Source organism: Trichogramma pretiosum, unplaced genomic scaffold (genome assembly GCF_000599845.2).
Source record: "Trichogramma pretiosum strain Unisexual culture from Peru unplaced genomic scaffold, Tpre_2.0 scaffold5, whole genome shotgun sequence".
NCBI classification, from domain to species: domain Eukaryota; kingdom Metazoa; phylum Arthropoda; class Insecta; order Hymenoptera; family Trichogrammatidae; genus Trichogramma; species Trichogramma pretiosum.
The window spans coordinates 1,344,401-1,921,116 of NW_019641672.1; the positions used below are offsets into that span (position 1 = coordinate 1,344,401).

General features: G+C 38.7%; 33 protein-coding genes, 2 non-coding genes and 1 pseudogene across 54 annotated transcripts in view; 13 read left to right on the forward strand and 23 right to left on the reverse strand.

The window, feature by feature from the left end:
• Positions 1-14,978: 14,978 nt before the first annotated feature.
• LOC106650258 (protein eva-1 homolog C) lies at positions 14,979-136,994 on the forward strand. 2 transcript variants are annotated; one of them, XM_023460507.1, is made up of 8 exons: positions 14,979-15,589; positions 95,270-95,484; positions 98,928-99,060; positions 103,000-103,149; positions 104,775-104,918; positions 122,637-122,891; positions 133,672-133,903; positions 134,333-136,994. In XM_023460507.1, the coding sequence occupies exons 1-8, from the start codon at positions 15,523-15,525 to the stop codon at positions 134,652-134,654; spliced, it is 1,518 nt and encodes a 505-aa protein (XP_023316275.1). In that variant the 5' UTR covers positions 14,979-15,522; the 3' UTR covers positions 134,655-136,994. The 2 variants fall into 2 exon arrangements, with proteins under 2 accessions (XP_023316275.1, XP_014223670.1); XM_014368184.2 differs by having other exon boundaries at positions 134,354-136,994.
• A 3,299-nt stretch (positions 136,995-140,293) lies between these two features.
• Positions 140,294-156,386, reverse strand: LOC111694008 (protein tipE). Of its 2 annotated transcripts, XR_002763547.1 has the most exons (3): positions 155,572-156,386; positions 141,679-142,267; positions 140,294-141,602 (listed from the first exon to the last, which is right to left on the reverse strand). XR_002763547.1 is itself a non-coding variant. In XM_023460480.1 (2 exons), exons 1-2 carry the CDS (start codon positions 156,384-156,386, stop codon positions 142,177-142,179), a joined length of 906 nt encoding a protein of 301 aa, XP_023316248.1. In that variant the 3' UTR covers positions 140,294-142,176. The 2 variants fall into 2 exon arrangements, 1 of the variants encoding a protein (XP_023316248.1); XM_023460480.1 differs by having other exon boundaries at positions 140,294-142,267.
• Positions 156,387-161,973: 5,587 nt separating this feature from the next.
• Positions 161,974-171,577, forward strand: LOC106650582 (hrp65 protein-like). 2 transcript variants are annotated; one of them, XR_001339334.2, is made up of 9 exons: positions 161,975-162,499; positions 162,998-163,411; positions 163,597-163,898; positions 164,164-164,650; positions 164,736-164,823; positions 164,912-164,928; positions 170,808-170,857; positions 171,100-171,187; positions 171,501-171,577. XR_001339334.2 is itself a non-coding variant. In XM_014368688.2 (7 exons), exons 1-7 carry the CDS (start codon positions 162,146-162,148, stop codon positions 167,619-167,621), a joined length of 1,908 nt encoding a protein of 635 aa, XP_014224174.1. In that variant the 5' UTR covers positions 161,974-162,145; the 3' UTR covers positions 167,622-168,412. The 2 variants fall into 2 exon arrangements, 1 of the variants encoding a protein (XP_014224174.1); XM_014368688.2 differs by lacking the exons at positions 170,808-170,857; positions 171,100-171,187; positions 171,501-171,577 and adding an exon at positions 167,376-168,412 and having other exon boundaries at positions 161,974-162,499.
• An 8,108-nt stretch (positions 171,578-179,685) lies between these two features.
• Positions 179,686-199,301, reverse strand: LOC106650496 (protein tipE). 2 transcript variants are annotated; one of them, XM_014368525.2, is made up of 6 exons: positions 198,543-199,301; positions 194,451-194,971; positions 188,822-189,124; positions 188,249-188,442; positions 187,659-188,038; positions 179,686-180,812 (listed from the first exon to the last, which is right to left on the reverse strand). In XM_014368525.2, the coding sequence occupies exons 2-6, from the start codon at positions 194,665-194,667 to the stop codon at positions 180,749-180,751; spliced, it is 1,158 nt and encodes a 385-aa protein (XP_014224011.1). In that variant the 5' UTR covers positions 194,668-194,971; positions 198,543-199,301; the 3' UTR covers positions 179,686-180,748. The 2 variants fall into 2 exon arrangements, with proteins under 2 accessions (XP_014224011.1, XP_023316226.1); XM_023460458.1 differs by lacking the exon at positions 198,543-199,301 and having other exon boundaries at positions 194,451-195,750.
• Positions 199,302-203,676: 4,375 nt separating this feature from the next.
• LOC106650256 (nucleoside diphosphate kinase 7) lies at positions 203,677-204,340 on the reverse strand. Its single transcript, XM_014368181.1, has 4 exons — positions 204,146-204,340; positions 203,959-204,072; positions 203,780-203,887; positions 203,677-203,709 (listed from the first exon to the last, which is right to left on the reverse strand). Exons 1-4 carry the CDS (start codon positions 204,338-204,340, stop codon positions 203,677-203,679), a joined length of 450 nt encoding a protein of 149 aa, XP_014223667.1.
• A 3,001-nt stretch (positions 204,341-207,341) lies between these two features.
• Positions 207,342-220,266, forward strand: LOC106650497. Of its 2 annotated transcripts, XM_023460459.1 has the most exons (5): positions 207,342-207,600; positions 215,487-216,244; positions 216,316-216,577; positions 216,636-216,800; positions 217,769-220,266. In XM_023460459.1, the coding sequence occupies exons 2-5, from the start codon at positions 215,800-215,802 to the stop codon at positions 217,812-217,814; spliced, it is 918 nt and encodes a 305-aa protein (XP_023316227.1). In that variant the 5' UTR covers positions 207,342-207,600; positions 215,487-215,799; the 3' UTR covers positions 217,815-220,266. The 2 variants fall into 2 exon arrangements, with proteins under 2 accessions (XP_023316227.1, XP_014224012.1); XM_014368526.2 differs by lacking the exon at positions 207,342-207,600 and having other exon boundaries at positions 215,011-216,244.
• Positions 209,699-214,950, forward strand: LOC106650495. Its single transcript, XM_014368524.2, has 2 exons — positions 209,699-212,626; positions 214,832-214,950. The coding sequence occupies exon 1, from the start codon at positions 211,258-211,260 to the stop codon at positions 212,614-212,616; it is 1,359 nt and encodes a 452-aa protein (XP_014224010.1). The 5' UTR covers positions 209,699-211,257; the 3' UTR covers positions 212,617-212,626; positions 214,832-214,950.
• Positions 220,267-222,397: 2,131 nt separating the features above from the next.
• LOC106650494 lies at positions 222,398-228,390 on the forward strand. Its single transcript, XM_014368523.2, has 6 exons — positions 222,398-222,911; positions 223,960-224,546; positions 225,014-225,224; positions 225,289-225,743; positions 225,814-226,111; positions 227,091-228,390. Exons 2-6 carry the CDS (start codon positions 224,404-224,406, stop codon positions 227,397-227,399), a joined length of 1,416 nt encoding a protein of 471 aa, XP_014224009.1. The 5' UTR covers positions 222,398-222,911; positions 223,960-224,403; the 3' UTR covers positions 227,400-228,390.
• Positions 228,391-228,890: 500 nt separating this feature from the next.
• LOC106650255 (UPF0769 protein C21orf59 homolog) lies at positions 228,891-229,520 on the reverse strand. The gene is made up of 4 exons (XM_023460517.1): positions 229,467-229,520; positions 229,237-229,407; positions 228,966-229,181; positions 228,891-228,911 (listed from the first exon to the last, which is right to left on the reverse strand). The coding sequence occupies exons 1-4, from the start codon at positions 229,518-229,520 to the stop codon at positions 228,891-228,893; spliced, it is 462 nt and encodes a 153-aa protein (XP_023316285.1).
• A 13-nt stretch (positions 229,521-229,533) lies between these two features.
• Positions 229,534-230,023, reverse strand: LOC111694004 (UPF0769 protein C21orf59 homolog A-like). The gene is made up of 2 exons (XM_023460460.1): positions 229,831-230,023; positions 229,534-229,762 (listed from the first exon to the last, which is right to left on the reverse strand). Exons 1-2 carry the CDS (start codon positions 229,967-229,969, stop codon positions 229,575-229,577), a joined length of 327 nt encoding a protein of 108 aa, XP_023316228.1. The 5' UTR covers positions 229,970-230,023; the 3' UTR covers positions 229,534-229,574.
• A 558-nt stretch (positions 230,024-230,581) lies between these two features.
• LOC106650550 (stAR-related lipid transfer protein 13) lies at positions 230,582-422,321 on the reverse strand. 4 transcript variants are annotated; one of them, XM_014368622.2, is made up of 18 exons: positions 421,157-422,321; positions 399,007-399,254; positions 359,725-361,098; positions 359,464-359,641; positions 359,160-359,384; positions 358,785-359,063; positions 358,484-358,707; positions 354,319-354,361; positions 280,957-281,028; positions 254,833-255,017; positions 236,105-236,498; positions 235,605-236,041; positions 234,325-235,279; positions 233,777-234,120; positions 233,484-233,683; positions 233,089-233,370; positions 232,624-232,803; positions 230,582-232,380 (listed from the first exon to the last, which is right to left on the reverse strand). In XM_014368622.2, exons 2-18 carry the CDS (start codon positions 399,205-399,207, stop codon positions 232,266-232,268), a joined length of 5,688 nt encoding a protein of 1,895 aa, XP_014224108.1. In that variant the 5' UTR covers positions 399,208-399,254; positions 421,157-422,321; the 3' UTR covers positions 230,582-232,265. The 4 variants fall into 4 exon arrangements, with proteins under 4 accessions (XP_014224108.1, XP_014224107.1, XP_014224105.1 ...); XM_014368621.2 differs by having other exon boundaries at positions 233,532-233,683; positions 235,605-236,498; XM_014368619.2 differs by having other exon boundaries at positions 235,605-236,498.
• On the reverse strand, positions 242,208-242,279 carry Trnam-cau. Its single transcript has one exon. It is a non-coding gene; the product is annotated as a tRNA-Met (tRNA).
• Trnam-cau lies at positions 242,504-242,575 on the reverse strand. Its single transcript has one exon. It is a non-coding gene; the product is annotated as a tRNA-Met (tRNA).
• A 28,697-nt stretch (positions 422,322-451,018) lies between the features above and the next one.
• Positions 451,019-454,981, forward strand: LOC106650330 (integral membrane protein GPR155). 2 transcript variants are annotated; one of them, XM_014368260.2, is made up of 11 exons: positions 451,019-451,237; positions 451,364-451,444; positions 451,525-451,635; positions 451,718-452,007; positions 452,078-452,901; positions 452,973-453,187; positions 453,262-453,404; positions 453,489-453,657; positions 453,728-453,893; positions 453,962-454,148; positions 454,371-454,981. In XM_014368260.2, the coding sequence occupies exons 3-11, from the start codon at positions 451,550-451,552 to the stop codon at positions 454,682-454,684; spliced, it is 2,394 nt and encodes a 797-aa protein (XP_014223746.1). In that variant the 5' UTR covers positions 451,019-451,237; positions 451,364-451,444; positions 451,525-451,549; the 3' UTR covers positions 454,685-454,981. The 2 variants fall into 2 exon arrangements, with proteins under 2 accessions (XP_014223746.1, XP_014223745.1); XM_014368259.2 differs by having other exon boundaries at positions 451,364-451,635.
• A 594-nt stretch (positions 454,982-455,575) lies between these two features.
• On the reverse strand, positions 455,576-456,693 carry LOC106650623 (elongator complex protein 5). The gene is made up of 2 exons (XM_014368760.2): positions 456,539-456,693; positions 455,576-456,429 (listed from the first exon to the last, which is right to left on the reverse strand). The coding sequence occupies exons 1-2, from the start codon at positions 456,603-456,605 to the stop codon at positions 455,651-455,653; spliced, it is 846 nt and encodes a 281-aa protein (XP_014224246.1). The 5' UTR covers positions 456,606-456,693; the 3' UTR covers positions 455,576-455,650.
• A 957-nt stretch (positions 456,694-457,650) lies between these two features.
• On the reverse strand, positions 457,651-459,107 carry LOC106650434. 2 transcript variants are annotated; one of them, XM_014368421.1, is made up of 2 exons: positions 458,417-459,107; positions 457,651-458,341 (listed from the first exon to the last, which is right to left on the reverse strand). In XM_014368421.1, exons 1-2 carry the CDS (start codon positions 459,006-459,008, stop codon positions 457,737-457,739), a joined length of 1,197 nt encoding a protein of 398 aa, XP_014223907.1. In that variant the 5' UTR covers positions 459,009-459,107; the 3' UTR covers positions 457,651-457,736. The 2 variants fall into 2 exon arrangements, with proteins under 2 accessions (XP_014223907.1, XP_014223908.1); XM_014368422.1 differs by having other exon boundaries at positions 458,259-458,346.
• Positions 459,108-459,584: 477 nt separating this feature from the next.
• On the reverse strand, positions 459,585-462,359 carry LOC106650390 (cactin). The gene is given in 6 exon segments (XM_014368362.2): positions 459,585-459,818; positions 459,820-459,933; positions 460,011-460,464; positions 460,555-460,729; positions 460,805-461,814; positions 462,029-462,359. Coding segments are annotated over 6 exon segments (2,025 nt in total). The 5' UTR covers positions 462,214-462,359; the 3' UTR covers positions 459,585-459,731.
• A 785-nt stretch (positions 462,360-463,144) lies between these two features.
• LOC111694017 (ankyrin-2-like) lies at positions 463,145-464,653 on the reverse strand. Its single transcript, XM_023460529.1, has 2 exons — positions 464,580-464,653; positions 463,145-464,238 (listed from the first exon to the last, which is right to left on the reverse strand). The coding sequence occupies exons 1-2, from the start codon at positions 464,594-464,596 to the stop codon at positions 463,167-463,169; spliced, it is 1,089 nt and encodes a 362-aa protein (XP_023316297.1). The 5' UTR covers positions 464,597-464,653; the 3' UTR covers positions 463,145-463,166.
• On the forward strand, positions 463,625-473,957 carry LOC106650551 (serine/threonine-protein kinase mTOR). 3 transcript variants are annotated; one of them, XM_023460528.1, is made up of 15 exons: positions 463,625-463,709; positions 465,157-466,726; positions 466,806-467,265; positions 467,344-467,786; positions 467,861-468,259; positions 468,347-468,601; positions 468,656-470,278; positions 470,364-470,648; positions 470,729-472,049; positions 472,131-472,273; positions 472,377-472,517; positions 472,597-472,875; positions 472,945-473,290; positions 473,369-473,549; positions 473,628-473,957. In XM_023460528.1, exons 1-15 carry the CDS (start codon positions 463,705-463,707, stop codon positions 473,641-473,643), a joined length of 7,467 nt encoding a protein of 2,488 aa, XP_023316296.1. In that variant the 5' UTR covers positions 463,625-463,704; the 3' UTR covers positions 473,644-473,957. The 3 variants fall into 3 exon arrangements, with proteins under 3 accessions (XP_023316296.1, XP_014224110.1, XP_014224109.1); XM_014368624.2 differs by lacking the exon at positions 463,625-463,709 and adding an exon at positions 464,238-464,461; XM_014368623.2 differs by lacking the exon at positions 463,625-463,709 and adding an exon at positions 464,781-464,934.
• Positions 473,958-473,964: 7 nt separating this feature from the next.
• On the reverse strand, positions 473,965-478,400 carry LOC106650552 (uncharacterized protein C05D11.1-like). The gene is made up of 14 exons (XM_014368625.2): positions 478,021-478,400; positions 477,666-477,907; positions 477,417-477,585; positions 477,174-477,337; positions 476,576-477,094; positions 476,252-476,506; positions 476,008-476,178; positions 475,694-475,930; positions 475,418-475,598; positions 475,094-475,343; positions 474,842-475,028; positions 474,619-474,762; positions 474,200-474,519; positions 473,965-474,120 (listed from the first exon to the last, which is right to left on the reverse strand). The coding sequence occupies exons 1-14, from the start codon at positions 478,193-478,195 to the stop codon at positions 474,060-474,062; spliced, it is 3,075 nt and encodes a 1,024-aa protein (XP_014224111.1). The 5' UTR covers positions 478,196-478,400; the 3' UTR covers positions 473,965-474,059.
• Positions 478,401-478,718: 318 nt separating this feature from the next.
• On the reverse strand, positions 478,719-480,944 carry LOC106650418 (cytidine deaminase-like). The gene is made up of 2 exons (XM_014368400.2): positions 480,541-480,944; positions 478,719-479,349 (listed from the first exon to the last, which is right to left on the reverse strand). The coding sequence occupies exons 1-2, from the start codon at positions 480,575-480,577 to the stop codon at positions 478,895-478,897; spliced, it is 492 nt and encodes a 163-aa protein (XP_014223886.1). The 5' UTR covers positions 480,578-480,944; the 3' UTR covers positions 478,719-478,894.
• An 820-nt stretch (positions 480,945-481,764) lies between these two features.
• On the reverse strand, positions 481,765-488,490 carry LOC106650254 (myosin-9-like). Its single transcript, XM_023460477.1, has 11 exons — positions 488,405-488,490; positions 486,487-486,698; positions 486,053-486,397; positions 485,637-486,002; positions 485,145-485,570; positions 484,877-485,059; positions 483,891-484,793; positions 483,605-483,826; positions 483,358-483,533; positions 483,092-483,266; positions 481,765-482,575 (listed from the first exon to the last, which is right to left on the reverse strand). The coding sequence occupies exons 1-11, from the start codon at positions 488,451-488,453 to the stop codon at positions 482,327-482,329; spliced, it is 3,306 nt and encodes a 1,101-aa protein (XP_023316245.1). The 5' UTR covers positions 488,454-488,490; the 3' UTR covers positions 481,765-482,326.
• Positions 488,491-491,471: 2,981 nt separating this feature from the next.
• On the forward strand, positions 491,472-493,404 carry LOC106650372 (tumor suppressor candidate 3). Its single transcript, XM_014368330.2, has 7 exons — positions 491,472-491,659; positions 491,919-492,097; positions 492,171-492,288; positions 492,356-492,637; positions 492,707-492,857; positions 492,942-493,107; positions 493,185-493,404. Exons 1-7 carry the CDS (start codon positions 491,564-491,566, stop codon positions 493,198-493,200), a joined length of 1,008 nt encoding a protein of 335 aa, XP_014223816.1. The 5' UTR covers positions 491,472-491,563; the 3' UTR covers positions 493,201-493,404.
• An 89-nt stretch (positions 493,405-493,493) lies between these two features.
• On the reverse strand, positions 493,494-495,035 carry LOC106650373 (polyprenol reductase). The gene is made up of 5 exons (XM_014368331.2): positions 494,602-495,035; positions 494,369-494,517; positions 494,108-494,296; positions 493,738-494,033; positions 493,494-493,669 (listed from the first exon to the last, which is right to left on the reverse strand). Exons 1-5 carry the CDS (start codon positions 494,781-494,783, stop codon positions 493,577-493,579), a joined length of 909 nt encoding a protein of 302 aa, XP_014223817.1. The 5' UTR covers positions 494,784-495,035; the 3' UTR covers positions 493,494-493,576.
• A 4,987-nt stretch (positions 495,036-500,022) lies between these two features.
• Positions 500,023-509,734, reverse strand: LOC106650517 (breast carcinoma-amplified sequence 3 homolog). Its single transcript, XM_014368557.2, has 8 exons — positions 509,464-509,734; positions 507,520-507,745; positions 506,845-507,443; positions 506,362-506,760; positions 505,365-506,285; positions 505,159-505,298; positions 504,900-505,082; positions 500,023-503,404 (listed from the first exon to the last, which is right to left on the reverse strand). Exons 2-8 carry the CDS (start codon positions 507,667-507,669, stop codon positions 501,405-501,407), a joined length of 4,392 nt encoding a protein of 1,463 aa, XP_014224043.1. The 5' UTR covers positions 507,670-507,745; positions 509,464-509,734; the 3' UTR covers positions 500,023-501,404.
• Positions 509,733-513,763, forward strand: LOC106650519 (iduronate 2-sulfatase). Its single transcript, XM_014368559.2, has 7 exons — positions 509,733-511,647; positions 511,713-512,036; positions 512,280-512,448; positions 512,531-512,680; positions 512,750-512,887; positions 512,991-513,307; positions 513,411-513,763. Exons 1-7 carry the CDS (start codon positions 511,255-511,257, stop codon positions 513,729-513,731), a joined length of 1,812 nt encoding a protein of 603 aa, XP_014224045.1. The 5' UTR covers positions 509,733-511,254; the 3' UTR covers positions 513,732-513,763.
• Positions 513,764-513,815: 52 nt separating this feature from the next.
• On the reverse strand, positions 513,816-519,668 carry LOC106650518 (transcriptional regulator ATRX-like). The gene is made up of 14 exons (XM_014368558.2): positions 519,378-519,668; positions 518,198-519,236; positions 517,878-518,131; positions 517,558-517,807; positions 517,093-517,428; positions 516,849-517,020; positions 516,356-516,771; positions 516,013-516,284; positions 515,644-515,941; positions 515,406-515,566; positions 515,209-515,323; positions 514,802-515,140; positions 514,437-514,737; positions 513,816-514,371 (listed from the first exon to the last, which is right to left on the reverse strand). The coding sequence occupies exons 2-14, from the start codon at positions 519,208-519,210 to the stop codon at positions 514,195-514,197; spliced, it is 4,104 nt and encodes a 1,367-aa protein (XP_014224044.1). The 5' UTR covers positions 519,211-519,236; positions 519,378-519,668; the 3' UTR covers positions 513,816-514,194.
• Positions 519,669-520,991: 1,323 nt separating this feature from the next.
• LOC106650393 (glycerol-3-phosphate phosphatase-like) lies at positions 520,992-523,493 on the reverse strand. The gene is made up of 5 exons (XM_014368365.2): positions 523,305-523,493; positions 522,548-522,658; positions 522,219-522,467; positions 521,877-522,128; positions 520,992-521,803 (listed from the first exon to the last, which is right to left on the reverse strand). The coding sequence occupies exons 1-5, from the start codon at positions 523,360-523,362 to the stop codon at positions 521,478-521,480; spliced, it is 996 nt and encodes a 331-aa protein (XP_014223851.1). The 5' UTR covers positions 523,363-523,493; the 3' UTR covers positions 520,992-521,477.
• Positions 523,494-523,639: 146 nt separating this feature from the next.
• LOC106650604 (thioredoxin-like protein 4A) lies at positions 523,640-525,113 on the forward strand. Its single transcript, XM_014368726.2, has 2 exons — positions 523,640-524,052; positions 524,374-525,113. Exons 1-2 carry the CDS (start codon positions 523,838-523,840, stop codon positions 524,585-524,587), a joined length of 429 nt encoding a protein of 142 aa, XP_014224212.1. The 5' UTR covers positions 523,640-523,837; the 3' UTR covers positions 524,588-525,113.
• On the reverse strand, positions 524,576-533,561 carry LOC106650602 (receptor-type tyrosine-protein phosphatase H-like). 8 transcript variants are annotated; one of them, XM_014368725.2, is made up of 21 exons: positions 533,261-533,561; positions 532,774-532,899; positions 531,979-532,337; positions 531,649-531,903; positions 531,276-531,569; positions 530,550-531,203; positions 530,128-530,475; positions 529,752-530,039; positions 529,454-529,660; positions 529,183-529,288; positions 527,314-527,537; positions 527,159-527,235; positions 526,937-527,071; positions 526,745-526,867; positions 526,516-526,664; positions 526,300-526,435; positions 526,159-526,225; positions 525,964-526,053; positions 525,775-525,834; positions 525,612-525,704; positions 524,576-525,451 (listed from the first exon to the last, which is right to left on the reverse strand). In XM_014368725.2, exons 3-21 carry the CDS (start codon positions 532,262-532,264, stop codon positions 525,423-525,425), a joined length of 3,621 nt encoding a protein of 1,206 aa, XP_014224211.1. In that variant the 5' UTR covers positions 532,265-532,337; positions 532,774-532,899; positions 533,261-533,561; the 3' UTR covers positions 524,576-525,422. The 8 variants fall into 8 exon arrangements, 7 of the variants coding, with proteins under 7 accessions (XP_014224211.1, XP_014224210.1, XP_023316235.1 ...); XM_014368724.2 differs by having other exon boundaries at positions 525,522-525,704; XM_023460467.1 differs by having other exon boundaries at positions 524,576-525,704; positions 531,649-531,897.
• Positions 533,562-535,411: 1,850 nt separating this feature from the next.
• Positions 535,412-537,592, reverse strand: LOC106650320 (60S ribosomal protein L10a). Its single transcript, XM_014368248.2, has 5 exons — positions 537,487-537,592; positions 536,918-537,073; positions 536,310-536,458; positions 535,899-536,071; positions 535,412-535,637 (listed from the first exon to the last, which is right to left on the reverse strand). Exons 1-5 carry the CDS (start codon positions 537,489-537,491, stop codon positions 535,467-535,469), a joined length of 654 nt encoding a protein of 217 aa, XP_014223734.1. The 5' UTR covers positions 537,492-537,592; the 3' UTR covers positions 535,412-535,466.
• Positions 537,593-538,600: 1,008 nt separating this feature from the next.
• On the forward strand, positions 538,601-539,535 carry LOC106650322 (small nuclear ribonucleoprotein Sm D3). Its single transcript, XM_014368249.2, has 2 exons — positions 538,601-539,124; positions 539,247-539,535. The coding sequence occupies exons 1-2, from the start codon at positions 538,809-538,811 to the stop codon at positions 539,360-539,362; spliced, it is 432 nt and encodes a 143-aa protein (XP_014223735.1). The 5' UTR covers positions 538,601-538,808; the 3' UTR covers positions 539,363-539,535.
• A 2,989-nt stretch (positions 539,536-542,524) lies between these two features.
• LOC106650578 (transcriptional regulator ATRX-like) lies at positions 542,525-555,008 on the forward strand. The gene is made up of 18 exons (XM_014368679.2): positions 542,525-542,915; positions 543,818-543,879; positions 543,960-544,029; positions 544,106-544,142; positions 544,791-548,624; positions 549,445-549,818; positions 550,127-550,640; positions 550,710-550,899; positions 550,992-551,407; positions 551,496-551,794; positions 551,871-552,165; positions 552,240-552,541; positions 552,613-552,775; positions 552,851-553,198; positions 553,279-553,765; positions 553,836-553,994; positions 554,068-554,358; positions 554,439-555,008. The coding sequence occupies exons 4-18, from the start codon at positions 544,126-544,128 to the stop codon at positions 554,505-554,507; spliced, it is 7,758 nt and encodes a 2,585-aa protein (XP_014224165.1). The 5' UTR covers positions 542,525-542,915; positions 543,818-543,879; positions 543,960-544,029; positions 544,106-544,125; the 3' UTR covers positions 554,508-555,008.
• Positions 555,009-556,583: 1,575 nt separating this feature from the next.
• Positions 556,584-561,045, reverse strand: LOC106650253. The gene is made up of 7 exons (XM_014368178.2): positions 560,877-561,045; positions 559,647-560,219; positions 559,394-559,560; positions 559,123-559,324; positions 557,747-559,071; positions 557,365-557,597; positions 556,584-557,265 (listed from the first exon to the last, which is right to left on the reverse strand). Exons 1-7 carry the CDS (start codon positions 561,043-561,045, stop codon positions 556,584-556,586), a joined length of 3,351 nt encoding a protein of 1,116 aa, XP_014223664.2.
• Positions 561,046-567,585: 6,540 nt separating this feature from the next.
• On the reverse strand, positions 567,586-567,712 carry LOC111694018 (annotated as a pseudogene).
• Positions 567,713-571,391: 3,679 nt separating this feature from the next.
• The window catches only part of LOC106650252, a 5,407-nt gene continuing 82 nt past the window's right edge, over positions 571,392-576,716 (forward strand). The window contains exons 1-4 of the mRNA XM_023460518.1: positions 571,392-571,409; positions 574,886-574,988; positions 575,350-575,558; positions 576,073-576,716. The exon at positions 576,073-576,716 is cut by the window's right edge and continues 82 nt beyond it. Of these exons, the coding sequence (XP_023316286.1) occupies positions 571,392-571,409; positions 574,886-574,988; positions 575,350-575,558; positions 576,073-576,716 (974 nt within the window). The remainder of the gene's footprint in view (positions 571,410-574,885; positions 574,989-575,349; positions 575,559-576,072) is intronic.

Below are 576,716 nucleotides of genomic sequence, written 5' to 3' on the forward strand. Positions count from 1 at the left end.
GTATATAGAAATATCATTAAATATATCCTACGATAATTATATACGAAAGCCTAAATGTATCCCATCACAAAACTTCCTATATGAGGGAGCAAAAGGAAGAAAACGACAATTTCCCGCAAAAAAAATTTTTCCCGTAAAAAAAAATTTTTAAAAATCGAAAAAAAAATTTTTTTTCTTCGTTTATCGCTAAATACAATTTTCTGGCTTCATCCTTACATCATAACGAACAAAAAAAGCCCTCCCCCGTCACGATACGTGCTACCGTTATCGAGGAATCACTCTACACAGACATAAAAAAATTTCCAAAAATTTTTAAAAATCGAAAAAAAATTTTTTTTTCTTCCTTTATCGCTAAATACAATTTTCTGGCTTCATCCTTACATAATAACGAACAAAATAAGCCAAACCCCGTCACGATACGTGCTACCGTTATCGAGGAATCACTCTACACAGACATACAGCCGCACACACACACACACACACACACACACACACACACACACACACATACATACATACCAACATGTGTCAGAAATTCGATCTAGTTTATAGAAATATCATTAAATATACCCTACGATTACTCTATAAAAAAGCCGAAATGGAGCCCATCACAAAGCTTCCTCTATGAGGAAGCAAAATAATTTAGAAATGAGTTGCATTTTTTCACAGCATTACCCTCAAACAAGGTGATTTCTACAAAATAAAACTTAACGATGAAGGACTATAGCTTGAAATTGTTACTACGTCAAAAATAACGTCAGACGCTCATTTCATGCTCAAAATCACGACTTCCTCGATTAAATCAGTGACACGTCAGATAGGCACGATACGCACTACCAACGGCAGCAGCAGCAGTAATCATTCAATTTTCATTTGGAAAAAGGCCGCGCTGCACCTAAGAGACAAAGCGAAAATTATGCTCTCGCGCTTAACTCTCAACTCCGTGAACTCGTGTGTGTATGCGCTTGTACGTGTGCTCCCAATTTGTATTTCTATGAATAACAGTGCCGGCGCATAAGCAGACAATCCGATTACAGCTTGAGCTTCGACGATCGAGTGTTTACGTGCTGTGCAAATACAAACTGAGCGCAAGATGCAGCCAAAGTCAATGTTGTAATTTTGCACCGTTATAATTCCCGCTTCCGTAAACAACTGATTTTGCAACATTAAATTCATCCAATATAGATATCTCTGCTTATATATGTTGTATTTAATCGAAGAAAACGCGGCTTTGAATGGCGCAAAAATCAGCGGCAAGAAAGGTTGACAATTCAAATGCACTTTGCACCCGTCTATCTAAGCACAGAAGTGGTAAAAAGTGTCGAGCAGGCGGAAGAGGGAGAAAGAAGAAAAAAAATTTAGACATTACCGAATGCATATCCAAGGAGCTTTTTGCTCCGAAACACGCGCAGATACACACGCACGCGCGCGCGCACACACACACAAAAGTGCACAAATCAAGTTCTGACGGGCGCGCGCGCGAAAACACGCTGTTTATTCGAATTTGATTCTTCTCGAGCTTTTATGTGTACAAAAAATGCTTGAGAAGTAAAGGCGGGCGTGACCCGGCTTTCGCCGCCTCTGTAGCTGCAATGCAGCCGTATGCCTCTATTTCTACGAATTGTATGGCACTGTGTGCGCGTGTGTGTGAGTGCGGCACCGTGAGGCAGGTGCGAGAAACTCTCAGATGACTCGCGCCCACGCGCGTAATGTTTATGCGCGAAAATGGGGAAATATTTTCAAGCGACAAAGCGCCGGCAATTCTCTCGCGGCAATCTCAAGGATATGGTACGTATGTATAGGGGCGCGCCTAGCAGTGCAACGTTTGATTGAAGCAGACATTCACTCGACTAAATATTTCTAGAGAAAAGCAACACTTGTTAAGAGACGTGGATTATGGAAAGTTTACTGTACGAAATTGCATAATGCGAGTCAAGACGCGCAGCAGAAAATGTTTGAAATCCTATTGATTTTTGAGCTCCAATTAGAAACGAATTAATTTATATCGCTGTTCGATCAATCCTGTCTGCAGACATTTTCCTTTGTTAACTTGAATGCGTAATGAGGTTTTCCGCGTAGAGCAGGAAAATTGATTGTTGAAGTATTAATTCCTGATTTGTACGAAAATGTGGATGCTTTGCATTGAAATTAGAATTTAGAATACAAAAGCTTCGTACCTCTGTATGATCCTCATCGAATAAATTTAATTTTCAGAGTATTTAAAATTCGAACAAATAAATTTAGAATTTACTTTACGTTTGCACGTTTAAATACATCGGTATATAGCGAGCGATAACTGCGAAACATTAAGCTTCTATCCCGTACTTTTCGACTTTACCATACATGCAGTCAGCGGTGGTTTATGGAGTACGCCATGGCATGGGCGGCAAATTTTTGAATGAACATTAAATTTTTTTATTATATATGTGCGGAATTATTACTAGACGTTTTTTGTGTGGGCTCGATTTTGTCTGTCGAGAGTTTATTTAGAAGTATTTACTTTTAGACGCCCAAAATTCCTCAAAGAAATTGTTGCCAAGTTAGAATTTTGAATTGTCCAAACGTTGTAAGAACAATGTATAAACAGATAAATCGATAACCTAATTGTAAATAATACAATTATATACGACTTTGACATCGTACTTCGAACACTGATCATGTTTATAGGGAAAAACGAAATTAGTTTGAATGTTGTCGTTCCCGATGTAACAAGCCGTAATATCCAAACATAAATTCTACTCATTAATTTTCCGCTACACTAAATTGAAGGATCCATCGTTTATTATAGGCACTAAAATGGATAAAAGTAAAAAGAAATCCGAAGATTTTGTTTTGGAAAATAATAATAAACCCGACATTGATGTTTTAGACAATAAAAAATACGTTTGTGATACTTGTCAGGGGGCATTTACACTAGAATCAGACATAAAAATGCACCGAGACACAGTTCACAATGAACAAAAAGATTACGCATGTGACAAGTGCGAAAAGAAATTTGAGTTTCGAAGTCATTTGAGTAGACACCAAATATCAGAACACAAAAGCCGCAAAGATTCTGCATGCGACCAGTGCGAGAAGAAATTTGTGACAAAATCTAGTTTGATCACGCACCAAAAATTAGTCCACAAAGATCGAAAAGATTTCTCATGCAACAAGTGCGAGAGGAAATTTGAAAATAAATCCACTTTACTCAAGCACAAAAAAATATTCCATGAAGTATTTAAAAATTACTTATGCGAAATATGCGCTAAGAGATTTGACAGTAAAAATAGTTTACTCGTGCACCTAAAAACAGTACACAATGGTAAGAAAAATTTCGCCTTCAAAGTCTTTAAAGATTATTTATGTGATAATTGCGAGAAGAAATTTGAATACAAACATACTTTGCTTTTGCATCATAAGACAGTCCATAAGAGTCGCAAAAATTTCCCATGTGACAAATGTGAGAGGAAATTTGTAAGTAAAAGAAATTTGTTGAGGCACCAAAAGACAGTCCATGAAGGTCGCAAAGATTACCCATGTGATAAGTGCGAAAAGAAATTTTCACATAAAGCGAGTTTGCTCTTCCACCAAAAAACAATCCACGAAAGACGCAAAGATTACCCGTGCGACAAGTGTGAAAAGAAATTTGGACTTAAACAACATTGGCTCCTTCACCAAACAACAGTACACGACGGTCGTAAAGATTACACATGTGACAAGTGCGAGAAAAAATTCGGATACAAACACACTTTGCTTTTACACCAAAAAACAGTACATGAAGGTCGGAAAGATTTTGCATGTGACAAATGCGAAAAGAAATTTGGTCAAAAAGCTCATTGGATCAGGCACAAAAATGTAGTTCACGATGGTCGCAAAGATTATGCGTGCGATAGGTGCGAGCAGAAATTTGGACAAAAATGGATTATGATTCGGCACCAAAAGACAGTCCATAATATGCATGCCACAATTTAGAAAAGAAATGATGATTGACAATTGTTAATATGTTTAGATACATATTTTTCTACAATTTTAATAAAATTTGTGCTTAAATAATTCCGTCTTTGCTGAATCTCGGGCTTTTAACTATTTCTACCTCTTCTTTCACTGTGCTAGTGGTATTTCATTTTTGAACCAGATTTTGCGTATCACTAATATTACTAATCTATGTTCATTTTTTGACTCCTTAATGTTTAGTTCTTCATTCAACTGTCAGCCCTGATGGTTCACTGGATTTTTTATAAACCTTTTGACAAGCCGCGCTAAGAGAGACGTGATCGATAATAACAATAAGTTATTACTGAAAAAGCCTAAGTGAATGAGTTTAGTAAAAGCCCACATAATTTTTTTTCCTTTTTTTCGTGTTTTTATCAACCCAAAATCTTACATTAAAGCTTTTCAAATTGCTTGAGCGCCAAATGAAAGTATGCATATGAGCGGCCCTTTTTTTAAGACGCCACTGCGTGCAGTACAATGTGCAGGACATTTTTTCTTCCTGCTATAGCATATAAATATATAGCTATAGCATATTAATATAAATATATTAACGCAGCTAATATCATATCAATTCGTTATTCACACGAGTTTCAATGCATACTTTAAATCTCAAAGAAAAAAAAGAAGGTCACGGATTGGTGGAAGTTGTTTAAAGTTTAATGAAATATTGTCATATATAATAATTCACGCACTGATTCAACATTATGAAACTTGATTGCGGTGCGGTAGGTATATCGAATTATTCCCAAGTTTCCTTCTCTGGTTATTAAGCGCAAACTGTAATATCCAATGCAATACATCGTTACTAACTAATCGAAAGCGTGTCGAGCGCCCGAGACGTCTTAGTCTTCTCGTAGATCAGCAGCGCCGCACGCACGCGCACACACACACACACACACACATACATACATAGTCACAAGTGTGTATACGATGAATAGATGCCTTTATCGCAGTATTCGCGCGCGGCACTAGTTGAACTTTAGTTTACTACGAGTCTGCCAAATTTGATGCATCTGCGGCTGTACGCATGTACACGAACGTGTGTGTGCGTGTGTGTACTTACTTTTACTCGGCAAGTGTGTAAGACATCGAATCGTATGCATTCGGAAGTAACTCGTACGCGTAGACTCGAAGCGATTCGAGGCGCAAATGCTTATAACGCTGATAATCTTTCGAGTAAATTATATCTGCGCGGGTGAGCAAAAAAAAAGATGCGCCACAATTTAGTGGCGATTTTGCTATTCAGCTCAGACGCGCGACGAGGATGAAAAGAGAGCACCTACATACATCCCACCTACGAGCATACAAGCGCATTACTCGGTCTCGTGTATTTACATTAAGAGTCTTATATATGAAAGCAGAAATAGTCTTGCGGTGCGAGTATACGTCGAGCGGGTGCCTGGGCTGCTGCTCGCGCACTACGTGCGAGAGGCATCGGTCGCACTGAATCATCGGCGAAATTTGACGGCTACAGCTCGTACACGTTATCTCGTTGCGCCAAGATTGCCAAGAGGTAGCAGCAGCGAGGAGCCTCGAGCTCGGGGGCAAAAATGAATGCAGCTATTATCGAAGAGGATCGTGTGCAATTATGATGTATAGGCGCACGTATAATCAGTCGATGTAATAACACTCGAGGATTTATTGCCGTATTTCGCTCGTGAGGGAGGGAAAAAAATGAAATAAGCACGGTCGCGACGACGAGATAGGCGACGCTGATTCGATGTAGCTCGCGTACGCCACGATAAATGCTATAAGTGACATTTAAATCTCGTATCTCATGTATCAAGAAAAGCATGGAAACCAACGGAATGTAAAGAAAGTACACCTTGGATTTACTTTTCTGCTTTGGGACGAGTTCAATATCGTTTTTGTCCGGGTTAAATTATTTTGAATTAATAATCATAATACAGAGATATTTTTACTTTTTTGTACCTATAAACGACAATTATGAATATAAAGCACAAAGATGTTGCTTGACTAATCCAAGCTTGTATTTCATCTCTATGAAGAGTCAAGGCTCTCGAATGTAATTTTCCGACATAATACCACGTAAGATGTAATCATTCATCAATTTCTCGACTTGATCGAACATCAATTTTCGAACGATACATAGACGGTAGCAACTAGAAGGAAGTTTCGGGACTCTCCGCGATATATTACATGCACGAAACACCGTATTCCAAGTCCTTATATTCAGTGCGCGAGCCGCAAAAGTTTCTTGTCACGTGTCTACCGTGTATGCGTAATATATTCGCGGAGTAATACGCATGTGGAGCTAGCGAGGATCGATTATTCAAAGCTAACTCAACGGCAAAACAGCCGAGCAGTCGGTTCGGTTAAAATTGAAAATCTCAATGCGCTGATATTTGGCGATACGAGGGAAGAGTCGAAAAATTTCTCCTATGTCGGCGGAAACGATTATTCACTCGGCCTCGTGCAAGAAAAAAGGAAAAGAGAGAAAGAAAACCGAAGTTGTAAGTAAACGCCTGTATCGCGTAAAATACTAAGGCACGAAGGCGTCAAAAAAGTCGAACTGTACTCGCTCGAGCCATCGAACTCGTGTGTAGCCGCGGAAGATAGGGCAATAAGGTTTGCGAGAGAAAGAGAGAGAGACAGAGAGAGCGAGAAAAATATTTTGCGAAAAAAAATTTCGAGCGTGCCAAATAAAGATTTACGATGGGCCGAGGCTCGCACACGAGAGCCTCGAGCTTGCAGCAAGCTCCACGGCTGCAGTGGGTTTAGCTCGTGCGCGCTGGAAATGAAGACTCGCGCTTGACTTGAGTGGAATTCTAGATATTCGCACATTGCGCAAGACAGACGCAACATATTACGCAGCGAGCTTTTAACGCTGCGGGCGACGCTGTACGTGCTTCAATCATTTTCATCCGCGGCTTATATACATCGAATATACACTCGTTATTGCAAGATTTAAAAGAAAATTTACCATCCCAATTTGTCAGCGAAGCTCTCAACTGCTAAATTCGACGAGGGGCGCGCATTGTTTTCGGGGGCGCAAACCGTAAAGGAGACAAATGTCGTTCGGGCGCAATCATGTTACGGCCGTAATAAAATGCAAATAAAATTCTATGCTAATGGGCAATACGAACGTACAAGTGGGGGGAGGTCATAATTTTCCGCCGTTTAGAGAAGTATATCAACGTCCCTGTGCGCAGGAACGAGAATACAAGCGCGCGCGGCAATCCGCAGGCTCTGTTAGACGGTAATTCTGCAAAGATTATACGGGGGCCCAGCGAGAACGCGCGCACAGTGCATGACATTCGTAGCGAAAATTAATTCGAAATGCGGCTTTATCGAAACATAACTCGCTAATTTATACGAGGAGAAATAAAAGGGTGAAGGTATACAGAAAAGTGGCCCGTCGTAAAGGCAGCTCTTCGAGTTTAATAACGGAGCTAGAGAGCGCAGCTTGCAGCCCCCGAAATGCGCCTCGAGACAATCCAATAATAACAGCTATCCTGATTCTATTTGGACACTCGGTCAATAAATAGTTATCCCAAGAGCCGGAGCAAAATTTTTCCATCAAAAGTTTGCCAGACAAGTTCGTTAGCAATTCCTACACGCGATTCCACGTACGCGCGTACATACAGCACCAGGCAGATTCGCTTTCGCGCAATGGATAGCTTAAAATTTTATTAAACTATTAGATTTGCCGTCATCAATTGGCTCGAGAGAGAAAGAACCGAACGCTGTAAAACAAATACTAGCTGAAGGGAGAGAGAGAGATTGTAAGTTGCTAAACAAAGCTCTCAGGGAAAATCGAGAATTTCGCAAAATTTTCCTGCAGAGAATGAGTTTCTCCACTCTTATTATTATTATCATATATAGTATGTACAGCCGCGACCCAGCTAATATGTAGGTCACGTTTATAGTATTTCGGAGCTTCGGACGGGTTTTCGGGCGCGAAATTATAACATTCGTTCATTGTAATTATTAGTTAGCCGGTGGATAAAAGTGCAGTTTATCGTAGTCGTACTATTCTCTCGGTTCATCTTCATTTGCAAGATTAAAATGCAATGTACAGTGTACCGGCGGCTGATGTATAGAGCTAATCAAGTACAAGTGCGCTAGCTCTCGCGCGCTGCCGGCAAGAAAATTATTATGTACCGATAGCCAATTTTTGCGCACGAAATTCCGTTATTTATATCGTTAAATGTGAAATAAAAAGCGTAAAATCCGATCGCTCTAATACTCTGGCGCGTATTCTCTCTTGCTGTACCTATATACTCTCCGCAGTTTTGGCCGGGTGCACCACTCTCTTTTATGAAGTTCGCGTATGTAGAGCTGCTTTACTTTGTTTCGAAATTTTTTGTGCCGAGAATAAACAGGCCCATACATGTATATTATGCGCCTTTGTGACGCTCCGTATTATACGCATGAAGGGATAATGCGACGACGATTTCGTTTTATTCAGCTAACTTATGCAGGAACGCCGCTGATGCAGTAGAAAAAGATATGGCTCGCTTTGCATGTTTAAGCTCGGAAAAAAATCTATCTTGTTATTCAAATTTTCGGGGAAAAAATGAAGAATTATTTTTAATTGGGTACAATAATTCGATGAAAAAAATGCGCGAGAATACACGCAACTATTAATCATCAACTCACACAGGGTTTTAACTGTAACCATTAATGTTACAAAGAAGTGTAGATAATCTCTACAAAATTTTTAATGCATCAAACGAAAGGTAATGACTCTAAGTAGCCATATGTTTTTGTAACCATCGCGGTAAAAAATACGAACAAAGTTTAGAAATTGTTGCATAATTAGTAAACCTGACACTAAATTAGGAAAAAACAATAACAATCCCATTAGTTGGAATTTCCACATTAATCTGAAAATGATTAAATAAAAAAAGCAACACATTGAAAAAGGAATTTAAATTAAAAAAATTTAATTATAAAAAAGCGTGGGCTGTGATTTTCATTAAAACGTTATATGCAAATATCACTTTTGATATTTAGCAATTAATTATTCTCATCATTTTCGCGTGCTATTTTGTGGATTTCCGGGTGGCTCGCAGGTTCACCAATCGACCGATAGTAGCGCAACATGATTAATCCTCAAAGGTTCGCTAAATCCTTCGAAATTCTTCTCATACAACGAAAAATCGTTGAAATGTTCCTTTTGAATTATTTAAAACTCATAAAATTGAATTAAAAATGTTAGTTTAATTAGCTATGGCAGTTATGACCTATTATCACCTATACACAAGCACAATCGTTGAGTTTAAAAGTCAAAACGTCCGCTCATGTAGCAGAAACTTATGGCGAGTATAAGCATCGAGTGAAAGAGTATCGTGCATATCAGCGCACGTACTAAAAATTTGTTGGAGTAAGCGTTCCTTAAATATGTGTACATAGACGTCTTTATAAAATCTGACTACATTATGAACTTGTCAAAATAACAGACACTGTGCGAGAAAGCTCGCATTATACGAGTTTCCTCGACGTAGTTGCGAATGGTGAATTCCTCTTCTCTTTTGGTGCTTTGAACAAAGAACAAAGCTCAGAGGATTCCAAAAAAACTCGAAACCAAACGGCTCATTCGATAAAGTCGACAGATATAGATCTGGAACCGACGATGCATTGTACAGAGAGAAACAATCGCCGAAAACTGAAAAGTTGCATCCTCGCGCGCTCTTTGAATGTCTAAATACGTCGCCGCGTTCGTTTGTTCGGAGCCGCGTTTGCGCGTCAGATACGCGAGTTCCTCCATGCTCTCGAGTACGGAATGCTCAGCACTCGCAGGCAGGCAGACAGTCGAGCAGGCGGGCCAGGTTTTCATATATAATAACAAATACAATTAAATTCCGCGACACTTGTTGTATTTGATTTCTGCGTTGCACTCGCGAGCGTGTTTTCTTGATTGTATTCTTCGCACTCGACGTTGACGACGGCGGCACACCCTTGTACGACTAGCGGCATCTGATATTCATTGCTATGCCGCTCGAAAACGCGAGAGAGCCGAGAAAGAGAGAGAGAGAAAGAGAGCGCGAAGAAACAATTTTAAAATTAGTCACTTGTCGTGATAATAAAGTCGAAGCCGAGCAACGTCTTTACAGTGCGAGTTCATTTTTAACCCAAGAGAGGAAAAAAAAGACGCGCTGCGGTATATATAAAGTAGACTTGCGGTGAATAAAAACAGTGTCGCGAGACACGAATTTCGTGGGTATAATGCGTCTCCCGAACGAGACACCGAGAGCTTATTACGATATATTATTTGCGGAGTCTCGAGCAGCGTGCTGCATGCAACTTTGTATGGCTATATATCGTAATGCTTTGGATTTAAAAGAGCGCAAAATACGTCAGGATCGTCGCGAAGTGCCCCTCCTTTTTTACTCTCTCGCTCTCTCGGCCACAGGCAGTAGCAGCTCCGTAGAGCACGTGGAAAAGTGAAAAATTACGCGTACGAGACGTATACAGCGATGCTTGTAAAGGCTGCGAGCACGCGACAGATATATATTTTATTCCAAGTGTCGTCGTCTGGGTCTTAAATTTAGCCTCGGCTCGTCATCGTCGCCGCTCTCGTCGTTTACATCGTTTTTTCTCTCTCTCTCTCTTTCTTTCCCTCCTTCTCTCATTCTCGCTCTGCGCTTATTTATACACATAAGCACGTGGCGTTGTCGTCTTTTTTCTTCATCCGAACGCGGTGCATTGTAAGTCATGGTGCTCCTACAGCGCGCCACGCGTTTGAAATATTTTGCAGGGAAGGGATATCGAGCTTGGCAGTTATTATTGCAGAGACAAGCGCGAGAAATCTGGCTGCGAACGTGTGCCCGTGCTATACGGGGTCGGTTAACGAAGAGACGGCCGACTGCATACGTGTAGCCGAGTCGCGACGCTGATTGTCACATGTGTGCCCTGCAGGCCGCTTCGTTTTTTTTCACGATACGACGTACGCACACAATTCATTTATGGTCGCGCGCTGCAGACGGCGAGTAACGCGTCGCTCTTTCGAATGCCATGGATTCTTCGCATTCGTACGTTGTCTTTGCAATTTTCGAATAGTAGACCGATACTCGAACGAATCCACGCTCGACTCGGGACGAAGAAATACCGATCAAAAAATTAAGCAATACAAGTACACGTCGAAGCGTCAGAATAAATTTTTTAAATCTTATTAAAAGTCCACGGTCGATATGTGGCGCTTAATAGAGCCGGAAATGTTTTTGAAATATCAAACGATATTCTTGAAAATCGTCCCATTTCTTTGGAGCAAAAAGTCCTAAAAAACTCGGCTCGCGCAATTAATAAATCAAAACAAGTCGAGTCACGCCGCGAAGACAGTTAATTGTTGGAGGGAGCACCACACGCAGAGCCCATGCCTCAAGACTTTACCGTTGATCGTTATGGCATCGACACGTGTTGCTCGCTTACAATTACACATCGACTGGTGTAGTGTAGCAGCAGTGCGACTTCCTGCTTGCATGCGTATCGTAGCTGGTGTGTCGGGCGCCTTTTGCTCCATTCGATCGAATTTGCTGGGCGCAAGCGACGATTATCACGATTGCGGTCCCGCATATACGCTTATGTAATACGACGAACTTTGCAGTTAGCGGTATGGCGAATCTTGGTCCAAGTGCATGACGCGTCAAAAAAAAGAGCGGGTCGAAAATCGCTAAATAGAGAGAGAGAGAGAGAGAGAGAGGGAGGTAACCGCTATAGTTGTACTCTCACTTTTTCGAATGGCGACGCGATACAAATGACTCGCGCATTCGTAAAGTACAATGCTCCGATCTGCGAATCTCGATAGCAAGAGGCGTGTAGCGCGCACTCGAGTTCAATTGAAACTCAAACAAATACGTAACGCGCGTCACGAAGTATATCGCGACGAATCCAAGAGGTCGCGCGAGCAAAAACGACTCACGATCTTCGACGAGTCGAATTAAATACCGTATACATCATATACTTGTAAGTACGCGCGACATGCACAAACGATTCTTATCGATGGGGCCCACATATAGCCGTTACAATAGCGAGCTCGTGTACATGCACACGTGCCGAATGCAGCAGCAGCAGCAGTTTAGTTCTCGCGCTGTCGTATACGTTGCAGTACTGGGCCGCGCGCGAAAATAAGGACAAAGCAACGGGTCCCTCTCTTCCTCCTATATATGCGCTCCTCGTCATCCGGTTTTATATAAGTTTACGCGTGTGTAGAGATGTTGTCGTTATCTATATATATGAGCGACGAGGTGCAGCTCCAGCGACAGACGCGCCGACAGCTATTATATGGACCTTAAAGTTCTGCCTTCTCATGCCTTCTTATATATATGACTGTACGAGATGAGCACGCGTCGTTCCTCTCTCTCTCTCTTTTCCTTTTTTCCTTTCTTACGGTATATCTCTCTGTGTATAGTGCAACGCGCGAACGAGTATAACGCGCGGCTTATGTGCAGTCGCAAATTTAGGGCGTGGATGTGCCAGAGATGTTTAGGATCCGCAAAAGAGCGACACTAACGAGCTTGTGTGCGCGATCCTCTTCTATACGTACGTATACGTGTGCAGAGGTCGCGGCTGTATAATATTTTTTGCCATTCTTTTCTCGCGCCTGTGCCCGATGATTATACGAGAAAAAAAGAAGAAGAGAGAGACACGTCGTTGAAAGAAATGAACGGTGCATCGAGAGATGTGCAACTCGATACAGTGTGTAATGAATTACTCGCAAAAAACTGACTTGTGCGTATAGCGTTCGACTCATTTCGTAAATTCGTATACGTGCTCGATCATACACACTTGATAAATGTTTTCGACGAATTTTTCAGTGAGCACAATAGCTCAATTATACCGCGAGGAAGGAAAACAACGTTAGGACGATGTTTCCGGTGTGTTTACAATACAACTCTTTACGGACGACGACACGACGATTAAAGAATAATGACTCATTTTTTGGCAGGTATCGTTACGCGGTGAAAGAAAAAACACCTATGTACAATCGTCGCGGCTCGTGTTCAATTGTTTGTCCGAGCAACAAAAGTCGCGGCCCTTCCGCGAAATGACTCGTAAGTCGTTGCTCACGTCGCGTTCATTTGGGTGGCCCATACAGCAAAGGATATTCGTAAGCAATTGGCATTGACATAAAGTTAAATATTTTGTGTTCGAGAAATTTTCAAGAATGAAAAATTGTTTAAAAACAATTACCTCGATCGGCAAAAAATTCTCGAGGGTGAACAGCAAGAAGCAGCAATTTCCGGCTTTTCCCGCCAAAACGTCGCTCCATCCAACTTTGCAACCGAAAACGGCACTCCTCTCCCTGTAACAGTGCTTCGGAGAATAAAAAACTCACCATCGAAGCACAGATACGATTCGAACACACACTTTCTATCTAATACAACATTCGAACGTCGAATCGTAGATTCGCAACCGTCGAGGAGTAGCAGCAGCACGAGTACAATGCAGTGCAGAAGGAGCAAGGGCAGTAGTGCGCCTTGCTATCGGTGGGCGCGTGACGTCACGTTTCGAATCCGCTGCTACTGCCTATGCCTGCGACTCTGCTCTACTCCTCTTTTGCCCATATACCCACTATCCGCAGCAGCAGCAGCGGCAGCGGCGGCGCGTATGGCTCCGCGCGCAGCCACAGCGTTGAACAGTCAGTCAGTCGCGCGTCGACCTCCGTCGCTTGCGTCCCGCTCGTGCCGTGTATTTTTCTCCCCTCGTGTCTTTCGCAGCCGCGTGTGTTGTGGTTGTAGTTGTTGTTGTTGTTGTTGTTGTTGTTTTATCGTATGCTCGTCGCACGTGTGATATGCAAAGTAAACTGTGTTTCGATGTCCTCGCGCGCGACCCTATGTGTGTGTGCTGGTGATGATCAACGCCGCTTTTTGTTGTTCGCTCAAAATTGCCCCGTACTCGAGTGTTTAATAAAAACGCATGCGAAATGATAACGACGGCGTGTGCGATTTAACGTCGTTTCTGTAGAACGAGGAAAAAAGCGCCGCTTGTCCAGTGTGCTTTATCGTGGAACAAAAAAGGAGTAAAAAATATCATCCCCGAGGCTACGGAAATTCAAATTTGCGGGAAATCGATTTAGTGAGCCGAGCGCGCAGGGGTTATACAGGAGAGATCTATCTCTACCGCAACACCGAGATCGCTTATTCTCGCCCCATATATTCTTCGAAATCAGTATCAACAAAAGCGACTCAAAGTGCAGTGAATGTTGAATCGAACGACCACGACGATTCATTTGAATAATCGATTGCCGCTCCAGCGTTGTATACATCTTCGCGAGCGGTTCTGTGTGTGTGTGTGAGTGTGTGTAAGCCGAGTGTACGAGTGTCATACGAGTGTTTGTGGCAACTTTTCGCGGCTCTCGGAGTATCCTGCATCCGCAAATCCAATACACACACTTGCAGGCGGCGGTGCGCATTTGCCGAATCGTCGCTCCAGCAGCAGCAGCTCCGCGTGCCGTTGCACCATTAACGATGTATCACGAGACTCCGATGACAAACAGTCGCATACACGGCATTGCCTGGATTTAGCCTGTGATGCTCTAATTTCTCAATAAAAGACATCTCTTAAGTCTCAAAGCTGATTGCTCCGAACTCAAACGCTTATAGCAGCCACTCCCCAAGTGCACAGCCACAGCAGCAAAACAGCAACATCCTCGTGTTCGTTAGAAAAATACTGCATCATCGGTAGTGTTTTGTTTTTCTTCCAGTTGTTGTCACTGTGTGTTTTGATTTTGGTAGATCCGCAAGCCGACATACGAGAAAGAGATGACGTTCTCGACCCGGTCAATGGATTAATGAAAAAAACATATCGCAGCCATATAACACGCATATTTTGGAGATCGATATCGACGCTCGCGACAGCAACACACCGCTCGGAAACAAGTCCGGTTTTTGTTTTTCGTGGTGTGCGCCTTCCAATGCAGATTCCCGCGCGACAGCGAATTATACACCACCACCAGCACTACTACTACTACCACTACATTGCTACGGCCACCAGTACCGCTACGCCAGTAGCGCTGACGAGCGAAAAATCTCCGGGATTCCGCCGACGACTGCGGGACTGATTTACTCTCCACGGGGACGAAACTTTAACCGGCTCACCGCCGACGTTGCCGACGCTGTTCCGTATAGAAAAAGAAGAGATATAGAGAGAGCGAGAGAGCAAGAAAAAAAGGATCGACCAAGCTCTCGGGTTACACCGACTAGCTCTGTGCATTGAGAAAAAAGAAAAATAGAGCGAGAGAGAGAACAGCTCCTACTCGCTACGTAGTGCGGAAATTGAATCGTATACTTATACTACCCCCCAGTGCAGTGTGCAGTTGATTCTCAAATATATGATTTATCTACATTCACGCTCGCGGCGATAACGCTGTAAAAATCACGTGGTGTTCGCGGTCGACTAAACGCGTTCCGTGTGCAGCTCCTGTGCGCGATCCTATATACGCGTCTTCGTTGTGTGACGAGCCTCGCATAATCCGGCCGATGATTTTCAGTGTCCACGAGTGAGTGTGAAATAGAAAAGAAACAAAAGAAGCAAATTTCCGCCGAAATCCGACCAAGAAGTTGGCCCTCGCGCCTGGAAAATATGGCTTCTCTGGCGGCAATTACCCTGCTTCTGTGCCTCGTAACCGCAGCTCTGGCAGACAATTTAGGTAATGTATCACGATTTTTTTTCCTTTCTCTTCCCACACACGTCCTGCATCCCTTATACTCTCACTCACTCTCTCTCTTTCTCTTATTATACCAGTGCATATATACATAGCATGATTTAAAATGTATGGTGCAGCAGCGGTGAATTTCTGCGTCTCACTCGTGAGCTAGCTGCAGCAGCTCTCGTGCAGCGCCGCCGCGCAAGGATATCGTCGTCGTCGTCGTCCAGCGTGCACGCGAAAAGTTCATGACGCCGCGAATTGTGAAGTAATATAATTCGCCGGTGCTGTTGCACTTGCCACATGCATCTCCGGGCGTCTGTTAACGTAGCTGCTGCTGCTGCTGCACTGCTACCCCTTCATATTATATGTGCGACGAGAGCGAAATTTTTTACTAAGAGACGGGATAAAACGGGATAGTAGTAGGGCGGCCGAGCGCTGCTGCTCCAGCACTATGTATGTGCACTGCTGCGTTAGGAATTTATCGGGCTAATGTTGAGCCACCACGTACATATTATACATGTATATACAGCTATTCGTATTATTTTTGGTTAACTCGTTGAATTAGCTTCTTTAAAGCAACGGCTTGCATGTATGTGCACTTTGCTCCTAAAAAGTAAGGCAAAAAGAGCAACCAAGAACAAGAGACGGAGGTGGATATAAATCGCAGATTATATCGAGTTAAATGCCAAAGCTCTGTATATAAGGCTAAAATAATAATTAAAGCGTAAATAGTGTATGCGCGCAAGCTGAAACTCTCGTTTGAGCGTGTTCCTCTTCATATTTGCCTGTTTTTTTTTTCTTCTCTTACTCGTTCGTCCGCATTAATAACGCCTTTTACTTCCGAAGGTCTCTCTCGCTTTTCTTTTTTCACGATGCACATGATTAATCAAAGATATATGTGCTCGCGCACAGGGCTTATAAATGTGCAAGTCTCGACTAATGGCTATAACACACACATATGTTTTAAAGGCAAAAAAATCATAACGACGCCTTTGAAAGATAAAGTCTCTCGAGAGTCTTTGGAGAGCAGCTCTATACGTGCACGAGTGCAAGCGCGCCGCGCGCCTGCCGAGCTTCAAACATTTTTACAAAAAATATATATACACGCGCATCGATGCAATCACCGTTATACGCATCTCATTCACCTGCGCATCGCATACGTGATTGCTCATTAATCAGAAATTGTAACCTGGCGCGCATGCAAACGGCTGCAGCAGTATAGCCGCGCGATTTTTTTCGCAAAAATCCGTGAAATTTCTCACGAATCGATTATCGTTGCGCGGGAGCATCTTGCCATCTCGCGCGAAGCTAATTAATCTGCATAATATAATCATTACGGCCAATTTTATCTGCGAGAAAAAGAGTTGGGATCCGAATGCCCGCCGCCAATATACTTCTCGGTCAAGAGCTGTGGCCACAAGGCGATATTATGGGCTGGGGCTAAGCCAGCGACCGAGGATTATTTGCTCGCTGAGAGGTGATATTAAACAGAGTGAGAGAGATGGACCATCGAATGGCTTTAGTTACTCGGTCTGTATATAGATATATGACAATATACAGCTGAGAACAAACGCAGTAACAGAGAGAGAGAGAGAGAGAGAGTGAGGAAGAAGACCAGAGACATACCCTATTGCTTGGCAGCTCATCATTTGTTATCTTAAGCTCTTACGGCTAGATCATCGAGCAAAAGAGATGTGAAGTCGTGTAAGTGTACATCATAAGGTAGCCTAAGAACTGATGTAACGCACCCCATTATAGGGAGTTACTCATCTTAGGAATCGCGTCTTCGCTACTTCGACTCTCGAGTGTGCTCCGCTTTGAATATTAACTATAGCTGCGAGCGAGCGACTTTGATTCCTTGGTATTTGTGCCACAAACGCGTGGGTAAATTGACACCGACATACTTGTGCAGCAACAAAACTGCTAACAGTTGTAAACTTTTTACCCTGAATCGGTGACGAATACGCTCAAGTTTTCGAAACCCGCATCGAAAGAACGCAAGCACGCGAATTTATTTCGATTCATTATATATGCAAAAAAGAGAGCGCATAGCGAGCTTGGACGCAAATTTGAGCGAGAAAACGGGGCCGATAATTCGGTTCAGCAGCGAGCGAAATCACGTGTAGCGCGTTTATCGCTTATTATAAAAGTGCCTATAATTAGCCACCGAGTCTTTATCGGGTGTGTATCTCTTTTATGCGAGCGCGCCGGAGGGGAAAACGAGATCTCTCCCCCTCTCGCGCGTATACGCCGATGCGAGTGCTGCTGGACGCCTACATGAACAGCAGCAGCAGCAGAGTACGGTATTATATATGCTTCGTCGATGCACCTGACACGCCATTTGAATAATGCATGATGATCAATACTTTTCTTTCTTTTTAAAATTATTATCCAGTTTAAAAATTTACAAATGCCAGTGTGTGTGTGTGCGCAGTTTCGTTTTTACATCGCGCGGGCTTGCGCGCTGCATATTATATGTGTGTGCGCAAGTGCGCGATGGCTCAATAAAACATTTTATAAACACGCAAATGCATTTGGAGAAATATTAAATGAAAAATTGCACTAGGATAATTTTTCACTTGCACACGGATCGTACAATACGACGCGTGCAACACGATATGTATCATAACTTGGTAATTCGAGTATGCTTTTATCGTTAATTAACAATTTTTTTTTATTCCCCCGAGCCATCGGGTCGCGCGCGAACGTGCCATATTTATATTTGAAAATGTCATCAAGTTTAAAAGAAAAAAAAAGCATAAATAAAACAACGGCAACAACAGCGTAAACGTACTTGACGCATCGAGGCTCTGGTTACCCAATCATCGGCTCATATAGTGATGGAAAAAAGGCCGCCGCCACGTTGTGCGAAGAGTATATTTCGGTTTCGAAGATATCCTAAAGATTCGTTTATAAACGAGGGAAGCAGGAAACAGCTCCAACAACACTATAGCATCAGCAGTGGAAGCAGTAACAGTAGCAGCCTCTAAGTACTGCGTAGCTATTTTCGTATCGGTTGAGCCATTACAGCATCCCGAGCGCGTCTTTCACACTTGCGGGCTCGTGTGCTGCACGTATACGCGTACACACACTTAAGACACGAGCAGAAGCTGGTCGCGGTGAAACGGACGTATATAGCACTCGCGTGTACGGCGTGAATGCGGTTGAACTTTAATCCTACGACAAGCCGACGCAAGACATGCCATGCATCATAACGATCTCTCTCTCTCCTCCTCTCTTGGTCTTGCGCACTAGACATAAGCTACTTAAGTGGTTAGAGGCGTATATGTGTGTGCAGTACAGGCACACAAGGATACAGCAAGGAGGTGTGATATATAATAAATCCATCCGCATCTTCCTATACACATGTACGTTATATGCGTACGCGTATCGCATCGCCTGTCGATAAATCATGCGTTCGGACGTGCGGCTGCCGCCGAGGCAAAAAGTCGCACCGCGCGCGCCTCTGTGTACATATCCTTTGACGCGCTCGCCGATAGCGCCGTAGCTATCGCAAAGAAACAAATCTCTGTATGCACAAAGTGATGCAGGTGCAGCGCGCCTCACACACGCCCCTGGATCGCTGGCAGTAAACAAGCACACACACGTACACACGGCGAACATATAGCTACGTGATAAAAGAGAAAAAAATTGAATGCTCGCGTGTAAACTAGGCCGATTTGTTTCTCACTTCGACCCCGCACGTACCTATCGTTCGCGAGAGAAATAGAGAGAGAGAGAGAGAGAGAAAGAAAGGCGAAATGGGCAAAGAGTCATTGCTGCAGCCGCCAAAGCAAGTATAGCGTGACGATAATATGCGCGCGACGCGCTTGTGCGGAGCCAACCTTCTGTTGGGCCGCGGGATTACGTTGCCAAGAAAGATTTATGACTTTAAAATGCAACTACTACTACTGCTACTACTCCTACTAGCATGATATCGCTGCCGGTGAGCGCGTCCTTTAAATACAGTCACCAAGTGGAATTTACAGTTTTCTATACGCGGCAATTGAGATAATGTAATTTCAAGCCAAACAATTTGTCCAAAGATTACCGTGGCGAAACCGCAGCCGGTATACGCGGAGAAAATTAATTCCAATGTCGATTGAAAATGAGAGAAAATAAAAATGTATATCGACAAATAAATTGAAAATAATAAGTAATTGCTAGCGGGAAGATTGTTTATCGCGCGAGCGCAGCTGCGCAACCGCATTCCGGGGCCCGAGAGTATAATCAAGCCTGCGTGTGCGCCGTGCGCGAGTATAACGAAACAGCAGCGTAATGCGAAAAACACCTTCCGAGATTCCTCGCGCACACGATACGATATCTCGCGCGCGAGGCGCGGAAATAACAAGACCTGCTTAGGCAGCAAACAATCGAAGATGTTCCGCGCGCGCTCGAGGGGGTATTACTTATATCAAGCGCAAAACTCGGTGCAGCGAGCGTCGTCTCCGAATCTCGAGCGAGAAAAGAAAAAGAGGCCGCCTCGTAAATTCATATTATAATTGGCGTGAGACCTTGTCTCATTTTTCTTTCGCGAGCGAGCGTCGTCGTCGTCGTCGTAGTAACACTTTTTTAAAAGTTCCCCAATCGAACCCGTAAATCTGAAGAAGCGCGGCGCGCGGCAAACTAGTACATAGGCGTGTGTTATATAAGGAATAAAGTCAGTTTGTCGAATTACGCGCGGGGAGCAAAGTTCCTTATTCCGTGATTTTTAGAAAATTCCATTTCACGTTGGCAGCTGCAAGAGAGAGAAAGAGAGGAGGGGAGGGCGAATGAATTGTAGGGATCGACAAGAACCGAGCGAGCTTTTCCGCGAGTTTGACCTGACCCATTGCGGAGCGAACCAAGGACAATTGTTTCCTCGTGGGCTCAAGAGTTATAAGGTTATTGCGATAATCTTGCGACTTGCTTCTTCTTCTTTTACTTTCCTTGATTTCAACCCAAAGTCTATTCATTACTTATAGAAAAGGAATGAGTATGTAATCTACAATCCGACGACGTTGTGATATTTATGCTCGTTAGTTCTCCAAAGTAGTTTTTCGAATATAAAATCGTTCTTGGCCTTTTTTACGCATTTCTATTATACAGCAACGTCGTTCGGGCGGCGCAGCAGTGGCGCGCGCCCGAGCGGCTGGTTCGATTTACGCGTTCGGAACTCGTGCGCGGGCGGGCGGACAAAAAGTCGTATAGTAAAATTTGATAACCATCGTGTTTTTTTCCAGCGCACGCAGGGACGATTTTTATCTACTCGCTGGCTATGTGTGTTCTGTGTGTCTGGGTGTTTGCGCGCGCGCGTGTGTGTGTGCTAGGGTACGGGTCACTGGTGCATGACCACCATCGCAAAATAGTTATTTTGAACGGGGACCGGGCGTGCAAAAAAAAAGAGCAAAACGAGAGAGAAAGAGAAACTGCTGTAGCATAGCCGCTTCAACTGTTGGAGCGCAGGCTACGGTGCGACGTATGCGAAGGTGTATTATTCGAGCGGCCTTTAACATTTTGTTGCATACGCGCTACTACTTTTATTACACATTTGCCTGTAATGTTATTCTTTATTGAATTGATTCTACGGATTGCTTACGGCCGGAGACATTCTTTTACCGCTGCACCCGGCTAAGGTAATAACTATTATCGATATTGCTCTAATAATAGGAATCTAGAATACATGAGGGATTGTATTAAATATTTCCGCGCTACGGGTACAGATAACTCGATTGAATTTTTCTGCATAATTTACGTTTTAGAATTGACCTGTAGGCGAAACACTGTTTTCGAAAGAAAAAAGTTACGAAGTTAAGCTTCGTTTAGACAACTTCCGGGCCTTTAACTAGACGAACGCATAAACGATGCGCATATCTTGGATCTGCTCGTGAGTATAGCCACACACTTGCTCGGGGTTGTACCTATATTACATACAAGCGTAATTTGCCTGCAAAGGCGATTCATGTAGAGTTTCTCGACTGCTACCTAACCATCTACATTCATGCACACATATAGCCTCTGCTGAGCAGCAGCAGCGGCAGCGAAAGGAGTAGTTTTCGAGTGGAAGAGACGAGCCAAACTTTCTAAGAGTAAACAATACATTGCATGCATAATTGAGTCTTCGTTCTAGCACGCTAATAGTCAGGAAATTTGATGTCAATTATTGTTAGGTGAACAAGGGATGTGGTTCATTGAACGAATCGAAAAGGCCCGAATGAATATCGAAAATTTATTGTCACAACTTCTTGTAATGCTGTTTTTGTTCTGTCATCTCCAAGCTACTCACCCCTTTCCTACAATTCATTTCTTTTATATTTTATTTATAAAATTCCTGGCTAAGTTGATATTTTTCAATTGTCAGCGCCATTCAATCATTTGAAAGGCTTGGATTATATCTGGGCGAAACAAATGAAAAGTTTGTCTCAATGTTGTAAAATGCATACCTTTATACAAGAAATGTAATTGCGTTGACAACTTCATTTCACCCATCACGAATATAACGAGATATATCGAATTTCACTCAGATGAGGCTGGTACGTTAATATCGCATATTTTAAAACAAATTAAAGCGCGAAATTTATTCAAGCGAATAATAATGTCATGGAGTAAAATTTTCCGAGGGAATAGGAACATTTAATGGATAATTGAAACGTCCAGAAGATTTCAACTGTGCAATCTTGATATAAAATATCACATCGCAGTCGCGGATGGCGAAAGAAAGTGAAACTTTGGCGAGAATATGGGGAATGAATGTCAAAAAGTTTGCGGAACGTTTTGTCGCGCGTGTGCTCTCTTACCCCCAGCACGACGACGAGATTTAATACACTTGATGGGTGCACGAGAGAATTCCACTTTAATGACACGATAGCAGTTAACCGGGCATCTTTTTGTATGCTCCGAAATATTACATTCGTCAAGTTCAAAAGAGAGAAAAAAAGTAAATTTTATTGTAGGTATGGTTTTATTGAAAAATTTGTATGAAGTAAAAAAGAAACAAATGCCTATGAAGTGAAGAAAATGATCAAGATGACCGAAAAAAATTATTTAGAAACAAGTTTAGCAGTGAGTAGGGCACTAGAGTTGTAAAACTTTTTTTCGACATACGTGAGTTTACAGGGAGGGAGGCAAGCACGAGAGAAAGATCGACGTTAGAAACGAGAGATTTTACATTATGCATGCGCAGCGGTAATCGTTACGAAAAGTTTTTCTCTCTGGTTTTCGGTCGTAGAAAACTTGCCGCGGCATAAAATATATTCATGTTTCGACGTGAAATGTATAAAGGGCTTGCTCAAAAAATCAGTAATGAGAAATTAGTGGTAGAAAAATTGATTCACATAACTGTGGAAATTTCACTGAACCGAATCGCGTGTATATGGCGAGTTCTCGTTTTGCACTCAGTATTGGGATCTTTAAGGACGCACTGAGAAAAAAAATTCATTGATTCAATGAAAATTTAATTGAATACAATCTATGAAATAATGTCATTGAAATGCTGAATTTTTATTTCATCCAACAAAATATTTAATTGTTTTTACCAACGTTTCATGAAATTTTCGTTAAACAATTGCATACTTTGTTGGATGAAATAAAAATTCATTATTTCAATGAAATTATTTCATAGATTGTATTTAATTAAATTTTCATCACAGCGTGCGGGAAGTACGTAATTCCCGAGCAGTACTGTAATAACGATACTTCTCGAAATTACATACTTCCCGCAACTCGTGATAAAAAATAGTATACGTCACTCGTGCGCGTGGTGATTCTCGCCCTCGTCTCATTGTCACCCTCGCTGCGCTCGGGCGTCAAACTGAGACTCGTACGAGAATCACCCTTTTTGCGCACGAGTGACGTAATGTACTATTTCATTGAATCGATGAATTTTTTTTCTCAGTGCGTTCAAGTTCGAAATTATTATTCATAACATGCAATTTCTAGTTTTGAGCAGGCTTTTTCGAACAATGTAACATTGCAATAAAAGTCATACGAAACGATTCGTAATGAATTTATATTAATTGTAAAAAAAATCAAGGGTCTTGAATTTCGAGAAAAGTGATATTGAAAATCACACAATACCGCAAAGTATCGTCTCTTTATCCAAATACCGTAGGTTCTTTTTCATTTTCCCGGAAGGAATTGAAGGTATAAGCAGTGCGTGCTCTTTTATCACTCATCTTTATTAATAATTAATCCCAACCCGCACTGTGAAACAGTACAGAACTTGAAAATCCTGGATTGTGCTCTCATTCTTAGTTGTAACAAATATGTTCGGTATGTCTTTGAGCACCGTTGAGATTGAAGTGGCAGTCAAAGGTTTTATGTGGAGATTCGCAAAAGTGCGACAAAAGCGTTCATCTAACACGAATTACTAATTATATTAAAAATCTCTCTTTCTATTTTAACGTTAATTTGATTCATCGAAAGTAATATGGCGCTATTTTAAATAAATGAATACATTTTTACGTAATCGAGGTTCATATTCTAAGTGCGGAAGCTCCTTAAAAAAATTTGTAGTCTTCAAAGGGCCCCTTCCGTGTCGTTTTGCACGACCAACCTTCGATTAACTCTAAAATGTTCATCAACTCGATGTAAAAGTAAATCGTTCGATCTTATTTCTCGCAAAATGAGTTATTGAATGAAGTATACTGCGAGCATTTAATTTATTTTTGAATTCCGATACTTGAAAACAATCGATGCAATCGGAGTAGCCACGTGCTATCACCACTGCCGCTACACCCTTTCAATCATCGCTATTGACTATACATTTGCCGCTCTACGCTTGATTGCGAGCATTTGATTCGATTAATACAATCAATTCGACTGCAACCCAGGTAACGTCAATATACTCGACGAAGTATAACTTTAATCTGCATTTTACGAACACCTACTGATCGGAAGTGTGAAGCATCAGTCGATCTCTGTATCGCGAGCTCTCTGTAACTAAAGGGTCACGCGATCCGCGCGTGTAATGACAGCCGCCAGGCGACGATATTATATTGACATAATTGGTACGGAATTACAGGTTCTTCTCCAGTACGGTTGATCGGTCCTATCTTTGTTCCAGTGCAACCAAATTAATAATCGACTGAAACACGAGTGTCAAGAAAAGCAAAAGCCGGATGTCATTCACTGGATGAATTACGTTATCATCCAATATCATCTTTTTGTTAACAGCTAATAATGCTAAAAGCAAACAATACGCGCGGTTTCACCGAAATAATTGTGCGATAATTCGCTTTTATTGTCTGTAACGGACAGTTTTTGGTGCAACGCACTCGTGTCGTTTTGCATCATATCTACCAAAATGCATATTATACATGTGTAAGAATAAAAGTGTCATCGTTTTATTGGGCGGGCGCGCGATGCAGCGAGATACATTTATGCATACAGACTCGCGCTCACGTGTTACGATATATACATAGATGAACTTGTTAAGCGAAGCGATCCTGATGTAAACGATATGCGCAACTGCTGCTACTGCCGCTGCTGCTACTGCTGCTGTTGCTCCTGTGCGCGCTCATTTGGATCGAATCCAGCATTCGGAGATGGGAATTGATTTTCCAAATAAAATAAACGCGACGCGAGACTAGATGCTATATTACACGCGTCACATATAAATTTGTTCGCTGCCGTACTACACGGCTTCGAGTGGCGTATAGCATCCTGGCGTACGAATTTCGATTTACACTTTTTAATTGCTAACGAGAGAGGGAGAAAGACTCGACGCTGTCATTGTCACGAGAGATTTTTTTTAACGTATACACGCGTGCACTTGATGATAACGTCACCGAGTGCGACGCGATATTGGCTGGGAGCGTTTTTGTTGCAGTTTATTTTGTGAAAATTTCACCGACGGATCAAGGGTAGAGCACCGGTTATTATCAGCATTTTGAGTAGTCGTGTGTATTTTTTTTCTTTTTTAAAGCTCGCTGTTTACGCTCGGCGCAAAATAAACGAACGATAAATACAAAACAATGAGACGAGGTAATTGCGATGTATTATTTAAAATAACCTCATTTTATTACACTGGTTCAATGGTTTTTAAAAATTTGCTCCATCGTTATTTATATTTTTTACCTGCCGAGAGCGAACGTTTACAAGTAGAGGATTGAATCGGTTTTATGCTCGCTTGAAAAAGTATTCTCGTTAGAAAATTGAAGTCGAGTGAAAAAGTTTTTTATGCTTAAAAAACAGAGAGATTTGAGCAATAGTATCTTTCCCGAGTGATGTTATGAAAAAACTTTTAGTACTGATAATAAGTTGTATTCGTCTAATAAGCTTGTTAAATTCTTTGACCGTACGGGCGCGTAGTTAGAATCTGTTTTAGTTTTCTTGAGTACTCAGTTATTGTTATGTAAAGAAAATATGGGAAAAGCCTCTTTTTTTATCAACTTTTAAGCTTGGACGAATTGTGCTTTTACAGTCTGGCTCAAGTACTTTGAAAAGGCATACTAAAAACATTGTTTAAAAGTAATCTTAAATGCAATCTATACAATGAGGTGCGATGCACAAGTAATCACACCGAGCACTGATAAATATATCTATGAAGGGGGGTATAGCGCATCCGAATCCTGTAATTTTCGGAGTTTACGCGTTTGGAGTTCCGCAGCAAGCGCACGTTTTTGCACCTACGTGTGTATGTGTTTGTGTGCGCGTATGTGGGTGCCTTACAGGCTCGATATCTATGCTCGAGCTTCACTCGAGAGAGAGAGAGAGAGAGAGAGAGAGAGAGAGAGAGAGAGAGAGAGCCGCACGAAAAAACGAGAGATGCCCGCAGTAGCGGCTGACTACTACTTGCTCCTGCCGTTGCTGCGCTGGGAGTGAGATCCTGTAGGGTGCATAAATCACAAAAGTTTACAGCGTGTCGCCGGAAAAATACATTTTCTCAGAGACGCTTGACTGCACTCATACACGTGCACGCATATACTTCCCTCTCGCCAGGCAGATACAAGCCAAGCAGCTTCTACTTTATATCAGCCGAACCTACATGCGAATCAACTTATGCGCAATTATAAAAGCATACGTATCTCTGTGTTACCATTATCAATATAATCTAGATAAATAATGCAAGTTTGCGTTACCGAAATCTTCAGATGTGCTAGAAAATATCTTTGGTAAAGTAAAGTTTGTGCTGCATCAAAATGATATAAATAGGCTCATGTGGACAATATGATTAGTACAAATCTATTTTATTTATTATTTTACAATGTTCTTTAAAAAATATTCAAGTGCTGCATTGAAAATTTTTTATAATACGTGAAAAAAGTTAAGGCATTAATGTTTGCGAATGGAAGTGAAAATATGTCTTTCTTTGCTTATATCCATGCAAAGACGATGTGCGTAGCAAGTGTGACAAAAGTATTTCCAAGTTTTTAGAGTTTACAACGGTACCAAAATCCTAAAATTTCTTGCTGGACAAAATTTTTACAGTTTTTATTCGACTATAAAATATTACTACTACTACTACCATGAAAATTTTTTTTACTTTCACATTTTTATAAACTTATGAAAGTATTAGAATTTCTGGAATCGAATGAAAATGATTTTCTTTCACTGACTAAAGAAAAAAAGGCACGAATAGGCTATGCATGCATAGCTATGTCGCTTGATGATCAATAATTTTATCCTGTAACTTCTCCGAACTGGATTGCAAGTTTCTTTTCAGGGTTTTAGAATTTTGCATATTCGATTGCAAAAAATGTCAAAGTATGCATAAAGTCCTGGAGCTCTGCATAATTTTCTCATAACTTTTGATTGTTACAGTAATTAAGGGCATTTCCGTTTACTATATATTGAGACTAATTTATTGTTAAAGTTTTATTTTGAGCTTGACTATTTGTATTGTCCCAGATAAAAGTATGCAAGTCTAAATTTAATATCGATCTTTCACCCGTGGTTAATCTATTGATAAGCAAAAATATTTCATGATAACCATTGGCCTTTTAAACAAGTTGTTAAAAAATTAAAATAGAAATATTCATCAATTTTTTACATTATGAAGTAGGAATCCTTTTGTGGTTTAACTGTGATTGTTTCTGTCTTTACCAAGCTAGATTTTTGATTTACCGATGAAAGGGACTTTCAAATCGGTTCAAAAGTTTTTGTTAAACATAAACATTAAGTACTGGATGCGGTAAACTCTAATCTTTTAAAGCGGTTTCAATAACTACTATTTCTAGTTGTCGATTTTTAATAAAATGACTTTACAAAATAATATTATGAAATTGATCATACGAAAAAAAACGATATTGAAATTAAATACCATTTCAGTAGAGATTTTTTATTTTGAATTGATCATATTATACATTTTTTCAGACCCGAAAACAGTTAGCCTTACCTTCTCTGTTAACCCACAAAAATGTAAACATGAAGGAGGGAAAAAGATTTTGAAAATAAATTGGATCAAAAGCTTAGTTGAAAAAAGAAGCTGCTAGGGTACAGAAGAGTTTACTTCTTTTTTTCTGTGTACGTTACAAATTTTTCAACTTTGCTAGTTTATTGCAATTGCAAAAATCAGTTGTTTGCATAGAATTCGGCTAACTCTGTTGAGAAATGAAGAGTTGCTACTTTAAGAACGTAAAACAAAGAAAAAAGAATTAACTAGAAGAGACCAAGCCAATTGTCTTTTGGTAATTATTTCCGCTGCATCTCTTTCCCCGGTCAGTGACGTTGGCGCGCTTAGCCTTCATTATTTTTTTTATTGTCTCGGAAATCAGTTGTGGAATTGCTTCGAGTTTTTAAAAAGCATTATAAAACTTGTTTCTTTTTATCAGTATTTTAAATATCGTTTATAATTATAATACTTAATCAAGTTTAACTTGAAAATAAATTGCAAACGATGGAGATTGTCAATATTTATTGAAATTTCCAAGAAAAAGATCTTGTATGATTTTGTCGATAATGAAAAGTACCAAAGCAACGAAAAGTTTGACATGGAAATGAGACTGAATGCGCATCAATTCGCATATACTTAGACTGGAATGCGTATAGATAGGGTTGAAGGGAACTCGTAGAAACGTTGACTCAGCAACAGCAGCAGGAGCATCGCTAGTCTTCGCGGCTCGAGTCTGGCTGAACATTTCCGCGAATTCTGCCGATGCTGTCCCAACATCCTGACTTACTATATCGTTCGACATGAAATCCTTCGAGTGCTATACCTCGTGCGACTCAATGTGTTACAAGGGGGTTAAGTTTAATTCACCTTTGAACCAAAGAGGAGCGAGGAAGAGAGAAGGGGGAAGAGGCGAGAGGCTAGCAGATGGGAAATCTGTCGAAATAATTTATGAGAAGGTAGATTTGAATTTGGGAACTTATCCAAAAGGAACAAGATGATCCAGTGAAGCTTTAAATTTTCCGCTTTAAAGCGTAGGCCTTCTGACAAAGAGATAGATAACCATATTATATTTTAGAGTTATATTGAAAAATTTGGCCAATTGTTATAACTTTGCGATCGTTAAAAATTTTCGATACCATAATCACTCTTCAAAGGATAGTTATTATGAGTTATTACGTCGTTTCATTTTTAGGTGCTCCTTGTGCACATTCGATTTTCCGCATTCATAGGCCCAGGTGAGCCACACCTAAATCGAAGAAACAAAACGTTTTCCTTTCTAGATTGATATTCAACTTGAATTTCCTTTTTTACTTCGATCGGTTTACACTGTCTGATTCCAATTCTCTGGTACTCAGTCCACTGAGTTAGATATAGCGCATGGCAGCAGCCGGGGAATTCCTCTAAGAAAAACAGAAAGAGAGAGAGAAAGAGAAAGATAGCCGTGGTAGTAGTATAAGCTTGTGTTGTATCTTTTCTTCTTTTTCGACTTTACGTTTTCTTCTCGGGGCCAAAAGCCTTTACTCTCGTTCTTTTTCTCACTCTTTCCCTCTCTTTCTCTCTTTCTTGAACTATTCCGACCGAAGACATGGAAAGCTTGTTTGTAGTCCTGTAGTTTTAAGTATGTTTCCGCATGACTGCTTCTCCAATCGTAGCGTTTTTTTCTGCTCAAGACAGCGTGTAATTGCAGATGGATTATCGTCTGCCAGTAAATAGATATGCAGTTGTGAAACCCATATATATTATATATGATATATTACGCTATATACCTGTTATAATTATTTCGTAATTTAAGCTATGCAGTCAAAAGTTAATGTACCCATATGTAACATTCGTAATCAAAATAGTTAATTTCAGTCTATTGCGCGCGCCACAGACTCACTAAAAGCTCATTAGTCCTTCCCTTTCAAGCACAAACATTTCTTTGGGCAAATAATTCATCTCGAACCTTCCATGTCAATTTTTTAAACAGCTTTTTGGATGGATGAAAGCCATGTATAATATGTATATTGCGTTAATCTTTTAACGGAAAAATTATATTAAAGCATTCCTAAGACCGCTCGTAAATGCTCGAATCCGTGCTCTACGGTAGGTACTCCAACTTCCCTTCTCTCTCACTTGTCATTCATTCGCAATCAAGTCTTTACTAAGGGAGACATCGCCTGGATCATCGCTCTAATTGCCATTTCAAATCGAGTAAAGCAGCAAGTGAGACAGTACGTGGGAGTGTATATGTTATTGTACCCATAAATAAGGTTAAATCCATTTGGATATGCAACATTACTCCATTCATTCCCTCAGTCGAGAGTCATGACGATTGAAGAGTGTCACCCAGTAGGAATTGCTTTGGACGCATTCCAAGAACGTAATCTGTAAATAATTACTTCTCTTGGTATTGCGCAAGAATGCACAGTATTTGATATTGCGCTAGAGCACGTTTATCGTAATAACTCTTTATTTCTCTGCATAAGAGCAAAAATAATTCAAGCTGTACAAAATATTTCTCTTATTCTATAAATCGGTCCAGAAGCCATCTAAATTGGTACCAGTATTGGTGTACAATGATCCTTGCTTTTGACTCTTAGTGTTTTGAAAGAAGATAGACGTGGACGAACAACGGATTTTATTGTTCGTAGGCTGTGTGGGAGATTTTGATTACGATGGACCTTGCGGGCTTTTTCAATTATTCTCCACACACATGCATCAATGTACGCTTTGCATAGCGTACGGTCCCGTAATTGAATTTCGGATTGGATGCGTGCTACGCCTGGACAGATGAACAAACACTCGCGATGATGAATTTTTCATTTTCATTTGACTTTTCGGAATTTATCGTAAGAAGTATGGAGTGAAAAAACGAGAGAAATACAAACTCTTAGTAAAAGAAGACGAATACTGGAATATTAAATACCGCGCAACATAACATTATTATTTTCATATCGAGTTACTTCCTCGAGCGTGGAGAAGTGTTATTCTTTGAAATTTGCATCGGCATAAACTTATTCCCTTTTAAGATAAAGTCGCAATAGAGGGGGATGATCATTAATATCAGTGAATGTCAGCGGTGGGTAATCCCTGGGTCTATATGTAGCTTAACTGGATTACTATCCGAAGATTATCATAAAAAACGACTCACAGATTTAGGCGATTGTCTATAAACTTTAACTTGATGAAGCAAAGATGCGAGCTATTATTCATCATTAGCGGGTTTCGCATAGTTTTCTAACCTGAAAATAACACGAGTCTTTGATTACTTTTCTTTAAATAGCTGGCAACATCTCCAACGAGATGATTGAACGGCATCGATGCCAGAATTACGTTATAAAAGGTCCAAGAAAAAATCATTTACGTATAGATATTTATGACGCAGACGAGTTCACCTTTTTATCTCATTTTTCCCCCCCTGATTCGTTGATATTTCGAGGGAAATTCAAGAGTACCGAACTCGGTAAATTGCGTTGAACTGTGCAAGAGTTTTGCTCTGCATTATGTGTGCGGTGTTTTATGCAACTTTATAAAGTTTTTTTTCGTCCGAATCAGCGCTGTAGCTGCATCTGAAATTGGTATAAGAAAGGAGAAAGATCGAGACAGTGGAATAAAAAGCATATAGCTCAGTTCGAATGTAGTATAACATTTCTGCATACAGTGGAATCGATATTGAATTATTTCAATCAATGCGATATCTTTAAGTATTTTTCTTGAAATAATCGAGGCCGCGCCAAGTTGTTACCCGAGCGAGAACTATTGTGTATACCGCAATGCGAATCACGAAATCTTTCCCTCGCCCCCCTCAGTATCGAATCTAATGCCGTAGTTCCTCGACAGAAATCTTGGCGCTCGCGAACTACTCGTCGACAACATGTCGCCTCTACGGTGCTAGTTTTGCCACCGGTGAGATATCTCCCTCTATCCCTATATACGTATACATCTAGGTGTGTTTCAACCCCGTATATATACATAACTCGCATTTCTATCCTCGCTTCGACGACCGAACAACTGATCGCTGCGAGGCAAACGCTCCTGCTGCTGCTGCCGCTGCTGCTGTTGTGCTGTGCAATAGCGAAGAAAGAGATGCGGTGTTGTACCTTGATACTTAGGTAGCTTGTATATATAGTATAGAGTTCCCGCACGGGAGTATTTCTTCATCGTTTGGAATACGACAACCGATAGCTCTTGCGAAGATGAAACTGTTGAGAGTGAAGCTCTTAGTCGAATTTACCTTGATCGCATAGCGATTTGGGATTATTTATTTTTTCTTATATTACTTCTTCAATGAATTGTAAGTTTTTATTTGATATTAAACACGATTATTTTGAATATTCTCAATGGATTCTTATTGACATTTTAATGCTTACACAGTTTGCGAGATAATACGGATGTATCGCCTGAAAATCATTTTCTGTAATTGAGTAGAACATGTGTCAAGATGTTTTCGATAGAAACTAACTCAAGCCATCAACAAGATCGAGAAATCTATACGTAAAGTTTCAGAGCAATAGACAACTTTTTAAATTTTTTACAGTTTTTATGCTTATTTGAAATTATGAAGATATTTATTAACTTTGAGAACTACCTGAATGATTAAAATTTATTTAAATGAATTTCAGTGATTCAATTAATTTAAATGAATTACATAAATCCAAATCATATGTTGTGTATAATGTTGTATATAGATGTCGGGGGGTATATTCTTTATAATTAATAAAATTATTTAATAATTATGCATTAAGAAATTTAAATTATATTCTAACAGAAGTATTTTATTTTTTATGTTTCAGGTAAGAAAATTTATCAGCGTAATTTTTGCTTCCGTACAAAATAAATGTTGGCTTCGTACGTACTTCAAATATTTTACTGTAGGTATGTTGGATATAACGACCGAATAATATAAAATCTTCAAAGTTTTATAAATGTTGCTTTTGTTTTTTTTTTTTTTTCGAAAAAAATGAGCCTAACCAATTGAAAATATTGTCGGAAAGCTAATATTATAGGTCCTCTCTGCATCAGAGTAGAATATGACAATTTTATTTGAACATCTGAAGAGGTATGAAAGTCGGCTAGCTTACCTCAGAGATTGCTCCTATATAATTTCCAATGGCATATTTTATCGGTCATATATTCATGTGAAACAAGCCATGCTTTGGCAAAATTTCACGAGAGTCGTATTTTTATTTATTCACGCGTCTTCATCGTATACTCCGTTTTAGCCGTTCGCGTGGCGTTAGGAGCGTTTCTTCAAATAAAATATTAATACATTCCGCACAATGTTTGCGAAAATCTCTAAAAAGTAAAGTAGCTTGAGCACGAGCGCGTTGCGAATGACAAACAGCGAGAGGGGTGCTCTCTCTCTCTCTCTCTCTCTCTCGCATTAAAGCCGTACGGCAGCTTAGATTCGCCGAGGGAAAACCTTAAAACATCGGGGACGGGCAGCAGTAGCACGCTGCAGTAAGCTAAGACAGAAATTTCCAAAAAAGAAAGAAAAACGAAAGAGGGTGTGATATAAGATGCAGGCAAAAAGCAAAGAGCAGGCGTTCGAAACAAAAAGTACTAGTAGTAGAAGCAAAGGGAAGAAGAGGGTTGTGGGTGGGATTTGATAGTAGCGCATAGAGGATTTATATATGAAAGAAAGAGAGAGAGAGAAAGAGTGTGTGCAAGGCCGTAAAAGCTCGGGCGCGGACCAAAGAGTCCATGATTAACGCAGACGGATGCACAGCTATTTCTCACGTCTGCGTAAAGTGCTAGTAGCCTCGTAGAGCAGCAGCAGCAGCCGAGCAAGTTTCTTTTTCTATAGTGCTGTGTTACTGCGTGGGTCTGCTTGTGCGCGCGCGCGCTTATACTGCCTCGCGTGCTCGCGTTGGGTCATTCCTCAAAACTTTAAACTTCTCGTCCTCCTATATATTATTACGTACACGCTGAGAGCCATACAGCAGCAGCATTATCCCGAGGGTGGCAAAATATGGCCGAGAGAGAGAGAGAGAGAGAGAGAGAGAGAGACAACCTCCTATTATATAGCCACATGGCTTCCAAACGTTAAAGCAGCCGAGAGAAAAGTGACATTGTCCTGAAAGGCCCGGCGAAATGAGCGAGTCTTGCGTGTGTATATGCGGCAAACGCGACTCGAGAGCTTCGTTCGAAAAACTCGCGTTTCGACACGGATCGTGTTGTGCTTTTAGTAGTAAGAAAAACACTTGCAACGCCTAGAAGAGCGCGCCTGAAACTACAAGAAGTAGCTTTTGTGCGTCGATGGCAACGTGAATGGCCTAGAGATTAAATTTCATAGCGAGCGATCAGTTTTTCGAGACTTTGTATCTCGTCGTTTCATCGTCATGCAGAATCCATGTACACAAAAGGAGGCAATCGTGTGAAGAGGGCAAATAACGCCGTGCTAATAATGTATTCTAATAAGGCAGCTTATATACATACATGACAAGCTCGAAATTACGTTCCTGCTCACGATGACTTCATTATGTGTTACGTGTATGTGTGTACGAGTATATAGTACGTCTATGCACACACACACACACACACCGACACATACGCGCGTAGTATAGAGGAACGTATCAAAGGTGACGGGCACACGCTCGCGCACGTGTCTCTCAACTTGGCCTTTCTCCTGACTTTTAATTTAATTTACCCAAGTGACAAGTACGATGTATACGTATAGATACATCGAGAGGGGGGCTGACTGCATGCACGCGTGCCTGAATATAGGAGAACAACTGATTACTTATGTTATAACGCGCTTCGCTTCCCTACCTTCTATATGTGTATCATATACATATAGGAACATACGCTTTACGTAGCACATATACTGCTGCGCTTGCGTGCGATAATACATTATGAATATTATACATACTTGCGCATCCGTAGCGCGAGCCACGAGGAAAATTCTGTTAAGCACGAGGAGCAGAGAGAGAGAGGGAGAAAGAAGAGTCGCGTCTCTTTTGTTTTTCCTTTTTCATCCCCTACTGCACTTGCTTTCCGAGTGCGCCCGTGTATGTGTGTGTATTTGTTGTCTACGGGCTAAGTACTAAGTAGCACATTGCAGCGCAGCGAGGCTTGTTACAGTCTGCGAGTCAAGAAGTATGATGCATGTCTCGCTCGCGAGCGCGCGTGCAGGGCGCCCCCGCCTATACAACAGCAGCAACGTATACACGCGTCTTGTGTATGCACACACTTTGACGGAAGAAACTTTGAGAGTTTTAAGAATGAACAAAGTGGCTTAGTGGAATAGGCGTACACTGCATATACATACTCGCGTGCGTGGAGAGTTATGCACTTCTTATAAGTTACGTATAGTTTTTTTTTTCCTTTTTTTTTGCGTACAAAGCATGTATAGGTATACAAGGATCGTTCAGACGCGAGTCAGGCCGTTTCTTGATTCATCTGTTGTGCGCAGATATACATCGAGGGTTTACAATTTTTTTTTCTTCTCTTTATGTATGTGCGGTAATGAGTGGAACCATATGCAAGGCGGAAACGTATGCGCGCGCGCACTTATGTTTCGATGGCACTTTTTTGAAATGTCATTCGCGCCTGGCCTGCGCGGATATTTTTATTATTTTAATCGCTCCGACTCGTGCCTCGTTCGAATTACATTATAGGCGCTTATTATGTCTCGTACATGAATTATTCATACACAAGGGCAAATATTGATACAGGCGCTCGGCAATTTGGCATACAATATGTCAAATATAATATGAATATAAGTATTCGTCCCCGGAGGACCGTCTTGACGTTCGTAACGAGGAACGATGAAAGGCCAATTGTATCCACAAATCCAGTCGCAGCTGACTCGCAGGAAATCTGGACTTTATCAAAAATAAAAAATAAAATTTCATATTCCGTCCGAGTAACACCCTCCGCGCGTTGTGTCGTTGCATATGTATGCGACCGTATCTGACTCAGCATGGTAGCAGCAGCAGCAGCGCCACGCGCGACACTTATTGTCGCTGTCGCGTTTACTGATGTACTGCACATGTGTCAGCTATACGTTTTGCTGCGAGTCGTGCGCAGTGCGCGTTTACACCACGCACACATATGCGAGGAATAGACAAGGTGTACAGTTCGTACGCACTAATGTAGCGTCTATTCCGGCGCTTACTCACCTTTTATATTTATATATACACTCCCGAGACACTCCACTGCTGCTGCCACTGTTCTCGACGTTCTGATGTGATGTACGCGCCGGCGCCAACTCCAACTCGTACAAAAATATTTTTCTTATATCTTCGCGACTATATTTTTTCAATTTTTCTACATTTCAAAATTGTCAATTATTTTTGACTCTAAAAAACACGACACAAAATTTTATTATTTAGAAAATTAGAACACTTTCATTTAAAAATAAATGAACTTCGCGTATCTTTATCACCGAACTGGTATGTTTAATTATCTAAAATTGTCGTTCTCGCCAATTGTTTAATAGATTTTCCGTGAGTTAAATCTAATTAGGTTGAAGTACATTACTTCGATCACTTTGAAAACCAGCTGGAAAATGAGTCTCTGTACATCAGGATGTGCCTTTCTCTTCTCATTTGAACAATTAATTATGAATTCCATCGGAGTGTGTCCATGTCGTGGTAATCGAACGATAAATTCGATTGAAAAAAAATTACGTGACAATATACTCGCGTCGAATATGAGGGACTCAACAGTTTGAGCAAAACAATCGTTGCACGAAAATAAATAATAAAATAAAAGAAGCGAGGAAAAAAAATTGATCCAACACGCAGGACGGATGGAAAGAAAGAAAGATTGAAAGTATAATTGATAACGAACGTGATGAAAGTACGATGAATATAAGGGTGAAAAATTTGCTGTGAATACCGTGCGCTTTTGGCTTTTCACGCAAGGCAAAAGGAGCGGAAAAAAGTGTGATTGAAAGAATGGAAAATTGGAGAATAGATAAAAATGGAAAAAGATCAATTTTTCTTCCTTAAGCATCGAGATACAGGCAGACGTCTCGTGCTAAATTTAATCGATATCAAGTGTACCGGCTGAAAAATTTCGTAAGTTATATCATTACACACGTCGAATTGAAAAAATTTCCAATCGCGGTAGTAAATTATCATCGATCCTCGATCGTTAAAAAACGGCGAATTAAAAAGCCATCTAGCCATTAGCATTCAGGGCACAGCGCGCGTGCCTCTCTTTCTCTCGCTTAATTCAAAAATTCTGCAGCGCAAGCTGCTGCCGCGAAACAATACGCCACGAAGTTGAAAAAAAAGAAAAGGAAAAAAAGAGAAAAGGAGAAGCGAATAAGCCATTCAAAGGCGCTGCGCAGTACATCAAGAAAGGTGAAAAAAGTCTATTTCAGTGGAATCGAACCACCTTATAGTTGGTTAGCAGCTCGTGATGGTCATTATTTATAGCGTAGAGGTATTGCTCGGTACATACGAATGAGCTATAGGAGCTCGGGCGCAATCAAACTCCTCTCTAAAAACTTGCCCTTGCTACATACGGGCTGAAAGCGAGACCGAGCGAGAACGAGTGAGCGAGCGCGCGAGAAATAGAGAGAGAGAAGAGATAAAGCAAAACTTGAATCAGACCTGCGAGCAGAATTAAAAACTCCCTAGCGCCATGCCACTGTGAAACTCTTATTCGGCGCTGGGATTGCTCGACTTATACACTTATACACTCGTATATATTTTATTTTGTTGTTGCTTGACCACTATCTTGGGCGCCCAACTTCCGTTTAGCTATATAGCTTGATTCTCGCCTGCTATACCGCCACAGCTGCAGCTGTTGCCTTTATATACTTATATGTATGACTCCTATATAGCTTCGTATACTGTTTCGGACTCGTAAGACGTTTGTATTTATGTTAGCGGGCGAGGCGCGCGTATAGGGCCTAAGTTTTGCAGCTATGAAAATATTTATCATACAGACTTCGCCTCTATACACGACTTGGACTCTGTAAGGCCTTCACTTCAGCCTTATGGATGCTAATTATATTTGCTCTATGCGATCTCAAGTTCGCTCTGCAAATAAATCGTAATTCTCGATTTCATATACATAATCTATTAGCTTCAAATTAAACATAACTTTGCCAGGCAAAATAGTAATTTTTTATGCAAGCTTTCCGAATGAGGTTTCCATTGAAAAGGTGAATTGCAGGGAAATATAGTTGTTAGTTTTGGGAGCTCGCTTTATCGGGCGAGCTCAGCTCGTCAATTAATTTGCTCGCGCTCGTCTATCTGTAACCTCGATTGTTAATTATTTATAATTACTGCTTCCGCACCAGCGAAGTCCAAAAGAGAAGTATAGTGTACCGGTCGATAGAGAGAGACAATATTTTACGAGCGAGGATGATTTGAGTGTTCATTAGCTGCGAGCCGTTTTGGCTCGTATACAGAATCGAAGCTCTGATTGACCATTCGTTGCGCGAATCGAAGCAAGCGAGCACCGCTCCTATACATTTTATATGTACTTTAGAAAGATTTTACCGTATTGCTCTGTCTAGTGTTAAGCGCTACTTAATCAAGCTTCCTCATCCACTTATCTTTCTCGCCTCTGCGATCCTTCATTTCTCCGGGCAAAGTTATAGCTCGCAGTTATATAGCTGGAGTAATTTTTCTGCCGCTCGTTTTTTATTTCCTTTAATTTACTGCTGACGATGTGTTTACGTATGAATGTAAACTGCGTATATTTTGCGAACGATAGATATACCAACGATTAAGAGATGTTTTTTATTTTTAGTCGGTATGTACGTGGCACACATGACGCTACTATTATGGTTAATTTACCCTATCCCATTATGAGAGTTTAATTCGCGCTGCGTAGTATACACATTTATGAATCCGAAAACCACAATTACCGAAGCAAAAAGTTTCGACTAATGGGATAAATTGACAAATTGATAGCGTAACGAAAAATGATGAGAATGTTTGAACATACACTTATAGTCGCTCGCTTCTCATTCCCCCCTCTCTCTCCCTGTTTCCCGGATATCGCGAAGAGTGTTAGATTATAAAAGACACCAGACACCCATACCGAATAAACATGTCCGTGATATTTTCTTGAGGTTTTATTATAGATCACTCTCTTTGATTTTTTGGATCATTTTACCATGTCAATGTGACGGATTACTTTTGATATCAAAGACCACAGCTTATATGCAATATGGAAGAGTACATCGATGAAAAGAAATTGTCCGTGTCTCTCGCGCATTCAAAGCAAAAGACATCGGACTGCAAGCGGATAAAAGTTCAATGTCTGACCCGATGTAAAAGTGTTTGAAAGCGAAAAAAATATACTTTCCTACACACCCCTGCGCGCGCATCCATTATTGATGGAAACTTCTTACTTGATTAAATTCTCTTAAGAAATTCATTCAATCTTTTCACCTCTAAAATCGGTCAAACGAGTATTCCTATTCGGAGTTAATTAAACTGTTGATTTTAATTCTTAACTCAGCTATCAAATAGCGTTTTTACAATTTATAAATATATTTTCCATTTCTGCTATGTATTGGTATGAATAGAAATTTTTTTTACGAAATATGTCTTCAATGAAAAATTTTAAATTGAAACTGGTTCGGACGCTCGTTAAATCAGCATGTCCACGCAGCAGTAGCATGTCTGCATTTACAGGCATGTAAATATTCATACCACGTAGTTATTTTATTATTTCGAGTTATTGCATAGGCTGTCAAGCATCTTCGCAACATGTATTTATCCATTTTTTTAACTCCTTCATAATCGCATTGTTTTTTAATGCCAGTTGCAATCGATTTCTTGATAGATACTCGGGTTGTCCATTCTTTATGCGCAGTTGAAAAATTTTAAATTAATCGTAATACATCATTTATCACTCAGAATATGAACCTGCACCGCGAGAAGCTTTTCTGCCTTTAACAAATCAGTAAGGTTTATTTTTTACAAAAAAAAAGGGGAGAAGAAGGAAGTATCAACTTAAACGTGTTTTATACATAACAAATTCCTCTTATGCCAAAGGTGGGTTTTTAAAGAATAAACAAGCGAAAAAGCTTTCAAACTACGTCAACATGGTTTTTAGATCTCTTTGGAAAATCTAGTCTTATTTGCCTCGAGGATTAAAGCGAGAGAAGTGAACATTTGCGATATGAATAATAACACTCATCAAGACCCGGAGCGCATCAAGCTATGAAGAAGATACCGTGGAAGCTTTTAACATTTTTGATACTCGCTGTTTTCGTGCAACTTTTTGTCAAAAAATCAATTCCCGAGTACTCTAAAAAAATTAAGTTTAAATGAAGTCTCAAATTTAATCGAGATTTTTTTAACAATAATTGTCTCTGCTACAATGATGAATTATTTATTATATGCGCTTTTTTATTATTTAATATCGATTCGCTATCTAATTTTTTTAGTGCTTTTTAATCATTATTTTCTTATTAAAATATGACGCTATGCAGTGCAATAATAATTACAATAAATTAAAATATATACTCTCGATGCTATGAGCAATAAACCGTGAAAGTCTTTGAAAAAAGGAAAAAAATGGTTCGATAGAGGCTAGCTAGTTTAAGAGTCGAGCTTTAACCTGGCCGTGCCCGAGTCGCTCCCAAGACTAGCGCCAGGAGGGATATCCACTTTAGTTTCCCCTCATTGTGGAGCTTGGAAAACCATAAACGGAAATGATTCCTTGGCTTGAGCTTCCGGAGGTGTCGGAACTTGCTGTCAGCGCGTGGAGGCGAGCAAAAGGAAAGACGTGTCGTCGTCGTTGCGCGCTCGGGCTTGAACCAATTTAATCTCGATTTAGCCTACAGCGCAGGAACGGCTGTGCTCCTCTCTCGAACCTTGGCAGCTTTCATAAACGTATGAGTTTTTTTCTCTCTCCGCCCCACTCTTCCCAAATGCGCTCTCATACATACATTATATAGCTGTATATATGGATAACATTATAGTACCTACACGGTATAAGTTTTCTTTCTCGCGAATTCATATACACGCGCAGGCGTGCGAGCAACATTATGATAAAAGAGCTTGTTTCATTTTGTGCAAGCACACAAACGAGCTTTTGCGTTCTGTTAATTTGAAAAGGCAGCAGCGGCAACGGTAGCTGGGTTTTTCTTTAAGGTTGAAACTATTCTCTCTCTCTCTCTCTCTCTCTCTCTCTCTCTCTCTCTCTCTCCCTCTCTCTCTCTCTGTCCCTGTCTCGCGCACTACACTTTGTGGGTGCGCAGGACTCGCTCGTTTCCTCTTTTCCCATTTGCTTTTTTTTTATTTGGCTTTGTTTTTCTTTTTATTCAACTAGCTTCCTTTCTTGCCTCTCAGACGTACACACGGACAGTGCTTTATACGCGCCTGAGCCAACAAATAAAAATGCTTAGAAACCTCTCCTGGCCTCTAATAAGTAATGAATTATTTATTACGAATCGCGCTATATTATTCCAACAGTATTTATGTGCGCGCGACTCTTGCGTACACATGTGCTTGAGCGCACGGAGGTGGGTGTGCAAAGTTCTGAAAATTCCAAATGTAAATTTATGACGTATGGTGCGTGAGAGAGAGAGAGTGCACACTCGCACGGAAAACTATTAATGATACCGATGCATACATATATAATACACGCGAAACGTATGTGAGATTACTACACATTTTCATCATGCATATTAATGAAAAGCTTGTAAATTGATGATAATAATTTAGCTTACTCTCAGAGCTCGTATATGTCATCAGTCGTAACTGTAAATCAGAAATTATTTCCCTTATAATATTTAACTGCGTGTAATTTTGCGTAAACAAGTACACCCTATCGCACGGAGATATTTATTCTTGGGGCGAATGTGCGCTTATTTGCACTTGAAGATAAATACAGCTGCTTGATAATAATGACCGAACAGCCAGCTTGATTTCTTGAAAAGTATACAGAAGCGGACTTTGATCAATCGTAATTCGCAATCAGGTGCGACACGAAAAATCACCAGGGGGACAAGTGTTTCAAAATGTAATTACAAAAAAGTACATCTAAGTATAACAATTCAAAAGAATCGTTGTGCTCAAAGACGCAATAAAAGATAAAAAGAAAAACAATGAGAGGCATATACACATTCGCTCACACATATCACATCATAAATCAACGCTACTGCTGCATTCCCAGAAATCACAGAGCATATGAATTGAAGAAAAGGAAATGCCGCCGGCAAAAACCGACTCGTATATGACGAGCTAGAGAGAGAGAGAGAGAGAGAGAAAAATAGAGGAAAAAAGAGTATATTCTCTCGCTCAAACACGTGTGCGGCCCGCTGGCATGAGTCTAGAGGCTGTGTGTCTGCGCGCCTGTCTGTATGTGAGTGTAGTGTGTACTGTACTGCATGGCCTGCATGCGACGTGCATTTAAAACCCGTTGCGCATCTCGCGCGCGAACGAGTTTACCGATATCCATCGATACGCGCGAGCGCGACAAAAAAAGCCTGCGAATAAGAGCAAGAGGATGCGTTGATTGCTTCTACGAAGGAAATGATTGACCTGCTGTCTCTGCTGCGCTTCTCTTGTTCTTCTTTTTTTTCCCCCTACCTCCCTTACCCTCGTGCTCTCGATCCGTAGGGTCGTTAAGGAGATTTTAGAACACGAGTTTTTGCCACGTAATTCGTTCCCTAAGATTAGAATTTGATTGTATATCGGATGGCAGTTGCTTGAAAAAAAGTAATCGCTGCCAAGCGCGCCGAGAACGAAGAGGCTAAAAAACAACGTTCATGGAGGCAAAAATTCTTTCAGCCCAAGAATGGAGTCTCCGATGTCCCGCTGGACCGCTTCGTGTATACAGATATATAACCCGGCACATATAAGCTTATACTCGTGGAGCAAGTGTCGCTGCAGAGCAAAACTCGTACCAGCGCGCTACTCGACTCGAAACTTTTTCCCGCTTGGCTAATATCATCGTAACTCCGAGAGCTGCGACTGCACCGGGCCACGTACGCCGCGTGCAGCGACTAAGCATAATTGAATTGTCATTATTGCGCGGCGATGAAAAAAAACTATTCATTTTTCTCGAGTTAGTTTCAATGTTTATGTACATGAATCGAGAATAAGAGCTTTGGAAGATTTGCCGATAAGCGAATGAAATTTTTCTCCAAAGTTTCTAACGGAAACGCGCGCCGCCGCTTAATGGCTTCGAAAAAAAGTGCCCGCACAAAGCGAGTCAGAAATTGAAACTTCAGAAAGAGCTGCGTATATAGTGAAATTCGCATGAATTCGGATACCCACGTCTCCGGTGTCAGCTCGACCCGATTCAAAGAAAAATCAAATTAATACGTTTACGCGGCTCGCGCGCGAACTCGTAAAAATCACTTCAAGCCTATCATCGTCACGGCTCTTTGATTGAGCAAATCCTTTCCGTTTGTTATTAACCGCCACCGCCCCGCGCGCACACAAAGATGTCGTGCATCGGTTTCGCGTGGGAAAAAGAATAGCAGCCAGCGCGCGACATAAAACTCGATCCGCTCGTAAAACGCCATAAAAGGGAGAGCGCATCGTACACGTGGACACGGCAGTAGCAGTGGTAGCAGCAGCAGCAGCGCGACTTAGACTATACAACTCGAGTACTCGTTTCTCTTGTCCAGGCGATGCACATGCTTCAAGAGCTTTCGAAGCATCGCGAAAAAAAAAATAAAAGAAAAAGACTTTTATAATCTTTGCCGTGGTGCTGATCCAAGACATTTTTTTTCTCGGTGATTCATTTAACGACGTTAAATATCCCGCACTGATTAATTTAATGTTTTAATTCGGTTAAAATTCCGCCGTACATATACCGAAGAGTCAAGAGTCAAAAGTTCGAAAAGTGAAATGCCGGGCCCTGTGGGTGACGCGCGCGTGATGTATTTTGCTCCGAGGCTTTTGTTTCCGCTACGTGCCATGCATGCGCGCACCGAATCTTCCACTTTTGTGCATAAACTAATGGAGATTGAATTCCGCTTGTACAGCGCGGAAAAAGTTGCAAATTCTTCCTGCTCTTGGTTGCATTTCGTCAGTGGATTCGAGGCCATATTTCATTGAGGTTTTCATCAAGTTTTTCAAAAGAAAATACAAACCCTTTATTGTTCAACGTAATTCAAATTATAAAATGTTTACTTCAATAAAAATCAACATCAGCTGGCTATTTAAAATTAGCACAAGGAATTGGTTAATAACTAATTCGTGGAATCACGTAGCCAGTTGCGCGCACAGAGGCGCAAGCACTTTCGGCGTGATTTAGCCACGCAAATACATGTGTTATCGGGCTTGTTATAACTTGCGGCGCTCTCTGCGTGCGAGCTTATAAGGCTCCAGCAGCTGCAACAGCCGCTGCCACCGCCGCCACCGCCTCGTATCGACACTGAATCATGCAATTGCGTGTGTGAGTTCGCGCATACACTATCGTGGCCGCAAAGCATACGCACATTGCGTGGAGCGCGCGAAGCGATAGCAGAAATGTCAAGCCTCTATGCATGTGTATGGTATATGTATAGTAGCTTCTATATGCATAGGCTATAGCGGCAGTTGTATATGTGTTTTCGCGAGATACGGAATCAGCACGGCTTTTAACTTGCGCATCGCGCCCGCCTCGACTTGAAATTATTTATTCGCGCGGATTTTCGTATTCACGCGAGCCCGGTAGTAGTATACGAGTATACTCATCACACGTGCTTGGAATGCGCATCGAGAAAGAAAAAGATGGGTACTGTCGAAAAGTTCTGCATTTATAGAAACTCTGTGTATAGGCTATATGCACGGCCTGAATAATTGGCCCCCACTGCATTCGTGCTATACAGCAGCAGCCTCGCCTCGAAACTTGCGCGCGAATGTACACGCGAACGCTGGCTTGATCTGCCACGTTGGGATTTTCAATGCATTTTTTTCGGACCCTTTACCGCTAACTTATCCTCGCTTAACCTGCGTCGCAGTTCAAACTAGTTTCCCGATGTGAAAGCTAAACAGAGTTACGAACGAATCGTATTTATATTTTCCCTGTTTTGCCTATATGATAATTCTACCATTTCTTCACCTAAAGAATTTTTTTTCCAAAAAGAAAGAATAACTTTTTCTTTTCTTCGTTAAATTATTTTCAACATATTTTCTTCTCTTTTACGACCTGATATTATTATTTATATAATATGAATACTTTACGATATTACTTTACTTTTCTTGTTACAATCTTCAAGGGTTCATAATTTCTCAAAAAAAACATGTTTCACCCTGCTCCGCCAGGCGTATATTTTTCCTTTTAAAAATGACGTGAGTAAAAACACTTGATTCGTGCTTTGGTTGATTGTTTGGCACAGAAGTGTGTTGTGCTCAAACGAAATTAATCATAGATGATATAGTCAACTAACTTATGATATTTTCCAAATCAACATAAGCAGTATTTAAGAGAAAATATATTTTGAAAATGGTCATTTTTTGAAGTACATGATCGAGTACAACACAGAAAACAACATCCTCCTGAATATTTTTATCATTTTGACCATGATACATAATAAATGGATCTGAAGAATTTATTCATTTTGAAAATTGTGCCGATTAAGCTGCTTTCATTTTATTGTATGGAAATGCAGATAAATCCTTTTGATTACATTTATACTTGTATAATTATAAAAAGGTGTTCTTTATTTTAAAAATGATGAACATTAACATAATTAAGTTCATAAGTGACTGATCGATTTTTGCATCATTTTTATCGTATCTCGTCTAGCTCTTGACACGAATATGCTTTTTAATTCGTTTTCCTTACAGGAGCTCGACGTGTGCACTGTGACTAACGAGATGCGCTGGGTCCCATCAACATACTCTTACCGTCGTCAGCTTGTTTCTTTTTTTTTCCCTTCTTTTTCTGGAAATATTTTCGCTTCGTACATGCAAGCGCGTATCATCGATGGCTCAAAAGAAAAGACGAGACGAAAAATAAAAATACACAGTGGGAGCATCGAAACTCATTAGCGCTGCTCTGAAATACGCCGCATACCCGTTTTCGTGAGATGAAGCGCCGAGGCGACTACGTGCAGCCTCAATGACGACGACGATGACGATGGAAACGAAGCGCGTTGCATTTGCCAAGCTTTATCAGGTTGAACTCGGCCGGATTTTTGAACTTTTATGTAAGGCCACGTGCATATTTGTGCTTTATGTTTTACCTTAGCTATGTTTACGCGCGAGCGCAAAAGTTTACTTGCGCAGCGCTGCCGAGAGTGCCGAGGTTACATAGTTTTGTCTAATTAATTACGTCAGTCATCGTCAAAATAAAACGCTCTTTCTCTGCGAGCTCGAGCTGTTCTGTTTTATATTGCTTTTACATTTTCGTAGAGCTGCCAGCACAACTCGAGCGTCTGCTTTGCGCTTGAATAATGCATAATTAAATATTACACGGCAAGATGCTCTGCGAAAGCACACACATATTATGGTTGAAAAGCGCATCGAGTCGAGTGACAAGTTTCGAGGAGTTCCAATATGACAATACTTTCCTTTCCTCTGTATATCTCGCTAACTTTGTGTTGAGTTACCATCGAGAAGCAGGGTTCAAGCCTAATCAGCTTAATCTCTGAGATATTGCCTCAAAAGCACAGAAGTTACTGCACACACACACAGATTCTCATCGAAGCAATTTAATCGAACTTGGCGCGCCTGCGCAAAGGCAGCCTCGCTGACTGATAATTATGTTTGAAAATCGAAACTGTCGCACGTTCAAGATTTGCGCAACAATAAAGGGCTATCGAGATCGCAATTAATTCGAGCTCTCATGCTGTTTCAAGGAATTCAATTTTCCTCGATATTTCAGTCTGCGCGCGTCTTTGCACTCGTGTGTGCGTGGCTGCATGTGCAGTGCTGCAGTGTGTACACGATTCGAGCTACAAATTTTACGACACTTTGACGCACATTTGATGATGCAAATTCGCATATACATGAGGTGGAAGCACTTCTAGCGCGCGCGCGCGCCAAGGCTCATATATTATACGTTGGAATATCTAAAGGACATGTCTGACGAGGTAGACATCTCTAGAGCACACCTGTATACCCACACGCACGTATCTATTCGTAAACACTGAGAGCAGTAGCAGTGGCAACGATAATATCACGCATACACACACATAGGCGCGCACTGGATGCTAAAGCTCGAACGTGCAGCGAATCGATATCTACGTATATATAGCTCTCACGCTCTCGTGTGTTTGTGCATGTGCCAAAGCAACTGCTGCTGCAGCTCCAGTACCAGGCTGATCGTAATATCGAGAGTAGAAGCAGCAGCGTAACACGTCCCCCGTATACTCGTGTGCTCCCTTTTGTAAATAGCCTTGAGGTATACGTAGCGGAGCGGCGACACCTTTCGACGAGGTCAGCACTAGCTATATACTCGGCACTGCAACGGGGATATATCTCGCGCGCAGCTTGCGACGTCCCGCGCCTCCGTGCGCCCGGGCTTATCTCAATGGCGCGGCGCGTCGTGCACCCACCAGAGTGATGCGCGCGTTTCGAGCACTGTACGATATCAATACGTTGCCGCGCTAGTTGGGCTGATTAACGAGCGATCAGCGACGTATACTCGCTATTGACCGAGAGAGATCGTACACGCTGCTGGAGCTTGCGAGCTCATTGTCGACTCGGCAAATAATCGAGCGATGGACGTCGTGTACCGAGAGGAGAAAGCTGCTTGGAATCGAGCGTACGACCGAAAAGATGTCGATCGCAAAGTGCAGACGCATTTGCACATACCTATGATAACGCGCCGCTATGGACAACGCGTGCGCAAGTATCGTTTCGATAATTGTCTTTGCCAATGTGCCTGGCCGCACCGTTTCCTGCATACGTGACCGCATAATCGAATGTTATGAGGCGCGCGGCAAAACGCGCGTGACCGAAGGCACACCGGCAAATACCTAAATATGTTCCTTCATATACGTTTATGGCATGTCGAGCTCGATTTTTCTCTTATACTGACCGCACACTTATCGATTTCGCATTTTCGAGTCTATACTCGCTAGGAAATTCATCTTGCGAATTCGGGGGGCAAGCTTCGCTGAACCAAACACCGACTTCCGATGCTCTCTCTTTATTTTCGAGCCCGCGCGGCTCCAATGGACGATGAAAGTAAAATAATAGAAGGCGCGTTAGCGCATACTTTGCTTATACTTTCCCTTTGATTATCGAACTATGCCGATCAGAACGCGAGCCTCGCGCACAGAGCCTCGAGACTTTGAGTGCGCGCAACCCCGAGCGTCCGAGCATTCTATAACCGATTCGCGTGCGCTTTAAGGCTCGCCTAGAGCAGCAGCGCGCTCAACTTTGTTTACGCAAATATTTGTTCGATCGAATTTTCATTGCTGCTTCGTGGCCTGCTGTACTTGTTATATTATTTTCTCGGTCTTGGACGCTTGTGCGAGCGCCAGCATATCCGACTGACACGGCCCTATAGCCGAAAGAGAATCAAACGCGCAAAAGTCGAGGATTCCGGGGCTACTTACTCTCTGTCGTCGTGCGTAATTTACTTTTCCTCTTGCTCTCGCTCAAGAATCTCGACGAATTGTGTATACGAGACCACGGTTATAGAGAGCGACGTAAACACGAGCCTCCGACGCCGCCGCCGTATCGTGTACGTCCGATATCGCTTAAAACGAATGCGGATCGCGAAATGAAAACTTCCCACGTGCTGCACCTATAGATATATATTTACGATGCCTGAAATTTATCACACTGAGCCCCCGTTCGACATTGACAAAGCTCAAAGCTGTCTCGAAGCGAGCGCTCGAGACGCATTATTCTTACTTCTTGCCTATTCCCCTTTGCCGTGCCAGTGCGCTCTTACGTGGACGAGACCTGCTTTTTTGCATTCGTATTGATACACTTACACGGCCGCGTGTATACCTATACAATGCAGCGCAAGAGGATTAAAAGGAGCTTTTGGGAGTGAACCTGAAAAAAAGCCCGGCTAATAGGTCGCGCTGCTATTCAGTGAAATTCACTCTATTCGAGTCACGGTCAATTCAAGCGTGAGTGCCTAAAGTATTGCCCAGATTTATCTAAAAACAAGTAATTGGACGCTCAAAGTATTCATTGTTCATAATGCGCTTTTAGAGAAACTATTTATACAAATCTCTCCGAAATATAAATGTACGAACGAACACGTCGATACAAGACATTGGGTAAATATAAACATATAAGCGCCACAGTGCGGATATAAAGTTGCATTAATTAAACGTTAAAAGGTCTTAATTTAGCACTTTTGGTCCGTGGCATAGTCGCGTTAAAAGCAACACAGAATCGCACAAACGAATATGAATTTTAATTTAGCAACCACTTGGAAATGCGATTGCATCGCCCCTCTATTTCTATCTGTATTATGCTCGTATACAAACTGTATACGCACAGAGAGCTCAGAGAGAGAGAGAGGCTAATTATAAATAAATGTGTACGAGATTTTCAACCAACAACGTGACTTATGCTATATAAAGTATGTGCGGTTATATAAAGGCCCATTCTAAATTATTTACCGAGCTTTTCTGTATTATTTAATTTGCTCTTCGTATTAACAGCGTGCAAATACAGATTAACGCAATTTTTTCCATTTCTCCGTTTGTTTACTTGGTTCTGAATGTAAAGCACGCCTCGCGACATCATGAATTAACAGGGACTTTTCATGCCCGTCAACGCTCAAATGAACTCTTTAGCGCAACGGTATAGTTCGATGAATACCTACATGCCGTGCCGTGTACATAACGCACATTGTATACACACTCGCTCATATGTTATAAAGCACGCGTATACCGCCGCGATGGTCTTGCACTAGCTGCACGCACGGCACAGCACAGCTCGCAGCTCTCGACAATGCATGTCTATAAGGCTGAAGAGTTCGAGTATTGCATGGAGATGTATATACGCGTTCATTTAACGCGAGCCAACATGAAAATGCAATCGACGCTTCTTCGATTTTCAATGCAAGACGAGCTGCCTTTTTCAAATGGAATTCTTTTACGTCAGCATCAGGCGGTAACTGCACCGGGGGTAATAATTTTCCGACGCACTGCCTACGCGAGTGTGAATGTGTGCGAAGAATCTAAAAAGCATCCTGACAGATATCATAAGGCTGAAAAAACCAGAGTCTCTGCGCTTTTTCCATTCCACCTAGCGGTAGTGTTACTTTGACTATTTTTCTAACTCTTCCTTACTTTGCGACTCAACCGCCCATGAAGCAGTTTTCTGAGTGCATCAAATATAGTGATCGATAAGTTCTTGAAAAAAAAAAGGAAAAAAAAACAATGCGCTACACTTATTTACGTAAAGACATTTTTACTCTCTGAACGAAATACAATAAAACTTTGATACTCGGCACTTGAATATGAGATAAGCAACTTTTTTCTCCTATATTTTAATCTTCTGTGGTTACAAGCTGAAATCAAAAAAAAATTCAGGTGCTTAGAAAAATGCCAGCGAAACGCTACATTTTAATATATAAAATTATCGAAATTAACTCTGTAATTTTTTTCTTCCGGCTATAGACGCTTATAATTACTGCCTCTAGAGCGAAAGCTATACGTACGTAGCGTCGAGCAAACTTCAAATCCCAAATAATGAGACAAGCCGAACGCGTTTAAAAATCCTCCAAAGTAACTTTTATCAACATGGATGCAAAAACAATCCAAGTAATCGAAGGGAATGATTATTATACTTTTACTTCATGAAGACTATTTTTCATTCGTCAAGCCTCATCCTAGGTAACTTTTTATCAAGACCTTTTTTCGAAAAACGGCTCCGTGAAGCTCTCCATATTTTCTCTGTGAATAACTGTGCCAAATTTCATCCTATTCCATTTAATAGTTTTTCCGAAAAACAGGATTAAAATTTTTAATCCCAAAAACGAAAATTGTTTTGGAGATTTTTCTATTACAATCATCATGTTATAAATAATAAATGCCATTTAAGTAACCCGATAATATCTTGAATATTCTTTCATAAAATTTAGACTAATTTTCCCTCTTTAAGGGGACCGACCTGTGTTAAAAGCTTAAATTCAGCTTCAGCTGAAAATAGCTATATGAATCGAAATAGTGGAAATTTTTCTTTTGTGATAGTAAAATATGTTCATTCTACACCAGATTGACCAAAAACAACTTCTACCCAAGCTCTGAAATACCAATTACATCACTTTTTTCATAAGACGAAATATTGTGTTATAAATCACTTGCCGCACGATCTTGAAAAGAGTTTTTCATCAATATTGATCTATGGGGTCTCAAAATCTTCAGAAAAGTACTCACGTCCACCTAAGCGGAGCAGAATTTTGAAAAATTGCGTACAACTTTATATACACGTCAAAATGTGCCAATTTTTGAGAAAATTAGTATTATATCAACACTAGAAGCCATATTAAAGCTCTTGGAAGAAAAACAAACTTTTTATTTCAAATTCTGCTCCGCTTAAGTGGATGAGGGTACTTTTCTGAAGATTTTGAGACCCCATAGATCAATATTGATGAAAAGCTCACGTCAGAATCGCGTGGCAAGTGAATCCTATTATAATATTTTAGTATTATGAAAAAATAAGCGTAATTGGCATTTCAGAGCTTGGATAGAATTTTTTTTGGTCAATCAGGTGTCTAATAAACATATTTTACGATTACAAAAAAAAAATTTCCACTATTTCGATTTATATAGCTATTTTTTGAATCTAAGCTTTTAACACAGGTCGGTCCCCTTAAATACAATAATATCACTTTCAGCCTCTACCACTAGATGGCGAGTACCATTATCTTTGAATCTGCAAGTGGCAAAGCCAAAATACTTTTATAAATTCAAGCAGTTCAATTTCAAAAATGAGGATCAATTAATCCTTTGATTAATTGGCTCGTAACAATAAAATTAATCTTGAATAAAAAAATAACAAGAGTAAATAAAACGTGTAAATTAAACAATTTTTATATCAGCTAAAAAAGAATTTTCAAAAATGATGAAAAATCAGTGTAGATGAAAATTGTATGCGACCCTCGTTAGTTATTGTTTCTCCGTTGTGTCGACAAACTGAAATTCTTGAAAAAAGTCGTCTAATTAAATACTTTTTTACCTGGAAGTTCTTGACGTATAAACGACAATTACATGGACACGTAGAGTAAGGGAGCGACGTGGCTGCTTTTCCGATAGGAGAGGCACACATACATGTACGATATATACACACGTAGAGAAAGAGAGAGAGCGATTGAGAGGGTGGTGGTGATCGACCTAGATCGAAACGCGTTTCGAGAGTCTTCAATATAATTGCGCCTGGCGTCTGTTTATGTATTGTTCCGATTTCTCTCTCGCACGCCCTGCAGCATTCGCGCCACGACGAGTAATGTTCAGCCGAGCGTCGGTAATATTTTAGATAAATTATCCGCTTCATTAGATATGCTAATTAACGTCGATTTTTGTGAAACGATCTCATCTCACCGGATTGTACCGTGCCCCCGCGAGTATGCGCTTATGCGGCTTACCCATGATGCGTATCTGAAAAGACCACAGGTTATCACTAGTAGATAGTACCCTCTTGAAAGGAGCACAATAGATCAGCTCGTAGCTCTCGGTCTTGCTGTAGAGTTAAAGAGCTTATACGCAAGCTCATCATGCACTTCAGTAATACACACGAGCTTATGAAATTGAATCTAACCAGTATTGTATGCTTTTCTGTTGCAGGTAAAATACAAATTTTTTTAATGCCGTTCGCTGTTGAGGTAAACTTTTCTTAAATATTTTATTTTTTGCTCCATTCGACTATTTTGTTGGCTTCGATACATTTACCGAGAGAAGTGGTAAAGGGACTAACTTACTGCAAAGTGAATAATATATAAATATATATTGCCTCTGGCTTATAAACCGATTTAGTTCTCTGCCTCTCTCTTTCGCAAGTTCGTACTGGAGAGCAACTGTCAAACTTCCTTTTTTTCAGCTATTCTTTGCATGTACTTTCTTATGCACATCATAATATTCAATGAAAAAATCAGAGAGGAAAGACGACGATTTACGCGAGAAAAAGAGAACGATCAAATTCAGTTTATATTGAGAAAAGCTCGCGTTCGTCACTGACACCAAAGAGGAGCGAGAGGACTCTTGGATCATTCCAGTGAAACACCATAGGTCTATAAGACCGACTTTTCCCATCATTTTTTTTCTCCTCTTTTTTTCATTTCTTTATCCTCTCAACGAGAAGGACGGCGAATGCGGTGCTCTTGGGGGAGCTCTAGAATCGAAATTGAAATACTCGCCTAGCTCCGGGCTATATTATATATTCTACCTATATTTCTTTGTAAATCATGACTTGATCGCATTTCTATGATTTTTTTTTCGATTTTCACTGTTCGGCGACTCGTCCGCCAAAAATATACATTTATCATGCTTTTAATAAAAAAGTCCATCTTTGTTTCGGATGTGCAAAGTCTTTCTAACTTTGAATTCCAGCGATTCTCCGCTCTTATATTATGTGCTAGCAAATCAAGCCTAATAAAATCTAGCAGGTGAGTTTATATATATGGATATTTGTCGTCTTGCATTTGTCTTGGGCATAATCCAAAAGTTGGATAAGTTGATTAAACAATTACCGAAGACCAAACTATTGGCTTGCTCGCTCATATTACCCATGCAGGTTGCATATTGCTATTTTGCCAGTCACTTTTGGCCGCTACGGCTAAAGTAGGTTACGCAAAAAAGTTTCCTCAATTCGATAATGAACTACACTCTACGAATATATACAGTATATATGTATTACAGCTTCAAGCTACATTTGAATTGTCCTTTATTTGCTTAAGCTTTTCTACTCTGACTGGCTGACGAGAGAAAAGAATGAAAAAATAGTCGAAAATTCTTACACAGTGAAGAATGATATTGCGTTGTAAATTTTAAACGATTCTAATTATAAAAAGAAATCATTTACAGCTTTTCTGTACATAAAATAATACTGCAAATGAATCAGGTGTTAATAATTGAATGAGTCATTGACCAATAAGTTATTAGCTATTAATCGCAGTTACCATAACGTAACTATTCGACCCAATGAACGTCAATTTTTTTTTCAATATTCATCCGAGCAGAGATGGTCGATAAGCGTATGCGCAGCGACACACAGCCACAGAGATGCATGCACAGGATTCAAGTTGTCGCACATAAATCGCCACATATTGTTTGCTCGCTCGTACAACAAACGTACGTGACGACTTTCGTACGTGGCTGTTATATAGACTGTAGCAGACTATAGGGTAGTTTGCGAGCGGGTGTGTTTGTACGTGTGTAGGGGTGTGCTGCATAGCCAAATGTATGCATTGCTATCTCACGACGAAAAGAACACGTGCACAGTATGCACTGGCCCGCCGCCTGTTCGTCGCATATATTTTCTACTGATATTTCGACATTTCCCGTCGATGCCTCTTGTTTACGACGCTAAATCAATCACTGCTTTGTAAATAATTTTTATTTTCTTATGCAATCGACTTTTATCTCTGCCATTCAACGGAGGATTATTCAAGTTATATTCCTACTATTGGATAAATACACCACACCCAAAAAGGATCCGAGTGAAAAGAAAGAAGAAGGAGAGTCGGCATAACGTCTAAAGGATGCTAAATCAACTCTCATCGGGCGCTTGCACCGGTGGCAAGGCTCATTTGGCGATGCGCGCATACAGCTAACCCTAAGAGCGCATACATAATGCCACACCCTAGTGGCCATCAGTTAATTAAGCTTCGAGAGGGAGAGCATCGATTTGCTTCGTATTACGCGATGGGCAAACCACGCGTTCAAAATGAGAGAGACAGACAGAGGCAATTTTTCGTCCAAAGCCACGAGTCCATTTACTACGTGCCATCGGTCACGCGATTCACCGCGCACTACTCGCATTAATCGAGCTTTTTTCGCGCAAGCTCGCTGTATGTGTCATATGCACACATACGCAACATAATAAAAAGCCGTATCACCCCGCCATTTAGTTGATGCCAGGTGTATTTTCGGATTTTTCTCGTCCGTATAATTCTATAACTCTCGAGGGTATTTTTGATAATTTAATCTTCGTTGATTTTCTGCAATGAATAATTGCCGTTTTTTTCTCCCGAAGATTAGCATCTAGTCGAAGGGTTTCAATTTCAGATCCCCAGAATAACTTCGCGAAGATATAATCGATCCAATTCAAATGAAGTCGGTGAATTATTTACGCGTTGCAGGAACTGCGGTTTCACTTTTGGTTTTCTCTATCCGAATGCCAAACAGGTTACTTTTTGCACTCATCGACTTGGAAGCTCCGAGTAACTCTCGCCGTGGGAGCTCGTGTTGCGTTATTCTTATTTATTATTATTTTTTTTTTTCAAGTATTTCTGTATTATGAATTTCATTTAAAAAGAGAAACGAAAAATTTAAAAGGAAAATAAAAATTTTCCCGTTGCTTCCATAAAAAAGAAGAACTTAGAGGAAATTCAATTGAAGCGAGCTTAATTTAATCAATGAAGTTTCTGTAAATTAAAACTTCCCTCTCGTCTTTGTGCGCGTACTGCTGCTACTCGTTCTCCCTCCCAATTAATTCGTTGAAACCAACGTTTAAAAAGGAAAAAAAAATGATGATTCATGAAACGCAATTATATCAGTTAATGCTTAAAACCACTGCAGCTACACAAGCAATTGGAAATATATGTATGTACAGGCAAAAGTTTTCTTTTCCGGGTACACGCGATCGACAAATGAGCGACCATACTCATTTCCCCAGTCCTACTTTTCGTCGTTTGATGATTCACATATAAACTGACACACATTGGCAAGTGCAGTGGCAGCGTAGCTCGAAAATCATCGTCGTCATTTTGTATTGGTAGCGCGCACAGCTCGTCGAGGCTTTAGCCAAGCCGACTGCATTATTATAGCGTGTATATAGTCGAGTAATCACTGTCGAAACGGGACAACAACGGCTGCATTGCCATGTACTCGGGCCGCTTGCATGTATGCATGCGCATGTGTGTATTCTTGTGCGTGTGTTGTGTGGATATATATGTGGACTACTTTACGAGCCACTCGAGACCCTCAGAGATGGCCGATTCAGGCGCTCTTGGATAATGCAGATGGTTTTAGACGATCTATTGGACGTATCGTCAAGTACTAGGCGCACGTGTAATACTTCATTAAAGCTCGCCTGTAAATTTTCCTTTCTCGAACCGTGACGACGGATTTGGGAAACCCTCGCAGAGAAGCGATGCGGCTACGATGTTTGTTATCGTTGTCGTTTTATCAAAAAATTTATTCTCCTTCAATTTAAATGAATTTTGAGTAAGCTTCAGTTTTCATTTAAATCTGCGAGTCGTTGCCATTCATGTGCGTGCGCACGAATTTTCAATGCTTACGTTGATTAAAAGAACGCACAGCAGCCCCCTGGAATAAACGATAAATTCCCGAGGGCCAATCAGCGGAGTCAATATAACGAGTGCGTGTACTAAAAAGAACCCAACTTGCGGCACACGAGCGCTGCCGATGAGAAATTATAATGACAATACGATGATTTTAACGTTAATGAAAACGACTGCGCAGATTTTACGATTGACGTTGCGCGTACGGTTTTAGCGGTGTGACACGCGCGCGCGCACCTGCATCGATACCGCAACTCGTTGTTTCTCTTTCGTTCGTTAACCTTACAGTGTATGCGTGTGTGTATTGTACGTGTTTTGCAGTCGTTGTTGTTGTTGTTGTTATTGTACAGCAACGGAAGTCACGTAAAAACAATGGCTACCTATAACTTTTGCCCGATATATACATACATAGAGGCGCATCGGCTGAGCCGTAAATTCTCGAGAGCTACACACGCGTATAGTGCTGGGTTTTTTCGACGATGTTACCTCTCTATACTGTACGTACAGCCGTAGCGTGTGCGTATAATGCTCCAACGAAGATCGGAAGCGTTAATCGGAACGCATCGAGTGTGTTGCCACCGAGAGTGCGAGAGAGAGAGAGAGAAAGCGATTTATTTCGCGGCTTTTCTCTATTGTCAAAATTCGTCCTGTACGGTGTTGTGAGCTTTAATTGGCTCTGGACCAGTTTGAGCCGTCATTGAGTGGATGCCTTTTTTATTTTGCATGGCCAACTCAAAATTAGATGTGATACGTTAATGTACTCACGAGTATTTTAAAGCTGAATTGTGAATTTTCAATCGTTGTTTATTTACTGATCATCAATTTTATTTGCTGCATCCAACAATATTCAAAAATTGACGTTTACGTAGTTCATGAAGATGTATTTATAAGCAATGGTATTCAGAAAAAATTGTTGAGTCTACTACCAATCGACTATCTGATAAATTGAATAGAATGCCTGTTCAAAAGTTCAAGTTTCAAAGCTTATTTAAAGTAATATCAAATTTTGTGCATAGGAAATTTCCCTCAGGTTTGATTCATATTTATTTTTCTCTCGCCGCAATCTTATTCAGATATCCCATTACATTGGTATGTGTGTGTATATTAAATTTTATCTCTCATCCATTATGTCATTCCTCGACGATATCTAATTTCGCAATTTCGACCACGACGATTCTGGTCGGTTTCATCAAGCACGAATACCACGAGTCGAAAGATGATAACGCGATATATTAACGTATCGGGATGAGAGAATGCGCCGGCTGTCCTGCTGCAGATACGCCCCTCGCCGTGCTATTTCGAGATTTCGCGCGCGCGCGAATGATAGCGCTCTGTGGTGAGCAGGTTCATCTCCTCGACCCCTTGTCGCAGTGCTTCAAGCTTGATTATTAATCAAAGTATGTGTATATACGGTGCGCGCTCAGCGGCGAGTATGTGCTTTAAGACGCGCCTGCACGAGCCCCAAATATCTACACGCTTGATGATAATTTCATCCACACGTGATGGTGAGTGGCTTAGTGCATGCTATGCTCGAATCGCATGAGCCACATTATATCAACGTATATGTATACATTGGCAGGTAGACTTGCAAGTTTTGTTCTGCAAGCACCCATACATGCGTATGTACAAGGTCAGCTTCTTCATTGGAATGCGTTCGGTATGTACATGCGTGCAAACTCGTGCAACTTAAATAACGCCCAGCTTCTAATTGGACTTTGCATTCGTCCATCTTCGAAAGTTATTCGCCTCTCTATGCAGAATGGATTTTAATGTTTATATACCTCGAGTCTTGGTTCGTCGTTCGAATCTTGAGTGGGTTTCTACTTATATATTTACGCTTGCTCTTGGTAGTTTTCTGGTTGTATAAAACACGCTGAAAGTGACACGTGCAGCGAATGTCGAATGCAAGCGATGCGTCCTCCCACTTTTTTTATTTATTTATTTATTTTTTCACTCCAAAATACTCGCGAGCGAGCCGTGAGCTCTCGGGGGGTAAGTTTCTTTATGTAAATGACGGTATCCGAGAATAAGACGCTTGTATATACTCAGTTCGCAAAAGTATGAGCTGCAAAAATGTCTAGTCTCTCTCTCGCTCTCCTTCTCTGTTTCTCTCTCTCTTTGTAACGCTCGCATTTTTCCTTCTTGCTTTTTATCTCGAAGATTCTGAATTTTCCTTTTCCACTTTTACCTGCTTTGTAAAATATTTATATTACGAAGTAACGCAATGCTCGAGTTGTACATGCATTTGCGAAATAATGCCGAGCTGCTGAAGGTTTTTACGGATAATTTCTCGCGTTACATCGTTTTCTCTGAGCCACCGCCAGCACGTCGGTCAGAAATGTTGAAGCCGCGGCGGTGCTCGTTCATTCGCTCGCTCGCACGATGCGCTCTGGATATATACGTCACGAAAAAACGAGTTCGCGCGACAGCTGTACGTATTCGGCGCTCCTCCATAATCCACGCGCGAGAAATAAAAAAGCATTTGAAAATTGTCATCGATGCTAATGTCGAGCGAGCTTGAGCCGCCCGTGACACGAAATATGTATATAGGCGCGCGCGCGCGTGTACATGACGAAGCGTAGCGCAGAGCTTACACGCTTGTAAGCGAGCAAGAATCGAGCGAGCCAATTGTACGCAGCCGACCGACGATATGACTCTTTTGGCGCACGAGGCCAGTAGTGCTTGCTGGCAAAGTTTTTAACTGCTGGTCGCGGCGCGTGGCGGCGGCGGCGACCCACCGGCAGCGTTACTACTACTGGCAGCACACGCAGTATATACAGCAGCATCCCTCGTTATGTACCGGTGTCGTAACCCACTTTACACCAAAGTTATCATTTCCCGTGCACCTGCCTATATAGCCCATTGCCCTCCCCGTTGCTCACCTCCTTTCATTCTCTTGGCGCTCCCAGCTAGAGCTGGTTTGTTTTACAAAGTTATCAACTTTTAAAGTACCCGCCCTGCCAGACTTGCTCTTATTTCCTTTCACGATTTTACTTCTCTCCATCCCTCGCCCCGTTTTTCCCTCTCTTTGCTTACTCTTACTCATTTAATCCATGCCCTCTCTCTCTCTCTCTTTCTCTCTCTCCCTTTCCATGCTCGTTTACCATCCTTCCTTTTCCTGCTCGCTTCTTTTCGCTTCTTCTTCTCCTCTTTTCTTTTTGCTATCTAATGCCGACTGCTGCTGTTGCTATTACTCGACTGCAGATCTGAACCTCTTCCATTTTTATCCGCTACATAGGCGCCGCGCTTGGCGCGCTGCATGCAAAAGTTTGGTCCGCTTACTCTTCTTTTTATGCCCCTCTCTCTCTTTTTTTGCACTGCGCGCTTTCTGACCGGTAGAGTTCATTTGATCTGCGGATGCAGTCAGAGATAGATGCCACTTTGGAGTTACTCGCTTTTTCTCTCCCTTTTTTTCTTTTTTGTTCAACCCTCAGCGATTTTCCACTTCTCTTTCTCTTTCTCTATTATATAGCCCCGACCAGGGATGATCAATCGTTGTGCAGCTTTTTTAAAATTGCTCCCATTCATTTTGCGCGTAAAATGGCATATATAGGCAAAGTTAGCCTGCGGAGTACCTCCTGACGCTCTCTCTTCGCAATGTATAACGAGCTTGTGAATATGGAAGAGATCGCAGCGTTCCGATGCTCGTATCTATCCTATATTCTATACGCGGCTGTAAGCGCCAAATAGAAATTGGTATTATAGTATCGAAGTAAATCGAACGATAATTTCCGGATTTCGCGTCGATGCTAATGCTGCCACGCACGAGTGCAGCGCAAAATCGGCTCGGTGGCTAGCTTTAATGTTTCGGAATGGCTGTTCGTATGCCCGAGAGCTACTTTTCGGCTGTATATTTTATAGCATAGGATTTTCTTCTACGCACGGAATCGTATACATTTTACGTATCTAACCAACAAAACAGCTCGGATAATGATCGTTATGTATTTCTTGTTAACCATGAAAATTTTTCCTTCCCCTTCTTTTTTCGTGAAAGAAAATCCAGTTATATAATATGCACTGTGTGCGTTACGACGATCCGTATCAGTAAAAGAAAAGCCTGGAAAATGCATACATTTTTACGCAACATTTTAGTTGCAGCAACATTGATATTGTGTGAAGGAAAAAAAAAAATTGATGGGTGCAGTAGATATACGCAAGGGCTTTTCGCGTCTCTTTCTATCTGAGCGCGTTTTTTCCCCTTTCTATTCGCGAGCACGCGACTTTTTCCTCATTGTTTCTGACGGAAGTGGCGGAAGTCAGCGAAAACGCTGGAGAATTTCCTTTGATGAAGGCGAGCGCGCGTACGTTTTTTTCTTTTTTTTTTTTTACTTTATCTCTGAGACTTTTCGCAGCAATTCAACGAAAGCTTGACTCGCATTCGTGCGTATAGTCATATATACGTATGTGTACGTTACGCGCCCGCCACCCCGCCAATTTCTTTTAGCGTCGTCCGGGCGAAAGAACGAATTTCCTGATTGGCTCAAGCGCTCCCGTAACTTGGCCGGCATTTCTTCTTACTCTCTTTCTGTAGCCATCCCTCCGTTTGTGTGTTCATCCCTGCGCTTACCGTAAAAGAAGGATATATACTTTTCTCTTTGGAACGTCGAGTCTTCTCTGGTTACAAACCCGTCTATATAGTCACACAAGCACACGAAAATATATTCACGCTCGTATAGCCCTAATTGTTGGCGCGCAGCTCCTCGTAAATTTGTCTCAATTTTTAAGCTAAACCGAAGACTGTATTCGTGGAAAATTTACATATACATAGTCGTCGTTGTCGTCGCGTGCAGTGGTAACAACAATTGCTACACACACACACACACACACACTCACAATCTCGCATGCACAGAGAGATCCTTACAAGCTCGGGCCGTTTCCCAAGCCGTTAATATAATAAATTGTCCTATTCGTCAAGGCAAAGAGGGTCCGCCGCGCGGGCTGCGAGCGAGAGAATCGCACCTAATGACCCGGCGCGGGCGCGCGCAACGGCGTTGTTTCACAACTTTAATTAGGATACCCTTGGCCAGGCGCTGCTGGCAATATTTCCTCGTATTGTCGTCGCGATCGGGTTCTGCTATCGCTGCTGCAGCACCTAGATGTGTATTATACCTATACACCACCACTACGTTGTCATCGTTATTCCACATAAACACACGGCTATGCTCGTGCACACCCTCGAACACACACACACACACACATACTACAGCTCCTTCGATTGGATTTGCTCCGCGCGACTAAAATGGATTGCTGCGGATCGTTACGGGCGTCGGGATAACCTTTTTTTCCTTTTCATTATTCCGGGAGAAGTTCAAAGAGTTGACGGATACTAGTTATCGCCTTGTCTTATAACGTTTTTTTTTGTTTTTTTTTTTTGCACCGCACTTCAAGCTCACGATTTATCCCATTATTCGAATGTCTATTTTGTCGGCCAAGTGCTTTGTTAACGTTAACGACGCGCGCGCCTGAGATATTTTAACGAGCGATGAAAGAAACTCCGCGTGCAAAATGATTTCCAGCCGGATTGTCTAAGTACATCTGGAGGCTCGCGTATAAATCCTCATTTCTATGATCATTGTCTCTCTCTCTCTCTCTCTCACGGGCTATATCTCTGACAAAACTCGATATCGCTCGCACGGAAGTAGGTGCGAGAGGAAATTATACTTTCTCATTCATCGTGGCACGGCTTTTTATACTAATTTTTATTTTCTCATATAATAACTTGCTAAAGTCATTTTTTCACTTTGCTGTAATGAATTTCATTTGCATCTCTTGCAATTGCAGCTGTACTTGAACTACATTTTCCGTCTGCATCAACTCGGCAAATGTATCAATTATCGCGCGCCGAGCTCGTAAAAATTGCTGTGGATCAAAACGTTCGATCGAAGCGCGTAATCCAGACGCGAAAGATTTTCTATAGCTGCTGAGAGAAATCTTAACGAACTGGCTGGAGCTTTAACGAGCGCATGCAGCATCGAATTAACACTGGTCGAGCAGCGATTCACTCTGAATGCTAAATCGCTCGGATTTATATACAGCTGTATAGCGTCTGAGAGATGCAAACGGTCAAGACGGAAGAAAGGGAGAGAGAGAGAGAGTCGGTACAAGCCATGCATAATAAACTCGACATTGCACTTGGCGATTAGTCTAAATTGCTACCGCTTCTGCGCGAACGTGTAGTTTCTCGTTTTTTGTCCTATCCCTCGGAGCAGCAGCAGCAGCTCGCTGCATCCTCCCTCTCGCCGCGCCCGTTTGTGTAATTCCCCGACGTTACTGTTAACTCAACAACGGGCGCGTGCTACGTCAGCAATAACATTCTCGAGAATCCTTGTTAGCTGCTCTCTCTCTCGTCTCTCTCACCCTCACTCGAAGGAGAGCTACTTGCGCGCGAGCGAGCACTTGCATCCTTCCCCCTTCCCCCTCCGCTCTGAAGCCGGTGCAGGCCTTAGTGTCTCAGGAACATCAGCAGCAATATTCTCAAAGGATGAACGCGCGATGCGAGCAAGAGAGAGAGAGAGAATAGGGCATCCTACAGGGTATAGAGAGGAGGCCGCCGCTGCCGCGTCATCTCGCGTTAGTGGTTCAATGGTCTGTTGGCGGTGGCGTAATTACCGCCAGCTAGAGCGCGCGCAAGAGCTCGTGTCGTTAAAGCTCTGTTCAGACTGCAGCGCTGCGGCATGGCACAGGAGCAGCAGCAGCAGTATAGCACCCCAGCTTCGGCACTGTCTCTAATACAAAGCCTCAAATTCGCCTGTTCTAATTCTGCAGAGCCATCGTCGTATCATCGATCCGCAAACGTGTGCTGCTGCTCGCTCCCTCGTCCTCCTCTTCCTCCTTCTCTCTGCCGGCTCTATAACCGACTCTGCTGGATGATTAAACTTACCTCGATGCTACCGATGTCTGCGCCTTATATCCGGATAATTTCCACGACATTACTGCTTATATGTTGATACAAAAATATGGTCTTTTTTACTGGATTGGCTTGGTTTATTTGTACACACGACATTTCATCTCGTTCCTCGCTTCGTATTACGGCGTAAAACTGATGAAGAAGTAGCAGCTCTCTCGATTCGCGGCGAATGTTTGCGCCTCGATTTTTATGGCAATACTTTGAGAAATGCGCCGCGCGCGTCTCGCTCTCTGCTTTATCGCCAGCGAGAACTAAAGATATAAGCGTCACAGTTTGTACGTACACTGCCTTTGCTAAAGCTGATTGAAGAGCTTCGGAAAAAGACCGTGTGACTCGTGTTTATATGCTCGATGCTCGTGTATGTGTGTACGACGCATGAGTATCTCTTCGAATCCGTGGAGCTTTTTCTCTATCCATTCTCTGCGTTCATATATTATTCATTCAATTTTATCATGTCCTACCTTCATACACGCAGCATCTCGTGGTTATTTGTGCTTGCCAATTCCAGCCAAAGAGATTTATTTGTTTTGTTGCCGATGAATAAATAATATCGAGCAAAAATACTCGTGTACACGCGTCCACAAATTTCACGAGGTACAAATAGAAACTGACAATCGTTCGTATTTGAGGACCGGATAAATAATAAATATTTTCTTTGTGCACACTGATCAGCGAGTTGAGGGTAAATTCAAAGCCCGCGATTCGAATGTTGCACAATCGTTGACATTTCGTCTCGAATAATAAAAGCCACGATGTAGCAAATCGTTACACAATACGCTACAATATAAATTTCTATACATTGCAAGTATTGATCATTGAATTACGCATCGATTCATCTCCACGTGCGTATATAACTATTACGGCATATGGAGCACGTTTCTCGAGATGAAAAAAAAATGAAAAAAAAAAAGATCACCACATCGTTACGAGCATTATACTGAATGATTTGCGCTCACAATATCCATCACGTATAAACCAAGCTTATGTATATAATGTACGTAACGTAACTGCACACAATATAATCGCATAGATTTATCATTCTACGGTCGCGTTCAAAATTTCAATAAACCACACGATTATAGATAAACCGCGCCGCGTGCTCGACCGTTCATCAACCCGAGCATTCGTGATGAGATCGGCAGTGGTTTATATCGCATATGGGCGGGGGAGGGTGTACACTTTAAAGGGTCTTTTAGTGAGCTATAAGGAAATGACATATTGCCGCGGTACATTACGTGCATCGCGGAAAAAAAGCTTGCGGCGACTGAAATTTTAAATGTCATTATTTTCATCGATGTACTGTACGTTATAAACTTCAATTTGCCAACTCGAGATAAAGTGTAATGTGGCCAGTACTAATTGAAGTTTTCAAAAGCGCATTGTATTTCCCTTCGCGAGAGCTTTATTAATTTATCAACCAACATATACGACGACGGCGTTGTTCAGTTTCGAAGCAATTGATGAAATCTAATAAAAATACAGAGCGTAGCCTGCAAAATGCGCGGATCAACTTTCAATTTGATGAAATTTTCTCATCGGCATCCTTTCTATACTCTAACACTATTGATTATTCTTTCACGTATTGTTCGTTCAAACGAGGTACATAAATTAATTTAATAACGAGTTTTTTTCCAGCGTAAGCATTGTTTGTTGAACTCGGTGCCGATGAAACTTCAACAGCTCTCCTACGTGCCACGTATATGGCCGCGCATTGCCTCGCGATGTTCCTTGAGGTGCTCGTAAAAATGCAAACGCAGCTTCAATATTATTTTCCAATCGAATCTGACTCTCTTGTGTGCATGACGGCTTGCCGAGAGTCTAGTGAGCCATAATTTTCCCGCTTCTTTGCTTTTCGATACAACTTTGAAGTATCGCAGTTATTTTATTGACGCATTTGAAGCATTTTTTAATTTTCTGAATTCTCTCAACCACCGCAAATATTTACCCGTGTTTTCTGTGTACCAAACGAGCAAAAAGATAGATACTTTAATCTGCGCGTCCACGGTGTACAAAGCAATAAAGGAATTATATAGATCCATTCATAAAAAGCAAATCAACAATAGAAACAAGAGAGAAACAATCATAACTCCGTGTTTCGGGGGGGTTTTTTTTTGAAAATTCACCTGCTGCTTCTTGTGCGCGCACGGATCATCATCAACGGGATCGGAGCTTTGTGTTTATAATAGCGTAGCCAGTGCACTGCTGCAGTATTTGAAATCTCCCTTGTTGATGTTGCTGCCGCTGCTGTTGCCACCACGTGTATGTACGTGTACACGTGTGTGTGTATATGAGTGGAGCACCTACGGCCCTGTGACTCGCTGCACCGCTAACAAACAAACATTGTAAAGGCCATTATTTTCCAGTGTAGCCCTACGCAGCCCCGATATAAACGGAAGCGTTGGTATATGTGCGCCAGCTATGTGTGTGTGCGCGCGCGCTGTATGTAGAATATGCGTCGATAATCGTTATAGTGGGTGCGCGCAGGCTCCAACACGATGGGCTTTTGTAATTGTCGGCACGCGCGAACGCATACACCGGCGCGCTATATCTTATACACGGCTAGGGTAGCGAAACTCCATTTTGCGCCGCTATCGGCCAAGCGCGAGATGAACGCAAAGTTTACATCGCATACATTACACATTGCTGAACTCGCCCTCGGCCATCGATGGCTTTTATATATCTTAGCCGCAGCCGCACTGTTTATTTTAACTGATTTTGCGAGTTTTAATAGACCTGTCGTTATATGCTGCATTGGTGCGCGACGCGTTTGGTTGATCGTTTGCTTGCTCTCTGTAGCTGCCAACGCGCGCCATTGTGGTGACGAAAGCCCCGACCCTTGCATTTAATAAGTTTAACAAGTCTACAATTGCCCATAACGCGGCTAGACCAGTTATTCAGAGTCAAACGAACCGATACCGTCGTTCATGCGCGCGTATATCGATCAGTCGAAATTTACACGGGCATTTATTTTCAGCGCAAATGGTGTATGCGAATGAAAAGTGTGAGCGCGAGCGAGCGAGGGCTCCGATACAGAAATACACCTTCCGCTGCGCCACTGCTATACAGTGAGCCTTATATTTTGACTCGTTCATGCGCCTACATAGACACAAGCGAGAGAGTAAAAAAAAATCAGTACTTACGGCACTTGTACGCAGTAACCTTCGGGGAGCGCAGGGATTAAGTCGAGTGCAACTAATCTTTCTCTTTCGTTTTCTGTACGTATGCACTGGTCCGTCTATGCGCCAGGCGAACGCGCGTAAGCCTTCCGTGCACCCTCTTTCGTATGGGCAAGTCGAGCGCGCAGAATGAGCGACATAGCTAGCCCCCCTCATCTCTGCATGTCCGACTTGAAAATCCTTTGATGACCCTTTAACGCCTTCCCACCCGTGTTCTTCTCTCGCTCTCTCTCACTTTCGACGTATATAATACGGACAACTCGCTCCGTTGTAAACGCAACGGCTTTGCTTGTACCTCCCTCGTTAACTCGCCCTTCTATATATGTTTTGTAATACTTGAAGAAGAGACTCTATGTACGCATACTGACTGCAAATCTTATTCTTTTTATTCTTTTTTTTTTTTTTTTTGACTTTATCGGCTGAGCCTCTCTTTTTCTTCTAACGTTCAGACGGTAGTTGAACTTCGTCCAAGGGGGATGAAAGGTTTTATCATTGCTCGTGTGCATCAAATTTTCCGGAATAAAATCAAAAGAATTATAACATGAGGACTATTGTAAAAAAACTTTGTACTTTGCAACGGGGCATGAAAAACTAAAAGTACGATAATACTGTTGCTGTAGCTTCGCTCGAAACGTGGACAGTTATTTCGAAATCTTTTTCAACTACCCGGTCGTATTATAACTGCACGAATGTGAAAAGTTTAAAAAACATTAGAACACGTACGTATAGCCTTAAGCTTGTGAAGTTTGAATTGGACAAATCTAGAATATTGCCTTTTTTATTGTGTCTCTATTTCTAAGACATTTTTTATGTTATTAAATTATTGAAAATTCTTTTTTTCCTCTTTCTGGCGATGCAGCTGCTCTTAGCATCTCTCTTCCTCCTAATAAAATTAGATATTTTCCGATACAAATTCAAGCACAATAATGAAATTCCATTTTAGTTCATATTTCCAAATCTCCTTGAGAAAAATTGCTTCTTCAAGTTATTAAGAAAGTATGCATTTTTATGATGGCAAAATAGTCTCCAGAGGGAGTGGAGGAAAGCCACCATATGTATATATGCGGCAACTTTATCGATGCGTAGACTGTACCACAGCTGAAAACGACGTGATACGTCTCAAATGGAAAATATTTGCGACTTCATTTGTCAAGTTTCTTCTTCTTTTTTTGTCGAAACGCGTCGCGAAACCATCAGTTACGCCGCGCATATACGTACGATTCGTCGCTTCAATCCGTCGGCGTCCGACGTTAACCTCGCGGGAGAAAAAGAGGAGCTCATACGTATTCATTCGGGAAGTTTTACTTCCTTTTCATCGCTTTTGACTCGTGGCGAACGATTTGTCGTGCTCTATTATTGTCACCCTCGACTTATACGTTCATACAGTGCACTTGCGCGCTCGCACACACACACACACACACACACACATAGACTCTCACGAAGAGCACTGTGCAGCGCAACAGGAGGACTGTACGTCCAAGTTCATATTCGAGAAGGAGTTAAAAATTCTATTTGAATTTTTTGCCTCCGGTAGCGCCAGCGAATATATTTGGATGGGGAATTGCATTTTTGCGTTAAAATCGACGCTTCTAATAAAAGCAATTCGTATCAGTAGATGACGCAAAAACTTTTCTTATTTATTTTTATATTTTTTTGCTCGTACGCGCGTACCAGGCTGAATAAATTTTGCCGGACGTTCAAGTTAAAGAACGAAGCCCGAGTCGCAGGGAGGAAAAAAGCTTCGTGCAGCCATAAAATCGGATCAATTTTGCTAGATATCGAGAGGGTAGATTTTTTGCGTGTATACTCACGTGAAACAGTCTCTTATTACGAACGAAAGGGCCGAGAGGCTTTTGTACCAAGAGAGGCAATCTTGATACTGAAGAGGCGCGCGAGCCTCGTATACTTTCAGTCTGATTTGAAGCATTGTTTGACACTGCAAAAAGGGGGAGAACGCGTGGACACACAAAGCCACACTAATCCATTCGAGTGTAATTCGACTATCGAAAGATTAAGCGTTATCAATCCAAAGTCTACAGCTCCGTCTCTCAAGGTATATAGCGCGCGAGAGTCTGATCGATGTGTACTCACAAAGTCTGCCGCTGCTGCTGGTGCACTGCAGTATCAATATACCCAAGATGTAAATCCCACCCGAGGAGTACTACTGCTGGAGTATAACTCAGTGAACAAGAGAGAGAAAGAGAGAGAGGGAGAGGCGGCAGAAGCACTTGAGATCATTCATATTTAATGCTCTCGACTCGCTTTCCTTCTTCGGCAAAATAGGGAGAAAGAGCTTTTTTGTGTGTGTATCTGGCTGTATACGGTATCTGTGCTAGCTACGATATCTACCTAGTCAGAATAAAGACGATTTGTAGTCAAACCTCAATATTCGACTTGGCGTATTCAAAGAGCCACTCGCGCTCTCTCTCCCCTTTTACGTGCATGTTATATCCTCCTCGAAATCGCATGTATCGTTTTGCATACATATTTCTGGATTCTTTGCGGACGCGAGCAGATTGTTAGCTCGTTTTTGAAAATGACGGATCGAAAAAAAGGAGATGGAGATAATTTTAAGACTCGCGTATTTGTCCACCAGGCACATGCCTTTGCATTCATTTACAGTTGGTGTACTATGACAGGCAATTCCCACGCCTTGATATACTAGATTTATATTGATTTCTTAGTCGACTTTACGTACTTACGAATCTGCGTATTTGGCTATCTAGTCTTGAAGCCGATTATAAAATAAAATGCGGCCATAACAATAACATGTAGTTTATACTTGAAAAATGTTTATCTAACTTTCTTACCATTTTGGCCGGTCAATATTCTACCATTGTTGTGAATTCGTTACTTTAATCATTTATTTTTTAATTGGCTTAAGCTTAATTAAAAATACTCAACTACTATTTCGAACAATGGATATAATATTCCACTTTCGAAGGCTCGTTAGATTGTAAATATACAAATATAAAAAGCCTCACGAATTCGCGCTTCATTCGCGCGTTTTATTTGCGCGTCAATATATTACCACGCATACATGTGCAACTGCGACCGCATGTTCTCTGCAAATCGAGCCCGCACACATCAGCCGCAATTCATTGCGTACACATGCGCACACGCGCTCTTCGTTCACAAAATTAAAATCGATTTTTCCGCGTAACAGAGGCAGAAAGAGAAAGAAAGCCATGCGTCGCGTCAATCAGCGATATGAGCATTTTTGGAAGTTTTTTTTGTGCCTGTCTTTCAACGACAGCACGCACACGTGCAGATCGCGCGACACCAAGACCCGTTCTATGTAAATATGATTCGCCCAAATTCGCAAAATGCAAGGATCAAATTAAATTTGAAAATCCTTAATGCATCACGAGATAAAGGCAATTGCTCTGGGTACAAGCGCGATTCATAAACTCTTGGCTCGGCGGGATATACGTATCATACATGCAGCATATATCACCGTGTGTGCAGCGCGGCGAGAGTAGCTGGTGTGAATAGCGCACGTCTCTTCTCTCGCTATTTACATGCGAATCGTATTCGCGCGCATTTACTTTCTTCCATTTTTGTCCCTTGGTGTTTATTCTCTCCCCAGTGATGCTAGTCCTATACTCGCACACACGTACATGCACTTGTACGTACGGTCCGCGTACGCGTAGATAAATATTTATGCACTCGTCGTCGTAGACTTTCCGAGTCAGAGAGAGTCTCCTCCATTATTTTTAGAGCTTGCTGCAGTGCAGATTTTACCCGTGCACCCACCCACCCACACACGCGCATATATCTCAAACTCTTACATGCAATTCTCACGCGTACAGACACCAAAAATATATAGATTTTTGCCATTGGCACTTGTAAGCCCGATAAGGATTCGTTTTACAATGCTATGTATGAGTACATTTACATCTCTAAAGTCGATGCATTGCCGGGAAAAAGTATTTCCCCCGCGTTAACAGCCCTTCCTCACTCGGAGTTTTTGAAAAAAATTTCTCCTTTTACCTATATATCCGTAGAAATCATTGCTTGACTCTTTTTTTGCAGATTGCGAGCGTCCAAGTATTTGAGAGCTTTTTTTATTCCCAGAACTGTAAGCTGTAGGCAGTGGTACTTTGTCACGCCGCGCCAGAAGTATTTTTTGCGAAAAAGTAAAAAAATAATATTATGGAGAAAAAGTACGTTCGTTCGAAGGTGGCGTATGCAAAAAAATAAGCTTATGTTTGCAATTAGACCCAAGTCAAACAATATTTCTGCGTTACTTACTAATACTATTAATAAAAAAATAATTGAATTATAAAGAGCATGCGAGAAAGCACATCGAACTTCATAGGTATTTTGAAAAGTTTTTCACGGCAATCGTCGATTGTCTTCAGTAAATTCAGCGCAATTAAAACAACGCAGTTGAAACTTAGTTTTTCTATAACTCGATTCGGTTCCATTCGCGGGTACACATACACAAATGTAAACAAAAGTCTATCCGGAGAAATGTGCAGTATGCCGTGCGAAATAAAAAATCGAACAACTAAGGTCGTAAAAATGTTACTCGGATGCGTAACGTACGTGTACTTTACAACGACGCGCGGTGGCGGTAAGTTGCGTAAATATCGAGGCGAGAAAAATTCACGACGTCGCAGGCAAGTGTACTTAACATTATTATCCGCGTTTGCGGGTGCGCGCTGTGCATGTATATAAATACGCGTGCGAAGTCGCGCTTGCGGTTTTTATCCTCGGTAACTCCGAAAGTTGTTTGTTGCTTCTTCTTCCGACTTTTTTTTTCGTGCGCGCAAGAGAGATAGACGGAGGGGAGAGCTAGTTTGTCGTTTTCGCCGCAGAGCTACTGCCGCGCTCGTTCGCTCGCTCGCTTCGCCGTGAAACGGTACTTTTTACTCCTATTATGTATAATGAAAAGTTAACGTGCGGTACACGGCGGCTCTTACTCTCCTCCGCGCGCCTCGTGAATTAAACCGCGAAAAACAACAAGTGCGCTTGTATACGTATACGCACGAACATGGGAATCGAGCTGTTGCGGATCGATCGATCGCTGCTCTTGCGGTAAACTTTCGGAATATAATAAAAATCAACCCAACTGATCATTATTTTGCAGGAAAAAATCGTGACGCCGAGCGACTCTATGCACCTATATGCAGCGAGTTATAACGAGTCGTAAGCGCAGAATGAAGCCGTCACGGGGTTTCCTCCGTCGGCTCTAGTGAATCGTGACGTGTGGTTGAACAAATAAAACGTCTGCGTATAAATGGATGGCATATATATAGAGGCTAAATCCAGCAAACCCAGGCGCGTGCTTTTACTTGGTGGATCGAGCTTTGCTCAAGAACAATATACATGTCTCTTTGGTGCGACGTAAGTTACGATAATGCAACGATGATAAAGAAATTCATACGCGCGCACAGCATTGGGATCAATCGCGATCGCATTTCTGCGCTGTTTAGCCGACAGAATTTACTCGTGACACATACGCGATGTATATAAACTCGTCGTTCGATTTACGCTCATTGTACGGGAAAATTAGCATTGGTCGGTGCCCGAGTGCTATTGGCATGCGCCTCTTGCTCTCGTGGATAACTACGTATGCATTCTTCGTACAGCGAGCATGAACTCGCACAGCTACACATTTATATCGCGCGTGTATTATAAAACTCGTACGAAGCGGCGCGCGGGGTGATTGGATTTTTATGATAGATAGTTCAACGTGGAAATATACGTGCGGGGCATTGCACTGCTGCATGACGATGTTTTCCGCACGACTGCTCGGCCATTCGATCGTAATATTTATGTTGATATTGCGCACTAGTAAATACTGCACGCGTTTATTTACCTTATGTACTTTTTTTTCTTTATGTACACTTTTGCGTGCCGCGTCCGAGAGAGCTGTTATTTAACGACTCGTTTAGTCTGTACGCAGATTAATGCAGCTTCGCGGGCTCGTAGCTATTGCTCTCTCCCTCTCTTCCTCTCGCTTTCCTTGGAGATAATTTTTAATTGAGAGAATTAGAAAATTAATGATCAAAAAGCTCTCGTTAGAAAGAATCGAGCCGCACGTTGCGCATTGTTTGCGCATCGAAAACGACTTTTTAAAGCTGCTCTTTTGCCTGATTGCGACCTGTATGTATACTCTCTTAGCTTCTGGCTTTTTTACTTGCGCTTGCCTCTTTTCGGAAATTGTATCAGAGTAAAAAAGGCAAGAAAGCTTCATTGTTGTTCTATTATCCTCTCGCGCGCACTTTTTCACTCGCTTTTAACCTCTTTTCAACGCAATTCTCACACTTGAAACACAATAAAAATTAACCCAGAGCACGAAAGAGAGAATGAGTGATAGAAAGAGAGAAAGATTCGCAAGTCAAAAAAAGCTTGCCGCGTTCGCCTGGGATATTTCGTTTTTTGTTTCCTTTTTTTTTAATCGCTAACTCCAGGGTATAGTACGCGCTCGCATATCGAAAAACAAACGTGTAAAATATTTTGTAGAAAACGTGTAAAATAGTTCTGTGTACAGTTTCAATGCGTGCGAGCGATCCTTCAAAATGACATCTCGACGTTTGCATCGCGCTCGCGTGTTCGAGTGTTCGAGTGCGAGCAGCGTGAAAAATAAACAACGAAGAGGGAGAGAGAGAGAGAGAGCACATTCCAACGAGCACACATGTGCAGCATCTATATAGCCGCTGCGTTGCAGTAGTCTTTGACGTTTGACGCGGTTGGGCTCTCAAAAAATGAATTTTTTTTTCTTCCTCGAAAACTCTTTCCAACTATTGCGAGCATGCGAATTAGATCTCGAGAGTTCGGTGCACGAGTAACTGTTTGAAAATTAGCTGTCGAGTGACGAGTACGAAAAAAACGTATAAATAGAGAGAGGCACCTGCGATGCTCTGCGGCATGTTTGCCCAATTTGCGCAAAACGAAATACGGCTTCGGGCAGGACGATCAATTTCGGTTTACACGAAATTCCTCGTCAAACGCAGCCTCGATTTCCGAGCATTAATAACAATGATATCTATTCGAGTGACTTGTGATACGAGAGCTTCCGTGCGGAATATTTTATAAGAAGTTGAGTAATTCATTGACCCCTCCTTAATGAAATTAACTCGTCGCTGATTTACTGCTTCCTGCGTGCCTTTTTAGAGTACCCGGCCAACTATCGATAATCTAAGTTCTGAAAAATTAGACAAATTGAATCGAATCGATTAGAAATAGTATTATTCGAGAAGGCATCGTCTCGAAAAACAAGTGTTTTATGGTAAATGTGAGAAAGTGCTTATCCTCTGTCTTCCATCAATTTTTAATCATTTTGATAGATTTTCCGTCTGATACAGCGCGCAAGTTCTCAATTTTCTCGGGGAAATCTATATATACAGACAGAAGAAAGCCAAGAAAGAGAGAGAGAGAATCTTCATTGACTTCGACAATAGTGATGAAAAGTCAGCGAAGGAAGGAAACGAGAAAGAGCTCGAATCCATCGAAATTGAGCGAGAAACGCGCCAGCATAAACCTCTCACCCTCCCCCCTCTTTATCTTCCTCTTCTTCTTCGTCTTTCTCTCTCTCGCATTCAAGAGAGTGCATAGAAAAGTAGAGAAGAATTTTTCCAAAGAACTTATATAAGTATACGCGAGCTTCGAAGGCCAAAAAGTTGTTTCAGAGCAACTTTTCACCCCGAGTCATAAGCGTAAACAAATGCGTCGCTCGTTGACAGTGTCACGTGTAGTGCGCAGTGGCGCCGAATATGCGCACGTTTCCATGTACATACATACACGCACACTCATAGAGAAAACTTTTCACGCCTTCGCTGCGAGTCTGCCTGGCCGAGATTTTCTGTTTATCGTTGCGATATTTCATCCTCTCGCGTGTACGCTCTGTTTTTTATTATTGCAATGCTTGCATATATTCCACAATATGCACTGCACTCGACGAAGCGGCGATGATTTTTTTTTTTGGATGTTATTCTGCTTCGAGTCGAGTCGGTATAGTGATTATAGCTAGATCAGCTGGCTACGATCGATCAAAAAAATTAAGCTAGCCAAAATGAACAATCTTCACTAGCTTTCGATCTTTTCAATTATTCACGTACAGCTATATACTTACTGAGATAGCTACTGTTATATATATGTGCGAGCAAGACCTCTACTTTAACTTCCCCTTTCTGGTCTCGTATGCGGACTTATTTTTGGCGGCGAGATCTTCTCTCTCTTTCTCTCTTACTGTTTTTTTTCTCTCTTGCTCTCTTCGCTCGTACATTTATTTTGGCTCCGGCTATGCTCAAGGAATAAAGTCTCTCCTATACTCTTTACTGTCTGCTTGCGGTGCGGCTACACGACGACGATGGCAGTGCTATATATACTGCACTGCACTGCTGCGCTTATCGTGAGATCGCCGCGTGCGAGCTTTCTATCTTATACGACTGCCGCACGCTTATACAGCTTTATGCCGCACATATATAGAGATGTGGAGCCAAAAAGTCGACGCTCAGGTATGATACCTCTATGCGTGTAAGCTCCGAGCCTTTCTTAACAAAAAAGGCTTTGTACTTTTGATGAGCTCGCGCAGGCGCGCACTCGAGCTTTGCCACAATTTCCCCGGTCTCGATGACTTATTTCATTTTACAGCGCTTTCGTACTTATGAATAATGGTACATGCAGCTTTCGACGATGAAGTTTTATTTACTTTATGCCGAGAGAGCGGGGAATTTTTTTTGCTCAAGAATTAATAGATATAAGGACAGTGTGATTGTAAATTTAAACATTGTGTAAATTCTTTCGACTCGAGTGCACGAGGGAAAAATTTCGAAACTTTTTCACGACCCCTTTTATTCAATTAAGACGTTAAAATAGCCAGATTTGCAAATTAGCGTTCTTCCTGTGCGGTGTTCGCTAGATTGAATTTTCCAAAAGAGCTAATTGTATTTTTCACCTTTTGACGCGCGAAAGCGAGCTACAAAAGTAATTAGAAAACGAAAGGTTTGACTGCTCGATTGTATAAGAAAATAATTGTGCACGCGCCAGCTGTTACAAAAATTGTTATCATTGTATTTTTTTTCTTTATTCTCACATGGACGAGATCGCACCTCGCTGTAATTTGCACAATCTTGCTTTTTTCTCAAACTGTATGTAAACAAAATTAAAGCAAGCGCCCGCTCAAGCGTACGGTTTTTATGAAGAATCTCTGGGGTAATTATGAAAATGTTCTTGGAAAAAGTTTATTCCTGTAAAAAAATCCTAAACGAACGAATGAACGGACGCGACGAATGAGAGAAGAAGAAGAAGAAAAAAAAAGAAGTCCAGCAGAGAGCCAAGGATGCTATCTTATATAGTCCGAAAGCGATAGTAACGACGTCGGCAACGTCGGCGGCAGGCATTACAGTTCGCGTAAGTAGCTTCTGTTCGCTGCAGCATGCTGGGGGGATATTATCAATGACCCTCTGGAGCAGTGCACTGAACGGGAGTCTATTCTTGTTCAACGATCCGCCGCCGCTCTCGAGCAGCTACACGGCGCGTATATACTGTGTATGAAAGGAAACAAAAATATAAGAAGATAAAAAAAAGGAAGAAATCAAAGAGAGTTCATCGGTGGCGACGACGACGACGAAGACGACGGAGACGCCGCCGTTGCACAGCCAATGGGATGGGCTATACGTGGAGTGCATTGGCGCATGATGACCTGCTCAGCCTTGTGCTATGGCTACTATGCGCGCCGGGCCTAGAGCAATAGACTTTTATGTTGTTATGATGCTTATTTTCTTTCTCGTGCCGCTTGTCTCCTTCGTTTCTTAAAGAGACTCGATTATTGGATCACTTGATACACATATACAGCGTATACAGAGCTTCGCGATCGCTCTGTACTATAAACTTACAATATCCAACGTGACTCATCAAAATCGAGGCTTTGATTTACAGTCCGGGGGCTTTCACGCGCTTCAAGATCGCGTTTCTATGAGCAGACCCTGATGAGATAACGAAGCTTTAATGAAACTCGTATCTCACGCCTGGCTATTAAACAGACTCTGATGAGCTTCGATATTTTTCAATCTTGATTATGCTGCTCTTAAAAATTTTCATCCATAATTATCCCTTTAACGTCCTTATTGCCACGTGTCACTCCGATAGCGAATACCGCCTCGCATTATACCGTCGACGAATAAATCAAATGGTTCTAAATTACGCGTAACAATCGATTTAGCGATACTGTCTCGAGAAAATAGCGAAGCAGCTTGAATTTGTGGGCGTCTGTGCCTTTATAACAGATAGCTCAATGTGTTTTCCTCCTGTTTCGCGATCTTATATGCATACACGTAAACGGAATCGCGAATTATACAATAGACTCTGGAGATAGGGTTAAATCTTGTACACGCAGAGGGAAAAATGGTGACACAACGTCTACGTGTGTGCGTGCCTGTGTGTTTAAGTACGTGCAAGCGCACACATATAGCGCCTCGGCACCGAATCACGTCTCCATGAATCAGAACGAAACGCCCGTGTAGATACGTTGCCGAGGATCGAAGAAGCTCGAGCCAAAAAGTGCATTTTTTTCACGAGCTCGCGCGCGCAATGCAGCTATTCTCCCTACGGACAAAAAAAAGAGAAGAGGAAAAAGAGTAAGGGAGAAAAGAAAATGTCTTAGATATACGAGGTCGGTGCGCGCGCGAGCGAGCGAACGATCCGATTATACGCCCACGCGCGCTCGCACATACAGCCGCGACGAAGAAAATGCATCTAGAGATTCCATATGATAAACATGCATGTTTATGGATCCGAGAATCCATTTAAGATTGAAGTGCCTAACTGTGTCGCCGATGCGCTCGCCGGCGTGTATATGTACGCACGCATACACATCCAGCCGACAAGAGCTCTGAATCGATTACTCCCGGTGTATAAATAGGCAAGCAAACATTAGTAATGTATACGCATTCGTTTACGAATAGTGGTTATATATAATCAAAATAAACCCTTTGATATACTACTCGCTTGTCGCAGGCTGACTCGTTCTAGGCGGGCAATTCGCGTATATACATTCCACATACATAGATGCATACACGCACACAGACAGACAGACAGAAATAAGTGTGTACATACGTTGCACACTCGTCTACACACGGATAGCGTGTTTTCAGTAGTTGGTAATGAATTTAGTTTATGATGTGCTGTAACTCAATTAATACCTCGAACTTCTGCCTCAGCCTTAGCCCTTCCTCCTTGGTAGTAATTACGAGAGTCGAGTCGTGAAATAAAGTTATAGAAGTTCCAGTCGTTGAATTGCACAATGTGGCCGTGAGGCAGTGTGTGTTTGTCTCCGCTTGTGTATGTGTGGCAAGCTCGGAGGGTTGCGAAAAGGCAAGAAATCGAAGGAAGCTGTTTCTGCGCTGCAGCTTCGGTGCTCGGCATACATAAATGAAAAGAGAGAGAGAGGGAATACTCTTAAGCATGCAATTCTGCAAGCTAACCCTGCAGACAAGGAAGTGAGGAAGAACGACGACAAAATGTACGATTTTATGTATTTGTGTGTGTGTATGTGTATGTGTGCGCAAGAGCGCTAGGACTTAAAAAGTACGTGTGCGAGGAAGTAGACTGCGAAAAATGGGACGCGATGCGAGAGAAGAGGAAACGCGCGAATCTAGGCAAAGGCAGAGAGCTGCAATGCCGAAAAGTGAACGACTACGCGCGAAAGAAAGAGAGATAAAGAGAAAGAGAAAGAAAGAGAGAAAGAGAGAGAGCCAGGTGCCGATGGCACGAAACCAACTTCGAGTCGAATTACATTTTTTTCCTTCAAACTCCCAGATGTACTTTTTTGCCCGTACAAGACTTTGAGCTGTTAACGATAGAATTGATAGTCGAACTTTTCCGCAGTGCGATGCATTATGAAATTCGTATTGTTTGTCGTGCAAGGAATCTAAAAAGACGATCGAACACACTCAGCACCCCGAAGCATTCGAATTATATACACTATACTGTATCATAATGAGGGATCAATCTACGAAGCAGCAGCAAACGCAGTAGCCACTGCTAGGCTATGTTTACGTTCATCACCTCGTAAGAGCAATGTCATAATTAATCTAGTCGTGGAGGGCAGGTTGAACGCGTTCCAAAGCGCACGGCACACTTATCCCCTTTGCTGTTCTCCTCTGTATATACATATACGAAGGTGTACACGTTGTGGGTGGCAGCGCTCATAGACACACGTGCAAATCTCTTCCTAGCCGTGTGTGTGTGTGTGTGTCTCTCGTACTGCCATATACTCGTTGAAATTACATCGGCTGCATTCCGTCTATATATAACGAACGAACCGGTAGAGTGCGAGCGCGACGGTGTGGCACTCATACACGCGCACGGCATATGTATACATATACACACGAGGTACAGCTCTCATGTCAGTTTTGAAATGCGCTCTGTCGCTCGCGCGCGTTCCGTCTCGAAATTGGATTCGAATAGCCGCAGTCGCTCTCCTCTCTGCTTGCAGCACATATACTACAAACACACGTGTGTGCATGTAGGATATGTATGTATGAAAATCTTGACTCGTTAAACTCTGTCTCTCTCTCTCTCACTCACACACTCTCTCTCTCTCTCTCTCCTCTCCCTCGCGCAGTCTGCACATAGGCACGCGCAAGCAAGCAAGCACAGACTGAGGGAATTAAGCCCCGGCACGTCGCGTTACTGCTGCTGCATAATTGATGGGACATTCTTCATCCCCCGCAGCACAGCAACGCTGCACACTGCGCGTTACTCTGTTGCGCGCAGCACCCACCCGTTCCACTTTTGTGCGCGCGCGCGCGCGCGATCGCAGCCGATGGATGTTATTTCACCCAACAGATGTTAGAACACGATAGACAATTCCTGCAAGTTTCGGTCTATGCCTTTCTTTCTCTCTGTCTCTCTCTCTCTCTTTTTGTCTCTAGGCTGCAGACCGGCGCAAGTATATTTTACCTTATTTTCTCGGCATTCGCGCATAAATTCCTCGATATAATTCAAATCGCTAAGAAAAATTTGATGAAAAAATTACCAATTAATTCCTCCAGTTGAAGATTTTCCAATAAAATCTGTACAGAATTTTTGAAACTTCAAATTTTATACAAATTTTTTCTTACGATAATAAAAAGCTGCTTGTAATAAAGCTTAACCAGAAAACTACTTCACCCCGTGGCTACTTTTTAATAATAAAGTTATAAATTATTAAAAAGGATTTAATAAAATATTAAATGAATTCTCTTGCTTGTTTCAGGTAAGCACCGAGACAAAGAGTGAAACAAAAGTATGGCTCTCATCGTGAGTAAAGTGGACAAAATATCTTCATTTCATCTTTAGTACTAAGACATTTTTTTACAAATGATCAAGCTTAATAATACGCAGCGCAAAGTTAATATTAAAAACCGTTTATCAACGCGGCAGAAATGAAAAATGCAAGATATTTTCACGGAAGAGAAAATTTAATTCAAATTAAAAGTGTGAGGCTAGCTTTGCTCTTGAATCATTAATAAGCTTACAGTTTTGAGGCAGAAATTCTTATTACGCCCAACGAATACGAATTTTATTTTATATTTAGCCATTAAGTCTCCGATTCGTGTGTGGCGAATTATCATTTCCATTTCATCGCGGCCACGATGTATTTATGCGAAGAACAAAACTTTACGAGCATCCATAAATTCAGAGAGAAAAAAAATGTCTGATCCACTCGACACAACGAACCATGACGCGTATATTGATAATATGTATAATAAATTCAATCGGCCGATATTTCGGTCATATACCACTTTCCGGATAACTTTCCACAGCTCTCGTTCTCGTTCTCTCCATATTTCTATCTATTTATCTTCCTTTGCCTATGCTTGACATTTTTTTTCTCTTACTCCGTTCTTTTCTCTCTCGGCACTTTGCCTCCATATTAAGGCACATTGCGACGGCAAGAGTATTCGCATGTACAGTAGCAGCAGCAGCAGCGTGGGGAGGAAGATAAGAGAAAGGGAAAAATTCTTTTTTGCGCTGCGGCAATTCGATGCGCACTGCGCGGCTGCAGCGCGGCACATATCGACCAATTGCATCCAATACGTTAGAATGTTCTTCCCGCGCGTTTATTTACACCTCGTCACACACTCCAGCATGCCTCTCTCTTTTTCCATCCCCTTTTCAAGCCCGCTTTCCTTATGAGCATTGCTCCTTCTTACTTTTCTCTGTACGTAAGTATGCATGTACTCGTCGAACTTATTAGTAAATGTAACCTACCTCCCGAGTGCAAGAAAAAAAAGACTTAAGCTGAGACCAGATGATTCTGAAGTTTTTTCTCCGCCTTTTTCATTCGCATAATACGCTTCTACACACCAATGCTGTGCTCTTGCAGCGAACCAAAACTGAAAGTCTTTTGTACCGAGGATATTTAGACAAAGAGACGAAAAAACTTGTTCGTATATTAGAAGCATAAAAATTATCCTCATTTAGCGCGAAAAAAACTTGCACTATTAATAAGTACGCACATATTTCAAATTTTAATCACATATCTTCTATGAGAAGTTAATCGACTTTTTTTAGAAAAATGCGAACCTTCACTCTCGAGGATTTTAGTCGCTCACATTTAATTAAACTTTCTTCCTTTCGCACTTAATGAGCTTGTCGTTATTACTTAGCAATCAAAACGTTTAATTTTCCTTCAAAATTACGTCTCTTGCAGGGCTCGTGCGCGCGCACGCAAAGCGAGTGCTGAACCCGGCAAATTTTCCACGTCATAATTTGAAATTATATGATGTATATATATATGAGCAGTTTTTTCATATATGTACAACTTTTGTGCGGGGGGTTCTCGGATCTGCCCCAAAATTTAGTATGTTATTTGGGTATGTGAAAATAGCCTTCAGGTAAATTTTTAGCCCTCTAGGGGCCTTAGGGCCCAAATTTGGGCCCCTCGAAGGTCCAAAAATAGCCGTTTTTACCTATTTTTGCGTATTATTCAAATATTTGTAACTCGGGCACCGGTGCATATTTTTTAACTCTGAGGGTCGCATTTTTTAGGTCAAGACATGTACTTTTCGTAAAAAAATTATGTAGAGCTCGATAGACCAACCCCCGGTTATGGGGGGGCAATGAAGGGGGATGAAAAATCGCAAAATTGACGTTTTTTAGCTTTTTTTGAATTGATGCAGAAGGCGACTGGATTGACGTATTTACTTTTGCAACGTCTCATTTTAAAGGTATTTTTATTACCTTTAAATTGCCGTGCGCAGAATTAAGATTGGTTCAAAAACGACGGAGATAGAGCTGTTTAAAGGTGTCAACATTATGAAAAAAGGCGTTTTTTCGAGATTTCGATAAGCTGTAACTTTTTTCTAGTAACATGAATCTCTTTGAAATTTTATGTGAAAGTAGTTGATTACATGTAGTTTGAAGCCATGTAGGTAAGGATCTTGGTATTTGCCTCTATAACCGAAAACGAGGCCCCCGAAATCCGGCACTTTAGCCCTTATATAGGCAAAATACATGTTAAATTGGGCGGCAAAACTATTTGGTAACTCCTGAAATTATCGCAAAATAAACATAAAAAAAAAATCAAAAACCCCATATTAAACGTATTTTTCGACGAGGAATCCAATGGTAACCTCGAATTTGACCTTGAACATAACCTCTAAACTATAGCGAACCAAAATTGATTTTTCGCACGGTGACCCCCTTTTTTTATTTCAGATTTGAAAAGAGCGGAAAATTTCACGTTCAAATACATATTTCGTTTTTTTTTTCAAGGTAATTTTAAGGGCCCCACAGATCAAGAATAAACTCTTTGGCTGAGTTTAATATTAGTTTTAATGGAGCCTTCATTTTCAAACTGTGGGGCCCTTAAAATTACCTTGAAAAAAAAAACGAAATATGTATTTGAACGTGAAATTTTCCGCTCTTTTCAAATCTGAAATAAAAAAAGGGGGTCACCGTGCGAAAAATCAATTTTGGTTCGCTATAGTTTAGAGGTTATGTTCAAGGTCAAATTCGAGGTTACCATTGGATTCCTCGTCGAAAAATACGTTTAATATGGGGTTTTTGATTTTTTTTTTATGTTTATTTTGCGATAATTTCAGGAGTTACCAAATAGTTTTGCCGCCCAATTTAACATGTATTTTGCCTATATAAGGGCTAAAGTGCCGGATTTCGGGGGCCTCGTTTTCGGTTATAGAGGCAAATACCAAGATCCTTACCTACATGGCTTCAAACTACATGTAATCAACTACTTTCACATAAAATTTCAAAGAGATTCATGTTACTAGAAAAAAGTTACAGCTTATCGAAATCTCGAAAAAACGCCTTTTTTCATAATGTTGACACCTTTAAACAGCTCTATCTCCGTCGTTTTTGAACCAATCTTAATTCTGCGCACGGCAATTTAAAGGTAATAAAAATACCTTTAAAATGAGACGTTGCAAAAGTAAATACGTCAATCCAGTCGCCTTCTGCATCAATTCAAAAAAAGCTAAAAAACGTCAATTTTGCGATTTTTCATCCCCCTTCATTGCCCCCCCATAACCGGGGGTTGGTCTATCGAGCTCTACATAATTTTTTTACGAAAAGTACATGTCTTGACCTAAAAAATGCGACCCTCAGAGTTAAAAAATATGCACCGGTGCCCGAGTTACAAATATTTGAATAATACGCAAAAATAGGTAAAAACGGCTATTTTTGGACCTTCGAGGGGCCCAAATTTGGGCCCTAAGGCCCCTAGAGGGCTAAAAATTTACCTGAAGGCTATTTTCACATACCCAAATAACATACTAAATTTTGGGGCAGATCCGAGAACCCCCCGCACAAAAGTTGTACATATATGAAAAAACTGCTCATATATATCCCCAGTCAAAGTTGCAAAAGCGAATTCTGCTATGATTCGTCAGTCTTGTTTTCTTGATCAACAACGCAACAGCAGCCGCAACTTGTATAGCGGCCCGAGCAGCTATCTCGAAATTAACCCCATTATCTGCCGCTCAGATGCCGCTCCCCAGGAGGGAAAGTAAACACACACATAAATACCGACGTCCCTTGCAACGAACGAAGAACAATTTGCAAATGGTAAATTTCAGTCGGTTATACCGACTGAAAGTGGGGGGTTTCGGGAAAATTCTTGCCACGTATCGGGTGCGATCTCCAGCTCTGCACTTTACACTCGTCGGGAACAATAGCCTCCTGGAGCTAAGAGACGAATGAGTATACATCTGCGGAAGTCACATCGCGTCCAAGAGCACTGTTGTCCTTTCCTCGAAGCGCCCCCTTACTCCCTCTCACTCTCTCTATCTCTCTCCGACTGGAAATGTTCCCACGCGAACTATTACCTTGAATAGTTTCTCGGCAGCTCCTTAGAATCTTGAGCCGCAGTGTTAGCGCGCGCGCGCGCGTGTGCGAGGCGTCCTTAGCAGTAGATCTGTCAAATGCAGTTGCCGAGCGTCTAAGCGCGGAATGATGTACATGTGTGTGTGTGTGTGTGTGTGTGTGTGTGTGTGTGGCGCGCAGTGTATGCCGCCCCTGGTGGTTTTCTCTCATCAGCCCGGCTAATTCATATGCAACAGACTCTTGGTTTACGCGCGATATGTGTATGTACCGAGCGTACGTATACGCGTGCTCACGCACGAATACGCAGAAGGTTTAATTTTAATTAAGCCGATCCATATGCGTTTTACCAACGCGCGCAAATCTTTTCTCGCATTCTCCCCCTCCTCTCTCTAATTATATGCGAACGTTACTCTAGTTCTTATACTAGCAGTATACATACCAAGTTTTCTTACGATATATATTTTAACCTTAATGACATCACCTCATAAATCCCATTTAAGTGTGCTACAGAGTCTGCTATTAGCACTGCTGAATTACACATACAGATACCGACGGCGTAACTTTCGTTATCAATTAAATATTAATCAAACGTTATACCAACACATTTGCCAAACGGGCCCCCCGTTAGTGAGGCGGAAAATTAAAGGGTAATGTTGCATCAAAGTATGATCTCTCTCGATACCATTCCACGCGCACACGTCGGGTATATATACGTATCTGCGCGTGTTTAGTGCACCGACAGAGTTTTCAGATAATGCCTCGCTCTAGCTATACCTGTGAAATAATAATCACGGTGATAATAATTTAATAGCTATATAATTGGCTTTTGCCTGCTTCAAACCCGCTCAAAGCCGCAAAATCTTCTCCCTTGAATTTAGAAATGCCACAGGATTCCTGAGTGCGCATTGGATTTTGGAACGAATGTACTTTAGTGCTCGCTAAAAAAAAGGCATAATGCAGCTGTTAAATAAATTTCTATGCGCAAATTCATAACTCCCAAGGCTGTTAAGCGATCAAAGATCCAGGAAAAAATTTCATCTAAATGCAGCTTGCGCGGCCGTCTTGGTATTATTCTTCTTTCGGAAAACGTGAACTATTTCGTATTATTTCTTTTTTTTTTAACTTTATCAATTCATCTATTGATAAAAAAAGCCGGCTCGCGAGAGAAATTGAGAGAAAGAGAGAGGGAAGAGAGAATGAGGAAAGTGAAAAAGAAAGAGAAAGAAAGAACTCTTATTTGTAAGTATGAGAAATGAACGCGTTGGCGAAAACTCGGCAAACATCCAAGTTATCAGTTTTATATACTCACTGTGAAGCACAAATTTAGGAAACTTAACGGATTCGTCTTTTCTTTTCTAGCTACGCGAACTATTAAAAACGATATTTTTCACTTTTATTGTAAAATAAGACTAAAGTTTTTACATTTTGTTATTGTCAAGAATGATCGGAATTAGAAGCAATTAAGCAGTCATCTCGAAATTGTTTCGAAAACAAGCGGAAATTGATACACAGCTACGCGCGATCATTATTTATCCAGCCATTTGCTTGAGTCGAGTCAACTCGCGAAACCGCAAGTAGTTTCGTTTGCTCTCGAAACGTCACGCACTCTCTCTCCCTCTTGTAAATGTTTCTCTCCGAGCTTTGCCCATCTCTTGGTTTCGCTATCTTACGTTTGCACACTGTTTCCTACTCTGCGCTGTTTATTTTCTTTATGCACTCGTGTATACTTGCCAGAAATAGCATTTTTTCGATTCGCCTCTTTTTTTAATTTCGCACGTCGACTCGCTGACTGCGCAGCCTGCCACATGCTACGTGAAATTATAAACAATTCAAGAGCTGTTAAAGTATTGTTTACCCGTAACACGCCTTGCATGACAAACTTGCATTTTTACACACTTTAATAGCTCCTCCAGATGTGTTTACACGATGAAATAACCATCGCCAATGTTCATCGTTTGCAGATGTTTTTAGACATGTGCCATCGGCCATAAGCTTTTTCTTCCGCGTCTAACGTATGCGAAGCAAACAAATTTTCCAGAAAATTATGTCGGCAGGTCAGAAGGTATACGTGTCAAGAGCCACTGGAACTAACGAAAAGACCTGGGCATTTAGCGTTTGACCTTAAGACTGTGCTTTAAGCCTTTATTAGTGCAAGAAGATTCTCAACGGTTGGCTTTGTTCCACGCCGACGAAACAGTCTTTTAATCACTTTTTTAAATTATTTAGAAATCCAGAAACAATTGAAACATTTCTAGATTTTGATAGCTTTTCATTAAATGTAATTTATAATTCAGATCTAGGAACGTATACATCTATTTCATTCGAATCTAAGAAACAAGCGCATACGAAGGACATTGTGGGATCGATGCAAATCGTTTGTACCCGCAAGTATTTAAGATTCCATTGGGTAATTGAATTCCTCCTGTCAATTCTCCTTGCTCAAATTAAATTGTTTCGACGTTTGACAAGTTCATATTATAATTTAGTAATTCATTTAAATTATTATTCTGTTTGATGAATAAAATTTAACTAAATTAATTACTGAATATCGAAAATGTTTGAGCGGAAATAAAATCATCGAGTGTTTCGAGGTACATTTTTCATGACGATACATGTCCTGATATGCTGTAGTAATAATCAAATTACAATCCAATTTTGATTTTCAAAAATTTATTTTATATCGGAGCTGTTTCCGATCAATTTTTCAGGCGAACCTCGTACAAAGCGCATTTACAGAATCCAGTGAAAATACCGCGTCAATACCTTCATCAATTTTTTTTCGCTCACGCGTATGATTGGTAGTGCAGCCATGCGTAAATGCAGTACGTGCCGTATCCAAATAACTAATATTCAATTTCTCCAGCAAAGACATTTAAATTGTTTGCCGTCCTCGGCTCGACGCTGTCCGATCTCACTTTTTAATGTACATGCGTATAGCGACACATTTGCACTCGCGCGACAGAGAAGCGTTAAACAAACACCATTTTCCATCTCATATGTTTATACAACAAAGCAGTGACATTAAAATTTCTCTGTGGACAAAGCTTAGAGAGAGCGAGGGATAGAGAAAAAACGCGCACCACTGGGTGGCGGCACGAGTTAAGTTTATGGACTCTGGTCCGAATAAGCGCCCGGCAAATTGCTTCGCAAAGTCCAAAAAGTATGCGCAGCCGCGCGCAAGCTCGACCCTTTTAAAAGGCTTTTTGCGTAATGAAGAGACGCTCAGTCGTCGCCAGCGTCGTTGTGTAGAGCGACGAAATAAGCGCCCACCGAGAATTGCTGCAGCTGCAGCTATTGCTACTTGCTGCAGTAGTACCGAGGCTCACTCGAGAAAGAGTGAGAGAGAGAGAGAGAGAGAGAGTCAGGAAGCAGGTCCGCCCAGCCACGAAACGAGGACAAAGCTTGTCTTCCTCCGCACTCGCTCGCAAGCTCTTACCTATCTGTATGTTATGTATACCTATACATCCAATGCAAAGCGAAATGATGGATCGTGTGCTGTTGGCAAAATTGACTTCTCTTTCCTTCTTGAGAGAGGGTACTCGAGGGATATGGAGGTTTTTTTTATTTTCTGGCCCCCTTCAGCTCGCGCTGGATTTGAGTTGGGCTTTCGAAAGATTTAGCAAAGGTATCCTTGATGGAATAATAAAACGAGATATGATATAATCATTGAATAACATTGATTCTTCTTTCTGCCTCGCTTGTTGAAATATATAACCACTCGACTAATGTCGTGAAAAATTTAAATATTTACATTAACTGGATTACGGCTTTGCGAACGTCATAATATTTAAAGTAGCTCGTTAAGGTGGTAAAAACGTCCTCCTTTTTTTCCTCTCTCTCTCTCTCTCTCTCTCTCTCTCTTCAACGTTAAATATTCCCACAGTTGACGCTGCAATAATAGAAGCTTATAAACGCGTATAAGCCTTATCAGAGGGCCACCATCGAATTCATTCGGTATTACGTGGATGATAATAAAAGAATTGAAAAAAAGAAATGGCAAAAACATATATACTACAACATACAGAGACACATGTACGACTGTGTCGTAATCTCAACTCTCGCACTATGCACGGGGCTTGGGGTGGCGCATATTTTCCGGAACGCGTAAAACCAAGTGCTGCAGCGGCGGCAGCAGCCCAGCTAAAATGAAAAGAGAGTCTCTCTCGCCTCGAGAGAGATAAAAGCTGCCGGAGAATTGGCGCTCGACATGTCTCTCTCTCTCTCTCTCTCTCTCTCTCTCTCTCTTTTGCATATTACGCGTGTAGCGCTCGTGTGGCACATGGCTAGGCGTGTACAGCCCCAGGACATCCGGGATGGTCCTCTTCCCGAGTTCAAGTTGTCGAAGCCGCTTGCCAAGTTTCGCCGATTTCGTAAAGTTAAGTATCTATTACTCTTTATACTACACGGGGATAAGTACCATTGACCTTTTCCTCCATTATATACACTGCAACGACAGCAACGACGACGACGACGACGATGGCAAGAGTTGGTGCGCCGCGACGGTCCCTGAATCGATAAATGAGCAGTATACGCCAGACTGGAGCAGAGGATTTATCGAGCGCGACTGGACAAACACGTAGCATTTAATTGTTCGAAACTTGGAGTAATGAATAGGCCAGCGATGCACCAGCGAAAAAAAAGACATTTCTATGTAAAATTTCGTTGGGCCGATAATTGGTTTTTCTCCCTCAAAGTAAAGCCATAACGCGAACGATAGATCGGTGCGTATACGGAATTAAACAGTGATATTCCTTCGGAATTGGGAAAAGAGAAAAATATTCCAATACATCGTAGAGAAACGGAAAAGTTTTCGTTCAAAGCGAGGAAATGCGGCATAAAAAGTAATAGAGTAGCATAGGTAGTCGTAAAGGTAAAATGTTCTTTTGCCTTTCTGAGTGCATGTGTGCCTGATATATAGATACAACAAGAGCATAAACCGATTGTCTGACTCTTTTGCTCTCTTTGGGGCGCTCCAGGCGTGAAAATAGTTGAGTTTATTGAGTGCGGTTAATCTAGAAAAACGTCGACAACTGCGATTAGGGTTATTTGTTCAGACTTTAATCCTGTGTACACGATACAGCTCGTAATGGCCAGGCCGGATAAATGTTTTGCGCCGCTCGCTTGTAGCGGCTATTTTTTTATTTCTCTAAATTTCAAACTTCGCCCTCGTTTTGTAATGCACTTCGGTATGCGTGTATCTATTTCATCGAAAAATACACATGCAAGAAAAAGCGAGAGAGAGAGAGAGAGAGAGAGAGAGAGAGAGAGAGAGAGAGAGAGAGAAAACTTCGAATACACGAGCGCGTGTAAAAACTTTTCAGAAATTCGTCGAAGCGAGAAACCCTGAACTGGAATATCCTTTACGTTTCACTGATTTTTGATCGAAAGCATCCCAATGCGTGGGCAGACATACTTATACGCCCGCATGTACACGCATCAGTCTGTCCATATGAATATATATTTTATCAAAGTTTTTTTGTACAAGGCAATCCCTGTCTTGGCTTGTAGCGGGATGCCTTTGACTCGATAGATAGAGAAAAAATACGTACACTCACGTAACATGGCCAGGATAGGGTACAACATCGCTCGTCTTTTCAGACACGTGAATCGCTGCCAACTTTTCGTCCATGTCAGAGTATACGCTCTGGCTCTCGAGCTTTATACTACCACGGGACATGTAGCCAGGGAAAGTTTGGTCGCGTCGTACACTTACGCCCGGCTATACGAGCTGTTAGTCATTCACTGCCAGATCTTCGCGTGAAGCATGTATAGGAGAGTAGAACGTCCTTTTCGATAGCAAACTAGCGCGAAAAATGATCATTTTTCATCTCTTTTTTTCTAATCGAAACTACTTGAGGAATAGAGGAGAGAATCGATTTTGAAATTAAAAGTTTCACTCGAAAAAAATTTTTTTTTCTCGCAGTTGCACCTTTTCTCATTTTACCGTCACTCGAGTCATATTGCTTTGTCGTCATCATTTTGGTCTGTGTAAATTAAAAAATTTAGCTTCAGCACTGCTCGTACATCAAGTTTAGAGTACGCGCGCACATCGAATTATACAAGCAGCGCTTATCCTCTCGAAAGCTTAGCATATTAAAAAAGCTCAGGTACCGTGAAATGAATAAAAACTCTCATGTTCACAAGAAAATATTTTTAAAAAAAGTGTACCTATCACCAGCGCTATATACGCCTTCATTCTAACAATTACGTCAATGAGACGTAAAAAGGGCTTGATCGGCTCTGATAATCGCGAATATACACTCGATTGCTCCTATATACGCGCAAACATACGTGCACACACACCCACACAGAGTGAGTCGATGTAAATCAGAGTTAATCGCACCCGTAGGAGAAGATAAAGATGCCCCTACCCTGTTCTGGGCTCGTGTATTCTTGAATCTGCTGCTGCTGTCGGTGAACTGCTACTCGCCCTTTTCTGCACAGCTGCTATATATACGATAGACGTTGCAGAATGCAGCATAAAGTAGCGTTGAGCCGAAGCAGCAAACACGTTTCGGTCGAAAGAGAATTATCGATACCTACACCTCTTTTCTGCCCTATATGCTGCTCCGCCGATGCTCGGCTCCAGCGAATGTAACGCCCTCGTGTTTTCTTTTGTTTTGCCCTCCTGGAGCCGTTTTAGTAGCCTATTACTTTTCGGCTTTCTCCTTCAACTTTTGGCGCGCGAGGTACTTTATCTTGAAAAATTGTGATTAGTTACGCAAAGCGCCAACTTCAGTTTATCTTTGCTGCCGCGCGTTTTTCCGTAATTTACCCCCTTTTTTTCGGCGAGGATAAAACAATTCGTGTTCGCGTGTGCGTGAGGGCGTCATAAAATTCCGGGGGTAGCTTTCGCCGTCTGGCCATCGCGGCCGCAATCGCGAAACAAAAACTTCATCTGAGAGAGAGAAGCTGAACCGGGCGTGAGAGTAGGAGAATACAAAAAAAAGTGAACGAGAGAGAAGCTGCAACAAGGCATATAATAATACCTGCACGCTACAGCTTAAACTTTCATCAATCTTCTCGCTAAAGAGAAAACGTTGTTTTCCCTCCGCACGACTTGATTTCTTACTTGAAGTGCGCCGAGTAATTTATTTGCACACGGGCGCGCAGCACCTTTTCGCTCGCTTCCAGTAGTTCGAGCTCGTAGCTGTAGCACAATACACCGCGCGCTCCAAGATTCCAAGAGCGTATAAATATTAGCATTGCTTATAGCGACGACTGCTGAATATACTCGCGCTCGATGCACACGTTCATACACTACGTACGCACTTTCGTATATATATATTCATAAAGCCCGAGCCGTTACATTTATACGATACGCATGTCTCTCTCTCTCTCTCTTTCTATGTACTCGAGTGTTGTGTATGTGTGTGGCAGTCGTCTAAGCACGTTTTACGAGACATAAACGCAACGTGCGTATAGACACTTGCCGTTTTGATGCAGATTTGCGCTCGTGAACTAAAAGAGGCCAAGATATACCCCCCTCGCGCATATACATAGACTTTTCGAAGTCACGCGATGCACCCCGCGCGCTCGCGTCCGTGTATACGAGCTGCGAAGTCTGAAGTTTCCGCGCGTAAACTTTATTCCTCGCGCTCGCGCACACGAGAGAGAAGGAGAGAGAAGGAGAGAGAATAATACCAAGTCAAATTTTAACACCCCTAGCGGCATCGTAAGTTTTACAGAAGGATGAAAACAGATAAAGACTGCGCGAGCTCGTGCGCGCGCGCGCGGTCACAATAGCCGGAGATTTTTCCTCGATCTGAGTGTGCGATTTTTTTTTATGCACTAGCTTTTTGCCTCATACATATTCCAAGTAGCTCTGGTGGTGGTATTGTAAGGCAAAATTGATGCGTCGATGATTAGGGGATTTTTCGACCCGCTTCGCGTACTATACTGCGCGCAGAGAGTGCGAATCGAAAAAGTTACGTAATAAAAACGACGCAGAGCGCGGCGCGTGCAGCGCGCGAGCTTTGAATACAATAACTGCGATACGTGATATAATTCCGCAGGCGGAGACGACATGCGTGTTTGGCACGTCGCGAGCTATAACTCGCCAATAAAATCGTCTCGCGTAAAAAAAAACTCGAACAGTTCTTTTGTCGTCTATACTCGATGAATACGTGTGCTCGTGCGACGAGAGTGTGTATATTCTCAACGTCTCGCGTAATCATCATTACGAACGGAGCAGCAGCAGCAGCAGCATCGATCTATAGTCTTTCATAAATTGCATACCATATATATACCGAGTTCTATGCCAGAGATGACTCTCGTCTATCCCTATTCCTTGCTTTCTACGCTTGATATTTCTCAAATGATTGCCATTAACCTCGATTCCCTCTGGAGCTCTCTTTTTTCATAAATAATACGACGCGTCGTATTATCGCAAAGGCAAAAAAGGACGTATAAGAGATGTGTGGTCCTTTACGTCATGTGCGCGCCTGTGTGCGTGCTTGTGTGTACGATATAACCATAAGGTCTATCCAACAAGTCTGACCCCGCACTGCCGTTACTACTGACGCTCTAAAAAGACCTTTGAGACACACATCTAACTGATGTATAACTGCCGAGCGCGTATATAAACTTACCGATTGAACGAAAAGAAAAACGAGCTGCTTCTCGTCTCTGGATATGTGTACGTATATATCTGTATGTGTGTATGTGTTCGTGAAAAAGAGTAAAGTCGTCGCAGTAGTAGCCGGAAGGAGTCTTGAGGAAAAGAAGTAAGATGTCGTCGTCGTTCTCGATGTCCCGTAACTTTTCCACAACGTCGCTCTCGATCTTCGTGCACATACACACACACACACACACACACACACACACACACTAACACACACACTCGTACTATATGTAGCCACTGCTACACTGCTCCGGGTGTAACGAGCGTGAATAGAAAGAGAAAGAAAAAAAGTCCGAGAAAGAGAGGAACGGGGAAATAATCGTCTCTACCCCCGACCAACTATAGGTATACCAGCTGAATGTCAATTTTTAACGGGCGTACAGGGCGTGTCGCCATGTGATAGCGCAGCTCTCTATATCGGCGTGCACACACACACACATACATGGACGAGGAGCGCGCGTTAGACCTCCGACACACAGATGCACCAAGCTCGAGTTATGTATAGGTATAGCCATAGCCAGGCTGCAGCCAGAGAGCTTGCTTGCAGCCGGGGGTTTTGCCAGTGGTAAAGAAGATTTCGACTGCAATTGAATTTCGTTTCTTTTTCTTCCCTCTCTCTCGCTCTTTTTTTCTTTATCTTGTCTTGAAAATACAAGAAAACTTGAGGGAGGGCTTGTATATATACGTGGATATATGGGATCATGGCACACGTGGCTAAAATGTTTGTTGCTATCTTGAGTTTCTCATATTGCCAGTGCAAGCGAGTTCGATGTTGTTCTACTTTGGATGATACTGCCGCGTTGCCGATACTTTTTTGCAAGCGACAGGGCTCTAACCGACTTGGATCAAGTAATTTCGTTCGATGATCTTTTTTAGCTACGAGTTCATATAGCTGCATTTTTTGGGATGATATTTGATCCCTCGTCTCGATCGATTTCACTCCCCTTCTATCAAGGTTGACACACCGTGGCAACAAATATACATTTGTGAATAGCCGATTGTTAATTTTAAAAAGAGTTTTTTCTTTCAACTTTCACAGCAATCACTATAAGAGTAGAAGTAGTAGTATAGTAGTAAGAAACAATCTCTGTAGAATCTTAAAACTCTCTTTTACATTGAATGAGATAAATAAACGTAATAACCGAGTCATCATGACGATCAGTAGCAGCAACACAGCAGCAACAACAGCAGTAGCGCAATTTGTTGTCGTTTTTTTTCTGTGAAACGCTGCTCCATTGTATTTCATCGCTATACACAAGTTTCTTTATTCGCCGATCTAATCGACGCTTGCGCTCCAGCGAGTCTTGGACGTTCGTTAAACAGTCTCTTGGAATGTTTTCCGTTTTATTCTCTCTCCTTCCCTCCTCTCTCTCTCTCTCACTCTTGGGTGAGCTTTTATCCTCTACTGCGGTTCAAGAGCTTTTGTAAGACTCCTTAATCGCGTTCCAAGTTGTTTTGTTACTTTACTACGGTAACCTTCTTTATTTTTCTCGACACTGTTTGCCTGTATACATATCTCCCGAAGAGAAGCTCCGAGTGTTATTTTTTTCTTCCTTTTTTTTGTATACTCGTTATTGTAAAACTCGTAAGTATTTTACACTAGGATGAGTTAACGTTCGTTTACAAACGAGCTTATGTACCTCGGAAATTTTGTATTACGTTTTATTTTAATGATCGAATTAAGAAAATTATTCCTTTCTGAATAATATTCCTCTTTGTTAGAGTCATCAAAATAATCAATGCAACTTTATTAATGAATTATTTTAATATTCATGAGGATTTACCAATCATAATGTTATTTATATGACATACGAGTAAATTAGTTTTTATTGACGATGAAACGGAATACACAACTAAATTCGTGCATTTTCTCGTGTGGAATTCGGGCAAACTTTGATAAAAGTTTGTTCGGTGTACACACGCACACACATGCATCTAAAGCCATTAGTTTCTCTCCGATCTTTCAGACCTTTTTTATTCATTTGCATTGCGGTTTATCGTAAATAACGCGTACACGCTCCTGTGCCAGGAGAGCGACCAGCCACGTGTGCTGTACGACGCTTATTTTTGTGTATATATGTGTGTATGCACATGTATATACGATTAAAAATTACCATACCAACATCGTAAATTATGAACTCAACATTAGTTTGTTGCGGAGGTCTTGTGTACGTATCTGAAAAGTTTCGGAGGAGAGGAAATCCCTTGATGTGTGATTTTTCAAAAACAAGGATGGAAGCCAGAGATGTGAACATTTTACTGAATAAATAACGCAGGGCACTGTGGCGCACGAGTGCGTTATCGCAATTGTTATTAATTTTTCGTGTTCGTGGGCCCTTCGCGATCATTTTTCTTTTTTTTGACAAGTTGTATCCGATTGTTTATGTATCAACCGCTTGAAACAATTAATTTACAATACAAATATCTTTTTTGATTTTTTTGTGTTTATTTTAAGAAAAACTCTATGTTTTAGTTTGTTTTATTCACAGAAAAAAGTACCGTTAAAATAAAAGTATTAAAAATATGAACTTACGTTTAATTTATATGTTAAAAAAATATATACTAATGAATTCATATTTTTCTGTTTCATGATATGCTTGCTGACAATTGCAACGACTGGTGAACGGATGTGTTGAACAATTTTTGATCTGACCACAATAAATTTCACTGGAACTTTTCGATGGCATCGATAAACTCTTCAATCAAAAACAAACTTCGATCTCTTTTCATGATTTTTTTCGTCTCATTATTTCGTATTTCAATATTATTTAAAATATCCGCAACAATGGCTTACATTTACGACATATTTTTCACAATCAATCCGTTGGATTTTTAAATAATTTTCAATCCGTGCAACGTATCCAACGCAACGCTTGTATTGTAATTGGCGTTGTATTTTTTCCTATACTTCATCCTCTTGCTACGCGTCAAATCAATACATTTTCTACGCTCGACATTCACGTTGCTCTCTGGAAAAAATAAAAATTAAAACTTGACCATTCGTTATAAACTGACTTTTCTGCATTATCCTTGATTCATTCGTGACTATTGTCGCTTGTTGGATTGAAAAAAATAAACTCACTCACGTACGCAGCTCTGCTATCGGGTACGTTAAAGACGTTTCAGCGCGCCTCGTGTAACGAGGAATTGATGACGCTCAAGTGCCCAATCGGTACGGCCATACTGGTGACGGTGGCTCGTTACGGTCGAGCGAGCCTCGACAGCGGAACTGGCAAGTGCAGCACCACCGACCCCATGATCAGCGATAATCTACTAAACACGACTTGTCTTTGGCCAGCTGGATTACAGGTAAGCTTGTCTTTTCACACTAAAATTTCCTCTAGTTGTATCATATCGGTGAGAATATGAGCATTGACGGGATGCCTTTATTTACGAATAAAAATACTCAAACAGGGTCCAAATATACTTACTGAAAGATTGTTTTAGAAAATAACAATGTCAGAGGCTAAAAGCTTAAAGGACTGATGAATTTTGAGGGCAAGCAGCTTCTTAGCTTAGCTATTTATTTAGCTATTTAGCTTAGCAGCAAAATAGATCGATTTTTTCTTTATTCTTCTTTAATAATATACGTTTAAAATCCAATTGCTTTTCTTTCTCTAACCGATCGCATTTGTATTCAGCTTGCAAATTCCTCAAATGACATTACGTCGCATCGCATCATGAGGCACAAAAGGGCTATAATCTAAAAATTGTCCGTTAATTTCACGGATCGATAGCATGCGGCATTTTGTAAGAAATAATAAAATAAGAAAAAGGAAAGGGAGTTGGAATAGTTCTTCTTTCTGCGACGACTAAAGCATTTTTGAACTTTTTATCAAAGAAATCTCATATAGGTAGCAGGTAGCGAGCAAAGCACCCGCAGTTTCTGGTAATGTGGTTTCGCATTCCGCCAGTTGATGCTATCGTTTTTCGACGGTCCGGTTCACCCTTTTCTTCCTGCTAGTTCTCTTAAAATGTAGTCTTTTATGTTTGATCATTGCTGTTTCTGTAATTCAAAGGCTGTATGTATAAGAATGCAATCATTTTAGATGGTTGAAACTTTTTCGGCATTTTTAACAATTGAAAAATCAATCGGGTTTGAACGAGTAATATTTATGCAAAATCGTATTGAGAATATAATAGTTTTCTAATGTTACTTGCTACTATACTACTTGAATATTACTTGCTTCAATATTAGAAATTACTATTACCTTGCTTTGTTAAACTCTATACTCTGCATTCTATTTTATAATTGTGGTATGTATTAATTGCCTGTACCCTTATTAGTACCCAATACACATTAATATACATGATTTTGATAAGTCAACTCATACATCAACAAATATATGACAAGAAATCGATATTCGTTTTGGTGCTATTGATTGATGTAATAAATTAATATACCGCACATTGCGTTTATTAAAAATTAATAGGAAAATCATGCATTTATTTAAAATCGAATTAATAGGAAAAAAGATTTTGGTTACAACCAAAAGTATTACGCTAATATCGTAAAATTATTTTCAAAATGTGGCGCTATATATTCAAGCAAACGGTAGAACAGAAATCGTTGAAAAGCAATGTATTCAATACTCATACCTGTCCACGGCTTGCTTGTTATTACTTTGTTATCAAAAGACTAAATCCAATAGGTTCGAGTTCCTTTTGCTTACTTTTCGCCTTTCTTTCATAATCTTCAACTAATCTTCGCGTAATACCCACCTGCACGCGTCGACTTGAAAGGTGCCTTTTGCTCGATTCATTCTGAACCCAAATGAAACTGTAAGATTAACGCTTCGTGATATGGCTGCCGAACACGCGCTGCATAATCTTCTTCGCGAATACGTAGGCCTATTACCAGCTGCTATATTGCGCATTCAACAGTCGCGTGGATATTATCAGAGTTTAATTAATTCGCGAATAATAATTCTACGGCAATATCGCCATATGTTTAGAGCTTATACACAGTTTATTACGAACTTTGCTTCATATCGGGGGATAATCCGATGAGGCATATATCAATAGTGCCGCGCTATTACGCTTGGATGTTTGGCTCTGGGCAACGGAAAGGGCGCGTGGAATGCGTTTCAACGATTAAAACTACGGAGGAAACAGCGCGTTCTGTATGTATGCGCACGGCGCACTGACCAATGGCAATAATTGCGATGATTGTTGGCGCGAAAGAAATTTCGCTCGCGTTCCTTTGCTCTCGGCGTTCCTTGGATACGAGAAGGGGGCTCTATATGCTGCGAGGACAAACGAGGCCATAATTCGAATTTAGTGCGCTGCTTTTGCTGCTCCTGTGCCATGCGTCATCGTGAATAAAAGAACAGGGATAGTTGGCACTTCATCCGTAAACGCCGTATAGCTTGTGCACAACGTCGTTCATGGATATGGGCTTTAACCGCGTAACGGCCCAGCAATGCCTGTGCTGCGCAGACTCTTCTAAGGCTGGTGCGCGCCCTGTGCAGCAGCAGCAGCTGCAGCATCCACCCCAGTTCCGAGCTTAATTTTTTCGCCCAAAGAGTTCGGAGCTTGCTTACAAGGACTATACGTGGCGCCGTAATTTTCGATTTAGGATGTTGGCCACGTTTCATTATCTCGGCGTCGTAAGTTTTTCCGGGCTGCGACGCAGATACAATCGAACCCGGCGCACGGTCAAATTATAAATCAGAGTCATACACACACTTATGAGGTCGAAGGAAAAGTAGTCAGCGATGGCAATCTCTCGACTTCAATGGGAGGGTAGGAGTTCGGAGAGGAAGAGAGAGAGACACACACGGAGAAAAAAGGGAAAAAGGAAAGAAGCGAGCAACCACACCGAATCTCATCCGATCTCTCGACAAGTTGAGCGTGGGGGCGAGTATATACGAGAAGAATTGAAATTAATTCGAAGATATCACTGCAGGAAAGAACTCTCATTCAGCTGCGCGAACTGAAGCCGGTATAGATGAGGAGCCGCGATTACGTTTTCTCTCTTTTTCTTGACTCGCAGAGCGAGCCTTACGTCGCTGCGCACGTGACCTTTTTTACGAGCCAAAAGGGCGGAAAGAAGAAGAAGGCTTTAGCGCACTTCACATCACACATAATATTAGGGACCTGAGCTCTCTCTCTCTCTTTCTCCTCTTTTACTGTCCTAAAAATAAGAAATATCCTATTACGTGTCTACGCGTTCCACTTCTCCGACGAGTTTTATATACACAGTTCAACGCGAGTAGCAGTACGCATACCTTTATATATTTATACGTGACTAGCAGGCGCTGCTATTACTGATGCTATTTCCGCGTGTTGCAATCTTACTGCGAGCACTCAAACAAAGGCTGGCTGCGGATTATGCTTTTCGCGCGAAGAGAAGTCGAGTTTTCCGTGCAAAAATGAACTTGTTACACGTGCCTTCGTCATTAGCATGAAAAATTAAGAGACCCGTTTTTTTATCAATTGCAGTCAGTATTGAACAAGCCAAACATTTTTCGCTATTGATTGGATTCGTCAATGCCGTAAAATGACCAGCTATGGTATTCAATGTGCCATATTTAGTTTTCAACTGGCAGTCCGAATTTGCGAAACTATGAGTAATTTGCTAAAGTGACTTTTATTGCGTTATAATGACTGCCTTATTTTCGTCATTTTCAGTCAAATCATTTAATTGGGCGCCTTAGGTGTAACACACTCCAACTGATTATAATGTATAACTTTTATAGAAAATTGTTCAATCAATTGATATCATAAAACTAATAGCATGAATTGCGCAGCATTCTCTGTTACAGACGGTCGTCGAAGTGTGTCAAAAAAAGCGGCAGTGCACATTTAATACGAATCAAAAGGTTGGAGATCCGTGTCCAGAAATGCCCAAATACGTAGAAGTTCTTTACAAGTGTCGTCCATGTAAGTATACAAACCTTTTTACTTCCAGTGTTGTTTTATAAAATCGAACGTTGCGATCGCGTCGATTCATTCGTAGGTTTTACTACTTAAAATTAAAACTGAAACAAGCGGCTGAAGCTGATATGCAAAGCCCATTTGGAAAATCCAACTTTCCCATTAGCAACTTGTTCGATAAGCCTTACAAGCTGATAAAAGTACGTAACAATTGTTATTGGAACCTTGATTTATGTGGATGTACGCAAAATAAAACTTCATGAATTGTAAAAATTGAATTTTTCTCTCTTAATTTAAATGAAAATGAGGTATACATTCGCTAGAGTGCGTCACGTTTTTGAACTAGTTTTTACGCAATGCATTGTTATCAGAGTGGTTACATATACCTTAAGATTTTTCTTTCCGTTCGAGTCGAGAATTTTTATGACACCTACAATAAGGATCTATTCTCATTACTGATGCCGAACTGCATGCAAAAGCGCGCATACCATGACGCTATTTCGCATAAAAGAACTTCAGCATGTAGACTTGCAAATTGACAAATTTACCTAAAATTATGATGTATGAGTATGTTGGTTAAAACTTTTTTTTGCTACAGCACTATTCATACAATATATTTTTATGTATTTAAAAAATAAGTTTGGGAATAATTATTAAAATTTTCATAAGTAGTTTTGATCCATTATATATCTGAAATAAAATGTAGAATAATTCAGATTAAAATTAGAACCTGTTAAGTCAAGTTTGATATTAAAAATAATAGTTAACTTTAAATTTGACAACGAAAAGTGAAAGGTTCGTTTTTTTTGTTTTCTATTAATTTTCTGTTCATAGAGATATCAAAGTCAGGCTAAAAATGAAAATTTAAAAAGTATCTTCTGAAATAACAGATATTATTTATTGCCCTTAAATATTACTTAATTCAATAGTTAATTGATTTAAATTCAATTTATTCTTATACTTGATTTCAAATTATTAAATTGAAATTAACTTATTCGAATATCAATGTATTTTTTTTATTTAGTCTCTCTTAAATATTTTTCAGTTAATTGTACGTTTTTGTTATATAGATTCTGAATAAACAATAGCCTTCTTAACGACTGCGTGTAAAAAAAAAAACATGCAGTTCACAATGTGTCTGTTTGGTCTTACGTGTGCAAAGTTGTGAACAACTTTTTCACCATTTCGATCAAACGCAAACGTCCGAATTATACAAGTTGCCCGAGTACACTCAATAGCACAATAACTTTATTAATTGAAATGTCATATTCCTCTGTTTCTCTCTTTTTCTGTCTCTGCGATAGACTTGCACGAGCTAGGTTGCAAGTGGGGTAAAAAAAAAAAAATTGTGACACGCGGCGCATTTTTCTATATGTCATTTTGTGCGCGCAAAGTAATTGCCGAATAGTAAAAAAGTTGAACTTTCAATTCCCTGCCGTGCGATAAACGTGCCATGTACCGGCCGCGCCGATCGTATCGACAATTCATGATGAAGCGACGACGCTCGACGCGCAATCAACAATCGCGAAAAACTCGACGCCGTATTGAATATAAAAATGTGCGTCTCACGTGGCAAAAATCATTATTCAACGTTTCTCGATCTGCCACGCGAATGCGCGCGTACAGATGTGTATATGTCCGTTGTTATACACGCGCGAAAGCTCGACAATTGACGCGTCAGTATGAATCATTACTCTTTTAATTAAGTTCCGATGTGTCGTACAAATTTCAGCGCACTAACACGCGCATAAAATCCATACGTATTATAAAGATGCATCGACGTAATTCGGCTCGACGCGCAATCTCTTATACGTATACGCTCGTCTATCCGTGGGCCGCAGCTCTGTGTGTGTGTGTGCGTGTGAGTGTGCATAAGCAGTTGAGTAATGAGACAGCTTGCGACACTAATTACGCTAGCGATAGATCATATAATGTACATGTTAGATGCTCATCGTTTGTGCTGGCGCAAACTCTCGCTCAACTCGAGGAGGTTATATATTACATGTACACACTGCGCACTAACACACAGACGCAGACACAGGCGTATGCACAAACACGGAGCAAAGCAGTACAGCTCGAGCTGGCACGGTAAGTGCGAGCAAGAGGAGGGAGAGAGAAATCCTTATCATACGCTCAACTTGCATCAAACATTCATTTATATGTGCGTATAAACTTTCTTAACAAGCCCTACACAGATAGGTAGTGGAGGCAGGCCTTGACAATTAATACACACAACTCGACGGGCGTATTTCGGTCGGATGCATGTGTGTGTGTGTGTGTATGCTAAGTAGCAATAAGTAACACGTGTTGTGTGTCGGCAAATGAATTTTCCGAGTCGTTCGGCTGCGCTGTGTTATACTACTCGGGCTGCGCACAGCTACACCGATCTGTATGCTTGCCAGCTGGACTGCTGCTATGCACGGCCATGCACACACACACACACAGACACAGACATGGAACGAGGCCGCACGTGTAATCGTTCGGACCGACCATTACACCTGGGAATATAATCGCGAATGTCTATACGCGCGCGCTACGCTATACCAGCAGCCGCCCTCCCCCGCGCTCGTTCGTTCGCTCGCGCGCTTAATACGATTAATTCATGGCTTTAAAGCCCGAAGAGTATCTCGTAGCGCTCTCGAGTATAACTGGTCTCTTCTGTTGCTCTTCCCAACAGCAGCAGCGGCGGCAGCAGCGCCGGCTACCCCGTGGCTACGTCTTTATGCAACGAGCCAAACCGAGCGCTTAATTATGCAGATTATCTGATGAGATCCAGCGGCATCAGGCTCGAGATTATTCAACAAGCGTACGCGTGTAAAACTTCACTCGCCGGCTTTCATTTTCTTCACTGTTTACGTTCGCATATTTGTCCATGTTCCGCGAATTTTATTGCTCTACACCTGAAGCTTTTGAGGGTGTAAATCAATATAAAAGCCACCGATGAATAAATCCTAACAAAGTTTCCCAGCCCGTCGATGAATTCGTGAATCGATGCGTTTTATCGTTAAAAATAAAATTAAAAATAACATTGTTTAATCCTCGTGCATACCTGATTGGTGGTTTGATTCCTACCCAATCTGTGAAGCTTATTAAAACTTTTTTTCATAATCAAGGTGATAATTAGTGACGCTCGCACTAAGATCGGAGTAAATTGTTACTGCTCTTAGGGCCTCGATACGATTTACGCAGAACCAAGCGAATCGACGATTGCTTCGCCTCAAGCTGTTCTTCCCACGCTGCCTATGATGTACGCGCCCGATGAAAAGTTCCAAGTCATTAATAATCTCGAGTTAGTTCGCTCTCTCACCCTACTTGATATGCCGCAAGCACGAGCTAGCTAGCTAGCTACCTACCTGCAGCTATACGGTGAATTATTCCTCGTAGTTTCCGTAATGTTAAGCTTCTTCATATTCTTGCGGCCCCCGAGAGTGTATACGCGGGCGGCTACAAGCGCAGGTATATAATATAGATACGCGCGCAAGCTGATTTACTCGAAAAAGTTAAACCACTGAATCGACACGGTCTTAGCTTCAGCGGGGCTGCTTTGCATTTTTCCTTCGCTCCAAAAAGAGATGTAAAGGGCTTTTTTTACAAACGCGCGGCGAGATGTACGCATACATAACTTTTCGAAATCGTCGTGCCGATTTTTTTGCCTTTTTTGTATTATGTGCAGTGTGCATCGCGCGGCATATGCTTGACCCCATCCTATCTTTTCGAGAGATTCGCAAATTTATTCCGAGTAGGAGCGAGAGGAGGAAAAAAAGCGACGACGCTTCAAGTGTTGAATTCACGAAGCGTATACATCTGCGTTAGCGCTTAAAAGTTTTTCAACTATAAAGTCAAATGTTTCTCTTTGTATGTGTGTGTGTGTGTGTGTGAGAGTGAGTGTGAGTTTATACGTGTGCATGTAGCAGCCTGTATACAAACATTTAAATTTGCTTTCAGACGAATTTCGCAGCAAAGTGGCATGCGAAAATGAGGCCATCAATCTGTCCTGCTACCCAAACTACCGGGTGGCAATCTACAGTGCCTCGTTCGGAAGAACGGAATACGAGTCTCTACAGTGTCCGCAGCCAAACGGAGTCAAGGACGAAAGTAAGTGTACACACACACACGTAATATAAGCACCACCAGTATACGAACAGCCTGTGGCGCGGCCAAAGCGGCCCCTATTAGTTAGCCGCCCTCCATCGTGCAGTTCGCCATCTACTTTTCGTATTTCACCAGGCTACAGATGTCTGCTCGTGACCGGGAGGCAAACAAGCCCGTCGCACCGTAATATATAGGTATCGGGCAATTTGACTCGATGAATTTTTATTCGACTCTCGCTTGATTTAAAAGCTTAATATTTTTATCAAGTCTGTCGCGCTGCATAAAGTATAAATAACGCAAGCGCAAGAGCTCGCCACTCAAATCTAATTAACTCGAGGTGGTGAAAAGTGATTCGCTCAAGTGAGAGCGGGAGATGAGAGAAAAAGGGGGATGGGAGCGATGAAAAGTTAGCCGGAAATATTAGACGAACTGCTCTTTCCCTCTCTCTCTCTTTTCTTTTTTTCTCTCTTTCTTACTCTTGAGTTTTTAATAAAACAACCTCATTTATCTTGCTACTTGTTTTGCTTGCCGGCAAGAGGTCAAAGGAAGCGGAGCGCGCGCCGATTTATAACTTCTCGCCGCTCGCGCGCACGCGCGCGCGCATGATGAATATTAGAAAAAATAACACTTGAACGTGCGCGAAGAATACGCGGATTATCTATAACGAGACTGACGTTGGCCAAGGCTAACCTTACGTAACAGATGTTATGGAGATTAAAGGGAATTTTTCATTAAAAAGTTTGAACCTTTTGAGCGAGTGGTGAGCTCGTATGCTCTCGTGCTCGTGCTATACGCGTACAGGCCTTTGGTCTTTTTCTGCGGACAGCGTTGACTTTTCCTTACCGCTCCAGTAACTTTTATTCGTTCGCCGCGTCATCTTGACTGGATCGCGCGAGCTCGAGGATTTTAAACCTCTTATACGTTTCACCGTCTTCAAAACTTAAGCTTGACACAACTTGTGTGTGTATTGCTCTGTAGTCCGTCTCCCTTTTTACGCGTATAATTTTCCAAGTGTTTTTACGACTCTTGCGCGCTTTTCGTATATACAATAACCACGCGAGCGCGTGCACATTAATTTTTTTTTGTCATTAAATTGAAACACGCTGGAGCAGCTTCGGAATCGTCGACGTATAGCGTGGAAAGTAATTACCTTTTTTCGCCCTGCCGCTCGGTCCGCGTTGGACTCGGGATGCGATGTACGGGGAAAAAAACATGTCTTCAGCGATTACTTAGATGACGTTTCGCAATGACCCAAGCTTTTTTTTTCAAGTTCGACCTCGATTGCTAGCGATATACCCCTGGGTTGGTCCTTCATTTTAGTGCTACAAGCAGTCCCGTGTTTTTTTCCGATCGATCTTTTCATTTTCATTCGTTCGTGTGACTGACGCGCCATCGAGAGACCACTCGCTTTATTTTGGACCACTTAAAAATAATAATCGGTTAGTTATATCGGAAATTGGTGAAATATTCTAATCCGTCAAAGCTAGTCGATAAAAAGATCGATTCGAATGTCGCGAATTTCGTTCTCTTTCGACGATTAATCAAATTATAGAGTCAGCTCGCGAGACCATAAAATTCAACGCAACAAACGAGCGAGCGCGTATATGATTGAATTGTGCTATTTTCAGCCTGCATGGCGAACCACGCAACGGAAAAGGTGATCGACCTGTGCCATGGAAGGAGGCATTGCTCGATAGCCGCCAACAGCTCGACTTTCGGCGATCCCTGCCGACCGGAAAGTCGCACCTATCTCAAAGTCGTGTACACTTGTGGTGAGTACATTTTTGATATTTACTTTAATTATAACGTCAATCGATACATCGTTTTATGCGTTTTTTCCGTACTAAAAACTATAAAGCTTAATTTTGGTTAGTTTAACAGCAGTATTAAATAATTTATTGACGTAAACAAGCAAAAAACTAGAATAATATTAAAACGTATGTGAATGTGAACTTCTCTATACATAATCCACGACGAAGAGTATGAGCTTGTTGATTCTCCTATCGTGAAGTTGAAGTAGCTTTGAAAAATGTCTTACAAAAGGTCGAGCAGAGTTTCAAGCAATAAAAAATGACTTCTCTCAATAACATTCTTTGAAGCAGAGATGCTGGAAATATATGAAGTGAAATAGAAAAGTCAATCACTTTGTCATAAAAGGATCAGCTTAGATATTGAAATTTAATTTTACCTACATTCACACTCGATATAATTAATGAAACAAAAAAAAAGAATGTAAATTAATCGAGCTCGAATAATCTTCTCTTTATTTCGATGTACGAATCGAATTCACAGTAGCTTATACGAAAAGATCCGTTGGCCAGCTCTCTTTGTGGCTGCAGAGGCTTCACTGCTAATGACCAGCATTTATGCACACGTGCTGGCTAGATAGCAAATGAATAATTATACTTGAAAGCTTCGTTTTCCCTCCCTCTCTCCCTCTCTCTATCGCTGGGAGCTTATCCGTGAGAGCTTGTGCGCGGCGGTTTGTACTCTTATATATATCACACAAACGTGGCCGGGGCAGGGAGCAATTGAAAATTTCGCTGTTATTCGTTCGAGAGCCAAGAATGCCGTACGGGTCGGCGCGGGGGGATGGGTAAAAGTATTTTCTCCTTTTCAGTTTACTGCCTCTGCGCAGTGTCCACTTGCTGGGCGCGCGCGCACGCCTCGTATAATATACCGCTCTCTTTTGTTTGCTCGCTATGAAAAGCCACGATTTATTATGATTGAAGTATCGGCCTGACGCGATTATAACTGCTGTTATAATGCATGCCTCTTGCTGTCTCGACGAGACAAAGCTCAGATTTCGCTCCTTTTAATTGCCCCTCCCGATTTTATTACAATCGCGTTGAATATCGAATGATTAAAAGAAAAAGGAGGGGAGACAAAATTACTTTCGATACAATAATGAATTATATAGGAGAAAAAATGGAATGTAAAATATCGAGCGAGCGTACATAGAAATCGAGCTAAGTACAAACTGCAAGCGCGCGCGCGAGGCTAGAGAATATTGGCTTTTGCCTGGGTGCGAATGAAATATTGAAAATATTAAAATTTTCCCACAGAAAAAGTCGAGAGAGAGAGAGAGAGAGAGAGGATGAGTACAAAAAAACAGGAGAAAGAAAGAGAGGAAATTTTATGAAAGGATCTTGGCTGCAAAGAAAATATGATATTGAAAGCTCGATCGCTCATCTCCATACATAGGTAGGGCCGATGCCTATATACAGATATGTAGATGCGCGCCCGCGTATATCGATATAACTGCACTAGCGCGCAAATATACGGCCGGCCTTTTTTCATAACAAAAAATGCTAATTTACTTTATGATCCCTTCGATATTCACGCGGTTGCGCGCGGCTCGCGCACCCCCTCGGCGTATTAATTCCGCGCGTTGAATTTCGCTGCGGCGTACAATACGGCCGACCCCCCCGGGAGAGAGAGAAAGAGAGTGCGAGGGAGAATCCGCGAATTACACTTGCAAAGTAAATGCACGAGGCAAGGCGAAGTACCGACTGGCCTATATACGACCACTACGTAGGAGCCATCAGCGACGACGACGACCCGACGAGCGGTAAAATTTTTCATGGCCAACGCGTTTGTCTTCCAAGGAGGATAAGAGCGACAGAAGAGGTGGAAACGTCATAAGCTCGGAGTTTCTCGCTCGCTCTCATCCCCTCCAAGATATAGATATCAAGTGGGTTAAGTGCCCTAGCGAGTTACAGACCAATAATTTCTCTCTCACTCTCTCTCTCTCTCTCTCTTCCTTGCTCTCATTCAGGCCAAAGCTTTGGCTGAATTGAAGCTTCAGAGAGGAAATTCCAGCCGACGCTGCACGAGAGAGCTTCGTGCAGCCCTATACTTTTATGCCTTGTAAAGCCTCGTTGCCTCTCGGAACCTCGGCGATATTACTGCTCGTGGGTGGGATTTGCTCTCGCGAAACATTTAACAAGTTATATGTTTAGAAAGGTTATTTTTCCATTGATCTCCCGGGCGTCTTCTGATTCTTATTTGTTTTACCGGCTGTCCAAGTTATTGGTATATAAACCACGTCGGAGATCAGCGCGCCTAATGACTTATACTTTTGGCCAAAGCCACTTGAGAACTTTGACGCTCACCACCACCGGTCGGGGCCATTTCCTGTTCTGGACGCTTTGCGGGCTCGCGCAGCTCTTTTGATCTTTCCGTAACGCGCGGCGCAACAACCACTGACCTGGAACAAGCGTATATACCGACTGTTATACATTCGCTGGCAAAATGTGCGCATAAAGCAGAATAAGACTAATTGATTTATTTGTCGGTGCAGGGGGGGGGGGGGGGGGGGGGNGGGAGGGGAAATCGATCGCTCAACGAAGCGCACGCGCACGAGGAAATCGTTAGGCAGCTCTCTGCCGACGAGATACCCGATCAGCTCTCGAGTCATATTTGCCCGTTTCGTACATAATAGCACACATTGCACTTGGAAATCAACGAACGAGAATACTGTCAAAAGTTTTGCAAGATGCCTCGGCTTAATTCATTGTATTAAGAACGTGCTTTTGCGTGGAGCTCTACAAATTTCTCCGCTCTCCGAATCTCAATTAAGCTCCACCTCACGGAATGAGTTAAATACTTCCTTCTCTTTCTGACTCAGGCTCTGTTCCTTAAATTCAATATATGTATATAGGCGAGAAATTAGTCCTAATTATCTCAAAATGGAGAGGAAGTCTTGTTTCGTATCCTCGAATCTTGGCATCTTTCGTTTTGCTTGTTGGGCACTAGCGCCAAAAAAGCCATTCAAACGTAGAGCCACGAGTGGAAAATCATTGAATTTCATTTCGTATATAACTCGGGAACCGTCGCAACATTATTACCCGGCAATGTTCGCGTGTAAACGTTATTTCCTTTATGCGCTTAGCTGAATGTATGCACCGTCTAGATTATCGTCATTCACTTCGAGGGTCTATTGTACAATGTTGTATTGGTTGGCGCAGAAAATTTGAAAAAATTCAAATTGACACACTTGCATTCGAGTTATTCTTGTCGGATGTAACCTCTACATCCAAGTAACGGTTAAGCTTTTGCTTTTTTATACAGCCTCACTTTTTTATATAACATCTTCACACGGAACGGGCGTAAATGGAAAAATAGAAAATCGACTGCACGGCCGAGTCTCAACTATACTCCATCGTATAAAATAGTTCATACATTCAGATTGATTGATGTTTTTCTACATGCATGTCCAAAGAAGAATTCGGAGTACAGCAATCGCTTTGCGATTCGTATAAAAAGTTGTCTGTGTGCGTGTGTGTGATATAAAGTAAAACATTCGTACGTATGTGTGTATACGTGTCTCATTTTGTCCAAGGCTTCGTCGTCGTGCAGAAAGAAAGCCAAACAAGCGAATATAACGCAATCTTCTCTTTGTTCGAGGCTATACCGAAAGCTGCCCTTTCCGTAACCCGTAACGAGACAGTTGACCTATTCTCTCTCTCTTCCACGGTCAAACCCCCTGCTGGATCAGCGTGTGTGTATATGTGTGCATGTAATACGGGTTTTGTGTGTTTGACATACTCGTTGTAAAAATACCAACGTTTCGCACACTCTGTGGTTGGCAAAGAGAATTTTTTTTATTTCCTCCTGGGTTACATTCATCCGTTTTTGTCGTGCAGTTTCGACTCCTTCTGTGTACTTAGCACATCATCCACATCTCTACTACTTGTGTCAATCTGATCAATAACATGTTCTAGTAAATGTTTCTCATTTACACATCATTTTCATGATATGATTTCTCGATCTTAGTATTTGCTCGACTCGGAGCTTATCTAATCCGCTTGGTTAGCTTGTATTCTCTTCTGTACATACATCAGCCAGACCACGAGTGTATAGGTTTCGATTGTGCGATACGCGTCTATATTCAGCGAGTTGAGCGCGTAACGTCGAGTGTGCAGAAAGAGGGAGAGAGAGAGAGAACGAGAGAGGGATACATAGTAGATACAGCTGTACCGCGACGCACGCACAGGCGCAAACGTATGCACATGAAACGAAGAGAATTTCCTATTCCGTCAGTCAGTGAGTACGATGCACTCATTCCTGCGTTATACGCGTCGAGGTGTGATTTGAGATTGCTTGTCAATCCGTTGGTATTATATAGGGCGCAGTCGTCGTCGTTGTGTGTTACGAAACGACTGTATTGAAAATATTCAGAACCAGACAGAAGGAAAAAAAAATGTTTATGCTGCGCTAGGATGTGCGGAGATGCACTGCACACACTGCATACTTTTACCATATAAAAATACATTTCGCTCGAGTTATAGATGTGCGTATTATATGCATGCCGCGCGTGCTTGACGATGCGCATCTTTTATACGACTGATAAATCATCCATTATCGGTTCGGATTGTTAGGCGTGTGCGTATGAACCGATTCGAGTCACATATAGTCTTTTAATTTGATTCTTCAAACTTGAGTAATTTAGAGTAATGCGTAATTTTCATCATTTGTCGGTGTCGGGGAGAATGAGAACCCATCCTCGATCGTACTCATTGTTTTTAGAAAGCATCAAAGCGTGTCTCTTATTTTTTTTTTTTCCCCTAATACAAGTAACGGGCTTTTATGGTGGTTGTATTGAAAGCTCCTCGATATACTCATTAAGCCGAGTTGAGCGTTACGGAAAGAGCTCTACAATACTAAAGCATTTAAATGCGACTCTCTACGTATAGAATACGTGTAATTTCGAGAATGTATACATAGACACGCGTGCATGCATTGGAAACTGGCCTGGCGCGGCTCTTTAATTAAATCCTGTCAACAGCAACAAATCCCAGCAGCATATAAGCGTTTGACGAGACGCGCATACGTATAAACACACAAATACTAGCACACGCGTACAAACGACGAGGCAGTCAACATAAATATGCCAAGTCCTCTTGGCCGGCAACTCCACGCTCACCTGCATAGACTCGCGCGTGAATATAAAAGACCATAATGCCACCTGACCGAGCAGTCTAGCTTTGTATACAGGTATATATAGTATACAGAGCGACAGGTAGCTATGACGGACTATTCATTAATCCTCATTACGAGCCAGTTGACTTTGCAGCGCTACGAAAACAAAGTTTGAAGCTCCTCTTTCGCGTCATATTCGCTTACTTTCGGCATGCGGGTGTTATATGTACACAAGCGTATGAAACGGCAGAAGCCTATGCACGGGACACACGTGCTAATCAGATATACGCGCGAGCCATGTTAAATGAGTTGGCTATAATGTCATTAGCTCTCGAGCTGACAGTGCTCGCTCGAGAACATTACGTTATGTAGACGCGCGGGTATACCTATGCGACACGTGCGTACGCAAACACACGTAAAGAGAGACACGGCATTTCCCATCATCAACAAGTGGTCGGCGTCTTGATAGGTGTGTGTGACGCTCTGCTCTTATTTAGTCTTTTTTTTTTTATTGTCGAGCACGCAACACATGCGGCATGAGCTATACCAAAGTTTCGATGGGTTCGAAATATTTACCTTTGAATTAACGCGAGACGAGTGGCTTGGCAGGGCACACGATTGAATATTATACCTATACGCGTACTCTTTCCATCTCATTACTCGAAAAGCTCGGCAAAGATATAGTGGGTATGTATGCGGTATGACATCCGAGGCGTGTACAATTTGCAGATTATTTTTCTCTCAATAAATAGACGAACGAAGCCTTTTTATAGGTCGAGAGAACGAGACAAGTTTCAATACGATATAAAGCCATACGTGTGACGCAAAAAGTGAATGAGGTAGCAGCAACGGGGCAAAATAAGGAGGGGAAGAGAGAAAAAAAAAGAAACGGGACGAATTTGCACTCGGTATACTCACGAAAGCGAGACGTACCCTCCTTTCTCTCTCTCTTTCTCTCTTGACTGAGAAAAGACTCGGTAGCTGGAAAGTTAAAAAAGACATACAGTCACAAGCGTGGAGTATATGTATGTATGTGCGCGCTCTATAAGAATGCGCGCGCTAGCGCAAAACTACTCGACGAAATGGAGCAGTAGAAAACGGTCGAAGTCCCCCCTTTATTCTCCGACGTTCTTTTCGCACATGTACGTATACACATGCACACACACGTACGTACTCGCACCAGTCGAAGCATGTGCAAATCTTCTGCACTTTCGCCCCCCTTGATATTTATATACCTATAGCTGCGTACATGCATCTCTCACATGGGCAAGTATTCTCTCTCCCTTTTTCCATCTCATTCTTTCTCTTGTTCGGCCATTTCCTCGCTTGGCGTACATTCAGGCGCTGCAGAGAGCTGTTACATTGCGCCTCTTTTTTCGATCTTCTCTCCAAGAATTTCATTCAGCTGTATGCGCGAGGGATAGAAAATAGAGAAGAGATAGGAGGATGCGTGAGGGCCGCCGCTGCCTGATGGTATGTCTATAGTCCTTCCCTCCTTGTACATAGACCACACGCGAGTATACATATATACCTGGCCGATTCTCTGTGAAATCGAATGGCCAAAAAATTTTTTTTTCTGCAAATATGAAAAACTTGTTGTATTTGATGTCAGAAATGTCCCCAAATTTTATTAGAATTTTTGGGGCCTTCTATGACACTTTTTCAGGGGCCCGAAGTTGGCCATTTTAGGGTTTTTTTGAAATTCATGAAAAATCACAAATATTAAAATAATTCCTGGATTAAAGTAGAATGATTCAAAAGTAAAAGTGCCCAGCAACTTTTTTGTTGGAAATTGTCCAAATTTTCAGAAAAAAAATATGCCAAAGTGATTGGAACAATCTAGGTAAATCTAAAGCAAAAAAACTGCAAAAAAAACATAAAACAAGAAATCTACTCGAGTTCGAACCGGACTTTCATTTCCTAAACTATGTAAAAAGCTTCCCAAAGATGTCAACTAATGCCTGATAAAGTTTTGTAATGGGCCTCAAAGTTTAACTCAATGTAGACAACAATGTGTGGTGAAAAACGTGCAAAAAAGGTCAAAAATGGGCCTAAAATGCCTAAAATCACCAAAAACAGCCATTTTCAGTCCTTTTTTGCACGTTTTTCGCCACACATTGTTGTCTACATTGAGTTAAACTTTAAGGCCCATTACAAAACTTTATCAGGCATTAGTTGACATCTTTGGGAAGCTTTTTACATAGTTTAGGAAATGAAAGTCCGGTTCGAACTCGAGTAGATTTCTTGTTTTATGTTTTTTTTGCAGTTTTTTTGCTTTAGATTTACCTAGATTGTTCCAATCACTTTGGCATATTTTTTTTCTGAAAATTTGGACAATTTCCAACAAAAAAGTTGCTGGGCACTTTTACTTTTGAATCATTCTACTTTAATCCAGGAATTATTTTAATATTTGTGATTTTTCATGAATTTCAAAAAAACCCTAAAATGGCCAACTTCGGGCCCCTGAAAAAGTGTCATAGAAGGCCCCAAAAATTCTAATAAAATTTGGGGACATTTCTGACATCAAATACAACAAGTTTTTCATATTTGCAGAAAAAAAAATTTTTTGGCCATTCGATTTCACAGAGAATCGGCCACCTATATGTTATATGCCAGCGTAAGCGTGTATTATATTGAAAGCTTCTAGACGATTCGTTCATTTTATCCCGTGTGCGGGTTATATATGTGCTGCATGTATGTGTGTGTGCGCGCGCCGAAGAAAGCTCCGGCTACAATGATATCAAGAAGAAGAGGGAAGAAAAAGGATTTTTACTCGGATGACGAATCGATTGCTCGCACGAGCGTACTCGAAAGAAAATATATAAGAGCGTTATATAAATCCAACGATCTGCATGCAACTAGATATACATACACAAGCAATACAATAAACGAGCAAAATACGTACCATCATGTGTGTTTTCGGCGCATGAAGCTAAAAAACAAGTAAGTGGGAGAGAGAGAGATTATTTCGGAAAAGTCATCTGGCCAGGTCGAGAAATTATATATTCAAAATTATACGCGCAGAGTGAGTGAACTAGTCACTACCGCTGCTCACTGCAAGCATACACCTATACCGAAGTGAAGAAAATAAGCGGAATTAATATGCATATACGCACACGCACACGTGAACGCATATACACAGAGTTGAGCACACATGTGTACATGTGCGGACAAACGGACTCGAGGGAATGCGGAATATGTATACGTGCTAGGCGGGGGTGCACAAACTGTGTTCTTTCTCTCTCTCTCTCTCTCTCTCTCTCTCTCGGACAAACTGATTGCGAGGGAGGAAATAACCTTATCTACTCTGTGCCGACAAACTACGTACACACACGTATCATTTCATCGCTAACTAAATGTGTGTGTATGTGAGTGTGAGCACGTGGAAAAGTTTCTTTCCAACAATGACAAATACTCCTGTGTATGTATGTATGGGAATGAAAGCCTTTGTGTAATGATAAAAGTAATACGTTGCTCGTATGTACTGCGAGTATCAAAATATAATAATTATGTACTCGAGCGAGAGGTCAAAATTGTTAGACGAAGTGTTTTTTCGACTCGTAACCGGTTGATCGATACATTGTGTGTAAAGTACCAATGGTTGTATACGCGATAAATTCGACTCGAAATAAATAACGATTCGTGCGTATTGAATTATGAACTTTGTATATCAGTATATATTTATTTCTGAATTATTAATGGTCGTGACAAATATAAAGATAATTTGAAACTTCTGTTCGTTCTTTACAACCCCGTATTTTTTTACAACGCCAATGAAATAATATTTACTGTTGCATGAAAAATTCAATCTCGATACGCGTCCGATACAGGTCTACGTAGCGATATACGTATATATTTTGACTCCATCGAGGCTCACTGCCCCAGCAGCCTTGTCTTCTCTCAAAAAGCACGAAGCTGCATTATAGCGCATAAAACAGTAGTAGAGATACGCTTCGGTCAGACCTGAGTGTGCGGTCTGTAACCACGGGAACGTTGATTATTATCGGCAAAGATCGTTCGACTGAACCGACTACGCGGCACTAGCAGCTATTGTTCGACTTTCAAAGAGACACTGTATGCACAGTTACGCGTGCATGTGTGTGCGTGTATGTGTCTGTGTGGCTGATGGCTCGTGTGTGCAGCGTCGAGAGGATTTTCTGTCCTATACATCTATCAACGCGCTATACTGCCCATGGCACACGCAGGCGCAAATCCGACGTGCCGAGATAAAATGAACAAAAAATGATACTTTATTTTTACTAGAAAATTTATGCATGATATGTGTTCTATTAGTTTTGGCTTCTGTTTTTTTTTAAATTTTAATTCCCGTGGTTGTAAGAATCTCGTGTATTGTTAATGTTAGGTTGTTAATGTGACTCTTATCTATTTTTAAAATATTTTGTAACGCATTAGATTTTGGTCACCAAGTATCGATAGAATCTGATCTCTATTCATCGTCAATATCGCTCCTGACTGTCTCTTGGCTCGTATGTATAGAGCAAGTTTTTGCAATGAAGAGCTGTGCATAGCTGGTCCCTCGCTCCCATGTATATACCTCGTCGACGAACTATGCCCGAACTTTTGCCTGCAAATAGATTCAATAAACAAGAGCGTATAACGGACGGAACGGCAATAAGAATCGAGCGGGCGTTCGGCCGCATATCGGTCGTTTATCTCCGCAGTTTCTCTCTGCCTTCTATGGACTTTCATACACACGCACGTGTCGCGATTTTACACTTGCTACATATACAGTGCGCCGCACGCTACGAGCAAATTGAATTGCGACACGGGTCGAACTCCGAAACGCGTTAATGAACTCGCCTTTCGCACGAGCCAGACACAGTACGTCTCTCATACGGACTCACTGGTCTTATCGTGAATACGACTGCTTGTCGACGCTTTGAGTTTACGCAGTTTAAATTTCATGAATATCTTAATAGGCCATCTGCTCATTGTACTGGGTTACATTACTCTTTACACTCGAGAGTATGTTTGTCCGGTGTAAATCTAAAATATAATTTTGTTCATTTACGTTGAACTTGAAAAGATTAAAAAGTGATTTATTGATAAACTCAATTTTCATCTGATCTAGTAACAGCTGCAAGCGCAAAGCTTGTCTCTAAGGCCGTATACACGTAAGCTCCATCTCAAATGAAATTACATGCACTGGCCAAATGGAAATTTAGCTTAATATTGGGTCTATATTCGATCGATCAAAACGAGATATCACGTTTAATTCGTTAATTTGAGACGATTCGCACATCAAATATTATAAATGCGGGATTATTCTGTTTGTACATTTAAGTGGCGCAAAGAAAACCCCTCGCAGGCTATATGTAGAAACGTGCGTGCGCGAGCAAACCACTTCGCGCTCGTGTGTACGCGCTGTGTTATGCGTATGCATGTGTACCTACGGCAGAGCCAGAGTCAACACAAGCCGCAAACGCCGCTATACTTTGCCGTTTACATTTTCGGCCGCTGCCCTTTATGCACCACCCACTGCTTATACGAGGCAATTATTAAACCTCTGATAAGTTTTGACGGCAGCTCACGTGACCTCGATGCCGGATGCATATTCAAAGTTTACAGTATACTTGACCAGGCGAAGCAACAACGTGTAGACCGAATAAATACAAAGATTGTCTTTATGAGGCTGCGTGCTTCTGCTTTTGATCGAAAAAGTTTCAGATTTGAAAATATCAGGGAAGTTTGGTCTCGTTTTTCGAACTTTGAGAGTGTTTATTATTTGTTTGAAAATATTTTTTCAACATTTTTTTTGGGCTATGTGGATTGGTAGATCTATAACATTAATCTGCTTCCATATTTTCAACATCTTTGATTCAAGTTATAAGAATATAAGATATAAAAATCTACTTGGATTCTCAAATTTTTCAAAGCATGTCGAATTAATTTGACTTTAGATTGGTAATCTGTTAACCCTTGTTTTTGCTTTCGATGCTTTGAATGCGGTAACGAATTTCTCCAACTGCCTTTGGCTCTTGCACGAAACGCAGTCGAAATCATACCGAATGATTGCTGCGAGATCGGCTCAATACCAACATAGGCGTTTACATGTACAGAGAGTAGGTTAGTGGCACCTTCAGCTTGGTCAACAAATTGCTTTCGATCAATCAAACGAAGTGCAGGAGCACCCAGCTAAGCTCTAATTGTGCGGTTATCCATCTCGCTTCCGCTAAACACCCAGTTTATATGCGTGCGCTTGCGCGTATGTGCTCGTACAAACACTCACACGGACGTACGAGTAATGCACTTAACTTGTTACTTTTAAATGCAATCACACCTCGTATTTTTTCTCTCTCTCTCTATTTTAACTGTCGTGCCGCGCGAGCTCGTATGCGTGCGCTTATACAGATTAAAGATCCGAGCGAAAACAAGAAGAGCAAAAGCTCGCTCTTTATTGCCAACTTTGTGCTTGTATCTTACTTTTCTCTTACTCGAGACTTGAGGGAACAATTATATGGCTGTTGCGTCACGGTGTTTATATCCAAGTTTGATAAAGCACGGCAAAACCAAGCTAATATTTCATCAGACCGAGATTTGCTCGCTCGTCTCCTTTGCTCCTGCTTCAACCACGTTTTATTAAGCTCGTACATCTTTCAATTCGATAATGTTTTCTCCATGAGTAAGAGCGCCGACTATATATTATTTATCTTTCTTAAGAGTACATTTACCGAGGTATGATCATATTTTTATTAAAAGACGTACTTTTGACGATCGTCGTACTCGCAATTCGACATATTGTACGGCTAGGATTAATATTTTGATTAATTAATAATTTCAAACAAGTTCCTGTGTCAGAAATAATGAAGAATGTCGGTAATCTATCAAACGAGCAACTTTTGATCTCTTCAAAATAGCTATTTTTCTCGCTAATAGCTTATACGTGAAACATCACTTATTCAATGCAATTAAAAGTCAATATGTGCGCATAGGTGCAGGTACAGAAGCAAGGTCAAAGAACTCCCTGGCGAATAAACACACACACATGCACACACATGCACACATGCTCACATGCATATCGTTCGGGAGGTAAGAGCGTGGCTTTGGGCTTATAGTAATATCATATCCCCTAGTGCTTATTACATAAAGGTATATATATAGTCTCGCAGGAGTGCTGGGCGCGCTCTCGTTTAATTGAATATGGCGTCGCTTGCGATCGACACTGATTATCCCCGTGTGCTGTGTTTCACTGCCTCGTGACTTTCTCCTCCGGCTCTTCTTGCTTGCTCCCCCTGATGCTGCTGCCGCTGCACCCGTGCATACAGCGCAGTAGCATAGCCTCTGGCAAGTGTGCAAGTACCAAAACTCTTGGCAAAGCATATGATAGCGTGTTACAGCCCTGTGTACATGCCTATACGTGTATTTGCGCGCGCGCACACGTACACACATATAGACACGCGTAGCTGAGCTCGGCGTGCAGATCAGCCGAGCATCGCTGCTGCGCTCCTGCTAACAACTCGCGGGACTTGCTGAACTTAGCTTTGCGTGAAATTTACCTATTATAAACCTGTAACGTACCGCGTGTATCAGTTTCTCCGTGATTATTACGACTCGACTTTACGTGAGAGCACCGAGCATAGTTGGATTATTAGCGCGAACCGATATACTCGCTCCAGCCAAATAAACTCCATCGAGTTATCATATAAGCAATTGACTTTTGCGCAGCTAGCCGAGCACATTATTGTATCTGCTGCAGCACGCGTATAACATATATAGATGTGCACACATATACGCCACTTGATCGCGAGCTGGCGGTCAACAATGAAAGGCTAATTGTATTTGTAAAACAGGCCACGCGTACGCGTTTATACGTAATATATAAATGACATACACAACATGGATTCAATATGGACCTGGAACAAGTGTATGCAGTACTAATTTAATGACACGCCATTACGTAGACGCTATATGTAATAATCGCGATCGAGCCACAATCCAAATTCGTCATCGAGAATTTCACCCACGAGCTTGGGTTACTTTTTCACGCACTCACACGACACACAATAGATGCTATCATTGAGTTTTTCATCGCCGATACGGTTTACAAGCTCGACGAGTAAATTATCCTCTATTTGTGCATTATACGTATAGGTGTTACGAAAATACATAGAACGAAGAGAAGCTCGTTAAAAGTGTTTGAAAGCGGCAGCGACTGCAGCGTGACTAAGTGGCTGTGTGTGTGTCGGTGTATCGGTGTGTATGCCATCGACGAGAGAGAGAGAGAACGGCGGCAGTAATCGAGCTCAGCCACGTTCGCGCGCCGCGTACAAGCTCATCATGAACGGGCCGATGTAAACTACACGCTCGCCTGCATAATTATGCGCTATTCTCCTCGTTTATACATTATATATAGTGAGCGCGGCTATCCATCGCTCTTCGCGTGCACGCGATAATAATTGGAGTTTGGACAAGCCCGTGAGCGCCTCTCTCTCTCGCTATATATCGCATATATATATTACGTGCATGTACCCTATATCCTATAGTGTGCCGACACATATTCGCCCATGTGTCGCGCTCAAATCAGCTCCCCGCATCTCGCCTCATCCCCCCGACTTGACAATACAGACATCAAGGCTCTCTCTGCCGCCTCGCTTCTCGGCAAATCTTGTTTATTTGCCAAACAGCCTGCCTAGAGTAACGTGTATACTCTGAATTAACTTCCTATCCTACTACGCTTCTATGGCGATTCGACAATTTAATCGTCTCCAGCCTATCCCAGCATTTATCTTAATTTAAAATTTTTCCCCAGTTCTTACCTTGGAATTAGTTACGTATGCAACAAATGCATAAATAAAACAAACAATTAATTATGAATAATATTCATTGATATATTTTGTCCACTGGAACACAAAACGGTCAACTCGCGTACAAAGACATTAAGGTTATTGTGGATAGACGTTCCGTTCCACATTTACAACTTTTCTATGATAATTTACAATGCTTTGAACAAGTAAAAATTAAAATCGAAGATTACAAAAAATCAGCTCGTCACGCGTACGCATTTTGAATAACATATCAAAACTGCCACTGGTATATTTACTACAGTGCTGCAGCACCAGAGATACTGATCTGTGGAGCAGTACAGAAACTGCTTCCCAACCAGAAACTTTTCCTCTACCTCTTTCTCTTTCTTTCTGCCCATTGATCTCGTTAAATTTCTGGCGTCGTTCATCTTTCTAGATGCATATCTATATACGTATAGGTACCGCATAATAGTCCCACGGAGCAATAAAACTCGTCCTGAAAAATATCCTTCCATCCACGAGGTACTTTAAATGAGATTTTTTCTCCATCTTTCTCTCTTTTCTATTCTATTGCGTCATTTTCGTAAGAAATCATTACTTTAGCGTACATTACGCATCGGTTAACACCCATTTTGGTCTTGGTGTAGCTTATAGCTTTTAACGCACGAGCAAAAAGAAATCTCAAAGTAAAATTTTTGCTGCTTTTATAATTTAATATTCTGTTACTACTTTCATCGAAAATATTTTTGTACGGTATTGCCGCGTGTACCATTATGAGCAGGCCATTTTATACCTGTGCGCTTGTGCGTGTACCATTTATCGCTTAGTGCGTTTAATCTACGTTTTGGTTATAACAAACTACTAACACAACTTACGGGCTATGGCGCTTGCCCCACACGATCGCATCGTTAATTACGTATTCGCGCGCTGAGGTACACCCTTATACATACTAACACACATACAAGCAGAAAGAGAGTAACGATTTGGGCATTATAAATATTAATACTGTACTCTCTTTTGCGTCGTTCCAGCTCATTTCGGGCCATCGCAGCTATTTAATAGATGCCTCGTGTATTTTACGCTCTGTAATTTTATTAATTAGCATATTGTGCATTTTCAATTTCTGATCGGATGAGCTTTTACCCGCACTGCGATTTAATTACTTGACCTTTCCGCACATTGTATATTTTTGTATTGCACGATATTTACGAATTGTTAAAGCAGATAATCGCGCATATTGTGTAAAAATTACTCCATTACTTCGTATCAATTTCGATCGAGCAGCAAAAATAAATAGCTGCAATAATCTTGCGCGCATCAATCTATTTTGATCTACGCTCTGTTAAAGCCCATTATAATACCATGAAAATTTTCAGTTTAAGAAACAAACACGCACGCTATTTTGTCGATGACGCGTCAGCACTGCATTTGTAACCACCACATCTACCAATACTTCCGTGCATTTTTTCCTCAAAAATTATCCATAAACATAATGGATTAATATATTATATATAAGTTTACGATCATCAGTCATTGTGGTTTATTATAGTCTTGTAAGCTCTTTGCACTGCCGAGCTAGGGTTTGCCAGGCTGTCTAATTACCAGAAGCTTGGAAAATATTAATGGATTTTAAAATTAGCTTTGTGTACCTATTTCCTATATAAATTTATCGATTTTTCGTTTGCTCAAAATATATGTGGCTGTTAAAAATAAACTTGATTGATTTTGTTAATTATGAACAAGGAGCCGCCCCAAAAACGATTGGAAAGCATAAGTTTGATTGATTTTTCTCCTAGAACGCATATTCCAAACTTTTTAATGCTAATGATCTTTAATAACTTTTAAAAGCTCAACAGTTCGATTTGATTAAGTTTTATGAAATAATGATTCGAATTGAATTTTTCAACTTGCTTGAGTAATCATCTCGGGACGCTTTCATACGTTTTATAATTTCGGAGCGCGCCAAGTTCGTGTAAATACGCATTCCTCAATTATTCAGGGCAAAAAAAGTATTTGCATAACAATAAGGAAAAAATGAAATAACAAATCGAATAATTTTTTATATTGCGCGTATCTGCTAGCGCATGTACATACGCAGGAGCTTTGCAAGCGCGCACATAACGGGACATTGTAGTTTTATTAAATGAATTTATGTGCCCGAATCGATTTTATATAAATGGCTATCGACCCCTCGATGAATTTTCGATTAAACTCATCGTGCATGTAGCTGGCGCACATACGCCCGTTCGTTGCTACGCCACGAGAAATGTTTTTCGTTGCACAAAAAGGAATGAGAATTTCATACCATGAACGCACTTTTTTTCTGTTGTATCGATTTTATCTCTACTCGAGCGTGGGCGTTGGGTTGGGTTAACTTTTTTTCTGCTTCTGCTTTCTATACTTAGTTGCGAGCTAGCGAGGCTAACGGCTGTTATTTTTCATAACGCGAATAAATTTTATTGAGGACTATGCACTTTCGATGCATATCATTTCAAGCAAGCTTGGATATATTTTTTTGACAGAAGTTTCAGTAATTCCAAATTTACTTTAATTATTGGCCCGCTCAATTTCAATCAAAACTGTTAGCAATTATTGTCCATCTGTTAGCACAAGAATGTCTCCACTGATGATTTCTGAATTTTGGCTCGCTTTCTACATTGGTTGCAATTCTCCAATGAAACTTTCGCCACTTCAATGAAGACCATTGAATTAAAATCCTTTTTTATAATTGCATTATTGATTTTTGAATTTTTCTGATTATTTTAAATCCATCCGTTTCAGGTTAAAAATTATCGTCGATCTATTAGTGCAGACCTGAGCTTCCCAAAATTTCACTGTAAATAAAAGGCCTCTCGCTCGGGTTACAACATTTACCGGTGTTATGGTAACTAGCGCATAACCGGACTTGGCTTTGGGACATTTCATCTCAATTCTCCCGATAGTTTAGTACTACGTTCAAGAGTTATGGTCAATTATGTATTAGTTATCGAGAGCTCGTGCAGAATCGCAAATTTACGATCGCTCGAGATTACTCTTGGCTTTATTAGCTCTACCTCTCTCTCTCTCTCGTCCTAGCTTGGCTGTTGTACTTTCTATAGTGTGCTTAGGCCTCTGTGTGCCTCTCTTTCTCTCTCCCTCTCATTTTAGCCGGATAAATTTTATCCTTTTGTAAATTATACTTTAATATTTCTTGTATACGTATTCCCTTGTTTCACATCGCTAACGACTAATCGCTGGCTTTTCGTTTAACCACTCATTGTTTTATAGCAATCATATCCACCTTATGGTATCACATTTTTTCTGCTTGCAATTCCCAAGAAAAAAATTGATTTCTGTATTTACTTTTTATTTTAGATAAAAGTAATACTTGCAAGACTTATAAAATTTACAATCGGCATTCGATAGTAGCTAGCTACACTTAAGCGTAATAAATATTATATCGCATGGCAAAATTTCCCACGCAGTCAGCAGAATTTTTTATCACTACTCGATGGCATCCGCATTTTTCCGCAAGTTTTGTGTCGTGGGACAAAAAAATAGTTCTTTTTATTGTAGAATAAGTTCGATTTTGCGGTTACATTTCAATGTTGTTTTTAGTTGATAATATTTAAACGGTTTAGGTATATGTGCCCTGTTTGTGAGGTATAAAAATCCATACGACTGTAGGGTTTACAGACACGATGTCTTTAAATTACCGTTACTGTAAGGGAATATCTTATCATGATATTTCTCTCAATGTTCTAATCTGCTTTTATCTCAATGAACCGTCAAATTGATCTTTATCTTTTATTTGTGTTATAGTGTATCGGTCGGTCCTCCGAGAGCAGTACGAGCGGGGAGTTACGGAGCCCGACGAAACTAATCCGGGCTTGGATTCAGACGAAGGCTTCGACCGTGCAGATTTCAAGGTGGAATTCAGTCCAAGTCCAAATCTCGAGAGTCCGCAGTTTCAACCTCGGGACAATATTAACGGCTCCACCTCGTCGCGTTCCGGTGGCGTCAAGTCGCCCGCTTCCGAGACATCTTCACCGCCACGTGCCAGGATCAACGGCGATGGTAAGTTATATCATTCTCAATTCGTGTTTACTGGATTTCTATTTGTGTATTTATCTACTAGTTCAATGACGTGATTTATATGTTGGGTGAATATTTTTTTTTATGAATCATCAACATTTTTTACGCATGTATTTTTACTTCGAATGACGTGTAGAAATTAATTTTCTTATCACAAAAATTTATAGATATCATGATGTATTGTATTAAATATTTCTTGTGAAAATAATATAAAATAACGCAGATAAGTTTTGGTAATAAATTAATCGATAAACCGCATGAAATGCACAAATATATTATACAGTATTTGACCGCATGCATGATCAATTAATAACATAATTTGGTTTAAAGTTTGCATGTGAACATAGATTATTTTAGTTTTTGCTAAATGACAATAAAATAAACTCCACAAGACACTGGTAAAGACAATTTTAGCCTTGGACTTTTAGTGGGACTAAATTGATTATTAATACAGGTTTATGGAATGAGGCAAATTTGAGCAAAGCTCTCTACGACTTAATAAACTATTTTCAGTTTTCTCCGCAAATAAAAATTCTAGATTGTATTAATCTTAATAATTGTCAGTTCTGTAACAACTGTTAAAAAATTTAGCTAAAAGAAATATTACTGGCAAGGGACGATGAACAATAGATGGATAAGAATACGAATGCAACAATGTTCGTGAAAAAAAATTTGCTTACAAAAAACCTGCATTACGTGAACAAAGAAATCATAAAAGCATCTCTGAATGAAATCGTTATGGTACATGGTTTAGCCCTTGAGCGTTGCCTCTGCGATACAACGAGTATATGAATGCGTGCATGTGTACATGTAATAAGCTATGCTTCCCTCGGTGCATCAGTTTTCCGTTTGATGCACATATATGAAAACACGTTTTATACCGAGGCTCACGGAGGAAAGAGCGAGAAAGTCTTTGATGCCGTAATTGCTATATCGATGAAACTTATATATACTGCAAGCTCAAGTGTAAACACATAATAGAGCTTTTACGCGAAAAAAGGGGAGCGCGCTCAAGCTCGCAGTATCAGATAAAGTCATCGTTTATCGGAGAAAGAGAGGGGCAAAATACAAACGAGCAAGGATGAAGGCCTTTGCAGTATGTGTGTGTAGTACAGGGATGAAGCGTGAAAAAAGCTCAAGTTGCTGCAGTGCTTTTTTCCTCGACGCAAGCGTGTGTACTTTGACCTCTGTGAAAGTTTGAAAGCTTCGGGTCAACGTCAAATGCTATGCCAGGAGAATATATTTTCTATGCACGCGCGAGCTTTGGTGAAAATGACGCGCCGAGGGATGGGGATACTCAAGAGCGACAGAAAGCCGCTGGAGTTGAATTAGGGAGTAAAAAAAGCGTAGCCCGAGTAGCGGTTTCATTTGTAAAAGCATTTGTGAATTTTTTTTCGTAAGAATCGTGAATATTTTTACGAAAAAGAAATTATAAAAAGTTTCGAAAAGTGTCAGTAGAATCGTCTGATTTTTTCATTGCGATAAAAAGTACGGCTCAAAATTACGCTATATATTTACGGGAAAATAATAAATTCTGCACATTAAAGGTAGCTCTTGTACGTAGGTAATTTACAGAATAAAAGATATAGGAGTTAAGCGGTTTGTTACGTGTAAATAGCTAATTGCTTTTTGAACGAGCCAAGGTATAACCGCGCACGAGCTCGCCTTCATATGTATATATGTACTATGTACAGTGTACATAAACAGTGGCAAAGCGAGAAGGCCGTTGACTTTGGAAGTCGTTGTCCTTGTCGCGTATTAGCTTATCTTGACTTTCGAGTTATTTTATCCTTTGCCCCTTTTAACTTATAACGTTGTGATCTCGCCATATACATTAAGTAGTGTACTCCTTATCGAAATTCAAATTAAAAATCATGCATCAACGCAATATAAACGCAAAGCGACAACGGAATAGGAAGGGTTGGAAAAGAAATACAAGTTCCACCGCGAAGGAGCGAGAGAAAGAATTTTAATACGTCATCGCAATTAAACCGTAGAGTCTCATGAATAAACTACTTAGGTTAATTGCAGTTGTATAATTGTAACCCGGTGAAGTAATATGCACACATTTTGTCTGCTTAAGTACTCACATATTATAATATGCAATATTTTATCATTTTTTTCATTTATGCGTAAGCTTGACGACTTAATAACCAGACAAAAATTATGTACTTTTCAAATAATAAAAAAAGTAATTTATTACTTCTGTAACTCGGGCAATTTTAGAAAAACAAATATCTTTTATATGAAAAATTTGAGGTCATGGAATGGCATGCCAAAAAATTTTTTCTTTCCTTCAGGCCTGTAATTCGATACTTTGACCCGTAAATTGATAGATTGAGGAAACTCGATACCGTTTATAATAATATCGTGGCTATATCAAATATATTTACGGAAAAAAGCAAGATGAGTAGCTATAAAAGAGATTGTCCAATTCACCATGTTGGGCGAGCGTAATACTGCTTTCGTTTAAATCGAATGTATTTAAATGCAATTTTGTGCTATTGTTCTTTGAATTTGTTCCGATTAAGATTCCGATGAAGCAAGCCAGATTAGCATTGTTTTTCTCTGGAAAAAAAGAAAAAACTTTTCACTTGATAAAAGAAAATCAATTTTGTGTTTTACAAATTTGCTTTGCTTAAAAAACAGAACAAGAGAAAGGCCATAAAAGAAAAAAAACGGTACAAATCGAAAAGCAACTTTTATAAATCTCATTAACGTTCTGGTCTTGAATCTCCTTAGTCCTTTTTTTTTTTTTTTTTTAATTCAAGAATATAATCAGCGAGAGGGTAAATGCAAATATTATCCAAGGATTTGACGCAAAATTCGTCTTCATTTAGCGAAGGTTAATTTTGTTCTTTGCCGGATTATCTTGTTCTTTTCTACTGTCTTGGCTCTTCTTTCTAAGAAATGAAAACCTCTCAAAAAGTACAATGCGCATACGTATGAATGTATGCGTGTGTAGGGTTAAGCATAGTAGAAGCGAGGATGTAGCAATTGTAGTGACCTGTATTCTCCACACCTCAAGACAAAATTAGAATCAAATTAGAAACAGGAGATTATGCAAGTATGAAAATTTAATTAAAGAAACTTATGAATCGAGAATTTTGTTATTCTCACATTTTCACGGTTTCAACTTTTCGAGACAGGGTTTTTTATATTCACTAAATTATTGATTTTGCAAGCTCAAGTTAAACAATTTAATTGAATAAATGTACATAAATGAACTTGCGTCGTTGCCGACTCTTCATTCATTCGACGTGCTGGAAGGAGAAAAATCCCTTCTGTCTGAGGCGGGGGTGGAGGATTTACCAGAAGAGATTAAAACTCAAGAAAAGAAGAGACTGCTTTCACTAGAGTGAAAAAGAGAGAGAGAGAGAGAGAGATTATGTACTGTTTATATGTATACATGTGCGTAGTCGCTTCAATCCGCAAGAAGGGCCCCGCCACACCGTTGTTTATGTTTACATGCGCATACGTAATGCTCACTCCCTCTCTGACTTACTTTCTCCGTCTTCATGCATATATACGTTCACGCGCTTGTCGTAAATAAACAGACAGCGCAGTATATGTGTATTAACATGATGTTGCTTTCGCGTACACGCGCGCGCGCGTGTGTGTGTGTGTGTACGTGCGCGAACGCGAGGGGTTTAACTTTGAGTTTTGTTAAAAAGCGGAGAAAGGAACTTTTCTTAGTTAACTTTAACCTTCTCTGTGTATAGTGCTAGCCTAGCTAGCTTGTGGGCTAAGCTTCCTTTTAATTATTGCAGCTTTTTTTTATCGACTTTAAGAACTAAAAGGCTGCATACATTTTTTTGCGCGCCTTTATTTCGCCTTGTATCGCTTCCGCCTTGAGCGTATAGAATATTGATTTCACGTACATTAACTCGTGGAAAAAATTACTCTTTTTCACAAAAATTCGAGTGTATACGCTTTATAAACTTGGCTATAATCATGTGATCGAGAAAGAGAGAGAGAGAGAGAGAAGCGACAAAAAAGGCACCCTAACTGGCCACGATCGCTTACGTACGAAAGCATTAGCCAAAGGAAGAAAAGCCAAAGTTTCGAAAACTGCCGTTGCGTGAGCGTAGTCATCTAATTGGAAAGCCGTAGAGTCATTGTCCGGAGGGGTTCTTGGCTTTTTCTCGCCTAAAGCTCCAAGAGACAACGTTGTTCTCGCGCGATTTTACGGATCAGCGGCTCTTTCGGTGGGGGCGGAGCCATAGCGCGGCAGCGGCGGTGGAAGCAAGCCCCGAACGACGCTCCTGGCACACGATGAACTTCCCGAACATCGGGAGCGAGAGAAAAGTCCACTGACTCGCGGGCAAAGTGAGCTGAATTTTCGTTAAATCGAGACGATAGAGACGGAGAGAGAAGAGGAAGACGACGAGTCTTGCGCTCGTTTTCAAGAAGTAACACGGTGGGCGTAAAGTGAGAGAAAATTCACGCGAGCACACAGCGACATATCCGAGAACTATTTGAGAATCGATTGTAAGCGCTCCATTCAGAGAGAATTAACTTATCGACCAAAACATCTTAATTGTCTGTAAAGTTTGGTTACATATTAACGCTCGCATTACGTGTGTGAGTGTGGCCGCAAAGAAAAGAGCTGCACTCGCGCCGATGTATAAGATCGATATACGAAGTAACTTGGCTTCGCGTTCTTCACAATGAATCTTTAAAAAGTTACCTCGATGATACTTATTTCATCGTGAGAGTCAAACTCCGAAAATGGCTACTTTAAAATATTACACAGCTCTTGTTCAAAAGTACTTTGGGAGCCCGCGCATACAGTAGCCGAGCTTCGCGCTTTTTGGATTTTAACTTCGGTTGTTTCCCCAAAAATTATTTTTTCAAAGTTCGAGCCTTATCGTAATGGAACATCGGTCGGCCCGAGCGAAGTTCTGTACAAATTTGTATATCTGAATACATTATGTACTTCATCCTCTCTTGCGCGCATTCGGCCCAGTTGCACGCGTGTTTTTCCCAAAAAACATCCTCTCGGTCGAGGTCGCTCTTTCTCCCTGTATTTCTGATTTTACTCTTTATCTTGCTTGCATTTATCTTTTCCGCGATTCTACCGTGAATAATTTAATGTATAAATACATTTGATATATAATGCAAAAGTTGAAAGCGAGATTAAAGCGAGGCATTTTGCTGATTTTATCAGTATATCTTCTCTCCATTGATCGCGAAAATCGCATTGATATGCTGTATAACATTTCAGTTAATGTCTTGTATGTTTTACTCTTTCTACGGCGCTCGTGCAGCTCTAATTACACGAATAAACATGGAAAAATCGATGCCCAACGTCGAGTCCACGCATTAAGCTCCAACGGATAATCAGTGCTTCAGCGCCGTTCCACGTATATAAAAAAAAAAAAAAAAAAGAAACAGAATGATGAAGTAAATCGCGTATAGGGGGTATATTTCGTGCGTTTTTATTACTTATTTGCGGATGTGAAATTTTCGTTCTCATTTTCTCTATTTACGGTAGCTGGCTCGCAATGAAAATCGAAAAGCAATGCGGCGTATAGTTCATTATTCACGCATGGCGGGAGCAGCAGCTCGGCAGCACAGCCATAAGGGCTGCAGCGAGCTTCTGCGATCCTTTTGATCTGTTCGTCGTACATAATAGCAATTCTAGAGTTAATAAGTTTTGAAAAAAACCTTTGGAAGCTCGCGCGCGAGTTGGCTTGTTTTTGACGGTACAGCACGCAAACGTGGATTTGAGTCTGTGTACGTTTGAGATGTGTGCGTTGGTATATAAATGCCTTTTCGGACACAGGACACACGTGGGTAGACTCGCTCGTTCGAGAGAAAGTTCAGTGGTTTGCTTAGAGGCTTGCATATACGAGAGCTCGAACTGCTTGCCTCTCTAGTTTGTAATTGCTTGGGTTACCGTGAATTAGCTGATAGAAGCTGCAGCAACCCCCGTTGTACGTATACACGTGCATGTATGTATGCCGTACCAGCCACGCGTGCAGCGCATTTACAACGAGCGCAGCGGCTGCAGTCTTGGGTTTCGTTTTAACGTGTTTGTATATTTGTTGCCGTTGTTATTGTCGCTATCCAGGAGAGAGCCGATGCGAAGCTTAAATATCAAGCTCGCTCGGCTTGTATATATGCAACGCGAGGCTTTGGCCGATACTCTGTTATATAAAGTTTCAGTCGTCTACGAAAAAGGACGGGAGGACAAAAAAAATGCGCTTATACGTACACGAGCAACAATGTTGTGTATTGTGTAAAACTGCGGATCGTGATACACAAGCCTGTTGGCTTCGGCGCACGAATGCCGTATATAGTATACACGTACACACGCTGCAGATACGCGATAAAGGCCTTTGCCTTATACGCGTTATACATACACATGCCGCGCGCGCGCGCGGATAAAATGTCGCGCAGCGAACTACGCGACATGATGAATAGACGCACGCCAACTATTTGTACAGCTTAATTATATATATACTTCCTTTAACTTCGGCAACGTTGTTTATAGTCGCGCATACATAATTGAATTCGGCAAACTTAGCTCTTACTCGCTCAAAACGAATCACTGAAATAGTTAAGATCGCTGAGCCGATTTCGCCCTAGTGTGTATACGCAACGATATTGTATTTCTATCGATCAAGGCTATATACGTTTCAATAAGAGCGAGAGCCGAGCCACAGCGGCGGCGCTCGTTCGTATGAGTGGCGAAATTCATTGCGCAATTACGAGTACGCCTGGGCAGAAAATTCATCCCGACGCAAAAAAAGCGGCTGTATTTATACACGCTCTACTATTGGCCGAAATTCGGCCTAAATCGCTTCTCTCTCTCTACAGCCCCCTCAACGACTATAGTCATAAACTCGCGCGCGAGCGTGTAAGTCGAAAATGAGGGCTCGATTCACAAAATGTGGTAATGAACGAGATGCCGATATGGGCGCCGCTTTTAATTAAAGCCTCCTTTCGGCGCGCGCGTATTTCTGAATTATTTCGCCCCGGATATATACGTATATGGTCTATAGGATCGCGCCCGCCTATGCTGAAATATATACGTATATAGAACATGCATGTTGATTGCTTATTCGTTCGAGGAAAATCTCGTCGACTTTTTTCGCACGATCGAACGATATCTTCTAGGCCATCTGGCTCTTATGACTGCTTATGTGCTCCTATAGCAAACGAGGTGCGAACGTTTTGCCTATAGAAAATTAAAGTAATTTTTTCAAATTTATTAATCAGAAAATTTCCCATTCTGTATAGTAAATGGAATTGACCAGAGGAAAAATGAATCCATCGAGAATGGGCAACGAATTATCGGATAAGATTTGAAAAATATGAAAATTTCATTGAATAGACAAGTGTTTTTCATCAAGTCAGTAAATAAAAGACAAGAGTATTCAAGTCCGCGAAACTGCACTTATTGGGCTCTCTTCTTATATGCACATAAAAACTATCAAACACCGCATTGGATCTTGAGCTTCGCCGAGTCTTTTTCGCGCGAAAGTTTCCTGCGTGTGCGCGCGCTCTTTTATACGTTACAGCTGCTATCCTAGGAAAACGAAAAGCTCAGCGCGAAAAAAGTCGAGCGCTCACGGCGAGTGAACGACGACGTCGTGTCCTGCGCCATCCGCGCGCTGCGTCTGTGCCAATTTGCATTTAGATTAGCACTCCTACAGGAGCAAAAAAAGGATGGGATACAGTTTACATAGTAAAATTTTTACCCTCCGAAAAGTGTGAATAACCTGTTGTGGTATTCGCTCTGAAACTTCTCTTTGCGGCCTTATACACACGCGTAACTCACATTTTTAGAATACTTACTGTGAGCTCGTGACTCTGCGCTGTTTGAATAATTTTTTTTTTTCAACTTTTTGTGCGTGCTTTCGGGATGGGGACGGCCAAAAATTTTATTGGTGCCAAAATCGCCGATAGACGTGTACGATTACATCATACTCAAAAAGGAAAGCAAATATTCGCTTTTAGCGCGACGGTTGTTTATTTTAAATCTATATAAAATAATTTCTTTTTCCTTGGCGAATACATTAAAAAATTTATTCCAGCAGTGTATAACCAGGTTATATGAATATACTTTTACTTTTATTTGCCCTGAACTTTACGTCAGTTTTTATTGGTTTTAAGCATCATAAATATACGTGTGCGTCGAAATTTAATGACACCGTTGTAATTAAACGCTAATGCCTTCATTGTGATAGAAAAAGCGTTGCCATCGAAAAACTGCGTGCTAAAAATTACAGTAAGCGAAAGAAAAGCATTTAAAATTATTCAATGTCTGTACTCGATCTTTTATTCTTTTTTAATCATCCCATTCTACCTTATTTCTCGTTTTCATCCGGGGTCTATGTGTGATTTTACATTTGCCCATACGTACGCACGTGTGTAAAATCTTTTGGTATTCCGATCACGTTCGTTATTCTTTCATTTACGCTGCGCGCGCGGGAAAGAGAGCATACAGCGAGCAGCACTCCGACACTGTTTGTCACGTAGTCGAATTCAGCAATATCTCGGAGTTGAAAAAAGAATTAAAAAAAAAAAAAAAAAACGAGTCTCGAGCTAGCTTTAATTAAGCTTTTGGATCATTATCTCACTCGCAGTATGCCGAGTTTCTTCAGCAAGTCTAGATTTCGATTTTCGAGCGCATCGCTTTTTTTCTATCGAGAATATGGTTCTGAGATATATTTTTTTTCGATACAACCTGATTTTAAAAAGTAATATTTGGTGTTACAATATTATTGAAAGGTTTCATGTTATTCCATCAAAGCTTAGTAGGTAAATAGAGGAAGAGATGCATGTACGTGCCGGGAGCAATGATAAATGTATTAAGTGGAAAAACATCGGTAACATCAATTTCATTGCATTCTCGCGAATGCATTTCAAATGCAGATGGTACACATTGAAGCAATTCTGCGATATTCAATGAAATAATAACTTATTTTTACAATTTGTAAATACATTAATTTAATTAAATATACATTTCTAACGGCGACATAGGTGTATAATAATTTCATGCATATAATGGGATAGAGCTCTTTTGTACATATATAATAAATTCACAAATGTTGCTTGCGAGGAAGAGAGCCAAAAGGTCTGCCACGTATAATCCTTTTTCTTTTAATTCTTTTCGTATGGGTATCTTGTTTCTCTTAAGATTCTTGTCTATTTACTTCGTTCACGATATTCCTGGATTGACTTTGATCTAGAGCTTATAAAAATTATCATAAAATATTTTTGTAATCAGGAAAACCTAACACTGGAGACTCGACTTATACTTTCACATTTAATTTGGAACGTGTAAATTTTTATTTTCTACCCTAAGCAATTTATTCGACTTACTAAACTCAACAATATGACGTAAAATTTAATTCAAATAATTATGTTTGTTGGAAATTCTAAAAGAAAGTGTCAATAAAAATACGATTTTTGCCTTTTTCATATCTTGAGAAATCTCCGCCAATGAGTCGTAAAATTAATTTCAAACAGACTACAAAACTAGCTTTAGAGAGAAAAATTGACGCATTCAACTGTCATTTGCAAAACTTATTGGCCTTACAAAAAACACATTGCAAAGTTTTATTTCAAAAAATTCTTCATGCCAGTAAATGAAAACTTTAAAATCGAAGTCCATCCAAACGCGCGCAAGTCCTGTAATGAAAGAAAGAGAAAAAAAATGAAGGAAACGACAAAGTCTTATGCTGATGTATAATACCCAACTCCAATTTAGCGGGTGGTAAGCGCCTGCAGCAGAACTACCCCAGTGCAGTGGTCGGTAAGGGAGAACGAACCTGGAAAAAACTGCAGCAGCGTCACGGGCACTTACCTACTGTCATCAAGGATTGCCCGACGCTCGGTAATAGTCAATCCCGAGCTGGTTCGACACTCTCACTCGGCAACTTTTTCCTCAACGAGTGGATCGCTGCTTTTAACTTTCTCGCACGTAAGTAAAGCGAGGATGTATCAATGGGGGGGTTAACCGCTCACTTGCCGACCATCAGTTAAAAGTCGGTATTGATTCACATAAAATTTAACGATTATTGTGTAAAAATTTATATGAGTTATTGAGAGAACTACTACGGATATAAGTATAAAGATTAATTTATTATTATATAATATTTATTAAAAACAAAAAAAAACTTCAATCATTATGGCACGTTATTCACTGAAGTTATTTTAGGATGATTGGCTGATCGCAACGTTTAGTAATATTGTCTGTTAAACCGACGAACACCCAAACAATATCTTGACCGCAATTAAATATTTTCTTAAATAATATTTTTTTTGTCGTTAAATATACAATTTGAAAAAGCTTAGCCTTTGAAAAGACTGTTTTACAAATACAAGTTCCTACTACCTTCGTCTAATAAGAATTGCCGTTCTGCCAAATCTTATACAATACAAACCTTCAATTTTAGGCACAGGGCAATATACACATCAGAAAATTAGCTTGCATTAGGAGTTTCTCAAATCGAATTATGTCAAGGTTAATGTCACATTTGTATGCGAAAAAAAACCTCGAAAGATTTTGATGAATGCCGTGATAAGGTATCATTACGCCTGCTCCGATGCAATGAAGATATGACATTATACGAATTTGCTTGCGCAGCTTATTAAATTTTTTTACAGACTAGATTATTGCATGCACTATTTTTTTTAGTAGCTTTATTGAATTTGATAAATGCTTCAATGTTTCAAAACATTATTTTTATAATTTGGACAAAGATGTAATGTAAATTTCATGTACAATTCATTTTTTTTCCAACAGAGAATCAAGAAAAGTTTTACTTGTACGTGATAGTTTCGGTGACGGCCGGAGTATTAATATTGCTGAGTCTGGTGATAGGTCGACTCTTATTTAGTCGACATCGGGCAAAGCGAGATGCCAAGTTTCACGCCAACAACGAGACCTTACCCAACGGCTTCACCGACGACATCTCCGAAATCGATGCCGACATCGATTTAACGACTCCCGTACCGGTGCCAATGCAGGACACTAGGTGAGTACTCTTTCTCTTTCTAATATTCTCCTTCCTTTTTTCATTCTCCGATACAACATTTTGAAAGTTGTATCTTAGTTAGAAATTAATGGCGTATGAAAACTTTGTAATTTATTATCAAGCTCACAACGAAACAAAAATCAATAGCGAAAAAAAGTCTAGCCATTAGTCACACGCAACCACTGATTGGTTTGCTGAGATTAATAACAGAGGCGATGAAAAAAGTCACATGGTTTGTCGACTTTTTCCTACACAGACTTGATGGATTACGCGTTTGAAAAAAAATTTCGTAGCGCGAACTTTATTATAGACTAGAAGTACCGTTCACGTGACCATGTCGGCGCAGTCTGCACTTTAATTATCCATAATGTTTTTTCTTTTATTTTCTCAAATGTGTTACACGTCATTCAATCTTGTCGAATTTAACAGGTTCGATACTGTTCTGCCTAGGTTGCCGGAGACTCAATTGGCCGAGCGGCTCCACGCCGAGCGCTTCTACGGCGGCGACACAACGAGATTACCCCTGTCGTCGGCCAGCTCGATGCACTCGGGCCACAGCACGATACTGTCGAGTAGTCTGCTGCAGCATCATCATCTGCCGCCGATCAACGCGACGACCACACCCGCCGGCATGAGGGTCGATCTCGGCAATCACATGGTTGGCACGGACAATCTCCACACGATCCTGAGGACCGACGCCGGCCGAAGCGGCCTCGGTGCTGGCCCCAAAACCAGCTATTACTACGGCTGACAAGAGGACGGGGGAGCCGGATTCCCTACGCGTGAACTTGTCCGCCCCCCCTCGTCGTCCGCTACGAGTCAAACGCATCTCAGTCCTGTGGCAGAGGTCAGCGCTCGAAAGTATTGCTTTTGAGCTCTCGTTGTGCGTTAAAATATATTTTTTGGACTGCCGAATTCTGATGTTTGTCTCCTTGTAAATAATTACTGTGAAAAGTGGGTAAGATTAGGTGATAAAATGGGCAAGAGTAAGGCGTTGAAAACTTTTGTTCATTCTATCTATTAATTTGGAACGAACAAATAAGCCATAAAAGAGAATTATTCATGAGATTGATAATAGCCAAACATCTGTGGAATGAGATTATGCGAAAAGTTCTCAAAAAAGATTTTCGTACAATCTTAAAGAAATTAATTGAATATGACATGCTGAAATTATTCCTGTGTCTCGAATTCTTGTATAATATAAGTGTACATTAAACTTGTAAATAAGAATAGAATAATATTTCTTTTTATGAATGGAAAATACTTTTGAGTAAGAATACAATAATTTTTTCTATTGTTAATGAAATTTAAAGATATACAAATGAATAGATATAAAGAACTACATAAATTTTCTTCGATTTTTAAGATTTGATCTTGTAAATAAAGTGTATTATTGTAAAATTTATGTCCAATGAAAAAATTCGCTTTACATGTTACAGCCATTTTTGATAGTAATACGCGATTGAGAAACTAAATGACAAGTGGCTGTGAAATCAAAGCGATGGATTTAACATGCGATGCGTGATTGAAAAATTGAAATAATTACGAAAAAAATTGAACTTTAAATTTAAAAAAATCTATGTTCAAAAGAAGTTTATTTGAAAAAAACTTTTTCCTCAACATAAATAAATCCTCAACATATTTCGACAATAAAAAAAAGAAAAATGACAAATCAGGGGTTTTATCGTCAATCGTATCGTAAAAAATTCAAATCTTGATTTTAATTTTAAAAAAATAACTAAAACGAAAAAAAACATGATAAATTAAAGCGTTATCAATCCTTGAATCGCTGAACTTATATACTACAGGTACTTATATCGATGAAAAAAGCGCGTACCAAAGATGAACTACTTTTATCATTGATTCTTATGATAATGCTTTTATTCTTGTTGATAAATTTTAAGTCGAGTGCCTGACATTTCGAAGTCGTTTGGTATACCAAGTGCACGTTAAAATTTATTTGTAAGTTATATCGTATATAAAACCAGTTAAAGGTAAAAAATATTCTACAAAAAAATGTACTTCATCAATAAACATTATTGTCAAATTTAGGTGCAAAAATCTTGTTGAGTCATTGTAACAAAAAAATTAATAGTCTCTAAATAGACAAGAGTTGACAAAAGTATTTTAATCTAGAATTGTTTGGATGGTTATCAAAAAGGTGTATATCTACATGGTCTATGATGTAAAATAATTCAAGTGATTTAACGTTCAAAGAGACAAGTTATTGATTGTTGATCATCTTCTAAACGATACGTGCACCTCTTATACCCGATCTTCGTTTTCGTAAACAATGTATAATCTTTTCATACGAAAAGTAACTCAGAAATAATGACGTGTCACGTGACAAAAAAATAAGAGATTAAAGTGTCAATAGATTTCCATAAAATATAAGAATTGTAAATATTTATTGTATAAAAAAATCTCTATTAAATAATGAACTTAAACTCACATAGCGAGATTCCAAGAGATTTTTCTTGAATGTATAGAGAATAATTGTTGAAGGGTGCAATATTTTAACTTTCGATGATTTGAAGTAAAGCAAAGTTTGAATCGCATGTGTTTATGGTGATAGCGATAATCACAAACTAAGTATATTCATTTTAATGAAAACGCGTAATTTAAGTGGAATAATTTGCTATTATAGAATTGTAATGAGTTACTGTGAAAATTATGTATTTATTACTTGAACGTCAAACGTCTCGAGAAATTTAGAATTGCTTGCATGCCCTATGCACGTCGGTTAGCCACAAGAAACGTACGAGACTCTAGAGAAATGCATTCAATTAATCACGTACACTATTGTATGATTTTGTCTCTGAAGACACTTGAATGAGCCGCACAGCGTCACAACGTTGTTAATTACGCTTCCATTGGTAATCATAGGGCAGTTGATTCGACACAAGAGTTTGGTGACTCAGGAGACGTGACGAGGACTGTAGGGGAAATTTCTTAACTTGCGTATCCTTGGATATATCAGTAATACGGATCTTATCGATTTGCATTAAATTGTGTTGTACTACAAGGTGCGAAACGTACACTGTTACAAGCGGAAGAAAATTGTATAATGTAAACTGTTTTGATGGATGAATAAAAATTTTTTTATAATAACTTATTTCCTTTATTTAAACCTTGTATTTTAAAAATTGTAGCATCATAGAGTAACTATCTCGCAAAAAAGTGAATCTCTATTTATCGTTTCTGATTGACTTCTCATAAAGTTGGCACCGTGAACATCTCTTATTGCCGTTTCCTGCTTCACATACATTCAGACGTATATCCGGTTGCAAACAACTTTGTCGTCAAGTCATAATACATGGCCCAGCCTTGGCTCTATGGAACTCAACAAGAGAAGCTATTTTACCCCTATAAGCTCCATTATACATATATATAAAACACTGCAAGAGCTGCTGGTGTGATTCTCGTCACGTTAAAACATGCAGCGGCGGTAGTAGTTTGCCCTCAGGCTGCTATATATAATACCCAACTCGTGGCATCTCATTTATCGTTTCGAGAAAACTTTGTAACTTAGCCTAGCCGTTGTAAAATCTATACGTGAACGCATGTATACGTATTGTGTTGAAATTCAGAACAGCTCATGGGTGATCAATAGAAAAGAAGACAGAGAAAAAAGGAGTGCATAATGTTGTGCGTACAAAGAATAAGAGTAATAAACAGCAAAGGAGTACTTTGGCTCCGTAAGCTTTTATGTAACATTTTGGCGGACGTGCCACACATTTCACGCATCGGATATTTGACACTTGAAAAGAGCCGAACGACCGACTGTTATTCAGTTCATTCAATGAGTGATATTCAAGTCTATCGCTAAACCTCGGAGATGACCCTTTTTGAATGATTAAAATTTTCAACTTTCTTTTTACAATTTTTATAAAAAATGGTTCGCGTTTGATTATTCGGTGATACGATGCATGTATCAAATTCATAATAAAGTAATCGATATTTTATCCACTGAAGCGGGTATATTGCGAGTTCTATAATCCTCGAGATCGTTTCAGCAACAGCGGCAGGAGTCAGGAGACTGTAAAAAGGCACGATAAAAAGCTGTATTAATGGCTAATACAGCAAAGCAGTAAAGCAGTTGTAAGCACTGCGTAGAGCTGAATCACAGGGGGCCACGCGTTGTTTGTATTTCTTCGCTCAAACATACAACGCGAGCATAAAATAACTTCCGATCGCGAGCTTTTATAAAACGGCGCGCGCGTGTGGTGACAGTCGGTTGTAAAAAAATTGTTCTCGCGGCCCAGCTCTGTCGGTCGCGATCACGCTCGTTCCGGTGCAATGAAGTGTCGACCGGCTTCGCAAAGCTTGCGACAGGGAGGGGAAAAAAGACGGGAAAACTATGGATCGTAGCGGCGCGCGAGCTGCGGTGCTAACAGTGCTGCTGCTGCTGTTGCTGCTACTGCTGGTCAGTCGGTGAGCGCGTACGTATATGGAAATCGGATTGCTACCCGTTGGGGAACGCGCTATACACACGTACTCGAGCGTCAACCTTTGAACGAGTGACCTGCTTCGAAAATTATATTCATTGCTCGTATAAGCATATATAGCCCCTTCGCTCTTTCTCTCTCCTGCCATAGTGTATATACCCACTTGCTGAGCTGCCACTACTACCACTGTGCTCTTACTTCCAAGTCCTTTTTTTCTTCTTCACATATATGTATATGCCGAGCTTCCGTTCCACCTTTCCTCTCCTAATGCGCCCCAGGATCAATCGGATCCTTTTTTTTCTTTTTCCCCGACACGCGTACTGAATTTTTTGCCAGGTCATTTTTTATAAATATAATCTCGTCGTTTTCAGCCTAGGCACTCGACGAATCGCGCAGACGAGCTCAATTTTTCAGCAATAAAAGTATCATTATGTAAGCACGCAAATTTAAATAGACAGAGCGCACCAATAGTGTTATATGTATGCCGAGCTAATTATAAATGATGCGTCTGCGATAATCCCCATAACCGGAGAACAATCGAATCGCGTCGATAATAGCACGACGACACACATCGATAATGCAAAGAAAAAAAAATGAGATTCGAAAAGTTGCGCATAAAGTACTAAGCACCATGGCAGAGCTTGAGTACTTGAGAATTCAGGGAAGAAAAAATTTCCTCGTTACATCAAAATTCGACAGCAAGCGGCAAACTGGAACGGAGTCCGCGAGGAAAAGAAAGTGGATGGGTATATAAAAAAAAAGTTACAGCTCGCACACTCTCGTCGCTATATATGATAGGTTTGTGAGCTTTAAACAAACCCAATAGCGAGTTGTTCAAAGCTCGCACACTCCTGGATACAAAGCATTGATTAGCATTTAGATGAGAAAATTTCTGGGGGAACTATACGCGGCACACGAGCACCAAGGGGGTTTACACACTCACTTACATATATATATGATGTGTGTGCTTACGTGTACGTGTGTGAGTGCAGTGTGTGTCGCTTTCGACAACCACAAATCCGCGTATATTATACCGGTGCCAATGACGAGCGATTACGCGAGCCAATTTATTATATACTTTTACATCTACGTTCCGCGTCGTCGGTATTCGTTTTATGAATTACATTATGGTTCTGCCAAGATTTTCTTTTTTTTTTTATGAATTACTTACCACTACACGGCAGATAAGTTACGTTAATGACGGGAGACACTGTCGCAAAGACCATTCACTTTTCATCGCTGCATCAAGGGTAGTATAGAGGTATATGCCGACATTCATGCAAAAATTTTAGCTTGCCAAGTCGACAGATTACAAAAGAAACAAACAGTTTTCTGGTCCTACAACGTTGTCGAGCTTTGTATAAGCAACTTTTTTTTTGTTCCTCATAGATAACACGCTAAGCAAGTAGTCAGAAAAAAACTTGTGTCACTCGTGTACACATTAAACTTGAACCCCACTCACGATGGTTACCTTTATTTTTTTTCTTCATTCATTGATCTTACAATTTTGAAACATGCATCTTTGGCATAAAGGGAAAGGAAAAAGGAAACGAATAAGGTCAAAGTCAACAGGCGCGCGCGCGCTCAAACATTATTAATGTGCTAAAATTTTATTAAACTCATCCAGCCGTATTTTTATCATCACGCGACTTCACCTCGTAAAGTTTGCTTATTATCTCTCTCATAGGCGTATGCTTACAGTAAATGGGTAAATTACGAGCGCACACACGCGTGAACAGGGGATTTTTTTAAAACTCAACTTGGATTAAGTTACAAGATTAACAAACAAGTGATTAAAGACATTTGACATCACGCTGATTGGTCCTCGACGCAGAAAATAGATTGGATTTTTTGTCTTGAAGCTTTACAAACTTTTTACTCAATAATTATTTGGTGGTACAACAGTTACTGCATATTTTCAATCAAACCATACATTGAGGTATCGGGTATGTATTAATATATATTTATTAAAAATAATTAAGCTACATTCGTTAGTTTTCGAATTGGGTATAAGCATGGCAGTGCTGACATAATTTTTCGAAACTACGAATTTGTATTTACAATTGTTACTTGATTATTATAGCTATCACGATTATTGCTTTTTAAAATTGGTATCAAATTGAAAGATGGCGACAATTTCTGATATAAGTGGTATCATTCGTATTTGTTGTTTATATTAAAAATGTTATACAATTTTAGTCGAGGCTATAAAATTCATTTAGTAAGTGTATTCATATTTTGATATGTTTCAAAATTAATCATAAGCTTTTAATGGAAATAGGAAAAAAAACATAATTCAAGAGATTATTTTATCATTCGATGAGGAAAAATTGAAATCGAGGAAGCTAATTACAATCACAGCCTATTTCTTATTCTATTGTTACGAGAACTAGGAGTTCCATCACATATTTTTAGTTTTTAATAATTTATAATAACTTCGAGTCGTACTCTGAATTCATCTTCAAAATTCCCGTAAAATATTACTACATAAGTTTCTTTTTCATTTGTAGGCCATTAAATAATATCATGAATACATGCATTCAGGTTTTAACTCAATTGATTTTTCTATAAAAACTTAGTTGCTCACGCGAAAATCGATGAAAATAGCTGTATATTATATACGAGTGCCCTCCGCACAAAGCATGATTGTACTTAAAATCTATTCCCTATGTAAAAATATATATTTTTTGTTTTATTTTCCTCAAAGCAATACACACTAATTAGTCCATTGGGCGATAAGACGTCACGATTCCAGCTCTGTGACGACATGCTTTTTCCTCGATGTCGTTTGCTCGACGAGTCCTCGTGCAGTTTCTGTCCATGGCATGGATACTGACTTGTGCCGTGTTCAATAAGCGGAAAACGAGTCGAAGAGCAAGTGCTGCAGATCAGTGGACGACTCAAGTAGATCGGGCCAATTAAAGTAGCCTCAGCTGTTATCGATGTCTCTAAGTGCAGAGAAGGGACACAGGAGTGCGCCGTGGAGCTATTGCTTTCCGAAGAAGAGGATAAAGAAAAATCTATAGATTTGTATGAAATAAAAAAATAAGCTAGAAACTAGACAAGATCATAAGGCCAATTACGTGCTCTCATTTAAAAACATTATAATTACATGCTCCGTTCGGATATTTTCCTCCTGCGTTGAAAGTTTTTACAACAGTTCCATTCGGGTTTGGCTTTGTAAATTTTAAAAAGAGCTTTAACCGCACGTCCACTATTACGGTGACAATTATATTCTCATAGACAAGTAGCTATACCATAATTTGGTCAGACAGTCGTTTTAATGATTTGTATGAAAAAACTTTCGGTAGTAAAAACTCTAATTACCCGTTTAAAACGTTAGCTTCTCAGAAATTGTTACAAAATCTCCAGTATATATAAAGAAAGTGCTTGTCTAAAAGGCGCCAGCTATAAGGTATTGCATAATGAAAAGAAAGGTTTTAAATTGCTACTTAATAAACGCAAACAAAAGCTTGTGCGCTTTCCTTTTACTCCTCGTAAATAGGAAGCTTTTTTTCACTCAAGAATGAAAAGATATGCTCATCCAAGAGTCAAAAATACATCTCAGCTTACAAGTAATAAAACAGCTATTAGCGAGAGGGGCGCAAAAGCACGAAAGGTCGTGTTAAAGTTCGCCGCTGGACCATTGTTCCTCGTGCCGTTTGTACAACAATGCCAGAGAAGACGCAGAGCTTGAAAAATAAAATAAAAATATGTACAAAATGCAAAAGTTATAGAATGGGAGAGAAAGAAAGAGAAAGAGAAAGACAGGGAGACGGCTCAAGAGGTAGTCGACAATATCGTCTCGGCCGTCTCGTCGCGTCGTCATAAGGGCCTGTGGTAAACGACCTCACCGCACTCGAAGTGCGTAAGTCGGCGGCTTCGTCGCTCGACTCGCGTACTGATCGAGTGCACACTGTAACACACAGAAACAGAGACTTATGGGTCACATTGTATAAAATCGTGAAATAAAACCAAATAAATATAGAAATGCATTTCATTTTTCTATTCTTTTTTTTTGCGAGTATAAAAGCTGCTGCGTTTGGCTCTCTACGGTACCCCGAGGCTATATATTCCGCAACTTGTGGGGTCAATTACCCAAGTATTAATTTCTACTGTGTATATGCAAGTGACTTACCTTGATCGCTACGGCCGAAAAGTTTTCGATTTACATCTCCGGTTTTCGTGAGAGGCTTACTTTTCTAATATTCCGGTGAAATTTAGAAGGGATACCTGAGAGTTTTCCTAGACAAATAATGAATGATTGCTCGCACGAGTAAATATTGTATTAGCGCCTATAGGTTCAGATTTAGAGCTCATGTTCGCTACGTATAAATGCGAGCTCTTATGAATGATGAAGACCAGTTGTTACGATGAAGAGAACATAATTTGAACAGACTTCACTTTTATACCCACTTGATTAACTTATTTATATGGTGCAATTATATATAGCTTGGCTATGTATACATGAGAAAAAGAGAGAGATAGGGGGAAATACAGGAGAAATAGTGAATATCTAAATTCAAACCATTGTTCGATTTGAAAAAAATTACTATAACAATATATTCCCTAGCAGTGTAGGTAAAAAAAAAGAGAGAACGTATCTCGCTACATGGTGGAAAAAAATCAATCGTCTGACTATAATCGGACCCGATCTACTCGCTGTTGCCGATATGCGAGGCGCAGCAAGTAGTAACGGTGCAGTGCCGTATGCGCGTCAAACTTTTGTAAAAAAAACTTTATCTCACCTAGTTAAGTTAGGATGTATTCATACTGCCATTAACTGCATGTTTTCTTATTCAGCATGAACTACGATAAACTAGTCGTTGTCGACGAGCAAGTATGCTTTATTTTGTTCTATAATCGCATGTTGAACACGGCTTTACGTACAATGCTCGTGTTTAACAAATAAAAAACACTGAGTTCGTTAATTTTTACAATTTCTATTATTTTATTACGACCAGTGAATTGCTTGCAACGATCCATACTTATTAAAACTCGATGATTCAATTATCGTCTTTACTTTTTTCGATAGAGATGGTAACTTTACTGTAACGGGGTAATAAAATCGGATGAGTATTTTTTATATATTTTTTTACTAGGGATCGAGTGAGAAGTTAACACACTGGCAGCATCGCCAAGAAGACTTTTAATTAAATTTTATCCGTTACTCGGATATTATATATATGTGAAAAAGAAATGGGGCAATGTAGCTGTAGCAAACTCGGGCACCCTTTTTTCACATATATTTACTAATATCCCTTCGCATTGAAATGAGTTCATCCCAAGGAAAGTTATAAAAAAAAAAAGGATAATTTTCCGAACAGCTATAACCAGGCGTGCAACTGTAATCGCCCGTGGCCACATGGCCCCGATGAAGCATACATCGCACGGAGCCACACAGAAGAGGCTCTTTTCAGCGAGAGAATAAGGACAGAATTCATATTTTAACCCAAATGCGGAGAAAGAGAAAAAGTCGATCGCCAACAGTAGCAGCCCAGGGAGTGATTCTGTTCGCGCACATAACACAAAGGGATCATGAGTCTATTGTCGCTGCTGCTGCTGCGCGTCCGAAACGAAAAGAAACCTTTTTTCGTGTATGAAACTCGTACAACATACATACAAAAGCGTACGTGTGTGGGTGTGTGTCGGCTGAAAAATCGCTGCTGTACACAGAAAAATATACAGAAAGAGAGAGAGAGAGAGAGAGAGAGAGAAAAATATATATAAGGGTCAGGATGATCGAGCGCGCGCGCGGCTAAAAAAGCCAAGTAAGGCTCTGCGCGCAGAAATCTGGAGCGACGCGACGTGCATATCACGGCCGTTTCATCGCGATAAAGCGCGTATACATTAGATGCACGTGTGTGCGAGAATAGGTGTGTTATATACAGGAGACGTGTGTATATGTATACGTGTTGCGCATGACGTTGTGCATATGCCAGTCGCTGCACTCGCGCAGCTCAAGTAAATTGCACATAGGCGTGTATGAATTAGGTAAGAGCAGTGAGAAAATTAAAGATCGGCACGATGGCTACGGCTTGCGCCGCATCAGTACGACGTGTTATTTTCGCCTTCCTCGCGGAGACGCCCAATTTCTCGGCAAGCGACTGCAGTCGTCGTCGCGATTCGAATGGTAAGCAGCGCGCGCGCGCGGCTCGTGTTTGTGCCAAGCGTTTAATCCTATCACGACGACTGTGTTCGCTTATGGAGCATTTTTTGGAGCTACAGCAGTATATCTCAATGAAAAGGCCAAAGTGAATGCGTAATTAGGTATATATGCAAAGTGTCGCCTCGGACTGCTTGATTTCGTTCTTAATACGTATAGAGAAAAAAAAGCTCGTAATTAAAAAACGACTCTGTAGAAATTTGCATAGCTTCATTTGACAGGACTTGACCCTGACGTAATAACAAGAAAGTCGCCGAGCGACTTGTATAAATATATACAGCACATACATCACGCGATCGTCAAATCTTGCCTAGACACGCACGAGCTGGCCGAGTATTGTAAGCATTAGTTTTGACAAGCGCAAAGGCCACCACGATTACGTGTCATTTTTAATTCCATGCAAATAAGTCTCTCTCTCTCTCTCTCTCTCTCGGTGCACGGCGTATTAAAACGACTTGTAGCGCATTATAAAAGCGCCACGCGTATCCGAAGCTCTCCACTCTCGATCGGATAATCGCTCGATGCTCGGGGACTGCGAGGCGACGAAACGCTTGTTTTACACCTTGAGCAGTTTGTATATGCACACGGGTTGCGGCTGTATGTATTATATAAAGCCGTTGCGTAAAGTTTCGCTCGACAGACACAAAAGATGAAAATCTTTTGTCGAGTTGGCGCGAGGCTGCAATTCCAGCGAAATATCAAAAACGTGACTTATCAATGCTTCGGTGTCCAGGCCCTAGGCGACGACGACAACGTCGACGACAATGACAAAAAAGTGCAACGATTGTATTGCAAAATGTTGTGCGAGCCTCTGAAATTGTCCCCAACAGATGTTTCGCCGAGCTATAGAGCAGGACGAGCAGTACAATATAAACCCATTGGACGTACTTCGCCGTGACTTAGAATGGATGACAAAATATGATTGTACCTAAGTCAACACTTTTTTACAACATTCCTATATCTTTTATGTTGGTAAAATTTCATAAAATGAATGTTGAGGGCTCTAATGTCTGTTGTGACTGTTTCTATTCGCGCTTGGTTCATTTTCAACTAGCACTTCTATAGTCAACTTAAAAACTCCATGATCTTTTTTGTATTTTATTCCAACAATCCATCTCATAAGCGATACTTTGCTAATGAGTGTGCTGGTCCGCTTTGATAAATCACAAAAATATGACTTGCCACAGACTGCACAGTGACTTATGGATTGAATTTATTTAACTGAGTATGTCGATATCTAGAGGCAATCCATCATTCTACGAAAGTACCAAAGATCCGAGTTATGTTACGAAGAAATTCCAAATGGGTTCTTTAATTCAATTATCAATGAATTAGCATAATATATATGTTTCATTTAATGGATCTGCATTACATCGATATAATGGAGGATAATTATCTGAAATTATATCGAATGGGAAATCCCAGAGAAAAAAATTCAACTTAGGACAATGGTATAAGTCAAAAATAGATGATCATAATAATTATATGAGATTTGAGGTCACTATGCCAGACGTTTCGAGCTAAATTCACAAGACATACGAAATGACCATGAAATCGATCCTCAATGCTTTTACCAATAACAGCTGTTTTCCTGCATTCTCATTCGATAAAAGATTCGTCTTTCCGAATAGTTTTAGTAGCTAATTTTTAGAACAGGTCGATCGACTCCAAGTGCAAAAGGAAGTTTGCGCTACTGAACTAGAATCAGGCTCGAGGGTGCATACGTACGTACACAGTCACAGGGACTGGGGAGCTCGCGCAAGCTTATTTAGTGACGAGTCAGCTCATTAGCTAGAAACAACAGTGAGGTCAGATTCTTGGTTTCGCGCGCGCGCTTGCCCTTAGTAAGAGAGTAGGGGGAAGAAAAAAATAATCGAATTCTCGCGCCCCCGCGGGGCACGTAGCGCGCGCTCGTCGTGTTAGCTTTTTAATTTTTTACTTCTATTCTTTTGTTCTTCTCTCTTTGAGGGAATTTCAGGCGGATACCTTCCGAGGCTCTAAACGTCCAACTTTCAACAAGTTGATTTCGGGGAAAAGTAAAGAATTGGCGCGTATAAATCGTCCCACTAGAACAAACAAGTCAAAAATCACGCGGCCGTACAGATGAAAAGTTAACTTGGCACAGAGAGAGAGAGAAAGAGAAGCAGCCGCGAAGCTGTTATCACGACAGCCATTTTTCCGAAACTTGTTTCGCTACACGCGCGCAACTGCCGAGGCAGGCTTTAAACAACAATACGAATTCCTATAAAACTTGTGCTCTGCCATTGCGAACTATACACGCGATACTTTGAGAATATATCATTTCTATACGCTGCCGACCCGCGTAAACAGATATGCATTTGTACGCATAGCGCGCGCGACCAACCGAGAGAGGGGAAAAAAATCCGATATCACGCGGCGTCGTTTTCGATTAACGAACGGCGTCAGTAGCGCTACTACATATTTTTTGTAATAAGTTTTCTCGTCAGGAATAATAGTCAGCTTTATATACAGAATCGTACCTCAGCCTTCAGATTAAGATTTTAAGTTAATAAATCTCAAGGCATGTGCTAGCGCAAGTCCAGATAGAAAGAGAGGCTTAGCTAATTTCCGAGAGTTAGCTTTAATGAAGTTAAACTTGCTTTAGCGATACTTTGAAAAGATTTTTTCCTTTTTTTTCGTGGCTCGGCAATTATCGTCGAATGAAAAACTAACTATGCCTCGCATTTTCTACGCTACTCAAATACAATGGCGAATATTTGAAATTTTCAGGTGATAAAAAAGGAAGTATGCACGATGCAGTATAAGGAAAAATTTTGAACGAAAGCGCGAAAAAAAATAATTATGTTTTCACTTTTCTGGACGCTGTAATATAAGAGAGAGACAGAGAGAGCGTAACGTGCAACGCCCGGCCGTATATTTATGCGCGTATATCCGTTCGCAGAAACTTCATCTTACAACTCGCGCGTACGCTACTATATGGACGCTAATAACGCGAAGCGCAAACTTTTCCTGAAATAAGGTATAATGCCGTCTATTAGACGCCGTTTGCTTTAAATATATAAAACAGATGTCCAGCAACACTGAAAAATGTTATCCAGCTCCAAAAAGTTTTCTCTTTCTCTCGCTTCAACAATGTACAGCATTGAGATTAATTACACTTCAAAAGCAATAATATCATAAATTGACCGCAAAACTCTGCGGGCATGCTTGGACCGACGCATCGGTTTCAATTTGAATTTAATGCAGAAAATTTGTACATCGATATGGTAATTGATTTAAAAGGAAATTTTATCAGTCGAGAAAACAAGCGAACGAGTCCTTTGGCTGGCTTGTTTTTCAGTTCCAGGCAAAAAGTTGGCCTTAGTGTTATCTAGTCGGCATAGGCCATCTGGCACAAGTCGGGCTTCTTAACAAAATTGCACTACTACGTAAGCTATATGGAGGGGTATATGCGCGCAATATATACATACGGATGCAGAGAGCGGGAGAAAGAGAAAGAAGTAAATAGAAAGAAAACGTACGATTCTTCATGTCATCTTCGTTGCGAAAAGCTTCGTAGAGACGAGAAGAATTATATATATGGACTAAACTACATCAACTGTGATAACCCAATCGAAGCATGAATGTATTTTTAAAAGGTACATTGAAAAATTATAATTTTCAAAATTGTATGTTCATCTATTCATCATGGTTCTACAAAGGCTCAGAGTTTTCAGCTCACTTCCTTAATCTTATAATATAGTTAAATGAAATAACTATTGAAAATTGGAAAAGCAAGTGAAATTCAGCAATGTGAGAGAAAAGCTATAATTTTTATCCTTAGCATGCTACCAAAATGTCTCTCTGTCAGTCAATTATTAACACATTTATTGAAAATTCGTGTATTGGTTTTTTAAAGAACCTTTTACAACAATAGGCCATTCGAAAAATTAATATAAGTTTATTTTAGGACATTTTTTCATTTTTAAGTATTCTTGGGTTGTGAATATAATTTATGACCGCGAATTTAAATTCTACATAAAATTTTACATAAACAGTCATAATTTAAATATTTTATTACAGTTTCATAGAAAATGAAAGTTCAATATTGAACTTGTATAGAGCCATGTGGAATGCCGGCCTAGAGAGCTTAAATTTTGGATTTTCTTATTTGTCGCTGTACTCTTTCATAGCATGTCCGTATAGTTTCAATTCCATTATTTGGTTTATCACAGTAGACGTGGTTCAACCCATATATGTACGTTGCACCGTGAGAGTAAGCGAAGAAATTTAATTTGACTTTGGTCTTTTCTCGCACTCTTTCTCTCTTCTTTTACTTTGAATCCTTTTTTGACTTCAGCGACAGAAAAGTACACCAACTTTTGTTTTTTTTTCATCCAATAATCAATTATAGCTTTTTTATAAATAAAAGTTAAATTAAATTTGAAGCTTCTACTTGCGCATTAGCGCGAACACGCTCTTCATAAGTCAAGTCTACTCGTAAAAAAATGACAGTGTGCAATTCAAATAATTTTCCATGGCTTAGTTGGGTATACGCGCAGCGTTAATTTCGTACGCACTCGAAAACGCGCATGGGGCCGAGTACATGTACGTAGAGAAAAAAAGGACGAGAAATGTAAAATTCTTTATAGCGCAAACATAAAGAACATTCGCTAACCCAACATGGGGGGGGGCGAGTAAAAAAAGAAATCCCCGACACTGATGAATAAATCCTGCATAACTTGTTTAGTGCGCCGTAACGTACGCATACTACACACACGTGTTCACCCTTACACACACGCGCGCGAAATGTAGGTAATGCCGCGCGTACGGTATTTACTGCAGCGTATCTGCGAAATTGCGCGCGCTCAGCTTAGCTGAAGGAAAATTGTAGTAGCCGCGTATACGCGGCCCGAGTTAATGCATATAAGCGTCCATAAAACGCTGGAATGAGAGACTCGAGCTTAGAAGCCGCGCTTTGTTAATGTAGGACAAATATTTTTAATTACATTGTCTATTTGGCACAGGCGGGACGTTTTTACAAGCGATGCTCAGCTCGTCAGACGGGCTTCGGAGGGACGGAGAGACGAATAAATCGAATCCAAGTGCATAATCATAAAAGCTTGCGCAATATCGTTAAGGAAGAAACAGGCTTATAGATACTTGGTCTTCATCCAGACCAGAAGTCTTTGACTCGAACAGTTCGATACACGATTCGATATAAATTTGTCGGTATAAAAATTCGTCAGGCATCGCAAATGCGCAGCTCGCGTTCGTAGTGCACGGATAGGTATATAAGCGCGCCTATACACACAGAGATATGAAATTGCATCTGTCGGTGGTGGTGGTGCGCGCTTGCTTCTGTGCGCTCGGCAGCAGCAGCAACGTCGGCCTCGCTGCAAGCTCGCACATACATAGCTCGCACACATAAGCGACACACAGAGTCGTGTGTATACTCACGTAATATAACTAAAACGTAGTGCGTGCCGGATATCTTATCTCGGACGTGTCAGCAGTCGGGCTGCACACTAGACTGTGCGCACTGTTATATGTCGGCTGACTCTCGTCGTCGTCGTCATCGTATATATACAAGCGCATACACAGCTCGCAGAGAGTACGAGCAATAAACGAAAAGGGGGTCGTACTATACCATGGGAGAGGGGATGCTCTGTGTGTAACTATAGTGTGGTGAGTACCCAAGTCACAGGATACATTGCTGAAGAGTTTAGTGTGTGTGTGTGTGTGTGTGTGTGTGTGTGTGTGTGTGTGTATGTCAGTGAGCGAGAGAGAAAGAGAGTGAGAGAGAGTCGAAGGGAAAAGAGAGACGGTCGATCGGCGCAATTAAGAGCCCCTTTGACGCCGCTCTATAGCCTGGCCGCACCGCAGCACCGGTCGATCGGTATGTGTGCGCTCGGCGCGCGCGAGGACTTTTTAGGTCATTCGGACGACGACGCCGTTGCCGCCGTTGCCGCCGCCGCCACACGTCGCAGCACCGCACGCTCGCAAAGCTATGCTCGTCGTCGTCGTCGTCCCATCCTCTAGCTCCGCGACGTATATCTATGTTTAGCCGAGACAAAGACTATTACTCGTAACGTACATATAGCTGGCCGTTGGCTCGTTTCGCGCGCGCGCGCCCAGTAGAGCTTCGTGTGCGGTCTCTAATGAGCCGCGCGATGGCCGATCGTATGCGGCCTATAGCCACCTTTTTTTTCCAACCCATACATGCTTCGTTTCTACCCATATGAATTATATTCCGGAATGGTCCTGTTGGCCTGCGAACGAAAACACATTAATTATGCAGCGGCACTCGGACGTGCAAGCGCTCACTAGAGCTCGTAATGAATTTTCGTCGGGCAGTGACAAATTATTATCCGATCGCGACGAAGCGCCATAAGGCATCGAAATTTTTGTAGACCGTCTCGTAACGACGAACCCTGTTACGACACAGTTTGATTTTCACGAAAATCACATAATAATTATGCTCCAAGTGGAACGCAGCCGATTATTTCAGCGAAACTTTGCACTTCATTAATTATGTATACATTACCTATTAGGCTCGCGCACAAGTATTACATTCAGTTGCAAAAAGGGCAAACAGATTCAAGTATGCCTTCGTCTTATTTCATGATATTTCTTATATCGCAAACTCTTTCTCTGTATAACTTTCCTTATACGCAACCGCGACTGACATTTAGACAATACCCGGCGTATACAGCAGCAGCAGCAGCAGCAGCACGAGAGCAAAGAAAGAAACAACTCGGTGCTGCGGGGAAAAAACGAGAGCGGAGTCAAACGCAACAAGCATTATGCCACTTTGCCGCCGACGCGTTGCAAATCTCGAAAAATTCTCGCCAACCTATAGAGCTCTGGCTTTATATACACGCGCGCTGCCGCAGCTATCGCCCGCTCCCACTGAAGTCTACGTAAATACTGCAAGTTTTCTTTACGGCTCTTGGCTTGCATAGCGAAACAATGGCTATAATGTATGTATGTATCGCGTACAATAAAAACGTTTTATTTCGCGGCACTTGCTCTTTTTTAATATTTGATCGAAGCGCTTGCGAAAAAAAAGAAGTATGACGACTATAAAGACTACGCAGCTCGTGGCCTGTATACACGCAACATAGAGCGAGCCGCTGTGCAAGCGTGAACCTATATTTATAAGTAACGCAGACAATTATAACGCGGATTTTCTCGACGTGTTTTCTTTTTTTTCCCTCCTTCTTCTTCTTCTTCTTTCCAGACCGCGAGATACATATTATTAATGGACTCTTGGCCTCGTGCAAGTGATCCACGACAGATGCGGTTGGGCTTTCGTGACTTGCTCGAATAATGAAATGCAAAGTATCGTGCTTCATCGATAAAAAAATTGTGTTCGCGGTCGGTGGAGCAGACGAAAAATCGATCCTTCGAAGCGTTCTCCAACATTTTTCATCCTCGCTATTGCTCGCGCTTTGCACTCCGGAATTAAAAGTATACGCTCGTCCGCATTTCGGCGCACAGAGCTTAAACGGCGCACGCCCGTGTAAATTAATATTCAACATTTTCCTCTCTTTCTCTCTTCCCTGGCTAACTTTTAATACTTCCCAGTCGCGTAACTTCTTTCGTTATTTCTTTCCTTTCGCAAAATTGGATTTACGAGTGAAGAAAAAAAAGGAGAGGAAAATCTCGCTTCGATCCATTCCCGTAAAACTATTACCGCACGCGCGTACATGTGCCCTGTTACACCACTATGAGAAACATCAACTACGTAAACTTCCCTCTCTCTCTCTCCATCCCATTCTCTGGCTGATTAACGATTTTTGAGCGCTTCGATAAAATCATTCGAAAATACTATCGCGCGAGAATCGGAAACTCTCTCTTCCTTCTTCCTTTTTTTTCTCCCTCGTTTTTCCTCTTTGGTATCCTTGAGCGTGTGCGCGCGCGAGCTTCGAGAGAAAAAAAAGTTACGGAAGGCTATGAAGTTTATCGCGAGCGAGCGCTGCGTCCCACGAGATTAGATAACGCCCTGATGCACCTCCCGCACCAGCATGGCGCGTGCATTCGGCCGTTTCTTATAAACGTGTATCTCTCTCCATGCATACGGAGTAAGACGAAATTCAAACCAGGGGACAATAAAAATCTTGTTACTCGCGATTATTGTATAGTCGCATTGATGGAGTGTATAACATCGAAAAACATATTTTATTTTTTTTCATTTATATAAGAATAAATCGGGAGGGCAAAAGTCGATAACGGAAGGAAAAAGCAATTCTTGAGTTTACAAAATATATCCTGCGCGCGAGCGCTCGGGTCTCTCTCTCTCTCTCTCTCTCTCTCTGCTTTTTTCCTTTTCGATTATTCTGCTCTTGACAAGCTGAAAATGTCATGCGCTATTTGTTTTTCTTTTATTTTTCTCCGTCCTGTTTCTCTCTTTCTTTCTCTCAGTTCTGAACTTTGAATCCTGCGATTCGATAGATTCGCATGCACATGAGCTGATCGAGCGCTCGGGGTATTTCACGTTACTAAAAGGACAATCAGAATTGAAAAATCAAGATATAAGGAGCATTCTTTACCTGTTTGCACACATACAAATTGTATCTGTTTCTGTCTTTCCTTTGCAATGTGTAACCAATACCAATTACCTAATGTAGATTATTCGGTACTACATTAACTGTATAAACTGGCAAAACAGACGCGAACTCGCCGATGTATATTATGGAAATGATATACACGTGTACAACTGCACACATGTATCCGTTGTATAGCACGACTGTGGTTTGAAAAAGTTTATAGTCATGCGAAGCTGTTAAAATCGATGTCGCTCTCGTGCGAGTGTTCCGTATGTGTTGGTGTGTGGGTACAAAAGCGAGTCTGTATAAGCGAAGCAACGCTTTTAATAATATATGTACAATTTTGCATCGATAATTCAAATGCGTATCAATGGAGTATCAAGTCGTTTGCCAAGTTTTATAATTAACAATGAACCGAGTTACGTAACTTCGCATAGACTATATGATCAGATATGTGTCGATATGTTAAATGCAGCTGTATCAATTATATTAATGAACAACGCAACTGACATTTTTTTCTCAATAAATTTATGTATTCATTTTTGCATCAAGCTTGAAAATTACAAAAAAAAATCTCACTGAAAGGCAGTAAGCGATCTTATACAAATGATTGATTTCTATTAAGTAAAATGCCATGAGTTGAACGTATACCATTATAAATAGTTCATTCAAGCCGGGTGAACTATATATGCGTGACATAAAAAAGTAGCAATTAATAATACTTTACACTTTTCATTAATGCAAAAATAATATGTATCCGAAAACTGTCACATCCACATATTTTAAATATGCACTTATGAATCTCTCGGCAGAACTTTTCACACTTTGGTAAGAAGTCGAAAATTTTCAGCATTGAACAATTTTGTTTCACGTATTAAGTATAGGAACATATCGTATTGGTCTCAACGGTGCCCTCGCTCTTCCATACAGTCGATTAATTGTCCTCATAGGATAATAAAATTGAAAAAACTTATGCTTAATATATTTTTGTACTGTACCTGTTATTCCTGGTGCAATTCACTGATTTTTTTTTGTTTATTTTGCAATAAGCACAAACATTGCATTCATTTCGTTGAAATCAACTATCTTACATGAGTATTATAATTTATTTTTTCGATAAATTTATATACATTATGTTCTGAACTACAGATGCATGAAATTTTCGTGTGTTTGTGGTATAAAATTCTGTGTCAAATGTGATGTTTGATGCAAATAATTCAATCGCTTAATTTATTTTTAGTGCATCATCTAGTATCTAGTCTACTTGTAACGATCTGTTTTGTGAAATTTATAGATTTCGTGTGAACTATACAGTTGTCATCGATATTGTACATCGAATCACATCATACGTACTATTATTCTAATTTTTCTAGCAAGCTCATAATTTCTTTTGCTACTTACTAAACTAATGAATCGTGACTATTTTATTGCATCATTCTTGCAAACGAAAGTACATTTTAAAAAAGCGTCGAATTTAACGTACATCAGTGTAAAAAATGACGACTTTTCTAAAGTTTCTTCAGTTTTTCAAATTGAAATTTAAGTTCATGCGCTTTACATAATCATTGTAATTGTTTAAATGTAAGTATATAATTGTCTATTTCATCATTCGCACTGCAAACACACAATTTTGAATAATTCTTTTGGATGCAGTGAAAAAAATATTACTTATCATTCACTACAATTCTTCAAATTACCGCGGGGTCAAGCTGCACCGAGAAAAAATATTGGTTGATTCAACTAATGTCTAAGCAGAATTACTAATTACGAATAAAAGTGATAATCAATTCCTTTAATAATTGATGATCTCTCGGTAAATTTTGTTTCGGGCTAGCACGAGTCCTACATTAGTTCATTTGAAAATTATCATCACGTGGTCATGCAAATTGTTTGTTCATAAAAGTGGTCAAACAAAGTCATTAGTGCCAATTTAAATTCTAAATATTACTCGCCCACAGTGGAATTTGAAGAAAAATGTCAATGAGATTAATCGACCACGATGTAGGTAAATCCTTACCGCAAATTTTCGTAGCTCAAACGAATTTTTTTCTCGGTGCATACATAATATAATGATGAATGAAAGCGGTAAAAGTAGCGCATACTCATGACGGTTTACCAGGCACGCGGAAAAAATCACCGATCAACAAATACTTTTAATTATTGCTTTGACGCATCGGACGAAAAATATTTGAAGGGAACAATTTGCTTTTGGACAGCATATTGCGTATATTTGAACATTCTCGGAATAAGCTCGTTTATGAATGGACTCTATAGGTATAGGCGTGTGATTTTCCAAGTGCCTCGTCAGCGCGTCAGGCCCCCGATAAAATGATGCCTGGCACAATTTACAATATGAGAATAATTATAGATGATAATAATGCAAGTTGAATCGGTGATGATGCTTTTGTTTGCTAAGGTATGTATAATATCTACACGCAAAAGTTAACGCGAGTCAAGTGTCTCTATCAGGAATCGGAGCCAACGATGCGAAAGCCACCCTGGTATATACACTTGCAAAGGTGAAAGCAAAGCCACCAGTACCTAAGGTCGTCGGGCCTCGAGGCCTGCTGCTGATGCGGTTGCTGCTGGCCGGAGGACGCCACCCTCCTGTTGTTGCGATACCTCCTCGAGGGCGGCGGCTGGCAGCTGCAGTCGCAGTGCATGACGCAGAGCAGGGCCGTGGTGGCGAGGGTCGTGACGAGCGGCAGCGCGAAGTAGTGCAGTATGACGTCGACCTCGGCCTGCCGATCGTACTCGGCCATGACGACGCTGCCGTTGACCCGGCTGTAGTAGCAGGGGAACTGCGAGCCCTCCTGGCCCATGAGGCGCGTGAAGTTGTCGCAGTCGACGGCCGGCGGGTAGCCGCAGCCCTTGATGTTGACCAGCAGCACGCCGTCCACGGGGTCGGGCTCGCCCTCGGCGCTGTCCTCGCTGTAGTTCGACCAGGGCGTGTACGACACGTAGATGTGGGTGCAGCGGTAGTACTCGCTGGTGCAGCCCTCGCGGCACGACGACCACGTGCAGTTGAACAGGCCCCAGAGCTCGTCGCGCCTCGTCGTCGTGCACAGGACCGGCTCGGGGAAGAAGTCCGCGCTCAGCGTGCTGATGGCCGGGTCCACGTAGAGCGGCACCAGGAACAGCAGGGCGCAGCCGCCCGAGATCGCGGCCAGGGCCAGGCTCGAGGTCGCGTAGAAGACGAGCCGCTGCTTGCACGTGCGCCTCGGCTTGAGCTTCTTGCGCTGGGCGGCCTCGGCGCTGATGCGACTCAGCTCGAGGAACTTGAGCCGGCGCTCCTCCTGCTCGGCGAGCAGCTGGCGCACCTTGGCGTCGAGCAGCAGCTCCGAGCTGGCGCGCATCGTGCCCCGGCTCGACGGCGCCACCTTCGAGCTGTTGGCTCGGCTCTCGCGCGGGAACGTCGTCGAGGCCTTGAGCTCGAGCGGCTTCAACTCGAGCGGGGCTTCCTTGGTCGGTTGGTGCCGATGCCTGCGACAAGTCGGCGCCTCGGCTTGATGCTCGTGATGGAGCTCCCGACGCCGCTGGTAGTAGTACAGATGGTGATGGTGCTGATGATGGTGCGACGACGATTTGTGGCTCGTGCCGGCCTGCGCTTGCTCCGAGGGGTCCGCCACGGCTGCCGCTGCTGCTGCTGCTGCTGCTACTTGGCCGAGTTAGGATCAGGAGCAGAGCTCGCGATGCTTCGTCGTCGACGGGACGTCAACGGCAGCAACGCCACGATGATGTCGCGACGACTTGGAAGTCGACGGTTGCTGCTGCTGCTGCTGTCTGCTCTTCATCTCGTAGCTACTCTTGCTGTGCACCAAAGCATACTCCTCCTCCATCGCTGGCTGTGATCTCGTCCGCAAGTTCAATTTTCCGCAACGATTTGCTCGATCCGATTGCGTCAATGTCTCGGCGAGTGTTTCATCAATAGAGCTTGTCGCAGCAGCTCTGTCTCTTCTCTCTTGGTCTGATCTGGAGGCTTTTTTAATATCGCCGCGCACGTCTTGCTTCTATGATGGACTAGCTGGGAGGCGGCCACGCGACGACACACAGGCTAGCCTCGCTGTGCTTTATTTTCAATCGCGGCGTTGACTTTGATCAATCGGTTCGGCATTCGATTACTCGCTGCTGCTGCGTTACACGACGCTATGCGGCAAGCATACGTATATGCTTCGAGCAGCTTGCGGACGGCATCAATCTTCCATCCGTTTTCGAGTCCAAACGATTACTATCGTTTTGGCATCATCGATTTTTGAACCTTGAAAATCGGCAGCTAGCCTACGACGACTCTGCTCGAGCCAAGTTTCTTGCAAAAATTCGCGAGTCGGCGATAAATCTTCATTCGGCGTGTGTGCTGCGCGCGTGTCTCTTTCTCTCTATAATCCAGGCGCTGATTGGCCCCTCCCCGCGGAGCTTCGTGACGCGAAGGTCTCGGCAATTTTCGCTCGAAATTGAGCCCCTCAGACTGCCGTACACCGTGTAAATACAAATCGCACAAGTTTGCAGGTTGCTTTGCAGGCGGCACACGCGCGCCTAGTACACTGGCGAGCTGCTCGGCAACTCTCTCAAACGATATATGATCGATATCGGAAATGCACCAACTTAGCACTCGGCATTACACACCTGTGTGTGTGTGTGAGTGTATGTGTGTGTGTGTGTGTGTGTGTACGTACAAGCTCCGTAAGGCAGAGTATATTTGGAGAAAGCACGCAGCCGCTTTCTTGGAGGCGCGTCGAAAGCTCCCCGGGGCACACAACACACATGGACGCACGATCACTCACTTAGAGGCGCTTTTTCTCGCGAGCAAAACACACACGACTCCGTACACCAGTATATGTAAACGCTTACGAGCGTATACGAGGGAAACTTTGCAACAATAACGATCAGCGAGCGATTTGCATTGCGATACGCTGGAAACCGATTGCGCCGCGATCAACGCCTCTTCGCAAGCCGAGCCTCGTAGCGCATTATACGGCCTGTCTGGATGCATACATGCATATTGCATACGTAACATAAATGATCCGTAAAACTTTCCGATATTACGCTCTACTTTGGGCCTGTGTGCTATATTCTTTGCCACTGCTGCTGCTGCTTTGTATCTTGCCGAATTTTCGATGCTTCGTTACATTGCCTTGGAAATTTATCCAAGCCTGTTCGATGAAAACGAGCTCTCGTCGTTTGCAAAATTACAACGATTTTTTTATACAACTCGATGAAATTTCGAGAGCAGCGAAGATACTCTATATCCGCGAGTCACAGCGAGCAATGATCGGACGATATTCACGAATACATCCGCGAGCTGGGCTCACAAGAGACACACAGGAACACACGTATACGCGTGCTTTTATATATATACTATAGATATATATATAGCCGGGACTCTGGTTCGCGCTGCACGCGGTCTCGAGCGCGACTGACGGCTGCCGTCGAGTTTTACTCTCGCTCGTCTTGGCGCGACGGCTCTATATCATACCTGGTATAGCATTGCCCACCGATGGCTCTGTACACTGGGCGGGGTTCGAGGCGCGCAAGCTCGTGCGGCTCGCGAGCCGCCAGCAGCTGGCGATTCCGTACCTTCTCCTCTTCTTCCTCTGCTTTTTTTTCTGTCACCCCTCTGGTCCGGCTCCCTCTTGAAGTTTTTTTCTTTTTCTTTTTTGATTCTCATTTTGCTAACGCTGCTACTGCTGCTCGAGACCCTTGCGTCCAACGTCACGCTTGATTTCACGAATCAACGTTGTGACGCGTTCTCTGCTTCATCTTCGAGTAGAAAGCGTTCTTTTTTATTTTCTGTAATACAACATAGATATTAACGGATAATTTACGATTTTCCATCGATGTAACTTTATTATAACGATCAGAGCCTATACATTATAATTCATATTTAGAAAGACTTACATTCGAAGTTCAAGATTGAAATGTTCAAACGATTGATGTAATTACATAATGCACGAGTTCACAAAGATAATTGAGAATAATTTAGCATGGATTTTCCACAAGAATTTAAAGGCTAATTGGTAACTTAAATGAATCTGTCGTTAAGAATTCATTTCGAAATAATCATTTTTATAATAAATGACACAGTTTAAGTAAATATTTAAATTTGAATGAAGCATTCGCTCTAATCACAAGGACAGAAAAAGGTAACGACACTTTTTAGTCCATCGTATTGTTAAAGACAAAATAAAACAAAAATTAAGAAAAATGCGTAATTTTTACTATTTAATTTTAAGCCTATTTACGAATCTATCGTGTGAATAATTTTTCCAATATCAGTTATAATTTTTTCCAACTTTGATTGTCGATCAAAAAAAAATAAAGATTTGTGCATCAATGAGAATACCACATGAGATTTGGAATCCGGATTTTCTAAAAAAAATCACCAATATTTTTTCTTTTAATCCAATGAGTGGTGTTTTGGGACTATTGTAACAATGACTTTTTTTATTAAAAAATCGTTATTATTATTCATTTTGAAAAGGAACAGCTAGACAGTTTTTTTCTATAAAAATTTTGGAAATATTTATGATTATTTTTAAACTAATTTTAGGGCTTATTGGTTGCGTACATTTTTCTTTCAGAGTCGTTCTCTTCAAGATACAAGAAAATTAAGATAACTCTTTCGTCTGATTAAAGGAAAATAATTTTTATGTGTTTTAAGAATCGAAAATTCATAACATATGAAAAAAATCTATTAATTCTTTAATACTAATGAATCAACAAGTAAAAATTTACAGCCAAAGGTTTGTAATTTTGGCTGAAATAAGGAATTTACGGCTAATTTGTTGTTCATAAAAAGCGTATCATTTCCTCACCACCTTGCGGTAGATACATTGGCGCGCTTTTTTTTAAGTGGTGTCCCCAATAGGCCTAGTCCACTTTCAAATGAATGGGTTTATCAAGTGTAGTCAATTTTATTGGTATGTTTGTGGGTAGAGATTTTATTCAACATTTTAACTCAAAATTCACAACGTTGAGTAAAAGTGACTTAGTATGCTTGTAATGTGTGTTGATGTGTTTATGAAAATGTTGACGTGTGATGATTAATTTACAGTAGATAAATGGGTGTGTAAAAAATTAATCCATTCGCGTTTGTATCAAAAAGTTGAGTGCAAGACACTGCTTGGTCTGCATAAAAAACGTTGAAAATCCATTGAACCATTCAAGGAAGATTGATGCGATGTTTCAGTAGCGTTGAGTCCAGAAAACCCTTTCGATTCCGAGCAATTTCGTAAGCAAATTTCATGTCCTTACCTTTTTTTGCTCTCATTCGTCGAAAGTACTTCATACTTGTGAAAACTACGATAACTGCTACAATCGATGCTAGCGAATGTATTTTTTTCTCTTATATTTGATAATAATCAATGTCTAAATCGTACCATTTATATTTTGGCACATGCTATGTTTTACTTTATCAATAAACCCTAACTTTTTCGAACTTTTCGTATACAAGCTTTTATATTTAGTAAGTTTCAATTGTCTTACAATTTAAATGAAATAAAATAATAATAATAACCAAGATTACTCACAGTGAATAACCACCTAATCCTGGAAGATGTACCCGGAGCCATTTTTGCGGCCACTGCACGCGCTGTGCTGCCTGCACACCCACGAGAGGGCCTGTGTATCATAACATCTCGGACACTCGCCTTTTATAGAAAATTTATCTAAGCAAATCCCTACCTTCTTTCTTATATTTATTGCTCGTCACGGTTAAAAATTATTGTCTCCGTGAACAGTTTCGACCTCTCACTTTGGTCTCTCAATTATGGTTCCAATCTCTACAGAATAATAAAAATCTATTTCTCTTTATATTGACTTGAACATAATTATAATATGGCATAAGAATATTCTGGATTTTATAATCTTCATTTTATTTTTTAATCACAACCGATTGTTTGGGTTTAAATTTCAAATTAATCCGATTTTTTTTGCTCTATAAAATAGTTATGAAATTTAGCGTCGCTCTTTTCTACACGGAATAGACAAAACAATCGAAGACGCACATCTTTAATTTGCGTTCGCAATGCCATTTGCGATGAAAAAGTTTCACTTTCACCTAAAGTGCACATTTTCAATAATCCGGCTGTCGTTAATTTACCTTAATACCAAAATCATAATAGTCGTTCGAATTATGATTCCGTAGAGATAACAGTATTCGGCGAAAAGAGGCGAGAAACGACAATTATTTATACTTCATAAAGCAGCGCTTTCACTTTTTACGACCTTCTCCATTACGACAATGCAGTACTAACATAATATCCGCTCGTATTTGCCGCTGCGCTCGAGGCGACGTTAGCATACGGCGGCCACGTGACGGCTGACCGTAGCCTAACTTATATTATTTCATTTCTTGACTTTCAATTTTAATAATTCTGATTCTGATGATAGGAAATTTACTAAATGGATAAAGGAAAATTTTTAAAATTTCTTTTTTACACCTACGATAGAGAAAATTCTACATCTTCATTTAAACTCAACTAGGACATAATAAATACCAAAAATAAAAATTGATTAATTCAATTTTAAATCATTTTTATTTGCGATTGACGAATCTTTTTAATTTTTATACACATTCAATTTATTATTTTTTTTTTCAAATTACAACGGGTTTAATTTTATTGTGACTTATGAACTTTTCAGCTCAACAGTAAAATAAATGCAATAAAAATACTCTTTCTCTTTCTCTCTGGGTGACGAGCAAAGAATAAAACTTGTTGAATATCAATAAAATTGAGTAAAAATTAAACTTGACAAAAAATCAAGTTAAAAACTTGTTTGTGGAAGATTAATAAAAAACAATCGATTCATTTTCGGAATTGCATGTGTAAGCGTGGCGAGCGCCACAGCTGGCCACGTCAAGTATACCGACTGAGGCGCTTCGCTGCATATATATAGCGACTAAAGCGACGCCGTAACTGGCACGATCCTGTACTGCGCAGAAGACCGAAGAAAGTACTGCGTGATACGTGTGCGTCGTGATTCGCGTCTACGTAGCCAAGCCGTTTCATCTCATTCTCTCTTTGCTCGACCTTCTCAGTTGACGCACCGCTCGAGTTTTGGTGCTGCTGCCGCTCTATCGCCTACCCGAAGGCAATTCACGACGCTCGTTCGTCAGATGCCACGCATCCAGCAATTCCAGAACATCGATCGACAAAAATCATCCGGCAACACGATGGGCGAGGAACAGCTCAAGTCCGAGGGCCAGAACAATCAGTCCGAGATTAAAAACGAAAACTCCTCGGGTGGCCAGCAGCAAGGTAATCAGGGCAATAATTCTGGCGGAGGGCAAAACCGCGGAGGCGGCGGAGGCAGAGGTGGCCGCGCCGGTGGTCGTGGCGATAGAAAGTCCGGTGGCAATAGGTTCTCTGGAGGTCACGGTGGCAATCGCGGAGGTCCCGGAGGCAACCAAGGCGGCAATCGTGGCAATACCAGCGGCTCCGGAGGAAACATGAACATGAACGACGTTCAGGTACTGATAAAACTCATTTTCCTTGTAACTTTCTTCGTTCACGTGTTTCTCAAAATTGATTGGCAAAAAGACGCTTTTTCAAATCGTCATCTACGTAGCCAATTCAGCTTTTTTTCGATGGGTTCAAGTTCGATGTTTTTGATTATCATACGCTAATTTGAGATGGCAAACTGTAAAAGGTATCATAGATGCTCACTCGCAGTGCGCATAATGGCTGCCGCGTGTTCTTCTTTTTAGCTTCCATCAGGAGTTGCTACAATTCAATATGGCGGCCTTAACATTGGTTTCCGGTTTTCATATACAGTAGCTGAGTTTGATTCACTACATTTATAATCCGGGTTTTAAAATTAAATTTTAATTCAAAGTTCAAACTTATGCTGTAGTTTTTTGAATTTTTATTGTGGATTTTTTATAATTTTGAATCTAGACTTTAATCTGTAAACCTATTTATCAAAAATATTTTCAGTCTTTTAACAATTTATTTACTATCTTTTTTAGATAAAAATGAGCGAGTCAATGATTGAAGGAATGCTTGATGAGAGTATGTTAAACCAGAGCATGAACCAAAGAGGAGGTGGTGGAAGTGCTGGTGGAATGAATCAGAGAGGTGGTGCTAGACCAGGAGGACGCGGTGCTGCAGGTCGGGGTGGCCCCGGTGGACATGATAGAGGTATGCCAAGTAGATCTCAAGATGATAGAATCATGGAACGCATCATGTCTATCAGTGGACCTACTCATGATTTGCCACCGCAAGATATAGAAGAGAAAAAATTCAACAGCAGAAGTCGATTGTATGTTGGAAATTTAACCAACGATATCACAGAGGATGAACTACATCAAATGTTTGCTCCTTATGGTGAAACTACTGAATTGTTTTTGAACAAGGAGAAGAATTTTGCTTTTTTGAAAGTGGTAAGTTGATGATTAATAATGAATTTATTATTTAAGTAAAAAAAGTACAAAATGATTAAAAAAATTACCGTTTGAAAGAAATGATAATACCCCATGGCTGCTTTTTGCAAATGATTATGCCTATCAACTCTAAAGAATAACTCTTTATTTTTTTCAAACTATTTATTCTATTTTTGTTATTTCAGGATTTTCATGCTAATGCTGAAAAAGCCAAACGGGAATTGGATGGTAGTGTTCGTAAAGGTAGAGTACTTAAAGTACGATTCGCACCAAATTCTTCTGTTATTAAAGTAAAGAATCTCACTCCTTGGGTATCAAATGAACTTCTTGCTCATGCATTTGGTGTATTTGGAGACATTGAACGCGCTATTGTAATTGTTGATGAGAGAGGAAAATCTACTGGTGAAGGAATCGTTGAATTTTCTAGAAAACCAAGTGCTCAGGCAGCTCTGCGAAAGTGCAGTGAAAGATGTTTCTTTTTGACTGCGTAAGTAGAATTATTTACAATAATTTTTTTTTTGCTATTCCGTACCGTTATATTATTGAAAGGAGTATGAATCACCATCACCATGCATAGTAGATTCTATTTTATCTACAAGTGTGAAAACAAAATCAATTTTTATAATAGAATACCAATTTAATTCATTACACTGGGAAATTTTCAGTAGTTTGGCTTTTTCATGTGCTAAAAGATAAAAATGATAATCTCCATAAACTCAATCATCAATTAAAATTTTGTTTTTTTATTTTAGGTCACTAAGACCAGTTGTCTGTGAACCATTTGAACAGAATGATGATATTGATGGATATCCTGACAAGAACTTGCCCAAAAAGCATACTGATTTTTACAAAGCCCGCGAACAAGGTCCACGATTTGCTTCCATAGGTAGCTTTGAGCATGAGTATGGTACAAGGTGGAAGCAGTTACATGAATTATACAAACAAAAAGAAGATGCCCTGAAACGTGAAATGATGATGGAAGAAGAAAAATTAGAAGCTCAAATGGAATTTGCTCGAAACGAACATGAGACTGAAATCCTTAGAGAACAATTGCGTGTACGCGAAGCCGATCGTGAAAGGAAGAAGAGAGAATGGGAAATGAAAGAAAGACAAGCAGAAGAACAAAGGACGCGCGAGGAAGAACTCAGAAGAAGGCAGCAAGAAGAAATGGCCGTGCGAATTAGACGTCAAGAAGAAGAGCTTCATAGGAGACAACAGGAAAATAATCTTTTCATGCAGGTTCGTTATTTTTGAAATATTGTAATATAATTGATGATTGATGATTGAATTTGGAATTACTTTATTTTTATTTTTTATTCACTAGGAACAAGCTATGCGTGGCGGAGTTCCTGGACCAAATAAAAATTTCGATAACATGCCACCAGAACGTGATGGATATCCTCCAGTAGATGGTTAGTTCAACATCATATGAAATTGAATATTCAAATTTATTACTTAGTACAACGTTCTAAACTATTTTTTTTTCTTTTTTTTTCACAGGAAACAACATGCCAGTGGTAATGTACCCATTTTAATTATTCTCCTTTCATATTCTTAAACTTTTCAATCATTATTTTATTTTTTATTTTTATGTGATTTACTCAAAAATCGCTTAATCTCTTGACAGATTCGTATATTTTTATCTAGTACCAATAACCATCTCTAATTGAAATATTATTAAATGGTACCAGAAAAATCACATAACCCACAACCAATGACATGCAGAATTCTAATATTCACTTGCACATTGGTTCAATGTTCTTTGAAACATTAGATTTTTCATTAAAAATAACTGATTTCTATTAATTGCTCAAACTTTTAAGTGATTATGAATCACAATTTTCTTATCATGGAGGTATTACAAAACACTTAGGGAATTATAAGCTTAGAATTTTTATTCTATCAAAAAAAAATTGTTTTTTTGATCTACGGAGAGTGAGTGTCCGTTATGCGGACCGTCTATGGGAACTGAGTGTCCACTATACACTGATTATGTAGTACCTTACTTATGCTATAAGTTGAACCTGCATCTATCAGCTGAATTCTTATTCTCATTAGTGAAAAAATTAGGTAGGTCATAACATATCTTACGTATTAAGAGTAATTTTAAATTATTCTTACGAAATTACGTAAATTCATTATTCTTGAACTAACTTTATTATAAAAATTTCTCTACACGCGCCAAAAATTTTATACACATCTTCATTTTCTGTGTTTTGTTGATATCTCCATGTTTTTCAACTGAAAATTCTGCATTGTCAGTCATGAATTGATATCTTATAAACCGACTATATCACGTTATTATGGAACCAGTGAATAACTAGTTATGGTAAATTACGTTGCTAGATTTATGATTTCCTATTGATACTAATTGATATATTTAGATTTTTAAAATAGTTCAAACATGGTTCCATGATATTCAGACAGACCAAGAAATGTTTAATCCAACTATTTCATAAATAAAAATTCTATAGTATAGGCGACATTATAAGTGTAAAATAGTACATTTTGCACCAAGGGAGTAAAAATTGGGAACTCTTAAATTTCAAAATTACCAACTGAGGCAAATCTGCGACTTGCTTTTTTCACTAAGAAAGTACAAATACAGTTTTTTGTACATCCCCCAACCTAAAGCTTTATTATGATTGCGCTCGGCGGGAGCAAAGTGTTACTTTAACTCGGATTGGCTCGAAAAATTTATCATGCGAATATTTTGTGTCTGTAACGCAATTAAGTTAAGGAAGCTTAATGAATGGTTACTATGATGGTACAATTGCAATAGTGCAAGTCTATAGATACCTGGCTTTGAAATTATATTTTCGTACTTGTGCTGATTGCGCGTGACACATTGATTTATTTTATTGTTTATTTAACAGATGACAGTTGAATAAAACTATTATCTATGCTCATAAAACAAATACAGAGTTGAATTAAGTTGGAGAAATCTGAACTGATGTTTTATAAGCTTTGAGATCTTGATCACATCTCATTGCATTTATAAATATTTGTTTAGACTTTCATACAACAACGAAATGTCTCTGAATTCTTGTATTTTTTATTTTTTTTTATAATAATAACTATTTTCTAAGTTATTATTTTAAGATACAAATGAAGAATTTCGATGAAAGATTTTAATCATCATGTTCTTCAAACTCGAAATTGCGATTTTTTTCGAGAAAACTTGAGTTGCATGAAACGTGTTTTTATCTCATCCCAAAGATGCGAATTCACGCGTTCAAAAAAATTTTAGCTAATGTGTGAGGTAGGAACTGGATGATACCTACTTATTGTATAAACAATACCAATAGGAAATTGTTGCTCTATGATGCAATTGCTACGACCCGTGAATTTTAAACTGCATATTTAATTAGGCATTATCTTGGTCTGATCTAAGTATTGAGAAAGAATATTACGAATCTTTAATAAGACTGTTCAATCATTTAAAAAATATATCGCTCAGTCTGCATAGGGATTAGCAAGATGCTAATGTTTACTGCGAAAACATCTGGTGATACTTTCACAATTTGTCTCTCAGCTTAATTTTCTAATTCCAACTTACAATTACTCGATTTAAATGTGATTCAAGTATAACTAGTTTAACCCACAATTTTATTCAAAATTTTATTCGATAGACAAATATAAGAATTTTCAATAATTCTCTTGCTAGTCCCTTACAGCAATAAATAATACATTTATTTCAACCTTTTAATCAACTACTGGTTCGTTGATGAAAAACAAGTTTCTAACTATGTGTTTTCCCCTTTTTTTCTTTTTTTCTATGTGATTTGACGAAAATTGACGATCTGCATATGCTGCTGTTGAACCATGGATGGTCTCCTTTTCTCTATGAAAATTGTTCATCAAACAAATCAATATTTTATCATTTAAATTATGCGCTTAAATGATCATTGGATCAATTAATCATCGATATTGAATTATTGTTTTAAAAACTGCCATTATGCAGGATTCGAAAGCATTTATGGATCAATATAATAATATGGATCACGGTAACCGTGGTTTCGATGACCGCGGTCAGATCATGGATTTAATGGATATGAGAGTTGATATGGGTAACATGGGATATATGGGCAACATGGGCAATATGGGAAACATGGGAAATATGGGCAACAATCGTGGTGGCGGCCGCTGGCAAGGCGGTAATGACCATCCACGCCCTGACGATTTTCCCAATAAAAGGAGGAGATATTAATTTTAATATCTATAAGATACAACTTTTTCACGATATCTGATCGTGTAATCAAGTTTTTCATTCGTTTGCAACTCATCGTCATTATTCATCATCTTAAAAACGACACATGAATGTATATTTTTATCGCTAATAATTTGTATTATCATCTTAAATCTTAAGTAAATAATGTTAGGTACTTTCAATTGATGTCTTCTAATGTGTTAAAGAGATTTAATTAGTTTATTTATCAGTGATTTCAAAATTATTTGCTTCATATGAAACAAGATATTTTTACATATCTATATTACTAGATATAATTTAACTTTTAAGTCAACTATAATTTAACCATCCAAGCGCTTAGGTTCTAACTCAGTCTATTTTAGACTTCCAATTTCAAAAAATTTTCTCTTTCACTTAACCACCTATAGATTTTAGAATAATTTAATTTAATCGTGACCAATCATATGATTAATTGAAACATAATGAGACCAATCGAAGCGATTGACTTCCCAAATTTTCGAAGACCACGCTAGTTCTATACATTCTCTTGTGAATATAACAAAAAATAATTTAAGGAAAAGTTAACTGAATTATTACTATAACGCTTGGATAAAAAGTGAATATGTCTATGCAATCTGATTAAAATTGAATTAAAACTAGTACTCTTGATATACTAAGAGTAAGCAGTAAAAATATTTGCCCGTACTTGTGAATTTACAAAGGTAGTTTGATAACTTGACAATTGTGGCAAATTGAAAAATCATTAATTTATAAATAAGGTAATATTATCTGAAATAAATTCTTTTCCGACAGAAAATTTATATTTCGAGTTTATTTAATGACTCCTATTGCTTATTGAATTATAGACAATACTTAAATTACTATAAATCGAGTCTTACTATTATGAAATCGAGTTGCTTCATCTGAAGTAAAAAATGTCAAGCCTTGTACATTTTGATCTTTCTAACGAATATTATTTTCAGCTACGTTTGAAATTAAACCCAATTTTAAAAGGTCTTTCAATTGAATTATGAACTACTATAAAATGGATTAAAAGTTAATCAACTCAAAAAGTATTAATTTAAAGATACTGTATTTCTATTTTGTTTTAAAGTTAAAACCCAATTGTTGATTTTAACTAACTTATCAAAAAAGTAATACTTAAAATTGATTTTCAGTTTTTAGCAGATACTATAGTTTTACTTATGTCTTGATACAATTTTAAATTTTTTCCTTGTTTGTTATTCAATTTTATGAAAATCGCGCACAAATGCAATTTATGTTTAATAGAGTAAGGTTTTAATTTTGATTTTTTATCAAATTGAATTATTTGGAAAGTAACTTTAAATAAGTTACTAGTAAAAACAAGTATCTGATAAATGATTGAAAATCGTGTGCCCTGATGCACTAGCTCATGATTGTAAAGATTGAATAAATTGAGTTTGAAGAAGGAACAGCCTTAACAAGAAAATCTTATTTCTTGAATCTACCTTGCTTCGAGGTGAGTAGAACAATGTGACAATTTTAAAATATTGTTTCAGCCTGTTTCAATTTGGTAGGGTGATCAATTGATCAGAAAATTTCGAAAATACTCTTACAAGTTTTTTATTCAACACTCTATGCAGTGCAAATTGTTCGACAACCACGCTAAACTAAGAGTGCGTGTAATTATAACAATGTCGTGAAAGCTGGAGTTCTAAAAACGAATCCATTGATTTTTTTACTTCATCTGCGATGCTGCTCAGACAAATTTTATCGTATCCCAAAGTCAGTCAATCTTAGAAGTACAATGATTACGGACTGACTTGGAATTCCTATTATAGTCTGAGCTGCAAAATTTTATCTCTGGAACTTGATGGTGATATAAATTGACGCTTTATAGTTCCTATACAGTTGAAAATAAAAATAGACTTGGAGGATTTTCTTTAAAAATGAAGTATATAATGCAATAATTCATTTCTCAAAAATATAAATTATAAAAAACTTCATCAAATTCATATCAATTTCAATTATTTTTTTCATTCAAATGATTATCATTGGCTCTGGGCTAACTCCAAATTGTTTTTATTAAAGTATATAATACCATTAATTAGTTGATACTAAAAATCTACATATTTAGCTCTCATTTTTTAAGATTTCAGATTCATTCAATAGAATATTTGACTCGAATCATTGAGTTTAAACAAAATTGCTGTGATGTTTTCTGCTTCCGTATGAATCTACGTACCACTAGGAATACAGTTCTTGAGTTTGTAATGTGCTGATTTTAATAACTATTTGGTTCTATAAATGGATATAGAACCTTAATTAGGCAGCTCCGTTTTATCAGAAAACAACCGATATTTCCAGAAGCGGTTGAAAGGTTGCTCTTGAAAATGCTCTTGAAAAACCCATAGTTTATAAAATCTACTCTAAAAAATAATTCAATATTTTGCTTACGAAAAATTTCCCTTCAACGCCAAGAGCTTCACTAACAACCGAATAAACAATATTAAGAAAATGAGAATGTATTTCTCGCAAGCTCTCTAATTTGTGAAGAGTATATTTATTTTCAAGACTGCTTTACAGAATCATATTAAAATAGATGACAATGAATTTTTATCTCTACAAAAAAGTCTAGCATTGTGTGACAGGTATTTTAAATTATTCTTCTTGAAATGCGTTTTTACTCATATATAGTGTGCATCATCAAATTGAATGATTGTTATAGGCTTTCCGAATATCTTGTAGAAAATGTTTTTTTTATTCTATTAATATCGAATACCTACTATTTGATTATTTTCCCCATATTATAATCGTTATAATCTGTTCTATACAAGCAATAAAAATCTATTAATTCTGCCAATGATGGTCACATGAGAAATGAATATGCATTAATTTATCACTTAAAAATATTACAATCTTATTGACAGAAATATTCTGCTGTGATTATTGCATAGGACATTGGGAATTTACTTCGTTTTTCATACTATCAGTGAATTGGGAATCATGGAAATCGAATTATTAAAATATCGTGGTTATGCGTAGTTTTTAGCTATAAACGATGCTAATAATTTTTTACTGTTCATCAAGAAGTACTTGTCATGAAATTTTCAAATTAGTGGTTTAATCAAACCACATTCGCTCTAAAATAAAAAAACCGTGTTGATCATTAAGACCAATTACAATTTAATATGGATTACAATAATTTTTTTCTTACTTTTGCAGATTCGAGTTTACAATAATATGTATTGAAGGTACTCATGGCAAAAATTATGGTAAGTTTCCACTTGAAATTGATTCAATTTTCGTAGCATAAAACGACTTCTTAATTATTATTATTATAATATCTCTTTATATGATTTATTTTACGAAAATCTCGAGATGATTAAAATAATTACCGTTTGATTAAAATGATAATAATTTTTGGCTGTAATTTTTAATGATCAAGTACTAATATAATTTTTCTTTATTGAAAATAATTGTAAAATTCATCATTTAATTATCAATTTTTTTTCAGAAATGAACAAAATGCAGTTTAGCTGCAAAATGCCAAATGAAAATGAACGTAACTTCTCTTAAAAGCTGACTGGTCATACTTGATTTAGGTAAGTTATTATAATTCATTTGATAAGTAAGTCATTTTAGACTGTGCGGAATATGCAAAAATTTTTAACATCATTGAGCATTAAGTACCGTGAAAGAATTACTTTTTTTCCTTAATAATTGGCAAATGATGTAAGCTCTTCAAAAAAAAAAAAAAAAAAAATTGAAAATAATTAAAATGATTATAAAAATTACCGTTTGATTATAATGATAATAATCTTTGGCTGTATTATTTTATGATTCAGTTTTCAAAAAAATTAGCAATTAGATCTTATGAAATTTGTTTATTAAATGTTTGTTTGTTTTTTCTTACAGTAGGACAGTCGGACCTGAAACACCAAAAAAATGAAGTCAATTCATGATTCCTACCTAGTGCAAATAATTTCATTCTTGAAAAAAAATACAAATAAGGCTAAACCAACCACTATGTAAGTAAAATATTCTGATAAATAGACCGAATGATTCCCATCGCCACGCTTGTTTGATTTAATCTTAATCTACAAGTGCCAAAATGTATAATTAATTGGGATATATTAAATAAAGCCAAGCTAGGAAGCATGGATGAGTTTATACTCTTACCGTGTGCCGAAAGTAACTGGCACAATTACAACATTACAAAACAATATTTCTCAAATGAAGCTTTTATTTTGTAACACACTAATTTATTTTTCTTTTTTCGTAGGTTCAATTTACATCTTCATTTCGAGGTGTATCTTTCATTCATTTATCCAAGAATACCCTAAAAATGAAAAATTAATTGTCTCCAAACTGAAGTGTAAATGGTAAGTTTAAATTATAATTCATTGCATGTAAAAACTGTTCGCAGTATCAAATATTTATCGAAACTATTCCCATCGCCACGCTTGTTTGATTTAATCTTAATCTACAAGTGCCAAAATGTATAATTAATTGGGATATATTAAATAAAGCCAAGCTAGGAAGCATGGATGAGTTTATACTCTTACCGTGTGCCGAAAGTAACTGGCACAATTACAACATTACAAAACAATATTTCTCAAATGAAGCTTTTATTTTGTAACATACTAATTTGTTTTTCTTTTTTCGTAGGTTCAATTTTCATCTTCATTTCCAGGTGTATCTTTCAATCATTTATACAAGACTACCCTAAAAATGAAAAATTAATTGCCTTCAAACTGAAGGGTAAATGGTGAGTTTGAATTATAATTTGCTGTATGTAAAAATTATATGCACTATAAAAATGTATCAAAATTGTTCCCATCGCCACGCTTGTTTGATTTAATCTTAATCTACAAGTGCCAAAATTTATAATAACTTGGGATATATTAAAAAAAGCCAAGCTAGGAAGCATGGATGAGTTTATACTCTTACCGTGTGCCGAAAGTAACTGGCACAATTACAACATTACAAAACAATATTTCTCAAATGAAGCTTTTATTTTGTAACATACTAATTTGTTTTTCATTTTCCGTAGGTTCAATTTGTATTTTGATTTCGAGATGTATCTTTCAATCATTTATCCAAGACTACCCTAAAAATGAAACATTAATTGCCTTCAAACTGAAGTGTAAATGGTGAGTTTAAATTATAATTTGCTGTATGTAAAAATTATATGCACTATAAAAAATGTGTCAAAATTGTTCCCATCGCCACGCTTGTTTGATTTAATCTTAATCTACAAGTGCCATAATTTACAATTACTTGGGATATATTGAATAAAGCCAAGCTAGGAAGCATGGATGAGTTTAATACTCTTACCGTGTGCCGAAAGTAACTGGCACAATTAAAACCTTATAAAATAATCTTTATCACATGAAAATTTTTTATTGTAACATCAATATTTATATTTGATTTTCATTTTCAGTAGACCGAACTTGCATCTACATTTCGAATGTGTATCTTTCACTCATATGACCAAAGTTATCTTGAGAATCAAAAATAACCTGCCTTCAAACTGGATTTCTACATGGTAAGTTTGAATTATAATTCATTTCATGTAAAAACTGTTCGCAGTATCAAATATTTATCGAAACTATTCCCATCGCCACGCTTGTTTGATTTAATCTTAATCTACAAGTGCCAAAATTTATAATTACTTGGGATATATTAAATAAAGCCAAGCTAGGAAGCATGGATGAGTTTAATACTCTTACCGTGTGCCGAAAGTAACTGGCACAAGCATAAAATTTAAAGTAAAAACATTCCAAATAACATAAAATTTGTTTGTTATAGGTTTTTACTTCTGGGTGCTTTTTTGATCTGGGTGATATATTTAAGGTAATTAATATATTGTTCATTATACGATATTTTTTCAATTTCTAAATTTTTACTTTTATGATGTACCAAACAGACTAGAGTTTCTGAATAAGTTTGAAGAAATTTTTTTTGGCTGAGACTTAATTTACATTAATATTATTTATATTCGATTTTTTCATGAAATTCATGCAATTAAATTTATTGCAGGTATAGAGTATGATTTTTACGTTCTACATACGGCCTTTAACAGCTGACTTAATGAAGGTAACTATAATTTTTAACTGTGTATTTGAAAAGATATCATAGTCGGACTATAAATATGAAATTTCACAAACGTTTACTTAAATTTTCGTCGAACATTTTTTAAACCCTACTTAGATATGTTAACGTAGTTGACTTTCAGACATCTACCTAGCAAGTTTTAAAACTTTTTTTATAAATTTTGTAAAATCTATTTTATCACATGATGTACCAAACAGACTAGAGTTTCTGACTTTAATTGAAGACATTTTTTTTGGCTGATTGTTTTATCTAATAAATTATTTTTATCCTACAACTTTGTTCAAAAAATTAATTCGCATAATTTGATTTTAGATATACAAATCCTGACTTTCTACATTTTATTTGCGGACTTCAACTACTGGATTGATAATGGTAAGATTTACATTAAATATTCATTTTTCTAATTTGTACTGAATTATGCATGTAATAAGTTTGACGTGATGTACCAAACAGACTAGAGTTTCTGAATCTACTTGAAGATAATTTTTTTGGCTGATATATTTCTTATACATATATGAATTCATTATTTCGTCAATTTTACTTGGCAATTAATAGCATTTATTTATTATTTTAGTTTTCTCTGTATGCTGTTTTAAAAGAGTGAACTCCGTCAAGTCAATAATACAGGTAATCTTTGAAACATGTTATTTTTCTTCGAATCTTCTTTATTAAATCTTTTAAATTATTCAAATGATGTTCCTTACAGACTAGAGTTTCTGAATTTTTTTGGAGATAATTTTTTGTACTGAAATTGATTGAAATATTGAAATTGAACTCATAAAATGTAAGGTTGAATATTAAAAAGCTTCTTTTTTTCTTTACAGAGTACAGCTCTACCAAGTGATAAAAATTCGATTCTTTGAAATTACTCGGGTGTAGTAAAGCTCAAATTGTAAGTATCTCATTATTTTCGTTCAGAATATATATCAGTTAGCATGATTAATCGATGATAAACGTTTGAATTTAGTGTTTATTTAACGAATATGATGATATTATTTTTAACCATCTTTCGGGGCTGAAAGTATTGATGCCAAAATTTATCTGAAGCTTCTTATTTATAATGTCATTTTAGTAACCTGTAATAAAATATAATGACCGTATTTGATAATGATTTTTATCGTTACAGCTATTCATTTATTGGAAATATGCAGGAATCGACTATGGAAATTGAAGGTCTAATGGTAAATACATTTATTTTTTAATCAATTAGTTGAAAAAATTTTGGAAAATTATATCCAGTATTCTATGATATGATGATATTATTTTTAACCATCTTTCGGGGCTGAAAGTATTGATGCCAAAATTTATCTGAAGCAAATTCATAATATTGTATTATTTCTTCAGCCTTCAATCATCAATACTTCATGAATAATTTCTATTGTTTCAGATATCAATAATAAACCAAATTAAAGGAGGAACCAGAAAGCTTTACTTCGTTTAATTGTTACAGAGGTAAATATAATTTCTAACTTTTTTAATAGAATTTTTTCGATTAATTTAACTCTTTATATAACGAATATGATGATATTTTCTGTTAACCATCTTTCGGGGCTGAAAGTATTGATGCCAAACTTAATCTGAAAAATTGGATTTACATATCTTATTTGTAATTTTTTATGCTGAATTTTCATGAAACATTATTGTAATTCCAGTTCCATCATGCCATCACGGGAGAACGCTGGATGAACAATTCATTAAGGTAATTTGAATAATTAAATTAATAAAAATAGTATTTAAAAACTTGAATTGTATGAACATTCCTTCAAATGATGAATCATTGGCTAGAGTCCTGAATTTCGAGATGACAAGCTATTCGTTCAAATTCTGAAAAACAAACTATTAATAAATTAATATTCTGCAGTTTTAAAACATATAATAATGAAACGATTTTTTTTGTTCTAGGTAAGCTTTTTTCATTTCTATGGGTATGGAAGAATTTCAAATTTAATGCTTGTATCTATTATTATAATTATGATTGATTTTTAAATAAAGTATATCTTAACCAAAATATTGTTTTTTTATTTCAAACATACCAAGGGTTTTAATAAATGAATGAAAAATCACACATAAGCTTTAATAGCATTTTATTATTTTATCGCAAGTAAAGCCATTTTTACACATTCACGCGAAGTCCTTTCTTGGTTCATAGATGCGTTGAAGATTCATATGGATTGAATGTACATGAATATAAACTTTACGATGACATATGAATTATTTACGTGTTGAAGTGGGTACAAAAATTGCATCACAATGCCTTTCACGATATTTCTCTAATGTAAGTATAATACAATCTTCATAAAGTATAATAATAATAATGTCACTGGTAAATTTATTCTTATTTGTTTGCATGACAAAAGTACTGTAATGTTATTAAAAAAACAATACACATTTTAAGTTCGTTCCTTTTTTTAAAATAACCACTGCGTTAAAAGAATACCAAAAATGAAAATTTGGAGTAACTGCACTTGAAAAACTTTTTTTTTCAGTAAGTCAGTTGAATAATTATAGGAGGCTGGGTGTGATTAAAGTTTCCATGTGAGACACTAAATATATCAAAGCATATAAGATTTGATTAATAATTATTATACTTGGCTAAGTATAATAATGTTTAATTTTTTTCATATTTTTTTGCACCTAGTAAGCTTTATGCATACTTGAATATTTTTAAAAAATTTACGTGACTTCGCAAAATCGTACAATATTCAAATTTCTCGCGATGTTTTTTTCTTAGTACTTCCCGAAATAGTTTGTGGCGATGCGTGCTTTACTGTAGTAAAACATTCCATTATAATTTCCTTAATTTTCTTACTTATTTTCCATTACCTTTTTTGTAACTTTTTTATTATTGTAGATCACAGACAACTTGTTCTTAAGTCATAAAAACAATTATCTTTTCTCGATACATCATCAATAATATATCCTTTGAGAAGCGTGTGTGAAGTAGAAATTATTTCTTTTAATTCATTATCATATACTGGATGTACGTCGGACGTTTTTTCAGTAAATAAAGGACTTCGATCTTGGCAAGTTGGCAAGCTAGCATAGACGTTCGTAAATGTAATTATCGTGTACATAATTCATTAGTCAAAAATATTTCAGTTTTATATTTTTGTTTTTCCATTTTATCGAGTGTGAGCGCGCACGAAAAATAAAAGTCCTTGGACGGCGAAAGTTATACGGAAAAAGTCAAATTCATGTATATCAGTTGGCTCGATTTATAAAGGAATAATATCATTTCAGTACTCGAGATGATTAAAATTTTAGCAAAAACTTCTTAAAAATATCTCTCAAAGTTTGTTTTATTCATGTATGTTTTTTTATGTAGGTAGAGCTCAAAGAATAATTCTCGGCAGAATTTGATCTTTCATTAGTGAATAAAATATTAAATTTCAATAAGCGTATGCATAATATTGTGCACCAGTTTTAATTTTAAAAATTTGCGTTGACGACCGACGACAAGCCATTACAGAAAGAAACCATCCAAATTATAAAATTTTCAATTCATCGCTTTGTGTATGTTTCATTGAAATGTCCATCTTCTTTGTGTTTTCTTTCACTCATTATCTCTGTTGTTATGGTTATAATATTATTTCTTTACATAGAAAGGCTATTTATAAACCAAAAACATTTTTAAACGATGTTAAACATAAATTCGAATGGTTAGTGGCTCGTTTGTTTTTATAAAATTTATTAAGACTTCGAACAATTAGTACTTTTCTATTCATTTAAAATTTTTTAGTTTGTTGCTCTAAAATATGACAATTACCCTACTAATTTCTACGTTATATTTAGAGTTAATAATTGAGTAAAAATCTAGCATACCAGATTATACACTGCAAGCTCGTGCCTTGTATAATCGTTTTAAATGCGCTTTTATAGAATTTGAATTGATTTAATTCCATCATCCTTGCAAACGTGTTTGTATAATCTATAATAATTTTTGCTTTCGAAGTAATTTATTTATCATCGGAATGAAAAATCCGAATGGAATTCACAAAATCGATTGATACACTCGTGCGTTGTTACTGGCTCGCCAAGCAGCCAGTCCTGTACATCTATTGACTCAGCAGTGCCTTGTAAAAGCCAACAACTCGATCTTTTTGCTCGACCGTAGAGGCATTCGGTATAGGTAATGTATTACTATATCCATCATCTGCTTGCATGCAAATTGTGATTTTATTTTCTGTATACTTTATAATTCACGAAGTGTAGGTGGAATATACTAATGAGCTGCTTTTTATTCTGCCTACAACATTCATAATACCCTATAATTTTTTTAGTTTATTTCTCGACGTGTTTTTGTACGCGTTTTAAATGATTTTTTTTTTAATCTACACGTGAAAATTCGAGCATACATTGTGTTACATAATATATCATGGAAAAAAGAAATGTGGTTGCAGTTAAAGAAGATATTTGTCTAGTTGTTATCACATTATTACTTCATAAAAAAATATGCGAAAACTACCAGGATGTACCCTCTACGATGCGAATCATATACCGTGTGAGCTATTTGTGTTACAATTCTAATGTGCGCACACTTGTCAAATGAGGTAATTTTCTGCTTTTTATCGCTTCAAAGTATGTAGATCGTAAAATATCTAATGTAATTTTCGAACATGTTTTTCATTTGCTCAAATTTTCGAGAGAAAGAAAATTAATTACAATCATGAAAATCTCACGTTGTTTGCTATATTGAGTATAAAAATATCATGGTAGAGCATATGCATTTATATTTAAGTATAATTATGTTATAGTAATTCAATCTATTTTGCACATATTTTATTATTTAAATGATGTTTTTTTTTTCATCTGCTCTAGTTCACAATTTAGGATACACTTGTGGATTTTTTTAATTTTGCACACAATACGGTTACTTTGGATGAGTAATTCATTTATACTGTTATGATTATTCGAGAAGTCATTATTTTCAGCGAAGCGAATACAAAGTTTGATGTTCAATTTACAATAAAACGTGCCGCTTTGGATTTTCGTTCCGGAGTTGTGTGTGTAAAGGGATGCATACTTCTTCGAACACATTGGTTAGTCTTCCGTGTGTGATAACTTTTTCTTTTTTTTTAAACAATATTGTTTCACATAGCCAAAAATGATCGAAAGACAGCGCACAGTCACTCGTCGCAGAGGGAAAAAATTATCAAAGTATTTTACAATAAAAAAGTCAGTTATCTCATGAGTCGTATATGCAACATTATAAGAAGTCATTTTTAGAAAAAACGTCGCCAAAAAACATTCATTGCACCGCCTCACCTTCTTAAGTTTGACTCAACATTCAATAGTAAAAATTTGACATAAAAATGCAGAAAAAGCCTCAGTTTGGACGATTGTAAGCAATACTTTTTGTTTGGGTAAAATTTCTCAACAATAACGCCATGTTATAATTTACTTTTCTCCGTTTTATTTACACGCAACAATCGAGTAACACCGTCTTGTCATCTGCACTTGAATAAATTTTAATAAAACGTATAACATATAATATATAATATGGTATAATATCATACACCTGGCAATAATGAAAATGGCAGTTACCTTTAGAATGCTCAACATGCATATACACATCATATATCATAATCATATATATAATATATTATTATCTTTGGTTGAAATGTCATATACAACTCATGTTGTCGTAATAGAGCTTAAGATTTTAATTTTTATATGTATATATTTACATACGTGGCATTTATTGCTTCCGAAAAAATATATGTCATATATTGTGATTTGTTATTTGTATTGTATTTTTATTCATATTTATAAAATGTTCAGTGAACGATGAACTTATGAACATGATTTTTTTTTCTTTCTTTGCTTGCCTTCAAATCCAATCCATAATATATCTATACATCATGAGAGAAAAAAACGGAATATCGAGTGGCATGTATACAATTCTTTTCCATTACCGAACTGACCGAATTAAAAGAGTCTTCCCTTTAACGATTGCTTTCGACATATTTTTCCCCTTCCTTTCTTATATTTACAATTTCAAACGTATATTACGTACACGTGCGTGCTCAAATGCATGTACATTAATGGAATGATGATAGCATGAATTGAGAGCGATGGCAATTATTGCATGCATCCGCTCTCAAACTTTGTGATAACAGGTAACTCCGCGCAATTTTGTGATCGACTTATTTTCTATTTTTTATAATTATCAATAACAGCAGAGAGCTTTTTTGCTCGATCCCTGTAGGCTTGCATGTGTCGAGTCAGATAAAACTGTGCGAACAAACGAACCAAAAAAATTTGTATTTTTCTTTTTTTTTTATCGACCTATACTACTGAAACGATGTACGTAGTTCAACCATGAATATTTTTTTATTTATCTCTAAATTACGAGTGCACATTATGAAGATTTAAACACTTTTACGTGCACACAGCCTAAAACTTCTGAATTTTGATGTAACTGATGAAACTGAATGTAACTGAAAACAATTATTTTGTGCTACGTATAAAAATTAATGTAAGCGATTCGATTCTTTTCAAAATGATTTTCCAATTGACTCTGCTCAATATAAGAATTATACCCCATAAAAGCCTATTTAAATACAATCATTTTTGTCGGTATCTTACATCGATTAATCGCGTTTGGTTTTCATTCAGCTAAAAACTAGTATTTGCCAGTTGAGTCGTTGTTATTATTGTTGTTTGATCAGCTCGACAATACAACACAATTTCACGCATACAATTATTATTCACACTCTCTTAAACACCCACAAAAAATGTCTCTGCCGCTTTATTACCTTTCTTTTTCATCGAAGTAGTGAAAAAATATTTCGTTGCAGCAGCGGTATTATAATGCGAGTATAGCAGTAGCAGCAGCGCGCGTACAGGCGTTTTTTTTTATTTTATTATTTATTATTATTATTTCTTTTGTTTAATGAAAATTACGTGTATTATATTAAGGCGTAGATGGAAGCTGCTAAAACTGCTGTTCATTGTTGGTTGTCCGTCGAATTTACAGCCCAAGTTCAGGCGTCCGGATTAACGGGGCCTGTACGAAATGTCCTTCAAGCCCTGATAGCTGCGCTTTAGACTGTTGCCGTCGGCCCAGGTGGCGTTGAGATACTCGTCGTCATCGTTTTGCTCAAGTTTCTGCAAATTCCAAAAAGAGAAAACGGTTAATTCTGCGAAGAGTATAAAAGACAAAAAAGTATGATATTAGCTTGTTTGCTCGACACACATAAAAACACTTTGAACTTATATAAGTGTCACAATCGATTTTTCAAAGCTGCAGAGCTCGGGGCTTAAAATCGGAGCACGAGACTATCATCGCGAGTCGGCTAGCGGGAAAATTAAAGTTGCATTATGTGCATTCAATAATGCAGTCAAATGGAAAAAAAGAACATTTATACATATGGATTAAAAAATGTAGGAGATTAATTCGCGAATGTGTCACAATTATACTTTATGTAGCGGAGTTTCATCATAATCTCACTCGATCCGTCAGTATAGTACTCGGAAAAATTAAATTTTTTGCCCCTTCCTTTGGCCGCCCATATTTATAAAGAGAGAGAAAAATGCACGAGTTAAGTAAGAATGCAAGGATTATGTGTATACACGTTATGTATACGTGCATAGAGAGAATTGCGTTTCTCACGCAACTTGGGCTCGATGGAAGGCCGAGATATAGGCTACTTCAATGCGCTTAGAGCTTTTTCTGCCTTCGAGATTTTATCATTACGTATAGGTACTGTGAAAGCTTGATGCTCTTATACGTTATTGTTAGTCATTCGCTGCGCGCCCGTTTTCTGTTTTACTTAACATTTTTTTGCCGAGTACACGAAGCAACTCTCGCGTGTATACGCGATCAAAAATTATATATAATACTGATGTTCTGCCGATCAAAGTATACGTACGAAAGACATTAATCAAGATGAAAAATTGTTCAAACAGGAGGAGGGGGATATCGCTTGAAAATAACGAGAAGCCATCGAGTGCTTGAAGTCGACCGTCAGTTTGCTAGCTGCATCAATTTATAAGGAGCCGCCGCCGCCGCCGCCGCCGCCACCTTGGCTCGCGCGCGATACTCGGCTTATCGGGCCGGGCGATGAAAAACAGCAGTGCACACCGCAGTGCTGTAACTGTATACTTGCGGCTAAGTTCCAACCCCGACGCGATATTGACTTACGCCGCCGAGTCGCCCGAACCACCGCATCGAAGGCTTACACCCTGTAATAAACTGGTCGGCATTAATTTTACGACTGTTTATTAGCCGGCCGACGTTGCAGCCTCCGAGCTACAAGATTGATTCGTCGCATTACGAATACACAATCATACATAGCCGCATCGATGATTCTGCGCGATTCTTTTATAAATTGAATTTTATATCGTGGCGCGAGTGCAAAAGTCTTGTGAACAATGCAACTCGGATAGAGAAACAAATGCATATAGAATGAGCGCAGGGGTGCAAATGCGCGCGTGTCCGAGGCTCTCCGTGTACGAGGGCAGAGTAGCGAACGTGGCTAGCTTTACGATTCAGGCGCTCGGGCCCACGGGGAGTTGCGAATCGATGTTTTTTTTCTCTCTTTTCTCTCTTGTTTTTTTGCTCTCGCATTTGACGCGAGGGAAACTTGCTCGAGCCTTTCACTCTGATTAATGATAAATTTTCTATTCGTTCGAATATGCTTTTTTTTCCTTCAGCTTGTGTGGGAATATTTTGAACAAAAACAATGACGAACCGATACCGACGAAATCGAAAAAAGCGTAGCGAGCGATACAAATCAATCGGTTTGTTGAAAAAAAAAAAAAAATACGACGGGTAATTTTTACAAATGGAGAACTGGAATCGTCCGTGTGTACAAAAACACGAATGGAGAAATGCTAATGGGAAAAACGTGAATTATTGAGCAGCGGAGAGTATACGTGGTTGCTTCGAGTCCTCGTTGACTCATTCATTCTCAATAAGCGGCCTGTAATGTGAGGCCTTTTTTGCGCGCGAGTATAAAAAAAAGCGGTTATTTAAATATATGTGCCAGCGCGTGTCCTATATACGCGCCGTGTCTATTCTGCTTTGATTATGCATGCTCGTCGCAAGGAAAGAGCTCGACAAAATTATACGTCCGTCGTAAAATGTAATGAGAAACCGAGCATCTTTACGTGCCAATGCACAAGTTGTCGACGGAAAAACTTGATACAGGAAAAAATTAACTCTTTCACGGATGGGGCAATAGCTCAGCCAACGAATAGCATTGTCATCGTTCCAACAAAAATTATGAAAAGTAGGCAGAATATACGGGCGTAAAGTCGTAAATGTATGCAAAACCCAATATAGCCTTAGCTAGAAATCAATGGGCTGCAAATTCTCGGTAAATAATCACGGCATGGCAAACTCATCCCACTTGCTTTACTTTCTCTCTTGTGCTCATTGTCGAATTGTACAAGTGCATCGTGCGTGCGTGTGTCTATACGCTTAACGAGGGTGGCTTTATTAAATTTTCAAATAACTAGAACAGTAACCAACGATGACTCTATATCTTATATGAGTAAATCTTATGAAATTTTAATATTTACCATTAAAAAAAAAAATTTTTTTTTTTTAAAGCACACTCGTGAAATTTTTTTGGGGACTTACAAGTGATTCAGAAACCTGAAAAAAATAGTGCCCATAAAATTTGGGTGAGGGCCTTCGAAGATTTAAAAAAGTACATGTTAAAGCTGAAGCTGATGAGCCATATTTTATACCATATTGATGGACAATATTTGCTCCTAAATTTGGTTAAAATTTTAATTTTTTGATATTTAAAAAGAAACACATAGCGTTATCTTTTCCAAAATGTCGAAAGCTAAAATGGGCAATATAGATTGCGCCATTTTAAGTAAAACTGTTGATGTGCATCGCAAAATTCGATTAAAATGCACTCAAAATCAACAATGGGCGCGGGCAAAACCCATGTTTATATCGTATATAACTTTTTTACAAAGCACGCACATCAAAAATAGACATACCACTCGATTATGCAACTCAAAAACTACTTTTCCCCGTGATTTCGTGATGATTCATGGTGGGGCCAATTGGGATATTGGGATTTTGTAGAAAAATCATTGAAAAACTAAAAGTCGAGTTGAATTTTTCTCAAGAGTGTAGAAGGCGACGCACACCAGTCAGTGACATTTTTTTCGAAAGTTTACTTTCTGAGGATTGTTTGGTGATGGTTTGGATAAAAAAGCCCGATGGGCCTATCGGGAATCAGAATTTGAAAATTAAAAATAGGATGCGTTGCATTTCAAAACGCATAAAAAACGCTATAAATTGCATTTTTTTATGAATTCAAGTTTGGACCCCACTGGAAGTTGTTCTCTAGAAAAGAAAAAGTTGAAAACTTAACGTTAACAATGCGAGGAAAGGTATATTTTAGGTTTACACAAAAATATTGAGATTTACTCATATGTATTTTCGAATTCTTATTCTATGCTCTCAATTCAAGGTCTGTGTCGCTCTTGGAAGATGAGCGAAACAAGTATTTTATTCAAATTTTGTATTAATTCTAATAATTTAGACTAAGAAAATCTTTTCGTGTCGAGTTTCAATGTGGAAGGGATCGTACCGACAATCGTAATGCAGTTATAGATCAACGTCCCCATTTATCACAACCGACCATGTTATTTTGCTCGCATGCCCGAATAGCAGTCAATAAAATATTCGAGCTTGAGTCTGGTCAAGTCGATTGGGAATCGTTTTTTTTATTTTTGTGAAAGACAAAAAAAATTTTTTATAAAATCGTAATTAGTACGATTTACATCAAAAGTGATACTATAATTTTATTTTATTCGCTTCAAAGCTTAATACAGCATAGATACGTGTAGGCATCCCATTACAAACCTAAATTAAGAAGAATATTTCAAAGAAATGGATCACATGCGTGAACTTTTGAGTCTTCGCGATTTTAGTTGCGCAAATGTATGCATGATACAGTCGATGAAAGGTATCTTCATGCTTTGTTTCGTATAATGGAACTCGCATGCCCGAACTTACTGATCATGTTACGAATTTTGTAGTAAATTACTAGTTGGTTTCAGGTGGGATTTACCGGCAGATCGAATAGATTTTTTTTTCAAATTTCAATATTTTTCAGTAAATCCTGTCAATATTTCGATTTTTTAGAAAAATTCATTCTTATTAATTAAAGCTTATGTTAAGATGAATTGTAAAGTCATTGTATTGCATCAATTTCATGAAAATGAAAAATCAGGAAGTCTAACGTTTTTTAAAATTCTGTCGATTACGTGGTCGATGGTCTCGAGTGTACTTAAAGAAATTGACAGTTTTTAATAATCTCTTTTTCCTCTTTGTTTTATTCTCAGATTTTACTTTGCAAATTTATTTTTTCAAACAGTATATTCATTCTTACTTGCACAAAGTACAACCAATTTTTTATCGCCAGTATATCATTTCGTCTTACAAGATAATAGAAAAAAGAATTGGGCTTACAAATCAAAAAAATAACGTACTCGCAAGAAACAATTGTTTCAATTATTGCCCTACTTGACAACTTCGGAAAATAGTTTTTCAAACCAAAAAAGTAAGTAGTTGTCTTCAGATAGTATCTTGTCTAAAAATAGCTCGCATCGACATTTTCTTATAAACACCAAGTGGCAGAGTCGGACCATGACCCTTTTTACTCGCTGCATAATTGATATTTATATATAGTATACGCACGGACGAGTTGAGCAGATAATAAACTCGTGTGCACTGGTAAAAGGACAGTAATATGCGTGCTACGAAGCTAGTATTCCATTATTGACGGACTCGAGACCATACTGTCCGGTATACTTATATATTTAAACTCAATTTTTTCACAAGTAATTCAGAACGCAGAGGTTTGAGCAAATCCAGGCTGAAGTTAATACTTCAGCTCTTTGCTTGTCAAGCAGCTGCGCAAGATTTTTTTCTTACCTCGCTAAGGTTTTTTTTATCCATATAATTCATCCAATTTTCCAATGAAAGATAGAAAACATCCTCGAGTCGAGAGGGATATAAATAATACAGTAATGGTAGCAGTAAAAGCTCGACGAGGTCTATAAAATCGATGATGAGACAGTTATACGCGAGGAAAATCAAAAACGTATAGAATAAATGAAAGATGTACATAGTCGTGCAGTATCAATAAAAGCTCGATTAGTAATTTTGTTAATCGCGTTGAAATGCGCAAATAATGTTAACTGCTGAACGCACTAGTAGTACCCCTATAGGAATACCAGGACATCCCCTTAAAAACTACCCCTAATTGGGGGTAGCAACCCCCTAATTTGTTTATAGTTATTACACAGCTCTAATTTGTTCCCCGAGGTTTGTTTATAACAATACCCCTGAGGAGATGTTTGTAAGCAAGTATAATTAATTGTTGATGACAAATCCCTATAGGGTTGATGATCCTCATGATGAATGTTGATAATAATTTGTGGTTAATTGTTCACAATGTTCATAACAAATTGTTTATAATTTGTTCGAGTCAATACATGCCGGTGTTCCTCGAGTGGATGCGCGTCGCCGATACGAATTGACTCGGGGAGTGGGGAGCGTCTCGACTTGACTCGAGAAGTGGTACCAACACGCATTGACTCGAGGAAAGCGACGCCGACAGGCATTGACTTGAGGGTAGAAAAAATAATAACCAATGTGTTATAAACAAATTTCTCATAAACAATTAACCACAAATGATCATAAACATTTATCATCAGAGTTGATCATTGACCTCTAGGGAAAAACTTATAATCAATTTTTTATAAACAATTAACTATAATTATTTATAAACATCCACTAGTGGTGCTGTTATAAACAACCCTTAGAGGTTAAAAATTATAAACAAAATAGGGGGTTGCTACTCCTAATTACAGATGGTTTTCAGGGAATGTCCCGGTATCCTTATGGGTACACTACTTGCATTCGTTGTCTGTAAACACGAGGCTATGTACCAAAAATATACGCTCAATATGTGTATGCATGAACAAGCCTCGAAGTCTGCTGCAACTACGTACATTTGATATTTCTCCGTGTAAATTGTAAGTAGGTACAAGAGTGAGAGAATGCAAAGTCTACGAACCCGCCTGTGGCAATACTTCACTAGGTATGTAATGTCGTGGAAAGCACGAGTGCAAAAAGTATGCTCGGTTATTTGGGTGTAATGTTTATCCTTTATCTCTCTCCGATTTGGTCGGAAAAGTAACTCTGCATACTAAAAGCTCGAGGATCTGTTTTTTCATGCTCGATGCGATCGCACATTGTTTTCGCGAAATTACGTCGATTTACGACCCGAAAGAAAAATACGATTTAATAAATTCTCATTGGGACACGCTAATAAGTCATCGAACCGTCGACAGGCTTGTGGAAAAAAAAACTAGATTTACAAAGAGGGTATATAGTGTCTATTGTCTATATTGCATTACGAGGAAAGCCAAATGACAATAACAACTTGAAACTCTAGTCTTTCTCTCTCTCTCTTCTCTCTTTTCCGTCTTTTAGTATTACACGTCTGACTTTGTATGGCTTTCGTCGTTGCGGTCATACAATGTATACGCGTGATTTTAAGCTCGACTGACTACACTTTTCAAGCTTAACCATTGTGATAAGACGTGGGGGAAAAGAAAAACCAACATAAGAAAGAGAGAGAGAGAAAAAAAATAAAGTTGATTTCGCTGTTTTGTAAACGCAGTTTTATTCTCTCGCAATGTGTACATAAGGGCCACGAGCATTAAGTTATCTCATTTCGCGTTGACTTTTATGCGCGAGTCGTTGAAGTGCATCTGGATTTATTGCAACAGTTAATATACGTGTCTTAAAAATTGGAGAGAAAAAATGTTTTCGCAGAGTCATATTTATCCGTTCGTATGGATGCTGCACTCTTTTTCTCTTGCCAGCAAAGCAGTTAAATCATGCCAATGCACATGCAGATACATACACACGCGTAAATAAGTTTGTTTTTCTTTGCAATTGTGGCTTACCCTTGCACCGAATAACAATCGGGTATACCATCGAGGCTCTCTCTGCTGTTGTCGTCGACCATGGCGACCTTGAGCTCGTGACCGAAGCTGGCCAGGGCGTCGCTGCAGCTCGTGGGCGTCATGGCGCCTTCCGCAACGTCCTCGTCCTCGTCCGAGCAGCCGCCCACCGGCGGCACTGGCGTCGCCCCGTCGTCGCCGACGATCTTCTCGCCATCGGGGCCGAGTCCTCCCTCCTCGGCGGCGGTGGCCGCTTCGGCGGCCTTGGCTAGCGCCGCCTCGTCCTCATTGTAGATTTTGAAGTAGGCGATCGTCAAGTAGATCACCGCGATTATGAAAGACGGTATGGGAATGGCCATTGCGTAAACCAGGTTCATGTAAACCTGATTATCGTCATCATCGACGCGCCCAACAGATAGACGAAATCATTTTTTCATTAAACTTTCGATTTTCTTGCCAATTTCGTTCTTTGTTTTTGTATTTGGAGCGCGGGGGCAACATTGAATTTTCATGCTCGTTAAATTGCTCTCGAAGAAATTGGTACAAGGAGGCAAGCAAAAAGTTTCGAAAGACTTGTAATAATAGACACAGACCTGCCACATGTCGAGGTCACTGATGACTATTCCTGGATCAACTTTCGAATAGTAGCAGCTAAAGTTCTGCCCGATGTTGGCGTATTGCCTGACGAATATCGTGCAGTTAAGCATCGGTGGATAGCCGCAGCCCTTAACGTTCGGAAACAGCTTCGCTCCCATAAAGTACCACTCCGAGTCGTTTCCCATGAGACCTTGGTGGATCGGCAAAATTTTCAAACTTTTCAGTTGACATTTTTCTTTTCATATAAGAGCTCGCGCACACCCCTCCCCCCGCGTTCGGGGTGCTTTTCGTGCCCGTTTTAAAAAGCGCAGAGAGCGCACCGCTTCTTATAAATTTATTCAGAATTTTATTCCTCCAAATGGAGAATTTCAATTAAAATATTCAATTTTTAATGCCAGCTGCGCCCTTACCGCAAACTGCACCATTTCGAGCAAATTTTTCTTTCGATTTTGACCATCGATCATCTCTCCAAAGTACCCAGACGCGCTCGCGAGTGAAAAATAGTTTTGTCAACTTTTCCATCGGGCATCGAAATCGTGCGGTTTTTATACTGTCTGTGAATGAAGTACCTGTCGGAAAGGACCTCGTGGGAGCTTTCGGATCGGTGATCTCCTCTTCCTCGTAGTCCTCGTGCTCGTCGTCCTCGTACTCCTCGACGTAATCGTAATCGTGCAACGATCGCTTGCCGACTTTACTTTTACCAACGGCCTCGTCCTTCCCGACACCTCCGAGCACCTGTGCCTCGCCGTCGTCTTCCAGCTGCTCCGCCGTCAAGTTGACGGGCAGCTTGTAATTCACGCGTATTTGCGTGCACTCGAACAACTCCTTGGTGCAACCTTCCCTACACGATGTCCAGGAGCAGTTGCTCGTACCTAGTTTCCATACACACATACGCAGATCCACGGTCAAAAAATTTTGTTCTCCTACGCTCTCGACATCTCTCTTTCGCGCTTATAAGCAGTCTTATAAACGCAAAAGAGCCGTGTGTGCAACCATTTAGAAAGTATAGACGATCGTGACGAGAAGAAGCGTACACGTGTACGATACTATATGCAGACACAGAAAAAGAGGAAAAGAGAAAGAATAAAGGGTCGTTGTGCAGAGAAAGAGTAGATTTTTCGGAAACAGCGACTGAGACTCGAGAGAGTTATACCAAGGATCTACGACGCAGGCAAAATGAGAGAGAAAAGCCTAGATATGATTTTGTCAAAAAAGCTGGAGAGGTACAAAATAGCGGCCCTTTGTAGAAAACATCGCACTCGTATAAGCCTCGCGAATACACACGTGTAACATATATATACGAAGTTGGCCACGTAGGACAAAGTCTCTATTTCAATTGCAACTCGAGTGTTGGAGTTTTTTCTTTTTTTTTTCGTTCAACGGTTGCGTTGTCGTCACCTACCTTGACAACTTTGTTCGCGTCTGTCTCTAGGCGCGTGTCGGACCGCTGTGCAATATATGTTTGTGAGCGTACAATTTTTTACGTTGCTATAATTACGTAACATCTCGTTATTTTATATATATTTTTTATAAAATAAAACAATTGAGAGATACGAGAAAAATGATTCCAATTGGCTTGATTTGACATCAGCAGCTCCACGTATATCGACGTTTCGTTCGAAGCTATTTTCAATGGCTCGACTGCTGCTAACGATAAAGGCCAGCTCGTCGCTCGTCATATAAGTACGATGTAATATTTCGCGCCACGATTCTCCGCGCGGCTAACGAACTTCCTTGCACGTATAAGCGTTAAGCTCTCGAGATACGCGCGTATAAGGGCGCACTTTTGGCCTCGCCAGCCGTTATACCGCTCCTGCTGGACTGTATCGGAGTCGTTATACTTCGCTTCGTAACCGTCCTTAAATCATTTTAATAATGTCGACTCGTCTCTCTGTTGCTGGTGCGCAAACGCGTGCATAGCGGCTCGCTCGCTATAATAGTCTCGGGCACGCGGCTCCCCCCATAGCGCCGAGACAGGGCCGAGATTCTCGTACCTCTCGTATAAATTGTTTTTTACGCTTAAATTGCCGAGACAATCTAGCGCGGAGTATAACTTTGTCTTTTTCCTTTCTTTCTCGTTTTTTGTTGCTTTCATTGTCGTTCCGTACGTATACTTTATTTGACGCGACTATAGCGAGACCCAATTAAGGCTATATTCGCGAGAAAAAAGTCGGATTTGCATAATAACATGTTTAGTAATAAACGCGCTCGCTAACTGGAGTATAACAACTTTGCGTGCAAGCCCCATTCCTATTCAAGTGCGTATGTTAGCCCCCTCCTTTTTAGCGCCACAATTTGGATCGATATATGTAATATGAGAAGAGAGAAAGAAACGGAACACTTGGCTATAAGTATCGGTAGTAATTGAACCATTTGGCAATGTACTCCCGAGTTTATCTGTGATTATTGCCGCGCTTTGTCCACGCGCTACGTATATAATACAAATTACTTTCGAATAGCTATTTGCATGTCGTGCTTTTGAGCCCGCCTCGCTTTCTCTCTCTCTCTACACTTCTACTGGAGGACCTCCTTTCCGCGATGCCTTTGTTGAAAGATCGTTACATTCGTTTTATCGAACCCGGCCCGTTCTATTTATTTTCGTACGTCAAACAATCATTTCTCGCTTTTGACATTTCCCAGCGCGAGTTTCTATATATACTTTGTTAAAGCGAAGCGGCGCTTCTTTTTTTTATACGCGCACGAGCGCGAAGTTTGTTGATTCCAGCAAACAAAAAAAAAGAAACTATCAGCGTTCGTACTCCGTGGCCGACTCGGGGCATTCGGAAGTTGGAAAAGTAATTTGTAACTTTAATCAAAAAACTAAATCAAGACAATTATCGATGAAAAAAGGCCTGCGACTCGCCGATTCGATTACCATATTTAATGTTAAACCACGAAATAAAAACCTTTCACTCGCGACGATCAACGATACGAGGCGATCGGTGGCCAGAAGCGCTCAAATTCAACCACTCTTTGGAGAAAAAATAAAGCTCTCTAACTGCGAAGCGCTTGCCAAAAGATATACACTTTGGCTCGCTATTCGACGACGTGTACGTGTACGTGTACATGCACGAAAAGCCGCAAGTATATGAGCGCGTCCAGCATAAGTCGGCCACCCCGCGCGATTACGGCATTTTTGGCCGAAAGTGTCGTATGTTTAGCTCGCTCGGAAACGTTTACCAAGGGTCAGAAAAAAAATCCAAACCCATGGATCGATAGATTTTTTCCTCCTCTTTCTAGTGGTGTAACTCAAAAAATTCTTAAAAATTGATTTTGAGGTTAAAACTCGACTTGAATGTTTAAGTCGATTTATCCAAAAAATGTATCCTCCGACTTCAAAATAAACTGCACCAATCGAAAGAGGAGGCAAAAATCTATCGAAAACGATGTTTTCCAGGATGGAGAAATGATAAGAACTATTAAAGATATCGAGATGAATAGCGCGGGACGGCGCGCGCGGACCTGTTTTTCGTGCGCCAGCGGCGGCACACACGCGGCGCCGTGTCTTTGTCTTTTCGACTCCCTCGTAATCGCTTAAAAAAGGCTGGAAAAATAATTTAAACACGTAAATCGATAGATTTTTTTCTCCTCTTTCTGATGGTGTTATTGAAAAAATTCCCAAAAATTTTTTTCATAGTCAAAACTTGACTTGAATTTTTAAGTCAATATTTCTTCTAGTATTTCAATTTTGACCTCAAAATTAACATTACCAATCGAAAGAAGAGGAAAAAATCTATCGATTTACGTGTTTAAATTATTTTTTCAGCATTTTTTTAGCGAGTCGAAAAGATATAGGCAGGAAAAGAGGTCCGCGCGTGCCGTCCCGCGCTATTCATCTCGATATCTTTAATAGTTCTTATCATTTCTCCATCCTAGAAAACATGGTTTTCGATAGATTTTTGCCTCCTCTTTCGATTGGTACAACTTAAATTGAAATCGGAGGATACATTTTTTGGGAAAATGGACTTAAACATTCAAGTCGAGTTTTAACCTCAAAATCAATTTTTAAGAATTTTTCGAGTTACACCACTAGAAAGAGGAGGAAAAAATCTATCGATCCATGGGTTTGGATTTTTTTTCTGACCCTTGGTAAACGTTTCCGAGCGAGCTAAACATACGACACTTTCGGCCAAAAATGCCGTAATCGCGCGGGGTGGCCGACTTATGCTGGACGCGCTCATATACGAGTCTCGCGCGCGCATCGGTGATTCTTTGCACTGGAATAAACGCGACTTGGAAGTACGCTCCTTGGCCAATTTTCACGCTCAAGTTCTTGATTTGACCGAAATTTTTTCAGTTTATTAAAAATCCTTAATGCGGCGATCAAACACGTGCCTCGCAAGACGTTGAACGGTGTACCTTTTTTCACACGATTGAATCTTCGATTCTTAAAACTATATTGCACGCAGTGGACAAATACTGCCAATACAGCAAGCATATAGCATAACAGGTATATCGTATAGTATGCGTGTGCGTAGAAGATTAACGTAAATGGAGTTGTTAATAGATTAGAGGTGGATCAAATTTCAATTTAAGGAAAATGTCGATGAAAGTTTTGCCAGGTCAAATATTTCCGAATTATTTGGTAATATACAATGAAAAAATTTGATTAAAATCATGGAGAATCAAATTAATAAAAAAGACTACACAGATTTTCTATTTGACAAATAAATGCGAACAATAATCATTTTTGCTTGAACAACAACAACAACAACAACAACAACAAAATCTATTCAAGTCTCAGTATAAATTCCAAGTGTGGAAAAGTAGGCAAACGCAGCAACATTACATAAAAGATGTTGGCTGGAGACAAAACGCTCGGAGATCTTTTTAAGCAGGCAATATGGCAGCTATTGAAGCTGCGGGCTTTGGAGCCAAAAACGTACAGCAGCCTCTACAAAGCATTATACGTATCCACCGGGCTCGATTTATTTTATTGATGTTCTCCTTTAGTGTCGTTATAATGTCGAATATCCTTCCATCCGTTTACTCGAATTTATGCAATTTGATAGCGCATCGTTAAACCATTACTTTTTATATTCGACGTGCACAATGAAATTTGATTTTTTTTCTCCTTCCGCGTTAATTATCAACGAAATTGCACGATTTATCAGTAACGGACGTCGGAAAAAAATCATCGATAGCACGATAAAAAATTAATGTACACTGCAACTCGATATTTATTCGTCAGAAATTGAAACAAAAATTACGGCTTTTGATTTTACTCGGTGTCGAGCAGGGCGCCGCGTGCAGCAAATGCGAATCGCGCGTGCAACTGCTAAAGCCTAATCTACGAAGATTGCGCATAATGATTTGTTAATATCGTACACGACGCTGCATTAACCGTATTAAACAAAGTGTTTCCAATGTCTTTGACTAGTACTGAATCAATGCTCGTGCGATAGGAATTTACTCGAGTCTGACAATAATTACCCTCTGGATGATTAAACCTGTGATAATTCGATTTTGCGGCGAGTTTGGTGCGAAAATGCGAAAATGCGGCGACTTTATGTGCTCGCACGATCGATAATGGAGTTACATCGTACCGTACGCGTGGTTTGACATCATATATTATATATGTTACTGCACTACATGTGACGAAACTCGAACTGGTTCGTTCGACCGTCTGCCTGATTCAGGTATATGGAATACGTCGGACGCCGTATACATAATACGCCGAAGAGCGCGTGGATAAGTAGAGAATAACAGGATAGAGTCAGACGTGTGCGGTGTACTTTAACCGTGGCGTTGAGAGACTTGAAATTTCGTATAGATGTGAGAAAGTTTCGGTGCGATACAAATAAAATAAAAAGCGGCACAGAGAGAAGAACACGTAGAAAATAGAGAAAAAGTAGTACACATTGATCGGTAGATATGTAGAACAATGCCGACAGAAAAAATCCACTCGATCGTATAGCTTGCAAATAGCATTTCCTATTCCGTTAGTTATTCTCGGATGCGGATACAGAGTGGATTTTCAATGTCATTCGTTGCACTGTAGCAAAAATATACATACATACATACATTTTCTAAAGAGAGAATATAGAATTGTATCGAGTTCGATGAAAGAAGTCAAGAGAAAGTATACACAAGAGCTTCGATATAACAATAAGAACAAAAACATCAACAACAACAATAACAGCAACGTAGAGAGGAATAAAGTTAGAGTGGCGGTGGAATAAAACGAATCATCGTCACCTCTCCTGGACTCGACATCGATGGTGACGCACAAGGCGGGCCTCGTGTCGAAGTCCATGAATATCGTCGTGAAGGCCGGATCAATGACGAACGGCACCAGGAAGAGAAAGGCAAAGAGGCTGAAGGTGCCGAGGAGGATGAAGAACGCGGTCGTGTAGAAGAGCAATTTCTGCAGGAAGGTCTGCTTGTCGATTGGTATCGGTAGCTCCGCCTCCATTGATGTCCGGGGCCTTTAATCGTCGAGCCGGCCTCTGGCGTCCTCCTCCGTCTTCTTCTCGAGACAATCGTCGACGACGTCCAGCGTCTTCTTCCTCGTCGTCCGCTGCTTGCTGCGTACGGCCGGCTATCTGCGCACATGGCCGCTCATGGCCCGCTAATCGCCGACCGCGCGCAATTTTTGATCACGGTAGCACTTCGATTCTTCCTTCCAGATGAAGGGCTCTCTCTCTCTCTCTTTCTCTCGTAGCTGCTCGTCGAGTCGCTGGCTGAGCCTCCCTCCTCCTCGCCTCTAGGTGTGCCTCCTGTTTAGTAGCAAGCATACTACGTGACTTATCCGCTCACCGTCGATTCGCATTGTATTCCTGCAAAAACTCCTCCGACCGTGTTCGTCCGTATCGAGAGCCTCTTGTCCCTCCTCCGAACGCGAACCGTTCATTTTTTTCCAAAAACGTGATTTTTAATCGCGTAACTCCGCGAGCATCGTTATACGGATGAAATATGAACAGAAATCGATATGGGCGATGAAAAATAGACTCTCGAGCACAAAGAACGGTTTTGTATATTATATAGCGCGTCGGAAATCAGTCTCGCGATAACTCGGTCATCGTGCTGCCAGTCGCGCACTATATAGCACCGTTTCTACCGCTGCTGCTGCTGCTGCTGCTACTCGCAGTCTGTGCACAGTCCATAGAACATATCGATTTTGCTATTTCTTTTAATCTACGAGAGAAATTGAAAAGATATCGCTTCTTCGTGCTCGTGTACCCCCGTGTACTCTACTATACAGAAGCGGAGAGCTCGAAACAAAGCTCGCTAGCGTACGGAATTTCTCTCGATTTGGGCGCACTTTCGAGTGACTTCATTTATTTGCAGCGCTGTTTTAAAAGCTCGACTCCGTCGCAAGCGCGCGCACGCACGCAATATAATATTCGAACGAGCACGAGCTCCAACCAGTATATACTTCCATATTTTCAGCAGCGATTTATCCGACAATCAATACCGCGTGCGAGTCTCGATATAATTTTTTTACGCTTTCGTTTTGACCTTTTTTTTCAGCGTACTTGCCGCAATCACGCGGAGCTCGAATCGAGTCACGGCTAAATGCCGAGCCGCTACTCGCACGTACACGTTTTCCTCGTCAATATCGCGACAATTAACCCCAAAGCATCTTTCTATAGTATACGCGCGGCTGAGTTTAGGTATGTACATCTGTTTTGTGTCATCGTCCGCAGTCTATAGTTTCGAGCGCGCACGAGACCTCGAGTTTGTAGGTCGAGGTTGCAACTATAATATATTCCCATCCTCCGCCGCCTTCTTCGCCAGTTCGCATAATTCTACAACTAACGTTGCCCCCGAATCTAACATAATAAAACCTCGTATGCGTAAACCCTACTCGTACATTCGAGCTTTCGTATACGGGTACTCGTGCGTCGAGTAATTTGCTTGGATTGGTGCTGCCCCCGCGTCCCCGAAGTGCGTGTAAAGCGACGATCGTTAGTAATTGCGTGACGCTCGCTGCCCAACGAAAAATCAGAAAAATTCGTTCAGAGATTTTTTTTCTTTCTCGACGGTTTCAACTTCCAGTGTCGTTTCCGCTACTGTGTATTGCTCTACTTAAGTTGTCTTTTTTTTTTGGTCGTTGTCGTCGCCGTTGCGCTTCGTACGTCGAATAATAAGAGGGAGAATAGTTAACGCTGATACGCGATTTGTGCGCTTATGTGTGTGTGTGTGTATAAAATGCACATCAGGATACACGATAGACCGACTTCGGTGGCGCATGCGAAATGAAAAAAAGGAATATCATACAGAATGAGCTTTTTATTTATTCAGCGCGTCTGCCTGAATTATACACGCTTTGACTTTATCGAGTCTTTCCGTCCTGCCCCCTTTCTCTCTCTCTCTCTCTCGTTCTTGCCTACGAGTACGTCTTTTTTAAACCGAATTTGTCACCGAGCATTTCTTTTGATTACATTGAACTGAACTTCATTAAAATGGACTTTTTAAAACGACGTCAGCCCCGGTGACACGACGGAAAAAATCTCCACTGAACAAACTAAAATATTTTTATTACTGCGTAGAAAAATTTATAGATTGAAAACTATCGTCAATTCGCAATATAAACTTTGATAATTTAAAATACTTGATAAAAGCTAGTACAGCTGAATAAACGGTTACGAATGACGGAAACATGAAATATTTGCGAATGCAGGCTCGATGGACAAATTGTATTTTTACAGTTGTGGTCACAACGCAGCATCAGTTCTTTTTCGACGCACGCGAATAAATTTTACGGTAGTCGTTTTCCGTTTCGTTACGAAAGAAAAAGAGACAGTGAGAGCTGATGTTTACCCGAACAAAAAGTAAAAAGAAAAACCTATTGCTGATGAAAAATAGCGAGCGTCCAAGCATTCACCTGTAAAATATATTTTTCCATTACGTCGAGTAAATTGACCGAAGCCTTTGACCGCACGCATCGGTGGCTTAATATTATAGCGCGACTTTATTTTGAGTCACGTGCTCCGGGTAAATTTGTCGATCGATACTTGCTAGCTCGAAGATCCTCGAGATATTTGGCCGATTACCCGACCCCACCCTCTCGCGGGGCTACTAATATGCATGCAAGTCGTGTGAGAATTCCTTTCCTTAAAAATTGTCCGAAAAATTTTTACAATCAATTCCGTGGATTTCTCAATGTGCCAAATGTGTCAGTCATATGATATATATCTAGTTTCGACTCAATCGGGCTTTCCTAAATATCTCGAATTCCCAGCTGTACGCTTATAACGCACTGTGCAACTTTTCATCGCAATCTATTTGCGTTTGAACTAGTTGGAAAGTTACGATTAAATCGCGATTTGAATTATGCAGATTCATTTTTTGGGACAACTCTTAGAACTCGCTTGCTCACTTGTTTGCGCACAAATCGTATACGTTCAGCGCGTTTTTATACCCCTCGATGTGAATTTTTTCTCAATAATTTTATCGTACGTTTTCGACGCGTTATCGTGAAATAACAATAACAAGCCTAGATCCAATATTGCTGCACGAATATTTCAAATTTCCGAATATTTCACGCAAAGCAACTCGAGCACGAGGATCATTTTCATGATTCTAGCCATTTTTTCTAATTTTCTTAGCCCTGTGCTCTATTCGCGAGTGTACTTGAATAATTCATGCGAAAAGTTACGTACGTATGGAGAATCAATTTTACGGTCTGCAACTTTTATGCAAGCCTCGGTCAGTTTGAAAAATATAAAATTTTTATCGAGCCCACGTACATACATGAGATACGCGTTCGATGGAGAACGATTTACGTAATGGAGGGGGGCGCTTGTCATTAGAAAAAGATTAGACGCGGAGGCAGTCGTAAGCCTTCCTGTCTTCGTCGTCGTCGCGAAGGAAAACGCGCAACGTTTTACACGTATCTCCCGCGGAACACGTGTAATTTTCGCTCAAGTCTAGCGCGCTCTGATAATTGCAAGAAACGTTGGCTCCGCGTCGCTCACCGTGACTTTTAACTAAATATATCGTCGTCGAGCTGGGCGAATTACACGTTCCGAGATAGAGTCTGGAAAATCGCGATGGGCTGTTTACTCAGAGGATCGTTTCACGCGCGTGTATTAACGACTATAATCGTTCGACTGGCGCACACGGGTTCGGAGCTGTCAGAGGCCGTGTTACACAGACGCTTCAATTGAATTAGACGTCGTCGTAGGATCGTTAGCACCCCCGTTTTACGCACGCTGCCGCCTCTCAACGCAGCTCTCCCTCGAGCTCTCTATCTCTCTCGATACGAACACAAAACGGAGCAGAGGAGTCGATGCAGGGCACGATATTTCATTTGTTTATTCATGATGGTGATTTGTCGCTAACCCCCTACGAGGCAGTCAAGGCGCAGCAACTCTTCTTGGTCTTGGACTTGGTCGTCGTCGTCGTCGTCGTCGTCGTGGGCCCCTCGTTGGCGCAGCAGCGACAGCACCAGCTCATGATGGTCGTTCTGCTGTGCTAGACCAGGGTAGTAGCAGTCGCGTCGTCGACGACTCGAAGGAAGAGGAGGTCACTCGGTCAGTAGCAGCAGCAGCATCGGCGCTCGCAACGGTAGTAAAGCACCACCAACTGCACATATACACGAGAGAGCAGCAGCAGCAGCACACAGAGGCGCAGACACTGGCAGCACAGCAGCAACACCAACACAGCGCAGCGCAGCGCGCCTTACTCACTCGATACTCGACGCGGATTTACACACTCGCGCGCGCGTCTGGGATAGAAAGGATAAAAACGCAGCACTCGCGGGCACTCGCGGTGGGGTCGTCGAAAAAGGCAAAAACTATATAAAATAAAACAAACGCAAGCACACGCACTGGTGAGAAACGAGGCGCAGGCAGAGCGCGGGGGTGTCTCTGTTTCTTTCTCTTGCACTCTCTACTCGACACGGGGGCTCTCTCTCTCTCTCTCTCTCTCTCTCTCTCTTTCTCTCTCTGTATATATACCGTATATACGTGTAATAAACGAGCGAGGCGCGCGCGCGCCTTCAGAGGCGTCGATCGCGAACGGGCCGCATGGCTACGCGATGCTACTACACTGCACACCCTGCTAGCAGCGAGCAGAAGAGAGAGCGTCGGCGGCTGCAGCTGTGTGCTATAGGAGGAGGCAGGCAGGCAGGCGGCCAGCCAGCCAGACCAGAGCTCTGCTTTGGCGCACGCGTGCTCGCTTGGAAAAGCGCACCGAGCGAAAGACAGAGACGGAACTTTTTAGTGCTTGCAGCTGCTGCACCGACATCTCCTATATACACTACGCAGTCGTATACACACGTTCTCTGTGTGTGTGTGTGTGTGTGTGTGTGTGTGTGTGTGTGTGTATGTGCGCTAGTCAACTTCGCCGCCACCGCCGTCGCCGTCCTTCTCCAGCGCAGTGCCGCTGCTGCTGCTGCTGCATTTCTTCAAGGCGAGTTATGGACGAGCTTATTCGTGCACGTATACGACGGGGCTGCACTTGGTGTACGTTTCTGCACCCACACACGTATCCAACATGCAGCCAGCGTGTCTGGATAATGTTGAATGTGGCGCCACGATGCGGGCGGTCGCTGCAGATGCATGTCTCTATGTGCATGTGTATATAAGCTCGGCGATACAACCCACCAACACCATCCTCTGCGCGAGCGACGACGACTACCCCCCTGCGACACGAGCAAAGAAAAAAGCCCATCATTATGTTGCCATGCACTGCCAGCAATTACACGACTTTCTTTTCATATTCTTCTTTTGCCCTTCTTTCCTTTTTTTTCCTCGTCTTTTTTTTCTGTCTTCGCTCGTGGCTGACCGAATTACTGATTTACTACTTACCTGGACAAAATTGACACGCTTACGCTGCCAATCTCGGTAGATATTTTTCTCTGCAACGCGCGAAACTCCCGAGTGGATTAGACTTTAAATGCTGCATGCATTCTCGAGTAATAACGTTAAAGATTCGAGAAATTATGACCAAAATCAATCGCATTTAACGCCGCAGTGGTTTCAAAATAATGCATTTTTCACGAGCGGTCAAACTGCAGATCTGAATATATCATCGTTTCTATCGGCTAGAAAGTAATTAAGCCCTGAAACATATTCCGCTGATTCCGTAGTCACATATCATCGGAATGGTCCCCGATGTTCAAAACACATTATGTAAGCCTTTTATACGTATTGCCGAGGGAAAATTTAAATTATTGAATAGGAATGAATTGGACTGGAATGATTGCGGTTTCAGCGGAGGAAGACTGACTCGTGACATCGAATATCTATTTCTCTTGTCATAAAAATAAGCGTAAAAAGAAATGTAAAAAGGTAAGAACAATCTTTTTTTTCTTTTTTTTTCAGTAAATTTTTCAAAGGGATGATGAATAGGCATTTGCCGGACCTTTTTCCATTTCGGAAAGTTAATTTTTTTTCTTTAACTGAAAATTCGTACAAAAGTTGTTGCGAGCGTAATAGCGTTGGTTTTTTTACCTTACACTCTCCTTCATCGCGCGCAAACAAGCCGAGAGAATGTGAGTGCGTTTAAAGCGAAAATCAAAAAGATAAAAACCAGCGAGCTCTGTGTATAGGAAGCTTTTCTGAAAGAGCTCGAGGGCGCGACGAGCTGATGCCAGAGTTTCAATGGAGCTCTGTTTTTAACTCGTATTTTGTATGCAACGCGCGAGTTTATTATAGAGAAAGAGAAAGAAAGAAACCTCCTTGGAGCTCGATCTGCAACGCATTGAAATAATTGTAAGCGCAAATTTTTCTTTTTCTTCGCCCCAGACATGCTGTTATATGTGTAGCGTTTATTAAGTTACGCTTTATGTACGTATGGATTATCGTTGAAAAAGCTGACAACGATTCGAAGCAAACATTTTCTTTAAAAAAATCATCAAGTTTTTTTTCACTATTTCTGGTTAATAAAAAAAGTAATTTTAAAAAATGATATTCGAGTCATCTTTTATTCCAGCTTCTCTCGGTCGTCAATCAGCACAGTACTAAGCACAATGACCTTTCAATCTCTCGAGATATTGCATTATTAGGGCGTGCGCCTATATATGTATACGTACCACGGGAGATGTCAAAAAGCAACAGGTAAAATCAATGATATGTACATTATATCTTTGGCTTTAATATAACTGCTTTCGAAATGTCTGCCGGGAGGAAAATCGTCGGAGCGAACGCACTTTTCGCTCTCCCCTCTTGTTTTCACGTATGTACATGTACATACGAATTTTGCTGCGAACCCGTGTTAAATGGTAATCGTTGGAATACTGGACCATTGCTCGAGCATGACTGGTTTAATTACGAGGTGTGATGTCGTTAGGGGCCAAAGATTGATCGTGTAAGTTACCCGATAAACAGTTGGAGCTAGGAAAATATTTCCCCCGGTCTTTGTTGAACTTTTGACGTATAGCGCGTACGAAAAGTTAATTAAAATTTTTGAGATTTCGTAGTGTAATATATTTATAAATCGAGATCTGCAATTCAAATAATCAGACCTTAAATCCCATTTTACTCGAAAAAGTGAGTTACAACTTCTTGTTACATTAGTTTCGATTTTATGAGGGTCATTTTCACCCGACCAAGGCGAGATGGAATTACGAAAAGTTCTAAACTTCAATTATGCTTAAAATCGCGTAATACGTACAGTAATTGAAAAACAAAATTTAACCTTTGAACGCGCTCTTACGAAATAAAGTTTATTTAGTCAAGGTAAAATTCTCATTAACTCTCTTATCCTACAGGGATGGAACAAATGAAAAGTCGAAATTCAAACGGCCAAGACACAAGCCGACCAAGTGCGCTTATTAAAAAATGTTCTCTCTTCTCATCTTCGAAAACATCTTAATAGTTAAGTACTTGAAGTCGGGAAGCCACGAGTTGCTCGACGATGCCTATAAATATCGCCCGCACATATTGCTCGAGAGAAGGAGAGAATAAAGTTGCGACGCTGCACGCTTGGAAAGAGCTCTCTTTTTCGTTCAGATTTTGATCTCCCTCGAGGTGTTTTCCACTATATAAGTAAGCCTTGGAAAGAGAACGAGTGGGGGAGGAGAAAAGCAGCTAATACAAAAAAAAAGGGCCAAGTGGCCGATCGCACGACAAATCCAGCAGCAAGCGGCTTTTGGCCGATGTCGATAATGAAGGCTTTCGAGGTTTTGATGCGGTTAAGTGCGGCCTTTTGTACCGTGTACTTGTTTTACGGGTATTTGTATACGCTACGTAGGCATACACGTGTGTGTATGTGTGTGTTTGTTCGTAGTGAAAGAGGTATTCTCATGAATATATGTATGTATAGCGTCTTGAGAAAGTCAAGTCAATTCGTGTCTCGAGGGCTTGCCCCCCACATGTACACGAGGGTCGCAGCGCAGTTTTGCGGGGCAAGAGAGGCCGATTGTTGTTGGTCTACATATATAATATATTATATATGTGCACTTGAAGCTTACTGCACATCAGCGCTGTACCACAACTTGTCGAGAGGCTATTATACGCGTTACGAAATTACCGACACGGTCTTTTGTTTCTCACTTCACTCAACTTATTATATTTTTAACAATGCGATACTATGATATTGTACTCTGTACTCATAACGAGCGAGTAGTCAAAAATGTCGAATTTCGTTTGTGCGCAATGTGCCTCCAAGGGTTAATTAGGCATTAACGTGATAACCTTAATGATAACCTTTCATTGTGAAAATAGTATGTTCACATCTCTATCCCTTTCTCTCTCGTCTACTCTGTTTTGTACAAACTCAAAGCTCATAATAGAGAAAGAGAAAAGGAGATCGACTTTTGAATAGAGTATGTAGCCTTAGGCAAAAATACTCAAGTACGAGTGGTGTTTGAAAAATATATCTTCCGCTTTTGTGTTATCACCGCGCTGTTACCTTCTTTGTGGCGTGAATATTGCTTATCACTCGAGCAGCTTAGATTATTAAATTTTTTTATCGCCAAAAATTTGAGATTTCAGTAATCCATTATAAATCAAATAAGTATGCTATTTGGAAATTAAAATGCAGAATGCAGATAATTTTGAAACTCAAGTTTGGAGTAAATTTCAAGCTTAACAAACATGTATTATACTTCAGTTCATAAAAAACCAACTTTCTACATCTATAGCCTAGGTAAAAATTTTACTCGCTCCATGCAACGTTGAAATTATCCTTGGTGCATTGGATAAAATACCTTATTTTATAAGAAGAAAAAAAATGAAGTTGAGAGAAGGAAACTTTGTTGATTCTTACCAAATATATTAAATGACCATCTCGGTCTAGTTTTCAAGATAAGAAGGGTTGGAAATATTATATCTTGGTGCGAGCCTCTTCCAATAATGAATTATTTCTCGATCGAAGTGAAAACACTTTCAGTATATGTACTACTTTCTCTTCGATCGGATTGGTTAGGATTTAATAGGATGTTTGTAAAAATTGTTTACACGAGTATCAATTTTGAATTTTTTTATTCATAAAACGAATTCGGACATCGTAGATTATTCCAATTAGTCGATTACGCCAACAAGATTTTGAATAAATATTCAACCTAAAAAAAATAAGATTTATATTCTATCTTAAATTGACTTGAAAAAGTGTATAACTAAACACGCCCTCACTTCTAATACACTTTCTTCGTGAAGATCAGAACAATGAACCGCATTTTGAATTTTAGTTAATCCATACTTTGCTCGAAGTGAATTCGGACGTATCTCTTTTGCCAATTCCTGAATCACAAAACGAATTGATTGAGACTTTACAGAATAGCAATTGATCACGATAAAAAATAGCAATTTACCGAATCCATTGGACCGCAGAGTTTTCTGAATTCACTTACGACATCTACTTTTGGGTCGTTGTGCGTTATTTCAAGACCTACGCATGTTCCCGAATTCAATTCCCCCACCATCTCCTAGAAAAAAAGGAGAAAAAATTCACCATCGCCACATGAGCGCGTTACTCCTGAATAATTTCTTTTCGCTTACTTCGTAAAACGGCACGACGCCTTTATAAATGTCGTAAAATTCTTGACAATTTACTTTGCTAATGTTAAAAGGGACCATTTTTTTTATGTTAAAGTTTTCTCTCTGAATATCGTAGACGATTTTCTCGGTTAAATCTGCACGAACTGCATGTGGTTTTATGATACAGCACGTACTGCTGCCTCGTGAAATATTCATTTTGCTATCATTCTCGGAAAAGAAAGAACACAATTCCTAAAAAATTAATAATTAATCTGGATGAATTAGGAAAATTTCATTTTGGAGGGTGCAGCATTAATTTTTGATTCGAATTTTACGTCTAGGAAGAGTATATAATAGATATGCAAAGTTAGAAATGAATGAAATGAAATTTCACAATTAGATTTTGAGAGTCTTTAAGAAGGTACGGTAAAAAGACGATCTTTATTGCAACAATAGTTTTGCGAATTTGTTCAATTTTCCAAACGAGAAAATAATGTTAAAAAAACGTGACGAGTCAAGTGAACCTATAAAAAGCTGTTAATTTTCATCGCAACTACTATGCCATCTCTCTCTATATTTCTCAACGTTTTCATACGCAAAAGTTGCCTTGTTCATGCAGGCGGAAGCTCGCCGAGCTATTCTCTCTGCTTGGCAGATGTATACGTTTTTCACCCACATAGATGCGAGGAAGAGTACGCGCGAAAGAGAGAAAGAGCTGGCCGTTAAATGAGACAGCTCGGCTCACTTCGGGGGCTGTACAACGGGAACGAGCCGATTGCGCATTATGAATCGGGCACAATAAACTCCAACTCACGGCTGGACTGGCGCGCGCTCGCCTATAACTACGCGAGTTATATTGTGCTAAAAACGAGTCGATATAATGTCGAGTTCGAATGTGCACGGCCTATAATACACACACAGTCGAGAGAGGCACACGCGGACGTGCAAAAGTTTCCAACTTATCATCCTCCTCGTGGACGCCTCGTCGCTTTTCAAGCGGCTTCTGCGCGACGTTGACGACGACTACGAGCAGCAACACACAATATTATCGAGATCGAGCACTACAAACGAAGTGTAAGACTTTGTCCCTTTCTCTCTCTCTCTCTCTCTCGAGCCTATTTGCGAGATATCTTTATGCGCGTAAGGACTTATTCCGGAAGCGGAGTTTCGTGTATTGGCTCGAGGCCAGCACAACAGACGAGTGGCAGCAGCGGCGGCAGCAGTGGTGCAGTCGAAAACTGCGTGAAATGTGGGCCAACGTGGAGAGAAAGAGAGAGAGAGAAAGAGAGAGAGCGCAACGATTGCCGATATCCGAGGGCCTCGGTGCAGACTCTAATTGTTGGCGCCGCGTCCAATGAGCCTCGTCCGTGTGTTTATGCTGCTTCCATTCAATTGGCATACACAATGTAGATGTAGGCGAACGATTTGCAAGTGTGCACGCTGATTTTCGACTCTTATTATGTGCCGTGTGTGTACGATTGCTAGCTTATTAGGCACCGGCGATTTTCGAGCTTCTTTGGGCTTTCCAAAATGTTACCCTTTATTATTTTTGCACTTGTTATATAGCTTAGTTAAGAATTTCAAGAGCTCATCTTGGGAATTTCATTTTCTATATTATAAATGTAAAATATTATTTATACCATGAGCTCCATTTCGACGTGTATATTCACAGTATCGGAGCGATTATACACATCGAGGAATTTCGATCAAGTATTTCAAGGATGTATTATATCGCATCAAGGAAAGCGTCGATATAGGGTATCTAATGCTCTTGAAAAACCGGGGACAAAACTCGTTCAAAGCGACTAGCTGTTTTTTCTATTGCTCCCATGTATGTAATTCGATATATATTAAGTTACGTGTCGATACGTACATATAAGAATATATGCTCCCCAGCCGACGCGTACACGAATGCCTCGCATAACTCGAAGATCATAGCTATTGACTGCGCGAATCGAACTATTAAAACGCGCATCGGAGATAATCGATATCCATGATGCGCGGCCAATGACTCGCCTTGATTCCATTATCATATACGTGCAGTATATCGATTCGTTTTTTGGATTGCGACTTTTCATAATCCGACGTTCGAATAAGGATAACGCAGGCGTTTTTTACTCGCCCAAATGGATGTTGATTAAAAGATCTTATCCGAAGCGAAGTGATGAAAAGCACGAGAATAATGTGTATATAACGCAGCGCAAAAAAGAGTAAATCGTTTCGCTGGAAAACAATATAACAACGCTGAAAAAGTTTTGTGCGCAAAAAGAAGAAGACGGAGAAAAAGGAAAGCTCGTAACGCATTAGTCCGAGATCGAATTTTCCGAGAGTATTTTTGCTGAAAAATGCTGTTTCATCGGCGAGGAAACGAGCGACTGCTGCGGACAGGGCCAGGCGATCTATCGCGAATAAAATAAATACGACGAAAGTTTACTGATTTTCCGAATACGTCATTCAGTCGTACGGAAAAAAGAAATAAGGATGTGCTCTCTCTTTGTCTATACATGCACTGTGCCGAGGCAGAGTTGAGTACAGCTTGGCACAAGTGGTAAACAGGAACCAGTGGCACTTGGAGAAATCCGATTTTTCTTTTCTATTCGAACGTGTGTGTGTGTATATATACTCGTAGCATCTAAAGTTTCTTTGTGATGATGTTTCTGTCTTTTCTTTTTTCTATTACTCTATACTCTATATATAATGCTTCGAGTTGCATACGTAAGATCCATAGATAACTAAAGTTTCACAGTCTAATGTGACTCCTGGAGTACTTTCGGTTGGGAACATGAAAATAAACGAACATCGAGGCAAAATTGATAATCGACTCGGTTAGAAAATAAAAAATTATGTATTAAACCACCAAGCATTAAAGTTTAAACGAGACACCGTCGATCGTTGTGTCCCACAAATAGTACTCATTGTAACGTCGTATATACGATCGTGCAAGCTCGCAAGCTCTATAACGCGTGCATATAGATATTTGCACACACGGCGCGCGCGCGATATATCTATGTATAGAAGTAGACACGGATCCCTAACTACCCAGAAAGTTTCGGTCGTTGGGACGCGCGGCTCTATACAGTTATATATTATTATTGATTCAGCAGCTAACCCACCGCGGCAGTCTCGAGGTGGAGCTAGTCTCGACTCTGCTGCTGCTGCTGCTACGGCTCGACGCTGTAGTATCACGCTGCCGCCCCAAAAGGAGAAACGACTCATGCGCGCCGCAGTGCCGAGCTTCCGCTGCAGCTTGTAGCAGCAGCAGCAGCAGCAGCAGCAGCAGCAGCAACGTAGAGCAACAACGTGCGAGAAAGACCCTATTCTCTCTTTCTCTTTCTCTATCTCGATCTATCTCCGTCCTCGATTTTTAACCCCCCTTGCACTACGAGTGTGCTGTGCTACGTAAAGTGTACAAGTGCGACTTTTGCCATTGCTGCGGCTGCTGTTTCCTCGCCGAATTTTGAAATCCAAAGATCCAGGTGAGTTTGTTTATATCGTACTCGCGACGACGATAAAAAATAGTTCGACGCGTGATTGGCGAGCGCGCCGAATTCCGTCACATATTGCACGAGGTTATTGGATGTCACACCGTCGCAGGCAGAACCGTAGAGAATACAGTTGCACTTCTCTCTAGGCTACTATTTACGTATCGCACTCTCTTTTATGCTTGGAATAACTGTTTTGTTTACATCATTTCCTACGTGGCTCTTAGCCTTCGTACTTTATGTCTACGGTCATATTTTACGATACCATTTGTTTGTCATGTACGTTCATCTTCTCAAGTTTAATGGAATTTCTACGTAAAGCCTTTAAAAGTGATAAAAAGCAACCAAGGTAAAAATGTCAAATTCTAAACTCTTTATTTACAAACGAATCATAAACCGTGAAAAAGAGTAATTTACAATAACAAATCTATAAATACTTTTTACTCTATTTTTATTCGTTGACCAGAATAAAAAAACTGCAATGCGCAGCAATCGAACAAATAGCACACTTTTTCTACTAATAACTGTGTACACTCACATAGACACATACACACTCACATCATGAAATTTACAGTGTCATTAATTTAGCATCTCTCCGAGTTTCGATTTTCAACGGCACATTGTGAACGGCACTCTGGAGAATACAATGTGGCTTGTTATGATTGTTTAATGACTTAAAAATGAAGTCACGAAGATGAAACTCATAGCGTAATTTGTGACTATAAATCGAGGAAAAAGTTGATTGAGTAAAAATTTTACACGTTCATGCGCAGTATTGCTTTTTTTCTAAATACTTAAAAAAATGCAGAATCGTAAGCCTCCAGCCGGTCGTCAGTTTTCGCGCGCGATTCGTGCTCACATTACCGTCTGTAAGACGATTAATGGATTTGGATCGAAAATGTCATCGCACTAAAAGGTCAGGTATATAAATGCAGTAGCTTTGCACACACTAGCGCAAAGTATGTTTACTAGCTTTGTTAGATAGCTATTGTATGTCGTGCATCGATACTATTTAGACATTTTCTTGAATGCCTCGATGAGACGATAAGGGATTATTTTCGCGATGGCTCTTATCGAGAGAACATCGATGTAAACAGTGATTTACATAGGTGGACTAGTTGAACGTGTTCCAAAATTAAGTCGAAAGAGCATTTGCTATTCAGGACGAGAGAGGATAAAACTTTGGACCGATTTTGCAGTCGGATGCAAAGTAAAACGCGACTGAAAGTCACCTTGGAATATAGACTGACGCACGAAACGATAATGTTGGGGAAAAAAGTGAGATCGTTACTCTCAATAATGCATCCGGCCGGTTGGAAAAACGAATACGTTCAGCTTCGATTTTTTTTGATAAAATTGCATTGAAAAGTTCATTACATCATGACATACAACAGTGAATGGAATTGTTTTATTTACATTGAATGAATACACAGTATGCAAAGTTTAAATTGATTTTCACAATTGATATTGATTCAAATCTAAATGAAAATCGAATTTACATTCTAAACTACAATCGTTGACATTTTGCGGAAGTGTTTTAAATAAATTTAAAGTTAAATAAACCCTTACGATATATGTTTTTGTGATTTTATTTATCAAGATATGTATGATACAAGACAGCTGTTCCTAAAATTTACAGCGGTAATGCTATAAATTTTAACATCTTGTTTCGCGTAACTTTGATGAGTTATCGTAAAAAAGTTGTATTTTAAGTTTACGACATAATGGTATTCATGCAGTGTTCGCCTTTTTTTTATAAAATAAATAATAACCATGATATCGTAACTTATCGGAAAAAATTTGCATTAGAATCGTCCAATCGATGAAATGAAATTTCAAATGATTCATATTAAATTCTCATTGTATGAATATAAAACTAATTCGAAATTTCGACGAAGAAATATTATCCACCCCTTGAATTTTATTAAGGGTATTTTATTTAATCTATTTAATGACAATTGTTGATAATTTTTTTCAATTCGTTGTAATTATCAAGCTGAAAAAGAATCGCATTGAAAAATTATAAGTAGTTATGATCGCCATTAGTCAGACGTAAAGCTGTTTAGATATTATAAGTAAAGCTGTTTAACAATGTCGAGTACATTATTATTAAAAACTAAATCTATCTATAACCATGATATGAGTTTCTCGTTGAATTTTGATCAAATGGACAATCAGATGATGCGATATAAAATGTTGGACATATAACGGGTCTTGAAGATTTCTCTCGAACATAAATAGTTATTGGCATTCGATTGAACTCTCTAACAGGGTCGAAAATCCAATATTATATATGTTGATGCTCCAACTTAGTGGGTCGATACCCTTTTCGTATGTGCTTTTTTTCGTTCGCTACGTGTATTTTTATGTCTTTCCCCCTTTTAACATGTATTAAGCGTTGCAGCGATTTATTGAATTTCACTCGATGTATACATCCGACTCTTCCCTCGCAACTTTATAATCATCTTTAGCTGCAAGCGAGTAACTTTTACATAATAAATGATTATCGATACGCTTCGTTCAGGTCGATTGTAAGCATGCAATTGTTAGTCATTCGAACTGCAGAGCAAAACTGCGACTACTGGTCCTGTGTCGAGGTGCTGATTTAATGGTTTTGGCCTTTAAAGACCTTGTTTATCCGCTAGCCTAGTGTAATTATACGAAGCGATAACGTGCCACATAATTATTGCGGGGGTGTATTTTCAGTAAACCTTTTTGCGACCTCAGCGTAGCTTGATATTCAAATTTGCTCGCGATTTAGGCTTGCCGCGATCGCTCACGGGATAATCTCGGTGAATTTACCACGATTAATTTGCTTATGTACAGGGAATATTCGTATTTGACAAAGCATTGACTACGTGTATACGCGGCAAGCCCGGAAGTATTAGAATCCGCTGTAGAACGAGGAGGTCGCGTACACGCTTTCGGGTGCAAAAAAATATGCGAATTTCCTATATACAAACGTTGGAACGGGAGATCGAGGGGTGGGGCAGTAGTAGCAGCGGCAACAGCGGCGGCGGCGGCAGCTCTTTCACCCAGTTTCATTTGACCCGATACGCGAACAGGCGAACGCTAAATTGCCTCGCACTATATACATACACATATAGGGTAGAGGCAGCACTGGCTCTATTTCCACGCGCTCGGCGTTGGCGCGAGTGCAGCAGTGCATGTACACCAGAAGCAGCAGCAGCAAGAGAGGGAAAGAGAGAGGCGCTGCTCCTCATTCGTACGACTCTTACGTCACTGCGGTATAATCCGAAGCGCAGGCGCGTAGAAAGCTCCGCTGCTACCACTGCTGCTCGTACTTGCAAAATCGATGGGGGGCTTGCGCGCACTCTGACTCTCTTTCTCTCTCTCTCCCTCGCGTGGGCTGCTTCCATCGTCGTCGTCGTCCCTCGAACGCGGATTGCGCGCGCCCCGAGAGTTTGGTCGGCCCGCAGTGTAGCCCTGCTTCCCGGACGAGGCCCCCGCGCGCAGTCCGACCTCGTTGACGGCCAAAGACGTAGCCGCCGCCGCCACCGACAAAACGTGCGCGTCGATTCAACACACACACACGACAAGGATCATGTGTAGCAGTCCGAAGAGCCTCTAGTCTACTTGGGTAGAGTTGGCTGCTGCTCCGCGCCGCGCGAGTGACGCGAAAGCGACAAGATGGGCAAACCAGTGCCGGTGGAGGACCTGGTGATACCGCCGCAGGACGGCCGCATCTGCGGCACCATCTGCCTGTGCCAGATGACGGCGGTGCTGTCCTCGGTCGCCCTGGTCTATCTCACGGTGGCGGTCTACATGCCGAGCACGCGGGCCTTCCAGTCGGGCATAAGCGAGGTGCCGGCCATGTGCACGACCATCCGGGCGACCAACGCCGACAACTGCGACTGGGGCAGCTGCGGCGAGTGGTGCCTGTCCAAGACTTCGGGGCCCTGCGTGCAGATACACGTGAATCTGCGCCACAACGGCTCGTCCATTCTGCTGGCCAACTGCACCAACACGACCAACAAGACGTGCTACGGCATCGACCAGGAGAACGCCAAGAAGTCCAAGTGCATCGCGGACGAGTGTCGCAATCTGACGGGCACGTTCAACTGCACCATGGGCACCTGCATCAACATAACGGACGCGTTCGAGTGCGCGTTCCACGACACCGATCCGCCCCTCAAGTGCTCGGGCCGTCGCGGCAAGATAACCTGCATCGAGATCGACGGCTTGTTCAATTGTAATCGGGGCACCTGCGAGAAGATCAGGCCGCCCTACAACTGCGACCGGCGCTGCGTCGACATACCCACTCGCAACAAGAACGTCATACTGCTGAGCGGCGACAAAGTGTACTTGTCCTCGTGCGAGAAGGCCCTCGACATGGAGAGCGAGAAGGAGATCTGGAACGAGAAGCGGGGCGACGTCATGATGGCCTCCTGCTACGGCATCTACAACACGAGTCTCGGCGTCGAGGCGGTCGACTGCATCAACGGCTCGGTCCTCGAGAAGGACATGCTCACGGACTTGACCAACTTCACGTATCTGTCCTACCTGAACCTGTACGCGACCAAGCCGCTCGACGACACGCGCAAGTTCATACCGCCCGAGATGGACCTGATCATCGCCAACGAGAGCCGACTGCTGATCAATCTCGAGGGCTGCGTCAACACCCTGCGCGACGAGTGCAAGTTCTTCCTGCAGGAGTACGGCAAGGACGGCTCGGATCACAACGCGCGGGCCCGTTTTCCCTGCTACTACGCCGACGGCAAGACGAGCATCGTCGTGTCGCGCTTCGACCTCGAGTCCACCTACAAGGAGTTCCTCGTCGCGTTCATCATGCCGAGCGTGCTGTTCGTCGTCAGCTGTCTCACGCTCATACTGTGCCAGCGCACCGTCGTGGTGGGCGACGACGCCAAGATGCGCTTCAAGGGCACCCCCGGCGCCGCCCTGACCCAGTTGGCCCTCGAGAAGAGCGCCTCGGGCAATCTCGTCGACGCCGGAGGCGGGGCCGCCTCCGACTCCGTCATGGCTCTCTGAGATCCGTCACGTAAGGACCCCTCCCCATCTATACAAAAAACAAACGATCAACCAATTTCCCCGCGCTTCGTTCGCTCGCTCGCTCGAAACTTTATCTCTCTTTGTATCCCGATCTCGCCGTATATTATACACTTCTCTTTTCCTCCAACTTGACGTAACTTAACGTAATGGTAACGTAATTCGTACGGTAAAACTTCATACTTATATGTAACGGAAGATCCACCCTTGACTATTAATACGCACATGAGAAACTATCAAATGATTCCATTAGCCATCGATCTTTCTTATTTACCAAATATAATGAAATTTTACAAATCGAGTTGCTACTGCTACTGCAGAGTTAGAGACCAAAAGTGCGAACAAAAATCGTGTTTTTAGAGCGCGTGAGTGTGTTACATGTGTATGTGTGTTTGTTTTACTTTTGATCGTCTATTATATTATTACTATCATACGTACGTCCTATTTAATACTGTATATAGTTCTCATTAATATTGTAAATAGGCATGAAAATGTTCGCTTGTTACTATGGACGTTCTTTTCTTTTTGTACTGATAGCCAGTATTCTATTGTAGACATTTAGTATGTTACTTAAAATTAACACAGAAAAATTTTATGAGTAGAGACATCAAAAGTAGAAGCGATCGAAATGTTTCATCGGATCGAGCAATTCAAGAGTTGAAACGATCTAGGGCCCAAATTGATAAAATGTGATATTTATAATAATACACACAAAAGTGCACTGCCCTCGATTTTTTCGTTAAACTTGAAAATGGAACGCATGAAAAAGTCCATCTTGATAATTCTCATACGATATTTTCATAACTCTAGTCCGAACGAATTAGTCGATGCTCGTGGTGCATATTATACAAAATAACATAATACGAAAACTCACACTGGAAACCATGTTGAGTTGGCAGAGCTCAATCTCGGGTTATACGAGCTCGATTCGATGTGTAGCTCTGCCAACGCAATTTTTTGAGTTGATACAGCTCAATTCATATTTTTCAATGTCAACAAACGTGAACTGAGCCACGTCACGTCAATATCACGCGTTTGTAAGTGAACATAACCAGAATGTTCATTAAAATGAACATAGCAACATCTGACAGTTCAACGATCAGCAACGATATAACATTTAGTTGTGAGGACTGTATTTTTGGGCTCATACAGCTCAATACAATTAGCTAAATTTGGTTGAGCTGCTGTTCATCAAGAGGGTTTCCAGTGCAGAACGACAGCACACAAGCACACAGACAAACACTCACGTTCACTCTGATAAGATGGTATAAAGTAGATTATACATAACAAGACAGAATGTATCAATAATGTCAGATTAAAATAAGCCCATCACATGCCTTAACACCCTAATAATGTAGAGGCGCTAACGCACACAGTTCAAAATTTCAACTATTCTAGGGTTTCTATATGCCATAAGCGGATTATACGCCAAAGCGTTGAGGCATATTATACTTATAAAATTTGCAATTATTTGTCTTTACGAAAATGATCATCGACATTTCTATAACAATATTAAGCTAGCCTATAGAGACAGATTTGGCAACTCGTTCCAGTCAGATTTTAAAAGAACGCAAGTAATGTAATGTCAAATAAATGATTTTTTACGCAAATTGTAGTTTCACTTTATTTTCCATTCTCTTATAGTAGATGATCTTTCCACTTCACTATCATGTTATTTTTGATTTACAAAAAAAGTCTGCGACCGATCGTGCTTAAATAACTAACATGTAGTGCCTTGTTGAATATTAAAGAATTATAATAATAATAATAAAATTTTGTGGCACAGATTACATGCAGAACCGAATCGATCGAACTAAAACTCGCAGTCGCTTGCACATTGAAATGATGAATTATTTTGCTAAACGATGATTTTTTAAAAAACATACAAGTGCATGGGTTTGGCAACATAATATCGAGAGCAATATATTATCGCCTGTTTATTAAGGTATCGCGTTTCAGAGCGAGACTCGCTTTCTTTCGAAATGTAATCCAGTTATAATAAGTTCTACGAGCGCATGATAATAGATTGTGGCAAAAAAATTACAAACAACCAGATCGATCTCGCTCGAAACACGTGACTTGATTTGTAAATTGCTCTATAACATTCAAAACAGTGAATCGTATAATTATCCAAAAGCAATTAAATGTGAATTCCTAACATGTTTATATATTGCAATTGTTCTATTTAATTTCGCAGGCATTCCCCTCCTGGAAGAGAGCCCGGCTCGACAGTCGATATTCTCTCTGCGCGGGCACTACTGAGGAAGTGTTGGAAAAGTTGGGGGGTGGGGGGGAACGCGTGGTTCTTGTTCTTCTTATCTCAATGAGCACATCGAACGAATTATTATCGTATACTAGAGCGAGAAGCAAAAAGAAATAATCAAGCCAAATCAGTCACACGAGGCCCTACTGCTTTGAGCTATACAAAAGATGCAATTAAGTAAACGGCAAGGCAAGGCTAAGCGCATCGACAATTTACTTTAATATTTACTTTAATATACATACACACGGTTAGAATGTATTATTATATAACTATCTACGCAAGGATTGCCGCTTTGGCAGCTACGAGGAATCAATTGCGAATCAAATAATATTTCGTGTTGTTTCACTGCCTCAGCACAATTTCGTATTTGCATCGCGTGTTCAATGCATAAACATATACGTATATTTATCGGCAAGGCATTCACACTTTGACACTATCGCATTCCAGCTTGATCATTATAAACATTCCATGTTTTTCGAGCTTGACCGACAAAATTTCCATAATTTGAACTGTATTAGTCACTGAATAGAATCGTACGAAAGTTGGAAGTACAATGTACACTAACTCACACACATATATGCGCTTTTAGAAAGTCCACAAGAAGATAATAGATAAGAAGCAGAAAACGCGAAATACCAACCTCCGCCGAGATAAAAGACAAAAAAAAATTAACGACAGATGATTAATTCGTGACGAAGGAGCCGGGACAAGTAGCGCCTTAAACTGACAACTTCGAGGTCGAAGATAAAAAAAACGCGTCCAGGTTAAGCAAAGAGCGAATCTCTTAAACCGGAACCATAGGGGGCTCTATACGAGGCAGGCCGGTGTCCTCGGCTAAGAGGCGCTTCTATCAGGCCTTGCGCGCCGGTGCCTCGGTCGACTCGGACGATTCCACCGTCGTTATGGGCGCGGCCGACGAGGACGAGGAAGAGCGACGCTCGAGCCAGCTGCGAGTCGATCCCAGCTACGCTCAGAGGAAGTACAGCTACGACAGCAATCCGAGAAAGTCCATCAGCATCTACGATGGCAGCCAGAGAAAGTCGAGCATGGCGGCCCTCAGCGAGGCCGACACCACGCTGGCCGACGGCGAGGAAAAGATCGGCGGTATTCTACCGGCCGAGGAGGTGGTCTCGTTCATGGAAAAAGCCAAATTCTACACGTCCTTGTGTCTTGGATCGACGTCCATACTGGCGGTTTTTGCCTTCCTCTTTGCCATTCCGTTTGTCGTTGAACCGGCGATATCGACGATTCTGGCCGATTTTTCGTCTCGACCCGTTGCCTGCGCAACGACCAGTCACGTTCTCGCCGAGGGCTTGAAAAACTGTTCATGGGCCAGTTGCAGAGAAGGTGGGGTAAAGATTGATTATAAACCGATGCCGAATCCAGACGCCTCATGCATAATTTGCAATCATTTTCAGGCTGCACAGCCGCCGTGACGAGCTGCCATCAGATACGGGTAAACTACACAAAATTGTCTTACGACGAGTTCACGGCCTCGCCTACGGGCAGCGTCAACTGGGACATGATCGACACGAAATTTTTCGTAAACGCAGAAGGTTGTGGTTACCCGGACACCGGAGTGATCTGCGCCGAATTCGCCAAGAAGTACGGAAACACCAGCCGCGGCAATGTCTTTCCTTGCTACTACAGCCGAACCTACCCGGAAACTGTCATAGCCAAGTGAGTCATCTAATTTATTTTCAAATTAAACTGTAACTTATGTAACGATCCTCCACAGATACTCGTGGGATGACAACCTCCGCAACTTAATTCTGGCCTTGACCATTCCAGTGTTACTATTTATCCTACCCCTGGTGGTACTGTGCTACTGGTACTGTCCTCCGGTGAGAAAATCATGCGGTTCCAATCGAAGTCTTATCGATAAATTCGAGAGGAAGGAAGAGTAAGTAACGTGTAACGAAAGAAAAAAAATACGCAGTGCCTTGATCGGCTATAGATAAGACTTAATTTACGTTAAATATTTGATTTCGCGAGCACTGTTATGAGTAGGAAATACGAATGAATGTTCCTATATGACGACACTAATTATATATAAAAACGCGATTTTTCATCTCGATTGTACAATATTTGTGAGCTTTGTTTTTTGATTTTTAATATATTTTTCGTACCAACGATGTGTTCCTTGAGCAAAAAAAGCATTATCTTATATTCATTAAGAACGAGAACTTTCAATCGAGATCCCTGGTAGATTCAATTTAGTCCAATTGTAAAAAGGGGTAGTAATATTTTTTGTATTCATTACTGCTTCGTTTCATATATGAATTTTGAATAAAAGTTTTCTAACAAAATTTATGGGTTTTTAATTATTACGAACCATTAAAAATTCAAACCAATCACAGATTATACTTATGATTTATTACTATTCGACGATTTGAAAATAACATTGATGGAAAATCACAATTTACTATGCGTGAAATTACTTTTCATTATAAGTTTCGATTGAGTTACGATGTATTTGTCTTTTATTTGATTTTATAGTGTGAAAATTCAAATGTGAAATAAGAGTAGTCTTTTATTATAAAATGCCTCTACTAATAATTGATTTATCGAAAAATGCACACTGTAACATAAAATAGTAAATATTATAATACAACGAGATAAAAGTGAGCATGAGCATGAGTAATCATTATTTTGTAAATATATTTACTTTACTTAAGGTAGATTTGAGTCATGTAAGTTGGCATTTTTTATTTATCTTCTGTACTCATAGGTTGTATATAATTAATTCAAAAGTAACATTACACAATAAATTATAGTGGCTTTTTATATTAAATAACGGATGTAAATCAACTAGCAAGAAGAGTTAATATTTTGTCAAAGTTTCACAGTAACCTGCTTGACTTTTTCTAGCATTCTGGGAGAAGAGGATTATGAAGAGGACGAAGAGGAATACTGACTGTTGCCTCGGGCTCACCCCAATGGACGGGAGTGACGCCAGTCGGATACTTACTGCTAATTTGTCTCGTTACACCAGTAAGAAAAACATTGAAAAAATTTCTTTTTACAACAACGAATACCAATTTGCGTTTGGTAGCAATAATTTTTATACCTCAATTATTGTCGTTAAATACGTACATGCTTCAAAAATAGAAGATAGAAATATCGATTTGACTAACATTTTTTTGAATATCATTGCAACATCATTATCTTCATAATAACAAAATAGTTTTACTCGAAAAGAATTTTGAGTATAGTAAAAATCGAATAATTATACATAAATTGTTGAACAACTTATTTTTTTACTTCCGAATTTATAGTAAGTCATCTATTTATTTAATTTTTGATAAATTGAGATAGTCATCAATTTTTTGTTAAATAAGTGAACTGCATTAAAAACAGTTGAATAGATATTATTTCCAAAACACTATCTTACCGAATAATACCTAAGGTATGTTTATCGAAAGTATTATCTAACTCTGTCCACTTGTCTACTACGATCAATGCTTAGTCTTCGTACGACTTAATTATCTACCCATTAAATCAGGGAATACCTTCTGAAAATTACACGATGAAAAATATTTGTCTTATCTAAAAATTGATAAAAAAGTTTAAATAAAAATGCTTTTAGTCGCAAATTGTTATACATAATATAAAATTGAATAATTTTAAGATTTTGACAACGTGAAATATCAATTCACATAAAATATGAAAAATATACAATAAGTTAATAACTAGGCTTAATGTGGCCGATTGAACAATATCATCGACAATTTCATAATGCTTTGTTACAAAAATGCATTACTGATATAAATCCAAACTCTATATAATAATGCATTTTATAATCAATATAATGAAACATAAAATAATATAAACTACGGTATTTACTATATAATTACCGAGTGAAGACTTTTACAATGGTGCAAGAATTTTCATTGATTATATAAAAAGAACATTATATACAATGTAACAATACGATGGTTAAGAACTCTACTTAAGTATTCGAATAATTTTTCATTTTCATTCTTTCCTATTACGTCCATTTGTCACTAATAATATTGAAAAATAATAACAATGCGCGATTTGATACATGTAAAAAAAGATTAACATTTATATATTAATATATATTATATGAATTATTAAAATGTATGAAAAAGAATATTATGATATATATAGTTCATAAGTTTGCCTGAGAACATTATCGATATTATATTATGGTTAGAGTATATATGAAGTTGTTAATTGTAAATTTTGTATAAGGCCGCCGCGCGGGCGCCGTGGTTATATAAATTAACAATGTTATTGACGAATTTGTGATCAAACTAGTTGAAAATTTCGATTCATCAGCATGTGTGCGCACAGGCAGAAATTCAACAGTATTTTTTTCGTCGTCTCTGATGCACAAATATCAAAGATTTTATTGTACGATTGCATTGAGAGCACATGTTATGAGATGAACAAAAAAATGAATAATCACGACGTTCATTTAGGTTTCGAAATTATGCAATTAGCATTGAAATTGAGAAAGAATAAAATGCTCAAAGGTGAGAGTTAAAAAATGATTGAATTTTGTTTTAGCATTTTTACTATATTGATTGTTAATTTTTTTATATCAACAGGGTATGCACAAAACTAAAATTAAATATTGTAAAGTGATGTAATGCATTAAGATTAGGCTTCACTTTTATTTGTATCACGTAAAATAAATATTTTAACATTTTCATTACGCACATTTTGCACCTAACGTAATAGAGTACAAGTCTTTAGTTAACAAAAATGAAAATAAAGCAAAGAAAATAATTTGCTTTAAACGCAACATAAATAATAATTATTTATTTGCTTATGTGATAGACACTTTTTGTACCTGCTAATTGTAATGATATATTAACGCCAATGAAATAATAAGGTATGAATCTTGAAATATATAATTTATTCGTCATCTAAAATTGATTGGCTAATATTTAAAATCAATTGTTTCCATTCACTACATAAGACTTTCGACTCGTCTTACAGACAATCTATTATAATAATGTCATCTTTGGTAAACTGACTTTCATAACGCATATCGTTTAAAAATTACTTGTTATTATCTCTGTATTCTACTTTTCAAAAAGCTTTTTCAATTCGTTACAGAGATTAAAAACTGAATAATCGCCGAAAATAGTTTAATGTTTAGTGCCAATTAATAATATCATTATTGCAAATCACTTTTATTATGATTTGTAAAGTTTTTTTAAAATTAGTTGGTTTTTCGAGATCAATGCAAAATGATCTGAGATTAATATTTCTTGGAATTTGAAATATCAATCAACTGAAATTGTTAAAAAATTACTCAAGTGGTATTGAATGAGGTTGAATAGTTTTAATAGACAGTAATTTATTTAAAAATGCATAAAATATATAATGGTACGCTCTTGCCTTTTTCCAAAAGAAATTTTGTAAAATACCATATTGTATATTTTGATTTGAATACATTAAATAATTTATCTTTGAAACAATTGTAATATTTATTTAAAATGTTATAACTTTCACTTATATATTTTTTTGATATTAATGAAAAAATACAAACAATTTGGAGCTTCATCGTCATTACTATGAAAACTAATTACAATCGAAAAAATTATCCAACTCATGTGGTGAATTAATATTAACGGACATTTATCTATGATCTAAGCAGCAAAACGTGCCTGATCGTCATAACAAAGTAAGTCAATGAACAAGCACTCCCTCTGCAAGTAACCTCCTTTCAGACGTTTAATAAAATTGAATTGCAAAGACGCCCTTAAATATAAAGAAAATCCCCTGCCCTACTTATAATTTTAATTTTTTCACTTGTCAATAATTTATTTTATTTTATTGGTTAAGAAAAATTTGTTTTAACTTTTTATTCTGATTACTGCAAAAACGATTCTTACCTATTCCTTTAGTTGTGTTAAACTAATAAAAAGTTAAACTAATTTTAATTTATCTTAAGAAATACAGTTCAAGAAATACATGTTTACGCATTCATAAGAATTAAAGAAAAATGTGGAAACAACGCCTAAACTGGGACCATCAAAAACTGCGAAAAAATGAGTTCAATTGATGACAGTAGATTCACATACTGATTTATGCTAGAAACTACTACTTTATCCTCGATGGTATTTTCTTTGATTGAAAAAAATTATGAAATAAAAGACTCTTAAAATTAAGTGAAAAATACATACAAGCTATTAATGTTTGGCCTGAATAAGATTAACCCCTAATGTGCTACCGAGCATTGCTAACATTTTAAAACTTCGTAAATTGAAGTAAGTCGCGCCGCAATAATATTCTTTCATTGTTATACAAATAAGAGATTTGAAAAAAATGATTGAAATTTACGATGTTTTGAATTTGTGTGAATTTGTAATTCAAGTTGAATCGAAATACTTTTTTTAATTCATTAAGTGCAGTAAAGTCTAAGTACAGTTAAGTCAATCCGTTTTTTTTTCTTAGCGCTGTTAAATTCTAAAACTTTTGAAAAATGGGTAAAGTTATAAGTTAATTCGACAACTTCATCTGTAGATGAAATTTGTGTCATTGTAATAAGAGAAAATTTGAATTAACAAGAAAGCGCCAAAAAATTTGTTTATTATTTGTGATGGAAAAGTGAACTCGTGTAAATTTTCTGGGTGGCTATGTCGTATGATGCAAGAACACACCCGCCTATTATGCATAATTCCGAATGCAATATGACATCGAGTAAGTAGAACTCGACCCGCTGGCCGCGTCTACGCGATGCCGTATCAATTCCCTATCTATAGGTTGTGGCAGTAAGGCTAGTTGGCGCCACCATACAATACCACCTCGCGCCAGTCGCCTACAGTTACTGCCGCTGCTGGCGCACACAATATAAGTTCAGCTCCTGCGAAAAGAGAAACGTCTTTTATGGCTCAACTTTTATTTTTGCGAGTTATTTCCACGGGTTAACATCCTGTAAATGTGGAAAAGTCGGACTGCTAAACTGTATAAGAATGCCAAAGAAGCAGAGCTTGCGACGTTGTTCGAAACAGCGCGCAAAAGTACGGCATGCTCGGAAATATTACACAATGCTATTTAACGATTCGAAACGTTGCGAATCCTGATTCTAAGAATGGTGGTGCCTATTGATTCATTCATACCCTAAGTCTAATTCCAAAAATGTAAATAATAGAGGGGAAATCGTTGAAATACTTGATGAATCGAAAACAATGACCTGAATCGTTGGCAAGTTGAACTGATTATTCAACGCGAATTTTTATCTAGCATCAAAGCTTGGTCTTGAGCACATAGACGACGACGAGTCCGTCCGTGCCTTATAGACGCTTTGTCCGTCAGTGTGCCACCGGCCGCGGCGTGACTACGTTAAGTCCAAAGGCTAGCCGCCGACGCCTGCGCTCTTGGCGGTGCTTGGTCGCGACGAGGAAGCCCAGGCCGCGCGCACTGCATTAAAGGCTGTCGGATCGCAAGGGGTCACGCACTTCTCTCTCTCTCGCCTCTTCGCTCATTCGACTATCTCGCGTGTTTTCAAACGTAGCGTATCGCAACGTACGGGCTCTCGGAGCGGGCGATATATACCTATACCTTGGTACGTAGACAGTGCGCGCCGATGTGGAGCAGCGACCAGCTGTGCAGTGTGCAACAGGAGGCTCGACGCGGAGCAGCAGCAGCAGCAGCACAGCAACAGATGCCTTCCCTCTTTGCATCATGGATGGCAATGAAAATTCGTTAAAACGATTAAACTAGCTTTACGGTTTACCAACTGTGACCGCGAGTGCGAGGAGCAAAAATAATAACGAGATCCAGTGGTTTGACCTGTGAAACGAAGCTGAGCACGCGTTCGCGCGTTCTTGATGAATCAACGCTAATTACCAATGTCATTTCCGAGAGTGAAAGAATAATGCAGAATGGAGAACGTTTACCGCAGATGACAAGTATTAATTGCGGCTTGTTTGATTTTACAAATGGATCAGAAAAAAATTGTCGCATTATATCAGAGAGATTTAAAATTTATTGATGATACTGTGAAATAATAATCGTTGTTATATACAATTTGGTAAGTTAAAAGTATAATTCATATTATCTTTATTTATCACGTCCGACAGCATCTTTAGAGCTTTCGTTTAATGACGTTAAACACGACTCAAAGCTTTTTACGTAAAGCGAAAAGCAGCCAAGTCACACGTTGATATGTCATAACATGAAAGTTTTATCGAACGCTAAAAGCTTGTCAATGCCTTAAAATGCTCGCTCGTTAAAGTTAAAACTTGATAAAAATACAGGCACTCCACGGAGAAAACTCATTTTTACTTCAAATCGAATTTTGATGCAGCAATCGATATTTTTAACATTATAAACATTTCTAATTAACTTTGATGTTGCAAGCTTTCACGATTAACTACAAAAATTGTTGCAATATCTACGGCTTGTATCGCTGAAGTTACTCGGTTCAAAGTCTATAAGTGCATAGTTTTTTCGAAGCTACATCTCGTTTGAAACGTAATCGAATTAAGTCGTCGATTTATTATAACAGATAACCGATACACCAAGAAATAGTAGAAAAAAAGTTTCACTATTGTTTCTTTTTTATTCGAACCTTTACTTCTAATTGAAGTTAGCAATGAATAAAAAAATCAGTGACTAACAACCCCCTAAATTTAATTAACGTTTGAGCAAAGTTAAGTACAAGATCAAAATTTCTCGTGTATGAGGGTGATGTATCAGTAATTGATTATTCGTTGATAATGTCTATAGAACGTAGCTGTGACACGGATGCAGCGGCTTTACACACGTGTTACTTTTTCACGAACAGAAATTATAAAAGCAAGCGAATGTAATTACACAAGAAAAGTATGTCGAGAAAATTCAGTGAAAGTAAATAATTAATTTTTGTTACTTTTATGAATAAATTCAAATCTTTTATAAGAATTATTTGCAAAAAATGATGACGATGCGAAATACGTTCGAGACGCACATATTTTAGAAAATATTAAAGATTGAAGTGATTGAGCTTTATACAAATAACATTTGAATAACTTGATGTACATGTTTCCACTAATATAACGACACGCATTGTAATATTATGATTATTTCTTTTATTTCAGTTTGTTTTCACCTCGTAATTTATGCCAGAACAATAAAAAGCACAAAAGTTAACGTAGCCTCGATGTCTTTTCTAGCAGAAATTTTACGAGAAAATTTTCAAAGCTTTTATTCAAGAAAAACTGAACGTGTTTCTTTTACCCCTGAGGTATAAAGCAAAGCATCGGTAGCAGCATCAGCGGCAGAAAAAAGTATACATTCCCGAAGTAAAAGATGTATGGATAAACGAACGAACCCCTTACGCAAGACACGCACGAAAACGAATACAAAAGCATACACGTAGCAGGAAAAGAAGGAAAGAAGGAGGTCGCGCGCAGGATATATTCACGTGCACGTAGCAGTGGTAGTAGGTAGTAGTAGTGGTAGCAGCAGCAACGCGAGTATAGAACGCCGCGAGCGCACGGCAAGGAAAAAGAAAAGCAGCGCGTCGCTCGTCTACCGCTACCATGGGTCGAAAATACAAGCCCCGCTCGATACCCGAACAGGATCGTAAGCTCTGCGGCAGTATATGCATCTGCCAATTTACTATAGTGATTAGCTGCGTCGCGCTCGTATATCTCAGCGTGGCCATTTACGTGCCGTCGCACAGGTAATGTTATGCACACGCGAGAATAAACTCGAAACTTCGCCGACGGGCGCAAAAAAAAAGGCAAATTGTATACATTCGACGCGCGATTGACCCAGTTCGTGCAATATCTCATTTGAGTAATCTTTCCTCCCTTGTCTCGATTCGTTTCGTACTTACAGCTTAATCTTCGCGAGCGCGTGTGTATATCGCGTACCTATACACTCGTATACCCCGCTGCACTGGAGCTGATTTCAATTTCCTCTTGTTGCGAGAGCTAAGCTATCTCATTACGTGTTTACGAAGCCATAAAAAGAAAATTGACTGGCTACACGTGTTGTTATACCGCTGCTATACCTGTACGTGTGTATGCGCGCACATGCGTGTCGAGCGTCGTGCCTCGGGTAATTGTTCGATATATACGCTTTGCCTTTTTTGCGCGTCAAAATTAATACCGATTTTCATGCTCGCCGTACCTCGGGTATTCTCAGGGCCTTCCATGCGGGATTCGAAATCGATCCCGTGATGTGCCAAACGGTCAATACCACCATGGTAAACAACTGCGCTTGGGCGAGCTGCGGCGAGTGGTGCCTGACAAAAACCACCGGATTCTGTCCTCAGATCCACGCGACCGTGAGGCGCAACGGCACCGATCTCATTTTTGAAAATTGCACGAGAAGCGCCAGTGTAGCTTGTCCAATGGTAAGGTACAATTTTTTTTGTCTCCTTTCGTTTTCACTCGCATCGAATGGTCTGATTTTCGCAGGTGAACCTCGGTTCGGTGAAACGTTACAACTGCAACAATGGCAGCGAGTGCGGCACCCTCACCGGCGTCTTCGAGTGCAAACTCGGCCACTGCTCGAATCTGAGCGAGGCGATGCTCTGCCACGACCGCCCGGACGGCGCCATCGTCGACGCCGACAAGGAGAATCTCAAACTGAACGGCAATTTTCGCTGCAATAACTCGCGTTGTACTCGCATCAAGCAGCACTTCACTTGCGATCGTTACTGCCCGAAAATCAGCACATCCAACGTCAACGTCTTTCTCATGCAGGGCGATAATATCATAACTGCCTCGTGTACGAGGGCCTCCGCGCTCAACAAAGCCAACGGAAATATGTCCGGAGAAAGACTCTTGGAGCCGAAGCAGGTTTGGCGGGCTTCCGGTGATGCTCTTGTTGCCAGTTGTTTTGCTGTTCAAAGACTCGGGGATCAAGTCAGGTGAGCCAAAGCCAAAGACATTGTTCACTATGTCGCGTATGAATTTCAAAGTTGCTTCAATTCAATGCAGGACGGAAGACTGCGTTAATGGAACTCTACTGTCGGAGAATCTGATACCTAAGCCCTTCATAAACTTCACGACTTTTTTAAAACTTTACGAGAGGAGTCTGCCGCGAAAAGTCGACCCGGCGGACGTTTACGTGCCATCTCAGCGCTCGCTCACCATTTATAATTCCTCGAGGCTGTACATAAACCTCGAGGGATGCGTCAATACGCTGCGAGGCGAATGCCGCGATTTTCTCAACAGTCACGGAGCCGACGGGGACAATCAAACTGCCCAGAGCCGATACCCCTGTTATTACAAAAAGGTGATTTTTGAATTTATGCCTTTTTTCTGAGCTTAAATAGAATTAGCGAAAAAACATTAAAAGAAATTAATGAGCTCTTTTTTATGATAAAAGCTACCATTGCGATAATGATATCTTTTATGAACTTGCCCTTTTATCGATCTACTATTAGAATAGAGTCTCTTATAGGTATTGACACAGACACATAGAGGCTGCACGCATACCTTAACTCGCGGCACGCGTTTAACGATCACTCACCAACACCCCGCGCGTTCTAAAACTAGAACACATGACCGTGATAATTTTTTTTCTCGCCATGAGCGAGGCTCGCTTTTAAATTTAACGTCGATCGATTGATAATTCCTTTTCGATTTAAGTGCGAGAAATTTCAAAATACATTTTATGCGAGTATCATCAAACCTTCGTTGATCTCTCGCAACGACAGCTAAACGAGAAAACCGCGCATAACTGTTGAGGATGACGTCACTATTTCCAATTTATGAGCGTCCTGGCGCCTGTCTGACTAGCCTTGCCCATCGTAATACTGGCCGACTTGAAATGGGAATAAAATTGAAACGCGACAAAAAAAAACAAAGAATTTTAGCGCATTTTGGCGGCTTTGTGTATGGCAACAGTTATGAGGGAGTTATTAAAAGTAACTGCGCTGTAAAATATTCGGGCAAGAAGATCGATTTTCTCTCTATAATTCATCGCAATGATAGCGCAAGCACGCATACAGCAACGAGATCGCGAGATTTCAAACGTGTAATTTAACGCAAGAAAAATAAATCGATCGATGTGCAAAGGGGGTAGTTGGCGCACCAAAGCCCCGTTATACGACTCTGGGAAAATGTGCAACGCAAAAAAGACGAGCATTGTGTGGTTGAAAATCTTTGAAAAAGATAAAACTTTGCTGTCGCGCGAATATAATACATGTTCTATACAGTTGAAGGGCAGTAAAAACAAAGCTGATTTCATTTTATTGGTATGATCCGGACAGAACGACTCGTTCTTCGTGGTGGCTCGCTTCGATCTCAACAAGACCCGCACCGAACTGCTGATAGCCGTCATAGTGCCATCTTGTCTGTTCGTCGTGTCTTTGACGACCCTCGTGATAATACAGCGCTCGGTGCAAGTCGGCGACGACGCGAAAATGCGATGCCGCTACTGCGTCGACAAGCAGTCGCAGGACGAGGGCGAGGGACTCGTGGAAAACGCAACGTCATCGTCGACGCCACCGCGCCAGGCGCTCTCGGCTGCAGCCGGAGGTTCCTCGAGCAAGCAAGAGACCATGAGCATGTCTCTCTAGCAGTTTCGATACAGCTTCAGTCATTTCGCCAGTGAGTACGAAAAAGTACCGCTCATGGATTCCGACGACGAGGACTCGTGTTAGTTCTCTATAGTTGTTTGCAAAGTTGGCTTTTCTTAAGAATGTGTGCGCATCGTCGCGCCACAAAATGCAATTCATACCTATGTATTGCGTTTAAAACTGTAAGTGTAACAAATCGATACTGAAATCGAGTTTCTTCACGATTCACGCGTAAAAAGCTTTTTGATCGCGTAAATACTATGTGTAAATACGAGGCAAAAAATTTTTAGAGAAATAAAATTTTTAAACGAATTGACCAATTGATAGTGTAAAAATACAAAGATATACACTCATTATACATACGCTATAGTCGATCTATTCTCGTGCAAGGCTTTCGACCTGCTTTTCATACCAAGTGTTTATGCTTATAAGTGTTCTTGTAAACTTAAATTATATACATTCCTTATGGGGCCAACGTTGTTACCAATACCATTTCGCACAGTTGAAGATTTTATATGTATCCACATTTGTGCTCGCAAACGTTTTGCATGGAGAATTCGCCAAGTTTTAGTTCACCAAGTGTAATAATTTCAATTACGCATTCATGAAAACAACAATAACTTGACTGTATGTATATTACTGCAAAACAACTGAACATGCCTTCGGAGAGTGTATTTTAAACATGATTTTTTACTCAGAAATGCCTTTTTCTATCTATGCAGCTGTACTTTCATATTGCGAATTAATAATACATTTCTAAAATTATACTTAATATAACTCTTGTAATTCGTATAAACTTCTTGTACAAATCTACCCGAATTTTTAACATGAAAGAGTACATTTTTCAATAAAAATTTTTGAGTAAACAACATACATTTTGTCTTCTTATCGAATGCAGAGATAAAGTACAGAAAATCATGCATTACTGTTTGTAGTTTCAGCAGCCTGTACACGTTTTTATAAACTAGTCTATAATGGATCACTGATAAATTGACAAAAATCTCCATGTTCTTAGCAATAAAGCATTCTTTCATTCAAAAATGATCGTTGAAATATTTTTTATATTGCCTATTACTCAATCAATACAAATTCATTGTTATTTTTAGTGAGACTGTGGTTTTCACTTGAGTTAGGATTAAAAACAAATTATACCACGTTTTTATACCCAGAAACATGTTAGGTTTTATACGTAGGAAACATAAAGTTTGCTAGAAAAAAAAATAGAAAAATAAATAATGATATGTGAAACGTTGGTAGGACCAATATTTTAACTATATGTTGAACGTGGAAAATATTTCGACAAAGATAGCGAAACATGCGATTGAAAATTAACTGATTGATGTAACTATTTAGCTCAGAGATAATTATTTTCCTGGATTTACTCGCTATTTAAAGGTATAGAATCAATGTTTTCTTTATATTCAGTTCATTTTAAAAGCATAAAACTTTTCACCCGTACGTTAAATTATTATTCTCAGTGAAGTCGGTAAGTTAGAAATTTACCATAAATATCTATTGGTATAAGCAATTGTGATTGTGCATGGGTTAAAATGGATCCGCACTTACCTTCAGCTCTTCTTGTCGCTTGAAAGCGTGAAGTTGCAGCATTTTACGGTCTTCATCGGTAATTACCGGCTCGCGAGGTGGCGCTGCTGAGCCTCTTTTCGATATTTTCACGACGATTTTTGTCTTGTCGTTATCGCCGATGAATTCCTTCAATTTGTTGCCTCGCAACAATTCTTTGCCGCTAAACCATAGTTGGGCCATGTCAAAATCTATAACCTAATCCAATCAATTTATTATTATTGCAGGAGAAGAAAAACTATCTTATGCCAACCTCTAAAGATGCATGAGTTCCAGACAGATCTTCGTTGTTTTCCAATTCTAGGCGAATTACGTCGTGAGGTGGTAAGCCCATTGGATAGACAATCATTGCGGCACCTTTAATAATGTCCAAAGCATCCTGAACAGTTTTCTGAGTGACTAGTACCTCTTGGTCTATCAGTTTCTACAATATTATATTATAAATTTTCAGGTTCTCGTGGCAATGGGTTTGATCGTTTTTACCTTCGATATCATCGCCCTCGCATCTTCAATAGCTTTTTTCAGAACATTTTGCATTTTCTCATTGGGTTGCTTACCGTTTCTTCGACCTGTCAAAAAAAATTTTTCTATCTAGCACACTTTTTTATTTAACGTCAGAAACCACTCACCCATTATATCTTTGTTAAATGTCCACCCTCCAGAAGGGCAACATTTTTCACCCCATTCGTCGACCAAGTGTAATTCTTCAATTTGCTCATCGGTTAACCCCTGCATATTCTGGGGCAACATCGTGCCATGATTGGCTAATTCTTCTAAATCTATTTTTAATAATACTTATAATTATATTTGACTCGATATCAATTATTTTTTTTTATAAAATACAAACCGTAAGTTAGTCGAGTAACTTTCAAACGACCATTGTGAATGATGGTTATTTCCTTAATTATATCATCAATCTTTGAGTCTACAGTTGTATCGTAGAGAAACTGATTATCAGTAATTTTCTTCACCAGCAGTCTCACCATTTTCGCAAATTTTCAAATTCACTTGGTAGCGCAGTTAAGAGTAAACCGTCTATTAGAAATGGCGTAGTGATTTTGATTCAGTAGCGTTGTTTACCTTGCTGTGCCGACAAACTGCAGCCTAGACAACCTTCAAGTAGGATTGAAACCACATGTGACTCATATCACTTAGGTGACGGATTTATTGATCAAACTGTATTATAACTTTTTCTCAAAAATTGTTACTGATTGAATGATTTTTCAAATGTTTGAATACATATTTTGTTTGATTACATGAAAAATGTATGCTTTGTTAAAAAAGGAATTGTAATAAAAAACTTTAGTTTCATTGAATATATATTTATATATTCTCCTTGAAGTTATCATAATTATACATATATACAGATCAATGTGTCTCATTTCGAAAACCTATACTGGCTCTTACAACGCAAAAAATGATCTTACGCGAATTTATTCGTGCTCTCCAGATAAATCTTCGATAACTTCTACATCTGTACTGGTACTGAACTTTTTTGTAACATCTTTTTTTAAATATGTGTACACAATATAGTTCATTTTAAATTTTCTTACATTACAGTAAATAACGCGGAATATAATTTATATTATTGATTTTTTGTTTCATCAATCGGTGTCACTCCAGTCAATATTTTTTTAAAATTGTATTGATATAATTTGATTATTTTCTTTCTCATAGGCGCACACCGTCTTAACTAAAGTTTAAACTTGACTAGCATTTTTTATTTTAAATACATCGATGATTTACCGATGAAATTCAAGAGTATTAAATTGCAATTACAATTTGTTTTTATAACGACGTATTTCACGTTATGTATTCATTCGCGTAATTTGTATATTATGCATATTATTATTATCAGTGTATGGACCACTCACTCTGGTCCCTGAGCGTATATTTGTTTGATGCTTTCACACATATCAATCGGCCTACAGGTGACGGTAAATAGTTTTGAACACATGGAGGACACAATTCAGTACAGAAATAGTTGAACATTTATGTTTCAAAAGTCAACATTTTTTATTTAAGAAACACTCACTTAAGTTGAAACTAATGGAACGCTTTTGTCGAATTTTTCAAATTAGTCGAATTTTCATAGAAATTTAATATAATACAAGACGCATCTTTTCAAATCGTCATTCTTCATTTTCGCTTTTTAACAATCTTTATATTTTAGATAGACACTTTTGTACATTTCCGAGTACAAAGTAACATTTTGTCGATCGTTTTCACAAAGAAACGTCGATATTAAGTTTAAACATTTTCAAAAATACAAATACCTATTTACACAAATTAGATTTCTTTTCAAAGAAGTCTTTAAATATAAATATTAGTTATTCAGGTATCGAATTTTAACTTTTTTAAGTCTTTTTTTGAATAGCCTTTTATATCCAAAATATTTATATAGAATTAATATTTTTCATCGTAAAGTTCATCGTAGTTACAAATATATCGGTTTAGCTCTCGTGTCATACCTGACAATTATATCTCAAAAATATATGTATAATATTTGTCAAACAACACTGAAACTTAGATTCAGTTTCGATAAGTATATTACGAATAATAGATTATCGTTCCACTTATATGATATTTTACATAGACATTCTCAAGTTTTTATGCATACTCGCTTTCTATCGCTTTCCATCGCTCATCTTCTAAATTAATCTAATGATTTAAATGATATTCAAATGCGATATACAATATAAGTAGTACAAGACATGTACGTAATTATTTATTCATAGATTAATAGTATTTGATTTATTATTTTCGTAAAAAAGACATTTGGTCCGTAAAAGTAAAAAAAGAGCGACAAAAACTCACATCTGCAACATAAATACAATATCGTTATGCATATGCAATCTAACTACGATATACGTTATGTACCATGTAATTGGAATATATTCATTTGAAAAAGGGTAACAAAGAACTCGTATTTACAAAAAAGGAAAAATTAATCTTTTGAATGTAGATATATAATTTCTTCGCACGCGATTATACTTTGTGATGCTTACTTCAAATCAAAACCTCAGGTGATGAGATCTTTTTGATTTGGTCGTCGCTATAATCGCGTTCGGCGCGATACTAGTCTTCACCCGTATCGTTTGGTGGTCTAAGGTATCGTGGGTCATGTCTCGGCTGCACCTCGCTCATCTGATCGATCGCTGTGGCTACAGCCGCAGCTATAACAGTTGCTTGCTGCTGCTGCTGCTGTTGTTGTTGTTGCTGCTGCTGTGGTTGCTGTTGTTGCTGATTACCGCGCAGCAATAGCTGCGCGGTAGCCTTATCTCAGACTTTACTCTCGGGGCCATCAGCCGTGTGTTTGAAAGATGCACGAATTTTGCTCAAATGTAGTGCGGCTATGTGACCATAACTTTTGTTGTACCATTCAGGTGTACGCCCCCTAGAAGAAATAGATACAAAATGTTTGTAAATTTGTTAGTTACTAAAAAGATATTTGACCAACCCAAGTATGAAATAAAAGTTTTCACGCAAAAATTAAACCGTTAAAATTTTCTGGATTTAACTAGACAACACAGTAAGCAAAGTCCGTTATGCGCGAGCTTAGGATGATACGTGCTTGACAGTAATGTTCAAAGTGCATCGTGATTGTGCATATTACTACGAGTGGTAAACGTCAACTTACTTTGTGTCGACGCGTGAGAGATGCATGATGCGCGATTTTCCACTTCCGCAGTGCTCAATGAGATAGCGCGAGGCAAGGACGATGCCGCGTGTACCACCGAGCATTACCGATGCGTCCGGATGCTCGACTGAAGTCTCAACGATGACACAAGCTTTCTTCGGTAGATCTGTCTGCCATGATCTGCAAATTATAATATAAACATTATATTATATCGATCAATGATGATGTGATGATAGCTATTAGAATCACTCCAAGTCAAAGTAAGTGCTTTGTAATACATGAATAACGGATTCGAGAAGTATGCGAATGCTTGAAAATGATGATTTTATCGTGGATGAAAATTTCGTTTATATGCTTCAAATTGGAATAAATTCATATTTTACGATTACCAAATTTTTGTACCAATTATTAAACAAATACGAATTCTTTTTGGGCAATCATTTGAATAATAATTAGTGTACTAACCTGAGTACACAGTAATCACGAGCTGGCAGTGGGCTCATATTTCCAGTGGCATATTGAAAGACCTCTGCATTAGACTCGAGTTTGACCACCTGTCTGTACTTAAGCAACTGCGGATCCCAAATGTGTCGCTCGCGCAACACACGATGCAGTAGCTCTTCAGGAGGGGCCTCGACTTCTGTACTAACGCGCCACAAACGCAGTGGGTGACCATCGCCGACTTTTTTGTACGCCACATCAACGCTGTTATCGGCAGGATTGTTTACAGATACCCAACCACGGCTTCTGTTAATAAACAAAGTAATATAAGTTGCAGTAATGTGAAAATTGAATTGAAGAGATTAGCAATGAAGTTTTATAGTAGAAGATCGTTGAAAAAAATTATAAAAAAAACCCACTGATTTAATTTCAAAAAAAGGCGCGACGTGAGAAGATCAATAACGTACTTTTCACGTCCTTCCTTCAAAAGGGCTGCAGTGCAGGCGTACAAATAACCCCTCCAATCTTGCTTGATCTCTGCTCCAAGTTGTTCCAATGGTACTGGAATACTTTCTTCCATGTAATTAAAGTGACACTGCGTCAACATATCCGAGGATACCTAAAGGTAAAGTTAAAATAATAATTTAAAAACTTTTTTCTTAAAAAAAAGATGCTTGACGCTAACTAAGCGTAAGTGCTAAGTGTAACTCACCATAAATAATTCTCGATTCGTCTTAATGAGGTGAAGCAGACAATCGTGCGCAGCCTTGTTTTCCGCCAATTCGCGTTGATCGGGCACACCGACGGTCTTGCGTCGTCTCGGCGATACGCTGTTGGACCTGTTGCTGCTCGATACAGTAGCGGCGCTGTGGTTGAAATGGAAGAGGCTCGGAGCCAAGCACACAGCCAAATTCGAGGCCGTCATTTGATTGTACGGCGAGTTGTTGGCGACTTGATGCAAAAAGTCCAAAAGTGTCTCGAGCGCCTCGCGATGCTCGTCGGGCAGCAAAAGGAGGACGCTCTGCACCGCTTCTGGACGCAGGTCACCCGGTACGTCTGTAATGTAAAATCATAATGACCGTTATTAGTCGATTGCGCGTTCAAAGTGAGTCGGTGCTTTTTTCGTAACGGTTTACTTTTCTTTAATCGAAACGAATAACAATAAAAGTAAGCTAATATAACTCATCATCATTAAAAGAGTAAGGCCTGCGTAATACTGGATGACTATTTATAATGAAAAACAATGGCTGTAAAACTTACGTTGGAATATGGCAATAAACGTCTCGGACAGTTTGTTGGTGAGCAGGGCCTCGGGCAATTCTCTGAAGTACTGTTTAACGAGATCGGCTACATCGTAAGCCTGCTGACCGTCGAAATTGATATTGTCGCCCAAAGATTCCGTCATGGTTTTGAGCTTCTGTATCCTCGATCTCACACCGCTCTTGCGGAATATGCCGACTTGATCGAGAGCGTTGGCTCTCAACCAGCGCAGCGCTATCTGCACGCATTTGGGCAGTGCCTGACCGGTGCGCTGGAGCGACAACAGCAGCGGCACTCCGAAAACGGTCTTGTCCTTGTAATCGGGAGTCTTGATCTTCCTTATGAATTTCGGCAATTCCCAATTCCAGCCGGTTCTGTGGGTCGGACAGTATCGCTCCATGCAGGCGGTGAGCTTCAGCAGGGCCAACTTCCTCAGTACCATGAGCTGTCCGCAGGACATGGAGGCCATCGCGCGCGGACACAGAGGGTTCAGCGGTTCGGGGTAGAGCGAGCCCCTCTGAAAACTGTGCCACCTGACGACGTTGCCCTTGTGCCGGGGCGAGTCCTCCTCCGGGTCGGAGTCGCCGCGAAGAGTCACGCTCGAGCTGCTCTCCTGAACGACGTCCGGCGTTGTGCCGCGTAAAATTTTGGCCGCTTTCGGCGGCATGTTGTCGGCTCGAAATACCGTGACTTCCTTGGCGATGACCTTCTCCGCGCGAATAGGCTCGTCGAGGGTACGGTGGTGTCGCACCGAGAAACTTTTGTGCTCTCGTTTGAGCGCCGATACTTTGTCTTCTTTTGTGCCGCCCGCCGAATATTTGTCACGGTAACGCTGCGAATCCTTTCCGAGATTCAGACTGCCACCGCGGGTACTGATGGGTGTGCTCGTGACGATATTGCTCCCTGGGCTTTTCATCGGTGATTCCCTCGGGCTTGACGTAACGAATTCCAAAACCTGAAAGGCACACGTATATTGGTTGCAGATATGAAGCTGCGTTATTAGTATAACATGCTTGCTAGGCTCGGCTGTTAAATGCGGTATTTTTTTCAATATTCCGTGCGTAAAATCAAGTTTTTACGACGCCTCAAATTTGGAATACCCGAGCTTTGCTCACGGAGCATTAAAAATGAGCTGGTATTTGCTCATTTTCTGATTTCATCGCGAGCGAAAGCACGTGAAAACAGATTGGCTAGAAAAAAAATTCTGTAATCATGCATGAACCACGTAAAATAATAAACAAAAATAATAATGATCATAACAAGACTTGCGCAGCAATTACCTTGGCATTGTTGCTGTTGGCGTCCTTGAAGTAACGATGCCTCCAGCTGGTAGGCTGACACTCCGAGTCGCTGAGTGCACCCTGATCCTCTCGAACGCTGCGATGCAAGAATCTCTTGGCCTTACTCATTTTGGGCTTAGTGAGTGGAGGCGGGGTCGGGCCTCCACCCTGAGATCCGTCGCTAGCGTAACTCGAGGAATCGTCACCGAACGGACTGGTAGTGTTGTTGGCCAGCGGAGAGGGTGACAGTTGGAACGGCGACGGGGGCATGGCTAGCGGCGAAGCTGGCGGTGGTTGAGGCGAAGCTGGCGGTAGCGGCAACAAATCGGCAAACGACACCGGCGGGGCCCCGTCGGTCGGTGACACATCTACGCAGTTCATATCCCTCATCTTTCTCTCCATTCCCGCTACGTCGACCACCTGCGGCGCGCCTATGACTACATTCTCTCGATTAGTTGGTTTTGCATCTTTTCGTCTTCGAGTTTTGAGGGATTCCATACGTCTGAGGAAGGCTTTGGCACCGTCGCGCAATCTCTCGGATCCGGTACGGCGAAAGCGCGGCGTCAGCTCCTCGCCGGGACTGACGCCCGTCGGCAGGGTCCGGTAGCGCAGCGTGTCGAGCATCGTGTCGTCCACCTCGTCCTGCTCCAAGCGGCTGCTTCCCTCCTCCAGGCTGTTGTCCTCCTCGGCCGTGCCTCCGGCCACTCGGCTTTGGCCCTGAGCCGTTGTCGTCGACGTCGTCGTCGCTAGGGCTTGGAGTCGCTCGACGTTGCCGGGCGTTATGTCGCAGACGCGCGACCAGCGTCGCGTCTTCTTCTCAAATGTCCAGTTCTCGCTCAGTGCGCACTGGGTGTCTTCGTCGGAATCGTCGCCTTCCGTGTGACCGCCGCCTCCCTGTAATCACACAACAAAAGCCATGTTAAAAATCGTTGGTATTGCGATCGCAAGGAGCGATAACGCCGCGGTAATTTCATAAATTACACGTGTTCTCTTAATCTACATGAATCGCTCATTGCTTATATGCGTGTCATTAAACTGACAATTGTGAAACGCATTTGACTAGTGTATCAGAGATTTTTGCTACTGCCGTTTATGTGAATCATCGTTCCGAGCGCGATTGCAATAGTGCAGACTGCGACAACAACAATAAGGCAGCACTTATAAGAGACCGATAAGATAAGCTGCTTATTTCTCCTTCTTCCGTTTCTCCTTTTTCTCGCGCTAGTGATAATGCTAGCGAGTGAAACTATATACTCTCGTGCAGGCGACTTTTTCTGTTCTTGACTTGGATCGTTAAAATCTCATTCGATAATTGACACATATTTCGATATTGGATTTCATGTTGATCAGAAGTCGCAACGGTATGTGTGCATAAATACGTTATAAACGTTTCGCCATAAAAATCCTAGAGGAAGAGAGAGAGAGAGAGAGAGAGAAACTGGCTGACTGACTGACTGTGCATGTGCATAAAAGTGAAGGTGACAAATGGTGTCTGCCACGCTTAGCCGCCACATATGCGCAGCAACGTGCGACCTACGAAAAGTCACACTTGTTTATCATTTGCTTTGCTTTACTGCGCTACCGTACATAAGCTACCGCGCACAAGTGTAAGCGGCCGCGGCCCATGACTCATATAAGCCCACGTTACGTGCGCATGGGAAATTCGCTTGAAATGTAGTACCTTCACGTTTACCCGGACGATCAAAAAAGGAACACGGCAAGAATTTCAAAGACAGACACGCAGGAGAAAAAAGTCGAGCTAAAGGAAAAGACGCTGCATGCGCAATCTCCGTACGCGTGAGTCATATGATAATGTACAGCGAACGAAATTTCCACCAAGTTCTCGATGTGCACGTATAGACGAGTAACTCGAGACGTATTCCGTAAAAGACGTCGCTATTTGAACGCTGAAAAGGATCGAATGAAGAAGGTAGAAAAAAGGAGATTCCAAGTGACTAATCGTCCAAGTTTTACGTTGGGGTATTCATTTACCTGAAAGTTGCAGGATGTTATGAACAAAGTTCAAGTAAGACTCCCAATGAGCTAGGTGCTTTTTACTCGTTTTACCTGTTTTTGTTGTTATTCTAATGATTCACCTCTTTACGAGTCTGCGATGTAAAATTTTTCCGATAAAAAACAATTTTCTCTGCGTCGCACATAAGGAGCTGAACGAACAATCGCTAATGCATTCACGTAATCGTGAATGACAATCCTCTCTCCCTTTCTCTCGCTTTATGAATTTCCCAACCGACGAGTCGATGAAAAATCGCTACAGCTCTCGAACTTATAAGAGCAAAATCTTGACTTTTTGCAGGCGCTTGTGCGGTTGCAGTCGACATTGTTGAGTCACTACTGCAAGATGAAGTTAATCAAAAGCCGTCAAGAGCTAAAACAAAGCTTAAACACAAGCAGCAGCAGCAGCCAACGCTGTGTGAGTGTGTATGTTCACGTGTGTTGTGTATGTGTCAGTGTGTGTGTGTGTGTGTGTGCTGTATGCAGCCCATTAGGTGTATAGCAGTAATAAGCCTCCCTTACGAAATCGCGCGCGAGTAGCAGTAGCGAGCGCTACTCGCGCGTGAGTCTTTGTCTATTTAACGACAATGGGAGCAATGCTATATGGCAACTGAATATTGCAACACGTAAATGTAAATGTGTGTTTCGAATGTTTGGCTCTCGTTGTGCGAGGAAAAAAAAATAATAAAGGAGAAAAAACATTCGGTACTTGATATCTAAATTAATTCCTACTAGTATTACTACGTTGGAATATCGGTGGAAGGTAAGATCTTTACTATTGCTCTTGATTTTTGTCGACGTCTCGCGTATATAATATATATCAAAATGTGCGTGTGGGTCCATCCGGTTATCTAAAGTAGGTTTCTTCTTTATATACTTTGATGCGGTGCTTATTCTTAACATATTTAGGTTTTGATATGCATGTATAAAAATACCGGCATGGGAACGCTGCATCGAGGCCGCTCCCCCGCTAGTTAATAAATCTACGTGTGCTACGCGAGCGAGCAAAAAATGAGATCTTTCGTGTTATCGTCCTTTCCGTACTAGCTGCAAACAGCGCGATTAACCGTTTCAACCTCGGCAAAAACAAATACCAACGAGCAAAAGCTTCGTGTTTATTTGTGTAAACCAATATAAGGTTGTAAGTAGTCTTTTGTATGGCTCGATGCACGTACTGCTGCGCCGATAGACGTGGACGGTTGAATTTAAAGGCACAGAAAGAGACGCTATTCATGCATTACCCTGTATTAGCGTTGCGTGCTTGTGTGCAGTATATATATAGCCACGGTAAGTACATAAGTAAGTCGTGAATATCGTAGAGATATGTACGTACAACTAGGACGAATAAAAGAATGACTGCGGGTATAAGTGTCCCGACCTTACGGCCTTTTCGTTCCAGTACTTGACAATAAAACTCTCTTTCTCTCATTTCTCATTCTTAAGCTATAATTAGATGAATGGCGAGGAGCCTTTTAACAAGTAGGCCGAGCGGCAGTTTATAAATAAAGCCAAAGCGTAAGTCGAGTCGCGCTTATTCGCGGAGGATCACGCGGGGTGTGCTCCGACTTTTTTCGCGCGCGCGCACCGCAGCGAACGAGCTAAGAAACCCACGATGCGCTGAAATAGATTTTTCTGAGAACGCTGCTGCACACTGAGCGGTGCGTCGTAACTTCTCGTCTTACTAACCACGTACGATGCGATTGTCGCTCAAAACCCTTTATGTCGGATGCCTTGTTCAAAATTAAAATCTAATGCTTTAAACAAGGGAGTCGTCGCGGTTCTTTTGTTTCATTCCGCATGTGGTTTTTAAAAGCTAACTGTCACCATTTAGTGCTTCTTTTTTCACTTAGCGTATCAATTGCGACGCGTGGTGTGTTAATATAAGCACATATCAGGGTATTAAACGACAACAATAAAAAAAAACTAAGTTGTTTTCGACTATCAATTGAAAGAACCCGGTCATCGAATATAATGGACCAGACGATTGTCGGCCTCGTAAAGATCGTTTGCGGAATGAAAAAGCACAAAAATTGTCCTTGATCAGTATCTTTTGAGGGATAAAATTCGTCTGGTCATAATTTTTGATATTAAGATTTAATATAATGCGTCTGACTGCATCTGTAAAATACCTGTTACGATGTTATTTCTCGCTTCTTTCTTTTCGCTCGTTCTTTACGATTTGATTTCGACCAGTTAATATATAAATGAGCCTCAATTGAGTCAAATCCATATGTGAATCTGTTTTTCAACATATATCCCATAAGCGTGCGTACATGCACGCGTCGAGTGCACGTGTTTTTGGACGCTCATGCCTGAAAACTGCATGCCGAAGAGTCTATTTTTTAGCTTGTCAGGTGCACGCCACGGCACGTCTAAAAATACCTCGCGAATCGACGAAAATATCCGAAAAACGTTTTATTTTCGTCGCGCAGTCACTGCCTATACATTGTCGCTCCGATGCAAATGCATGTATAATAAATTGGGTCGATGCTACTGTTTCTTAGGCCGAGGGCAGTGTGCGTGCATGTGTGCATATATGCGGTGCGCGTTGCGTCTTCGCTATATAACAATGACGTCAAACTGTGCGCCGATTTTTTACCAGATGCATGCGAGCGCACGCACACACTTGCGTAGCCGTTGATTTTGTTCGTTGATGTTGCGCTGCAAAAATCAGCAAAGCTCGAAGAATTTATGTATAATACGTAAACGATGACATTTTTTCCCGAAGGCTTGTGTAACTCCGCACTTACATTTTATAAATATAGCGTCGTTGAGGTTATTTACTTTTTCATTGAGAAGTTGTTGTGAACGAGAGTGCGGGCGGAAAGTGTGTCGCGCGCCGTGCGTATCGCCGCAGTTTTACGACGGGCCATTATCGCGTTGCGCTTTTTTATCCCACTATTATTATCACTCGATGAATTCTACAATTTACAAGTAAAACTTTTATGAAACTACCGCCACGCGATAGCGTCCAATGTCTCGCGATCATCCTCGTTTCTGCTTCGTCGTGTGCCGTAATTACGAAATAATTTAAATAAGTGGCGCGTCGTTACCACGACGGAGGATCGAAAGTATATATACGCGCGCGGTGATGATCGTTGCACGTCTAGCGCATTATACTGTTAAATCTGACAATTTATCCGTTTCTCGCTTGCCGGATCGCCAATCGCTCGTATGATATATTACTGGCTTGATTTAAAGATTCACGAACTGCACCGAATATAGCTTTCGGGGATACGATCGCGACGGCCCCGTGCGCGAGAGACTCCGATTGAATAACTACCCGAAGGATATATAAATTTCGCGTACCAAAAAATTTAACGACATTTTACTTTCTCACGTGCTTTAGCAGCTTGCTCGTGGACAATGGCTCGAGATTCGGTAATTCGAGATCGTGGATCATAGACGCGCGCGTGCAACGGCGACGAAAAGGACATGGCTCACGGCTGCAGTATAAATACGAGCTTTCTTTAACTTGACAATCCCTAATCTCGCTTGGACAATCTCTCCCTCTCTGTCTCTCTCACACACACTTTCACTTCCGATCGCGTGTATATAACGCTCGATAAGGTTCGATACTTATATATATCCACATACAAACAGTCGCGCACACACACACACACACATACACACATGCACCGGAAAGAAAATTTTCGCGCGCTCGTATCTTATTCTTTGAGTGATCCATCAATTGTGATAAACGAAGGGATCGAAAGATCGGGAGAGAGAAGGAGAGAGAAAGAAACGTCGTTGCCGCTGTTGTAAGTGCATAGGCGTGGCTATGTTGTGTTGTTGCTTTTATATATATTATATTATATAGTCGCGCGAGCTCGTGTGTATACGTGACATAATCAGTGGCGGAGCGCGGATAATCATCTTATCGCTATCTCTCGCGCGCGAGAAGCGGAGCGACTTTTTTGTCGTTCGGATACACCGCAGCTACTCCATGGATGTCCAGAATTCAATATCGTATAACCGACTGACTCTATAAGTATGAATGTTTTTTGAGTTGTTGTTTTTTTTCTACTATTCGTTCATATTATGCTCCACAGTATAATGTGACCGGGCCGAATGCGCGTGGCAAGCATCTAAGGCGTGTCGTGTACTCTCTGCGCGAAAGTACGATTTATGATTTATCTATGAGCTATATAAGAACGCGCTTGAGTCTTATAACCCAGGAAATGTAATGCGATACAGTCGAATGCCTCTGTGTGTGTGTGTGTATGTGCACGAGTGTTTGAGAGCTTGTGTGTATGGTTTTTTTTCTACTTTTGCCAGCAAAATTTCAGAAGAAAGAGAAACAGCTTTTGTGAATCACTTTTACAGGACGGCAGGAAGTCAATGCACCTTAGGCACTGTGTGTGTTTGTCTGTCTCTTGAGCTAAGAGAATAATGCGTATATGCGCAGGCTGATCTTTCCGTGTACAGATTTATATTGAAAAAGGAAAGTGTTACCTAAGCCTACAGTGTGTGAGATGGATGCCTTGCGAGACTGGAAAATTATGAGTTGGGCATTTTTAATAAACTTTGAGCGATAGAAAACGTTGTTGAAAACATTTTATCAACGAAAAAACAAATAACAAAAAAATTTAGCAGAGCGTGGTTTCGATCCACGGACCTCTGGGTTATGGGCCCAGCACGCTTCCACTGCGCCACTCTGCTCTCATGGGCGACTCCACTTTAATGCTAGTTTTAATTAAAAAAAGATGATGCAACCTAAACGAGGAAAAAATCAGATTTTCCGCTGTCATCTTATTTAATCGTGGCTAATATACAATAGTAAAAGTAGTGGTAAAAATAAAATAAAACAATTCCATGCAATGTCAATATGTTTTACACGAGATCGTTGAAAAAAAATTAAACAAAAAAGTAAAACAAAAAAAATTTAGCAGAGCGTGGTTTCGATCCACGGACCTCTGGGTTATGGGCCCAGCACGCTTCCACTGCGCCACTCTGCTCTACGTCAAAGGCGGCGTTTTTAACGTAAAATAACCGATAGCAGCCAGCAGCGACCTCATCGTAGCCTGTGCGCACAAAAAAAATATGAATATTCGACGAGACAAGGGTATACTTAACATAATGGAACAATGTAACCGGAAAAGGAATCGCTGAAGCTCACGATGCATAATATGCATGTATACGTACGTAAGCGGGGCAGGGTCTCCAGCAGTCGCTACACATAGGCAGCATGTGCGCGCGCGCATACCACAATGTGCGCATACGCGCGACAGTTGGCGTGCATTTCATCAACCGACTACTGCTGACTGCTGCGCTGTAAATATAGAGTCGTTCTCTGCCTATATGGCCGCGGCTGCAGGCAGGCGTTGTTATTGCGAAAAAAATAAACGGGGGACTTTTTAACCTTAATGCCTTTTTTTCTTTCGTGCACAACCAGGTGAACCTTATTGTAGCGATGTGCATTCGGTATTTTTGAATAAAACGCCTATCCAGTTACGCTACTCTATTTGTATTGTATGTGTTACGAATCGTTCAAAGTCGACGCACGGGTTAGCCAACAAATTTCTAATAACGTAATAATCAGCGCTGCGACGCTATTACGTGTTTAAAGGGGGATATCGCGTTGCCTGCGCGCGACGTAATTTCAAATCGATCGTGGCATCAAAACACGCATGTATCTGTATCGTTAACAATTTTGAGAGCGGAACGACAGGCGCGAACGTGTCGTTACGTAAATTTATTAACTCCGCGCGTGATTCTGTATATTAGATCGATGACAAACGTAACGCGATTGCCCGTACGCGCACGCGTGAATATTGGGTGAAATTCGCACTACAGTTCGTGTGCATAACACGCCGCACGGGATTTCACAGTTGTCATGTGGGCAAGCGTAGAGAATCTTTAATTACTCGCTTCGTTTTTACCCAGTCATCGATGAGATTTATCATTGATATACATTGGGTGTCGAAAAAAGAAACGAGATTAACTTTTACCGTCGAATCGCGTGCGGCCACACGGCCGGCCGTGGTGAGAAGGCAATTTGTGTACAAGCGGACCTGCAGCGAGTACAAGAGATGAGAGCTCAATCCTTGCGGGGTGAACCTTTTTTTTCGCACCTGTAAATGCTCCTTTGTCGATCGAAGAAACGTACTCGCGCGAAAGTGAGAATGAAATGCAAAAAGCGGATGAAAAAAAAGGACTCGTACAACTTTCACCTCTGCGCGAGGGCTCCGCCGCGTGCAAACGCGCGCACATCGAGCGAACAATGCTTATTTTGGTACGAACACGGGTTTATGCTTCGCAGAATCTATGCGCGCGCGCGGGATATTTTTGGAGTGGGTCGTGATGCGCGACGACGTTTACGCTTTGCTCCGGGAGTTAATGCGCCCGCAGTATACGACTTCGCCTTTCATCCGCGGGGAGTAGCGCAGCTTTTTACTTTTTCCGAGGCGATAAATAGATTTTGCCCGCGCGCGTGCAGTCGTTTTGCGCGAGCGTAACTTTCGGGTTTAACGAACGCCCAGTGTGCGCCCATAGATAAGCGACTCAAAATTATTCAGACCTAAAGTGCCGTGCGCTTGATAATACTAATACGGAATAAATTATACAAAACTGCGGGCGTGCTCGCCCCGCCGCCTTCTGTTTTTCCAAAGTTTCGGGAAAAACACCCGACCGCGCGCAGTCGTATAAATTCGAGAGATAAAGCTGCGAAAAAAAGTCTCTCTCTTTGGCGTTAAAGATTAGTCGCGTATATCGCCGCGTCGACGCTGTATACTACGAATGCCGCAGTGTGTATATGTGTAAATTGCTATTAACTAACGCACGACACCACGCCTTGGCAAAGCCACATACTGCGCAAAGAGGAAAAATTACATAACTCGCGGGTATTTGCGCGCTTTACAGAAAAGTGCATAAATGTGTATACATAATAACACGTATGAGCGAAGGCAATAGACGCGCGCATACTGAGAGCTAACTCGCGTCTCGACGCTGGCCTTCTTTTGCGAAGCGAGCTTTTAGTCTTCTCGTCTTATGCTTTTAGAAGCGTATGCGCGTGTGTGTATATATACGCGCTGTGTGAGCGTCATCCGTCGCAATACCGCGCAGGGCGCATTATTTTAAGAGACGCTGCACTTTTAACCGACTTTTATACAGCGTATATACACGAGCGCGAGAGAAGATAAGACACGCTCATGAGCTGCTACCATCTTTCTTACTCGCGCCTTTTTGCCTCTCGATTTGCGGCTCGGGAGAACATAACGAGGTTAATTGCCAAGATACTTGTGGTTAGGGGTCAACGGCAAACGGTTGCGCTGCCGCGCGCAGTGGGTCGCCTCGATTGTTTTGTTTAATAAATCGCAACGACGACGATGATGATGACAATTTCACTGCGTCTGCACGCGCACGAGTATCTACAACGAGTGCATTATATGTGGGAAAGGTGAGCTCGCGTCGCATAAACAGCGATAAACGAGAACGTCTCTTTATGGATTTTGAATGCACGAATGCAGGCAGGAGCCGAGAGCAGCGGAAAGGAGAGAGAAAAAAAAACTGGCAATTCCAGCTTTTCGCGCGCGGTGACGATCGAGCGAGCAGCAGCCACGACTCCTGCTTTATAGCTAATAGCGATCGCTGTTGTATATATCTACGTATCTCACAATATGACGCGGATAGTTTTCTATCCTGGCTAGAGTAGCGCGCGCGCGCATTTTTTATTTCCTCGACAGCTGCTGCGGGGCTACTGCCGAGCAGTCTGCGCAGTCCGGCATCCTGTTTAGCATACCTGATCTATGGTAGTGGTGACGTTTTTACCTTATCGCGCATATAACGCGCTTGCGAATCAGAGGCTACTCTATGAGCCTAGCCTCCTGCCTATACAGTATATTATATACAAAATCGATGACTTAATCTTTTAGCGGAAAAGTTAGGGTAGAGAAAAAAGGCCTGAAATGCCTCGTGGCTCGATTAAAATAGTTGGAGCGTGCCTCGGAGTAAAGATAACGCGCTTACGGCTACATAAAGTTTCACGCGCGCCACGCAACAAAGACTACTGTGTACAGTGTACAGGAGACTGCCGGTGCGCGCACCGATGGCTGAAAATAGTATAACGACCCCATATGCATTATATGTACGATCGAAGCTCCTTTACCAATTCTAGTAGGCGTAAAAAGTAAAGGTGGAATTGTCGGTAACGCGCAATCTCGTACGAATAACTCGAATAACGCGATTAAATTTAGCTTCGGAGGTCGCTAAGCGAGATCGAGAACTTTTACCCGAAAGCGTGAATAGTCCATTTGCGAGATGCGCTGCGCGATCGTCGATGCGGAATAGCAAAAATACCCGAGTTGCTTCTTTTCAAAAAGTTTACTGAAATCCGAATACGAAAAAAACCTCGTTGACAATATCACGCCTGGCATCGTGTAAGTGTGTAATAAGCAAAATACCGATCGATGTATCATCGATAAATAATCGATGCCGATCTTTCCTCGCGAACATGTCGTTATTATAATTTCTTAATCGGACTTTTTTGGACGTGGAATTAACTCGAGGTCGCGCAAGTAAAGAACAATTAAATACCGTTTGTCACCGGGGATCTCGCGTCGCTCAGGAAACCGATCCTCGACGAATTTTATCCCATGTAGTGAAAGTCGATGCTACTTTGTACACGAGCTGATCGCTGCACGCGTGCGCACGGCTCGTAATCGAAAAGAAGGAAAATTCGATACCGTAGGGCGAAATTAACACGATAAATAATGTCGAAAGGATCGTTGGGTGATGCAAATCGTAACAGTAACACACATGCGAGCGTTAAGAGACGACGACGCGCGGCGGTGTGCCGATCGCTTACGCAAAGTCGTATTTGTAGAGCGTGTGTGCAGCCTGTAATAGAATACAGCTCTCGATGAAGTAATACAATATGGCTGCATTCTATAGCCAAATAGCTAAATAGGTGTAAATATGAAATATAAATAATACAATTTTCGTTGATACGTAGCAGGTAGCGCGCATTTATAGTCGTGCCGCTGAAAAGTCAAGTTGCAGCGCGCAGATATTTATAACGGTATACACAACTCTTGGTCGCGAAAGAGCCGTACTATATAAAAAGATAATTGGACTCGTGGACGGTAGGTTATATCATTTCGTGCGACGGCGATGACGTCGATGCTCGCGTATAGTCGTTGTCGTCGTCGTTATTCTTGAAAACAAGGGCGTGTAGAAAAGAGAAAAAGAAAAATATGAAAATCCTTGAGGCGCGCATCGCAGGCCGGTCGAATAACTTTTAGTCGCGCACACAAGCTCTTTTCGCATCCAGATTTGTCGTGGAAAAAGAAAAACAATAAAAATTTTACGCGCGCGCATCGAAATGTGGAGCAATGATAATTATTTTTCTAAGCGAGCCGTTATGATCTTTCTCTCTCGTGGCTTTGATATAAATATGTACACACATAAATCGGGTGCAACGGCCTCGCCGTCCGAATGACAAATTGTACATAAGCGGTACCGTATAGCCCCGTGCAATAATCGTTAATTCGAGCAATAAAAACTTCCTCAAAGAATGCGTCGTTATGATTTTTCATTAGTCTGGAAAATACATGGGAGTGAAATAAAGCAGCCGTGGCGGGAGCAACGCTACCGAGATCGTTATAACGGTGTGACATAGAAAAGGAAGCTGCAAGCTATTAGGACTACGTTATTGCTCCGGTCCAGTATGCTCATCCAGTGGCCGTCACGTCAATCCTACCCTATCTCGTATATCAAGGGCTGCATATTGCCAGAGGCAAAAGCACTGGCTGAGAATTTTTTCCTCTAATATTTACGTTAAATTCGACAGAGGCTTCTGTCGAGCGAGGCGGCTCCTTTTTTCAATAAAATATCCAATTCGCCGTCGATCAATCACGCGCGCCGACTTTGTGTCTAAGTGGCTGATTGTGCTGAGCTCGTTCTCGTTATTATCTCTCTTCGCTCGCCAAAGAGGCAGTCGATGTGTCCAATTAATTGTGCATAACATAACATTCGCACAAGAAAGCGAATAAACAGTTCAATTGCGGCAATGATTTTGTGTGTTGAGAAAGAAACATGGTGATGTAAGTACACGTCGTGATACTGAGTGAGCTATAATACGTTGTGGAAATTCACTGTTGATATTTGAACTATCATTATCATCCCACACACATACATTGAAACTTGAATCTCTAATATTCGTCTCTACGCTCTTATGACCATTTCTATTTCGATTTGAATTACCATAATAAGCCGGCATATTTGCACGAAATGTGTTAGAAGAAATAATACTGAGACTGCAGCGTACTAGACTTTTTTATGGCGACTTTCGTTTTTAGCATCTTCGATAAAAGTGTTATAAACGCTCAGAAATCATGTACGAGCGGTACTCGTGTTGCGCTGAGATGAGAAAAAAAAATCAATTTTGCATATTTATTGAATTACCAAGTATAATTTCACCTAGAGAACGAAAATCCCGATCATACTTTCTCGCGGCAGTAAACACTTCTTATTTTTCCCACCGCTAAATTTGGCGCGCTAAATTCAAAATAGGCGCGTACAGTCCATTGTGCTATTCGACCATTACTAATTGATTGTAAAATAATTTAGCAAAGAAATAACGTCTTATTGAATAGTATACTCATACGCTATATATTGGATATGTTAATAGAAAAAAGTTGTTTAGATCGAGAAGAGAAAAAATCGTGTACGTGCAATTATTAGCAGTTTAGCATAAGCATTAAAGTAATCTTTATCGATCAAGAGAAAGCTCATGATATGAATAAAATTGAAGTTTAATGGACGTTTGTAATTGGCCGGCGAGCACGGCAAGATTAAAAAATTATTATATCGGCATTGACAAGACAATCGTGAAAGGATACATCTACAGAAATGTAGTTTTCTTTGGTCGACACGGTAATGTGTGTAAAGCGTATCCTGCGTGTTCGAAATAAAAAAATATCATCTAATATTCTCGTCACGCAGCAATGACAAACACGCGGCGAGTCTCCTGCACTCGTGGCACTCGTAACGTGGAGTTTGTACCGTCCTCTCACGGGCAATTAGAGCGGCGCGGCTCAGCTTTTGTCGCGCGCTCAAAGTATTATATGCAAAGATTCTCTCTGTCTCTCTCTCTTTCTCTCGGTTGCAATTCAATCTCGGTCCAGAATCACATATCCATAATTATTGGCTTAACGAGACAGGAAGATACGCGCGGCTCTTGGTCGCGCTTACACGAGATGCTTTTTTTCTGCCGTTTTTAATTGGCTCTGGAATAACAAAGATGACGAGGAGAATTAGCGAAAGTCGCTTTCGTTTTAACGATGAAAGTCGCGATTTTGCCAAGAGGAAATTTCGTTGTGCATAAATACGAATTGGCGACATGCGGCGTGAATCGGAGTGCAGATCGATGCGACGGCGAGGCGCAAGCTCGAACTCGAAATTTTCAATTAAGCGTTATCGCGCGTTCGCGATCCACTTAATTTCCTCGTGGTGCATCCTCCAGCAGAGCACTCACCAGCTACAGCAGCAATAATAATAATAATAACCTGAGGTAGCAATATACCGCGTGCCACATACATATAATAGTTCAATCCCAAGTACTTGCAGAAGCTCAAATGTATAATATACGTAGGTAGGTGCAGAGGCGAACGTGCGGAGAAACAAAGCGCGCGTATATGTAAAATAGACCAGTAGTCTGCTGCTCGCGGCTGTTGGATATTTCACGATTGTTATCGCGAGCAAATGGCTCTGCAATTTCAACCGAGCCATGGCTTCTTTATGCACACATCTGTTCGCAGTAAAGTAAAAATGTCGATTATTTTGCCTCGACGCTTGATATATCAACTCGCGCGCATACGCTCGTGCCAAGCGATTCGAAGAAGAGAAGAAAATGACGATTCCTCGAATTAACTAGGTAATTTTTACCGATAGATATCGATCGGTATCCGAAAGCACGTCCACGAGCAAAAATAAACAAACTAACTCGGTATAATAAACGTTCGCAGCTCTCGTGCGATCGTGCAGCCATATCGTATGTACAAAAATTAATTTGTAATTCGCATTTGAATTGATCGCTGATCTCGGAATTCGTTTCGGAGAAAAATTGAAAAACAAGACCCACATATATTGAACATGTAAAACCAAGATTTCCTCATTAAATTCAATCGCAACTCATATATTACGCGTGATACAAGATATTAATTATTCATTGGTCTCTCTCTCTCTCTTGTATCTGGAAAATTTATCAGGGAAAAATCGCCAAACATTTTCTGTACGCGCTCCATTGTTCCTCTATAACAAGTAACGCAACCCACTAAGCCCATTATCCCTTCTCGGGGCAGTTCAACAACTGACCCAGTAAAAGTCTCGCAGGCAGCTCGGCGTGTGTGTAACTATAGCAGCCGCTCGCGACTCGGAAATAAAAAGCTGCCGAATCTAAAGTAGTCCGCTGGCAAAAAAGCATCGTTGGCACGCGTGCAGGTGTGCTCTCGTATATGTGTGTGTATAATATGTGTGTGCCCTCGCATGAGTTTGCAAGGCAACCGGCCAGTTGTTGCGTCAGTGTATATAGCGCATTCGTAGCTGTCGCTGCCGCTGTTTGTACGTCCTGTTTGCGAGTCGGGTTCATCGACTGCCGCGCAGATTGGTGCGCTACACATACATGCCGCACGTCGTATTCTTTCATACAATGCCGTGTATGTAACGGGAAGAATTAATCGACAGTTTTTTTTTTGTTCTTGTTACCGTTCGTTCGAGAATTTTTTCCTTTTTTTACAACGCGATTTTGACACTCTCGTTTGTTAGCATGCCGTGACTTGTGTACGCGCGTGCGTTCTCAGTTCTGTTTACCGCGTTTTAGCAACGACGAAAATTGTCAATAACGAACGCGGCGAATTGTTTTTGTTTACTGGGAAAGTCAAAAACCTCGAAATTTGCTTTAAATATAAGCCACTCATGCGTGTCTTTGTTATGTAAGTCTTAGAGCTTGATATGTCAATTATGGCAAATGACGGTGGCTCGAGTATTTTTGTCAATTTATTTTTGCAGCTCTATTGAACTGTAAATTTATAATCATCGACTTGAGAAATAATCCTATACCGCAAAATCAGCGTTTGGTATACGTTCGTACCTTATACGTTGCATACACGCCGAGCATAATTGTTACATAGAATAATAATATTTTGGACGCGAGATTTTATTTTCAAGCCACAGGCTTCCAATTAATTTTTTATTTTCTCTGCCCCAGTACTGCAGTCTTTTTTTCGAATGCAACTTTACGGTTGCGTATGTGCATTTCTTACCTGCTTTTTCTTGCACATTCGATGGCGATATATTCATTTTTTTCAGTTTGTCTGTCTGTCTGTCAGTCTGTCTGTCTGTCTCTCTCTATCTCTTCCTCTCTTAAATTTTGACTACGTGCTGAGTATATGCGTTGATTACATTCAAGCACAGTTCGTTGCGGCTGATCAAATTTGGACGCTCGAAACGAAGCTTTTATTCACGTTTTTCGATATCGGATATTTGTTGTATTTAGGAAAGTTTTCTCAAACAAAATCTGGAGCATCGACCTCAACACGGAAATGAAATAACGAAAATGCAGCGCACGAGACGCTTCCGATGTTATTACGCACCGGTCGCGAAGCGAGGTCGTGAGCGTAGAGACATGCGTTCGATAACCCCACGCGGACTATCGAGATGATGTGAAAGCTGCCTGCCTGACACTCGTATGTTTTACGTTAATTACCAGGCATCCAAGAAATCCGACCAAAAATGGTCATCCTCGTGTAGGAAGTTCAAAGTCATTGCAAAATTTTATTTAACCAGTTTCGCGTAAAGGTGCTGTTTGACTCGAGAGTTTACAATCAGTCGGACATAAAAAATGTCGTTTCTTTTTGATTAAAAGATTATTTTTCATTTTACGATACGTTACAGGCTATTCATTGTAGGAAAAAGTCACTTGCATCTGATCATCTGCGTCGTAACTTAGATAGCAAAAACTGGCAAAGCTTGAACGTCTTGACGATCTCTTCGTGCAATCAGTCGGTACTTCTTTACCCTATCCTTCGCTACAAGGAACGAAGCCCGATTCTTACATAAGCAGGAAAAACTTTTGCCAATAATTTTATAAATAGCCCTTAAGCTTCGTTTCAACGAAGAACAAAAAGTGATATCGCCGAAACTATCCATAGTTTTGATCAAAGTTGGAAAAAATATGAACAGAACACACTTTAAAAATCAATATTCTTAACAGAAGCTTGAAGTATAAGCGAGTAATATGATGTCAATCAAACAAGTACACGAGTTACAAGGGGATTAATGATTAATGATTCTTTTCTGCAAAAATAAGAGAGCCACACGATGTTCCAGCACATAATAGCTGGAATTTCACGTGGAGCAGGTGAAACTGGTGAAAGATTTATACCAGCGATAAGTCGTTGAAAAATGGCAAAATATTTGACAATTATCTCAGTGTCGAATCCAATGCCAATGTCGAGCACTGGGTACGTACAACGCGCAAAAACAAACTTTCTCCGATCGCAATTTTATGGATTCTGTTAAAGTGTGAATAAACTTGTTCTGATAAAACCAACACCTTTTGATAAAAATTGGACTTCGTTAAAAAAAAGGTTACATATCATTATAATCATACCCCTAATAGCCGCGTAGATGCAGACGATGAATCGAAAACAAAAAAAGGGGGGAAAAGCAAAATAAAATTAGCCTAGACGATCGTGTGCAGTTGATGTAAAAGAGACACTTACGATCGTAATCTACGCGTCATAAATCGTCGACTGCAGGATGGAAAAAGCACTTCTCAAGCTGTATAAGCTCGAGATACATAACGTGTAAGCAGTCGGGAAATAATTGACGAAGTTGCGACCGTGAAATTCACGATTTCCCAGGACTCGTTGAAAAAACAGTTAATTGGCTAAAGACGACAGAAACGGAGCCAGCGCGCGCGCAGCAGACTAGCACGCGGGGAGGTGGCAATTATACATCTAGCAGTCAAGCGAAGCTTCCGCTTTGCGGGAAAAAGAGCTCGAATCCAGGCGAGAGGCATGTGAAAGGATACGTCTTGGGCTCCTACGAAAACAAGGAGCGAGAGAAAAGAGGAGGATTGGGATCTATTCTCGTGACTGCACGAGCGCGCGCGCAACTGTTAAAAATATCTTTTCCGTACAGCTGTCGGAGCTGCCGCGCGCAAATAAAGCCCTATGAAGCGAATATGAGTGCGAATTTGAATTTCAAGCTTGCACGCTCGAGTGAAAGTGATATGTGTCTTCGTGCAGCCGTCTAAACGAGCGTCTCGCGAATTTTCGCCTCGAAGCCGAGGCGAACCTTTTTTTCTCCACAAAAGAAAGACAATATTGAAGTTGAAGTTACGCTTGCTCGGCACTTTTTTTTTGTAAAACTTAATTCTTCAGCTTGACTTTAAGAGTGTACGTGGGTGAGGTCGTTTTTTTCGTAATTCACTTCACACTTGTGACAGTGAGAGTATTACATGGCACAAGTATATGATGACGTTGAATGTATTTTTTTGTTGCGACCTGAGTTAATGCATATTCGTGCTTCAAAGTAAATTTACCACACACGCGTACACATATATTTTCGCGACTTTCACTTTAGTCGATTTACAACTATATCGAAAAAATATATGTACTTCAATATATTAAAAATTCTGGTAATTTTGTGCATGCGGTCGAGAAAAATTCAAAAAGTTACGCATTTTCATACTCCTTCAAGGACTGTAACGCATGTATTCACAACAGTAAAACAGAAGCCAATCAAGACACTTTGATCCAGTAGATTAAAACAATATACGAGTTATTGATCGATATCGCAAAGGCTAAATTATTCACATTACTATAGATAAGGATAGATTCGTCGTACTCGCTTGCGTTTGAATATAGCTGCAGGTGATCCAGCCTCTGCGCGCCCGTGCAGAGAGAGAGAAAGAGAGAGTGAAGAGAAATCGTCTATTAACAAGCTACCCTATAGAAAATCGATCTATTGCAGTGTAATACGGTTGTGGATCAACCACACCTTTATTAATATTCTCTACTATAGTACATTGAAAATTAATAAAGATAGTCGAAGCTCGCGCTGCGCCGCAGGAGGTTGCTCTGTTTTGCGGCCTTAGCAAATAGTAATGCCTATGCTGCACGCATTCAGCGATGGAAACTTTCATCGGTACAGACGACAAAAAAAGAAGGTGAAGAAATGAGTATTTTGACACTATCGAAGCTGTTAAAGCGTGGAAAGATTTGCAACACCTCGCGCGAGTGCGTAAATATATACATACGTAAAAAGTCGTTGTCGTTATGAGCGCGCATAGACAAGTCGACTTTTATTAATTGGACACATGTTCAACAGACACGAACACATAATAACGCACGAATTATGAGTATGTCTACTTTTCGCGATTCTTTTTCTTTTTAACTGCGAAGATCGAACCGCCTTGATAAAAACCGAATCTTTATTCTCACCCTCAAAACTGAAACTTGTGTATCAAAGTGCTTCCAAAAGCGAATTTTTGCTTCTACAATAGCTGTCGTGAATCTTGACACATATACGTATCTGAATAATCAATAAGCAGACAGTACACTTACGTTGTCCCTACCAACGCATTATGTAAACAAGATGATGTTTTTCACACTTTCAACGTTGACACGCTTACAACTTGACAGCATAAAACTCGAGTTGATTAAAAAGCCAATATATTGCGAGCTTACACGTAACAGTATTCACCGGAAGTGCTGATCTTCGAGAATCCGTAATAACGTCGACTCAATGCTCATTGATTTGTATAGTTTTTGCGCTGTACAGGCGTTATTCAATATCACTTTTTATGCAAACATGAAATCGCGTTTCATGCAAGCTCGCGCATTGACTCTTGGAATTCAAAACAGTTTCATGGGTAATAGTTTATTCCCACGCACAAGAGTGATATACGTTTTTCTAGCCACGAACATCGGAAGCTATGTCCGCAGGAAGTAGTTGAACTTTTTTCGTGCTCGCATAATTATAATTTTCAGTCAACAAAATTAAATCAACCTTATTTATCTTTATTTCTCAGTTTTTAAACTAAAACATTAATAAATCTATCATGGAACACGAGCGTTGGCAAGAATTTTCCGATTAAACTGTAAAATACGCGAACATAATTGTTTTCCAGAAGATATTTCTCATCTCTGCTAAATAACGTTGGACCTTAGACTTTGTAAAATAAGTGAAAAAAGTATATTGTACTCACGCTTTTGCCGTGGCTTGCGTTGTGATGAGTATTGAGATGATGATGGTGATGGTGATGGGTATCCAATTTCATGGTAGCGCAACGATTGAGCGCGTGTAGCCTGCGGAACAGACTCTGCAGCGAGTCCGCGTCGAGGAAAGGATGGTCCTTTGCCACGCCGTTTACATCGATAGGAAATTGATAATCTGTAACGTTAAAAATTCAATAGCTTCATAAGTAAAATGTGATGAGCTCGATTGCAGGCGTAATCGTTGGCGTTTAATGATCGGGGGAAAATGCGAAGCCGTTTCGAACGCTCGCTTAGACACGCTTACATATAATGCGTGTATTATCAAAGCGTACCATGTTGTTATCCATAATATGTACGAGCTTACATGTCGGTTAGCGGTACTTTCGCGACGCGAACATTAATTAACCTACAGACGTATTACGTATTCTGACCTTGACGAATCAATTATCTGTTTTGCCTGCGTAAAGGTCGCGTTAATTGACTACTTTATGTGCGTGTGCCGCACGCGCGCGGCAAGTACATAGATAATCGTGCGGAAGCTGCTGCTGCTGCTGCTGCCGAGTTCGAGAAATACCAAGCTATGCCAATTCAATTCGATGAAAGTTGCGTTGTCGACTTTTTTCATCAAAACAGCACAGAATTCCGATGAATCAAGCTCAGTTTTTCTATCTGAAGCAATATATTATCCCTCGATCGTCTGCTCGACGAGTTTCATAAAATTTAATTACATGGGGGTATAGGCAGGCATGCATCATGCATACAAGCAATTTCTTTCATCGGCGTAGCACACGATATACACGACTTCACATATTATTACAAATCTCGGGTTTTCTTGGTAAAAGATATTACGCAAGCTCCGAGGACCGAGTTAGAAATGAAAAATTATGATACGCTGTGGTTTCTCGCATATAATATAGTAATCAAAGTATTTTTTTGAAAATTTTCCCTAGTAAATACTTTAAAGCTTTGCGATGGGATTTTCTGCTCGCCAAACGGATCGTCATTTGATTAATCGTTCAGAGATTGCTTAGAGTTTATTTATGTTTGTTTACATCACGTATTATGTTTTTACAGAGAAAGATATAGTGGTATTTTTTAAACACATTAAATATACTAACTTGCGGATAGAGCCGAATTTATTGATTTGCGGCGAATCGAAATAAATCTAAGAAAAAGAGCATATTTATAAACATACATACGCGACCGAGATCTCGTATCCCGGATCTGACGAATCACAAAGTCACACTTAAAAAAAAAAGTTTCCTTGTCCAGTTTCAAACGTCGAGTTAAAATGAAACACTCGAAATTCAGTGGCTGCACTTGATCTTTGGTTGTCGTGCACATTCACTCGGGGGCACGTTTTCAAATATCTAATTTGTACACGAGCATATATAATGTAACGCAGCGTATGCAAAATGCACGCGAGATTAATAAAGGTTATATGTATGCGCGAAAGAATGATCCGATGCTCGGAGCTGATATCACGCGACAGCAAATATGCGTAAGAACTGGGTCAATTAGACGTCCATTCAAATATACATGCGTTACATGTGCGTATGTGCTTTCGCTGCATCAATCAACTTGCACACATATAATATGCGATACTCCGTATGCATATGGAAAATATCAGGCATCTTCATCTTTTATGCGCTTGTGCATATTATGCATTGTATGTATAACGTATGATGCTGGACCAATAGTTCATTGTAGGCACACATCGATGTTTTAGGGGCCATTTATTTGTGTATACATTACGCCAAATGTAGACCGATCGCCACCACGAATTGATTCGGTTCGCGCATTAAACGAGGCCTGCAGGGCATCGTCGTACAAAAAACGAACAAGTCGAAGGAAGAAACAAATACAGAGGAGAAGGAAATGGAAGAAGAAGAAGAAGAAGTAAAAGGTGGAAGAGTAATCGATCTTTTTCGCGAAAGAGGGGCAATTGCAACGCAACTAAAAGGCGATTTGATCGCGCAACTACTGCCTTTTTAGGGCAACTAACAGTTCATAGATTTTTGTACTATTATACCTATATCTATATAGACGCGAATGGGCCTATAAACACAAACACACATACACTCAAGACAACTCTCTAATATGATATATTATTTCTACACTGCAAAAGTATATATATTTACCAGCTCAAATGTTAGAATTGATGTATGAAGCTTCCGTTTTTGCACAATGTAAGATATACGCGGGGCAAAAAAAGAGTTTGGAGTTTGAATAACATTAAAGCGCTAGGCATTTATTAGCGATCGTACGTGTGAGCACGAATGAAAGACTAGATATATAATTTATCTGTCGCGCCTTGTTTTCTGGGATTTGGAAATAATATCTCTTGTGTTTTACATGGGTGTCATACATATTACACACGCACGCGTGTATATACGTACGCGCCACCTATGCCTATTGTATGGTAAAAAGCTTCTATTTCCTCGGACTTTTACTACTGTTACGCACAGTAGCCATTCGTCATTTGGCTATTTTTTCATTACGCGTTAAAAAAAACCTTTGCTTCGAGATTCGTATGCTCGCAGCTCGTACATTATATTCGAGATACAGCCATTTGGCATCGATTTGCGTACGCAATTTCGAATGGATTCCTGCGAATGCGGCAAACATCAACGTTGTTAAAGAAACGCACAAGTATGATCGTTGCGCGAGCTGCGGGCCGCGCGTGTGTCAATTTGCCTAAGGACGAGTTCGTGACCTCTTCGATCTCAATATGTTTATATAATCAATCGATGATCTCTTCGTCTTTCTCGCTCTCATCTCGACGACTACGAATGCATGTATTATATATGATCGCTGAGCAGATGCAAGTATAATAACGAAATACGCTACGCTTGCAAACTTGCTCTACGCGCGCTGCAGTAATGCAATTGAAGATAGAGATTGCAGGCCGCGAGTTGGTTATCGCTCGGCAATGCACGACGCTGCGCTATCGTGGCGCCTGCCTCATTTTTGCGACTGATCGACGGCGTAACATGTGTATGTGCCATGTATGTAGTTTCATCCGTTTGGTATAGACGCGTAGATATGTTGTAAACAATGGAACTTTTGACACGAATCGATCTATTTTGCTCTTGTGTCGATGTGCCAATTTTTAACATTTGCCAATTGAGTGACATCTGTATGATGTATAAATCTATCTGTCTCTAATTGAACCTTATCTGCGGTCGCTGCGAGAGAGCCAAGCTCTGCGCGATCGAGCGAGGCAATTTATAATTTCAAGTAGCGCGTATTTTTTCTTATATCGCTATCCTACCCAATTATATTTGTCAAGATGAATATGAAGGGAAAGTGAAAATAGGCTCAGGCGCGTCAAGAAAATCCTTTGTTTTTTGTTCGCGATCGTATGCAGGGAGAAAATAAAAAATGTCGATATGAATGATCAAATGGTGTAGCTAGCTCGGGGGCATGTCCGCGCGCGTACGTATTCACGAGCTGCCTGCCTGCGCCGGACTAATTTTAATCCTCTAATCTAGAGCTGCTGTATGCGCGCAAGATATATATGCGCGTTGAGCGGGAAAGAAGCTGAAAAATCCGAAGCTAAATTGCGCGTATTCACGTGCTTCTTGGCGTTTTCATATAGACTGCAAGCGTGCATACATTAGCGCGCTGCACGAGGGGCTGCTGCTGCTTCGGCTCGAGCTTGTGGCGCGGATACTCTACTGCTACGACTTTATACACAGTGAAAGTACTTGTATGTGGCTAGACGTACTCACAGGCCGCATAGCGCGTGTGCGCGCGTTTAAATATATATTTATAATAATGGCCCGAGTAGTACACGGGTATTTTTCAATCTATTAAGGCATTTACCTCCAACCACGTACACGTGTATTACAATATATCCCCGCGATATGCGCACGTAAACCCGTAATTAACACTCTTGACAAGCATATACGTACTTGCATTATCATTATAATTATTATACGTATGAACTTTCCAAATAGATCGCGAGTGGCCTAGACATCCCTCGCGCGCGCGCGCACAAACGTGCGTTGTATCAAAACAGACGAGGCTCGCGCAACCAGAAAAGCCCTTCTTCGCGAAACTTGATGACTTTGAAGCATCCCATACACACGGGCGCGCGATTATCATCATCATTATCGGGCGTTTTTGCAAGAGCGCTTACGCAACCTCCGCGCGGATTTGATATTAGAGAGCGAGAATCCATCATATCTTGCATTACGAGGCAGCTGCTGCAGCTTGTCGTGGGATGCGTGCGCGGCCAAAGTGCGGACAAAGTGCTAAATTGGCAGTGAACACCTTCGCTGCCGCTGCTGATGCTTCCGTGAGGAAAAATTCTTCTCAATGATTCGCGCATACATGCGCATCGTGCGCCTTGGTCGTGCGTTTGCCTCTTCGCTCAATCTCCAGAGCAAAAAGCTGCGCTGCCTCTTCGAGGCAACTTTTTGTGCCGTGCGCGCGCGCCTTGTCTCTATGTATATAATATAAGCACGTATATTATAAGCGCGTAGATTAATGGGTTCCGATTGTAATGCGGAAATTGCCAAGCCGAAGAGAATATACATATACAGGCGTTCTTATGATGGTATGTCGAAAATTCCTCCGAGTGTAAGGTCTTTTGTTTAGCCACGCGCGAGTGAGGAAAGAGCCCGTGAGTGCAGTGTTGTTGTGTTTTTTTTTCCTTCTCTTTTTTTTTTCAGTATGCAAAAATGACACTCATGATCGTTCCTGGGTAACTTTATGTATACGCAACACTCGAGCCATTGCACTTTGGTGACAATACAATGACTCGAATTGTATGCACGATCAATGGGGCCGTATACGTCAATCCTGTGTACAAACGTTATATACGCGTTGTGCGATTGTTGAATCGCGCGACGATGATGACGTTATGCGAACTTTCGTCCATGAGCAGCAGAGAGGGAGGGTCCCCGTACGGCAAAAAATAACCAAGATATTTTTGCAAGTAAAATTGAGCAAGCGAGAGAGCGCGAAAAACACATTAGTTTTAGATATACCCTAGGCGTGTTAATGCAATAATGATTAGGCGAATCGCGCGTAATTATCCTACACGTTACTGCGCGCGCGACTCTCATGCAACGATCAGCATATGCGATTTTGACAAACGATCTCCAACATTACGGGATTTTTTAATTTAAACAAATAATCTCTCGCAAAGAAAAAACGTACAAGTACGAATTTGATCAATCATCTAGACGAGCTTTTGAAATGTGGAACAAATTCATTGCGTATACGCGTAGGATATAAACAAATGCACGACAGGACACGTGGAACGGAGGAATAATGACTATTCGAAAATTGTTCGCTACGTTGTGTCTCTCTTTCGTGTACATTGATCGATTTTGACAAGCACTTTGGCCTCCTATCAATCAACTCGCGCCGTTTATTCTTACGTACAATAATAATAAAGCGCGAGCATGGACACGTGCACTCGGCCTTATTGCGCCTGCAGTGCGCGCGTACAGAAAAGCAGCAGAAAATAATTTCAGCTTATTTCGAGCTCGGCTGGTAAACGACTATCGCGCGCAGCGTGTACCGAGAGCCGCGTGCGCGGAGAGATATAAATAAGCCGCGCATGAAATCTCTTTACAAGCTGGACAAAATGAAAAAAGGGCATTAAACTTCGTGTAACGTTTAGCCGCGATGTCAACTCTGAAATCTGATCGACACTCGCAGCGCGGAGGGTATTAAAGTCGACGATTTTCTGAGTGGCCAAAAACCACGGAGACTCTGAGCTCTCGCGGGAATTTACGCGCAATATTTGCATTTTATAGGTATTATCATGCACGCCGAGAAAGTTTTGCGAAAACCGGAAACATCTTCTAGCCTCTTATAAGCGAACACAATCGTTGCGCGCAAGCTAGCTTATCGGCAAGATTAAAAAAAAACTTTTTGTGCCTGTCCGTAAATGCTACGTGTGTGTGTGTATAGTAAGCGTATGCACACGTGCATCACTATAGAGTGCAAAGCCTCCAAGAAGAGAAGCAAAGAAGAGGAGGAAAGATAAAATCACCGGTTGTTTGTCCAAGGAAGTATGAGTCTACGTACGTGTGCGCATATAAGCAGCAGCACACACACACACGGACAGACAGGCTCGCGCGCGCTCAGCATAGTGCGATGCCAGCGACCGGTGCGAAAAACAGTTGAGTCGTGTCGCTGCTGCTACGAGCAAGCGCGGAAATCGGCTGCGGGTTGTAAGCCAGTCAGGAAATCCGATTCGATCTAGCTCGCGCCAACCAGAGAGAGAGAGAGGAGCCTTCGTATGAGTTTTCTTCGACGAGAGAGAATATGTGCGTTTCCTCGAAGGGTTTTTTAGACCAAGAGTTTGATGCTAATGGCCAGAAAGTACCCGCGCTTGCAAAATTTATAGAGCAGCGATGCTATACCGACTGTACTGCACTTTGTGTATATATGTTTATCGTTTATAACGGCCTGGCTTGATCGGGATAGTTTTTGCGATGATATTTTCTGTATATAAAGCACACGTAGCGGTTTTTGCAGCCTAGTAATGCGCGTTAATTTCGCTGTACTTGTGGCAAGTACATGTATTCATCGAATCTTCCAAGTACAATAGAAAAATTTATGAACTAAAGCTGCGCGCGTTATTATGACGAGACTTGGCCAATGGTAATTAGTATTTGTCTCTATGCGAGTGCGCTTGCTCGTTAAAAACATATTAACACTACGGACAATAAAGAAGAATCGACACAGACGAGCGAGAAAGAAAAGCAATAATCACGCATCCTCGGAGGAGCTTTCAATGTCTTTCGCACAAAGGATAATTTAGACTTTCGCGTATCCTGTTTTTACGTCGCGTGTAAAATTTTGTTTTCCCCAGTCCCATGGTTCCCATTTAATTCTTGCACTTTGAGCAGGTACAAATTTACGATGCAAAATCGTATATTCGTGTGTTTGCCCGTAGGTAAATTCGAGTGACTCATTTTACACTGCTCGCATTGGTTTTTCGTGCATCAAAAATGAATGACGCATGTAACAAGTTCTGAAAGCAGCGGGAGAGAGAAAGAGAGAAAGAAAGAGAGAGAGAGAGAGAGAGAGAGAGAGAGAAGCTGAACAAGAAGCAAGTCCTATATGGTATTGTCATGGTCAACTGAGCAAGACCATCAGCAGTAAACTCACTCTTCGATTGATATCGCGCGCCTTAAATTTAGCCGGGGAACGCGACGCACGTTGTACAATCAAGAACCGGATTTTCGCGAATGCTCATCGGCTTCTGCTTGAGATATACATTCGATGCGATTGTAGTCTGTCAAAATTCACTCACCTTTCATAATCGCTCTATAATAGCAAGAGCGGCACATTCGAGCCAGTAGCAGTAGGCGTCTACGAGTGAGTGCGGAACGAGCGAGACGACGATCGGCTGCATATTATCATGCGCGAGAGTACAGTAGTCCGTGCGATCGGGCTTGGCGGCACAATCCGTGCCTCCTTACCGATTTACAGCAAGAAACAAAACAACGATTATCCGTTCAATGCACATGTATAGAGTCACACATATATTTGCACAGGTTCTTAGACACGAGCTGTTTCACACAATTATTGTTGTCATCGACGACAATCATTTTTGTTTTCTTTCTTATTTTTCACTTTTTAGCAAATGTACGGGGAAACAACGGAGTCACCACTTTTGACGAACCACACGTTACACTGGAAATGGTTTCTCAAAAATTGTCAAAGAAAATTGCGTTGCGATAGATCCGCAACGAGAGAAGAGTAGAGCGCAAGAGAGCTCGAATCGAGAGCGCAGCGCAGCGGATAACGCGCTCGGTTCAACTCTCGAGTGGTACTAAACCGAGCCGTGACTCGCGAGACTCTCGTCAGCCCAGCCGCAAAGCCAACCGAGTGTAACAGCCGCAGAGCGAGCTCTATCCCATATACGTGCGGGCGAAGGCTCGGCGCGCGCGACAGCGCCAATATAGCGGTGGGGGCGTCGATCTTGCCAAGAGGCTTGTTTCGCCTGCTGCATGTACGGCACACATAATGTACATGACCGATTCTTCGCGAAATCGAATGTCAAAAGAAATTTTTTTCTCATTTCATTAAAAACTGGTTGTTCCGTATACAGTCACAAATGTCCCCTAATTTTATTAGAAATTTTCGGACCATTCAATACTCTTTTTCAAAGATCCAAAGTTTGCATTTTTTCGAAATTCATGCTCATTGCAAATATTACAAAAATTTGCATGATGTTCTGGCCCGAAATCGATAAGTTCTCGACTTTTATGTTTGTCTCTATAAAGGAGCAGGCTCTTTTAGTGCCCAATCTTGTTTGAAGTAATTTTCTAAAAATTTGACACGATTTTCAGTAAAAATTCTCTCTGGCTTTTTTCTCGAAGTCACTCCAAAAAAAAATAGTGAGTCCTAAAAATTCTAATGAAACTAAGGGACTTGTTCAACACAAAAAAAAACAAGTTTTTCACGCAAGTAGAAAAATATTCTTTTTGACCAGTCGATTTCAGAGAGAATCGGCCATATGTACAGATATTATATGTTTGTGAGAAGGGGCAATGCATGTGTGCGGCATGTGCACGTTATGTGTATGTATGTGCAACTTTATGGAAAAATAGCGAGTAGGGATTTCATGTATTCGTATACATGTGTTAGTGCACTGTGTTCGCGATTCACTACTCGTGCATTAAATGTATTAGTGCGCACATGTTTGCGTTATTTACCATTTCGAAAAAAAAGATGCCGGTAGTTTAAAAAGTGTATCTATTATAGCTAGGTTGAAAAGACTTTTAAAAAAGAAAAGCCTGTTCAAGTTTCTTGAAACTCCTACTAAACTTATTCTACACTTGTTGCGGGTATTATGCACCCAGAATATACATGATATAAATTATATGAAGGACTGAGATAAATGCTAACATAATTAACAAGGTAAAGATTTTGAATGATTCACTTTCCTTAGTGAGTTCGGAGCTGACAGCATTACCATAATTTGAAAGTCGTACGGCGTAACGGGGAGTATATTTTATGCCCACTTATTAATTTGAAGCTAAAAATAAGAAAAAATTGAAAATGAAAAATCGATCGGCAGCGTCTGTTAAATCGATAAGCTTAGATTAGAAAAGTTGCATTATTATCGGAAGCAATCGAGCAGGCGTATGACGTCATTACAATGCAGTATCTCTGCTACGTTCGCTCGTTCGCTCGCTCCGGAGAAATAATACAAGTCGAATTCGAGTTATTACGCGGTAGCCCTTTATATCGAACATGCCAACGTCATCGCGGGATACTATTCAGGATCAAAATTTCACCTGGATCGATTCTTACGTATGAGCTTTTCTCGTATGGCTGTATAACAACTCGTATACTTTGCGTATACAACACTCTTATATGCGGCTTTATTTGCAAGAAATGGTTATTTATAGACCTGCGTGTCACCGCAGTCAGGTATCTTGTACATGTACAAGGTAAATTTAATCCCTTACATATATATACTTATCGTGGAAGATTTTTCTACCGTACCTACACGCGCATCCTTGTACGTAGACACTTTTTACTCTTCAAAAAGATGACACGCTTGAATTTGTCTTGGAATTAAACTGGACTGAGAATTAGAAGCCTCGTACCAAAATTCCACTATATTGTTATTTTTTATTATACATGGAAAAATAGAATACTCATAATATTATCTATGTGAAAAAACTTCAAGAGATTATACATTTCAAGTTTGTTTTCTAGTGATGATCGTTATACATGCTTACTATGAAATGAGCTTAGACCATTTTTTTATTTTTGTTTTTCGCAAAGCGTAGAATGGTGATCGATATTATTTTATTCAAATATTTAATAAAATTAATAGAAACCTTTTTCAATTTGAATATAACTTGCCTGGATCTTGTCGGTTTTTCAATTTATGAGAATACTACTTCGAATTTTTAGACATGTAACTAAAAAAGTATACCGCAATAATTAGAAAACAACTGAAACTTTTTTATCTTGTATGGGTTATCGAAATCTTGCTCAAATCAAAATGTGATCAAAAATTTGAAAAAACAAATTTCATTATCATTTTTTGTATCTAAACAAATACATGCCTTTTATCAACTGTTTTCCATTACAGTTTTGTTGAGTTAAATGATATTAGTCCAAGTTTAAGAAAAAAGTGGCGCATGCATATTTTTAAGATTGTTCTAAAAGAAGAAATAATTTTGATGTGGAATTAGGAAACAATGATAAGATGAAGGATGATGAGATTATTAGTAGTGATTAAATGTTTTATACTATTGATTTGGTAAAAATAAAAAATAATTCTTTCAAAACCATAACGATTTTTGTCAAGAATATCTATAAGACTTTCTACTTTTATCGTGGAAGATTTTTCTACCGTACCTACACGCGCATCCTTGTACGTAGACACTTTTTACTCTTCAAAAAGATGACACGCTTGAATTTGTCTTGGAATTAAACGTTTGAAAATATTCACATCCTCGCAAATCGAGTGAACGAGAAAAAAGATGAAATGTTCATTCGAAACATTGTTGCATAGTATGCGTGCATATATCCATACAATAATTTACACAGCTCGTAATAAACAGCGAGATTAAGTTAAAACGGATGTACACATTATATCCACGTTACGTGAAAAGAAATGAAGATTTTATAAAACCCAATGCGAACTTTTTCTTGCTTTTTAATTTTTTTGAAGGATAAAAGAATACTACGGCCGATCATATTATACGTACGAAGCTCGAAGGAAAAACAGTCGGAGTGAAAAAAAAACACGCGATCGGCGTTGCAGCTTCATATTATTATGATAAAACTATTAAAATAGAACGCAGGTACATACAATTTTCCCCGGCTGATATTTCGCCGAGTTAAGTTGAAACCTCTATCGCGAGATAAAGTTTGCCAAACGACAAGCTTATAAGCCGAAGAAATAAAAGGATATTTCATTTTATCCAGAGTCCACTTTTAATAAGAGTCCTGGAATTGTCTCGTAAGTTGCACCCCGGTACAAATCGTGGCAGCGCAAAGAGATTCTTATTATAATGTACACTCTTTTTCTCCCCTAGTTAATGCAACGCACGCGCCTGTCTCCTTTATTCGAGCAACGGTAAGAAACTAGTTTTCGATAATAAGCTACCATTTTTGCGCTGTAAAAATAGCTATGTTCTGGCTCACCTATACCGAGTACATGAGTTTACAAGTGTATTGTCGCGCACAGCCCGGCCTCCTATAAGGAAGTAGTTGGAACAATTTTTCTCCGATTATAATTATATCGATATTTTTTGAGATAAAAGTCGAATAATAATTATTTCGCTTAAGTAGCACCTTTCAAGCGTTGGTTTCGAGCGCACAGAGTTGGAGCTGTGTATACACTTCTATGAAGACGTATCAAGAACAACAGCCGATGTGGCCGCGGCTCGCGAGATCGCAGTAGCCGATAGCGGGATCTCCAATATAATGTGGCCCTTTTTATTGCTGCGCTACGCCAATAATCCCTATAATACCTCGAATATCGGTATTTCTTGCCTCTCTTCGGCCCCAGCTCGCAGAAAACAACACAAAGCCGAGAGCTTGGAGAGATGCGATGAAGATGAGCTACGGACGCCTATTGTTTTGCCCGATTCGCTGCTGACCTGTTCTCAGCTCGCGCGCGCATATATACTCGCGCTCTCTTTTCATAAATCCTGTATATAATACACACAGACGGTATATAGCTGTATGCGAGACCTCTATGTGAGCGCATGTGCACATTGTATAACTTACGCCGAGCACATTGTTCCTTTCGATCGTGCGCCTATGGGCTTATATCACGCATGCTCTCAATAAACACGTATACATACATGCAGCATACATATACGCGTAAATATGCATACACACATGTATGTACATAGGATCACGAGAAGTGGAATTCAGGTTGCCATCGAAAATCGTGCCGAGAAGTGCATTACTGCCTACACTAACTAATACTCTCCCTCGTTTCGATTATACTCCGCGAGCTTGTGCAAGCCGATAAAGTCGAAATGTGTTGAGAAATTATAAGTCTGCATCGCTTGTATATAACGTGCAACACCTTTTTTGGTGAGGCTGCGCTTGCGAGCCTGAAAAACTGAGTCCTGTTTCACAAAATTTCATCGTAAATCTTCTGCCGCTATATACGTGTCTCCGATAGGACAAGAGTCTCGCAAAGAAAAAAGTCTTGCGCGAGTTAGAGAACATGGCACTGCTGCTCGCGCCGTTGTAAAATAATGACCACCACGGCGGCGGACGAGCTGCTATACGTCTGCTCTCGGTCGTCGCGCAATCAGCGCCTAATGCATGTAATTTAGCCCTAACATACACGAATACTTTTTTCCTTCAAGTGAGAAAGAAGCCCTTGGCTCTCGTTCGCTGCGCTACGGCGCATTTGCACGCGAGCCAAATGCGACGAGACACGCGAGTCGATTAAATAGTATCTGACGCGAGCGCGCGCAAGCTCTCAACGTTGAATCCGTGTTTGTGTGTGTGTGTGTGTGTGTGTGAGTGAGTGTCCGTACGGCTAGCATAAGTAGCGAAAGAATCGCGCGCGACTCGATGTGCACACTGCGCCGGTAATTAAATAAAATAAGCCAGGAGGAAACGAGCGCTGATATTAGCGACGAGAACTTGGAATATATACGTATAACGACAGATAGTGAAAGAGAGCGAGTGAAATTCTGAGAAGACATCTTTCAGCCGAGATTTACTCGCAAAACGCTACGCCTCGCCATCGCTTACGGCTAAGTTCGAGGCGCGAAAAAAGAACACCTTGATATCGAATGAGTTATTCGACTTAATTAATCAATGCTTTGCAATGCTCCTTTTAACCCATATAAATTTGACGATGCGTCTCGTATACCGGCGAATTAAATTATTTAAAAATCCCTCGACAAATTGATTCTGAAAAAAATCGAATGTTTGCACATAGCTATAGCAGTGATCCTAGAAAATTACAAAATGGAAAAATTTGAATAAAAAAAATTATTCCTTTCTCTCTCGCTTCCTCGCAATGACAATGAGCCGACAGTACTTGCACAACAAAAACCTCGGTACTATTTTCTTTGCGAGAATATCGTGGAAAATCCGCTCGGACACATGCGCATAGTCGTACTTAGCGATTCTCACGAAAATCATATATTTATAATCCTTCCGTTCGGTATGCATTATATTTTCGTTGAAACACGACAATGCACGTACGGCAATATCAGTCGGGCGAATCATTAAAATAACAGTCTGAAGCTCAATAGTCAGCAGCTTTCTGCCCTTTCTACGAACTTTCTCACTGATACTCTCCGAGCGAACATATCGGTATACAACAAGTTTTGCGACTTTTTGGCCGACCACCAAGAGGCTGCGGCCGATGTCAAAGACCTTTTTGGTCGCTGCTGCATCTGTGCCGTAGTGTATATGTAAAGGAGAGGGTAACGCACATACACACTCGAGCATCGTTTTGGAAAGAATCCAAAAATTTTGAGTGTACATTTATGTGAATATTCCCCGAAAACTACTTTATTATACCGTACGCACATGTGGTCGAGCTTGCCTCTTTTCTAGTAAATTTTTTCTCGGCTCTTTATGCCCCTTAACAGATGTGCCAGTAGTTTCCCGGTATAAAGCAGCGCGAGCGAGTTGATTCGCGCATATTATCACGAGCAATTGGGGAAAAGTTCGAAGAGCCATGTAAACCGATCTTGTTGCGCGAGGAAAGTTTTTCAGGTTTAGTGCTGACGCGCGAGAATTACGCAACTGGGTCAGTTATTATTGAATCGAATTTATATTATGTAGTATATGAGCAATTCTACCCATCGTCGGTAAAGTTTGAGGCTAAATGCCGTTTCAAATTTTTTTCATTAGACACCCGTAATGGATATTGATGATTGTTTATTGAAGTCCCGAAAATGTGGGAGAATACGTGAACAATGGAAATTTCGATAGCGTATTTTTCGTATTACGTTTTCTGCTAATTATCGACTATGTCGTGTTCAACATTGTTCAAAACATTCAAAACTTTTCTCTTTCTCTTTGTTTTGTTTTTAGGGTATGGACTACTTAATAGGAAATTAACTAGGAATTGAAAAAATAACATTTAAACGGTATAATTATTTATAAATGCTAATTCGTTCATTTTTTTAAATATTTCAAAGAACAAATGTAAAATTTTTACAGAATTTTATAAAACATTTGAGTTCATCATCAATCGAATCATCGATCGATCAATCAAATCATCAATATGCATTACAAATTTCAAATCAAAAAATGTCAATCACCGTATCAAACTTGAATTTGGCCGATGATAGAATTGTTCATATACTTTTCTCGCTGAGCAAGAGATTCTCTTTCATGCTCTCGTTTACGCATTAGATTTATGTATTATTATAACATTTTGTGGCACTTTAATTGTGTCAATGCGTATACATTTTTTTCTTAAGAATCAAAAGAAATGGCTTTCAAGAATGGGAGCTGCACGTCGTCGAAAATCTGTAACGATAACTGCTAATTTGGCACACTCGCATATTTTTAAATGTCTCATCCGTTTTCTATACCAACGTGTGTTTTGATACAAGCGGCTTTATAATAAACATTTTATCGTAAAAGAGTTTTCGATTGATGCGATCGCGGCTCAAATTAATTTTTCACAAATAAATCAAGTTCGTAGACGAAGTATTAACAAGCTAATTGATGTCAAAAATGTTACATATCACTCACAAGGAGACCTTCTCACCTTCGGATCATGGATTTTGCCCAAACTTTTTTTAGTGATTCAGGACAGTTAGAAAACATGCCCTGTTATGTTAGTTTATGTGAATATGTCCCAGAAGCCTTAGATAAAAAATAAAGGGCCAAATAATAAAAATAAGCGTATACAGTGCAATAAAAATTCATTTCCTATCCTCAAACTATTTTTGTCACTTATTTTAAACACCTGGTTCTGTTTAGGTACTTGAAGTGTTAAATTAGTTAGTGAAAAGTGATTTGATAAGAACTTGTCGGATCTCCAGTGCTTGTATTAAAATAATAATTATTTGAAGCGTTTAAGGCCATATGTATTGAACATAAGCACTTTATAATGTCATAAATTAAGCAATATTGCAATGTTTTGTGTCATGAGTGAGATCCAACAACTTCTTAACAATGAAATGTAATGTTTTCAAAAACCAGGTGTTTAAAATAAGTGACAAAAATAGTTTGAGGATAGGAAATGAATATTTATTGCACTATATACGCTTATTTTTATTATTTGGACCTTCATTTTTTATCTAAGGCTTCTGGGGCATATTCACATAAAATAATATAACAGGGCATGTTTTCTAACTGTCCTGAATCACCAAAAAAAGTTTGGGCCAAATCCATGACCCGAAGGTGAGAAGGTCTCCTTGTCAGTTCATTTTCGGTTGTTATCTTGTAAGTAAGCCGTGCAGCATCGATAGTATAAAACCACCCATAAACTGGACTGAGAATTAGAAGCCTCGTACCAAAATTCCACTATATTGTTATTTTTTATTATACATGGAAAAATAGAATACTCATAATATTATCTATGTGAAAAAACTTCAAGAGATTATACATTTCAAGTTTGTTTTCTAGTGATGATCGTTATACATGCTTACTATGAAATGAGCTTAGACCATTTTTTTATTTTTGTTTTTCGCAAAGCGTAGAATGGTGATCGATATTATTTTATTCAAATATTTAATAAAATTAATAGAAACCTTTTTCAATTTGAATATAACTTGCCTGGATCTTGTCGGTTTTTCAATTTATGAGAATACTACTTCGAATTTTTAGACATGTAACTAAAAAAGTATACCGCAATAATTAGAAAACAACTGAAACTTTTTTATCTTGTATGGGTTATCGAAATCTTGCTCAAATCAAAATGTGATCAAAAATTTGAAAAAACAAATTTCATTATCATTTTTTGTATCTAAACAAATACATGCCTTTTATCAACTGTTTTCCATTACAGTTTTGTTGAGTTAAATGATATTAGTCCAAGTTTAAGAAAAAAGTGGCGCATGCATATTTTTAAGATTGTTCTAAAAGAAGAAATAATTTTGATGTGGAATTAGGAAACAATGATAAGATGAAGGATGATGAGATTATTAGTAGTGATTAAATGTTTTATACTATTGATTTGGTAAAAATAAAAAATAATTCTTTCAAAACCATAACGATTTTTGTCAAGAATATCTATAAGACTTTCTACTTTTATTTGATGCACGTAATAAAATACATCCAAAGTTTTTTTACAAAACTGGAACAGAAGACAAAATTATGCTAATCTGATGACGAAATTTTTTGACGTCACATTCGATTACATTAAGATAAAATTCAATGGTGATGTTATATTTCATATTTTTAGTCGTTTTTGTGCTGAAGCAAGTAAAAGGCAATTTCGTTTAACTTTTAAATGTTTACATGTAATTTAAAATATGGTCTAAAAATCATTAAATTTTATTTTGATAAATCTTGGTTCTGTATTTTTAAAGCTAAGTAATTTCAAATTTTCAGTTAAGAGCGGTAATATACAACTATATAATGAAGGGCAATTAGTTAAAAAGTTGAATGAAATACCTTGGGCATATGCTAAAAATCAGATAGTGTCTTTGTATAATATTGTATCTACTTAAGTTTTTTACATTCATTCTATAAATTGCACGACTGTACTTTGAAATAATAATGTTTATATGGCATTTTTTTAAAATGAAGTATGTTATTGAAACAATTTTTTACAAAATTTAAAGACATGTCAAACATATCACGAGCTGTAAGAATAGTAATCTAAAAGAATCATACGATTTCATCATGCAGATACAGCTTATGAGAACAGAGTCACGATCTTTGGAGATTGGTTTGCTCGAGGTAAATATCAAGTGAGATGAAAAAAAGGGTAAAAGGGAGGTTAATAAAAATAAAATGCGATTACAGAAGCATACTAGCTCTTCGCTTACAATACGTTCACATGCTCGAAATGTTATTATAGCAATAATATGACAGTCACGTTGTAAATTAAAATATGATATTTGATGTAGACAATTTCTTATGCTAGGAGTACACTATAGTGATTCAAACTTAAACACTTGATATAATATTAAAAATCTCATGTCATAGAGATTGTGTTATTTTTTATCAAATGATACTTGAAGGAATACAAATCGTTACATTTTTGACAGTGTGTGCGATGTTTGACAATTGTAAGATGAAAAATTGATATCGAGAATCGCAAAAATCTGACTTTCTACGAACATCAATACAAAAGAACTAACCAATCTTCCAATGAAGATAAAGAATTTTCTTTGTAATATATTATATTTAAAATTTTTGGAAGCTTTCAACGTAATTTTAGATCGAAATCTACTCCTGACAGCGATTTGTGAGTAAACAAAACGTGCATTTCTAAATATTTTGCGAAATTTGAAAAATTGTTCATCGATATTTCTTGGATGAAGCGCAACTCTGTACATTGAACGAAGACAATGGTCATCTTTTTTGGTCGCAATTTGTGTGTGTGTTCATGTGTGTCATGTGTATGCACGCAGCTCCGATCAACGAATTTCTATGCCGTCTCTGTATGTAGCAGCGATGAAAGACTTTGAAATAGGTATACCCGAGGATGAGTCAAGAGTTTATTTTTGAAATGCGCAACGGCCCGTGAGGTTGCTGCGCACGCGAGAAGAAAAAGGCTGCGAGAAGCTAAAATCGAGGGAAAGAGAGGGAGAAAGAGAGAGAGGCGCAGAAGGAGGAGAGCAGATAAGCGAGGCGAGTGTCTTTTTTGAGTTGATTAATGGATTATTTTATAGAGCTGTTTATTTATCGTCATACTACTATGCGTATAAAAATATATAAACTCACGCGCACGTACGTGTCCTGCTACTCTATTTTACGATTATTATTGAAGTTTTGCAAAATTTTACGACATCTCGAAGGAGCAAAGCTAGGCAACGACGGCGATAACGTAGCGTATAAATTGATGCGCGCAACAACTTGAATACGACTGCACGCAAGTGCATACACGTGCGTATCCGATATTATATATAAATGGCTTAATCAAACGATTCATTGATTAAAGTCATTAATCCTACGCCACTTTTTGCAATAACAAATGTATAAGTCCAACCGAAAACGCGAATCGATCGTTAAAATACAAATGGGAAATCCATTGATTATGGCAATAACAGCTGCGCACGCGTGTAGTGAAAGTACATTACGGGCTGTATAAGATCGAACGACTCTGTTGGTAATATTTATACAGATAGGTAATAATATGGCTAAGATTTTTGATGACCAATATGAAATAAAACGTATTTATAAACTAAACGTACATCGAGGCGCAAACTTGTGGGAAATGTCGGTGGTGTCGTCAAAAAGAGACATATAAAGATAGCGCAGCATCGAAGCATCGGTAAAAAGCGCATTAATCAGCTTTAAGCGCTCAGCGTGCACCCAGCATTCCAGTCGCGCTCAAAGGGTACATAATTGTAACGTTAATTGCTATAACGTTAATTGCCGTTAATTGCACGCGCGAGTGCAGCTATGTAACGCAAGACGCCAATCATTAGCAGCAGCAGCAGCAACTACCCGGCCAATGCCGAGCTGCCAAAGGCTTACATGGCAGAAGCTTCGAAATGCACCTCGTGAAGGATCCGCGCTCGAGCTTAATGTATTAAATTCATCGAACCTCCGACGCGACTAATTTTTTCCCCTGTTTTTTATAATTAATAAAATAAATTTTGTGGTTTATGTATTTTTATTGTACATTTCTTTAAAATAATAAGTTCAAATCTACTTGATGCATTCCAGTTGCTCCTCTTTGTTTTTTTGACACAGTATTTAATGATAATTTTCACTTTTAAATTGTTAATTTAACTTGTTACTTATGTTAACTCCTTCTTTACTAGAAAATGCATTGTTAAAATTGTGAATATATAAGACAGTTATTCTCTATGCGAAAAGATGTCTTGAAAATTAAAGATACAGCTTGATTATATCGAAAGTTCATTAACAGCTTTATCAAATCCAGAGTTTATAAACGACTTGATTTATCAATAATTGAATATTATTGATTGAATATAATCAAAGTTTACGAGCAAGTGTGCGTTCTGAGACTCTTGAAAGTAGGAAAAAAATAATTTTATGGCTCATTTACCGATCCTTACTCCATCTGCTTTGAAGAATATGAGCTGAGTGAGGCGATAAAGTAAAGTCCATTTCAGCTTTATTGGTTAAATCAAAATTACGATCGTTGTCAAAGTAACTTTTTGCTTAATAGAGATATAGACTGTGAATTCCCAGTCTTTGATAAGGTTATTAACGGCAGTGTAAACGGTGAGTACGAAAAAATTTCCGAAAATTTTTTGAAGAATATTTCAAGTTTTGAAGGAAAATTTAGCGATTCCAAAAGTCCAATCAGCGTCATTCATTATATAACTGAGTTTTGCAGAGCCATAATGACACAAAGTATTTCAAAAATGTTTGATAATGGTTTTCAATAAAATAAGTAGAAAAAAAAATGAATAAAGTTGTATTTTACGATAAAAATCCATCAATTTCGTGCTTTTCATCGAATTTAAAAAAGAATCATTTCTGCAAGAATTTAAAAATTCCGGAAATGAACGTCATTATTTGAAGTGTATCATCTTATGTTTATTTATAATTTTATAGGTTTTCGGACAAAAAATCAACTATAATGACTAAAATTGCGAGTTCATAATCTAAATTAAACGACACAGATATTAAAGTTCATTATTAGATGAGAGTGAAAGGAAGCTTATGCCGAATCTTATGGAAGGATAGCAAGGTTGAATCGTACGACGAGCGATATAACAATTACCTCGCAAGTAAGGGTTTGAAAGTATTTTACAAGACTATTAAAATGATGCACATATTGTAAGATGGCATATTGCAACCCGTTGGTAGCTTAGTTGCGCGAGAAAAGGTCTCACGGTAAAACGAATAAATGATTCGATGGTCGATCGATTGCCAACTCGTCGATCCATCTGAATAAATCTTGAAAGGTTCGCGCACAAAATATCGAGATCAAGAAAACATTTATTTTGGCTGTAAAGACGCCGGGCCCTTCATAAGTATATTGACGCGTGGATCAATTTGATTGAAAATTTATATGCGACTGGTTTCGCGATCGCGCGTGAAAACTGCGCAAAGAGATTTCGTCTCGCAAGTATCACACGGCAATCGCCACTCACATAGACGAGGCAATAGGAATATCGTTAGCGCTTTAGCCTAGCTCTACAATTATGACGTTTTTCTTATTGGCTCATTTTTCCCGAGAGCAAATTACATGCTGCGGCACCGCGGCACACGTGCTCACGAGCATATTTTATTTGACTTTAGCGCAAGTGGCTTTTACGCCTGCGGGCAATAATATTTTTTTTCTTCTTTTTTTTTTTTAATATTATTTATATTTGCACACGTTGCGGTCTTCTTTTTACTTGTAGCATCGGCGACAACGAGGATAAAAGAAAGTTACCGAGCAACATGATTTTCTCGAGGAAATTACGTTACATGAGCGATGATACAGGCGTCTCATGATGTAAATCTTTTGCAATGAGGAGTATCAATCAGTCGAGGGCACGCGGGATCGACGTTTGACATATTATATACAGACACAGAGCGAAGCGAGCGCGCATATACAGAGTCGTCGCGATTTAATTTTAGCTACTGGAATGCGCGCGGCAGCAGCACCTCGACAACTGCTTCGCGATCATCCGTCGAACGAATGAATGGGGATGACTAAGGCGTAATGTATATTCAATGAATTAGAGTGCGCGATGCGACGGACTGGCAAGAGAGATAGAGAATATACTCTGTTGGGCGAGCGCGGCCGAGGAGGCATTGAACCTATTCTCCGCTACATGAGCTAGCGTAAAAGCGTCGGTTGGCCGCGTGATTGTATACGCGCGCGCGGCGGCGACGACGAGATCGAAAATCCCACTAGCCGCGCGCTCTCGTGTTCTCATACATATGTGCTGCTATGTGTATGTGTGTGCAGCAGTGCAGTAAACAAAAAACACGTGGGCAATTTATATGTAACAAGAGATTCAACGAGTGAAAGTGCATGTATGCATACGCGAATGCGCGTATGTAAGATTTTGATAAATTGGAAAATTGCATCGCGATAGAGCAATAAAACTGAAACTTTGTTAATGTCTAATGTCACTTTTCACGAGTAGATATAACGCGCAGTCAGTCAAAAAGTGCGCGCGCGCATAACTGTCACCTTTTATCATTATATCAAGCTCTCGCGAGCTATATTTATCCCAGTGTGCGTGCGCGCGCTGATCGCGCCTTATAAAAGCGGCAAAATATCTCACGCTGCGTATCTTGACGGACAAGTTGTGCTCGCTTTTACGTATTAATATATAAGAGACATTCTAATTTGCTGACTTTGCAAATAAAAATACTCGTCGCCAATAAACGTTATAACCCGAGACGAGCGCGAGCTTTACAGCTTCATATAATATATCTGTTTCGCGGCGTCGAATCATCGGGGCGATCGTATCGACACATTTTCGATGTTCGCCATTCAAACGCGCAAAGAGACGATCCAGATTTTTGCGCGCAGCTTATACGGACTTGTTTCTCGGCTACGTGTAACTTCGTATCTCGAATTCGTGTACGCGCGTCGAAATTGAAGGACCATCGAGTTTCATGCTCAAAAATAATATTTGCGCACTTAAACGCGCCCGTATAGCCTGAATGATTTTATAAAAATAAGTCAATACCGCACGCGTACTACAGAGAGAGAGAGAGAGAGAGAGAGAGGTAAATTAATAACGTTTTTGCAGACTGCTTAAATGCAACGGAGCAGATGTGTGTATACGTACGTGGCACAGTGCCCTTAACCTACATATAATTATTTGTTTATGTAAAATCAGGGCCACAATGGGGATCACCTTGCCTTGCTCTCATATGTTGCTCAGCTCGTCGCATATGGCATCTTCGAACATGTATACGTATTTCCGCGTGAAAAATTATCAACAAATATGAACGCATGAAAACTCATTACTCGGTGACCTTTTCGAAATTTAGCTAAGGAAACAGCCAAAAACAATCGAGAAAAAGCAACGATTCAAATATTCGCGCGATGTCTTTCCTCGGCCGTTTCTACATGCACACAGAGTATACTGCTTACCGATATACACGTGTTTAGCTGCGTTGCTGCCGCGTTAATCTCCTTCTCAGGTTAAATCCATACTAAAGCACTAATCGTGTCGACGTCTCGAATCATTAATTATTCGAAGCAGCCGCAAGCTCGCGCGGCAAAAAGTCAATGCGAGCGAGCTGCGGATTCGTCGAAACTCTCGCGCCCGTCAGTTTTCAGCTAATTAAGCGTGCGTGTCGTCGTGGCAGCATCAGCAGAAGCGGTGCAGTTGACCTCTAGGATTCTGGGATAGGTACATACATACGTTTTGCCCCGCGCGTATAAAATGCAGAAAGATCTGTCGCAGTCGAGGCCGCGAAGGTAGCGTGTGTACGTGTGTGTGCGCGCACAACGAGAGTGAAGACAGCTTTCGCCATTATTATATCATTATTATTAGCGGATTTGTTGCGGTCTGCGCAGGAAGACGACGCTTCTAGCAGCTTATAATATGGCGCATCGTTGTCGTCGTCCTCGTCGCGCCGCGCTCAAGACTCTTCCGCAACGCTGCTACACACATCAATTCGCGACTTTCGCGTTTCACCGAATATATCGCGCGTCTGCACTCATACGTAAATATATGATATGATGATATTTTGTCAGAGAAAGCTTCGGATGGTATACTATTGTCTATGGCTCTTTTGTTTTCCATCGAATTATGTACGGCGTCGTTGAAAGCAAATAGTTTTTTTTTAAACGAAGATTAGCGCTGTGTGGCACTTGCAACGGAACGCTTTTAAGGTAAATCACAGAGTGCGTTTCTCGAACCGATCGACGCGGCCACGACGAGTTAAAACGGTCAATGATATTTGGAAAATTTCGCTCTTTGGCCCGAGTAAGTAGGCGTTTAGTGTATTTTGCACTCGTCAAATAAGCCTCGCGCATCGCGTGCGTCGAGTACCTCAAAACACGAGACTGATCTCATTTCATCTGCCCAAAAATATCATCCGTCTCGAGCGAGGGCATATTTAGTGATGTGGCGCGTGTATATTCGCTTAATGTATGGAAATTTGTGATACCGAGCGAAATATTATTGTTGTTGGTAACTTGCAACGTTGATGTTTGTGTTTTTCATGATTCAAGCTGGCTTGAAAATAATGACTACTTTCTTTGTCACGATCTGATGCACACAAATAAATAATGCATTCGAAAGACTATTGGTGTTTGTTCTTTAAAATGTTCATAGAAATCATGCTATATCTTAAATTAATAACTGTCGTCAATATATTAAAAGTTCAAGTTCAAACCGCAAAACTACAACTAATATTCTAGTCTCGTATTTTATTTACTGAAATTGGCAAGAGAATTAAATTACATTTTCAACGTTTGAATCGAAAATTTTCCACTCGCAAACATCCATTCAGGCAGTTTGGAAAAATATGCGAATGGACCGAAAACCTCGCCGGGAAAATACCATTGAACGTATAAGGCTAACATATACACACAGAAGAATCGTGCAAGAGTGTCAAACTTAAAAGCACGTGTTTCGCGCGTCTTATTCGTGACGCAAGTTCTCGCACGAGTGAATCTGCCGCTAAGAAAGAAAGAGAGGGAAAGAGAGAGGGGGGAAAAAAGAGAAAAAACTACAAGAAGCTAAAAATGCAAAATCACGAAGAGAGCGAGATTCGATTTATATCTATAGAGGATACAAAAGTTTGCACGGCACGAAGTGTCCATCGCGAGACAAACCACGTGCCGCAAAAAAAGCAATCCCGATATCTTTCAATTGGCTTTTCTTTCACCGTGCACGGATTACGTTTTACCGAAGGCTAGGCGGACGGTTTTCATGGTAAAAGCCATGCGCGTTTCTCACTAGAGATTTCCAATATAATATATTATGCGCGCTAATAGCTACTTTATGCAGAATCGCGCGATTTCTTAAGAGCTGCCGTGCGACTATTTTTCGGTTCTACAAAATCGGAGCTTTATTTACCATTTTTTAACGAGCCCTGGTTTAGCTTGTTCATATGATTTTTCCTTCGATACGAAATTAGATTTAATTAGTGGTGCAGCTTGAATCTATTTGTGAGCGATATTTATCATCGATTGTTCAAAAACGTATCGCACATTACATGATAATGAGTATGTTCACCGCCACAGTCGCGAAGAGAAAATTTTGCCGATGTTGATTTATCGTTTATATTATAATACGGGCATGTAACTTAAAAGTGATGACAATCTATATAATACTTGCAGAGCGAAGAAAAAACGTCCCGCGTGTGCGCCAGCATATAAAGGGCTTGTTGAGCTCGAGCGATTATGTAAGTTCGGCGCATGTGTGTATATGGCATTCGCGAGATGTGTTGTAATCGAAGAAAACAATGTAAAATCTTATAACACATATTGTTTCTAATCCGCGAGCTGCATAAGCACATGTATATAGCCGTATGATGCACCGAAAAGTTTTGTGCTAGCTCGCTTTATCTCTTTCTCGTTACACAAATAACGGGCTAATATGCGGCTTTCTACGCTCTGTAGTAAAAGTGGTAGAGAGGAAAAAAGGGCAGAAAATTTTGCCTCGTAAGCGATTGCACGAATTTACGTAATAATCCACTTATAAGCAGTGAATGATAAACAAGAAAATTTGTCTGAAAAACTGAGAGAGAGAGAGCATGACAATACGCTCGAATGCTCGTGGTTTTATGCCCATTTCACAATGTCAAAATGAGACTTGATGGTTTATTATGGCACACACATATACTACATGTGCATACATATTGTTGTGTGTTTCACATTTGCTGGAAGAGTAGGAGGAAAAAGGGAGATGCTATATGTCTGGATGTATGCCGTCCCTTCTATTAATAGTCTATTGTACTTTCCGTTCTGAATGTATATTATATACATTTATATTTGCGATGGATGCCAGCGAACGAACGAGCTGAAGAGATAAAAATTAATTCAATGTATAACGTGTGTAGCTTCGCGCTTACGTAACTTTTTCTCTCTAACTCGGCTCACGTATGTCTCTAAGCATGCTGTATGAGTATGAATAAATGCACTGCGATCTACCATGTACGAGTACATATTCTATGGTACACACATTTGAATGCTTGTGAAACTAGAAACGAAATTATGCACACAAATAGAGCAGTAGACGATTACGCTCGTGTCATTTCCGACATCATAGCGTCGAGTTTTTATGTACATTAGAAGCAGCTCGTGCACAATTTCAGTTTTTTTAGAGGCTTGACCCGTACATAATTTCTTAATTCTAATTTCGTAAATATTATTGTGCTTGCACTATATCTAAGAAAGAGGATTCATGTATGAAAATTTAAACTATTACAAAAAAACACGACTTCGTAAAAAAAAAAATTGATGAAAAATTGGATCATCTCCTAAAATCACGGAATTTACAAACATTTGCTAAATGTACAATCATTTTCCACAAACTTCTTATACAATGAGACATCCTTGAGTTTGGGATTTTGTATATATCAATTCCAACAAGGCACCTTATACGAGGTAAAAGAATGTGAAATTCACTAACTAATTTTTGAAGCTTAAATAGTTTATAACGCACCCGACTCACCGCGGTTGCCTCGGAGCTTGATGCAAATGTCTCGCGCAGACACGCATTTACAGTTACCGAAACTCCGCAACACCTCAAAGGGTCAAGGACTCTTTGAGGGGGAGCTAACTGCCTTATACGCGTACCTGCACACTTGCATATGTGCATACGTACTAATCGATGAAATTCCTGCGCATAGTTTCACGCAATAACGCGACCCTGCGGTTCGGAGCTGGATACCCGTATACTTCGTGCAACTAATATGTGTTGGGTTCGTAACTGCAAATCATCTTAATAATTGATACGCTAATTAACCAGAATATTAGGCACCTTCAAGAACTCTTGAGTTGGTCATATTTAAAGGCTGTTTTAAGTTTAAAAGTAGGACTGAATCAAGTAAAATTAGGAAATTCACGAATTATCTACGCATTTATTAGCAAATCGTTGGAAAGTACTCACCTTCGTACATCTGCGCGTACTGAGGAAATCCAGCGGCCCTCAGCCATTTGCAAGCCTCTTGAGCTTCGATCTCTGCAAAACAGAAGAAAAGAATTTGAGATTAATGGTCACGAGTAAAATGTATATATTACGTGCTCAACTCCTTCATACGCGCGCACGCGTAGCAGTAGACATAGGCGTATATATAATGTAAGCAGGAAGACCCGAGAGAGATGCCGTCGTAACGTATTTACCTTGTACATATATACAGTGAGGAGAAAGAGAGGAAATATATTGTAGAGATTATAAGGCGAGCTTCCGCGTGTATCCGCGCGCTCGATCGAGACGGGTAGAGAAAGAGAGAGAGAAAACGAGAAAGAAAGAGATAGTCTGTAAAGTGCGTCAAACTCGAAACTCAAGTCGCGAATAAATCTTGAGTACCCATCTCTGCGTTTGATTCTCTCTCTCTCATTCTCTCGTTCTCTCAACTGCCATCGAACACATTACCCACGCCAGGTAGGATTCAAAAAGTTTACGCTTATATGCAGGAATGTTTTATCAGTCCATTCGACTTTAAATATCGTACAAAAATTTCAAAATTACTTATAATATTGCGCAAGCTCGCTTCGCTGATCCTTTAGAATGAGATAAAATATTCAAAATATCACGAATCCAGAGGAAATGATTAATTTTCTATTTTTCGTCCCGCCCAAGGATACCATTGAGACTATTCATGTTCCGAAGAAGAGTACATCACCTAGGCGTAACAATTAAAATGGTTTATCCTGGATATTACAAAAAATGAAAGGAATTGTTTAAATATATAAATCGCCAGAAAACGTAAAAAAAGAAAAAATTTCACACAAAAAGTGGACTCAAAAAGCTCATAAAAACAGATGTATCTCATTAAAAAATAAAATTTGGAAATGTTAAGTACTTCAATGAAAAGGGAGTAGGAAAATCCTTTTTACAAAATTGGTATGAAATTTTCGTTTTTAAATCTCATCCCAAGTATACTTTTGAGCCCTTTATATCGCAATTTTTGCAAAAAGTAAGAAACCGAAGCTGCATTGATGAATTATTGAAGCAAGTTTCGTAATAAAATGAACTTTGAGATTTTATAATGCATAAATAATCTTTTGGAATGGATTCGATAAAATTTTCATGCGGCGACCTTAATTTCGTGCAGAAGAGATCATGACTGCGGAAGTCTACTAAGCCTTATGAAAGTGTTTATTGTTGAAAGAGGATGAAAAATGAGTCACGGAGGATCCAAGACATTTTCTGTCTCGTTAGTTATGATCGATTGAACTTTGTGTCTCGCCAATCGTAAAAACTCATTTGAATCGACTATTATTTCAAGCTTTTTACAAACTCTTTTTATTATTCATCATTAACGCAATAAGCAGCTCTCAGGTAACGAGTCGAGAATAAAATAGACTCTACATCCAATTTATGTAATTGTGCTAGCATAGTTTTGGCAAAAACACTTTGGTCGCCACGCAAATGTTATTTAGCCTTTTTGCGACTTTTTGTTTTCGTGTCTCATACAAAGTGAACGAATATTCCGACCGCAAACTGTACATGGTAGATTATCACGTACTTGTAACATATTCTTCATAATTTTGGATTATTCATTAAGTTAAACGCGCTTCATTGCGTGGACGTTGCATTTCATTCACCACGTCATGCATATAACATTATGAATCCATCTTGACGCCGGCTCGTGTAACTTTTGCCCGCCCGATGTTTATGCATTACAGAGTGCGGCAAAGAACTTTGGTTTTTTTTCAATGAAAAAGGTAAAATAAAAGACATGAATGATACTCGCACTGTGCGAGAAACTTTACATCAGGGCACGAGAAGCGCGTCCAGATATAAAAAACGGGTTTTGATGAATTTTCGGTGTTGTTCAACACACGCTGCTTCTGACCCGACGCCGAAAGTTTACATGGACCAACGGCGACAATTTTCCAATCTTAATAAGACATAATATCATGCATATTTATAAGGATGAGTAATTATCGCGATAATCTGGCACAATAAAAAATGAGATATAAATCGAGCGAGCATATGCACTCGCGTACTCATATGGATGATCCCGAGGAAGGAAGAGCAAAAAAAGAGCAGTAAAAATATTCTTACGAAATTTATCGCGAGTAAAAGTATACCGCTCATGCTCACCCGTAATATAATTCACGAAAAATTGGCAGAAAGTATCCTGTAAAACCAGTAATTTTTTCCATAATGCATCCGCGCACTCGTGTGTGTGTGTAGCGCGTCGGTGCATTACAAGACAGAAGAAAAGGCGGACATGTTTCTGCGTCGATGACGTTCGTAAAAAGCTGTCAAGACGGCTCTCTTGTGATGCGGTGCAGCATCGGGCTTTACACTTATAATACGCGATATGCGCAGCGGCTCGTCTGCTTTTTAACTTTTACCGAGGTATAGATGTAGAAACTTTTGAGATTATCATTAATGGCTTGATGCCCTCTGAAATATTGCTCTCTTAATGAAGATTATTTACGTTTTTTAAACGCATTGTTTTTTATCCTTATTCTTCGAGTTAGTCAACAACAATTTCATAATTTAACCAAAATAGTAGTAAAGACGTCTGGGTCACGTCCGAGCCTTCAATTTGTAAAAACATCATTTATTAAATTTTTCCTCGAGTGTACACAAAGTCATTGGCATTAGGCTCGAATACAAATGATGCTAATCTTGAAAACGAGAGTTGTACGTCAAAAAAGTCCTCTAAAATCTCGAGCTCCAAGAAGAATGATTGCTGCTACTCAAAGCACAAGATATGATATATCCTTTCAAAAGGCTTTACCAAAAATTCATTTCGATTCATCGCTCATCGTTGGGCGATGAATAATGATGGCACTTTGTCAGCGAAAGACCAATATAGGTTGTTCTAAAACATTTTGGCCCGTTTTGTTTGTTGCATACAGAATTTAGACTCGATTTATGATGTAACTGAGACGTTGTTAGATTCAAAATTCAAATTTTGCACCTGAAATTCACACCTGCATGACTTGTAAGTTTGTACGATTCTTGTATGTAAAAATACACATAGCAGTAGGTCATAAAACTCCGAGGCATGTAATTACTATTTACGGTGATCAATCACGGCGTTGATATATGATTTACTCGAGGGTTGAGGCAAATAGATAGACAGATGACCGGTATAAACATACATGCACTTTGTTCTACGAGTACATAATATTCACAACTGATTTTGTTCTCGATGTTTTGACACGCGTTAGTTCATACGAAAGAAAGCTCTGCTTCATTGTAGTTGGGAGTGTGTCCGTAGGTATACATATATAGGGAGAAAGTTTCAAAATTTATGATTTGTTTGGGAGCGCAGAGGTGAAAATTTTTGATCGCTTTTTCGCATGACACTTTACACACAAGCGTATACGTTCAAACTCATGATTTATACGCAGGCACATACAAACAGAATATACGATGGAAATTAAAACGGGATGTGTTTTACGCCAAGCCGAGTCTCGTGCCGATTATATTTTGGAAAATCGTTGCAGTTAAAAAAGGATAAAGTAAATGCTTTATACGTTATAAATCATTTCGAGCGCACGGTGTACAACCGTATTTTTTGATTTAATGCAACATTATATGAGAAAATTTGTTTCAATGAGCTTAAACTTTAGAATTCATTTGACACGCTAGTCAAAGCGCAATATTTACGATTGGAAATAAAAAAGTAGATGCTTGAAAGGGCGAATAAAAAAGATTTTCGATATATTGCTTAAAATAAAAAAGGATCAGTTTTAAAATGAATAACTATTATAATGTTCACTTTTTTATAGTATTTAATCTTTGAGCAATCACAAACACTAACAACCAAAGGTACACAGTAAAATCTCATTAGTACGAACCCCTGTAACATTATTTTAAAGATTCTAATTACGGTAGTCGAAAGCTTTCCCATTTACTCGACTATCGGTACTCTCAAAGACAAGCTTATAGAGAGTTTATCAGCCTTTATCGTTCGTTTCTACACGATCCTTTATTAAACAAAGTCAATACCGTTCCCCTTTTAAACAATTTTTATAGTAAAAATTTTTAGACATAAAAAATCTGCCTCAGATGAATTTGAAATTGGTCGCCCACATTCCTGTTGTAACTATTTAAGATTGAGCAATACAACAATAAATGCTCAAAAATATAAATAGTATAAATATGTCAACAATTATTGAAATGCAACTTTCCGAAGTTTTCAGAATTCATAAAACACGACTTACTTTTCGCTTATGCAGTCAATCAAAGTGAACATTTGTATTGACTACTATTATTATTGTGTCGTTACGATGCAGTACACACGAACTTTTTTCATTTTCTTATTCGTATAATATCGAGTAAAGCAATGTATGAAATATTCAATCAATATCACACCAACGACAATACCCACAAATATTCTTAATAAATTCCCATTAAAGCCGCATATAAATCCATGATATACGCAATTGATTACTATAAGCTGTATAAATATATATTTTACATTCTTCGGATATCTAAATCATGACAAACGCGATATTATATAATTTGAAAAAAGAGTGAAGAAAATAAGTCCTCCTAGATCAGTCATTAATTCCATCAGAAAACATAGTAGCCAAAAGGTGTACGCTGATCTATGTGAAATAATAGCTCTTTGGCTTTTCAAATGCTACTACTGCCGGGTTGTAATAAGCACTACACGCGTGGAGGGTCCTGTATGATACAAAAGCACTGGCCTGTGTGTCTGTGTGTCTGTGTAAGTGCACGTACGTGTAGGCGTCGGTGGCATGCACGGACAGATTGACACACACACACACACTCTCACACACACACATGCATACGTAGTACGTACCCGCATATATGCCGTTTCGTAAGACTACATGTATAACAGACAAGACAACAAACAAAAACATACTCTTGCGCAATATTTTTATGCTCTTTCTCTCTTTCTTTCCCTCTCCAGACCTCTTGGTTTTCATAATGAGCCTGATCGCTCTTGAGACTATTATGTACTTAACGCGTGAAAGTCTATAATTACAATTAGCAACGTGCGTACACCTGTATATGGGTGCGCATCGCGCACGTATCAAGCGCCAATCTGAAATTATACGATAAATAAATTGTTATTACGCGCGTCTTGAATTTCTGGCGATAAAAAATTTCTGAATGGCCAGACGAGGTTCAGCGCGCGATCGTCTCTCTCTCTTCCTTTCTCACTCACGCGAGTGTTTTTGTATCTTTGCCGAGCAAACGAGGCCTGAGCATTTTTTATAATGATCTAAATCAAACAATGATGAATGAACGAAGAGAGGATAAATACGTATCTTTTTTTAAGAATAGCGATATTAATATTGCATCATTGATAATTGTACACGCACGGGGCTTCAATTGGTGTATTATGTACTCTTGCACAGATACACGAGAAACATACCGAGGTTCTCTTGCAAGATGTACGCTGCGCTACGATCTTATAAGTATGTATGTATGAGTTATAGAACAAGCTCTGATGTATAGAGGAGGTAGCCACGACGTGACTAAGCTTTCTAACGATGATTGTGATTTAAGCCTCAGCATTGGTTTCATTATATTTCGATGCCTATATTATGAGTACACAGATCTGTTATGATTGTGTCGTCTCTTTTGTTTCAATGGCTTCATAAAAGCTCGCTTACGTTCTGTTGTTTCATACTTCCGCGCCTATTTCTATACGTAAAGAATAGAATATAATAACTCGCCTCGGCTGAACTTAGTACCGCATCGCGGCTTCGTGTCCATCGCAAATAAGAAAAATAAATGAACATGACTTTGTCATTGAATGAAAAGAAAATTTCATGCTGTTTAATTTGCGTGGGTTCGATGAATATGCGCTCCATCGTGGCGAATTCTTTTTGTTGCAAGAACCCAAACCAATCATTGAGACGGTCAAGGTCAATGTTATAATGCACCATGGCTTGAAAAATGTTTAGACGACACACTCGCATATCTTGGCCAAGTTTCAGGCCTATTATCGAGGGCATAGCTTACAACTCACGATATTTACTCAATAATATGCAAGAGTTGAAAATTCACCATACGTCGCTACATATACACGAGGAAATTCGTAAGATAGTCCGTGACCTAAATCTAATTTCCTACCTTAAACGATACTCCGTTATTTATATTTTGACGTTCGATGAATGAAAAATATTCATTGCCAGAGGCAATTATAGATGCATCTAAAGAGATTAGCAAAGCAAAGGAATGATAGAGATCGTCCATATTGCACGCGCAGAGATCTGAAAAATATCGTTAGCGATAATGGCTTCGAGACAAATACTTTTTTTTCTTGCAAAATAAAGAAGCAATTGGACACGCGTGCGTATGATTTTACTCGATACTCGAGTAGGCGCCTTTCATAAATACACATTTGAATCTGCAAAAGTATTGTAGATACACAAACATACATCTAGACGATTAATCTAGATATAATTGGATCTTCGTTTGCGAAAGTAGCTGCACGGTACATAGGCGGCGATGTCATTCAAAGAAGCTCGCAGCTTGACAGAAAACGAGATTGACTCGAGAACTTGCCGCGGATTCCATTTGCATATTGTACTCTCGGTAAAGAGTGTCGTACAACACGTAGTTAGGTTACATATAGGTATAGTGGCGCCTCGAACAGGTCGTCGATTAGTCTTGACGGACCTGTTAACAATGTAACGCGTGTGAAGGGATTTTTCGATAAAAATGGTGTATGTGCGCAACGCGCAAGGAAGAAAAAGGAAAACATGGGAGTAAACACGGGACGCGATTCACTGTGCAATGTAAACTTTCCAATCGCGTATATGATTGCATATGAGAAATGATAATTTGAAGAATTGAAGTTCATTTCGCAGGGCCCATAATAAAACAGGAGCGGCCTCGTTGAATACGGCATTTTTTTTGCAAGCGAAAGTATATATATGTATGGATCTGCACACAGAGACGACTACATTATTATAATATATAAACTGCAGGCAGAGGCTGGGTACTCGATGCAGATTAACCGTTTGATGCATGATCTTCTCCTCTTCGCGCGCGCGTGCACCGCTGGGTATATATATATGCATGCATGCATGTATATGTGCGCGCGACCCAAGTGTCAAACGAACCGGTTTGATAAACGCCAGCGTCGAGCCACGTACGAAAGCGTTAACAATATTTTTTGTTCCGCGGCTCCGATAAAACTTTCCATTTTATTTATTCGAAATCGCGACAAGAAAAGCCTACAGCGTGCAGTGGTGTGTATACATTTATTATTTGTCCTTATGCAACGCGTCTCTGCACAGCTTGTCGTGTGCGCGCTAACACACACAAACGCACACGTACGCGCGCAAATATATACACGTCATTAAATTCACTAATAAAACAATACGTCGACGATTACGGAGCGATCGTGAGCAGTTGAGCATAAAACGCGTACTTTATAACTCTCGCTCTTCATTTCGACTCATCTGGACCTTATCCTCGGTGAGCTCGCGTAGTCACGGTTACTTGTCATCCGCGTCTCAACAGCGGTAGTAGCTCGTTAAACACCGTCGTATATGGCGGTAAAAGTAACAATAAAATCGAAATATTTCGAATCGAACAGCAAAGTCTCAAGAGCGCACGCACGCAAGCTCGCAGGAAGATTCACTGCGGTTGTAATAACGACGAGGATGGCGGTCGCGTATCAAAATATCACGACGAAGAAAGGAGAGTATAAAGTGTCTCTGCGAGCTCGGCCTATACCATCATGCAAATGAAGTTTCACTCTTAATAGTGTACTTTAAATTTTGCGGATATATAACACAATAGCGTACCGGAGATGCACATTACTGTACACAGCGGAGGCATTTTGTCGAATAAATTCGATTATTCGAGCTCGCGAGCTTACTCATGAGCAATTCAAATAAAAGCAGCGAACTGTACCTCATCTCTTGCTGTACAATAAATATTTAAATTAAAACCGACTGATCCACTTTTGCAATGGAACGCGATTGCCTTTTTTTGCAAAACAATAGCGTCAAACAAAGCTTTCAACTATTAAAAGGCTTGTATTCAAGATATTTTCTCTGGAAAAGCCGCCCATGACACAGTAATCACTCGTGACGGCGGTAGCGTACGTACGTACCCCCCCACACACACGCGCACACGCGCACACATATACACACACGTCGAGCTTGACGGCAGAAAATAAACTAGGTTCTAAGCGAGAACATGGATCTGATATTAGGTAAAAGTGGGTAAAAGCTCCAAGTTTCCTAACAGCCTTTAATGAGAGAAGTACAAGCGCGAGGAGGAGTTAAATGACGAGAGAGACAGGCTATATACGCATATATACACACGCGCGCAAGGGTACACACACGTACTTTCAAGGTACGTGTAACTATAAAAGCGAAAGAGAGAATTTCCACCTACGAAGAAAATAGCAGATTGATAGCATTGTGCGCTTCGTACTAGTATGCTCGCGCACGCGTATTCGCCCGTACGTCTGTGTGCGTGTGTGTGTGCGGCAAAGCTTGGAAAATCCTATTACAGAGTGCAAAAGGTACGTATACTCGCGTACAAACTGCCGCGTATACACGTGCGATCGCGCATGAAAGCGAGAGAGGATCGGAGCGTAGGAGTTTACAAAGCAGTGAATGAACGTGAGCGCGTGTACGTAGATAGCCGCGGCGTGCTGCATGCAGCCAAGGAAAAATGATCGAGCCAACAAGGTGGATTAAAACAATAAATTGAGCGAACCGAACTTTAAAAAGCGGATGCCTGTATACATATATGAAAGGTTTTTTTTCCATCGCGAAAGTTTGATTCAAAAAGATGTGACGCACATACGTATTACGCGAATGTTTATACCCTCGCTATGTTGTCACGTAATACACTTTGCCGCGTATGAAAATTGCACGCACCAAAAGAGTAATAATAGATCACGCGTTGCTTGCAAGTGCGCGAGTCTTGGATCAGCTGCAATGTCACCACCTACTCGTTCGTTTTCCATAGCGCGGTAAGAGGCATAAAAAAAAATTGACGAGCGCCACGCAACTCGAAGAAATCATTTTCAACGGAAACCGACGCAACTCCCTTTCTCGCTCTAAAATATCTAATCCCTCGGCGTGGGCAGATTATAACGAGATGAATATAACGAACATCCTCCGCGTAAAAAAGCATCTCGAGACGGGATTATATGCGCACGGACAATGCAAAACGGACGCAGAGACGTACAACCCGCATAATATCCTAGGCATAATTACGTGTAGCACGCATAAAATGTATCCTTATAATAAGACCCACTGCAGTGCGTTTGTGTGAGTCTGTGCGTGTGTATGTTTTATACCGAGCGATAAAATCAAAAACAGAAAGCGATTCATTTCTCATATGCACACACACTGCGTGAGCACCGCAATGTATGCGATTAGTAATGACACGCGAGTACAACTGCAATAGCAGCAGGCAGTGCGGCGAGAGCGAGAGAAAGATCGTGCTAGATCTTATAAATCATAAAACGGAGGATGCTGGGAAGCCCATATTGTAATCGTGCTTCATACACGTGCTGCACTTGCACAGTCGTACGTACTGTTCTATCGCGGCGCGAGATGCTTTGTACGCGTTAGAGATGAACTAGATTGACTCATCAGTGCGTGGTACTGAGTTAGAGTCGAGAGGTTTTTTATTCCAATGACCAAGAGAAAAATGATGGAATGAATGTTCGTACGATCGATTGACCTTTCGATTCGATTGCAGCCATAATGCTTATAGTCATTCGAATAAAACTTGGCACAGAGCGAGCTTCGTAATTTAAATAATTAAGAGCATACATATAGCTATAGCAAAAATAATCATTCGGTATAATTAAGCACATCCCATACATTTTTTCGCACGCAACATATGAAAGAAAGATCCGATCAATTATGCTTTTTATATCTGTCGATCACGAGGTAAATTATTCGTGAAATTTAAGTTCGAAAATCGCTTGTTTGTACCGTGCGGCATAATATAAATATATTCGTGCTGCATATCTTGAGATAAGTTGCTTTTTTGAATAATACAACTTTTTCTCATTGCCTAAAGCCGATGCATACAAGAAGACGAGAGAGAAAGAGACACGGGGAATCGTACATCGGATTTCTTAAAAAAATAAAAGTTAATTACTTTGAAATCTCTGAATCGTTATTAAATGCACCGCGTGGTCGGTCGGGCGCGCGCGCGACGGAAAGAAAGCTGCCTTGTAAGAATACGGTAAACTTCAATCGCGTTGCACAAGAGCGTGTAAAATCGTCACTCACGCGCGCGCGCACACACACATTACAGAAGCAGTTGAATCGTTGAAAAACGGATAAAACCAGACATACGGGTCAATCCCGGAGTGCAGGTGTGTGAGTGCGAGTGTGTATGTGAGTTTGCGCGTACGCACGTGCGTTTCGACCACGACCTCACCTTGGCACTCTGGGCGCGTGCGCGAGAACGACAACTTCATCTTTGCGCGCGCGAGAGAGCAAAGAAACGACCTTGGTGTTTTAGCCGTGCTTTGTAGCTCCGAGATTCAATGCACAATGTCAACCTGCAAAACATGCATATCTGCTTGTGTTCATTGAAGCCGAGGAAAACAAAACTGAAACATGACAGAAGTAAATCGTAGTTAGGGAAGGACAGGGAAAGAAAGTACATGCAACGACTGCGGATTAATGAGAATTTACGAAGGTATGAGAATATCCTTTTTTGGTAAAAAATGAGTTGACCCAAAGATTCGTAGTGAAAAGTTTCGAGTGTGTGAAAAAAATTAACATCTCTTGCTGCGTGGCTAAATATCATACTACAGTGGCTCGAGAACACAAGAAACCCTCGCTCAATGGCCCTCTTATTTGCAGCTCTAAGTACGGAGTCACGAGGATTATTGAGATACATCGTGGTATAATAGTGGAGGCTCGAGAACGAGGCAGATACTCTTCTCTCTTTCTCTCTCTCTCTCTCTTGTGTCTGTACATGATACTTTAAATGGGTATAAATCGTGGCTTTGAACGCTTCCGACTTGACCATAATTACACAAGGAGAAACTTCAATAGACGGACCTTTTTCTCTGTCTTTCTCCAAATAGCTTTTGCATGAACTATTATGTAATGAAGGATAGACTCGAGCCTTGTCAAAACAAATCGACGCAAGGTATCCGTGTAAAGAGCACTTTATTGTTATTATTATATTTTTGTTTGCATCCAGACTTTTCATTCGGGTACGAATGAAAAGCCAAATTAAAGAAAGGAGTGTACTTTCGTTCGTTATGAGCGCTCCTCTTCGTCAAAAAAACTAGCTCGAATTTCTATGATCTCTTATTTCTCGAGTAAAAGCAAAACAAATATAGACGTAATACTCTCGTGTCATGTGCGTTATGCGCACGTAGTCGCAACGAGTTAAATCGAGCTTGTACTTGGAAAAAAGAAGCTAAGAGGACGAAACACGCGATCGATTATTTTCTCATAATGCAAGTATATTGACGTAACCTGAATGTATATTCACACTTTTCGTACGTCGTCACAAGGGGCAACAGCTGGAAGATGGATGATATTTTAAGCTGATGCGATACACGTGCGATGCGCACGCGCGCGAATTCGCTCGCGATTTTTTTCGAAAGGGAAAACCCGAGCGAGTCGCCTCGAAGTGTGTTTTAATTAGACCCATCCGATTCCGAACATTGAATATTTTCTATAACGTGAAAAATTACGTAACATCGTCGTAACGTCGATGAAACCGTTAGCCGATGTCACAGGTGCGATTCGAAATAGACGCGTCAACACAACGAGCAGGACGTTTGTTTTTTGGTGCAGAAAATCCATTGCGAGAGTTCAATATTTGCCCAATAGAAGCAGGAAGTTGTTGGTATTTCGCAAAGAAACTCAATCTTTACTCTGTTGATTAGCGCATATTGCGCGTCTCGCGTTATCCTACAACGTTAAACATTTTATGGATTTTTTTTGTCTAATATTGGTTGTGTAAAAACGCACGGCACGATTTACTTAAGTGCGTGTAACTTTATTAAACTGCAACCTTTGGATTTCCTTCGTATACAGATTTTTTCATTTTTTTTTCTTCGTTTTTCATGGATTGGAAATTGGAGTTTGTTGGTTCGATGTTGATTCGATCGTACACCTCGGCGAGAGCCGAGGCAATCAATCATCTTTGAAAACAACTCTGCAAATCTCTTTATAGACAACACACACACACACACACACACACATCGATGACTGGAGAAAACACTTCACGAGAGAACGCCACCCATAATTCGCACTCGCATGTTTATCGGCGTAAAAAGTACACCGTAGGGTGGTCTCGCTTATTTTATCGAGCGCGTACATATACACTTGGCGCAGGTTCGCGTGGCGTGCGCGCGTATATAAAAATCTGTCGTGCGAGCATGAAAGACTATTTATCACGTTCTGTACACACACGCTCTATATAAATACATATCTTTACTCGCTTTTTTTTATATGATTATTTATACCTGATCGTCTTGGGTTTTTTTTTGCTCTTACTCGCTCATTTCATCTGGAAGAGCGAAACGAGATATTCTATTATTATCGGACGACACGTGCGACGTTCGTTAGAGCTTGTCCGTATGCGTCGCCGAGGAATCTGAAAAATCAATTTCTGCACGAGCTTCAGGAAGCATATTCAAGTAAATGTCGCTTTATGCAGCACGTATAATGCTCGCAGCTCGCTCATGGCGCACAAAGATGAATTGTAAAGCTCGTTCCTAATCTCTCTCCCTCTCCGGGGTATATTATATCCTCTTGAAAAGTCCTTTCGCGCTCTCGAGCACGACCAAGGTGTATTGAAGTGCAGCGCGCGCACTCGTAGTATATAGTAGTAGGCGTTATGTGCATGCTCTGTGCGCGAAAAGGACAAAAGTAAAAGAGCTCGTCTCGTTGCGCTCCGTGCGCGCGCGCGAGTGTTAAAATTATAGGAAAAAAACGTGCATAAAATAGCGAGGAGATATACGCCTACGTAGGCGCTATATAAGCTTACTTTCGCGCCGGTGGGTCTCTTTCTTTCTCTCGTTGCATTTATACGTACATTTTAGCGAAAGCTTGTGCTGCTGCTGTTGTTGCTGCTGCTGCCTCTTCTTCTTCTTCTTCTTTACCTCTCTACGCGTGCGAGAAAAAGATACTGCTCGCATAGAATCTCTGGGAGAGCTGCCTCGTGTCTAGCTACATGTGCGCGCATTATTTATATAATGCATATGGTTTCAACTTTGTGAACCACTGCTCTTAAGCATGCATACGGCGTTCTAACCATCGCTGCTGAATGCCCAAATAGTCGAGAAAAATGGAAAATTTAGTGTGCTCGACAAAAATAACTCGTCATCTCGATCTTATTAGTATAGAAAATATTTTTTTTATGCTCTTCTAAGCTAGTATATTATTATTATTTTCTTTTTAAATTTCTTCGTCACCGCAAGTAATAGAGAACATAAATTAGCAAGTTTAGCTGTTAATATTTTTAAATAAACTAATAATTATTCAGCACTTTTAAAACTAAAAATATCACTACTGACAAAATTCTAATGCTCGCCGACTCAATCTTGAACTTACGACGACTTTATTTCGTGCCAGCTTTTATTGAATAAAAATCATTGTCCGCTTCACGAACAAAATTCTTCAATCAAGATTTTTTATTGACGGGCCGATGCGCGTAAGCAGAAAAATGATTGAATTAGCTCGCAACGATAAGCGTATGCACGCATCGAGCTGCAAAGGTCGAAGACACTTTGATTCGGAATCGGTGAGACGATCTTGTAAAGGTGCGCGCTCGTGTTGTAAGACCATTTATATAAATATGAAGTACACTCGTACGTACTGAAAACAATTTTGCATCGTTAATTCTTGGCTGCATGTGAACGAACAAGACAGGCTTTCGTTGTGTGCTGTTGTTTGGCATGCAACTAGTTTACCAACACACACTTAGGCCACGTACATAAGCAAGGCATATAGGAAGTCTCGTAAAATCGCGCACGTGCACCTGTTTCATCGCCTGCTTTATACCTTTTCTTAGAAAATGTGATTATATCCCTCTCTCAAGCTCGTCGAGAACTAGACTCGGTATAAAACGTACGTGTGCATGTGTGTGTGTGTGTGTGTATCACACAGTTTTGCACTCAACCCAACGCGATTCTTTTATTTTTTACAAAGCTCTATACAGTGAGCTACTGCCTCAAAGCTAGTTCCTTTTAATCGTGCAATTTACACACGGACTCGTTTGGAACGTGAAGTAATAATCTTTGATTGATATGTCTGCTCTGGGCTTGTAATACTTTTAAGCATCGAACGCATTATACACGCATGCGTGAACGCAGTAAAGATCCAAATCGACTGCACGGTTTTTATTTAAAGTAAATGCATACCAAATTTAAGAGTTGAGTAGTAATCTTTTGAAGACGATTCAATCGAACAAAAAGAAATATTGGTCATGAAAAACTACAAATATAACTAAAATATATTTAAAAACAAGGACAATAATATAATTTAAGTATCAATTAAAGACTCGTGAGTGTTACCGTACCTCGTAGATCTTGAGTTAATTTGCTTGAATCAATATCGAAAGTTTGAATAGAATTATAGTTCAAGTACTTACAAGTCTCTTTTCATACTATGGCTCTAGATTTGATAATATTAGAAATAAGCGCTGCACTGAAAAGTATTGCATTATCAAAAAGACAAAGCTCAATGATCAGGCATAAAAAATTCTCACGGTAGAATTCATATTCAAGGTAGATGGCTACGAGAATATCCAAATGTATAAAAGAGCTCGAAGAGAGAGAAAGAGTTGCGGTTCGACTCGTGGAAGGATTGAATGCTCCGATAGATCATTGCTCGATCGCGCAGGGGGGAAACCGTTTCAGGTATATATGCGCGCGCGAGCTCGCTCGGAATGATTTATGCTACGAAGGCAACGAGCCTACAGCTCGTGTCCAAATCCCAGATTTCTTTCAACGAGAACGGCAAAAAAGATAAGCTACTGTGCGCTATTGGTACATATATACGTATATATACCTCCGTCAGCTAGGCTGCGCGCTGCAAAGAAAGTTCACTGACCTATTGGCGAATACATGTGCTCAGCTCGCGAGCATTGCACGAGGAGATCGTTGCTAGCTCGCTCGCATTAGGGATTACGCAAAAGAGGTATATAACGTCGTGCACTCTGGTAACGCGATCGTATCGTCGTCGTCTTCGTCGTCGTAGTCATCGCCTTCGCATAAGGCAAAAAGTCATTTTCCTCGCGACATTTAAGTCTGCTCGATACGTACATGCATGTGTACGAAATATTACGCGCGATGCATCGTGACCGATGTGTGTGTGTCTATGCATGTGAACCGATTGCTTACGTGTGTACCTACTCTCGAGACGTGCCTTCGGTACCCACATATAGAACTGCGAAAAGAGAGATGCGGAAAGCTTCGTAACAGGCAATAATTTTCAAACGACTGTATAAGTGTCCGCTGCTGCTGTGCGGCGAGAAAAGCATCACGACTCGTTACGCGTGCTATCACTGACACGATAACGAACTGACCTAATGACGATAAAGGAAAAGGAAAACATAACCGCACGCAGCTCCGACAGATACAACGAAATGACTCATAGAAATATGCGCACACGTAGCATCGATTTTCGTAAATTACTCGTACTATATTTGTACTGTGCACGTGTGCGTGAGCGCGCACGACTTACCAAAGTCCGCACGTTTGCCGCGTAGGAGATGGGATTTTTCGACGCCCGATAAAAGTTTTTGTGACGTAAACGACAGTTTTCAGTTATAAAATCTGCACGAGTTAACTCCACCACACGTGTGCAGCGGAGAAAAGGAGGCAGAGACGATTTGTGCATGTCAGATTATGCAAATGGACCGGACCAACGCGCGCGCGCACACACGTGACGATTGTGTGCATGCGTGCGCCGCGTCGATACATAATATGCAAGGGACGTAATCTCCCTGGCCGATCGGCGTTACGGAGAGAGCATTAGGAAGAAAAGTACTCAACGTTGTGCTGCGCAGCTCACACCGCGAGCCGAGCTTGTCGTTCGACAAAATCGGCCAAATAAACTTTTCGACAAACGAGCTTAGAGCCGATTTCGTGTCGATCGCCAACCGAGGACTATGAAGATATCATAACCCGGCGCACGGGCTTGCGTCACGCACGATACGATCTTTCCGGCATGTTATTTGTGTAATGCGCGCACATGTAATGACATTATCGCGACTCGGATTGACTTGATGAAAATGATTAACGTCGGGGAAAATAACTCGAATCGAGCAGGTTGGAAACAAAAGTGGTAATTGAGAAAATCCCCAAATTCTCGTGCGATGTAGAAGAATCTCAAAATGACTACTAGTTGCCAAGTCAAACAGAACGAACGCGTGCAATATTAAAATTTCTCGCTGAGATCATATTTTGAACGTATGTGCAGTTAATTCTACTTCCTATAACCTATGGAAATTAAATTTTTAGTGTTGTTGGAATTTTTTGTAGCAAATTTTGATCCACGTAAGAATGTATGAATGCGTAAAATTTAATCTCGATCGAGCAAGAAACATGAACATTGCGTCATAGTTTAGTCAATCAGAGTCTAGAAAAAAAAAACCAAAGGCTTATAAATCTCGATTCACGATTATTTTCCCTTTGAACTCGTCAACTAAAATTATACGTAATCGAGTGCAAAAAGGTATAGTAAGAAAGCTTATGTTTTTTTTGTAGGAATAAAATTTTAAAATCAATAGATCTATTTTCTTAATTCCATTATTTCAAAAAATGTGGAAAATTACCAAGATGGTAAATTCATACTTTATTAAGTATGTGCGGTTTTTCGACAATTGCAGTTTTCTAAATATGTCGTATTTACCTAAGTTGATAAATCATAAAAGTGGTTTGATGAAAATCAACGAATGAGAAAAAAATTACCGAATTTCTTTATATTACAGAAGTATACTTGAATAGCTTGATTCAAGTCTTGTATTCGCAATACGTAAGTAGGTTCATATCATGCACAACCGCGCGTCGATAATTCCACCTGACACGGCTCGTGCATGCGCACGTACGCAACAAATCTGAGACTCTTGTGTTTATACGCGTATCGGACTTCAAAATTGAACTGTACTTACGTATCGATACGATTGTGTCTGAAAGACGTAAAGTAAACCTAAAACCTATAAACATACCTTGCAATATGGCGCGATGAAATTTTTTGCTCAAGTTTCGCGTTATTAATTATGAGAGTCAAGTAACGTTTGCTCTGAATACTTCACTGGGTAATTGTTATTAAAAATTCTCATTAAGAACTATTCATTTTTCATGACACTACGCCGCAAATATTTTCCAATTAAATAATATAACCTAAAAAAGGCCTAACCTTTTTTTTCTAAAAATTTAATCATAATTCGGTGTTACATAAGTGGCAGAACATGCGTATATTGCCTTATATCATTGCTATGAGGAAAATTATGAACAATCGTTAAAATACCATTGTGGTTAAAATATAGCAGGCAGTGGCGTTTGTGTGATTCCCCGAGAGTGCATAAACTTTCGAATGTCAGAAAAAGCAAAAGAACGCTTATAAGCGCCTGTGCACGCGTTGTGCCGGAACTTTTTCATTAATTAATATATCAGAAACGGGACGTTACGTCGCGTACACACATAAATTCACGCGCACAAGACATTCAACAAGGTAAGTATGCATACACACAAAGTCCATGTCCGTCGGCGTCCTTCGTCTTAGTGAAATTTACCTTTCGAAACGTGATTTTTGCACTGAGGGATTACGCGGGAGACATCATCGTGCGCGGTTACGCGAGCAAACGAACCTTCAATTAAACCTGCAATTAAATTGAGGTAATGCAAATTCGTTTTCCTTTGTGTGTTTGTCGTCGTTGAGCTGTACGCATTTACTTATGCTCATTCCAGGTCACGTAGTGGTCATTAATAGAAATAGCGTAGTGTACCAAGTCAAGTTGACATAATGCGCCATTGATGTATTACGTAGATTAGCAACTGTTGGGTTAAAAAACTATATTAATGATTGTTTTACTTCTATTTATCTCTTGGAACCACTTATGATATGCATACGTTTTCGACTATAGGAAACCAGTTTGTGCATAAACACTGTCGAATATACATATTTATCATTCTCTATTTTTTTTTTTTTTTTTTTTTTTTTTTTTTTNTTTTTTTTTTTTTTTTTTTTTTTATTGAACTTGGTCGATATAACATTTTTAGTAAAAAAATTTTTAATCAAACGGTAAAGTGTCTCTTCGATCCTTCTCTTCTTTCAATTCCTCTCTCCCTAAAATCTGGCACATATACGTGTAACCAAACACGTCACGATCTACATAAATTTAAATAAATCAATCGGCGATCTAATGCATCGACGTCATGCATGAATTATAATATCCATCGTTGAGTGTTTATAAGATGTCTCTGCTGCTTTCTATTCTATGATAATGATAATCTTGGCGTGCGGTGCATGTATTTTTTTCCATCCAATCTGGCCATTTAAACGGCACATACACATACACAACGAATCTTTGAGATGTGAGAGCATATCCTTGAATTCGTGGAGAGGAAATATTTTTGCATGCGCATAAATTAGATAAATGACCATGTGCCTCAAGAAGCATTCTTGAATCCAATTGAAGATTGATTTCCAATTTCATTCTGATGGATTTGATCAAAGGAAAACAATTATAATAAATTGAAAAATTATCTCTTTGGAAAGAAATTATTCTAAGTAAACAAAACCAAGGATTTTGTTTCAAAGCGCATATAAAATAAAACTTAGTAGTTACTATTGCCCAACATCAAACGAAATAACTATTCAGCAACAGAAATTGACTAACCAATACGTGAAAATATTAAAGTTTAACTGAATTTTATCAAATAATCGATTTTGCATGGAACAATCAAGTTGAATGACCTGACATTTTTGAAAACTGATCGAAAATGCAATCTCTGCTGAACATGTAATTAATTATCTTCTGAAATGGTCGAATTTTTTGACACTTAAAACCGATTTAACGACTGCGTTGGTTAATTGAAAATTATAAAATCACGTGCCATTCGACACACTATTATAATACGATGGTATATGCACATTTAATAACCAGATACTTTCTCATTTAAATAATGCTTGACATAAGCGACAGATTGAATAACAACCACAAAGAGATGAAGCTCGCGTCAATTAGTCTCTCGCGAAAATCTCTTGTCTTTCCGGCAAGAGCTGCGAACGCGTTATTAAGCCGAGATGTTTTTTCTCTAATAAGTGCCACGCGCATAGAAGAATCGTCCAGTGTCCTAAGGAGCACACACAAGAGTGAAGAGCTCATGTACAAACGCTAATGGCGTCATTTGCGGCTTCAATTATTGCAAGCGCACTCGGGCGCGCCGAGCCGCATATAGTACTCGACCCCTTCCAAGTGCGCAATTATCATTTTTTACTTTTTGCCCGCAAACGTGTAGTTGAGTTTTTCTTGGTCTCTCTGTTACTCGTTATTATTATCAACGCGTCTCTACTAGGATCTCTCGAGGTCAAATTTTGCGTCGGTCCATCTTTTCAGCACAAACGATATTTTTCAGGCTTTGCGAAGATACGCGACGAAATATGAATAGGCGGTGCACGTGACCGTCGCAACTTTAGAAAGTTTCTTTTCGTTTATAATTTTATTCACTACGGATTTATTCAAATCATTCGAAAATTGTATCAACCTCTCACTCACTTTGTCGTGAGCGTGCTTATACGCACACGTATGCATGAAAAATGCAGCAATGCAAATGAATTCTCACAAAGAGCAAATTCGAGTCGAAGAAAAAAAGTAACGAATAAAAAATCATAATAACTTTCTCGAGGATAATGCAAGACTAATATGATATGTAGGTGTGAGTATAAAGTACACGCAAGTTATACGTAAAAAAGCAGGATCAACTGGAAATTTGGTGTAAATCTGACTCACTTTCAGTTCTTGTATTTCACTCTCTTGGATTTCACACTCTATACTTTGGCGTGTCATCGAACAACGTTGTATATTGAATAAAAAAAGAAAAAAAAGAAATAAAAAAAAAGCGACAGCGCGTGTATGGCACTCCCAGAACTCTGCGACGGTTATAAGAATCCTTTTGGACCAAGAGGTTGAAATCGTAAATAACACGATTGTATTTCGGCTACATTTAAAGTCCGAAAGCTCTTCTTTACACAAGCGTCTAAGAGGTAGGGTTCACGAAACCTCAAGAATTAATAATATATATTGTAACTTTGTTCTCGATTCATTGCATCGGATGATTTGTGTGATCTTCAAAAGTTTTCAGGTTTCGGTAAGCGTCATTAGCAGCGAATTCGGGCTTTTTTTATTGATTTTTAGAATATATGTATCCAACCATAATTAAAATCATGCAAATTCGATACTTTTCGTAAAATCGAAAATGTACTGCGCGCGTCCATTGCTTTTCCCTGCTCGTTGTACCTCCGTATGGGTATCCTTCTGACACACTTTATATGCCCGATCGTAATAAAATAAGGCATTGTATGGTACTTTGAAAATTTCACACAATTATACCCGTGCATATAAGAAAATCGGGCGCGCGGCGTTGGTGTTTATAAGTCGCCGAGCTTATACGCGCCGAGTTTTCCTAATAAATTACCGTAACTCGGGAGTAGCTCCTACCTATTTGCATTGTTTGCGGTCACAGCGCACAGTATATAGCCAGCAAGGAGAAGGGAGGAAAAAAATACAAACGTCTGTGGCATAATTTCACGCTAAGTGGGCTATAATGTCTTCTGTCTTTTACTTTGCGTTCGAAACGTATACGCGCACGAGCGTATACTATCGTAGGTGGTGAATGACGAGCGTTGCGAGATGTCTGTGAGTGTGTGTGTGCGAATAAATTTTCGTATGTAAGCGCATTGAGAATTTCAGCGCACGTACGTATGTATACGTATACATTTTTCATCGAATAAACTGGCGCGCGCGTATCAATTTCAATTGAATGTATTAAAGCTCACCGATGCTCGACCAAGTTTATCGAAGCTCAATGGATTTATTCGACTCGCTTTAGCCTAATGACCTCTTGGAGACGGAACCTATATATTGTTTGTATCATTCGTCGAGGTCAACGATTCTTTTTTTGTCTATCTTTTCTCATTACTATATACAACGGACGTACAAAGTAGAAAAAATGATCATTGATGCTAAGTTATCGTAAAGACTTGTCGAAAAACAAAAGAAAGAGAGTTGATTTAGTGTATAGTCGCTTACACAGGCAGTCGAGCATGCAGTCACGCGACATTAAAACTTGGATTCGGCCAAACCAGTGACGATTCAAATGTAACGCATAGGCGCGTAAAGCCTGCATACACATACACGTTTCCAGGTACAATTTATGATCCTTATGCATGATTCACGATTCGAGAAAAAAAAATTGAGAATTTATTTGTTCCTATTATTGCGACATTGAACTTGTACGAGCCGAAAACCTGTCCTATTCACGGCACAAATAATGCAGTTTATTGGACGTTTCGTTTGAATTTGAACATTTCAATATCTAATATTGTTCGCTTATCCAAATGTCAAAAAATATATAAGCTAATTTTAATACCTATTGACGTATAAAAAGCAATAATAACAAACCATATACCAGAACGATCACCATAAACTGCTCAAGTTATAATAATGAGTGTGAGTTCTAAACGAATTCTTCGTTGTCGCGAGGTATTATTTAAATGCAAAAAAACTACCACGGACGTCGACGATGAGAAAGCGAATTTATTATTTTTCATCCCATGGACTCTAAAATCAAATCTTTATCAGAGTTTCGTAAGAATAATCAAGTACTTGTTTGGGTGAAGCAATTGCGCATCGCGTGTATTAGAAACATGACAGGACAATTAGTAAAACTGCATCAGATATATAAACATCTGTAAATGTAGAGAAGCTATGCGATATACTCGACCAGGACTGCTGTCGTATAAGCTGACGATGCCACTTCGACTCGTAATCATTTTATTAATGCCACACGATGTAAGCCAATGAGTCATTTGTGCAACATTTCGTACGCGATGCGAATTTTATCAAAATAATTTTTCGAGGAGTTTGTGAAAATTCGATGTTTATAAGAGTTAGCACGTCGCGTGCCGTGAATGCGTTCTTTTTAAATATTGTTTGCTTTATTCACATAATACGGTGCGATGAAAGCATCGCGAATGTTCAGTATGAACAAAAAGTTCATATCATGTCAGAATAACAGTTGAGTGTTATTTACTTACAGCCAGATGATTCAGAAAGTTCGACTTAAGATTTTCAACGTACCTGTAACATAAAGAATTGCCATTAGGGATATTTACAATCATCATTATGTTCGTATCGATTTGTTGTTTTAGATAAATCAGAAATCTAAGTTTAGTCTCTGCAATAAAAAAGTCTTAATGCGAAACTGAACTTGGAGAAATTGCAAAGGAACATAATCGCTGCAGCTCGCCTGCCGATTAGTCTCTGTAACTTTGAAGCGTACACACACGCGGAAAAGCCACACACAAAACGATAATGACCGACGGAACATGCTCGCGTACAAGCCCAATAAGTAAATGTACTGCGCCCGTACACGCAATAACGTCGAGGAAGGAAAAAAATATATCTAAATTATATCGACGACAATGCTTGCGCGTGGCCGCGTAACAAGACACTCGAGAGTTACGATAATGTTTCTTCTTCTTCTCTCTCGCGAATCGTTTAGCCAGCCGGAGCACGTGTTCCTTTTTCGGTTAAGCTAAAAACCAAGCAACAACGGTTTACATTCTTCGACCTTATCTATCGCAATTCTAATAACTTCTGCTTATCGGTGTCGTTTTTCAAACTCCTGCATAAATAAATAGGCATTAGTTGATTCGATAATTTGTTCATTCGGTTCAGGCTAACGGACGCTAACTTGTAGTTGTTTTTTTAGTCGACGTTAATTACTCACGCGGACTTGTTCATGTTTTTCAAAAAAAGTGTTGCTCGGTCGGGACTACGCACGAGGACTTTAAATCTTCCTGTAACTTCTCACCCACAAAGTCGTTCGTTTATGAATCACAAACCGTTAAAAATAAGATGAACGAGGCTTCTCTTAGGGCACTAAATGAATACATATATCACACTTCACGCTCGACCAAAGCTAATAAAAATATATCTCTACACACTTATACGTGGAAAAGTTGGCAAACACACAAAATATCGACACGAAGCCTCTAAAAAGCGAACGAACATTAAAAACTTTCTATCCCATTGTTTATTTACACGGAGAAATAGCATCAGTCGTCGAAAAAAAATACGTGCTCTCAATTTGCATAAAATAAAAAATGCGCCGATATCGCGATGACTTACATAAAGTTTCAAACGCGTCTTATTTACTACTTGGTCATATCATAGCAGAAGAAAGCCACGAGCCTATACGACAACTTTTCATCACGACGTAGCTTCTCCAATAATCACCTCGTACGTCAACGTGCACACACTGTACGTACACACATAGACACACACGTGAAACTATAGCGCTTACATATATCGCGCGAAAGAATCGCAAATGCTTAAATAAAGAAAAAAGCCAGCCTTATAGCGCGCGACTTTCTAAATATATTTCTTTCAACGCGCCACAATCTATACATAAGGCATGCACATAGAGACGAGGGAGCGCGCGAGCTATATAGCGAGTCAGCGCGCAGTGCACATGCAGAGAGAAAAGACAATGGCCTTTCGATATCGAGCCGATACTTCCTGGCTGCTGGGCAATTTCGAGAGGGAACGTTAGATGTGTCTAGGTACCGAGTCGATGTGCAGTGCCCGCGTGTTCGTCTATACATACACACACACACACACTTACACACATGCAAGCACGTATATATGTACATATAGGGAACACCATTAAAGCAAGTGTTAGGACACGATGCTTATTTTGTTTGGCTCGGTGCGCGCGCGCGCGCCTACTGCACCTGGTTTAATACAGAACTTTTGCGCGAAAGTGCTTTTCTCACGAGCGCGAATATATGAGAGCAATTCTTCGTAATATAAAATTCGTGAGCTTGTATACGGGGCTATGTACGCGATGCATGTAGGCTAAACATTACCCTTACATGTGTTATTGTTCTTTCGTGCTTTTCTATTTTATTCATATTTTCCGTGGAACATTTTGGTTTATAAGTTTCGGTTCTTGGAGAAATTCGATGTTGAACGTGTTTTGTTTTGCATGGTAAATCTATAATTGCTCTCGTAATTTTTCAAATTTTATTCTACGTTGACGAAAGGAAAAAAATATTATTCATGACACTTTTTAAAAAGAATACGTGATTAATTTCAGTAAAATTCAGTAGTTGTTTATTACGGTCCATTTTAACCGCGGATCATGTATCCTTAAGTCTCAGGATCGAAACTAGGTGGCATCGATAAGATCATTCAATACAAAGTCTCGTGCCAAGCATTTACTTACTCGATCATATAATTTATTTTTAAAAAATGACTAAAAAGTATATCCTTTTCCTCTCCTGCTCGAGACTAAAAAGCTCAAAATCGTTGTATCGAGAAATCTAACAACGCACTGAAACCGATGAAAAATTGTCTGGGCGCGCGGCCGCAATTACCGTTTTTATGCTCGCTAGCAAAGCAACAATAGACTGTTGCAGGTCTGGCGTACGTGTGTATAGTCATATGCGTGTAGTATATTTCAACGCGACGGTGCAAAAAAGTGCTAAAGCACACTGTCCTCGGGATACAATCATCGGAATTCACGCGGATGTATATCCACGTATACGCTAATGCTGATAGTGTATGTGTGTGTGCGTGTGTTCAACGTACAACGTACTAAGCCAATCATTTTAAGTGAGCAATTTTCTGCCAGCTTGTATGCACAGACACATGCACACACACTTATACACGCGTATAAGCTTGGTCAGAATAGATGTACTTAGATATGTATACATGGACGCAAGAGGATAATGCAGCGCACCGTGCACACGAATTCTCGCCGCACCCCAAAAAAGAGCACACCCACTGCCGCGTCTACATCGTCATCGTCGTCGCTCGGTACCGATAACAGCGCTACTTCTTTGTTTCAACGGATTCGTAGATATTTTCAAATATCGTGATTAAGAATGTCTCGTAAGGTGCATCGATTATACAGCGAGGCTATTACGTCAGAGCTGAATAATTACTGAAAAACCAGTGCCGCACGACGAGAAATCTTTTGTGACTCGACGTTTAATACGTCGCGCACTCGTAGAAAGGGTGAACACGGCGACTGCCTGGATTACGAGCAGATCTACTCTTTTCCTTTGATTTTTCTCGCTGAAATAATTTCTCCGCTGGTAGTTGCACAATTTTGACAGCAAAGCAATGAGAATTTATACACGAAGAAAATAGCTAGTATGTATACATATGTATCATAAGCAGCTGTACAGATACGTACAACTGACATGAAAAATCATAAGAGAGACAGACTGACGTTAAATCACTAATTTCGTAATAAGGCATAATTACATCTAAGCGTAATTTATTTGTCCATCAAAAGTTTCCAATTCGCATGAACGTATTATTATAATAACAATCGTATAATTCAGAGTCATGAATTGATGCAGAGGGCGAAATACAAAGTAATATATTATAATGCAAAAATGATAAAAATTAAATAATATCATGTGCCGAGTAATCGTAGCCTCGAGTGCTCATTCTTAAAGATGTATGTCTGTGTGCATGCTGTATTATACATACGAATTGTGTGCGTGTGTACATATTACGTCGAAACGTAATTTACCATCCCGAGTACAATACAAAGGAGCGAGTATTGAGATTTTGCGAAGATTATTTCATTAGCTTTCGCAAAAGAATAACGTCACATGATACGCATAAAGTAACAAGTTAGGCACACACGTATATTATGCAGTGTGTGTATCGAAGAATGACATTTTGGAAAGTTGAAGGCAAGCATTGGGTGGCACATCCGTTTTTCTTTCATGCCACAGTCATGCAGTGTTTCGTTTTTTTTCTTTATTTATTTTTTTTTCAATATAATAATAATTAAAAATAATTATCGTGCATCGAAGGAAGGAGGACTTCTTTCGTGACCTTTCAATTCATTCAAGCTTCTCAAAGTGTTAAGGTACAAATGCAGACGTGCAAAAAATGTACTTTCAACGTGTGTAAATAATAAAAAGTACGACTGCCTATAAAGGTTCTTCTCATTCGATTCTCTCTCTCTTTCTTTCCTTTCCATGATCGTACGTGCTTGCTTGCGAATGTGTGTTTTTGATTTACAGCGACGGTGCCCATTATTCTGGACCGCTGGCCGCAGTTTTCGTCCTCATCTCCTTATTCAAGTGCAGCTCGCTCGTTCCAGAGACCTCTTTTCAAGCGAAAAAAAATTTGCTTGCACTGCAATGTCCCGTTTCGTATTTGAGGTATACATTCGATTCAAGTGGTATATGTATATGCACTTTACGTTGATTCTTAAGATAGCTCGTCGATCTTTCTTCAATACTTTGACTTACAAAATGTCGACACTTGAAATTAATTTGTAGAAAAATAAATTTTTATGCTTTATAATTATCTATTTAGTTGGTGGCCCTTAATCGATTCCAACATCAAAGGATACATAAAATTTAGACTATAAAATAACTTACTAACATAGAAACAAGTCAGATTTGAACATCCGAAGTGTACCTATTTGGTCACATACTAGCATCCATGTAACAACATAAAAATCTACAAAATACACTCGGCAACAAAATTATTGCAACAAAAAAATTCATCGAAATTTTGTCGATTTTCAAATGCTTCTATCTTGAGCTAGATTTAACGTATCGACACGGTTATTTTTAATTTCTTGGAAATTTTGCACCAGGTTCTTCAGAATATTAATGGTAACGGTCACAACCTGGTGCTATAACTAAATCGGTACTCTCTGAATGTTACGACAACTCAGGTGCACTTTGTAAAAACGTAAAACGCCAGAAAGCGCAAAAGAAGAGAAAATTTAACACGAAAATATACGAAAATGGCTCACGCAAACAGCTGTATCTCAGTGAATGATCAAAATTTTGAAGTTTTAAAAAATGCAATGGAAAGGGTACAAAAAATCCTACTCGAAAATATAATACAATTTTTTTCGATTTTAAGCCCCCTTTGAGCCCTTGAAGATGAAAGTACTTAAAGATGAAATGCTACTACGAAGGCCAAAAGTTCCAGTCGCAAAGATTTCGCATGCGACAAGTGCGAGAAGAAATTTGGACATAAATCGACTTTGCTTTTTCACCAAAAGGCAGTTCACGAAGATCGCAAAGACTATGCATGCTAGAAATGTGAAAAGAAATTTAGGGAACGAGGCACTATGATTAAACATCAAAAGATAATGCACGAAGGTCAGAAAGATTTTGCATGTGACAAGTGCGAGAGAAAATTTGGAGTAAAATTAAATTTTTTGAAGCACCAAAAGTTAGTACACGAGGGTCGCAAAGATTACGCATGTGATAAATGCCAGAAAAAGTTCGGACATGAACCGCATTTGCTGATCCACCAAAGGACAGTCCATGAAGGTCGCAAAGATTACGCGTGTGATAAATGCCAGAAAAAATTCGGGTATAAGCATCAGTTACTTTTGCACCGAAAGACAGCCCACGAAGTTCAGAAAGATTTTGCACGCGATAAGTGCGAGGAAAAATTTGGACTTAAGCATCATTTACTTTTGCACCAAATGACAGCCCATGAAGTTCGAAAAGATTTTGCATGCGATTAATGCGAGAAGAAGTTTGGACGAAAATCACATTTGCTTTTGCACCAAAAGACAGTACACGAAGGTCGCAAAGATTTCTCATGTAACAAGTGCGAGAAGAAATTTGGGGATCAAAGCAATTTGAAAACACATCAAAGAATCGTCCACAAAGATAGCAAAGATTTCTCATGTGCTATGAGAGGAAATTTGAAAGTAAATTAGATTTATTAAAGCACCAAAGGACAGAACCTAAAGGCATAACGATCACGTATGTGTCAATTGGGAGAAGAAATGATGATTGACAATTGTAAATATGTGTAGATACTTATGCATAAATATTTCTAAATTCCAATGAGAATTGGAAATGATTGTGTATTACCCGAGCCTCGGGAGTTTACCTATCATTACACACCTTTGCAAACTGATGTCGAGGTGTTTTTTCAAAAATGTTTCAGAGATGTCAAGTGTCGTTTACCAGATAATGCTTGGATATTCTTATAAACAGTTATAACAATTTTTCGTACATATAAAATAAAAATCAGAGTAATTACTTAAACACAAAATTTGCGTGTCTTGGATATTATTTATGTTTGTTGTGTGCGTGTCTGAGTACAAATGCGTAAGAAAGAGACAAGCGTGTCCGAATACAAGAACAACGGTACACCGATGTCGGAGTCGAACGTTGATTTGCAACGAATTCGACGACAGTTCTTTGCTGCATAATCAGAGACATGAGCTATAAGCTACGTCTCAAGAGGAAGAGGAAAGATGCATATTTTACAAATTTACACACATGCGCATTCGCACACACGAATCGCGATTGCAAAAGACAAAAGGTATATATGACAATTCCCTCTCTACCTCTTCAATATACTTCGAGACCGTAGATACATGGGCTACGCCAACGAGAAAAGGGCGTGCATAAGTTACATACGTGCCTGCTATATACGTATACAAAAAGTGCGGGCTGAAAGCAATGCATTACCCTGCAGAAGTGTACATGCATAGAAATGAAAGTAGCTACGTATTTATATGCTCTTTGTGGATGTATAGTTCGTGCATAGTCCAACGTTTTTAAATCAACGCATTGCGCGCTTACGTAAACTGCATTCTGCGCTGTGCAGTGCACGGGTCAAAATTCAACAATGAGCTAATACATTCGGTATAAGCTGCCCGACAGTATAAACATACTTGTACGTCCTCTCGTGGACGACGCTTTGCCTCTTAATAACCTAACATAATAAACCGAACGGAGAACCACATCGTTCGTTTATCATACGCAATGGGGCAACACACCTGTATACATCTTTTTATAGTACTAGTGATATGAGGCGCGCACGCCAACTAATCAAGTGAAAATGACAAATATTAAATTGAAATAACTGATGACTTATAAATATAAACATTTTAGCAAACGCCACCTTTGAGTTTTCCCACTAAAAAAATTATATTAATGACCGACGCGAGATTCCGACCAATCATGAAGCGAGGCGCAGTTACTCCTCGACCAATGAAGTGATGAATAAAACGACTTCACGTGATTTTTTTAAGGAAGGGAATAACCTTTACCTTTTTTATAAACTAAACCAAGTTCCTATCGCTTTTCATTGCCATGACCTCATTAGCTCCAATATAGATTTTACACCTGACACGCTATCCAACACCTCATATGTAAACTTTTAGCCTCCTTATTGAAATGTTACGATATGAGACTAACCTTAAATGATTGTGAATCAGAGTGGCTACTCCCGGTCAGTATCAACCACAGGTTCTAAATGTCATATCGACCTGAGCTGCAGCAAATAGTCAGCAAATGAACAGAGTCAAGATATAATTAATAATGTTCGACCTTTAAACCAGCCTTAGAGTGAACATAGTGGGTACAGACATCTTTTCCTCGACAAATCAAAATTCAATACTTTATCTATCTCTGTTTGAAACTATAGCATTTCGTAAACTAATCGAATTAAAAGCCTTCAAAATTTCAACTTGATACGCATTTCCTACCTGTTTTAATTTTCATAAAAGAAGCTGAAAGCTGTATCTTTGTAAATAATGCATCAATACCAAATGGGACTAGGACCGACGTAGCTTAAGTAAATTTCCAACCAATCAATACATTCTTTCAAGTGCTCGCGCAGATGATGGCATATGTAGATAGTTCTTTGCCGATACAAAGTATAAAACTTTTTTTTTAATTATAACTTACGCATAAAAGAATCACATTGATATACGAGGGAGTGAGACACAACCACATTCGAAAAAGAGAAAGTCTATCAGGAACGATTATAAACATTTTACAAAAATTCAACCGATTGGTTCGCGAGTGCACAATACTCGCGAGTATTTCTTTAATTGGCCATCTCCAAAGGTAAAAGAAAATGTCTCGTTTCGTAACCTGCCATTAAGAACCGTATGAAATTGCACTGACGCGAGATTTTCCTTACTTCGTTTGGACCGCAAGTAAAAAGGCACACGTCTTCGAGCAAATAAACGTATACACATAGCCAACGTGCGAATCATACGTCGAGTGCAAAGTGAGAGAATCGAGAACGGAAGAGGAAACAAATTTCGCTCTCTTGCAAAGCGTACAAGTGTGTGTGTGTGTGTTTGAGTGTGTATTTGTATTTGTACATGTGTTTGTCCGTGTAGATGCACGCATTCGGTCATGGCTATGTTTAAGTTCAATGAACGTCTAGCCCTAGGTATTTACAGCTCTCTGCAGCTTAATACCTTGACTATATTTTTACTATTTTGAGTTTTATTTTTTATGGGTTTACAATTCTCGTTTGCTCAAAATTTAAATATGCGATTAATGTATCACGTTTCAAGGTCAGACAATTTTATTATGTCATCATGAAATGATAGACGCTTACAGGTGAGAAAAAGGTAAGGTGCTTCACTTTTTTAAATTACGTAAATTCGTTGAGGCGGAAGCTTATTTGGATGGGCGTTTCATCTCTAATAGCCATAGCAATGATATTTATTATATTGAGATGTATTAATTTTTTAACGATCTCGCTTGCTTATCACACCTATTTTATATCATTAACTTTGAATTCAATTTGTGATCGTGTAAAATGAATCAAGCGCAGTTGATAAGGCGAGTATAATAATAAAGTCTCGTTATTCTGTACAAAAATAAATTTACATTTTTACTCGAACCTGATGGAAACCAATTAAAATGTATGTATGTTGAGCAAGATGAAAAATTGAATATGATTCATCGATTTTTTTTATATTGCGAGGAATGTAAATAATTAAGCCGCTCAAATAGTTTTTATAATATTGTTTAGTGAAACTTTTCGATTGGATCATTATTTACAGCTCAACGCATAGGTTGCACGACACGCAAAATTAATTTCAAATGAATTTTTAAAATTCTTTATCAGTTGGAGTTTGTTATTAATACTGACTGATTAATTTTCTTTGCATTAAAATTCATTGACCTCTATTTGTATGAACAAAAGGTAGATAAAGAATTAGGGCAAAGTACATCGGAGGCTTACATAAATAAGTTCACAGAAAAAAGAGTTATAGAACGAAGAGCAAAGAGGATGCTTGGATAGAGAAACTTTGTCAAAGCGCGCTGTGAAAGCTATCCATCTCACCCTCGGTTTTTAGCATTGATTTTCAATAGACCTAATGTAGCGAGGCTACCAGTTTTAGGCCGTTCCTTTGACGTGAAAGCTCTCAGTGTTTTGTTGTCAGGAAACCGCTGTGTAGCACAAACCTTGTAAAATACGCGCTTGTATAGCACTTGTAATCAAGAATACCCAGTGATGAGATTTAGAACGAAGCTTCAATAGGTATCAAAAAACAACTAATTTAATTTTAAAAACGAATGAAAACTGTCCATTTTTCCCAAGTGAAGCAAGGATTCTGATTCAAGAACAACTACTAAAACTATCACATTCAAGAACATTTTGAAAACTACTAGTTAAAAACTAGAAAATTATTAGTTTATTATTAGTATAATAATCTTAAAGCAAAAGTAAAACAGAAAACGCAACATTTTTTTGGTCACTGCAAAATTTCTTAAAAATCTCAGATATTTTGAAAGTTGTGTATCAGTGAAAGCTGAACATTTAATGAGGACTTTTAAGTTTTTTAAAATAAAATTTAACTTCATCAGAGTATTCATTGTTCTATTGCATGCGTTTGATGCAGTAAGCGTAGCTATATAGTGTAAATGTTTTTTTCACATTCACTAAAATGACACTTTCAAAGCAAAGTAATATTATTGTATAAAGTGACGTGGCTTACGAAAGTTACTTCAATTCAGTGTTGCAGGTAGTTAATTGATTATTCAATTGAACTTTATAGTTAACTGATAACTGAATAATTCAGTTATAAGTTAATAATTAACCCGTTTCGGGCCAAACGGACGAAATTTTAGTTATTTTTTCATTCGCTGTAAACTCTGTGAAAAAATTATGTCAGAAATGTCAGAACAGTCATAACCGACGTAAAATTTTATGAAATTTTCGAATCCGGCGTCAGAATTGTCAAAAAAGTTGATGTATGAAAGTTATGAACAATTAAACAATAAAAAACACGATTTTTTGGAAAAAAAATTTGATTTGATCCGAATTTTCGAGTCGCAACAGACTTGCTCTATAGGTCTAACACGTTTTTTTTGCGTCCATGGGGTGTAGACTTAAAAGTCCAATAGTTACGATATCGAAATTCAACATTTTATCTTTAACGTTTTGTTCCTAGGCGCTTGGTTGACATATAAAAAATTGACTAAATTCATATACGGTTTCTTTCTACGAAGCGCCATTTTCGTGTCCGCCATGTCAAATTTCGATATCGTAACTATTGGACCTTCAAGCCTACACCCCATGGACGCAAAAAAAACGTGTTAGACCTATGGAGCAAGTCTGTTTCGACTCGAAAATTCGGATCAAATCAAATTTTTTTTCCAAAAAATCGTGTTTTTTATTGTTTAATTGTTCATAACTTTTCCACATCAACTTTTTTGACAATTCTGACGCCGGATTCGAAAAGTTCATAAAATTTTACGTCGGTTATGACTATTCTGACATTTCTGACATAATTTTTTCACAGAGTTTACAGCGAATGAAAAAATAACTAAAATTTCGTCCGTTTGGCCCGAAACGGGTTAAAGAACTGATAACTAATATTTCAGTTAAAAGTTACTCAATTATTAACTTATAACTGATTGAATTAGTTATTATTTACCAGATAAATAACAGGTTACTGGTTGATTCACTTATAAGTTATTATCAATAAATTAACAAATTAATGATTAAGTTATCAATTACTTAACTGGTGACTGGTAACTGAATCAATCAGTTATTAATTATCAATTACTGAGTTAATTACCATAAAAATCCGAATAAAATGTTTATAAAATGGAACCCACATGTAACAGTAACTATAAAGTATAATTAAATCGAAAGTTCATTAAAGATGACATGAAAATGTCTTTTATTTATATAATTTATTTATTTTCATTAATATCTAAGTATTAAATTATTATAATAATAGAAAATATAAAAATAAAATGATATAATTTTTTTACAAAAAAGTTTAGTGCTATTGGCTTTACAGAGGACTCGCTTTTCAAACATTGTTTGTGACAATCGATTTCATTTTGGGAGGTCCAATAATGTAGCATGCGAAAACAGTCTTTCCACAGGCGTTGAAGATGATAGTAATGTGTTGTGCTGTATAAATAGCATTTGCACCCGTGAAAAGTTCTGTAAAAGCTCTAAATGATTTGACTTTTGATTCAAATATAATAATAAGTCGTCAGTTTCATCAATTTCAGGTACTAACGGAGCTTGATATGCGTCGTAATTTTTCCCAGCGGAAATTTTTTTACAAATAAAGTGCATAATAATGTTGTGAACTGAAATAAAAAGTAGAAAAGTGTAAAAAAATGTAAGGTTACTGACGATTTCGGACATGCGATACGTTTTTCTACATTTTTTTTACTTCTGATTACAGTTTGTTACATTTGTTTACCGATCATTAAAGAAATAAAAACCCCTATGAATTCCAGCTCATGAAAGTTACATGGAGAAAGTAACAAAGTTTAAAAAAACACAAAATTCTGTAATAATAATCTTAAATGTTACAATTTTTACTTATAAAATTAAGGTCAAGCCCGCACGTAGTCGCATTGACAACAGCGAGTAATTTCCGTGAAAAAAGTCGATTCGCTCTAATGCTGCAAAAATCATTATAAAATCATCATAGATGTACTAAGGAGTACTGAGATGACTGAATTTGGTTTACATACATATCTTTTTTAATTTGTCTTAATTTATTAATAAATATCAATACATTTTTTTCACAAGAATCACTTGCTACGGTAGATGCGATAACCCGCGGATAGCATGTTGGAGGAAATGTAAAAAAAGTATAGAAAAATATTAAGAAATGTGATTTTATGCTGCATTTTATGAAGCGATGACTGTCCAAAATCGTACATAATTTGTACATTTTTATACATTTTAGCAATACATAGTATCAATGCTCAATTATATTGTACAATTTGACTACTGACAAAAAAGATCAGTATAATTAAATTAAATTCATTTATAAATGTAGTTTTATTCCCTGATGAGTTTTCAATTACTAGCGGAGAGAAGGATTTTTAGCCGAGTAACCAAAGTAACCCAAGTAACCCAAACAACCAAACTGATCGAGCGGAGCATTCTCGGCCGAGTGACCCAAATAACACAACTAATCGAGGGAAGGATTTTTGGCCGAGCAATCCAAGTAACCCAAGTAATCCAAGTGACCGAAGTAACACAACTAAACGAGAGGAGTATTTTTCGCCGAGTAACTTAAGTAACCCAAGTAACACAAGTGACCCAAGTAACACAACTAATCGAGGGAAGGAGTTTTGGCCGAGTAACCCAAATAACCCAAGTAACCCAAGTAACCCAAGTGACCTAAGTAACCCAAATGACCCAAGTAACCCAAGTAACCAAAGTAACCCAAATGACCCAAGTAACCCAAGCAACCCAAATGACCCAAGTAACCCAAGTAACCCAAGTAACCCAAGTAACCCAAGTAACCCAAATGACCCAAATAACCCAAGTAACCCAAGTAACCCAAGTAACCCAAATGACCCAAGTAACCCAAGTAACCCAAGTAACCCAAGTAACCCAAGTAACCCAAGTAACCCAAATGACCTAAGTAACCCAAGTAACCCAAGTAACCCAAGTAACCCAAGTAACCCAAGTAACCCGAGTAACCCAAGTAACCCAAATGACCCAAGTAACCCCAAGTAACCCAAGTAACCCAAGTAACCCAAATGACCCAAGTAACCCAAGTAACCCAAGTAACCCAAATGACCCAAGTAACCCAAGTAACCCAAGTAACCCAAGTAACCCAAATGACCCAAGTAACCCAAGTAACCCAAGTAACCCAAGTAACCCAAGTAACCCAAATAACCCAAGTAACCCAAGTAACCCAAATGACCCAAGTAACCCAAGTAACCCAAGTAACCCAAATGACCCAAGTAACACAACTAATCGAGGGAAGGATTTTTGGCCGAGTAACCCAAGTAACCGAAGTAACCCAAATGACCCAAGCAACACAACTAATCGAGGGGAGGATTTTTGTCCAAGTAACCCTAGTAACCCAAGTAACCCAAGTAACCCTAGTGACCCATGTAACCCATGTAACACAAGTACAAGTAATCCAAGTAACCCTAAGTAACCCAAGTAACCCAAGTAATCGAGGTGAGTATTCTTGGCCGAGTAACCCCAAGTAACCCAAGTAACCTAAGTAACTCATGTAACCTAACTGATCGAGGAGCCATGTTCACATTTCGGAATGATAAATATTAGGAATTATGAATATTCGGAATAAGGCTGTGCAATTATCCGATTTTTCGAGTTTTACTCGGCAAGTCGAGAAAAAATCGATGCAATCATGGTCGTCATAGGGGTGTCATTTTGTTCAGTAGATGGAAAACAATGACAAACAGGAGCACTTTCAGATATTTTCATTAATTATACACAATTTGACAGCCATATATACACTTTTATTTATTTATATAATATGATAAAATGACAGATTATGCTAGGATATGGTCTGAAAAAAATGCTAATTTGGTCAAATATATATGAGCTATTCCACAACAGGTGTTGCAAGCCCAAAAAATGAAGTTGAAAATAACCATTTACTTTTCAAGAACACAATGAAAAATGAAAATCCTGAAGAGCACAGCCCTCTAGGACCAACCCTCATGGATCTACATGGACTCAAAGTTGGATTTTTATGTTTTGAGGATATTCTGCTTGTTACTCTGCTTTTTTGGGGTGAATATGAAAAAAATTTTAAACCAAGTTTTTTCATGTAAAATTTGATGTAGAATTCAAATCTATACTCAGATGAGACATTCATAAGCTCAAAACCCCTTAAAATTGAAAAAATAGAGCAAAAGACCATCAAAGTCTAAAAATAAATGTGTTTGTATATCTCAAATCAGCCCATATTGTAATATGTTCATCGATACACCAAAATACAACTTCTGATAAAGTTTAGTAACTGAGTCTCCATTACAGATCATTTTGAAGCTTTTGAAAGCCCAAAAAACATGGTTTTTTCCTCATTTTCCATGTTTTTTGGCCTTTCAAAAGCTTCAAAATGATCTGTAATGGAGACTCAGTTACCAAACTTTATCAGAAGTTGTATTTTGGTGTATCGATGAACATATTACAATATGGGCTGATTTGAGGTATACGAACACATTTATTTTTAGACTTTGATGGTATTTTGCTCTATTTTTTCAATTTTAAGGGGTTTTGAGTTTATGAATGTCTCATTTGAGTACAGATTTGAATTCTACATCAAATTTTACGTGAAAAAACATGGTTTAAAATTTTTTTCATATTCACCCCAAAAAAGCAGAGTAACAAGCAGAATATCCTCAAAACATAAAAATCCAACTTTGAGTCCATGTAGATCCATGAGGGTTGGTCCTAGAGGGCTGTGCTCTTCAGGATTTTCATTTTTCATTGTGTTCTTGAAAAGTAAATGGTTATTTTCAACTTCATTTTTTGGGCCTGCAACACCTGTTGTGGAATAGCCCATATAAAACTGCTTTCGTTTGTTGCTATTCTTATGTAAAACAACCTCTGAAAATTTTAGCTCATTTGATCAAACGGTTCACATGGAAAGTTACGGCACAGGCAATTTTATGATGAAACGTAACTGTCCAGGAGTTGAATGATACAAAAATACCCCAATATATGTAATAAAATTAGTCTTATATCATTGAGGCCGTTTCAAACTTTTTGAACAATGGAAAAACAGCAATTAAATATACATTTTCCCTATATCAGACCCACAAGGACAATTTTAACTTATTTTAGATAGCCGCACATAGTAAAATACGCCAAGTTCATCATAACATTTTATAAGTTTCACTTGAATGTTAGTACATACTAGTCTTAGTTTTTTGTGGTGACTGGTGATTAAGTTGATGATAAAACTCACTTTTCACATGAATATGTAAAATTTCACATTATAAATTGAATTATATTACTCATATTTATTACATTTTTTTTCTCTCTATTATTTGACACTGAAGTTTTTATTGTAAATAAAACTAAATTCACTGAAAATATATCACTAATTCAACGAAATAATTGGTAACGAAATTTTTCAATTAATTAAAAAACAATGGTAACTGAATAATTTAACCATCATTGACTAGTTTAGAAAAAGGTAACTAAATAATTCAATTATCGGTTACTAGTCAAGTAACTCGTAAATGAATATTTCAATTATCAGTTACTACTTGAAAAACTAGTAAGTGAACACTTCAATTATGAATTACTATTTTAAAAAGTCACAACTTAATTATTCATTTGGCTGTTACGTGATTAGTAGCAGATAATTGAATAATTCAACTAGCAGTTACTAATGTAGTAATTGATAAAATTTGCAACACTGATTTAATTATAACATAAAGCTATTGTTTAGAAATAGGCGTATTAATTTCTACGAAACGAAAAAATGAAAAAATTATGGCTTTAAAAAAAACTAAGCATTCTCTAAATACATAAGCTATCGTTTTCTTTACTTCAGTTCTTTTAAGCTATCGACTAATATTTACCACTGAACTATTCACCGTACGGTATACTCTTTCGATGCGAGATCTGTTTTACACGTGTTCAAATAAACCGGGAAGGAATCATTTCTTTAGAGTTTATATTTGGTGCCAAGCCCCACACACGTCTCCCCGTGCATTTTCTTAGGAAAACAAGACGAATGAATGACAATGATCTCACGCGCCACCGATGGCTGGACAGCACATGCGCACGAGCGCGGCACTTGTGAAAGTAAAACCTATATGCGCAAGCGATATCTGTCTCTTAAGTCAAAATTCGTCAAAGTTCAACAATTCGAAAAGGTAGCTCGTGGGTGTCAGCTTTTTCGATGACCGGATGATTTTCAAACAATTAGTGCTACTTTTATTTATTTTAGACTGGACCTTCAAAATCGACAGGCCTCCACGAAATTTATACAACTTATTGTTAACTTGCAATAATATTGAATCACAGTTTGTTTTTATCGTTTTATTAGTTTTTTCATCGAAAATTTTAAATCTCAATCTATAAAGTCAATCAAATAAATATCTCGTAGCTTACAAGGTTTTAAAGACAGCAATGAATCATATACATAGTATGTTAGATTGATTTACGTTATGACTAACATCAAGAATTTCGATTATTCTCGCTTTGAAGTCACTAGTTGAAAAATATATTTTGTTCTCAATATGATCAAGCGCACTTTTATAGTAACATTTTTTCACTTACTTAAGGAGGTCATTTTTTTCAATTATTATATTTTACAATTTTGAAAATTATTTTAAGTGCCATCGAACTTTTCTAATGTTTTCAAATTCTTTAAAAGATACATCCAATTTTGTACTTACATCTTTAATTATGTAAAATGACTTCACAGAGATACTTTGCAGTCATGATTTTTCCTCAACCTCGATATTATTTATTGGGTTTACCGGACTTTTAAATAGTTGTGTTAAGTTATAACTTATAAGCTAGTAGAAAGCGCTATTTTGTGCAAAAACTTCGTGACTAGTTCGAAGAAAAACAGCAAACAAATTTCGTTCGGTTGGTAAATTAGCAATGTGGGTAAGCATTTTAAAATTTGTTTTATTCAACTTTCGTTCTAAAACATTTTCAACTCATAAAATATTGGAAGCGTTGATGTTACTTTTAAAATCTGATACTATCGTGTTGCACGGTAAAGTATTATTTTTTTCCGATTTAATACATTTTAATGGACTATCTTTCAGAGAATTTCTTAGAATAGTTACATTTATTAGATTAAGAGCTTGTATACTAAATACTTACATTAAACAGTTTTAATAATGAAAATTTGCAGAAAACATACCTAAAACAGAAACATGTTTTGATTACATTTATGGTATAATTATAAATTATACAATTTAATAAATTAATATAGTAGAAAATTAATAATTGTGGTAGTTCATATCAACAGCAGTTAATAATATATATATATATATGACAATGATTTAAATCTTTGATAGGAAAGTCCAAAACCTTTTTAGTTTTTATTAGCGATTAAAATGAATATGTATATAAGCAGGAAGTAATTTTCACTAGAATGCCTTTGATGAAGTCTGTTCTATACAGATTAAAGCGAAAAGTTTGAAAGCTACTTCACTGTATGGAGTAGTAGACTGCACGCTAGTGTTTATCTTAAAATTTCAACACTAAGCAAATATATTTCATTATGCAGAATGCAAGTACATGAAGGATTTAAGTCACACTAATTCTTTTTATCTTTACATTATTCATTTTATTACAATTGTGATAAATTATATATTTTTTAATTTATGATTTTTGTCAAACCTTAAAATTACGAGAGAATTTTTAAATTAAATAAAAAGTTGAAAATTTTTTTCCTATCATTGAAATATTTTGCATCTTAAGTTAAACCCTTTCATTTGCTTTTTTTGAGAATAGAAAAAATCAAGAAAACTTGCATGGCTAGAATTTAAACTAAGGATGCAACCTTGTCTGACACGTGGCTTTGCGTCAAATATACTGTTGAGTTAAAAAAGGATTTGCCCTCTCATTAGAATAAAAAAAGAAAAGTGAAACTTGTTTCATATATTTCAAAGAAATTATTCATCAGTTCTTATTTCACCTATAGAATAATTCTGAATTTTATGTGCAACATTTTGAAATATTTACTTTACCGAAACGTAGTTCGCAATCAGGATTTTTCATGGAATATATCTATATTCATCAATTGCCAGCATTTGTTAAGGGTCTGTTTTTTTATTTTAACCGCCATTTTTTGACCTACAAATCATCGCGTACAAGTATTCAAAGACTGAGACAGCCTCATACAGGTTCTTGTCAATTTATGAGATTAAAAATTTCATGTCCAGAAGGGAAAAATTATATCAAATACTTTCTTCGATCGGATTGGGCAGACGTATGACGACGAAATCAAACCATAGGGTGCAAAGTACAAGGTGAAAGTGACTTCCAGTTTCTTTTACCGTGAAATTTCAACTTATCTCATAATAGGTAGCATCAATAATTTTGAAGGTGTTTGTATTATAAAAGTAAAGTACAAAATAAATTGAAATTATAGACCCAAAAACGCACTTGTACGCGGTTGTCAATCAGTTTAATGACTTCAAAGAGATTACTTTTTTCAATTGATTGCATTGAATGTACGCTCCAGTTAAACATATAGATTATAATTTGAAATAATTTTATTAGCCCGTAACTTTGGTAAAAAATGTTTTTTAAAATCTTTTTTACAAGCTCAAGGGTAAAATAGAAAAAAAGACCATAAAATTCGAGTGATAAAATTCTTGGAAATGTTTAAGTCCCTCATTTCACGCGTATAAGTCTAACTTGAACTATAAAACAAGGTTTATTTTATTGTCGAAACCTGTAAGAGGAAAAAGATAGTATGCTCTTGCCTGATTCAAACTTTATTTTACAGTCTCAGTACTCTGTATGCACAGTGGATCCAAGACTTACTTACAAGTGATGCATTTGGAATTTAAGCTATCAGTCAAAATATAAGATATTAAAATTTCTGGTAAAACACTTAGCCCTGGGACCGGTTACTTTTGCGTTATGTGAACTAAGAGTGGTGTACACCAAGCCAATACATGAACGGGCTTCCAGTAGATGAACGATTGGTTATATTAATGATTTTTGAAGTTAGATTGTAATATTCAATGAGTATATGGTTTTATTTTTAAATAACAGTAAAGTATTTGAGTAAAAAAAAACACAGCGATCATTGCACATTATAAAATAGTAACCAATTTTCCACCTAGTACACTGAAAAAGGTCGTAACTGGGGCCCATTAGTGCACTATATTACTATTACGATTATTTTTTGCATGCTGAAATTTGGCTATTTCAATTAACGTAAGATTATGAGAAGAGAAGTGAGAAGCTACGATAATCATTGCAAACGGTGAATACGTATTTTCAATACGCAAGGAAACACAAGTCGAAGCGAAAAATTGCGTCGAATCTATACTCGCGGCAACTACGAATTTTCATAATGAAATATTTTTCATCAACTTACAATAACTATCCGTGATAAACGGGTAATATATATTTATAAATGGCAACGAGAAATGTACCATACTGATTAATCTTTACAATTGGGTACTGTCCCCAATCTCAATGAACAATAATAATAATCATAAACAAAACGTCTGCTTGCCCGAATTCGCACAATGCATAGTTTACAGCTTCTTGAAAGATGACGACAAGAGTCACTTATCGTAAATCATTCTGCAGAGAAAAAATATTGGTATTGTGTGTGTGTGTCAATGCAAGCAAAAAAATGATAATAATAATAACTGGCGCAGTTATGTACGTGTCGAAAAAAATTAATTCACAGCATGGGGGTCTTTTATGTGATTTTGCCACTCTCTCTATGGGCGGTTCCACGTCCAAAGCGAACGATTATCGTTCGTATCGGCGCGTGTTCACACTGCATCTGCACCGATCTTCGACAATAAATACGACGCGAAGTCAATTTGCAAGTATCGTGGCTCGGCGCTTGACGAACTGAATTATTCCGACAATCGGCGCGACCTTTCCCCAGTAAATCAAAGAACGTGGAAGAAGAAATTGTGAGAATAAAAAAGTATGTTAATTTTTAAATGAGCAATGATAGCAAGAATTTATAAAAAGTGCATCAATTTTTATAAGCCCCAAGCACATCCGTTATACAATTTACAAATGAAAACGCAGCTTATGATGATGCACATGTGTATGTCGGTCACAATAAAATCTGTAATTACGAGTAAATTTCAGGGCACTCTCTTCCTTCCTGCTGGGCTGCGCGAATCAATGAAATCGAGAGTCATGATACGCCCGTTGCAAAGGGAGTTACACGTGCGTATATTCTTTTCTTCCATACGTATAATTCCAAATTAATTAGTTTCGGCCGCGAACTATAACAGTCGCCGCGAGATGGACAATGACGGGCGATAATAATAGGCACATACACGGTATACGTAATTTCATCGTTACGCAAGGCTTCGAGCTTATTTGGCTGGATCGAAAACTCGGAAAAATCACGTCGGTAGCTTTTTTTCTCGTTTTCTCTTGTATGGGATTTAGTAACTATTTACATAATGCTAGCTACATGCATCCGGGAGCTTTATTCTTAGGCGATTGCAATAGACAAAGTTTATTTCAGAGAATTTTCACGCTCGGATACTTCGGAGCTATTATGATTATATGTGTATATAAATTCAGCAGTCAGCTAGCAACGATACAGCGTACAGCGTTTAAGCGATGGTCCTCGGCGTTGTGTACGGTACAGCACTTATACAAGCGAGTTCAATCAATATCATACATAGTTGATCACCCTGGAGCTTCGATTTGCACCTCCTATATATAATATACGGAGCCAGCTCCGGTCGGTATATCCATCCGAGCAAGAGTAGGAAATTAAGGTATCGAGTACATACGCTTCACTTGCAGTGATCGCCATCGTGGCACCGTTATATTTTAGTATTTCTACGAACACGCCGTGTGCGCCGCAGTGCTCGGTGCAAAGAGCAAATAATAGACGCGGAGAGCTGCAAAAAACGACGATCCCGCGCATCCTACGCGTCTCGCGATATCCTATAGGCATTGTCGGGGCCCTGACGAGTATATAGAAATGAAAGATACGCTTCATTATCGTCAAAATACGTTAGTCGATCATCACCCGGTACACGTGTACGTCTAAGCTTTGACACAGATTTTGCACACGACGAAAGCCGCACTCAGCACGCACATGTACGTGTATGATATGATGTGCGACGATATTGAGGTTGTGTGCACGAGGCAGGCAAGTCGCCCGCGCGACCTTATAAACTCGGCGGCGTACGCGCGGCGCGTCATCGCATTGTGAGCGGATTTTTTGCCCTTCAAACCCGTTTTCATAGAGCAGCGAGCTTCGCGCGGCTACTTTACGCTGCGAACACAGCTACTCGACTCGGCATACTTGTCAACGATTCCGACTGAAAGCCACATTCGCAGGCATGAACTGCATTTGTAGGTGTGCACCCTCGCACATTCGCACATCGACGTATTTTTGGACTCTGCGGTGTGGATTGCATGTATCGCATTACGGATCTTTACACGTGATTTCATCTTCTTTCTTTTGCGATTTATCAAGATGAAATCAAAAACTGCGTCGATTTTTCACTCTTTGTATATGGCGTCACTATGGACGATTGTCCAAAATAAAAATTACGAGCGTCGGGCGTACAGATCGAAGATCCCTTTTCCTCGTTCACGATGTGTTTTTAACGCGAAAAGACATCGCGAGACAACTTTCATACGTATATAGAGTATCGTGTGCGCACACTGCAGGCGAGATCCCGTTATCGACTATCAAACCTCTACCGGCTTAACTCTTGCGTGCCCGTGACGGAGCCTGTGTGAGAATCTAATGGTGCAGCTTTGCTACTCTTTATTTAACTCGTTTCATTTGCTAATCATTCTTGACTAGTCTTTAACTGCGCGCGCGCTCGTGTATAATTCAAAGCACGGCGCAGCAGTGCCCGTGTGCTGCGCGCACCTATACGAATATATATCGTTTCGATCTCTTTATACGATGATCGATGACAGAAGGTCGATCGATAAATTCTAAGACAAGCCAACAACTTACCAACGACGTATCTCTCGCCGTTCTGATGCTAACGGTATAAGTTTTGCCAGTTTTCCGTGCAATTATCCCCGATTCAAGCTGTCTTGCGCGCCTATTCCTATATATATGCGAATTGACGTACAAGTGTATTGGCCGAGCTCGGAGAGTGTATATATATCTATACGATATGCAGACGAAAGATCAGAAATATTAAACGCAAATAAATCATCTCTTGCGCTGCTGCTCTGGAGAATTGTTTAGATTACGGTGTATTTGTATGTGTGTGTGTGTGTGTGCGCGCGCGCGCACGCTTGTGAGTTGTGCTAGCAATGGAATGCAAATCTATAGCCTAGGATAGTATCGATGAGATGAGTTTATGCTTCATGTCACGATTTCGCGCACGAGAATTTCAAGTATCTTTTATAACCAAGCGTATACTCGGATTTTCTATTTGAATGAAAATTAATTACGCAATAATGAAAATTTCGATAATTATCCGCTAGACCTGGAGAGTCACGCAATCGGATTTCACGAACAATTGAGCGACAATTAATGATACGAGTTTTTGAAAGTGCATTTTTTATATCGCGTGTAGCCTGAAAATGCAAACAGATAATTAAAAATCAGGTACACTCGTGCCCAAAATGCCGTCTTTCGTACGTAAAATATGTGAGAGGAAGATTATCAATTTTCAGAGATTCAACGCATTAAATTCGTTATAATTTTCTCCTTTCTCTTAATGCGCTCGTCGCCTGCGCTTGCGAGATTTTTGATATTTTATAAAGCTTTGACAAATACACCAACACAAACCTGTGTATACCAGGATATCGTAAACATTAAGTGGTCGCTCACTGCTGAGCAATGATTAATGGACTCTTGAAGAAAAAACTTCTTTTTTAGCTTCATTTATCTTCTCCTGAGGTTCCAGACTATGGGCATTATTAATTAAGTTCATCGAAGTTGCATGTACATAAGTAATGTGACTGTACGTATCGCACGAAGAGAAGAATTTTATATACGACCTGCCGAAAGGACTTCAATTATTCTTCAATTTTTCATCCCAATATTCTGCTTAATCTTTTCTCGTGAACTGTGAAATATGTCGACTTGTATTTTCTTAACGAGCGAAGAAGTTGTGTCAGTGGAAATCTCAAGAAAATCTTACAGCGAGAAACAAAGCGAAAATGAAGTGTAATTTAGCACACACAGTAATGACACTTTCTTTTCACACAGTTGCATACATTTACTCGCGAGAACTCAAAAAGCAAAAAAAAATGTTTGAAGAGAATTGCAGTGAAACTTCTATAATGGTACAATACATAAACGAAGCTTTACAAATAGATAAATGAATCAAGTATAAGTTCATTGTCTTGAGTTTGTGGTATAAATATATCTATTCCCCGAGAGCAAGAGCATCGACGTTTCAAGACTGCTTGGTTCAGCTCGAGAATATCAACTTTTCGAAGCGTTTACCTAAATATTTAACGGAATTAGCGTTTATTCGTGTAAACGATTGTGACGTGAGACATGTATTCTCATGTGTATTAATGATGAAGATTATCATCATCATTACTACAATAGATTTTTTGCAACAGCAATTTTTGTACACGCACAGCATCATGAGAAAGATCAAATATGTATAGCACCAACCGAGTAAATAATCGCGTCGATTTATCACGTAAACGAAGCTTAATTGAAACTCTGCGTGCAGTTGCAGGCGTGCCCGCGCGTCTGAGCTGGCAAGCACACATGCGCGTACACACCGACATAAAACAATGCCTCGAGATGTGGCCCACATTTTTACAGGCGATATTTCAATTTGTTGTATTGCGCGCGTCCTCAGTGCTAAAATTACAAAATATTGTGGCTATGATGCAGAAATAGCCAAGCAAGCGCGATAATGGCTTCGATTATTGCTGCCTTGCCCGTAATGAACGTGAAAGATGGTGTTTATCCGAGTAAATTTCCGCGTAGGACATTAAGCTTATGGAATTCGCCTTCAATACTTTTATAAATCTCAAAGAGTACAAGTAAAAACTGCAAAGTATTATTTGTAGATCCATCGGAATAATAGCCTAAATTTAAAATTATCTCATTTAATTATGATTCATAACAATATTTATGGAATACTAGAAAAAACGTTTACTGATTCTCAATTTCTGCTTATTGTCAAAAAAATTTTAATGATGCAGAGAAATAAAAAAGTTAAAAACAAATATTTAGAATTACAGAGAAAAAAGCTTTACATGCAAAAACAGGAGTCAATAAATATTTTAAAATTCATTTCTTCTTGGTAAACCTAAAAAAATCATTTTCCTCTTCTCAATAATCGGTAAGCTTTTCTTCGAGCTTCTTTCTTAGATCAAACAAAAGTTTCATCGAAGAATCATCAAGTAGAGCTCTTTCCGACAGAAAAAAATGAATCTCAAATCCCATTAATCTGCGCGAACGTCAAAGCAAGCGAATAACTTTTTTTATGCGTTCCGGTTTGTGTGAATTTATTTTTTCTCGTCGCCGTGTCCTCATCGGGCATTATGAAAAGTTTCGGTATTCTTGCTATTCAGAGCGAAACCTGAGAATGTTTATAATCGCACGGCTGCGGTACATGTACGATTTGCACGAGATAAAACAGTGCACAAAAAGCTTCGAAGAGCAGCTTGCAAGCACACGCAACCGGGGAAATGAGGTCGTGCGCGCATTGCAAAAAAAAACCCTCGAACGAATACGCGTAGTTTGTCAATTTCTTTTGGAATTAAACGCATTCAACAGATTTTTATCATTGTTTTTCTTGTTTCCAAGACGCACGGTTCAAAGTCCTAAAAGTCGTCCGATAAAGAGTCGCTGCGACGCATAGAAACTCGGCGTGAAAAGTGTACGGTATCTCGTGCGAAGACGATCACCGTCGTCCATTACGTTTCTCTCTCTCTCTCTCTCTCTCTCTTTACATCTAAGTCGTCTCGCGGAAGAAAAAAAATCAACGAACGTAAGCCCACGCAGCGCACAGCTAATGGTGCACTGACTACTCCGTAGTTTGCACTTGTGCCCGCGCAAAATATCTGCGCTGGCCACTTGATGCACAGCTCGCGTATACAAGTGCTCTTTTATACGCCCAGATAGGTGTAATCGCGTACGGCTTTACTGTGAAATAGTATGTATATATACAACGCGCGACTCAAGTAAAAGAGAGAGAGAGAGAGAGAGAGAGAGAGAGAGAGAAATGAGTGTGTGTGTGTGTGTGTGCATATACATGGCACGTAACGAAAAGCTACAAGTCGATAGCACCGTTTTTCGCGCTCGCTCGCGTGAAATAATCTTTTCATGCGCGCGTAGGTTCTGCCTATATACATGTATAAGTGAGAGCATGAATGAGAAGGTGTGTTAACGCATAGACGCCGCGTTATCGTCGCGAGCGATCCGGAATTTATAGATTCGTCGGTAAAAATTTCGAGCACTCGAGAGGAGCACACAAGAGTCTCGCATATTATATGTATCGCGACGAAAGCTGCCTTCAAAAGATACAGATGCTGCGGTGCGTGCGCAGCTCCGAGAGGATAGAATTGCGAGCAGAAGCAGCGATGATTTGTGATGTTGATGAAGATTTATCGAGTTTCATTGATATTGTTGAATAATGTATTTTGCTGGCTTTTAGACAAATGGATACGTTCCACTATTGCATTGAAACAACGATATGGCCCTTTTGCTTCCACTATAACAATGTCAAATCTTTTCTTGTTGTAGAAGCGAGTAGTAAATCGCGCGATTTCCGCACAATTTATCTTGCTTCATAGTCTTGGAATAAATTTATGATTAAAATAGACGTTAAATATGACGATAAGAACAATTTCGGAGATTCAAAAGAAGCATATAGGAGGACTGCCGGACAATCGGTGCTTGAGTCAATAGCGCAAGCATTCAAGTTCAGCTATGCGAGTACAACAGACGACGCAATTAAGGCACATATTAAGCGGGTGTAAATACCCACGCATATAATTGTATTCCGTTGTGCACGTGTAGAACGACTTTTTTTGTCGGGTACCGTAAGGAAACGTGACACGCGCTGTACTTATGCATACATCGCGTGTTATATGTGCCGTGGATGGATAAAAAAAGTAAAACACAGCAAGTAAACCGTAACGTAAATATTAATTTGCTCGTATCTGAAAAAACATATGATATGCGGTAAAGTTGACTACTACTGCGGAATAAACATAACAAAGGATGCGCCATTGAGTCCGATAATGTATAGTATATTATACTTGCTAGCATCTGCTAGCTATTCACGTGTGTGCCGTGAAAAGCGAAGGACACGCATACGCGCTCACGAAATATGTAAGTGCGTTAATCGCACGTTTATCCATTATACATTATCCCGCGTATATATGGAGTACCGTTGAAGCCCGAGCAGTGTGGTACCGAGGTCATTACCGGAGAATCCTGCGGCGCACACACGCACACACACACACATGCACATAACACAAGATCGGGCGCACGTGACGCAAGGTGCGTGCCAAGGTGAGAGCAAATAACTATACATAGCTATTCTACCGCGCGATATACGTACGTTCAACCTTTGCACGACAGGCGTATGTGTCGACAGACGTTTCGTTCAATTTGCTCGGAAAAACTGTCACGAGTCTCCGAGAGCCTTTTAAATTCCGAGCGGACTCGCGTGAGCGCTTACCAGTGACGCGGTTTTATAGTCCTGCACGATCTGCTCGACGACTACTGAAACCATACGTAGCGAGCTCCGTCGTATAAGATGCTCGCCCGAGCAGATTACGATAATGTTTTTCGTGAATCTCTTGAAATAGCGAGGCATGTTTGTCCTGCTAATCCTCGAGCCGCGACTATATTGTCTGAATAGTCCATGATACTTTTGTGTACATCGCCAAATATGGTCGGAAGAAAGTCACACGTGCGCGTCTCTGTACACACATGCATACGTACGTGACGTCAGTGCCGATACGCTCGAGCATGTGCGAGCATACTACCTTTATATGGTTTCGCGCGCATTGACGGGAAAGGAATTTTTTCGAGATACGACAATTTTATGCGACAAAAATTCAGGACTCCCGTGTACCGCGCGCACAATGTACACACGTACACGAAAATAGTCTTTTAGCATTTTCCACACTATAAGAATAAAGGAGCCAGGTAGCAGTTCTAGTAGCTGCGAGTCAACCGTTGCATTTCATGAACGTAACGGCACTAATAAAATGTGAACAAAAAAAATTATTCTTTTTTAACACCAGCGAACATTACGAAATTTCGGATAATTCAGCATTCTAGAAGCACGAATTGTGGGGAAAATTAGACGTTTTAAATAAATGGTTTATCGAGAATGTTTTTCTGATAATTATCAAAGGTGGCTGTTAACGAGTAGCGGTACAATTAAATATACTTTTTTCCTAATTTCAAAGTCTAAAACACGAAACACCCACGCGAACCAAGCGCCGCACGTACGTATACGACATCGTGACATGCGCATACGCGTGCGAGCTTTAATTTGAATAAACTATACGCGAACATTCATATGTACAAGAGTCTAGGATTTTATCGATGCCCGAAACGTTCTCGCGCATAATTATCGGTAGGAACAACGACGACGTTCGAGTCGATACTCGAGCTCTACACCTAAATGCAAATCTCTTTTACTCTTTTACCTAACGCGCAAACCCATGCACAAATACATGTATGCACTCTTTGCCTGCCTGTCTCTCTCTCTCTCTCTCTCTCTCTCTCTCTTTCTGCCTCTCTCTGCTTCAGGGCAGTCACACTTTGATTACTCGTGCACTGTACATATGGAACTCGCATAATACCTGGTCTTGATAATGACGAGGCTCTTCTATGCTATTTGATTTGCATGCGGTCTTGGATGTCGAGATGAAACTGCTCCAGAGTTGATCAGCTGTCTTACACCGAAATATCGCTGGTCCTGCATTCCGAGGCTCTCTTAATATTCAAGGTTCTCTCAACTGTCAAATCATCTTTCTTGGAAAATTTACTGGTCCGCTTTGACTGGTGCGCTCCCTGAGGCCTGTATATGACCTTCGTGGTACGTTTAAATATGCCCTTAGTATGAAAACAGTTCGTAAAGTCGTCTATGAGCGCGGCTTCACGGTGCATCCCCCCCCCCTTCCCCTGAATGAACAATGCCTTGCCTGCAAACCTCACCAGTGCTCAGACGATTGACATTTTCAAGACTAACTTTTGAAGCCGCCTAAATGCGCTGCATCCATGCTTTTGCTCAACTTCGTCTAAATTCAATTTATTTCAATTTTCTTTTTTTTTCTTGAGACTTTTTACATTATACCCAACGCTTTATAATGATACTTTTACTTTTTTTTATTTTTTACACTTCATTGAATCTATTTATTTATTCTTAAACATTGCTTTTGTAATTGCATCTAAGCCTCACGGTGTCTTACACCGAGGTGCAATAAAATTTAGTTACAATCAATCTCTCTCTTTCGTTCTCGCGTGGTCTACTTCTTTGAAAAGCGGAGCTATCTCTATGTTCCTTTAGTTTATGGTGATTGGAACCGTCTTCGCTTATAGTGAACAAAGAGCAGCGCATGCTGCTGCCGATGCTGCTGCTGCTTCTGCATGCAAGGCGTTTAATTGATGCAGCAAGTTTAATCAGCCGCAAGCCTTCCGTTTGACCTGCACGCATATACTCGCACACACACACACACACACACACACACATTATATGCGGGCGAGATTATAACGCGCTTGCACATGCGTCGATAGACTCGTTGCCGCGCGCTGACAATGTAATGTATATCGTTGCTAGGAGGAATTTTCGCTACTGCCGACGACTCTGAAGGATAATTTATCGGGAGTACCTCACGAGTCGTAGGCGTTCCCCACGCTCCGTAGTTAAAAATTAGGCGTTGCACATAAAACACCGAATGTTAGATCATATTATTTCAAAGTCATATGGATATTTTCAGGTCAAATAAAATTTGTCTTGGTTATATTTTTGAAAAAGTATTTTTTTCGTGATCTATAAAAAAAAAGATTCACTTGATCGTAAAATTTTTCAAATTGAAGTTGTCAGCTTTCAAGTTTCTGATGAGCTGTGAGAAAAGAACCTTCAAAGAGTAGTATTTTTTACAATTGTTATTAATTTTTTAAAAAAGAATGTTGCAAATTTTCAGAAAATATAGCTCTTTTTATATTAGATCCAGGTTTATTGGAAAATGTGCGTTAAGTGCATTATTAACCGAGTTCTAATAAAATCATGTTTATTAAAATCCATCCGAATTTTTTATTTGACAATGGAAACGAGATGCTGAAATAACATAGTCCAGGATGGGCGTTTTGGTTCGGTGTAATCATGAAACCCGTTGCGAATGCAAAATACAATCAATTATGTTCATAAAAAATACAATTTTTTTTTAATATTGAATAATAATAATATAATAGTGCACCAGAAAAAGATTTTTTTCGATTTATGCATAAAATTCATTGTTTTTTAGTGATTAATTAAGTTAAATATGTTTGGAAGCTGGGGCTTTCAGCATGGACAAAATAATGTTGAAGTAGTGGAGAAGAGCTACGCAATAAATTATGTGAACGAGCTTAGATTATTACAAGCACTCCTCTCTCGCTAATATACTAACTACATATGGTTTCTCAAAAATAATGAATGTTCGTTTCTTCTGACAGTTACCAAGCATAAACTCAAAGCCACCTTGTTATCATCAAAATTATCGTGTCTAAAGATGATTGTTTAAAAAAACCAGAAAATTATAATAGGTTTATCGATGAGTTTACATGTCACATGAAATACACACCCTATATAAGTACGCACTACGCATGTGAATTCGCGTATATAAACAGGCACACTTCAATGTGCATTGGGTTGCGCTTTCGCAGGCGCTTAGTCTCAACTTATCATATTATTCGGAAACAATTTTGAAGATACATGAAACAAATTATATTATTTTTTAAGAGCTTTTAACTCTTACAGTCATTATCACCCAGAAGGATGATACATTTAATAATTATTTTATTTGAACTAGAATTACTTTTTAAACTGTTCACTTCATTTTAATTTGTACAACTTCATTACTTCTAATAGTATATTTAACAAAAGTATAGCAGATACGGAATTGTGAAATTATGAGCAGTTTTAGTACAAGATAAATATTGCTTAGTTTGCTTCATTTGATTTCTGTTTTCGTTAGATCGGGATAGAAATGTAAGTGAGCTGGATAGATTTTCAAAATGGCAATATATCAGACAAATAAATGTAACAATCTGCCATTTTGGCAAGTTTTTAACAAATGTAAAGTAATATTGATGCTTTCTCTTTGCCAACAATTGCTAAAAGCTTTCATTTCTGACTTATTGGGCTATTCCACGTCAAGCGTAAAATGCCAAACAATTATGCCAAACATTGTACTCTTAAAGAGTACTTTGGAAAATGAAAATTTTAGCCTTTTAAGCCTATCCTTCATGGATCTACAAATTCTCAAAGTTGCATTTTGTTGTTATTTTTATATACCTTTTTGCATTAGGTAATAACTTTATTATTTTTGACTTGAACAAAGCTTACAACCTACTTCGGCAGATGATCGTCGATCTTGATGCTGGACTGTACCGCCTCTTCGATCGCGGGATCAAACGTCATACGTGTTCGTTTGTCGGCCTTATTTTCATTATTTTTAATTATTATATTTAAATTTTACAATACTTAATGCTAGTTTATTGGTATATAACATTATTAGAGGCAAAATCAAGTACAACTCTACTTTTCATTCCCAGCTAGGTTTGTAGCCAAATAAAATAAAGGCCTTCAAAGTTGTATTGTAATCCATAAAATTATTACAGTATAAATAGACACGCAAAAAGACCCAAAAATCAGTCGTTTCAATTTTTGTTTCTACTTCCACTTTTAGCGACAACACGCAGTATACATTTTACACTGCATTATTGCAAAAAAAACTTCAAGGAAATTTTTAACTTTTAGTATGCCGAAGGTCGATATAACTATTGTCGTGGAAATACATATTCTGTTGTGCAGATAATAAAGAATCTGCGACGGCATTTTTTTCATCATTGATACATATACTGCTCTCAGTGAATACCAAGAAATATTATAACTAAAATATTTCACAATCGAGCGATGCATATTATTCCCAGAGCTTTACCTATGAAAAAATGCACATTTTTTCGAATGGAAAAAAAGTTGTAACGATTTATTTTTCTTTGCAGGGTATTCAAAGTGAAAGTAAAAATGAAAATGTAGCTCTAGTTGTGCATCGGCAAGTTGAGAAAATGATTAGCATTACATCTTTGAGAATCGACTATATTCTTCGTAGTACAGTTCGAAATAATATTTCATTTCAAGAAAAAAATCGTCAAGCCGGCATTGAGATTGCACTTATCTATTACGAGCACCTGTCTCTATAATAAAATTCACCAGATTGCAGCTACACATATAGTGCAAGTATTTTATTCTCGAAACGAAAGTTTCTCTGGAGAACGCGTGCTATCCGACAATAGAAGCTATATATATCCATTGGCTGCGCATAGAGAAAATGATTTCCCAAGAGTGAATAGCAATTATTCCATATGAGCCTAATGAGGTTAAAAAACTTATTTTCATTATGCATAAGATGTTGACTGCTCGTAACAGAAGATGTTATGAAAATTGTTTATTTTCAAGTCTTGGACATCTGCTTGCTTTTTGTTTAGTTTTTTTTTTACAATTTTTCAGCTTAGTCAGAAGTCACAATTTTATAATGCACTTTTTGTCACAACTATGAGTGAAAGGAAAATCAAAATTATAAATGGATAACGCAATTACAGAAAATGTTCGGGTAAAATTATCATCCGCCACAATGCTTAAGCCAATGCAACGGTGTGAGTTAAGTTGCGTACCGTTCAGGCGCTTTCTCGCGTCCGAGATCGATTCAAATCGCTCGCTCGGAGCTTGAAAAGTTAAAAAAAAACTATTCAACGCTACGATAAACAATAAATAATGGCAGTCATCTATATTTCAGAGAAAAATCCATCGGATCGATCCCACCCGTGTGTACACCTTGATTTATACACACCCTAATCATTCGCGTATCGACCTATAAATAAATCTCTTAGATGAAATAAATGATAAGTTTTGCCTAACAGTACACCGCAGATTTAAGCTTGCACACTCGCAATATTGTAAGTATGCAGGAAAAGTTCCAGTTTTACAGTATCACGCTTAAAAATCTTCTTTAGCTTTAAAAAGGTTCAGTAGGAATATTTCGAAAAAATACCTTTTTTCTATATGTGCGTATTCGCAAAAACGTAGTTTCTAACTCATATTATATGTATATGAAATAATAGTATCCATCTATGTATACGTGTGAAGTCTACCGTTAAACACAGTAAAACTGTGAGCGAGGGAGGGAGAGAAAGAAGTTTCAGTGCTCGCGCGAATAACGACGCACTCTTTCTTTTTCGCCAAACAAATAAAAAAGCCACGAGAGTACAAGAGCCTCAAAATAACACTGTGTGTGTATATGAATACAACGAGGTACACAGAGAGAAAGAGCAGCAACCTGCACACCTATACACCTAGGCAAGTGTGTACACATGGACGTATGTAGGAGAATTGAAAGCGGTTATAAAAATGAAGGTTAGATAAAGTTTCTTTGTACTGCCTAAAGCACATACATATCGTACATAGAGAGACCAAGCGATACTTTTTTCACGCTCTTCGCTTCTGCTTGTGCATCGCGAAAAGTCAGCGGTATATTATAGCTTTTGTCCTGCCATTATATAAATAAGATCGTTGCGGTCTCTAAATCTTTCGCCCGTGGAAATAAGTGGGAGTCTTGGATAGGTACTGCAAAGCGAGTCCGATATAAAATGCGCGAGCATTGATGCCGAACGTTATGTTTGTATTTTTCATCCCTTCGATGAAAATGCTTATTTTTCCACTTTAAATCTGTTACTTTCTTTGCAATTTATTTGTAAAAAGCTTTCTCATAAAGAGCAATTAACATTTTCAACAATCCAGTTCCAGCTAGAAATTTCATATTACGCGAGCTCATTACGTGGCTTTTATGTCAGTTTCGTTCAAATTCAGAAGTCCGCGCATAAAAGTGAGAACTTTAGTATAAAATTGCACACGGCATGCAATAATGTTTAATTTGTCGTGTATATATACTATATAGTGATACCCATGAAAAAAAGTTAAAAAGAATATTTTTTTTCTCTATTCGAAAAGGCTTTTAACGCGAGGCAAGTAATTTCATAGGACGAAGGAAAAAAGTTAATGTTTTTACCCTGTTAGCAGACGCGAACATATATACTTGGAAAAATATTAATACACACGCGTGTATGTATACATCTATATATTATTTGCAGAATGTGCGTATAAAGGGAAACTACCCTTCGGGTTTTCTGTGTGTACGCAAGCACTCCGCGCCCAGGGCGTAATAGGGGAAAAATTGCTTAACATGGAAATGGGCTTTGGAGTGTAAGCTTGGCGCGTTGATAGGGGGTGTAGCGTTGGAGAAGACGCGTTTTTCTCTCAACCCTCGCTCATGCGTGCACGCGTATTTTTTATTCTACTCAAAAGCAGGTGGACAAAACAAGGGATCAAAGAAAGGAAGAGGGCGAAAAATGTATGTACCGTCACGCGTAATGCAAAACCAACGAGAGAGAAAGTCGAGATCATGCTGAGCGTGTACACACTAAATCATTACTTTAGCCTGGCTTTGGAAAATTTGTTTGAAGAAAAAGATTTTTTCTAATTTTTTTATTGATGATTTTGATGACTACTGTTGCATACTATGGAAAAACTCTTACATGGAGACATCATGAAATATTGAAATACTCATTTCATCAATGCCATTGAAAAATGTACCAACATTTGTTTGGGTCTTAGGCCTACGCTTTTAATGACCCAATAATTCAAGACTTTTGCAATCTTCTAATTTTGCTAAAAAAAATCTATGCAATAAGTTCTGAAGAGTACGCTACATGGTTGCTAAAAGTAGTCTGGCTTTATGCTGGTACGCTAGCGCTGTTTTCCGAGACGAGTTTTTAGAAACGAGTTTTTTGAAATTGGAAAATCTGATTTTTTTAAGTAATCCGATTGCCGAAAAAAGAAAAAAAGTAAAAGAAAATTTAACCATTGACACGATTGATTTAGTTGGAATGATTGCAAATTTTTACGCAAGTATTTACAAACGGACAAAGGGAAACACTTCATTGACTATCCACGTAGGTGATGTCCGTGCGCATTATCGAACGCAGAACTCGAAACAGGGAGACTTTTCGAACCGATACATTTCAATTAACTCGAACAGAGAAAGAGAGGAAGAAAGAGGGGATCTGCTATTGTTACTATCGCCACTATGTCGTGAGTCTCGATGGAAATTCATTCGTCCATGGCATATTTTTCGAAGAATAATAATGAAAAAGCGACGTGAATGCAAGAAGGTCGCTCCTGCTGCTACGAATACGCTGCGATATTGTTATACAGAAAGTCATCCAGGACAAGGGGGGTGTAATCGCTTTCGGAAGACAATTGACCTAGATATAACGTTATTCTCTCCCTGTTTCTCTCTAAATGCAAAGACACACCTAAGTGGCCCTCGATACAGATATCAAATTCGTGAAGCTGCAAAGTATATGTGCGGAATATACATCGTAGCTGCGAAAATAAAATGATTTCATTGGAGTTTACACACATTTTTTTTCTAGTACGCAAAGGTAGCGTCATGATGTTCGCGTCTCATATAGCAGTTATGGCACGTTTCCGTCATGTAATAAAAAAAATTTGTATGTATTCAAAGTGGAAAAGTGTGTCGGATGTGCGGTGGATCGTAAAAATCTTTCACTTTTGAAATATACATTTCACGCGAATAATCTAGTTGATTTCAAACAACGGTATCACGAATATTCGTGAATATTCGGACATGAATGTATTTCTTTTTATAATTGCAAGCTCAAAAGTAAAAAATCTCGCATTCATCGTTTTGGAATGACGGTGTATCTGTAACAATTTTCCATTGAAATTCATTCTACAGTCATTAGTGTCCATTTTCACGAGGTGAAAATTTAACATTATATCATTAACAATGCAAAACTCAAAAAAATCAATATAATGTTGGCAATTAACTCTAAGTAAATTTCTCACGCAAGATGGTGATTATAGTGTTCATTTACGCATGATTTCAAAACAAATATAGCTTATCGAAATGAAATGAAACTTTGATTTTTTAATTATTAGTCAATGTATTAATTCAAAAATTAATAAACAAGGCACTTGTCACTTGATCTGTCAGATCAATATGCACTTGCACGAACCAGCATCATTTTTATTATCATTTTCAATTAGAGTAATTTCTAGCTGTGCATACTTTACGTTATATTAGAATCACGTCGTTTTGTTTGCATCACTGCTTTTCGTGTTTTACAGCTTGAACTCGGATATTTTCTACCCTCTATGTGTTTTTTTTTCACATGCAATAGGTACATGAGAAATCGATAAGAAATCATTTGAGATTTTTTTTTCATTTCAAAGTGTACTAGTTTTTTATTTATCTATTTTTGTCTCTATTTATATCTAAAATTGCACAAGATATGGGGTAACTTAAATTCATTCGTTCCGTCGAAACGATCGACGTATTAGGAAAATTAGCACTGCGAGGGTTGATCTAGCTAAAAATAAAGTTTGACGAAAGGAGGAAGATTATCTATACCACGAAATATGAATAAAACATAATGGAGTATATGCGCTGGGGATTGCAAAAAAGAAAAACCCCCGTTATAAATCATACGCAAAGCGATACAGTTAGGCAGCTCTCATAGTCTCTCTCTCTCGAGCAGCAGCAGCAACAGCAGCAGTTATTACCTAATCGCGAGAAAAGATTAAAGATTTTTCAGAGGCGAGCAGGCGCAATGTATTATATAGCTCGCACGTACGTATTCACAAACAATAAGAATCGAACGATCGGCTTTTTTACCGCAACTCGTGATCGGAGCACACCAATAAAATATGGGTCAGTATGATACCGCAGTGTGCGCGCGAAAGAAAGAAAACGAGGCAAGCGCGAAGGCGAAATCATCGCCCGGAGCGCCCAATGCAAACACTGCTGCTGCTGCTGCTGATGCTGCTCATGCCGAGATATAACGTCCGAAGTCTCGCGACTGTAATGCGAAATATATAAATATCGAATCGCGCGAAGCGAGCACCGTAAAGCCAAGCCATAAATACATTTCGATAAAACATAAATATATACCGTTGGGCTGGCACGCGCGCGCGAGCCGACGTACCAAAGTACACCGAGGAGAAGATAATAGAATGGGTCAGGGCGCGCACGGTGCAACCTTCGATGATTATCTCTTTTCCCGAACGAGCTGGGATGATGTGCGCGCACGAGTCTCGTGTATGCATTCGAGGTGTTGCAAGGGGGTGTATGTAGCATAAAGACGTGTGTGCGATACATGCAAAAATAGCGAAACAAACGCGCCGATCGTGCCGTAGCTTACAACCTCGTTGTCTCTCTTTTTTACCCGAGAGGAGCTTGAAATTTTGATACCGTTATCTTGCGCCGAAGCTTGACATCGGCCTTGGCGATCTATCGATGATTCGCGATAAATGCGCCTTTGTTTCAAACGAACCTGCCAGATTAATATCTCGTTAACATTTGAATTTTTCGCGCGCCTCCAATTGCGCGTACTGTTACTTGCGTCGCTGCAGCTGCTAAGATGTTTGGCATCAATGCATAAATGATAGTATAGTTACTCAATCATAACTTCTCATTAGCCACGTGCAGCAGCAGCAGCAGCAGTGAAAATCCATTCATCTCGGACACTTTACACGTTGCGTGCGTATGCATACGCGTTATTACAATGATTACGCGCAATTACGTTTTAGCTAGCTTCTCTTTCTCTCTCTCTCTCTCTCTCATAATCTGTTGTTATTTTTGAGGGAAATAAAAAACAAAAATATTTTGCTCATTGTGCAAGTTTTTATTGACAACAAAATCACGTACTTGCACCGAGTAAGCGCTGCATCGTAATTTAACGAACGAACGTAATTTAACGAATCAATGCGTGTATACTTGCAATTCCGATTCCAATGAAATTCTCATAACAAAGGCATGTGCAAGTACTCGATTTAATTTCAACCTGTGTGATGAACATATTATAGTACATTGCAATAACTGCCATACCTGTAGATTTTTTATAGGCTACGAAGATACTGCTTAAAATTCAAAAACATAACTCGTATTTTATGGTCAAAATAAATTCGTTTACATCTTCAATTTTTTCTGCACAACCTAGTAAAGAGCTAACAGATAGAGAAGTAACAAGAGCAAAAACTAAAATCAGAAAAATGTAAAAAATGATCTCGCGAGACGCAGCAGTGCTCCGTTCTCAAGAGCAAAAAAATCACTTTCGCGTGATACGGGATGCTTTTGCCTGACCAAAGGCAGTTTTGCACGGAGTATCATTACTTTTGCTACTAATAATGATCGAGCACGTGGATTTCCAAGGCTCGCAAGGACGATGAGATGCGCCATAGATGAGCGCCGTCGACACGCGAGAGTATTTCACTGTGAGCATTAATATTATCCGAAGCGAGTGTATCATGAAATGGTGTGGGTACATATTTCGTATGCAATCCTTGCGAGAGAAAGAGAGAGGAAATATTATAACAGGCGTCGTGAAAGCCGATACTCGAGACAATTAAGTACGGCCAAAGTTATTAATCAGGCGTTTACGGCCGCACGCGCTAAATTACCACGCGGGAAAATTAATATTTCGACACGGCGAGATCGATAGGTAAACATATATCAAGCGTATGGGTATTACGACCGATAAAAAACCCCGCGAAAAATTCAACCGTGAAAGTCAGACGGACTAGCTACACCGCATCTTCCGAGTTTTGTTCCGTAAAATGCGCGCGTCTGTGTGCCAGGCAGTGGCAACATCTCTTATTTCTAATCGTGTACTTCTGTGTGTAGAGTGGCATAACGATACGTATTATATATCGATCGATGTTGACAAGATGATGGATTTTTGTCGGGTAATTGGTTTCTATTTTTACGATCCTGTCGCGCGTATTGTGTCGAGTCATTATTCGATTACCCAACGATGTATTTTCATCGACGCTCGCAGGTTTGATTAATTAAGCCACGCCAGAACGAGATTTTTATTTCACGTAATGAATAATAGTACAAAGCAAAAAAAGGCGGACAAAACGCGATGCGATGCGATCAAACAAACTTTGGGCCTTTGTCTTTTTTGCATATGGAAAAATTTTCTGCATACATGTCCCTCTTTTTTGCTTTTTTACTCTAATATGCAGCATTTCATTTTCTAGCAAAAAGATTGCGTTCTTTCATTGTAAAAAAGAGGCTTGATAAAAAAGTCAGCCAGTGCAGTTTATACATAAAAGTTGTACGTGTATCCGTCGAAGCGCCCCAGGAATTTTTCTATGATACTTTATAGATACGTGTACGTGTGTAAGTGTGTGCGAGAGTGAGCTAGCTCGGCACGATGTCAATGTACACCGGGGAAACGCTCGATTGAATTTAATACTGGCGCACGCATAAGCACGCTTCACTGAATTTCAATAAACCTGGGCGAAGTACTTGCAGCTGATAGACCTGCCGCGCGCTCTCACATATGCATACATTTATTGCGAGTCCGAGATTGTTCAATTTTCGATACAGATATAACCGCAAATGCCTCGCGAATAATCCCTACACTCGAGAAAAGTTATGACGATTGGTTAAAGTATATGTTGCGTACTAAAATGTTGCAACTACGTAATAATAGACGATAACAAAATATGAAAAAAGGTTTTCCCAAGAAATTAGTTGTATACATCTGCATCATACGAGATGGATATGCAACAATGACATAAACGAATTTCAAGATTCTAAATTACAAATACTGTGGTTACGATCGAAGTATATTGTGTTAAGCGGACAAATTTTTACGATCTTACTTGAAGAATACTTATGTATCAAATCACAACGAGTATTTTCCGCGTACTAAAAAACTCGTAAACTTTTCCAAAGTCGTAAACAAAACGTCTTGTACGTCCAGGCTAAAGCCATTGAAAAACATTATTTGCGCTTTAGTAAGTATTCAGGTGAAAGATTTTTTTATTTATAAGAAGCCGCATAACTATTGGTGAAAATCTAGCAAATGTATTCGTAATATCGAGTCTGCTTCTCACGATATAGTTTTTACAGTTACACGCACAAGTGAAGAGATTGGTACTCTGTTCTATTCACACTCGCGCGAGCGACGATTTATGGCGGCCAACAGCTCGAACATTAAGGATCCGATTATTATTATCGGTTTATAAATCGGCATGGATTGGACCAAAGATATCTCGCTTGCTGCAGTTTACAACTTTTCATACAAAGGGAGATTTAGGTAACGCGCGAGCATATAAGGCGGCAAATTTTTGTCGTTGTGGTCGTTTATAGGCCAATCCTTCTTCGTCGATGAAAAGTACTCTTATCTTAGGCTTACATAAAATCGAGCCAATTGCTATCGATGCATGGATATAAGGCAGGAATCAGGACTAGTAAATGTATACACATTTCGTCGTAAAATATAATTCAGGAAGAAAATATCCCCTATCGACAAATCATCTTTTCTCTCGATGTGAATCGCGATTTGAGCACTTTTTCAGTCGACTTGAACCAAGATTTTTTACCAAATCTGCTGCTGAGAAAATGCTTCGATTTTCAAGTATAACGGTACAGGCTTATATACCTATATCAACTCACCTGCGATCTTCTTTTCGCGCATACGTCTCCAGAGCGCCTCGGCCTTGCGCATCGGCCAATTCTCGACTTTGGCACTGAAACTTCGAAAGAACTTGTATTCTTTGAAGTGCGACATTCTGCGAGAGCTAGTTCGATCGTAATGATGCTGCTTTTGTCCATGCTCGTCGGCCGTCGTTTGTTGCGACTGCTGAGTTTGACCCGCAGGGGGGGTTTCGCTCCGAGACTCGTCGTGCGACATCTTTTATTTTTTATCAATGGAATTTTTTAATACTTTCGACACTATTCATATTAATTCACCATCACTTAACTGTCGCTGTGAATGGAAGCGTATCACAAAACAAGGCGAATGTTCATATTTGTGCTCTCGCGCGAGAATAGCAGATCTTTTTCATCAATAGCTCGATGGTCGCGTTCTATATTGTTTCCACTTTTCTTGATATCACATTATTTATGTTTCACATGTTACTGATTATATCAGGTACTATTAGCGCTTTTATGAGCTTTTGTTCTCACTGTGTATTACACCAAAATATTCACTGGAAAAGTATTTGCTTATTTCGCAAAAAATAATTCGGTTTTCAAAATCAACATCGACAGAAGTTTCTCATCGACGCATTTATTCTGGTTTATCACTACGAATAAAGTGAAAAAAACATACGGAAATTGTAACGCATAATGGCAAAATCTCTTCGAACACCCATACTTCAATAATGCGCTTTAATTGGTTCAATGCACGGACCATGAGTGTATACACGTGAATTTCAACGGTGTACGCCAAACAGCATAGAGGTTGTACTACATAATATACTTGGTGTATCGTAAAACCATTGCACATTTCAATTGAACAACTTTTAATTACTTTCTAATTGCAAATCGATGAAAAGCCCATACAATACTAATTGACAAATATCAGCTGCCGTTTGGCGAAGAAACGCGACAGGGAAAAAAAGGCGCGCAAGATATAATCGCGCGAGAACATGCAATTCTACCAACAACATCATATACCTTGCTACAACTTGCGCGCGCGCGCGCGCATTTTTAATAGAGACCACAAGTTGCAAAAGAGACAAACTGATTAGGATCTTTTTCGAGTTTAAAATCCGTTTACCCACATAACACGTTAATTTATGCACATTACGCGAAGTCGAGATTCATGGCCTCAAATGAGATACGTGAAAATTATTATTTATGCGCGAAAGGAAAAGCAGAAATTCATTCGATTACATTTTCGCGTATACAGAAAACAATGACCAATGAAGTATGGGTATATAGAGAGATTTTTGCAGCCGAGTGTGGAGGTATGTGACCACGTTTTTACATCTGACGAAGTTTTTAATTTTACGTCATTGCTCGAAAGATGAGAATACCCGAAGGCTCGTTTATTACTGGATGCACCTGAATCGATAAACAATTCAATTTAACATTATTTGCGTTTATAACATTTATTTTCCTTTTTTCGGTCTACACTAGCGATAGTCCTGTACGACAAAATATTTGTAACGATATAATTTATTGTAGAGTCAAACAATCGATGTTTTTTTCGCTACAAATGCAAAGATTTAGGAAAAATCCTAATTTTGATCTATCAGCAAAGTCAGTAGTAAAATGATCCGAGAGAAAAAATTCCGCTACACTAGTCTTTTTGAATAAGCGATGTTTCTTGACGCGTTGAATTTTTCATTCCTATCATTCGGCTCGTTAATGTGTATCGTGTATGTAAACGGCGGAGTGCTGCCAATGAGAAATAGTTTCGCAAATATCTCTGACTTTCTATATAAATAGTGGAATGCATAAAACGTGCTGCAGTTACGAAATTGTCTGTTTCTTTCCTTCGGAGCGCAGCACAAAGAACAAAAACATGAATATTTACAATCTTTCATTGTAGAATACATGTATGATCGCTCTGCGCGTAGCATGCTTTAGATTTGAAAACATTCGGGCTTGAATAATAAATAGAGAGAAAGAACGAACCTGTGAGATTTATTTGGAAAAATAAAAACATTGTACGCAGCGCGTGCAGTACAAAAGGATGTCACGATTTTCATGAAAAACAACGAGTCGGGAAGTGAGAAAAGGCACTGCGAGAGAGAGAGAGAGAGAGAGAGAGAGAGTAGCAGATGTAGAGGAATTAGTGTCCATGCAAATAAATGCACTGACTTTCTCCGGTCAACTTGAAATTAAGCGCGCAACCGGGCAAAAACGAGACGTAGCCAGTAAAAAGGTTCATTATTTCAATCGAGCTTGTCAGTTGATTTATCTTTAATAATGCCTAATACTATGCTCATACTAGTGCTTATGAGTTATTTTTTGAATCATACGAAGCTTGTTAAAAATTCTTTTTGACTTGTTTGAAAATATGTTCGAAACTATAGTTATTCTGAATCAAGCTTTCAAGCTCAAATCATTTATTATTATTGTTATTATTATTATTATTTTTAAACTCAACATACTGAAACTTTTTAATTAAAAAGCTGTATGAATATATCTGTACTTTTCACAAAGACAGATACAGCAATGTACGCATTTTGTAAGATAAGAACAATGAAAAAAGTGTACTCTTGAGTTCGTAATCAAGCTAGGTAGATTTGTTCTACTGAATATTTCAGCTTCACAAAGTGTCTAGAAACTCTAGGCAAAACATTAATACGACAAAATGAAAAAGTTCGCATCTTCAAATTTGACCTCCACAAGTGTGGAGGTTCCTTGCATATCAAGTTTTAGGAGAGTATGATGATATACTTTCAAATATAGACTTGATTTTCATAGATTTACCCATTTTCGAGGTGAAACTATGATCTGCTACGCATTATAAACTTTGCAAAAATTGATATATCACGTTCGTTACAATCTATGTACGTTATCTAAGCGCATAAGAGCTTTTATGCATCTATATGCGTCAGGAACGCGAGTATTTTTTCAAGCACTTCAATATCGCTTTTAATTATTAAAAATTCCAATCAATACACGTTATGCATTTGAAATGTTTTTATTTATTAGTGCATTTGCGAGCTCTTTTAACTTTTTAATTAAATAAATCAAAATATTAACATGAATTATTTTTTCAGTGGCAACCCTTGGAAGAAAGTTATGTATCAAGTTGGAGTGGCGGCGGTTTTTTCTGCGGAAAATAAAACTGCACGCAAACTCGAATTCGATTCGTTGAGGCTCTATAATTACTTTTTCTAAATTTCACCGCGCGCGTTACTTTCATTATTGCAGCGTCGAAATGTTTTAATTCGAAAATGGTACGCGCTCGTTCGCGACGCGTCGTAATAAAAATTAATCAGGGCTACGAGGCACGCAGGAGCAGAGGTTATTTTGCAAAAGCTTACGTAAGTGCGATAAAAAAAAACGCTCCTTTTGACTACCGACTCTGCAATCACACGCGCACGATATTAATAAAGAGACGCTCGACTGCACACGGTCGCTTCGAAAGTATGTATTTATACCTTAAATATGTATGCGTACCATCTCATCGCAATGATTCGAGCATTATTGTAAATACCCGAGATGTATGTGTGCGTGTATTAGGTCGTGTGCGTCGGAAATGCGTTAACCTGTGGATTGCGCATCTACAGCGTTTAAATCGGAAGTTCAGTTCTGTAAACCTTATGAATACTTCAATACATCAAGCTGTAAGCTGGACTAAATCAAGTAGCGTATAATAGCGGTTAGGCAAACTATCTTGAATTAAATTTTAGCATGTCAAAATAATGCTCGAAAGCTTGAATTTAGAAGTTATCGAAATCGCTGCAACATTTTAAAAGCTACGCTCATGATTCATGAAATGAAAGAGTAGAAGCGAAAAATTTCTTTATGCAGAGTAAAAATATCATACATCATGCTATACCTGTAGGCGTTACACTAGATACGAGACAATCCTTGAACTCGCTCAAGATTGTTTTTCAAGATAAAGCATCTATGCGTACTCTCGTATTAATTTGTATTAATTAAAATTTTAATTCTTATAATATAGTTAAGAGAGAATCTACTGTTAAATTTAGCAAAATCCACGTAACGATTAAAGCGAGTCTGCCTACGTGCGGATGAAAAGCAGGTGCAAAATCTCGGAGATACAGTACGTTAGCGCGCGCTCGCTCGACGTTTTCATTCCGAGCTTTGTCGGGGATTGTTCTCACAGGCGCGATAGATAAAGAAAAACCTCATTGTTTACGAGGTACTTGTTAACTTTTCAGAATTCGCTATTACAATGCGCGTTATAAAACAATTGAAAATTTTCAGCGCTCAATGCCAGGATTAATGGCCAAAGTGACGTTTAAAAAAAGGCACGGTCTCTCGAGATTTGGAACGGTAATGAGCAGGGTACGCGCTCCAAGAGACACAGCAGTAACCTAATTGCAAAGTCCTGCTTTAAACCATTATTAATATAGGAATGAAAAAATAGTAACGATATGAATAATAAGTTACGAGTCGAAGCAGTATTAAACAACCGTGACGATGACAACGAAAACAGCTGACTAAGAGTCATTACGGTTGCAAGTTTGTAGCGCACGTGTAAATGAACCCCGCGTTTCGCAAACTCGTGTCAAACATGTCTTGGACGCGCGAAAACACACACAATCGGCTGTAATACACGCGTTTCGACTACGCGTACTATATGTACAAATGCTGCGTAAACGAAAAAGCGCCATGTGTACGAAAGTCTCAAAGCCAGTAAAACTTAATATATGCGTTGCTGCATTTACTTTAGCCACGAGCTCAAAATGCTCCAATTTATTCTAATTCAGTTTTCCTTTATTTTCATTCAACACAAAACAAAAGCATTATCTTTCATAAGACGATATTCATATTGGGATGCAATGCTTAAGCTTTGTTATGAATTGAATGACGGCATTCCAAGTCATGCTCAGAATAAAAGCTAATCTCATCAGAGTCATCCTGTCGAAAATTCTCTCAAGTCTTATAAAAAAAATTGGACTTTTGTCTATTGCGAAAAGGCGTTGCGAGACACTGATAAATGATCAAATAGTTCGGTACTTCTTTGACACTTGTCGCACGCTCAGAAATCGAGGGGCAGTTTTTTTTCATCGTAGTACACGCTGTCGCTGTTGTCGACAGCGCAACAAAGTGAATGTCCGCGCGTTAACAACGCACTCAAAATTAATTGCAAAAATGCAGTTTAAACGTAGCCTCGTGCGCAGAACTAGACCGAAAAAATAGCTGTTACACTTGTACAAATGGACTCGTGCGTCCGTACGCAAGCACGCAAAGCCGAGTCATCGGGTATCTCATCAATCGCTGCAAAGACGTCGACTAACCAGAGTAAATCACTCGTAGATGATGATACGTATCAATGGGTTTCACAGGAAAATAATTGCTCGAACACGCACTTGGCACAGAGAACATACGCTTACGTATACGTATAGAACACGTTCAATAGCACACAGATCACTTGTCACGGAGTCACGTTCAAATAAACAAATCGACACTTTATATATCGCACGCGTTTTCACAGACACGCGCGCGCAACGGACAAAGAGCAGAAGGCGCGTACATTATTATGCATTTGCAGATATTCGAAAGGTCGGTATTCGCGCACGAGCACACACGTGTACGTACTAATATACGTATATAGTATAAGGTGCGCGCATAAGAACGATAGAGAAAGACGCGAGAGGAGTTAAGTGAGTTAAAGAGCAAGAGAGCTAGCGAGAGAGAGAGAAAGAGAGATAGATAAAGACGAGAAGAAAAAAGAAGGATATTAAATGTGCAAGCAGCAGCGAGCGCGAAGGTTCGCGTGTGCGCGGCCGCTGCTTGTAAACTGCTAGGTAGCACGTTTGCGTCTGCTTGCGCGCTCGTGTGCACGCTATATAGCACATGGAAGCAGCAGCAGCGTATATATTCTCCGCGGATCCACGCGCGCGCGCTCCTGCCGAGTTTCCATTGGCTTATTTTCCTGCCTGCCTCCGTCTCTGTATAGGTATATATACACACACCACGAGTACGCGCGTTACCTATGTATAAAGCTGCACCTATATATATACCAATGTATATATCATATATACGTACAGCAGCAGTAGCGGGCGTGCGCGCAAGCTGCTGCTGCTGCTGCTGCTGCTGCTGCTGATGCTGCTGCTTCGAGTCGAGATGAATACGTCGAGCTCTCGCCTTATATACATACGCTTTTAACAACCACCAGCTGATCGCAGCAGTAGACGCAGTCCAGACTTTTACTCGGCACGCGCTTATCCATTATGCCTCGCTTCTTTTTCTGCAGCTTCTCTCTCGACGACAATCATTTTTCTCGCTCCGACTTTTCGATGCCAAGAGCTTCCTTTCGACAAATTAAATATCTCGTGACGGCAAACGAAATTTGTGCTAATATGACGTCAGCGACATTATTAAATAACTTACAAGCTCTCGACTCTTTTTGCATCTTGCTCTGTCTTTTTTGCTCAAAAAAACATTTCAGGGACAATACATTCTTCTACGCCAGATGAGTGTATCAAACTGACTTTTACTTTCGCTTTTTATAGGTAAAAAGCCAGGCAGTCGAAGCTCAGCAAATATACATACATTCTATAAGTATATGCTGCAGTCGAGCTTGTTCGCGGTTATCGTTATTTTGGCATATCTGATCTTGCGCGCGATGCTGATGCTGCTTCTAACGTTTCGTGATTCCGTAATCTTTTTCATCTCGGCTGAAAAATCCCCGCTGAAATGTGCAGCAATTTTTTTCACCTTATACCTGCCTGCTTAGACAGACTCGAGCTGATCGACGGCGTGTGAAGCAAGACTGGGAAAACTTTTTTTTTCATTTCTACACATTATGGGAAACGTTGGACCGATGAATCGCGAGTGCGAGCTTTTATAACCAATCCCGTAATATGTAAGTGTGAATTAGTCAATTATTGATTACATAGCTTTTCGGATTTGGCAGCAATTTTCATTTAATAATTCTAATCAACTCCAGCGAACTTTAAAATAGAGTCACGGGCGATAAATCTTTGCACACGAGCGTGCCTCACCTTCTTCGCGCTTAATAACGCGCTGCAGTTTTCCTATACTTTATGATTTTTTGATTGAAAAAAATCGATCGAGCGAGCTACTTTATACGTTCGGGGAGCTTATACGCGCTGCTGAATGTGCTAAAAAAATGCGAAAGGATCCAATAAAGTGGAAACCCGAGGATTGATTGCCAGAACTCGCATACAAGAACTGTAACGTTTACACGCCCTGCAAGCCACTGTGCTCCGAAACTGGGCCATTGTTGTACAATCGGTTCACTATTTTTTAGCTTACCTGATCGCTACCGTGCTGATATTGTATTCAGGCTCGACAATTTGTGAAACAATCTAACAGCGCACAAGAGAATTTTACATACAAGGCACATTTACCGTTTTCCATTTACGTCATATAGTTTTTTAGCAAATCTAATGTAACGTCTGTCTTCATTGAATTTTTTAGCCTTGTTCGCGCGAGTTCGCAATAATCGGTGAAAAAAAAAGGTTTTTACATAATGCATCGTTATTCTCAATCAATTCTAATGATCTCACTCATCGGCGTGAAAAGTTGAACGAACTCCGAAAGCCGCGTAGCATGCTATTCAGGCAGGATACGCTCGGAGAGGAAAACAGCACAATGGGCGCGAGCGAACGAGTGAGAGTGAGCGAGAGAAAGAGAGGAATCATACTTTCCTGAGCGTCCGTGAACCTGATGAAAAAATCAAGATTGTGACGAGAGGTAATGCTCTGCCTGTATGGCATTCTCATGCGCCATGCAGGAGAAAAGGTTTTGCGCGCGTTTGATATGCCTAGTTTTCTTCGGCTATAAATGCGCCGGACGATCTTGATTTTACGCCCCGTGAGCCGTTTAATAACGATCACGTATACTTTCAGTCATCTCATTTGAATGAATTTATCATCGCGTACGTATCCAATTCGTTTCGAGTAAACACGTCATATACTTGAGCCTGTGTTACATAGGAGCCGTATTTTCGCCTGTTTCGCTTTAACAAAGCTTTTGTATCGAAATATTTTTAAATTTCTCAAAGAATATAAGAACGGTCCGTTAGTTAATTAAGCGAAAAACTAAAAGTGCCGTCGTAAATTACCCGCTGGTTCTAAATTTCTTTCATTTACTCTTTGAGTGTGGTATAAGTAAAAAATCTTTGATGAGTATACGTTTGGCGAGCTTTTTATCCGCAAGAGCTAGAAAAAGTAACGCGATAAGATGAAGAGAAAATTGGCTGCTGTCGGGGAGAAATATCCATACACATAACGTCTAAATTAATTGACCCGAAGAAAGCTTACATAACACAGGCGTGAGTCATTAATTCAATGTAACGGCTCGAGCAAGAATTAAAGCTAAACGAATATAGCAATAGTTAGCAACGGCACATCGTTGCTCCATTGTTCTCGTACATTATTCGATATTCTTAGACATTTTTGACCATTTTTCTCGAGCAGTCGGAAAATTTTTTAGATAGTCGTCATTGTCATAGTCGCCTCAATTTCTTCTTTGCTTATTTGTTGTTTTTTTTGTTTGCAACTGTAGCTCACACGTGACCGTAGAGTGATTTATATGCGTGCGCGAGAGTGAAATAATGAAAGAAAACGTGCGTATGCGCGACAGCAATTTATTTGATAAAGTTGATAAGCACGTCGCTTTGTCATGCCCCATCGTATGAACATCGACGGATATATTAAATGTGTACTGGACGCGTTTACGATGATTATATAGAAAATCGATAAATTCCACTCATTCCGGTCAAGGTCAGCTTTAGGATAATTTCGTTGCTTCACATATAATGGAGCATTGTATTGTTCTTGCAACTATTATTGGATTTTCCTTTTTTTTTCGTAAAAACAATGAAAAAGTCTATGGTCCTCTTGAACTTGGGTTGAATTCAAAACGAACCGACGAAACTTTATCGGTATATATTTTTATACAAGTTGACAAAGCTCTAATATAACGAGAACAGCTAAAATTTCAGACAGTAAAAACCTTTTGTTGCAAAACCACCGATGCACTGATTATTTAGCCCACAAGATGCAAATTACTCCATAATAAATATGTGAGTGTGTTGCGCAATAATCTCAGACATTCTTGTATTTTCGCTGTCGTAAAAAGTGTAGCGTATGTAACTCCCCTCGATTGACATTTTGAAGTTGTTGCAGATTCAAACTGCTTAAAGCGTGTGTATCGATATCCCTCGCACCGTATCTTGGTAAATCTCTTGCGACGAGTGACGACCGGTTCTCAGCGCTATCAATCTACGATCGAGCATCTGTATTTTGGCTTCAACGTAAAGAGGCCAATCACGTTTGAAACGCTTGGCTCGCTTACCCTCGTATATGCACGTGTGCGCGACTATACGAACACCTACATAGAAAATTAATTATTCGCTCTAAGAGCATTGTAAAAGAGCCATTTACAATGGTAGCAGTTGCATTTATACATCGGTAGCTTAATCGGCTAATTAATCGGTTAACTTGCGTGTATCTGTGTGTACATAGGTTGCTCGGCTGCTGAAACGTGCCGTATATTATGCATCCAGCCAAACGGTTTCTCTTTTTCTCTATTCCAAGCCAAATCCATACGTGCTGATCTGCTTTGATGCGGCCATTTACGTGCTAACGTACATACACATGCATTCACGTGCTTACCTGTAGTATATGAGCATACACCTACTGGAGCACTGGGTTAGTATATATTGAATTGTTGCGAAAGTATAATACGTTCACCGAGTGATTTACGATCGTTTCAATGTATTTTATGTTGTTACTCGCGGTTTTGTGCGACGTGCATTACAAAATCAAAGCGTATAATAGCAAGTCATATTCTCCCTTCGAGTCGTTAAAAATCGTTTTTTTTTCGTATGATTTTTAAAATTTTTTATCAAGTGCCTAATGACACGAAAAACTTGAGCGGCTGCTTCGAAAAAAAAGCGTACAAAGTATTTCACTGTTTTGATGGAAACAAGATTATGTATTTTCAAACAGTCGCAAAAAAGAACCAGATAATTTCCCGAGTAAACGTGCACAAAGTAAATAAAATACTTGCTCGGCATGTCCTACCACGAGGCCGAGAACGCGTGCGGAGTACGAAGCCCCGCAGGCTGTAACGAAGTGGGTAGAGTAGTGTCGGGGTGCCGCGAAACAACAACAAAAGCTTGCGCGGGAGAGCGAAACTACAGCGAGATAAAAACGCCCGGGCTCCGCTGGCTAACACGCGGCTTTAGCCACAGGCATGTGTTACGCTCTGCCCTCTCTTCCTTACATCAAAGGATTCAGAACCAGTCTAAATGTTAATCAACGAGAATAGAAGCGTTCCAGCGTAAGATGTAGAAATATTTTCTTCTCTATTTTTTTTTTATTTATTTATTTTTTTTTTTTTTTGAGAAATTTTATCGATCAAAGCTGTTGAACGGTTCACTCTGCGAACGATTTTGTAATACGCTCTACGCTACGATAAATCAGACGGAAAGCTAATCTCGAGCTGGTAGCTACATAATCACGACAATAATTATAAGTTTAAGCTTTCACTTGCTCTCGCAGCTTTATACAAGTTCGATAATTAAAGCCGATCGCCATCATAAATGCACAGCCTCCCTCATTTTACAGTTTGCTTTCTCCGTTATATTTATACACATTTAACATTGTACACGTAAAACAAGTAATGTGCGCGAAACACCGCTGTGTGTATGTGTGCACGGGCATAGGTATACGTAGATGTCGTGGAAGAAAATGGCACGAGAGGGAGAGAGAGAGAGACTTTCTTGCGGTTTACGCTGCCGCTCGTGGGACACAATAATTGACCTTTTTTCGCTATAGACATTAGATCTTTTTTTCGCAATTAGCGCGCTAATCATGAATGTATCTTTTTTTTAAATCGTCGCTAAACGTAGGAAGTCATCGCATTAAAAACGAAACTTTAGACGTGCACGTTGGGTTGTCGTGATCGAAGTGGAAAATTATAAATCCATATCACGATGCTGCAGGCGATCGTCAGGTGAGAAAATCGACCCGTGACTGCATTATAAACCTTGGGCGATTTATTAGCAAATACCTTCGAGTGCACCTCTCGCAGAAACAAAGAAACACGAGCAGAAAGCATAAAGAGCAGATAAATCAACTCGTGCAACGAGTGCAACATCCCTTTACGAGACGCAGACGCGAGCTAACATGCGTGTAAACTTAGATTATTAAGATCTTACGAGCGTCGATTGTTCAGCCGTTATGTGTATCGATAACAACATCACTAACACGTACTCGCACTGCAACAATGAAAAGTTTCGATTTTTCAATCGTGATCACGCAAGTTCATGAAATAATCTATTCAGCGCATGTCATACAGCAGTGTTAAACATGTGCCAAAAGATCTTGTGGGAATAGCGTGTGTATGCGAAACTTTCGGTTGGGTGCTCTCGAGCGAACGTGCATTAAGTAGTCGAAAAACGTTGCAGTGGCAGTTGCGCCCAAAATCTCACCCCGACGAGAGTTCCAGTACACGTTGTATATGCACTCGCGGTGGTCCGGGACGTTGCGAGATCTTGCTTTTACGCGCGCAGCCTCGAAGCTTTACCAAAGTTCGTTCGAGTTACGTCGGATCGTTACATTTGAAATGTCCAGGGAAACAAGTTGTAAAACGAAGAATGTGTCAACAGTAGCTGAAAAAATATACGAAACTCACCTGATAGTTGCCTCTCGGACTGCGATCGGGGCTGTTGTCGACTCTGAAAAAGAAAAAAACGAGCGTAAGCTGATTAAAGTTAGAACGAAAGGTATCGTTGAAGCAACAATTTCTTTTTTCTACAGTTCTGGTTGACAGTTTTCGATGGATATAAATTAATGCGCGCGAAAAGCTTATTAAATCAAGCATCTTTTGATCAATAGCCAAAGATTATCAATTGCGAAAGTTTATTTTTTCCAAATGTCAAACTGTGGCGATTTTTCAATTCTCTCAAAACTGTCGGCGCGCAACGAATCGAACGTTTATAACGAGTCCATCGCCTGCAGGCCTAACCCGGTAAATGCATACGGAGAGCGAAAATATCTATCCTTGACATGGGAGCTGCGGAGCTGGACGCGAGTTCGTACATACCATTACGTATCGTCGAAAATACGATTTACAACAGAGCGATATGATTATTTTAAATGTCCTTATCCGAACAGTTTTTGAAATGCATCGTCGAAAATTTTCATCGACTTTGTTTGCACTTGACCGTATATTTTTATCCCATAAGTTGTATAATATAGCAACTATCACGAGTCGTTGTTTGTATACGATGCATACAGTGTTTACACGTGTCTCCGGTGCAGGCGCGTTTGTGCGAAGAACTGCCCATAAATCAGATATATATTGCGTCGGTGCACAGAGTAAAACTAGTTTGAGCTTGCGTGGACGCGTGTGGCTCTGATTCGATTATCGATCGAACTTACGAATAGCTATTTTCCAACTCGTGCAATTTTTGCAAGATACTAGAGCGTTTAACCGCTCAAGAATTCGATTCATTGTTTACCCCAAGTACGTATACGAAAAAATGAAAAAAAAAAATCAACGCCTCGCGAGAAAGCGTGCGAAAGTGCGCATCGATTAGAGAGTATTGTCAACGCGATTCCGAAATAAATAAATAGCCGATTCGTGTGTCGTACATTACGGCGGCGGTGGCATTCATTAGCAATTTACACGGCGAGAAAGAGAGGAAAAAGTACAAACGAGCTGCTGTTGCTGCTGCCGCGGCTGGTGCTGAATAACAATAGTTGCGTTTCGACATAGATAACGTATTTGGCCGAGTAAAGGTCGTCGTAGCTAGTGTATGATGTATGTGTGTGTACGTGTTTGTGTGTGTTTTTATCTGATGATAAAATACAGCCGAGACTTTATAGAGCAGTATAACCGTTACTTTTATAGGATACATATACCTACACTAGATCCTTTCTGTAATGTAATTCAGATACACCAAACACACACATACACTCACATGCACACACACGTATGCACTTACGGCAAGCATGTACATCAGCAGGCCGATACACGTGACATGAAAAGGAAAGGAAAGTTTTTGGTTGCTGCGCTCTACGCTGCAATGTCTATATGGACAAGCCAAAAGGGATTGGTATCGCGAGCCCGAGTGCATTATCCGATGATTGAAGCGGCGACGAACATGCATGTAGGCTGTTAGCACACGATGTCCGTTACATGCGGGTGGCTTTTGCACCGCCAGTAAATATTTTCAATGACTATAGGTTTTTTTTTTTTTTGTAATTTTCGTCGTCAACGATTTTGCCAGTTCATCTCGCGTCAGTTCCATACCCGCATCGAATGACTCAAAAACTCGTCATCGCTCCATCGGTCCTCTTTTTTTTTTTTTTCTTAAAGAATACCGTCGTGCAATTTTTTTATTCAATATAATCTCTGAGACAACTGAGCAACTTTGATAAAATTTTTATCAATTTTAAATACCGAGTGAATTATTAACGAGCAAAGTTTACCTCGCCATACGCTGTGTGCACACATTGACGCTCCCTAGATATAGGAGGATTTTGAAGCGGTCTGCAAAGAGGATCGTCCGTCCAAAGTTCCATCAAGCGGCTAATCAACAGCAGCGTCCGACGGCTTAAAAGCACGCCCGAGCGCGTTTCTCGGCTTTGACCGCTCGCAGAACACCGATAACCTACTCAAACGCGCGCGAGACTCACAACGTACACATTTTTCTCCGCTCTTTTCCTCCCTCGACTCGGCTCATAACTTTACTCTTACGGCGTTGCTTCAAAACCTCGCTCGCAAAGTATACGCTACACCAGTCAAATGAATGTATATTAATAACAACGAACTTGATAGGTAATTCGAGAGCAGATTCATTTTAAAAGTGAAATGCATATGAGAGAGCATCAGCGGTCTTTTCGTTAGTTCGTGATTTTTCGCGTTGCTTCCCGAACGAGAGCATTTATAAAATAAATTGGCTCGTTAGACAAACTCAAACATTTCACCGTATCAAACATACATAATAGCTTGCATATCGATTTCTACGACTCGTTTATGCGTCTTATACATGAAATTGCTCTCTTAACGGTGCCATTTTGGATAACAAATTGCTAATTACTTCATTCGATTACGTATCTTATCATTTTCATCTCGTACAAACACGCATAGGTAGCACTATTCGGAAAATACTTGTGGCTTGTAACGACGATCGTACACGTAATTATAATTGAATTGCGCGATTGGTAAAAAAGCATCGCGAAGCTATCTCTTTCGGAACGAGTGTGTGTGTTGGCCTTAGGTAGTTATTAGCGGTCTGCGGCTTCCGTTTTTCCCGAGGGCTCGATATTTATTAAAATTAAGTAGCTTTCGTAAAACAATGTACAAATGCGCTGATTTATATCGGTGCGCGTGCAACTAAAGCGGCCAAGTCAAATAATATTAATCGAGAGAAAGCGTGAAAAGTAACTCTTCTGTATTGGAAAAATGCTCATAATGCGGATTAAATGCCAATTGCACGGATTAGATTCGAAATTATGAGGCGAATTGAGATTTCTGATAAGTTGGCATCTATATGCGCGCGTGTATACAGACATCTATTTGGATTATAAGTGAGCAGGCACAATGATGTTACAGGTATTATATGCATATCAGATCTTCGTGCACATCTCTGCGATTGCAGCTGTGTACGTTATATGCATAATGTACTCTCTGGTGGCTACATATCCGCAAATGATGATGTAAATCACAAAGTGGAACGTTGACGTACGCCTTTCGTACTCACGCCGACTTAATGATGCACTTGTGTACAAATGAGCTGCGTACACGATTGATATCTCAAGACGTTCGACACGTTTACATTATTACGGATGAGGAGGGAAAAAACGCTTATGCGCGTGCCTGTTCTTTTTTTATCGCTGCATTTTTATTTTATCACGCCAGAATAGCACAGGAAAAAGTTAATAATTTGCTTGAAGCTATAATTAAAGCGACACTTGGATGGTAAGAGGTGGGTGAATACTTGGTAACTGTATTTGCAGATGAGAAGCTCACACAGCTTCCTACGAGCGCTCGAACACTGTACCCATGTGAAAAGGGCTTTTAAACATTTACATGTGCAAAGCAGTCACAAGTTATACGACACGTATGTACGCTTAAAATGCATCACGTGGATGGAGCAAAATGGCTATCGATCGGATGTTGCTCTGCTCGCGCGCGAGAGGCTGCATGCCACATTAATATAGTATAATACAGCCGCGTGCACATCTCATTGCGCTCGCTCTGTAAGCGTATAGAGCTGTATAGATCTGTGTGTGTGTGTGAGGGAGAAGCGCGGGCAAAAAGTTTCTTTCTCTTTTGTTACACAACCTCGTTTAAATTTAGAACGCGCCTATGCAAGATGGAAGGATTTTATAATTAGAGCAGTTTTCCAATATTTTACATCGGCGACTGTACTAGAGACAGGTGTACAAAAAAGACAACCGATACTTTATACGTGCTATACTATAATGTACGATTGGAGCAAAAGTAACACATCTGTTTTTGATAAGTTGGAAAATTTAATGAACATTTTTCTTGATAGGTTTTCATTGCATAGAACGATATTCAACCTAGTTTGATTAAATTTCGCAGGAATTGAAACGGCTGAATGTTTGTCGCTGGTAGTTGAATTCACGAATGAAAGGGAAAACGGTTCGTTGGAACAGCAGCCGCAAGCTTATATCAGAGCAATTAACGAAATCAATTTCGGTTGGACTGGCACGTATTTAAAGTATATTTACAGAGACGTTCGCGAACAGGGATCAAGTTGGCTGGCCTTGTCTTTAATTACGTCAATTTTTTAGTTCAAAATCGTAGTTTTTCGAAAGCTTACCGAATTCTCGGTGTTTTCGTTGTCAAGTGCGCTGGCTCCGTTGTCCAAGAAAGGTGCGCTCGTGCTCTTGCTAGGCAGCTCGATAACGCTCGACTGAGTGATTCTCAGCTGCAGGCTCTCGGTCGACGGCGACGATAATGCTCGCAGAGTGGAAGACGCATTGGTCGCAACGAGCTCGTTGGAGCTCAGCGAGCTACTGTTCGCGCTATTCGCCGATAAGAGACCTTTAGCATGCATTAAAAATTAAAGTTAGCCCAATCTTGTGTATCTTGCACTCGTATAAAATTACGCGACGACTTACCGAACGGTAAATTATCCGGCCTCGTCGAGGACGATCTCGCGCGGGGAAGCGAGTCGTCGTAACCGCTGCTACTGTCGCGTGCCTCGTGCTCCGCTTTCTTGTCTTCCTCCTGCGTTCGTGTTTGCGTGTGTACACTTTCTCGCTTTACCCAGACGTCGCTGCTCTGATATGGGAACTCTTGGCGCAATCCAAGTAACTTTGACGGACGTCGACGTATTCTTTCCCACGTCTCTTTGCAGTATCCGTCAGTGGGCAGATTTGTCGATTGACACGCTGGAGCTGTAAAATCATGAAATTATATCATTTCTCACCTTTTTTTTCTATTGATTGAACTTATCGACTAAATAAAAAAAAGAAAAAATTAGCTCTACTCACGTTTGGCAAGACGTCTTTCGGTACTTCTTGGAGGACTAGCGGTGCCAATTCCACTTTCTAACGGAGATGCCCGATCAGCGGCGTCCGGTGAAAGACTACCGGAAGAAATCTCGTCCATACTTTGTAAAGGATCTTGAGAGGAAGAAGAGGATCTGTTGTCATCGTCCACGGTGTTTTGCGGAGAAGCCGTGTTAATAATTGCGTCTTCTTGTAAAGATCTGGCATCTGTGCACGAATAAATTCAAGCCAATTGTTACAAATACTGCTACAATTTAACGCCAATGAAGTGTAGAATGTGACTCACCTTGGTGTGGGGAATCACAATCACTTATCCAGGTAAAACTGGAACTTCTTGAAACTCCAGGAGAAGTTTGAGTAGCCATGTCCAGGCAAGGAAATCCTTCTGAAGGTGGACTCCTCGAACGGCTGGATGAACTTCCTCCAGTTAAGCGAGTCAGCAGAGAATGGAACGAAAGCGGCAACTAAAAAATTATTTTTTACCATGATCATTTCTTTTCTTTTAAACTTTATATTAATATTATTTAGTCGGCTTCAAAAAGCTTACCGTTGAGGAGCCAACATTTTTATCGTCGTTTGTAACTCTTCTCACGTCACGTAAATCTTTTTCATTGGATGCTGAATCCGTTGAAATATTCCCAGCACTTGTATGTTTCACAATACTATTGTGCAAAGTGCAATTCACTGCCACATCATTTTTGTGTTTGGATTTTCTCAATTCCACGGGACTCACGTTGATTGCGTCCTTGCTTGATTCGGACAACCTCTTAGCGCTGGCATCCGAATGCACTGAAATTGGCGACACTGCTCTGTTTTTCTTCAAAGAACTCCCTCTGTTAATGAAATCATGATTTAGCACCGGAGAAGCTTCAACGAGTATCGAGTCTGCGGAGGCATTTTGGTAAATTGACTGCTTGTTCTGCTTGCGCATGAGAAATTTAGAAAACGACGTGCGCTTGGTCGCTGGAGGCGTACTAGGAGCTGACTGAGACATACTGCCTTCGAGCGGTGGAAGTCTTCCTGGTATGACCTCGTACAAGTGATCGATTTCACGATCGCGAATTTCTTCGTAATCGGGTTCGACCTTTTCAGCGCTACGCGACTGCCTCTTGCTAGTTGCGCTAAACAATTTTGTTTTCTTCTTGGAACTGTGAGACGGTTGGGGAGGAAGCTGGGCTCCTGGTTCGTTGGTACCATTTTGTAGACCGGCGTAAAGCATCCGATTAGAGCGTGGCATAGGATCGGTAGACGGCTTGATCAATGGTGAACTCCTTCTTTCTTCTGACTGATTTTTCTTTGGCAGATTATATTGTGCATTGCAAACCCTTGGTAGACTAGAATTCATGTGCGCTCTTTGCTTCAGACTGTCATTAGGCTCATCGTAATCGGAGCTGTTTCCGTTTCGCCAGTGTCCATTTCTAGACTCGTTTAGAATTTGATCTCTCGGTAAGGAATAATCCAAGTTCAGCAAGCGATCATGAGAGTCGACGTTTTCAGGAGCTTTCGTTGATTTACTTCTCTCGTTGTCTTTGGTACTTCTTTCTTCCTCTTCGGAACTCTCGTTGCGTGCCAATCCGAGCTGATGGATGATTTCTTTGTAACGTTTTTTCGAATGATTTGCTGACTTGGAATTTTTTTGCGGACTTGGGGCGACTATTTCATTGATATCATATGTGATCAGAGTACTCAATTCGTGCAAAATCTCTTCTGACCAGTTTAATTCCTTGTCGCGCTCGTCTTGTCTGCGTTGCTCACTGCTGCCGCTATCCTCGCTGTCTGTTCGTAGAGAGTCGACGAGTGAATCGTTCAGATCATCTGTTGAATTTTGGATTGCCAGTGGAACAACTAAAGATGACGGTGGATCATGATAAGATGTTTGAAGCGCAAGCTGGTTTTTGAATATTATTTCACTGATTTCCGCCTGTGAACAAAAGAAAAATTGACATTAGTTTGAATACTTGATATATGCAAACTTTAAATTAAAAAATTTTGGTATCAGAAGCAAAATAAATCATATTAATTTATAATAAAAAGAATTGGCTTTAATTTCAGATTTGAAATTAGTCAACAGTCGAATCTTAGTAATTTAAAAAAATTAATCTAATGATATTCTTATTAATACTGTTTTAAAACGTTTGTCTGGAAAATTTTAGATTGTAAATTATTCAGCTATTAGCCTTCCCTGCGCTCAGGCCCTAAACTACGCCGTCCCAAAATGTGTTACTTACGGCTCTTGTACTCGTAAAATTACTTTTTTCGGTATTGCAAAATTAATGACAAGTGGGTGTTCACTGCTATACTATTATGTGTTTTCCGTCATCAGTATAATTTTTAAGAACATGCGAATTACAAGGATGTTTAAATTGCATTTGAGATACGTTCGATGGAGCTAATATTCTATAATATTCATATTAATCAATGCTTATAGAGCTGGAGGTCAATCGTTATCTTGTCCAATTTTTGACAAATAAACAATTAAATTATCGGTTATTATTAGCGAAGGAGATTAGAAACACGCCTCGTCGAGAGATGCCACGCGATATTTGGACTGTGATTGATGGTTGGCGGTGAATATGAGCTGAGGCATAATTGAAATAGAGATTGGCCGAGGTGAGATTGGCCTTGGGATTTTCAAGAGCTGCCGGATAAAGAGATGTTTTATATCTCCAGCCATGCGTTACTATAGTACTCTATTGGCGATCGTTCAAGATGACGTATCGCACGTGAACTTTTGAAGGCACCACATGAAACGATTACAGATGCGATAAGAAGCGAAATGCTTCTAACTGCGATTGATTTTCTCTTTAGTATAAATGATAGGTAACACCTAATTTGAATCAGCGAACAATAATAATTCATAGCTTTTCTGCAAGTAAAGCTCGAAGTGCAACATATTATAACCCTTTCTAATGGACGTATAGGTTTGAAACTATCTTCGCAGCGTAACATAAATTGCTTTTCGTATCTAAGAAAAAGTTGCACTTAATCATTCATTAAAATCGCCTATGGCAAGCACAAGTCGTCTTGCTAATAACGGAAGCGTCTGTAAAAAAAATAACTATCAAAATTAAATTACCGCGTGAAGTTTTTTATGAAAAAGTTTGACCTTAATAAACTGCAAAATAGTGAATGTCAAGCATCCGTTATGCTAGATTGAAAATTGAAATTTTATTATTCCTTTTTGCGCTGTTTTGCGCTTACCGGTGCGTTTGCCATGGGGCACTTGCGCGATATAAATTCGTTCTCGTTACGTCTGTGAGTTTTCATAGAGAAGAAAGTCGTTATTTATGTAGATGGATCGAGCAGAGAATAGCTAAATTGTGTTGTAGTTGTTACTAATCTATCAAATTGTTCATTTTGTAACGATTCTACCTTTACCAAGTTTTCCAACAATTAATTTCGCAACGATGATTTTTTACCCTTAATTCATTTCGTGAGACCAGCCGCATTTTTAACGTGAGCTAATCATGCGAGTTATTATGTACCATTAAATTTAAGAACGTTAAAAGTGTAATTGAAATGATATATGTACGTGGTTAAGATGTATTTTAGCAAAAGTCAAATCGAATGACATAAAATTTTTATAGTTTGTACAATACTTTGACTTAGCCTCGTTAATTCAAATTGCTTTAAACATGAGGCATATTTCAAATACTGTTTTTAAGGTGAGCTTCGAAAGAGGTTACAGTGAATAAGTCAAATGATTCAAAGCTTTAAGGAACAATTGACTATAAAAAACCATGCATGCACAACAGTTGAATTTGTTATACAAAAAACTCAAGCTGCTTAGTGCATGTTCGAGAAAACAATGGATCTTTATGATAATAAAAAATAGTATTGTCATTGGTTGTACATGATGTGTTATTATTGCACGGAATGACCCTTAACTGAACATTGCATCGTGTTGCGAAAATATCATTAAAAAACTTGAGTGACAAAAATCGTTAGTATACGATTCTTTTTTAGAGATGCACTCTCAAATGTAAAACTTTTTTCCTATAAGTTATAAATTAGGCAAGCCATGATTTCCACTTTTGGGATGTATGCATTGATGAGACTAGTTTTCTGAATTAAAAACATTTTTTAACACGAATGTAGCTCAGTCAAAAAATGACAATGATCGCTAATTAGTCGTATAACACAAATGAAATTGAAATAAAATTGTGCTACGCAGAAAACTTTTTTCTCGTTTTGAAATGTGAAAAGTTGGCTAACGATTCTTCATAAAATCAAAAAGAAACATGCCGAGCGAGATTAGAATCTTCTTCGCGTAATTTTCTATCCAGGCTTATCCATCTTCATCTTTTTACTCTGCCGACGTGTGCGAAACAAATTTTCATTCTAATCAGTTACATAGCAGCGTCAACTTTCAAATCTGCGTTCAAAAATATAGACAGAAACTAAAAGTTTTATTTGACTGTACGCGACCGCGCAGCATTCGCATTTTACATCTGTAGCGCACGCATGGAGCAATCGTTAACTAATTTAATCGCGCGCGAAATAATTACAAGCTTGGAGGCGAAAGTGACCTTTGACTGCTACATCTATACAATTAAATGTGGACATATGCGTGAGATGTTAACAATTTCTCTTCAAGACATCAAAAGTGTGCAAAATACAGAAGCGTCGTTTTCTTGCTTGTGCTTGCCTCGCGCAAATGAACGATGATTAATCGCGCAGTGTATTATATAGTACATCCTACACACAAGCCGAGCATTGACCGACGAAAAATTTCTGCGCACACGAGAATGGCTTGGAAGTCTTAGTTGTCGAAGAATTGAATGAAAGACTATGTTATAAAGCGATAATGATGGCGTCTTTCCATCACGATTTTCATCGTCGCTGTGTTTTCCTTTCTTTTACACTATATGTAGTTGTAAAAGCACATAGGTTTCTTTGTTACGAAGAATATGAAATGTATAAGTAAATCCATGTATAAGTAAAATCCATGTGATTCTAAAGGAAAAGCCAACTTTGCATAATTAGGTTTTGATATATTTTACTATTTACAGTTGATAAAAAAATTTTAACCTTCGACCGATTAATAGTTTTACAAGATTCCCGCTCTATCTAAATGATGACTATTATGTGAGCATTCACTATGTAATTCCAAAGCTCTTAAATACAATCACTGTTTTTAAAACTAATCGAGTGAAAACTTTGGGACGTGATAATTATTGGGCGATAAAACTCTACTGTACTTTGCAACGTTTATTAGTGCTTAATTTTTATCTAATTAAATTAAACACTCAAAATGCTTTTAACCGCCTACGCCAGAAACATAATATTTTATTGTAATATTCATTTGTAGACGTATTATTGCAGAGGTACATTACACTCGTGCGTATCAAATATCCCAAACGCAACACCCATTGAGTTATCACAAAGCTCAAAAGCCGTACGTTACATTGTTAATGGCCAATAAAGAGTTATTTCATAACTCAGCAAATAAAAAAAGCCTCTAGTGTGCTTATGAATGCCACGCATCTTACGTTTTCATTAATTTTTCAGCGCTAAAGTGCGCACATTAGAACTATTAACACACTCGGCACGTATTATTATAAAACGTGAGCCGACAGCGACGGCGACGTGCCGCCGTCGAGCGGGATGCATACTCATACGTGTGTGCATTTTTCAAAGAATGAGAGAGAGAGAGAGAGAGAGAAAAAAAAATTTATATGACTCGCAGCTTATATAGCCGCATTATATATGGCAAAAATGAAACAAAACGTTATTATCATCATCGGTTCTGCTGAGCTGCAAAATTCAATTTTACATTAGGTAATGTGCCGCGCGAGCTGCGGGCGAGATCGTAAACAAGACACGGTATACGTACACGAGATGTAGCTGAAGGAGTAAGTATCAACTAGAGAAAACGCTTGGGAAGCGATAATTTTTGATAAAAAAGTAATCTTTCTTTGAGTCCGAGTTGATTTAGAGAATTCATACTCTTCTCGACGCTCATGGGCGTAATGAAATTTTCCCGAGAGCGATCTTGATTTTTTCACAAAATTGAACTGGAAGGGGAATTTTCGTAAACGCCAAGTATATTACAATGTGTAATTAAAAACTTATTTACATTAAATAACTCATCCTCATAGATTGATTTATCTGTCAATAGCTAATAAAATTCTTATTGAAAAATAATCTTATGTTCCGTGTATTGATTTTAGCACTCGATAATTACGTTGTTATTTTTACACTTTACTAATGCGAATGAATATGCTTCATTTGTTGTAAGTGTTTATTGAAGAAAAAACGTGTACATTTTCATAAGAAAACACGCATTAAATCTGTTGGAAATTTAATGAAATGTCTTCTTGCCCTCTTTTGTCACATTTATTAATGAGGATTTCGAATATGAAACATGACATGATAATATGAACAGAGTCTGAGATCGATAAAAAAACGATGTTTAAAAAAAAGCAAAATTAGTGTATACAAATGTGTGTATCAAAGATTGTTTTATCAGAATCTCGGACTCACGCCAAAACTTCATTAAAGTTAGAAAGTCTTATGTGAACAGCTTCTGAAAAGATTAATGCGAATAAAACATTGCGGTTGCAGCTCTGCATACAATCAAGCCCCTACCACTGGCGACACATTTTTCCGGACACGCGAGGGCAGCTAATGGCAGAGTCACGGAAAATACATTGTAACTGTAAAGTTACTGATATATACGTGGATAACGAGAAGTCAAGTTATACGGGATGATGTCCGTGAAAGGAAAAGTTCATTTTAAAGACGAGCAGTTAAGTTTTACAGTACGCACACTGCATGTAAAATTTTCGGTTGATATAAATCAAAGACTATATGAGTTGTCTATTATATCTACTATTTAGATTAAAAGTGTAAGTGAGCCAATAGTTTTTTGCAGTCGTACACATTGAATTCCGATTTTTTTTTTTTTTTTTCATAAAAACAGACTATGTATATGAATTTGCAGAAGTTATTGTGACAGCATAGTTATAAACTCAATTTCAATTCAGTCTGTTAGACGCATCATAACAAGTCGGTAAAAAACGTAACGTATGTTTATGCGCGCACGCGGACGAGAAATGCTGACGACGACACACTTACTTTCAGTATTATTTATGATGCAACAAAGTTATCATAGTACATCGACCTATCCTACCACAGTCCTGATCATCATTTTTTGCCTTCGCATTGCCGTACATTTCGATATTATCATTATTATTTATATTTTTAAAATTTTTTTTCTCTGTGAAAATTATCGCTAATGAAAATCTCTGAGAGTGAGTCGTCTAATTTACGCAAGTATGTGCATACATTGATTATTCTATATATTCAAGAAAAACAAACGCTCCAACTCATTCGTATTTTAAATCATCAATTAAAGATGCTGCGATAGAATATCAAATAAGAAGCATGTACATTTTTGCTTTCATGCTGTTTTACACCGTGGTGGTCTACTTATTTGTTTTTTAACAGTTTTCTAACCGTGTATATAATAAATTCAAGCGATCTGAACAATAAGCGCAAGAACAAAACGAGTATTTTACTTTGTAGCGATGATCATTAAGAGTTCTACCTGTAGGTTTGAGATTTCAATTTTTCTTGTGACACTTGTGACATTTCATGATCGAAAGTCAAGATTTGACAAATCAATTCACTAGCGAATGCATAACGCACCTTTCACAAACCACTTTTCACACCTCCTCTAAACTCGTCCCTTTGGTATAAAAAAAAATTTGCAAACACGAACCTGCAGAAAAAACGCTTCAAAAATTAATTGACAAATGCACTTTCAGAAATATCAGAATGTGACGGCGTACAGTACGCGTGTGTATATGAAAGCAGTAGGCATTCGTTTAGCGTGCGTCGATTCCTCGATGAAGTAAGAAACTATAGGTTACGGGCGCTGGCACAGAAGTGGTAACGGACAAGTGCAACGTTCCTCGCCAACGCACTACTGGCCTTTTTCGTCTTGTTGTTTATAATGCCAATGCGTGCGAAGGACTTTGCAATTGACAGAAAGAGAAAGAGAGATAGAGAAAGGAAGTGCACGTATAAGCATTGAGCTGCGAGAATCGATGAGTTGAAATTAAATGGCTACTTGGTTAAAGTTCAATGAATGAAACAAAGTTGGTTTGTAGTTAACGTTCTAAGCATAGTTCACATGCTTTCAAATCTATGAAGTGACAATAAACTGAGCATATAAAAATATCAAGTTTATAATTCTCTCCATCTCAAAGAAAACATTTGTTTACTAATATTATTTTTAATTTCATGCGTAAAATTATACTTTTCATTAAAAAAAAAAGTAAATTACACAACAGTTTCCTTTGTATTAATATCAACCATACTACGCGTATGCGTGCGCGTGTTTTTGTAGCCGTATACAAGCGTAGTTGCTAAGCATAAATCACCCTGATTGCGTCTTTTAGCTCTCGAACACCTGCAGGTATTAGTATAATTGCTACGATCTCGATAACACTTTTGCACAAAGATAAATTTGTCAATAATACTGGATAAGCTCCCCAACAATATTGGCTTTTTGCACCCAAATAAAATTACTTTGATTTTTGCGGTATTTTTGAAAAAGGATCCATTTAATGTAAATATATATAGTTCCATTTAATTACACTCAAACCGTTTATAAATAATACAAATAAATGATTGCATCGATGTTACATTATGTGAGCACTAAGTATAACAATTACATTTATGTAAAAAATAATTAATATGCACCGTTATCATAATAATACCCTACAAATATCGAAAAATCTTAAACTAGCTTAACAACATATTTTTTGAAACTTTAAATGGTGAACAAACTTTCTCACGGTATCGCGATCGCCCGAACTGTATTACAATGCTTAAACCTAAGCGTGTAACATATCAGTGAGCCACATTTGAATAAATCGTGTTTCGACTTGGCCGACCATCATATTTTCTAATACATTATTTTTGTTTACTTCTGCACGTGTTTAAATACATACACACGCAAAACCAACGTTATTTCCTCGGAACCATAAACGGTTGGCAGAATTTCTGTAATAGGCATGGGCTTGTTGAATAAGCAAGCACAGTTATCAAGATATTGTACACTTGGCTAAAACATTGAACTATAAAAATTATTTTACACTTCAATTCATATTTTCAAAGTATTTACAAAACGCTTATTATATTGAGGAGCTACAAATGATTAAATGTCAGTTACCCTTTAACAATTCAATTCTTTATCGAAAGATGTGATATGAGATGGTTTCGTAAACAAACTGAGCTACATGTCTGAAGAAACATAAAAAAAAAGGAAAAATTTGCAAGATTATTAAATGAAATTTTTTCAATTTTAAGGTACCTTTGAACTCCTACACTTTTTGCATGAAAAAACGTGGAGCGTATAAAGCTTTACTTTTGTCGATACGGCTTGATGAAAAAACGAGCTTGTGCAAAAGGAAGTAAATTGCATTGGGATCCAGAAGTAAATTTCCACCTTTGTTCGCTTTCTCTTCATGACGAGCAAGTGCAAATGTTCTTTTGTAAAATCTAAGAAAACTCGATATTCTTCTATAAAAATTGACAAAAAATATATTTTATGTTTGCGTTAGCTACTGGATACAAGATCAACTTTGAGATTAGCATATCTTTTTTAGTTCAATTTATCTACGGAGTCGCGCTTAATACCTCGACTTTTAAGGATATGCAAGGTCAATCATCTAACGCGCGATTTGCATACGTGAGAAATCCACGAGTAATGCGGAGACTGGATTATGCTAAACTTTCGAGCGAAAACACAGCGTTACGCGATGAACATGGAAAATCGTTTAATACTTGTGAAAAACGGGGAAAAATAGGTTTGAAAAACGCAAGCAAATAAGTTTCAAACTACATGTGGGTTAATTCGTCAAGTATAAAAATAAAAGTCAGAATTCTCACAACAAACTTAAATTCTCACATGTACTATGCGTACGGAGTTCACAAATTTGTTTAAAATTTTTTTTAGAAACCTTGTAAAAGTTTGATGCATAGGAGTGTACTGTGTAAAATGACTGTATAAAAGTGACTCATATGTATTGACGAAGGAACTAATTGAAAACTTTGATGTGCATATTTATGAGTTCTATGCAGCATGTATCAACTAGCAGTCTAGATTCGTAATTAAATCTAAAGTTCAATCTCGGTAATCAAGAACTTTTAACCATGATGTACAGTCAAATCTTGCGTGTATGTCTAAGATACTTTGATGAAAGTTTTCGTTTAACTCCGAAATTGCTTGTTTTAAATATGCAAATCGCGAAACAGAAATATTTTCTTTAAGCTCAGTACCTTCTTATTACAACAGCAAGAATTGAAAAAATAATCGTTTTTACGTGATACCGATATGTTTCATAGGTCAAACGTCCGGTTCACTCTTTTAGCTCTTTTAGATCGTGGTTACGTGAAAATATAGCGTCCAAGATAAATGAGACATTAACGTTACTCTACGAGACTTGATCAAATACCCTAAGGTATAAAGGTTAAGATAATGAATTATTTTAAATTATTTTTGTAAACTGACAGTATAGTTTCAGAATAATTGCAATAATAGAATAACCATAAGAATCTTATCGTATTGACCCAAAGAAGCAAACTATATTTTTTAAAGATTTTTATAATTGGTTGAGAATTCAATGGAAATAATCAATAAATGAGACCACGCGTGGTTTTACTTTTTAAATGCATAAAATTAGAATATTGTAGACTTACGTTAGACAGTAAGCTGCACTTGATTCTTTCAAGCTTACGTTCATCAGCTTGGAATAATAAATTGTTAATGCACAAAACAATACCTTAATAACAATTATTCGCCTTTTCTCAGGAAAATCAACATTAGTTACGTGTTCGAGGACAGAGAGAACTTGGCGCTCGCATACCGTTGCCCAACATTATATTTATTGTCTCAACGGCGCGTGAGCTTATTGTCTTCGTGCGACAAGCCCTCGCAACGATGAACCCGGAAAAAAATCTGCTTATAAGTAAGTGTCTATTATACATGCCTAGTTGACAACAACGGCAGGAGCAGCGGCGGCAACAGCAGAGCCGCAAGAATGAAAAAGCCAAGTGAGCTTAACCAGTGAAAGGATATTGAGCATAAATCGACGCGTAATATATAAGATATGCACAGAAGAAAAAGGTGAGCGGTATGCACACTAGACATGTATAGAATGCATGGAGGGAGACGAAAAAAGCCTTCAACTTTTCCACCCGCATTTATAGAGAAAATTTCGCAAAAAATGGCATCAGCTAGCTAGTCATGCTATGTTAGATAATTGCCGATTTTATCCCGGATCTCTCTGCGGCTTTTTCTCGCTCTTTCTCTCTCTCTTTCTCTCTCTTTCTCTCATAATGCTGATTACAATCGTTTATCGGGCGCTTAAATCGACATGTATAAATAAGGCGCGCATCGATGACCTCTCGCCGATACATAGCCATTTGCGCCTGCTGGAATAATTATTATTATTACTCGCTAACAATGCGTGCGCTTACGTGCAGTATTATTTTTTCATTCTCAATTTTGAGCGCTCAGGTGAGAATATTCATAGTCCATTTCAATTCGTTGCATTTCGCTAAAAAAGCACGTTCATAAACCGCATGTATATTTTCCATCTCTCGAAGAACATCTTTATTTGGCATCGACACGGTATGTACTGGTATTTTCTGTATAATCCAAAAACACATGGTGTTCTCGCGTTCAAAATGAAAATCAACACGACTCGAACGTGAAAATGTTTGCATGTATACACGCGGTGCCACACAGTCGAATGTCCCTTTCGAATCCGATACGTACACACGATTCAAAAGCGCAACTTGTGTGCACACGTGCGAGCGAATAAATCGACAAGCTCTCGTGATCTACGGTCGATCGTCTCGCAAGCAATGTTCAATGCAGAGCTCGAGAGAACAAGAAAAGAAAGAGCCGAAAGCAGCCTCGCTATATTACGATCTCATTGTTTTCTTGTTCGCATGAGGATTGTAATTCTTCGGTAAAAACTGAAGCTCGGTTATAATTTTTTGTCGCGCACGGGTCCTTTCGTACGATTCCACCACTCGCTGGTCAAACGAATTTCACCTGCGAGATTCATTAGAGCCAGATTTTTAAAATATATTATTTTGCATGCGAGCTCGAGCGGGTTTTAATAAAAGGAGAAAGTCTGAATCGGGGTTGCTGGTCTTGTGCTCTTTAACTTCTTCGCGGATTTCCATAATCTTCGTTCACAATATGCGCCTAAAGGTACTGCTTCCGTTGTTGCTGCTGCTTTCGACGATCTCATATTATACGACCTTTTTACAGTTAGAAATTGGTAGCGCGCGAGGAAAATATTTTTTATTTACGTGTATCTTGATCGTTTCACTATATATGAAATATGTTTTTAAAAAGTTATGCTCGATTCAAGTAGAAGAAACAGTATAAAATCAATGGATACTCTTGTGCAGGGCAAATAATCATCGATTCCATCAAGTATCGAAAACCTACATAATTTCTTATGACGTACGTAAAATTTCAAATAAACACAGAAAAATCAAAAAATTAACATGTAAATTAGTACAGAGAACCTATTGCGTTTTCTACCTTGCAAATACTCTGATAATGTGTACGTATGAGTTCTTGAAATTGAGATCGTGTCTTTCTCCCAATCTCCCCACTCAAAGAGTATATAAGTCCTAGTATTTAATTTAAAAATATATACTCCGAGTTTATATATATTTATTTGATAAAAAATTGTACAAGTCTATACTTTTCTCTCACGTGCATATAAAATGCAATTAAAATATCTGTTTGCGTGTACAAAAAAAAAGGAACACAACACTCACACTCGATGTGTCAACTGAATGATTTATGAGTTGACTGATTGATACCGAAAGAACCACGACGGCAGCAACAGCAGCAGTAGCAGGGTTATATTATAAGCTCGCGGGTATGCGAGGCGCGTGCATTAATGAATGATCGACGTGTGTATACAAGTGCGAGAGATGAGAAACTATCTATATATTTATACTCTGTAAAGCGCCCGCAAACGCACTCGCCCCTGTTTATGTGTGTGTGTGTGTGTGTGTGTGTGTGTGTGTGTGTGTGTGCGAGTTCAGCACGGAAGCTGGTTTTTATCGCATAGCTCCGCAACTTTGGGATCGCTTCGTTTCGTTTCTCTATGCTCATAATTGCAGGCGTTTCATCGGTTCGTTTGCCGCCTGCATTATTATCCTAAAAGGACGTTTTGTTTCTGATTGAATTATGATTGTGTTGATTTTCCAATGAAAACTGCTGCGTGAAAACCGGCTGTATATAAAAATTAGATGAATTTCACAATGACTCAAGACGATGTCCATATAAAAATTCCTCTATCGAAAGATACGGCATCAACTGCAACTTTTTGCCCGAGGAGCTGCATGAAAGAGAGAACTTAAAGTTTACGTGTGTCAATGTTACATTTTTTGTCCAGTTCCCTCGAGTGAATATTTTATTAATTGACTGTTAATTCTACTGAGCTCAATGTCATTAAGAGAAACACTTTCGAGTTTTTTTTGTTCGTGCGTGGCTAGAGGCGTACGTACACATGAAACATGTGAGCCAGTATATGTACATTAATTACGCGACCCTGTAACGATTCAAGAACTATTGAAGAGCAGCTTTAACAAAAAAATATATTTCTTGTCAAAAGTTTGTTTATAAAATCAAAGAAAAATATTCGTACTTCGCGGTACGAAAAAGTTAGTATACAGTCAGATAGGTTCGCAAATTCGCTCTTTTATTTATATAAGTCGCAGACGATTGAAAGTGCAGAAAAATGAGGCTGTTACGGAGCTTCTCGTAATTATTTCTCGAGAAGTCTAACAATACTTGGATTATATTTTTTGATAGCTAAATAATGTCTGTAGATAGAGAAAGTAAAAGTTAGAATGCTCGTGAGAAACAGTTAAGTACTTTTTGTGTTGACTTATTTTTGTGAGGTTTCTTCTTTATTCTCTTATTTCATCCACTCTGAATTTAATTTGTTCGTGATAACATCGTACTTTATATCTTCAATTTTTTATTTATTATCATCAGTTACAACTTATACCTCACCACTATCTCCATCTGTGTCTATTTTCAAAGCAAAACTTTTATTAACTGCGTTCCTTAGTACTAGAGTAATATGCTCCTTTTCGCTTTGTGACTTTAGGGCCAACGTGCCGTTATCAATATAAAATAAGTATAAAGCTTATCAAATTACTAAAACTATTAACTCAGGTTGTTTTTCTCATATATCTGGAAAAATTTTAATTTCGTGATCTACGGTGCTTCTTGCCAACACTGTTGCAAATACCGATATAAACATAGTATCTGTGGCATTTGCAATAATGAACCTTTTTTGCAGAGATAGAAAAAAGTACTCTAAGTAACACATTCTTCCCTTCAAATCACGTGGAAATTTCTCATTAACGTTAGATTTTTTCAAGACACTTGACAAAGTCTTGTGCGACTTTTTTTATTTTCGCGCACTTATATTCCTTGTTTCACTTTATAAAAGAGACGAACAATAGATATCTACCGATGTAGAAATTAATGATAACGAAGTTCGAACCCTAATGAATTTTCAATATCGAGCAATTGCACTAAATCACTATAAAAATATCTGAGTAGTATATATTATGGTTTATTGGTATTTTATTTTGAACTTTGATACGTAGTAGTAGTAGTAGTAGTAGTAGTAGTAGGTTTTTATTGGCATTTAAAAAATTTTACATAGCCATAGTACAATTTGCTTTGATACGCTTCAATTGCAACAGCTGGCGACATCTTTGGAAATGTTACAGAACTTGCACGCTGAGCATTATTTCATTCCTTTCACCGGGCGTTGGTAAGTGGAATTTCTGTAAAATTCACTTTGGTGTTACAGTAATTTCAAAATTACTATGACCAATAAATTCAACAAATACAAAAAAATGAAATTGAAATTTGAAAAAATGGTATTAATAATTAGAACCTATAAAATGACTATTGTTAGTTAAAATCATAAATTTACTTGCTGCAACGCTTGAGATTCACCGACATGAATAAAAGATATAAATCAAACAAGTTTCGTTACGCAGGATCCACCCGACCTAACATTTGTAATAATCATTTATTATGCAATATTTATTTGGTTCAAAATAAATTTTCATAATAGTAATTAGTGATTATATTTATTTGCGCCTTATACGCCTTTCAAATAAACAAATTCTCTTTGATTAAATAATTTTTCAGAACTCCTTGTCTGGTTAGAATTTATAGAGGTAGATTCAGTTGAGACTAAGATTACTTGGAATAATCTTGCTAGTAGAGTAAGTAATAACTATGGCATGCGTACGCATGTGTATACTTTTTACAGCAAAAATAAATAAATTGTTTACATCTAAAAAATATATATTGTGCTAAATAATTTTAGACGAGGTTGCTATATTTAATAAGAACGATTAAATATTTTTCATTGGTTACTGATACATGTATAAAATAATGTTTTGTCGACATGTTTTTTTATTTTAGTATTCAAAAGATAAATTGAAATCGCAGTACTTTTTTTAAAGGTACGCAAAAATAAGTTTACATGAAAATATATCATTTAAGTCTTGACCCTACCCCCCGTTCAATTAGTCAGATAAAAATTAACTCGAATCAACGTGAGAATTCCAGTTGCATGTATCACATTATCAAGATTCAAAACTTGAATTTCGTCAATTAAAAAAACAGTGACCTGTCGTCCAGAACGTATACACATAATAATGCCGGAGATAAAAAACAAGTCATAAAAACGGCAAGAAGCAGCAGCCAAGCATCAAGGGACTTGCGCGCAGAATATTACGGGATATCGAAACGAAAAAAAAAAAATCGAACTTCGCGCGCGCGGCAAAAGGTGGATGCAGCGTGTGCAGTAATTTCCCAGTTATTTTTAAAGAGCAAAGATCGGTGAGCTCGATATCGAGGATTGAGGTACGTACGTACGAGATCGCCATATAGCTCCGGTCCATTCGGCATAATCCGTAAAACTTGCGAGTTTACTGGCCTATAAAGTATCCGAGAGAGCACAAGCGCGCTCTCTTTCGCGTGCGACGCGTTGATGTTCAGGGCCATACGTTGACACGTATTTTTTTGTTTCGCGCGGTTCGCGGTCTGCCTATTGAATGCGCAGGAAATTTTCAATTACTCGCTGCAGCTTTTTACCGTCTATGTGCGTGCAGTCTTTATACACGAGCATTAGCGCGCACACACACACATGCATTCAAGTGACACTGAACGATTTTTTCCAACTCTTTGGTTGTTTCTTTCAGGTATTATTCCAAGAATGAGCTTCACATGCGATGCATTCTTATGCAGCGATTTCACTTGTTAGCACAATTAGCTTGATTTACACTCGAGTATATTGTTTAATTGTTGTTAAAGCAAAGAAAAAACTTTAGTGCACTCAATATGAAAGAAAATACGTACATTTCACCAGGACGAGCCGATACTTTACCAAAAAATTCTAGTTGGTTCATTTTAGAAGTTTTCTGCATATTCTAGAGCGAAAGTTGTAGGGTATAATTAACTGGTTTTTTAACTTTCTTCAGTTCTTCTGCTAATACGAATAATGCAGAATTTACCGTTTTAAACATGTATCTTTTACTGCCTGAATATATCTGCTTACAAAGGATTTAAAATAATATGCTCAGAAGAATTTCACTCTGACGTGACTTAGACACAAGCATAGAGCTACCGCAATCAGAATAGCGTCATGCAAAAATGACAAGTATATAATTGATCTAACGGACCCCGAATACGAGCGAAGATCGCCCGAAGAGCAAAGAGGAGGATCCAGCTTCGTGTAATTGATAGAAAGACAAAACAAATAATTAAGAAGAAGCGGTATATCACTCAATGTGAGTTTCGACTAAAGCGTGTGGGGTCAGGATCTTATTTGTGAAAATCGCTATCTTTTATTTTTAGTGTTAAATATATACTCGTGAATTCATAATTAAAACTCTCAATTTTTTTATTCTCTCTCCTTCAAATTTATTTGGGTGTATTTATAAAATTGCGGCGAATAACTTTTGACGTCTAGATCATTTTAAATGTTTTTTGTGATAATAATTTTTTATTTTGAATAATTATAAAATCAAATTCAAGATTGATCACAATAGTAGAATTGAAAATTATATATAACAGATGGTTTTGCGGTCGATTATGCCAAAAAAAGTTGATTTAATTTATTGCAAAAATATGAAAATGTAAGAAATTGCGTGTATGACGTGATCGATTTTGTCAGCAACAGAAAATATTATCAAATTTTTTATCTACATAATTCACTCTGCAGAAATTATAAAGCCTAATTAAATCTAATTCCTTGCCAGATCTTAATTTCCAGACCTTTAAAATATGATCGTTAACGTTTTTCTATTTTAAGAACGTACGATGTACAGAACAGCACAGAGCTGTACTTGCTCGCTCTTTTCTCATGCATAACAAAACATGAATCTTAGGTGGTTATTAAGTTGGGCTGGAAATGCGGCGTGTCTAAGTTTTGATTAAAGAATCGCAGTAAACAAGAGAAATGCGACGGTATATCATGCAGCTGCATTAAAACAGATTCGGCTTATGATTTTCGAGCTCGACGCCCCCACGTACACATGTAGACATAAATAAATGATTGCGATAAAAATTATTTTGATTGTACAGTTCACACTTACACGAAAATAATTTCTGAGGCTACCTACAATTAAAAATAAAGTTAAAGTTCTAATTCATCTTTCTGAGTGAATGTTTTCTTTAATCTAAGCAAAAATTGTGATCAAAGTACTTTCGCATTATATCTATTTTGAGTTGATATATTTTCAATAAACTAACGAGTAAAATGAAAATTAAAAATGTTAAAATAACAGAGTATGTACTACATCGAGGTGGAGTGAAATTGCACTAACTGTGGTAAATGCATAAATCAATTAATTGAAAAGTCGCTCCACAAGCCTCAATGGCAAAGAAAAAAATTGAAAGCATCGATGTACGCATTGCGTTTTTCAAAGTGTAAAACGTTTTCTTGAAAAGTAAAAAATTGACCAGTAAATGGTTTTATTTTTCAAATGAATACTACCGATATGAACTATTGATTAATCGATTAATGCTGGCACGCAAATGTCGAGATGTCAGTTGTCGATAATTAATTCATTGAAGGCATCGGAGCATTATATGAATTATATCTCTATCTATGCAATCTAGTTATTTTTTAAATTATATCCACCATTAATATACATTAATAAACAAACCGATTTCGCGTCATCCTTCACTCGCCAAAGTTACACCTAGTGTAATTGGAAGAGTCAATAGTATGTTAATCATATATCAGAACAGATTTATAGCTCGAGAAAGTTTTGATAATAAAAATCATGTTTAATCGATTTTACACGTTTATTAATCGGTTACATGAACAAGTTTTTTTACACATCCGGTATATGGTGAAATTAAAATTATAATGTGTATACACGATCAATTGTTTAAAGGCGTGAAGCATCTGATTATTGATACCGAATGTTAAAAACATAAAAAAATGCATTTAAATGCTGATTAAGAAAATCGTAAAATTTCAAACGCCTTATTTTTTGCTTTACCCGTACTTAAAATTTCTCTTATCCGAAAAAATAGAAGCATAAAAGAAATGTTCTTGAAAGATGTGATAAAATATTCATTTAAAAATCGAATCCGCGCAGTACCGATTTCTTGAACTTTGTATCTATAAGCGTATTGGATCGGCTAAACACATAGCTTCACGTATACTAATAAAGATGATCATCCTCTCTTGTGTTCATACGCACTCATACATGCAATACGTATTCTCGCAGAGGCGATCTCGCTTCCGCGTGCACGCTCATATATAGAGCAAAACGAGATCAAGCTCCATTACGTTGGAAAACTAGAAGCCCCTTACGGCATGAGCAGCAGCAGCAACAGTACCGGCCTGTGTAGCATATAACGAATAAATCGCGCTAAAGATTTTAGACTCTTCTCCCGACGTACGCGAAGCAGTCTATAAACTAATCGTTGCGCTGCCGCGCACACATCCGCTCGAGAGACTATACTCGGCTCGGCTCGGGATCCGCTCGCGCGTCGATGTTGCAGTGTTATTTCTCCTCGGACAGGCTGTAATATCGCGCTTATCGCTTGCGCCTCTTTTATTTATCGCCTGAAAGATTATATTGCTCTCGCGTGTGCCCCCGGTGAGCCGCTATTAATTATATATGTATACGCCGTGCGTCCCGATTATTCGCGCGCACGATCAGCTAGCTCCACATGAATCGATGCTTATAATTCTCCTATGCGCACCGATGATAATGACTTTGACCACAAATTAAAAGCATTTATTGTCAAACTCGAAAGATCCTTTGTCTACTATTGCAATTTAATCCTTTAGCAGTTGAAAGAGAGTATCAATTTTTCACGTGGTCACGAGAGACGCAATACCAAATTTTCTAGTCGATTTCATAATTCATGAGTGTCCTACAATTACGAATGCCTACTTAGCCATCATAAAATTCTTCAAAAATTATACATGTACAATCTTGAGATCATAAAACTTTCGCTATTTGCTCTAAGCTTAGCTTTCGCTAAATACGATCCTACAAGACAATTATTACTTCCTATTGATGAAAAATGAAAAAATGTCCCTTCATTGCAACATAAATTTCGGTCCAATTGAAAATTTATTTCCGTACAAGCCGAATCGGACGCAGGGCAAACTCGTGACCAATTATCCACTATTCACCAGTGGGTACAATATAACGGTCTCTCATCGAAGAAAGAGAGAGATCATATACACATACAATGCACAGCTCGCCACACTTTGAAAAAACTCTGATTCGTCAATCCTTGATCGAATGATACTCTATCGACAAGTAGCTAATGAGCACTCATAACGTAAGTAATATAAACAATAGAAAATTGCTATTTGTACAATAAAATTCAACTCAATAGGCATGTATTAAATTAAGGCTGATTTATTTGTGGATTGAGCGGTGCTGAAATCATTGAGAAATGAAAAACAGATAAACTGTATTTTATACACAATGTACAATGCTCAACATTTCGTAATGCGGAATTGAATTTATATGATTGGGATTATGCATACACACGTGGAATGTGCTTTTGTATTTGCGTACGTATGCATACGCGTATTATCATTGAAGTAATAGGCCAGATAATGCTTGTTTGCCTTGAGAATCCAGAAGTAAAAGTAAGTGAAAGATTTCCTTGGCAATCGCCAGATAAACTGTTCCTTGAATATCAGATTAATGGTGGATTTTTTATGCTCTATTAACGAATAGAAAACCGTAGACGAGAGAATAAATCTCAGTTTTCATATTCCCATTAATATTGGATTATTTTGCAAAAAAATCGATTAGAATCACGCTAAAACCCTAAAAAATGTAACGCAAACCCTTGATGATGCAATTCAATCTTTCTCGATCGATAATCGATTTTTTCATCCGAATGAGTTTGATCAGGCATCGTCGGTTAGCTGCCGTCAGTCCCAGACAGAAAATCGTTATCCCAATGACATCACGCACTGCACCCTGTTGAATCTGAGTGCATTCACGGCTCTGGTCATTCTCCTCAGCACGAACGATCGCACGCAATGTTTAGATAGCAGATGGACATTATCATTCACTTTTAAAGTCAAATTCGAGTTTAGCATGGCGCACGACTGCGCATTATCATTCATATGAATAACGAATGTTGCACGTACTAAAATAAAAATCTTCAAGTGTTCGTTGGTCCATATATATGTATGAAAGGGTTTAGATCGCGGCAGTCGGCGCCAAAAAAAAAACATTATAATGCATCATGCAAAACAGTACGTACGAAGTTAGGCGCTAGCTGTATAGTGCCGATGTTACTGAGTAGTTTACAACACAGAGTATATAGAGAAAGAGAGGGAGAGAGTCAGAGAGCTGGTATCAAGATCGACAAGGCGCGACCACCGCCGCCGCAGAAAGACATGCACGCGCGCCCGGATCGTGATTAGAAAGAGCGATTTAACGGGCAATTATTTTGGACCATTTCTCGCTTCCGCTGATTGCGATATGGATTAAAACTTTGTCCCGGAATTAGCGCCTGCCAATTCATCTGTATACGTATGCGTTTATCCAGATCGAGCGATAGCAGGTCGTAAATTTTGCTTTTTCGCAATGCATTACGAGATGCTTGAAGCTTCGTGAGTACATACAAATTAAGTACTTTTACTCCGATACTTGCATAAAATTGGCGCTCGCGTGCAGAAAATATCATCAATTTTGGAACGAAGAAAAGCATTAGTGGAACTTTCATTTCATCCGAAAGAATCCAAATTTATTTGAGGTAGTCAGATCCATCATAATTTGAATCTTACGTAGCTCGTACTCGATGTACAGTTTTCCGATCGTTATCCGCGTTAAAAAGTATGTTCAATTTCTTTACATGAATTGATAAGAAAAACAACGACTCTAGCTGTCGTCCGTAAGATGGAAAAGTTTCCCGACACACCACGTGTACTCTATACACGATAATATTTGAGTCATTGGATCTGTTAATTTCGTAACGAGTCGTGCAGCACGATTATCCCTGGGTAAGTATACATGTCAAGTAGGGCAACAGGTATATGTATATATGTGTCTGTATATCTCTCGAAACAAGAAGCACGTTTTGCACATGCCGCTGCAATCGTTCGATTATACTGTATGCGAAAGCCGTACATTTTTTCTTTCACTTCGATTTTTGCTTTTGCTCTTTCTCTCTCTCTCTCTCTCTCTCTCTCTCTCTCTCCCTTTCTCTCTCGTTCCCAGACGCATTAAATGGACTGAAGACTTATATATTCTCTATCCATTCGAGTTAGCACCTTGTAAATCTTTCAAGCTGCACTCTCAAGACTGTTATAATTTATCGAGCGAAGCAAAGCTTTTGAAAAAAATATATATCCATATAGCTTAAGCAGCCCCAATCGGATTTGTGTATGTATTGTATGAGAGCATATTTTTATTAGTCTGGTCGTTAAGCATCTTCTACCCAAAATCCATTTAAAAATCTCATCAAATTTTGTGCTGGCCGAAACGAATGGCTAGGATCAACTTGTTATACTTGCAGCGGAGCCCGCCGAGATCGAATTTGCATACTTGTAAGCAAAATAACGATTTGCTGTCGAGCAGAGGCCCCCCGCATCTATTTACAATCGCGCGCGCGAGAACTGAGACATCTTGTTCACGAAACAAAACTGTTAGCTGCGATCGAGGCTCGCGGTATAAATCACTTGGCGCATGTAGAAGGATTTTTCTCGAAAATATGTGTCGCGTATACGCACGCATACGGAGACAATCGCCTTATACAGGCGCGCAAAGGGGCAAGCCGACTAAGCGATTTTCCATAGCGGCGTCGGTTAGATATTCTATTATAATTACTCGCCTCGGCTACATAAGCTCGCGCGCGGCCCGAGTGTTTATATATACCGCGAGAAGAGGATGATGTTCTCTTAGCTGTATATGCATGTGTATGTGCAGCTATGCACTTATAGACATAAATTCAGATGACGTTAAAAGCGTGTCCGAGAGTTGTAAAAGCGACGAGAGCATATATGCGAGTGTGCGTGCTGTACTGCAACCATTTCCTGACTTGTAAACGCGCGACACGACGCGCGCGGGAGACTTTTCTTTCTTTCTCTTTCTCTCTATCCCTCTTTCTCTCTCTCTCTCTTGGCGCGTTGTCGTTATGTAATATAGCGGATGCTTATCATTTATAATAATACCGTTGTGCAAACGCATTTGTGGTTGATTCAATTTGTGCGGCGCAACAGTTTATCAGCTTAATGCGTCGAGCAAATAGATGCTCGTTAGTCGGGACGTAAGAAAAAAGAAACAGAAATGAAAATAAAATAGCGGAGAAGAGGCAATTTACAATGCATTGAATTAGAAAATTTCTCCAAGGCATTAACATTTGTCTGGTAATTCGTATAAGTGCTATTCACTTCGCTCGGCGCATCGAACGTTGCACAGGCACCGAGGCAAAGAAGATGTCCACTCGGTGCACGGAAAAGATTCTCAAATTTATCCACTAATTTTGTTTCAGCTCTCGTACGTATAGCCCCTAACACGCGCAGCATAGCATTATAGCACTTGGACCAAATACATACATACACGCATCAATACGCGTTACCTGGGATGTCTATGCGAGCAAAATCATTCCGATGTGTAATATGCTTGCATGGCTACGTTAAAATATTTGAAATGCATCGAGTAAGTCATAGTCGACGTTGGAGATGCGACATCATCTCTGCGATGTTTATCGCATATTGCAATAACCACGATATGTTATCTCTCTCTCTCTCTCTTTCACTATCCTCTTCCCTCTCTATACGCCTCTCTGCCTGTCACAGAAGTGATCGCGTGTCATTGTTGGCGGCATTTTTGAAGTTTGATATACGTACGTACATATGTTTACGCAATAACTGCCATTCCATGAGTACCGCAGCAACGCATATATATGATATGTGTGCAAGTTTGATTTACCATTATGCGCGTGTATGCACCTATTCTCGAAGACATTCCGCTCCACATAGCCTATAATAAATTGCCAATAAACGCCCTGGATGTATTTGTTATGCTGAATCGATATGTGTAGGTTAAAATTGTAGAAATAACGAAGCGACCAGAAAAAAGATACTGCGGCAAGGATAATACAGCAGAAAAACAGAGCAAAATAGCTGAATGATCATGCGGAATTTACGTACATTCTTACAAAAAGCATAGGCCATTTTATGCCGTACCAAGTAGACATAACGTCGCGTCACTCTTGCACCTATATGTGCAAGAAAAACACGTAGTGCTACTTAGGAGTGTGCGTGCATCGGTAGCAAATACTTATGAAGCAGGTGGGCACGAGTCTCACCAGTGCGTATGCGTCTGTATAAATAGCCAAGGGCTTGTTGATGTGCAAATGTGCACAAAAGCACTATCAGCGGCGAATGAGACACCTCAGTGGTCTCCGAGTGGATACTCGGCTTTTTTTGGAACAATTACTGCGCTCGCAGCTAAATATACATGGATCGTATCATAAAATAGTTGATGGTACAAAAAATTAAATTCAAACTAAAGCTCAAAGAGTACATATAGTTAGTTTGAATATAATTTTTTGAATTATTAACTCTATCATGATATAGCCTGCATACAAGCATTTGTAGAGAAACTCGGAGTTAGCGCACTTGACTCGTTGCGCAAAATCGCCAAAGAGTAGCCGAGTGGAATGAGAATGAGAGATATAGAGGATAGAAAGCGAGAATGCTTCGGGTAATTTTAGACCAGGCTCGTGCATTCGGCTGCAAGCTGCACTTGAAACGGAGCATATTCTACACTTGAATGAATCAATTTTAGGGAAAATTTTCACGCTAGCTTCTCTAGCCAGCACTGCATGATGAAATTTACGTTGGAGTCGAAAAATTTGGGTTCTCGTGCTCTCGTGCTAATTCGAAACGACGGAGTCGATTAGCCCACTGCCTGTGCGCTCAACAAGACTCGTCTCTTTTCTCTTTTAATAAACGGACGAGAGCAATTGATACAGGCGACAAGTCTGCAAATATCATTTCGTTCGAGCAGACCGGAGCATTCATACGGAGGAATGAAATTTATGAGCTACGTTTATGCATGAGACTGGTTGGGGCGATGCGCACGCGATATAATGACGATGATATTTTTGAATGCGCACGTTGATTGAAGTATTTTCACATGAATAGGCCCGATACTGCTTCGCATTTCCGGCGCTTATCTTTTTTTACATCGAATCGTATTAGGATTGATGACAATACAAAGTCATTTCGAAGTATAGCTCGTATGAGCCTACCGCAGGCGCGAGGACATGTCCAGAATGATGGATGATTTTTTAAATTCGCATCTACTTGGGCGACGAAAGCGCGCGACCTTTCAACGATTTTGCACGCCTGCACGATCTGATTTACGCTCAAGTACGACCCATATATAGACAGTCGAAATTTATTTTATAGAAATTGTCATACGTTCCAATTAAAATTTAGCACATTTCGTGCATACGTAAGAGTTAAAGACGTTCCATTTAATACGCAAAGTGGAATCGTCAATGGCTCTACGACGATATTTTTCACGTTCGTGTTTGTACACTCTTTCGCGCGTGTATATACTTTATACGTGCCACTTTATCTCAATACGCGTAGCCGTGCTACACTTGCAACTCGACTTATATTACATTTATCATGCGGAATAGCTCGAGCAATTACGGGACCATACGGCCTGTGCATACGCGACGTATAAGCTGAATACTTCATCATAACTCCATCAGAAACATAACGAATTGTATTAGCCACTGTATGTTTGCCAAAGAGCTCGTGAGTATTACAAAATAATTAATTACGTCACCGTCACACGAGCTAAAAGACTGAGCCAATCTGCCAGAAAAGTGTCAACGATGAAATTTCAGTTTTCCCTTGCATGTAGCTTCGCTTTGCATAATAAAGCGAGACGCGAAACGTTATTCGCTAACCCGAGTCTCTGTTTGTTGACACGAATGTCAAATTAAAAGATAACCGGTATTGCCGCGTTTGACACCAACTTCCAAATTACCAATCTGTGCACAACTCACTCATTTTACAACGTACGAAGAATATCAAGTACTCACCTGAAACAGAGAAAGAAAAGTTTCGATTAGATAACGTGTTTTTACATAACGCGTAATAATTTTTACAAATTGCATACGAATGCGCCTCCGATTATGGCTGCGAGTCTATTAATAAAAATTAGGTCACGTACTTGTGCGTGACTGTTATCATATTCATACATATAATAGCATTGCGCACTTGGTTTATGACGAGTGCACAAGGAGATTTTAGCTTCGAGTATTTTCTCACGGCCTATAAAGCCTGCGATTGTAATTAATCATTTTTCGCGCGGAGACTCCAATGAAAATGAAAAAGGTCGAGTCTATTTAAGCGGCGCAGAGGAACGTGATATCGTTATCGGTGTAAATTTGTAATAAAATTAGCGGCTCTCCGAATGCCCAAGTACACATTTGTATGAAATAAGGCTAGCTGCGTTTAATCACACGACTGTGTGCCCGACTGTACATACAACATGTATTATATATATTTACGAGACTCGGTTTAACCGTAGCGATGACATAACATTGAATTACTATATGTATACTGCAGTTAGCGTAAGCGAGCGAGCCAAGACAGGCTTTGGCCTTTTGTCGTGCGTCGATGACAGCGGGGAATTTGCGTGCTCTCGAAGAAAGATGCTGCGTTCGAGTTACGGCGCGAATCAATTATGTGCCGCTGTCTTCGAAAAAACGATCTTCTGCACATTTAGACGATCGGTGCGCGACCTCATTTTTCCGGAGCGGAGATTAAGTTCACCTGGATTATCACGAGATATTTCGGTTCGCCTAATTCCGATTGGAATGTATTCTTAGCAACGACACATTTAATTTTAGCGATCAACTTAAATTTTTCATTATCGCGCATAAACACGGTAAAGTCGCGTATGCTTTTCCCAAAACCAAGTGGATTACATAGGTTATTGTCAAATTATTCAATGATTATATTACATGCGAACGAGTCGTATCAAGCACGATCAACAGGTAAAAAACAACTGGCGCTACTCTCGGGTTATATATCTCTCTTTGTCTCTCTCTCCCTCTCGCTCACAACGATACAACAGCTCGCGCATATGTTGTACACATAATACAAACGTTCCGAGAATGAAAATCGCTCTCACACTCGAAATGGGGTAGCTGAATACTCGCTCGCGAGCATGAGCGCGCGCGAGTAAACGTTTTACGATTTGCAACTCGTTCGCCGACTTGCATATATTGTTACTACTGCTTGCGTGCTTGTATACACTCGCGCCAAAGATCCTGCAATTGTTCGAGAGAAAGAGAGAGAGAGAGAGAGAGACGGAGGGAGCACCGCGTTATGCGCTACGCACACGGCCTACGTCTCGGGTATTTTATGATTTTCAAGTGACTTCATTGGAATTTTAGGAATTATGCTTTTTTAAGTAGCAGTCCAGGAAATCCGATAACTAAAAAGGCCTTTCTTATTCAAACTAAATGAGTAATAATATAAATCTATGCAATTCAAATACTTTTTGAAGATAACTGTTTTTAATGTTAATTTTCAATCAATACCAGTTTTTGTATTGCTTATTGGAAATTCGCAGATTTGCTTCATCAAATAGCGTTGGATGGAAAACCAAAAAATAAATATATTACATAAGGCGACATGCTGTATACACACTGAAGTCTGTTTATTTAATATTTCACGCCTCTATGTTTGTTTTATTTTATTCATTCTTCCAAATGTGATGAAAGCTCTCATCTCATTGTATTTGGATCCTCCTTTTTATCGTCCATCGGGCAATATTTTGAAACCTGCCGTTTTCATCTCTTTCTTGAATTATTCGTTGAAAATCTGTGCAATATTTCATGGTTTTCTCTCATTCGCTTGATAGAGGGGTCACTGGCATCTGTACGCATTTGCACGCTTCACGTACAAAATACGGACAATAGCAGACACCCGGTATTGTAAGTTTTCGGAAGACAGCTGGTTCGAAAAAAGGCGCGTGCCATTATATCCTGTTTATGGATACCTCGTCTCGAGTCGGAAGGCCTTTGGGTGCTGCTTTACTTTGTGCAATTTTCACGGATATCTGAAAATTGTGTTGGAAGTAAGAAACGCATACGTTCCTAATCAAATATCTCTTCGAAAGCGTGATAGATTCGATTATCGAATAAGGCTTTGTGTTTATTTGCTTCATCAAAACATACAAATCAAAAAGAATATCAACAACTTTGGGGAATTTAAAAGTTGCGTAAGCTAAAAATTGTCCTTATACACAATAATCTAGAAGATCATTATAATTTTTCAGCTTGTATTGGGTGCTTACAAAAACAAATATTGTATTTGCTCATTCACGATTTGTAATATTTTTTGTGTATTTTTCAGTTTTCGCCACTTCGCACTTACGCGGTCTATGTAGAGAAATCGGAGAATGTATGTCATGTTTGAGCGATGCACAATCGAGGCTTCTTAGTATACTTTTCTGGCAAAAGTACATTACAAAAGAAGTTGTGAGTGTGTTTTTTCAAATGATCAACGGTACGCATGCCATATCGCCGTTGATATCTAATTAGTTGGCAGACGTATCTCATGAATCCCCAAAAGATACGTGGAAGAGATCATTTCTTCTCAGAGCAAATACTCTCTAACCCCTCAATTTCGTTCGTCCCTTCTCACACGCGAGCGTCATTATTTCAGAAGAGACGCAGCCACACATTCGTAAACGTACGCGACGACAAAGACTTGAGCGTTGAAAACGGCTTGATATATTCGACACACCCAGTCGTGTATATATACAGCGCCAATCTGACCACCCGCAATTTTGAGCTCATGCCGTGGCCATACGTACATCATTTTATAACACCTTATGGTTTGCGTACGCGTATATGCACGCCTCTATTTGTATGATAGAAGTGAGGCATGAATCTCTACGACATTGAACTGTATCAAAGTTTGAAAAGAGACAGCTGGATCATAGTAATGGATTGTTCTTTTTGAAAAATATCGAATTACATTTTTTCTTCCCATTCATCGTCCGCAGAAAGATAAATGAAGACTATACGATGTAGTTGGAAGGGAGAGAGATTGCTTGGCTACGAAGCGAGACGATAATGGCAACGGACGAATCGCGAATTTTTCCTCTCGTGTACACGAGATGTAACAAATGAATTTTCACGCTATTGAAAGGAGAATTCTTCGATAAATTACCTTGAGGGTACAACGGGGCTTTTTGTGTGTTCAGGTTTCACAATCATTGCGTAAGGCTGCGAGTAACATTGGCATTTTTTGTTAACACGATAGCAGTATAACGCGATACTGCGTTTATTAATCCTTCGAGTTTTTCACGCATCTTTTTTTTCGCTTTATGATATTGGCACGAGACCTTCATAGAGAAATATTGAACGGCAATAAATTTAAACTGTTCATAAGTATGATAAAGTATGCAATTTTTACTCCAGCTGATATAAGGCTTAAGATATCCAAGTTATTTTCATAGAAAAAGTAATCTCTTTGTCTAGAAATGAGTAAAATTCATAATTATTTTCTAAAATTAATAACGATAAATTAACAATTTTGACATTTCCAAAGTTATTTCACATTCAAGAAGTGATTGAGTTGAAGTTCAAGACACAAGATACTTGATAAGAAATGAAAAACGTTTAGTTCATCCGTATTCAAGCGACGCAGGAAACCATTAATGCAGTCTGCTTACAGCAATCTCTTTGTCGGTAAGAAAAAACTAGCATACTGCGGAAAAGAAGACGGGCACGTCGAATCTCGAAATTCGTAAGACTTGCTTTATCGAGCACGTGTATCTCTCGAGGTTCAAACGATAATCGTCAAGTTGTTTTGTTGTTGCTAGAGCTACGTGCCGAGAAAGTTTAATATATTCTTTTATTCGACAATTTTAATTCGAGTGTTTGCGAGATCGATTGGCTGCGATTTTCGAAATGATGAAATAAATAATTTTTTTAATTCTAATTTTTTATCAAATTTCGAATCATCTTTACCAAGAATAAATACGAAAAATGATAACGTTATAGAATCAAATCTACTTCAAGATGTGATCATGATTAACACGAAGTAATGTCACAAAGATAAATTTGTTCTCGAAAAAAAATTGTTACTACAACATACCTGGTAAAAAATTGTATCCAGGGCAAATACTATATCAAAACTTAACATCCTCATCAGTTTATTATCAAGTAATATGCAAACTAATAAAAAGGCACATTCGAATGAGCTGCAACGATTTCGATTCACGAGGCTGTGTGTAAAATATTGTAAGCGAGCATGTAGTTACTTGGGTACAGGTGAATAATTATGTAAAAGAGGTATTTATTACAGCACACACTGGTTCGCGGCGAGCTTCCTCTTCGCCAGCAGCGGCAACAGCAGCACCAGCAGCAGCAACAGCAGCGGTGCATTGTACGAGAGCTTGTGTGTCGCTTGTGACTGGCTGCACGTATATACCTCCTATGTGTATGCACGTGTATTCATATACATATTTTCACAGTGTTATCGCGGCCTTCCTTCAAGATGTCAAAAGATTCAACTGTAGGCATGTGCGCGAGCGCGGCTCGCTCTGGGCGAGTTGTATACACGCATAATATAAAAGGAGCTGCTGCCGCTGACGCTGCACAAGAAGAGAGCAACAAGTCTTGAAAGCGCGCAACAGGTGAGCTGCAATGCTCTGTATGTACGCTGCGGCGGAGCTGAGAAAAGAACCTCGTTGTCTTTGCTCGCTCGTTGATGTTGAGCAGTGTCGTGGTGTTGGTAGTGTACGTGCATGCGTTTGGGCGTAGGCGCATCGCGTTACGCGTGCATGCCTAAACGCTCCACCAATTTTCAAGTAAACTCGATTTGCGCTAAAATTTAGTTCTTCTACTTTGACTAGAATGGAAGACAGAAGCAGGATCAGAAGCTTCGAGAGAGAGAGAAGAAAAGAGTAAGAGGAAGGTTGGAATATGGAATGACATCCGGCTGCAGATTGTCCTATCCGCGCTAGAAGCGCACAGTAGTAGGCTCATACATAGAGATCGAAAGAGCGAAAGTCTCGTTGGAATGTAGCGAGAGAGAGAAAGAGAGAGAGAGAGAGAGAGAGAGAGCGAGAGAGCAGCAAGTAGCATCTCTCGAGGAGCGAGTCGTGCGCATTGTAACTTACGAGGCGTCCGACTCACGAGATTATTCGCTCTTTCATTATTATTCGTTAGTCGAGCATGCTCGAAGCTGGCGCGCGCGCACGAGGGGGTGCAGCTGCGGCTTTTCCGAGCCCATCGATTAATTTAAATCTCTCTCGAATCGCTATACGCGTATACGCGAGTGCGTTTCAATATTTACACTATTTAAAGCCGTGTACAGCAGCTACTTACAACAATATATATCGCCTATATAAATTCATATACAGGCGCGCGCTGTTGTATCACGACATCCGAGACAGGCAGCGAGAACATGTTCCGTTCTGATTATCATCCACTTGAGTTATGTGTATACGATCTGTAGCGGCTACTTCTTGCAACGGACGTGTTTGTGTGCGTGCACGATGACCCCGAGGGCTTCGTAATGCAGCTCACATACACACACACACACACACACACACATACACATACACATACACACAGGAGCCGATTTCGCGTATATCCATACGCGCTCGCGAACTGTTTAACATTGACCGTGAATTCCAAGGCGCGCGTGTGTAAAACTGAGTGTACAAGAGAGAGAAGATACGTTATGCCAGACGCTACTCTTCTTTTTCAAAGAAAGCTGTACGTAGCTGAAACTTGAGAGCTTCGTATATGCATAAGAAATTCTAAAGATCATCGGCAAAATTCGAGGCTAAAATCACGATTGAAATTTTTCTCGTTTCACGTAATGGACGTTGATGATTTTTCTTTAATATACCTGAAAACTTTCGGTGGAAAGAAAAAAATTTGATTCTTAGTCATCGATAGATCCTGAAAACGACTATCCTTCAGAAAACCAATTTGAAAAAATTTGAAAAAAAAGGGGAAACAGATTTTTCACGTCAAAGAAATTAATTTTATTGGAAAACGGACGTCCATATGATTTATTGCATTTACGAGCAATATTGGAGTCTAAATTTCTGACTACTGGACTTTTTTTCTATATACTATAAAATACCAAAATTATAAATTACCAAAAGAAAAGTTATAACTGGGTACGTGATTGTATTAATTCTTATGAGCTTCTTGTTTGACTGGTCTTATAGCATATGTGCAAGCGCGAGTTTCTTGATTGGCAGTTTAGCTTAGAGGTCTATTCAGCTAGTCGTTATAAAAGGCTTGTAATTGCAAATTTATAAAAGATATTACTACGGCCACCCACTGGAATATTTTTTGGATGTAATAGTTAAGGCGGTAATAGTTCATTGTGTTTCATTAGCTAATGACGTTTGAGATGCTCACGTTTAGACTACTTGGAATCCTGTTATGCGTCGTTCAATTCTTTTTGTTGAGCAAATGTCATTGAAATTTCAACGCAACGAGTAAATCGATTAACGTCAGACTATTCACCCTGATAAAACTTTAGGTGATTTAACGACGAACGTAATCAAACTCTTTGATTGTTTCAACTGACCAGCAAATTCGATCATGAAGATAATCAAACGTCAATTAGTATCGCATCGATAATTACTCAATTCAAACTTACAAGTAATTTTTCAGATAACTAAAATTAGTCTTTTAAAATTTTCGTTCCCTTTCCACTCTTATGTTATTACGCTGGAAGCTCGAAAAATCAAATCTCGTCTTACGTGACGGGATTAGATGCGCAGCCAAGTTGGCAGCTACAATAAAAAAATATTCTGCCACATCCTTGGAGTATCATCCTGCAATACTATATACATAGTTCAGATGCGTATGATTAAAACGACGTTGATGGAGTGCAGATATTATTTTCAAGGATGTCCGAGGGGGTCTTAATTGCGACGCGCGTCTTCATCCGCTGCAGGCTTCGCCAGAGAGATGAGTTTCAATTGCACCGAAAGTATTACATTATGCTAGCTATACTTCTGTGCAGATGTGCCACATAAAAAATCTCGTTTCATAAATTATTTTCAGGAAACAATTTATATTCGGATTATTTCGAGAAAGAAAAGTATCCAAGCGCGATGTGTGTGCGACTGAATAGATTTTATCGTCTCACAGGGTGATTGACTCAGGTCGAAAATTTAGTTTATTGCTTAAATTAATTAGCCATATACGACCGTGAAAAATTACAACTAATTATGATTTAATAAATTTCAGTTACAAATGATGCCATCGATCACTACTACGATGGACGATAACATAAATCTTTTTTTTTCACTCTTTCATACATCGCATGAACTGTTGACAGCTTTGTTAAATATTTTAGGGCATAAATATCTATAATGATTGTAAATAATAATTTCAAATGTTGACGATGGAAGGTTGAGCTATAAATAATATTTATAAGCTTGGAAAAATGATGCTATCCAAGCGAAATAATTGGTAGTTTCATTATGTCGAAAGCTTGATGTCTATGTCTGCAAAGTAATTTTGCCCACTATATTTAATTCGTTCATTCATCATGTTCCAATTGGGTATGACAACGATTATAGTTGTTTTTACTTTACATATATTTAAATAAATTTTTAAGCCTTGAGTTTCTCGTAAAATAAATCATAAGATACACTTATATTGAAAATTTACGAAAATGTGTGATCGACAGCAGTAGTAATTGATAAGTAATGGTAATTATACTTAATCGACTTGAATTCATTAGTTTACTTTCCGTTCGAGCGCAAAATGATGTGTTTATTGTTCAAACTCAAAGAGAAAGTTAAGTTTTGTAAAATCAGTATAACAAATTTTTTCGTTACGTTGACTGAATCTGCTTGCATTAAAAACGATTTTAATTGCATGATTAAATAACTTTGGAACTAGTCAAACAAATTATATATTTTCAACTTTTTTTAAAAACTTAATGAATTGGCATTGACATTGCAGTAATTTCTGTTGTAACCCAATAAAAAATGTATACTTGAAAGTGTTTAAGTAATCACTGATAATTTTGGTTTTGTTATCATGAAAAAGATTATTTTAACGGCTTTTGCAAATATAATCATTCTATTATTTTTACAAATTTATCGCTTTTATTTGATTTTATAATCTACAATGACGCGATCATTACGCTTATACATTTATCGATCCTTCAAGAAAAAAAGAATGAGATAGGAATTAAAAAATTCGGTTACAGAGCCTGAAGTGCTCATAATTGTTATCAAAGATGAATGGTAAAAGCCACTTTGAATTTTTTAAAACATGGGAGAAAGGAAAGATATAGCGTGATGAGATAATGATCGGTGGAATCCAGCGTTGGCACTATGTTTATGCTTATAATATAGATATTTAGCAGATATTTATCAGACAGCTCTACCTGCATTTCATTGGTAGTACAAACAGTTTAAATATTTTTTACCTGGTTCATCCAAACATTTTTATTATTAAGTTCCTGGTGATACTTTTGCTGTTTGAATTAAAAAACATGATTAATATCGATTTCTCGTGTGATTATTAAATTTATTCCAAAATAATTTAACAAAATAGTAAGGCAATATTACCCCCAAGGTTATTTTTATGATATCATTATGACATTTCTGAGACTTAATCATAGGAAAATATTCACTGATCACACTGTTTATTGAATTAAAAAGTTTTGCATAGCACTTATAGTAAGTATAAAACAAATGCACCCTTTTAATGAGCGTGCCCATGTATACGTGGGTAAGATTTTATTTTGTGTATTTCGATTCAAAAAATTTAAAAAAAATTCAAATCTTTGAGAGTTCAAAAAATCTGAATAAAATTCAAGCTTGTTTGCCTTGTTTCAGATCACTAAACTTAAAATAACACTCAAAAATTATACAAATAGAAATCTAACGTCCGTAAATCTGTGCGTTTTTGGCTCCTTTTGACATGTCTGAAAACATTTAAAATTTTCGGAAAATCCGTGGACCTCGCACGCAGGTTTATTTAGAAAATTGTGAATCTTACCCATATGTATGCAGACACCACGAATTTATTTTTGATGGGATGCACTAAACATGTAAAAAAAAATTTGATGGCTTTCCCGGGCCCATGAGTACTCGCACGTTGTAAAAAAAACTAGTTCTTGGAAAATATTTACAGGGTAGTAGGCATTTTTTTTCTTTGTGCTAGTTGACGCACTGCGATATACTGCATTAAACATTTGAAGCTTGGGTATATCTATATAGAGGTATATATATGAAACAGATGATCTTCCATTTATCTCTGACCTACCCCAATTCTATATCACCTGGGGCGAGCCGTGCACGAACAGCGGCGACGATTAACGGTGCGTTATATTTAGAGTACGATTCGCGCACTCGCACGCACACTCATATCAGACGCATATTCGTATTGCGCGAGTTTCGTACCAAGAGAGAGTGAAAAAGAGGGTACAGCAAAAAGACAAAATAAAATAAATCCGTACGCGTGGAACATCGACCTTCATAACTCAAAAGGTACGCGCTGACTTTGACAAATGACTTATATACGAGAGAATGAATTTGCGAATGTCGCGGGGCCTCTTTGTATCTGTGCACGCGCCTATATTATATATAAAACAATCATAAGTGCTACGAGCATCTGAAAAAGTTTTTCGATTACAATTTTCAATTCGACGCGTGCGTGCAAGTCTCTGCGAACGATCTTTTGCTTTTCGTATTTGCGCGCCGTGGCGTAGGATCTGCACAATTGCGTGCGTGCACTTCTCTCTCTTTCTGTTACGACCAACTGCTTTATTTATTATCGAAGGGATTTACAGGCTTGATCGATTTATCGTTTCAATTTGTAGAGTGAACGAGCGAGTGTATGTATAGTACGTGATCGTTGTCGACTTGACGTGTTATCTAAATAAATTTTCGATTTTTTTTGAGCGTCAGATGTGTCAATCGGAGTTTTGTATCAAATATACATCGATTACATTCGATGCGCATACTATTGCCTGCATGAGTAATTAAATTAACTCATGAATAAAGTAAGTCAAGCTGAGTTGCTCCAAAGATTTCACACGGAGAAACTAATATAAAAATCTGAAATTAATCGAATGAAAAATGAAAAAGTCGTGATATTTTCTCATTGTGAAGGATAATATTCAAATCATAACATATACATTTAAAAACGTGATTTTATTAAGTATATTATTGAATAAGAAAAGATTTGACTCGATCAAGTAATATTACTATTTATAAATTTAAATTACTACAATATTGGATAGTAAATTCACCACAGAAATTTTTGCTGTTCTAAAGAGCGAAAATAACCAAATTCTTTAGTCGTCATTTTTAATATGATTTAACAGATATTTAACAGATTATAGTAATTTTTTCTATAAATGCCAATAATAGCTGGTGGACTGACGTGCGTTCTTAAGCCAAATCAAGATCTCACGCAAAAACGTTTACGTGCAGTTGTGCTTTTATTGTTTTTTTTGTGCCAAGCAGTTGGTTGCAAAATAAAAAAGTACTGGAAGATGAAATTCGAAACCTGCAATGCTTCAAACTTGAGAATTCGAGCACGAGTGTAAAATGAAAGAATAAAAGGTTGTTTTTATATTAAGTCTGCGATTATTTATGTAGCGCAACGCAAAAATACAATTTTATTTTCAACTGTCATTATTGTTTTTAAAATAGGCCATTCGCATTGAAAATAGTTTATTTGAACAATTCTCAATAATAGTAATGGTTTCTTGCAGACGTCAACAGATTATATCATTTTATTCGTAGACCTGCCAGGAAGGATTCTTAGGCAAAAACTGCTAAGCGCAGAGTATAATATATACACAGAATATAGAGTCTTGTCAAGTGAAACATGGTAGAAAAGATAAACTCGGGTGGGTATCCGTGTGAGAAGGCAAAATAACGTTGTGTTGGGAAATGTTCATGCGGCTCGAAAGATAGGAATGACAAAGATGAGAGTCTATTGAGATGGAAGCCTGGACTATCCACAGAACGCAGTGACAAATATTCGTTTTGACATTTGACTTTGAATGGGTAAGGAAGCCCAATACTACAAGTATAAACCATTAATGATAAGACTAATGGGCAGTTAAATCGATTAGAAAGATGAGCGCAAATAATTTTTGCTTTTTTTAATTTAACAATGCTCAGTGCTAACGATTAGAAGTGATTCATCTGAATAAAAAGAACGAACCATATCCCCATTCCTGAATGATAAATATCAGGAATTTTCAATTTACGCCATGTTTAAAATGAGGATTTTTTTCAAATCGAAATAAAAAAAAATACAGAAAAATTCAAAAAAATGTTATTTCAAATTTCAATAATTTTGGAAAAATGGAAATACATTTTCGTATACTTTTTTAATGATCCCTTATATTTATCATTCCAAAATGTGAATATGGATATTCGGAAACTTTAACTTCAACAAAGATATCCAGAATCAAAATATTTTACTCGTCAAATTTCTGCAAGAAAACATAATCATTAAATTTATCGCAAATTTACCTCATTTGACTGGAAAATGCAAACTAATTTTCAGCGAGGCATAAACCATGCATACTTGAGAGCCGCGCATGCAGGTGTGAAATATTTCTCATACTTTACTTTTCCCAGCTGCTGGAATAAGCGCTAGGATAAACACTTGACATTTTTTAAAGCTTAAAGGAAATATTAGTTTTTACTTTGGATCAGAATAGTAATAGCCTAACATTCTGCAGAGTAACAAAAAAAGTATGAGGCGTCTAAGTGATGTTCAAGATAGTAATATTGATAAGGTATACAACCTTTTAAGGTTTTTTCAGCGCTCGGCGAAAATCGTGAAACATTGATTTCCACGTTTTTACAAAAATCTATGTTGACTCATATTCATCGTATCAAGCCCACGTTGATACCGTTATGAAATTTCAATACAATAAACGCAAAAAACCATTCATAGGCTTGCTGCTCAAGACTCTCAATGGATATCAACATGCAAAGCGCGAGTAAGCGTACATTCACAAGATTGAGTCTTATCAAAGTCAAAAAGCTCGTTTCAGCTAACTAGTCACTAGTTGTAATAAAAGTCCTGTTAACAACGGGATATAGAAATTTTGCAAAGATAGTCGAGACCGCCAACCGCGAGCTACAATAGAACAATCGGCATTGCATTGGTATCTGACAATAAAGTCATAATCACGCTTTTTATTAGCTCTGCCATCGTACATGATTTTCTATTGCAATTGACTTGTCTTGTAAGTAAGTACATAACTATTCACACCGAGCGTGTACGGGAAAATAATTCAGTTCATAAGTGCAAAACGCCGTATACGAAGTGTTTATCTTCGCGCGCACGTGGGCAGATCGATGAACTCGTAAAGTCAAGAAACTCCCCGGATTGTAGCTTCGCGAGTCGTTTCGCTTACATGTAGGCGCACTACAAAATCCGCAAGATACTAGTTGTTGCGCAATCATTACAATTCGTATATATTCGAATGTATTCGCGCTCATCCTGTTTTATACTTAGCTTCACAAACAGCAGAGAGTAATAAAATTAACAAGATGAACTCTCGTCGCTGCAGTCTTTGCTTATCGCATAGTTGAGCTTAGTTCACTCAATCGAGTCGGTATCTTCTAGACGCGCGCACACACGCACACATACATACACATTTACGATGTATGCGCGCGCTTACGAGCAAGATCTTGGAGCCGATGCATTGCGTATTAATATTTTCCCTTGCCGCCGGTACAGAGAAATCTACGATCGACAGATGCGAGATATTTTATGAATAATATGCCCCGAGTCCTGGTAGTTTTCGAATCCTGTTGTTGATTGAGTACGCGACATCAACGATCACGAGTGGAGCAAAACTACCCGATCCCGAATGCAACGGCTGCAGCGGCGAAGAACAGGTTTTTCGCAATTGATTTATTGTACGGTTCGCAATTTAGTCTAAGCTGACAAATCCCTCACTACGTAACGACATTAAGTATAATATTGCCACTGCTTCGTTACGCGTGAGTCTCGAATGCATTACTTACTAAGAGAATGAACTTTTAAAGTTTTACTCACATGTAGATTTTAAATCGATTGGTTCGTCTTGTCATTTCAAATAACATTTACATTGAGCCATGTCAAGTGTGTGTACACGTAAAAGAGAGCGAGAAAATGAAAAAACGCTTCAAGCATGAAATCAGATGAATCTAAATTATATTTATTTTTGAAATACCAACTTGAGAGATTTTCGCAGCTACCAGGCATGAGTAATAAGAAAAAAACAATGTAAACCAGGTGCGGGTTTATGCGTATATTAATACACACATTTTCTCGGGTCGATTAACACGCAAATGAACACGAAGCCATAAAAAATATTAATATTCTGCTGCGATCGGCTCCTCTTCTTTGACGGATAGGTGAAAAATTAAAAATTTCAAGACGTGGATATAAACCACAAGAGTCGTGGTAAAGGTAAATCTCGAAGTGACATCGCACGCATTGAATCCAATTTGTTATTATGGGTTCAGTTATGTATACGTGTGTAATTTTATAGGATTCGAATCTCGAGAATCTTGCACTGAAAAGTCATAGATTCATGTATTTTATTTTAATTTATCATATCGCGATACTTGTGTTTGGTTACGCTTAATTCTGCATATAACTTACGTCAGGGTCAAATTAAAATTTTCAATGCAGCAATTAAATTCCTGATCATAAAACGCCAATAGATAAGCAACTTGCATCACAAATTCAGATTAATTAAAAGTAAAATTTATTTAAAGAAGTTCAAAATTAAGTTCGGAATAATATATGCGATGTTCATTTACTTGAGTCTAATTTTATAATTTTGTCTTTTTGGAATCTTAATAAAAAATATGAGCTTTTATTAAGATAAGCCAGTCAGTTACGCTTGCACGTTTTCTACTTTTGAATCATAAGATGCATAAAACAAGGATTCGCGACGCTGCCAGATGTTTTTAAACTCCCGAGACGACAAAATACTGGTGAATAAATTCAAATGTACTTGAAACATTTCAGTGGCAAATGCTGACTTATTTGTCGCTTTTAATGTAATCGCGGTGAAAAATAAAAAAATGAAACGAGGATACTCGCGTATAAGTCGCAGAAAATGGAAATTTTATTCACGCGTTTATTTATCATTACAAGATATAATTAACCTTAAAAAAATATAAGAAATGCTTATTAAAGTTTATTCGACCAAGTGCGTGTACTTACGTTAACTTTTGAAAGGTACATCTCAAGCTCCTGAAAAGGGTCCACGTCCTTTTGAGGCTCTTGACTCGCTGCAGTGTCGCGCGCATCGCCATTTTCCACGATTCTCAAGGGATTCAACAAGGACATCATTATACGCCCATTGTTTGGATCATTGATCCGCTGGGTCGATATTGGGCCATTACTGTTTTGAATGGCCTCCATGATGATGACGCATTAAACGTTGACCTTTTGCATAATGCTTTGATCGTCTGCAACGTTAAAAAATGGTACTTTTATAGTAAAATATCTATCCATTGTTTCATATCTGAACGATCATTTGTATCGGTAAGGGGTAATTATTATAATTTGGCGTGGATTTTTCAGGGAAAGAGGCATTTCTCAAAAAGTGCATTTACGCCCGAGCAGGCAGGCATTAAAAAGCGAAAGTACACACGCAGACACGCGTGTACTTTCAATAACTACACGAGTGCAGAGCGCGTAATGCTAATGTGCCTACTACTGCTAGCGCGCCGCCTGCATTTTAGTTTCCACTCTCACTCTTTGATCTCGGTCTCGTCATGCGGTTTCTGCATTGGCGCGTTAATTTATGCTGCTGCTACTGCCCGCGTACGCAAGACAAGAAGGGACGCAAAAGGGAGTATATGGGAGACAGGTTATAATTAACGCCGACGCATTTATGTAGTACCTTTTCTCGAAAGACCGAACAAGTAGCAACGCTAAGCTAAAACTCGAATTCTGCCCGAGTTGTTTGGACGCTTTAGGTAGAATGTTAAAAAACACAGGTTTTTCAGTTATTTTTAGATTGAAAAATAAGTTACATTGTCGCAAGTATGGAGGCTTGACACAGTTTTCATGGAGTAGCAAATTCGCTGCAGAATGTATTTCGTGAAAGTAAATTGATAAATTGGACGAAAATAGTTAATTTTTTAGATTTTTGATTTTGAATATTATGTAAGACTTTTAGATAATTTTAAAAACTTCACCATTAAGTCTTTTTTCGTAGATGAAAAGAAGACAAATTATAAGAATCTTATTATATACCCCAACAGAAACTACTAACAACAACACAATTTAAAGTTGAAAATCAACGTTAGGTATTCGCATAAATTTTGTCAAGAATGGTCCAAACGTTTAAGCCCATGAACTAATAAATTATTTACCTTGAGACCTTGAAGAAAAAATTTTTCGCTCCAAAGAAGGGAAAAGTTCTAAATTTTCCGGGTAACGAGCGACGTTAAAGAATGAAAATTTCTTGCTCGGCCGTAATATTCTTAGCCTTGTAAATTTTACCCGCACACGCGCACCACTGCAGGCGTACCACGAGTAGCTCTACGGCACATCGATTCTCAGACGCGTGCATTCAGCGCTCGACGTATTTATGAAACATTTGGCGTTATCTACAAATTCTTCCGTTGCTGCTGCACCTTGGACGCAAAGGACACACGGAGGCTAGTGAAATTTCACGCCTGAGTTATGTAAGCGACGATTGACAGGCTCGTACACACGAGATAACTGCTGTTGTATTGGCAAGGCTCGTGCGCACAATCCAGCCTCGCACATTCTCCATACATATAAGTGGTATAGTATGCATAATATGTGTAAGGGTACTGGCAGCAGCAGCAAAAGCAGCAACCAACAAGCCGGTTCGTGCGTAAAGAGTGTAAAAGAAATTTCAACATAAGTTACGGCTTTTTTTCGCCCAGAGAAGCAAAATAGTCGAGAGTTTTTGGAACATAAGTGAATAGTTAGCGAATTAGACGTCTACTTATTCTTTATCGAATGTTTGCATGACACATTATCTCCTAATCTGAGCAAGCTAACTAATTGATACATATGTGCGATGTATTTAAAATACATACCAATTCGAAAGAATTTAAAGATCTTATGCATTTTGTAAGAAATTTCTTAGAAATAAATGTGTAAACAGATATTTAATCAATCATGACCAATATTTGTTACCAAAGCTAACGTTACAATTACATAATTTCAGATTGCAGATATTTGCATTTTTATTGAGAAGAATCTAAGCAGATATGAAATTTAGACGAAATGTCTTTTATAGATTTAGTCATAAAAAATGTATTGAATTCAACAAAAAATAAATTGTATAAAATTTTTTTAACATACATAAAAACACACGCAATATATATAAGTGCTTCGTTTGACTATCCTTGTAGACCTCGTCATTCGATTCTCCTTTTCCATCAAAATAATCATTTAATTATATAAATAACGATAATCGGTCAACACAGATTTGCAACATGTCAATTTTGAGTGTAAGATCGGCGCCATCGATATCAGCATACGCTAAGAGGCATAATCCCTCGTGCTGGACACACGTGTACTTTATATATGCTGCAAATTGCATGAAAGATAAGATCGTACGCCATGACTGAGATACTTTTGTTTGATTTTGTTTTTCATATTGTGCTCATTGCTTGATCTTCTTTGGCGCCTTTTTTTTGCATAAAGCAAGGGATAAAGAGTACATACGTGCGCAAGCGTGAGCTTAAGCATTTCTTCTATACTGCAACATGCTAAGTGCATTATTGACAACTAAGAAACTTGACCCATGAGCTGACAGCAGTGCTAAATTATAAAAAATATTGGATTTTCCATTCTTTATTGGGTTGAACCTGGCTTTTACCTTCTCTTAGATGTTTTACATTTTTTAGAATATTAAAACAAAGGAAGTATTTGAATAAATTCACTTAAAACGATTATGTACTAAGAAGTAACCACTAATATGGTATCTTTAGCAATCATTTACAAGCTTTTACTCTGATAGTATTACTGTAAAGAATAGATTTGAAACATAGTAATGAAGCTCATCACTTGGGCGAACTCTCTTTCTCTTTATCGTTCAAGAGCGCATACGCAATGACCGCAATTAACCTTACGTAACTTGGTCCCCTTATTTCTTTTCTTATTTTTTTTTCTTTCTGTTGCAGAATATATTATATGCAAACATGTAGGAAGACCTCATGTGGCTCTTACATATGCTGCATTTATTTACCACAAGAAGCGAACGATATGTGTACTACAATGCTGAAATGCTCTTTTATACGCTACATCCGTTCAATCGACAATGCGACCTTGATAGTGTTAGTTAAGATCTAGTAAGCAAGTTTATTGCGCTGATAATATTTGGTAGTTAATATAATTTTTGTCGTTTGATGCAATAATTTTTACTTATAAATAAAGTGATATATTAAAATATTTTTGACTGCTAGAATTTAATTATCTTCAGTTGAATGCATACATTCATTTCATTGTATACATTGTCTAATTCGACGTTTATAAAAAATTTTCAAGTTTGACAAATCAATCTAAAGCTCTCTAAAGTATTGTTGATATATGTAAGTACCGAATTTGAATGACTTGTATTTCTGTAGATCAAGTTTTTGCATTTTTTTTTATACTTTACTCTCATCATGTATACTTTAGTGTCAATACTTTTGTTACAGCAGATAATAACCCCACAACAGCCGAATTTTAAGTTAAGAGTCAAAAGGGAAGAATTATTTTAACAGCAAGAGGCTGAGTTGTAAAATATCACGATTGAACCGGTTATTTTTTTGTATGCTGCTCATTTATGCAAAAATGATTGTTAACTCTATTTTTGGTACAGAGTGGAAGATGATACAGCAGAAGATAATAATGTTTTCTTAAAATGTCAAGATGAAAAAATAAATATATACGATGAAGATGAGAGTTATAGCTTAAAAAATCAAATGACTAACAAATAAAAATTTTTGGATTTTAATAAACAATTTACCGTGTACACATTTTTCAATAACTTTGACGAATCGATTTGGAATTTTTAACCATAAATGTTTATTTGAGTATCATACGAGAGTTTTTGAGTTAAGGCAAATCTTAAGCGATGGATAGAATAAAAATCGAAATGAAACTCATTTAATACCAACTGCAGTACAGAACCATCAAAATACAGCTTTAAAAAACACAATTTGATGAATATGCGTTTTTGCCGTGTACAGCGACCGCAATTATAAATCTAATATTCTACGACCTATAAGTGTATGTTTCTGTGGTTTGTCGAAGCATGTCGAATCACGTCAAAGCAATATTTATGAAATTCCGTGCTCTTGTTTTGTCGATACATAAACATTTTAATGAATGTTCATTGATGATCTAATGCTTTCTGTGCAAAAAACGAGGACCAGCTAGTATTTGAATTTACATCCTGACAGATATTATAGTGATACCATTGAAGTCTCCAGTCGAGAGAGCATAAGAAAGAATTCGATGGTTTGACTTGCCTGAGGATGAAAGATAACTAAAGCAAAGAGTGCCCAGAGTTCAAAAAGTAAAGACATTACATTCGTTTTACTTTCACTTGTTTTTTTTTTTTTGCAGAAGACAAAAACATCCACCGTTCGCTGACGATGGCGAGGTCATCGGATTCAGTGCCACTCAAAATCTAGCCAGTCATTTTATCAACCAAGCGAAGCTAGAGATTCTCCATCTGTAATGCATACGATAAGCGATCGGCAGAAAAACGAGTTTTACATACATATGAGTCATTGCTCGTTGTAACTATAATATAACTATGAACACATACGCGATGGAAAGTAAATCTTTTGTCATTTTCAATTTAATTGACTTTGTAAATCAAAATTTTTATCCCTCCACTTTTGGGCATGTTGTGAAGTGCGCGCGAAAAAAAACAATGCGCATAAAAAGAGACGCGGATGTCGATGTTCCAGTGACGTCAAAAACTATCGACGACTTTCTCACTTCAGTTAATTACAAAATCAAACACGCAAACAGTTATGAATTTTTGTATTTTTCTTGGTGCATATAACGCGTGGTGGAATAGACCATTAAGTGAATTTCAAAGTATCGTTAAAACCCAGTAAAACACCAGAAGAAAAGTCCTCGGACTTTCCAGTCATTAAATAGTCTTGTGCTAAGTGCACCGGAAGCAGTACATCTTTCGCAGTATTATGAACTTATACCAGAAAATTTATGCTAATATCGCAAATGCACACGACGATCAAACGGATGCGATATGCTCGAGTTAACGGACTTATCAAGTTTTTTGCAAACAACATTTGAATATCACGTCTTCTAAAACAATTAGGCCACATCGCATCTGTCACGGACTAAGCGCTGACCCCTGCGACACTACTGCGATGGTAAGAAAGTTATTATTGCAGCGGCCACGTGCAAAAAGTACACCATGACACCGAATAACACCGTGCACAAAATTTTATGCTGCAAGTGCCGTAAAAGCATTTTTGCTCGCAAAGTGTGTAAAGAGACACTCGTGTCAGCTTCGCCGACTCAAGTGAGTTTTTTTTATTAATAGTGTACCCAAGAGGCAAGGCTCATGCAGCATAAGGTGCATTTATTGTCATCGTTATATTTTGTTTTTATTTTTTTAATACAATAAAACACCCTATAAGGACATCAACGTTTATGAATCATTTTATTATTTTTGTGTACGCGTACAAAGGCTTTGCTTGCGCTCGAATTTACAGCCGAACGTATATAAGAACAAGAGACATGTGCACAGTGTCCAGCAGGCAGACTCTTTTTTTGCTCTCTTCGCTCGTTCGTATTGTACGAGTTTGTTGGTATATTATGGCACTTTGCGGCAAGCGCTGCGGTGAGACTTTATATTATACATTATCAACGCCTGAATTTCTCGCTTTATATATAATACATACACGCGAGTGTACACCTTGGAAAGAGGTCAAGGCAACTTGTTTGTGCGTCTCTATTATAACAAAGCCTATTTATTAAAATGCTGTTTCACTTTTTTTTTCCATCTTTAAATTGTCGTCTTCGTAATGCACTTTGTTGTTATTTCATTTTTTACGAGTTATATACTCTGCACGGACCAGTTGTTAGTTGCGTTGAGTATACATTTCGGAGACTTCTTCGATAAACCTTACTCAAGGTTAGTTTCTTAATTACTTTGTGGCCTTTCGTATGCACTTTTTTGTTGCGCTCACGTCATACAATGGCGCTGCGTTTATGCGTACCTTTAGCATGCATAATCTAAAATTCGAATATATTATGCACGAAAAAAAATCATCGTCGAAAATAACAATTCGTTTCTCATAAATTGACCTCTTGCTATCGTAACGAGCGTAATTTTTTCGTGCACACGGTACGCAGCGAACTCTCGAAGATATTTTGAGTAAAAAAAAACGACGGACAATAGATAAATTATCGCGTCGAGCGGCTGCATTCGCGATTCGTCGGTGATTTCGAGCGCAGCGATCGTCGCATGCAAACTATATAACAGCAAACCACAATTGCGCACACTCATCGATGATTCACGGGCGTCTCACACCGCGTGCGCGGCTCAGCTCGTCTATGTACACATTATATACACGAATAATATATCAATAACAATTCCCGCTGGCCCGAGCCAGTCGTAAGTTCGTATAATACACACTTCCTGCCGCATATCATACGTACACTCGCGCACACGCGCATATCGCACGCGAGCGAACGCATATATGTATATAGACGTTTCTTTCCCACACTCGTAAAATGCGCTTGTACATGGGCTCGTCTTATACCGTGCCGACGCGGGTCGACGAAGCCGTTATTGTTATGCCATGATCAAATATTATAAAGTAGAGTCAAAATTCAAAACTCGTCACCCAGTCAAGGAGCGTGTCGATGTTCACCGCGCGTACAGCTCACGAGCACGCGCAGTTGCTTTTCAACATTAGTATGCATAAAATTTAGACAAATGGTCAACGACCTATCGCAAAAACAACAATAAAAACTATGTACCTAATATTCTGCGACTTGCGCGCGAATTTATACTTTTACACTCGGTGTACGTGTACGCCTGCGCAAAGTCGTATAACGGAACCAGCTGCAACGCAGAAAGCAAAAGAGGAGGAGGCGTGTACGCGTATAAATATTGCAATATGGTTACGCGTGCGGGCAAAGATATTCTCGCGTTCTGTTGCTGGCCGTGTGTGTGCTCGCGCGTGCATCTATCCCAATAGTGCACGCGTATGAATACAGCTGCTGTTTTCATATATATAAGTGCACTTTTTTATGACTTTTTCAGAGCACGTGAGAGAGAGATTTAAATTACTGCAGCTGCTGGATTTACGCCGCTTGAATGAAGATTCATAATCGTTAGCAGTAACTATGCAGTATTTTTCAAATATTCAAAATTCGTAACATTTTATTTTGACTCACAACCAATATATATTAAAGACAGAAAGTATTGTTCTGCAAATAGTCAGCAAATTGTTTACCATTGTACTATAGCCATCGTGTAATATGCGTTATCTATTACGTAATCTATTCGTAAAACATCATTCAGGTTTTCAAATGAATCGAACCGAAATTTACTATATAGAAAATTCATCAATTTTAGGAGAGGAGTGAGTAATTACTACATTTTTTCTGCAACTACTAACAATTCCAATAATCTTGCTCTTTAATAACACTTATAACGATTGGATTGTGCTACTGCTAGGGCTCCTGCGCCTCATTATTTACAGTCTACTTATATTGTTATCATTTCCTCTTAATTTATTATTCAGAGAGACTTTATAATTGTGTATCGAAATGAACGTGGAAAATTTTACCGATCTTTAATGCATAAACGGTTTAAAAAATGACGTAGCTGCACGCAGTCGTTTTGTTTTTCAAGGAATTTTAAACGAGAAATAATGACGCATGATCAATTTTACTTTTGCCGTGCAGCTTGTTATTTTTGTGCAATTGTCGAAAACCCAAAGGATATACGATACGACTGATTCCTAAGAAAGTGCAAAAATTTTATTCAGTAACGATAAAGGTTCGGAGTTGTCGAGTTGAAAATATATAACAATCTTGAGATAAGCCAAGACAACAGTAATTTGAAAAATATTTAGAGACAGGGAAAATAAGTTGAGCGTAAATACAAACGCACTCGGCTGGCAAAGATATTAATAAGCTGAAAGTGAAAACGAGCAAAGTCGCCATGAGAATGAAGGCGAAGAGGTATTATATATGAAAAGAAAGAGATGTTTTTCAATATATATGTATGAAATTCCCGGTGGTTTTGTATAACCGGTTTACACGTGCATTACATGGCTTCGTATGAATCGAGTACTATTATGGGTCACAGTCAGAGGGCTAATTGGAATTAAAAGCAGACACTTTTGCCGTGTTGGAGGCGCGGTGAAATGACAAATTCTCCGTCGTGATGAGGCGTAATTAGACTTTCTTGCTTTACGACCGTTTTTGGATTCGAAAGGACTGCAGATAATGTGTACATGTACAGCAACTCGAGCGCACAAGTGCAGACAAGAATTCGTGCAAAAATGAGCCTGATTTTATATTTGCTTTTGACGTCGGCTTCCATGTTTCTCTGTTTACCTGTGCTCTACCATATTGGACTTTTTGACATAATCTCTTTTACAAGCGAATATCACTCGCTTGTCAAAATTAATGTTTTTTTTATATTAAGTAACACCATCGACTTGCTTCATGACATTAAATATGAAATCCATGAAAATCATTTTGAAATTATGCATATCAAATTTACATCAGTAATTCTCATCAAAAAATATATAGTAATTCTATATTTTTAATCAGATAATTGTTTTGGCGATACTGCTCTGACAGTAGTATAATAATGTTCTTTTCTAAACATGTAAATTACGAGGCTTTTTTGAGTTATTATAACTTTCATGAGCTAGTTATCGAGCATATTTTTATTCTTTTGTTCGAAAAGCAGCAACTACTCGAGACGAATATAGATTCATGCAAAAGAAAAAAGCAATTGTTCATGCAGGAATTTAAAATTGCTAAATAGTGACGGCAGCGTTTGCATTATTTAGCTTGGTTATCGGTACAAACCCTTGTAATCATCCCGTCAAATTGTGAATGGGCAGCGCGTGAAGAGTCCGTAATGAAAGCGCCATCAAAGAAACGAGACTATTGCCGGGACGTCTCGCGCAATTTTAAAGGTAGATCGAAGCCCAATTAACACTGTCAGTCAGTAAACTCGCCATACAAGAGAACTACTTCTGAGTCAGTTGAAACTTAGTATTATATCGCAAGATTGTAAGTATCGTTTTTTATTTAAATTGACAATAATATTTTGGTATTAATCATTTCGTGTAAATTTCTAGGAAATTCAATTTATATGAATACTATAATTTAGAAAAATACTTTAGCAAACAGAATTTCATTCACTATTCATTTTGACTGACATGCATAACATCTCCCCCACCCTTCTACTTTGATTTCTCATTTCATGAAACAATAACGTTCTTGATCATTGCTTGAATCCGAATGAGTAGAAAAGAAATTATAATAACTCTTACAAGAAGCCAGTGCCCCTTAGAGCCTTGAATGGTCATAATGCTTCCTATCAAATTCTAGAACAATTCAAAGAATCGGCGATCTTAATTAAATAAAGGACCTGCCCATTTATGAGTATGCATGGCCAAATATGAGAAAGAGAGAGAAAAAAAGACAAATGAGTTGAACCTTATTTGAGGAAGATCCAGAGTCTAAGCGATGGCTGAAAAAATAAGCAGAGCTGCGTTTCGTTGGGTGGTGCACGCATACACTATATGGTCCTAAATGTTCAGCGGAGCACTTAACACTCGCTAAACGTAGCGAGCACGTGTAAAACGAACATTTATATAGGCACATATTATACCTGCGCGAAGAAAGAGAAAGAGAAAAGGCCTTGCAAGGTTACCCTCGCGTAGACGTGTCGGAGTTTCTGCCGCTGCAGCTGAAATCGTGAGTGAGCTCTGCATGCATACACTCATACGTACCAATACTATACGGGAACGCGAGTTGTTGCCTCGGGCAAGGTAAAGATCTTATATATACTCCTACTGTATGGGCTTTCTTCTGCGTGTATACAAGAAGCATCTCACGTCTCTTAATACACTGCCGTTGCGCCTTCTCTTCTTCGCTGATATTCGGTTTTTTATGCGTTCGCCACGCTCGCGGTGCGTATGCTCATCGATAAAAAAAATTCCGCGCCGAATTCGAAGGAGGCAGCGCGCGCATATAAAAAATACGCATAACGAGTTAGGGAAACGAGCGGAGCGCGCGATAAGATCTCGGGCTCGCGCGCTCACCGCACGAGACATTATATCAAGCGGACTTGACAAATTTGACTTAATACAACTTGCGCGCGGTGATTCGATATGTGTTACCACATCAACGCATACCTTTCTGTAATACGCGCGCACCTTTTATACCCACACACATGGTTGTGCACATTTGCTAAAAGTTAATTTCGCCAAGTAATAATGCATCGAAGAGTGGCTGAAGTTATGTGTCCAAGCCGTTATAGCCTGAAAGAATGTACCGAACAATGTGCGCGATGAATGCAGAATTCATTTTAAACAGCTGTTCGATTGAAGTATGATCTATATACACAAGCAGCGGCGGCGGCGGTGGCGGCAGCTTGCAGGAAACGATTCATTACGCGTGTGCCGAATAACGGAAACAGATTATAAGACTCGCGGGCAGAAGCAAGAAACCGATCGAAGCCGAGCAGGTTTGCCACTCGTGCTATGCCAAGTACACATACACATACACACGCATGCTGCTCTATATAATATATATTTGAACGATTTTTAGCAGGCGGCTGTGCGAGAGGCCGATCGATCGGACGCAAATATTTCATCGACGCGTTGCCGCCGGCGTGAGCCGTCATTTTTTATGTACTCTTTTTTTGGCGCACGTATAACGCACAAGATAAACAGAAGCATTAGAGGTAAGGCAATCCTCGTTACAAAGGCCGGGATACGGATTACGGCTGGCGCGGTAGACGATATACCCGTACGATTCAGTGTGTGAGCGATCGGCGAAAAAAATGGCTGCAGCTGCAACTTTGCGTCTGAAATAATTTATACTCCGCGTCCATTACAGATATAATACGCGCGCATACGCAGAGAGGATAGAATCCGCGGAATAAGCCGTAGAGAACGTGTTACATTATACCGATATTTCTCACACGATACGATATGCTATTACCATCTTCGATACGTCTTACGATTCGCCAGTGTATATATTACATTATGAGTTGTGCAGTATCGGCTCTCGACGCAGTTATAATATGAGCGCGCGTGTCTGTATGCGAGTACTCGATCGTTTGCGGTGTGCATATCGAGCGATAATATAAAAACTACCAACTTGCATCGTCTTCTCGTTTGGACGCCGTGCTACGTAGTAATATTTTTCAAATAATGTCATAAAAAAATTCGCATTTTCAGATTAGCTTAGTTGTACGCATCCGTCAACTTCTTCCTTGAACATTACTTCCTTCAGATCGAAGGAACATTTTTTCGCGCCAAGAAGTGTGCGTTATGCGTGTGTTCGTTCGTTCGCAAGCAGCGCCTATACGTATGCCTTGTTTTAGCGTGACTAAGCACGCATGAGTGCACGCGAAACACACGACGATGATTGATCGAGCCATCAAATTATGAAAATTAAACAGTCCGAGCGCGCACATGTACCTGTATCACAGATCGACGAGATGAAAAATAAAAGGAGTTTGCGCGAGCAATAGCGCGATCGTCACGCGTTAATGTTGCGCGACTTTGAACAGGTATTATTTTCATGATTCATCGGGAATGTTTATAATCGTACGCATCATCGATTTTGACGAGACCTACCTCCTGTGAGAAACGAGATAAGTCGTTTTTCCTACTCTTTTATCGCGATTAGAAACAATGCCGTTTGTAATTAAAAACGCATGTACGTGCGCTCGAGTGATTTATTTTCTGATTTCGTAACTTTAATTCGAAACGCGTAGCCTCGGCAGATGAATAATCTCGAACGATTAATGCAACTATGCACTTTTTATGGAAGTCGCAGAAATTAAAATCTCCTCCTTCAACTAGGTAGGAAAAATGAAACGTTTATCACTGCTCGCAGTCACGTATTAAGACGTAAACGTGCGCAGCGACAAAAAATACACTCGTTTTGTCCAATGCGTCGCGTTCGGCTTTGGCATTATAACAACGATACATCATATATTGCACCACACTCGATTTGACGTAGGTACGCGTGCGCTTGTGTACATTCGTGCACGTATGTACTATATAGTGCTGAATAAACTGAAACACTTTTACTACAGAAGCATGACAGCGTCGTTTTTACTCTCTCGACCCGCACCGCACCGAGCTGCCAACGGATTTTAAACGAGCTCGGTTCATCATCGTCGCGTCTTCGCATCTACTTCTCGAGCCAATTGAGAAAGAGCTCGAGCTTTTAGCAGCGGGTACTTATCAGTGCATTTAAAACGGCGGAGGCTATCAGCTCTCGCGTGCTCTCTTGCCTCTTGCATTTCGTAACAAACTGCACAAAGTTCAGGCCTCGGCTGCGCTGATTATTATTACGACGTGTAAATGCAAAAGGAAAACACGAGAGCAAAAAACGTGATATCATCGGGCAATGAGCAGCAGCGACTGCAGCGGCAGTATGCATGTTTTTCGAGCGTATACATGTACGTGCTACATGTACGCGTACATGCAGCGCGCGCTGTATACCGATTATGAGCCAGGCCGCTTGCGCAATATAAAAATTTCGCAAAACTGCATTATAACGTCGGAGCAGTCGCATGACAGTCGCGCGTCTTGTACGAATTTTACATTGTATACACGCGGTGGATCATTAAAATGGCAGTCGACGAGCGAGGAAAGGATTTAGACGCGGTTCGTTAGAAATTGGCTGCGACGAAAAGAAAAGCTCGTTGCGAAATCCGCACGCGACTTCGTTTAGGATTTGTCGTCGAGTTTTTGCTCGTAAATCGCCTCCGAGCTGACACGGCGGAATATCGTCAGCACATACTTGAAAAGCGAGCTTTACTCGCTGACCCAATAAAGAATATCCAATAAGTGCTTTTTTGTACCGGCGTGAAATATTACGGCCACTCGAAGCCGATGGCTCCGCTACTGCGCTGCATTGTACACTCTCGCTCTGATCCAAGCGCGATGCAATAGAGTGCGTGGCAGCAGCTGAAAACGACGCTGATCCTTATCGCGCGCTTGACGCACCACCACAAAAGTTAAGAAACGACGACACCGCTATATTATAAGCATACGCATTACATACTCCCAGAGAGACACTCATTTTCCATAAAACCTGTATTCCCGGACCGCATGAACGCACCGCACGAGTTTTCACACTGCGCGCCGAGAGTCAGCTGTGCGTCCAATATAGCGAGTCTCTTGCTCTCTTTGAGGAATTCATCTAATTGGCATTAGGTTTTCTTTCCGCGATGACGACGACGAGTATAGCTGATCGAATATAGCACATAGACACTGATAGCAGCAGTCGAGCGCACAAGACTTGTTTGCGTACACACACACGCGCTACCATGTTTATATACACAAACTCACACTTCCATTGAGGTCTCTGTCCCTATGTGTGTGCGCGTGTACGTGTGTCTACGTGCACGAGTGGTGTTCGCGAGAGTATATATATCATGTATAGGTATATAGCAGCCAATAAGGCCACCGACACCTACGACATCGACATTTCCTGTCGTCTTTTTTACAACGTTTATTTTAGAGATTGCCTTTAGAAATGACCGCGTGCGGAACGTCGTCGTCGTCTTATGTGGCGCGATCACTCGCGATTGAATTTCTCATTTTTTTCGTGCTGCGATGCGGGTCACGTATACGCTCTCCTTTCCGACTCTTCATTCCATTTTTGCATTCAGCATCATGTCATTTAATGGTTCTCTTACATGATTTATCCTTCGCGAATTACTGCAATTTTATGAACGATTGTAGGCTGTTGTTATTATTACGCGTTATTTATATTAAACATATGAAAACAGAATTCCAAAAATAAAAATGCCAAAAATAGAGCGGTTGTTTCATTCGCTACAACAGTGAAGTAATCGTTTGACACTGCTAATAAAACACGTTGTTAATCATTAGTAGCTTCTGAAAATTTAGCTTTCATAATATCAGTTCAGCAACTGATATTTTCATTTTTAAATAATGCGAACGAACAATTGATTTTTTTAACAAATTAAAGGGATCGTAAGTGATTTATTGAAGTTGTCAATCGCTGTGATTCTCTTACTTCAGATATATTTATATCTGATGGAACTTCATTGGCTTTTATTTAGTTTAATGTTTTCTTTTCATGTTTTGGAACGTTTTGAATCTTTAACCTTTTTTTTTATTGATTTTCAGTTTTTTTATAAAATTTAAATTTTATTATTGTACTTTCAAGTTCTAGTTCTTGGTCAGAAATGGAATCATAGGCTTGAAAGGATTATTTAACCAACATAATTTATTTGAAATAAGTTCTATCCACGAAAGTTTACGCGATTCTGAATAAAATTGCTTTAAATAAATAGCGAAAATATAACTGGCTTGATGCTCATAGGTATAGACAAACACGTTTAATAGAACGCTTATGCAGATGCTGCGTGGGTGAGCGATTATTTTTCGTTTCAGCTCCAAGTGGCTTCTCTATATATCGCTCGCGTGAATGTATTCGCGAAAAACAAGAAGATGACAGTTGAACGCACGCTTGGCACACCATGAGTTATCGCTTTGGTCGTTATTCATGTATCGTGACGTTTGAATTACTCAAATTGTATGCGTAATAAAGGGTGGATACATTGACGCTTTGCTCCTGCCTGTGTAAACAATCATCAAATGATTATTTATTGGACAATTTCTTTTTTCTGTAGTATGCAAATCAACATAGGCGTCACATGTATCTGAATTATAAATTTAAAATGTTGTCTATTTGGGGCTCTAGACTGAATTTTATATTTGAACCAATTTCTCAACTGGTCATGCTTGAGGTGATGAAAATAATACAATGATTATACTGGGCTAAACGCGGAGTATCTCAAAATGACGTTTTTAGCTCGTGGAAAAAGCAATCAAGCTTCAAGGGAATTGAAGCCAGATAGCTTATAGCGCGTTCAACGATAACTTCATAGAAAGTCAATTACGCCAGTGCTGCATATTATATACGCACAATACCGAGACGTAATGATGATTCATTATAAGCTTCCGGTGTTTTTAGCTAAACTCATCTCTATACATTTCAGCGCGTGCGGTAAAAGAGATATAGGCATAAATATATATGAGCAAGAGTGATAGTTATTCGAATCGTGCACACACCGCAGGACATTGCCTCGCGCACGTACAGGGCTCTGCCGAGATAAGAGTCACACGCGTGCACAAGTCGTCTCTTGTGCATGTATCACCTCGCCTGCGTGTACTATGTTTCGTGAAAGAGAAAGAGAATGAGAAAGACAGAGGCCACGGAAAATCAGAGGAGGCGAGGTTTTTTTCAAACTAACGCACAATAGGACGTTTGCGTGTATTGGATTGCCGTCAAAAGACCATTCATAAACGTGTTTAGCATCAAGAGAGAAAAAAAGTCCGCACGTAACAAAGACCGGAAAATGGGACAGTTTTTTCTTCGGATTTTTATGGAAACGATTAAAATTCAACACGTGCAAGCGGATATAAATTTTGTGCTTTTTTTAGACATTTTGATTCTAAAGCTGGATTTATAAATATAAGTTCAAGGTCGACTCAAGGTTAAAAATTCGAATACACGTTGAACAAAGATCTAGACTTTACTATTACACTATCGGATCGGTGCCACTAAAATTTCAAGATTTTCGTCGCGAAACATCATCGAGCGATGAGTAAGGCAAAAACAATTGGAACGACGATCGGAAAAACGGCACTTTGACGTACTTGATATCGTGTAAAATACAACTGAAACTGAAGTAGAAACTTTGTTGTTCCGTTAGTTGGAGATGTTGACTTCGAAAAAGTGAACAATTTTAATCTGGACGTATTAAGATTTTTCAAATTATCTTCTTACAGATACACACAATTAATGCAGCAATTATTTTTCAAAAAGTTACTAGTCCATCATAAATACTTTAAACTTTATTATAAATCATTATCTTAGGAAGGAAATTTTTATAATGATAGACTTGAATGAGTAATGTAATTTTAAAAAAGTACTATTGACGTTACATATATTTCTAAAGTGGTTTGATTTACATTTTTTATATTCTTTTGGGAGTAGAAATGAACCCTGGAAAGATTTCTGCTACATCCATTGTTTCTTTTAGTACAATGGGTTTCTAGTTATTGTGATTGAATTTCCGCGATATAAAAGAAATATTTTTTGCTTCGCTTAATGTATACACATAGTACAATGTACAATTTGAAATTAAATAATTTATAATTGACCGAAAGTAAAAATCTCACTTCATGCAGAAATCCATCAGTTTGAATGCTACATCTTGATGGACGTTACTTTCGAAAATTCCCTCGTTATTCTGCTCATCTCTAGAAGTTTTTTTAATCTACGTTCTCTAATCCATTCGAACTCCATGATATTTTTCTGAGCCTTAAGAGTGTTTTAGCATACCAAGTTATTTTAGCTTATAATAGGACTATTTCTGGGCTAATCTGCATCTGAAACCGATTCTTTTCATACATTTGCAAGGTGTGCACGCGTCGAATTCGTGTGCGTGAGGAATGAAGATGCACGCGAATGAATATGTAAAGAAGATGTTTTTTTCGCGGCCACATCGAGCCTCGATCACCCGAGGATATTTATACTAACGCATTGAGTGACATATATCATTTGCTTATTTCTAAGCAGAAACTGCTAGTCACAGGAAATACGCGCGTGCATTGCTTATGATTGAATATCAAGTTTCTTTACCATTTATTCTATTTGAATATTACTTTAGAAACGCAATATACACATCATAAAGAATAATAACAAATCAACTTTTTTAGGCCCACGCCAATTAAAAAATCGCTGAACCATCAAAATTTTGATCTTTCCCGCTCTCCCTCTTGATCTCGCTATGTATAGGCATATTCTACACGCAATAAAAACATAAGAATATTTTTGACGTTCTATGAACTCCCTTAAATAAGCACAATCGATCCGTCTCGGGTGACAATACGAGCGACTAATAAGCTCCGAGGCTCACTCGAAAAAAAAAATGAGCGACGCAAATTCACAAGTGATAAGTTTGAAATAAGAAACAATAGAGTCGCGGCGAGACAAGACTCCTGTCTATACACAAGTACGTGCGCGCGTGTTATTATAAAGACAATATTGTGATCTATCGATCCGTGTATCAGCGCATGGAATCTTTAAGTACCGACGCATGCGTACCTATACATACGATATATATTTATAATGCGCGCTTTATCTCGTTGTATATGATATGCAAACATACACCTCGTTCTGTGTCATATTTTATGTACTACAGGCTTACGGTTTCATTTATACAGACGGATTCGCCGTCGTCGTCGTGTCGTACACAATGTCGAGCAATTTTTTTCAAATCTCTCACGCTTCGGAACGACTGCCTTTATACGCTTTATATATCGTCATAAGAAACTCTTTGAGTTGGTCACATTATCCTCATTTCCATGCGTTTGTATGTGTGGTTGCGTCAGAGAAGTCGTGAAATTGCCTTTACTTTGTCATCGTGTGCGGTTATTATTGTATGTTTTTTTTTTTTTGCATCGAAGAGGTATTTTTATGACAGATTAGATGTTGGGATTGCACATAAATAAAAGATTGCCAGGAGTGCATGCAAAAAAATATGAAAAAATAATTATGAGCAATGAGGCTCGCGTCGTATGCAGCATGTAAAATACTTTTGACGTTCTCAAATTTTATGATTCATTCGTCGTTACGAGATGTGCTTGTATTTTTATAGACGACTGCAGCATGGAATACCCGTGCATTCAAATCACGGCTCCCTTGAGAAAGAAGCTATAAAAGAGTATTATTGCTGCTTACAAAAATATGTTATCGTCGGGGAATTTTCTTAGTGGTTTTGAGCGTTGACGAATTAGCGTAAATAAAAAATGTCTACTTCGATGAAATAATATTGCTTGAAATAAAAATTCAAAGACTGGTTGTTGGAGTAAAATTTTTGCATGCACCAGGGTATATTTACCATAGTACAATAAGATTATCTTACGCACGAGACCTTCTCGTGCACATACCGTAATGTACGATAGAAAGCATGTTGGCACAGTAATAACGCAGGGAAACTTTCAAATGAATCATCAGCCTCCGTTGTGCTGACTCGTTTGAAAATTTAGGGTTGACAAACTGTTTTGTAACAAAATTATTAACCAAATGCCTCCAATGTATGTAACGTTGAAAATTTGAACGCTTTTTAATTACCAGAATGAGGTCGGCCAGAGTACAAGGTAATGTCATTTGAAGCTAAGCGAAACTTCAGGACTTGTGAGGCAAAAAAAGCAATCGTGTACATTATTCAAGTACGTATCTAAGCAATTGTCCACACATGCATAGTACGTGCATGCTGAAATCTGAACGAATGCAAAACGTTTATCATTTCAAGCTGTGGTATAATAAGTGACAACGTACAATTTTCAAAGTTGAACGCACCAAATGATCGGATGAAAAAAAGAGCAGTGCATAACGAGACTTTGATTTATTTGTACGTTTCTATGAGGCTTGTGTAATGACAGCGTGCAATTATGGTATACAGCATATCCGGACTGTATTATACGCATATGAATCGCCGGTGAGAAAAACCTTCGGATGTTGAAAATTACGAAATATGATAGTCGAACGAAGTCATTCAAGAGATACAAGGAGTTATTGAAATGTACAATTTATTCTGTCTAGAAGTGTACATTATCAAGGTAAAAGTGTAAAACTCATCGCAAAAGTTTGGCTCTGTGCAGAAGTGGCCAATTCAGCGTAGTTTTGCAAAAACGCAAATACTACAAGGAAGTTTGTCTACGCTTTTTAATGAAGATCTGAAGAAGTGGAAATGAAATAAGTGATTTCTTAATTTTAATATTATTGCCAAAAGATGAAGAGAAATTTTGTCGAGTATGAAATTCAATATGTTTATGCTTTATTTTCATATTAGCACATCGTTCGTTTTTTGTCTTTGCATCGAGCCAAGCTTCGTCGTGGTGAATTTTCGTACGATGTTGTTGATACATATAAAAAAAAGGCATTAAAGGAGCCTCGCTGAAAATTTGTAATCTTTGAGACTTGGCTGCTCTTCAATAATAAAAAGAGGAATCTTGAAATAGCACTTGAAGGCAATAAAAGATTTCTTCGGGTGAGCAACACATTAACGGGCAAAAATTCACTACATGGTATGTAAACAAATGTTGCAGATGCGAACCACGATATCTTTGTTGTACTCGATGAATCAAAAATTACAAACTGAGATGAAAAGTTAAAACAATTACGATTTCCAGATTTAACCGAGCATAAAATCGTTTTCGTGTGTGTGCGACTAAATATATAATATGTGAAGCTCGTTTTATTAAAAATACAACACTTGGTGAAGAGACAGATGTCACGTCAATATTTTTTCGGATTATGGGTAGAGAAATATTATTGGAAGTTTTTATTGTGGTCCAGAAATACACATTATGCATATGTTCAGGCTATTTCAGAGTAAAAAGGCAAGCGATATACTTTCAATGTCGAAGTATTAATCGAAAATTGCAATTTTGTAGTAATAATTCACCAATCGAGCAACTGCAAGGCGAATGAAGTCATTTAACGATTCGTAGAGTGGAAACCCTGAGTCTCTGAATTAAATTCATGGATTCTCCTTTATAAAATTTTAATGGCTTCATGTGGCCCCGTCGCGAGTCTACACATTATACAACAAGGAAAAAATCTTGCCTCGCGGGCGCGGACGAGTCGGTAAATCCCCGATAGACAATTGCTCACGCGTCGCTTCATATTATAAAATGCAAAAAACTGAAGAGTAGAAAAAGTCGGTACAAATACCGTAATTCGTATGTTGGTTACTTTTCTTCTCACTGACGTTACAATTCGTTAAAGGCACGCTCGCGATTCGGGAAATCGAGAGATCGCGAGCGAATTTTTTCAACTCGTCGTTATAGTATACGGAGCGAAATGTTCCCGGGAATACACGACAATCAACGTGATTTCACGAAAAATGTCCAAGTTAAATACGAAAGGTACACTCGCGCGTACACGTATATGCATCCGTGTACAACATTCAATTCAAATGCGACGTATCAATCACGCGCGTTGCTGCCGTTGCCGTTGCCACTGGCCGGTCTCGAGGAAGGCACCGACGAGAGAAGGCGCGCATACGCATACCTATCCTACTTGGTGCATGCCTGTGCGCGCGGAGAAAGCCTTTTTATGTATCGCTCACGATCAGGTAGCGATAATTTTGCCACATTTTACGCGAAATCGTTTCTGAAAATTTTCAACTTGGAAAAGAAAATTTTCACGCTTTACTCGGAATCGAAGGCGTGTTTATTTTAAATAATCAAACAATTAAGTCGGACGAGCAATTGTTTTTCGAGAAATAGTTGAAAACATTCCTTGAATAACGCAGCGAGCATGCGACAATTTTTTTGAACAACCTTGACGCGGGTGGTATCATCGATAAATAAAAAAAAAAAAAAAATAGCACGCAGTAGTGCATCCGAGAAACTGGAAAAACTTGCACGGTACGCTCGGGAAAAAATGACCTCAATGCTGCCATTCGCGCGTCGAAGCAAATTACGCTAGATCACGGATTAATTGTATTCGGTCACAGTCGTCATCCTTTGACCATTATATCAACGATATAAATAACTCGACTAGGCTCTGGAGCGAGAACGAAGTATCCTGAACTCGATAAGTGGAAATTAAATCTTTAACGTTAATAAGGCGTAATCAAAGGTACATTGCTAGATAACTTAATACACGATCTCTACGAAGAAATAATATAATGCCATTAGAAATGTGTGTGTGTGTGTGCTGTATCGATAGGGAATAAAATTGCAATTTCATTATGCTATCGATGCAGCTGTTGGCTTATTCGTATAAATACTCCGCTGACCGGGCGCACTAGTATGTACCGATACGTACGTGTGTATGTACAGGCGTTTGTGTATGTGTCGTTGTTGCTGCTGCCGTTGGAAGATAGCGACTTTATAACTAGAATACGAGAGGCAGATAAGAACGTTTGCGCCGCGCTTGTATATTGACAGTACGCGCGTATTGCAGTGTTTAAATATTTGTGCGCGCTTATTCCGCCGAGCTGCTATACGCCTGTTACTTTTTTTATTAATTTTCTCATTTCTCTCGAAAAATACGCTCAATCGGGTGCTAAACGATTTTTCAGCTCGTTTGATATTTATCGTAAATCTGCTGCGATGTCGATAAGTAAGCCTTAGATAGCGATAGCCAAAGTTGTAGCTGTTGTAGAATTTTGGAAAAGTTTCCTTTTTTCGCTTAGATCGGTACGAGTCGGTAACGCATCTAAGTTGCTGATAATTTCAACAAGTGTGACCTACGCCCCATTGGACTCGCGTTAATTTTGAAATCATTAATAATGATTTACACGAATATAGGTGCAATGCAATTGCCAAAGTCTTGCGCAAGAGTAAAAGTTTCATTGCCTCGAAATTGTCCAGTTAAACGACTGGAAACTTTAATTTTCAAGTATTATTAGCAATGTTGTTTTTTGTCATCATTTAGAAAGTCAACGCCGCGAAGCACGCGCAGTAATTTACAAAAGCGCGAACAAGTCTCGATGGTGCATTTTATAATATATATTATACGAGCGGCCAAACGTCGGCTAGATATTGTGTAGCGGTTACGGGCAGCTCTCGACGTATGCTCGAATGAAAACAAGCTTGGCTTTCGGTCGAGTATATAGAGTGCAGCGAATGTCTAAATCGTCGTCGTCGTCGTCGTCGTCGTCGTCTACGCGCGCAGCAGTTGCATCGACGCCAAATCATTGTGATTTAGCCAACGACTGCCTGTTCTATGCTCTAGACTCGTGCTTATATACATACTTATGTATACGTGTATGTATATGCATGCACGGAGGCAGAAAGTCATAATGTTTTAATGTTGCCGGCATGAGCGTACACACATGCACGCGTATACATACGTGCCTTATAACGGCAACGCATTTATATAGTAGCGACCGTGCATAACCCGAGTTTCGCTCTCTCTCTCTTTCTCTTATATACCGGCATGTTGTAAAAATGCACGCTCTAATTATTTCCTCGAAAAAATGGACTGTCCAATGATTCTTGACCGATCGAAAATAAAGTCGAGAAAAAAAATATTGCAACTGCTCGCGCGGTGAAAACCGAACGTATCTTACCTCGTTCACAATGAGTCGTTGCGGGTTTGTTGTCGATGCGCCGCGCTGCTAATGTTGCTGCTGCATCGGCACAAAATTCATTCCTTCGGTTGCGGCTTGTTTGCTCGATGCCATATGCTCATTTGTGTGTACTCACATATACCGACACACACTCACACACACAGTCTGCACGCGCCGACTTACGTATTCCAAGTATAGATGTATATATCCACGTGCGCTGTCGCGCGAAACACTCGCCGGCTTCGTGCGCGCGCGGCTTGTATTATGTGTACAATACACCCACTGTATATCACGAAATACTGCAGAGAAGAGCACCTCCGCGAAACGGAGCAACGATTCGACTCCTCTTTTTTATTTATTTATTTTTCGATTCAACACGACACTGCTGCTCGGAAAATCAACTCGTCGCAATTTCGCTCACTTTTCTGCATCGAAATAACGCACTGTTACGCAAACGGCTCGCGGCTCTGTGCCTGGCTACGCGTATATATTTTTATTCGCTGTGGCACTAATATTCACTCATTCGCGACACCGACTTGCGTCGGTGCATTTGAATTTCTCCGCAATAAACGAGCAGCTTATCAGCTGGCGGCAAGCTAAATAGACGTGTACGTGCAAAAGTCGGAGTCGTCGAGCGTTTAACGTTCGGAACGCACCGACAGACCGAGAATATTCAAACAAACATTCGAATTCTGTATTCGTTATGATGTGGAAGAAACTCGGATGCACAGTGAGAGACGTCGTCGTCGTCGTTTGTGTGTCCGGAAGTGCTGGGTTCGCTTGGCAATTGTTATTCCTCGCGCACAGCTACTCCGGAATTGGAAGTAGTAAATCACAATTTGCTATTATATTAAACGGATGGATTTTTCATCGATTCGTCGATATTCGCGCACACACACACTGTTTTTACACACGCACAGCACAACAAACCACACTCACCACCGGTATCTCTTCGCAATCCCGCCCTTATCGTGCACTCGTTCGTTTAACGGAAAAACGAATTTTTCAATTCCAACGACTCCAACTTGGAATTTCAAACGTTTTCACGGCAGATTACGCAACGAACATGTGCTTACACACACACATTGACACACACACACATAGATAAACACACTCACAAAAAAACAGACGAAGATTACGCATATACGTAAAAAGAAACGCTCCACTCGGCGGCCGAGTCGGTACTAAACTGTTGCTTACTCACTCGCAGAAGCAGCGCAAAGTCGCCGGTTTTCGCGCGGAGTGGGGCGATCTGTGTATATATGTGTGTACAGCTGTGCGCTTACATGCTGCTGCACGGCCACCACGAGCTCGTTCGCTGCGCGCCGTTGCCCGCCACTGCCACCTTTTGCCCGTGCGTATATTACACTCGTGTGTATATATATAAGACTTTGTGCTTGTGTCTGTGTGTGTCTCTCTCTCTCTCTTTCTCTCTGTATATATCTGTCTGCAAAATATGATGATGGATACGTGCGTGACGCAGTATCATCTTCAGCACTTGGCCGATCATTTTTTATATTCCGCCTGCTGCTGGTAGGATCTGCTGCTGCTGCAAACCGATATGCGCATAAATGCGCGCACGAGTCCCTCGGCGTGTGTATGTGCGTGTGCCTTTTTATCCTCGTAATTATGTGTATATATCTTTTGCGTTTTTGGGACAAAATGACAAATTACGCCGGAGAAAATATACCCGCCACACTAGCGGTTAATGGCGTCGCCAGGAGGACTGATTGCCGCGCTAAACGCTCGCATTCCGTGAAAAGCCATTCGATTGCCAACGGTCATTGGCGCGATTCGTGCGCCTCTGACTTCTGCAGTGTGTTTGCGGGGGACGTTCTTACTGCCTTATTCAAATGCGACGAATGATGGATGGATGAATTAAAAATTTCGATCGTATCGATATATTCGTTGCCCCGTGAAAATATCAAGTTTCGAACGATATCAATTCATACGAGACGTTGCAATTTTCGGTTTATCGAGCGTAGAGTCTCTTTCTCGGCGAAATTCAATTAATAAGCTTTTTCGGCGCAAGCCTGCTCCAATAATTCTCCCCTGGCATGGTCGTTAACGGTCGCCACGGTCGTCCTCGAGGTATGCGCCGCAACGATAAGGCTTTAACAAATTTTCACATTTTTGCCCAAAATAAAGTATCTCTCGCTACGATTAACGTATCTCTCTTTATACGCTTTGTTTTACAAAAATAAAATAAAACACACGCGCGCGCGCACAGTGAAAAAAAGCGGAGAAAGTTTATAAGCTTCATTATTCGGCGCGCAAACGAGTGCCACAATAAAACACGCAAAGTACGGCCAAACGAGCATCGAATGCAACAAATAACCGTCGTTTATTTATAACGAATAAATATATGGACGCTTTCGTTGGAATTTCGCATTAGGCGCGTGGATGACTTCCTTTGCTTTTTCGTTTCTCGTGCATTTTATTTCTCATCCTGAAATTCCGCCTTTCTCTCTCTCTCTCTCTCTCTCTCTCTCTCTTGGTCAGCTCGTGCGTGCGTAGTTTATAATTCATTACACGGGATGATACGTGAAACTCGGTGCATACAATATCCTTTTGCGCCTTGTTCTTGCGCGCCTCTCCTTCGGGACTAATCTGCGAGCATCTCTACTTGCACACGGCGCACAGCCTCTAAACACCGAGTAAATGTCTACGCGTGCCTTTTTTCCTCCGCCTTCTTTGTCGCTCGTTTCAAATTCGCTCGAGCTGCACACACACACGTACATACACGCGCACACGAGTATATAGCCGGTCTCGGTCACACACGGTGTCGGTCCCTCATTGTCAAGCTCGCACAAGTGGAACCGACGCGTGATATATATATCCTAATATATACCGTATAACATCTCGCGTGTATCGTCGTCCTGTGCGAGGGTATCTGCGAGATTTTCTTCAGAGAGGCACATCGAAATTCGTCGAACGAAAAATAAGCAACACGTATCGCCTTTGACTTATTGTTTTGAGAGTATTCTCTTGTTTTTACAGGCCGGCTAATGGAGTAGAAAGTGATAAATAACCGCAGCTAGAAACTTGCTCAATAGTACTGACATATTGCCGGGCCGATATTATAGCGCTGTTAGCCAATTCCTAAAGCCTTTGAACAACGTCTCCATCGTGCTCCGACTTTAATTTCTTCGCTCTATTACCGATCTAATGCTCGCGATGTATTTTTTTTCCTCCGCAGCTCTCGCTTCGGGTATTCGCCTCTAATCTTCCGTGTTTCGGCCGTCCTTTCGGGCCTATTATCAAGATCGGCCTGCTAAAAATTCCTCCGCGCCTGTAGGTCCCGAAATCTGCGCGCACGTCCAATCATGCAAATGAATCCGAGCGCCGTTTATATTTATTATACATTCGATATGTTTCGGCCTCTATGTGTGTTTTGGAATATAATCCTACTTTTATGCATATTATATGGGATCGGTGGCACGCGCATTTGGTCGATCTACGGCTGAAATGGAAATTAGCGTTATTTCGGTACATCGGGACAATCGCGTCCGATCGGTACACGTGCCCGTTCATGCGAGCCTCCAGAGAAGAAAATCGGAAAAAAGACGCGCGAAACCTCGGACGTGAGCAGAAACACAGAGTCGAACGTGATTCATCGCGAGCTCAAGGTATTTCTCGTTCGTTTCCTCGCGCAGCCAACAGTCCCACAGAGAGAAATTTGACTACTGCGGGATTTTTTTTAGCTTAGCTCACTTTTTCTGACGGAGGCGTTATAATATTCGTGCCCGCGTGTGTATTATATCATGTATACTGGGCGTTTGTGCTGAATCTCGCACGAAGATCGATACGTACACATACGTATATACAGCCCAAGTTACGTTTTGCGTGGGTGTATTATCAGTCGTTGCCCATATGTTCGCGGTACCGACGATCTTGCGGCAGTTACACTTCCATTAGGTCGATATACGCGAGCTGCGCACAAATATTTGCGAGCGAGAGAGAAGCCTCGGCGGCACATATGTGCCTGTGTATATCGGACGCGACGCGATATCGCCTCTGGAACACGCCTACCTAGTCTCTTCGCATCTACATATACCCATTACAGTCGCACGTATTTTAAGGCATCTATGTAGCAAACGCGTATAGCCTCGCGAAGAACCGCAAGGCGCCGGAGCGCGAATACGCGCCACGCATCCTTCCCCGAACACATAATATGCAAATATAGTCAAAGAGTTGAGAATCGATCGAGCGAATTTGCTTCTCTCATTGATGTTTTCGATTCCTTTTTCAATAATGCGCGAGAATTTAACGCGTGAGAGATTTTTGTGAAATATATTTGTGAGTTTTGCGACGATGTAGCCTATTTATCCAAACAATTAATGTACACCCAGCGTATTATGACGTGCTCGTATTCATTACAGTTGCTTTATACATTAAGTAGCTGGCAGATTCGGGAGTTCGATAAATCGACGCTAATCTCCATTGTATACCTACTTACGTTAATTAATTGATTGGCAAAATTGATTTATTTCGAGTCATATGATACTACGATCCAATGACAGTATATTAATGCCTTGTTCGTTCTTTAACTATATACCTGAAATTCCTTCTTTACTATATTACACGGCCCAGTGAAATCGTATCAAATATTCCGAAGTTTATAAATTTTACGGCAACTCGCGCGTGCGATGTACGGGCACCTCTTGTTGATTTTGCGCAAAACCTTTGAAATTTACGATCTGACGTCTTACGTTGTTCCCGGCTTCCGGAGGATAAACCGTCAGGAAATACCTTTGCTCGCATCTCCAGAACTGCGCAGTGAGAACAATACACCCGAGCGATCGCTCGTTATCTTTAGAATCCGGTAGGCTCGCGGTGAACATTTTTTTTTTTCGCCATTTCCATTCTTACGCCGGCAACGCGCGTACGCGTGTATACGGCCAAGCGAGCTTAGAATTTGCATGTTATCTTCTTTCTATGCTATATATACATGGTGCTGCACGTGATACGAGCGAGATTTTTCGCTGCGCTCAGCTCGTAATGTATACGTGCCTCTCATGTATGTGGCCTATTGTATATCAGCTGCGCGCGTTAGAGGAATTTAAATATCGCCGGTAACGAATCTGTTGAAGACGAGCCGCGCTGAGTAAACGACCGTGCCAAACAATCGGCTTATCTTTTCTTTCGAGCGAAATCTTTTGAAGAGCGTTTAGGCAGAAATCGTTGGCGAAAAATGAACAGACTCTGACTAATATCTAGTCTCGGCTCAATATCTATGTAAAACTGTACAATTTGCTAATACATAGAACACTTCAAATTTCCAAAAAAACTATAAAACGTTGTACGTGGTTTGTAACTATGTTTTTGTCCCAAGCGCAATCTTCGCTTATAGAAAATTCTCAGCGTTGCCACGATGAATTAAAAAAAGTCGCGCACGATGATTCGATGATTTATATACCGCGATAACGTAAATACGCGTGTATCTAGCCGCATAAAGTTGCGTGCACAATATTTCTCGTGTTTATATTTATCAGATGAATTTTCACGCTCGAACGATTACATCTGCGCGAACATCGTAAATAAACGAACCTCGGGCCGCGCCGAGGGAATATAATGCGCTCGTGGAAAATGAAGCAAGAGCCGCGCGCGGACATTGAAGTAGAAGCACATAAAACTCGATACTCGAAGCTCGCACTCGGGATTTTCGCCTCGCAGTACTCTGGAGTCAGCTCGAGCAAGTGTCACTTAATAAGACGCAGATATTGTGCATCGGGCCCGCAGCCGACGTATAGATGTAGGTATATACGGGCTCGTTGGTGGCGCGGCCGCACATATTATAGACATCATCATTATACGCGACGATGTGTTTCGCGTCGTCACATCGTGGCCTTTCTCTCTCTCTCTCTCTCTCTCTCTCTCAAGTCGAGCTCTTTCGACTTCAAAGTCAATGAGTCAAGTTCTTTCCGAGAAAAGGTCGACGTGTTTGCTGACTTTTATTACCCCGACTGTATATTATATTATATGCGCTCTACGTACGTAACGCGGCGCACTAGCTACGTAGCTTTTCGAGATTAAATTTAATTTCAAGAACGCACCCGATGACACTGAAACTTTCGCGAGTCGTGCCTCGGCGCAACTTCACCGCATTGCATCATCGATTAGACTCTCGCAGCGAAGCGTACAGAGTTGCAATCAAACTTGGAGTTTTTTGCGACTCGAGAGGCGAAAAAAAATGAAGGAAAAACTTGATTTTTGCTTGGCCGTCGGTGCGCGGCGTAACGAGTGACATAAACAAACTCGCGAATGCACAAAAAATGCATAAAAAGATTCTCGAAGAGCAAACAAAGTACGGCTCGAGTACGATAAGCCGAGCTATTCAAATGCAAATGATCGCCGTGATTTGAGAAATCATGCCGCACACGTATGCATGCGCATTATCAGCGCCCAACGATATTCGTGTCAACAGTCACGCACTGATAGGAGTGCGCGCGAAAGTAGCGCAGAGCGGAAATCAGCAAGTAAGATGCAGTTTTTCGAGTAAATATACCGAGTAGTGCCGAGTAGATACGCGATCGATATTTAGTTTTTTATATAGCTTCGGCATGGAAATTGTTCATAATTGAATTTTTATCGTTAAAAAAGTACAACGACCATGCGTTTACAAATGTGTACAAGCGAGTCGTTGCTCGGAGTGCTCGAACGTTTCGAAGCTCGACTTGAAATTAGCATCGTTTATCGATTCGCCGCCGACTCGTGTATGCTTCGTTCATAACCTGTTTTGGTAAAAATTTCAGTTTAATCGATTCCTTAGATTAAATCGGCGCGAGACAGTCGTATTTTAGCTCCGCGTGTCTATGTGCGTGCGTGTGTGCGTTGTCGCGGGGCCGGGCGCCGGTAGCGCGATCGTAAAGCGCGGCGGCGACTCGCAAAGCCCCGGGACGATCGGGCCAATAAGAATAGATGAAATTTCGATCGGAATGCGCGCACTCCGAGTCCGAACGACGCCGAGGCTTTCGCGTGTATGCAATTCACGATATCGTTGTTCGAATTATCGTCTCGGAACCGAAGCTCTCGTCCAGATAAATGTCCATTAAAAAGCCATGCGTACATAATTATTAGACAGACGGAAAAGGAGCATCGCGACGATAAAGCTCGCGTCTACTCGCGTGTATCGTAATACGGCACGCGTTAAGCCACCCGCGCGCTCGTTGCCTTCGCATTAATCTCGATCGCAGCTGCAATTACGACATGTGTGCGGATAATTCGATCGAGTATTGTCTGCGCACGTGCGCAGGACGGGGTGAAAGGTTGTACATCGGAAACGCGAATTCGCCTCGACTTATCGACTTTTTTCCGCTGCCTTATCCCCCCGTATTAATGCGAGCTTCGGTCTTGGAATGCTCTCGATCGACGTAACGACGTTGTAACGTACTCGAGAGCTGCGCGCGATATAATAATGCCAACGCGTTGTTGCAATTTGCCTCGATCGATGAATTGCATCGGTCGGTGTGTGAGTGTGTGAGTGTGTGTGTGTGTGTGTTTGCGTATTTGTGCAGCATGTATACGAACATGCGTGTGGCAACGGGACTCTGATAACGGATAATATAGTTGTGCACATACTCATGTACATTGGATATTACACGTACGTATTGCACACCTGGATGGAATGAAGTAATGAAAAGTTTATATGGTTGAATTAATGCCTGGCCCGACTCGAGTTGCGATCGGTGCCCGACGTTTTGGAAGCTTGACCGTGTACGCAGTTGATAAGTCGAATCTCGAGCTCGATTCGCAACTCGAGTCGAGATTGCGATGAAAACACGACTTGACGGAACAAATATAGCTCTTTGAAAGCTCATTTAAAAATAATCAGCGACATTCGGTAAACGCCTTTGTTTTTTGTTGTTTTTTTGGTGCAGCAGAGATGAAAGTGAAAACGTCGGTTTGACAAGGCGTTTCGTTATCGACGAATTCGATAGGCGGACAGACACGAGATATTCGAGCGAAAAAAGAATCGCCTGATGCGCTAAATTCGAATGTTTAATCTCTCCAATGAAAAGGGTGAGATATCGGTGGAATAAAAACTTTGTTTGTTTAATGCTCAAAGAAAAATATACTTTATTTTAAGAAGAATTTCGACGATATAATTATTTACAGCAAAAATTCAATAAACGTGAGAGAGATTATAGCACAGCCTCGAAAATCGATACAAGAATCATTTTTCTTTACTCCCTTCAATAGTACACAGTCGGGTAGGAGTAGTAAGGAGCATAGGCCGAGTAACCGTAGGGGTACGACGCTCCGTAGGTGTAAGCAACCGGGGCGGCGTAGGCGGCGGCCACCGGGTAGGTGTACGGCGCGGCGTAGGCGCTGTAGACGAATCCGCGCTTCTGGCGGTTCAGCTGTTCCGTCTCGGCTGGCTGTGGACTCCTTGGCTCCTCGATCTTTTTCTCGGGCTCGGCGGGCAGCTGAGCTCCGCTGCTTAAGGCGATCATGGCGACGAAGAAGAGAATCTGCAACGTTTCGACGAGCGTCGAAAGATTATTACATCGAAAATTAGAATACGATATAAGATGGGTGTAAAAAAAGACTTACTGCGATGAACTTCATGTTGAAAATGATTGGTTGATTGTTTTACTTGCTCCGGTAAGCTTGGAAAACCAACTGATGCTTCGGAACCGTCAGCGTTGGCTTTTTATACCCAAGCCGAGCCTATCGGGACGATCAAGAAAATTATCATGCACAGCTAGTAATGCAAAATTGCAAGGACAATTGCGTTTGTCGAAAGGCCCCCGCGCGCCAATGCGATACATGTTTCAGGCTTACGCTCGTCATTCCGAATCATCTATTCGAGCGTTGTATTGTTTTTCGCCTTCTTTTCTCATGGCGCGGTAACCTTGGACACCAGCCAAAAATGGCAAGTGGACACCGGCGCGCGGTGCATTACGCGTTTATTATATATACATGCACCGTCCCCGCGAGAGACTTTCGTCATTTATTCTTTGATGCTTATACACGTACGCAGGTGCAACACTCGACGCGCTCGCGTCTTATTACTCGCCAAGCAACGAGCGAAGCTAATGAGGCGTCGTTTGCGCCATTTTTAACTATTCAATATGACGATTAATCACGTCCACCCGTGGAGAATTTGACGGCGATGCGGTCAAGTTGGAAATTCTATGTTTCAGCTCATATCGTGAATGTTAAATCTCATTCGTTTTCGCAATGACGAATTTCGCGCGTCAACATTTGGCTATCAGATGCGTATCGTAATCATTTCTCGTTACACCATCAGCGAGTTCACGGCCGAGACATTCAGTTAGCCTTTGACGTCGCTCATAACTCATTAAAAATTTTCGTCAAGCTTTTGTTTTTATAGGACAAGGTAAAACATTATTTTAAATCGCCGGCACGATCGTCCAGCAAGCGCATAAATATCGAAGCTTTTCTCGAATCGAGTTTAGTCGATCTCTAGAAGGAGCCTCGAGACAATGGAGCGAACTTTGAAACTTTATTATTTCAGTAAACATACTCATTCAATTCATTATAGATTTCAGTTGTACCGAAAAATTCAATAATTTTTCTCTACTTTCAGTCGGTGCCAGACGAAACGGAAACGAGCAGAGCTCGAGATCACTATACGTGTTAAAATAGAGTAGAAAAAAAATCGTCCGAGCCTCGGCGCGTAATTATCATCGAGCTAGCGCAGCTGTACATGTGATATAGCAAAATACACATGTACGCGTGTATTCGCGAAGCAGCGTCTCTATTTCGGCTTTGGGGTTCGGGCAAAAAGGCCGACTACGACGAGGCAGCAACGCAGGCACGCACAGAGAGACTCTTGGTTTCAGCGCGCGCCAGCACATGTGTGTGTATAGACGCGCGGGCAGCCACGATCGGCTAAAATAAGACGGGCGCGCGTGGGTTGCCTACGCTTTCTTCTTATTATTATTATGCGTGTACGCTAACTCGGTGATATAACGTATTACAAGCTCGAGCAGTGGCGGCGGCGGGGGCGCGTATCGCGATGGACGCGTGTAATAAGCTTATCGTTGTTCCTCGATCGCAACATGAAGAGAATACCGCCGCTTCTCGACTCCTCCGCACGTGCGGAGGCGATTCGCTCGCTCGTGCCATGATGTATCTCTTTTTCGTGCTAAAGTTCGTGGCCGCGCGAATATTCCAACCGAAAAAAAAAGAATCACGTTCGACTATTAATTCAAAGTCGAGCATACATTTTTATTGCTCGTTGACGCTCGCTCGTAAAGCTCGGATGAAAATTTACGCGCAAACAAAGTATAAGGTAACCATGATGACTTTCACAGCTCTAGAAAATTATTACTTTCATTTGGAGCTTTTCGGTAATTTGTGCTCTCGAGTTTACGGTACATCCATGATTAGATGCTACATTTGCAGTCGTCGTCGTCGAGTCGTGTTCGCAGCGTCGCGCGCGTATAAAGAAATTAATTCGCCAGTGCGCGTTACGTGCCTCGCGTCGACGGATACACCAAAACAAGCCTCGCGACTGTATTAATCTTAGCTCGCGCGCGAAGGCGAGTTTATTTGGCGAATTAACCATTGAAGCGAGGAAAGACTCTTAAAGCGCAGCCATGTTCGTGCTCGCATACGTGCACTCGAGTTACGCCACGCGATACAGCAGCTGCAGTTCGAAATAGTCCGAAAGCTCCGGAGGTTTACGTTATAAACTGGTACTTTATTTACTCGCGCTTAGCCATTATACACAATGCGTGAGGATAAAAAGCTCGCGGAGCTTTGTACTGAATTTACGCGTGTACGTGCTTATGCGCCTTACGTACACGTATATGCACGTGGTGGCTATAAGACGAAAGCCAGATTTACGGATTTACCGCTGACCCAGATCGTATCTTGGACCATCGTTTCGATGCTTTATCAAATTCGATGTAGTTGTTGAATCGATTTTTTTCGTTCAAATTCCATTGCTCTTGGCCTTGAGACGTTTCGACTGCTCGTGTTTATGGCTATCGTTTAAAACATTTTCATTGGTAAACATCTTCGAGTCCAAACTCTTTTTTTTCGTGTTTCTTTTTCTTCACCTCTGACTTTTACGTTGAATAAAATGTTTCTAAGCCTTCCTTGGTTGCGGTGCAGCTAGCTCTCTTTCTCTCTCTCTCTCTCTCTCTCTCTCTCGGTGAATGAAATTTGTGCGCGTCTGCGGTGCATATTTATTCGTGTATATCTATACGCTATGAATCTTTGCACCATAAATTCCGAATATATAAGCGCGAGGTGTCATGTATTTATTGGGTGGCATTGTGTACCAGGAGAAGTTTCAGATTAATGATTACAAAACGAAGAATAAAAGGCCTTCAGTGATTTATGTAATAACATCCCCCAAACCTATTTCTTTTGTGGGAGCCGTATGATTTGTAAATTAGACATTTTTGTTTCTATTTCTTTTTTTTTTCTTTTTTTTTCGATGAGAACGGAAAGCGATCAAGGTTTTACATATACCAGCGTATCGTATACCTCCGAAAACGCAACGCAATATACGTAAGTAGCAGAAACATAATTCTCATTCTCCGATCATTCCTCTGCTACGGATCGTGGCGCGCGCGAGCATACAACATGTATATGGGTAAGGCTCAGAATTTTTTAAATAAACCTGCGCTCGTATGTCACCGATCTTGACGCGCTTTTGGTATGTTATAGTACATGGTAAAAAAGACCCAAAACCAAAATTTTAGACCCCCTCCCCCCTCCTACCCCCCACTTCCGGTATAAACGTCCATTTTCTATCTATATTTTTTCTGAAGGCCTGAAGCAATTAAAAAATCTGAAAAAATTCACAAAAATACTTTTCAACAATCCAAACAACCTTGAATTTTTTCAGATTTTTTGAGTGCTTCAGGCCTTCAGAAAAAATTATTGAAAATTTTGAAAATTCATATACGGCGCTACGATGCAATACAAAGCCCGATCTTTTTTTCCACTTATTTTTGACATCAAAATACATAACCTCAAATTTTTTCAGATTTTTTCAGACAGAGCGCTGGCGGTTTTTAGCCGAAAAACGCCCTTTTTTTACGAAAATAATTTTTTTAGGGCGATATGAAGCTTTAAAAAATCTGGAAAAATTTTTTTCTTGTTTTTCAGGTCAAAATACATAACCTTGAATTTTTTCAAATTTTTTAATTGAAGGCGATAGCATCTATGGCTAAAAAACGCTATTTTTATGAAAAACGGTTCCTGGAACCCAGAGGTTCCGGTAAAAAAATTTGAAAAAATTTTTTTCGAATTCCTTGTCAAATTTTAATAAATTTTGACCGTCGCAAAATTTCGATTGGAGCTTCCTAGCTCATTCTAGAGCATAACAAAGATTCGAGCGAAATTCTGAAGACGTTCATCACAATTACATTATTTTTCAAATTTCTTCAGAATTTCGCTCGAATCTTTGTTATGCTCTAGAATGAGCTAGGAAGCTCCAATCGAAATTTTGCGACGGTCAAAATTTATTAAAATTTGACAAGGAATTCGAAAAAAATTTTTTCAAATTTTTTTACCGGAACCTCTGGGTTCCAGGAACCGTTTTTCATAAAAATAGCGTTTTTTAGCCATAGATGCTATCGCCTTCAATTAAAAAATTTGAAAAAATTCAAGGTTATGTATTTTGACCTGAAAAACAAGAAAAAAATTTTTCCAGATTTTTTAAAGCTTCATATCGCCCTAAAAAAATTATTTTCGTAAAAAAAGGGCGTTTTTCGGCTAAAAACCGCCAGCGCTCTGTCTGAAAAAATCTGAAAAAATTTGAGGTTATGTATTTTGATGTCAAAAATAAGTGGAAAAAAAGATCGGGCTTTGTATTGCATCGTAGCGCCGTATATGAATTTTCAAAATTTTCAATAATTTTTTCTGAAGGCCTGAAGCACTCAAAAAATCTGAAAAAATTCAAGGTTGTTTGGATTGTTGAAAAGTATTTTTGTGAATTTTTTCAGATTTTTTAATTGCTTCAGGCCTTCAGAAAAAATATAGATAGAAAATGGACGTTTATACCGGAAGTGGGGGGTAGGAGGGGGGAGGGGGTCTAAAATTTTGGTTTTGGGTCTTTTTTACCATGTACTATAACATACCAAAAGCGCGTCAAGATCGGTGACATACGAGCGCAGGTTTATTTAAAAAATTCTGAGCCTTACCCATATATATATTCAATAGTCATTCGTCTTTGAAAAAATATCTGCCGAATAGACGCGCGCGCGGCCGAACTTATTTTCAATCGGAAATAAATTTCATTTCTGCGCGAATTCTCAGCGCTGACCGAGCTGAGCGAGCGAACGAGAGCCTCGAGAGCAGAATTAAGCGCCTTTCTGCTTCGGCCGCGGCTCCTTTAGTTTCAGAGGCTGCGCGCGTTGCGATTTTTCACGTCGGGTTATAGGGCACATTTTGCACAACAGGAGGCCCCTAACAATGAGAGTTTATTTCATTCTCTCTCTCTCTCTCTCTCTCTCTCTCTTTCTCTGCGTCTCGACTACTCATTCAGTGTCGCCAACTTCTAAGAAATCGCGGCACGTGCGCTGCGCCCGCAGTAGACCCTCGAGCTTTGTCCTCCGCACGCGTTTTCGGATTTTAATTTTTTTTAAACTCTGACAATTATACGACACCGCGCGGCTGACTCTCGTCCCCCCTCTCCCTCCGGACTTTAAATTATGGCTATATACTCGAGCTCGAACTGCTGCAGCTCTCAAGGATGAGCTAAAAGAATCGAGTGTACATAAATGTCCAAAGTACAGTCGGCTGCATTGTGCCGGTCGCACTGCCCAGTCTCTCCCGCGCGCGTAAACCTCGTGTTTGCACTGCTGTTGTTTTTTCCCTTGCTTTCATAAATGCGGGCGTATATGAGAAAAAAAAACACACGAGGCTTCCGAGCCTCGGCGTATCGGTAACGGCATCGGCGCGAAAAATCATAAAAATAAAACTGTCCCTCGATGTGCTGCGCCTGATACACAACGTCGACGTGCTCTCGATGCCAGAGCACACACACACATCTACGAGAGAGCTGCCCTTGTACGTGCGCGGCAATAAAAAGGCACGAAAAATTCCCATTAACAGGCGTATTAAAGTGCAGCTCTCGCGCGCGTGCGAATCGCGCAGAGTCTCGAGCGGCGGCGGCGGCGGATAGTTGTTTGCATCGCCTCTCTCGCCCGTCATTATAACGCGTTATTATCGAAATTTTAACTACCTGTCCCTCGTATTATATTTCGTATATTATATACGCAGCCGCATTTAGAGCATAAATAAAGACGTTTGCGAGCTGCTTCGCACCGGCGCGGCGCATAAAGCTTTATTGCAGCTCGATCGCATGTGCCGCGCCGTAACCTCGCGATGTACGCGCGCGATCGCGATTATTCCCGATCGTGGCACACACAGCCAGCTGACGCACATAATATATACCTATATAGAGTACGAGTACGAGGCGCTGTTGCTGCTGCACCGTGCGTAACTCGTCCAGACTTGAACGATTATTATTTGGCCGTAGCCTAACGATGTTCGGGCGGGCGTGGTGCGCGCCCACAATGCCTGCCTCGAAAAATATTTACACTCGCCGGCGAATCTGTCGAGTATCCGTTATGCGTCTGTACGTATGTGTGTGCGCGTGTGTAATTTGTATCTGTGTACGGCAAATATCGGCAAGCCAGGCGCGAGAAAGCGATACTCGACCAAAGTATGACTTTACTCAGGCGCTGGTAAAGCCGGAAATACTCGCGAGAGAAGCTGCTATACACACATGCGCACGAGTTTTTCGCAGCTTTTGCGCGGCTCGTGGGGCCTGCGTAAACTCGTTTTCGAGACCAACAGGTGTTACTCGCGCTTATGAAAGGTCGCTTATCTGTGTGCATATGTACCGCGCTTCTATGTGTACATATCTACTGCCGTTGGTACTGCGTGAGCTGCCTGCACACGTCGTGCAGCGTTGGCTGAACGCGTGCGCGAGCCGCAGCCGAGTTTACGCTTTTTTCACCGAGTTCAAACGAGGCCGTGGCTCGAACTCGTACGACGAAAAATTTATTGTTAAATAATCAGGAGTTATGAATCTTGCGGCCGTATTTGTTGAGCTGTTAAAACTTTTCAAGGTCGAATCGAGAGCAGTTTTTCGGCCATAACTCACGCGGGATTGCCGGGTAGTTCCCAAACAATTTAGCTCGTGCGCGAATACGTGCGCTCGAGCTGCGTATATCCGCGACTCCGAGTTTGAGTTCGTAAATCAGAGAATACACGCTAATTGTATTCGTCTAAGCTTTTCGCGAAAAGTCACGCGTGCGTGAGCTTTGCTCTTCTCTCTTTCTCTCCTGTGCGCGCGGCTACAGTCCATGATTTAATGCCGCCGAGGCATTAAAATTGTGACTCTCGCTCCTCTTGCACGCCGAGCCACGGATCCATTGTAACGCGCGCGTGTGTAACGTCAGGGAGAGCTGGGCGTAATCCTCATTTCTCTAAGCCTGAGCGAAATGACAAACGAGTTCTTAAAACCTCTCATTATTTCCATTGGTCGAAATATTTTATGGACGATTTTCGAAACAACAGGTAATATATATATGCGTGTGAAATTAGAGACTATACGCGTATCTTTAAAAATCAATTATTTTTCCGACTACGCGCTCGACTGGACGGACCATCCCGTGGTAACTTTTTTTACACGACGTAAAACTTTGATTGGCCTTTTGCCTTTTGTTTTTATCTTGGCTTGGATGAATAAACACGCGCGAATTATATTTTATTTCTATACCGAATGGCTGCTGTTGCTGCCGCTAATTAATGCGGTGAAACGTTGAAAACTGCCTTACAGGTTTATTACAAATTGGATTATGATTTCGTAATTTGCCAAACGAAACGACGAAAAATAAAGCTAATTGATAATTCGCGTTGACAACGCCAGCAGTAGCGGCCGCGCGTATAACGAGTAATGCGTCGTAAAAAGTTTGAAAATAATTTTCCAACGTTACGCGTAGAGATGACAAAAAGGAAATCGTAGAAACGAAGAAAAACAAGGAAAAAACCACAGGCGGCAGCATATTACTTTGGCCAATACTCGACCATTGCTTATGACCGGCTATTTTTTCTCGGCAAATCGTAAACGACGAAAGGCGCGGTTGCACTTGACGTTTACTCTTGCTTTTAGACGCTTCGTGAATTTTCAATACGTTTCAATAGCTAAAACTAGGAAGGTAGGATTCATAATATGCCGAGTCATTGAAATGGAAAAATAAGCTCTTTCATGGATAAAATTTCTTTCGTTAGCACTGCATTTACTCGAGGCTTCGTTGTCTCGGTGCAGGAGGCGTGCGTGCGCATAAATGGACAAATTAGCGGATGTTTAGCGTCAATAATCTCATTTCTTAGTACTCATTATCGTGCCAAAGTTCACTAATTCGATGCCATTTATATACTGCAACGAAGCTTGCCGTAAAATCGGAGAAATTATGCGCATGGAAGTGCATAACACACATGCAGAGGAGGACATTTCCTTGTTCGTCAATTTTTATTATTTACCATAGGCGTCAATCAGAACGTCCAACAGAATTATTTATTCATTACCTGGCTGAATAATAGACAAAAAAGCTTGCTCGCGAGCAAGAGGTGGTAATTCACAGCGGTCATATTTTACATTTTAGGCGAGACGCTCATTGTTTTCTCGGGTCGCGCGAGCCAGTGAGTTCAAACAAACACACGTACACACACAAACACATTCTCACTTACTGGCGTATACTCACACTTACGTGTACTCTCTCATTGTTGTCAATTGTTGTTTTCGCCTCTGCTGCCGCACAAGCCATATTATGTTGTAGTTATTGAATTGTTTGCGCTGCTGCACGCGCAAAGGTCTGAAGCAAGAACCTTTAGCACATTCGAACTTAATTCCCTTCGTAAATGCGCGACGTAACTCCGATGATTTTTCTTCAAACGTGGTTAAAAGTTCTCGTATACGTGGTGCGCGATGCAAATGAATCATTGGACGATGTAAACAATTGTGTGTCCCGAGAAAATTAAAGTTTGTAATTTTGATGAATGACTGCGTTGGTCTATAGTAAAAAATGAATAAACTAAATAGTTAGTATCACTTTAATGTCGCTTGCTTTTGGTCAATGCTATTTTATAATCATGAGCGCAGCTCTCTTAGTTACATACACATCCACGAGAATGCGCATATGGTATGGGTATAACTGTCTAAACGAGTCTGCGAAATTTATCGAGTAATATGAATGTATACACGCTCATACGAGTCAGCAAAAATCACGCGTTACTGACAAGCTAGACGGGCGATATCAAAGTGGAACTTCGTGCTCGCCGCGATGTACAGAGTATTAACTTTTTTTCTCTAAATTTTTTACACGGGTGTGTGCTTTATCATTTTTTGGTGCTCCTCCGTATTCAGCCTGATTTTACGTAACACGTTTCACGAGAAAATTTTGATTTATATATTCTGTCGGCTTTTCTGCTGAGAGTGTCAAGCAAAACGAAAATCAATTTTTTATCACACATTATGGCTTGTGTTATATCAAATCACTTGACTCACTAGTCACAGTATCAGAATATTCGTGAAATCTCTCTCCCCCACAAAATAATTAATAATTTGTGCGAAGTAAAATGAAAGTCCATCCAAATCATATCGATCCCTTACCGATTGCATGATGAGATCTTAGGTATGGCTTCGCAGTGGTGGACGTTAAGTTGAAAACTACTCACCTCCTATAAAACTACCTACCTCAATTACTTCCATATCGGGGTGAGAGTGTTCAATCGCTCTCACTTTTAGCCCTTGAAGGGGAACAAGGAAATGTCGTACTATTAAAAGCGATAGTCGTATTGTGTACCTTCTGGCTTCTCGTCTCTTGTAAATGAAATACTTCTTCAATCGGTCTTGCAAACGAGATCTTTTTACGTTCGATGAATTGGTTACGAACCAAGACTATTTCTGTGGTGGAAAGGCATAACGACTCAAGTCCATTTTTTTGGAAATCGATTTTATGATGAAAAACGTCTATATTTAGAGTCTACTTTAAGGTGCAAAGGTCAGAATAGATGAATAAAGCGTCCATCGTTGGTTTCAGCATCGTGCATGACTTAAGTCCATTGCGCGAAGACCGGGGAAAGGCAAAACGACTTAAGTCCACCTTTGCGAGCTTCTAAATGCTATACAGAGTCTACTTTGATTTGAAAATGAAAGAAAATCATACTCGTACATACAAATAACTCTCACACTCTTCGAATGTTGTGAATTTCACTACACGATTGGTACATTTAATACGCGAGAGGCCATTTTCGCGATTTGGCCTTTTTTCGTTGCAAGATTTGAGATCTGACACCAGTATAACGTTCAATGAGCAATTTTATCAATGTGAATTCGTTAAATGAGGTTATGATGACAAACTGCGCGAAATAATCGATATTGAAAAAAGTATGACCGACAAAAGTGGAATTAAGTGCAAAGCGTGGAAAGGCAAAACAACTTAAGTCCATATTTTTTGCTCCCTATCATCGCTATGATGCGCCTTTCAATTTCATAAGTACATAGTTGAAAAGCTACCTCATAGTAGCTTAAAACACCATAGGTTCCGATCTCGACTCGTCCAGGTTTAGTTAGGCTGGCCCAATCAACTTAAAACGCGTTTTTCTCGAAATTACGAAAAATGGACTTAAGTGTTATGCCTTTCCACCACAGATTTTGATTCGGAAATTCAAGCCAAAACCAATTTTTCAAGAAACTCGCGTTTAATTGTTTATAACTTTTAATCTTCAACTTTTTTTGACCAACACCAGATTCGCAAAGTTCATAAATTGTACTCCAGTAATGACTAGTTGAACGTTATATTTATTTTTTTTCTCTAAGTTTCTTGTACATCGCGTCCATTCGACGGAAAACGGGTTACAGCATTCGAACGTATGCATAAAAAGAAGCTATTGCTGCTGCTGAATTGCTCTAACCGGCACAACGGCGAGCTTCTATACGCGCAAACGAAATACTTGCAAATACATTATTAATATATAAGCACAAGTACAAAGAAAGATGCCAAGTTGCGTAGGTCGGCGGAATCTCCACGTAGATGCATGTACGGGCTCTATCGACTCTGCACCTCGTGCAAACGTTGTATGCGTGTAAATTATATACTCGCGCTGCGTCTACTAGTTTTTTTTCTCTTTTTTAGGCCGTTTTAACTCTCGCATGCATACGCGCGTGCATGCACAAAAAGCTACTTTGAAAATGTCCACGCGCAGAATGGAGTACCCAGAGAGCCTGCGCATACACTGTTTTATAGTTTTTCTTATGGTAATTGCATGAGTCAGGTAGTTGTACCACAAGACATTGTGTGTGGTGCACGACTAAATCGAGTGTTTTTGCGCGCTTTGCGAATAAAATGTTTAATTCTATCTGTTTGAGTAAACTAATCGGTAAATTTTAATAACAAAATGACTCACATTTCATCTACTCAAGCGCCGCATTCACGGACAAATAGTTTTTCTTCGGGGTAGAGATGTACTGAAATGCATTTTTGAACAAAACCACTTAGCAGGGAAGATACGTGCAGCCAGCTCAAAACTGATATACATCTTCTAGTTCGTAGTCTTCTTGAAAATTCGCGTAAGTCACAAGGGTCTATGGCTCTTTGTTGCCATTATTATTCCTCACATGGTCCGCGCGTCAAGACTTTTCAACGCCAATTTCACCGGGTACACACGTCTATGCGGAGCACGAGGCACGTAACTCAAGTCACTCTATTTTCCAGCAATATTATTGCCTACCTCGGTGGTGATCGTGTAGCACGAGTGAAAAATCCGCCGCGTGTTTACGATACGCTATTGGGCTTCGATGTATATTGCACATGCATAGGTAGACTGCACAGTTCTTGTGGCGTAGGGGACGTCGGTGAGTTATTTGAGAGTCTGTGGGATAAACGAAGCGCGCTCGATTGCCAATATATACATCACGCGCGGCTCGCAACAGCTATAAAACTAATCAAAAATACCGCATAGCTCAATATCCTTTATCTCGGACTCGTTGCAGCGCAAAGGCGCATGTATGTACGAGCTGTAGCTCGCGTCGCGCTACACAGCCGCGGATAATCCACAAAGTCGCGCGCGGACACCTGCGAGCCGAGTGCGCTTGCGAAAAGAGCTTTATTGCGCGCAACAATTACAATCCCGTCGGTCGAATCGTCGATGTCGCTGACTATCGGTTTTCATGCTGGCCTCGCGCTATGTACGGCCCGGTGGTTTGTAACGAGATACGCGGCGCATTTGCAAGAGGTGTGAAAACCACCGCGAGGAGCTGTTTATGTATAATTATATATATTACTCGCACCCACGGCAGTTGCACGCCGCAGCAGATACATAACGCAACTTCAGCTGGAGTCATAGCTACGTAAAAGTTGAAATTCCTGCGTGCGCCATGGTTCCTTCATTTTTGCTAACTATTCGTCTAAGAGGTACAAAATACGATCTTCGTGAACTTATTCTTTATAGGCTTTGAGGAAAAATAGCTGGCACTACCAAGATCATTGCTCGAAGGAACGCTGTGCTGACTTTGGCCATTATTTTTTATCGTAAGGACTAAATTGATCGCGAGCTCGAACACGTGGTATGCTGGTTAAACAAACTGACCGCTTAGATAAGTAGGCCTATTTTTCAGAAGTTTTGAGAATGCAAAGGTCTCTGAAATATGTAAGAAAAACATTATACTAGGGCCTTTGGAAATAGATGACAAGGGTCTCAAAACTTTTATAAAATTTAGATGTATATAGTAAAAAAAAATTATTTTAAAAATGAGCTTTGTGTCCTATGAGAGGAAACTACAAATACTTCTTCAGTATGTAATCACGAGACCCCGAAAAAAATTTGGTCGTATTTTTGGTGAGGAGGTGGAAAGGTTTTCTCATCAGCATTTCCCATCGCCTATGTAAGCCTACGTGAGCTATTTATTCGGATAAATTTACAACTCTATTTAAAAAAACCTTCTCTTATTTCCAGGTTATCTCGATGAAACAGTACTCACTAATATGTTTGATCGTCCATGTTCCGCATAGACTGCCCTGATCGACAACATTGGACAGGTTCCACACGCGTACTCGCACACACGCGCGCACACTTGCGTACGTACGTAGTAAAGTGCAGATCGAGTGCTTTGCGCAAAAACGTATAGGCTTATTTGCTATGTATATTTACGAGGTCGACGAACTGTGGGTGAATTGCCAAGCAGATCTTCTCGCGCACGAACGCAGCTGCGATGAATCATTCCATGCGCAGTATTGCAGCAGTAGCAGCGCGTGGTTTTAATTATATGCGACTCTGAGCACACGTGATACTGCTTATATAAACCGTGGGATCTTCGGAAAACGTCGCATAGTAACACCAGTCATCTTTTTCGACTTATTTCTCTCGTGTATATGTATATAACTTTGGAGAAGAAAAATTTGAAAACATTGTAGGTATTATTAGGCGAAATCGCTAAATTTCCAATTCGTTGGGAAATCTGAAAGATTTGTAGATGCTACATTTTAATAATGTGAATAGTCTTGAATTTTCATAGATTTCGGACCCTCGTAATGGTCTGTTACAAGTTTCACTTGCTGGCTTGATAATTTTTGGGAGTAAATGCTATGGTGGTCGAGCAAATGATTTATCAATAGTCTCTTATAGTAATATTGTACAATACTTAGCCATAAGATGGTATCATGGTAGATCTTGACTTCTTGATATATGGGCCATGATTAAAACATACACCATCTTTAGTGTGTTACACTAATGATTCCAACGTTGGGTTACACTGGAAGGTACTTATACTAGTACTCTGAACTCGGCTCTTCTTCTTGTGGGTACGTGTTTTTTGTGACGCTGCACCACCTGACCGTCGAGTCAAAAGCTCAAAAGGGGTATTTAATTATCGGCTTTGCGACGTCTAGTGGCGAATCTAGGAACTATTAAGATTCTATTAAATTTTTTTGTAACAAACAATCTTGCGGTAAAATTAGAAACTAGTTTAAACGAGGCTAACTGATATCTCAGGACTTTTATTTTATGAAACTTAGCGTTTTTCTTAAGATCTTCAGCTGTAACTGTAGTATGGGTTTATGAGATATTAAAGAGGATTTTTACCCGATAATCAGCTATTGTTTTTAGCGTATAGTTTTCAACCGCAATGATTTCGAGCACAGTTTTGAATGGAGTAAGATTTTTTACACAACCAGATAAAGTTGCTAATTTTTCGCTGCTTTTCGCTTCTCCACAATCGCTATGCTCGTGGATACTTCACGTCTGCGTGTATGATTCTCAATTTTCTTCACAGGCTCGAGCGAGCACATACACTAGCACGTCTGCTTCTCATGACAGTCAATTCAATACTGTACTCACCAAATTAAAGTTTGTAACTGCAACAACTGGTGTTACATTAATTATATCAAAAACATATTCACTTATACGCATACGTGAATGTGCGTATAAACAAAAATAAACATTGCATTGTTTTTGGGATAAAAGAATGAAAAATCGATGCAAAAAAATGTTTAATAATCGGCTCCACAAGTCAATTAGAAAATATTAAAACTTAGATTAAAATTGAATCACGTCAATGTCTCCAAAATTTTTAGTTTTACATTCTTCGGTATACTTTTTTAATCACCATACACAAAAATGCTCCATGCGAATGAATATTTTTTTTTCAATCGTTCAAGCGGATAACTTAATCGCCTCGAATCTTGCAATCCCTTGAAAGAACCGCTCAGTACGATGCGCCACCCTACAAATAACGATATTGAAAGGCGATACCATCTTTATAGTCATAATCAACGTTAAGTATTGGGCAGTCTGCGGACGCTCCTGCGTCGCAACTTCATGTGTGGCTAAATGCGAGTCATTATTGCACCTCTTACTGCGCCCCTTTAAAAAATTTAGTTTGCTGCTACGAAACCAAAATCTGTGTGGTCCTTTCCTCGGCTAAACACATTCATGGTCAATAAGCACATGAAAATTATTTCTTCCCTTTGAATATGACAAATTTTGTGAGATGTTTTTTAATACCATACTCTTGAAAGAAATGTGTAACTGTCTGTAGTACCTCTAAACTGTTATTATTTAAGCCCATATTTTATTTTGTGAGATAAGAAAATTAATCAGGTTTTTGTATGATTAGTGTAGTAGATGGATAATGTATTGTTTGAAAACTTTTTTTTCAAGATCTGATCCTTGGATCTCGATGAAATTTGGTGCTGCAATATGTTCGATTTTTTCTGAAAAATTTTTCACGCTTTCATGAAGCTTAACCCTCTATTTTTGTTTATTACAAATATTCTTTGAGGGCATGCATCGTTATTAGCGGAAACACTAAGCCGATAATAAAGCGTCTCGGAGCTCGTGAAGCTGTACTATAGGTATCGGCGAGAGTCGTTAAATTCAAAGTGCAGTTTTTGGGTTATCATGTGCTTAATGCGCGACAAAATTTTTGAATAAAAAAGTGTAAAATAAGTAACAATTTAATGACGAATCCATTCTTTCTTACGTTTTTGCGGATTTTCGCATAGAATCGATCGTGCCATGTGTGCTGCAAGACATAATGGACTTCCAAAAATGAGCAGTCTTGTGCGACTGCAGTGTGTATGTACATTCAAATGCGTCTCTTATGACATCTCAATGTTATAAAAGAGCAGCGTGTCGGGACTGAGAAAAGACCACCCGATCGCGTTACGATATTCTTGACTGGATACAGCTCTTGCGGCCAAGCGCGTGTGCGCTTCGTCATAATATTGCTCCGCAGCCAAATTGACTTTGACGAGGAGAAAGCTTCATTACGTGTATACAACACACGTGTGCCCAACAGTGCAGCAGTTAGTTTAATTATAAAATGGCAGATTCGACAATGCTAAGGACCGGGCCTGATCGGAGTATGTATAATGTACATATATACAGCACGTTTTACTCCTCGGCTACTTTTAAATTAGCAAAACATTGAATTTTGCACTTCTCGACCTTATGTACGAGTTTGTATTTGCGCACACTCAGATAGAACTCGTTTCTCCTCGTGGAGATGCTTACGCGCACATATACATAAATAAAACGCGTTAATCGCTTTTATTTTCCGCTACCTATATCTCCACGTCGCCTTTTAATTTAAATTGTCTCGCTTTTCTCATTGTTCCGCAATAACGGGCAAATGGGGAATATCGTTACATTGTGGTTGCACATTTTTATAAATGAATCAATGAAGTAATTGTATCTAATCGCAGACAAGTCGCATTCTAGGTCGTTACGTTGATCGTTACAAATTATTATATTGTAAACTAGCATCTAACATTCCAACGAGATAGCGATTACCAATGCATTATTAGTACCGAAAACGGAAAATTTTCCTCGCGTCAAATTTTTTTGCATTCGAAAAACGCTTTTGTTTTTAGCACTTGAATAATTATAAAAAAAATGAAAGTCTTTTTTAAGCCGATTCTTGTGCGTATATAAAACTGTGAACGAAAAATGTATGTAAGGTTCTGTCTCAAGCAAAGTAAGTAATCAAGTACAGGATAGAAGATAAATAGCACAAAAGCAAAAAAAAAGAGATGAGAGAAAGGTCGAAGTGAAACAGGCGAGAAAAAAATAGCACGATGGCATGGACAATGCTGCGATCTATATTTGCCATTACTGCGTACAAGAAATACGTGTTCATGTTTATGGTCGTATTGTTTCAAACGCACAAGAGTCAGGATCTTTTTAATCAAGTGAAATGAACTTAGAGTAATATTGGAATGAGCAATTATTTCCTATGCTTCAAGAATATTAGATGGAAGAAAAAAAATATCTGTGTTCTTGAAGGAAATGTCTTTGATCGCCGAATCATAGTGTTTGCGAGACATAGTAGCGAACCATTTAAAAGGTTAACGAACTTAAGAGTCTGAGAAAATACTCGTCGATGCCACTAACGTACTGTGCATTGCGTAAATTCATTTCCTTATGGCAACTGAGAGAGAAAGAGAGAGAGACAGAGAGAGCGAGAAAATGTTTAAAGCCGATAGGCGAAAATAGTCACGAAGAAAACACAAATGGACGATGGTAACGAGGTGTGTCGCGACGATAGGCATGTGCCGTTTGAGAAAATATACTCTCATATACGCATACATATGCAGAAACGTATAATATGCGAGTCTCATGCTGGATAATCCTTTTATTTTTTGATATAGACTAGTGGGTGTGAAAACATTGCATTTTATGTACTGATGTCCCGCTCATTCTATAGGATTTTTGTGAACCCGTTATTTGATTGTTAACAATTTTTATTAAAAGTCTTTTTATTCTTCATCGTTGGTTTAAATTTGTTTCATTTTACATACTTTTTTTCCTTCTTTGATAAAGACATTGTATTTAATTATGCTTGATGCATTGTTCTTAGATAAAAGCTCGTGGACATAAAATTTATTTGCAAATATCACTCGATATTACTTCGAAGCGTCAAGTAATTTTTTGCTCCAGCGATGAGACTCATTTATTTTTCAAGCGTCATTTTATTAGTGTTCTTGACTTTTTTTGGAGGTTTTGCGAAAGCTCAAAAAAGAAGTAAGCCTAAAACTTTTTACAATTCCAAGCATTTCAGTTTTTTACGAATTATTCCAATTAATTTTCATTAATTCCAGCTTGCAATTGTGATGAGGTTTGTAAAGGAGTCAGAAATCCTGCTTCTTCTTGTTTAGGAGCAAAAGCTTGTGGCTGTGCCATACAATAAAAAAAAGGGACCTCGCAGCATCTCATTAAAAATGAAGAAAACTTCGAACCGTTATCCCACCGAAAAGCGTGCCATAAATGTGAACTTATGCCACGCAGTGCTATAAATTTATTTCAAATTCTATTTCTAATCCAACGTCTATGCCATTATGTAATTTGATCAGTATTTATTGTGATATTTGTCAAAATAAACAATTCATGTAGTAAAATTGTATTAAAACACGTGAATACAAGTTTTTAAAATAAACATATGTTTTCCGGATTATTAATTTATTTCAATAAATGATAGAATAAAATCAATTTAGGAAAACGCAACTTTAACTATGAATAGTTCTATAGTACATAAATTGAAAAGCTGCACTCGATGAGTTGTGAGACATTTATTAATTCTTGCAACAAATAATCAAATGAATCAGTATTTCACTGGAATAGAATTAAAAATTTTTTATACTTGGACAGAAAAGTTGCACTTAAAAGATAATCAATAAAGGCAAAGTATTTGAAATTTTTTAAATTCATTTACATTTATTATAACACAGTTACATTCATTACATTCATTTGCAATCCTTAATAGATTTCAGAAACTTTAGTCCTATTTATCGTAAAAATGACATGGATTAGTCACCGACATTATAAAAACGAGACAGGAGCCGAATCTTTCAATGCTCAATTTGTTTGAGAAACTCGCTTCTTTAAATTCAACATTACCGATGACGCGAAGTACATTGAAAGTTTTGGGAGTGGGCGATGCTTCAGGAATCAGTTGACACGCGAGAATGTATCCTTATAAGGTCCGTGAAGCAAGACGAAATTACTTCTCAATACCGAAAACTCATATAAATCGAAATAAGTCAAGAATCAACAATACGACTTGCATGAATGCAAGCTGAATTAGCACGAGAGTTTTTTTAAATTCAAATCTCGCAATAGTGGGCTTGCATTACCAAATAGAGTAAAATTAAGATGAGATCTTTATGTTTTCCTAGCTAACTATCAAAAATTTGACTTTCGCAATGTTTAGCAAAAAAAAGGAGGAAAGAAAAATATCAAGCACGTAGGGCAATGTGTCATGCAAAATTGCACTCGTGGAAGACATCGGGTCATAACGGTAATAAGAAAAGGCTGCCGCGCACACGTCTGGGCTTCGCTTATTGCGCGCCGGTGAACGTGTCTATACATGAGAAGTGATATTTTAATTGATAGGCTGACGAGATACCAAGAGTAAGAGACGTGGAAGATTGGCATACTTTCTCGACTATCAAGCGCATAAGTGTGCACGCGCGCGTGTGCCTTGATACGTGTATGTGTGTATTTATCACTGAAGAATAGAGACGACATTTTTATTAACGGTTCATTGGACAATGATGTCTTTATAACCTAAGTCGACGTCATGTGCATATTACCGAGTGCATAACGCGACGACAATTAGAAAGAAAATCCTATGGATGGGAAAGTTCAAACGATGCGAACTTGAATTGCGAAGAAAATATCGCCAATCAAGGTACTCGCAGAAGTGTGGAATTATCGTTGAAAAGATCTTTTTTTTTTAGTAGCTCTTTATGAGCTTTCATTCCATACAGGATACATTGCCACGATTACAATTCAGAATGTATTTTATTAATACATCATTTTGTTCAGATACATATAATTTTTAAATGTTGTAACATTTTTTGTTTAGTTACTTTAAATTCTTCTTTCTTCGTTTATTTACTGGTCTCGTCTTCTGGTCTTGTCCTCTGGCCTTGAAAAGGCTCTTGGGCGTGCAGGTATTCAGTGTTTGTACAGGAGTCGTGGAACCCCGAACTCCCGGACAGAGAGCGAAGCCTCTGCCTACTGGGCTATAACCGCGGGCCCTTGAAAAGATCTTGAACTTGAATATAGTTTTATTGGCAACACAAAGAAATTTGTACATAGCCACGTATAATACAAAATAGCGCGAAATACAAACATATATTTATATTACATATTGATTCTTATAATTAAGCTTAAATCTATAATACTTAGTATCCGTATATTAAATTTTACATTCGATATCATAAAGAAATTTTCCTATAAAATAGATAATGTTTCTATTATCGCATTTAAGCAGCGATATCACATTGTATGGACTGACTTTGCCAGCGCTCCTTAAATTATCACATAAGATTTTCCTCGGTTCTGCAAATAATTCGCATTCCCAGAAAATGTGCTTGAAAAGATCTTTTTTTTTTTTTTTTTAGTTGATTACGGCCCTTTCTGCTACTAGGCTAATTGGCCAACCTCACCGTTCTACCTAACGGTGGGTCTTGCGTGTATATGTAAGTGTGTGTGTTAGTGTATTAGCGTGTACCTATAGTCGATATGGTTGCGCCTCCCATACCACTGAGGTTACGCTTTGATAATGGTGTGACCTCCAACACCAGAGACCGCAGTTGAAGTGCACCGGCTTTTTTCCAAGGAAAATTTCCACGGATTACACCCAACGGTGCAAACCCCGCAGAAAAAATCCTCGGGAAAAAACCAGCCCACCGCCGGGATTTGAACCCCCGACTTCTCGGTTGAGAAGCAAGAGCTCAAGCCCCACAGCCACCGCGGCCTCCTTGAAAAGATCTTGGAGATCAGAATGACTGCTGCCATCTGACGACAAATTTTAGCAGCTGCTGCAACTCAGTGCGCCAGTGATCGTTAATGCAGTTCTGGCATGTGAAACGCAAAAGTCTCTCCTAACAGAGTTTTTATTTGTCGATCGAAAATCACCAATCTATTAATAGGGCTTTTTCACAGTCATCAGTGACGGTCACAAATCGACCAACTGATTTGCCTGGAGGCAAAACAAAGCGACCGCCAATATACTTTACATGTTAAAGTTGGTTGGTAAAAGTACTTGTGATTAGTTTAACGTGCAGTTCAAAAATAAACAAAAAATATCTGGAGAAAGCAGAAATCCTTGTGTATCGAAATATCGAAGTGGTTTTTAGTTAAAGTCTTTAGTTTGTAAATTAAAAAATTTTGAAATTTCGGCTTTTTTGTCTGTGATATTGTCAATAAACTCGAATAAAAAATGGTTTTTTAGGTTGCAATACAAACTCTCGAGCAAGGAAATTTTATTCTTTAAAGTTACCGATGAAAAACTAAAAAACAATCGTAATTAAGAATATTATCTTTCCACCAACAGCAGACTCGGGTTAGAAGACGATTGCGAGATCATTTTCATAATTTTTAGAAAATAACGTTTGTTTCTTAGTTTTTCGTTGGTAATTTTTTCTCTCTCTCTCTCTCTCTCTTTATTAGACATCTTCTCAGAAGGGCCTGCAGGAGGCTTGGAGCCCGTGCGCAGGAAGAGTTAACTACCCCCCCCCCCCCCTCCCTACTGTCTCGGATTTGCCCAGGCCCTAAGACCTGTGGGGCAGGGGAAACCTGGGGGTATACGTAGTGCATATGCACTACACCCAAGTGCAAATCCACTACACCCACTCAATTTGAAAGAATAAAAATTTCCCCGCTTGAGAGTTTATATTGCAACCCAAAAACCCACTTTTCATAACTATTTTATTAGAGTTTATTGACAATATCACAGACAAAAAAGCCGAAATTTCAATGTTTTTTTATTTACAAACTAAAGACTTTAAATAAAAACCGCTTCGATATTTCGATACACAAGGATATCCGCTTTCTCCAGATATTTTTTGTTTATTTTTTTACTACACGGTAAACTAATTACAAGTACTTTTACCAACCAACTTTAACATGTAAAGTATATGGGCGGTCGCTTTGTCTTGCCTCCAGGCAAATCAGCTGGTCGATTTTTGACCGTCACTGACGACTGTGAAAAAGCTCTGTACTTTCCGTAAATCCCCAAAAAAATTCACGTTTCTTATTGCTGGGCACCTCCAAAAACTTTTTATAGGTCTAAAATTTTAGGAAAATTTGTTTTTATGTTCCTTAATAAAATCTATAATATATTCCAGAATCCGAAAAAAGATGTAAAAATACTTGACACCCGAAGCGTTAGGCATCAGGCGCATTTCTCTGCTATTGTGCATTATATTAAAAGCTTTCTCCGAAATCTTTTATCATTACGCGAATACAGCGACGTGACGTCACTGATTCAGTGTTATCCGCGCACGTATACCTGCTAATCATGATTACGTGTGACGTATTTCTGAAACGATATACATGGTAGTATACACATATATATGGAGGAGCGCGTTGCGCGCGCTGTCTGCCAATAATAAGCATACATACATTCATCGGCGAATAGAAACCACAGATAGGAAGGAAAAACAACGATGACTTAGCCACTGGTCGCAGCAGAAGACACTTTTAGATCATAATACTGCAGAACAATTCGCCAACGATTGCATGCATGCAATCTGTTGCAACGATCATATGAAGATTCAATGCAACTAAAGTGTACGTGATGATTACGTTTTCTTATACATTCTAGACCATCAACAAAAAAGAATGTGCTGTGTTAGCTACAATGTGATTTGCGTTTAGAACTTAAAAATGTGTTTTTAAATTTTTTTCGCATTCCAGAATGGAAAAATTTTATCATGTCGGTAGCAAACGACGAATCAATAACAACCTCGCCTGCTTTGTGTATTAATTTCTCTACGGGCAAGAATATGAATGTTTTATTCTATATTTTACGTACACGTTCAAAAGATATATATTTTTAATGTATTCACTTTATTCAGAAACATAGTGATTACCTCCGCAAAAATGAATAGCACTAATACGGAAGAAGTTGATCCCATTGACAGTTTATATCTAGCACTAGCACAATGTTTTGGAATTATAGTTTGTGGGTGAGTGCAAAGTGCTGTGAAAATCAAGTTGCAACTTTTGATGAAAAGATATAATTTTAATATTATAAACTAATACTTACAGGTACATTGCTGGAAGATTAGAAGTTTTAACTAAATTGGAAGCTAATGGCTTGAATACTTTTATCGGTACATTTTCATTACCTGCATTGATATTTTTATCAATGGCCCGACTAGATTTTTCTACAGTTAACTGGAGGTTTTTACTAGCGGTTTTAATTGCTAAAAGTGTTGTTTTTTTCGTTGTACTAATTGTAACATTAATAAGTACAAAACCAGCCAATCTTGGAAGAGCTGCTCTCTTTTCTATTTTTACAACACAAAGTAATGACTTTGCTATTGGATATCCTATGAGTAAGTTAATTTTGACAATTGTAATTTATGATTAGTTCAAAATAACTCTTAATTATATATTCAATTTCAGTTCAAGCTATGTATGGCTCAGCACATCCTGAATATTCCGCATATCTGTATTTACTTGCCCCAATTTCTCTTATAATTTTAAATCCAATTGGTTTTGTGTTTTTGGAAATTGACAAACGTAAACAAAGGGCTATAAATCACCCAGAACCCTCAAACTTGAGCATGTTCAAAGATATTGCCAAAGGAATAGCACTCAATCCTGTATTGTTGATGACTGTTTTAGGAATATTAGGAAATATTATATTCAAGCACAATTTGCCAGCTTTAATTCAAGTGATACTAGAAGTTTTTGGAAATGCATTCTCAGCTACAGCATTATTTTTATTAGGTCTTATGATGGTTGGGAAAATACACAAGCTGAAAGGTCCTGCCCTTGTACTTCCCGGAATCATCATATCTTTAAAACTTTTAGTCCTTCCACTTATCATACGAGAAGCAGTAGTATTTTTAAATGCTGGAGAAAATACCTCTGAAACATCAGAACTCAGTACATTTGGATTCATCTATGGCACAATTCCAACAGCTCCAGCTTTATTTATTTTTACACTTCGTTACAACATTGATATAGATTTAATTGCATCAGCTATGGTTGTTTGTACCTTTTTATCAGCACCTTTGATGTTTGTATCAGCTAAATTAGTTAATGCTATTAGTAATGGAATATCACCATCTGATTATGCCAAAGAAATAAGAGCTTTTTCTTTAGATACTAGTGCAGCATCTGTTGCTGCTTGTATTTGGCTATTAATATGTTTCATAGGTTTTTCAAGAAAATATCTAAAAAGTATGACTCATAATTGCACCCTATGTTTAATAATTGCTCAGGTAAATCAATTATTAGGATCAACTTCTTTTTATAGAGATCATTTTTAACTAATTAAAAATTCTGTTTTTAGTTGATAACTGGTATAGGTGTTATCATTTGGGTGAAAATCGATGATAATAATACATCTACTCTTTTGTGGTATGTACAACTTACTTTGATTACACTTGGAGTTTATGCAAGTCGTTTTTGGACAGCAGCTATTGCACTGACTCTGTTATTTATGAGCTCCCAAAATGTTCCTTTCGTAGATAATTTAAAAAAGTGGTTTTACATTGTATGCTGGGGGTCAGTATTTTTTAAACAACATTTATCTGATGTTACTAAATGGTGTAATAAAATCCTTGATTTTTCATTATCAGAATTCCATTCATTATAATTTGCATCATGTGTTTGACAATAACACCAATGCCTCCAACAAAAACTGATCTTAGGAATCCCAATTTTCAATTTGGAAGGATTCATGTTGCAGTATCAATTTGCATTTTACTTTTTTGCTTCTTTGGTTAGTTTAATGTACCAGAAACCGTTTTTTCTCAATTTATCAGAATCTTTCATATCAATAACAAAATTTATTAATTTATTATAGTAACTGTTGGCTGTTTAATTCTACGGCAAAGGTACCAAAGAAGAAGTATCAATTCTTTACCGCACAATAATCTAATTTCGGCTGCGTCAGAAACCGAAATTACAACGGCTCCATCTATTGTAGATGTTGAAGATCTTGCATCTCCGAGAAATGCAAGTGATTTATCAGGGTAAATAAATATTACATACAATATTTACGATACACGAAAGTTTTTAATTTTTTAATTTTTTAATTTTTAGAATTACTTTGGGAAATGGTTGTACAACCTGTTTAGGTACAGTCGAAGAAAATCACAATTGTTCTAGAGAATGTGCAACGGAAGACGAAAATTCTGATGAATCACAAGATCCTCAAACTTTGCGGCATCTAATTCTTCTTATTTTACTGACATGTTCTATGTTTATTGTGAGTCTTAAAGATATTACGTCTGTACATATTTTAAGGAAACTTAATATTGTTTTTACTGTTTATAGGGACTTGCAATGTCAGTAGCTACGTTGATAATGGAACAAATGACCGGTATTTACACCGAGTTAGCCTTCTTAGACATTGCTTTGAATTTTGGTCAATCCTTAATAGCTTTTGCTATTTTTGGATTAGATTCTGGTTTAGGAAAATTAATGTGCTGGTTGCGCTGTATATTGAGAAAATGGAGATTAGGTAGAGTATTATAAACATAATATAAATTATTCATTACTCAGAAATTTCAATGAAACACAGCTTACAGATAATCTTCCAAGTCCGTAGCTTGGAAATTAACCATATCTTTACCATACATTTATCAAAAGTTTTATTTATTGTCATTGTCAAATTTTAATTCTGTACAAGATTAATGAGTATGAAAATAATTTATTATTGTTCTTATTTATTCTTTTATTGTAGAAAAAGAACTACAACTTCCAGATGAAGATTTGCTCAGTCCCGAGGCCAAAGCTTTCCGCGAACAGTTTCGAAGGTGCTATTTAGCCAAGTGCCGTACTCGTATTGCAGCCTGCAGGCGCCACATGTTACGTACGTATAGTGGGTCATTCACTGGTACTGACCTTTGCGATTGGCTACTAGAAGCTGGAATAGCCAGAGACCGGGATGAAGCTGTTCGCCATGGCAGATGTCTGTTGGATACCAGAGTTCTATATCATGTAGATCGTACACAGCATTTTCATGATAGAAATTTACTTTACACTTTTAGTGGTTAAATTTTAGTATGTTTTTAAGGAAAATGTAGCAAAATTTGAACTGGAAAAAGTATAGTAATGTGTGAGCAACCTTAGTTGATTGCTACATTAATATTTTTTCTTTTATGTGATACTATTATTAAATTTTGTCTATGAAGCTGATTTTTTTTCAACAAAACTCTAGTGAAAAGTAAAATACTATAACAGTTTTTCTTATGAATAACATTTTCCATGTTTCACCAGAAAAGAAAATACTACTAATGTAAATTTGAAATAGGGAAGAATAATTTCAAACAGACGTTTTTATTTATTCCATTACTCAACACAATGAAAAAATCGAGAAAATTTATAGTTTTTGTACTTGAATTCTCTATTAATTAATCAAAATTCAATGCACAGTTAATGAGTTCATATGTGTATGCCTTGCCAAATTTTTATTTAAGCTTCTACATATTAACATTAAATAAAGCAAGGGAATTTTAAAATTTAAAATAATGTTATAAGAACATTTTAAAAATTTTAATTTCAATTTATAAAATAGAAATTTGTAGAAAATTTATTTTAAAATGTATGTATACATGAAATACATATGTCATATTTTGTTAAGACTTGCTACAGGGAGTGAAAAAAGGACTCCTAAACTCAATGGATGCCAAATGATAAAGTGTGTCAAGAACTTATGATTGGTTGTAAAATGTAAATAATTTCTTTAACGTTTTTCTGAGTAAATAGAGAATTCTAATAATCTATTAAAATTTTCATGAAAATGTATAAGGTTGAACATGACAAATTATATGAGTGCTGTAAATAATTTTTTTAGTTTGAATATTAGTTTCAAGAGGAATAGATGTATGGATCTTATTTGTATGAAAGAAGAATATTTTTATCAGACTAATGATAGAAAATATATTGTTATCTAGTGACAATTATATTTTTATTAACTCACAATAAATACAAGACAGAAAACTCTGAATTCTTTTTCAATTATCAAAAATCTAAATCTTCATCAGGATCTTCTTCATCATAATCATCATTATCATCTGGAATATAGATAATATCTCCACCAACTTTATTCATCAAAGTGTATGGCAGTGGCACACTGTCTCTTTGTTTCATTTCTTGTTCACTCATTTCGATTTTGAATGTAGTTAAAGATTTAGTTGACACTGTTGGTGGAGTATACTTTTCTGCTTTAACACTAGTATTTGGTATTATTGTAGATGTAAAAGTAAAATCTAAAACACTTTGCTGAATTGATTCATTCCATTGAACAACACTTCCACCTAGTTTTTTATTGACAACACTAACTTCATAGTTAATTTTTGAATGCACAGTAACTTTTTTTGATTTTTTAAGCTTAATATATACACTTCCTAATGACTCTATCCTTGGAATATTTTGTTTTATATCTCTCTTGTAGATACAAAATACAGTCAATTTTTGATTCTGAGATAATTTTTCTACAAATTGGCATGCCTTGGCCGTACCTATTTGTAATGCTAATGTACTTAAACAATTAATCACAAAAATTGAATTTAAATTCTGTGCTACAGTATTAACACACGATTGGTATATATCTTTTTCTTCAGTCAATTTGAAGAAATCTATCACATGATAATTTTTTATTTGAGAACTTTCAAAGATTTTTTGCAGAGTTTGACTTGGCTTAGAAAACAATAATATTTGTACAGATCGCTGGTCATTGTTTTTTTTCATTTGCTGTAACCATGCTATGATTAAATAATCTGCATATGCTGCATTAACATCTGTAACAAGTAACAAAATATGAGCTCTGAATTTTTTAATTTAAAATTTTTAGATTTGAATAATAAAGAGGTTATAATTTTAAAATTAAGAACAATTTATGTTATGTACCTTCATCCACAACGATAAATTTGTTGTCTTTGACGGGAAGATTTAGAACTTGAGATGTCGATAACATGATGAAATACTTATTTACAATATTTGAGAATGAACACGTGCATTTCAAGTAGTACTGTATCAATATGATGTTGTGACTGCCGACGACAGAGCCGAGGCACTCGATCGAATCAACTCCAGAGTCAAGAATGGCGCCAAGCGCGCAGCTGTCAATTCATCTGTGCTTTATTGTGCCAAGTTTTGACAGCATCTCGATTCCTTGAAGTTTATATACATACCAAAAAAGCATAGTAAGAGTAAATGATTTTGAAAATCGCTTTGCAATTTGTTTTTCAAAGTCAATAAAACCTTTGATATAAATTTATTATAAATGATGGTGGAAGAGGAATCAATTAAATGAAAATTTCACTGAATCATCATTAAATGATAAAATATAACTATAGCCAAAAAATATGTCATGGTTAATAATCCGCTGTGGTCAGATTATAAACACGATAAAAATGCTAAATTTAATTTATTTTACTACAGTTTTCGTATATCATCATAATTATGACTTACAAATTCCGAAGAATTTCTATTAAAATTAAGATGTGGTTTTTTTTACACTAACATTATATCCTACCATTTTGGGATTTATATTGTTGCTTTTTTGCGTCTTCATAAATGTGTTCATCACCATTCAGCGTAAAATATTTAATAATCTAACGTTCGGTTGGTGTTCACTTCATTGAGACCTAGTAATCACCACTACATAGGTAAAGTGATCGGATCCATTTAGACGATTATATACTTTAGATCACAAAAAAATGAAATAAAAAAATTATATTCAAGTGTTCGTGCGGAGTGAGGTAGGGGTTTGTTCACTTTCAAAAGTAGTTTCGTCAATTAAAAATTGATGTCCCAAAGGAGTGTACATTAGCCTGACCTTAGACGCTTCAGCTGAAAGGATTTGCTCTGAATATTACAAGCGGAACACATTTTTGAAAAACATGAAATTTGAGAAAATAGAAAAGGAGAATCGTTTTTAATTATGAAAATTATACATTCAACCCCTGCATATTTTAATGTCTATATGTAATAAATAGATCGCATTAACTTGTAATTTATTATTTTTAAAAAATATTTTATTAATTAAATTACGTGCGCCTTTAAATTATTTATAATACATTAGAATAACATTATTATAGCAATATTAATCAAAACCAAGAACTGCTTTACACATTGTCAGTAATTCCTCATTGGTCAAATATTTCATGATGTTGTATCCACAGAGATCTGGCAAATTTTCACGCGTCAATATTCGCAAATACTTGAGGGCGGTTAATTTGGAATACGTTCTAATCAAACATTTAGCTATGTATCCCTTTATAATTCCCGCAGATTGAGGAAAATTGATGCTGAAATTTTTGGAGTTTAGTATAGAACAGTATTCGGAATTGCTCAAGAGGCTGTAGGCTCTTTCAGGGCTTATTGTGCAAATGTCGAGGAGCGACGCACGATTATTCATCATTGTGCTTTTGGCAAGCTCGATTTCTTTCTCAATTCCTTTGACATCGCAGCCACCATAAGTTTCGTCCCAAAGCATTTCCAGGAGATCTTTTTGCAGAGTTTGTATGACCTTGAGAAGATAATCATTAATTTCTATATTTATGTACATATTTCCGATCCGCACAATTCCGAGGTATCGTCGAATTTGTCGTATGATATTTATCTTCCGATATTGTCCTCTGTTGGAGCAGTCGTTCAAAAACTCGGTGATAATGGAATCAAAAAATTTGCGAATTCCTAGTGGAGAGCCTAAACTAAAAGATAATTGTCATCGCGAATACACGTGTGTTTAATAGTAATGTTAAAATATTCATAAGATATTACCTAGTTGTAGTATACTTTCGGTCAATTTAGCATCGATCACAAAATTATATCCATTTAAAAAGTTCAACACTGCCAGCTCTCCCGTCAAGTTCATGTCGTATCCCTTACATCGAAAAAGTTCGATGATACCGAAAAGATTTTGAACGGCCTCGAAGAAGGGCAAAACATTTCCGGCGCGCTCGAAGTATCTTCCCTTGAAGTGAATGTCGCGCAGATCGGCGTTATGCTTCAGTAGCACCTCGACCACATCGTAATTGAAGCAAGACACTGCGATCTGTAGCGCGGAATCACCGTGTACATTTTTAGCGTTCACATCGGCAGCCTCGTACTTCAAGAGCAACTCGATCATTTCAGCGCCAATTTTGTCCTGAAAGTGTACTTCGAGAAAAGATGTCGGATAATCGGCCACTTTTGAATCGATCACCATGTGCAGTGCGCTTTGGTGATCGTGCCTCTTGAGATCCACTGCGTTGCCACCGCATCGAAGCAAATTTTCCAGCTGGTCCTTTTCTCGTTTTTCCAATTTATCGTAAAATCGTTGTCGTTTCGTCTCTTCGACTGAATCATCTTTCATTCTTTCAAAAGATGGCATTTTTACGAGAAAAATGCGCTACGATACAAGTGTATTAACGCAACTGATACGTCCATACGGCTTATGAGTAAACGAACTAATGATGAAATATGCTCAACTGCATCAGTGCACGCTCATCTGCAGCTTAAACCGAAGCATCTAATAAACTTATCGCTTTTGTTCTATTTGCCATTTGTTAGAGCTGATTACAAAGGTCACTAAATTTTTTAACTGATGTGCTATTCCTGATTCTTCAAATCGTCTCAAGTTATTTTACTCGCAATATTATTTAAAAACGATTTTTGTTGCGCTGTATTTCAGAATTTTTTAAATAATTCAATGAGACATTCTAAACTCTAAAGATTGTTTTTAAGCTTCAGAAGCTACAAATTACATTTACTTTTTAAACAATTTCCATAGTTGCATTGACGGAATGATAAATTACGATAAACCCTTATGTAATCGTTTTTGTTACAATTTTATGTAGGTCAGTAAAAAACAATAATAGAATTAAAAAAAATAAATTAATCGGTTTTACAAGAGTAAAATATTTTTTAAATTGATAAAAAATGTAATCAAAGAAAGAAAACAAAAGAATGTGGTTAGTAAATTTTTTTTTAATAAATTCCAATATGGTATTTACATAATTACTATCTTCTGAATGATTCAGACAAAATCATTACACATCGAAATAGGAAAAACTTCCTAGTTGTATAAAAATTTTTAAGAAATTAATAATAATTTCTAATTGATGATTTCATCTTCTATATCTGTATCTTTTAAAGTGGAACCACAACTGGAATATATTGTTGTGGAACTGACACCGGAACCCTCTTTTATACGAGTACTCCCACTCTCTGTTAACAATTTTAAAAGCTATATCCTCATATGGAGGACCAGCTTTGAACCTTAATAAAGCAAAATCTTTATTGTCACTGCATGGAGTCTGTGAAAAAGAAAAAGAAGTTATTTGAGAATTTCAATGCAAAGATGACAAACAATTTTTCAAGTTATAATTCTTACCAAAAAGTACTCTGGAGTAACATTTTTGTCAATTAGATCTGGATAGAAAATGTTAAACTTGTATCCTTGCACAATTTTTGGTGGGGGATTGTCCATATCATAATGGGTTTGATTGTACTTATTCCATTCAAACCCTGTATGAACTCTATTAAAATATCTAGGTTTTCGTGGTCTATACTTGTCAGACCATAAATACACTTGTGCTTCCAATGAAGATTCTACACTAAATTGTGATTCATCTCCTCCCATATTTTTACTCACTTCTCTGTGCATAGCTTTTTCTTCTGCCGTCATTACATTTTCTACTTTATTTCCTGTATTAAGAACTTGATTCCTAGAGTATGCTAAACGTTTGTCATCATCTTCTTCCAAAGTAACTATTGTTCCAGGTTCCAGCTTATCTAATGGTATATATCGTGGAGAGTACGATTCAGTTTCTTCCTCCTCTTCATTTCTAAAATAAAATGCAGATGAATTATGCAAAAAAGTTCAGTTTAACTATATATATATAATATTCTTATAAAACAATTTCCCATAAACTTACTCAGACTGACTTTGATCATTCTTTATTCCAGCTGCACTAGTGGATGGACTTTCAGCTTCAACAGATTCTTCTTTTGGTTCTTGAGTCGCGACTCCTTGTTCTGCCATTAAAATATCCAATTTCTTTTTCAAATTTTCTGAATGTCTATCTCGTAGCCGAGCTCTAGCCATGTGTGCTAAATTATTGAAAGAATTATAAAGTTAATTAGTTACTAAATAACTTTTGTATATATTATTAAACTTATATTTACCTTTCAATTGAGATAAAAGACTTTCCCAGTAGCCTATGTCCACTCCTTCTGCTTTTCCACTTATTTTTTCTTCGATCCTTGTTTGTAGAGCAACCAACTGTGCTGCGGTTTTTCCTTTTATTATTTTGATAACATCATCTTCTACTGAAGTATGTATACCTTCTCTACGACCTAGTGCAACTTGATATTCAGTTTGTTTAGTTTTTTGTAGCTTATGAATTTCATCTTCAGCTATTATAGTTATATCATTCCAATAATCGAGATTTTTTCCTTTTTCTAATTCTTTGTAGACCTTTATATCAATTAATAAATCTTCTAAATCCTTGATTTGCAAGCCTCTCAGATATGTGTACGGTTCATGCATTTCTACAGCATCAACTTCATCTTCAGCACCAACATATTTGGCAAGGAGATCAATTGGTTTCGCTCTCCCATCTTGTATTCGAATTTTTGATCTGAGTCTAGCTTGTTCAAGATGAAACTGGTCTTCCTGACGATGCCATAATTCAAGTTGGGACGCTTCTTTACTACGTTGTTCTAAAGCAGCTTCTTCTTCTCGCTGCTGCCTTTGTAGCTCTCTTTCTTGCCTGAGTTTTTTAACTTTTTCCAGTTCTCTTTTATTTTCTTCTTGTTTATATTTATTTCTGAGTTCCAATTGTTCTCTGCTTACTTCAAGTAGGCCTTCTTTTTCTAGTTTTTTACCCCAAACAAAAGGCTCCAACAGATGAGCATCTCCAAAAGGATTATCATTATTTGTGTAATGCAAATAATCATTGTCCCAGCCCATTCTTTCTTTACGTTTCCGTTCTTTGGCTTCTTTTTTTTGAAGTCGCCTAATTCGTTTTTCTTCTGCTGTTTCAGTGGCTTTAATGGCTTCTTTTTTCTTTCTTCGTTCTTCAGCTTGTTTTAAGCGTTTTTCATGCAATCTTTTTTCTAATTTGTTCGATCCAGAAGAACTTGTTGAACTTGATGATGAGCTTGCAGAAGATGATGAAGACGTTGAACGTGACCTATAAAAATTGTATGGTTATAAATAATCAAAACTACATAAATATATTTAATGGTATAAATGTAGAATAATGAAAAGAAAGTGTCTATTTAATGTGGTAGAGTATGAAAAGTATTAAATCTACAAGCAAATCAAATTTAATTACTAATACACTTGTGTATTATTCACGTGCGCGAACAAGCTTTTCGTTTTCTTACAATTTATTTAAAATTTACCTGTGATGCTTCTTATATTTCTTTGATTTTGAACGTGATTTTGAACGATCTCTTTTCTTGGACTTTTTAGTGTTGGAACTATTTCTTGAACTAGAACCGTACATTTCATTGGATACTTTGGAACCACTTTTACTGCGATCTCTATCACGGCTGTTATCTCTATAAGAATGCTTGTGTCTATGCATTTTTTAAATTTACTTTAACTTTTTGAATATTCTTGAGCAATCAGAATGTGATACATTCAAAACATAACCTTAAATTCACTAACACAAACTGTCAAACTACTGATTTGTCAACTTTGTACTGTCTACAGTCAGCTAGTGATGTCTGTGGACATGCGTAATGCGCGGCCTGATTGATATGAAGACTCAATATTTGAATTTTTGTTTTCTACTTGCCGGCTCAGCGCAACTGCATACGAAAAATTTCATTATTTTAATTTTGGTGGGATATTTTTGAAGAGAATTATGTATTATTATGTCAGGGAATGGATTCTTATTCTTCATCTGGAAACCCCACTCGCAATATACGAATATTATAAAAAATTATCAAGCACTCAACTACAATTTTCATTTTTATTTATACGAATAAAAAAAGAACAGAAAAATCAAATTGCATTTTTGACTGAAGCTCTCTAAAACATTTAGATTTTGTTTTCAAAAATTATATTTTTACAAATTAAGGCTGAGGGTATGGTGTGTCTTAGATGATTAATTAATTAATTTAACTACAATTTGTAAATTAATTTAGCTTAATATAATTTTTCATACCAGCGGCCAGAAAGTGACTACTTCTCGGCCGCTGCGCAAAACGAGAAGAGCTATTTTCTGGCCACTATGTATGAAAAATAGTATACAGGCCTATGCCGCGAAAAAAGAAAGCCCCAGAGCACGTGTTTATCGGCCTCGGCTTCGCCTCGGCCACTAATTACACGCACTCTGGGACTTTTCTGTTTTTCGCGGCCTAGGGCAGTAATATACTATTAAACAATTTTAAAATTAATTTAACTACAATTTGTACAACTAATATTTTATCACAGAAAATTTAAACTATTAAAGATGTGCTGTAAAGGGGAAAAAATACATGTTGTGAAATTTTTTTTAAAGTTAACAATTGAGTATGACTCAATTAATTTTTCTCAATTTTGGTTCGACTCTGAATTAGTGCTAGGATGATCCGGCACTTTTACGGTACTCATAAGGGCTGTGACGAAAATCGTCGATGTCAAAAACTTATTATTGCGACGATCGAGAATAAAATTCACCCGTTCTCTTGAACTGCTCTCCTCAAGTAAAAGTCGATATTCTTCCATGACCAAATGACCGATTGATTGCGACAGTTTTTCGAAATTCGCTCCGTGCCTGACGAGTACTCGGAGCAATTCGATCGAGTTGACTTCGTTTGACGATTTGTAGACGTAGTCCAAGGGCGTCATGTCGTCAGCGTCGAGCGAGTTCACATTCGCTCCAAATTGAATCAATGTTTCGGCCAATTGAGCCGAATCTCTGTCTTCGCAGTTGTTCGCTCGAGGATAATCCGCCAAAACGTGCAAACTGGAGCGTTGATCGAACTCGGCCGTAGTCAAGCGGACCGAGGCACCCGCATTTTCCACCAACCATGCGGCGAGTCTGAAGTGTCCGTACATAATCGCTATCAGCAGAGGTGTGCAACCGTACATGAGGTCAAAGTAAACTTTTTTGTCAATCAACTCGGGACTAAAGTGTTCTCGTGCTTGCTCAATCTGTCCCCTGGCGCATTTTAAATGAAAGATACTGAGTCCCGCGGCGTCGGAAAATCGTGGCTCAGTTTGCACCCGTGACTCTAGATTCGACAGCAAAGCATCTCGAATGTCTAATGCGATCGAGCGTCTTTTGTGCAATGTAGGACTCGTTAGGTGCTTCAATACGTTATTTGACACCCAGAGCACTGAAACCGGCCCTTCGGGACCTCGGCATTCCGCACAAACGTCCGCACCTTTTTCCAAAAGAAACAAAACGACTTCTTTCTGACAATGTTTAACCGCACAATGCAGCGCGGTATTTCCACGCTTTTCATCCTTTATAAGATTGTCAACTTTCACACCTAGCTTGAGCAGCTCGCTCAATCTGTCAATCACGTGCTTTTCAATGTTTTTAATTCCTTTTGTTTTTTTAAATATCTTCTTTGTCAATTGTGGCACCAACTCAGTCCCAGACATGGCTTTTTTTCTTCTAAAAGTATCAACAGTCAAATAAAAGTTACTATTATTGTCTCACGCACGTGCTCAAACTTGTACACGTGCACTGACATGCGACCATTCGTGTTGTACACAGTACACGTCTTAATTTTGTTTACGGGGCTCTGCAATGGTTGCGATTGAAATCATTACGTGCCCAATGCCGAAGCAGTCGATATTGATGCTATTGTGACAAATTGCGCAGTATTTTAAGTAAAGTATGTTTCCTTTTTTTTCTCCTACTTTTGAATAGGTATTTTTTTTTTTCCGATCGCCCACTTTTTCATCTTAAACAACTATATCGTAGGCCTCACCTACTTGGTTAAACTAACTTACTTATCATTTGAATTCATAAAATTGTAGAATAGTTTGTGAGATAAGTAGTTGAAAAAAGCGAGTCATTCTGCATTCACGTAAGCAAGTTTTACTCCAGCGACGACCGACGATGATAATTTGAGAGGGTAACAGTCCATACGCACTGACGTCGCACTTATACTCTGTATATTCTGTGGTCGCAAAACATGTAAATAGTGAAAGAAGCCGCATCTCTTCCAGTGTGATTTACTCAAAATCACATCAAGTATTTTTCCGCGTGAATTCCTTAGCTAAAGTTTCTGAAGATAAAAAAGCTTGGTTCAACAAATACGTGTCATCGTTTTAAACAACTTCTTGCTTACTATAATTATGTGGGGTAATTAATTTAACCTCTTTATGATAAATTTTTATGCTCTCATTTAGTTCATAATTGGTGTTTAAATCATTGTAAAGGAGTTGTTTATTAATTTTCATGTTTTTTGTTAATTTCAAATAATTTTTAACTCCGATTAATTTTTACATTCCTTTTTCTATGAATTTGAAGTAAAGTATAAGTTTCAGCACACTACTGTAGCTATAATGAATTAATTTTTTACAGATATGTTTTGGTATTAAGTACTTTTACCAGGAGTTGTTTTATCTCTTTGAAGATGACTACTTCACTTGTACAGCAGTTTGCTCAACGTCTCAAGTCAAAACATGAAGATGTGCGAAATAAGGCAGCCAGAGAGCTTTGTCTTTATGTCAAAACAGAGCTTCGTGAAGCAACTCAAGATGAAGTTACAGTTTTTATGGATGAGTTTAATCACCATATCTTTGAAATGGCCACTGGATCTGATATAAATGAAAAGAAAGGGGGAATACTTGCTATTATTTGTTTGATAAATGCAGATGTTGGTAATATCAATACCAGAATTATTAGATATGCAAATTACTTGCGTAACTTGCTCCCATCCAACGATGTTAGTGTTATGGAAATGGCAGCTAAAACTGTTAGCAAACTAGCTTTGGTATCAGGTACTTACACAGCAGAATATGTTGAATTTGAAGTTAAAAGAGCCTTTGAGTGGTTGAGCGGAGATAGAAATGAGAACAAAAGGCAAGCAGCAGTTTTAGTCCTAAAAGAATTAGCAGTTTCAATGCCTACATACTTTTTTCAACAAGTGACCCAGTTTTTTGAGTTAATTTTCAACGCTATACGTGATCCTAAACATGCAATTCGCGAAGGAGCTGTTGAAGCTCTTAGAGCAGCTCTGGTGGTTACTGCACAACGAGAAACAGCTAAGCAAATGCATAAATCTGTTTGGTATAAGCAATGTTATGATGAAGTTGCTACAGGATTTGAAGAGTCATTTAGTAGAGAAAAGGGGTATGTGCGAGATGATCGTATTCATGGTTCTTTATTAGTTTTGAATGAATTATTAAGATGCAGTAATCTTCAATGGGAAAGACTTTATGAAGATCTTATGGAACGTCTGAATTGTTCTTTCCAGTCAAGTGAAAATGACATTCTTTTTCTAATGCCACTCATGAAAACCAACTTAGTTTCAAAATGGGCTGTAGTACCAAATACTACTAATACACATCATTCTCTGCATTCTATTCATGAATCAGCTGCTTGCCGCAGTTTGATGATGGAAAAATTAGATCAAATAAATGCAGATGTTGTAAATCAACGTCATTCTCGTAATAGTCATATTCAAAATGCGTTAATGACCCTATTACCAAGATTAGCAGCTTTTAATAGGAAAAGATTTGTTGAGAATAATTTACTTGAATGTCTTACGTATTTGCTCATGAATCTAAGAGGTAGAGAGAAAGATAGAACAGTTGCATTTGCAACAATTGGTTTAATTGCAGTAGCTGTTGGTGAAGATATTAAACCATACTTGCCAAAAATTATGGAAGTAATAAAAATGTCATTGCCTTCAAAGGAGACACCTAGCAAGAAAAAAAGTTCTATTTTAGAACCAGCAGTTTTTATTTGTATCACATTGTTGGGACATGCAGTTGGACCAAGCATCACAAGCGATGTTAAAGATTTACTAGAGCCTATGTTAGCAACTGGGCTGTCACCAATATTGACTACATCTTTAAGAGAGTTAGCTCAAAGTGTACCTTCATTAAAGCCTGATATATCTCAAGGACTGCTAAGGATGTTATCTCAAGTATGTATTTATGGATTAAAATTTCATTCCAATCTTTATCTTTTTCTAGAGAAAGTTTTTATATTCCAAACATATCTAGGTCCTTATGTACAAACCTCTTCGTCACCCTGGGGCACCATGGACTGCAACAAGTCCAGTCTCAATGCCTCCAACTGAAATTGATGTAGCTGCAACAGTCTTAGGACTCCGTACACTAGGTACATTTAACTTTGATGGGAATCCACTACTTCAATTTGTAAGACGTTGCGCCGACTACTTTCTCACTTGGGAAGAGCCAGAAGTACGTCTTGAGGCTGTGAAAACATGTTCGAGACTTTTGAGATTGGCTTTGAATCAGCCTGGGCCTACAGTAACAAACACAGTATCAACAGTATTGGGAAAATTACTTGTCGTTGGTATTAGCGATACTGATCCTGATGTCAGATACTGGGTGTTAGGATCATTAGATGAAACTTTTGACATTCATTTGGCTCAAGCTGAAAGTTTATCTTGTCTTTTTGTCGCTATGAATGATGAAGTTTTTGAAATACGTGAATTAGGTATTTTCTCACCTCACTACATAATTATTTTATTATCATAAAATTAATTGTAACAATATAACATTATACTTATTTTAGCGATTTGCACTATTGGACGCTTGAGTGTAATGAATCCAGCTTATGTGATGCCAGCTCTGCGTAAAACCCTCATACAATTTCTTACTGAGCTGGAACACTCCGGCATGGGACGCAATAAAGAACAAGCAGCTCGAATGCTGGATCATTTAGTAGTGTCAGCTCCTAGATTAATAAGGCCTTACATGGAACCAGTTTTAAAAGTTCTCGTACCCAAGCTCAAAGAAACTGAAACAAATCCTGGCGTTGTTTTGGCAGTACTTCGAGCTATTGGCGATTTGGCAGAAGTAAGTGGTGCTGAGATGCAACCTTGGATGCCTGAATTATTGGACATATTATTAGAAATGTTGGTCGACGCATCGTCACCAGAAAAACGAGGTGTTGCCTTATGGGTTTTGGGGCAACTTATCGGTAGTACCGGACACGTAGTTAAACCATACATGCAGGTACAATACTATTCAATCCTTCACTTTCACTCGTTTTTGAAAAAAAAATTTACGTTTCTTATACGTTTTAACAGTATCCACAGCTACTCGACATTCTGATGAATTTTCTAAAAACCGAGCAACAACCGGTTGTTCGACGGGAAACTATTCGAGTTCTGGGACTGCTCGGCGCTTTAGATCCGTATAAGCATAAAATGAATCTTGGTCAGATTTCCTCACCCCAGTTGGAGTCTTTGTCACTGAGACCATCGGCCGATGCCAGGCCTGAGACTGCCGACGAATTGAGCACAAGCGAGATGTTAGTCAATATGCCTTCGGCCACTCTAGAAGAATATTATCCAGCCGTAGCAATATCGACGCTTATGCGTATCATTCGAGAGCCAACTTTGGCGCAGCATCACACGATGGTTGTTCAAGCTGTTACTTTCATTTTCAAGAGTCTTGGAATTAAATGTGTACCCTATATTTCTCAAGTAATACTAAGACTTATTTTTTACAATTATAATATACAATCGCATATCAAGTCAGCAACCTTGCTAATTAACGATTGATTGAAACAGGTCATGCCGAGCTTTCTCAATGTACTGAGAACGGCAGATGTAGGCTTTCGAGAGTATCTTTTTCAACAGTTGGCCATACTTATTGTCATTGTCAAACAGCACATACGTAATTATTTGGACGACATATTTTCATTGGTGAAGGAGTTTTGGACCCTTAACAGTCCCCTTCAAAGCACACTCATACATCTGGTTGAACAAGTAGCCATAGCATTGGGTGCTGAATTTAGAATATATTTACCGCGTCTTATGCCTCAGGTAATTAATTTTATTATGACGTAGAAAATCATATCTAATCAAACTATTTTACAGATTTTACGTGTACTTACTCATGATATGAGCAAAGAACGTCAAGTAACAATAAAACTCTTGCAAGCGTTGCAAAAATTTGGTGGCAATTTGGATAACTATCTTCACCTGGTAATCCCACCGGTCGTACGGCTATTCCAATCATCGCCTGATATTCCGGTGAACGTCAGCCGTTGTGCTCTAGAAACAATCGAACTATTGGCTGAATGTTTAGATTTTACAGATTTTGCTTCTAGAATTATTCAAGCCCTAGCTCGAACCTTCAATCAATGCCCTGAACTGAAAATTCCTGCTTGTGAAACATTGTGTGCTCTCGTTATACAGCTGGGTCCAAAATTTCAAATATTCGTACCAATGGTGCAGAGAGTAATGTCAAAAAATCGGGTCACTTACGCAAGGTACGACTCATTAGTCGATAAAGTAGTGAGCGAAGCGCGGTCTGGATGTCATGGCAAGTTGGAACCGGAGCACGAATCGCTTCTGTCAGGAAGTGCAGTGCAACGTCAAAACAAAAAGCAAAGTCAGAGAGGAGCTGAATTGGGATTGTCTAATGCAGCTGATACCACCGTTATCAAAAAGCTCAATGTATCGGCGTCAAACTTGCAAAAAGCTTGGACCGCAACGAGACGCGTGTCAAAGGACGACTGGCTGGAATGGCTAAGAAGTTTGTCGATCGGTCTATTGAAGGAATCACCGTCACCGGCGTTGCGCTCGTGCTGGGCACTGGCCCAGACATATTCGCAGTTGCCTCGAGATCTGTTTAATGCTGCTTTCGTTTCGTGTTGGAGCGAGCTCGACGACGCGCATCGTATCGAGCTTGTGGCGACGCTGCAACAAGCCCTATTGGTACCAGATCTTCCAGAAATCAGTCAAACAATTCTCAATCTTGCTGAGTTCATGGAACACTGCGACAAAGGCCCACTACCTCTCGATAGCAAGATTCTCGGAGAACGCGCTATGCATTGCCGGGCTTATGCCAAAGCTCTTCATTACAAGGAAGACGAGTTCCACAAAGGTCGAAGCGGTGCGGTGTTCGAGTCGCTGATAGGTATTAACAATAAACTCCAGCAAAAGGAGGCAGCTGAAGGTTTGCTCGAGTACGTCATGAATCAGCAGCAACTTCAACAAAACGATAGTAACAAGCAAGAACTCAAAGTGCAAGTACGCTGGTATGAAAAATTGCATAACTGGGACAAAGCACTGCAGTTGTACCACGAACGTCTGGACGCCGACCCAGGAGATATCGAATCAACTCTTGGTGAAATGAGATGCCTCGAAGCTCTAGGTGAATGGGGCCAACTGCATGAGGTTGCCATGAAACAGTGGTCTGAACATAGCCATGAGACGAAGCAACGCATGGCCAGAATGGCTGCTGCTGCTGCGTGGGGTTTAAATAATTGGGATGCTATGCAACAGCACGTAGCGCTCATACCTAAAGATACTCAAGATGGTGCATTTTATCGTGCAGTTCTGGCCATTCATGATGAGCATTACTCCTTGGCCCATAGACTTATCGATAGTGCGAGAGACTTGTTGGACACTGAACTTACAGCTATGGTTGGAGAAAGCTACCAAAGAGCTTATAATGCTATGGTCGAAGTTCAGAAGTTGGCCGAATTAGAAGAGGTATAATTTTAATCGATGTTTCATTTTTTCAAATTCTTATTTCAAGATAAAATTGCTGATATAATCTACTTTTTCCATGTTAAAGGTGATACAATACAAATTGGTGCCGGAACGACGTTCGACCATTAAAAACATGTGGTGGGAACGTCTTCAAGGTGGTCAGCGCATCGTCGAGGATTGGCAAAAAATCATTCAAGTGCATACGTTGGTCATATCACCGCAGGACGATATGCATACATGGCTTAAGTACGCTAGTTTATGTCGCAAGAGTGGAAATCTTGCATTATGTCATAAAACTCTCGTAATGCTGTTTGGATCAGATCCATCTTTATTGCGACCCGATCAGCCCATTCCCGACCATCATCCGCAGGTATGGTTAATTTTTGACTTAAAAACTCTAGCTTATAAGAATGAAAAAAATAATCGGTCCTCATGAACTTGTGCGAGCAGGTAACATTTGCTTATTGCAAACACATGTGGGTGGCTGGTAAACGGAACGAAGCTTACGGTCAACTACAACGCTTTGTGCACAACTTCCTACCGTCGCAGCCCGCGGCGCTGGTGCAGCTATTGCCAGATGAAGAACGTCAACCGGAAAATCGAAAACGATTACTCGCTCGATGTTACCTCAAACTTGGAGAATGGCTCGAAGCCTTGCAAGGCATGAACGATCACTCAATACCAGCAGTACTGTCATATTATTCAGAGGCTACCAACCACGACCCAATGTGGTACAAAGCTTGGCACGCGTTCGCCTACACGAATTTCGAAGCCGTGTTATTTTTCAAGCATCAGATAGGGGATACGGTCTTGGGTGACCAAACCAACTCGTCAAACGGAGCTTCACAACAGAATAATTTAGCCGCAGGTTACATATCGAAATTTACTGTACCGGCATTAAAAGGATTCATTAAGTCGATCAATCTTTCACACGGCAATTCGCTGCAGGACACGTTGAGGCTACTGACACTGTGGTTTGAATACGGACAATGGCCTGAAGTCTACGAGGCTATTATCGAGGGTATCCGATTGATTGAAATTAATACATGGCTTCAAGTCATTCCTCAGTTAATTGCGAGGATCGATACTCCTAGAGCTCTGGTAGGCCGTTGCATACACAATCTGCTGGTTGACATTGGTAAGACTCACCCTCAAGCGCTCGTTTATCCGTTGACGGTTGCATCGAAGAGTGCAAGTCACGCGCGAAAGACTGCGGCCAACAAGATACTATCCAGCATGAGCGAACATAGTCCAACATTGGTACAACAAGCCAAAATGGTTAGTGATGAATTGATTCGTGTGGCTATTCTGTGGCACGAGCTTTGGCACGAGGGTCTCGAAGAAGCAAGCCGTCTTTATTTCGGCGAGCGCAACGTCAAAGGCATGTTTGACACTTTGGAGCCCTTGCATGCAATGCTGGAACGAGGCCCTCAGACCCTAAAAGAGACATCGTTCAACCAGGCCTACGGCCGTGACCTGATGGAGGCTCAAGAATGGTGTCACAGATACAAGAGCTCGGGCAACGTGCGCGATCTCAACCAAGCTTGGGATCTATACTATCATGTATTTCGGCGAATATCTCGTCAGTTGCCGCAGTTAACTAGTCTTGAGTTGCAATATGTTAGTCCAAAACTATTGCTTTGTAGAGACCTCGAATTGGCCGTACCGGGTAGTTATCAACCAGGACAATCGATCATCAGAATTGCCAGTATACACAGCTCCATGCAGGTCATCACAAGTAAACAGAGACCAAGAAAACTCTGCATCAAAGGTATAATTGTTTTTTAAACTCAGATCATTTTTTATTCTTCATTATTTTTATGCTGACCCCGGTTAATTTGGTTTTATGTAGGAAGTAACGGTAAAGACTACATGTTTTTACTTAAAGGACACGAAGATTTACGACAAGACGAACGTGTCATGCAGCTATTTGGTCTAGTCAATATGTTACTTTTACACGATCCTGATACTTTCCGAAGAAATCTTACGATTCAGGTATGTTTATCGTTATAAACAAATGAATTAAAAAAAAATTATAATAATAAAATTAGTTTTTATTAAAATTAACTAATTTTAATTTTGGTCTTTAATTTTTCAGCGGTACGCCGTAATTCCTTTATCAACAAACAGTGGTCTCATTGGGTGGGTACCACACTGCGACACTTTGCACACTTTGATTCGTGACTATAGAGAGAAAAAGAAAATTTTGCTCAACATAGAGCATAGAATTATGCTCAGGGTAAGTTATGATCAATATTTAGACCTAATATTCAACTTTTTAAAGTCAGACAGATTTTACTGAGTTTATTTATTTTAAGATGGCGCCAGATTACGATCACCTCATGCTAATGCAAAAAGTCGAAGTTTTCGAGCACGCCCTCGAACATACTCATGGAGATGACTTGGCTCGTTTGCTCTGGCTGAAATCCCCATCCAGCGAAGTGTGGTTCGACAGGAGAACAAATTACACAAGATCTCTTGCTGTCATGTCAATGGTTGGATACATTCTTGGTTTAGGGGATAGACATCCTTCGAATCTTATGTTGGATCGTTTGAGTGGAAAGATACTTCATATAGATTTTGGCGACTGTTTCGAGGTGAAGATAATTGATGTACAAAAAATTTTTATTTTGTTTGACAACTGATTAAATAATGTAAAATTGTAGGTTGCTATGACGCGAGAAAAATTCCCCGAAAAAATACCATTCCGCCTGACTCGTATGTTGATTAACGCTATGGAAGTAACAGGCATTGAAGGTACTTATCGTCGTACATGTGAATCTGTAATGTCAGTATTACACCGCAATAAGGACAGTCTGATGGCTGTACTCGAAGCATTCGTTTATGATCCCTTGCTTAATTGGCGTTTGATGGATAACGCAGTACCCAAAGGCAAACGTAGCGACAATCAAAGTATAAGTGTCAGCAGCAGTCAGGAACAAGGAGATCTAATGGATTCATTGATTGCTACATTGCCAAAAAAAGGCGTCCCTTGCAGTATCGAAAATGAAGGTAAGCGAATCCATGTATTGTTTATTCAATGAGCAAATTATTTTATTACGATGAAATAACTTTTTTAAATGTATGCAGGTGACAATAACCAGCCAGAAGCCTTAAATAAGAAGGCCTTGCAAATAATCAATAGGGTCCGTGATAAATTAACTGGCCGTGATTTTTCGCATGAAGAGACTCTGACGGTACAGAGACAAGTTGATTTGCTAATAGAACAAGCTACTAATAATGAAAATCTCTGTCAATGTTATATTGGATGGTAATTATTCTAAATGACAATGATATTCTAACAAATCATATAAAATTGTATGGATAAAATTATTTTTTTTAATTTCAGGTGTCCGTTTTGGTAATGCGCCTAGCTTACAAATATTTTTTACTCCACTTAAGATTGCGGTGGCTATACCATGTACATAAAAGATTAGAAATGGAAGTGCATTTATTAATTAGTTCCTTACTAAGCTAAGATGTACATAACATGATCGACAATGGGAAAATCCTTTTTATCTATCATGCTATATAACTTTTATGGAAGGATGTTTATACTTGTACAATAAGTACTATTAATATCATAAGCTTAAATAATAATCACGATAACATATATTTTAAAGTCTGCTCATGTGTATAGTAAATGTAATGATGTAAATAAATATACTTTTTAATAATACGCACAATTGCATCACAAAATAATTTTTATTTGCTTGGTCATTTGTAAAAGAAAGAAAACATTAACTGAATAACACTTGTAACAGGAAAACTCCCCAACAGTTTACCAAGAATTCAGCCAAGTTTCTTCAAGAGTATCGAACAGTTTCAAGTCATGATTGTGACTGAAAAAAATCAAAAAGAAAACATTACTTTTCATTCTTAAAAAAAGCTCAACATTTACGAACATGCACTCATACTTACTTTTTGAAAGCCTTGACTACTTCTGCAGCTTTGGTTGGATGGCATATTACCGTTGTTTTACAGACATTTGGGTCAAATAATGGTTTTAAGTATGTGGATGCTATTCTGTGCATATCTTTTATATTAACTGAAGAAATGTTTCGAATCATTTGACGATTGAAATCTTGAGGTATATTTTTGAAGTGAGACAAAACAGACTTCAGTACCATATCACCTACGCTTTTTTCTCTCTGAACTATTTCGTATATTAAAGAAGATTTAGCAGATTGAAAAAGCAACTCGTCCCATTTATCTTGTTTATTTTCAGCTAAAGAGTTAAACTGAAAAATTAATAAATGTAAAGTTATTAATATATCTTTTATTGATACGCGGATTTGGAATTTCATAAGCACGCTTTGGATTGTCAAGTATACACTTACAATAACTTTTTTAGTTTCTCTGTAAGCTGCTATTATGTTTGTTGATCCAAAATAAGTTAAGTAAATAAGACCCTGATTTGGTTTCACAAAAATATCGTAACTGTAGGCATATCCTAGACCTCTAATAGTTTTCCACAATGGACCCTGTTTACGATTTAAATATAATAATAATCTTATAAGTGATATAAATAACAACTATTAATTAAAGATAATTTTTTATTACCTCCAATTGTGTAAAGTATTGCAAGCATACTAATAGTGGAGCTGAATCTGGATCTAGGTAACTATTAATACTAGGAGCACATTGAGAAAGAAATGCAGATTCTACGCAGCCGATTCCAGTTACGCACCCATTGCATTCCATTTCTTCGGGAGTTTTCATCAGAGTGTATTCAGGAACTACATGCAGTCTAAAATTATTTCAAAAATATTCAATCAAAGTTTTATCCTTAGTCAACATAAATCGATTAATTACTTTTGTTTTAATGACGAATCAGTGTTTGAAAAATTACTCCATGACTTATATGGATCAGTAACGTGTTGTAAAAGTCTATCAACTTGTGCAGTTAAGAATAAAACCATATTTTTAGGATTTGTTAAAATATTCTTCACTGATTCTAACTCTTCTAAAACTTTTTCTTTTTCACTATCGTCGCCTAATTTTTCCAACATTTTGGTGAGAAATTGCTGCTGACGAAGCATACTGACATTATAATGATTGCTTTCTAAAGTAACATTTTTGGTATTAAAACAATGAAATACTCAATAAGATGACATTTAAAAAAATGAAGTTCAATACCTTTTTTATAAATCAAACTTTTTAAAAGATCATCAACCAACTTTTTACCCTTACGCTTCATTTGAGCTACATCATTAATTATTTTTGTTGATATAATTTTCAATCTTTCCGCAGTTAGTCGAGTATTATATAACAGATCGTTAATCCATTTCACACCTTTATCGTATTTATCAACTTCAACCTATAAAAAAAAATTGAGAGCGTAAAATTACTTTATTACTTATGAACAATTTGCTCAAGTTACTTTTATACTTTTCTGAATATTCATAATCATACCTGTAGTACTAAAATGGCACTCTGACTATAAGAGCCACATGAAAATCTTGATGACTCTTCGACTCCTAATCTGGTACTAACTGCAATGGTATCCATTTCTAATTCTGAAACTATAGTTTCATAGGGTATTAAAACGCCATCTCTTAGAACTGGGCTCTCCAACAATGATTCTAAGAGAACAGGTAAATAAGGTTTTTTGTCCAAAGTAATATCAGATGTGTCCATGACAACAAACATCTAAAAATCAAAATATTTTTAATAAACTAAATATGAGAACACAAAGTTGAAATGAAAACGCAAACAAAAATACTCACATATACAAAATTTGTGTTGATATTATCTAAGTAAGTGAAAAAAGGCAGTTTATCCACATTGAATTTTGGATGTTGCTCACCATTGGTAACATAACTTGTCAACTGATGAAATTTTATGGATTCAGTGTCTGGTATTGGTACCGATGATATTATTTCATCAGGAATAGCTGTCTGTGGAATTCACCATGAAAATAATTTAACTTTTCTCAATTTCATAATAAAAATAAAAATAAAAAATTAGTACATCGTTTTCAAGCACTGCTTCATCAAGTTCCTTTTCTTTCAAACTTAAGCCTTCTGGACCTAGCTTTGTTTTTACTTCTTCAACTCTGTTTTGCTCTGCCTCTGAAAGTTCTTGTAATTTTATAACACTTGGAATACCTTTCATAACTGCAGAAGGAGCATCAATCAAATATTTTTTCAATAAACCCAACCAATAAGCTTCTGGTTTCAATGTTAATGTTTTTAATATTTTTATTTCATTTAGTCTATCCTCCAACTGAAAAAAAATATAATAATATGAAATGTGAAAAATCTCATCAGGCACTGGCTAAAATTAAAAACTTGCATCATTTTTATCATTTCCAAACAAAAAATCACCAATGATCATATAAGCAACTGCATCATGTGGGCTACTTTCTAAATTACTTAATGTTTCCAGAATGTGTCTGTTAACAACTGTTTCCATTCTTTGCATATCTATTCCTTTTTTATAAATGTCTTTCAAAAAGTTCATAAGTTTTGAAGAAATTTTAGGAATTTTTGTTTTTGGTACATTCTGGAATATAATGTACAACAAAGATTCCGAATTTTCTGATAATGAAAATTTCACATCACTAGCAAAAGACCCTTCAATCTCAACAAATTCTTTTTGTAGTGGACTTGCTGATGTATCCGTCAAATACTTGAGCAATAACATACAACCAAGCATATCAATTCTATGTGAAACAGTAGATGGTCCTCTCCATCCTACGCAGACTAGACCATTAGTTTCATCATTGCAAGGATAAAAAACATTGCGTTCAACATTTTCAGTGAATGGAGGTATTTCACTTTGCCAGGGTCTTTCAAACTGACTTCTTTTACCCTATTGAAAAAATTTAGATTTTAAAAATTACATTTAAAACATTGTATGAATTTATGCAAGGCAGAGAAGAAGTTATTACCATTTTCATAATTTTTTCCTCAATAGGCCAAAGTGCTTTAAATACATTTTCATGTTTAACCTGCCCTGTTATTATAACACATAAATTCTCTGGTCTGTAGTAATTTTGATGATAATCTTTGACTTTTTGATTAGAGGTACTCTCCCTTAAATTTTTTAATGCACCTTACAGAGAGAAAAACAAATTAACATTTAAACATCTATTTGAGGTATTTAATGACAGTTTGTATAAAAATGGTTGTACCTCCAGTATTTGATTTATATCCACATTTACCAGGATAAATTGCACGTCTTAATTCCTGATGAACCAGAAACTCTCCAACATTTTCTCTTTCTTGCATTTCAAAATAGACTACTCCACCATCTTCACCTTCTCCAGTAATATGATGAATTTCTGTAGTATATGCTGAATCCTTAATTTATTTAACAATTATTTAATGAAATAAATTGATAAAATACTTGAATATTTTAATTCAATTCATTATTATATTACCTTTAGCGTTGGATACAATATATGGTCAAGATAAACAGGAAGTAATGTCAAAAAACCTTCACTTCCCACAGTTTCCATTGTATAAAATGTATTATCAACATCAGTACAAGCATTAGTACCTGAAGCTAAACATCTATTTGCCAAAAGATCCAGCACACCTCTGTAAGGGTACTGCTCGCTTCCAAGAAAGATGAGATGTTCTAGGGTGTGAGGTAATCCATCGTCGTCAAAAGCTTCAGTAGCTGTATCATTTTTTGATATAAAAAAATAAAAAAAATAGGTAAAGAAAAAAATATTAGAAAGGGTAGTTCTGTGGAGTTCATTTAAGGTTATAAAGAGCATAAAAGACGCTAACCAAGACAGAAGTAACCGCCGACGACAGGACCATCGACTTCAGCAATAAATATAGTGAGTCCTGTATTTTTTGATCGGTATTTATGGACCGGAATTATATCGTTGGAAGTGAGAGAGCAAATAAATTCGAATCCTTCAACCTTGCTGTCCGTTACAGTATTGTCAACCGGAGCCATGATTATAGGGTAGTTGTCACTCAAGAATTACTGTACGTCAAACACTTTGAGATAAAACAATGCTAACAAATACTCATCAAAAAAATAAAATTAATGAGATTTGTTTCACGTTATGTTAATGTATTATGAATATAATTCATAAACCAATTAACAGACAGAAACTGTCCAGCGTTCCGGAACCAAGCGCCGCTATTGACACTAGCAAAACGCGAGTCAGACTGTATATGCTGTACAGTGAAGATATTTTGCAGGTCCTATACGATAGCTACTGTACTTATAGATATAGGCCTACATGCAATATGGCATGCGATTACCCATTGTGTGTATTCCGGCGGCAATCGTTGTGGTCTGTGCAATCTTTCAATTGAAATAAGTCGTATTTGTAATTTCAACGACTTTTGAAAATGTTACTTATAAGAAAATGAGCTAATTCGTTGGATTCCAGTGCAGTTAGATGAGTGACAAATTCAAAATTTAGCAGCTAAACGATGAAGTAGGATAGGAATTGAAAAGTATCTTCGAGTTCGACATAATAATGTGTTTTTGACAGTTTATTTGCGAATAGAAAACAACTGATAACGTTAAAGAATTATATAAATAAACAAAAACAGAAAGTAATTAAGGCGACGGATGAAAAATGCAATTTTCGGAGCCGCGAAGAAGGCGTATACAGCACGCGTCGAACGGTGAATCGAGGCGTCATTGCTGGCAGTCGTCGGTCGTGGATCGACAAGCGGTCAGCACGAGGGAGGATTTCGGAGGTGCAAAGGCATGAGGAAGAAGTTGGCTGGTCGTCGTGACGAGCACTTGATCGAGCTCGGGCGAGCTTATGTAGACCGGGCAATCTTGGGCGAACTCGAGGACCATCTGGCGACACATGCCGCAGGGACTGGTGAGGCGACCCTCGACCCGCTCGGCGACGACGCCCAGGCCCGAGAAGTGTCGCTTGCCCTCGCTCACGGCCTTGGTGAGGGCCGTCCGCTCGGCGCAGATCGACACCGGATACGAGCAGCTCTCGACGTTGCAGCCGGCGACTATCGTCTGCGCCTCGTCCCGGCAGCGCAGGGCGGCTCCGACCGCGAATCTCGAGTACGGCACGTAGGCTTGTTTGCGGCCCGCGCTCGCGGCCATCAGCAGCTCCTGGGCTTTCCCATCTGTGGACAGAGTATACGATCGGCCTTTATCAGCGTTATTGTTCGTCACTTCCGCTTGGCAGTCTGCCTCGTGCACGCGCGCACGACTCCGGCGGGCAACAAGTTTTACATTAAATACGTTACGAATAAAAGGTAAAAAAAAATGGACTTAATGCAAAATTCATAACGATTTCATTACGTTTCGTTTTGTATATTATTGAGATGAATGACCCCCATGAATTGAAGCTAATTCGAGTTTTTTATAATGAAAAATGATAGTTTAAGTTTTTCTTTTTACTCTTTTTTATCACAACAAATTTTATTCTTTTTTACATCCGTATAACAAAAGTACATGTTTTACCATTTTTAGTTTTACGAAAATTAAGTACTAAATTTTAAAATCTTTCTTATATTAAAAAAGCTCTGAGAGACATGTTCTCAAAAACTCAAGCTCATTTCGATAGGTGAATTAATGGACATAAAAATCGGCAAAAAATGTTCCCAATTTTTTTTTTCAACTCGTCTATATTTTACGAATAAGACCTACTACCTATAGGCTTATATTTTCAGGTGCATCTTTAATTCTTGAAAAATTGGAAAAATTGACAAGAAAACGGATTTTTACTTCAGAATACATTTAATCAATTAAAATTTCAGCTATTTTTGTGCAAAAGATAAAAATGACCACGTAATAGTGATTATCGAAGTAATTAAAAATCCACTCATTCAATTTTAAATTTTGCTTTGTAACAATCATCATGAGATCGTAAAATTTTGCTCATGCCAGATAATGAATTCTGGAATTTTTTATACAAAGTATTTAAATATGTAAAATTTGTGTATGGATAGAGCAGTTGCATTAATCGAGTTTATAGAACAGTATTTCATAAAAATATATACAAACAGTAAGATAATTGGTCAAGTAGGGACAATTTTGCGAAGTAAAATTTGCTAAAAATTGATGATAATATTATTGTGAAGTTTAAATGAATGTCGGACTCGCTCGTGTACTCGTTACACGTTGAATTATATGAGTGGAGCTTTTGGTGGCGCAAATAAATGCCAGCGGGCTTTGATTCAAATTGTCCTGAATACGAAATGAAAATTGAAAATGAATGCTGTAGTGCAGCGATCAATTAAATGTTTCAACAAACAATTATGGAAAACACGACATTAACATAAGCCTTACGTAATAATAATACATATGATTACCGAGTTTTGAAAATGGAACTGTGTTGTCAGATAACATTTGGTTGAGTCTAGGAGATGCTGTGTGTGCACTAGTGAGAAGTATACGCGCGACTCAACGCCAGATGAATTTTAATTTCCTTTGGGAACTCGCGAGCAGAATAGCAAAGCTTCTATGTTTACGATTTCAATACTATCAGATATGTATGTACAAGTCGAGATTCGGACTTGTTGCTATCCCCCTCTGTTTTGATTCAATTTCTTTAGAAATCAAAGCAGAGATCAAAGATTATATAGGCACTCGTTTGGCCAGCAGTTTTCAAACGAAAACTGCACACTGTCGCAGTCTGCTGACTGCTGCTGGCAACAATAACCTATTGCAATTTTTGCTTGCCTTGCATACAAGCGGCCTTATTATAATGCTAGTAGGTACTGCTATTCTCTGTGATAAGTACTGCAAGACACAAATTACAATGTCGAGCATCAAAGAGAAGAGCGCGCATATCGCAGAGTCTTGACTGACCGTGCATTTTGCGATACGCGCGACTTTTCAAATACGAGTGTCGAGCAAGCGCGAGGATGCTCGCCGATCGACCCAACGATTCTCAACTTTTATTTCACTTGTCAATAATTCGATAAATCAAAATCGGCCAATTCAAAAAGCAACGAGACTAATTTAGCGAGTTAGTCTATACAAGGAAGTTTATAATTCATATGCGGTGATCTGAGACTTTCTTTTTTTACTCCCTAGTTATCTACTGATTAGTAAAAAAAACAATCACTTATTATCAAATAGAAGACGGGTGTTTTCTATGCCCGCTATGTCGATTTTGTTTGAAAGAAGACATTACAGGAAACCATATTTTTTAAAATGAATTCGATTAGAAAAAAAAAAGATTTTTAGTAAGAAATCTTTAATAATTGAATTGGTGTTTAAATAATAAAATAATTTGCTTTTACATATAAAGATTGTTTATATTATCAGAAAAATATTAATTAAGTACATGGTAATGTTAGATAAATATATAAATAATTTATGCAGAGACAAAGGATTCCAGGGTCAATTTTTCACTTTGGACTTATTATGTATAAAAATGACAACTATTATAAGTTTTTTATGTCCGAAAGCATTCTGAAATACGGTATCAAGCAGAAAACGTGATTTTATTATATTCAATATACTTCAAGTTCTCATAATTAACAATCATATTATATTATTATATATAAAAATAATTTTTTTGTGCGAAACGGATTTTAAAATTGATTACTATGCCATTTTTGCAGTTACATAACGATTAAAAAAAATAATTTTTCATTTCAACAAAAAAATGTTTGCTTCCAAAAAAAGACAAAGAACATATATAACGGCGTGCATCAAAACGAGATCCATCGATTAAGATAATAGTATGGTATCGACGAGTACATTTTTGACGTAACAATTTCCAACGTGAATGATCAATAATAATAAACAAACAAATTTAAAAGCACCTGATAAAAAATGCAAATTTGGCGAGGCGCAATGAACTGTTCCAATCGTAAATGAGCACGTTTAATAATATTAAAAAAAATTATATGGATCCAAGCAGATTCTAACACGTATATTACTATAAGAGAATATAATATTAATAAGCATGTGTATAATATATACATAACAAAACAATAAATAAAAAAGACGTTGTTTCCGGTCCGCGAGAGACGCGGATATATAATGCAACTTTTCTACGCTGGCCTTCGGTCGCGCGACAAACGAAATCATTATCAATTATAATAGAGATAATATCTAATGAAGCAGCTCAAAAATCGTCGAAGCTCAGTCATTGCGATCCCGAAGAGGCGTGAGCGGCTTGGGGTTGTGGGCCGGCGACGAGACTGGAGTCGTGCCGTTGTTGTTGGCCTGGCCCGTGACCGCGGCGATAGCTGCATTTTTTTGCTGAAACAACTTGTGCTGCTGCGGCGACATGTTCTCCTTGCCTTGGCCAAGCTGACGCAGCTCGCCGAGCCACAGCTTATCGTTCGCCTGACTTAGCTCGGCCACAAGATCGTTCTTCGTGTCGAGCTCCTACAAACAAATGTACACGTCACATATATTACATGATTGTTGAATCGTCAAGATCGTTTTCGATGTGGCAATCGTTATATGCTATCAACGCTTCGATTCGTTTCACGACCGATGAAAAAAATTGGCAACGTCCACACGCACGATCGTCAACAGTTTATTGCTCGTTACAAGTACATTCGTTCATTGTCATGAAATCATATCTTTGCATGATTACATGTTTTATGTTTTCTATAGGATCGGCAAAATATTTTTGTTCTACAACACGCCAATTGCAATGGTACTTTTATAAACATAATAAATAAATAAATTCATTAATTGTATCAAAAACAACAATTGTATACATATCATGTAAGTATACATGTATAAATATAATATATGAATAACACATAAAGATATAAGTATCTTCAAACAATACGTTCAAAACTTGACGTCAGTTTAACATCGACCAAGCCAATCGGTGAAAAAAAGACCAACGGCAACGAGCAGAGTGATAACGAAGACTAGCACATCACGAACCTGACGCAAACGTAGCAGATCCAACTGCTGAAGGCTTATTTTTTCTTTCAGCTGCGAGACGTTCTTTGTTTTTTGCCGATTGTTGCAGCTGGACACGAGCTCGTTATACTTGTCGCTCGTTTGCTGGCACTCGGCTGTCAGCCGTTCGCAAGATTGCTCGTACTCTTTGACTTGTCTGTTGACAAAGAAAACAACAACAATTTTTTCCTCTTTTCTCAAAATTTCTTTTTCAAGGAAGGCTGATGGAGAAATTGTGAAAAACTTACTTTTCTAGTTTTTCTCGCTGATCTTTTTCGTTTTCTAATAATTGCCTCAACGACGCTATTTCATCCTGGAATTGAATTTTCGCCTCCTGTAAGTCGTACTTTTTCTCTTCGATTTGGTACTTTTTGTCTTGGAGCGATTTGATTTCTTCTTGCAACGTCGACAATTTGGCGTTTAGCTGAAGCAAATAATGACCCATGGATAAAAGTGAAAAGTAGGAAGGAAAAAGAAGCTCGTGCTAAATCTTACTTGTTCGATTTCGATTTTATGCTGTTCCACTTGCTGTTGAAAAGCCAGCTTGTTGTCTTTGATGGCAAGATTCTTTTCGTCCAGCTGTTGGCAAAGTTTCTCGTTTTCCAATTGCAGCCTCGACACTTGAATGGATTGCTCGTCGCTAAGTTGTTCCATTTTGAGCAGCATGTCGGTGGCTTCTTTCAGTCTGTCGGACATTTCGCGCAGGCTCTCTCTCAGCTGCAAAAAAGAAAGTTCAGCAATTGGATGGAAGAGTCGGTAAAAGGGTAAAACAGCTTCGTACCTCTGCATTGCGCTCGGACTTGAAGTTGCATTCCTTCTGAACTTTGGCCAGCTCGCCTATCGCCGTGCTCTTGAGGTACTCGATTTTGGCGTTAAAGTTGGCCTTGGCCTCGTTGATGTCCGAGGCGCTCTTCTCCTCCATCTGGCTGATGAGCTCGACCTTCTCGTCGATCTTGTCGGTGATGGAGTCGAGCTGCTCCTGCACCAGCTTGGAGTTGAGGGTGATGGTGTCGAAGAGGTCGCGGTAGCCGATGAGCGAGGCGTCCCGGGCGACGAGTTCCCGCTGGAGGCGCTCGACCTCGGCCTCGCTCTGCTCGAGGCGTCGCGTGAGCGCCGCGACGCTCAGCTGGTTCTCGGCCATGACGACCTCGAAGCGCTTGCGGCGCGCCACCATCTCAGCCGACTCGGTGCGAATCTGGTCCTTGAGGTTGCGCAGCTCGCTCTTCTTTTCGACGAGCTCGGCCTCGGCCCGGTCGAGCTCCGCCTGCAGGCTCTGGCTGAAGCTCTCCTGGGTCTCGACGGTGCACTTGATCTCGTCGAGGGCGGCCGTCAGTCGGATCACCTCGATGTCCCGCTGGGCGAGCTTCACGTTCAGGGCCGCCTTCTCGCTCTCGAGCCGGTCCAGCTGGCCGTTGTACTTCTCCGTGGCCTGACGCAACTCGTCCTCGGAGCTGCTCTTGGCCTCTCGCACCAGCACGTTGACCTTGGCGTCGGTCTCGGCGATGACGCGCCTCACGCGCTCCTCGCTCTCGGCCCGGCAAGCTTTCAGGGTCTCCCTCGTCACGGCCTCGGCGTTCTCGACCATCTTGTTGGCGCACTCCTTCATGCGCTTTTTCTCGTCGTCGATGCGCTTCTCCATGGCCTTCTTTACCTCGGCGAGCTCTTCGTTGCGGGCCGTCGTCATCTGTCGTCGACGAGTAATAAGTGCACATATTTTATAAGAGAAAAGTAATGGCAGAAAATAAATGTTCACGTGCGCCAACGTACGTTATCGAGCTCCTTGAGGTACTCGCTACGAGCTTCCTCGAGCAAGTCCTTGAGCTGCATCTGCTCGTCCGTGTGTATCTTCGAGGTCAGCTCCATCTCGGCCTTGTGAGCAGCCACTGCCTTGGTGTACTTGTCGTTGGCGGATTCGAGCTCGGCCTTGACCTCGTGCAGCGTCCGGCTCATCTGCAACACAACGAGGGACTTTTGGAATTTTTTATACTAAATCAATCGGTGTCGCTGCCTCGCGTTCCCAGATATAGGAGCTTACATCCTTGTAGAGCTTCTGCACGTCCTGCAGCTCCTCGGTGAGGAAGGCGTTCGTCTCGACCATCTCGGCGAGTTTGGCCTGCAGCTCGACGATGGCGTCGCGCTTGGCCTCCAACTGCTGCTCGAGGTTCTCTCGCTCCTCGTTGAAGTTGTCGCGCGACAGCTCGATCTCGCGCTCGTACGTCACCTTCAGATCGGTCACGAACTTTCGGATGCGCTTGAGAAAGCTCTCGACGCCCGGGTGGAAGGACATGTTTTCGATGTTCCACTTGCCGTCGTAGTTCTCGTAATCGAAGTACTCCTGAAGCACGTTGGTCATGTCGTCGAGCAGCTGCGTGTTGATCGTCAGCACCTGGGCGTTCGTGTCGTCGTTGAAATTTTTTATGTCCGCCTCCAATTCCGACACTCGACTCTCCGATACTCTCAACTGGAATAAATGGCAATTTTCATAATCGCGCTCTCATTGATCACGTTCCAGTAGGTTCGGGCCTACCTTTGCTTCGGTCTCTTTCAATTTGTTATCCGTCTCGTGCTGCAGCGCTAAAAGCTCCGTCACCGTCTTGTCCTTCAAGATCAAAGCTTGATTGAGCTCCTCGGTTTTTTCGTCCAGTTGCTGAGTGGCTAATTCGAGCTTCTTCATCTTCTCCATCATCTCTTCTTGCTCTTGCAACTTTTCCAGTTCGCACATGAGCAGCGTAATTTTTCTCCTCAGCTCCTCTTCGAGCATCGTTTTCTCGTACATGGCGTCCTCGTTTTTCTTCAAAATGTTGGTCAGCTCGGCTTGCAGAGCCTCCACCTCTGTTTGGTACTTGTCGTTTTTGTCTTCCATCGCCTGCTGCTGTAATTGCGTGTAAATTTGCTTGAGTAATTGGCTCGAGTGCCGCCAACACGTGCACTACACTGACTCACCATAGCTTCCAGATCCTTTTGATACCGTTCCTCGGCTTGTGCGTGTTTTTTCAGCAAAACCTCGTACTTTTCGCCGGCGTCCTGCAACTCGGCTTTCATGTCCTCCATGTGCTTCTCGTACTCGAGCAAAGTTTTGTCCTTGTTGGCGCATTCCACCTTCAGATCGGCTAGTTCCTGCAGCGGTTCGTACGGAACCTGTTGCTGTGACTGTTGCTGCTGCTGCGGCTGCTGATGCTGATGCTGTGGATCCTTGTTCTCGTTGTTCACTTGGTAGAGCTTGGTCTTGATTCGCGGACAACTCATACCACTGGTTTTGTTGACTAAGCGCCTCTTCGGAACTTGAGGCTGCAACAACAATCGAGTCGAATAGTTTTCACCGCGCTATATACGCGCAGGAGAGAAAATACAATTGTTCAGCTCGAGTCGTGGCTTACCGTTCGAAACTGTTTGGCGGAACTGGCGGCGCTGGTGAGGGCGCTGCCGCTCGTGGTGCCACCTCGACTCGATACCGATGCATTGCAATCGGCCCCGCTGCTAGTCGTACTCTTGGCATCCTGATTGAAGCGCGCGGTCGGCTTTTCCAGCACCGGCGCGCGTACCTTGCTGTCGAATTTCGGATCGTAAGCACCCGGTGGCGGCGCTACACCTGTTGATCGAATTTCATTCAATTAGAATTTTCAAAAAAAAAAAAAAAAAAGAAGAAGAAAATAATCATTCAATTCTAAATATTTTTTTCTGACAGCAATCGTGTATTTATGTTAGACTATTTACGTAGTTTTCTGAGTTAAAAAAGTTCGACGTTGGAAAATTATAAAAAATATCTTGGTTTTGAAATGTTGACAGAAAAAAATTTTGTTTTGCTGCGATTCAGTTAAAATAATGCAACGAAAATGAAAAGGGACTTGTTTATCTATCCCGTCAGCTCTGTTTTCACCGAAAGTATGGTGAACGATGTAGCTTGCTTATTAAGGAGTAACCGAACGGTTCGAATTCTTGGAAGCATAGGCCTGCAAATCGATTGACTCGACTTGAATACATAATGGGCCAAATTCCATCATCTTGGCTATTGAAATCAGAGTTGACTTCTATGCGATAAGTAAGCTCCGACAGCTGTCTTTAAAAAAGAAATCGCGGGCTTTTCTCGAGTATTGAACCCAGCTGCTCAGATACAGATTATCGATATCGTAACGTTACGTGCGTATGTATAAATAATGAGATTATTTTGTTTTATCGCTCCTATACACAAGTACATACAAAAAATCTCACATGCTCATGTGCAAAACAAGATTCGGTAGACTGAAAAAGTCGTCGAAATACGTTTCACAGCATGTGCACCAAAAGGCGAATACGTGATTCTGTTGGCGCATATACAGCTACAGATATAAGGTGCTGGAGCCGAGCACCGATCATCGTCCTGCAATTTCAACGATATGGGGCCCGCAAAAGTTCTCATGCAATTTAGCGTAAAACTTCCCAAGGGGTCTCACGCATCGCGCGCGAGGGGTGCAAAGTGCGTTGGAGCCTTTGCAGCGTCTGGCATAAGCTAATAACAATCATGAACGCCCTACACACAAGAGCATAATGTACGAAGCACACACCCTTGTAAGACGCGCAGAGATGTGTGCAGCTCGAATTCGGGGAGTAAAGGGCGAGAGAAAAATATTCCGATGCACACACTCACACGCACACGAACATTTTTTATAAATAGAAGCAGCTATTGGGATTTAATGTGCAGAGCATTGGAGGGGGTGAAAAAGACGGACAGCTATATAGGTACGGGGTACACGAGTCCGCACTGTGTTATAGGGGGGACGTCACTGCCCCCTCCAGTTCTCACGTTCCGGAATTGAATGCCGCTGCGGCGTTGCTACTGCGCGGGGCCCGAGCCATGCCAGCCTGTATACATAATGTAGGCATGTATAGAAATGCCTGAAAGCCCGCAGCTGTGAGAGCCGATAAGAGCTGCCAGGTGTCCCTTGCCCATGTATATAACGCGCAAAGCGGCACAAAGCGCGCGTGCATCCGAGGCATGGCTCAAAATCTTATGTATACACAAACTCGACGCTTTTTCGACTCCTTTTTTTCCCACAAAAACGCTATACCGCTCTGCCCTATGCATACATTTAAATGGGCATTTTTGAAACGATTCAACTAAAACGCGCCTGTCTCTCTGCACAACTAATAAATTTGAAATTTTCACTCTTAAATCGGTCGTTTGATTCGAAAATTAAAAGTTTTTATCGGTCCTGAGATGCTACCAATCTGTATTTATTATAAACTTTCAAACTAGCTCTTTGCTGCGTAGTTACGAATGAAGCTTTTCCATTTAAGCAGAACTGTATTCATACGTACTTGTTGTAAGCTCGTTGAAGCGCTGAATTCTGGCCTTTGAAAACGACATTATCTCGTTAGAATTGATTTGTTTTGTTGGTTAATCGGTAACGTAACGCGGAAGATATCCCCTGGCGACAGATCCAAGCGCTATCCTACAGTCCAGGTAGTCCTCGACAAACAAAAGCTCGTCGCGAATTGTCTCCCGTTGACAAGTCGACGTTTAAAAGCCGCAATCGTCACTTTTACACACTGTTTTGGGAGAGTTTTTACGCGAGCGAGGAGCGCTCGATCGCGAAGGAGGAAGAAAAAATCGGTCGGAAAAAGAGGAAGGAAGGAAGGAAAAGAGGTGTCACTGCGGAGATCACTACTACGACGTCTTACGCATTTTGCGGCATAATGCTGCTTTAGTTGCGCGAACGCGAGACTGACTGAGCTCGCCGAGTGCAAGTGCCTGTACGCGCGCCAGCGGCACTTTGCTCGCTATTTTGTAACGGTTATACCCTGCACACTTATTGGGGCCCCGAATTTCTCCCGCCAACCGAGCTCGAGCAGCTTTCCGCAGGGGCTGCTGCTGCCTAGCTGCGCTTCAAGACCCTCGTTACAATTCTTATACCCAACACCGTAACCTTAGTACGTATTGCGGCACGCTAAAGTCGCCTCTTCTTAGTCCGCTCCCTTTTCTTTTCCTCTCCTTTTTTTTTCTCTATATATATGCGAGCAGCCGTCCGTTTGCAGGATGCCGCAACTAAACTTCTCGAGCCGTTTCTCCAACTTACGACTAAACAGACAGCCAGAAAAAGCGAGAGATAGACAGAGATAGAAAACTGTACGTTAGATTTAAAAAGAATGATCGGTCGGAAGCTAGCTCGCAACTATCACGCCTTGTTATTCGGGCACTTTGGCTCGATCTCTTTCTACATTAAATTTATCCGGAATTTTATTCTTATCAACATAATTATTAAAAAACAACATGGAGACTTCATTTTTTCGCAAAAGCCACCAATCTGGTCAATGAATTTTGGCCTTGAGCGTGCCCTAAAAGAGACCAGTTTAATTTTTATATTTTTAAGGACAAAAATGTCCAAGTCTTAAAACGTCATTTTTTATTACAAGAAAATTGTTAACGCTATAATGCACATTTGTCTAATTTTCTATTTGAATCTCAACCTTTAACCGAATGAGTCATCAGATAAGTCGCTGGGCAATGATGAAGATTTTTAATAATTGGTAAATGAACGTATACAAAAATAAAAACTATTTACTGATTTACGATTAACAGATAATTAGAGTATTTTGAAAAACAAACATCGATATCATTGTTGATTGTTATGCAATTGATCAGGATATCATATGCGATAAAAAATAAATATCGAGCATTCTAAAAAAACGAAAACACCCCGAAAAAACCGGTTGAAATGCAACACCAAATAGGAAATCAAACTATATATAATTTCTTAATTGAAATCAGCTTGCGATGTGAAGAAAAAGATACGATGAATGTGGTTCGATTTCATGAAAGTTCACAAGTTTAACAATGATATAGCATGAGCATTTTAAAATTAATTCCTACGAATACTCTGTAATAATTATTTTTAAGGAACTATCGAAGCCAAGGTGAATATTAAAATGTTCAAAATCGTTTTTTAAAACTTTCATTATATAAATCTACGTCTATTCTAGGCATTTATGTTGCTATCATGAAAAATCGGTAGAAATCTCACATAATAATATGTGTTTTTCAAGCTGTTTATGAAAACTATGAATTAACATCTATAATAAAAATATTATTTTTTCGGTCGTCGTAAGCAAAATTATAACTAGACCTTCGCTCCTTTTTGTTTTTTCTACTAAATGAACTAAATGATAATCCAGCTAAGTATAACGAAGCCCCCATCTCATAGAGAACGTCGAAGATGTCGTCGAAGAGGTCATCGCCACTCATGACCCTTTCGGCAGTGACTGTTGATATGAGCGGTCTCTGCGAAATCCAAACTGTGAGTCTGACCATCCTGCGGAAGGCTCGGTGTAGACTTCCAGGCGACCAACTGCCATCCTTCTCACGATCTTACCTGCTGTGTCCAGCCTGCACATCATGCACAGCATTCAATCGAGATTGAATATTGCACCATTCAAAAGATCTATACTTTGAATTCAATTTATGTGAGTTTTATAGATCATTCTATAATTATCTACCAAACCGCTAATTAGATTCACGGTATAAGTAAGAGATTTTTGCCATGTCTTCGACAACTAGCTCTTTATGCCATCGTTACTTGCACCGATTTTTCGAATCGGCGGTACTTTTCAAATTTTCACTACCGAACATATGAACAAAAGCAACACTCGCATTACTGTTTGGTTTTATAAGCTTACTGGCGAGGGACTTGAACCAATTTTGAACAATTTAACGTAAAAAAAAATCAGAAAAATCGTTTCTTTTTATCATTATAAATTTTGCGGTCAAAAAGACCTCGACTCAATTCTCAGAAGAACTTGTTGAACTCGATGAAGATCTTGCAGAAGACGACGAAGATATCGAACGTTGTTTGCTAATATTCGTTGATTTCGAACGTGATCTTTGTCGATATCTTTTCTACTTTTATGAAATCAGAGTTAATTATATGCAAAACTTCCTTGTTTAAAATCGCTAGATTTCCATGTGAACTATGTACAGCTGGATTCGGCTATAAATCTAGATCGATTTTAAATTACCCAGCTGAATTTTGTAATTGAAAATATTGTTCGACTTTTCATTGAATAAAACTTAAAAATAATGCTAAACTGAATAATTTTAAATCGACCTGGAAATACAGGTATAAAATCTAGCTGGATAACGTAAAATCGAGCTAGAATTCGAATCGAATCGAGTTACAATTCTATTCGAATCTAGCTGAATATTACACATGGAAATCTAAAGATTTTTTTTTTTAATAAGAATAAACTCAAATTAAAGTTGAACCCAATGTTTCAACTATCATATGGGCGCCGACTGCCGTGTGCGCACTCGCATCAGGTGTGGTGGAGCTGCGAAATTCTGAGCTAAGCATGTGGCTGTTGCCTGTTGGTTGGCTGTTGTCAGTCGCACTCACCATATCTTCGACTTGTCGTCGTCTGCCGATTGGTGACGTCGGCTGTATTCTGCGTGTGTACCGGCTGTCTATTATTTATCATCAAAATATGTGGATGATGGCAAAAAAATTCTTAATCCCCTTGTGGGGACTTGTTATTTTATTTTTATTAAGTGATGTTTCCTGCCAGTACAGGACGAAAAACGTAAGTTTTTCACCCTAACAACAATCACCTACATGTTTAAACCTTTCAATGCTAGTAGACTCTGCACAAAATTTATCCAAACAATATTTAGTATTCTTTATGTTAATACTGCATACGCATGATCATTGAATGTTACATAGACAATTTTTAACGATACATCGATATTTTATTTTATATAAAATAAACATTTACACTATGATATCCAAAATATTACTTTGACAAGCCATTAACCTCTATGTTTTGCTTATCTAATTTATAGACTCATAGTCATTCATTGTCAGAGCGAGTTTCACAGCTTACAGAAATGTCAATGAAGAGACCATTGTTAAAATTTAATACAGCTAAGTTTAAAGAGTTTGTAAAAGCTACACCAAGAAATTATTCAGTCATTGTCATGTTTACTGCTATGGCGCCTCAACGACAATGTCAAATTTGCAGGTCAGTGGCTGAATTCAAGCTTAGTTTTGTTTAAAAATATAATTTAATATTGTAACAAATTATGACATTTCAGACACGCTAATGAAGAATTTACAATTGTTGCTAATTCTTACCGGTATGCTAATTTGCATTCAAACAAGTTGTTCTTTGCACTTGTTGATTTCGATGAAGGATCTGAAGTTTTCCAAATGGTATTTTGAAAAATTATGATTTTGGTTTATTTTTATTAGCCACTACAATATATTGCCTTAATTTTAGATGAGATTGAATACTGCTCCAGTATACATGCATTTCCCATCAAAAGGCAAACCTAAACCAGCTGATACCATGGATATTCAAAGAATTGGATTTTCAGCTGAAGCTATTACTAAGTGGATTATCGAAAGAACTGATATTCAATTTAGAGTATTTAGACCACCTAGCTATTCTGGAACAGTAGCAATTATTATGCTCATGATTTTGGTCGCAGCTTTCTTGTACCTAAAGCGAAACAACCTTGATTTTTTGTACAACAAAACTATTTGGGGTCTCGGTGGACTGGTAAATAGTCTTGATCATTCATTTGATAGAAACTTATTACATGTATATTCATTCAATTTTATTATGTAGCTTTTTACTCTCACTATGATATCTGGTCAAATGTGGAATCATATAAGAAGTCCGCCATTTATATATAAATCTCCTAACGGCAACGTAGCTTACATTCATGGTTCTTCTCAAGGACAGTTTGTTTTTGAAACATACATTGTGATGATTTTGAGTGAGTACTTTAAAAAATGACAATTACTGAATCTTTTGTTATTTTTGCAAAATGTTACATGATTTCTTCAATAATTAATAATAGATGGTGCTGTTGTATTGGGTATGATTCTTATGACTGAAGCAGCTTCTCGTAAAGGTGATGTAAAAAAGCGACGAATATTTACCATCATGGGATTAATTCTCGTAGGAATATTCTTCAGTCTACTCCTTTCTATTTTTAGAAATAAAGCCCAAGGATATCCTTACAGGTTAGTTAATGATTTTTTTTTCAACAATTTTAACTTACTAATCACACTTTCATTAATAATATTCTATGAATTTCCAGTCTCTTATTCAAATAAATCTGATAAATATCAGCCTATGATCAGAATCAACAATAAACTTCAATTAGGAGAGCAAAGCTTTCTGAAATTCGAAGGCTCCACATAAAATAATTTTTGATACATGCAAAATCTGAGCACTAAATAAGCATGCAACAGTGTGAAATTTATGTATCATAACTAAAAAATTTTATTTACAAAAATTAAATTATCATGTGAATGTTACTTGTGAATTGTTGTAATCTATTTGTATTTTGAATTATTTGCTCTTTATAATTAGCACAAGTTAAATATCAAGAAAAAAAGTCGTCGAGAATTAAAAATATATACTTTTATTGAAATACTTTGCAATATAAAATTTATATCCATCTTGAAATTAATAACAAAAGCTCAATCTTCAATAAATATAAGGTATTACTGTATATCGATTTTTTGGATAATCTTTGAAAGTCTCTATCGACCATTTGTGAGACATGTAAGCACATTCCAACTGAAAAAATTAAAAATTTATAACAATAAAGTCATCAATGAAGTAATTATGATAAAAAATTATCCTACCTGATTGACGATGACCCAAAAAGCAACATAGCAATACGTTGAAGCTCCTCTCAAAATAACAAGTAAACATACATACAAAATTATTTCTGTCAGTTGCAAGGGTGCACTTATAAATTCAAAAAGACCTCCATGAGGAATTTTGTGTTTTTTAGTTACAACCTTTCCATTTTTGTCTTTTCTGAGACTAGCCAAAATTTTATTTGTTCTTAGTTGTACATAAGATGCTAACAAAAAAATCAAGGCAAAAATATAATCTATCACAGTTAAACGAGACCAGTCTAATTGAATACTTTTATCTAATAAACAAATGTATAGATTTAGTTTTTACTTATTTGTTTAGCATTGAAATAAACTAATTATTTATACTTACTATTAGAAATATTATGAGTTTCTCCAATAATACTAATAATGGTTCCTACATAGTGTGACAAGCCAACTAGATAGATGCTGAAATTCATGTATGTGTCACTAAAGATACTTATAAAATGAGTTTCATAAAATCTTTTCCAACAATGTATCATGAAAATAACAAGTCCTAGAAGAACATTTTCTGCTGGAACTTAAAAAAAAAAAAAAGAAATTAAAAACAACAAAAAAGATATTTAAATCAATGTTGAATTAAAGTATTTACCATTAAACGGGATAGGTTTATTTAAACAAAATTCTAAAGTATTAACCACGAAATTTGGTAGTGGCTGGTTCATAAAATATCTATTTACAAAAATAACAAGTGTCAAGGTAGACAGTGGACCAGCAAGCACATAAAAGTGCTTAAACCATCTAATTATTGAAAGATAAGCATGTTATGGTAAACATTAGTAAATTAATAGAAATAAAATTATTCCTTAAAAAATCCAACCAAACCTTTTAGGCACTTCCAATTTTTCTAAAAATCTATCTTGTGCAGTCGATGCAAATTTGCCATATTTGAAGACTTTCAACAAGGCGACCGGCAAATAAGGTTCGAATAAATTGATCAACAAACCGATGCCACCGGTCGTACACGCTTTGAATAAAAATAGAACTTTGATCAAGTTCAAAGCCATCTCGCTCCAAGTCACTCGTTTGCGTGCGTTTTATTTTGATTCTGCTGCTGTTGTGACTATGGTAGGTATATGTGTTTGATGTGCAGTGCAGCGTGCCTCGTACTAGAATATGCTGTATAGGAAGCGTTCGCAAGTACGCACGAACTTTGAAAGTGGAGAAAGTGCAAAGCGAGTACAACGAAGAGTCGGACAGCTCACCTGTGAGAAGAATCTCGCGGATACTTTAAGTAAACATGCAACGGCTTACCGCAAACCGAACAAAGAAATCGTATAGGAAATAATTCGTTCTTCTTCAAAGTAAGTAGATTTATGTAAATTTTACTTTGTAAACACCGTAGCTTTTTTAGAAGTAGAATAACGCTTTCTTATGAATGTTTTGGGCAAGACTCATGGTCTACGGCTCACAGCTTACGCTTATCGTTTTTTGTGAAACCAGCCGAATCTCGTTTTATCTTTCTATACCACATTTTTTACGCCGGTAAACGTAACTTTGCGGGTGGTATGATTGGGTTGAACTTTTACACTGCGCACTGTCAAAATTACACTCACGAAGTCCAATTGAATCTTGAGCACGGGAATTATTTCTTCTGAAAGCATACAGGTGTATTCAAAATTACATACTGAAGTGGCTTAGAAATTGTATTTTTAAATCGAAGAAAAAGAAAAAATCACTGTATTTTGAATCTATTTAATATACATGATTTATTTTTTCTCATTTTACACTGCTTATTAGTACAATTTAATATCGGAATAATATGAGCACTCGCAGTTTGATTCACATTACAACCTTTGCGTTAAAAATATGTAGAGGGCTCAATCGAATAGATGGACGGGCTTTCATTAGATGAACGATTTGCTGTATAAATGATTATTCATCATATTCAGTAATCCCGCTTGTATTTTTTTTAATTATATTTTTTTTAATATCAATGAAAGTTATGTATTTTAAGTCTTGATTAATTAATACAACATTTACGATCATGTAATAACATAGAATATTTGTAACAGTCATTTCAATAACTACTCGTTTATCTATTGTAAGCCTATTCATCGATCGGTTAGCTTACTCATACAATAGCAATAGGTCCAAAATAAAAACTATATATAAAGAATATAACAATAAAATAGCATTGGTATGTACATTCAAGAATGTATGTCTATATACGGTCTATATCACGTGTTTTTATGCATATTACATTACGAAGGAATTTTTTTCGATTGCCGATGTTGTGTAGAAAAATATTAGCGGAATGTTCGTCTTTGAATCATAAACATAAATAATTAGCCAATCGTAAAAGGTAGAGCGAACCTAGATTTTTGGTGTCGATACAATTAACTGTTTTCTTTAAAATAACCGTGAATCATTAAGTATGGTCATTTACATCGATATACTAGGTATACAACATTTTATCAAAATCGTTATTTTATTAAATTAAATATTTTATATAGCACACTTGACAATAACAATCATAATCATTTAATTTAAAAAAACTTTACTCTTCTTGAGTCTAGGATGAAAGTAAAGACGTACTCTATTTATGAAAAAGAAGGTAAAAAACAACCTGGGAAGAAACTTTTTTAATGATGTTCAACTCTCTTACAAGTTTAGCGTTAATACTCATTTTTCATATTCGATTGACCTAAGAGTTAGTTAAAATTCAAACATAACATTTTCAAACCATGCAACGAATTGAAAATCTTAGGAAAAAATAAACTGGAACCTTAGTCGTGTAGAAAGTAACAATCCCCGGAACAAAACGTTAACAAATGATCATTGATCATCGACGATAGTCAGTAATATGATAAAGAAAATTGTTTGATTCTTGGCAAACGTTGAATAACTTATTGATGAAAAACTTATTTCATTGAATTCAGACAGGTATGCGCGATTATTTCTGTATAATATTCAAGTCGCGAGTCGCACGTCTCGTACTTTCTATCACATTATTTTGCTTTGTAAAAAACTTTTTGTAGAAAAATAGTTTTAAATATACATTTTTCATAATCATGAATCATAATCACTGGTCTGAATTTTCAAAAATAATAATTTTGCCATTGCTTGCTTTGAGTTTGAATGTAGCATGCTTAAGACCGTGATTTCCCTTTACTTTTTCATCTTTTAAGACCTAACAATTTTTTTTGTCTCTTTTTACGGCGACTCGGCGGCTTTTATTAATATTTTTCAAAAGAGTAGAATAATATTATTTTTTTCATGATATCGATACTTTTGATAACTCTTATAATAATAAACAATATTTTCCTTTACGAAGTATTAAATATGAAAACATTTAAATTGCTTTTTTTAACATTTTTGACAGGGTGGATGAGAATAACGAGTTATCACTTTATAAAAACGCGTCTAAAAAATTCGCAGATAATGTGATTTTGAATACGCGCAAAAACAATAATTCAAAGTCATTATTTTCTAAGTAAAATCAAAGAATGCACGAATTATTTTCGAACATAATTAAAATATAAAAAAATAATTAACAAACATGAGCCCGAGATTCTACTTACGGCCTCTTTATCTTACAATTAACTTTGAATTTTTATCGTAAAGAGAGTTACAGATTAATAAGTAAAAACAAAAAATAACCACAGAATAAATCATTAGGTCTGGTAAATAAACAATAAAATGGCTCTAAAAAATTATTCCTGTTCTCTCTTGACTTAACAGCTGAATATACGTGCAAAATCACAATACTACAATTAAATTATTGAATAAAGTTGTAGAAAAATTTCTCGTCTTCAGTATTAAAAAAATGCAAGAACCCGATAAACCTAAAATTAGATGGAACCACTGCTATCGCCTGGAAAAACCATCATGTGATCGGTGCTGTAAGATGCTGATGGAGAGATTCTCGCGTCCAGTGAAGCTCGACTGGTGGAACTAAAACTACTCGAACTTAAATCTTCGCAGCTAGCCATTGATTGTGTACCACCTGCATTAATACATATATTCAATTTTATTGTGAATAAGTATCGTAATGATTGTTTTTTATTCATTTTAAAATAAGAGTGAATAATGTGTCAAATTTATGTAAAAACAACGAAATATCTGTCTTTGCTCATTTATTTATTGATTTTGTTTTTCTCACTCTCGATATAACTGAATTAGTATATACCATTTTTATTTCAATAATTTTCTGAACGGTCAATACAGTCCGCTATAAGATTTTTTTTAGAGATTAATACGTACACCCAATATTGGTGAAAGTAACAGGACTCAAAGAATCTCACAAATTTGCTCTCTTACATACATACACATATGCACACAATGTCATGTGATTTTTATCGTACACCGTAAAATCAATGCACTATCAGATCTAAGAGTTGAATCAAGAGGTATTTATACAAAATGATTTTGCAAAAGCACATTCAAGTTTCGTTTAATGTGTATCCAGACATTAAAGCGAAAATTCACGGTTTATTAATGAGATTTTGTGACTTGGTTTTGTTGAAATTGCATTTCGAGACATTTGAAAAATGTCAAAATACGTAATTTTGACGAAATTTACTTATTTGCAATTTATGCATTTATGAGATTGAATTGGTCGAAATATAAACGGGTATTCCAGTAGCACATATACTCAATAAAGCATAAATAACTAATTCCATGCACTTATCTAAATATGATAACCTTTTGACTATACCTCAATATATAACCATCAAACATTGAGAGAGATCATTCAAAATAATATTTTTTTTTACTTAAGAATAAATCCATATCATCCATATCATCATTTTTTTTACTTAAGAATAAATCCATCATGTTCTTTTTTAATTTTCATTTACAAACTAAATGAACGAGTTAAAGCAATTGTTATAATTTCAAAACTATTGCAAAAAACAAAAATATTATGTAAATAAATATATAAATATTACTACACGCATATGCAATTATAAATAAATATATATATAATATATATGTGTGTGGATCAGTACTGTGACATACATTTTTCTAATTTTTTCTTAAACAATAAACGTTGTTATGAACACTTTATACTTCTATATAATAGAATTCATGGTACCTGAGAAAAATTCTCATTCCAATTGCGTACTATTAATAATAATAATAATAATTTTTTCTACTTGCCTATGATTCGGCAGCGGTTTTTCTTCCGACATGTTGCATCATATTATTACAAAAATCAAACTGAATTTTTTTATTATTCAATTTTTTTGGACATTAAAACTTTTAGCCAATACTTATAATCTCAAAGTTTTACAAAATTTCTTTACAATATGTCAAAGTAATACAAACGAAAATATTTCAGTGAAAAACGTTTTTTTGCAAATTTTAAAAAATCGTTATTTCAATGAAGCGAGTTCAGAATTATCTAACAAAGAATATTATTCTTGCTTACACAAAATTTTGTACAACTCTGTTGACAACTAAGCTTACATTGCTTCCAAAAATGTTGTTAATTATGTAAAACATTTCAAGAAGTACGATCTCTACTCGAATATACTTTTTTTCTACAAGAGTCAGAGAGTATATTAAACAATGATTAATATCTATTTTTTTGTCGCGCAAGGCGCACTTTCGCTATCAAGATATATAATATCTTAATTTTACAATTTATACAACTTTGTCTTATACGCCCATATTGAGTAGACCATACACAGTACAGACTTTAAAACAATTTTTTTAAGTAGTGTACAATAATTTTATTTTATTATCACATACTATCATTCACACGAAAATAAAGGCGCTATCTTTTGTTCAACCAGTTAACTGGCATGGCTATTTTAATATTAAAGCCGGAACTGGCGAGTCTTAAAAATGAAGGGAACCACATAATACTTAGTATTTGGGATTTCTGAGTTACTGATTCCACTAAAACAGATTAATGTTCAAGATAATCATTTCGTGTAATTTTGTTTGATACAGACTTTGCCTGGATTTTTATTATTTTTTTTTTTTAAATTATATTTTATATATTGCTAGTTAATAATTTAATAATTTAATATTTTAATAAATTATACCCTAGGTATTGATACAATTTTCGTTAAAACAGCATTAGTTCATAATACGCACATCTTGAACTTTAACAAGATTTTATTAATACTCTACAATAAATATGTGCATATCATTTTTAAAACCTGCGTTGAACGCAAATAAATATTAAACGAATACTTAATAGCTGTGGCTTTATGAAATATTTCCATAAAAGTTTTTTTTTATGTTTATGTAAGGATTGTATAGACCAACTTGATGATAACATTTTTAATCGCATTTCAACCCTTGCTCATTCATATTTTTATTAGAAATTTTAAATTTGAAAACATTCCATTATTCAATTGCCAAAAAGCCATAAATACAATGACATTTAAAGAAATGTGGAAAATACGAATAGATCACTCAATTTTATACAGTACGAAGTAGCTTCCTATTCATGAACATATTTATAGTGAAACAACTATATGATTGGTTATACAGACAAAAATATATAATATTTAAAAATAATTTCAGAGACGATAGTAAAATTGTAATAAAATAATTAGAAATTTTAATTCTGAAAATTTCACAGAATTCAACTTGAATACAAGTAAAATAACAACAACTTGAGCTATTCAAACAATGCTCAAGAAATTTTCCGCTTTGATTTTAAAATTTGATTCATTAAAAATTTTTTTAAATTTCTCAATTTAAATAGATTTATGTGCAATGTAACAAAAAATATTGAAAATTATGCATTTTTTTATGTGAAAAGGAATTCCGTGCATGGAGCAGTGACTTTTCAAAGTAATTTATTAGGCGTTTAATGTTTAAATTTTCGGACAAAAAAATTTATAAAAAAATATAAAGCTGTAACATTTTATGGGGGAAAAACATGTATTTAAAAAAGTATCTATAATTAAATATTTTAAAGTTGGAGTTAAAAATTGTTATGCAAATGCACATATCATACATAAAAATAATTTTCTAAAATTCCTTATTGAGTGATCGAGAAAATTATAAAAAACATTATACTGTTAGCTCGTCAACCTACGCATTCTGTTATACGCTTTTAAAATACATTGAATTAATTAAAACACCTAAATGGTTTGAACGGTATAAAATTGGCTTGACTCATAAATTTTCAATTTTTTCTATTTTCATCAATCAATATGCGTGTGATGTATGTGATGTATGCCCCCCTTACCCCTCTTTTACAATATATATTTATTTGAGAGTACGTGCATTAAAAACCATAACACTTAATGTTACAGAAAAAGGCTCTCGTCGACATCGATTGTACCCTCTTCAACCCACAGAAAAATGATACAAAACACTATTTCTGTGTTTCATCGCTACCACGACAACTAAGATGAGGCAATTAGATACTTGTCATTACTTGTACTTTTACAGTGGTAGAAGCAATGACGATGCATGGCGTCGGAAGTTACTAGTGGAATTTGAAAAGTACAGTGTGCCAAAAATGACTATTAAATACTTATTATCAAAAACTACTTGACAAAGAATAATTTCAAGGGCAAAAAATAGAGAGAGGAATTATATTGATCCGAAATTGATTCTTCTATACGACACACACGCTACTAATCAACTCCAGATACTTGCATAAAGAGTATGTACAGGGCAAGACCTGCCCCGGGTACATCGACGCAATCCTCTACTCATCTGCGCTTCTTTTTCTTCGATCTGTTGGCTTTCTTAGCAACTATCGGTGTTATGTTTGTCAACATTATTGGCTTCACGGCCTCTTCTTCTTTAAGGGGTAAATCATAATTCAACAAATTTTTTTCTAGTGGTTCTTTAAAATCCATAGGTTCTACAGTAACAGTATCGTCAAGTGAGTTGACGCATAGAATATGAGACACATCGGTTTTTGTAAGTTCTTTTTGCTCGTCGGGGATAAAGTTGTTTTTTACAGATTCTTGCTCTATTTGTAGTGGTTTATTTTTACCATCAGTTTGTTCGTTACGGTTGATTGGTATTTCAACTTCTACTAAATGTTCAATTTCTTCCAATTGAGATGCTATTCCAACATTAATAATGTTAGACTCCAGCTGATTATCGACTGGTATGTTTTCTTTATTAGCTTCGGGATTTTTTGTTTCGAAGTTATGCATAGACTGGATACATGCATCGGGTTTTCCCATTTCTTCAGTACTACCACTATCGCGACGAGTCAACGAGGCCCAGTTGAAAGTATCAGTCGGATCCGAAAGATCGGTTTGTTCTTCTGGCGCTTCTACGACTACGGTATCAAGAGCCGATTCGATTTGCATCGGTGGCTCGCTCCATTCTCTCTGTTTGCGCTGACGTTTGTTTTTTTTCTTGGACGAGTTCTCCGATCTGGTTGATGTTAAAATTTGACATTCCGGAAGCGGGCGAGGAGTAAAGTTACAACTATTATTCTCGGCATCGATATCGATGATTTCGATCATATCGGCTGATTCTTTGATTTCTACAGCGGCTTCTTCTCGAGGTTCCGAGCCAACAATGACGATTGGCTCGGCTTCGAACGTTTTAATGACTTCGGGCGTCGGTACACGTTCGACTAATCCTTTCGTTTCCGGACCAACGATCACGGCGTCCATATTTATTATTTCAACCATATCGCTGGATATCGGACGCTTGTTTCTTTGCTTTTGCTTTTTTTGCTTGAGTTGCATGCGGTGGGTTTGACGCTCGGGCGTTGCTTCCTTAGTCTTCGCTTCGTTCGGCGACGAAGCCGCGGCGTCGGCTTCAGGCGTCCGAGCCGGCGTTGGACTGAATTTGTCCTTGCTGGACTTTTGATTGGCTGGAATATCGCTATGACGTATGTGCTCCAAATCGTCATCCGATGAGTGAGCAGCAGTCGGTCTGTCCGGTAGCGCTGGTTCCGCGATGGCCGCCGGCAACTCCTCGCTATTGACGTGCTCGATGTCGTCGTCCGAGGAGACGCAAGCGGCTGCTTTCAGGACGATCGGCTCGTTACTGGTATGCACCTGCATATTATTCTGCGAAGCGTTGAAGAGCCGATAAGCCAAGTTATCGGCGACGCTCTGTCGAGTCGCTTCCGACTGCTGCGGCGGCGGTGGCTTCGATCTCGGCAACGCATGGACGACGCTCGTTTGGATGACGTTGCTGCAGTCCGGCACAGCGCCCCTCTCGGCGCAAACGATCGGACTGCTGGGCACGTCCTTGAACGCTCCCACCCTGTCGAGGTCGACCGCGCAACAGGTGCTCGTGACGGCGGCCTCGGCGCACAGCTGCCTCCGCTCCTTGAGCTCTTTGATCCGGTCGTCGGGCACGCTATCGATGGCGGCCGGCTCCTCGGCTGGACGCATTTCCGCGCAGATGCTCGTCCGCTCCTTCAGAGCCTGCGACTCTGGCTGCTCTTGCGGCACGGGATTTTTGCCCTCTTGAGCGCAGACGGCCGACGAGATCGTGGACGACGACGACGACGACGACAGCAGAGCCGCCAACTCTTCGTCTACGTCTTGCTGCTGCTGCTGCAGCTGATGTTGCATTATCGTGTCGTCCTCTTCGTTCACCGATAGGGTTATTACTGTGCCGAGGGGATTGACAACCTTGGCCACCGGCTGACCAATTACACGGTGTTCGCTACTTGACGAGCTCGCATTCTGATGATTGCTTCTTACTGCGCTGCGTCGGCACATGGGCAGGACTACGCAGAATATGCAACAGAAAAAGCCGTAGGCAGGTATCAAAATTTAAGCTCTGATCTCTTTCTATTTTTTCTTTTCTCTCTCTCTCTCTCTCTCTCTCTCTCTCTCTCTCTCTCTCTCATACAAACACATAGACATACACACACACACACACACACACACTCTCTCTCTCTCTTTCTCTCTCCCTTTCTTTATAATTTTTCCTTTCATTCTCATCCATCTACATAATACTTATATTCAAATACGAAAATTAAGAGCACCTTTGAGTTCACTAGTTGCAATTTCAGTGCAATCTATTTGTGTATTCTGTGTTTAGTGAAAGCTCTGTGTAAATACTAATTTTAATTTAACTCTTTTTTTATACTTAATTGATTAGAAATCAACCGAAAAAAATTAATAAAAATGAATTGATGAATAAAAAATATTTAATAAGTAATTGGAAAATTCACTCATCAGTCATTCTCGCATCAGTTTAAATTTTATATTGAACGATATGATCATTTTGTACTGTTTAATAATTAATAATATGCGTATGGTGTACACAGTAAATTAATAACCAAAAAGCAATTACATTTTTTGGGCATAATGATCACTTTTTTACATAAATACATTAAATCAAATACAATTCATATTATTAAGTTTATCAAATTCATTAACCGTTTTATTCTACTACGAAAATTTATTTGATTAAATGTCATTTTCTTGCGACCTTTCGAGAAAAAAAATTACTTGAAACTACCCGTTGCGCATTGTTACCGCTAAAAGTAGTGAGAAAATAATAAGTGGTATAAAAAAAAATTTGTTACTGTGCATACCATTAAGCAAATTTCTGTTAGTTGAATAATGCCAATACTGTGGAAATTAAATAAATCCAGTAAAAAAATGATATGCCGTAATTCAATAAAAAAAGAAACGTTCAAGAACTGTAAAGAGTAAGGTGCAACATAGATACCTGCCTTCGGCTGATTCTGTGTGTAATTTTGCACACCTTAAATGCTAGATTATCACTATTGCAGCAGAAGCACACTTTGCAAGATCAAATTGGGAAGAGTACATATGATTCACAAGGTATTGTATTAATCGTGTTTTTGCCAGTGAAAAAAATAAAATAAAATCATACATAGAGCGGTTTCACGTTTCATATCAAATATTTATAGATATTTTACAGTATTTTTAAATGATAACAAAATATATTACAAAATTTTTAACAAAAAGTGGGGTTTGAATGAAGATTGTTTTTAAATGAGCAACAGCATACAGACATCGTTCATACATTAAAAATGAAGAAATAAGACTGTATAAAGAAAAGCTCATTGAAACATAGTTATGGAAAAAAATATATATATCACAGCAGCATGCTTATAAGGGTCTTGGTTTAAACAATTTTGACAAGTTTCTTTAGGTATTTATAATTTCACACAATAAAAACCAATTTATGATGATGTAGGATTATTAGGTAGTACACCATTTCAAAATGACGTTTTCAACACATACCTGTCGATTGATGCGGCATTGACGAAGTTTCAAGCATTGCTTCAGCCAAGTCTTCTCTAAGTTGATTTTCACCACCAGCACCGACATCGTCACCAGCTCCACTACTGTTGAAAGTACTTGGCGTCTCGTGGTCCAGTGCATCACTGTAAGCTTCGACAAATCGAGGTGACTGCTCGTAGCTACCTAAAGCGAGCATTAAAACGAATTTAACATTTTTTTCAGTTGAAAAAATTTCTTAAAGATAAAAGATATTTCTTACTTCCAGAACCGTCAATAACTACGGGCACTAGGGGTCTGTTACCAGAATGAGGCATATTGACTGGATTCGATCTTGCGGGACGCGATCCACTAGCGACTCCGACTTCCACCGTTTCTGCTTCGACCAGATTAGTGGCCACCCTATCGAGACAAAAAAAAAATCGTTTAAAATTGATTCTAAAGTAAAGTTAGTCAAGTGCAACTTACCCGCTTGGAGTATTGTAAGTTTTGAAAACAAATTGCGGACCCATCCACAATCGCCGATGAGGTCCAGCATGTGTAAATATCTCGACCTGACTGAGCCAGCGGCTTTCATTATTATTAAGCTGATGATCGTTTTGAATTTTTGTCGAGGCTTTCATCAACAAGCTCGTTGATGGAAGCGGTGGTAAAATGTCAGACGAGCTCATGGTGCGCATCAGCGGCCATTGGCCCTTGGCCTCGACATCCAGCTCAATCGGTGTTTCGTCACAGACTTTTTCCTTCGGTACCCCGGACGCTGGTCTGGGCTCCAAATCGTACTGAATCATGTTTCCATGACAAGCCATGATAAAGAGAGAGTCGACGGCTCGCTTGGTGAGTTTATTAGCTGAATCGCGTTGTGCGTATAACCATGCTCTCGGTGGTGCGAAGCAAGCACATATCTTCAACGGGAGCGTCGCGCTGTCGTCCGAGTGCAGACGCTGTCTTTGCTGCAACCTCGGGGTCGTTTGGGCACTGTTGTGATTCAAGCTCGAAGGCTGTCTGATTTGTGCCAAGGGATGTATGATGGTGGGATGTGGATAGGGCGGTAAGCGCGGATTCGTGTATGGATAGATTGACAAAGGTATTTCGGCGTGAGAAACCGGCGAGTGGGAGCGGGCCCCGTCGTCGCTGAGGCCAGCGCTCTTGTGAAAGCGCGACTGGCGATTGACAACGTGCGACGACGAATGAGTGCGCACTCCCACCGGCCCACCGTAGGAAGCCACGGGAAAAACGTGGGTGGTGCCACGCACCGTCGATACCGCTGCCCAGCGCGCGTCCGACGAGAAGATCATGTCTTGGACTTTGGCCGTTGTATCGCCTCGATGGAGCACGTACAGGTGGTGAACCGCAGCCAAGCTCGGTCCACCCGGATGCGGCTGTACCCTGCGGATGAAAGATTCAACGATAAATTCAGCGTCGACTGGTTGCGATTGTCGAATCTAGTTGCGAGCGAGCCTACCTGAATACGTGAAAGTCGTGGCCGCGTTTGTCGGCGGTCATGAGCAGAGCACCAGTTTGATCGAAAGTCATGGCGACTATGGCGTCGCTGTGTGCGGTGAAATGGGCTATGATGGTTCCTGACTCGGCGCTGTCGGATTCTCTCTCGTCTTTGGCAGATTGAAGATCGATGATGGTGACTACACCCGGCTGAGTCGAGTTATCCGCCAGATGGGAGTTGTTCAGCTGGGCCATAGGTGTGACGGAATTGCCTGTCAGACTCGAAGCCACGGTCTCTCCCAGACCGCGCAGGCCTTTACCGAGAGATTTGGCGGCGTAGAGTACCGTAGCCGTGTAGCTGGAGACTCCTTCGCCCTCGCTGCCGCCACTACTGCGTTTGCTTGGTATCAACTTTTTTTCGCTAAAATAAAAGTTGAAGAGAGTTGAAGAAAATGATGGAAAAGAAGCTATTCTCAAAGAGGAAGTGAAAAGTTTCGTTTCGAACCTGTATGCCAACCATCTGGTACCAAGAGCCACGGGGTTGGGGTTCGGTCCAGGACTGGGATAGCAAGTAGTAATGGAGAGCACATCGTCGAGGGTTTTGGCGTCGAAAACGGCGATTCTTTCGGGAAAGGTAACGACGATCGAGCGCTTGTTGGCCAACACGTCGCAAACGGCGCTCTTGAACTTGATGCTCTTGACTTGTTCGCCTGTCTTGAGCGACAAGAAGCTGACGTTGCAAAATTGCGCCCCCGGGCCGGCCGAGTCGCAGATGGCCACCAAAGGTCTTCGCAGCTTGTAGGGATCGTCGGGCTCGCCCTTGCTCGAGCTCGAGCGTCGAGTCTGAGTCAGCGGAGACGGCAGCAGGCGCAGAGTACGGACCTGTCCCTGGCGCCAGGAGAGTACCTCGGTAGCGTCGCCCGACGCAGCGATCAGCCATACCTGCACGCCGGTCGTGTAGCCCAGCACGAGCAGCAGAGGTGGTATGCTCGAGCCCTCGTTGTAGTCCGGGTAAAAGGCCGGATTGCTGATGTCGGCGTACTCGAATCTCGCCCACGTTATGCTCTCGCGATTTTCGCTGCTGGGCGCGCTTCCGGCGTAGGCCTGTGAGTGCAAATGCAATTGTATATTGTCGACGCTCGCGGACAGAGGTGAAGGAGAAAAATACGCGAGTTTTTACCTGTGGTACGATGTCGTTGATTATCCCAGCCATGCTGTCGATGATGGACCTATCGCTAACTGGCTGAGGCGACACGACCTGACCACTTTTGTGATGTTGAGCCGTGACCACTCCACCACCTCCGGGTCTCCTCGGCGAATCTGCTGACATTTTGCGGCTGTTGTTGTTGTTGCTGCTGCTGCTGCTTCGCCCGAAATCTTAGACTCCTTTCTTTTTTCTCATCAATCTACGAATTATGGTAAACAAAATTATTATTCATCGAATAAGCTTAATAAAAAATATAATTGACGGACAAAAAAGTTGGAAAGCGGGAAAAGATAGAAGAGAAGAGAAAAAGCGAGCGTCGCACAAAATCAGTTCATCTGTCAAGGTCGCTAAACAGTTTTTATAGCTGTGACACAGCGCGTACGTTACAGTATATGCATGAGCGATGCACACGACGGTCGACGAGTCGACGGCGGATTGACGTGTCTGTATATATATTTATATGCATGAAAACGTATATAATGCACGCGCGCGCGCCAGCGAGCAGCAACTATGAAGTATAAACTGGCCAGAGCGCGAGCCGTGTTGTATGTGTAGGAGTACATGCACACGTACTCCACACACGTTCGTGTACGCGCTATATATATGAGTACACAGCTGTTTAATGCTACCCCTTCCACGATGAGCATACACACATACACACATAAGCACACAGCTACATATATTTTATCCGAGTTCCGACTACTCTGCCGAGGATATTGTGGATTGAGTCAACTCGACTGCGGACTGAGACTGACACGCACGCGCGCGCACACACACATGCACGCACACATACACGCGCACACACAACAACTCAGTTGTCAAAACGCATATAAGGTAAACAAAGCTATGTCTGTACGGACTCGAAAAATTGCGCCTTATCTGTGATTTAAAAGGAAAAAAAGCTCGCAGCCAATGCGAATGACTGTCAGTGCGAGCAGAAAGTACTGGCCACATCTCTTCTCACCTACACCATGACGTATGCATGTAAACTATCGCACACACATACGCGTAGAATCATAATAATAGATTCGAGGTAAAGAAAGAGGAGCAGTGGCAGCAAGTGCTGACTGCATCTATGTATATTGCACGCATATACACACACACACGCGCACACATACACTTACGCAGCTGCCAACTCACGATCACTGTGGTGTTCGAACGTAGCAGTGCGCATATTATGATACCAAAGGCAAAAACAATGAGTTGCACTTGTACGACTCGGAGACGTTGGAAAGATCTTACGGACGATGGGCGCGCGCATATAAATATAAAAAAAATATATATAATGATTGTATATATTTGAGACAGTTTGATGAGATTTAAAAAACAAATACGAGGGAGAAAGAGAGAGCTAGAGACGCTATTACGAAGGCAAATTTCGGAGCTCGAGTGTTACTTTGGGGGGATTTATAAAGAGAGTAAAAATTCTGGCGTCTGCCCGAGAAGTAATGATTTCAGAACTGTGGCCTATTGCATGTTGCTGTACGTATGTAAACAACTCGGATGTTTCTCTCACGACATATTATATACACGCAATAAAAAAGACGAATAGACGATGAGCGAACGCGCAGAGGTACTATTATACGCTACGCACTTTATACGTCAACGTATAGTCCGACCGATACCTATATGCCAGATATAGATATATACTTATTTCTTTATAAATATGCATATTATGATCGTGCATCGATACATGTGTAATATGCGCATAAAGTAAGTTTAATTGCACTTGCAAAGGTATAAATGTGCATCGTTTATTGGCTGAAAACGACGCGATTGTATTTAACTGCGTAAGAAGAAAGACGGAGCGATGCAGCGCGGAGTGGCAACAAAGGAAACTTTGGGACGACGACGACGACGACGACGGCAACAACAACAACAACAACGTCACAAAGCTTCAAAGGCCAAAAGACTCACCCGATGCTTGGTAGCGATCCTCGCCGAGATGCAAGAATCGTCGCTGCTTCACTTCATTGTCAATCGAACCGTTGAATCGTCATCTTGTGCGTCCTTTTTCGCAAGCTTACTCAACAAAGGACGCGCGAATCTATGCTGTGCTTATATACATACGTTGTTAGCTCTCGCGCTGAGTGCTCAGTGACTGCTGCTAAGTTTGTGTGTATGTGGCGTATACACACTCACACATGCGCGCGGACTAGCTGTTTCACTCTCTCTCTCTCTCTCTCGCTCTCTTACTAGCTGCACATACACTCTCACACACATACATACGCACACGCACGCACACACTCTCACACACCAACACGCGAGACTTTGCCTGAGCTATTCGCAACCGAGTATACGAAGGTGATAGATATAGGTATGTATGTGCTGCTGCTGGCTGACTTTGCCTGCTGCTGCGCACAGACTCGACACTCTGCAGCACTGAGCCAGTCGCCAGCAGCCACTGCGCGACTTGGCCACTTGCTCGCGGTGGCTCGGCTTAGCTCGGGCTCGCTGCTGCTGCTGCAGTCAACGGTGTCGTCATTGCACTCGTCGTACAAAAGCTCCGTAGGTAATCCGAATTGCCGCGGGCGCAGGCGCTGCGGTTTGAAAAAATTAACTGCTCGATGCATGCGAGTATTGCAGACTGCGGAGCTAGGGTTGTCGATACCTATATAGCGTCAGCGATGTACGCTCTAGAAACGAAGATTTCAGGAGCTGCTCGGACTGTCGGATGGAGAAGGATAGCCGATGCCGTCGATGATCGGCACTGAATAATTATGCATCGTAACAAACGTTGATGAACGGTATACGTTGTAAACTATCCCATGCTGTTGAAACATTGTCATTCTGGCAAACAGATATTAAGCTCACTTTGTGCGAGACTGAGGTGCCATTTTCACGCGGCAATCTCGCTGCACTCTTTATGCCAGCGAGATGGAGAAATTACCATCGAGCCTAGCTGATGACTTTCCACATTTTTCACGTTTGCATCGAGTAGCTCCCTCGATCTGGCACCCGTTTCGTCAGCGCTCGGCCCTCTCTGCGCAGCTTTTCGTTCGATAAAGCTCAGTTGCTCGTGCGTAGCTAGCTCTATGATCTTAGGAAAGCTCGAAAATCAATGGCTCGTATCGAGCTTTTTTCTGTTTACTTACATCCTCGAGTATAGGATGTTTAGCTCTTAGTCATTGCATCGACTTTTACAGTCATTTCTTTTATTTTACCTATTTTATCGAGCTGAGTCATCGAGGGCTGTAATGTGAGCTTTTTCAATATAGCTCAAGCTTTTTCAAATTGGAACCTTCACAACTATTGCTTCAGTTATTTTCCGCTGTCTTTTCTTTTGAACGCAATCTCACAGTCGAGTCTATAATGCAATTGTACAAGATCGGTAAGGGAGTTGGTCGAATAACGGAAGACGCGGATGATGTCGAGGCTCGATGCTGCGCGACGCCGCAATGCCATTCGAAGAGGCGATCATTCGACCGAGAGTTGGGTCGGCTCGCACGAGATTAATATTCAGCAGTATCGGATATACGCGTATATGCTGCGTATACAAGTGGGTCAGTAGCCTATCAGCTGAGAGGCGCAAATTAACGAGGAGTCGTCGGCTAAGTATATGCAGTCGCGGCAGCTCGCTGGAATGGCATTGAATCGGATTCATTGAAAAAGTGCCTGTGGCGCAGTGGAAGCTGGACTTCCGAACCAAGAGTTGTAGCGCAGCAAGGCCAGTCGCGCCCGATCCGCAATTTTTCTTCGGCAGTCGGCATGTCGATGCTGTGGCTAACGTGGCTCATGCTTTGGACGCTTCACACTTCGTCATGCAACAGCAGCAGCAGCAGCAGCAGCGCCAGCAACAACAAGAGTGCGGATCATGCAGCACATGCACATCATGTCGGTGACGACGGTGGCGGTGGCGGTGGCGGCCCGAGCAACGACGCCAACGATCCCAACGACGCCAGCGGCGCAACAGGAAGCGTCTACGCTAAAACGGAAATGCATCAGCAGCAGCAGCAGCAGCAGAAAAGGAAAAACTTTGTCTTCATAATCGTCGACGACTTGAGACCGGCGCTCGGCTGCTACGACGACGCTCGGGCGCACACGCCCAACATGGACCGGCTGGCTCGACGCAGCGTCATTTTCCATCGAGCTTACGCTCAGGTACGTAAGCTGCCGATCATAGGCTCGCATATTAACGCATGTTTAAAATTCGTGTCGTTATGCAGCAATCGCTGTGCGCGCCCAGCCGCAACTCCATGCTGACCAGTCGACGGCCGGACAGCCTCGGCCTCTACGACTTCAACAGCTACTGGCGCTGCGTCGCCGGCAACTTCACGACTCTGCCGCAGCACCTCAAGCAGCAGGGCTACCGGACCGCCTCGCTCGGCAAGGTCTTCCATCCGGGCGCCAGCTCCAATTGGAACGACGACAGCCCCTACTCCTGGACGGAGCGGCCCTTTCATCCCGTCACCGACGAGTACAAGGACGCGCCCGTCTGCCCGGACGAGCAGAGCAGCGCCGGCGCCACCACCGTGCTCGCCAGCAATTTAGTAATCCGATCGACCGATGACCGAACCTTGCCCAACTCGAGCCGCTTGCTATGCCGCTACTAATGCCCTTATTTTCCACACTAACGCTTCGTCGTCGTCGGCATATCTCTCTTCTCTACTGCCGACATCGGCCTTTCCGTTTGACGACTCAATTGCTTTTAGCTTTCTTAATTTGCGGCCAATAACATAGTTAGAAACGAGAAGAATCGTGATTTTAAGGATTTTGTCACGTGTTGCACACAGTTATGTCCGGTGAGGGTATCGGCCATGCCAAACTCGACCTTACCTGATCTCGAGACTCTTCGAGCGTCGAGGCGATTTTTACGCAGCGACCACGCCCAACGTCCCTTCTTCCTAGCTGTGGGATTCCAAAAACCTCACATACCGCTCAAGTATCCGAAACGTTATTTGAGTAAGTCGCTACGGCTCGGCTTCTTTATCGCAGCTAATGCAAAGATACATGTTTTTACCTCATGGCGATGTTGTTGTTTCAGAGTTGCACCCGTTGCGCAAGTTCGCCCTGCCCGACAATTACGACTGGCCAGCCAATGTCAGCAGCGTAGCTTACAATCCTTGGACGGATCTTCGGCGTCGTAGCGACGTGGCCAAGCTCAATCTCAAGTGTCCCTGGCAGAAAATACCGAGTAGGTAAAATCCCTCCTCTCTCTCTCGCTCTTACTTTTGCTTTATTTTAATTTAACGGAAATTTACAGAAACCTTTGGCTCGAAGATTATACAGTCGTACTACGCTGCCGTCTCCTACGTCGACGATCTGATCGGTGAGCTGCTCGACGAAATCGACGCGCTGAGTTTGACCAACGACACAGTGGTTGTCCTGACCTCCGATCACGGTGAGCGAATTATCTCACAATTCTCTCCTTCTTCCGATTGATAGGCAATCTTTAATAGCCGAGCTAAAGATAATAATCGATCGTTATTTCGATGCGAACTCAGGATGGTCACTCGGCGAACATTCCCTGTGGGCCAAGTACAGTAATTTCGAGGTAGCTCTGCGCGTACCGCTCATCATGTCCATTCCCGACCTCACTTTTCGAGCGTCCATCAACGCCAGCTCTACTTGGATGGATTGCCAGGAAGCCAAATCCATCGAGAGCCCGGTGGAATTGCTCGACGTGTTTCCGACCCTGGCCGAAATTGCTGGAGCACCCGTGCAAAAGTGCCCGAGACGCCAGCAGGACGTCAAACTGCCCGACCTCTGTGTGGAGGGTAGCTCATTGTTGAAGCTCGTCCAAGATGCATTTAAAAATAAGGTGCCACTTTATATAATATGAATTAAAATTTTTTTTTTACCTAAACATATCATGATCAGCTGAGCGACCGATGATTAATGATCGATCGAATGACTTTGCACAGACGACGGTCGAGTGGAGCAAGCCTGCGATAAGTCAGTACCCGAGGCCCGGTCTAACGCCCAAATGCTATCCAAGCAGCGACGAGCCAAAGTTACGCGATATAAAGATCATGGGTTACTCGCTGCGCGTCGAGCGTTATCGTTACACCGTCTGGCCGAGCTTTTCTCGCGCTCATAAGCGACCCAACTGGCAGGAAATTCACGCTGAAGAGCTTTACGATCATCGCCAAGATCAAGAAGAAAATGTCAATCTTGCTTACAGTAATAGTCATAACGACTTGAAGACCGAGCTAAAAAGTATCTTGATCGATGCTCTGCGATAGAGGCCATCATAATTTTTTTTTTCGACGCACTGATAATGCGGGCGACGCCAAAATCTTTATAACAAATTCATTTCTCGCTGAATATTTTACTCCGTTATAGTACATTTATTGTAAAAAAAAAATTGTACAACTATGAATAATAAATTCAATACATTTACATAACATACTTATCACTCTAATTAAGTACAAAAATTTTCTTAACAACGTTCGGTAGAATACTGTTTCGTAAAGCTTTAAATAAGGCACAGATACTAAATCATCATAAATCATTGTGGTTTTAGTAATTTTAGGACCATTTTAAAAATATTTTACCTGACTTAGTATTCTTCAAAGACTTTTATACAAAGTGACTATTCATTGCTACATAGATTATTCAAAGCTATTAGAAGTTATTAAAAGACTCTCAAAGGAACAGTTTTTTTACGATAATCATTTCTAGATCTACTTGAAACCATTTGAAAATTTACGAAGAACTAACTTTCGATGAGGATGCTTCAGGAGTCAACGTTTTCGTATCTTTAACGTTACTTTTAATTTCATTTTTCTTCTTCAAATTCTTGTATTTTCGAGAATTTTTTCGCTCTTTTTTATGTAAGTCCCAAGCTTCGTCGTATACTTCATCGGGTAATCTTTCGTTTTCCTAATATACAACATTTTTCATTAATTTTAAGTTTATTAATCTATGATAACTAATGTAAATCTTACTTGATGTTGTAATAATGAGTCATGTTCGGTGTAACAATAAATGGAATCTTTTAATCTTTCCAAAATTGACCTCAGTACATTATCTTCTGGTGGTGGAAATTCAGGACTGTCAGATGGCAATCGAAGTGGTACATTTACTGAAATATCTAATTCTTCTTCGTTGAAATGTCTTTTGGTTTCTTTTTTATCCAGCACCCGATTAGATAAAGATAATTTTGTCACTTGCCGATTGTATACGGTCTCTTCTAATGTACCAACGCCGACAAATCGATAAATATAACTAACTTTTTTTTGACCATATCTAAAATAAAAATAATTGTTGAAAGTTCAAAAACTACATTTAATTCTTGCATTGTACTATTTACCTGAAAATCCGAAAAATACTTTGTAAGTCAGCAGATGGGTTATAATGAGGTTCGAATATAATAACTCTGTTGGCACCAATGAGATTAACTCCTAAACAAGCCACCTGAGTAGATACTATCATAAGTCGACCTTGTAAATTTTTGGGATCATTAAATTTGGCCATGAATTTTTGGCGTTCTATTTCCTTAACTTTACCATCGATCAAAAAATAATCACTATTTTTTAACCAGCGGCCTTTAAATTTAAATGGACAATCATGTTTGCTTCTGTTTTTGTCAAAAACTGATAAAAAATATTCAATTACTCGATGAGTCGATAAACATGTGGAAAAAACAAGCCTGTAAAAGAAAGTAATAGTTATTGAGCATAATATTACGAAAATTCGTAAATATTTATTTTGACTCACACTTTATCTCCGACTTTTTCACATTCTTCAAGAATCGAAAAAAAAGTAACCATTTTAGTCGATGTAAAAACATTTGATACATCTTCTTCTGTGATGAAGTTGTGCCACCAATCTTCTAAAAATACATAACTTGAATTATTTTACAATACCAAATTATATTGCGTTTACAAAATTTAATTGAAAGACGTGATTATTACTTGATTCTCCATCACATTGATTCGTTTTGTTATCTTTTAATCTTGTAGAACTTTTGGTACCCTGTTCTGATTGCTTCTGCTTAGCTTTTAAATGCAAAACTTTAGGATGTGATAATAACCGGTTGATATTGGTACGTATTTCTGCGAATTTAGGCTTTGTGCTGTATAAAATATTTGGTTTTTACACAATGAATGCAATCAAAATTAAAAAATAATATTACATTCAAATTAAAATTACCTTTCAATGAATTTCTCGTAAGCTTTATGAAGATTGATTTGAATTTTACTTAATTTTAAATAAATCACATATTCAATTTTTTTTGGCAAAATATTCTTAATGGTCTCATCGTAGTTGTATCGTTGAATGCATCCAATTAATTTCCTATCTAGGACATCAGTTCGAATTTTCATCATTCTTACATCTGCATCAGTCGAATTATTGTACTGCCCATTTTTAATCGGATTAACAAATAAATTTTTGTATTCTTTTTCTGTACCCAGTAAATAAGGTTTCACAAAATCAAAAATGCAATGATCTGAAATAATTTGTAGCTTACTTAAATAAATAATAAACTTTGAAGCAGTTGTACTTGGCTTAATAACTTACATTCATCTAAATTGTTTTGAAGAGGCGTTCCAGTTAAAACAATACGACGCTTTGTATTAACTCTCTTGACCAAATTACTGATTTGAGATTTTTTCTCTTTTAAAATATGGCCTTCATCACACACAACTAAATCTGCACCAGGATCAAGTAAATACAACTGGTTATTTTTGATTTTTGACGAAGAAAAAAATTTCTGGTAGCTCATAATAAGCACTCCCCCTTCAGTATGCCATTTATGAAGAACTTTTTTTCTTTGAGAAGATTCTCCAGCTCTGAAAAATTTTTTATCAAGTTTTATTTCAACTAAAATTTGTAAGAACTCAATAAGGTGTGAAGTAGTTACTGGAAAATTTTAATCCTGCTTTGACTTTCAGCTTTTTTTTGCCACATATCAAATTCAGCCACCCAGTTTAGCACAGTTGCTAACGGACATAAAATTAAAACTCGTTTCATTTCCGTTACTTTATTAGTAAGAAGAGTATATACTAAAGTAACCACTTGAAATGTTTTTCCAAGACCCATACAGTGTGCTAAAATGCATCCACTACCAGGAGAAAATTTTGTCAATTCGATAGATTCAAAACATGAATCCCACATAAAAATTACTCCTTTCTTTTGGTAATATTTGAGGTGTTTGGCTATGCCCTTATCAACTCTCAAAAGTGGTTTTCTTTTTTCCAAGTCATAATCCAAGATCAAATTTTCTTCCCGATAATCCAACTCATTTTCATTATTATCTGAGTTAATTAAATTTTTAAGCTAAAATCAATAGATTTATATGAAAATTAAGAAAACATTAAAAGAAAGTTTTAATTTTTACTAGGCAATGGCTTTACACTTTTTTTCCGGTTTTTTAATCGCTCTAATCTTTCATCTTCAGCTTTTTCCGCTAATCTTGATTGTTCATCAATTTCGGAATCATCCATTAAAGATCGAATATTTTTACGTCCATAATTTTTTTTCCATTTATTATTATTCTTTGGTAAATCGTTTATTAACTGAGTGTCACTAAAAACAGAATGTAATCATTAAATAAAATTCTTTGATACTCTTAAATACCATTAGAAAAATTATTTTTACGTTAAAACTTCATTTGCTATAGATTCGTCATTTGGTAAACAGCCATTTGAACTGACTACGGTCGATTTTTGAAGCTCTAAGAGAGAATCATCATTATTGGATTCATCACTATCTGATGAACTATTTGAATCACTGTCTGATGAACTACTACTAGATTCATCACTACTAGATTCATCATCATCTGATGAAGTGATACTTGATGAGCTATCCTTTAAGGTCCTATTATCAATTGTAGTGTCATTTGAAGTAGAAATTTTTGATGACTTGGAAAAACTGGTTTCCTTGCTGGTGTTTTGATTCAACTTTTTTATAGCTCTTACATTTTCTGTATCTGAGCTGAAAAAATATTTAGGATTATTATGTTTGATACTTGTAAAAATATTTTAAATCGTTAGTCAAGTCGTTCATCAAAAAATAAGAAAACATTATGGTAATTATAATATAACTAGTATAAGTAGTACATACTCAATATTAAATTTTTTATTTTTAATACTAGAAGGAACGTCTTCGGTGATTTTGAAGGCTAATAACTCGTCTGTTTCTATTTTACGTTTTTTTATATTTTTGATTATTAAAGAATTATCTGATGAATCAGATCCACTACCATTGTGTGCGATTTTTTTCCTTTTTTTCAATTTTTGTTTTGTTTCATTATCAAAATCAGAATCAGAATCAGAACTTGAACTTGTAACATGCGTATCATCTGAACTTTCATCTGAAAATTAACAAAAAAAATAGTACAAAATGTGACAATTTAAATACTTTGACTTGATGCTTATAGCTACCTGATTCTAATAAACGGTTTTTGCAATCATCATCACTACAATTCCTTTCATTTTCATCAATATTATGAACCACTTGGTCATCAGAAGAATCAGAATTATGAGAGGAATAGGAACTACGAGAATCGTCTTCAGTATCCGAATGATTCATTTCAGATGAAACTTTCACTCTTTTTCCTGTTTTAGGTTTCTTTGGTCTACTCATAGATTGAGAGTTTCTTCTTTTTTTATTTTCTATTGAATCCAAATTACATAATCTAAAAAAATATTAGTATTAGTTATTGAAGTTTGTAGATAAATTAAATTTTATGCATAAAATTTACTTATTAATATCTATTTCTTTTTGCTGAACTTTGATGTTCTCAGCTGAGGTATGATCTTTCAAAGAATCAGAAAAAGATGCTCCAACGATTATTCGTTCTAACTGCACTTTGCATTCTTTCATAGAAAAATTATTTGTAGAATTTTCAACACTAATATTAGAAATGGGGCTTTTTGATATAGGATGATCATGATCATGATCATGGTCATTATCATCATCATCATCTTCCCCATCATCATTATCATTATCCTCCTCTTCATCATTGGACTCCTCATTATTGTGCAAAATGGTATTTGTGCTTTTTTCATGCAAATTTTGTTTTTCTAGAATAATAAATTCATCTACATTCTTTAAATTCAGTGTTTTTTTGTAGCCATTGTTATAATCATTGTCTGGTTCTTCCTCTTTGCAGATGGTTGTTTGTTGATCTTGTTCCATTTCTGGTTCTACATTTTCATCATGCTCAAAATCATTAATATTATTTATCATTTGTTTTGTAGTTTTGAATTCAACATTATTTGTAGTGCTATCATCTTCTATTGTTGATTCAAAGAAATTATCAGAGCTTGAATCAGTAATCTTTTTGCTTTCTTCTTCATCTGTAGAATCAGTTTCATTAGTTAAATCAACATTTTCAGAAACCAGTGGTTTCGTTTCATCTTCAGACTCATCAGAACTAATTGTTATACAAGTTTTTTGAGAGTTATTATTATTTAAACTAGTCCTCGATGTGGAACAAAAAAAACTGACTTGCTTGGACCAATTTGAATATTCTTCTTCATAGTAACATTTGGCTTTTGAAATCTTTATAGCATTTTTTTCCAATACTTTGAGTATTTCTTTATTAACTTGAGAAGCATTCTCAGTTGTACTGATTTTATTTTCCAGGTTTGCTTCTATATTTTTTAAATCATTTTGGATTTCATTTGAAATCTCCTTAATGGTCCCAGTTAACTTCATAACATGTCGCATTAAAATCTCCTTCCTAATTAAATCTATTGATAGATCAGACATTTTGTGAAATTTGAGTAAATTATTTTCTGAAATGAAAAATGTTCTAGTTAGAATGATCATTTTCCGGGTGCTTTAAGCGTGAGTCCATTCAAAATTAATCGAGTTTTCGCGACCTTAAAAGATTGCATATACTTTTCATTAAGTACTTCATCAATCGACATACTTACTCGATACGTTTAGTTAAGTTTCATCTCGGATTTTAGATCAAGATGAATAAATCAACGTTTTTTTTATCAACAAATATTGTTCTTCTCAGGTTATGTCCAGCAGAATTTTCGATGTAAACAAATGTATACACAAAGAAGTATAAAGAAAAAGTTACCAAAGAAAATGATGGATCTTGAGCTAATATTGGAATTTGACTGAAAATTAATCTATTTTATTGCAGGCTAAGATTTCGCTGCATAACATTTTGTTTGAATCCAAGACCAATAAACTGATCAAATCCAATACGAAGTTGTGGAGGCGGTCATGTACTGTGTACTACATGATTTAACGAGACGACCGGTCTGACGTTTACGTCTCAATTCGAATTGATAGAAACCTTTGAGATCTATGAAGAATGGTCAAGTTCTCAAAGAACCGAGAAAAGTTCTGAATTATCAATTTATCGCAATTTTTTTTCAACTTATTCAACTGTAACATTTTTTTATATATTCGAAGGTTCAATGCACCATTTTTAAATGGTCACTCGGACGTCCTCGTTTTTAATCTCTGACGGTGAAGGCCGAAGCTTGCATCTGGATGATAAACATATCTGTAAAAATCGACTGTTTGTTTGTTTTATATCTAATCATGCAATTTATATGATTTTCTTCACCTTGCACAATTTTATAAAGAAATTGTAGTAATTCATTTTTTAAAACGAACATTTTTCAAAATGTAATTAGTCAATTAAGTTCAAATATCGCCCTACAGAAATTGACTATACAAAGTCTAAACTTTTATTTCAGTTTAAAAACCTTGTTTAAATGTTGACAACATTTTTTTAAAGCTGAAATTTTAACTTAAGTTTAAAGCATAAATCTGGTAAAAGTGTACAAAAGATCTTATAAATAAGCGTCTAAAATTTTTAAAAAATTTACCCATAAGTTATTTAATTTTTTCGTTTTTTTATAGGACTGAAAAATTTCAGTCAACGTCGAGTTAAAAAAATGTATAAAAGTTAATTACAATTAGACCAAAAGAAAGTAGTAAGAGCAATTATATAACTCTATATAAAAGTCCAAAATCTTACTTTTTATTTAAATTTATAAGAAAATCCAAAAAATTAATAATCAAATTCGATTTTCATCGAGGTACTTGCACTTTTCTTCACGATCTAACTAACAATTTATTCACTTATTTTAATACTTCAGGAGTCATAAAAGATCATTCTCTATACAACCTAAGAGACGTTTATACATTTTTTCAGGTAATCAATAGAAATTTTTTTTACCATAAATAAAACGTTTATTCATTAGTTTTTAATGACAAAAAAAAAAAAAAAAAAATATTGGCAAGCCTTAAAACAATCTGAAATGCATTGATTGTTTTACCTCATCATTATTAAAGATTTACTCATCTATCAATATCATAAAAACTTTTTTCCAATAATTTGTGACAGGTCTTGTAACAAAAGTTTCTGCATTTTGGCTCGTCCTAAACAAATAAATTACATAGTTACTTACATATAACTTCGTTAATTTTGCATAAAATATAAATTAATATTTTAAATTGTCACTGGATAAACAAAATTATATTTTGTACAAATGATCTCAAAAATAATTGAAAACGATTGCTTCAACAACAAAATAGGAATTTTATTTATGCATAAAGGTAACTATAAACATTTGTAAAGATTTAGTTTCTTTATCAGCTTCAACTGCTGATGCTTAATTAACCCCTTAAAAAATACAAAAAATATGTTTGGAAAATTATTCAATAACAATAGTTTTTCTCAACAGAATAATCAATAATTAACAAATGTATAGATTAAAATTACAAATTTATAATTTTTCATCAAAGTACTATTCATTTTCTCAATAACTGAAGTTATATAAAAGTGACACAGTCAGTTTCCTGTATATATTTTAAAGTCAAAATATATAATTTTAACTTGCAATCACTTCAAATAAAATTGGAAGAACTGTTGTGTATTTTTTTTCATTGTGCTATTAGACTTTTAACACAATACATAGTATTTTCAAAATAAAACAAGAAATTCACTAGTGTTAGATGAAGTTAATAGAGTAAATTTTTTTTTTTTTTTAACAAATCACTATTTTCTATTTTTTTAAGTGTGGTAGTAAATCACCAAGGGTGTTTGTATAATAGTCTGGGAGAAGTTCTTGATCTTCTTCAATCTTTGAACACTTCCATTTTTCAAGATCATCCATACTAGTAACACCAGATAACACAAGTAGAGTCTGGAAACCATTACGCCGACCTAGTAAAATGTCAGTATTTGCACGATCACCAATCATTAACGTACGAGATGGATTTATATTGAAACGATTCTTTATCAAATTTCCAATGTATGGTTCAGGCTTTCCTAGTACTGTAGCTTTTCTTTCGGCACATGTTTCAATGCAACGCACTAAACTTCCAGTACCTATATAAAAACAAGTTATTAATTTATGCTTAATATAAAATATATATGCTTATTTATTATAAAAGTATGTTACCAGGTATAACTAAATTATCACTAGCAGGAAACCGTTCATCTGTGTTAGTTCCCAAAAAGAGCACATTAGGATCAGCAAGGTATGAAGCTGCTTTTACCATTTTTGGATAACTGAAAAATTCATCATATCCAACTATAACTGCTCCAACATCTGGATCTTTATCAAATTTGAAGTTTCTAGTAGGACTTGTAACATTGTCAGGACCAGTACCAATATGCTTTATACCTACTTCATCAAGTTCTTTGGTTATACCTATAAGTTAAAAAAAATTCATTATCCAATGTAAATTTTAATTTGTAATTATATCACTGAAATGTGTAGACTTTTTAAGATTTCACTAACCAGATTTTCCTATTACATAAACTGTTTTCTTGAAATTTAAATTTTTTAAATATTGCGCAGCTAAATTTGATGTACATAGTAAATTATCTTTTGATATTCTAAAATTCAAAATTCTACATTTATCAGCAAATTCTTCTCTTGTTTTAGTACTATTGTTGGTTACAAAAAAAACCCTTTTTCCCATATCTTGAAAATGATTCATCACTTCTGCAGAATGATGAAGTGGATTCATTTCCATCCATAATACACCTGAAAAAAAAAAATAAAATAAAAATTATAAAATAAAAAATGTAACGGTTAATTGATTAATGTAATTTTTAAATATTTACCATCACAGTCAGTTAATACTGTATCGAATGAGTCAAAGAACTTATTCTTTTCTTCGGTGCTAAGAGTTTGAAAATTGACAGCTGCCATTTTTGAAGATTTTTTAATCAAAGCTAAAAGTAAATGATGAATTAATTATTAAATTACAGTGAATTTAAAGAAAAGAATTAAACATTTATTTGTCGTTAAAATTATTTCAAGATAATCTTGGAACTATGTCAAAAATAGGATATTTTTCACCAAAACAATTAAGAGCAGACACTACTAGCTGCAACTTGCCAATGCACCAACAATGTCTAGGTTTTGTTTCTAATCAACCCTTGATTTGAATTATTGGAGAAGGTTCATAGAGTTTAAACAAATGTGTTTCTGCAACTTTTCTCCAGGGAATTGTTTTGCAAGTTTACTTTAATTAATTTTTTTTGGTATACTTGTTTTTACAGGTCAAGAGAACGAAAAATGACTACAATCAACACAACATTTTAGACACATTATTGCAAATCCTCTGCAGAAGTAAATTTGTCTACACCCTATGAACTCTCTGAGTATTCAAATGGTTTAATTTTTTAAATAAAAAAAAGTTGGCAATAGGTTCATTAAGGACCATACATGTCTTCGTTGAGAACAATATATTAGTAGTTGTCAAGTCGTGCAATCTTATACCGAAAGATCGAATCGATTTTAATCAACAAGGTTACGACATTCTAACAATCAAACACTATTTTAATAATCAAAGTTACAAGAACATTTCAATTTAACCTTTATTATTATTTAAGATTTTGGTTGGAGAGAGCAGAGAAGCACAAAATTTTTTCATAAGCCAAAAGATGTTGACCGAGCAATTTAATTGTAAACATGGAAAATTTTATTTGAATGAATGAATGACTACGTTACAGTTAGGCCACTATATGTAAGCTATGCCCATATATATTGCAAGTGATAACGACTGCAAAGCGTAAGTTGAGCGTAGTGGGGGCTACTCGTGGGCAAAACATACACAGCAATAATAACAATAGTATGCAGGTTGGTATAGGTGGCGCCTCTACTTCGTTGGATTTACGTTCTCTAATCGTTCTCAAATTGAACGACACATCATAATATATAGCTAACGTATTCTTATGTAGTCTATACTGTTGCAGCAGTAGCGATCAGTATTATAGAGTAAGACACTCAGCGTCGTCGGGTAACCAAGTTGTACATCAGTATAGTCATCGCTCGTGGTCTGCTCGCATTAACTTAAAATCAAGAGCTCTTTTTTACTAACAGACTGATAAAATAATACAAACGTCAACATGTCGTATATGTTAGCGCATCTTCACAACGGCTGGCAAGTGGACCAGGCGATTTTGTCGGAAGAGGACCGTGTTGTCGTTATAAGATTTGGCCATGATTGGGATCCCATGTGTATGAAAATGGACGAAGTTTTATACAATATAGCTGAAAAAGTTAAAAACTTCGCTGTTATTTATTTAGTGGACATTACTCAAGTGCCGGATTTTAACAAAATGTAAGTTTGTATTTTTTCATTAATTATCATATTATTCTTGAATTTATCGCGTACAAAATTTCGGAAAAACATAGAGGGTACATATTTCTTGGGAACTTTCGAGAACACGATAATATATATTTCTCGTGAAAATAGTTGTAACCTGTTCAAGTGTACACTAGACCAAATCTTTTTCTGTCTGCTGGAACGCCGGAGTACAAGTTTCATTACTCTATGGACCGGAAAGAATTAGATTGGGTCTAGTGTACTATTATTAGATATTTAAATTGAAATCACCAAAAAGTGTTGCATCAATTTTTAATATTCATGTTTTTATTCTAGGTACGAATTGTATGATCCATGTACAGTTATGTTTTTCTTCAGAAATAAGCATATTATGATCGATTTGGGAACTGGCAACAACAATAAAATTAATTGGACTCTAGAAGATAAGCAAGAAATGATCGATATTATAGAAACAGTGTATCGAGGTGCAAGGAAAGGTAGAGGGTTAGTGGTTTCCCCAAAAGATTATTCCACCAAGTACAGATATTAATTATATTTATTTATATTTGATGCTTGTTTGGTATTTACAAGAAACTACTATCCAAAAACCATTGAGAATCATGGTAAAAATTTATACAATTGCAGAACTACAATTTAGTTTAATAATAGGTAGTTATTTTTGATAAAGATTGTTCTAAATTTTAGAAAATCAGTTTATTCTTGTTTATAGAACTATGTTTTCTGAACTTCTGATTTTGATTCCGATGTGAAATTATAATTTCAAAAGTATAACAAAACTTGAAGTAGTATTTATCACAAATATTATCAATGGCAAATGGATAATTGCCTATACAAAGTTATTCAATATAGCATGTATAGCTACTTTAATAGCTAAAAATATGTACATAAAAATTTTAAGATATTGTAATATTAGGTAAATATATATACAAAAATATCAGATACATGTATTATTTTAGTTTTGAGAAACAATCAAGAATTGTCTGATGAAATGTATAAGTATAAGAATTCCTTTAAGCACATTGATAAATCAATAAATATTTTTAATTATTTAAGTAGAAACTTTTTTTTTTTTTCATATGACATAATTTGAGATTAATACTTGACATTCATTTAAATTTAAAGCTATGTTTTTCTTTATGTGAAAATTATACAGAAACAATTTTACCTTACAAAATTTTACAAAACTCAATTCTTTGACTTATTCACTCAAACTAGCTCTATCAAGATACTTAAACAGTTTTAAAAATTATATTCATGTGGAATATATCATAACAGCAGATTCCACTCACAGGATTTATAATAAATTATTATCTATTCATTACATATAGGTATTTAACATGGCACGAAACAATTTTTTTGGCTCTTCATAGAGATGTGTCGTTTTCTGTGAGATCTGAAAAATATATTTATTAAATTGAACTCTATATTGAATAAGTCAAATTGATAAATGTTGTAAGTAGAACCTTCTATTAAATTGATGGGAGATATTGTTTGATTAGAACTTGGTTGCATTGAAGCTGTTTCAATATTTTCATATAAAGAACTATTCGAACCTTTTAAATTATTTCCACTGATACTGTCTTTACTAGATGAGGAAAGAGAATCTTTCATCTCACTAATGGCATAACCTTCGCTATTATATCTTTCTGCATTTTAATTACAACATTAAAGTCATTGAAATAATGTAACAATAATAAGAAACTTCACATCAATTACCAATTCGATTGTGATCGGATCTAGTATCAATGGCACCCGCTGATTGGCTGTGTCTCAATCCTTGAAAGAAAAATACTTTTTAAACAAATATTCTTATATTATTGAATTTTTATTGAGAAATGAGTCAATACCTTTTACTATATTATTAAAATAATTAATATAAAATTTAAATTAAGAATAACGAGTTACCATTCATTAAAATCTTTGGTGAAGCTTGGGGTGAGGATTGACACAATGGTATCATTGAATCGATCGAAGTCGATAGACTGTCTTTCCTCACTGAAAGAAAGACAATGTATTAACAATAAAATTATTAAAAAAAATATTTGACACTGTAAGTTTTAGATAATTAAAACCATCACTTTTGCTATGCAGTGTACTTACTAGTCTCGTAGAGAGCTGGATTTTTCAGGGCATAATGCACGCAAAAATAAATGAAAGCATATTGACTCTAGGGAAAAAATGATCAATCATTAAATTTACTATAAACAAAATGACTTGCTGATCGAGAAATCCTTGATTTACCTCGCGTTGTACCATTAAGCCTCGATCTCTTCTCATACCATAAACTGTACGAAAAATATCTATCCTTCGATGATTCTCAATGTGTTGCAGTACCATATCAATAGCTATGAAAGTCCCAGTTCTCCCGATACCAGCGCTAAAGAGTATTGAAATTTTCATATATTCTTAAAAATATCTTGATTGAAAATCGGTACAGAAATGTTCACTTCTACGAACCTACAATGCACGACCGATAATCCTTTTTTCATGTTAAGTTGATTTCGATAATATTTGACGAAATAAAGCGTTTGCTCGTAACCGTCAGGTATGTCATGATCAGGCCACTTGACGAAATGTAATTGACTTACTGTTTTTTGATAATGATCCTAATTTTCAACATTTATTAAAATCATCGATCGTATTGATCTTATTAATATTGATCAGGTAGCGTAATTAATGAACTTACTCGTTCAACGGTGAAGCAGCGTTTGACAAATGTTCCAAAATACATGGTTTTTATGGACGTTATTTTGATGTCTCCGTATTCCGCAGTCTCGCCCATGTGTGGCCAATAACGAAAACATTTTTCCTGATGGGATGAAAATTTTTATTAATATCAATTAGTAGATAAAAAAGGCAAAGAAATATCAGTTTATACCCTTCCCTGTTCTACCAAATTTGTGAGCATGACTACAAATTCAATTTCAAGTTCACAAATCATTCTCCAAAAATCGTAGCAAGTATCAGATTTTGGTCCTTGACAGGCTATATATTCATTTCTGCCAGAGTAACCCTGTGAAAAAGATGAATTACTGGCTTTATAGAATTCTCTTGCAGTAAATTTAGATATTGTTCCCGAGTAAACCTATTGGAAATTTACCCTGATGTACGAGGCATTGATATAATCTGTAGCAGAATCTCCATCCAAAATGCTCAATTTGACTCTGGTAAAGTCATCTGCAAAAGTCAAGTATTATCGTCAAGCTTTCGACGACTAAGATTTTTATAATCCATTTTTCATTTGATTCGACTCACAAGGCAGAATGTCGGAGTATCGATTTTTGGAACGGTTGATTCTCAAGCAAGCAGCGTTGCAGGGCAAAATGAGGTCCAAGCTGAGCGTCTGGAGCATCTGGTACTCGTTGCTCAGCTTTCCAGGATTATCCTTAATGACTTTACAGTGCCTCATAAATTTGCGTATCGTCATCGGATTGGGTTCCGGGGTGCGTCGGAATTTCAGTCGGGCGCAATTGAAAAATCTGCAAATGGTCGAAAAGAGCTTCGTTGAAAAAATCCGAGTTATCTCCCTCAAAAAATTGGCTTATCCGAGAAGGCATAATTATAATCGATCCTAAGCAAATGAGCCATCGAAGGAGCTGAGTATGCGTGCGATACATAATGCAAATGCAATGCATGCATGTCTGAATAAATATATGACACATCCACGAGCGCGTTAGAGACATATTTTTGTCAGCGCGCGACCTTGCGCGATCTTTCACTCGTATGTATCATGATGCGCGCTACCTACATAACGAGTGCCTCTAAAAAAGCTCCTAAACTATTTGTGAAATTTTATTTTCTAACGTCACTGCATTGCGTTTTGGTACGAGTAAATCACCGTAGACAATTTGCAAATCTCAACGAAACAACCGTGTATACCTGTGTAAGCGTTGGAAAATTTCGAACGCACGCGTTTAATAATTCAATCACAGAGACAACGAACGATTTGCGCTTGAAACGCAACTAACGCCTACGCTCAAACGTACACATACACACACACACACCTGCTTTTAACATGCTTGAAATAATCCATGTCAAAATAAAAAATTGTGGTCAAAAGCCAACTTTTAACGAGTGCAGGTGGCCCTTGGTGCACTTAAGATTTTCAATCCATGCTAAATGGACACGAAACACTAGACAGCTCACGGAGCGCCAACGATAGCGCCAATTGTGCAGAGTAGCGAGTTTGGCAGAGAGAATCCGCCGTGCGTCCGTGGTACTGTGCGCGCGCGTGGGTCGCCTGCTGATGTGTCGTTACTTCTTGATGCAACATGCTATACTCTAGTGACTCATATCACTCATAATAGGTATATAAACGCTTTTAATATGAACACAATCGTTCGCGCACACGCACAAATTTCGCTTTATACCGATCCCAAGACCCGAGCCTCGCTTACTCGGGCGGAGAAGAGGGAAAGCAAGGAGTATGAATGTCGCGTATGATATCAAGGCGCACCTGGCACGGATATATCGGCACCTTTCGAGGGTTTTTAGGCTTATAAATCGCCGTGTCGGTCATGCGCGGCGAACCGATGATTATATATTAATAATTTTTCGGATTCTGGTAAAATGGGCGCTCTAGCCAGTATCGGTCAATTTGCTTGTAAGTTGCCGTAAGTTCGATGTACAAAGAGAGAAAGAGAGAAAGCACTTGGATGGGATAGTAATGAGGAATAAGGCTCTGAGCTCAGTCAGATCTTCCGTAAGACATACGTGGTGTGATGAGTGAGCAAAAAAGCACCAGCGCTTGATCACATTTGAGCTAGATGGGCCAATTGTCTAATTTGATATATTTACAAGTAGATTTTCAACTACATATTTCTGGCTATTTTCAGGTGAATTCACTTTTAGATTTTCATATGGATTTAACGATTTCGATACAAAAGTAATAAATTGTCCAGGAAATGGTCAAAACTATTTGGATGAAATCTGCAAGAATACTACTCCGAGTATGACGTATTCTTGAGACGCACTATTATCGCATATTGAATCCGTAAATAAATTTCATTTCTTGCCAAAAAAAACATATTCAAACACTTATAAGCGGGTAAAGAATTGCTGTCGCCCGTTCGAATTGCAATGTAGTGTAGCCTAAGTTTAATGAACGAAATGTTAAATACTTACTCGCACAGAGAGAAGCGTTTTAAGCCAAATACTACAGTCAGCAGGAAACCTATCAACAAAATTCCGCTTAATGCACCGATCGTCAGTGTGAGATTTAATTCCGGATCTGAAAATTAAATATTTATCAGGACATTTAGCTAAACACCTTATAGTTTTCATTCATAGTCTCGTTTTCCAATTATTCGCGAAGACCCAAAAGAATCGAGCCAAAAGCTTTTGCTCTTTCAGAACAATCGGATAACGATCGATCTCGATTAGACTCAAAACTTACCAGTTTTAATGCGAAACGTCGGTGAATCGATATACCCATCAGAGGTGAAAGCTCGCATTTTTACCTCGTACCAAGTATTGGGTTTGAGGGGTCCGTTGCAGTAAGCTTTTGATTCTGAACGAAATTCCATGTAGGCGCATGTCGTATCTTTGCCGACTGTGTACTTGACGGCCGAAAATCCTCCGTACTCGGCAATCTCTGCATCTTCTATGCAATTTCCAAGAAAAAACAAAAAATTTAAAGTCTCTGGAAATCCAGTGTAAATAATTAAACGTTTTTTTCTTCTAAATACACGTACTTAGACTCCAAAATGGCACAGTCGCTTGATAGACAAGCGTGAAATCATTGTCAGAGGCGTTTTTCCACGAAAAAGTAGCCGGCCAGCCTTGTTTATGAACGTTCCATCGGCCCTCGCTGGTCCAATTGTGCGGGCTCAAAGCTGTAACCATAACGGCATAAAACTGGACCGGACCGTTCGAGTCGTCGAAAATCGGCAAGAGCAAAGTGGCGCTCCGAGAGGTATGATCCATTCTGTAATCGCCCATGCCCAAGATCTGTATGTAATCAGCTGGGAGCATCGCTGGAACTGAGGCAGCCGAATATTTTTTTAATTTGTTTCTTTTTTGCAAAAGCTTAAAACGACAAAGACTCGATTGTAATGTGAAATGACTTACGCCCAGATGGATATATCATGTTAATGAGAGACGGATCTCCATAATCGTCCGAAGCCGTTGACTTTGCTCGCACAGTAAAAGTGTAGTTGTAAGCTGGTTTCAGTTCGCCCAGGTTTATCGAAAACACTTCGTCTGGGTTCGTGATGTCGTATTCGATGTTTAGTTCTGTCACACCTTTGTGTGGTGAACAACCTTCGCAATCCCTTTCCCCCGAGTACTCGACGGAAAAACTTATCAAGTTGCCTCGTAAGGAGCACGGCAGTTGCCAAGTCAAAATTGTGTCTAATAGCTTTAAATCCTCTTTTGACGTCTGCGTTCGGCATTGTAAATTCGTTACCGCTGAAGGAACTGTAAAAAATGTTTTTTCTTATTTTCCTTGTCATTAGAAAATAATTTAAAGCTGTAGAAAATGTTTTACGTACTTCCCACCTTATTACTTGAAAATTTACTAAAAACATATGGACCCACACCAATAGATGTAGCAGCTGCAAGTTTTGTTTCGTAGAAGGCACTTATCTCATTTTCATTTTCAGTCCACGATTTATTAGTGGCTGGTATAGAGCACACTTTACGTTTTGGCTTTGATCCTTTGCAATGCGTGGGTACCATGTACAGTGGTTCCCAAGTATATTCTAATCTATAACCGATAAATCTACCTGGCATTATTTTCGGAGGCTCCCAAGTAAATTCGATTCCATGATTTTTATTGTACGTTTGAAAGTTCAACGGTTCCCCTGGAAGGTCTTCTTCTGTTGTAATAAGTACTGGTGTGCTCCAATTGCTTGATCCAGCCTCATTTTTTATCAACGCTTGACAGATGTAATCGGTAAATGGGGATACATTATCAACAATGGTAGAGATGTGTTGAAGTTCATCAATAGTCTTGTTTTCAATACTGACAGTAACATTGCTGTTGAAAACATCATATCCCATGCCATGAGTCTTATCCCACGAGCAATTAAAGTAAATCTCTTTCAAAGTACAATTATTTGATGGGTCAAGAGCATTCCAAGTCACATTTATCGAGTTTTTAGTAATATATTGAGTAGCATTGCTTAGCACAGGCGATTGAGAAACTATAATTGAATAAAAAATTCTTTTTTATAACATCTTTAAAACCTACTTTAACTTAATGATTAAATACTGACTTGTTGCTAAGGTCGGTGCAGATTCTATTGTAGCTACTTTATCGGATTCGCTGTTTGATGAGTCCACTGCAACTACTGATACCAAATAGACAGTGCAAGAATATAGATTTTCAAATTCATAAAAAGTTTCATTAGTATAAGCAGGTCCAACATGTTTATGTTCCATGTGAGTCAAATCTAAATCAATTTTGTAGCCCTTTACACAATTGCTTGCATATTTAGGTTTAACCCATTCAATTCTCAATGAATTGTTTTGATTTGCAAACGATTTTAATTTATTTGGTTTCCCTGGAGCTAAAAGTATATTAAATAAAATAATTAGCTATATGAAAAATTAATTAATAAAATCACCATAACGTTTTTGGCGTCTTACGATAATATGACGTGGTAAAATTTTTAGTAAAATTTTTGTTCAAGATTTCGTCGTCCAATATCAATTCAACTATATAATTGTAACAGGGCTCTAGATTATTGATTTCCTGATATTTTTCGGATTTATTAAGCTTTATTTGTAATTTGATTTCGAGATCATCTTTGAGAATAAAAGTTACATTCTGGCCTTCATAATTCCATGATACATTTGCAAAAGTAGCATTAATATCAGCGATTTGTAAGTTGATATCTATTGCTAGAAATGAAGGTATGATAGAGAGAATATTTTATGGTAGAAAATAACGATTCTACGTGATAAACGTGAATATACCCTTTTCCCCTTCTGAACTTGGGTCTGTGCTTGATTCAAACACTGAAGTAGTTGTCTCTTCACGAATGTCAATAGTGGTAGTCTGTGGTAAGTAATCTTTTTTCGCATTTTCGACTGTTTTATCTATTTTGCTGAATTTTTCATTAGCATTGAAAGAATCATCAATGACATTCTCTTTGAAGTCAGTGCTTAAGAGTAAGTTGTCGATACTTGTATCATAGTCTCCAAAAATATAAGATATTTGCAGCATGAAAAGCAGTAAATGCAGTTTTTTTCTTGGTATCATTTTGTTACTTTTCAAGCCAATTGGTTATTGATAAACTGCAACATTTGGGATTGTTTATATAATGATTCACACGCTGAAAAAAAAAAAACAAAGTAAATCACTCAAAAAATATCTCATTAGTTATCCGTCAATTACTACGATGAAGAGACAAGTGATAAATTTGGAATGCAAAGGTAAATTATAGAAAGAATATTAAAAACTTTTTATAATACACAATAGAATAGTATAAATTAGAAAAAGATAGAGAGAGAGAAAGAGAGAGAATATTTATTAAAAGTTGGGTAGAGAGAAAAAGATCTGTATTAACGGTCGGGCATTTGTTTCGCTTGATAATATATTAATGATAACCATATATAAAGTCGATAACAGAAATTCTTTTAACTGTTGTGATGAATTTGTCAACGTTCTCAAGATTTTGTTCAGACGAGAGAAAGAGAGAGAGAAAGAGAAATGACATTAAAATTATCATAACGGACGTAAGAAAAAAGATCGGTATAATGTAAACATACTCTTTTTAAATGTTTTCACGCACAATCAAAATCATGGTGTTGTCATCATTTTGGCGAGAATCAGCAGCATCAGTATAGTCATTGTCGCTTATCGATGTCGTTGTCGTCGACGTTAAGCAGCGGAATCTGTAAAATTTCTTTATCGTAATGAATTTGACGTTATTATTGGTCGATTTTGGTGTGCGTAAATGTCAGGTAAAAGTCGGAGATACGCCGTTATAATGTCGAGACACGAGGAGAGAATGGCGTTTGACTATACGAACACGATTACAAACGTATCGAGTGGAATCGAGCCTATAGCTGCAATGTAGCGATAGTAGGCGATAATATACACAACGCAAAGCTGTCACACGGCTCGAAAATCACGCACTGCGGCGTTCCGCATGTATTATATATATCGGCGCGCACCACAGCGCGAGACCCCAAGCTCGTACAAGCGAACGCGATGTACACGTATGCGTAAGATTGCACTGCGAATGTGATGTACCTTTGAAAGGGAGCTACGATCGAAGGTAGGAAGCCAGCCGGGCCGGATAAATCGGCGCTAAAAAAAATGCTCGTATTTTGCGGTTGCGAAAAAAGAGCGAGAGAGGTGCAAGAGTTTGGAGTCGATCTGGCCGCGCGGAGCGCATTGGCTCGCACTCGCTGCTCACTGACACACTTTCGTTATACTAAAAACAGTGTCGACTTCCTGTCCAGCGCTCGCGATGACAAAGTGTCTACACATATAATACATGTATATTAATGACGCACAAGAGACACACGGGGAAGCGTTTGATAATGCAAGGTGTAAGCGCGAGGCGCGATTCGCGTATAGCCGCGCGTCGAGTATGTGCCGAGCTCGATGCGCGTTCCAACTGATAACGATATGCCTTATAGCTCGCTACAGTATAGATATAGATATGTAGCTCTGTACACCGAGCGACGAGTCACATATATACATAAAATAATGTAATCGTGTGGCAACGTTCGAGTCGCAGCTCTGCCTTTCTTCTCGTGTATTCGCTCGCGGACCGATCGGCCTGTGGCTCTTGTCTCTATCACGTTACATTAGGATATAGGCCGCCTACGCGCTATATAGCGTGAAATAGCATCGACTCGCTGTAGTCGCGCACACCGCACCATAATTATAACTTGCCGTGATCTACGCGATGCACTTAGGTACGTATGCACGCACGAGACTCGATTCTCAACGACTCGACTCACCGGCGATCGATGTCAATTGACGAAATTCCAATTGGACTTTATGATATTGCACACCGATTGGTTATTGCGATAAATCAGCATCGGTCCAGCGGTATCTCGCTCCCTAAAACGACCTCCATTGATGCTGCTACCACCGTGACTGTATTACACGCGTGCCCATCGCCGCAGCTCGCAGGACCCAAACGCACTATATACAACAACCCGCCAACTGCCAACATCCACTTTTTCTTCTCTCTCTCTCTCTCTCTCTCCTCTTTCTTACTTCCCCTACTTTCTCTCAAGGCCCAAGACGTCTGTGTGTGCAGCAAGTATCATCTACCTGCATCTTACCTTCTTTCGCACAGCATCTCTGCAGCAGCACGTGCTGCATCCTACATAACGTCTTATCCTGTACCGAACATTCAATTTTCGTAGCTGCTAAAGTACTGCATTTACACTTTTACCCACTTATCGGGCACATTCATTGTGTATTATATTCTATAATTTCACTACTTTACGACTAAAATTATGCTTTTTACACTGAAATCAAGAATATTGGCTATTTTTCGTACATAAGTCGTTTTGGACGATACTCAAAGAGCTGTTAATTCAACCTTTAATCGATCGCGCTCCAACTTTATATTTTTTTCATTGAATCGTCAACTCTCGCAGTGCACAACACTTTACAAATTAACTAAGAAAATCTATATTGAGGATCTTTTTTTTTAAATTTTTTTAAAGCGCTCGATACTCCGAAATTATTAATTTAATAAGGATTCAAGTAGATTATTAGTTTATTACAATTATAAACGGGATTTGAGCTCGTGTAAAATTCCGTTGTTTTTCACATCATTGCTAGCTTTTACACTTGATTCGGATTGGAAATGTTTTCATTCTTTCTTGACAATGCACAGAATTCTTAATACATGCATAAATTATCTTATTATGATATTTAATTTTACGTTGACAATCACGCGCAATGATAATTTCTCTTATCCATCCAAGTCGAGTTTAATAATAGATTTATCGATTAAAAATAAAGTTGCACTTTAATTAGTACTTAAGATTTACCATATTGTCATACGTTATGAATCATTTGATTAATTTTCAAATCCATAGTGTTGCACCGAAAAAATTTGATTTTGAAGAAAAATTACAAAAGTATTTGTTTTTTTTATTAATAATCCCATATGTAAGAGGTGCGCGATTTACTTGACTCTATTGTGTATCGATATTATGCGACCGCCTAATTTTTTTAAATTTAGCAAGTACAAACAACGTTTCAATATTTAACTTTATATATGATCAAAGTAGAAGCTAAATTTTTTTTTGTCAAGTATCAATATTTTGTTAGTGAATTTTTAACCAATAATGAGAATTTAAATATTGCTTGCAGTGCCTTATATCAGTATAGTGGAGTTAATTAGAGTGAGTTCAGAAATAAAATGATGGGTTTTTTTTTGTGAAAGCTGATTTTATTGCTCATATTTTAAAACAGTAAAAACATCCTAATAAAGTCGTTGTGGCTGTCCCATGGAAGATTTAATGTGAAGGGATCGGACGTTTTGCCAATGTTTCTTCAGCAGAGACACCAAGAAATTGATTGATAAGTGAACGTTCTGAACCAACTCATCAGGTGACATTTCTACGTGTCCAACGGCAACTGAGAGGCACAAGACCTAAAACATAATAATTTCTTACTTAGTAAAATATTCCTATAAATGACTTTTATAAATTAAACTTCTTTTTTTATTTGAATTTTATGTATCAACACGGATTGAGGTACAACATGATAATTAAGCACATCGTCCACACCTAGTGCAGATTTTTACTCTACTTCCATTGACAACCTATGTTGTAAGGTAATTTAATAACACAGGTGCTTTTAGGAAGATTTGTCATAAATATATTTGAATAAAAAATGTTATCATGAAATTTACCTTCTTCATCTGGAACTTGATGGTAGCCTTGACTTCGTCAATTTTTCCCACCATCGATTCTTGGTGAGAAAGAAGACCTGGAAATTTACCAGCTTTGTTCAAACCTGGACCCAGCAGACGAGGGATCTGCTTGATAAGGGATTCGCTAGCAAGAAAAGCATCATACTTCTTGGCTGAAAAAAATTTTAAAAATTAAATTACACTTAAAGTTTTTGAATTATGTATTGACAATATGATGAGCATTAAAATTATTGTTTCAACACGGATTGAGGTACAACATGATAATTAAGCACATCGTCCACACCTAGTGAAGATTTTTTCTCTACTTCCATTGACAACCTTTGTTGTAAGGTAATTGCATAACACAGGTGCTTTTAGGAAGAAAACATAACAATTTTTTAACAAACTTACCAAGTTTCTTAACTAGCTTTTTGTTCTTGTTAAGTTTTTTCAGAGCTTCAGCATCCATGAAAGGGACGCCGTTGGCTTTAGCCTCATCACAATGCTGCTGATCTCCAAGAATGCAAACCTGCATCTTTGGGCGAGGAATGTTCTTTAGCCTGAAAGTTGAATTGACAATGAACAACTTTCGAAATGAAAAATTGAAAATAACTATAATGGAATTTTTTAAAAGCTCTCAGTAATAAATTATCATCAAGGATAAATCAGCTAATACATGCAATAAATAAAATCATTGAGCTTTTCATTCAATATAAACTTCATTCCATTTCTTTACTGAATACAACATTAAAGAATAGTCAATTTTTAGCTGCCTAATTTATTTTAACTTACCAGCAGGATCATATTGATCCTGGTTTGAATAATTAAGTTTGCGGTACAATACCTCCCCAATTAATTTAAGACCCTGGGTGCAGGTCCGCTAAGCTGTTTAGACTTAGCTTCCTGACATACAGAATAGGCTTTTTTCATGTATCTAATTATTCATTTTTCTCTAAAATTTCTGATAGTATACATTTCAAAAGATAAAAAAAGCCATTCTGAAGCAGGTAAAAACATACTTGACTGTGCCACTGAAACGCTTGTCCTTGGTGGGATCGTAGTTTTTGAGACCAATTTGAAGCTCCACAGTTTCAACGAAGTTCCTCTTCTTCTCCTGTGAGCCATTGATGACTCCATTTACGCACTCGTAAAGAGTATCGCGAGATACTTTCGACCTAGAATAATGTAAAATGATTAATTAATTCCGTATGCAAAGTCTCCTCGTGTGCTGCTCATAACCTTTGAAGATTAAAGGTTGTCCACGTGAAACACGAGATCGAGCAAGAAGGTTATAATTTGTGATTTGTAGTAAATGAATAAATGCAGTAAAATACGTTTTTTTCAAGAATTCTTATGGAAAAAACTTTAAAAGCGACTTTACTGGTATTATTAAAAAAGAGATGACGAACACAATTTGAAGACTGTGATGTGGAGTTTTCGGTACTCGCTTACGACTTCAAGAAAAAAAAAACTAAAAATATCTACAATTAAATGATTATGAATTAAATAAAAGCACGATCAAATGTTAAAATTTGAATAAGTATAAGCGATGATTAGATTCAGTTAGGATTTTTAAGTTAAAACTTACGTCATTGTGTAGATGTGTGCGCGGAGCTTGCAGACTAAGAACAGAAAGACAGAGAATTCAACCACGAAGAGGTAATATGGCTCATGGCTGAGAGCTGGTGGCGCTGCTCGAGATTTCGACTTGCGCCCTGAAGTATGATGGTGGGATGGAACGCCGAATGTTACGGTGACGACTGACGAGTAGCTACGGCAATATATATTCAGTACATTTGAAATTTACCATTTAATTTTAATTTTTATTGGATTTATTTTACTGAACGTATAAAAAGTAAACATACAAACTAGATTTATAATAAAAAATATTTATTGAAATTGAAAAAAAAATATACACCGTCAAAATTTAATCTTTATTCATTTATATTTTATTTAAATAAAATATCTAGAGCTCAAGGTTGACCATAACTGGGAGAGAGGTGGGTTTGCTCATACCTAGCTGCTTGTTATAGATTACAATTAAAATCAGGTCTAGTTAGGTTTAGATTAAATTAGTTCTGATCAGTTAATTTTCCGTTTAAAATTTAGAACGATACTAATAATTAAACTAATATAAAAAAAGTTTTTTTAATTCAAATTTTGAAATATGTTTGCATCGTTCAAGGTATTTTCCACAGTCGTCACTACTGGTCATTTTACGATTTGCCGGGAGGTTAAATTTGTAAACCAAACTTAACGTGTTGCGGGCAAAGCTGTGTGAAAACTGCACACTGTGACTGTCACTTACAATCTTGGCCTACCTTTTTACACACAACTCTGGTTGCGGATTATATTTTTTAAAATATTATCTGTTCATCCGCTTCTGTGTAAAATAATTAAGGTACCATTCAAAGGTTTTAGAATTTAAGTACCAACAGAAATTCATTTTTATCATATGTTGTTAAAAATGAAAAATGAATTATCATGTGCATGTCGCATGTTCAAAGAAGCCTACACGATGAGAAAGTGCTTAAAATTAAATTCATGCATGTCTTTTTTTTCTTACACTATTAAAAGCATCGAGCGTTTCAACAATTCTTTGAATGAAATTGTCTAATCTTAAATTATATTACTGTTACCTCAATTAACCCTTAATCTTAATATTTAGCCGCCTGTCGCAACTCGCAAGCAGGCCGGGCGCCGGTATCTTTTGAGTCAAACTGATGCCACACGCGTGACGCGACTGAGGCTGATATTCGTAAACCGTAAAGAAACAAAGCGCTAAGCATTGATATATTTACTCTCATTTATATTTCAAATTCTCGCATGTTCAAAAGTTAATTCTCTTCGGATCAATTAAAAAAGTTTCTATTTGTTTTACATTGCATTAGAATCAAAGAATTCGTTAAAATGTCTATCGGTGTGCCAATTAAAGTTTTACACGAAGCCGAGGGGCACATTATAACCTGTGAGACCATCAATGGAGAGGTTTATCGTGGCAAACTCATTGAAGCCGAGGACAACATGAATTGTCAAATGCAAAATATTACTGTCACATATCGCGACGGCCGGGTCGCCCAGTTGGAAAATGTCTACATCAGAGGTTCGAAAATCAGTTTTCTCATACTGCCTGACATGTTGAAAAATGCGCCCATGTTTAAGAGACCGGGCGGCAAAGGTTCTGGTGGTGCTGGAAGAGGGAAGTCTGCTATACTTCGAGCACAAGGTAATAAAAAACTGCTCTATATTGAAAATGTTCAATTGTTATTACTTTGCTCACTTATTTTCATTGAACATTTATATTCATCAAACTTCAAATGTCATTTCTGAATAAATGTTTGTTTTCAGCTCGAGGCAGAGGAAGGGGAGCAGCCGCTCATCGTGGCAGGGGTACTGGTTCTGCACCTTGGTTAAACCAACAAAATCAGGGCAGTGCACCACAAACTGGCAGAGGCCGGGGTTAATAATAATAAGAGCTGTAAATTATCTGAACAATGGCCATACATACCAAACAAAATTCATTGTATTGGTCAATGTTCTCTACTTTTTATAAGTACTACCATATGTATAACTCTATTATACTTGCTACACTTAGTTTAAAATAATTCTTGATTAAATAAATTTTCAACCGTTGTAATTATGATCTACTATTACTATTAAATTCTTAAAATAATAAAAATTATTTTACTTTTTCTATAGAATGCAAAGCAAACCAAACTGGTACAGAAAAGTACTTGTTGAATGTATAAAGTAACACAACAATGATGATTATCTCAATAATAATTCAATTGAAATTTAATTTTATTATCAAAAAACTATTACTGATTGAAATAATTAAATCTGTATTGTTGAAGCATTTTATTCCATAAAAACAAAAAATTGATCATAGTTGATAAATGATGAGTTATGAAGATTATAAAAATTTATTAATATTTCAATAATACAATGCATTAATATTCCTTGAAAACAATCTGCAACAAATAACTGCCAAAGTTTGTAAATCTGAATTCAAATTTTTGTAAGCAGAGTCATAAAAAGTGTCAAGTGGGTTTATTCATCACATTTAATTAAATAGGCACTGTGAAACGTAAAATAGAATTGATTATGTTAGATTTGTGCCTGCAAAATAGACACCTACAAGTAATTCCTCTAAGCAGTAATACAATATAATCTGAATTTGACTCATTTAGGTTTAATAGATTTATTTTTTTGTAAAAACTATTTTCCATAATCAATATAAAAAATAAATAAATAAATTTTCTATTTTAACTGATTACTTTAATTTTTAAATTGAAAAGTAATATTCTACTAATCAATTTTACCAGAATTATTAATTGTAACTAGAACTCATAATGTGAACACAAAGAGTATACAGCTGCAAATTATATTGTTTGCAGGTACACAATGAAAATTGAATTATTGTAGTGTATAAGGATGATCAACGATTTTAACATGAATAAAACTATCTTTATTGAATCATTTTTGAACTTGATGCAATAAAGGTAGTTCATTAATATTTTTTCATTTAAAAAAAAATAGAAAATCACGTAATTATGATATCAGAGAGGATATGTTAATAACCCATTGGGATAGTTTCGAAATTTACGAAAACGTAAAAAATAAACGTGCGTAAGAAAATTAGGGGCTTGAAAAAATAAATGTTTTTAAGAAAGGAGTTAATTGCTTAAAGCGTCTTAAACTAATGCACAAAAAATGAGTGTAAAAAAGAATATTTTTTGTAAAAAAAGTTTTCTTAATAATTGACCTCTAAACAATAGTAGTACGAAGTCGATGCTGTAATTTTTTTTCAAAAAGGGCCACATTTAAAATAATAGTAAAACACGCAAATATTTAGGCAACACATTACTGCCAATTGCAAAAAAGATTTTAGACTAGCTGTATAACTTCTGAATGATTCGCGTAGTACAGCTCGATATGCAACAGTAGCGATTGTCTAGCTGGTTGTTAACTTAATTAAAATTAAATCATTCGATTTGTATATATTAGTAAATTTAAATTCAAAATGGGACTCGTATCAATTGCTGTACCTATATTAGTTAAAAAAGTACTCGGAGTCTAATTATAACGAAAAGCTAAACTTGTTAAGATGAGCGCGCAGCATCCCATCGAAGTAAAATAATATTCGTACGTTAATCCGAAGTGATAGGATTGCTTGATTCGGCTTGAGTCGAACGTCGTCACCCACGCAGCCGCTGCAACGTGTGCAGGCCAATGACCTCGAGCTTAAATTTTGCAACCCCTTGTAACGCGCGCGTTGAGCGTAGTATACGTGTGCGTTATTCATGTGCTGTATTACGTAGATATATATAGGTATACATCCTCTTCGGTCGAAAAGCCATGGAGCGAGCATCGCAGTTAGTATCCTGTGCAACGCTTCAACAGTCCAGCTTCATCTTGCCTACTAGACGCACCGTAGTTGCACACGCACGTCATTAACTTTAGCGCAGCTGAGCTTCTCGCTCGCGTTCCGTGAAGAATCGTCCGCTTGCCTGTTGCGTCGCGCCCACGCCGAGGATAGCAGGTAAAAAAAATTCATTCTTATATTCTAGTGCGAAACTCGAAGCATGTCTATCACGTTCTTTCTCTGTACTCTTGACTTATCAAGCAAAAAGACACTCGATAAGCACGATCGAGCCAAGCGAAATTGTCGCGTCCCTTAAAAAAAACCTACGAAGCAGCGCGAAAAAAGCGTCAACGTCGAGCGACGAACCGATCTCGCGTCGTCGCTCAGCAGCGCCACGGGCTTGGGGCTTGGGGCGCGAGCGAAAAAAATCGAAATCTATCGAGCGCGCACCCCGGTCTTGTGCGGACTCGATTGAGCTCGCGATCAATACCAACTCTCGCAGCCGAGTCCTGACTATACCAGCCGCAGCTATCCCCACTATTCCACGGCGAATGCTATAGCTATTCCTATATAGATATGTATAGGATATGGCCGCAGTGGCAAATGTAAGCTTGTTGCAAGTGCGACCGCAGCAACGAGCGATATCCGCGACTTGGCGATTAAAGGGACTTTTTGTGCGGATCGTCGCTCGATGCTCGGCCAAAGATCGGCGTAAAAAATTCTCGGCGGCTGCGCCCGTAAAATGCGTTTGTGCCGATGATCGCTGCAAGCGCTGCTGCGCGGCTACTGTGTTTTTTATCGTCTCGCGCAGGCGCGACCTTCGACAGCGATTCATTATAATTTATAATAATCTTTTTTTCTATACCGAGAGTAGACTAAAATTGTAAAATCACAAGTCATTTATGTAGCACGACAGGAGAGTATCAACAACATCATTGCATCGTATTATACCTATATGAGCATGCACATAAGCTATGTAGCCAACGTAGGTCGTCGAATTCAGCAAGACCTTCCAAGTTCGAGACTGAAGCATGAACAGGGCACCGAGTCCTGAGCGTAGGTACACATTATTGTACTAGAGTTGCAAGTTGTGAGCCTCCGTTTCAGTACGCCGCATACCTTACATGCATGCAAGTATAGCTATGTATATTTGAGCCGGTCCCCCTTCGGCGCGTGAGCGATTGCGGCAGTCCGCCCGCAGACTTGCAGAATAGAAGGGGCGGCTTGAAAAAAGGCGCAAAACTTGGCTCGAGCCGACGCGCATGCGTTCGCGATCTTTCCAAGTAACCATAAAGGCCATAAAGGCGCATAAACCGAGTCTAAGTTCCAAGTATAGTCTACAGTGGCCGCACTACGGCTCCGCTTCGCAAGTTCGCAGGGCGCAGATAATTTCTCGGCAGTCGTCGGCACTGGCCGCCAGATAGTTCTCGAGAGATATCTCGCCGAGTGAACGTCATTGTACACAGCAGCACTCCGGCACACAACTTCTGACACAAGCGCGCAACACCTATCAGATTTTGTGCAGAATCAACTTTGCGACGCACGACACAAGGACACAAGCGACGACGGCGGCTGGCTTTACTTGGCTTCTGCTTCCGTGACCACTGCTACTGTGTCTAGTGCTTATCACGTCGGCCTGCACTACTTTTGACGTACGTATAATATTCATGTATTTTTTCATAATAATAAAAAAAGCATGCCAAGGCAGTGAGACGCTGCAGTGCGTTTGGTATTGCCGGGTTACGTTCGTATATAATCTTGTCTCCATTTCCTTCCTCGTCCATCATTTCTCTACATTATCTCTATACGTTTATACCTAGTACATAAACATGGAACAATATGTGCTAGTGTTTCGCGATGAATAGGGCGGTACGTTGCAGTATTATGGGTATAAGACGAGTAGATCGCGACGCCGACGTTTCTTTTTTTTTCTTGTATACCTACACCTCTTATCCTATGTATAGTTTCTGCACTGCGTGCGCAAACTTTTCTCTGGCTTTCAGTGTGTGAGTGCGCGCGCCTTGACTATTACTATATCGGTAAAATAGCTAAATTTTCTACAATCGAGGAAAATTAATTTTTTTATATCTTTCTTATTTATTATGATCATATAATAACATACCACTCGATAATAAGAATTAAAAATGTTAGATTGTGTACATAAATTCCATCATTCGAAAAGTGTATAATGAATTTTCATTAAAACTTTAATTTAATACTATTTTGTTTTGTTTTTTTTTTTTCTAAACCATCTATTGGTTAGAGACGCTTGTATTAAAAAAGTGTTTTAATTCGTAGTGTCTAAAAACTAGCTGGTGTTCGGCTACTGGCACTTTTACACTTGTTACTCAAACAAAGAACGTTTTAAATCATCTATCAATCGATTTGATTGAATTAGCGAATTTCGCTTGATTTTCCTTGAAAGAGTTCGTTTTATATATACCTAAATGCGGGATCCATGAGAGGGCGTCTCAAATTGGTCAAGAAGTGGGTTGCCGTGAAACGCGTGTGGATATGGAATCGCTAATTAAGCGGGTGTCTTTTACTGTTACAGATTTTTAGTCATTGGACGCTGATGCTCTGTTCGATCGTTCTTTCACATATTCACGGAATCAAGTCTGTATTTTTCTTCTTAGTTATCATCTCTTTTATCCTCAAATGTGGAAATGTTCATAACCCTCTTTTCTGTTATTCAGATTCGCGCTTGAGGTGTGTTGTGAAAATGTCAATGCTGGTGGCATCGATTGAGCATTGCAGTTAAACAAGGTAGTTCAAGTTTTATTTTTATTTTATCATAACTAAACATTTTTTATTTATCTGTGTAATAATATTGCTTTTCTAGTGATATCAAAACTCTAGAACATGGCTGCCAAAAACAGGTAAAGTTATTAACATTCTTTGCAATAATATAATACTAGGTTATAAAAACAGTTTTTTTTTTGTAAAAGTCAATGGAATTGTTTCAACTCTTTTTTTTTAAACATTTGCAACTACAACTGAACATTTTCAGTTCCAAAAATTGAAATATTGCATGTATATTTTATTACAATTCAACGTAAAATGTAAAATTGCATTTAAGCTTTAACTTACATATATTTATTTTATTATTTTTTACTTTTTAGTGCATTTTCATGCATATTATCTTCCGCTTTCGATTGAGTGTAGTTTTCTAAAGATATTTTATTTTTTAATCTTTTATTAACACTTAAAGGACAAATATAGTCATTGAATAATAGATGCATATTATTAAAGATTAATTCAATTTGCTTATTATACTACAAATAAGAAATTTAACATAAACTACTTGATACCAGCAACATGCAAAATGTATTTAAAAATTGATTCAAACCGGGAACTTGACCTCAAGATCGGTTGAAGTATGCGTGAGACAATCAAGATGTTATGAAATGAATAGAGACAGTAAACTATGTGATATAGCAAGAGCGTGTAGAGACAATATGCATGAGTGCTAAAAAGTGATAAATTAAAGCAAATGAAGTATCATTGGTATTGAAACTGTGTTTCAGAAAGAGAATTGGAAAAGATTTGAGTGAAAGTTCCAGCTCAAGTGATTCTGAACCTGTTGATAAAGAAATAAAAAAAATCAAAAATACTTCATATGTGAAACGACAAGCAAGTAAAAAAACTAATAAAATTAAGAAAGTACTAGATAATATATGTGATGAAGACAGTGAAGAAAAAATTCCTAAAAGAATGAAACTACCAATAGCCAAGGTGAAAGCTGTCAAACAAGGAATTTACACAGATACTTCTTCTTCTAGTTCGGATTCAGAACCACAAACCTCTAAAATTAAAAGTTCTCTCACAAGCCATAAAAAAAAATCATCCAAATTACAAAAATTACCTGCAGTTATTGCAAGTAAAAATTTAAATAATTCAAGGAAAAAGAAACAGAATGAATTGATCAGACAGTCTTTGACAAGATCAAAGATGATAAATGATGAGAATTCCAGTCAGGAATTTGAAAAATCTAAATCTAAATCTAAATTAAACAATAGTACTTGTGTAGTAGACTTTTCTGTTATAGAAACCCCAAGTAAATCAGACGATGAGAACATTCCAGTTTCAAAAAAACAAGAAATATTATTGAAAAGTCTTATACTAGCAGGAGTTAGTAATATTGAAAAATTGACTGAGGATTTGAAATCTGATTTGGAGGTGCAAAGTGAATATTTGATTTCTAAAAAGATAAATGCTATCAGAGATTCTAAGTTTGTTGCACACAAAATTTTACAAGTTTATAATAACACTTTCCAAAAACTCAAACAATACAGAAATGATTTTGCTAATTCATATGAAAAGTGGATTGAATCCTGTAGCAATTGTAAAACTACCACTAAACAAAAAGACTTGACAAAAAAAAAATACAACTTGTCATTGTCTGAAGATGATGATGATGATGATGATGATAATAAATCAAATGTTTCAACTTTTAAAAAAAATGAAAGTAATAAAAGTTATGCTCAAATTAATGAACTTTTAGATGTAGGTTCATCACCAAAAATTACTGTTTCATCAACTTTGAAAAAAACAATTAAATCAATTGAATCTTCCTCCGATTCAGAACCAATCATTGAACCAAAGTCAAAACTATTATCTAAAACTATTTCTAATGGGTCATTTGCAGAAAACAAAAAAGAATTTACACAAGTCAATGATGAAAAATCTAAATCTGTTAATAGAAGTATTAGCAGTACTAGTTCAGATTCTGATACAAAAACCAAAAAATCCAAAAAAATGAATAATTCGGAAAAATGTGTTCTTCAAAGTAATGATAGCTTGATTAAAGAAAAATCAGTAGTTTCCAATTCAACAAATAATTTGAATGTTCTTGAATCATTAGGTTTAAAAAATGTGGAAGGTGTACAGGACTCAAAAAATGAAAACTCTGCACAATCTAAACTGGCAAAATCTACTGGTGAAATATCTGAATATGACAGCGATATATTTTCAGGAGAAGATACTCAATTGAAGAAACAAACCGAGAATGAAAATAATGCATCTCTGAAAAAAAAACATGATTACTCGTCTGAAAAAGATTTATTTAGCACTGAGGAGTCAGAAGTAGCTAATACTCCCGTGAAGTCTCCTATTCTTCACGATGGTAATCATACATTGCGCCATGCTCTATTATCTACAAATAAATATAATTCACGGAAAAAAGTTCATTTACAAAAATTGAAGTCAGGTCAAATAGAGACCATTAAACAATCAGAAAAATCAAACCATAACGAAACAGTTAAATGGATAGTCGATGATTTTAGTGAAACAGATGATGTAGATGTTGAAGAATTATCAAAAAATGATTCAAAACATGAAGAAAAATTGATAAATTTGAATAAAAGTAATACTTCTCTTCAAGTATTGAAAAATCAACGGATTTTAAAGGGAGCCAAAACTCAAAATGTTTCCACGAAAATTAATCCAAAAATGAAAGTATCATGCAATAGCATTGAAGATATTAATGCTCAGCCTAATAAATCTACAATTCATGAAAAAACATCAAATGAACATATTGAAATTCAAGGAACCGTCACAGATGAAGTTGGTGGTCATCAATTTTCTATGCATAAAAGTAATGAAAACAAAAATTCTATTTGTGAAAAATCTTTGGAATCTGATTCCTCTGAAGAAGAGGCCTCCAATTCTTCTAAATTGAGAATGAGTATTGATGTATCTGAAAAAGAAAATTCAATGAAAGAAATATCATCAAATGATGAGTTTCTATCACATGATAATTCGTTGAAAATTAATAAAAAACAAGACAATGATGAATCAAAAACTCATGAAGAAAGGGAAGATAAATCTCCATCAAGCAGTCATTCTTGTCAAGAAAAAGTTAAATGTGTAGAAAACAACAAAAGTGTCAATATTAAGCGTTCTGTTGCTGATAAATATTTGTCAAATGAAAACTTGTCAGAAGAAGCCAAAAATCATAAAAGTAGCTCAATGACTAAACAAATAAACTCTGCTCAAAATGAAAATAAAAAAATCAAGTGCCTTTTGACTAATATATCTTCCAAAGATAAATCAGCGGATAAATATTCATTGCTTGAAAAGTTATCAAATGAGGAAAACAAAAAAGACAATGATAATGTACAGGTCAAAGAAGTAATAGAAAAGTGTTCTTCAAAGGGGAATGATTCAGAAAAAGAAAATGATTTAAGAAATCAATCTACATCACAGAGTAATTTGTCAGAGGAATCAAAAACTGAATATTCATCGGAACCAAAGACAAAGAACTTGAGTCGTTCTTTAGAAAATAAAGATGATGTTTCAAAAAATTCTATGTGCAATAATTTGATTGAAAATTCCAAAAATAAAGAAGATTCTTCCCTTGAACTTGCATGCGATTCAGAGAATTCTTCTGAAAATGAACTTATAAGAAAAAAGACTTCTCGTAATAGAGTATTGAGTGACAATGATTCAGAAGCATCAGAAAGTAAAATTGAAAATGAAATGAAAAGTATCTCAAAGGATGATGTTGATACATCTAAATCATCAAAAAATGCAAGTATTCAAAAAGATAATTTTTCTGAAAAATCTGTAGTTGAAAATCATCTTGAAGGAAACCATGGAAATGAAAATAGCTATATAGATGAAGACGATAAAAATCTAAGTAGTTCTAAATCAACAAAAAAAACTGGTTCAAGTAATTGTGGTAGAGTAAAAGGAGAGATTGTAAAAGTAAAAATGTCCAAGCCATCAATATTGGCACAAAGTACTATAATATCGACGCTTGAAAATTCATCTGAAAGTGAAAATTTAAACGAATGTGATTCTTCAAAACAAAGTGTTTGTACGAAAGAAATGTCTACTAAGAGAAATGATTCTGATAGCGATGTATCAAAATGTTCAGAGTCATCTTGTTCTAAAATAAATAACATGGAGTTTGAAGAAATAAAAATGAAGCTGCTTGAATCTTGTGAGTCCGATAGTAATGAATCGGTTGATAGTAATGCTAGCACCATTATTGATTCCAAAATGAAAACCCGTAAAAAAATTGAATCACCTAAAAAGTTCACCTCTTCTAAACGGTCACGTTCGATTTCTTCCGACAGCTTGAGTTCGCCAGACGACAATTCGTCACGCAAAGTTCGACGACCGCCAAAGCGTCGTCGACGTTTAAATGAAGATGATTCGACCAACAGCGACGATGACTGCTCAAAAAACTCATCGAAGCCGCGCTTTACCTCAGCTACAAATCACCATTACAAAGCTGATAAAAAGCTGAGATTTTGTCGCGTTGTTCTGGATAGAATGACGACCACCGAACTGAAGAAGTACAGGCGCGCGATCCAAGCATCTAAGAGTTACTTAGCTAACAAAAAGTTGAAAAGGTACCGGCAAGATTGAAACTATCAAAAAACAACACTCGCATTCAATTATCATGTATAAATATATTAAAATAGCATTACTCGGCTCTCAAGTATGTTTATATACATTTGTTTTTATCTATAAACAATGCATACATTTGAGTGTATGATCATATCAATATATTATTTTATACATATTAATGGGTGTATATATTCATAGTTCTTTAATTGAACGTGAAAAGTAAAGCAAAGTTACGTTTTTCAATTATTATTAATTAAACATTTTGAACATTTTTTCACGTCTTCGCTGTACTCGTTTATATTTTCTATGTAATAAGTAAAAATTTAAATAGTTTGGTAAGAAAATGTGCGATTGTGACTGTTGAATTTATTATTCTTGCAATTTTGTTACAGTAATAGAACAAACTAACACATTGTTAACTTTGCTCATTTATACAACATTTGTTTATTTTCTTTTTTTATACCCTAAACAATACACTTGACTTGAATGTCAGATTAATAATCATTAACTGCAGGCAGTATTTTAAATGCTTTTTGATGTTTTAGAAAATGAAACCTGTAACTTGGTTATTAAAGTTTTTCTTATCATGTTCTCAGTCCTAAGCTCTATTAGTTTTAACCTTTGAATTTGCTCATACATATTCAATTTGGCAGTTGCATTATTTATATAAATTTTATTTTATAAATGCTACTGATAAGTTAAGAGTTACGAGAAGAACGGAAAAAAATAAACATAATTAAAAATTTACGCCAACTAATTTGTGCCTCTTTATTTAACTTCTTCAATCTTTTTATGTGTCCGATCTGCTCATATCTGATGCAGTATTACAAATCTAAGCCTTCTCGAGCGACCAAAATCGAGCAAAAAGTCGTCGAAAAAACAACTATACAACGTAACGATCGACAAGGAGGACGAGTCACTCGAAAATAGTGCCTGCAATAGTGGAGGTCATTCAATGATGTCAGATGTCGATTTTATGGAAGTCGAGGTACCAGCTATCGACGATGATCAAAATGATGAAAACAACGAAGTTGATGACGACGACAATGATGTTGATGGCAATGATGTTGACGGCAATGATGTTGACGGCAGTGATGTTGACGATAATGATGAACAAATGAGTGAGGGCGAGATCGAGGCTAAAAATGCCCTACTCACAGACGACTCCGATAGCGAGCAATACGATGATGCCAATGGTGAGATAATGATGCACACGTTGATGCAATCTTAGCCAGTACTTGTATTGCTTGATAATCTTTTTCCGTTTCAAACGGGCCTTTTTTCTGCATCGAATGTTTGTTTACCTTTCTGAACCCTTGTTTACTTTGCATCCATACCTGGGAGGGTCCCAAATACCTAATTTGTATAACAAATTCAAACATGAAATAAATCATAATTATTTTTATTTTGATCCCATCTGCACTACTTATTATTTAACCCAAATTTTAGATTTACTTGCATGCATCAAGATCTTCAAAACTAAAACAGCTTCAATTTGTTTCAGCTGAAGATATTGAAAATAATTCAGATCAGTCAACCAACTCGAAAAGTAACAAAACGTCGAAAAAACGCAAAGAAAAAATTATTGAAAAGAACGAATCGTCAAGTGAAAAAGCTACCGCAGAAGAAATCGATCGATCTGATCATACCGATTCGGAAGATAAAGGCAGTTGGCAAGAAGACGAGTTATTGCAATTCAAAGCTAGCGGATCAAAGCAAGATAAATCTGCTGAAAAACAAAATAAAAAAAAGATTAAGAAGAACAAAAAAATGTCTAGTTCGGACCAAAGTAATTCGCCGTTAAAAAAAAATGTCAAAAAAGGAGGTAGAAAGAAAAAAAAAGTCATCGACTCGGATTCAGATGTACAACTTGTATCGAGCGAAGAAGAATTCCAGTCTAAAAGAGATGATTCAGGCGATGAAAGAGATAGCGAAAATGATTCCAAACCAACTAAAAAAAGAAGGAGTAAGAAAAGATCGAAGTCGTCATCTTCTGAAAACTCTTCCGGTGAAAAAAAGTAAGTTTTATTCTGATATTAGTTTCTGCTGCTATTATATTATTTATTCATCCCTATACTTATTATCAGGCCCAAAGGGAAAAGAAAAAGAATAAAAAAGGTTGCCAGTGACAGCGAAAGTGAAGATGGCGATTCACCATCTAAAGGCAGAAAGAATATCCGCAGAGTTTTAAAGGATAAACACGTAGGCGAGGATACAAAAAGAGCGGCGCAAGATGAGGAGGAACGAATGAAGCGTATAGCTGAACGTCAAAAAATTGTAAGAACAAATTACTTTCGTTTCTGCTTGTATAATCATTATAAGATCATTTAAATTTAAATTTAAATGTCTTAATTTCTATTCTGTTTTAGTTCAATGAAATGTACGATGCTCGGCTAGCTGGTGAAGCAAAAGTTGATAAATTGGTTTTAGATTTCGACGAAGAAACTAAACAAGAGTTAGTTGTAGTCGACAAGGAACTGGTGAAACGATTAAAGCCACATCAAGCTCAGGGTATAAAATTCATGTGGGACGCTTGTTTTGAATCATTAAAAATGATCTCGGAGAGTGAAGGTTCAGGCTGTATAATAGCTCATTGCATGGGTTTGGGTAAAACTTTTCAAGTTGTCACTTTAGCGCATACTTTATTAAGCCATGAGGAGACAGGAGTGAAGACAGTAATGGTAGTTTGTCCTTTAAGTACAGTTTTAAATTGGTGCAATGAATTCAAAATTTGGCTTAAACATGTCAAGAATAGCGATGATATTGAAATTTACGAGTTAACAAAGTGAGTTCTAACATTGATGTATATTTTATTTAAGTTTTTATTTACTGTGAAAATTGAAATTTTATTGATGTTTTTTATTTTTAAAAAGGCAAAAGAAAAATACCGAGAGAAGATATATGCTTGAAAGTTGGCAAAGAACAGGTGGAGTTTTGATAATTGGTTACGAAATGTTCCGTAATTTAACCAGTACTGGTAAGAAGTTGAGAAAGGCTATGCAGGAGTCACTGATGAGATCACTTGTTGATCCAGGAGCCGATCTTGTCGTTTGTGACGAAGGTCATTTGCTTAAAAATGAAGATTCGGCTTTGAGTAAAGCCATGAACCTCGTGAAAACTAGACGGCGGATTGTTTTGACTGGAACACCGCTTCAAAATAATCTTAAAGAGTGTAAGAATATTTTTTAATGACACCTACTTTAATTAAATATTAAAATTGAAATTCATGAAAATTCTTCAATTCACAGATCACTGCATGGTACAATTTGTAAAACCCAGTCTTTTGGGTACCAAAAAAGAATTTTTAAATAGGTTCGTTAATCCTATTACAAACGGACAGTTCGATGACTCCACGGAATATGATGTAAAATTAATGAAAAAAAGAGCTCACGTTTTGCACAAAATGTTGGAAGGCAGTGTTCAGAGATTTGATTACTCTGTTCTTACGCCCTTCTTACCGCCTAAACAAGAATATGTAATTTTCGTACGTTTAACACCAATACAAATAAAAATGTATCAATATTACTTGGAAAACTTGGCAAGGTAAGCACTACCTTTTTGTTGCATCACTGTTTTAAAGTAAGGTGCTGTTTTTAGTTTCATTGTATTTTTTTCAGGCGACATGATGGAAGAAATGGATCTCTATTTTCTGATTTTCAAGAACTTCAACGTGTATGGACTCATCCTTACGTATTGCGTTTAAACGCAGCCAAAATTGATAAAGCAAATGAAAAGAAGCGCTTAGAAGCAAGTGATTCTGAAGGATCCTTGAAAGATTTTATTGACGATGGAGATGCTTCTGAAGCTAGTACAGTACCTAGTAGTGATAGCGATAGCGACAGTGACATTGAATGTCTCGATTCGGATGCAGAAAAGAAACCTGTTAAAATGACACGCTCAGCCCGAATGAATGCAAAAAGTAGTAATATAGCATTTCAGATGTGATAATTTAAGAATAATTTACTGATATATATTTTCTATTATTCGTAGTTGACCTTGAAGAGCCAGTCCCTCCACCAATTGAGACGACAGAAGAAACAGCTTGGTGGGCTAAGTATATAGAAGAAAATGATTTCAACGATTTGCGAAACTCAACAAAGCTTATGCTTTTATTTGGTATACTTCAAGAAAGCGAACAAATTGGTGATAAACTGTGAGTATATGTGTAATAATGGTTTGAGGTGTTAGTTAAAAATCATTTTGTCATTCATTCTTTGATTTTTAATAGGCTGGTTTTTTCTCAATCATTATATTCTCTGACATTGATCGAACAATTTTTAAATATGATCGATTCCGAAACTCAAAATGATCAAAAATTAGAAAATCTTGGTAATCATTCAGGAAATTGGAGTCTAGGCTTAGACTATTTTAGACTAGATGGTTCTACGTCAGCTGAAAATCGGAGTGCGTGGTGTAAAACATTTAATAATCCAACCAACACACGAGCCAGGTTGTTTTTGATTTCAACTCGCGCTGGTGGCTTGGGCATCAATTTAACAGCCGCCAATAGAGTAATTATATTTGATGCTAGTTGGAATCCATCTCACGATGTTCAGAGTATTTTTCGAATTTACAGGTAACAGAAATTGTCGGGTAATTTTTGTGAACAAAAAAAAATTATTAATCACTAAAAGATCATTGATATTGGTTTTTCAGATTTGGACAGAAAAAGCCATGCTACATTTATCGTTTTCTTGCTGCGGGCACAATGGAAGAAAAAATTTATAATAGACAGGTTACAAAATTATCCCTGGCCTGTCGAGTTGTTGATGAACAACAAATCGAACGCCATTACAGTAATAATGATTTGGCTGAACTCTATCAGTTCGAATCATATGAGGGTCAATCTAAAACTTTAGCTTTACCTAAAGATCGTTTATTAGCTGAAATATTTCTAAAATACAAAGATTTAGTGTATACTTATCACGAACACGATTCTCTACTAGAAAATAAAGAAGAAGAAGAATTAGATGAAGAAGAAAGAAAGCAAGCGTGGCTCGAGTATGAAGCAGAAAAACAAGGCAAAAATCAAATGATGAACAATATGAGTGCATATAATAATATGGCCCTCAATCCATTCATGAATTTAAATTCAATCAATTTCCCTGAGCTAGAAAGCATAAAAATGTTGATTCAAAAAGATGTAAGTTTTTAAAGTAGCCCATTACGATAATTGTTAAAAAAGTTTTCTCTAAATATTGTATTCTATTTAGTATCCATCTGTACCTCCTGATCAAATCGAAACGGTAGCACGTCAAGCTTTTTATGATATGTACCGTCTAGTTGACCATGAAGCTGTTAAAAATATGTTGAATCCATATGCGGTTCCCGGGCAAAATATTTTATCAAATTTACTCAATCCTGGTCCAGCAGTAAGTAAAGAAATTATTCAACTTTATTTTAAAAATGATCAAAATAGCCTAACTTTGGAAATAATCAATTTAGATGCCTCCAGTATACTCTCAACAGCAAAATACATATAATGTACAAAATCAACTGATGCACTTACCACCTCAAATGAATTACACAGGAGTTAATCATATGCCAGTTTATTCTGGCAGAGGACGACCTCCTAAACATTTAGCTAATATGAATATGCAAGCACCTATGCAAATGCAAGCCATGCAGCAAGCTGCTATGCGAAGTAATCCACTAGCAAATAACACATTGGGAAATAATTTAGTATCTAATCCAATGACAAGTAGAGTTGTCAGTAATGCTATGGACGATGTGCAGGTAATAAACCGTTGAAACTATTTTCAGTACTAAGATAAAATAAACACATTCTATGATTGCAATCTTAACAATTTTTTTAGATTATTGATCCACTGACTTTGCCATCTGCATCGGCTTCCAATAGCAAAAAGAAGACATTAGAAGAATAAGTGCAAAACAAAAGAACTGCAAATGATTAGTCTTAATTTTTTTATTCCTATTAATATTAATGGCATGTCTGTACATAGTATTCGTATTTTATGTAAGTAGAGCTGTCTTTTTTGTTCAAAGTATGTTAAAGTCACAGTCACGTATCAAATTCTTTTTATAAGTTTAAACAAAGCCGTATGATAGCTTCTTATTTCTATGTTATGTAAAAAATACGGCATAAATTAAAAGGATAGTCAAGTTTGATTGTGGTCCGAAATTATACTAAATTTTCAAAATTTAGTGTGAGTCATATTGTATACAATGTAAAATGTTTTAAAACATGATACACAGCGCGAATAAGTTATTGAATGTTTAGAAGTATTTTGATTATTTTCAAATTTTTTTTTGCGTTTAGGTACGTTCACAAGTCGTGTTAGTACGTGATAATATATAACATTTTTGTTCAAAGTATATGTTGAAAATCGAATAGATAATAATATTTGTAATACTATTCTATATTAAGTAGTTATTTTTCAATACAATTTTAATTTTGTTTGTTTGTAACAATAAAAAAAATTAAAAAAAAGTGCGGTACATATATATTTTATATATATGTATATATTTATATTCACTACATTAACATATGTGTACATATGTGTGTGATTAATTTCACCTCGTATCGTGTTATGCACATAGTTCTTATGAAAAAAACTATTGTAGACTGAGTGATTCTTCTACGCACATGAAGAGAAAAAATATGTAGAAGTACTGTGGATATAATGAAACAATAAATATCATCTCATTATAGAATTTTTTTATTTCTTATACCATTAAAGTTTACCGTAGTGATTTAGTTTTAACTGATTTATTTCAGATTTTTCATTTAATTGTTGAAGTGAAATAAAACTAATAACTAATTGGTAGTTCTCTTATTTAGTAAAAAAGCATGTGACATTAGAAAATATAACTCGTGCAAGATTTAAATTTTTTAAAAAAGTGTTTGAAGCCGTTAATTTTTAAATGACCTATTTATCGACTCTAAAAATGTCTTCTATTCGGGTTGTGATAGAAAGGAAAAATTTATTAAGGCATGTGGCAAGTCTTTTAGTAGACTCAAGAATCACGCGTCTGTGGAATCAAGGCGTCTTTCCGGATGCGATTGTTAGTGGCCTCTGAGCGAGTTTTGACATCTTTCTGCTGTAGCCATAATATAAAGACAATAAGTACGACCAGATAAAAGGGTATTTTCTGATTTTATGAAAAACAGGGAGATCGAAATGTCTATTTTCAAAATGTTGGAAAACATCGATTCATGGAAGCTGGAATTAGTTACCAACAATTTAATTGTTTCTACGGCTGTATCTCGTAAATTATCGTAGATACATGAAAACGATCCGAAACCGATTTTTTATTCTTTAAAAAATAAAATGTGATTCATGTATCCAGGATGAAAATCCATCTATTGAAACAAAAGATATGAACGATTTTGTGTTTACTAGACTTTTATGTGCGCGCTACGCGCGCATGGAACTCTTATGAGTATGTATAATTTAAAGATCAAACGAACTTGTGAAGTTCGATCTTAATTATGTGAAAGGCCTCGTTCGAGAGATTCAACCATGTAGTTACCTCTGTGTACGCTAGATGGCACAGTTTTCAGAGAGAAACTTGCTCCCTGCCTGTGCGCTCGTGCCGTGGTGCTTCATACCTTTAGAGGGAAGTTTGAGTTTTCACCAGGTATTGCAGGAAAGAAAAATTGCTGTCGGGGTTGGGAAATTTGAAAAATTTTGGGCGGGTGATTATCTCTCGAACGAGGCCTTTCACATAATTAAGATCGAACTTCACAAGTTCGTTTGATCTTTAAATTATGTTTCATGCCTCGTTCGAGAGATTCAACCATGTAGTTATTCAGAGATTATCAGCAATTTTTTTTTTTTTTTTTTTTTATTATATAAAATCAACCAGAATGTATGTTTTATTAACTAGTATTACGTGCTACATATATGATATATAGGATATTGTTCTTATAAAGTTTGGTAACAAAATTATGTATTACATTTGAAAATAGTAGGTATATGTATTGATTGTCAGATTCTTTATGCGTTCGGCTTGCCTAGCACCGCATTGGCAAATTGGTGATCTTTTGTTTGAATGGGGCGATTGTAGAACTTTGCAAAAACTTCTGAGCCATTTGCCCATCCCGCTGTTGCCCTTATTGTCTCGATATCTATACCTTTACTGAATGCTTGCGAGGTTGCAGCGTGTCTCACTGAGTGGCCTGAGAAAATGTTGGTGTTTACACCACTGTCGTGAAGGACTCCTTTTAACCACTTGCTAACTGTTTGTGATTTTACCGGTTTTGCAGGTTGTTTCAAAGAGATGAACAAGCCTGTGACGTTGTCTCGGAGGTCTTTTGTGATTTCGAGATATTTCAGTAAAGAGCTTGCGACGCATACATCGGTGTTATCTCGATAGTACGGTAGCTTCAAGCGGGGTTGAGGTTTGGCAGGTCCTGAGGTTTTGATCAGCTTCGTAATTCGTATTTCTACTCCAGATGGCAATATTATGATATTGTTAATGTCGATAGCCGCGATTGTTTGGGCTCTGTGGGCCGTCGCAAGGGCTATTAGCATAACCGTTTTATCTGTAATTTCTTTCAACGTTAAGTCAGGTTTGTTTATATCTATTCTTCCAAGGTAGTCCAGGACGACTGACACGTCCCAGGTGGAGCTATATTTTGTCGTGCTTGGTCTCTTTCTGTATACCCCCTTTAAAAATCTGCACACCAACGGGTCTTCTCCAATTTTATTTTGGGATATGAGAGAGATAGCGCTTCTGTGTGTATTAAGTGACCCGTGCGACGCTCCGTCGCCGTACTTTTTTGTAAGGTACCTTAGTACCGCGTGTCTTGACGGATTGAAAAAGTTAGTGTCCTCGTTAGCTTGGCAGAAATTGAACCATTCTTTTAATGCTGATTTGTACTGTTTGAATGTAGCTGGAGCTATTGATGCCATCATGATGTCAATTGCCTCGTGCGGAACGCCTTTTAGCTCGTACGCCTTGCGGAGACTAGCCCCGCAATCAAACTCGTGGCAGGTATTTGCATCCCCCTAGAAGGACAAATTGCAATATTATTATTGTTTAGAAACATGGGTGCTTTTATGAGCATTTTATGAAATAGGGGGTACCAGGGTTGGTTGGGCCAGTCTGGCACCACCAAAATGCCCATGGCCCCGTCTTCTTCGATTTTTCGCAGTACCTTGAGAATGATTGCGAACGGAGGAAAAGCATAAAATCTCTTTCTCCCCCACGAGAAAGTGAACGCATCGACTTCGACTGCGTCGCTTTCTGGGAATCTTGAAACATAAACTTTGCACTTCGCGTTGTGTTTTGTAGCAAATAAGTCTATTTCTGGCTGGCCAAGTACGTCTGTGATATTTTTAAAAACCGTGTTCGATAAGCTCCATTCAGTGTCCGGGTTTATCCTGGATAAATAATCTGCCTCAATGTTTTCGCTCGATTTTATGTAGGTTGCGAACAAATATATGTTCCTTCTTTCTGCCCACTGCCATATTTCGCGCGATAAGTAGAGCAACTTAGGGTGTTGTATGCCCCCCATCTTATTAATATAAGATAAAGCAGTGGTGTTGTCTACTCTCAGCAGAATATTTACATTGAGCTTGTCTGCAGCCAGCTTCAAAAGGGCGTTTTTTATGGCTAAAAGTTCCAGCAGATTTATGTGCTCTGCTCGTTCTTTTTCAGTCCATGTTCCCCATACTCTGTTCGAACCATCAGAGGCCCCCCAGCCAGATTTTGAGGCATCCGAGAAGAGCGTCGCATGGTACACAATTTTTCCAATGGACTTTGAAAACTTTGTGACGTTGCTGGTCCACCATTTCAGCTCGCGCAAGCTCGGCTCAGCTACTGTGATGCTCGTGCTGTACTTTTTGTTGTTCGTTTTTAGTGCTAAGTAAATTTCGCGTTCAAGCTCTTTAATGTGCAGCCAGCCGTATTTAGCTGCTTGACACGTTGCTACTAGTGTTCCTGTCATTGATGCAAAATCTTGGATTGTACAGTGCTTTTTATTCGTGAATGATATCAATTTTTTTGTGATTTCTGATTTCCTTTTGTCGGTGAGCTCAATGATAAGTTTATTTGAATCAAGAGCAAAGCCCAAGTAGTCTACCCGATGGGTAGGAGTGTGTACACTCTTGTCTTCGTTGATCAAGAAGCCCAATTTAGTTAGAAGCTCTTTCGTAGTGCTTAAATTTTTAGCACACTCTGATACCGATTCACCAATGAGAAGAAAATCGTCTATGTAGCTCACTGATAAGTAGCCTGATTTTCTCAATTTGCTCAATGCAGGCTTAAGGATTTTTGTAAACACATATGGAGCAGTACATAAGCCGAATGGGAGGACCTGGAACTCGTAGATTACATTTTTGAACTCGAACCTTAAGTATTTTCTATGAGTCTCATGTATTGGGACCGTCAGATATGCATCTTTTATGTCTAGAGTCACCATAAAGCAATTTTTAGTGATTAACTTGCATGCTGTTCGAACATCTTCCATTTTAAAATGGTCTGCGTTAATGAACGAGTTTAGCTTTTTTAAGTTCAGGATGAACCGTGTACTCCCATCCGGCTTGGGTCTCAAGAAATATGAGGACAAGAATTGATTCTCCGTGTACTCGCATTTCTTGATCGCTCCTTTACTTAGCAGAGCGTTGATCGCTTTCTCACATTGTGATGTTTCTGCGTTGGACGCGAACACTATTTTGGGCTTACGTGTTTGTTTTACTGGTTCATTAAATGGGATTTTGTATCCCTGAACACACTGTAACACGAAGGAGTTGGATGTGAGCTCTTTCCACTCGTTATAAAACCCACGTAATCTTCCACCCACCTGTGGGATTAATTCTTCTGCGTCATTGGTTTTCTCCTTCCTGCTTGATGTTGGGTGTTCTTCCTCGCTTGGCTCACTCGATTGTAGAATTGGGGCTTGTTTTTGTACTGCCAGCGATCCTGCGATTGGCCTTGGCCTGACCACGGTTGGTTGTTTCGGTAAGGATGCTGGGAGCGTTGGTATAAAAAATTCTTTGCATTTGAATTTTTTGTTTTTGAGCTGTTGCTTATTTCCTTTGCCACTGACTTTATACTTTTAAGTGTCTTGAATTTGCTTGGCAGGTCTTCGCCGAATAGGAATTTATCCACTTTTTGTTTAGCTAGCATAGCTTTCATGGACGAGTCTCTGATAGATGTTATGATCAGAGCTCTTCGTGACTGAGACTGTTCATAAAATAGTTGACATTGCAGCTGAATCGATTCTGATATCATATTAATCATGTTGAGCCTTGTCTCCTCTTCGAGAGCTACATCGTCGTCCATCAACACCACTAAGGATGAGCCAGTGGTAATAATAGTGTTAGCAGTCAAGTCTTGCGCTTGTTTCATGAATTTGTCGCGTCTGATGGCGTTCGCTTCCATAACTTCTGTTATTTCCGGATTTATTTCCGGCGTGACAATGAATTCAGGCAGCTTATATTGCTCAAGTAAAAATTCTAAGGTTGTAGTATCAAGTCCCTCGTGAGCCCAATTGTTCCACAGTTTTTCCATATGCTCATTAATAGGTACATCGATCTTGTCGGAGATTGTCGGGTCTTTGCCCATAGCATCGATTCTGCTCGATGTTGTTTTTGAGTTTTCCTCCGCGTCCTTCTTCCCAGTGTCACCTGGTTTAGACAGAAAACATTCAATTACTTTACGAGCAATTTTTGCGTCCGGGTATCATGTATACAACTTATTATTGTAAAGTATGTGCTCCGTGATCGGAGATTATGTCTGCAAGGGTAATCACATAGCTTGTATGTGCTGCCGCGAGCGACGTTTTCTTTTCAGGGTACGCTTCTTTTGTACCCAACGAACCTCTCTTGGAGGTTATTGACAGATTTTGCACGTTACTGGCATTTCGGCTATGGCCTTGCCTTACGCATAACTTGTATGCGATGAGCCTCTCTTGGAGGCTATAGGCGTATCTTGTACGCAGTGGCCCTCGCTTGGAGGTTATTAGCGTATCTTGTACGCAGTGGCCCTCGCTTGGAGGTTATTAGCGTATCTTGTACGCAGTGGCCCTCGCTTGGAGGTTATTAGCGTATCTTGTACGCGATAGTCCCCTCTTGGAGGTTATAAGCCTTTCTTGTGCACGGCCGGCACTCTGGCCCTGGCCTTGCAATTCACATAGCTTGTATGCGACGACCCTTTTTGATGAGTCTTGTGCGTATATTGTACGCGAGTTACGTTTCGCTACAATAGAGCGCTTATCGTGTAGTAACGCAGCGACGCAGCTGCAAGTATGCGTTTCAACGAATCGCCTTCCAAGGCGTGCTTACCGTTTTCTTTATCATCCCCGTCATCCTCAGAGTCACTCTCCGAATTGCCGTCCTCGCTCTCATTTGCATTTGATTCTCGCTCTCGACGCAGAGTGTCGATTTGCTCCTGTAGCTTCTGCATCTTCCTCTCCATCTCGTCCACGTCTACTTCGGATTTGCGTTTACCCATTTCCAAGTTTAGTAGTAAGGTTACGAATGCTGTGCGAATACACGTCCGAACTCTTGCGCACAGAAAAGAGGTATGAAGCACCACGGCACGAGCGCACAGGCAGGGAGCAAGTTTCTCTCTGAAAACTGTGCCATCTAGCGTACACAGAGGTAACTACATGGTTGAATCTCTCGAACGAGGCATGAAACATAATTGAATATATGAAAGATATTATTAACTACAGAGGGCGTATATAGATGACACTAAAATATTTCTTGTACTTACATGAAGTTGGCTCTAAGAGGGTTCAATTCGATCTATAATCGCAATGGCTCTTATATTAATTAGATTAATTAGATTAGATAATTAGATTTAAAAATAAAAAAGCAAACTATTTTTTAGTATGAAATAATTTTGTATAAAATAAAGTAGCTAGTTATAGGTCACCTAAAAAAATTTTCCCTTTGCCAAACATATTTTAAGACGTGATTACAGCAAAAAAATGCGAACAAACTAGCTATGAGCACCACATTGAGCCATCGATGACTCTGAACTAAGCAATTCACGAGATAAATATTTTAAAGCACGGAACGTTCAAAATTGAACAAAATGTTTAAAAACCTATCTTTCTTGAAATTAAATCGCGAAAGCCTGGAGTCAAGCCGTTTCTAAAAAGTGTTATGAAATTCAAGACGTAAATATAGAAATTCGTCAATCGTAAAGACTTCCATTTCTGTACAAAAGCTTCGTGAATGCGACTAGCTTGATTTAAGCGAGAATGGTAACAGTCATTGACCGAAATAGAAAGATTTTCAAAATGTTACACTTGAAAAATTGGTTTAATCAACCTCTACGACTCGCACGTCCTCATTATATATGTTATAACTTTGAAAAGCCTGTGTTAATCCGTTATTATGATTCCTATCAAATTCCCTACGGAAATATAGAAATTTGACAATCGAAAAGATAGTCACGATAAGAATTGTATAGTTTTCAATTTATGAGCATATTTTGTCATTTCTTTCGTTTTATGTTTTAGGACCGAAGAGTAACTCATTTTAATTGATTGGTAAATTAATGTTTGTTGTACATCGATTGACATTTTCAAACCATTTCGCTTATACATCTAAGTCTTACCGAATTTGAATATCTTCTCCGAAGCGATAAGACATGTCTTAAAAGTTTCAATTCCTGTTAGTTTGTTTTCTGTTCTCGTCAGGCGCAAGCGCATCAAATAGTGAGATTTTTTGGAGTTGATGCCTTTTTCTGGTCGAGGGAATCAGCATTTTTCTACAGATGACCGTTACGATTATTACTTACGATTGAAATCGTGTGTTTTAATTATTTTCATAAACCGGAAAAATCATTTTTTTCTAAAAACATTAGTATTTCCACGCTTAAAATTTCGTAATACTAAGCGCTAGAAGATCAACTGATTTCATTTTATTGGTAAAAAAACTTTTTAATCTACATCACTAACATCAAAAAAGCACCTTATATTAACGTTTAGTTTCGACTGAGATTGCGAATATCTTTTTCGAAGCGATGAAGCGCTAATCGAAAATTCATATTCGTGTGATCTAAAGTATTTGTTGTTTGCTGCCATCTTGGGTCACGTAGCAATTCCAGGAGGATGGTTTTCGTAGGAGAGAAGAGGCGGTTGAGGAAACAGAGGTACAGTTTAACGTCCCAGAATGATCTATATCGAACTTTCGGAGTAGCGTTTAATCAAGCATAGACAGTCCGTGATTAATACAAATATCAATCAATTTATCCAAGTGGGACTACCGTTAGGCATTACTTCGTAGGAGGAAGGTTTTAGCAGAGCGTTCTTTTTGGAGGCTTAGTTAGCGCGGCGTCTACTTTTCTACTGCATCGTCCGGTCATCTTCTTTTAGCTATTTCCTTCGTCTTTCAGTCTTGACTCTTGTCACGATTGTGGGAGTGACGGAGCTTATCGCGAGCGAGTCAAACTGGCTCGCGATGATGAGTACGATGATGTTCTTAGGTTTCGAAGTCTCGATGCCCTTCAACGGGCATTGCGCAATGACCAGTCCCACTGTGACTGCCATTTTCTCAGTCCTAGACAGCATTATAAAAGTTGCAGTTCATTAATTACATCCGTTTGAAATAGCATTTTCGCTAAGCTTAGTGCAGAGGCATCTGTGTGCAGCTTCGTTTTGCTAGCGTTCGCATTTTACATAGGGGGCATTTCACGGTTTCTGGGGCCTCTTTTCGGTCCGACTTGTTTTGCGCCGTGCCACATACACGTTTATACATGTTATACAAAGGGGAAAGTGTCTCTCCGAGTTGCTGCGGCGTATCACAAACGAACGCAAGTGCAACGAAGAAGTCAGATTACGCTCTGTTTCGTCACATCGAGAAATACTGCTCACTTCGCGACAAAGCTAATCTGCTCGTTATACGACTGCGACCGTCAAGACATCGTATGTCGGACGATGACAACGCGGCAACACTGAACACGAGCATCAACGGTGACGATGACTAGACTGGAACAACTTCGAAGACGCTTTGCTTAAATTTTTCGCTAAAATTCTCAATCGCGTTATCATCGCACGACAAATAATGCAATATTATCCTCGAACTCAACGCAATACGAGGTGCTACTGGTAGTGAGGCCGGCAGCAACGGAGACCGTAGAGGCCAAGGACAATGAATAGCAGTAGCAACAACAACAAGCCATGCCAATAAGACCGATATTATTCAGCATGTGCGTCGTCGGCGACCACTCGCGATTACATACATACGTATGTTGTAATGTGCATTACACGAGAAAGAAGATGATATTAAAACGCGAGCGAAAGTTTATCACTCGAATGCGATCAATTTTGAGGCGCAACAGTCAGACGTGAGCAGCTCTTGATATTGTCTTTTTTTCTATTGAAATAAACCCTGCTTGCCTCGTAGGATATAAGTATACACGCGTAACGCAAGAGAAAATCTGACTCGCGCGCGTTCTGTCTCGTTAACAGGTCGAGCATTAATCTCAATTTTTAAGCCATGCAGTTCTCTACCGGAATTGTTGAATGCTCGAAATCGCTTTTGAAATCAATTCGATAAATCACGATATGTCACGATATATTACGATATATCACTATCTTAATATATTAATACATTCAATATATCAATATATTACGATGTATCACGATATATCACGATATATCACAATATATCACAATATATTACGATATATTACGATATTTCACGATGTATCACGATATATCACGATATAGCACGATATATCACGATATATCATGATATATCACGATATATTACGATATAGAACTATATTAATACTAGGAGGGCTGCGCCCCCCTGCTCGCTCCGCTCGCCAACCCCCCCGTTAGGGTGATATACATTTTATTTTTTAATGAGGAAAAGGCCCTATAAATCCTTGTGGGATGGAGCTAGAGAGCTAAGATTTTTAGGATTTTTATTTTTCAAGTGATCTTTAAGAGTATATAGTTAGTTGAAATTCGATTTTTTCAGCTATCAACTTTTTTATGATATGACACATATATATCGTTTCCACACCACCTATGAACTTCGTTTATTGAGATTAAAGTCTGTATCATTATTATACAGGGTGCGACAAAAGTATAAAAACCCCTGGAAATATCGCAAAATATTCGTTAAAATAAAATCAAAGACCCTATATCCAACGTATTTTTGCACGTGGAATCCAATGGTGACCTTGAATTTGACCTTAGACGTAACCTTGAAGCCTCAGCGACCCAAAAATCGATTTTTCAAATGGATACCCTCAGATTTGAAAAGAGAGGAAACTTTTACGTTGAAACATGTATTTTGTTATTTTTTTCAAGGTCATTTTGAGGGCGTTACAGACGCAAATAAAACCCTCATTTAACCTTAAATTAAGTTCGAGTAAGGGCTTTTTTTTCTAATTGTACCGCCTCTAAAATGACCTTAAAAAAATAATAAAATACATTTTCAGTATTAAAGTATCCCCTTATATGTAATAGTTCCGTTTGCAAATGAGATGCAACGGAGTATATCCTTAATTGTTTACACTGTTAGGATCAGCACCTTCTCCTAATGATAAATTCACAACTTTTGTTGTGTTCTTTTATGTATGTTGTAATACTACATTTAATGCTGTATTTCGATATAAGTCGGTTGCATGTATGTTGAAATTCTGTTGATAATGAATAGTTGTTAAAAAAAAAAAAAAAAAAGAGCAAAAGGGTCATAAAATTCATAAATTATAAGAAATGTATCATTCGATTATTATTATACACTCGGCAACAAAATTATCGTAACAAAAAAATTCATCAAAATTTTGTCGATTTTCAAATGCTTCTATCTTGGGCTAGATTTATCGTATCGACACGCTTTTTTTTAATTTCTTGAAAAGTTTATCCTCTTTAAATCCATATGAATTAAGATAAGATTCGAGTTAATGTTGAGTTACCAGTAGTATTTGAGCGTGACACTAAAAATGACTGAAAAAAATTACTGTTTGAACGCGTACCCAGTACCACAGTAATTTTTCCATCGAAATCTAACATACACCATCGCAAAGTGCTCTTTTAAACGAGTAATTTAAAAAAAACGACCTCTTTGCGATTTTTTGAACGCCCTGTAGGTCGATTGATTTCAGCTAAACGGGGGATTTTACGTACCTGAAATGGTATCTTCAAAACGACCTACAGGGCGTTAAAAAAATCGTAGAGAGGTCCTTTTTTTTTAAATTACTCGTTAAAAAGAGCACTTTGTAATGGTGTATGTTAAATTTCTATAGAAAAATTACTGTGGTACTGGTACACGTTCAAACATTCATTTTTTTTCAGTAATTTTTAGTGTCACGCTCAAATACTACTGGTAACTCTACATTAACTAAAATCTTATCTTAATTGAAATAGATTGCCCAAGATAGAAGAATTTGAAATTTGAAAAAAATTTCGATGAATTTTTTTGTTGCGATAATTTTGTTGCCGAGTGTACAAGTGTATGTCAGCTCACTATTCTAGTAGATGAGTATGCACACCTAGAGTTGGATCATTTATCACTTGACAACTTGATCAAAACGTAACGAATAAAACTCTGAAAATTTTTCACGGTCATCTCTAATTTTCTAAATTATTATTAATTCATCTGTGGTGGTTTTCGAAGCGAGTTCGCATGGTAAAACGCTTTTTGTCCGGTCGAGAAATTGTTGAATATAACATTTTCTCTATTTGTCCGATCGGCTTGAAAATGGGTTTACAGACTGTACATTGAATTCCAAGTGTCCAGTTAAAATTTCCCACTTTCACACTTCACGAGTCTATAACTTTTTAACGGTATCACGATTTATTACGATATATCACAATATATCAGGATATAGTACGATATATCACTATATTAATATATTAATACATTAAATATATCAATATATCACGATATATCACGATATGTTACAATATATTACGATATATCACGATATATCACGATATACTACAATATTTTACGATATATTACGTCATATCACGATATATCACTATATTAACATATTAATACAAGCAATATATCAATATATTACGATATATCATGATATATCGCGATATATTACTATTTTCATATATTAATTCATTAAGTATATCAATACTAGCGGTACCCGTCGTGGCTTCGCTCACGTTAAATTTCAAAGAGTAGGAGAATATTTATAAAAACAAAATTATATTTTAGCCTTTTTATGCAAAAAGACATTCAGGAATATATTTACAAAAGTGCTTGAGGGTAGGACAATTAGGAATGACAAAGATTTGAAGTAAGCAACGTTCATCGCACGACAACGACAACTTTCTTTGCGTGTGAAAGGGAAATTTAAACAAAGCCTTTTAACGATTAAGCTGAAGAATTCTGGATTAACTTTTTTAAAAATTGTGGAATATCACCAATGACTGATGAGCGATGAGCATTGAGTGTGAGGGTGCGATGAGAGTGGGGGAGCGGGTGAGTGTGTGCGAAGTGATAAAAAACGAAAAAAATTCAAAAGTCAAAAACAAAAAAAGAAAAATGCATTCTAAGATCGTAGAAACCTTCACAGTGGTATAGTAAATGTATGGTAAAAATTTTAAAACGATTGTACGGGTAGTTTTTAAGAACATGAAATACAAACCGACGTCGTTTCTGCTTTATACATATAGATATTACGATATATTACGATATATCACTATATTAATATAATAATACAATAAATATATCAATATATCACAATATATCGCGATATAGTACAATATATCACTATAAGCATATATTAATACATTAAATATATCAATAAATTACAATATACCACGATATATCACGATATATCACTATATAGCACGATATATCACGATATATTACTATATAGCACGATATATCACGATGTATTACTATATTTACGATATATTACGATATATTACGATATATTACGATATATCATGATATATCAGGATATATTACTATTTTCATAGATCAATACATTAAATATATCAATTTATTACGATTTATCACGATATATCACGATAATTCATGATAGTCGTTACATTGCTTCTTGGCTTTTCAGCTAAGATATCCACATTTGGGATATTTACAGAGGTCAACCCAATCGTAGTGCAATCGATGGGCCTCGCTGTGGAGGAACCGCTTTGGTGATCAGGGCAGCCTCTGCGCCAGGTAAGGTAGACGGCTGAAAATCGAGGATGCCATCTTGATATTTTATTAGTTCAGAAGCAAATAATTCTGACCGTAAATTAATAAAACTGAGCCTATTTGTGCTCGCAGTTTTCATCAAATTAAGCCTGTTTTACATACGTTCGACACTCGCGCTTGAATTGGCAATAGTTACAAAGACAGTCAGAACAAAGTTTGCAAGCCTTCTGAATATTTGATTTTTTTCATGATACTATTTTAAAATTTTCAGCCAAAACACGTCTGCTTGCTTCTCCATGAGATTTCGTCGATACAATCACTCTATTCCAAAAGCAATTTCTACTGCTTATTGATTTTGTTTCTTTCGATATCGGATTAAAAAATCGGACAATAATCTATCGCCGCATCTAACGTTGGGTTGGTTCTGTTAAATTCTCTGCTCATAACATTGGTGGGATGAAAATATGACACTTTTACCATAATCTTCTCCTCGGGATCAAGTTTACTTTGTAATTGGAGACACGCTTCAATTAAAAGAGCTCTAAAAGATTTCAGTAGCATATCGATGCAATTTAAATGCAACCACTCAGATTTGTTATACGGATCGATATTTTTCAGGTTTTCTTGATTGTTATTTATATAATCTTTGTTAATAAATAGTTCTAAAATACTCGATAGTAAATTTCTAATCAAGCTACTGTTTTCCGCAATTATAGGCTGAGCCGACTGTAAAGTTGCATTAGCAACGTTGAATTTCTCTAAAATAAATTCTAAAAACTGTAACGTCACGAAAACTTCTGACTGCGTCAATGATTCCTTAATTTCAGATGCATATTTTGGGCATGGCGTGACTTTTGATTGTTTGTCGAAAAATTCTAGGAGCGCAGCCCATCTGCTAAGAATATAACGTACAGTATTATAAACTGTTAGCTTTGTACACCCTCCTACATCTTTAATCGTTTTGGACTTGCTCGAATATAGGTAGTAATGGAGGATATTAATTTTATGCTATCAAAATTCAACTTTTCATAAGCATATTTAGTACGCAAATGCTGAATGTGGCAGTTGCACGGATTAATAAAAATATGTGGTAGACGTTTTTTTAATCTCGAGGCAACTGAATCGTGCTCACCCATCATTAGGTTGCAGGTATCGGCACAGAACGCAGTTATATTCGTAAGAGGGATTTCGGCGTCAAGGAAAGAATTGACAATTAAATTTTCCATGTGTTCAGCTGTTGCGATCGTTCCGGGTTTGTCGTAAACACATATAAAATCCCACAGAATTTCCATGATTTTATTGTTACTGGGATCCACATAACGCACGACTATACCTAGACTGTGCACAGATGAGACGTCTGTTGTTTCATCGACGATTATAGAAATTTATCACTTTTTAAAATATTTTGTAGGTATTTTTTATGAGACACAGTTAACACTCGTTGTATAATTTCGCCTGATCGGTGTCGATCTAATTTAATGTTTTTCACGATTTCCGAACCATCAATTTCATTCTTAATGAGTGGAATGAACGTAGAATAAAGTAGCTTCGGCAAATTATGTTCCACGAGTAGTCCGCACAGTTTCAATTCTACACTAGCCGTTTTTCTTTGGAGCTCGATGTAATGTTCATTATTTTGATTTAGTGAATTACAATGCTGAGGAGATTTTATGTGGTCTTCTACGACACTTTTTTTATAAGTGAGCTCTTTATTATTACACACTGAACAAAAAGCTTTATCGGCATTTATGTACTAAATTTTTCACTGATTTCTACCGGAATTATTTGACGAGGAACTTCTTTTTCTACCCATGATCGTGAACGTGAATTTTATAAAAAACAATTAATAAAACTAAATGACAAGTTAAAGGAATAAGACAGCACGTTGAACAGTCGATGTTCACTGTGCGAATATTTTATCCAACTGATTGAGGTGAGCAAATACAATCGCCGACTTTTTTTTGCATCTCAATTCGGGAAAATCATATGCTCGGGCTGTATGAACGTTTCGCGAAAATTCAAGCTGCTTGCAAGCCGCTTCTCAGGAATAGCGTCTTGAGCAGCGGCTCGCAGATACACGTACGACGCCGCGGCGTACGCGCTCGCATCATTTCCTAAGAAATTCGACTACTTTTTTTTCAACGATCATTCCAAACATTTTGCAGACATTTATATAAAATTTTGGTTGTAATTATAGTTTGAAAAAGGAAAATTTCAGTTGTGCTAAATAATTGACAGAATATATTTGATTTCGTTACTATCATAGCTCGAAACAGTTCGATTACACATTGATATTAGATTTTTCCAAATTGAGAAAAAAAAGTAGGAGTTAGACTAAAAAATATAAGGATAAGACTGTCATACTTGCACTTGTCTAATCTTTTGAAAAAAGTATTACCGCGATTTTGAATTATTTTATGTTATCTTAATAATTAATCTAGCTTCAATGTCCGAAATAAATATTTCAGTTTGACTGCTTTATCGAGTATTTCAATAATTGCATTTTAGATTTTTAAAATTCATTTCAACAATTTTAAAACTAGAAAGTTTAAAGTTGAACATTCATTGACGAAAATGATTTTACACCTACTAGTCAAATTTGAGATGAAAAATATCCAAACTTTTGATTTGTCATGCCAAAGTATAATAATAATCTAGACAAATTATGATTCTTTGCATTATTTATATTTTGACTTCATTTCCAAATTTCGAGAGCTACCAGCAAGAGTATTCTGAGTCCCTTAGGTCACTTTAGGTTATCGATAAATCGCGACTTTCTTGAGAAAAGTTGTTGACAGTCCGAATTTACACCTAGAGCACCGATCGTGCCACCCGAAGAGATAATCTTGCAAAAAAACGTCAACTTCCACGAGGAAAGTCCTCGTCGAGTACGTATTTATACCTAGAGCAACGATCGTGCCACCCAGAGAGATAATCTTGCGAAAAAACGTCGACAGGCTCGGGTAAAGTCATCACCGAGTCCGTTCTCATAACTAGAGTATTGTCGACTGATATTCGTATAGCTATGCCTAGCAATGCGTTGAACGTGAACATAACCGCATCTGCTTTCATTTATAAATTACTATAACACATCGACGGCGTATATAGCTCGTGAACATAGCCATTGGTCTGAACCACTTTTTGGTCTGAACACTTTTAGCTGATAAGAATTTTAGCGAAATGTATTTTTTTTTCAATCGCTCGTTTTTCGTTGAAACAAACATTTTCGTGGACATAATATATATCGTTGGGTCCCATTTTTACTAAGGAATCCATATCACTTATCAGAATTAGGATATCTATTGTCAAATTTAAATGAGAGTGAAAAATAGTTTTCGCGGGATGCGAAAAACTCAATCACGATGTATGAGAAAGCGTACGCCGCAGCTCTCTCTGCCATACTTGCCAGAGGGAGAGCGAAGCGCGCTCCTCAATAAAAATGATTGATATTCGGACGCGTTGTAACAAATTATCCAGAACAATTAGGTAATCTATGCAATCGAGATTGAAAAATAAACTTTAAAGCAAAACTTTATAAACTCGAATGAGACAATGATTTACATGCATGATATTCTAATGTAAGCATTGCTCTAAAAACGTATTCAACTATAATGAAAACAAATTGGGCGAGCAAACTAGCTTTTTCGAAATTGGGAATCTCAGAGCATGTATAAAGTAAGATAGAGTATGACAAGTTTGACCGTCATAAACATGGAATTTAATTTACTGGTGAGTTAAATTTTGTTGACATCATTGATATAGTTTTGCCGAAGAGAAAAGTCGAAAAAAGACTTAAAAATAATACATTGTAACATTTTTATTCCTTGAAGTATTGTTTATTTCATTTAATAGTATATACAAAAATTTTCAACTGAAAATCTAGTCATTTTCCAGTTCATGTGAAAAATTTTCATCTCAATGGGCACTAGGGTGTCCGTTATTTCCCGACTTTTTTGTATTGCTTCTCCCCCCACCTAGATGTCTTCTATTTGATAAGACAATGAGAAAGCCGGGTTATAGAGTTCGAAAAAATGATTTTAAGGTGGCCCCCAAGCGGCTTGAAGCTTACATGTATTTTAAATGGGAAAAACTTAAAAATTTGATTCTCAGCGTTAAAAATAATAAAAAAATTTGAAAAAATTCGCAAACCCATGTATTTTATGCATTTTTTGACGAGGAATCGATTGGTGACCTTGAATTTGATCTTGAACACAACCTCAAAGCTACAGCGAACAAAATATTGAGAAAAATCGTTTTTTTTTGCGGTAACCCCCACTTTTTATTGCAGATTCGAAAAGAGCGGAAAATTTCAAGTCAAATTATGTCTTTTGATTTTTTTTCAAGGGCATTATAAAGATGCTACAGATACAAATAAAACCCTAATTTTAGCGTGCAATTTTCGAGTTTTTACTAGTTAGGGCTTTATCTATATCTGCAGCGCCTTTTGAATACCCTTGAAAAAAAATCGAAAGACATAATCAGACATGAAATTTTCCGCTCTTTTCGAATCTGCAATAAAAAATGGGGGTCACTGTGAAAAAAACGATTTTTGGTTCTCTGTAGCTTTGAGGTTATGTTCAAGGTCAAATTCAAGGTCACCAATCGATTCCTCGTCAAAAAATACATAAAATACATGGGTTGCTGAATTTTTTCAAATTTTTTCATCATTTTTATCGCTGAGAATCAAATTTTTAAGTTTTTCCCATTTAAAATACATGTAAGCTTCAAGCCGCTTGGGGGCCACCTTAAAATCATTTTTTCGAACTCTATAACCCGGCTTTCTCATTGTCTTATCAAATAGAAGACATCTAGGTGGGGGGAGAAGCAATACAAAAAAGTCGGGAAATAACGGACACCCTAATGGGCACCCCCCTAAAAATTTCGCCTATGGTCCTTAACCCATTAACGACCAAACTGCTTGATTTTTTTATTGGTTTTCGCAGCGATTTTTTTTGTAGTTTGAGGCCTTTAAAAAGTTTCGTATGAACCTATTTCGATGTAAAACTTAATGCCCTTTCAGAGACGGAGCTCAAAATTTCGATTCTTTGCGTGATAAAAAAGTTATAGCTACTTATACGAAAAAAAAACGTAAAATTTTTTGCAAAAAATCAAGTTGTTGATTTTTTTTCACCATGTTACCGTTAGGGAATCACGATATAAATATGATCAGGGGTGATCACGACTATTAAAGTATCTCAGGGAATTTTTATGGAATTTTCTAACCACTACTTCAAACAAAAAATAACTTATATTCACATAAAGCATAACTCATTTTTACTCGAAAACTACTGAATTTAGAGAAAAAGTGCACAAAACCAAAGTTTTAAAAAGAGTTCAAAAATTCCATAAAAATTTTCTGAGATACCTTGATAGTTGTGATCACCCCTGATAATATTTATATCGTGATTCTCTAACGGTAACATGGTGAAAAAAAATCAAAAACCTGATTTTTTGCAAAAAATTTTACGTTTTTTTTCGTGTAAGTAGCCATAAATTTTTTATTACCCAAATAATCGAAATGTTGAGCTCAGTTTCTGAAAGGACATTAAATTTTACATTGAAATAGGTCCATACGAAACTTTTTAGAGGCCTCAAACTACAAAAAAAATCGCTGCGGAAAATAACAAAAAAATCAAGCAGTTTGGTCGTTAATGGGTTAAAAACGTAAATCTGGCACTGCTGCATCTATAATTCCGTGCAATTACTTCTGCTATATATAATTTAAAAATAAGTTAAAATTTCGTCGAGTGAACAAAACTATTTCTTTAGCATTCAAAAAACCATTTAAAAGGTCTTAGCGATTACTTCATAATAGCTATGTAAATTGTATCACAGCTTATCTATTTACCAGCCAATTGTAAGTAACAAATTACAAATTTAAAAAAAGATAATTATTCTCGCCTTTGTTATCTCTATATATATAAACCGCTTTTCAAGTAAAAATGATGTAGTTCTGAAAATAATTTTCGATAAAAGACATTATAGCAGCTTTATGCATATTATATAAAAAAAAACATATTTTTGACGTGTAGCAAATAAACCCTCTTAGAGATATATTAATTCCTTAACCTGAGATTAACTTACTCATGTTCTTCATTTTCTTTAAAATAAATTTTTAATACATCAAGATGAGCATTCTACTGTTATTGCGTCACAATTTTTCCAGAAAATTCTGCATAAAATTCATGATAGAATCAAGAAAAAAAATGAAAATCAACTACATTTTTTATGCTAAACAGACCGATATTCATTAAAATTAGTAAATCAATCCAATTCCTCCTTCGTAAGCATAAAAGTTACTAATTTTAGTTTTACGTTTACATGTAGACCTCATTACACGTCAGCAAGCTAACATTTATCTGTAAGACTTCCTTAAATTATCAGAAAAGCCTATAGTTATTTTGTACACTGGATAAAAATCACACGATTCCGTGGTATGGAAATGCGCGGGGGCTGGGTTTTTCTCCCTCCACCTAGTTAATCATATTCGCTAGAATTGCTTGAGAATTCTAGTTATGCACACAGTTTTAAAAAGTATACAGGCAAAGTTTCGAGGGGAGAGGGATCGCACCAAGAAGCTACTTATAACAAGTTACCGTAACGACGACTATATAGAAGAGTTTACGTTGCTTTCGTTCGACAGATTCGTTGTATCTTAAATAGTGCACTGACATCGACATCACCCTTTCGGTCGACTATCAACCATCAAGTTTTATACAATCAATTCATTCAGTAACACTTCTTCTTCATAATGAATTCAGTGGTAAATAAATTTGATCACGTATAAAAATCAATTTATATTGAGCCAAAGTATTTTGATTTAATACTTGCGCCGTTTTCAGTACAAATTTAATATACATATCATTTTTAAAAGCAAATATTAATATAATGCACATTATAAAAGTTTATTTTTTAACAATTACTTAAATGTATAGTTATTCAACTAGTTCTTTTCTTCGAAATTTAAAAATGATTGAAATTTCTTACTCCAAGGAAGAAATCTCCACTATTTATAATATTAAATTTATGTCAGTTATTTAAACTAACTGAAGAAATGTTGTATAATTGACTTTAGCTACACTTCCAACAAACTATTTATATGGATTACTTTTTATCATATTGTGAAATTACCTCGTCGTTAATGAAATTCTTGTGAATGAATTTAGAAATATGCGTGATACAATCATTTTTATGAATGTTTTCAGATAATTTTTGCCCTCTTACTATGCATTTGCTCAGCACAGCACGAAGTTCAACATCGTTTATCCTATTCACCCGTAGGACATCTTCAATATGTCGAGCCTGATGGTATGTAAATAATAAATTATATATAATTTTGTTTATTAAAACTCGATGAACATTTCTCTATCTTAAAGTCTTACAATTTTTTATAACATATATAAAAGACGATAATTTTTTATCTATCTATTTGTGAATCCAATTCGTTTTACGAATAGTTAAATTAATGTCCATTTGAATAATAAAATCTATTGGCACCGAGAGATTGATTTAAATTCTCAATGGTATAACATTTTTATCTCATTAAAGATATTAAAATTTAGCTGCATGCAAGAAATAAATCATTATAATGCATCATATAAATAAATGTTCATTTTATACATGTACGATTGCCAAAATATTGTTGAAATTCCACGGATTTTTTTTCAAGGTATGAAAATTAGCTGGAAACTTTTTGCGAATCATTCTCCAATACAACCCTATCAAGGCATTTTAAGTAAGCGCATTGATAAAGCTGAAAATGGAGGGATAGCGCAACACCAAGTTCATTTGAGAAATCGTGTTGACTGGGATAAATTTGCGACTGTACCTATTAAGCGAGTCGATGCACCTCAACAGTCAATTTCTCAACAGGAACAGGTAAAAAGAAACAAAAAATTTTCGTCGCGAAAATATCTTTTTTTTCAAAACATAGATTTTGTATGGAAATTAATGTAAAAGTTATTTTCACTGATCAGTTAATACATTTCACTTTAACGAGTGTTGCTTTGAAAACTTGTCAGCATCGATATAATTTCTGTAGATATTTGATCAGTCTGTACTTTGAAAGTAAACAGGTAGTTCGAGAAAATTTGAAGTTATTCAACGTCTCGAATGTCAATGTCAAATAGACTGTGATTATTACACGCACACCTACTTTTACTTCCTAAAGTTTTGTATAAAAACTTGTTTAAGGCTTAAATTATAATTATTTTGTCAGCTTCTAGTTTACTTTTTAGAGCGAATGCTAAAATATACAAGCGTTCAATAAGTGTCACTTTGATGCTCACGAGTAATAAAAATTTAATTGTAACAATAAAAATTAATTTTTTTTAATTACAAAATAGATTATTACAGTGAAATTTTATTTTATCTAACATTTTTGAGTTTATAGGTCCAGTATAAGCCTTATTCTACGGTGCCATCTCATATTCAGAATCTCATGACTAAATTGTATGCGCCACAACTTCCTTACATAGATCCATCAGTATTCATATACCCTGTAGAACAACATTATCAACAACAACAACAACAACAACAGCAACATCAATCTCAACATAATGCCGATCAGTCGCAAGAATCATTCGAAAGAGCTCAAGAAGCGTTTGAGCAATCGTCTGCCGAATTTCTTTCAAATAGTCAACCCAATCGGCAATTTCCATCATCTGCCCAATCACGCCAAGAACAAAATCAAAAATTTCCCTTTAAATTTCCAGCTAACAAAGCAAAGCCAAGTTTTCCCTTCTTTGATTATGATGGTGAACGAGCTACCAGTACCGTTGCATCTTACGAAAAGAAAAAAGATTTCTTTTTCTCTGGCGAAGAGGAACAACGCAAAGACGGCATGCCTGAAGCAATTCACCAGCTTTTGAATCTTCAAGCTCAGCTGCCGTACCATGTTATCGCTAACAGAATCTACTACAAGCCAACAAGCATGTTCATACCGAAGCCTCTGTCTGATGATGTTCAAGAACCCGGGAGTACTTACAAGTATCGCAGTAAAGTTTATTACGTGAAAGACGGAGAATTGCACGAAGA

Bases quoted from the DNA above. Each gene is read 5' to 3' on its own strand.
- LOC106650254 (XM_023460477.1), bottom strand. From the start codon at position 488,453: ATGTCGTTTTCAAAGGCCAGAATTCAGCGCTTCAACGAGCTTACAACA. The intron at 485,060-485,144 runs GTAAGCTCCTAT...GTTGTGTTGCAG, and splicing joins TGCAGAAGCTCTACAAGGAT to ATGAGCCGGACGCTGCACGA. The intron at 483,267-483,357 runs GTAAGTTTTTCA...CTTTGTCAACAG, and splicing joins CAGCGAGAAAAACTAGAAAA to ACAAGTCAAAGAGTACGAGC.
- LOC106650518 (XM_014368558.2), bottom strand. From the start codon at position 519,210: ATGTCTGATCTATCAATAGATTTAATTAGGAAGGAGATTTTAATGCGA. The intron at 517,808-517,877 runs GTAGCTATAAGC...GTTAATTTTCAG, and splicing joins AAACCGTTTATTAGAATCAG to ATGAAAGTTCAGATGATACG. The intron at 516,772-516,848 runs GTAAAGCCATTG...TATTGATTTTAG, and splicing joins TAAAAAACCGGAAAAAAAGT to CTTAAAAATTTAATTAACTC.
- LOC106650582 (XM_014368688.2), top strand. From the start codon at position 162,146: ATGCCACGCATCCAGCAATTCCAGAACATCGATCGACAAAAATCATCC. The intron at 163,412-163,596 runs GTAAGTTGATGA...TTGTTATTTCAG, and splicing joins ATTTTGCTTTTTTGAAAGTG to GATTTTCATGCTAATGCTGA. The intron at 164,651-164,735 runs GTTCGTTATTTT...TTTATTCACTAG, and splicing joins AAAATAATCTTTTCATGCAG to GAACAAGCTATGCGTGGCGG.
- LOC106650495 (XM_014368524.2), top strand. From the start codon at position 211,258: ATGGGCAAACCAGTGCCGGTGGAGGACCTGGTGATACCGCCGCAGGAC.
- LOC106650551 (XM_023460528.1), top strand. The intron at 466,727-466,805 runs GTATGTATTTAT...AAACATATCTAG, and splicing joins TGCTAAGGATGTTATCTCAA to GTCCTTATGTACAAACCTCT. The intron at 470,649-470,728 runs GTATGGTTAATT...TTGTGCGAGCAG, and splicing joins TTCCCGACCATCATCCGCAG to GTAACATTTGCTTATTGCAA.
- LOC106650372 (XM_014368330.2), top strand. From the start codon at position 491,564: ATGTGGATGATGGCAAAAAAATTCTTAATCCCCTTGTGGGGACTTGTT. The intron at 491,660-491,918 runs GTAAGTTTTTCA...TCTAATTTATAG, and splicing joins GCCAGTACAGGACGAAAAAC to ACTCATAGTCATTCATTGTC. The intron at 492,858-492,941 runs GTGAGTACTTTA...AATTAATAATAG, and splicing joins ATACATTGTGATGATTTTGA to ATGGTGCTGTTGTATTGGGT.
- LOC106650623 (XM_014368760.2), bottom strand. From the start codon at position 456,605: ATGTTATCGACATCTCAAGTTCTAAATCTTCCCGTCAAAGACAACAAA. The intron at 456,430-456,538 runs GTACATAACATA...TACTTGTTACAG, and splicing joins ATTTATCGTTGTGGATGAAG to ATGTTAATGCAGCATATGCA.
- LOC106650434 (XM_014368421.1), bottom strand. From the start codon at position 459,008: ATGCCATCTTTTGAAAGAATGAAAGATGATTCAGTCGAAGAGACGAAA. The intron at 458,342-458,416 runs GTAATATCTTAT...CTTTTAGTTTAG, and splicing joins CGAAAGTATACTACAACTAG to GCTCTCCACTAGGAATTCGC.
- LOC106650320 (XM_014368248.2), bottom strand. The intron at 536,072-536,309 runs GTAAGTTTGTTA...AATTTTTTTCAG, and splicing joins AAAGCTAGTTAAGAAACTTG to CCAAGAAGTATGATGCTTTT. The intron at 535,638-535,898 runs GTAAATTTCATG...ATTATGTTTTAG, and splicing joins TCAAGTTCCAGATGAAGAAG to GTCTTGTGCCTCTCAGTTGC.
- LOC106650253 (XM_014368178.2), bottom strand. From the start codon at position 561,045: ATGGGTAAACGCAAATCCGAAGTAGACGTGGACGAGATGGAGAGGAAG. The intron at 557,598-557,746 runs GTACTGCGAAAA...TTGTCCTTCTAG, and splicing joins CGTTCGCAATCATTCTCAAG to GGGGATGCAAATACCTGCCA. The intron at 557,266-557,364 runs GTACGGCGACGG...GTTGGTGTGCAG, and splicing joins CTAAGGTACCTTACAAAAAA to ATTTTTAAAGGGGGTATACA.
- LOC106650602 (XM_023460464.1), bottom strand. From the start codon at position 532,264: ATGATACCAAGAAAAAAACTGCATTTACTGCTTTTCATGCTGCAAATA. The intron at 527,236-527,313 runs GTGAGTCGAATC...TGACTTTTGCAG, and splicing joins ATACTCCGACATTCTGCCTT to ATGACTTTACCAGAGTCAAA. The intron at 526,054-526,158 runs GTAAGTACACTG...TCTTTCTTTCAG, and splicing joins TCCAGCTCTCTACGAGACTA to TGAGGAAAGACAGTCTATCG.
- LOC106650578 (XM_014368679.2), top strand. The intron at 553,199-553,278 runs GTAACAGAAATT...TTGGTTTTTCAG, and splicing joins AGTATTTTTCGAATTTACAG to ATTTGGACAGAAAAAGCCAT. The intron at 554,359-554,438 runs GTAATAAACCGT...CAATTTTTTTAG, and splicing joins ATGCTATGGACGATGTGCAG to ATTATTGATCCACTGACTTT.
- LOC106650393 (XM_014368365.2), bottom strand. From the start codon at position 523,362: ATGAAAAAATTTTGTGCTTCTCTGCTCTCTCCAACCAAAATCTTAAAT. The intron at 522,468-522,547 runs GTAAATATTTAA...TTTTTTTTTCAG, and splicing joins AGTATTAACTGACTGTGATG to GTGTATTATGGATGGAAATG. The intron at 521,804-521,876 runs GTAACATACTTT...GTTTTTATATAG, and splicing joins TGATAATTTAGTTATACCTG to GTACTGGAAGTTTAGTGCGT.
- LOC106650517 (XM_014368557.2), bottom strand. From the start codon at position 507,669: ATGTCAGCAGATTCGCCGAGGAGACCCGGAGGTGGTGGAGTGGTCACG. The intron at 506,761-506,844 runs GTTCGAAACGAA...CTTTTATTTTAG, and splicing joins ACCAGATGGTTGGCATACAG to CGAAAAAAAGTTGATACCAA. The intron at 505,083-505,158 runs GTAAGAAATATC...TGCTCGCTTTAG, and splicing joins AGTTATTGACGGTTCTGGAA to GTAGCTACGAGCAGTCACCT.
- LOC106650497 (XM_023460459.1), top strand. From the start codon at position 215,800: ATGGGCGCGGCCGACGAGGACGAGGAAGAGCGACGCTCGAGCCAGCTG. The intron at 216,245-216,315 runs GTGGGGTAAAGA...AATCATTTTCAG, and splicing joins ATGGGCCAGTTGCAGAGAAG to GCTGCACAGCCGCCGTGACG. The intron at 216,578-216,635 runs GTGAGTCATCTA...GATCCTCCACAG, and splicing joins CCGGAAACTGTCATAGCCAA to ATACTCGTGGGATGACAACC.
- LOC106650604 (XM_014368726.2), top strand. From the start codon at position 523,838: ATGTCGTATATGTTAGCGCATCTTCACAACGGCTGGCAAGTGGACCAG. The intron at 524,053-524,373 runs GTAAGTTTGTAT...TTTTTATTCTAG, and splicing joins GTGCCGGATTTTAACAAAAT to GTACGAATTGTATGATCCAT.
- LOC106650322 (XM_014368249.2), top strand. From the start codon at position 538,809: ATGTCTATCGGTGTGCCAATTAAAGTTTTACACGAAGCCGAGGGGCAC. The intron at 539,125-539,246 runs GTAATAAAAAAC...GTTTGTTTTCAG, and splicing joins TGCTATACTTCGAGCACAAG to CTCGAGGCAGAGGAAGGGGA.
- LOC106650552 (XM_014368625.2), bottom strand. From the start codon at position 478,195: ATGGCTCCGGTTGACAATACTGTAACGGACAGCAAGGTTGAAGGATTC. The intron at 477,095-477,173 runs GTAATAACTTCT...TTTTTTCAATAG, and splicing joins AGGAAAAAATTATGAAAATG to GGTAAAAGAAGTCAGTTTGA. The intron at 475,029-475,093 runs GTAATTAATCGA...AAATAATTTTAG, and splicing joins GATTCGTCATTAAAACAAAA to ACTGCATGTAGTTCCTGAAT.
- LOC111694004 (XM_023460460.1), bottom strand. From the start codon at position 229,969: ATGGTGAGACTGCTGGTGAAGAAAATTACTGATAATCAGTTTCTCTAC. The intron at 229,763-229,830 runs GTTTGTATTTTA...TATTAAAAATAG, and splicing joins AGTTACTCGACTAACTTACG to ATTTAGAAGAATTAGCCAAT.
- LOC106650373 (XM_014368331.2), bottom strand. From the start codon at position 494,783: ATGGCTTTGAACTTGATCAAAGTTCTATTTTTATTCAAAGCGTGTACG. The intron at 494,518-494,601 runs GTTTGGTTGGAT...TTCAATAATTAG, and splicing joins AAATTGGAAGTGCCTAAAAG to ATGGTTTAAGCACTTTTATG. The intron at 493,670-493,737 runs GTAGGATAATTT...TAATTTTTTCAG, and splicing joins TTTGGGTCATCGTCAATCAG to TTGGAATGTGCTTACATGTC.
- LOC111694008 (XM_023460480.1), bottom strand. From the start codon at position 156,386: ATGCGCGCCAGCTCGGAGCTGCTGCTCGACGCCAAGGTGCGCCAGCTG. The intron at 142,268-155,571 runs GTACTGGTGGCT...TGTGTGTTACAG, and splicing joins TCGAGGCCCGACGACCTTAG to TGTGCACTCGATCAGTACGC.
- LOC106650255 (XM_023460517.1), bottom strand. From the start codon at position 229,520: ATGCAAAATGTTCTGAAAAAAGCTATTGAAGATGCGAGGGCGATGATA. The intron at 229,408-229,466 runs GTAAAAACGATC...ATAATATTGTAG, and splicing joins CGAGGGCGATGATATCGAAG to AAACTGATAGACCAAGAGGT. The intron at 229,182-229,236 runs GTTGGCATAAGA...TGATTGGATTAG, and splicing joins GAACTCATGCATCTTTAGAG to GTTATAGATTTTGACATGGC.
- LOC106650418 (XM_014368400.2), bottom strand. From the start codon at position 480,577: ATGTTATCTGACAACACAGTTCCATTTTCAAAACTCG. The intron at 479,350-480,540 runs GTAATCATATGT...CTCTGTCCACAG, and splicing joins AGTTCCATTTTCAAAACTCG to ATGGGAAAGCCCAGGAGCTG.
- LOC106650550 (XM_014368619.2), bottom strand. From the start codon at position 399,207: ATGGAGGCCATTCAAAACAGTAATGGCCCAATATCGACCCAGCGGATC. The intron at 359,642-359,724 runs GTAAGCTTTTTG...ATAATTTTTTAG, and splicing joins AAAATGTTGGCTCCTCAACG to TTGCCGCTTTCGTTCCATTC. The intron at 233,371-233,483 runs GTGGGTTTTTTT...GTTTATTAACAG, and splicing joins CTTTTTTTGAAATTAAATCA to AAGCCGTGGTTGGGTATCTG.
- LOC106650519 (XM_014368559.2), top strand. From the start codon at position 511,255: ATGTCGATGCTGTGGCTAACGTGGCTCATGCTTTGGACGCTTCACACT. The intron at 512,449-512,530 runs GTAAGTCGCTAC...TTGTTGTTTCAG, and splicing joins GTATCCGAAACGTTATTTGA to AGTTGCACCCGTTGCGCAAG. The intron at 512,681-512,749 runs GTAGGTAAAATC...GGAAATTTACAG, and splicing joins TCCCTGGCAGAAAATACCGA to AAACCTTTGGCTCGAAGATT.
- LOC106650330 (XM_014368259.2), top strand. From the start codon at position 451,457: ATGTTTTATTCTATATTTTACGTACACGTTCAAAAGATATATATTTTT. The intron at 452,008-452,077 runs GTAAGTTAATTT...ATTCAATTTCAG, and splicing joins TGCTATTGGATATCCTATGA to TTCAAGCTATGTATGGCTCA. The intron at 453,188-453,261 runs GTCAGTATTTTT...TTTCATTATCAG, and splicing joins TTTTACATTGTATGCTGGGG to AATTCCATTCATTATAATTT.
- LOC106650258 (XM_023460507.1), top strand. From the start codon at position 15,523: ATGGCTTCTCTGGCGGCAATTACCCTGCTTCTGTGCCTCGTAACCGCA. The intron at 95,485-98,927 runs GTAAGCTTGTCT...TGAATTGCGCAG, and splicing joins TTTGGCCAGCTGGATTACAG to CATTCTCTGTTACAGACGGT. The intron at 122,892-133,671 runs GTAAGTTATATC...TTTTTCCAACAG, and splicing joins TGCCAGGATCAACGGCGATG to AGAATCAAGAAAAGTTTTAC.
- LOC106650256 (XM_014368181.1), bottom strand. From the start codon at position 204,340: ATGAATATTTCACGAGGCAGCAGTACGTGCTGTATCATAAAACCACAT. The intron at 203,888-203,958 runs GTAAATTGCTAT...TTTGTGATTCAG, and splicing joins TCTGCGGTCCAATGGATTCG to GAATTGGCAAAAGAGATACG. The intron at 203,710-203,779 runs GTGAGGGCGTGT...TATTTTTTTTAG, and splicing joins ACGAAGAAAGTGTATTAGAA to GTTGAATATTTATTCAAAAT.
- LOC106650494 (XM_014368523.2), top strand. From the start codon at position 224,404: ATGGGTCGAAAATACAAGCCCCGCTCGATACCCGAACAGGATCGTAAG. The intron at 225,225-225,288 runs GTAAGGTACAAT...TGATTTTCGCAG, and splicing joins CCAGTGTAGCTTGTCCAATG to GTGAACCTCGGTTCGGTGAA. The intron at 226,112-227,090 runs GTGATTTTTGAA...TGATCCGGACAG, and splicing joins ACCCCTGTTATTACAAAAAG to AACGACTCGTTCTTCGTGGT.
- LOC106650496 (XM_014368525.2), bottom strand. From the start codon at position 194,667: ATGGAGGCGGAGCTACCGATACCAATCGACAAGCAGACCTTCCTGCAG. The intron at 189,125-194,450 runs GTGACGATGATT...TATGGAAACTAG, and splicing joins CGATGTCGAGTCCAGGAGAG to GTACGAGCAACTGCTCCTGG. The intron at 188,443-188,821 runs GTACTTCATTCA...CGATCCACCAAG, and splicing joins CACGAGGTCCTTTCCGACAG to GTCTCATGGGAAACGACTCG.